The 521770-nt window shown below is 31.4% G+C and overlaps 36 protein-coding genes and 4 long non-coding RNA genes across 88 annotated transcripts; 18 read left to right on the top strand and 22 right to left on the bottom strand.

Moving 5' to 3' along the window:
• The first annotated feature begins 693 nt into the window (after window positions 1–693).
• LOC107068676 (putative G protein-coupled receptor Mth-like 10) lies at window positions 694–6642 on the top strand. Of its 3 annotated transcripts, none has more exons than XM_015325358.2 (7): window positions 694–852; window positions 1649–1801; window positions 2141–2382; window positions 3116–3273; window positions 3362–3595; window positions 3780–4025; window positions 4447–6642. In XM_015325358.2, exons 2-7 carry the CDS (start codon window positions 1676–1678, stop codon window positions 4911–4913), a joined length of 1473 nt encoding a protein of 490 aa, XP_015180844.2. In that variant the 5' UTR covers window positions 694–852; window positions 1649–1675; the 3' UTR covers window positions 4914–6642. The 3 variants fall into 3 exon arrangements, with proteins under 3 accessions (XP_015180844.2, XP_015180864.2, XP_089032912.1); XM_089176786.1 differs by lacking the exon at window positions 1649–1801 and adding an exon at window positions 1898–1964 and having other exon boundaries at window positions 707–852; XM_015325378.2 differs by lacking the exon at window positions 1649–1801 and having other exon boundaries at window positions 695–852.
• LOC107068003 (G protein-coupled receptor Mth2) lies at window positions 6413–13076 on the top strand. Of its 3 annotated transcripts, none has more exons than XM_089176785.1 (7): window positions 6413–6552; window positions 7147–7859; window positions 8340–8584; window positions 9544–9710; window positions 9824–10057; window positions 10326–10595; window positions 10670–13076. In XM_089176785.1, exons 2-7 carry the CDS (start codon window positions 7710–7712, stop codon window positions 11122–11124), a joined length of 1521 nt encoding a protein of 506 aa, XP_089032911.1. In that variant the 5' UTR covers window positions 6413–6552; window positions 7147–7709; the 3' UTR covers window positions 11125–13076. The 3 variants fall into 3 exon arrangements, with proteins under 3 accessions (XP_089032911.1, XP_015179486.2, XP_015179479.2); XM_015324000.2 differs by having other exon boundaries at window positions 6416–6552; window positions 7265–7859; XM_015323993.2 differs by lacking the exon at window positions 6413–6552 and having other exon boundaries at window positions 6794–7859.
• Window positions 12056–15626, bottom strand: LOC107067989 (inositol polyphosphate 5-phosphatase K). 2 transcript variants are annotated; one of them, XM_015323973.2, is made up of 9 exons: window positions 15315–15626; window positions 15010–15123; window positions 14841–14921; window positions 14588–14735; window positions 14343–14518; window positions 14011–14238; window positions 13776–13929; window positions 13513–13702; window positions 12056–13431 (listed from the first exon to the last, which is right to left on the bottom strand). In XM_015323973.2, exons 1-9 carry the CDS (start codon window positions 15338–15340, stop codon window positions 13250–13252), a joined length of 1299 nt encoding a protein of 432 aa, XP_015179459.2. In that variant the 5' UTR covers window positions 15341–15626; the 3' UTR covers window positions 12056–13249. The 2 variants fall into 2 exon arrangements, with proteins under 2 accessions (XP_015179459.2, XP_015179467.2); XM_015323981.2 differs by lacking the exon at window positions 15315–15626 and having other exon boundaries at window positions 14841–14914.
• A 173-nt stretch (window positions 15627–15799) lies between these two features.
• Window positions 15800–26731, bottom strand: LOC107067973 (uncharacterized). Of its 3 annotated transcripts, none has more exons than XM_015323961.2 (8): window positions 26420–26731; window positions 22721–23011; window positions 21313–21822; window positions 20150–20383; window positions 19421–19581; window positions 18902–19302; window positions 18512–18592; window positions 15800–16697 (listed from the first exon to the last, which is right to left on the bottom strand). In XM_015323961.2, exons 3-8 carry the CDS (start codon window positions 21682–21684, stop codon window positions 16555–16557), a joined length of 1392 nt encoding a protein of 463 aa, XP_015179447.1. In that variant the 5' UTR covers window positions 21685–21822; window positions 22721–23011; window positions 26420–26731; the 3' UTR covers window positions 15800–16554. The 3 variants fall into 3 exon arrangements, with proteins under 3 accessions (XP_015179447.1, XP_089032913.1, XP_089032914.1); XM_089176787.1 differs by having other exon boundaries at window positions 22465–23011; XM_089176788.1 differs by lacking the exon at window positions 22721–23011.
• A 748-nt stretch (window positions 26732–27479) lies between these two features.
• Window positions 27480–28888, top strand: LOC107067605 (tetratricopeptide repeat protein 36). The gene is made up of 3 exons (XM_015323261.2): window positions 27480–28146; window positions 28211–28408; window positions 28522–28888. Exons 1-3 carry the CDS (start codon window positions 28047–28049, stop codon window positions 28770–28772), a joined length of 549 nt encoding a protein of 182 aa, XP_015178747.2. The 5' UTR covers window positions 27480–28046; the 3' UTR covers window positions 28773–28888.
• A 615-nt stretch (window positions 28889–29503) lies between these two features.
• On the bottom strand, window positions 29504–32235 carry Trp1 (translocation protein 1). Its single transcript, XM_015323244.2, has 6 exons — window positions 32094–32235; window positions 31880–31967; window positions 30941–31456; window positions 30414–30761; window positions 30230–30333; window positions 29504–30141 (listed from the first exon to the last, which is right to left on the bottom strand). Exons 2-6 carry the CDS (start codon window positions 31913–31915, stop codon window positions 29964–29966), a joined length of 1182 nt encoding a protein of 393 aa, XP_015178730.1. The 5' UTR covers window positions 31916–31967; window positions 32094–32235; the 3' UTR covers window positions 29504–29963.
• On the top strand, window positions 31941–38605 carry LOC107067568 (putative phosphorylase b kinase regulatory subunit beta). Of its 6 annotated transcripts, none has more exons than XM_089177004.1 (21): window positions 31941–32096; window positions 32689–32734; window positions 32828–32946; window positions 33017–33152; window positions 33242–33449; window positions 33538–33894; window positions 33982–34179; window positions 34271–34409; window positions 34485–34765; window positions 34918–34932; window positions 35353–35583; window positions 35643–35830; window positions 35904–36019; window positions 36092–36234; window positions 36297–36429; window positions 36547–36689; window positions 36808–37010; window positions 37101–37238; window positions 37311–37551; window positions 37648–37755; window positions 37878–38605. In XM_089177004.1, exons 2-21 carry the CDS (start codon window positions 32697–32699, stop codon window positions 38052–38054), a joined length of 3312 nt encoding a protein of 1103 aa, XP_089033130.1. In that variant the 5' UTR covers window positions 31941–32096; window positions 32689–32696; the 3' UTR covers window positions 38055–38605. The 6 variants fall into 6 exon arrangements, with proteins under 6 accessions (XP_089033130.1, XP_089033129.1, XP_015178685.1 ...); XM_089177003.1 differs by lacking the exon at window positions 31941–32096 and adding an exon at window positions 32222–32358; XM_015323199.2 differs by lacking the exon at window positions 31941–32096 and adding an exon at window positions 32365–32600.
• Window positions 38481–40701, bottom strand: LOC107067583 (uncharacterized). The gene is given in 7 exon segments (XM_015323222.2): window positions 38481–38603; window positions 38704–38957; window positions 39052–39263; window positions 39266–39677; window positions 39745–39905; window positions 39995–40334; window positions 40485–40701. Coding segments are annotated over 7 exon segments (1512 nt in total). The 5' UTR covers window positions 40503–40701; the 3' UTR covers window positions 38481–38488.
• A 326-nt stretch (window positions 40702–41027) lies between these two features.
• On the top strand, window positions 41028–44131 carry Gint3 (GDI interacting protein 3). The gene is given in 7 exon segments (XM_015325168.2): window positions 41028–41604; window positions 41739–41958; window positions 42082–42234; window positions 42306–42502; window positions 42505–42707; window positions 42789–43084; window positions 43196–44131. Coding segments are annotated over 6 exon segments (1317 nt in total). The 5' UTR covers window positions 41028–41604; window positions 41739–41881; the 3' UTR covers window positions 43587–44131.
• Window positions 44114–47872, bottom strand: LOC107068128 (synaptic vesicle 2-related protein). Of its 3 annotated transcripts, none has more exons than XM_015324245.2 (8): window positions 47141–47281; window positions 46861–47041; window positions 46459–46643; window positions 46183–46379; window positions 46037–46100; window positions 45768–45893; window positions 45486–45694; window positions 44114–45240 (listed from the first exon to the last, which is right to left on the bottom strand). In XM_015324245.2, the coding sequence occupies exons 3-8, from the start codon at window positions 46555–46557 to the stop codon at window positions 44628–44630; spliced, it is 1308 nt and encodes a 435-aa protein (XP_015179731.1). In that variant the 5' UTR covers window positions 46558–46643; window positions 46861–47041; window positions 47141–47281; the 3' UTR covers window positions 44114–44627. The 3 variants fall into 3 exon arrangements, with proteins under 3 accessions (XP_015179731.1, XP_015179741.1, XP_015179712.1); XM_015324255.2 differs by having other exon boundaries at window positions 46861–46947; window positions 47141–47278; XM_015324226.2 differs by lacking the exon at window positions 46861–47041 and having other exon boundaries at window positions 47141–47872.
• A 296-nt stretch (window positions 47873–48168) lies between these two features.
• On the top strand, window positions 48169–50060 carry unc-119 (unc-119 lipid binding chaperone). 3 transcript variants are annotated; one of them, XM_089177008.1, is made up of 5 exons: window positions 48169–48330; window positions 48463–48651; window positions 48998–49111; window positions 49191–49490; window positions 49570–50060. In XM_089177008.1, the coding sequence occupies exons 2-5, from the start codon at window positions 48516–48518 to the stop codon at window positions 49695–49697; spliced, it is 678 nt and encodes a 225-aa protein (XP_089033134.1). In that variant the 5' UTR covers window positions 48169–48330; window positions 48463–48515; the 3' UTR covers window positions 49698–50060. The 3 variants fall into 3 exon arrangements, with proteins under 3 accessions (XP_089033134.1, XP_089033132.1, XP_089033133.1); XM_089177006.1 differs by having other exon boundaries at window positions 48172–48380; XM_089177007.1 differs by having other exon boundaries at window positions 48174–48330; window positions 48440–48651.
• LOC107068142 (sn-1-specific diacylglycerol lipase ABHD11) lies at window positions 49904–51906 on the bottom strand. 3 transcript variants are annotated; one of them, XR_016178109.1, is made up of 7 exons: window positions 51780–51906; window positions 51443–51673; window positions 51217–51373; window positions 50732–51097; window positions 50303–50637; window positions 50173–50236; window positions 49904–50087 (listed from the first exon to the last, which is right to left on the bottom strand). XR_016178109.1 is itself a non-coding variant. In XM_015324268.2 (5 exons), exons 1-4 carry the CDS (start codon window positions 51559–51561, stop codon window positions 50317–50319), a joined length of 963 nt encoding a protein of 320 aa, XP_015179754.1. In that variant the 5' UTR covers window positions 51562–51758; the 3' UTR covers window positions 49904–50236; window positions 50303–50316. The 3 variants fall into 3 exon arrangements, 1 of the variants encoding a protein (XP_015179754.1); XR_016178108.1 differs by lacking the exon at window positions 51780–51906 and having other exon boundaries at window positions 51443–51758; XM_015324268.2 differs by lacking the exon at window positions 51780–51906 and having other exon boundaries at window positions 49904–50236; window positions 51443–51758.
• Window positions 51907–52222: 316 nt separating this feature from the next.
• LOC107068743 (transmembrane emp24 domain-containing protein 2) lies at window positions 52223–53536 on the top strand. The gene is made up of 3 exons (XM_015325456.2): window positions 52223–52447; window positions 52857–53194; window positions 53294–53536. Exons 1-3 carry the CDS (start codon window positions 52321–52323, stop codon window positions 53441–53443), a joined length of 615 nt encoding a protein of 204 aa, XP_015180942.1. The 5' UTR covers window positions 52223–52320; the 3' UTR covers window positions 53444–53536.
• A 5299-nt stretch (window positions 53537–58835) lies between these two features.
• LOC107068049 (protein Wnt-5b) lies at window positions 58836–75334 on the top strand. 5 transcript variants are annotated; one of them, XM_015324095.2, is made up of 9 exons: window positions 58836–61077; window positions 61161–61367; window positions 68540–68625; window positions 73059–73324; window positions 73423–73603; window positions 73677–73788; window positions 73862–73964; window positions 74064–74231; window positions 74314–75334. In XM_015324095.2, the coding sequence occupies exons 3-9, from the start codon at window positions 68546–68548 to the stop codon at window positions 74499–74501; spliced, it is 1098 nt and encodes a 365-aa protein (XP_015179581.1). In that variant the 5' UTR covers window positions 58836–61077; window positions 61161–61367; window positions 68540–68545; the 3' UTR covers window positions 74502–75334. The 5 variants fall into 5 exon arrangements, with proteins under 5 accessions (XP_015179581.1, XP_015179571.1, XP_089032920.1 ...); XM_015324085.2 differs by lacking the exon at window positions 61161–61367; XM_089176794.1 differs by lacking the exons at window positions 58836–61077; window positions 61161–61367 and adding an exon at window positions 64513–66744.
• Window positions 75335–75603: 269 nt separating this feature from the next.
• Window positions 75604–76713, bottom strand: mRpL18 (mitochondrial ribosomal protein L18). The gene is made up of 3 exons (XM_015324047.2): window positions 76394–76713; window positions 76164–76277; window positions 75604–76041 (listed from the first exon to the last, which is right to left on the bottom strand). The coding sequence occupies exons 1-3, from the start codon at window positions 76582–76584 to the stop codon at window positions 75813–75815; spliced, it is 534 nt and encodes a 177-aa protein (XP_015179533.1). The 5' UTR covers window positions 76585–76713; the 3' UTR covers window positions 75604–75812.
• A 195-nt stretch (window positions 76714–76908) lies between these two features.
• On the top strand, window positions 76909–79825 carry LOC107068371 (PHD finger protein 12). Of its 2 annotated transcripts, none has more exons than XM_015324700.2 (5): window positions 76909–77239; window positions 77359–77558; window positions 77843–78120; window positions 78206–79284; window positions 79379–79825. In XM_015324700.2, the coding sequence occupies exons 1-5, from the start codon at window positions 77192–77194 to the stop codon at window positions 79751–79753; spliced, it is 1980 nt and encodes a 659-aa protein (XP_015180186.2). In that variant the 5' UTR covers window positions 76909–77191; the 3' UTR covers window positions 79754–79825. The 2 variants fall into 2 exon arrangements, with proteins under 2 accessions (XP_015180186.2, XP_015180177.2); XM_015324691.2 differs by having other exon boundaries at window positions 76910–77239; window positions 78203–79284.
• A 59-nt stretch (window positions 79826–79884) lies between these two features.
• LOC107068383 (GPN-loop GTPase 3) lies at window positions 79885–81389 on the bottom strand. Its single transcript, XM_015324713.2, has 3 exons — window positions 81030–81389; window positions 80611–80807; window positions 79885–80527 (listed from the first exon to the last, which is right to left on the bottom strand). Exons 1-3 carry the CDS (start codon window positions 81072–81074, stop codon window positions 79930–79932), a joined length of 840 nt encoding a protein of 279 aa, XP_015180199.2. The 5' UTR covers window positions 81075–81389; the 3' UTR covers window positions 79885–79929.
• Window positions 81390–82810: 1421 nt separating this feature from the next.
• Window positions 82811–87326, bottom strand: Cyp4g15 (Cytochrome P450 4g15). Its single transcript, XM_015325195.2, has 8 exons — window positions 87171–87326; window positions 86329–86564; window positions 86020–86217; window positions 84858–85110; window positions 84459–84654; window positions 84163–84357; window positions 83697–83934; window positions 82811–83357 (listed from the first exon to the last, which is right to left on the bottom strand). Exons 2-8 carry the CDS (start codon window positions 86558–86560, stop codon window positions 82993–82995), a joined length of 1677 nt encoding a protein of 558 aa, XP_015180681.2. The 5' UTR covers window positions 86561–86564; window positions 87171–87326; the 3' UTR covers window positions 82811–82992.
• A 1177-nt stretch (window positions 87327–88503) lies between these two features.
• On the top strand, window positions 88504–101901 carry Nadsyn (NAD synthetase). 6 transcript variants are annotated; one of them, XM_015324157.2, is made up of 14 exons: window positions 88504–88751; window positions 89375–89553; window positions 98025–98204; window positions 98292–98547; window positions 98661–98853; window positions 98933–99173; window positions 99258–99500; window positions 99621–99736; window positions 99811–100115; window positions 100206–100414; window positions 100494–100719; window positions 100836–101012; window positions 101165–101267; window positions 101575–101901. In XM_015324157.2, the coding sequence occupies exons 3-14, from the start codon at window positions 98059–98061 to the stop codon at window positions 101601–101603; spliced, it is 2244 nt and encodes a 747-aa protein (XP_015179643.1). In that variant the 5' UTR covers window positions 88504–88751; window positions 89375–89553; window positions 98025–98058; the 3' UTR covers window positions 101604–101901. The 6 variants fall into 6 exon arrangements, 5 of the variants coding, with proteins under 5 accessions (XP_015179643.1, XP_015179651.1, XP_089032909.1 ...); XR_016178047.1 differs by having other exon boundaries at window positions 88505–88751; window positions 98022–98204; window positions 101165–101354; XM_015324131.2 differs by having other exon boundaries at window positions 88505–88751; window positions 98022–98204.
• LOC107068104 (uncharacterized) lies at window positions 89565–98015 on the bottom strand. The gene is made up of 15 exons (XM_089176782.1): window positions 96606–98015; window positions 95855–96066; window positions 95627–95779; window positions 95229–95542; window positions 94456–94602; window positions 94280–94388; window positions 93957–94202; window positions 93538–93870; window positions 93090–93317; window positions 92908–92999; window positions 92628–92823; window positions 92076–92172; window positions 91800–92007; window positions 91513–91716; window positions 89565–91203 (listed from the first exon to the last, which is right to left on the bottom strand). The coding sequence occupies exons 1-15, from the start codon at window positions 96676–96678 to the stop codon at window positions 90558–90560; spliced, it is 3258 nt and encodes a 1085-aa protein (XP_089032908.1). The 5' UTR covers window positions 96679–98015; the 3' UTR covers window positions 89565–90557.
• A 3588-nt stretch (window positions 101902–105489) lies between the features above and the next one.
• Window positions 105490–124535, bottom strand: LOC107068522 (uncharacterized). Of its 4 annotated transcripts, none has more exons than XR_016178057.1 (10): window positions 123479–124535; window positions 109903–110333; window positions 109133–109610; window positions 108509–109058; window positions 108125–108429; window positions 107754–107980; window positions 107284–107421; window positions 106912–107211; window positions 106489–106818; window positions 105490–106107 (listed from the first exon to the last, which is right to left on the bottom strand). XR_016178057.1 is itself a non-coding variant. In XM_089176816.1 (10 exons), the coding sequence occupies exons 1-10, from the start codon at window positions 123633–123635 to the stop codon at window positions 105985–105987; spliced, it is 2808 nt and encodes a 935-aa protein (XP_089032942.1). In that variant the 5' UTR covers window positions 123636–124535; the 3' UTR covers window positions 105490–105984. The 4 variants fall into 4 exon arrangements, 3 of the variants coding, with proteins under 3 accessions (XP_089032942.1, XP_015180501.1, XP_089032941.1); XM_089176816.1 differs by having other exon boundaries at window positions 106660–106818; window positions 107814–107980; XM_015325015.2 differs by having other exon boundaries at window positions 106660–106818.
• Window positions 124536–124767: 232 nt separating this feature from the next.
• Window positions 124768–126014, top strand: LOC149031082 (uncharacterized). The gene is made up of 3 exons (XR_016178094.1): window positions 124768–124875; window positions 125347–125600; window positions 125729–126014. It is a non-coding gene; the product is annotated as an uncharacterized LOC149031082 (long non-coding RNA).
• Window positions 126015–166062: 40048 nt separating this feature from the next.
• Window positions 166063–174094, bottom strand: LOC149031083 (uncharacterized). Of its 2 annotated transcripts, none has more exons than XR_016178054.1 (4): window positions 173945–174094; window positions 170918–171170; window positions 170416–170655; window positions 166063–168372 (listed from the first exon to the last, which is right to left on the bottom strand). It is a non-coding gene; the product is annotated as an uncharacterized LOC149031083 (long non-coding RNA). The 2 variants fall into 2 exon arrangements; XR_016178053.1 differs by lacking the exon at window positions 173945–174094 and adding an exon at window positions 173727–173932.
• A 9195-nt stretch (window positions 174095–183289) lies between these two features.
• Window positions 183290–185157, top strand: ppan (Brix domain-containing protein peter pan). Its single transcript, XM_015324454.2, has 5 exons — window positions 183290–183547; window positions 183611–183891; window positions 183979–184189; window positions 184276–184903; window positions 184991–185157. Exons 1-5 carry the CDS (start codon window positions 183527–183529, stop codon window positions 185086–185088), a joined length of 1239 nt encoding a protein of 412 aa, XP_015179940.1. The 5' UTR covers window positions 183290–183526; the 3' UTR covers window positions 185089–185157.
• Window positions 185141–201826, bottom strand: Root (ciliary rootlet coiled-coil, rootletin). Of its 2 annotated transcripts, XM_015324433.2 has the most exons (27): window positions 201603–201826; window positions 195284–195376; window positions 194306–194521; window positions 193986–194185; window positions 193531–193915; window positions 193319–193465; window positions 192947–193249; window positions 192630–192866; window positions 192415–192551; window positions 192168–192328; window positions 191963–192093; window positions 191517–191879; window positions 191065–191424; window positions 190810–191002; window positions 190360–190719; window positions 190105–190290; window positions 189775–190019; window positions 189370–189585; window positions 189091–189292; window positions 188896–189008; window positions 188646–188822; window positions 188478–188585; window positions 188223–188402; window positions 187830–188042; window positions 187452–187757; window positions 186997–187380; window positions 185141–186928 (listed from the first exon to the last, which is right to left on the bottom strand). In XM_015324433.2, exons 1-27 carry the CDS (start codon window positions 201609–201611, stop codon window positions 186641–186643), a joined length of 5913 nt encoding a protein of 1970 aa, XP_015179919.2. In that variant the 5' UTR covers window positions 201612–201826; the 3' UTR covers window positions 185141–186640. The 2 variants fall into 2 exon arrangements, with proteins under 2 accessions (XP_015179919.2, XP_015179928.2); XM_015324442.2 differs by lacking the exons at window positions 195284–195376; window positions 201603–201826 and adding an exon at window positions 194642–195211.
• Window positions 201827–204261: 2435 nt separating this feature from the next.
• On the bottom strand, window positions 204262–205464 carry LOC107068632 (uncharacterized). Its single transcript, XM_015325270.2, has 2 exons — window positions 204989–205464; window positions 204262–204738 (listed from the first exon to the last, which is right to left on the bottom strand). The coding sequence occupies exons 1-2, from the start codon at window positions 205148–205150 to the stop codon at window positions 204520–204522; spliced, it is 381 nt and encodes a 126-aa protein (XP_015180756.1). The 5' UTR covers window positions 205151–205464; the 3' UTR covers window positions 204262–204519.
• A 2487-nt stretch (window positions 205465–207951) lies between these two features.
• LOC107068623 (uncharacterized) lies at window positions 207952–212506 on the bottom strand. The gene has a single exon (XM_015325260.2). The coding sequence runs from the start codon at window positions 211921–211923 to the stop codon at window positions 210202–210204; it is 1722 nt and encodes a 573-aa protein (XP_015180746.1). The 5' UTR covers window positions 211924–212506; the 3' UTR covers window positions 207952–210201.
• A 1062-nt stretch (window positions 212507–213568) lies between these two features.
• Window positions 213569–215829, top strand: LOC107065702 (uncharacterized). The gene is made up of 5 exons (XM_015319636.2): window positions 213569–214340; window positions 214444–214795; window positions 214873–215169; window positions 215270–215441; window positions 215564–215829. The coding sequence occupies exons 1-5, from the start codon at window positions 214294–214296 to the stop codon at window positions 215686–215688; spliced, it is 993 nt and encodes a 330-aa protein (XP_015175122.1). The 5' UTR covers window positions 213569–214293; the 3' UTR covers window positions 215689–215829.
• A 2199-nt stretch (window positions 215830–218028) lies between these two features.
• On the bottom strand, window positions 218029–238411 carry bchs (WD repeat and FYVE domain containing 3 bchs). Of its 2 annotated transcripts, none has more exons than XM_015320626.2 (45): window positions 238235–238411; window positions 237362–237598; window positions 236867–237271; window positions 236593–236785; window positions 236318–236504; window positions 236070–236251; window positions 235642–235993; window positions 235404–235525; window positions 234988–235271; window positions 234637–234903; window positions 234250–234540; window positions 233808–234181; window positions 233418–233707; window positions 233118–233333; window positions 232833–233005; window positions 232545–232773; window positions 232327–232463; window positions 231639–231822; window positions 231285–231556; window positions 230967–231196; window positions 230712–230879; window positions 230407–230615; window positions 230012–230336; window positions 229740–229938; window positions 229304–229664; window positions 229005–229212; window positions 228496–228916; window positions 228184–228393; window positions 227911–228099; window positions 227531–227824; window positions 227217–227452; window positions 226866–227121; window positions 226577–226788; window positions 226344–226476; window positions 226113–226266; window positions 225799–226033; window positions 225495–225718; window positions 225161–225414; window positions 224830–225057; window positions 224556–224747; window positions 224291–224462; window positions 223954–224200; window positions 223619–223873; window positions 223331–223528; window positions 218029–223229 (listed from the first exon to the last, which is right to left on the bottom strand). In XM_015320626.2, exons 2-45 carry the CDS (start codon window positions 237584–237586, stop codon window positions 223115–223117), a joined length of 10308 nt encoding a protein of 3435 aa, XP_015176112.2. In that variant the 5' UTR covers window positions 237587–237598; window positions 238235–238411; the 3' UTR covers window positions 218029–223114. The 2 variants fall into 2 exon arrangements, with proteins under 2 accessions (XP_015176112.2, XP_015176102.2); XM_015320616.2 differs by having other exon boundaries at window positions 237905–238411.
• Window positions 238412–239631: 1220 nt separating this feature from the next.
• Window positions 239632–243374, bottom strand: LOC107066212 (poly(ADP-ribose) glycohydrolase). 4 transcript variants are annotated; one of them, XM_015320647.2, is made up of 11 exons: window positions 243241–243374; window positions 242479–242593; window positions 242226–242389; window positions 242009–242125; window positions 241771–241932; window positions 241437–241690; window positions 241222–241322; window positions 240968–241127; window positions 240576–240894; window positions 240263–240497; window positions 239632–240178 (listed from the first exon to the last, which is right to left on the bottom strand). In XM_015320647.2, the coding sequence occupies exons 2-11, from the start codon at window positions 242582–242584 to the stop codon at window positions 240066–240068; spliced, it is 1731 nt and encodes a 576-aa protein (XP_015176133.1). In that variant the 5' UTR covers window positions 242585–242593; window positions 243241–243374; the 3' UTR covers window positions 239632–240065. The 4 variants fall into 4 exon arrangements, with proteins under 4 accessions (XP_015176133.1, XP_015176124.1, XP_015176142.1 ...); XM_015320638.2 differs by lacking the exon at window positions 243241–243374 and adding an exon at window positions 242724–242861; XM_015320656.2 differs by lacking the exons at window positions 242226–242389; window positions 243241–243374.
• Window positions 242724–247857, bottom strand: LOC107066199 (leucine-rich repeat-containing protein 40). Its single transcript, XM_015320601.2, has 10 exons — window positions 247447–247857; window positions 246236–246429; window positions 245895–246098; window positions 245693–245816; window positions 245443–245612; window positions 245205–245347; window positions 244932–245132; window positions 244494–244826; window positions 244168–244353; window positions 242724–244103 (listed from the first exon to the last, which is right to left on the bottom strand). Exons 1-10 carry the CDS (start codon window positions 247592–247594, stop codon window positions 243998–244000), a joined length of 1809 nt encoding a protein of 602 aa, XP_015176087.2. The 5' UTR covers window positions 247595–247857; the 3' UTR covers window positions 242724–243997.
• Window positions 247858–248038: 181 nt separating this feature from the next.
• On the top strand, window positions 248039–250516 carry prtp (thioredoxin domain-containing protein pretaporter). The gene is made up of 5 exons (XM_015320577.2): window positions 248039–248749; window positions 248866–249012; window positions 249277–249385; window positions 249475–249765; window positions 249837–250516. Exons 1-5 carry the CDS (start codon window positions 248571–248573, stop codon window positions 250296–250298), a joined length of 1188 nt encoding a protein of 395 aa, XP_015176063.1. The 5' UTR covers window positions 248039–248570; the 3' UTR covers window positions 250299–250516.
• On the bottom strand, window positions 250291–254192 carry Tektin-A (Tektin A). 3 transcript variants are annotated; one of them, XM_015320542.2, is made up of 8 exons: window positions 254051–254192; window positions 253558–253622; window positions 252994–253283; window positions 252159–252468; window positions 251433–251647; window positions 251139–251361; window positions 250909–251063; window positions 250291–250789 (listed from the first exon to the last, which is right to left on the bottom strand). In XM_015320542.2, exons 2-8 carry the CDS (start codon window positions 253576–253578, stop codon window positions 250576–250578), a joined length of 1428 nt encoding a protein of 475 aa, XP_015176028.2. In that variant the 5' UTR covers window positions 253579–253622; window positions 254051–254192; the 3' UTR covers window positions 250291–250575. The 3 variants fall into 3 exon arrangements, with proteins under 3 accessions (XP_015176028.2, XP_015176038.2, XP_089032999.1); XM_015320552.2 differs by lacking the exon at window positions 254051–254192 and adding an exon at window positions 253782–253985; XM_089176873.1 differs by lacking the exon at window positions 254051–254192 and having other exon boundaries at window positions 253558–253629.
• Window positions 254131–256599, top strand: LOC107066158 (aldehyde dehydrogenase family 1 member B1, mitochondrial). The gene is made up of 10 exons (XM_015320508.2): window positions 254131–254270; window positions 254339–254443; window positions 254521–254622; window positions 254730–254895; window positions 254968–255272; window positions 255342–255444; window positions 255545–255843; window positions 255938–256146; window positions 256227–256301; window positions 256361–256599. Exons 1-10 carry the CDS (start codon window positions 254235–254237, stop codon window positions 256446–256448), a joined length of 1488 nt encoding a protein of 495 aa, XP_015175994.1. The 5' UTR covers window positions 254131–254234; the 3' UTR covers window positions 256449–256599.
• Window positions 255552–257641, bottom strand: Ndufb2 (NADH dehydrogenase (ubiquinone) 1 beta subcomplex, 2, 8kDa). Of its 2 annotated transcripts, XR_016178074.1 has the most exons (4): window positions 257431–257641; window positions 257062–257191; window positions 256708–256851; window positions 255552–255772 (listed from the first exon to the last, which is right to left on the bottom strand). XR_016178074.1 is itself a non-coding variant. In XM_015320589.2 (3 exons), exons 1-3 carry the CDS (start codon window positions 257535–257537, stop codon window positions 256777–256779), a joined length of 312 nt encoding a protein of 103 aa, XP_015176075.1. In that variant the 5' UTR covers window positions 257538–257641; the 3' UTR covers window positions 256589–256776. The 2 variants fall into 2 exon arrangements, 1 of the variants encoding a protein (XP_015176075.1); XM_015320589.2 differs by lacking the exon at window positions 255552–255772 and having other exon boundaries at window positions 256589–256851.
• A 149-nt stretch (window positions 257642–257790) lies between these two features.
• Dlic (dynein light intermediate chain) lies at window positions 257791–263582 on the top strand. 2 transcript variants are annotated; one of them, XM_015320520.2, is made up of 10 exons: window positions 257791–258065; window positions 258227–258300; window positions 258492–258608; window positions 258693–258923; window positions 259046–259256; window positions 259493–259681; window positions 259750–259864; window positions 260010–260150; window positions 260917–261082; window positions 261167–263582. In XM_015320520.2, exons 1-10 carry the CDS (start codon window positions 257977–257979, stop codon window positions 261280–261282), a joined length of 1449 nt encoding a protein of 482 aa, XP_015176006.1. In that variant the 5' UTR covers window positions 257791–257976; the 3' UTR covers window positions 261283–263582. The 2 variants fall into 2 exon arrangements, with proteins under 2 accessions (XP_015176006.1, XP_015176016.1); XM_015320530.2 differs by having other exon boundaries at window positions 260010–260126.
• On the bottom strand, window positions 261896–469489 carry LOC149031084 (E3 ubiquitin-protein ligase mib1-like). 7 transcript variants are annotated; one of them, XM_089176875.1, is made up of 9 exons: window positions 469057–469489; window positions 466852–467039; window positions 427822–427877; window positions 268501–268720; window positions 267936–268246; window positions 267536–267710; window positions 267252–267453; window positions 266626–266855; window positions 261896–266032 (listed from the first exon to the last, which is right to left on the bottom strand). In XM_089176875.1, exons 4-9 carry the CDS (start codon window positions 268714–268716, stop codon window positions 265892–265894), a joined length of 1275 nt encoding a protein of 424 aa, XP_089033001.1. In that variant the 5' UTR covers window positions 268717–268720; window positions 427822–427877; window positions 466852–467039; window positions 469057–469489; the 3' UTR covers window positions 261896–265891. The 7 variants fall into 7 exon arrangements, with proteins under 7 accessions (XP_089033001.1, XP_089033004.1, XP_089033005.1 ...); XM_089176878.1 differs by lacking the exons at window positions 427822–427877; window positions 466852–467039; window positions 469057–469489 and adding an exon at window positions 332547–332687; XM_089176879.1 differs by lacking the exons at window positions 427822–427877; window positions 466852–467039; window positions 469057–469489 and adding an exon at window positions 289734–289758.
• On the top strand, window positions 272915–286220 carry LOC149031085 (uncharacterized). Its single transcript, XR_016178082.1, has 2 exons — window positions 272915–273872; window positions 284292–286220. It is a non-coding gene; the product is annotated as an uncharacterized LOC149031085 (long non-coding RNA).
• On the bottom strand, window positions 281122–282313 carry LOC149031086 (uncharacterized). Its single transcript, XM_089176881.1, has one exon. The coding sequence runs from the start codon at window positions 282295–282297 to the stop codon at window positions 281122–281124; it is 1176 nt and encodes a 391-aa protein (XP_089033007.1). The 5' UTR covers window positions 282298–282313.
• On the top strand, window positions 296618–303074 carry LOC107067790 (uncharacterized). Of its 2 annotated transcripts, none has more exons than XR_016178081.1 (3): window positions 296618–297553; window positions 297627–299875; window positions 299978–303074. It is a non-coding gene; the product is annotated as an uncharacterized LOC107067790 (long non-coding RNA). The 2 variants fall into 2 exon arrangements; XR_016178080.1 differs by having other exon boundaries at window positions 296630–299875; window positions 299978–302403; window positions 302747–303066.
• Window positions 469490–521770: the final 52281 nt, after the last annotated feature.

Genomic DNA, 521770 nt, shown 5'->3' on the forward strand with positions numbered 1-521770 from the left:
AAAACAGATTTAATTTTTAAATCTAAATAAACGTTTAAAATGCATGACGTGGGTGGAAAGAGCGCGTGACATTTTATGAAAACAATTTTTTCATTTGACGTCTTATTAATAATTTTAATAATTTTATGTACGTATATGTATGTACGTAAATTTTTAATACATACTTATACATACATAATATATTTTTATATAAAAATTAGATGAGTCAACTGGAAGCATTGAATATTTTTGATAAAATATATTTAAATATATATTTGATAAAAGAGAGAGATTGTTTTGATAAAAAGAAAGTTCACAGCAATTTCTTAATAAAATAAAATTAATTTTTAAAAGGATCTGATATCAAACTAAAATTGATGAAAATAAGAAAGAGATGATAAAAATTAAATTGTTTATAAATTTATCATGTGTGACAAATGTGCACATTTATACTATCACTTATAGTTTCGTGAAAAGAAATTTTTATAATTTTCCAAAATATTGACAAAATTATTAAGAAGAAAATTTGGACTTTAAAATTGTTATTTATGAAAAATTACAAAAAATTAGAAAAAATAAGAAAAGGAAAAAAAAATAAAGAAAAGATTATTCAGTGATATGCATCTTATACTTTGGATGATACATCTTCGTGGTATCTACTCTTATATGTTGATTATTATTCACGTCTTGAAACATGTGATCAGTTTCTTACCAACCGTGGATCTGTAAACTGCGTGTATCGTGTTGTTTGTTGAATTATCGTCATAAATTAACAAATAATTAATTATATATATATACAGCTAATTAAATATATGGTTTAATAAATTATAAAAAGTTGATTATGTTAAAAATCTTAAATGATCATTACAAAAAGTATTTACTTTTCAATTATTTCTTAAACATCATACTTAAATCATTAAAAAACTAATAATAAATCTTAACACATACGTGTTACATTCGTATTTTCAAATGACATATTAAATCTATAGATTACACGGTTTCATTGATCTTCCTGGTGTTGCATGAACAAAGTATATATGTGAACACATTTTCGAAAATATTAACAAATCATTTTTTTAATTCTTATTGTTAGAATATTTGAAGATTTCTTGTATTTTGTTTAATTCTTTTTGATAATTTGTTTTAATTAACATTTATCTACGAAGTTCGAATGTGTTTTATTATTATCGTATGGGAAATAGTATTAACGTATACCTGATTATTATTTTGCAAAATACTAGCGATTATTTTAATTATTACGATTATTATTATTATTATATGAAAGACTGTATTCAGTAAACGAGGAAAAAATATTGTGCTCGTCCGGAAACCGCAAATGCTGATAATCCTTGAGACATATCAGTGTGGTATACAAACGATGTCAAAAAATAAAACAAAAATAAGATAAAATATTATTTATTTAGTCAATATTTTTTCAATATATTTAATTAATATTTTATTCGATAAATTGTCGGTATAATTAATAAATACTGGGCCATTTGTACAAAATATTCACAATTTGTGGTATTAAGTTAGTGTAATTACCATTTATATTGCATCATAATATATTATAATTATAATACCGACCATTTATTTACAATACTGATCAAAAATACTGCAAAATATTAATCAAATAAAGTAAAATATTTAAAATGTTTTTTTTTACGAGTATCGAAGTATCAATTTGACGAGAAACATGTGTAGCATTACGTGTAACGTATCATCATTGCTGTCCTTTTTCATACTAACCATTAGTCTCGTTTTAATATCGAGAGTGATTATTGTCGAGAGTACAGTGCCCCTCATTCATTCTATTCCATTGGTATGTTAATTTAAATTATTAAAAAATTCAAATTCGATAATAAATAGGACACACAGAATATAAAAAAATAAGATATTCAGTATTTGAGTTTTGCAGAGAATCGAATCGAGTTCGAATTCCTTTAGCGAACTTGATTGACCTTGAATGAAATTTTAATTAAAAGGTTGTTATCGATTTACATTTATATTCATAAAACAACATTATTACCTTATGAAATTTAAATTTATTTCCCAAAGTAATTTCTCTTTTTTTTTTTTAACAAGCCAATAAATTTATTTTAACAAGTAAATAAAATTCATTAATACATTTTAATTATTGTTATTTATTTTCTTAACACAGAAAAATGTCACGAATATACCAGAAGAATACAAGGATCTACCAGTAGTAGCACAATGTTGTCCAATGAATCAAATTCTATTTCGAGATGAAAAAACGGGTACAAAGATATGTATTTCTTTGATCTCATCCGATCAAACGTTCTCCCCATATTTTCATAAATCTAATTCATCTGGTTTATGGAGTACAAGGGAAAAACAAGACAGTTTTGTCGCAATTGTTGGTTATCCTTGTCATTATGACAGGTAATTTATGAATTTACAATAAGTGTACGATAATAATAATAATAAGAATAATAATATATTTTTTGAACAATAAAATAACTTCAACAAATTTGCACAATCATTTCCTCCGATTTGTATGATAATATCAATGATCAACAAATAATCCGATAAGTGTTGGTTATAAAATAAAAAATGAATATTTACGATAAGCATAATAAATGTACTCTTATTTATCTCAATTGTCATCTTATTATTCATGGACAAAAAAATGTGAATAAATAATGAATGAAATTTATTAAAAGACAAATGTTCATCTTAAACGTCAGCTTTCGTGTATCAGCTGATAGGATGTTTAGTTCTGTCTTTCTTTCTTACTTTGTTATTTTTAACAGAATATTTTTTTCTTTTTTAATATCATTTGAAAAAGAGAGAATTTATTTGACAGCTTATCGATAATTGGTCAAACAAATTATCACACGGAATATCATCAAAATTCATTTTAACCTTTAGCAAAACCTTATCGATGTACTTACACGCTCAATTGATGTACTAAATCCTATCGATGTATCAATATGTACCTACATAATCTACCATCTATTAAAAAAACAAACTTTTATATCAAAAATATATATATTTACAATTGGTATCATAATTTATGATAGACTAGACGCTCTTCTTATTTTATTTTTTAAACCTAACTTTCAACCGATTACAAATTACGTTTATACTTTTATTTATATATTTCTTGTTACAGTTTTGAATTATATCCAATAAACAATTCTTATTATCTTTTATTTAATGGCTCGATATATTATCCTTCGTATAAACCTTCAATGCTCATGCCTGGTAAAGATTATTGTATGGAATACGTTCCTGAATTAGGATTACGAATTAGAGTATGTTTTCCAGAAGGTATAATAACATTATTTCTAAACATAATTAAAAATTAAATTTACTTTCAAAATACTCAAATACACTTCATTTTGTTTTATAATTTCAGATGTTCAAGTAATGAAAGCCAGTCCAGAGAAATTGTTTAGCATCCTCGGACTTTTAACATCCACAATACTTCTAATCTTCACTATAATTATTTATTTAATAATACCAAAATTAAGAAACATATATGGACGCGTAATTTGCCATTATTGTGGATGTCTTGCAATAGCGTTTATTATTTTAACTATATTGCAACTTGATGGTGTATATTGGAATCGTTACACGTGCATGATTATAAGTGAGTTTAGAAACATAATCAATTTTAAATTAGATCAAGTATCATTTTTAACAACGTTTGAAGCAATTAACTACATACGAAACTCGTTGCTCTATTTTTCCTATTCTGGAGTAATGTCATTTCCTATTACGTAGAAATATATTACCTTATTAATAATTAATTAATAATTCATTGATTTTTACAGGTTACATTATCCAATTCTTCTTCCTTGCCTCGCATACTTGGTTGAACGTTTTATGTATAGTTACGAACAATTTAATACGAAATTATGTTAATCATGCATCGATTTTACTACAAACAAATAAAGCACTCTTCTTTTATTATTCCTTGTGTGCTTGGGGCTCTTCAAGTATCCTTATCATTACAGACATATGTCTTAATCTCAGACCAATGAAATTTACTACTGAAAGTGACAGCTGTTGGATTGATTGTAAGTTGACAAATATATTATTAAATTTTTAATTACCGATCCATATTGAAGTCATAACAAAAGTGTTAAATATTAGGTCTACTGGACAATTTGTTCACATTTCAAACATAGAAAAATATAATTTTTATAATTAAAACTAACAAACTTTTCGGTACTTCTAATATAATTCATATCAATGTGTTATTATCTTCATGAATGTTACTATATGTAAGAACAAGTGATTAGATTTTATTTATTATTAATTTTCATTTCTTATAAAATTTACGTAAATTCTATTTAGAACTATTTTTGTGAGAGAAAATTTTTCAAAAGTTAATTTTATTTTCTTATATTTTATTTATTTTTATTTACCATGAAGAGATTAACCTATTAATATACGATAAATAAATAATTTATATATGTAATTATAATAAAATTTTAGCTGACATCAAGTCGACGTCGTTCTACTTCTTCCCAGTGTTAATATTCTTAATAAACAATTTAATTGTTTTTATCTTAACTGGGATAACAATAAGACGATTCAAAAATGATCTCAAAATCCAACTGTTGACCAGAAATCAAGAATGCGATCAAAGGAATCAAAAGATGCTAAGTGTTTTAAATATAAGCCTAATTGTACCCATAGTATTATTTTTCTTTTTGGCATTAACTTGGGCCTTACAATTTATCACTTGGGATAATGGTATTAATTCATTCGATTGGTATCCTTTGAATTTAGTTAATGCAGTTCATGGTTTTTTTGCATTCGTCATTTTCGTACTTCGTAGGCCAATACGAGGTTTAATTTGGGATAGGATACAAAATCTTTGTAATAGTCAAAGACAAACACCTAGACTAACAAATATTTATAATCAATTTATTTTACACCCTTTAAGAATTGAAAATTAAGATTCACATTACCTCTGGTCGAATGATTTATATACCAGGGCATATAAAACCTTTTCCAATTTTTAAGATCCCTTTTATACCAACCAATATTTTTGCGATCTTAAATACAGATTCTTTAGTATCTTTTTTTTTATTATCATAAACTCACGAACGTACTATACATGTAATGTTGCCAAACTGGTTTTGAATTCACTTTCAGCCATTGTATATACCAAGAATTTGGTAGTTACTCGACCCCATACAGGGTTGTAGGATAAAAATATTTTAATAAAATTAAGACCTTCAGCTTATAGATATTCAATATTTTCGATTGGTAGTATAAATAATACGAAAATAATATATGTGTATATATGTAATATATGTGTATATGAGTAATAATTATATGTGAAGATTATTTAATATTATGTAACTAATTATTATACACATGTATAATTTTCACTGAAATTTTCGATAATGAAGTTAATAGAGCAAAGATTAGATTTTTAACGAAAGATCTCAAATTTGTGATCAAGATATTTGATTGGCTCCTATTATTTATTTGTATTTGTATTTGTATTTGTATGAACAAAAATTACAGAATTAAATCTGTAAAAATACATTTCTATGATGATTAAGATATTTACTTATTTTTAATAAAATATATTTTATAAAGCACAGCTATAATTTAAATATTATAAGACCCTCGAAATATCGGCGCGTTTGCCATGGGCAAAAAGGGTAATTATCTTGAGACCATCATCAACTGATGGGCCCGAATGTCAAACAATGTTATTTAGTTTTATTTTTAGTAAAATGATATCTACAATTATTATTATTATTTATCTTTTATGTATGAGTAAGAGCCAATGACTTGGGGATTCCCATCAACAGGGAGCCGAAATATCAAACCAGTAATTTTATTTTATTTTGAATAAAATGATATCTATAATTATTTTCTTATGAGTAAGCGTTAGAATTATTTCTGAAGAAAAATTCAACGTTACACGTAATATCCTTAAAATTAAAATCCTTAATTACCATTAATATATATTAACCTAATTTAATAATTTGTTTCTCCTTATTAACGTTAACAAAAATAAAATCTTATATTTGAATTTGAATGAATGAAAAATATCCAAGTGTAAAAAATAGAATAAACAGTATTATTATATATTAAGCAATACGCGATTCATACTTATTTCTTTTTAATTCATTATAATATAGTTTGCATAATTGCATAAATCTTCAAATGAAAAATAAACGATTATAATGATCGAAAGGGGGAAAGAATAATAGAAGATCAGTAAATTCAAAATTACGACGGCTAACTTAGTATTGTATCATCTTAAGTATGTGGATCTGTATAAGTGTTTGTATGTGTATGTGTTGAGTAGGTTTCCTTACGTATACGTAGAAACGATCTCGGACACCAATCGATAAAACCTTGAGAGTCTTGAGGAGTCTGGCCAGTGCCTTCCCAGACGTGGATCCGTAAACTACGTGAAATCAAAGTATTTGACGTGTTTCAGTGCGTCATCGTGTTAATTCAATTTTAATATATAACCATACGTATTTAATTACTCCATATTTGAAACAATTAAGTTATTTGCATATTGAATGCGAATGAAAGAAAACAATTCGTATCAGGAAAAGAACAAGAGTACTTATTTAAAATCCTATAAATGCATAATACCGTTCTTTAATTTTTTTTTTCCAAGATCGTTGAAGTTTATCAGAAACATTCCAAAAATCGTTTGAAAATGACTCATGAATTTACTAGAGCAGCAACACGTGTTTTTAATTCAAACGTTTTATTTTCATTTCTTCGATCAATAGAATTCCTCCTTCAATCTTCCTACTCTTTCGATCTTTTCATCTGCAACTTGTGAAAGTAAATATTTTTCTTAGAAAATAGAGAAAGTTGAGTCAATTTCAAAAAAAAAAAAAAAGAAAAGAAAAAAACCTACGTGTTTCCCCATAAATTAAATCATTCTCAATGAACTGAGTTTGTATTTTTGGATAAAAGTATTGGTCAGATTTCTGGGTTAAGGAACAAACTATTATTATTATTATTCGTTCCTTTCATTTCTCACGAATTCAAATTCCTGGAATTCTTGGGAAAGATTACCCACTCCAAATCTGAAGAAAGATGAAGTCATTAATTTGTATTTTATGAACGTACTTTCCAATCATCAATTGAATCAAACGAATAATCGCGTTCGAATGTGTTTGAATTTATTCATTAACATCCAAGACTTGTGAACAAGTGTGTGTGTCTGTACGTATGTGTGTGCATTCGGGTGTAGGCGTGGATGTGTTAAATTATTATTATTATTATTATTTAACGAAACGTGTATATAAAAAAAATGAAGGAGGATACTTGATGGACAAGTAACTTGTCAGCTGAAGTGTTAATAATTAGTAGTCAAGTATAAAATTCAATGAAATAAAATTTGTGCACGTTCATTCGAATATCCAGTAACTCGTTTGAAAAGCAAACATTACTTCTAATCACGTTTAAAAAATATATTTAAACCTTGACAAAGATACTAAGAATAAGTGAAATAACTTGAAGAATAAACAAAAGATTTAACTACGTACGTTGAGTGAAAAAAACACAGAAAAAAAATAATAAATATTTTTCAAGGAAAAAACAATAGGTATGCCAATCATTCGCAGACGACAAATGGTTTTAACTTTTCAATGTACGAAATACGAAACTTGTAAAATTTCTTGAAATATTTCTCATAAAAAGTGACAAACAAATTTGATCATTAGTGTTTATTTAATTGAAAGAAAATCAAATTAAAAATTAAAATGTATCGAAGTAATTGTTTAGTGAAGACAAATTTATGGAGAATCATGGATAATTCATGTTCATTAGTACCTTTTGTTTTAAAATTTCTTTTAATGTCAAGACTGATTATCGCCGAGGGTACAATACCCATCATTTATTCTATTCCACTGGTATGTTCATTTTATTTATTCATTTATTTATTAACGGGAAGTGGCACCCTTTCATACATACGTAAGTTGAATAAACAGTATTCAGGGATAGATAATAGAAAACAAAAAATTATAAAGATAAAATAAAAACTACAAATTTTGTATTTCATTAGAAAAATGTTAATTCAATGTTATAACGCATTATGTTTGTTATAAAGTTAAGGTTTCTATAGAATCGTATCGAATTCGATTTTTTTTCTTATTTTCATACAATACAGTTCTCACACGTATGTATGCATAAGCGTGACATAACCCGGAATGAAATATTTATAACGGTATCGTTATCGATTTACATTTATTCTCTCGTAGAAACACTTAATGCATTTATTTTTAATCAATTTTCCACGAAGTAACTTTCGTTGAAAATAACCTCTCGAACAAAATGTAATTTTAAATAATAATTCTAATTTATTATTTCTTCTTTTCTTTTTTCATTTGCAGGAAAATGCCACGTCAATTTCGGAAGAGTACAGAACTTTGCCATTGGTGGCAAAATGTTGTCCGGTTAATGAAATATTAATTCGTGACGAAGAACAGAGTTCAAAATGCGTTTCATCGCACAATTATTCGTACGAGTCCATATTCTCGCCACTTTTTTGTGATTTCAATTCATCCGGTATTTTGATACCTGGGGATGAACATGACCATTTTGTTGCAATCATTGGAGAACCTTGTCAATATGACAGGTAATTGATATTTCTGTTCATCATCTTTACGATAAAAATGAAAAATTAGGTGTAGCAATTATTCCGGTAGCTTTTTAAAACAAATTTTATATTTATTTAATATAATAATCATATATATTTGTTATTATTCGAAATAGTCTTCATTACTTTTCAATAACTTTGGTTCATCTTTAAGACAATTGTCGAATTTCTTGATAAATAAAAAGAATACCGATTTTGATAAAATAAATTTAATATCATAGCAACGAATTAATTTCTACACCTAATAGATTTTTTTATAGTAAATAAATTCACATAATCATTTGATTATAGTTGCGCGTATCGAACGCGTATCAATGACCAACGACAAATCGTTTGATAAGCGTTCAAATCGAAACGCAAGATGACTGTATTCGATAAACCTGACGGACGTGTTTATCTCATCTTATTTTCTTGATACAAGTGTGAAAATAAAGAAAAAAATAAAAGAAATAGAAATAGATAGATAAAACGGGAAATATATCCTCGACAGTGAACGCGACATTGTACAACGCATACATTTTTCCACAAAGAATATTATTTACCTAACGTAATGAAAAAAAAGAAAATTGAGAAAAAAAAATTATTATTTCCTCGACTTATCATAACTCAACCGGATCGAGTATCATCTATTATTTATCATCATCGTAATCAATTTCAAAGCTAACAATAAGACTTTATCGTTATACTTCTTACGTAAAATTTATATACGTAGGCCCTATTTTTGTCTTTTTTCATTGGAATGTTCCAAGATCATCTTTACTCGATCGATAAAACAATCTCTGACTAAATATATTCGACATTGTATCGCAGATACGAACGGAAAAGTCATTCGTATTGGTTATTGATTTTAACGAGATACATATATCATACACGTTTTAAATGATGTTAACTTATTTTTAAAATACAAAATAATTTTTTTTTCTCTTTTTTTTTTGCAGGTACTTATTATCCCCAGAAAACAATGTGGAAGATAAACATTACCTTTTACTCAATGGTACTATTTTTTTACCTGATTCTCTTCCTCGAATGCTCACGCCTGGGGTCGATTATTGTATGGAAGTAACACCAACGTTGGGTCTGATAACAGTAGTCTGTTCTCGGAACGGTAAATATAACGTACAAGTACTAAACTGAAAAAAAAAAATTAAAAAGAAATTACATTGTAAAAATAATCTAAGGAGAAAACTCACATAAAAATTTGATTATTTTCATTTTTAGAAGATAAAATATTGATGGCGGACACTCGAATTATTTTTTATGCCTGTGGACTTTTAATATCCGTACCATTTTTAATACTCACCATAATAGCTTATTCAATAACGCCTAAATTAAGAGACATTTATGGAAAAATACTTTGTCATTATTGCGGATGTTTGGTATTAGCTTTTACTGGTTTAGCAATTACGCAACTTGGTGGTGTACATTGGGAAGGTCATACGTGTATAGGAATAGGTAAGTTTTTAAATAACAAAAAAAGAAGAAAGAAAACTAATTAAAATTCTATCAATAATTCACAAGAATTCATTATGATAATTCATTCGATTAGACTTTGATTCTATTAATTGAATTCATTATAAATTAATTGATCTACTTTACAGATAAACGTTTGAAACTAAATACTTTCATTTAAGATTAATGTGTTATTACCTTATACTATCTTATTTATAATTAATATGATGAAACGATCGATGTTTGATTTTATTATTTTTTTTTTCTATAGCCTTCGTTATCCAATTCTCGTTCGTGGCCTCTTATTTCTGGTTGAACGTGATGTGCATCGAGACATGGTTATTGATACGAAATCACGTTCATCATGCAGCATACAAAAAAATCAAACCTAATGTACTGTTCTTTTATTACTCGATATGGGCTTGGGGTTCCGCTGGTATTCTTATTCTATTATCTATAGTACTGGATCTGAACCCAACGATACCTATGATATACGTAAAACCTAACTTCAATAGCGATAGTGAAAACTGTTGGTTTAAATGTAAGTTGCCATCAAATTATTTAAAATACAATAATTCATACACGATGTTTAAAAAATATTGTTTATAATTTTAGCGGATACCCAATCGATGCCATACTTTTACGTGCCAATGGTGATGCTCTTATTAGTTAATTTAACATTTTTTATTCTAACTGGAATAACGATAAGAAAGTATCAAAAGGATCTTGCAATTAGACGATTAGCAAGAAATCAAGAATCTGATCGACAAGATCAAAGGATGTTTCGTAGTTTGAAAAGAACATTTATAGTTTGCATAGTATTATTTTCTTTAATGAGTTTAACTTTGACTATGGAATTGATATCCTGGTGGACTGGTGGTAATCCGTTCGATTGGTCAGTTTATGATTTGATAAATGCTCTGCAAGGTCTTCTTGTATTTGGTCTTTTTGTATTACGTAGACCAGCTCGAGATTTGATCTGGTACAGGATACAAAAACTACGTGGTATTGATGCGGTCGAACCGCAAACTGACACCGCTGCTTTTAGTCTTCTTACTGTTATCAATTAAAATTAGAATTAGTTAATAATTAATTTATGAGAGATTATTTGGTATTACATAATTGGTAACTCTAGGTTTGTATCTAGTGCGTCTATATGTGAGCGCGTGTGTGTGTATGTGCATGTGTATATATTGTGCAAGTTTTATATTAAAACGATTAAACATAATATTTTATTGACGTCAAATTCAATTCGACAACGAACTGATAGAACAAAAATTAGAATTAATTGAATTATTTAATGAATTTTAATTGATTATATATTATTATTATTATATATATATATATTTAAAAAGAGAGAGAGAGGAATGTTTATAACTTAATTGTTAATGTATATTTTTTTATCTGTGCTAAGATCATATAATAATTATTAAATTGTATAGAAAAACATTAAAGTAAATATTAAAGAAATTATGCAACAACTTTATAATAAGATGTTTTCTCAACATCTTTATAAATGATATTGGTATATAACTGACAATGAATTTTAAGTATGCGTGTCTACATCAGTTATCTAATCATTAGAAGTTGTATGTCATTAATTCTAACTTTATTTAATTCATCGTTAAAATATCTCTTTTTTTCCATCATAAAATGATATTTCAAATGATCAAATTATAAACGGACCTTGAAGAAATCCTGTAAATTTCATCGTCCTGTTATTACTACCATTATTTTATTAAACTATATTATACCCTAAAAAATTGTTCGGTCTTTGTTATTATTTATTTATATTGTATAACTTTATCTAGCCCATTATTTAAATATTATCGATCTATATATGAGTCATCCATGAAAAATCCCTGTATGACTTACCAACCGACCCATATAAGGGTTGTATACCATGCAACGATAAATATAATAAAAATATTTATTTGAATTAAGAATATTTAATATTTGTACATAATGACTGAGGTTTAATTTAACAATGAAATGCAATGATAAAAAATATTATTACATTTTATTTTCATCATCATATATGTATATATATAAACATATATCATAGTATATATTTATTATTTCGTATTCATATACACGATTTATTGTTTTGTATATATACCCAAACTCGTATATAAATTTTAAAATTGTAAGTCATTATATATTGACTTACATATCCAGTCAACAAGCTCCGTTATTTAATAACGAACAATTTAAAAAATTTGTTCTCAGAAGAGTGCACGCGTGCATGTATTAATTAAAAACATTTCTTACATTTAGATAAAATGCTTTAGTGCACTCTAATAAGCTTTCCAAGATACACATAAGGTAATTAAGCGCGAGTGCATCCGAGCAATAAACTCAGAAGCATTAACCAGGTACCAAAAATAACATTTAAATATTTTCAACTAAATTCTCTACATATATATTAATAAAATGTATATATATTTATTTATATACTTTACGAAGATCAGATGTTAATAAAAGTAATTTGATAAAATATTTATTTTGTTGATAAGAAAAAATTCACATCTAATAATACAATACGTACAAAATATTCTCCAAGAATTCAACTCCTGATCTTCGTACTCTATAGCTATAGAATTTTATGTTAAGTTTTCCCATTAAACCTCAATACGAATGCTATACACGTTATATTTCTTTGTTCGATGGAATTATCACAATAATAGGAAATAAGTATTTAATCGATCCTTTATGATCGGAGGCTTTGAAAAGCGACATTTAAATTATACAGCATATATTAACCTCTATTTTGCGTGTCTTATTTTCTAATAGAAAATAATCATTCTTTTTGTAATAAAATTTCAAATGAGATCAGATCAATTTTTATGTCATTTAGAAACTATTCAACCTGTGCTATAGGTTTCCGTCGTATACGTATATATAATTAATTAATAAATTTACATTTTGTAAACGAATGTTTATAAATCATTTGCCATGGCAAGATTTCTAATATAATTGTCATTGTATTAAAAAAAGAAGAAAACATATATAATTCTTTTTGGTCAATTATTCTTCTTAGGCCTATCTATTAAAATTAATTACCCAAACCAAACTATCTTACCAATCAATATCGTCATATACACCAATAAAAATCCATTTTCGTTGATATTTCCAGACTATTTACTATTTCATAAAAATAATTTAACTAATTTTTCTGGTCTTTGACAGATTCGATCAAAGTGGTCTACGATGACCTGGAAATGGTGGGCTCATACCAAGAATTCCTTTCAAATCACCACGTTGCGCAACGTAAATTAAACGATACATTCCAGGAATTCTAAGGGCCGATTCGTTAAAAAATATTCTTTCCGTTAACGGTTCAGAAGGCCTTATTTCTGAAGTTTCTCCTGTTCTACCTAATGATAATTATAATATTTATTAGACAATAGACAATAAATTTCAATACAATAAATAAAATAAATTATATTTCTTTTTACCTCGTCCAACGTATTCATAAACGATGTAATCGTCTAAACTAGAAAATTGATTATGAAAAAGACCAATCCAATCACCACTGACTGGTCTTACATCACCGATCAATCTATACGATACTGAATTTTCTTCATCTATAAACCAAGCGGTAACTGGCTGGAATTCAACACCGTTATCTTCCACATGTGGCCTGATCTAAATAAAATAAATTCAAATTTTACATGTAGAAAACAAGAAATATATGTAGAAAAGAAAATAATTTCATTACCGTGATATTAAATTCACCGGTTACAGGTTTGTGATCGGATTGAATTAAATTAGGGTGACTTTTGTAATTAAGTTGTACTGCACTTAATGTAACATCATCATATACATTTGCATTAACTTTATACAAAATTCTATCCGTCCAAGATGGTCTACGCCTGTAAGAAAAAATTTGTAATAAAAATTATAAAGACAATTTATATAATCAGCGTGTGAATTATATTTGAATCATAGTATACTTGAGATCATAATCTTGGGAAGCAAATTCAAATTTGTACGTAGGAGGAAATTCTATATCATTTTCATGAAGTTCAGCAAATGCATCACCATTTCTCATCACCATCTTTAATTGGTCCCTTTCTAAAAGTAAATTTAATTGATTCTTTTTAACTAACAAATCAATATCAACTGCAGTTAAATCTTCTCCATGAAGTCTAAAATTTAAATCTCCAATCCAAAATACATAGCTAAAAAAGAATTAAAGCAATTGTTCATAAACTTAATCTACATAAAAATCAATCTACGTATATATCCATGTTATAAATATATATATATATATATGTATACAAACTCATGAAATAAAATATTTGATGTGTCAGGTGCAGTAAAAGCATGTTCTCTAAGAATAGTATTATAATCCGATATTCTATCTGCTAATAGATGATCGTGGGGTGTAAGATGTGTATTTACAACACAAATACTAACACCGTACAAATTAAATCGTATGCTTACGGCACCCTTGTTACCCTAAAAAACATATATTTTTATATATAATAAATATTTGTATAAATAAAATTTTTAATATCAATCTCTTACCCACATTCCACCAAACCCTGTTCTTGTATATTGCGCTTCGACCAATCTTAAATGGGTTATATGTTTTCTTAAACAGAAAAAATTTAGAACGAGCCCCTGTAACCGTTGAGAACGGATTTTCACATAATCGTAATCTTTTAATACATCTCTGTAATTATTAGCGTTAAAATATAGAATTTGTATCGCTTTATAATATATTTAATTGTCACAATATTAAGGACAAATGATTAAAATATTTGTTGTGTAAACTTGCCTAAACGATTTGGTCCATGGATCCTCTTGAAACAAAGTATCTAATAACATATTCTGTGGTTGTGCCTTTACCTCCTGTAGTCTATCGCAAAATATAATCAATTCTCTTACTGACATACTTTAGTATTTTTTTATACACATTTTTCTATCGGTTAAAATACTAAACATACCCAATAAAAAATATATCCGGCAAGGGATTTAATATTCCATGCTTAATATTTAAAAGTTGATGGAGAGCTTGTTCCGGAAACTTGGTAGCCACATTCCACGTAACAAAGTAAATCCTTAACAATAAAAGAAAATAAATCAACGCATAAGAATTAGATATAATAATTTCATTACAACATTGATTTTAATTGCGACATTAATATTTTCAGTAATTGTTACCAGACTATTATTTTAAATGTATATATATATATATATGTGTATATGTTTATAAATGCATAAAATTAATTAATTAAAAAACCAAACTTACCTTAAATGCTCTAATTGTGCTGCCATTTCGTTTACCGTTAGATAAAGTGTAGAAAAATTCCAAGTATCTCAGTAACACTGATACTGATTTCTAAATGTAAGGTTAGGATAATGCATATCGTAAAAAAATTGCTCTTATGAGTGTGCATTAATTAAAGGCAATCAAGATATACATAATTTGCAAAAAACTTGTAAATATTGCTATATGCAGAGAGGAGTGGTTATTTTATAACACCATATCCTTCACGATTGTTGACATTTCTAAAGAAGCAGCCTGGAGAAACCTTTCCCCGCCTAACTCAAACCACGTGATGTGACAGCAACCTGTCGTTGGTGATGCCTTTGCATGACCCTATTTTAAATTATTTAACTACGATCTATACTCTTGCTTTCTTTTTATTTCATTATTTATTCGCGGTATTAACTTTATCGATTATTTTTCTTATTATATTCTTATATCACAATTATTATATCTATACATGTATATATTTGTACAGTTTTTAGTTTATTTATTTGTATGTAAAAAAAAGTTCCTTAAAAAGCAACGTCATTCTCTCTCTGTTATTTATAAATGGCGAATAGAGTCAATTACGAATTATTCTTTCTATCTATAAAGAAAATTCACAAATTCAATGACCCAATTATAATTATTCTTGCTTTAAATAATTAATTAAAATGATTACTCTTAATAATACAAAATTCGTGGTTACTTTAATGACAAATTATTGTATTAAAAATATTGTATTATATAAAAATGAAAGATGTTTATTCGCACGCATAACATTCTCGACGTACTCTTATCAATGTTAATTCTTTGTTTCTTATAAAAAAAATAAAAAGTTGACACAATAAAAAAACGTGTCAAATATTAAAAAATGCAACGTAAGTATTTACAATTGGAGCGATTAATTCGATCCATGTTTTTAAACTAATGCGAAATAATTCTAAAAGGCGTCGATTTTTTTCATTAAATTTAACGCATTAAATGCCACAAAGCGTTTTTTTTTTTTTCATTAAAATGAGACCACGTAGATCATCTGTGATTAACGTTATTATACTGTTTTATATTTAATCTTAAAATGTGGCTTCTGCGGGGAAAAACTCGTAAAATTTACGTGGCAGTCAATGCGTTTAATCAAACATTGTTTGGATTTAAGTTCGTTTGGGTCGATTAAAATCGATAGTTCAAGGAAACGGAAAGGAATGGAGAGGAGGAGGAGAGGAAAGGAGGGAGAGAGGGATCAATACATCATCCCCGGATGTGTTGCTCTCTGGAAAAATACGTTTGGATTTGCTGATAAAGTTGTGTAGAGATTTCCAGCATCCTCCGGCCTCAAATACATGCCGGATGGTAAAACAAACGTCTCCATCGGCCCATGAACCTCTGAAAACGAGCAAGAGAAAACATTTTAAGTAGTACGAGAATTCTCTTATACACACACGTGTAGCATACTTTTACTTTAGAAATCATCAAACGATCAACAACTTCGAAAACATTGTTTAAAATAAAAATAATGTAACTCGCTTGGATCACAAGTCTACGTAAATCAATTTAAATATAAAATAGACTAAATGAAATAACAGCATAAACATCGATCATTCTAATAGACAAAAATTCGATTGGATATAACAATAATAAAAAATTTTAAATGTAATATTTCATTGTAAAAAAAAAAAAGATTTCAACCAACATAAAAGACCAAAGCGCAATTTATTAATGCGGTTTTATCGGTGTCTGACATCGATAATAGTGTTCTACTTATGCGGCTGACCATAAATGTCATTTCATACTTCTCCAATAACACGCGTGATAGTATAATAAATATTCTACATTTATCATTACGTATTGAGATACTCCGAATCAAAAAGAAGAAAAATAAAAAGAAAAAAGTCACTTGTATTAAAAGAGGGCCCTGAAGTATCGTTATTAAGGAATACGAATAATGTGTGGGTTTTTAATCATAGTTCTGTCTCGTCAAAAGATCCATTATTTTCTTCCCATCTCACCCCCGATTCTTTCGCTTCGCCGAGCGCAAACAAAAAAAAAAGATAAAGAAAAGAAATAAAAAGTAAAATGAACAAAAAAAAACTAGAAAAGAAAGAAAAAAAAATCGTAAATATAAAAAAAGTTTGAAGAGTAGGTGCGAGAAGTTTGACTCGTTTAAGTGGATGGTCAAGGGGCTAGTGACCTTTAGCTCGTAATTTCTAGTATATTCCACGCCTTGCTCGTAATAATGAACATTACGGTAAAGAGACATATCGCACGTTATGTAGGCATCGCGTTTTGCACTTCACGCTTTCAGCGCAAATACTTAGAACGCTGACGTTATTGACTAATCGACGAATAACGTCAATCTTTTTATTTCTTTTTTTATTCTTTTTCTTTCCAAATGAATTTAAATAAATATAAATATGTATACGTTTATAAACATCAGCATTCTTATATGTTAGTTAACTTTTTTTTTTCATTTTGTTCGAATAAGATCATTATCAAGTGAAATTAAAAGGAAAAAATAAGTGTATCTGTATGTATGTATGTGTGTGTGCATTTGTATGTGAAAACTAACATTCCTTTTTTTAAGAGGGAAAGCTTTTAAGTAACTTGCAAGCGGTTCGACGACGACGACGACGAGGATGTCGTTCGTCTGATCTAACGGTACCCTTTTTCCTCTCTTCTTCCTTTAAACGCCGAAGAAGTGCTTGACCCTTGTCTTGGGACTTTCTCTCTCTCTCTCTCTCTCTCTCTTTATCTTTATCTTTATTTTTCTCTTTTTCTTTCTCCCACATATCTTTCTCTTTCTCTCTAGCTAACACGTATGATTTTTCTTCCCTTTCGTTTGGTACTTACGAGTTGAAGGTCGCGAGAAGTCAAGAGCGTAAACGAGGAACCAATTACGTTGAAGGAAAAATGCATGGCAAGAAGAAGAAGAAGACGAAGAAGAAGAATAAGAAGAAAAAGAAGAGACGACATGTCGCTGCTAGAAGAGAGCGACTTTATTGCACGTACTTTAACGTTGCAAATTTATCATGAGATTTTCCTACAGAAGATAAATACCAAGAATGTCTACGTCTCGGTATTGGATAAATAAATGATTTATCAAAATAATCATAAGGAAGAGAGTTAAGAGAAATTAACAATTTAATTTTAGGTAATTTTAAATCGAAGTTGCAGAGTCGAGAATAATATCGATGACTTACCATCAGAATATATTGGTGGACTTCCCCCATGTCTACAAGCACTGCAACCAGGTATTCCTGATGAGACCAACGCAACGCGATCTGTAATATTGTAAAAACGTGTGAAAATAATTATCTTTCTTTTATTTGATTTTTCGAATCGATTGCATCCTTTTTTTAAAATCTTAAATATTAATTATAATAATTTCTTTATTTTCTACTTGGGTTATACGATATAAAATGACCGGACGTAAAGTTTAGAATATCGTAACCGAAAAGAAACTCGTGGTATAATTGTGAAAGAAACGTATTTACCTAACAACGCAACTTACACGTGAGTGCGAAACGACAAATGAAATTTACAAATGAGGTTTCAGGTGAAATCATTGAAATTCGTTCATTCTAACGTACCAGCGCTGTGATAGTGCATCTTCCTTTTCAAGGACGTTTCGGCAGGTTTGAAATGAAAAAAGGAAGGGGAGTAGCCGCTTCCAGGTAGAGAGCTGAGTGCGTCATCGCGATCTCGAATGACGGTTGTGGGTCCTTCTCGACCAAGGGCAGCCAATTGCCGACCCTTCGGCAGAAACATCGTTAAAAATACGAGAAAAGAAGTAGTCAGGAGACCATAGGCCAGCCATGCCTCCTTATCGCTCTCGGAGGACGCTACTGTTGAACCAATCGCGCTTGATATCCAAATGGGCAATGATAAACCAACGGCAAGTCCGATGAAAGCAGCTTCTCTATTATTATCACGAACACCACGTGCACGAACGGCCAAACAGGCGACCGCTACTAACAGTATCCCTGGATATCTAAAGCAAAAAAAAGAAAAAAATGGAACAAAATGAAACGATCAAATTTATACAAAATATTATGGATTTTTATACCATGTCACATCTTTAATACAAAAGTTACATTTCAAAAGTTTACCCGAGTGAAGCCACTGTCTGTCCGAGAGGAGTTTTGCAACCCAATGCAACCGGACCACTCTGATCAACGTTTTGAACTTGGATAACTGCAGGTGGTTCCCCGTAAAACCATTGGCCAACGATGGCTACTTGTACCAGTACTGCAAATACCAGTACTAATGCCTGCGATAAAATAAAAAAAAATATATTATTCAAATATATATATATATATATATATAAATAAATATTATTTCCAATCTGTCAATGTTAGTTACGTACACGTTGCTTTCGCGCGAATAGTCGCGTACCATTGGCATTCTGATTGCTCGGCGCAGACCGAACGTGAAAAATTCCGAGTATTCACGGTCTAAGTCGTCCCACGAGTTTCTATACACTAACCCACTATTGTATATACGTGTGTTGCCTATACACAACTACAAGTAAGCTTTTCATTCATATCGAACACTCGCGTGATAGCTTTACCGCAGATCGAGAAACAAGACCGGATCTCTTTGAAATTTTTAGATATAACAACATTCCTTGAAATCGCGAAAATAATCTTTTTCAATAATAATATTCAAATTGATGTTAAGTTAAAAATATATATATATATATATATATATATATATATATATATATATAAAGGCAAAAAGCAACAAAGAAAATGTAATTATGCAAATGGCACTGCATTATTCGAATTTAGTGAAAAATCTTCGCGCGATGCGTGTACTTAATTATAGTTCGTACTAACTTGATAAGGTGCTGGCAAATAGACCCCGCTATTCAAGGAAAGAAGGAAGACACATTTGACGAGGAGGGCCGCAAATACGAGGGCCGCTGGTAAACCGACTAGTCTGAAGGCTGCACAAGATAAAGGATTTTGACTGAGAGAAGCTGCAGCCGAAAGTCCGGCCAAAAGAAAGAGACCAAGTAACAAAGCTTGGCCTAGGAACAAGTGTCGTCTGTTTGGAGCTGCTGCTCTTGCCTGAAATTAAATATTTTCATGAGAAAGAAAAAGAAAAAGAAAGATAAAGTTCCTGTCGATTAAATCCGTCGTAATTATGTTCGTTTTATCATCAATCTTAATATGGTGTTCGAAGCATTATGCGTGATTCCGAGTAAGGTAAAATAACGAATATGAAACGAGTAGGCGCCGTCTTGCTCTAGATTGTATACAGAGGAAGAATACACCATAATCGTAAACAAATTAAATCGGATCGCTTTCTCAATGAACGCGTATATTAATTTCTCTAATTATAATGCAGTTAAGATTTAAACAAATATTTTATGTATAATTATATGTATAAACAAATATAAATATGTAAATACGGTACATGCATACAAATAGATTACTGCTCGTTCCGATCGAACAAGTAGCCGTAAAAGTTTCGAGAGTAATCGATAACTTCCTCAAACGACAAGAACGGTAACGAGATAGTAATGGTATGATAATAATAGAGCGTATACGTCTGAGGAGCAATGTGTGATAGGGAAAGAAACTCGTTTTACTATCACGGCCTTTCCCGACTCGTTTGCTCGTGGCCCAATGGAGCGTGGCAATACGCAACCTAGACGACGAGACATATCGAATATAGAAACGTTCGATAAACTAGGCCTAGGTCTCGGCGAAATTCTCTTTATCGGGTCCGAATTATCGGAGCTTGTCGAAGAATTCTATCGAAAATAATATATATTACGAAAACTGTTTAAGATCAATGAAAAATCTCGGTCAAACGAATCTTATTTCTCAAGAACTCGATGTTCTTTCGTCTATATCCGAAAACAATTGAAAAGTATTTAAATACCAGTAATTTCGTAGATTAGAAAAATAAAAGAAAAAATAATTATTTATAAGTAGGATGAGAGAATATTAAAAAGTATTCATTAGTGTTAAAGTTTAGAGCATTGACCAACCTTGAGGAGTACGAAAACCTCGAAACCAGCCATGAGTAGCATCGCTGCGGCACTTAGGGCTGCAAGGGGAAGAGCCCAAGGTCGTTGTCTGAGAAGGAAACGCGAGCTTGGCGGTCTACTGGATTCGGTTTCGCGTTCCTGGCCCTTCCTAGTAGGCATCCTGAAGACGGAGATGGTTCTGTTAGGTGCCGGTACGCTGATAACGCTGGCCACGCTCGCCAAACCATTTCTATCGGCTGTATCTTCCGACGGTACTAGGAAGAATTCTGTTGATAATTCGTAATCCTTCGAAGACGAAGGACTTCGAATGGCTTCAACAGAACCTAACAAGCTCGCCGTGGCACACGAAAAAAATATTGGACTTAGCCTCATGTCGAGACAACTCTCCTTGTGTCCTCTCGTCACCGCTTCGTGTATCTTCTCCTACGCAATCGCATCCTTACGTATAAGGGATCGTCTTGTTTTCTTTTTTCTCTCTCTGCCTTCGTAAGATTTTCTCTTTCCCGATCTCTGAAAATAGCGAACCAACTGACATTCTGTTGTTTGTAGTTTTTTTTTAATTTTTTTTTTTTCATTTATTCAAACGTTTATCTTGTCTGTCACGATGACGATGATGATGATGATAATGATGATAATAAATGATGATTTTCACAAAGAACGTTTTCTTTAACAGACACGTAAATGAATAGCACATGATTCTTAACGCCGATGAATAAACCAATGAAATTAACGCTCGACATGCTTGTTACCTGAAGACTTAAATCTCCTATAATTTATGAGCCAGGGTACGAATAATATAATAAGGAGTTTCACGCTAATACTTATACGCACGCTATCGCGCCAAGGATGGATGCGTTGCAATAACCCGGTCACGATGATAAAACGACAGGAAGAGATCATGGGTTCTAAAAACGATTCCCTAAGACTTATCAACGGGCCGTAAAAAATACCTACATACGCGGGAAAGGAACGTTGTTGATAATCGTCGAACAAGTCTGAACGTAAGTAGAGTGAAGCGAGATCAAGGAAATAAATAAAGTTTAAAGGAAAAGTTGGAAGAAAGTGCGTGCAGATATCACGAAAGGTTTTTTTTCTTTTTTTTCGAATAAGATTAACTAGAATGTGATATTATTTTGGAAATGATGTATTAACCTCTTTCTCTCTCTCTCTCTCTCTCTATCTTTTCTTTCTTCTTCTTCTCTCTCTCAGAAAATTCTCGTCATCTTTGGTAAAGAACCTGAAGAAACGATCACGTGCATCCTCCCATCTTTGTCACTCATGTGTCATCTTCCCGCGCTTTTTTATTAATAAAAATAAAAGAAAGATTCGAAGAAAATAATATTATTACAATTATCGATCGATTTGGAAGAAATTTTAATTGATATTTATAGATCGAATAGAAAAATACCGATCAAATATGGCGAGCATGGAGGAGCTCGAGGTGCACGTTGCGAGAAGCACGTTCCTACTAAACCGCGAAGAACTCTCGAGGGCGAAACTGGAAGCGTACTAGAGTTCCGTCCTGCGGAGGTGAAGCCTATCCGTTACAGAGGAACCAGGGAGATGGTGATGACGATGGGGCATAGTGATGGTGGTGGTGATGGTGATGATGGAGGTGGTGCTGCTGATGGTGGTGGTGGTAGTAGTAACGCTGGTGTGGTGATGGTTTTGCCACGGACCAGGAACGGATACTATCAATCTGAAAAGAAATCACAAAGGTAAAATTAGAAACAGACATTACAACAAACTTCTAATTTTTTTTTCTTCTTTTTTTTTTTTACATTAGGTAACTTCGATAAAAATTTGTCAGACCAATTTGATTGACTCGATGTGTTACTACTTTTTTTTTTATGTTTTTTAAGTATAATTATCTATCTTTCGAAGAACTTAAATTTATGTAATATTCGTATGCCGTTAAGATTAGAAAAAATCGTTCATCATTTGTAGAATTTCTATAAAAAGGTGATAAACACGTGGTATATACTTTCACTGAAAGTACACGTTTGTCTCGTATCAGTTGCGTCCCTGTAAAGAAAAGAGAGAATGCAGTATGGGGAATAAAGGAACGTAGGAGAAAGAGAGTTGCAGTTGGATAAAGAGAGCGAGAGGAGTTGGTCCTCCGATGTCGAGGACCGGACTCTCAACGATGCATTTACATATCGGACATGTAATAACCTCGAAAAAGTATTAACAATGAATGCCCGAGGTTCGTCTCGGTTTGAACTAAGAAACGAACGAACGTACGTACGTACGAATGAAGAAAAAGATAGAAGAAGGAGTAGGAGGAAAAGAAAATGACGGAGGACGATCGAACGTTGCGTTTAACGAACTCTGTAACTTCGAACGACAGTATCGACGAACAGTCAAAATTCCATCGCAAAAAGTTGACAGGGGGAAGGGACGTCTTATTAGAAACGCCCTTTCTCATAATTGTGTCTCATATGTGAGAGATACAAAAAAGAACAGATAAAATACAAAATGAGATATCAGAATATTTTCAAAAGTAATTTCAACTTTGAAATTTTTACTCGCCCTCAACTTTTTTTTCTAGTAGAACATGAAAAGGTATTCGTTCTTCACGAATCATTTCTCGTTACTGTTACTAGGCTTCTTTTTTTTATTAGCAAATAAAACACTCTACATACGATATACTTGATAAGAAAAATTAAAAAAAAGATAAAACGTAGAACCAAGAACAGCGTGTGTGTCTTTGGAGGGTTCTCTTTGAGGTCAAATCACGAGGATACACGTACGCATAGCGGTACGTTTCCTTTCGTTCTCGTAAGTAACTTCTGTGTATGTATGCTACAGTTGATATATGTGTGGCGCATTCACGTCATAGATCGACGATCTTACTCGTAAATAAGTACTACGTAAGGAGACACATTCGGTAGCTCTGCCGATCGAACCCTGCACTCGGAGTTCGACGAACCCTTTGTCTCGAAAACCGGACAAACCGTTTGCACATCGGTGCGGGTCTCGACTTCATGATACCATGAGATACAGGCTGTTTCAAAGCTTCAAAATTGCATAGATATATTATTTTCATTTAATTTAATTACAAGATTGGTTTCATCCTGACGATCATAGAGCTGCAGGTTTTTTTTTTACAAATGTTCTTGAAATATGTTTCTTTTTGTTTTAAAATAATATTTAAAATGAAATCTCTATACGATACACATTGTAGATTCATAAATTTGATTGAGAATTACTTATGCAATCTGACTGTGAGATAACATCGATGACGATGAAAATGTTTCAAGGAATTATCCAACATTCAAAAACGATCCCTTCGAGAACGAATTATACAATAAGTTTGAAGAGCAATGCGAAGCCACACCCGGTCACTTTCTCCACCAAAGCCAAAGTCATTCTTGTACCGTATAGTACCGTGCTTAATGACGCAAGCTACCCACGCGATCTAATGTAAGGTACGGTAAATCGTTTCCCTTTCACGTTCTAAGTAAAAAGGATAGAATTTAGTTGCAAGCTTTTCAACCTTTCAGATAACATAAATTTAATTCTAGAAATTCTGGATTTCAATGAACACCCACCCACCCACTTTCATTCATTCTCGTGTCTAATTGAGAAGATATTGAAACAAACTAACTGTAATTTATGATTTAAGAAAATAAAAACTAATTTGTTTGTACAAAAAAATAGTTTACAAAATGATTAAATATTTAAGAATAACAAATCAAAATATTTGAGATAGCATAAGAAATTGTTGGATAATTCGAGTTTGTTTTCCTTTAGAATACTTCGACGCAAAGTTATTCCATCTTTCTCTCTCACACGTGAAATTCCTCAGAGCGGGTACGCAAAGCCGAAAAGTTCGCGGTTGTACACCAAATCTCCGAGTTGCGCCATGTTATTGGGGACCAGTGAGCTCGATGCACGAGAAAGAAAGAGAGAAAAGCATTCGCTTGTAACCGGTTTCGACGAACTAAAGCTAAATAAAGTCATGTATGTACCAGGATGAACGGAGAATATCGTCGTACCAATAATTCTCATCTCGAAGAACAATGATAGATTTAGAAATCAAACTTAAATTCAACTAACTATTCTACGAGCTTTTTCAAAGAGAATTACTTTGTCGATACATGGAGAAAACAACTACCATTACTTTACTTTACTTTTTTATTTTACTAATGTAAAATTAAATACGTCAAAATAACAAAAAAAAATGAAATTTTCAAACAAATTGTAACCAAAAATCTATACGCCTAAATTTTAGATAAAAAGAAAAAACAAATGGAGTTTATTGACTAGTATTATTTCATTATTACTGAGAAAACTTAGTTACTAAGATTTTGTTTCAAAAAAATATTTTTATTACTATATTCGTATTGAATTGAAATACGACAAAATAATGGAAATATAAAACATGTAGGAATGAATGAATGAATGAAGTTTTTAAGACGCGTTAAGATAAAAATCTGTAAGCCTAAATTCGAGATAAATAAAAAAAAGGATCCAACCAACCAAAAAAAAAAAAAGGAACCACGTATATATTATGTTTATTCTCGAAACTTAACTCCTTTTGTCTTTTTGCTTCATCGAGCGCGATACGTTGATAAGTCGACCCTTCTACGACGATTCATTTGAATATAAATCCGGTTGTCTGCACTCGGCGTAAGGTACATGTGCGTAAAGGGCGAAGGGAGAAAGAAGAGTTGAAAGAAGATAGGAACTATCCCTGTAGAGAAAAAGAGAGAGAGAAAGACAGAAAAATAGAAGAAGACTAACGTATACACGTATGAAAGAGAAAAAGATAAAAATAGATATATTTCTTTTTTTCTTTTCTTGTTTATTGTAACCACAAACTGCGGTGGTCGCTCATGCAGGATGATATTTTTTCTTATCCTTATTTCAAGGGTTCGTCCTCTCGCAAAAATCCTTGATTTCTTTTTCTACTTTTGTTCTCTCGAGAAGATTTAACCGAAATTCAAAACCTAAACAAATACTTGTACGATGACAGGATGTATTTTTCTGTTTAAAAAAATCGTATAAAAACATTGTTGATACAAAAAAAAAAGTAACGTGAGTTATTATAGTGATTATTTAAAAAAAAAAAAAAAAACGAACAGAGAAAAGAAAACCTTACAAAAGTATAAGAACTCTTCCATGAAACGTTATCTTCGTTGGCAAGTTTAGTCCTTTTGGTTAAAAATTAAAGGGCGAAGGTTTAACCACGAAAGATCGAGGAGAAGGGTCGTCTTCCCTCCTATCTTCTAGCAGCGAAGGCGTAGACACGAGGTACTCTGAAACGTTTATGTTCGTACACGACGTTATATAGAAGGAAAAAGAGAGAGAAAATATACATGAAGGCCCCTCCATGTTTCCACGTACGATTCGCATAAGCGTATAAACCACTTCGCGCACGTCCACGTGTACTCACGATGGAGTAACGATATTTATTATATGTCGGGTATGAGTTATGGGCAGTTAACTTCGCGTTCGTGACGGGCCCTCCTTCCCACCCCCCACCCCCCTATCGTGTGTAGTATGCACCCAAGGACCCATGCACATCTTCCATGCACTTACGAATAGTGAAAAGAATACCTTTTCTTATACTTATGGTTCCCTATTTCTTCTAACTCATTTTCTAATAAAATACAGAAGCTTATTTCAAGAAAATGTTGTTCTTTTTCTTTTTTTTGTTCCCTCCGAAAGGATTTATTTTATTACCGATTATATCATTCAAATACAATTGAATGAATTTCTACAGAAGAAAGGTATATGTTGTATTTTAGAAAATTTGTAAGAAATGGTATACAAATGGTTCATTACTCATTATAGTGATTAAACAAGTTACTGATGTAATATACACTTTTACTTATACTTGTCAACAAATGACGAATAATTTTTATATTTAATTTCTTCTGTTGTAATGAATAAATAATTATATTAGCATTTTTTTTTGTTTACCTGTAAATTATAGTGATATGTAACACGTAAAACTTCTTCTTTTAAATGCTAGTTAAATATTTCCTAAAAAAAGAAAAAGAATAAAATTAATTCAAAGTAAGAAATGAATTGATACGTAATACTACGTTAGAAATAATAATTTTACAGTCTAACGGAAGTTCAAACTAAAAACAAAAGGACAAATATATATTCCATAACTAAAATAAGTAAAAAAAAGAAATAAATTCCGAGAGCTTTGTAGTTGATAAATGCAATATGCCAGCTTCCGTGATACGAAAATTTTCTTGGGGCATTTATATCTTCACGTTTCGTGGGAAACGTGAGAACGTTAAATGAACAAAATAGCTAGTTAACAGTACAACCGATGAATTTGCATACTCGAGGAAAAAGATCTTTATCCTGTGTCGCGTGCTTCGAACATCATCTTGTTTTTTTCTTCTTCTTCTTCTTCTCTTCTTCTTCTTCTTCTTCATCTTCTTGTTCGTTTTCTTCTTCCTCTCCTTCTTCTTAAGATTCTAATTATGTACTTCCTCTGAAAATTTTCCATATCAAACCGGTACATTTATTACATCGACTAGCGAGAAACAAATTCCGAAAGATTAGAGCTCCTAAAACTAATACTTCCTTAATATTATATTCATTTATATGTCACACCTTTATGCTAAATAACCGGTATAATCTAAATAACGACGTATATCAGTATAGTATTCTAAAGAAAACAAGTTAATTCATTCGTGATAAACAGAAACGAGTTCTCGACCAATGCTAATTAAAAATACAATATCTTTGAGAATTCAGTAGAAATGGAGCGACTGAGTGAACGCGATCGTGCAATTTTAAACGTCATTTTTGATCCATTTCAAGCACATGGAACTATTGATATTTCAGAAAATGAAAATCTTGGTACGTAGTTTATTTTTTTCTTAAATCAAGGATTTTGAATTTTTTATATATATTTTTGGTGTAGACACATTAAACCAAGGTGAGGTGGATACTTTGACAGAAGAAGTTTTGAATATCGTGAAAGAAGCTATTTCGTGCGCAGAGTTAAATAATTTTGACAAATCTTTTCGTTTATTTGACGAAGCTTTGAAGAAAACACCTTCCTCTCCAGCTATTTTAAACGATAGAGCTCAAGCATTTCGATTGGCTGGTCGTGATAATGGTAACGTTAATTAATGTATTATGACAAAACGATATCGTGCATATTTAATATTAATATTATACGAATAATATTAAACGTATGATATATATTCAGAATTTATCTTTTTTATGTAGAAGCATTGGAGGATTTGCACATGGCAGTAAAACTTAGCCAAGGAAAAGGAAAAGCAGGCATTCAGGCGCTTTGCCAACGTGGAATACTATATCGTTACATGAACGAGGATCAAAAAGCTAAAGTAGATTTTACACTGGCAGCCAAAGCTGGCTCGAGCTTTGCCAAATCACAGCTTGTTTCTTTAAATCCTTATGCAGCTATGTGCAACGCTATGTTGCAAGAAATAACTTTGAAATCCATGCATCATTGAAAATTATCATCGCCCTGAATTCTAGTAACGTTTCAAGTTACATTTTTAGAAATGACGTATAATATAAAAAATTAAGAAATATATACATTAAAATAATAAATTAAATTTAAGTGAAATCTAAATTTTCGTTTTTGAAAATAATCGATCGTATTATCCGATATATAATTATTTTATTTTTATCCTTCATTTGAATAAAGAGATTCGCAAATCATGTATATACCTACCATGATCCAGTTAAATATAACCACGTTTTTTAATAATAATAATAATAATAATAATAATAATAATAATAATAATAATAATTTTCATTGTATGAAATCTTCAATGAAAATATAAATTTAATCGTATTAAACATGCATTATACGCACCTTTAAAAATTCAATGTCAGTCCTACTAGAAAGAAAGAGAAAGAGAGAGAGAGAGAGAGAGAGAGAGAGAGAGAGAGAGAGAGAGAGAGAGATAGTGAAAAAGGAAGTCGCGAATATTTTCAACAAATGCTTACGAAAATATCAGAATCCCACGTGCAAAAATTTCATTCTCCCAACTATTGTGTATTTACGAAATAGAAAGGTACAACAGTAAAGAAGAAAATTTATTGCATTCTTTCTTTTTTTTAATCCGATATTTTCAATAATCAATTAAGTACTTTTTAAAATAACGTAGTAAAATATTCTCAACGCATCTTCGCTTTTTGTAACTTACAAAAAATAGTATTGAAATAAAAATTTAAATTATCGCGATAAAATATTATTATTATTATTATTATATATCTTTTTATATTCCGATATTACATATTTCATTTTAATCATCAACAATAAATTCTCTTCGTACAAAATGCAGACAAATTTTTTATTATTCGTCCAACTGCAATATCCTAAATGCATAAAATGCAGAGTTTCTGGTACAATTATATCCGTTTGATATATGTTTTCTTATAGATATATAAATAAATATCTATTAAGAAATAGATTGTACGTCAGAAGATATTTTCACTATTTTTTCCATGGTACTTTGACATTAATACCTATTTCCCCTTTTACCAAATGAATTATAATAATCTGCTAATTTTGACAATTATGCAGTAAAATAATTTATATATGTAAAAGCATATTTCAATTTTAACGATTAATTATCAAATTAATTTTACTTGTTCAAATGAACATGGAGATAATTAATGTCACAATATATGTTTTATACCATCACAAAATCACGACCTGTATTTGATTTCTCACTTTCCGAACCTTCTTCGCTACCTTCAGAACCTTCTACAGATTCACTAGCAGAAACTTTCTTAGTATCTTCATTAGAAATTTCTTCAATTCTGCTTGTTTCATCCTTTGGTGATTCTTCCATATTAGATCTATCTTCGCTGTTAACAAAAATATAAATCAAAGTATTTCTAATAGTTACAAGTATAATATGGAATACTATTATTATTTTTATTGTTATTCACTTACTTTGATGTACTAGGTGTTTCTTCTGTATCAGAATCTTTATCTTTCTTCTTTTTCTTTTTACAACTTCTTTTATCACTTTCATTTGAAGCGCCATAATATTCATACTAAAAAATAATAAAGTATTATATAATTATTTAGCATATTGAACAAAAAATACAATATCTTTAAGTAGATAAAAATTTACCTGGTACAATGGCCAGAATGATGCAAAAAAGCCAACATCCGCTATTAAATTGGGTAACAACCAAAAATGACACCTTCCCAGAGTGGGCACCCAAAGAAGACAGAATACAATCATTCTAATAATAGTTAATGCAAGGATGAATACAAGCAATCCAGCTGCTCCTACGCTTGAATAATATACTCCTTGACGAATGGTTACGGGCCATAATGGGAATAAACAAAGTCCAATTGCTCCTAATACAACCAAGGTACCAAAAAACCAATAATACACGGGTATCGGTTCATAAATCCAAACGTAAGCATCATTACAATCTACGAAGTATTGTTCCATATGCATTTCAAGTCGTACCTGTAACAATAAAACACAAATTTATAAAAAAGATTATATTATATTTAACCTCTTATACTACGATTTGATACACAGAGGTGCATGCCAAAGTCGATGCTATATTTTATGCTTGGCCCGTAAGATTGGCACACTGTTATAGCACAACCAGTTAAATATTATATTTAAAAATAATAACTCACTTTTGGTTTTTTCTTGGTCTCTTTACGTTCATCAGATTTATCTTCGCCATTCTTGTTCGTAACATCTTTATTATCCTTAGAATCTTCTTTTTCCTTTTCCTTTTCTTTTTCTTTCTCTTTATCTTTTTCCTTATCCTTTTCCTTCTCTTTATCCTTGTCTTTTTCATTAGATTTTTTCTCTTCCTTCGGTTCCTTAACTTTTTTCTTAATACCTCGGATTTTACAAAGTTCCTCTTCAGAAATGACTACTTTCTTAGCCCTGTGGAAAAACTTATGCCTCAACATCGTGTCGAGAAACTTGGTAACCTGTTCACGAGTCTCAAATCTGGTCTTGCTCCAGGGTGAGCTTTCCAGCAGTGCATCAACTGCACGCGTACCCGTAAAGTATTCCACATTATGATTTCTATCAAATTTAGTCTTTTTGGAAGGTACATTATTACGAATCCATTTGGCTACAGCATATTCTTCTTTAGATGGCTTATCCTGAGTTATTTCGCTATCTAAACTTGAAATTTCCTATTTTACAAAATGAAACATATTTTTAATAGAAATTGGTATGCTTAATAATTGTTTAAACATTTGACATGAAAAATTAAATATTTGTCAAAATAAATTATTGTAATCTTTTTTTTTTTAAATAAATTTAAATTATATATACACGTCGAAATACACGTATTTCAAATAAAATAGTTAAAAAAAAATCATATGTCAAATTGACACGAAATAAATTGAAAAATATATTTATCTACGTCATCCGTTTTACTCTGTTGAAAATTAAGAGGAAGACATCAATGGTGACACGTGTACGAAAGAGAACGTTTCGAAGAGAGGAGAGATGAAATAATATATAAACGATAACGCTGATAATTCTAATCAAATAATGATCTATTACGACATTATAAACATATCATATTAAGAAAATCTCTAGGTGATGCTTACATCTTTGCGTTTTCGGCCTTTCCTGCGTTCCACCATGTTGTAAATCCAACTTTGCACTTGCGCATTTAAATTCCTTCCGTCAGAGACGCTTTAAGAAAAAGAAAGAAAGAAAATTAAAGGAAGTTCCTTTTATATTCTTCAATTCAATATTTCTTTTTTTTTTTTTTTTAATATCTTAACATGCGATCGAACTATTAATTAAATCGTTATTGACCTTGTAAGACAATAATTGATTATAGTTATAATTATCTCAATTTCCGAACACGAGAAAATGCTAATTAATTTTGTACAACGAATGAAATAAAACTACGATTAGAATGATTAGGGTGAATTTAGTAACTATAACAGATGTTTATCAATTTTGATTAGGTTGACATTTTTAAATTCATTGAACAATGCTTCCCATGCCAAATTCTATACTTGTTCAATGTTACGTCAGATGATTTTCAATTCTCCTATTTATAACCTACAGATCTGTGGTTAGTTTTATACATTGAAACGTAGAAGAGTATATTCTCACCTTCAGATCAGTTATTTTGATAACCTTTTTGTTTTTAATAAATGTTACATTATAGAAAAATATTAATTAATTACCAATTGTACAATAATTTGATTTCCTTAAAAAGGATACAATTTAAATAAGAACTATCCTGATTTAGTGAAAATAAAGAATCCAAGTAAATATAACCACTAAGTGTAATATCTTTCTTACATAAAATATGTAATGTTATTTTTAATTAAAATAATATAAATTATATTTTTGTAATATTAAAGATTATTTACACTGTGTGCGTGTTTGTGTTTGTTAGAATAAAAAATGACTTCTCTTATAACAACACCGCCAAATGCAAAACGGTTTGTTTTTAGATTTTCTGTTTCTTTTAAATGTTGGTATTATATTTGTTTGAAAAAAGAGTTTTGTGAATTACATTGTCTTTCAATTTTTAGATTTTCCATGGTGAGAAGTGCTCGTCAAGGTAGCGTCATAGATTTGGATATCGACATGTTTCTTAAAATTACTAATTATGAGGATACCGTCAAACAGCTTGATATTTATTATGGAATTGGTAAGATAATATTAATATATTTAATATAGTTTCTTTTTTCAACAATTTAACAATTTTTCATATTGTATAGTCAAACGTCAGTTACTTCGATATCAAAGTTGTATAACTGGCTTATTTCCACAAATTACAACTGATAAAGTTGTTGGAAGTATACGTGAAAGTATTTATTGTGCTGCTGCAATATGGAGTTTATATCAAGCCTATCGGTAAACAATAATGAAACATATATTTATAGTTTATTTATTTAATTAACTGCATAATAATTCATTCTATTTTGTCTTATTTAATTACACAGACGTATAGATGATGACCGTGGAAAGTCTTATGAACTTGGTCAGTCAGCAATAAAATGTATGAGAGGTATTTTAGAATGTTGGATGAAACAATCACCAAGAGTAGAATTATTTAAACGCAATCAATCAAATCGTTTTGCTCTCCATTGCAAATTTCATTTAAATACTGGAGATGAAATTTTTCAAGATATGGAATATCATCATTTACAAGTAAATGTTTAATATTAATTTTATAAGATAATATTTATAAAATTCACATTCATTCTTTTTAATATATTGTTTGTTTCTTTTTTATTAGATTGACGTCGTATCTCTATACTTATTATTTTTAGTGCAAATGATTTCATCAGGATTACAAATAATATATACCCAAGATGAAGTAGCTTTTATACAAAATCTTGTATATTATGTAGAAAGAGCATATAGAACTCCAGATTTTGGAATGTGGGAACGTGGAAGTCGTTACAATGATGGAACTCCTGAAATACATGCTAGTTCAATTGGTATAGCAAAAAGTGCTTTAGAAGCTATTAATGGTTGTAATTTGTTTGGAGAAAAGGGTGCTTCCTGGTCTGTAATATATGTCGACATTGATGCACATAATCGTAATCGTAGTATCTTTGAAACAATGTTACCACGAGAATCAAGTTCAAAGGTAGATCTAGTACTGCAGCAATACAAAATATTTTCACATTATTTCTATTTTTCAATATTACATTTATATTTTTTCTTTATTTTTTAGAGCGTAGATGCAGCTTTGTTGCCAACAATATCTTTCCCTGCTTTTGCTACTCACGAAGAAGTATTATATAATCAAACTAAATCAAATATAATTGGTAGACTCAAAGGTAATTATGGATTTAAAAGATTTGGCCGAGATGGGTATAAAACAGTGCTAGAAGATACACAACGTCGTTATTACAAATCTGGTGAAATAAAGGCAAGTAAAATATACATGATATATCCAATATTACATACATTTTAATACAAACTTATAATATATGAAATAGTAAAGCATATTTGTTCAATAGGAATTTGACAATGTTGAATGCGAATGGCCACTATTTTATATTTTTATGATAATCGATGGTGTTTTTAAAACATTACCTGAACAAGTAGAAGAATATCAAAATTTATTAAAAGCTAGAATATACAAAGATCTTCATGGAGGTATTTTAAAAAATATCTGAATAAGTTTGAATAAGTGAAATGAATCAACTGATAAGAAATTTTATTTACAAATAGATCCTGTAATACCTATGTACTATTATGTGCCCAAAGAAAATTTGGAAAATGAAAGAAATGATCCTGGTAGCGTTTATCGAATACCTAGCGATGAAGGAAGAGGATATAAAAATTCAACAAATTCAGATGAATCACCGATGTATTTATGGAATCAAGCAATGTTTGTAATTTCTCAGTTGTTAACTGCTGGCTTATTACATATCAATGAATTAGATCCTATTCGTCGTTATTTACCTTCGTATAATAGACCAAGAAGAGCTGGAAGATACTCTGCTTTCCAGGTGAGATAAATAACACGTGTTTGAAGAATAGCAAAAGTAATTCATAAAAAAATACTTCATGTTTTTTTCTATCAAAAGAGAATATATATACATATGTATATATTTATTTATAAAAAAGAAATGTTAATATTATTTTCTTGTATTTTATACAGGCAAAGCCCACTATTGTAAGTAAATTATGTTGTATGCTTGCTATTACATCATGGTAGAAGTAATTCTTTATTTTGCATTGTGTTCTCGTATTATTTTCTATTTGCCATAATTAATTATCTCTTACTCTCTCTCTCTCTCTTACTTAATTATATCTTCTTTTTTTAATTCTATAAAATATGCATGTGTTTGCATAAAAAAAAAAGTAACAGAAATTCGTATCATAAAACTATAATTTACCACTCTGCTATTTTCTTCTCACTTTTAAAAAACTATTGTAAATTAAGTTTTATATGTAGATCGTTTGAAAAACAAAACTTTATACTTTCAATTATACTCTTTGCTGCTATTTATATATATATATCTCTTTTATATAATATATTTATACAAATATATTGCACGTTATATTTGCCAATACGAATGACTATTTCCTTTAGGGCACTCATGCTGATCTTGTAGTACAAATTGTTTTAATTGCCGAATCTATGAGGCTACAAGCTATGATGGCAACTTATGGTATTCAAACACAAACTCCGCACGAAGTTGAACCAGTACAAATATTATCTTCGACTCAATTGATTAAAGTCTATCAAAAACTTGGAGTTAATAAGAAATTAAATCTTCAAGGACGTCCAGCTAGACCCATTGGTTCTTTGGGTACAAGCAAGGTATATATGATATGCATTAAAGTTTAATATTTTTCTATAAATGATGCATATATATACAGGTGTATAGGGTGTGCGGTATGACGGTACTTTGTTATCCACTTATATTTGAAGTATCTGAATTTTATCTATACAGAGATATGGCTTTGTTAATTGATGATATTAAAACAGAACTTCAATTCGTTGGTAAATATTGGCGACTTTCTGGTCGTCCAACTGTATGCCTTCTAATAAGAGAAGAACATATGAGGTATTTATCAATGCTTACAATTTTTATATAATAATAAAAAATAATTAATATATATATATCTTTTTTCATTTAGAGATCCACAATTTAAAGAAATGTTAGACTTATTTGCAATGTTAAAGAAAGGATACTGCGACAGAACCAAAGTACGCATTGGACGATTGCAAAATTTAATTTCATCTTCTTGCATTGGTAATTTTTAAAATCTATTTTATATATTACATACAATTAACACGATAGAAATATTTTTTTTTTTATTTATAGAACATTTGGATTTCGTTAATTCTATGGAAACTGATCTCGAACTAACTCAATTCAAACAACTGCAACATGATTATATTGGTTATCAAAGTCTCACCGATGTTCCAAGAGCTTTAGCTTATTCTGAAGATATAAAAGATTATTCTGTATGTATATACAATCAAGATACTGATTTGATCATTATTTATAGAATTTATTTAATTTTCAGTATTTTATGCACGAGCCTTTGCATAATATATTAAACGAAATTCGTAATTGTGATGGATTGTATGTAAAGTGTCAACTTTATGGTGTTTTATTAAAACGAGAAGGTATCAACTATGAATTTAATGGAACAACAGGTATATATTTATATTTATACTGGTTTTGAATTCCAAATTCAACTTTTTGCAAATCAAATTCATTCTTCTGTAAGAGTAAATTTGATTTTATAGATTTAATTTAATTAAATTTTATAGTTGGTGATCATTTAAGAGCACTGTATCAGCAAGCAGGTTGTCTTAGATATTGGATGGCTGTTCGTTACTGTAGCAGTTTATTACACCATACTGTTGATAGTATAAGTCCTTTTATTACTGGTGTACTTGTTAAAGGCAAACAGGTAATATCTGTGTGTCAGGATTGCACAGGGTTGCGAGGACGTAATTCCATGTGTTCTGAAATTATTCATTTATTATTATTAATTATTCACAAGTTAATATATTTTTATTATTTATCAGATAACTGTTGGAGTTATTGGTCAGGAAGAAACTGTATTTGATAAACCTATGACCCCTGCAGAAATTCAATCTGTCATGTATTCTACTATTCAACCTCATAATGTAATACAAGCTGTACTTCAACAAGAAGTATTATTGTATTGTGGTAGACTTATTGGAACAAATCCAGAAATGTTTAGAGGAATATTAAAAATTCGTATTGGGTATTATGTTATTCAATTTCTATAGATATTTCTATAAATTATTATGTTTATAATGTAATATAAATATATAAAATTGATATATGTTATTAGATGGGTATTAGAAGCAATGAAGCTCTACTTAGAAATGTTTGTGAAAAATCCTGAGCCAATTGAAAACTACAGTCCCTATAAAGTTAGACAAGTTTTGATCAAAGTATTGACTGTTAAGGATTGGGCCGATTCAGAAAAGTATATTAATTGGATTTTATTATAAAATCTATCTGTAAAATTTTTTAATTGTAATATATTCTTGTTTTATAGACTTACTGTACTTGGACGAAGAAGAATAGAAGGAAGTTTATGTAGAGTTCCTACACATTTTTACAATCAAGTATGGCAAGTTTTAATGCGTTGTCCTGAAGGTATATGCGTCAATGGACGTGAATTACCACAGCAACCAACACTTTCTAATATGACACAATCGGAGTTAACTTTTGCTTTGCTCGTTGAATCTTTACTTCATCACATACACTTACCAGAATATCGTCAAATTATAGTTGAGGTAATATTTGAACCATTATAAGATCCAATTCTTTCTTTCCAATATTCTTTGTTAAGAAAGATAAAATATTAATATTAATTAAAATTTTGTTTACAGTTACTTAACATAGTATCAACAATTTTGTTAAGAAATCCCGAGCTTAGTTTCCAAAAGCAATTAAATCTAAATAAACTTGTCGAGGATAGTTTTGCCATGTATTGCAAGGTATGTATAAGTTATTAGTTTTATTAAAAAATTTTATACACATTATTACTCATCATAAAATAAATTTAAAATTATCATATAAGAATATGTAATATATTGGATTGTTATATACTTATATTTAGGATCAAAATTTGGAGGTATCGGATGATCTTACACCATTCTTTTCTATACACTATTCGTTGACTACCGGTTACCTAGCTAGGGCAGTTGTAAACAATGTTCTTGCAATTGGTTGTGTAACTACCATTACGGATGCCAAAGATAATTTCGAATCTCACGAAATGTGCAAAATAGCGTAAATATATATATAACTCTTAATCAACGCTCTAATCAAATATACTTTAATAAATTTACAAGAACAACATTTTTATGATATTAAATTTGAGTTGAGAAATGTAAATAAATATATATTTGTATATTGTATAAAAAATTGTTTAATCGTGTGTATGTATAATCAATCCTAGTAAACATTTATTAAATGATGTCTTATTTTCTATATAAAAAAAAAGTAAAAAAAAATCTTAAAATTATTGTATTATATATATGCGTATTCTTATAATTCTAACTGTACAAGTGTAGTCAATATTTTTTTCAAATTTTAGTCAATAGTTTTCTTCAATATTCCCGAGAAGAGATTCCAATCACAGACCAAAATTGATTTTGAATCTTAATAGAAATTGGTGTCACAAATTCCCTTTACGGGTAATAACGAATATTATACTTACTAACTAATTCATCGTTTAGCAAAATTGGTATCCATTGATTGACCAGAGCGTTGTATGTTGTTTATATTAGATTTAATTCTCGATGCAACCGTACCAATTTCAGCTGCTGCGACCAATTGCTTCCTGTGGTAAAAAAAAAAAAAAATATATATATATATAATATTAGTGATACGTTAAAACGTATAATTTTTAAAAGAAGAAATAAAATAGATAAATATTTTACCTAATAAAATCTTTGTTATATATTTTTTCGTTAGATAACTCTTTCTTTTCTTGTTCGTGATACTGTTTTACATTACGTTCTCGTTCTTTATTTCGCCATTCTGCATTTTCCATCATTTCCAGCCTACGCTTTTCCTTTTCCTCTTCCGAAAGTTTTTTCTTTGGAACCCATTTCTGTTCAGTTCTCCTATCTTCATTAAACCTTTTTTGAGGTAAATTAAAGGAAGAATGATAGGATTTTCTTTTATTATTTTCCTGCAATAAATAAATATTGTAAGTGTGTATAGATGATTTTTGTTTGTTAGAGATAATTGGACAAAATATTAAACTAGTATTAGAAATAACATACGTCATAGGATTTTTCTTTGTATCTCCTATTGTTTTCGTTGTCTCTGTAATTATTACCATCTCTATGCACTACATTTCTTCTATACGGATGGTTTCTTTCCCTTTTTGATGTTCTATCTGATTTCATAATATGAATATTGTTACTTTTACTAAGTAATTTTTGAGTATCTTCTTCGTCACTTTTGCTTGATTTTTTGTGTTTTTCTTTTTTTCATTATCTTTTTTCTTATTTTTCTTTCTGTGTGTTGTACCACTATCATTACTACTACTTCTCTTTTTGTGTGTGTGATTTCGTTTCCTTTTTTTACGTTTAACTAATTCATTGGTACTACTACTGCTACTACTACTATCATCGTCGCTACTGTTACTTTCTGCGTCACTGTCAGTGTCACTGTCAGAATCACTACTAACTTTTTTAGACTTCTTCTTCTTTTTCTTCTTCTTGTGTTTAATTTTTTTCATAGATTTTATCAAATCTTTCTCACTAATCTTATCTTTCAACTTTTTGTACTTTTCTGCTAACAAATTATCTAATTCAGTTTCGTCGTCGCTGTTATCCGTGCTGTTAGATGATTTTTTCTTTTTGCTCTTTTTCTTCGTCTCCTTTTTCTTTGCCTGTTGCTCCAACTGTAAAAAATGATATTATAGTAATCATAAAAACAACAATTCAATATTTACGAATATTTTTCCTTACCAATTCTTTAAGTTTCTTTAACTTGACCGGATTCTTCAACAACTGACTTCGTGTTTCAGTTTCCTTCTTTTTTATCGCATACAATGGATCTTCTTGCATTTTTCTTGCTAGATCAACTTGCTCGTTTCCAGAGAAAAATCGTAAAGAAGGTGGAATACATTCTAAAATAATAAATTAAAATTGATTAATAAAATAAAAAATAAACTAGCAGGAAATCTTGATTGATGCCAATAAACTTAATGATACTAACCATATTCAACATGATTCTTTGGTGCTCGGTTTAAATCTGCATCTTTCTGGGCTTGCGCTACTTGCTCAAATGATTTGTCAATCGGACGGCCAAGTAAATAATCTTCTCTATTCACCATATCGTTCGGACCCTTATACATCCAATCTAATTTCTTATCGTCTTTCTTTTCTATAACGCCTTGCTCCATAGCATATTTTGTCATGTCTTCTCGGTCTCTTTCCATAGCTATTTCTCTTTTCAATTCTGCTATTCTTTTCTTCTCTTGATTTTTCTCTTGTTCTGCTTTCCATACTTTTTCCATATTCTTCATGGTAGATGGATGCCATGATTTCTTCAAATTCTAGGTTAATTTGCATGAATTAGTGATTATGAATTTTATATAATACATTATACGTAATTAGAACAATTAATAAAATCTAATATTGATTATTTATATTTAAACATACAACGGTTGATCTAATTTTTAAGAAAATAAATAAATTATACATACCAGATCCCCGCCACCCATTTTTCTAATTTATTTGTACAGCAAACAGTTTTTATATGCACATTTAAATTATCAAACTCCTGATTAAAATTTATTATAAATTACTATATAAAAAAAATAAAACAAACATTTGATTAACCAGAATTAATTATTAGAAACTATTATAATTTATAAATTATTGTGGTAATACAAAGTGTTATGCTCATAGGTTATGAAATGAGTACTAGTGACATCATTTCTCGTAACGGTATTTCGGCGTACTAAAAACTAGTAATCATTTGATAAGAATGGTTTTGATATTACCGACCAAAGATGCACTTAGGTACCAGTGCATAAGCTTGATTAAAAAAAAAATTCGCAAGGTCGTATCCTTGACAATATACAATGAAAATGCGTCATATTATGTAATTTTAATAAATATATTCAAATTTATGTTTGCAAATATACGAATTAATAACTTTATAAATTAAAAAAAAATTATACCCTTAACTTGTTAAAATATTATTACATTGTTTGAATATTAAAATAAGTTAAAAATCAATTGTGAGAAATAAGACCATAAACTATAGAGATCAGTTATAAGGGAAGAAATATTGTAAATGAGACTTGTATGCTTGTTAATATAATATAACGATGATGACTTTTGTTTCATAGTTTGAGCAGTTTGCCACAGTTACTACCATTTTCTTGAAGTTTTAATGTGCATTCTAGGTTTATATATCTATTGATGACAATTCGAGGATCTTTAAATATGTCAGATAGAATAGTGCGAGATTAAACACGAAAAAGTTTGTTCGTGTAATGAGCAGTACATGTGAAAATTCGTGTCCGTGGAAGGACTACTTAGAAGATACAATTAATAAATTAACTTCTTATTTAACGAATTTTCTTCCATCGAGTTTTGGCCTAACCTTCGATTCGACCAACACTGTTATCTTTGGCAATGAACCTTTTTTAAGGTTTTCCGAATTTTTCCAAGAATTGATATCATTGTTATCTTTTGATGAATTTCAATTGCAATTGCTTAAAATCTTTCTGTTTATACTTACAAGTACAATTGCTTTAATTTGTATTGCCTGGCACATATATGGTTTGAGAATATCTGAACAATTTATGAATCCAAGTGAGTATGATTTCATCATTTCATGTAAATTTTTTTCTTCCTTTATTGAGTTGAAAGAGCAATTTTTTTCACCCTTGTTCAATTAAGGATAAGCAATAGGAAGTATATATTATTTAAAAATATCCTTTTTTTAGGTGGCCTACCCGGATATTACGGAAAATCTTCAGAATAATTATTAACTATTACTACTTCTAAGTTTTATTATTGAAATTATTAAACGATTAATATATATTTTTAATTACATCACAATTCGCATTTATATTTCTAAAGATTCAAGATGGCAGATAAAATAAAGGCATTTTTTCAAAAGAAAAAGACCAATACTAAGTTTATTAACGCTGGAAAAGGATATAAGTATGTTTAAAACAATATAGAAATTATTCTTCTTCAAACCAGTCTATATATATATATATATATATATATATATTATTTTTTTTTTTTTTTTTTTTTTTTAATATATTTATAAATATGTTATAGATTGAACGAAACTAGTAGACCTGAAACATCGGAGAGAATTCAATCAGAGATACCAATAAAAAGAGCAGAACCTACGGATGAAGCAAAAGTTGCTGGACAAGCTGCATTAGCACGATTACAAGCGAAACAAACTGATTCGCGCAGATTTAACACGTATGTTATTTAATGTTTTCAATTTAACATAAGTTCAAATACATTAATCCGTTTAATTTTATTCATAATAGGTCCTATGCGGCGATACAGGCACGTGTTAAAAAAGAACTGGAAATGGAAAGAAAAGCACGACAGGAACAAGAAAAAATAGCTTCCGCTAAATCAGCTGAAAAAGCTAAGGAAAAGGATAAAGAAATTTTAGCTGTTACCGATGTATACTTTCGATGTCCTTATATCTCTGATGAAGTTTTAACCCGAGACGAATGGAAAAAAAGATCCGAGAATTTCTATACGAACAATTAAAAGAAGAAGAAGCTGGTTTAACTTCCTGCCTAATCATTCATAATTGCAATGCAGGAAAAACTAAAATTCAGCAATGTATAGAGACTTTAGAAAAGTATATAGAAAATATTTTAAAAAATCCGGGAGTAGAAAAGTATCAAAAGATCCGAATGTGTAATAAAATATTTCAGGTAACTGAAATGATTGTTGTAATATGAATTATTTCTATATAAATAATGTATAACACAATGTATCCTTTTCTTTTTCCAAAGGAAAAAGTGATGCCATTGGAAGGAGCGTTAGAATTCTTGCAAGCTGCTGGTTTTGAAAAAAAGAAATTATTACATAATGAGGTAGAGGAAGACTTTTTAATATGGAATCCTGATGCTTCTACTATCGATGATTTAACTATACTAGTAGAAGCACTGAGATCTGCTGAAGTTATTCCACTTGAAGTAGATAGAAATTTGCAAGTTCTGTTACCTACTCAAGCGAACGAAATGTATGAACTATCTGATAATTTCTTTACTATAACTTTAGAAGAGTTGAGAAGAGAGCAAAAACTTCGGTAAGAAAAAACAAAATTTCATTTCATTAAGTAATACAAAAAATGCAATAGTAAAAATAATGATGATATACAAATATTTGAAATATCATTATTTCTTTTGTTTTTTATCAGAACCGAAGCTGTCGAAAGAAATCAAATGTTAAGGACTAAAGCTATGCGAGAAAAAGATGAAGAACGAGAATTAAAAAGATATAGATTTACATTAATTCGAATAAGATTTCCGGATAACATATTATTACAGGGAACATTTTCGGTGCACGAAAAATGTAGGGAATTAGTGGATTTCGTTAAAGAAAATTTGATCAATGCCGATATTCCATTTTTCTTGATTTTACCACAAGGTCAAAAACTCCAAGAAGAAGATTACGATAAAACGTTATTAGAGTTAAGATTAATACCGACGTGTTTATTAAAATTTTCACACGAAAACTATAAAAGAGATTTGGATGTATCTGCAGGATATTTAAAAGAAACCGTGCTTTGCTTAATACGAAACACATAAAATCGTGGTAAATGTTAGGTGTATCGCTGACGTTTTTGTACAAAATAATTTTTTACAAGAGGTCTTTTGGTATACGTTTTACATTAAATCATGTTCCTTTTTCTTTTTTTGGATAATCCCAAAATAAAATATATTTTTACGGGTATTTCTCATACATCAGCTTTGACGTATGAACGATTTCCACAAGAAATGGGTATATATATTTTGAATCATTGAAAATCTGAGCATTGTTAAGTTTCAGAATTCTAATTATTAAATATCTATGATCTACCTAGATCAAGTTCAAATCATACATAATACTAGAATATATTTTTACAATTATCACCCTTATTTTGTGCCTGAGACTTAACGAAGTATTTAAAATCTTACGCGTTATTATTATATATATACTGATTGAGAATATATATATATACGCATTTTTATTTTCATTTTTTGTTTTTATTTAACAACCTAATCAATAAATAATATAGATATATATATATTTAAATTATATCTTATATTGTACTAATTATGTATACATAATATAAATATAATCCAATAGCATATGTTTTTGTCGGAATTTTATATGACATTTTTCTCAATAGTATCCTACAAAAATATGAATGTGTTAATATATATATATATATATATTAACTAAATACTTTTTCTTTTATAAATATTTACAAAGAGAATACAGTTTCCATCTAATATATCCTATAATTGTTATATGCTTTAAGTAGCCATCATTGAACAATAAAATATATATATATATATAAATAAATATATTTTGGCACCTATACATTGTATATTATAACTTATTTCAGTCTTGGTGCATCGTTCCTTCGTTTGACTTAATTATTGTATCTTTCAAACTTGCATTATGATGAAATAAACATGATAGTTATATAAATATAGAAAAACATGTATTAAACTATTTGGATAAATTAACAAATATGTTCGTATCAAATAAATATTAGTTGCTGTCATGCAAATACATATATATATATATATGATCATAAAATGAATGAAATTTGTATAATTGAGAACATTCAAAAGCTTAAATCATTTAGCATTTTTAGAAGATTCTTTTAAATTTGGATTTTTAGATTCTACGGGTAAGACAAGCGTAGCAATGGCTGCGCATAAAGCAGCAATGGCATATGTCGCCATGGCTCCTGTGATAGACCACTGTAGAAAAACTTGTGCTATATAAGGTGTTATCATAGCACCAATTCGTGCCATAGCGCTACACGCACTCACACCTACACTACGTAAATGCGTTGGATAAACTTCTGGTGTATAAACGTATGCTGCTTGAAATACTCCGGCAATTAATCCTCTTGCTAAAAATATTCCTATAGTCAATACTGCTCTACTCAACGTACAAGCTCTTCCTAAGAAACAGACAACTAACGAGAACATAACTAATTGGCATGACATTGTTTTTCTTCGTCCTATTTTTTCTATTGCAAAGACGGTAGAAAAAATTCCTGGAAATTCTGCCAATGTGGTCCACAAAAGATCTATGTAGTCACTTCGCCTTAGACGACATTCTAATTGACAAGTATTCTCTAATTTCTTTCCATTTGTCCACGAGCCGCATTGTTCTGATGACGTATGGAATAGTTCAGTAGTCATTAATACCACACCGTAGTAACAAAATGCTGTAGCCATCCTATAATTGATTACATTTATAAGCAATATTCTAATGTTTACTATTATATTACGATTAAATAATAAAATTATAATTAAACAATAATATACTAGTTTGTTAATTTTATAATAATATTTATGTTTGTAGCAGAACTGTGCAAGTGTTAAATGCTTTTTATTTATTTATATTTCATGTAATATTTTCAAGAAGTGCTGTATAAGTTCAAATAAACCATCACCACAATAAATGATAATTTATGTATTTACCATACTAGCCAAAGTAAGGTAGAAGTCTTGCACATTTCCTTGCTTAACACATCCGTAAACCTACCGCGATTAGTTTGATAAAATCGATCCATAATCAATCTTCCTAATGGTAATGGTTTCTTATTTTCTCGTGCTATTCTTTCCAACGTAGACAAAGCTTTATCCATTTTACCAGTTGTCATATCAAATATTGCGGATTCTGGAATCCACTATTGAAACATAATTTAATAATTATATGTTACAAAAATACATAAAATAACTTGTGAGTTATTTTTAGCTTACTGGTGTAATAGATGCAAATATAAGAAGTGGGATTGCTGATAAGGTAAGAAGCCATCTCCATCCAAAGTTTGGCATTACTATTAACGCTATTGCAACTTCAAGACACGCACCAAGTGCCCAGAAACACTAATAATAATATATATACATTTAAAGAAGAGAATAATTACAATATAAATACTAAAGTGCCATTAATCCCTTGCACTATAAGCTGTGTGTCATATTCACTACTATATTTCATACATTGTTGTAGTGAAAGGAATAATACTTACATCTAATAAAATAACGCATTTAGCTCTCTGTTTAGCTGGTAAAAATTCAGCGTACAACGTAACCCTGTTAAAAAGAAGATATACTGAGCAATAACTAGATACAATACAAACCTTCTGTGCATTATATGGACTTACCAAATACTTACGATTGTGGTACACAACCAATAGCAAAACCGACTAATCCTCTCAGCAATAATATCCAAAGAAAATTAGGCGCAAAAGAACTTAAAAATGCATAATAAAATAATAATACTGCGCATAATGTTAAAGCCTGCTTTCTGCCATATCTATCGCTTAAATTACTCCAAAATGTAGAACTTAACATCATCCCAAGAAAGACAACCTGAAATAATACATTATTTTTATTTATATTTGTAACACATTCACAAATATTACGGTATTCAAATAATTCACATTATTACCGTTGTCGTTAAAGCTTGCTGATACCGAGAAATACCCCAATCACAATGTAAAGATGGACTGAGAATACTCAGTATAGTTATTTCCATACTATCTACCATCCAACATAATCCGGTAAATAATGAAAGTTTTACTTGAAACTTTCCAAAACCCAATTCATTAATAGCTTGGACTACTGTGAAAGTATCTATTAATAAAAAGATTAAAGTAAATTTTGTATTACGCAGAATGTATAAAAAGTCTTTATAACTTCAGATTGTATACATCTTATTTTTATTATCAATAGTCATCATAGTAAAAATTAAATAATATTTACATGGCAGAGTTGAAACAACGAGAATTGTTTCATAATTGTTTAAAACATACAGATTAAAGTGTAATTAGGTTTTAATTATATTAATCACCTCTCTACTATTAACATCAATGTTATTATTCCCCAAAATTGGATTAGTTAACTTGAGCAGCCATTAGTCAAAGCGATCTTCATAAACCTAATAATATTCTATCATGCATTATTAAATATTTAATTGATACATGCAGTTATATCTTCTTTGAAGTTAAAAATGATGAATAAGCATGATTACCCTATAGAACAAAATATAACATATTTTGAAGTTTTGCCTTAAAATATAATATATGGTAAACATTTTTTAGTAACAATAGTAAAATAATATAAACTCATACCATCAGGTATAACAACTATGGAGGATAGTTCAATAGAACGATCAACGTTATCTTCAAAGGTGCCATTATTGTATTTTCCAGGATTTAGAGTTTCATTAACATTTAATTCAGAGCCACGTGATTCTTTTAATTCACGATACGGTTCGTTTGATTTTGGATTGTTTTGAGTTGTTGTCATTATTAACAATTTTTCATGAATTTATATTACCCGCTCAAAATTATTTCAATTTTTAATAATAACAATAATAATTGTTGCTGCAAAAAACCGATTCTCAAATCTAATACAATAATAAAAGACGACGATATACTGATGGTATTTAAGACAGATTTTATTATAGATAATGCTCATTTGTATGTAGAGCGTAACATTTCTTCGTGAGCTTTAAGGTTATAACATACAACATAAATACCGTACGTCAAACTACGTCAAATGCATATGCATATACGGTAACAAATGTAAATTAGGGTGGGGATCCTTTGACAATTGATTTCATAATTCCCTTTCTATACTTTTGAGAATATTTTTCATGTTTCTGTATGTATACAAACATTATTACATTTTTATAGTAATTCAAAACAAGCATTCTTTTGTACTTTTATTTTGTAATTGAATATTCTGAGATTCTTGTCGATATATTTGAATATTTAATGTTATCGATCGATTATCGAAATTTCCAAGGCCATCTAGCGAACAAGCTATCAAATTAATTTTCCTCTTTTAATCTCCTTGAATGGGAACATTTGTTTTACATACAAATAAATAATATTAACGTTGAATTTGAGAATAAATACTAAATGTTTATTAAATTTAATGTTTGATTAAATTAATTATTAGACAAGTGATAGAAAAAAATTGGATGATTCTAAAGCAGTATCACTGCACAGATTTGATTTTCTTTTAAAGAATAATTTTCATTGGACGTCGGAAGCCATAGGAACGCCACGTGGTGGCACAAAGATATCGAACCTTCATTTATTATTTAAAGAGTTACGTTTCTGAAGGATATTGTTTAGTAATGGACGTTTGTTAAAAAAATTCGGTGTAACACTAAAGTAGACATTTTTAAATGTACGTTTTTTATTATTATTATCATTATTATGATTATTATTAAAATGTATTAGACATGTGGAATATTATTAAATACGAGAAGAAAGAGATAGAAAAATTATTTACACGCGACAACATTTCGGTGAGAATTGGTGCTTCAAAATCAAGCTATTGAATTAATTTTTTAAACGAGTAATTTTCAATTAATTTGAATTTCTAAGATTCGCTTACAATAGTTTGTTATCTTTGAGTTAAAGAATTGTCTTCTTTTGAGGAGCAAATAAAAAAAATTCAATTCCAAGTACATGGTGTACCGGTGTCCAAATAATGAGTGTTGACAGCGAGAACAAGTCTAATGAAGCAATCACACCATTCACTCCATCCGCTGATCAAGAGAATACTGGCAATGGTGATATTCCAATAACACCAGATATGGTGCTCCGACTGCCTACCATCACAGATAGTATGACAGTTTTATTTCGTGTTATTAATGTTATTATTAACTTAATGATAATAATGGCATATAGTTTGGAAACAAAAAAAAACACTATGGAACCAAAGTTACATTGTTTGCCATCACCTAAGATAATAGACGCACATTATTTTCTTTTCTCATGGATCTATATATGTACAGTTTTCACTATGCATAGTTAACATACTATGTGTTTCTACATTTTCTGTATCATGCCCATCCCAGAATCCCATTTCAATTTTGTCTTCACGCTTCTTTGGTACTGCAAAGTATACAAGATGATACAAATGATACGTCTTGGCTCAAGACGTAAATGCGGTACCTATGTTCTTTTCAGAGTATTTATGCTCTCCGGAAGCTAATATTTATGACATAGACTTTACCAGATTCCAAATTAGAGATTTGGAAACAGGAGCTGTCTTGTTTGAGATAACTAAACCACCGGCTGCTGGTTTGTACTTGTTTTTTTTACATATTATTTTAATATTTTTTTGTAACACCAAATGTATGTTAATTTATTGTTCCATTAGAATGTGATTCTCATCAAGATGCAGAGGCAGATTCCGAAGAATCTACTTGCGAGGATGCTAATACTGGAAGATTTGTGCGTTACCAATTCACGCCGCAATTTCTTAAATTAAAGACAGTCGGTGCCACGGTTGAATTTTTAGTAGGGCCCAAACCAGTCAACAACTTCAGGATGATCGAACGTCACTTTTTTCGGGACAGATTGTTAAAAACATTTGATTTTCAATTTGGATTTTGCATTCCAAATAGCAAAAATACGTGCGAACATATTTATGAATTTCCGACTCTACCAGCTGATCTTGGTGCGTATCACTTTTGAATATTTATTTTTTATACTGATTTTTTCATATATAATTTGTTATAATAATTCATATATTAAAGTTTCCGAAATGATTGCAAATCCATTTGAAACTCGCTCGGATTCGTTTTATTTTGTGGACAATCAACTGGTCATGCACAATAAAGCAGATTATGCGTATAATGGAGGACACCAAAACGATGTGATTTAAAATGTTATTTGTTGGATAGAATAATTACTTGAAAGTTATATAGATTGAAAATACCATAATATTTGCACGTTATGAAAATGAATTGCGTTGATAATTCGATTATATACCAATCTAACTTTTCAAGGTAGAGTTACATATACGGCACTATTTTTTGATTTAATCTTTTGCCATATTATTGCTGTCAATCATACGCAAAATATAAGAAATCTTTTTTGAACATACTTTTATTAATAATATTTATGTCATCGATTAAACAGTTCAAACTAGCAGCACAACATATTTGAACAATTTAATGTGAGCCATTTTGTTTTTCTACTTCTCTTATAATTTTTGCTTGAAACGAAATAAACGGCCTCAAACCACTTTGTGCATCTTACAATATTTTTTTCTCTAAATAAGAGAAAATAATGCCTATATTAATATTATATACATATAAAAAAAATATGAGATATATATCATGTAGAGAAATTTTTACCTGACATAAAATTAGCAATTTGTTTATACTGTGTTACACATTTGCTACTTTCCACCCGTAATCTCTGTAAAAATTTTCACATAAATATATGTACATATTTACAAAAGAATAATTACAATGTTACTCTTACATATTTTACAAACATCACGACGAGTGACTTTGATTAATAAAATTGGTGGCAATGTTGATAAACTCTGTTGGATTATCTGCATGTACCCAATGATTAGCACCATTAATATAAATAAATTGGGCACTTGGAAATAATTTTTTTATAGCTGGATGATCTTCAACTTTTATATAATCGCTATTAGAACCACCTATGAACAATGTTGGACCCATATAAACCTTCCCCTCTACATTAGGGAATACAGCAATTTCACTAGAGAAGTTTTGCTCCAATACCGGTAAATTCACGCGCCATTTATATTTCCCAGGTTCTGCCTCTACAAGGTTCATCGTTAAAAACTAGAACAAAATTTTGTAAATAATATTTATTTACTTTTTATAAATCATTACGATAGAAAAAATATATTCTATAAAAACAATTTGATTTAAATACCTGTCGTAACGTCAATGGTTTAACGCTCTCCATGAGCTGTTCCTCTGCCATTTTACGTGCTTTAGTCAAGGATGGACTTCCTTCTAATGTAACAGAACGCATGGCCTTAAAAATGCTTATCATTTGTATTAGACTAGGACTAGCTCTTGCAGGAGACATATCGACTACTAGTAGCTTTTCGACTAATTCTGGATAGTTTAACGCCAAGTACATCATAGTCGATCCCCCCATACTGTGTCCAATTAGAATAGCTTTTTCAAATTCTAAATCATTTAATAACTGTACAATATCTTGCGCCATATGTTTGTAAGACATTTCTGACGAGTGAGGTGAATCTCCATGATTTCTTGCGTCAACTGCAATCACCTAAAAGTAATCATACTTCTTACATTTTTTAAAGGGAATCAAAAAAATATTAAAGATAACAAATGACACAAAATGGTTATTATTGAAAACAAGGAGATTACATAAAATGTTTTTACTACCTTACGTTGAGTTTTTTGATGAATCACTTTGGATAAAGAGTTCCAATTATTCTTAGATCCAAATAAACCATGCATTATTACGATAGGATGAATAGTAACATTATTATTTTCTTTCATTGATTCATAGGAAGCATAAGCAAGTTTAACTGGTTCGACACTTAAAGAAAATACACATAGAGAAGTTAGTAAATCTTATAATTAATATCTTATATTTTTTAGTACGTACATAGTAGAATTATTTAAGGTTTTATAAGTTGATAAAAATCGTAGAACGGAGGAAACCAACGTGACATTTAATCTTCCAAGATGAATTAATTTACTACTTTGAGTTGTCATTTGAATCATTGTCAAATACAGATATTATGAATGAAATGTAACGTTAAAGTCTAATCAACAGTGTGTCAATAAATTTATTTTAAATAATAACATATTAAAACTTCATAGTACCCATTATTGTCTGAAAAAATTTATATGTTTTCATAATTTTAATCTGCAATACTAAAAAAAATTTAAGGCATACTCCACATTATCTGTGTACAGCAATGATAAGTAATTATGCAAACCTTAAGAGAGTTTTTATGAAAATACGTGAGCATTAAGTGATTTACACATAGTTTTTAAATATTGAATAATTATCTTATAATAACGCAATCAGATTTGGTGTTATATTTAAATCTCTGGGAAATAAATTAATATGTTTTTTCTACACTTTTACATAAATATAAATGATTATATTATTTTAGATTTAATTTTAAGAAAAATAAATTTGTATTACGTAGTAAATAAGTAAATCTATATAGAGCCAATCAGATCTGAGATTAAATTTAAAACTCTTGGAAATGAATGATAGTTATAAAATAAATAAATTAAAATTTTTAAAAATCTTTTATGTAAAAAAATATATGTTTATATTAAACTTTTTTTCATACACATACAAGAAACAAAAATTTTATATTACGCAGTTGGGAAGTAAATCTATATAGATTTATAGATTAATGGTAAAGTGCATACGTGGCGCTAGAGTAGCGAACATGTCTCTCTGAAGTGGCAGAAAAAAGAAAGAACATATGTCTTTTACGTGGTCTTACTATAGAATTTGATAAAATGAGTTGGATTATTTCGTGTTTACTCTTAATTATATCAAGTGTCTGTGTTAGGGCATATTTAATAACGGTGGATGCTCACGCAGAAGAATGTTTTTTCAATAAAGTCGAAGCTGACACCAAAATGGGTTGGTTTATCATGAACATTTGTAACATTCCTTCTAGTATTATGTCAATTTATATATAAACAAATAATTCAATTATAATTATTATTATATTTACTTATTAACATATCATAAGTAAGCTATAATTCAATTTTTGGATACATATACATTAACATTTGGTTCAATAAAGGTTATAAATTGCAACTCATTCATATAGTTATCTTTGTCAATGTCTAATGTTTTAAATAGTATTTTAAAAATAATCTTTACTACAGTAAGCTATAATTTTGTATATATATATTAACATTTTGTTCATTGAATGTTGTAAAACTTTGCAATTTATTTATACAAGTATTTCTGTCGACGTGTAATATTTACATTAGTATTTTAAAAATGATCTTAACTCAATTAATTTATATTTTTTTTCTTTTAGGTCTAACATTTGAAATAGCAGAAGGTGGATTTTTAGATATAGATGTAAAGATAATCGGTCCCGACGGTAAAATTATTTATCAGGGAGAACGAACAAGGAGCGACAAATTCACATTTGGGGCGCATACTGCAGGAATTTATACATATTGTTTTAGTAATGAAAAGAGTACAATGACTCCGAAGGTTGTGATGTTTAATATGGAGGTAATTGAAAATCCTAAGCCAGAAGAAGTTGCTGGCGGTGGAGCTGCAGAGGGTGATCATGGAAAGTTAGATGATATGATTAAAGAATTAAGTACCAGTCTGTGGGGTGTTAAAAACGAACAAGAATACATGAAGGTAATTTGTTATGCATTTAAACAAATAATTGCATGTTAAAAGACGATTAAAATGATGTATACAAAAATTTCTGATAAATATTAAATTCATTATTTTTAGGTGCGTGACAAAACTCACAGAGCAATCAATGAAAGCACAAATTTCCGTGTCGTTGTATGGTCTTTCTTTGAAGCCACGGTATTATTGCTCATGACCTTAGGACAAATTTACTATTTGAAAAGATTCTTCGAAGTTCGAAGAGTCGTTTAATTTAGGTCATTCCGCAATAAAATCATCTGTTCATTGTACATTTTTCTATGTAACTAAGTTATATAAGATTATAAAATATCATCCTTTGGAAAATTGTTTGTATTTTGTATCGTATTTTATTATACAATAGATACCCTACACGTAAGATACTTTTGTTTTGTTATAAAGTAATATTCGTCTATTTTATTATATTTTCGTTTTTGGAAAAAATCTTGTTTTTATTTGTTTAAATATGTTTTATATTATTGTAATATGTTTTAGAAAGAAAAAATAATGCATATGTAGAATGACCGGGGGAATAGCTATGGTAGGCAAAAATAATTTTTGTTCTTAAATTCAACGTCGAACATTTTTCTCGGTGCAATAGCCTTAGGATATTCCTGGGTAACTACTACTCATTTCACTCGCGAAGCAGGCGTGAGAATAAATGAATCAAATGAGGAGGGTTGTACAAGTACCCTTCTAGTGTCCTCCCTACGGTACTTAAACCAGAAAAACTCATTGTGCCCTCCTCCTCATTAGATGCCACCTAGCAGTCCCGGCCAAGATAACAATACCGTTCGTGTTTTTCTTCAACGATCTGTAGTTGAGAGAAAAAGAAAACAAATAGTGTCTACTTATGCATAGGGATTGTTTGTCATTCTTTTCTATGGCGATACTAAATATATACATTCATACAGTGCCGAACAAAAGCATTGACACAGACTACATTTTTTTTGTAATATTTTTTTTGTTAATTTATATAAAAAGTACGATTATTTAGTTAATACTTTTTTTGTTAAATATATCTCAAATGTTTAAAGTTTAAATATATTTTAAGTTACGGAGAAATTAAATTGGTGTACAATATATATAAAAAAAATAAAATATATAAAAAAGACCTGCTTTTAATTACAAAATTATTTATAATTATTTATCTTTTATAGTTCGATTTCTTTTTCGTGATTTCAAAACAATTTGTATAGCTTGAAATCACAGATATTAAATCTCTAAAAATAAATTTAAAATGAATTAATTTTCAAAGATACAAAATTTATTTCCATATTTCAAGTTTGAATTAATTATCGTCATAAATAATCTCTTACTGATTACAAAATAAAGATTATGAAATATTATGTATGCTCATAAAGGAAAAGAAAATTAGATTAAAAAATAATATAAATTTATCAATATGTGACTTCAAAATTACAGAAGAGGCTTATAGAGATTTAAATAATAATTTTTCTTTATCGTACATCTATTTAATTTTTACCACTTTCGAAATAATTAAATTTTAGACTATAGAGATATATTTGACAAAAAAAAAAAAGAAATTTAATAAAGTATTTAATTACAAATTAAAAAATGAATTCGTGCCAATATAAGTCATTATTCTTCGAGATTGTATATATTGTATACACAGTAAGAAAATATTTGCAAAAAAAAAAATTCAATCTCGTTCGAATTATAAAAAAACAAATGGAAGATGAAGTTTCAACAGATGAATAATATTGAATTATTGATCTTTCATTTGATATTTATTATTGTTTTAATTCAATAATTTCAATGTCGTTTACAATCGATCCAAGGGATCGAAGTTTCTATCTTGTAAGTTGATATCGATATCAACTTCATTCCTTTCATAGTCTAGATGGTACGTATTCGTTTCGATTCTAAGAACTACGTACTGTACATACTACTATTACTACTATACTACTACACTACTACTATTATTATTACTACGTATGTATACATTGTGGAAGAGTAAAACGTAATACATGGCATGGCTGGGGATTGGAGCGATCGTTTCCTTTCGTCTCACGATGCGAATGAAGGCACTCCTTGATGTCACTCCGGTCATCCTAAGAAATAAATTGTTTACGCTTCCTCGATACGATCGAAATGATTTCGCCGTCGTCTTAGTCGTCGTCGTCGTCGTTGTTGACGCCTTACCAGGCGTTGAAGTTACATGTGGCAACGCGAACGTAAACGATTTCTCAACTTATTCGACGTCAAACATCAAAATATCTTAGCGAATATGATGACAGGGATGAACAATCTTTTAAATATTAACATATTCGCGATAGGCGTCATTCGGATGAAACGTTTAACTGGATACTTCATAAAAAATAATTTGAAATAAAAAACATATTATTTAGATAATAACAATAAATATTTTACTATCCAACGAAATTGAACAAACAAATGAATTAGTATAATTTAATATCTTATGACATAGGACTTACGTCATCGATATTCAGTTAAATAATTTGAAACGATGTAGTATTACGTTTTCGGTCCCAAATGTGTTGATAATAAATTTAGTTAAATATAAAATCGTTAATATTTTGCAATATGTTTCTAGCTAATAATAATTATACGTTCTTTTTGGTTTAAGGCCTGTGCCCAATAGTTCTAAAAAAAGAAAAAAAACATACTATTTGTATCTTGTATTTTGAAAAGGATCATTAATAAGATCTTCTAAGTTAATCGTTTCTTTTTTTCCTTGTTTTTTTTTTAGGATGATCTTCCGAAATCTCTGACAATCCTTGAATGTTTCGGTCGTGACGATTCGAATCTCGAAATACCGTGGTAGTATCTTCTCGTGGTAATGGCCGAGACAGAAAATAATCGATCGACGGCAATTTTTATTCTCGATCGCGAGGGAGAAGAAAGAAAGAGAAAACAAAAAAGAAGAAAAAGATCGAGCGGATAATGTGGAGAAGGTCGATAGCGAGCGTGGAAAGAGGGACATTTTAAATGAAGTAAAGCAATCGTTTTCTCTTTCTCTCTTTCATTTTAATTAGAGAGATAAGAAAAACCTGAGAAAATAATCATTTAGAAATGGTAGGTCTACTTTACAGTTCTCACGTGCATTCTCTCTCGTTCGACTATTAATCGGATAGAAAGATAAAGAAGAAAAGAAAACAAAAAACGAAAATGTACAAGGGAAACAAATTGGGATGCATCAACGAAATTTAATTATTTATAACAATATGTTAAAATAGTCAACATTTAATTATTTACTAGGAAACATTAACAGTTACTTTAAGTAGTTTTATATTTATAGTAAGCCAACGTACCACTTCCATTGCAAATTTGAAATAATTAATATTTGCTTGTAACACAAAGCTTCAAAATTCTTATATATAGAAGTTTATTTTAGGATTTATTAAAATTAAATTATATAAAATAAAATTTTAATTATATATATATTATATTATTTTATATAATTAAATTATATATTATAATAAATATATTATATAAAAATAAAATTTATTATTAAAATTTGTAAAAGAATATTTTATTATTAATGAAAAATATAATTTTACCTATATGATGCGAAATTAGTTTCATCAGAGTATTTGAATTCACATAAAATATAATAAAAATATTATACAATAATTATTTTTCTAAGTTAGTTGATTTTCTCTTGGCATCTTATAATGTTTTGTAAACAATTGAGCATATCTTGAGACCAATTTTCTTATCAGTTATGTACAATTTTACTTTACTTATAATAAAAAATTTACAAGAGAGTTTAAATAATTCTAAAATATGTTCTTTTTTTTGTATAAGAATTTGACAACATTACATTAGAAACAGATTTAAAATCTACAGTAGTGGTACGAATACTCCCATGACTCATTGTATATTCTTTTTGTTCCAAGTTATTAGACAAATTTATCTTTCAAACTGACAGAGTTACCCAGTAATTTGTTATACCCAAAATTAACCAGATTGGAATAAAAGGGAACCTTAAAGTTAACAATCGGGGAGGCCACTCTTTCTTATGAGCGACAGGAGCCAATTCCAAAAGAAAGAAAGAAAGAAAGAAAGAAAGAATGAAATAAAGGAAGGAAGGATACCCGATGAGTTCGAAATGTTTTTCCAGCGTAACGACCGAAAAAAAAGTCCCTTTTCGAGGGAATCTCTCTTTCGTTCTTCGCAAAACTGGTTAAACTCGAAGAGAGAAAAAGTGAGTGAGAGAGAACGAAAAAAGAAAGAAAGAAAGAGAGAGAAAATGAGAGAGAGAGAGAGAGAGAGAGAGAAAGAGAGAGGAAGGAAAGAAAGGCCGACCCCCCAAAGAAAAGGACAAACCGCATTATTACGAAGAATAGCGTCGTTCCTCGTGCGTACGAGCGTGTTCTTATACATACATAGATGAATACATACATACAAATATCCATAAATATATACGCACTTACGTATTCGTTCTTTCTGGTCTTGGCATAGCTATTCCGGCGTCCTTGAACAATGATCCGAATGCGGAGCAACGTACCGTTTCCATCTCGAAACGCACGATCCTAATCGTTAATTGGGGGGTAGCAGCTCGATCATGCTAGCCACCCTCCCCGGATATTCTTTCGAAGGGGTTGCTGCCAGGGTGGGTAGGTAGGAAGGTAGGTAGCTAGAGCTATGTATATCCTGGTCCATACAGAAAAAGAACGAAAGAAAAAAAGAAAGAGTGAAAGAGAGAGAAAGAAAGAAAAGTGAAGGAACGAAAGAAAGGAGCTGCTAATTGACACGAGCGATTGCACGTAACGGTATAATTAGAGAGAAGAATACGGAGCCCGGGCCGGTGCACCGATGAACCAATGAACCGGCCAGGGAACGAGAGAAAAAGAACAAGAAGAAGAGGAGGAGGAGGAGGAGGAGGAGGAGGAGAACGAGGAGAACGGAAAAGGGGGCGGTTGAACGAAGAAAAAGAGAGAAGAATGAGAGAAAGAGAGAGAGAGTGGGGGAGGAGGGGGGGGAGAGAGCGAGGACGAGAAGAAAGGACAGAAAGGCAGAAAAGCAAAAGGGGAAGAGAAGCAACGGCGACGGTGGCAGCCGCTGGGTTTCGTGCGACCGATCGAGGGGGCTCCCTCTTTGCCAAGAGTAAGAGAGTACAAGAGAGATCGAACTAGTTAGAAAGAGATAGAGAGATAGAGAGAGAGAGAAAGAGAGAGAGAGAGAGAGAAAGGAACACATTGAGAACAAGGATAGAAGAATCGTTCGAGTGTCGAGAGAGCGAAAACTAGCGAGAGTAAAAGAGAGAACTGAGAACAACTAAGAGAAACTGAAAGAGAAAGAAAACAGGGAAAAGGGTAGATGAGAAAGAGAGAAAAGTTGTGGATTTTGGTTGATCCGCGAACATTCCGTAGCATCTCAGCACGGCAGTAGGTTTCACACCGTGATTCGTACCCTAAGGGCTGGCAGCAGCAGTAACAGCAGCAGCAACAGCAACAGCGGCAGCAGCAGCAACACGAGGCGGTCCTTCCACGAGGAGAATCGTTCTCCATGGTCTTCTCTCTCTCTCTCTCTCTCTATCTCTCTCCCTTTCTCTCCCATTCGCTGTTTCACGCGCGTCTCCCTCCTTGCGTCGGTGCCGCCGAAGGAGGCAAAGCACCACACACCGGTGCCGCGAGGATCCCTCGACGTAGTCGCGCTCGACGCCTCGAATGGCGAGCGTCTCTCTCTCTTTCATTCTTTGTTCTACTTTTTTTGTCAATTTTTCCGTTTGCTAGGAAAATACCTTATTTTTTGAGAGGGTGAAAGATCAATTATACAAATTTTTTACATTGAGATTACATATACGCGATCGAAGATTTTTACGGAAGTCATTGAAATAAAAAGAAAAGAAAATAAACAAGAATAAAAACAAAACAAAAAACAAACTTAATAACAACAGAATAAATAAAATAAAATATTCTATTGGTAGAAAAAAAAGAAATTAGATGCAGTGTAGAATAATTTAAAGGAGAAAAGGTAGAAGGAAAAGGAGGAAGAGATCGGTGGTGGTGTCCCTCCAAAAGGAATAAAGATATAGATCGGAATTGCTCCAGAAACGATTGCTACTTCTTCCGAGTAAGAGAGGGAGACGAAAGAGAAAGAGATTCCGAGAGTTTCACGCCGAACGTTCGATCGTTTACTCGCTCGTTCACTTGTTCGTTCGTTCGTTCGTTCATACGTTCGTACGTTCGTACTCCTTTTGCTTTCCTTTGACATCGTCAACCAACCTTTATTCGTCTCGTCTCGTCTCGTTTAGTATCTTCGTTCGTAAACGAGAAGAGGATCGTTCGGTTTTCGATCTTACATCGAAATAGTAGACAGAGAAGGATTTTAACGTCGCGTGGGAGTCGAATACTCGCGCGCGCGCGATCACCTAACCAACCAACCAGCCAACTAGCTAGCTAGCTCACCACCAGCTAGCTTGCTAGGCTCACGTAAATCGACCTGATATCGAGATTTTCAGCGAACGTTTTAACCGTTTAGAAAGGAGAACGAGTAATATCGTAGGGAGGTATCAGGAAAGTTCTCTTTCGTATGGGAAGAATCTCATCGTCATCATTTCCTCTCTTTTCTTTTACTTTCTTTTTTCTTGTTTTTTTTCTCTATTTACATATATTTATACGCATATACATTTATATTCGTATATAAATATTCAAAACCTACCTACATATATTCGTAGTAAGCACGATCTAGCAAACTCGCGCTGGCACAGAACGCATTGTTCTCCGTAGGTGTTTTACGAGCGTTTCGTGGAATCTCCAAAGCAAACGTAGAAAGTGAGAGAAAGAGAGAGAGTGAGAGAGAATGAGAGAAAGAGAGAAAGAAAGATAGATAAAGAAGGAAAAAGTGAAAGAAGACAGAGAGAAACGGACAGGAGAAAAGAGAGAGAGAGAAAAAAAAATATTAGGAAAATAAAAGGGAAAGATTTGCTTTTGAAGAAACGTTCAATAAGTTGTTAAAACAAATTCCTCGTTTCGGAAGAACATCGACAATCATCGTCATCATATAATCGTCATTGTTGTCATTTATGTCGACTATGTTGGAGAACCCGTTGATAAAATAACCGCGCGAAATAGCCGCGTGTCTAGTTAAATCCATACAGATCGACCAAGTGTTAACAGTACACGGACGAATGCCAGGTGTTCGAAACTTCGATGAAACAAGGTGTAATCGGGGCTCTTCCTCTCTCTTTCTCTCACTCTCTCTTGCTCTATCTTTGGTTCCGTTGACTCGAAGAAGCCGATAGCCTACGAAGGAAATGGGTCGAGAGGTTTCCGTCAGGCAAGAGTGTCATTGAGTGCTTTGAAAAACAGAAAAGGAAGGTATTTAACAAGTTTCGTAAGAATTAGAAGAAAACTTAAGAAAGAGAGGGGAAAATAATACGAAAGTTAAATTACGAAGATCAATCGAATTATTCATTTTGCTTACGAGACCTTTTGGTTCGATCTTGGTCAGTGTGCATATGCGCGCGGTTTAAAAAAAAAAAAAACTTTCTGTTCGCTAAGAACATCTCGAAAGGATTACGAAAGAAAGATTGAGAGTGAAGAACGGTGACAAGTTAGAGACAAAAATGATGGACGAAAGTTTAATCTACGTGGTGGATGTGCGGCACTCGATCCATTTGACGAAGAAAATACAGCTGCTAAGTACGACTCGTTGAAAGCTCTCTCTCCTTGTTTGTTTATGCATTTTTTTTTTGATCCCCTTCTTGATACTTTTCCTTATCCCAGTTCATCTTCCCTAAAAGTCGGTCGCCTTTTTGGTGATACACGTTGGAAATTTCAAGTGAACTTATTCCTAGCCGATGCAAAAGGTGTCGTTCTATTCCACGAGGAATAAACAATTGTACGCTGGTTAACGACGTTGGATATCATCGATTGGTGAGTGAACTATTACCGATTTGTCACTGTTACATTGAAATTATTTGTCCACGCTTCATTGAGCATTACCTTTTCTCCATTAGCTTTTTGTCTTCAAACAGATACTCGAATCCTTTCACGATTATCAATAATACAAAGCGTTACCATTAATAATACGAATAAACCTTACCTTACAACTTTCTAATGATAAGAAGAAGAAGAAGAAGACGAAGAAGTGGAGGAAGAAGGAATAGAATAAGGCAATGAAAGAATCGTAAAGATAGGAACGTTGTACATGTTGATATACGTAAGTAAGTATATGTAGACGGAAGCCGTATTATAATTCGCATGATTTTACGTACTTTCTAGACAACTATCTTTCTTATATCGAACGTCCTCTTGTTGATAATATACAAGGTGATTAAAAATATATGAGCATAACTTTAAGGGTAGTTTCAATATGCTCAAATAAGAACAACAAGTTCATATAACAATATGAATCAGAAATGACAATATTTTCGAATTATAATTGTTTTATTTAAATATAAACTATCATAGAAATGTATTAGCTAATTTTTACACGTATCGTTATCCCTAACAGAATATACTCAATTGATTTTACATATTGCTTAAACAGTAGGAAAAAAAACCATACATGAAATAAAAACTTTGTCATATCGAGATTTTATGATAATATTAACTTTTGTTCATATTTTATCAGATACCAAAACCATAACTTTGGTTCTTATTTGAAGGATACAAAAACTACCCCTAAAGTTAAGCTTTCAGATATTTTGAGACACCTTGTAGATGCATGTAATTAGAAAGGAGAGTTCTTATATACTTTGGTTCGAACAAGTGTGTGTGTGTGTGATCGAACGCGACACGTGTGTTTACATACATACTTATATACTTACCTACGTATTTTAAGTACAACTACCATGTATTATAAAGAGGAGTTTCTTTTTTCAAAAAAGAGAAAGAAGAAGATGATGAAAAAAAAAGAAAAAGAAACGAAATCTTGACGTGTTCAACGGTATATGTAAGACTCTAGGAAATATAGGTGGGAGGTATTCGGTATGATAAAAGCGACCACGAAGATAAATTCTCATCGGCGCGTCCGCCAAGCCGTAAAGAGATGCATCGGCATTGGACACGTAACGTGGCTTTTGCCGATCGGCAAACCTAAGAGCAAAGTAGGTATCCCAAGGAAGACGTTGCTAGCTCAGAATTTATTCCTCGTAATCGCTAAACTGGCAATGATTTAACGATGTCTCGAAAGATTAATCGGCAGCCTCTTTTAACGACTCTTAATGCCGCTCGTAAATCATCCTACTTAAACCTATGAGCAGGAGAGACTGATTTTATTGTATTTTCACTGGCTAATCATAGTGCTCCGATTCTTTCCACTTTTAATCGTCTCGTCGTATATTTTCTTAAGTTACTTGTGATTTATTTTATGTAAATACACATAGATACTTTCTCTCCTTTTTATAATGGCAAAATAAAATATAATTAAAAGCAGTGTTCCGGTATTTTTTTTTATTCTAATATTTTAAACGTCTCCGAAAGCAAAATAAGAAACTACGAGAATCACTGTAAACCTGTATTCTATGATATGACGTTTTTACAATATTATTTTAACTTTAGATTTGATTATGTCTAAAAACAATAAAAAAAAAAATAAAAATAAATTATGTTTAATCTTGTACGATCTGCGTGTTATAGGAAAAAGGGTGCTTTAAAATTCATTTAAATGATATTTGAATGTAATTTTCTCGAATAAAATGTTTAACGATAAGAACGGAGTTCCGAAAATTGGTGCTAAAAGTAATATTTGTTACGATGAGAGAAAAAGAAAAAAGAACAAACAAAAAGAAGAACTTTAATTGACTCGCAAAATCTAATTATTCGATCTCTTCTTAGAATCTAATAAACGATAATATTTAACATTTTGTTTGGGTCGTGGTTTCAAATGTAACTTAGCCTACACACGATTCGCAACGACGACGACGACCTTCTCGATTCAGAGCGCAAAATTTATGCATCAACGTCTCGGGCTACCTGCGATCGTGGGTATCTCGAGGATACGGCAACGATCTCTTAATTACTCGAGCAAACGACTTTGCTGACAGGGCTAGTAATTGAAGTCTTCTCTGATGGTTGTGATCGAGTAGATTAATAATAAAGTTCGATGTACTATGCGAGAAATTAGCTAATATCGCGAATATACTTCAACTCGATGACACTTATTTCGAAAAATCGAGCCAAGGGTGGCAATAATCGACTATCGAAAAATCTCTTCAAACGCGTTACGTACAAAAATGCGATCACGTAAGCGAGATTGATTGGTTGGAATGCTTTTCTTCGTTGGCGTTATTATTGGAGCGATAAGTTTCATTTGTGTCAATCAATCGTGGGAGAAGGAAAAAAAGAAGAAGAAGAAGAAGAAGAAGAAGAAAGAAAAATAAAAATTATAAAATGAAAGCACAAGTAACGTTAATGGTTTTACCGACGCCATTCGTAAATCAATCGAGAACCGTATAATAAAAGAGAACGCTTAACCAACAATCCAGGCACTCACGTTTATCCTAACGATTATTGCTTGATTACGTAGGAAGTAGCTGCATTTATGATGGCTGCGTGAGCGCTCGCACGCTTAAGAAAAAGAAAGAAAGAAAAAAAGGGAAAGATCCATATCGAGAAACGATGATAGTTGCCTTCTTCTTCTTCTTCTCCTCCTTCTTTTACCCTTTCCTTTTCTTCTTCATCCTCTTAGTTGGTAGTCATCTTCGCAAAAGCGCGCGTTAAGAAAAAAAAACGAAGAAAAAATACTTGCACCAAAAAGGACAAAGAAAAGGAAAGAAAAACACAACAGGAGGGGAAAAAAATATTCAAAATTGGTTTCAATATTTTGTAAAGAACGCGATAAAGCGATAATATGTGCGTCAGATTATCACTGGATTTAAAAACTTTCTCTGTCGTGTTATGGTGGACGAGCTGACACACCGCTGAAATCTTATACAGCACCGTAATATCGCGGTATACGGGATTTACAGCGCCATAACGAACGCATCGCGGATTTCAACCGGCGACATTCCCCGCTCGCCAACGAGTTTTATCCGCGCTTTTATCTCGTGCCTTTATAATGAAAATACGAACCGTAGGCGCGAGTACAAGACGCGCGCGCGACCGAGTGTTTCACGTTCTTCGTTCTCCGAGAGCACCTGTAAAAACGATTTCTCCTTCGGAATAAAAAAAAATAATCATGCAGCATCTATTTGCTTGCTATTTACTTGCTATTTGCTTGTTATTTGCTTATGGAGTTTGTACTATCTAAAACGTTCTTTGTAATTTCGTCACATTTTAAACATTAGATATTTTATTGAAATTTAATATTCATCTATGCTGGTGTAATGAAAAGGTTAACATACATATTCTCAATGAGTTTTGTACACATATACGAAATGTTAATAATAATAAAGTCATAGATATATTACGTGCTATTTAAAATAAACTTAACGATTAATTAGAAATCTAATAAGTATCGGTGTAAATGTTAAAGATCGTATGGGATAAGGGGGCAACGTTTTTGGGCAACCCCAGTAAATACTTATTACACTGGAACAACTACTTGACGCTACGTACCTAAACGTAAATAACATTTTGCCAATTAAAAATCAGTCCTCGCCGGAGGATAAATTAGTGCAGGCACGATGTTAATAAGGTACCTTCGCGAAAGCGTCGTAAAAGTTATGAGTTACGGCTGAACGACTCCCCAAGAGCGTAGCTACGCTCAAGTAACGTAACGTAACGCGTAGTACGTAGAGGCGTACAGTCCACCGAATCGAGGCTAACAAACAACAAACCGTTTGCCATTTACAGGAAGAGATTATACAGGCCGTTGAATGCAGAAGATGCATACGGCTTTCGCGCGTTATACGTGTAGCATGCGACTAACGAGCGAGCAAGTTCGAGCCTTTGGATAATTGCGTGCACAACGTTCGTATGACTTGGTGTGTAGGTACTACTCATATACTTTTTGGATATATTCCATAACGTATTTAAATTCGAACACGTTATTATATTTCCACGATTACATCTTTATCTAAAGGTACCCGGCATATTTCGCGTTCACTCACATTGCCTACGGTCATGATTTACATTGCTAGAATATTCGATTGAGACTTTTAGTGGAACGAGTCAATAATTTGATCGCGATAAAAGTACGCAATAACTGCAACCAGTCGAATTCCGGCCAATTATAAGCTAATAAATATCTCTCGTTATCACCTACTTTATATATCCTGTCGTTTTTACCTATCGTAATGTTAAGGAAATGAATAATATTTTATTACCTTACGAGAGATCCTGACAAGCGTCGATCAGGCTCACTGTACCTGTACCAGCAGCAGCTCTTCCTTCCAGGTTCAGATCTCCTATCTCCTCACCAACTTTTCTTTCTCTCTTTCTCTCTTTCTCTCACTCTATCTCTTCTCCCCTCATCTGGTCCCTCCATACTCCCTCCTCACCCTTCCCTCCTCTCTTCGACCTCGTAGACAGGCTCTCGTTTTCTTCTGCGTACGTACATCTCGAGTGTGTGTACACCATCCTTAGCTTCCAGCTTCGTTAAGAGGACTCGAGTTGTCTTGGTACTTCGCGTGAAAATCTAGAATCGATTCGTTCGCCCACCGATCGACTTAACGCTCCATTTTATTGCCTCGGTCGTAAGCATTAAATAAAAGTTAATATCAAGGATCGTGTTGGAAGGACGATTATTAAATGAAAACGTTCGTAAGTATTATATACAAACGTGCGTACGGAAGCTGAAAATAAGAAGAGTCATGATCATTCAGGATGATCCTGTTGTCCTCGGGCAGGTTGCGATCACGAAGTTGGATGAGTCGGTCATACGCCATGATGGTTTTATGGTGATCCGTCTGGATTATCTCTTGGTCATATAGGGCTTCTGTGGGCAGAACAAAGAATATGTTAATAAAAGGTGCCGTACAAAGCGTCGTGCTTTCTCAGATGCTCCACGCATTTGTCCCATCTATTGTGCACGAAGATATTACATAGAGAGAAGGAGAAGAAAATTGGCGAGTGTATTTACGAGGACAGAAGTTTCACGAAAAATATGATAAATGAGAGATGGGCTATTCAATAAACGTGTCAATGGACGTAGACAAATTATTCTTTGAAGAAATTCGAGAACAGAGAGAGAGAGAAAGAGGGGAGGGGAAGGTTTCAAGCCGAAGAATAATCGTAAAGACGTGTATATTATATCTTGGATATTAGGGTCATTAACTTGCCGATCGTCAGGAAGAATTGTAATTCTGATCCTTGATGAGAAACCGAGAGCGAGGGCACTTATGTACTTAAATTGTACATACATTAGGCGTGACGTATGTATGCATGTATGTATTGTAAGTAGATACATGCATATACTCTACGTAAAGAAAGAGAAAGAGAGAAAGAGAATGCAGCTCATTCGGCAACAAATGTAGCGGTGCTTATATTACCCACGGTCATGTCTTGTTCAACACACTGGGGAGATACTTTATTGCTGATAATTCGAGCCAGCCCGTGAGACATGCCGAAGCACGCCATTTACATTCCTGTCGCGATCACAAATGCATTTTATATACCGGCTAATATCCTGCTCGATCGCGTGGGCTAGATACATAGGTGCGTACGTGTACACAAATACATGCACACTTATTTATGCAAAGAGAAAGAAAGAGTCACAGGTAACGTACAGTATGATGATACGTCTTTGTACTAGTGTAGTGATGACCGGTGCGTGCACGTACTGGTCCTGTGGGCAGCCATGATCTTTGCCTTGGAACGAAAAACATTCAAGTCCTACCGATTATGGTACATCGATTCGACGTTACACCTTGCTCAGACTTTCTCGCTTCTGGACCTATGCTTGAGCTTGGGCCTTTGCCTCTCTTTGGATTTTACTCTTACCAAGCGAGCTCCAACCACGAACGGATAATATGAACTACGTCCTTGAGTTACGAGTTACATACTGCATAACTTTTCATTTTATACTCCCGTCCTATTGCCCTTACACGCGTACGATCTTAAGGATAGATAGTCCTAATTTTTTCCTCTCTCAACTAGAGATAAAATCATCGAAGAGGGTTACCTTCGTTCATCCATAATAAAGTTCCTTTTTCGTACTTTCAAGATAACAAATGCAAAAAGCATCCTTTAAAAAAAAACTAACGCTACCGGCCGTTTCTGTATTCGTAACAACGACCTTCCGGTTTACTTAGAATTACGCTTGGTCTTCTCTCTTACTATCGAGGATAAGAGGATTACGAAATACTTTCCAAAGTGGAATCTAGAAGTACCGATTGAAATTGAAAAGCGACCAGATATCTAGAAGCTGCTTCGTGCTTTTATCCAGCTCTGAATTCGGAAGCTGCAAATGGCACTTTATCCTTATCGCGCTTTGCTGTTCTGTAGAAAGCAATTGGTACAACGTAATGGCACGCGATATTGGTGTTTTCTTACTTTTGTGTATATTACATAGTAGAAAAAAAGATATGTATTTGTATTTCTTTGCTGTGTCTTCTGATACAGATCCTACTTATTATACATTTGTAAAAAAAATAAGTGTAAGTGACGTTCGACTATTGATTCTTCTGTCTCATCAAAATATGGATTCAATAAAGACATTCTAACGTTCTTAATACCAAAGTGTGATATGTAACTCTGACAAGGAACGCAAGAAAATTCAATAATGCAGTAGTCTAAGGTTATCTCTATCGAGCGCGGAAATATAATTAAGCTCGCGTTTACCCTCGATAGACTTACTGTGGCAACTCTTGCAACAGTGTGTCTTGTTGAGACCGAGTTGAGGAAGAATTACATGGCTACTGGGATATAAAAATTGAACGGGTGCGTAGAGCTCGTATGGTGAGTTTTCGTTCTATTAAATCAAAAGCTTTCGAAGCGATTATGGGTACATGGATTCGACGTTGCACCTTGCTCATACATGATGGCTGGCTTACGTGCTGTGTTGCTCTCTTGGTCTGGTTCGGCCGGTACTACTGGATAAAATATATCACTGGTATTAAGTTACGACTGACAAATTTAGTAACTTAAACCTTGTTTGCTTGCTTGCTTCAACTCGATCGTTCGTTCGTTTCGTTCATTCGTTCGATCGTACCTTAAAGACACGATGTTTGTATGTACTACGAATTATAGCAATCTAATTACTTCAGTTACATAAAGCATTAGAAAATAACGTCACGTTAGTTCAAAGTGGTCTTTTTTTATTTGCCACTTTGCACATATGTAGAACATACCAAGTCGAAACAGGAATTATATATCATTTAATATTTCTTTAAATTTATAATACGAGCTAAGAAAGGTATTGACAGGAACTGCGAACACGAGTAACATTTCGCGATAAGATAACATAAGCAATAGTTGATCGTTAGCTAAGCTATGCATTGTATTTTTCTAGATAAAGATGATAGTGCACGGCGGGCTACTGGTGATCCTAAAATTGGTACTGATCCTTGCTGCATCGACTATTCCAGGAACGTGGATGTAAGTATGTCATATACATTTTTATTATTAATATGATAATGTTAAAATAACTATCTTATTCATGCGTTTCTCAATCTCCTTTCTTATCTATTCTTTCTATCTATCGTAAGAAAGTCAGATGGAATGTTTTCTTGGAAACTAATCCTGTTTCTCAACAACTGTATTAAGCTCGAACATACGATAGGGAATCTTCTTCTTCCAACGTATGTTATTACTATCGATTAGGAATCAGCAATGATCAAAGAAGATTGTACTTGATAAAAAAAAGGAAATGAGAACAAATTCAAAAAAAAAAAAAAAAAAACAATGTAATTGTAAGTAGTAAAAAGAAAAAAAAACAAAAAGAAAGAAGCTTACAGATGTTTCTTTTACCTTACGGAGAGTGATTCAGATCAGCCGATATAAATCTCTTCTTTGCAAGCGTATAAGAAGAAGAAGATGAAGAAAAAGAAGAAGAAGAAGAAGAAGAAGAAGCAGTACCGGTCCTGTCACTCTCGTACGACCGACTGGAAGAGCCACTTGGACACGCAGATTGTTTATATTGCAAATAGTGGTAAATACGCACAGTCATCCTGTCCCTTTTTCCCTTTTATCTTCTTCTTCTTGTCTTTCTTTATTTTTTTTTGTTCTCTCTCTCTCTCATTTCCCAGTACGAAAGGTCGAACAACAACCATTTCGTGTCGGTTAGGTGGGAAAACGTTTTCGTAAAAAGATCTAAACTTCTTACAAATAAATCCCAATTATCTTCGGGAAAGAAGTGATCGATGGAAAGAGATTTAGAAAAAAGAAAAATCTGAACCGATTTCAACGAAATCACAATGTGGAAGGAAAGAAAAAAAAAGAGAGAGAGAGAGAGAGAAAAAAAAGATAAAGCGAGAGAGAAGCGCGGGTGAGCTGGGATCATTCATTGATTGGTCATGGTTATGGCGTAGGGTAAAGAATACTGGGGTGAGAATGGCAATTCAAAAATTAGACACACTCTCCTCGTTGGGGATACCAACCAACAAATGGACCGTGCGATACCTTCGGGCACGAAAAATTCCTCTCGATCGAGTTCCCACGAAATACAGACGAACCTAAAACTCTTCGACAAAGACCTAGAAATTATACGTTACGCGCTGATTTTGGCAAGATTCGAAAGGGTCATACCCTCGACTCTTGCGATACCCCTATGTACACGCGTGCATATTAATTTATCGATCGTCTCAAGAACGTTTGTAAAATCGCTAAAATTCAAGAATATACACCGGTGACCCAACCTACTCATTTCGTTTATTTTCTTTTTGTTTTAGTTTCTTTTTTATTTTTACCATCCTCAAGCAGTACACAACATCGTCGCCGGGATAACATTTTCTTTTCCTATTAATCTGCCTGGTTCTGTGAGAGCCATAATCGCGTGGGTGGGCCCGTCGCACCTCTAAGACGGTTAATCCTTCTTACTTTGCTTTGAGAATTAAGACAGGAACACAATGAGTCAAGGAGACCAACTTATTTCTATCTAAATCTTGACCTTATCTTCCAATTAGTCGTGCAATGATATACCCGATATTGAGTTAATACCATTTCCTGCAGGGATTTTTTTCAAATCTTTTTCTTATTATTACAATGAACGAATAATAAACACATTGATCCGATTTTGGATACTTATCGGAAAATAGATTTCTTTTTATTAATGACAAATATTTGTATTTTAACCCTTTGAGTGCTGAATACTATTAACTGTAAACGCTTTGTAAGAATAGAATATTTGATTGATAATATAGTTGTTTTGTTGATTGATAATATTAGCTCTGCAGCTAATAATAAATTATAATTTAATTAACATAATTTTGGTTTTACAAAACTGGAAACAATTATCGATATACAAACTAATATTCAATTTTTTTGCATTCATATCAACGACACATATATGCGTCCTTAGGCTGGCAACTTTTACCAAAATTTTTGTAGGTATGCATACATAGCACTTAAAGCATTAAAGTATGTAAAAAAAAAAAAAAAGAAAAAATCATAGATATCTTTATTCATAACAGATGCGATTATCACTTAGGCACTCGTGTTGTTAACGTTGGTTTGATATTAGATGAAATCGCGCGATAACCTTCATGTTGTGCTTCAGAAATCTCTAATCTTGTATCTACGTTTTACATCCTTTTAGGTCAACGGCCAACAACTTTCTGAGATTAGATTCCACGGGAGCATAGATAAATATTTCGCGGGTGCCGTGTTATGTCCTTCCCTTTACCTGCGTGAACTGTCCCGATTCAAATCGCAACATAAACTCTCGTAAATAGCGTTTCACGCGAATCTCGCTGATATCTCCGAGGACCGATTAAAAAGTTGCCCGTCGAGAGTTTCTTTTCGGCCCACGTAAGGAAAAAAGAAAAGAAAAGGAATTAAAAAAATAAACCCCCATAAAATAAAAATGGACAACTTCGAACGGTCACAGGACAGTCCGTATTGCTCACGCATTACGTTATTTTATTTAATGCATTAATTTAAAGGGTTTAAGGCGCGAAAGAAGATTAAGAAAGGAGAAAAAGTGTGTTTGTTCGCTTTTTATTGATCATAAAAGAAAAAAAGAAAAGAAAGAAGTAAGTTAGTCGTTCGTATCAAGACAAGACTGTGAATTTGGTCATTTGAAAGAAAATAAAAAATAAAAAAGAAGAAGAATTGATGTCTACATGGCTAAGTGTTTGAAATTGAAATTCGCACGTTAACGTACATTAATCTTCTAATCTATGCAATAAGAAATATGTATGCAAAGGAGATAAAAGTCGAACTGGGAACATAATAAATCGGATGATCCTCGTTGACCGAGAGGCTCGATATTTAACGTCGAAAGGACGACGGGTATGGGGGCTCGCGCTTATATTCGAACGTCGGTACAATCTTTTAAAAGACACAAGACATTACTTTTTTGGGACCGGGGGCCCCCAGTGCAACCCACGAGAATCCCAGAGTGGCTAAAGATGTTGGTTATGGTAGTGATGGTGGTGCTGGTGGTGGTGATGGTAGTGGACTCTCGAGCTGCTGTTGCTGCTGCGTGGGCCGAATCCTTCGAAATATTATCGTTCCCTCCTGCCCATTTCCCCTCTCATGTCATTGTTTTACAGAGGGGAGTGCAAAGCCGATGATATATCGCTGCTGAAACTCATTCTAGAATATTAATGTGCTCTATTATGTAGGTACTCCCTAGATTTTCTACCTCACCGGGGTTGCAAGCCGAATTCTAAAGAAATCGCACGGTTAGCAATACTCTGTTAAAATAATATTGGTGGAACATCAATACGGGGATTTTCCTTTAGAATTTCTCGGAGAAACGATTCTTTTCTCTCCAAGCGTATCGTCGTTTTCTCCTACGCTTTACGGTACCTCTATTATCGTTGGATTATCTCAACAAATAGTTCTCTATCTATTTATAACGAAACATAACGAGTGGCTATCATCTTATTATAGCAAAAAATCAATGCACACACATTTACATACACACATCTATATCCATGTCGACCGAGATAACTTCGACTGACCTTAACGTAAGGTTTTTAAAGCTCCGTTAAACATGCCCTTAATTAATTTAGCTAGCTCATTGAAAATAATTTTTGTTTAAGATCCGTAATCGATCCTGGATCGTTGCGTGATCATCCTCCACCTCCTTCACGTCGTCATCTTCACACATAGGGGGAGAAATCATTGACGCGATTCTAATCAGCTTGATGCACGCTATTACGCACGATAGTGTACCCATAGACTGTATTCAAGAGATCGCATGAACGGCCATCTCGAATTACAGATTAGCTCGTCCCAGTCTGTAACCTCCCCTTGACTTCTGTCTTTGACGGCGTCGTTCCATCAACTCGGTCCGTTGACTCACAAATGCGCCATTAAGAATCGCCGTAGAGGAAATCCGAGGGCCGTTCCTCGCCCACGGGCTGCCTGCACCGAATTTATATAATCGCCGTAACAAATCTTTTCTAGGCGTTAAGGAGGGGCCTAGCTCATTCACGATAGGGCTGCTTCGTAAACCACGTGCATTCGACTGCCTATCTCTTTAGCTATTGCTTTCCGGAGTAATACCTTAGAAAAATATCCTTGCTTTGCTCCTAACCCACCTTCTTCTTCTTCTTCTTCTTCTTCTGGTTCTTCTTCTTATGGCTACTACTATGGTAAAACTATATCGTATGCGTACCAAGGTATTCCCCATGATTGCAAAGGGGGATAACGATCGGAATGTCTGTGAATAGTGAATGGAAAGAAGACGACAAAAAAACAAGAAGAATTATGCGTTCTCTTCTCGTTGAATCCTTTAAGTGGCCCATTATTTCTCGCAAAGAACACAGAAGATCTTATTCTCTATCTTGTTAACTATCCATTCGGATATTGGATGATTCATGAAAAAAAAGGTCATATCATCCATCCATACATGATTTTAGAAACATGGGTATGCAGCACTTTCCACAATTGGAAACGGCTCAGTTTATGGAAACTTACGACGTAGAAGCCTCGACGATTTGCATCGGTTTGAAGGGTCTCTCGCAGGGACAGGGGAAGCTTTGCCAATTATCCGTGGATCATATGCCGAGCGTGGCGAAGGGCGCCAAATTCGGAGTCCTTGAGTGTCAGCATCAGTTTCGAGATAGAAGGTGGAATTGTTCCACCGTCAATGATGAAACTGTTTTCGGGCCGATCCTTAAAATAGGTGCGCCATTATCTCAATAGTTATCATTTCCAGAATACTAATAATCTCAATTAAGTATTTTACTCATTCGATATAATTGAAATAATTGTACGTTGCAGCAAGCAGAGAAACTGCGTTTGTACATGCTATCACAGCAGCGGGGGTAGTTTATTCCATAAGTCGAGCTTGCAGGGATGGACAATTATCATCTTGCGGTTGTTCGAGAAGTAGCAGACCGAGAGATCTAAATCGCGAATGGATTTGGGGTGGTTGTGGAGATAATCTCGAATATGGATATAAGTGAGTGAAATAGTTCATGAATTATCTTGCTTAATTATTTTCTCTACGTATTATAATATATATATATATACAGATTCACCCAATCATTCGTGGACGTAAGAGAACGCGAGCGTAGCTTTAAACGAGGTAGTAGAGAACAAGGAAGGAGCCTAATGAACTTGCATAACAACGAAGCAGGACGTAGGGTATCTATCGTTCTTTACTTTTGACAATTTAAATATGGATGAATGAAAAATTCAAATTGTTATTTCTTAACAGGCTGTTATAAAAAGATCTAAAGTAACATGCAAATGTCACGGAGTTTCTGGTAGTTGCAGCTTGATCACCTGTTGGCAACAACTTGCATCGTTTCGAGAAATTGGTATGTCATATATTTTTGTAGACATTTATCTTATGTAAATATTTTGAGATAACAAGAAAAAAAGAAATAATTTAATCGATAATTCAACTTGTATGACAGGTGATCTTTTATTGGACAAATACGATGGTGCAACCGAAGTTCGAGTAAACAGACGTGGTCGATTATCCATGCGAGATCCAAGATTTTCTTTGCCTACGGCTAATGATTTAGTTTATTTGGATGACTCGCCAAATTATTGTCTTCCAAATGATACTCTTGGCTCTTTAGGTAAAATAAGAAAGGACATATTATTTCATTAATTAATTTTATGTTTTTAATGACGCCTACTACTTTTTTTACGTCATCGTAGGTACGCACGGACGAATTTGCAACAGAACATCATCCGGTATGGATGGTTGTAATCTACTCTGTTGTGGAAGGGGCTACAATACTCAGAAATCAACGATCAGGGAAAGATGCGATTGTAAATTTCATTGGTGTTGCTTCGTTGAATGTAAAACATGTGTGAAAAACATTGATATTCATACTTGCAAATAAATTCGCGTGTGTCATCATTACATACGAAAAATATACTTTAACAGTTAATACTACTTGGAATCCAAGTTTTCTACCATGAAGGTATCGAATAGCGAACAAATTTATGCAGTATGTAGGGTGTTCGGTTAAACGTGATCATTTATATGCATACATACATACATACTATCCATTTGCAGTAACACAATTTTTTTATCGTTATAATTTTTTCATTATTGAACAATTTAAAATTGTTACGTTGATCATGGACATTTTGAAAGATAATTGATCACGAATTAAATTTAACACCCTACATAATTTGGTAGTGTAATTAGCGCTATATCAACGACGATGTATATTTTGATAAAAAATCTTAGGATAATCGTACAAATTGTAGATTTATACTAGAAATTGATATATGTATGTTATCATAATTTAGAAATGTAATTAATTTGATTAAAATATTCGTAGATTATAATGTAAACTGTGAACAACAACAAAATAACATATATATCATATACTTTTATTTAAATATGTTACTAAAAATAGAATACTTTTCGTGATGTAGATACAGTAGTATCGATATATCGTATGGCCTATTGGAAACTTAGACGAAAGAAGGCCTTTTACTGCACAATTGTATTTCTTTGTGTTATATTCATCACGTGTATCATCCCTTTTGATGTATATTCTATCATAACCGATAATACGATGATGATAATGTGATGATAATTATTTAAAATACTTCACTTTCTAAATACTAAACAATTTTAAGAACTCGTATTATTATATACGCAAATTTATTTATTGTCATTTATGAATAATTAGACATTGTAATAAAGAAATTACTGAAATAATTTTTCTAACGTGACTTTATATTTTTGCTTATTCGATAATATAAATTTTGAAAATTATAGAAATTTATTTAGAAATATATTTCACTTTGTGCTCTAAGAAAAAATTAATTAGAAATTAACTAAAGTGAATGCATTTGATAATTCTAATAAATAAATAAAATCTTAAATTAATATTAATGTATTTAATTATGTTATTTAATTCTATATTTATTATTAAAATTTCAGAGTTACTAGAAAATATTTAATTGCTTCAAATCCATCAAAAATAATAAACAATCAACTGAATAATTTATTATTCTCAGACATTCCAAATCTATGCGTTAGATACAAATCTATATTATATTATTTTTACGTAACAATTAAAAAATGTTTTATTTCTTTTATCCGAATACATTACAATGGCATCAAATACCTTTACTGCTTATACCATACCTTAAAATATTTACTTGAAAAAGAACTAACTTTGATTGTATACAAGTCATTCCTGAGTTTCCCATGGTTTCTCTGGTCGGAATAAACTCCACGGATATGGATGAATATATCTTTCGGGTTCACAAAGGATAATATTATTCTTTTTTAATTGTTCTAATAATAATGATACCTTACTACTGGGTTCTTCATCAAAATGAAGTTCACATATTCCACTTTCTAGACAGCGCAGTGATAACACTTTTCCCAAGGCAATATATGCCATACTGTCATATTGTCTAAAATATTGTAATGAAATGAAATCTTTGAAAATAAAATTATTACAAAAATCTAATATGTACAAATATTTAAAAAATTTATATTTTAATTATATAACACAGCATATTTTAAAGCTACATACCTGTACAATTGTTTTTTAAGCGCCCATTCATTAGTTGATACAGAAATGACAGTACCATTCTGAAAATGTACTACTTCACCAACTACGTAACGTTTATGTGGTGTAATTTGTAATCTGTGTAAACATAAAAATTGTAAAAAGATAAATGTAAACAATGTTTTTTTAATGATAACCTGTCTAGGATATTTAAATAATCATTTATTATAACCTTATATAAATAAATAACATACTTATGCCAGAAATTACGAAACTGTTTTTCTAAATGATATCCTTGAGGTTTCCTGGCTATTCGCAAACGTTCTAAATTTCGTGGATTCCGATTTATAACCTCAACGCAATTACTTATTAAATTTGCATTGGCGTGTACTTGTCTTTTTATAATAGAATTAAACAAATACGAGTATACATTTTTGGTAAACATTTTTGATATTTTTTCTTTTATAATTTACAAAATTATAGACTTATACTTAATATTAATAATTAAAACTATATATTATACTTAAAATGACACTAATCTATATGTAATCATACAGACACGGAGATAACAGAGCTCGAATGTGTATTTTAATATCGAGGATCGATTTGAGGTTAAGAATCGATACTTGAAATCGAAATTAGATTATTGCTATTAATAACTAATAGAATAAATATAAAATAAAAAGATATATATACATATACATATACATATATATATATATATATGTGTGTGTGTGTTAAGATATATTTAATTGAAAATAATGTTTTTTTTATTAATGATTTGTCTCAACTAGTAAATCCGCACAAAAATTTGAATTTTACCGCGTTGAATGTCTATCTTCTTATAACTGCATATATCATGGATGTAACTATTCCATGATTTAAGCTTAACCATTATTTTCAGAAAATGTTTCAGCGCTGAAGCGCGCTGAAGAATGGTGGTTAGTTATGGAGGATATGTTATACCTCAGGAAGACAATATTTATCTTATAATAATGGAATAAAATATAACACAAGTTGTTAAGCTGAAATAGATAATAAATTCAATTAAAATGGGTACTGTTGAGTACGGTTTTGCTTTAATTGGAGGATTGATGCCTGTAAGTAAATATCCATTAATAAGTAAATTGTATATTTTCAATAATTAGATTATACATTAGATTATAACCGACATGTATTTCTTATCTTTTGTTCTTTTAATTTCAATTTATATTTTCAGCAAATTCAGGCACTTATAGCTCCGCCAGTATCAGAAGATTCTAAATCAGCTAAATCTAAAAAGGAAAAAGAGGAAAAGAAACATCCTTATTTTAAAAGACGAGGTCGTGGCCATAATCATGATTTTTGTGATGCGTGTAGAGATGGAGGTGAACTAATATGTTGCGACAAATGTCCAGCATCTTACCACTTACAATGCCAGTGAGTCAATGATAAATAATAGGCCTTTGATTCACGCGATTGTATAAATGTATTTAAAATGATGTATTTCATGCTTTTAAATTCACTATCAAATTATAGAGCGAAGAGCATGCTTTGTAAACAAAAATTAATGATATAAGGTTATCGTCAGACATGTATTTGTAATAAAAGTTTACAAAATTTATTCTGCATTACCGATTGAACATTATAATTTGTCCTTTCTATTAATTGTTTATTACAGATCTTCTGTATTATTATCTATTTATAATTGTTTTTTCATGTAGTTATCCGCCAGTGGATCCAACAGATATACCTAATGGTGAATGGTTGTGTTATGCCTGTCGATGTGCAACGAAAAGAGAAATTTTAGGAAATAAAGGAAATGATAAAAAGAAGAAAAAGTCTGCATTAGAGATTTTAGCTTTAGCAGCCTCTTTAGTTAATCCTCGTGAATTTGAGCTTCCGAAAGAGTTACAGTTGCCAATAATATTTCCTGGAAGTAACAAAGTAGATTATGTATCTGGTAGAAGAGGAAAACAACAGAGTACATCAAACAGCAACGGTAATTACTGCTTTTTACTTTTACAATTATTCTTCACATTTATATTATTTGAAATTATCTAAATAAACATTTTTTGTATTAGTAGGGAAAAGTCATTGCTTGGATAATAATCTAATGGTACCATTACCGGCTCGTCTGTGCTTCGAATGTGGACGTAGTTGCAGGAAAGCACCATTAATAGCATGCGATTACTGCCCACTCTATTTTCATCAGGATTGTCTGGATCCTCCACTAACTGCCTTTCCTATTGGAAGATGGATGTGTCCTAATCATCCGAATCATTTTATAGATCAAAATCTTTTAACATCGTGTAGAGTTACAGAACGTATCAAGCTTTGGGATAAATATGCCAATCAAAGGATAGATCAGCATGCCGTGAAACTTGATTTTTTGCGTAAAGCAAGTACTGCCAATCCATTATTTCGCACAAAAGTAAAATTAGAAGGACGTATGCGGGTAAAAGTTCCTCCTTCAGTTAAATACCATTATGAAAATCCACCTCATTTGGATCTTAGTCATTTCAATCAAGAAACTTCTATAAGATCAACGATTAAATTAGATAATGAGCAAAAAGAAAAAGAAAATGAAAAAGAAAAGGAAAAAGAAAAAGAAAAAGCAAATGAAAATGAAAAAGAAAAAGAAACTGCAATAATAAATGATCTAGATACACTGAACAAAATTAATCATACTGATAACAAAGAATCGGATATGCTAATGGATATCGATAATTCACCTTGCAAAAATAATGTAACAGAGGTAAAATGTAATAGGAAAGAAAGCGATGAAGAAAAATCTATTGGTAAAGTGGAATTGATTGAGACAAGTGATACCTGCGAAAAACAAAATAATATAACAAATTTTGATGAATTTACATATAATGTGAAAGAAGGAGTGCAGTTATTAGAAAGACCAGTGTTAGAAGCATTAGCGCGTCAAAGATTAGAACAAATATTAAATCCAGAAGGAGATAATTATAACGCAATTAATTGTAAAGTTAAAGCTCGAGCTGTACTTTTTTCTTTAAGTGAGAAACCTAAACCATCTGTTTTTATGATTAATAAAACTATGACTATTGGAAATGGACCAAATTGTGATTTAATTCTGTCTAATTACGGTACTTGCAGATTAATATCTTCTAAACATGCTATTATATTTTTTGACGAGGTAAACCTTTTTCTAAATTACTTATATTTAAGAATATAAAGTTATCTGATACTGGTAACATTGATAATGCGATTATTTATCTTTTTTGTTTTAGGCAACAAATCATTACGAATTACTTAATTACAGTGAACATGGAACAATTGTTGATAATGTATTGTATTCTTGTAACTATAAGGAAGAATTAGAAAATGATAATAAGGAGGATAGTGGTGACACTAAAATGATGAGTAAAGAGCAGGAAACATCAGAAATGGTTAAATCTATAATATATAAAGAAAATCCTCCTTCTTTGAAAAATGTATGTAAAGAAAGTTTATGTAAATGCAGCACAAAGTATCGAAAAGTTAAAAAAATAGATTACTTGGAAGAAGGTTGGGAAGGAAGTGCGATTATTGCTCACGGATCTATTCTAAGCTTTGGATGTCTTACATTTGTGTTTAATACGATAAGTTCACGTTTAGATTATTGAGATCTAATATTGTAAATACTTATGTACTTTGTGCATAAAACTTTTTAAGTCAATAAGTAAATTAAAAAATGATCTTTTTTATTATATCATGTAAGACTTTGTAACCTGTGATAAGGAACATTAAAACATAGTGTTATGAAAATGGTTTATTAAAATATACATCATGCATGATTTTTTTAACTGTTATGCGTGTCATCTGCATCATCACCATTATTAGGTTCATCGAAATCTCTAATTTTAACATCTTCATCTTCTCCGTATTGAATAATATTATTGATAGTAAGTTTGATATCAGCGACACTTTCGTCATCTTTAATATTCAAAGGAATAAAACGAACTAAACTATAATCTTCGATAAGTTTACCTATAGCTTCTGTAAGTTTATGATGTTTTTTATTCCATGGATCACTTTCCATATTAGATAATAAACTATATGGATCGGGTTCAAAATATTCATCTAATTGTTTTTTTGAAGTCTTCGATATCAAATCCATTTTACTTAATATGTTTACATGTGGTATTTCTAGATTTACCATTACGCTTAAAGCTGCCATAGTACCCGATAAAAACTTCGATCCATCTATCATAAATTGACTATCCATTATAAATACTCCGCATATACGAAAATTCATCTTTTGTAACATTTTAATTAACTGACGCATGATTTTCATATGCGTATAAAGTTCTATTTGTCCAGGACAATCAAAAATAACATAATCGCCATCTACATCATCTAATTTATCTTCCAACCAAGTTGAATTTTCTATTAGGTATCTATAAAAAAAGGAAAAGAAGATTTTTATTGAAATAATCCAGAAATAAATATAATTAAGATAGAAGATATCTGTTTGACTTACTCCATACAAAATACAAGACCACCATTAGGCCCATATCTCAACTGCTCATCTTCCATAGCATCATCTAATTCAATTAATTCTCTTATGTCAACAAAAGGTTCATAATCAAAATGTTCTGCTGCAGGATCTAAATTAACTACTTCTATTGTTTTCATTTCATCTGCTGCACTTTGTTGCATGATAGAACAATATGTTGACTAAACAAATAGGGATATTACATTAGTTTAAGAAAATTATTGACAAACTTATAAAATTTCACATATTAATTTTATAATAAAAATTACATTAAAAAAAGAAATATTTTAATATATTTTTAAATATTTAACTTATTTAATGTTATCATTTCGTTGAAACACTAATACGCAATAATCTAATATTTGAGGACTATATTATTAACCATTTAAATAATAAAAAAATACCTTTCCACTACCGGCAGGTCCCATAACAAGTTGCGCGTACCTCATTTTGACAATAATTTAATTTATTTCTATACGTATAAATTTAAATTCTAAGATTATTTACTCTTTTTAGGCATTTTATATTTCGTGCTCGTAATAAATAATTGAAGATTAAGGTTATAATCACTTCTCATATCTGCGATATACTACCATACATACACACTAGTGTAATGCAGTGATGCACAGCCAGTGATCCCAGAGACTTTAGTTCGTTTGATGGACACAGGGGCGCAAAATTATCGTATGCGGCACAAAATTATCGTACACCCCGGGAAAATTTGAAATCCGACAATTTCTCGGACAGAATTTTGAAAAAAGTCCAAAAAAGTGTCCAAGTTCAAACTTTTTCAAGTTGATGACCTTTTTTTTTTCAGGTAGAAAACGTTCATTAATCGTTTAGTCTAATCGGCGGTTCGATAGCTGCACGGGAATTTTTTTTTCTTTTTTTTTACTCATCAAATTCCCAAACCCTATCATGAAAACGATGAAAACGATCGTCGAACGGGAGATCGTGCTGGGAGTGGTGGTGGGAGTGAGGGTTGGGGTGGGGGTGCACCTTTGGAAAATTTGTTGACTAAAAAAAAAAAAAAAAAGGGTTTTCGAAATTCCAAATGGATCGTACGCCACGAATTTTGGATCGTACAGGACCTCAAATTATCGTACGAATGGGATCGCTGTGCACAGCACACAGTGATGCAGATGTGCGATTTTTCCCACGCATGCGCACTACCCTATCCTCAGTAACGTATATACTTCACTCAAATATGGGGTATCGTTAGACCCTCATGACAATTGAAATACAGTAAACTAGAAAAGGCCCCTTACGTGTATCTACTGTTGCACATAGATATGTCCATGGAAACAATCACCGTCGAGTTATGACGACGTCGCATACGCATGCGCATGAAGGCTCCCACGTGGGAGAAAATCCCAAGTCCTAGCATTTATTAAATGTTTTTCAATTGTTTAAAAAAGACGTAATGTATGTAGAGTATACTTAACTTAGCTTTAAATATTAGATGATTATTAATATACTTTGAATATTAAATTATTTCGATGTTATATTATGCTAGATAAAAATGTTACCCTTTTCAGGGAATCATTCCTACACAGGAGTGTTAAAATAATACAGAATGTTTGTAATGTACAATAGAATATTTAATTAACCTTAATTTCTTGTTAATTGTGAAATGTTGTTATTTTTAATTAGATAAATATTTAGAAATCATAGATAAAATTATATGAAAAATAATTCTTTGGAGAAACACATATATTGAAAATTTTCAAATTCATATGATTTCGAATGATACAATTTTTTGTAATATTTTCATTATTAATAATATATAAAAAAATAAATAAGATATGTTTGATACGACATTAAAAAATGATATGACATTGGAATGAGAAATAGGAATAAGAAATAGAAATGTTATTAAATATGAAAGTAATGAAATATCTAGAGAAAATGAACGTTACAGTAGAAAAGATAAAAATATATAATTCTAGAGTTTTGAAAGGACATTTATAAGATTCTGTTATTGGATTTCACAGTTTGCCAACTGCATAGTTTATTGCATAAGATAAATATTAAGAGAAGAGATAGCAATTTTTAATATCTAATATATATATATATATATATATATATATATATATATATATATATATATATATATATATACACTCAGTATAATTGTTTTATTTCACCATCTCTTTCTCTCTTATTTTATTATTTTAAAAATATATTTTATTTATTTTTTAAATATTTCTTTTTGTTTATTAAAATATAAGATCATGTACACACATACACATCCTCTCTTTTTTCCTTTTTCTCAAAAAATTTTGTTCATTTTTTTAAGAGTAGATAATCTATATTTAAGAAAATTAAAATCCGTTAAGATAAAAAAGAAAACAACTTTTAAATTAATTAAGCCCGAACAGCAACAGGTTTTCTTGGTTCCAATCTGATTGGAAAACCTTCGGCCCGTTTGAGAATAATATCAGCTTGGAGTCTGAAATCTTTCTCTTGAACATCAGATACCACACGGAAGTTTCTTAAAATCGTCGAGAGAAGAATCTTCAATTTGAGCATGGCGTATTTTCGGCCTACGCAAGAGCGTGGTCCAGCAGAGAAAGGTATAAAAGCGTAGTAGTGTCTGTTAGCTGTTTTTTCCGGAAGGAAATTATCCGGGTCAAAAACATCTGGATTTGGATAAATTTTATTTAATCGGTGTGTCTTAAATGTACCAACAACGACAGTGGTTCCAGCTGGTATGGTATAATCACCAGAAGCTAAATAGAAAATTGGATTAGTGAAAATATCAAGAAGAAGCAAAATAATTAACAAATGATCCGAAATGTCGAGAATTTTGATTTGGAATTAATAAGAATCTCTATAGTATTTATAACATTAAATTGATTGGTATTCTATATACCATCATTCCATATACCATTCTTAATATCATAAGATTCGAAAATGTCTCAAAAATTAGAAATTCTAAATCATAATTCTATTTAATCAAATTAGTTATGAAATTTCATTTGGATTCTCGATATTTTGGGGTTTTTGTATACCTCTCTTGATTATATGTATATAAATAAAATAAATTTTTCTACAAAAATACTACTAACCAAGTTTAAGATCTTCTTTTATTTGACGAGCAATGATTGGTACTGGTGGATACATGCGTAATGTCTCCATGAGACACCGTTCAAGATATTTCATCTGCAAAGTGTCCTGGAAAGTAGCAGGTCTATCGCTATCTTCAAAAATCTCATAAAGTTCTTGGTATACTTTTTCTTGGATATCAGGATGGCAACCCATCATGGATAAGAAGAAACTTGATCCAGATGCTGTGGTATCGTGTCCCTTTTTTAACAAAACATTACTAATAAATTTACTTCATTTTACATATAAAGGGTATTTTAAAAAAATCATTCAATATTTAAAATATCGTGTATATGTAATCATACACCTAAATATTTCTATTATTTATTGTTTTATGACAGAAAATCTTTAGCACGAAGTGTTAATCTATATCCAAGATCGCAAAGTGAAAAAGTTTGAGAAGCCTTAATTTAGATCATTTTTAAATACCTCAAACATGATGGTATCGACTTGTTCTTTGATTTCTTGGTCAGTTAATACCACACCATTTTCTCCAACTTCGATTAAGAGATCTAAGAAAGCCTGTCTCTTCTTCTCACCAACATCATTATCATCAACATCAAGATCGTCCTTCAAACCAGCGGATTGACCGAAAGACAGACCCTCGACGGAAGTTACGTTACCCTACGTTTTATTCAAGGTTTTTTTTTATATAAATATTATCATGAAATCTGTGATTGAGTGAACGTGAATAAATACAATATTTCAGATAAAATAATATAAACCTTAGTGTCAGTGGTGTTGATAATATTACGTTTGCCACTTTTGTATTCTTCCTTTTTACGTTTGATAACTTTTTTCGTGAGCCCATGAATAATCTCCAGAAGTTTTATCTGATCTTTACTGTACTTGGTAAGATTGAAAAGCCAATCGGGTCTCAACCAAACTTTCGTATGACGAAGATGAAGAATATTGCACATCCTATAAGAATAAAATAAAAACAAAGAAAGTTAAGTAACCATTAATTTAGAAAATTAATTAATTAACAATATTAACTCTTTTCATTCCAAGCAATTTGCGTATAAGCTGGTAGTTAATTTTACCTGGATGATACAATTGAACTTAAGAATGCAAGGGGTAATAAATGAAGAAATAAATTATTCATTTATTTTATTTTTACTCACTTCATTACAGCCATCGCATATTCGAATCCACTTTTATCTTGCGTAGATTTTGATACACCCATTGCCGTCTCAAGAAGTATCTCAACCGTAGTCTCAGACATATAATTGTGACAATCAAAATCTTTACCATTTTCTTTACGCATTTTTTCAACAACGGCACGGGAATTATCATTAAAGAGATCAATAAAACTCTTCAGTATGTTCAAGTGGAAAGTAGGTGCAATCAACTTCCGGTGAGAACGCCATTTGTGCCCTTCGAATATCAAAGTTCATCGTCAAGTTTATTCATTTAATTTATTTATTATTTTTTTATTTATTATTAATTATCATTTAGGTTATTAATAATTTATTTGTGTAAATTTAAAAACAAATTCACACACAAAGATTTTTCTTGATGTAACTCTTTTTATTTCTCATGACTAATTGTAAGTGAAAGGAAATGAACCAGAAAATGAAACATTGACATTAAATTTCATTTCTGTTTTGTCTATCATTGGACCGTTATAATAAACGATTTCAATTTCACTCAGATAATTGTTATGAAATTGAATTGGTCGTTGCAAAGTTATATGTGTTCTCATAGACGTCTACTTTCTATTCTTCTTTTCAAGTTATATTTCTTAATATCCATTAAAAAAAATTATTTTAATAATTTTATATTAATGATATATAATAGAACTCTTTATCTCAGCGTTTTTTTAACTACGATTCTTAAAGAAAATATAGAAAATATAATACATGTTTTTTTTTTAATATAAAAGAGGACCATTGTAAAAATTTTACGAAAAATACTGATCCGCAACTGAAAAAGTTTGGAAAAAGGTGTTTTTATCTCATTGGATAATAATTAAATATAATAATTATAAATTAAAATTATATAATAAATAAAAGAATTAGAGGGTTGTAAGAAAAATTCATAACGATTCTACGTGTAACGATTATTGCGTGCACAAAATTTACTGCCGTTATTACGATAGCGAATGAACGACACAAAGAAAGAAAGAAAGTAAAGAATCATGAGTCGTGAAAGTTTCGATATAAATACATCCGTAAAAATTTCTCTTTTAGAACTTTCTTTAAATTAGAAATATAATAGAAACTTTGAAATATATAATATACGTGTGATTTGAAAAAAAAAATAAAAAAACAAAAACATAGATACCTGAGGATATAAGAAGACCATTTCCGAGCCAAGGTTTAAAGAATCTGTATTCTGTAGATTTATCAATATAAACATGACTAGACAGGATAATCTCGATGTCTTGAGGATCGACCAAGAAGACTATAAGTTTAGGACCAATCCACAATTTAACGACTTCGTTATATTCCTCAGCATATTTCATTGCTGTAGTGAATATCGCTAGAAAAATTAGAAAAGAAAAGGGAAGTTGAAAACAATTGTTTAAATAAATTAATTAAATAAATAAATGAATATATGTATATATTATTTGTATAAAAAATATTATCTTACCATCAGGATTTCCAAGAAGTTCTAATGCGTTACCAACAAGAGGATATCCTTTAGGTCCAGGAATTTTCTCCGCAAGTTCTATCATATGTCGATGAGAAACACGGAAATAGATATAGAGAAGAAGAAGAGCTGGTACCAGAAGAGTAAAGAAAACCGATAAAGTTGACATCCCGCCGGCCACGGATTCCGCGACCGATTCGGTTATTACTTCCGGTCCCATTGCGGAGGACATGTTTCTACGATTAAATAAAAAATGATTTCATAAAAAAATTTGCGATTTTTTAATATAAAGCACGATTTAAGGGTACTATATATATTTAAAAATAATTTATTAAATTTTACGAAATGGTGAGAAAATTAAAATTAAAATTTTTCAATCACTTGATGAATACAAAATTGAGCAAAATTATGCAGGAAGCTATCAACTTCAAGTGATCAGAAATTGAGTAAATTTAATTTGAAAATTTTTTTAATCAAAAAGAAAAAGGAAAAATTATTTGATTAAGTATTTTCTATTGAGTATTTGATTGTTGTTTTACAATATTTTTTAACGGTTTATTTATTAATAAGTAGTATAGTTAATTTTACAAATTTCCTTTTCATTTATAAATTTAAAATGAAACGATGTATTTGTTCTGTTAATAATTGTATAATGCAAGAATTATTACATAGGTTGATAATTATTTTCAAAAATTAAAAGATCCATACTGTGTTCACTGAATTTTTATTTATATTAATGGTTTAATATTATTTTTTTTTCTGTACAATTAGGTCCTCCAATTATTATGGTTATACAAAAATTGAAGTTAAAACGTGATTGGAAAAATACAAATTTCATTTACCTTCTAATTGAGAATACAATATCCCAAAGTTGAGGTGATCACCCACCCGTATATTAGCACAAATATAAAAGATAAACTACAGTTGATGAAGACCTACCACTAAACTGTTGGTCTCGCTTTAGGACTGAGTCTTTTATAAGCGGTTCTCTTAGCAACCCCTACTACTTCTTATATCAAGAAATCAGACTTTTAATAATGACTACTTATTTTTTGAAGAATATTTGAGTTGATAATAGATTCACTAATTATTTATTCTCACGTAAATCGGCATGTGTTTTACGCAATTGGAAATGACGTTTCATTATTCGATTTGATAGAGTCACGTTAGTTCTTTTATTTTTTTTTATTATTTTTATTTTGTAATTATTCAATTACAATTCAATGTTTTAAAAATAAGTTAAACATTTATGGTTTCCTTGCTATGAAATGCACTTTTCTTTACGTTATATTTAACATTATCTCAGGGTCAATTTTTACGTTATTAGGAAACGAATTTCGTTAACTTACCGATATTTCATAGTTCTTATGTAATTTACAACGTTTTACTCTGGCTCAATTATTACGTTTAATTGTTTATTTCGTTGTTTACTTGAACAAATAATAGTTCATTTTGTTTCAAGTGTTTCCTAAATGCTTATTTCAAAACATTGAAATATCATCTAATAACTGTTATTTTTCTATTATTTTAGACGACTCCAATCTTAATAGTTTAAACGAACGAAGGATGTTTTTATACTGAACAATATAAATATATGTAGTCAGAAAGTGTGAAATAGTTTGCTTATGGACATCTTTACCGTTTTTTATATTATATTTTACTCGCGTTAGTGTCGAATTAATAATTAAAAGAAGTGTATACGTTTATTTACAATTAATATTTAAATTTTGTTTTCATTTTAAAGTCTAAAATGGAACTATGGCTTTTTACTATTGCTAATTGTATAATATAATAATTATTATATTCAATTATATAATATAAATATAAATATAAATTTTTAATATAAAAAATATAAAAATTATAATATTATACGTAGATACAAAAATATTTTAAGTGATTTGTTTTTTCAAAATTAATGTTTTTATTTTCAATAATTTTCTTTTGTTATACAATATATTTTTAAATATTTTGTTATATTTTAACTTAAGTCAATTTTTTAATCACCACACAGCATAAATATTACGTATTTATAATAATTATATTATTATTATAAATAAATAAAACACATTAAAAAGTGTTCAAATACAATAGAAAGATTTGAATTTATAATTCTCGAATGTTTCGATATATCGAAAATACTCGATTTAAGATAAATCTGATGTAGCACACACTTATCTGTATCTATGTGTAGTGTCTATGTGTATAAAATAATTTTGACGCGTAATGCTGTAATGTTTAAATGTGACTTTGTGTATCGTTTCTTTTTTTCGCAGGAAATTATTTAAGTAAATGAGTAAGGGATTGACGGAATGCATAATCACCGGATATCCAGGTCTTGGAACGGGTGCTTTTTAATATATACGTGTCACGTGGAAAACAACATCACTGACGTATATCTTTATGTAGATACCGCTACGCGTTATGTGAGTGTCGTCTTTCTTTACTTTTGTTTCTCTTTCTCTTTTTTATTATTTTCAATTTTATCATGGGCAAAGTTTTTAATGAATATTAATTGTTCTATGATATTATAACCTGTATTACTTCATTTCTGTATTATTATGTCTTTTTTCTGCGCACGTGTAGAGGTTATGTTTGATAAAAGTATTTTTCATGGGTTTTTTTTTTTGATATAAATTTTCTTTGACGTTATTTTTTAATATCGCTATGTATTATTTATTGTGGAGATCTTTTGTTTAATAGTTAAGGTACGTTGATTTGTTTTTTGTAAAAAGTATTATTTTATATATACAAGTCTATTTCTGATGATGTAAAGAATTGCTCCAATTTTGTTATCTTAATTTATTCATTGTGTTTGCCTATCATAAATTTATAATTTTGATTGGCATTTTTCTAAAGATATCAGAAATAAAGTTTAGATAAGTTTTTGAAAATTAAAGGCTGTCATTTCTAAATAAAATTTTTAATACATTTTAATGTAAGCAATGGGAATATTGAATACAAATTTTTATTGTTACTTCTGAAAACAGCAGGATTTTTACTATAATAATAACTTTTGATTCTATCGTTGAATGATTTATGTTTTTAGTGTTTACAAAATTAGAAGAAATCATATGTCATTGCAATAAAGTTTACAAGATTGTTTGAAGTCCTATGTATATGGCAATCTCTTAAAATAGTCAAAAAAGAATAGAAGAAGTTACTTTGTCCTTTGAAATAAGAAAAGCGAATAAGAAATATCTATGATTTAGAAGAATCGAGTAAAAGGTAAGAATTAGTACGTTATACATGTTATAGAAATTAACAAAGACTGATCATATAAAAGTTTCATGAAATTTATATAAAAAGTAATAAATCTCAAGTTGAATCGTATTATCAAAGTTCGTATTATTTTTACATGTATAAGCGCTAATCTGTAATACATATTTTTATTATGTAATGTAATTATGTAATGTATTTTATTTCTTATAATTTATTTTTTATCATAGTTATATATATATATAATTATCATAATAATAGTAATAGTATAAATTCTTCTATTAAATTTCTGTGAATATGAGTAATCAAATAATTCCATTACTTTCTGATTTATTTTTTATTCAAAAGTTTTATTGATTTGAATTGTATATCACTTTAGAAAAAAGAATTCATAATTAGTGAACTATGAACAGATTTTGTAATTTTATGAAAATCATATGCAAATTACTCAAGGTTCTGTTGTATATTTTTAAGAGAGTTCAATGTGTGCGTTTGTTTATTACAGTTGTATAGATTGAAAGTAAAAATATCTAATATTAACATAGATTTTTAGTTTCTTTTATTTGGCTAATTGTAAATTATATAATACGTTTTTTGTAAACCACTATCTTTTTATTGAATTATTGCTATATTTATTTTGTTATATGTTTTTAGTATTACAAGCTTAATCCTACGGTTGTATAAATACGATAGTTATATTATATATATATGTTAAATTCTTAGTATTAAAGCAATCAAAATTATTAATAGAATGATCATTGTTGTATATATGAAATGATTGTCTAATTAATTCATTATAGAGACATTTATTTATTATCATAATAAAAAGATGAACTTGCTAACAATGACTTTCCATTTTTTTCTTCTATCAATCTATACAAATATGTATATTCAAACATTCATATATACGTACGTAGAGTGTTATATATATAGTACATTGCGTTATTATATAATCAACGGAACATTTTGAGCATAGTAATCAGTAGACGTTAATGAAAAATAATATAATCGTTTTACGAAATAAATTTCTTCACTATTTTAGCACTAGCAGCACGCTTTTTATTACCAGTTCTCGTACTTATAGAATTAGGTATTATTTTTGTTTTTTTTAATTGTTTCTTTTTTTTCTGTTTTCCATTTCCATTCTTCAATTTATTCATATTGTTCAAACATTCCTCCGAATTGGAACTATCGGACACAGGTATCGCGAATGATTTCAGTTGTTGTATCGTACGAATTTTAGTTATTTTGTTTCTAGCAATTATTCTTTCGGTCGTTGCTACGTTTTGATGATGCGACTTTATTTGCGTTTCTAATTTTTGTTGCCTTCGTTCTTTTTTTGTCGGTATATTACTCGTAAACAATTTTAAAGAATCAGCTTTAATGGATAGAAATGAATTTTTATTATTACCGTTGTTGTCTTTGATGGTTGAATTTAAATTCACAGTCATTTCCCATTTCAATCGTGAACGTTCCTTTTTCGTTTCTTTGACTTTCTCATCTTTACTATTATTATCTCCGACATCTTTCTTATATTTTGATATTGTTTGCTCGTTTACTAGGATATTTTGTTGTTTTCTGCGAGATTTCTTTTTCGGTTTTCTTTTTTCCAAAGTTTTCTCGAAATAATCGACCGTTTTTAATTTTTCTGTACTTGACCTAAAAACGAATAAATATTATAATTAAATTAATTATAATTTAATCACAAGTTATAAGAATAAGAATCTATCAATCTTTCATGATTTGAAATTTAATTTACAGATTTTAATTAATAAAACAATCAAAATTAAACAAAAACTTTATTTCTATTGAGTATATAAGGTTGTTGTTTTACAATCTTTTTATAATTTATAACATTATTCAATAAATAATTTTTTATCATGTTAAGAGTTAATAGATCCGCTCATAATATGATATAAATAATAAAATCAACAAAATGAAAAAGAAAAAGGCTCATATCGTTTTAACCTTAGGAATATTTCACTCTTGGAATTACAACTGGTTAAAGCGAGGCTAGATATACCCCAACTCAATGGTACTTTTCCAAAATCATTATTGATAACAGTCATGCCATTTTCCGTATTACGAATTGGTATTCCCATCCATATTTGTTGTCTGAAAGATGAAACTTTTCTTTCGAGGGATGCTGTTGAAGGATGATGTTTTAATTTCCTATAATAAAAAATTATATTTTTTACACATTGTATAAATACATTTTTTTCTACGCTTTTTTCTTTTTTTTTTTTTTAAAGCACCTGGATAAACGATGACAACGTACTCGTTGTTGAATTTTTCCATGCTCATCATCGAGCAATAAATTTTCACCTAATGATACACTACGTGGTCTAATTATTGAAGGAAAAAAAGAACATTCTGTTGTACGTTCATTTTTTTTTATTTCTTCTTCATTTCTTTCTCGCAAGTTAAAGGTATTTTTTCTTTCTCTGTGTCTTTGAATTCTTGCTGAAAAATTTGTACGTTTTCATTAATTTTCGTGAATAACTATTGTGTGTGAATATTTGATGATTCACCTGTTGCTTTAGATCGATCATCATCGATCCAATCAGTCATGTAACATAAATCACTTCCTGGATCAGTTGTATGCAAATCCATGACGGTTCTAGATTGCTATAAATAATAATAAATAATGTGTTTATAATTATGAAAGTAGTCTAAGTTATATATCTCTTGTTTCGAGATATTTAAGGATTTATCCTTGAACACTATATGAATTCTACACAATATTGAAATAACATACATTATCTAACGATTCATTTTTGATAATATCGTGAAAATTACATTGAATTTATTTAGTTTATAATAATGTAGTGCGTAATAACTGATAAACTCATTTTTTATTAATTTTGACTTAGACCATTGTCCAGGTATATAGAATTATAAATTATATTTTTTTCTCAATTGATTTAGAGGATTAAAATTTTTAATATTATAAATTATTTCCTTTTTTTTTTATACGGTTCAAATATAAAGAATTGCAAATAATTTATTTTCGGAGATTGTCATAGAAGGAGTTTAAATTAATAGAATTTAAAAATGATTATAAATTGTTATAATAATTTTACCAAAAATTTTTTGCGTTCCAAATACTTTCGTTCCATTTCCCTCGTTCTTATTCTCCTTTTTAGTAAATTCATGCTTCCAGTAGAACCAAAATTAGGAGATGGAGGTGGTGCTGGATGACCTTCGTTTTGTACTTCATCGTAAGCATTCGTCATCGATTCATCTGATGCATGACTTTCCGAACTTTCTCCTTCGTCGCTAGAAAATGATTTTCATTATGTTAATAATTTTGTAATATTCAATAAAAAAAAAAAAAAAAAACAAACAAACACATTAAAATACCTAGAGTAATCTGTTAAATCAATATTCGTAGGTTCTTCGGCATTTGATCCTTCTTTGATCAATCTCGTTAAAATTTTGGTTCGTAATCTCTCCTATTAAAACAAAACAAAACTAACAAATTTTTAGAAATCTCGATCAACACTCGTAGTCTTTATAAATTTCTTTTCATTTACGACAATCACCTTGACCGGATCTTGATCAGAAAAATCAAGGAGTGTCTCGCAAAAGGCTTTACCGATCTGTTCGTAATCTTGCGTAGAAAAATGTGTGCCAGATCTCGATCCTAATCTGGAACCACCCATTGAAGCTTCCATCGTGTAACTGTTTTGTACACCCATTGACCAAGCCACAACTCTACCTGTACCTTCCTTTCCTTTCTCTACGTGAAATTTACAATTTTCGAAAGAAAACTATAAAACAAAATATAATAAATAATAGATTTAAATAATTACAGAAATTTTATAGAATATCAATTCTTTCTTCTCAATTTTTTTTTTTTTAATTTGCAATCCAAACAATTTTTCTTTATTTTGTGCATCGGTAATATTTTTTCAACTTTTTCCCATTTTATATTTTTGTTTTTATTTTTTTTTATTTCTGATGGATAATCTTTAACGTCAAGTTTCTAACCTTGTCAGCAGCATTTTTATGAAGCATTAAAGGAAAGATTTGTTCAGAGAGTTTAGCATTACATCCAGTTCTTTTGCTTTCGCAACCATAAGCAAAGATATTATGCTTCCTAGAATGAGCATGAAGGTCACAGTATATCGTTACTCCACATTCCTCAAGTAGTCTTCGTATCATCAACTTCGTATGCCAAACTGATGGATAACTTTCACGCATTACTGTCCTATACTGTCTATTTAAATCTTTACCGGATAAGGAACATCTATTATTACCAACTATAACTCCATCAGGATTTAACATTGGTATCAGTTTGAACACGAATCTCTCTCGTAATTCCTATTTACATTATTAGTTTTTATCTCATATTTTTTTATTGAGCAAAATAATGAAAAAATAGGACATTAGTTTAGTATCTGTTTTACCTTGGCACGATTAGATTCACCAGTTAAAAAATCAATGATACCCTTCATAGTCCAACTAGACGGTGTTTCACCAGGATGAACTCTGGCTGTGATTACAACTCCACGTTTTCTTCGTATTTCCTCGTAATAAGTTGGTGCTGTTATTGTTAAATAATAGACACCATTTCCAGCCAATGTACGACATAATAATCGTAATTTTGTAAATCTTGATTTTACTGGATCGCTTACTATTTTTGTTAAATATTCCTAATAATAAAAATAATTGGACTTGAGATTTAATTAATTGGCGATTAGAAAATGAATAGGAAATATTATTTATATACCTGTAAATCTGTATATGTATATGGATAACAATATGCTAAATAAACTATGTCATGATCATGTGGAAAACATATGTTAAATGTTAAAGTATGTTTCTCTTTTTCCTCGTCGCTGTTAAATATTTGTTTAAAATTATTGTTGATAATTTTAGATTTTGAAAAATGTTAGATTAACTTACGATTCCCCATTTTTGTAATAACTAATATTCTCCCCACATCTTCTCCATCCTATCGATTTAGTTCGAGCATCTTCAGTAGAATACAAAAGTGGCCTAAGTCCTTCGTTATATAAACTTTCATCCTTACACATATTCACGATCGATAATCTATTTATAAATAAATATTTAATATATTTTTGTATTTAAATTCAGAAGAAAAAAATGTTTTTTTTTTTCATAAAAATTCAAACATTTCTATATTGTTTATTAAAATGCCTATAATTAATTCATATAAATATTCATGATCAATTATTTATTGATAATTAAACATATAATAATGATCAGTCTTCTAACATGACGACTTCAAATAATTCGTAAGTTATTAATTGTATGAAAAAAATGTTCCAATCAAAAGTTGCATGGTAACTAAGGAGGTATATAGTGTTTAAATCTGTTTTTATTACCTTACTTTTGTTTAGATTTGTATAATACTTTTTTTACGCCAAATTTAATGATTTATAGAAATTTGAAAAAAAATATGTTAAACGTTCCATTTAAAAAAAACTGAAGGTGACCCTAATATCTCGATAATAAAGTAAAGTAATAAAAAACAGATATATATTTCCTTAGATACCATGCAACATATATTTGTAATAGCTTCAAGAATTATTTGAAATCGTCATGTTAGGAGACTCACCCTGTATATTTTAAATTTAAAAAAAAAGGAGAACCAAAAAGAGACATAATGTTTTTTTTTTTTTATCAAAATTAAAACATTTCAATATTATTCTTACCTGTAGGTAATTCTGCTTCTTGTATTAGAAATTTGAAAATAATACCATTGGGTGTGTCTCTGAGTATAGAGATCCCTTCTCAAATAAAGTTGATAATAAGTGTCACTTATTTTAACAACCTTTCCAAGATTACCAGATTCGAAACGTGACTCAAATCTTAAATCACTATTGGCATCGGTGATGAAAAACATATTGGCGGTGTTGTTCTCGTCCTTGGAAGATGGTAACGTGTATTCGTTCTCTGAGTTCGTTTCCTTGAAAGTTTTGTTGGAAGACGATAGAATTGGGTTTCCACCAACACATGATCTACTAAACTGTCAAGATGAACATCCTAATTATTTAAATTAAATTGATCGACGAATTAGTTGATTGATGATTAGGATTAATTAGGTACTTACGTAATTGGTAACATTAGTTGGGCAGTATCGAAATATAACAGTACCTAATTCATCATCTATTGGTTTTGGTGTTGGTTCTTTCCCATTTGATAAATAAAATGGTTCTGGGTTTACCGGGTTATATTCTATATGACGAACCCTTTCTGGGATTACCTAGAATAAATGTTATTACGTAACATTAATTCAAGATGATCATTGATGATTTTTTTCTTTTCTTTTTGTATTTACTTGACATTCCGTTGGCCAACGTGCCATTTCTTGAACAATATTGTCCACAATACATTGCGAGCTTAATGCTCTAAGTGTTTCTTTTGCGTTTTTATTTTTCGTCGAGTCCAAGGATCCTGAAAATAAACTCAATTCGATGCTATCGTTCAAAATTTTACAACGTTCCAATATTTGGGATTCGTGTGGCGTTTGTAGACTCGTTAATGCTGTACCTGTAAATTATATTATTATTTTGTAAACAAATAAAAAATATTAAATTACGATTAACATATTTTTGAATACTTTTTTTTTTTTTAACAAAATTAATAAACATAAAAATAAAAGGCCAAGATCTTGGGAAAATTTTAATAAGTTTGAAAGAAATAAAAATAAATTGTAAAAATGAAGTAAAAGCTTAACGAGTTTCTAGAAATAAAGAAATAAAGTTATCGTAAGGTGTTAAAATGATAGGTAAAAGTTTTTCACGTAGGTGGTACACCACAGAATAGTCGATAGTTGTACTTCATGTAGATAAGGGTACAACGTACTAACGTTCACGACCTCAACCATGAGTTGTATAGTTCTATGGAAATATGTATACACATATACTGACACACACACAGACATATTATTCATGACTCACTATTTACACGCTTTAAGCACGCGAAATAAGATACTTAGAAAATAATCGATATTTTGAATCATTCATATAGAATTTGTTTAGAAGTAATGAAATTTTTTTAATATAAAATAATAAATTCATTAAACCCACCAGTAATTGACTGAACAGGGAACAACATTGCTTGATGTTCACGTATTTTATTAGACGATAGAAGATTTGTCATATTTCGTTATTTCTCATCTTCCACGTAATCGTCATCTTTCTTTCAATTGATCGTTGCTCAATCATCGTCAATGATTTCTCGATCATTTTGATATGTTTTTAAATTTGACATTTTTTTCTTAGAATTAAGATAATTGTTAAAGATAAAAAGTTTGGCATTGTTTCGTCACTTCTTTGAACACACAAATTATGTTTTTATAAAAAAAAAAACTTTTATCATAAATATTTTTCAACGTAGCACTAAAAATGTTAAACAAAAATTATTTCAAATGTAAAGTAAAATTTAAATAACGAGAATAATCACAATTAAATTGACAATAAAATTTATTTAATAAAAAAAAAAAATCTTATAAATAATTTTTTATTCAAGTAATACAACAATAAAGTATGATTAATAATTTATTATCAAGCAATTGATCTGATTTGAAGATAAATGTTGATAGAACGAAAAAAAAAAGAAACATTTACTTGCCACTAATGTAAGTAAAATCACGTAGAGTCCGCTAATAAAAATCAGGATGTTATCATTGTTCGTTGGAATAGTATTAGTCGACTGAGAAGAAGCCACGAGCTGAAGAAGAGAGATTTGTAAAATATAGTCATGTATTGCCTGACAACGGTCGTGCATTGGGGGCGGAGTCACTGCCATTCTGATTGTTTGTTATACTTTCCTATTTCCATTCTATTTTCTACATTTTTTTTCATACATTTTTTCTCAACATAAATCTAAAAAAAATTTTTCAACTAATCAAATTTAATTAAGGATAATGATCGAGATCAATCTTGATCAATATAGTCCATCATTTATATATTATATATATACAATTTATTTTATTATTATTATTATAATTTATTTAATTAATGTAAATGTATAAATTAAAAAAAAGAAAAAGAAAAGTAAAAAAATGATTTGATCATCAAAATCGACTAATTTCACTGTACGTGCATACAATCATAGTATGCACTGATTGATGAACTGTAAGAAACGTCTAACTCATCATCAAATACACCAATTAGTGATGTGTATGCGTGTGTATATATATAAAGCAATCTGTCTATTGTTCGTTTACCTCGTGGTACCGGGTTCTGAAAGTTATTGATCAATCAAAGACTACCAAACATACTAACAGCGTGTGTACAGGGATTCCATCGAATATCATTTCCTTTACCTTGTTTTATCGATTATATATTAACAAGTCTATTATTTTGTATATAAAATATTACTAAATATTATTAGTTATCTTCTATAGGAATTCATACAATCCTATTTTGAATTGATCGTAGTCAGAGTTGAACTTCAATATTTCTCATTTTGGTTTATATTATTTTTATGCACAATTTCAGTAGGTACGAAAATTAAGTGACAATAAAAACATACAAAATGGGTCGGAAAGTAACTGTAGCCGCTTGCACGTTGAATCAATGGGCCATGGACTTTGATGGGAATTTTCGAAGGATTCTTCAAAGTATAGAAGAAGCTAAAGCCGCTGGTGCTACTTACAGAAGTGGTCCCGAATTGGAAATTTGGTGTGTAAAAAATTGGATTATTGAAGTATAATAATTGTTGATTTAAGATTCTTTACTGATTAAATTACATTTCTTTTTTTTGTTCAGTGGTTACAGTTGCGAAGATCACTTTTACGAATCTGATACGTTGTTACATTGTTGGGAAGTTTTAGCAATGCTTATGAAATCCAGTGTTTGCGAAGATATTTTGATAGATGTTGGGATGCCAGTGATGCATAAAAATGTAACTTACAATTGTCGAGTTGTATTTTTAAATTGGTCTGTTTTGTTAATCAGACCAAAAATGTTGTTATGCGAGGATGGAAATTATCGTGAGTCAAGATGGTTTTCTCCTTGGACTAAGGTAACTCTTGCTAAAATATTTAATAATTTCAAATAAAATAATATTTTCATATTAATGTCCAATGGCACGACGTTGGTGTCGTAAATAAATTGATTTATTTATTACCAATTTAGGAACGTACTATTGAGGACTATTTTTTACCAAGAATGATTTCTCAATTAACTGGACAAAATGTTGTACCTTTTGGTGATGCTGTAATATCAACAAAAGATACTTGCATAGGTTTCGAAATATGCGAGGAACTTTGGAATCCACGTAGCAATCATATTCCAATGTCTCTGGATGGCGTTGAGATAATTGCTAATGGTCATAAATTTAGCATATACATAAATTAATCATCTCATTATCATAATCATAAAATTTTATATATTTTCTAATCTTATAGGAAGTGGTTCTTATTTCGAGCTTCGTAAAGGATATGTCACAGTAGATCTCGTTAAATCAGCAACATTTAAATGTGGTGGTTGTTACATCTTTAGTAATTTACGTGGATGCGATGGTGCAAGACTTTATTTTAATGGTGGTTCCGGTATTTTCCTTAATGGATATATTTTAAATCGTGGCAAACAATTTGCTTTGGAAGAAGTCGAGGTTACTGTAGCTACGTTTGATCTGGAAGACATAAGGTCAATCATAAATTCACAGTTTATGATTTTATTTTAAAGATATTACAATTACTGATTTTTGATGTTTTATTTTTTATTTTATAGAAGTTATAGAACTAATATTAGGTCAAGATCACATTCGGCGGCACGTTCCGAATCGTATCCACGTGTCAAAATAGATTTTGTTCTTTCTTCGACGAACTCGATTTTATCAAATCCGTCTAACAAACTCATGAATATGGAACAGAATATATTAGAGAATATGAGTGGAATGTTAAACGCTTCTTATCATACACCAGAGGAAGAAATTTCTTTGGCACCTGCTTGTTGGCTTTGGGATTACCTCAGGTATACTTGTTAATATTTATAAGTTAACTCATTTTCATATTCGAGTTCTAGATATTCTACTAATTTAATGAATCAAATTTTTCAAATAATTCAAAATAATATTTTGTTCTCTTTTTGAAGACGCTCTTGTCAAGGTGGATTTTTCATACCTTTAAGTGGGGGTATTGATTCATCTTCGTCAGCTTGTTTGGTCTATAGTATGTGTACTTTGATAGTTGAATCTGTTAGCAAAGGAAGTAAGCATTTAATGATTTGATATCAATTAAACTAAATAATTATTAAATTTAATTGAACGATATATTAATTTTAGATGCACAGGTGTTGTCAGATATTAGAAAAATTGTTGGCGATTGCGAGTATACACCGACTGATCCCAAACAACTTTGTAACACCTTACTGGTTACGTGTTACATGGGAACTGAGAATTCATCTGCTGAAACGAAAGCAAGAGCAGCCGAATTAGCGAAACAAATAGGGTCTTATCATCATAATATTGTCATTGATACCGCTGTCTCAGCTATTTTAGGTATATTTCAGCAGATAACGAAAATAGTGCCGAGATTTAAAGTACACGGTGGTTCTCCGAGAGAAAATCAAGCTTTGCAAAATATTCAAGTGGGCCTATTTTCAATAATTGTTTGCACGTTACTCTTTTGATTACTTTTATTACAATTTAGTATAATCGTATGTTGCTAATATTTATAGGCACGTTTACGTATGGTTATTACTTATCTATTCGCACAATTGATGCTCTGGATCCGAGGACGTCCAGGTGGTCTTCTAGTACTTGGAAGCACAAATGTTGATGAAGCACTTCGTGGCTATGTGACTAAATATGATAGCAGTAGTGCAGATATTAATCCTATTGGTGGAATATCTAAAAACGATCTCAAACGATTTCTTTCGTATTTCAGGTAATAATAGGATAATCAAATAATAATCTTACGTCACATATAAAAAACTGATGTTTCTTGTTAATTTTTTTAATTTTAGAAAGAAGCATGGATTGTCAGCTTTAGATGATATCTTAACATCACCACCAACGGCTGAATTGGAGCCATTGCAAGATGGAAAACTAACTCAATTCGACGAAGTAGAGATGGGTATGACGTACAACGAACTAGAAACTTTTGGAAAGCTTAGAAAACAATATTGTGCTGGACCCTATAGCATGTTTTGTCGACTTGTTAATACTTGGAATCATTATACACCCAAAGAGGTGAATTAGATATCAGATATTTTATCAATGTAATGTTTACAGTAATTGTGATTAAATTGTGAAAGTTAAATATTTTTATAGAATTTCAAATATTTCAATTTTTTTTAATATCACAGGTTGCAGACAAAGTTAGACATTTCTATCGCTGTTACGCGATACATCGTCATAAGATGACCATACTGACACCTTCTTGTCATATCGAAACTTACAGTCCTGATGACAATCGTTTCGATCATCGTCAGTTTCTTTACAATCATACATGGAAATGGCAATTCAATGCCATCGAAGAAGAGGTGAACCTGTATCAAAAATTAATTAATTTTTCCTAGAACGAATATTGAATGATTAGAAAAAATGTACTCGCATTCTGTAAAAATGTGGTCAATGAAATTTTTATACTTATTTGTTTGTGTTGCTGTATTTGATGTGAAATAATTGATTACAGGTAAAACGAATGAGCACGGAGGAGCACACAACCAGATCGAAGACAGACGCACCTAAAGTGCCAGCTAGGCCAAGAGTCATCCCGTTCAACTCTGTAATTAGTAGTGAGTAAACACAACAACAAAATCAACAACAACAACAACAACTATAACTACAACAATAAACGACAGACAGACAAATCAATCAGACGTGTGAGTCTTCGTTATTAAAATGAAGATCTCTGACGATCTGACGAATTTATTTTAAAATAGTCTGAACAAAAACAGGCATTGATGAAAAAAAAAAAAAGTAAAATAAAAATAAAAGTACAATTCATCGAAAAAAAAGAGGCGCAGCAGATAAAAAGTTTGACGAGTATAAACGAAAATCAAGGAATTTGGATCATCAGTGCTCGATCATTCTCTGTTCCAGATAAGAAACATCCCGGAGTAATAGTTTAGTAGCCGTAGCTCTATCTCTTATCATTTTGACATTGCAGTGTCAACCAACGGGGAAAAGAATAGGATCGTATGCTGTTGCGATGACTTGGAGAGAAAAAATATTGCTTACAAGAAAGATGTCTCGTATATTTTTCAAAAAATAAAAATCATTTAAAAGAATAATATTTTTCTGCAAAGAACATAAAACAACAACAAAAAAATCAAAAATAATAAAAACAAATATATGATTACTGATAAGCATAAAGATTAGACACTTGTCTCTTTTTTTTAGATTAAAATAAAAAATAATTCAATGTTAGCATAATCTTATTCTTACCCAATAAAATAATATGCAATATTATACTTACCTTATCTTAATATAGAAAATGAATATATATGATGTTCTGTAATTGGTGGTTCAAGCGAGCAAGAAGTAATACTACATAAACAATTATATGAATAAATTTTATTTTACATTTTTTATTTTACATAAAGTTTTTGTGTAGAATCACTTCTAGCTTGCTTCTACCACGAGTTAGAGGACAGCCTGTATATTTTGTTAAACAATTTAAACCTATATTGGACAAGTTCATTACCATGCTCCGGAGAAGATCCATAAATGTGTGCCGTTGGTTCATCGATGAAAATCAGTGTCTTATAGATTTATGATACTTGTAGCGTAAGTGTTAAAAATAATCAAAAAATTTCAAAATGAAAAAATGAATAATACGATTAACTAAATTAATAATAAAATAATATTATTAACAACGCAGTCATCAGTTTGTATTAGCAAGTTACTAATAATTTGAGAATATGCATGTAAAACATATATAATTTTATTGTCCCTTTGTTATTCGCGTACAAAGAACGTAACCGTTTTAACCATTAGAACATTGAGCAATTATGTTCCTAAGATCTAGCAAAAGTATTCAAATGATATTTCAACACGCATTGAACTGAATGCGTTAAACAATCTCCTCTCTCTCTCTCTCTCTCTTTCTCATCTCTGACTCTCTTACACAGTATATTTGATAGTTTATAAATATATATGTATATATAATTATTTTATTTATATATATATATATTTAAACATGCATACCTATAAATCCATACACTAACACGCATGCATATGCATTTCGTTCACTGACTTCTATGAATTTATATATATTGCATCTTTTATATATAATGTGGTATCATTTTGTTTTTAATTTTGTTTTTATTTTTTCTTTTAATATCTCTATATCATTGTTCATTCCTCTTATAATTATTTCGTGCTAACAGTCGATTTTTTTCTCTTTTTATTTTAAGATATAACGACGATAAATATTTATATATAATAATATATAAAATAAAAATCAATATAACCAGAATTATAATAAAATGGTTTCAATTTTCTTCAGGATGATTGAGTTCCATTTTTATACGTATTCACTATCGTTCTGTGTTTTCCTAAATCGGATGCATCTAAGTATTACGACAATAATTAATAAACTTATACATATAATTAGTACTAAAATAACGACGAGGTGTGACAATGATAACGACGACAATGATAATAAGATTAATAATGATATAATAATAATATTATTATTAATATTAATAATAATAATAATAGTAATAATAATAGTAACATTAATACACGCTAAACAAAATAGTCGCAAAATTATGTTACATCATAATGATACTTTTTTTGAGAATACTGAATGTAAATAAAATTACAACTAAATAATAATAATAATAATAATAATAATAATAATAATAATAATAATAATAATAATAATAATAATAATAATAATAATAACATTAATAATAATAATCTAATAGATAATAATAATAATAAATAAAAATTATTTGAATACTAATATTAATATTAAAAAATTATAACAATATAAACGGTATAATAATGTAATAGAAAATTATATTCGAAGATGACAATACATATATTTTGAAAGAATAACTATATTAATAATAATAATAATAATAATAACAATAATAATAATAATAATAATAATAATAATAATAATAATAAACGTAATAAAGTAAAAATCTATTACCAATATACATTGTTGTAAATTGCATTTTCTGTGAAAAAGGATTATCGAAGTATTGATAAAGTACTGCTAGGATCGAAGTACACAAGGCGTTGAGTAAAAACATTTTTGTTTATTTTTTTAATTTTATTTCCTAACAAATTAATATGTTTTTGTAGGCAAATGTGTGTGTGTGTGTGTGTGTCTGTGGTATGTGCATAGGCTCTCTATAAATTATAATTAAGCAAGAGAGATATAAAAAAAAATCACAAACTAATGAGAGAACGAATTATTTTATTTTATGGTTGATCACCATAAAAAAAAGAAAATTTTTCTTATTTATTTATTTTTCGAGAGATTAATTTTATTTCTTTTCGTTTTGATACTTTGCACGAACGCGTATAGGTATAATAATAATAATAATATTAATAATAATAATAATAAAATAATAATAATAATAATAATATTATTTACAAAATCTTGGAACTAATATAAACAAAAGCTAAATTATTATCTATATAAATAATAGATAATCTCTAAATGAAAAAATGTGATTACAGAAGTGTTTTCCGCATATTATTATTATTAATAGTAATAATAATGATAACAATAATAATAAATGATAAACTAATGAAAATAAGTAAGCACCCTACTAAATATTAAAACTTAAAAATTGTATCTATCTCCATATCTAAATACACGAGAATTTGTCCATTTTTTTTCCGATTTTTCTTGTTGCTTTCTTTTTTTGTCTTTTTTTTTATTTGGATATCAGTCATCGAAGCGTTCTTCGAATAATTTTTAAATCAAAAACGCTATTTAAACTTGTCTTACGTTAATGTCAACAAATTACGTGTTCTCTCGATTAAAAAAAAAAAAAATCCGTTAATCTAATTGAAGAGAAGATTAATTCTAAATAGTCTACATTTTAAACATTATATATATATATATATGTATATATATTTGTATATTAAAAAAAATGGATATTCTAATAACTTCTAGCAGATTTATAATTGCACAAAATGCTTTGATCGTTGGTTCCCTTATACTATTCATAACTTCAATAACATATATTTCTTCTTAAACGAATAGTAAATTATTTATAATAATAATAATAATAATAATAATAATAATAATAATAATAATAATAATGATGATGATAATGACGATGATGATAATAATTAATGATGAATATAATGTGCAAGTAAAAATCTGTTTGGTGGAGGGATGGGGTAATTCTTATTCCTATCACAGATTAGATTACCCCCGAACAATGTGCAATGTAATAATAATAATAATAGTAATAATTTTATTGATTGGTCAATTAATTTAAAAAAAAAAAAAAAGAAAAAGAAAAAGTGTGGAAAAGAAAAACTAAAATCTAAGTGATCTTTTAACCATTACATACTTAAACCATTCCACGTATCAGTCGATTAGATCAATTCTAATCTTACTATTTTTAAAATTATAATATATATATATGATACATTATTATTATTATTAAAACTTTCATATACTTCGAAGAGATATCCAACGTCTATATATTAGCATCGAAAAGGAACATAATTTTATTTTCTCTTTCTAACACAATGGACGTCAGACATCTCTTTCGTGTTCATGATCAACCCGCCAAGTCAGAAAACAACGTAACTTGCCTCACATCGCATAAAAAAAAATATAGAAAAATAAAAAAAAAATAAACATAAGAAGCCTTCAAAAATTGCACCTTTTCTTTTCTTTTTTTTTCTATTCCTTATTCTCTTTTCCTCTCTTTCTCTCTCTAGTGTTCAAAAGTACAAGATAAGAGAATAAAGAAAGAAAAAAAATAAAGAAAGTAATAAGCATTCCTGAAACGTTGAATCCGAGTTATTGGGTGTTTTATTTAATTTTTTTTTTCTTTCTAATCTCTCATAAATGATGGATAATTATTTAATAATTCTAACGCAGTCTCTCTCTCTATATATAATATTTACATATATATTTTAACTCTTTTTCTCTCTTGTATATTATATATATTCTAAATAGCTGCACATGTCGACAAAATATTCTATATTTGTAAATAAATGTACGCGAGAGAACAATGAAACAAAAAAAAAAAAAAGAACCGACTAAGTTCATCAAGAAAATCTGATTCCTTATGTATATCTAACTTTTTTTTTTGTATACGCGGGAGGAAACTAAAAAATAAATTGTCTCTAATCTTTTTCTTTGTGTGACATTAAAACGTGATTATAGGTGTCAACAGTAAAGTTGACAGGACTTTGTTGTCGTTCTTCTTCTTCTTCTTCTTCGTGTACGTTCCACCGAAGAGATTTTCCCGAGATTATTCGTCTAGTAAACGAATTTCCGACCATTGGACGACCTTGGAACCTTCAGAAACTGGATGCCCGACCCAAATGTAACAATGTGGCACGCTGCAGTGGTTTGTCGATGCTTTTAGAGGCCGACTTAACGCAGCTTTCCGAAATCCTCGAGTCTCGTTGCAGCATGCCACCCTGAAGATGTTACACGATGAAGAACTATTTTCTTGTTCTTTGTTGTATTTTTTTTTTATTTATACTTTATTTTATTTTTTTTATTTTTTTTTTTTTAAGTATTTTTCCCTCACTTTCTATTTCGCTATTCTTTTCGATACTTAATTTAGTATTTTATTATTATTTTTTTTTATTTATATACTTTCATCTCATTTGTTTGTCGTTTGTTTATCTTTTTATATTTTCTCTCGTTGTATATTTCTCGTTTATTTTTTTTTTTTATAAGAGAAATTTAAGAGAACATAACGAATCAAATTCTATTTATATTTGTTTGTTTGATTGTTCTTCTCTAACACCGCCCCACATACCTACCCACCCCTCTGCCCCATTTTCTTTACTTACTTAATTTCTAAGCACCTCCCAGACCCCTCACTTTCGATTCCTTTTCCTTTTCCACGTTAATCAGAAATTGATGTCGATTGTAATTGTTCTTAAGAACTTATCAATCAAATTTGTGTATTGTTTTGTTTATTTGTTTAACGACAAAACTAGATCGAGAGTCTACGTGCGCACCTGTAGCAACATGTTGGCGAAATTGCTGTTAGTGAACTTGAAGTGACGTTTATCGTAAAATTTGAGTAAAGCTGGGCTATACGGGTGTTTGTCTTTTAGGTGAAGATAATGTACTTCCGGTTCTTGAGTAGTATGTCCACATTCTTCGCATACGTAAACCTTAACAAAAAAAAAAAAAAAAAAAAATAGATGAATTTGTTGTTTAATTTTGATTTGAAAAAAAGGAATGAATTTTTGTAGAACACATTTTACCTTGGTACGTCTCTCCTTGTAAGCATACTGATGTTGAACACCATGAACCTTTAGGCAATGACTTTCAAGAGAACATCTTTGAGTGAAACTCTTTTCGCATAAATTACATTTGTACGGTCTCACTCCTGTATGCGTTCTCGTATGCCTTTTCAAATCAAATGTGTCGTTAAATCCTTTACCACAGAATGTACATAGGTAGCGTTTAACATCACTATGGCATTTCATATGTCGATTTAAAAGCCGCTGCAAGTTAAATTGTTTGCTGCAAACGCGACAAGTGAAGCGTATTGGTCCATCCTCCTAAGGAAAAAAAAATAAATGATATGTTTACGTGTTATGAATAATTATGAGTTATGGATTATAAATGTGTACCTTTCCAGATGTTGGTCGTGCTGCTCTGTCTTCTTCACGACTGGTAGTGGCTTGTCTTTGTCCTTCGATAGCTAAAGGATTTTTTATACCATGACCACCATTAACGAATTCTAATTGACAGTCACCTGGTAATCCCAACTGTGGAGTAGAACATTGAATTAATTGATTGAAAGATTAATTATTTAATCGAGACGAAGTGATACAGTAGGAAGCACTCAAGTTGATTGGCATTGCATAGAATCATTTAAACGAAATAAAAAACTATATTGATCATATGTTAACAAATAAGACATACAGAACAAATACTATCCAACAAGAATAATATCTACAACAGCTATAATAAAATATAACATCACATATATAAATATATCATATATTTGGAGACAGATTATGGGAAATATATATATGTATATATTAACAGGATTAAAAACAAAGTATGCGTTTGCCTGGATCAATTTGGTGGTGCTTACCCTTTGCTGTAGTACACCGACCCGTTGAGATAAAGGAGGTTCAGCAACTTGTCCGTTTACTTGAGTGTTCACACCGTTCGATACTCCACCAATTGGTGGACTCGGTGCATGTTCCATTAACGCACATGACGGAGATGTGCTGGTCGAAGCACCATCCAAAGAACAACTTGTTGCACCGGGACTTGGTAAACTTCCACCAACGCTGCTACCAGAATCCAATTCCAAACCTTAAGGAAAAATATGATCATTAAGATTCAATCCTATGGATTAATTTGAACACGCATATAAACAAATATTTGTATGTATTTACACAAGTCTGTATTTGTAACTAACACCTAAACACTTACCACTAAATACATAGTGAAACTCACCGCTACCAACAAAACTGAGACCAGGGCTCAGCAATCCTTGATGCTGTTGCGAATGGTGGGGCGACATATTATTAGTCTGTTGTTGTTGCTGTTGTTGTTGTTGTTGCTGCTGCTGATGTTGCTGCAATTGCACTTGTATTTGCAATTGTTGCAATTGCGGTTCCGATTGATTCTGATGATTTTGATTTAAATGCAATGCCAATTCCGATCGCTCTTTCGCGATTGGTTGATAACCAGTTTCCCCAGTGGCATAGGTCAAACCAACCAGTTTAGTATTGAACTGTTGCTGTGTTCCATTGTAATGCCTGAAACGTACCAAAACCGTAAGTTTTTCTTCGATGCGAGAACACCTTCACTAAGATAGTTGTGCCAAGACTCACTCACCTTGATGCATCGAAGCCTCTCGTTAAGGCTATATTATGCTCAGGAAAAGGGTCTACGCTGGGTTCGACGGGCGTGGTCATTTGACCTGCATCTTGAACTATGCCACTCCCAGCCGAGGCTGGCGAATGTAACGAGTCCTCGAGTAAATCGTTCCCTCCTTCTCCTGATTGTAATTTAGGTAATAGAAATTCAGCCGCGTCGCTTAGGCTTTCCAACAATGCCGTATGATCAGATGGTGAGCTGAAGGTCAACGTAGCTGTTATTTGTAATGGATCAACAACTGCACCTGTCACCATGTCGACCATCATTCCGTTTTCCGTAACGTCATATGTATTATATTGACCGGATAATAAATCATTCGGTTGGATCTTATAAGCAGAAAGATCCTCTTCTTCCTTAAGTGCCAAACCATAGGAGGCACAAACATTTTGCAGTAACGAATACTGTTTGCCTTCCTGCGCATTGTATTGTGCATGCTGCGAGTTAACATCTTGTTGTCCCGTATCGCATTCCATTCCTATTGCTGGGGTCGGCGTGAGGTAGTTATTACCTGAAATATCACAATACATCGTGAGAAATCTGTTATGGAACATAATATACCTGAATAGAAATTTTCTTATGTACCTTGACTGGTGGTATATTGGTTTGCAAAATTGGCCAGGTTGTTACCACCTTTGAGAGACTCGTAAAATGGTGGTAATGAACCCGTAGGTGGTGAACTTGGGGCATAATTACCTCGACCCCCATTACCACCAGGATTCATTCCACCTCCACCAGCACCGCCACCCACAGCACCACCTCCCCCACCGGATGATCCACCTCCGGAATAACTACAGGAATTACCGGAGTTCGACGATGAAGACGAGCCCGAAGAAGACGAATTATTACCGCTTGAACTAGAATTGGAACCGGAAGAGCCATTATTGCCGGAGTTAGAGGTCCTTCCAAGTCCTACCGTTACAATTTGTGGCCCGGAAAGCCTCATAGCCAATAGTGGTCTGGCAATAGAATTACATATGGTTCGTGATGCTTTTGCGGTCTCACGACCTCTCTCATCGTCTTCTTCCTTTCTTTTCGGTACAGCGTAATCTATTGGTTGATCCTGAACAAAAATATATGTTAATAATTAACATTAATATTCTTACATTGTTGTAGGAATGAAATTAATTAAAATAAGATGCTACGCGCATTAAGTTTTTTTAAAATTAATTAATAATGTTAATAAACATAAAATTGTTTTCTTTTTTCTTTGTAAAATGTGATTTTTGATACAAATTTAGTTACTGAATTAGTCTCATAGAATCTTTTGGAATCTTCACAAGTATACTACGAAATATATACGTAAGTATGCGTATATATGTAAAAGAAACCAGTTTTTTTCCGAGTGGACGCACCTGCTCAGGCTCCTGACTTTGAGGAACTTCGATCTTCTCTTCCCTTCTGGAGTTACCTTGACTCTGGTGTGGTACCCTCTGAATCACTGAGACTCTGGTCGGTGGTTCGACACGTGGAACCTTCGGTGGGGTGGGTGGCCTCGGTAATACGAGTTTTTCTGTTTTTGTAATAAATTGAGGTGCATCTCCGGAAGGTGTAGGAATAATCGGTGGTGAACTGTATTCTTTGCGTTCTGCACGTGTTAATACGTGACCTCTACTTCCATAAGGTACATCTCCACCAAGTATACTTGAAATAAAACGTCTCGGTGGTGTATTGGATGGTGTGTTGTTTGTTGATTGACATGGTACTGGTGGTGGCGATGGTACTGGACTACTGCTTCTCAATGATTCCGGTGTAGTAGCACGATCGTCCTCAGTTTTATCGCGATCTATGGATCAGTAAAGAAATCAATTTAACTTTGTTCCTTCTGTCTTTCTTTAATCTTTCTTTAATCTTTCTTTCTATCTCTTTCTTCAAGGTTTTTACGACCGTATCGTACGGAATAACGATGACGGAGTGGAGTACCTCGTAACGTCCACGTCTGCATGGAGTTTACGAGCGACCTTGAAAATCCGCGAATACCGTAAGGTGGTGACTAGAAATGTTTTCTTTTTTTTTTTCGTCTTTATCTTCTTCGTTTTAAATAAACCTGACCTTCTTTTTCTTTCAGTTTTATTATAATAGATTTATAGTTTTGTTTTGTTATATATCTTACATACCGATAGACATTGATGGGCAGAGAATATAATTTCAAGAATGGTGGACAAATATTTTTGGGTACATTCGGATAGAAAATATTATAATTATATCAATTTAAATTATATTATTTTATTTATATATTATAATTATATAAATTAATTTGAATATAAAGGACGAAAATGCTTCCTTTGATTTTCCATTTCTGATGCATAGTCAAAAAATCATTGAAGTCTCAAACAACGTGGGCACGGTTAATATAAAATGGATAGATGACTCGTTCGGATAAAATAAAAATCGTATTTTGTTGACTGTTAAAAAGACACAACAACTTCTTTGGTAGTATTGGATAAGTGTGAGAAGGTTTTCGTATATATATATGACTCGATTCCATGAAAAGACAAGAAAATGACTTTATAAATGTATAAGTAAATATGTTAAAGAGACCACTGAATTAATTGAAAGGAATTTTCTAGCTATGATATATATATAATATATATAGTATAGTATATAGTATTGTAATATTGACTTTGACATCAAACTAGTGTTAGGTAGTTGAATGCAGGACGAGGACACTAAGTCAATATGTTGGCGAGTCGTTGAAGCGGAAACTAGGAAGTAAAGGAGCTACTACGAGGACGCTAAGTTTTTATGATACTTTATTGCTCATACCAATAATTATGGGCAAAAGTAATCGAACGATCTAGAGAAAGACTTTTTCATAGAGATCGGGGACGAAAAGAAATGATTAGAACGAGTTATCGTACGAAGAATGAAACAAAAAAACATTCTCCGACTCTATGAATATTAACCTCTCGTGATTCATTTAAATGATTGATTTTAATGATAATCGAACGAGAAACTTTCGATTCTTTATCTACACACTTGACAATATTTATTTACTCGATATCGAACGTATGGATTTATATTTTTTTTAATTACTTTTATGCTAATCGACTGGTTTCATTTGTGATAAATATTTCATGTTTGATGTAACTGGATTAATATTAATGAATAAAATACAAAATATAATAAATATTTTTAGAAGACAAACATTATTTTAATAATATATTATAAAAGATAGAGCTTTTATTCTCGAAATTTAGTTAGTCATAAATTAGAATACTATTTCTAAACAAAAATATATTGTATTATATTGTATACTATATGCAAAAGTATTATTTATAAGAAACAATGCTTAAGCTAGAAAGTTTCATCAAGTATACCAAAAAAGTTGATTTTCTTAAGAAAGAAAGCAAATAAAAAGTAATGAAGAAATCTAAAAGAATGGATCCTCTTCAAAATGGCGGTTCCATTCGATCAGACGCTACGCTTCAATGAGAAACTCTATTGATCAGTACGAGTTTGGCGTCTAAATCTTCCTTTTTCATTCTTTTTCTTATTCTTTCTCATCCTCATCTTTTTATTCTTTATCTTGCAGGTTCTACCACGATGCTATAAATACCTGTAGAAGCCACGTGATCCACGTACCAATGTCTTTCTCTGTTCATACCTTCTTTCTCTATCTCCCTCTCTTTTTCTCTTTCTTTCTCACTTTTCGTTTCAGTCAGTCAAAAAGAAAGAGAAGAAATAAAGCAACCGAAGAGAAGAATATAAGAGAGTTAGAGAACGTTAAAAGGAAACCGGTACTTGGAGGGCCCCGAACAACCAAAGACGCACGCTCGAGAACAGGATTGCTCTCCAGCAAGACACTAAGGACCGATAAATGGCCGATAGAGAGAAATTAAATCGGTCAGAAAGTCTAATATAATTTTCTTTTACTCCTTTAGCAACAATATTATTTTATTCTTTAAACTAATCAAGAATCAACGTATACGAAAAATTAAGATTAGTTATTATTTCAATGAACAATATCGAAATACCAATTCGTAGCAACATTTTGAATCCCTTACTATCGAGAATAGGATTGATTTACAATAAAATAACAAACACTAATTAAACAAGAAAATATAATTGGTTAGGAACTATAATAGAATTTTTGTAGACTAATTATATTAAAAAAAAGAAGATTATTCAAATAGAAAGAAAAATAATTAAATCGTATGAAAATGATGATCCTAGTCCTTTGAACATTTTATTTTTTACATTTTGTACTTTATTTTTTGCTGTATAAACATAGATCAAATTTAGATGATTAATGATCGGAACTTGAATGTGTTAGATGTTAATGAAAGAAATTCAAAAGTATATTGACCGGCCACTTCATGTCAAACTACTTCTTTGTGGTTGGCTCTCCGTTCGATCGAATGAAACGCCTCAGTTTAGTCGTCGACCTACTTCCAAAGTCGACCACTCCCTCGAGTCCTTTTTCCAAGTTTTTGCTTTCCTTTCGGCTACCCACAGCCATAACCCTTCACTATGTATCCTACAGTCTGTGGGTTTATCACAATTACATGGGTGGTGTGTTCTATCTTATGTGTATGCGTTCATTTAATATGCATAGGAACAATGCACCGATCCTTCAACATATAGATAAAGATCGTTCATCGACACGTCGGTCATCGTAAACCTCATATCGATGATCAGGATTGTTTAATGAATTTATTTTCTTGCGGGTAACATTCCGTGTATTCTAAGAAGTAATACTTTAGAGAATATTCAGTTATGTCGGACGTCATAGGTTAAGATTTTTGTAAAGAACAATACTCATAACGTGCATTGAATATAATCGAGTAGAAATATTTTGATTATTTAGAAAATAATTTTAATCACGTCCACCATAATGACTGACTTATATTAAACAATTATATATAAAGGTTTTTTTATTCAATGTTTTAAAATGTTTATATCGTATACATATCTGAATGATAGAAATATTTTTAAAAGACAAACTAAGCATGGAAAAAGTTCAATTATATTTCATTCTTCAAAATGGCTATCCAAAAACTTATGGATGAATTGAAAAGTTTTGAGCTGAACATAGAAACAATTTTTGTTATATTAATTGTAACAATTAATTTGGTGCTTGTTTCCTTCATTTTTTTAATCAAATTTAGTATTTATTTGTAAAGTAATCATATGTCCATTATTATTGGATATGGTCTCCATTTTACCCTGGTTATCAAAATGGCGGTTATAAATATGGCGGGAGATTATTTACATTCAAACCAAAATTATAATTTAATAATAAAGCATCGAAAATTAATTGCTACACACCTAAGAACTTAAAATGAATAAAATGAAGTATAAATCACGGATGTATTTATTAAGACTAAATAAAAAGATATTTTTTCCTGGTCTATTCGCATTGCAAAGAGAGTTGCACGCAACTAAAGATACGTTGCGTTGTGTTGCGTATCTGCATAGCGTTTGTCTAGCGGTACCGTGCGTGGGTCGAAGCTCGTCGTGTCGTCCTGGTGCAAGGTGACACCGCATACGCAGCCACTTATGTTAGTTGGCTTACGTAATGGCCGCGTACGGGACAACGCCATTTCCTCCCCACCCCTTTTCCATCTCTTTTTCTTTCTTTCTTCCTCTTTCAGGACTCTTTTCTCTTCAATATCGGCATTTCACGTTTCCACATGAATCCTTTCTATCGGCGGAAGATCGTAGCCTACTCTACGTGAACATGTAACCTTGGCATTCGGTGAAAATGTGTCTCATGCGCTTGCGCTCACGTGCTTCGTCGGTAAAGACGAAAGAAAATAATCTAAACTGTTTTTTCTTCTTCTTCTCTCTCTCTTTCTTTGTTTTTTGTTGTTGTTTATATTAGTTCTACACTTCTATTACATAAAAAGTTAGGTTACTCTTTTTTTTTCTTTCCTTTTTCCGTACCTTCGTTTTTATCCTCTTCTTCTTTTATGTGATTTTATTTTATGTTTTGTAGATGTTATTACATGAAAAAATTATGTTCTTTTCCTTTCTTTTTTATTCATCTTTCGCCGTATTTATTTTTATTTGTTTTTCTTTTTATTTTTTTCACATTGGTCGCGTCGCCTCTAATGGCGACGAAACGGCACTCGCATTTGCATACCGTTCGTTCTGCGCAATTTCCGTGCAGTTCACGCGCAATCCACTTAACCACGATATGCACCGAAAGAGGAACGCGCAAAGCTTCATGTGTGTATTCGTTGTGGTCAACTCTACGGAATGTGTCTAACTAGTTTTGCTGCTATTCTATCTTATTTGCAATATTAACAAGTTATTGTACAATCATTTCTTTTAACTTCATTTTGTTTTAATTTTATGTTTCAATATTTTACGAAGATAATAGAAAATAGAAGAAAAAAAGTTTCTTTAAAAATTGATACTCGTAAAATCCTCGATTCCTTTATTTAATTTCATTTTTCTTTTCAATTGTAAAAAATATCACGTAAAAAATAAAAAATTACAAAAAAAAAGAAAGAAATAAACAAGATAATTAGAAAGGAAAACTTAAAAATTCAATCAAATGTAAAATCTTCTCAATTTTTATTTCTTATTTCATTTGATATTTTTTGTGTGTTAAATATTAAAATTAAAATTAAACGAAAAATAAATATATATTAAAAAATTAACAAGATAATTAGAAAGAAAATAGTAAGGTTATTCTTAAACATAATTTACTTTCTTTGATTACTAATTAAATAGTGATCAATCGATCAATGATCCATTCTTTATTTCTTTTACATTACTTTGTTAATCTTAATTTTGAAAAAGTAGATAGTACAAAAATAACAAGATAATTAGAAAAGAAAATAATAAAGATGTTCCTTAAATGAAAGGAAACATCATTTCCTTCCTTTGATTTTCTAGTCAACAATGATCAATCGATCCTAGAACAAGACAAAAAACGGGTTTATACGTAAACTTTTAACATAACTTCCGTTCCTATAAAAGAATAGGTAGTACTCTCTAAGAGAATACTATTTCCCTGTCAGTTTATCACTAGGGAAGCTCGTCCTCGATTCCTATGTACAAATACTTTTACCGACCACCATCAAGAGAGAAATAGATAGACATATAGGTTTCATGTATAGATAAGTAACTATACATATATATATATATATATATATATACTTTTGCGGTACAAATGCGAATACTGACATACAGACAGTGGCAGAAAGACAGAGACAAAGAAAGAAAGACCCCTCTCTTTCTCTTTTTTTTCTCTTTTGACATTCAGATAATCGTACTCAGTGATGTGCACCTGTGACCAGACAAGGGGAAGAGACGAGACTAGGTATACCAGGATATGCAGCCATTGTAACGAATTACAATGCCTCGTGATGCCTCCGTGAGTTCACTGTGCGTGCTTTTCTATGCATACGAGAGTAAGTACGTGTAGCACTTACACATTTACTAGACAAGCTTGTCTCTCTGTGATCCCCTATGTGGGTACCTCTATATATATATGTATACCTATGTATTCCTATCCAACCAGTTACAGGATTGTATATAATAAAGTAGGTCTTAACTACTACTTTTGTTATAGATATATAAATATATCTAATCATATTTGATAAAATATATAAATAGGAATTTATTGTTAAATACGTTGTCGATACTGATTTATTTCAAGTTAGAAAATTTCTAATTTGAATTAAGGTCAACGAATTGATTTACAATTTCCATTAATTTTCAAATTCTACACGTATTATGAACGCAAAAAAAAGTATTATATAAATTACAAATGTATTTTGTTTCAAGTATGAAAAAAAGATTCAATTCTAGTTTTATCATACAATCTTAACAAAAAGAAACATTGTACCAATGTTTATTTTTTAACATAGTATTAAATTAAAAAAATATATATTTAATAAATAAAATGATAAAATAATAAAATATAAAAATGATGTAAAGGGATCTAAAGGTAAGAGTTTGACAAAGATATGTTCGATAAAAAGAGAGACACGATCAATCTCGAGAAAAGTCGAAGAGAAGTCGGCAGCCTCGAGGCAGAAACTCGCTCGAAAGCGCCATCAAACATTGTAAGTAAAATGTGTGTGTAAGTACCAACACATACCTTTATTTACTTACACAGAACACGTACAATTCACACACACACATAGTATACACACTTTCATACAAACACAAGTTATGTACAAACACGTATTACAAATACATATATGAGTTACGTCCAAATACACAATATATATATATATATATATATATATATATATATATACAGATGTATATAAATGTGTTTTCCGAGAGAACGTGTAACGTCGTCGCGACGGAGGCTAATGGCGCAAGAGGGCCGTGACCGAAATTCTTTCGAAGCAAGGGGGCCAAGTGCAGAAAGGCTCGATAAATCTTGCTCTAAACTCGGTACTTGTAAATCAACTTGCTGGTTTGTTCATTCGTTTGTTCGTTCGTTTGTTCGTTCGTTTGTTCGCTAGTCTCTCACCGGTTGGATGCGCGTGCACGATTTCGTGCCGACGTACCGAGAGAGTAGAATAATCGCAGTTACGTTATCCACAACGAAGCGTCATTATTATTAAACTAGTGTTATATCATCGACCGTTTGTCTCAATCTAAAGATTTTACTCGAACGATTTCTCATTTCGTAGTAATTTGTTTCTTTTTTTTTGTTTTTTCATTTTTGTCTTATTTTTTAATCTTAAACTTCTTTCTCTTCTTCTCTTATATTCTGTCGATTAGCGCGTAATTTTAGAGTCGTAACGTTCATGTTTTTGTAGCAAAATTATTTTTATATTAACATTCGATGGCCAATCGTTTGAGATCCGTCTGCAAATTTTATGATCTATTAGGCTGGCAAGAAAGTAATTTAGGTTTTCTAGCGTGAAATAAAACTTAATTGTTTCTAAAGTAACAGTTGTAAACAAAATTATACAGAATTTGTTTCTATAGCAACCTAAAAGTGTCAATTACCAAACCTTAAAAGAACAAAATTCTAACATTAACAAAAGAATAACGAAACAAACATATCTTTATCTATTGGTGCAAGCCGAAATGATTTTCTTGTCAACCCAATACATTGGATTAAAAAAAAAAGAAACAAAAAGAAAAATACATTTAATTAAATCACCGATCACATTGTTAAAACTAGTTTTATTATCTGTTCTTTTTTGTCTTACTTTTTTTACTTGTACATTGCAAAACTAATAGTTCGTATGCAAAGGTTGATTATCCGTTAATTACGGGCATAAGAACATAAGTGTAATACGATTAAAAAATAAAACAAATTTAGATTGTCTATCATACGTTAAGAATGTTCAAGAAAATTTTACAATATATCAAAAAGATTAAGAAAGATTATCTATCTATTCATTCGTAACAAATAATTCAATTTACTAAGAATTCTTTGTGAAATAAAGAATTAACGATTTCACAAATACGATAAGACGATCATCGAACGGGACGTCCCGCATCCGGTTCAAATTTTCTGCGAAAAATATCCTATACAAGTGTATTTTATCTTTTCTTTTTCTAAATAAATAAGTGATTTTATTATTTTCATATCTGTGTAAAAGAAAAATATTTACAATTACCAAAGTAAATGTAATTTGAAATTTATTTTTATTATGCAAAATATAATTATTAAATAATTATCATTAGATTTATATCAATTTATGTACTAATAATAATTTTTCTTTTACTATAAACATGTAAAATAAAATATTATATACGAGTAAGTAAATAGTATAAATCTACAATAAGAAATTACGAAATAATTTTGCAGTTCATTCGTTTTAAATCTAAAGATCGATTTACCGTGAGAATGAATGAATGAATGAATAATTGAAATGTAAAAGGTCGGTGGTTTTATCTGGTACTGAAACTTAGTCGTTACGTTAGTTGAATTTAAATTATAGATGTCCTTACACGCGTCGGTTGAGGTATCTCGTCTCACTAATACTAATTCTCCTCCCCCAATCCTTATTCTTCTTCTAATATGCGTAGAATATATCACAGTATTGTAAAACCTAACCGACATTAGTCTCTCTTTCTATCTTTTTTTTTTCTTATTTTTCCTTTTTTCTTCTTTCTGTGGGCATTAAAAACAGGTTGGGAGCGAGGTTTTACGTTCGTGAATCCAGAAATTACGCAACACGTTCGTGAGACGCCTGCGAAAGTCGAAGGTCCTTAATCTAACGGCTGTACACAATACACACAAATATACATATACAACACATATATACTTATTTATATTCACATACACAAATAAAAACTATCTTTCTGTCAAGGACACCGAACACTACTAACACATGATTCAAACGACCACGGTGAATTTCAAATTTTTATTCTCTTTTCCGATCGATGTACTTCTAACGGTTTCGAATTATTCGAAGATCTAACCAATGGAGAGAATAAAAAACGTTTACACAATTTTATCTATTCCAATTCATTGAATTCGTTTTTATTAATATATAAAACATATAAAATAATTATTCAATGAAATAAGAAAGAAAGATACATACGTAAATATGAATTAATAGCTTTTAAGGTATAAATATTACCGTTAAAATATAAAATCCATTAATTTACCAAATAAACAGTTAAATTATGAAAAAATTATATGAATCAATTAAAATATGAAAGAAAAAAAATTATATACTTTAATTAGATAATATAACAATTCACGAGAGTTGAGTAGTTTAAAGTATGAAATTGAAATTGGATCCGTTGATTAGATCCGATAGAATAATACTACTAACAGAACATTGGTTTTCAAAGTACAGTAAGAAATAAGAACGAATAAATATAAGCATTGTTGTATTGTAGAAAAAAAAAATACTTCAAAGACGGATCAAATTTCAATTTCAATATACGTTAACTACTCGACTCTTATGAATTCATATATTACTTCGTTATTTCATGAAATAACTAATTTAAATATACAATGAAATTCTTTTTATATCCTTTTCTTAAAACGCTTAATAATTTTACATATTAATTATTTATTTCACGAATAACCTGAATTATACATTTCAATATTAACATACACTTGTTTTCTTTTTTCTTTCTAAGTATATATACTTATTGTCAGTAATTGAGTGTTTGAGTGTTAGCTAATTGAAGTACCACTTAATTAGTATCTTTTAACGAGATATAGGAAAGAAGAGACGGTACTAGTGCGTCGTTGATGAAACTGCGTTCGTTGAGTGGAGCGACTCAAACGCCCTTCTTACTCAGGCATTGAAGTCCCTGGACGGTTCACGCAAGACCATCTCTTTCTCTTTCCTTCTTTATATATACTACATATGCTGCTACTTTTTTGTGTGTTTGTGCGTGTCTGTATAATTGTGACACTCTATCCAAACGAGTCATGGGCATCACGTCAGCATGAATACCGCTTGAACAGAACACTTGATTATCCTCTCTCGATAACCCTTACAAATAACCACGGACTTGTACTAACACTTTTCTACCCTTGACAAGTTGAATTTATTTAATTATGTTCGTGGAACGTTTAAAAAAAATAATATAGGTGAATAAAAGCAATTATAACTGGACTTTTTGTTCTTATATTTTAGGTTATGTAATAATAATTATACCGTTCTTGAATTTATGGGAAGTTTCTTTTTATGGAATATTTGATATATTAGAATTATCACATTTTTATTAGATATAATTTGTATATTAATAAAGCGATGGTTCTTTTATATATATATATATAATTTTATAGTATATATTTTTATTTCTAGGTTAATCAATATAAATTTGTATAAAAGAAAATTATTTGAATATTCAAATTTTTAAATAAATAGAATTGATATTAATGATAATATATTATTTATAAATTTACCAAAAATAAATATTTTTAAAATATGAAATGTAATATTTCATACAATTTATATAACAAAAATAATTAATGTATACCTAATAATAAAAAGTATATAAAAACAAATATTTATGGATTAAGATGTAAACGTGTTAAGCATCTTAATTATATCTCAAAGCAATAAAAAGGAAAAAAAATATAAAAAAGGAGAGAAAGAGAGAGAGAGAGAGAAAGAGGAGAATCTTTTACTCTCTCACGATGAATTCATTTAACCGATAACGTTTCTTCCTCATGTTTTTTAATTTACGTAAGCAATTAACGCTTCATCCGCTTATGCGAGCGCATCTTTGCACCTGCAATGCGGTAGTAGTCTCTTTGGTGGGCCATCGACATATTATTTTGTATCTTTTTCTCTTATTTTTTTATTTATTTTTGTTACTTCTTTTATCTTTCTTGCTCTTTTGTATGTTTTTTCTCTCCCTCTTTCTTTTCTACTGACAAAAGAACTCACTGATTCGAAAATGTACAATGGAATGCTTTAAGAAAGGAAGAAGAAGAAGAAGAAGAAGACCAGAACCACATTTCTAAACCAGTTTTAGAACTCACAAATTTGACTCACCCTCCTACTCACTATACCGTTGTAAACCACGATCGTTCGATAGGTAGATAGAACAGGAGTACCTAATACTCTCTCCGTTGGAAGACGTAACGAGAAATGAATAGAAAGATAAAATTCAATGACTTCTTTTTGTATTCTTCTTCTTTTTCGTGCTTTGAGTCGAATGAAAAGAAAAAGAATAAGTAATTTTACTACGAGATACTCTCAAAATTCCTATCCTTTGAAATCTAAATTATTTTTCCCCCTCATTTCATTTCTATCTCAATCTTTTTCTCATCCAACGTTTATTATTTTTCAAAACATTTTAATAAATAAACTTAAGAAAATATTTGTGTATTATTAATTTAATTTTCTTCTCTATGGTTAGAGTTATCCCTAATAGTACAAAATATTGAAAAATATTGAATACATGTGTATTTAATATTAAAAAGAGATTCAATGTTCTTTTAATATTAAATACACGTGTATTCAATATTTTGTGCTACTAGGGATATTTCTAATCATTTTTCTACAAAATACAAAAATAGACAATATAAATCTTTACGAGATATTCATTGTATGATTTGATTTTTCTTTTGTTTTCTTGAAGTTTCTTTTATCACGTCGTTTGCAATCCTATATATTTTTGTACTCTTACGAAAAACTAGAGTTTATATATCTTGTATTTCATATATATACATATTACTTTACCGTTTACTTAATGCATAACTCACAACTATACCGCTATTTGTAGTATATTTACATAAACGAATAGACCGACTGACTCGCATCTGGAATACTCGTCTACTCATAATACCGTTGTCCAACGATGACCGACGCGTAAAAAGATGTTGCCTTCTTTGCTAAGAAACGGTCATGGCTAGTAGTAATAGTTATGCAATATCTTACGGACCGACGACGGATAATGCACGACTTCATAGAATTTCTATCCTTCTACTAGTTCTATTAAGGATTATGCACCTAAGCATGATAGCTTTATCGTCATTAATTCACGCGTATGATTAATGGAATAGAATGCAAAAAAAAAAAAATTAAAAAAAAAAATTACAACGCTAACGTTTCTTAAATCATTTTTCTCTCTTTCCTTTTCAAACTTTTTTTTTCTCTCTATTTAAATATAATAAAAAGAAAAAAACTCCAGAAAGAAAAAAAAAGAAAGAAACAAAGAAACAAGATATGAATAAATGAATAATTAAACAAATTTCTTACGAAGGTGATTTATTTCTGAAAAAAAAATTTACTTTAAAACAGGAAGGGATACAATAATTATATACGATTACTGTTAGAATTAAAATTCGTATTACCGAAACGCAATGGAGGGTTTACATGCGAGAGCAATCGGCGGTCTACACCTGCAAAACGAATATTCGAATAACCGACGAACCTTAATCTTTTCTTCTTATATTTTTATCTACGTATACATTTTTATATTGGGGTTGCGTTCATTAGTAGGAAAAAAAAGAAAAAAAAAGAAAAAAAAAAGGAGAAGGGAACTCGGCGAGAATAAACCACGAATTTTAACGAGGAATCTTTCGTAGGTCCCTGCTTTGTCCCGTTTTACCACAGCTCTTTGGTAACTCTCGAGAAAGAAAGAAAACAATTAAAAAAAAGTAAGTCGTTTCTTTTCTTACGGTCAAGAGAGGATTAAGAGAGAAAAAAAATATTAACTTAAAGAAAGAAAGAGAGAGGGAGAGAGAGAGAGAGAGAGAGAGAGAGAGAAAGAAATGATCATACGTATTGTTATTAAAATGATATCCGATGAAGACGTCAAAGAATAAGGAAAGAACGTTTATATACGATCATCGAAGAGTCAAACTTATTAAGGGCCTCTCGCGTGTCCTAAGCTCGACATTGTTTACATTACTTTAGAATAGGGTATATGTTTACATATTTATCTACTACACACTAAGGAAAAGGCAGGTATCTTTTCTACGAATTCATATACTATGTGGTAGATTTCTGTTATGTACTTTTTCTTTCCTTTCTCACGTCTTCTTTATATGTCAAAACGGGTAACACAATGTTGTTTATTCAGGTAATTGTATTTCACAGCAATGTATCCCTAAAAATTTAGTTTTATCGAAATAATAACTAAATATAACTAAGAACTTTTTAACTAAATAATAGCACTAAAAATAATAATTGAATATAACTAACTAAAAATTAATAACTAAAATATTTTTATAACTAAATAACTAACAATTTTTTTTTGTATCCAGAAACTTTTATATTGTTCATATTCTTTTTTTTTTTTGAACAACACTATAATTGAAGATTTGTTATTGAAAGTGAATAAAAATATTATAATAACATTAATAAATTTATATCTGTTTTTATTTTTTTTTTTTTGATAAAACGACTTGATATATGTATTTTAATTTTAAATAACGAGTTAAATTTAAAGATAACTACAGTTTCGATTGAACAGGATCTACTATTGTGAATGTTTGAATTAGGGAATTAGAGAAAGAAAGAAAGAAAAAAAAGATTATAGTGTAAACCGTTTAAGAGAATGAGATTGTTTACTTACATTGATGTTTATTCACAATTAGACTGAGCGGTTCCGAGGTACCAAGTGGACTTTCCTTACCGCTGCAAGGGGAAGGACTTTTGCCAACATGTTGAGCTTCAAGAAGTCTTAATTGTTGCTGGTGAAGTCGATTTTTGATGAGAAAAATCTTCGGCATCTTTGCGAACAATGATTATGGGTCCGCACGCGTTGGCGGACACTGAACGAGTTAATGGTTTAAGAAGAAAAAATGGAAAAAGAAAAAAAAATTAGTTATTATACACTTTAACACACTTTTAAAAATCACCCCACGATTCCTATTTTGGAATCGCGGCACACCAACTGTGTCGATGACCTTCCAGGACTGTCAAGGTCACCGAATTTTTCTTCACCACAAGGTCCGAGCGTAAAGATTGAACGAATTTATGCATCCAACGATATGCTCATATTTTTTTTACTACTTTTAAATTTTCGTCGACATAATAAATATCGAAAGAAAAAATGAAAAAAAAAGAAACTAAATATAATTAAACTATATAAACGATACCCTATAACGGTACGATTGAGACACTCTCGCAATGTTACGTTGCTGGTACAAAAGTATTTAATTTATAGAGGGAAGAAAAAAAAAGTATCTTCAATGTGGAAGTAATTGTAAAGTCCTGACAAACATCGTCCCGATGAAGATTTAATAATTGAGCGGAATCCGGTAAAGGATTCTATTAAAAAAACTGATGATCCCAAAGCACTACATGCTAACGATAAATAACACCACGATGAAACATTCTTCTCAAATAAATTCTTTCTTCTATGTCCAAGAAGAATGTTTGCTGTACACACTGATTTTTCTCTTCTTCTTTTTTTTTTTTTGCTATATCTCTTCTCTCTCTCTCTCTCTATATATATATATATATGTGTATATATATATATATATATATATATAAATATATATCTATGTACTGTAGATTTACAGTTATTCTGCTAAGACCGACGTTCTACTCAGTAGACCCGATTGATCGATCTCTTATGAGCGACTGAAGCTACGTTGGGATCTCGAACAGGCCCCGACCGTGAGTTATCCCCACCACAGTTACTACCTAGGCTCCTGGCGGACCCTATAGCTTCGAGTGTTTTTTTACCCCCACTCCGACACCCAGCAAATCCTGCCAACCCCTTCTCTGCTTTTTCCACCACCAGTGCCTTATCCTCCTCCTTTTTTTTTCTCCTCCTACTCTTCTTCTTCTTTTTCTTCGTTACCACTGCCCGCTACCACTTTTGATGTCGTGCTTGAAGAGTACCAAGTATTTGGTTCTTTTTGCTAATCCACAGGTCCGCTGCCTTCATAAAGGTGGAAACTACTTCACCGGGGGCGCGGTATTATTCCTTCTACTTATAGGGGCGCGCATGCGTATAACGGAGTATGTTTTATCTTCAATAAGAATTTATTTTCATTATTATTTCTACTGATACATATCCTACTTACAATTATTTATTTACACAATATTATTTTATTTTTGAACAAATTTAACATCTAATATAACATTATTTTATAATCTTCTTCAAAGAGTAATAATTAAAATAAATCTCTTTCTATGAAATGTACCATCGTTCATGGTAATCTTCTGACACACATTTCAATAATAAATTTGAGTGTATTAACAGTCACAGAATAATAATAATAATAATAATAATAATAATAATAATAATAATAAAAGAAATAGAAAGAAAAAAAGAGAGAGATAGAAATATGTAAATTTGCAATTTTCCTCAAGTAGGTTCACACTTATATACAAGTGTATGAGAAATCTTGATGTTCTTGTAAATGTATGTGTACACCTGTAGATCTTGTTATTATTGTGTGTACACCGTGTGTATGAACGATCACACAGAAATGGCGATATACCAACTCCATGTAGATGGCGGACAGGCAGGCAGGCAAGCAGGCAAGCCGTGGCAAGGTTAGGTTGGTTTTACCTTTGGTCACTATGCCAGTTACATCGCGAAGCGGTATATCCGTGGCGACTTGAGTTTGAATCGAACGACGAATACGACCCAACGACTACTATGACGATGACTATGTACTGTGACTACGTATGCACGTGCATGCGCACTCGCGCACGCAACCGGGCAAACATATTCACAAGTATGTTTCTTTCTCTTTCTTTCTTACTTTTTCTTTATCTTTCTCACTTACGTTAGGCTTGTGTACATGTATCCTCTGTAAATAACGCATGGCGTGTTGCCGTTCCTGAATATTTCCGTATATTTCAGGATTCGTGTCAAACTTCGAATGCAGGGAGTGGCGAGAGAGAAAGATTCGCGTGGATTTGTATTATCGAAAAGAATAATAAAAATTTATTTCGAGTATTTGTTTACTCGATTTTGAATATTGAGATTTAACGTAAAGGAAGAATAATAAAGGGTATCGAAGTAGTATTTGTTTAGTTGATCGTGATAATTGATATCTAATGTTGGGAAAGAATAATATAGTTTTCAATGAAGTATCGAATTTAATTGAGCTTTGTCAGTAAATATCAAATATTATAATTAAGTAGTGTGAAGGAATAATAAAGTTTACCCTAATGTATTTGTTTAATCGATTTACTCAATAAATATCTGGTATTACTATCAAATAATATATAGGAATAATAAAGTCTGCTGTTACAGTATTTGTTCAGTTGGTATTTTCAATAAATACAAAATATTAATGTTAAGTAATATGAAGGAATAATAAAGTTTTCCCTATAGTATTTGTTCAATTGGTTTTTCAGTAATTATCAGGTATTAATGTTAAGTAATATGAAAGAATAATAAAATTTGCCCTATAGCATTTGTTCAGTTGGTTTTTCCACTAATCATCATGTATTAATGTCAAATAATCTGAAGGAATAATGTCTTTTTTACAGTAATTTGTTGTTCTATTAATTTTGTCAATAATTACCAAATATTACTATGAGGTAGTATAAAAAATAATAAAATCTTACCTAAAATATTTGTTTAGTCCAAATTATAAATATTTAGCAAATATTGTCGTTAAATACTATATAAAACCATAATACATTTTTTACAACATTTGGTTCACTTCTATCGATAACTTCAGCGAATAATAGTAACCAAAATAAGTTATTAATTTAGAGAAAGTGTATTCTGAATATTTACACTCGATTTACTTGATCTTGATATAAGATTTTGAATAGTTATTAATAAATATGTAAAGGGATACACACAAAAAAAGAAAAATGTAAGATCTCTGAAGATCTTAAGATCTTTGAACTAGACATTTTGGTTAACCAACAAACTTTTGTCCTAATTCATGTTCGTGGAAAATATTGAATTATGAGTATGGCCCAGCACGAGTCCAAGAAGTATCTTACGATCTTGGTGACCCTTGGGTATGGGAAATTGAAAACTTTAGGGATTTCAGAGACAAGTCGATCAACCTTCTCAACGTTAACGATTTTTTTCATCGAATGCCACATTCCAAGATTATAACTTTTGATCAATAATCAGATAGAAGAACGTTATGTTACACATTCACTTTTATTATATTATTACCATAATACATTTCTTTGTTGATTAAAATAAATGAGACAATAAATAAACAAGTGCTGAGTAATTTTGTTACTTACATTAACTATTGAATTTGTTGTTTAGAATAAAAATACTTATGGAACATATTTCTATTTTTTAAAGTCATTCTCTTAATTAATGTTATCTTTTATCTTTAGCTACATATAATAAATACAACAATAAATTAAAAAGGATGAGTAATTATTTTTCTTTATTGAATATATTTGTAATAAAAATACACCCACATTAATAATTTTTCTCAACTATTTTGAAAATGAACATACCATTTCCTTTTATCATACAAAATGTATAAATTAATGAATTAGAAATCCTCGAGAAGATTGTACATTTCTCTTTATTAAATTATATTTCCAATAAAGGTATGTTTATTATTTTGATTAATTTTTTCTCAGTTATTGTTAGTAACTTTGTGTATTCCTTTAAAATTTTGTACATCAATTGAATAATAAACGATTGCTAACTTTAAAGATATTAGAATCGAAAGTAAAAATATTTTTTCTTTTTCGGATGTTTTAAAAAAGAAGCAGGTAGTAAAATTCAAAATTTTCCCCAGAAAAAGATCAAGAATTTGTTTACCCTTGGCTCTGAAAATCTTCCCTCGGTGATCATGCATAAAATATTTCTCTTCCGTGGTCACACATCTGACTCACCAACATATTTTTCACTCGTGTCTGACCCATCTTTTTACTTCAATCTGTTGTTCTATTGTTCCGTGATTTAAAAAATTACAGAATTGAGAAAAAAATAGATAAGAATATTGAAAAATCGTATCACGAAATCTTAGATTCAAACGGAATCAAATGAAATTGTCCAAGTTTAATTAGTTCATTTCTATTTTCGTGGATATTTATTCTCTGTGTCAATCAAATCTATTTTTTATAGAATTGGTCATACGTTTTTTCTTCTAATTGTGAAAAAAAAAAATGAAAAAACGAGGACCAACAATATACTAAAACATCGAACTCAAAATGGAAAACTTGAAAATTCGAAAGAAATTCAATGTCGATTGAATTGAAAATCAATTTTCCAAATTAAACTTGTTCATTTTTATTTTCCTCGATAAATTTGCTCTATTCTAATCAAATCGAGATACATTCTAACGAATTGGCTGATTCATTTTCTTTTTCTAGAATACATATATATCATTACGCAAACGAGATGGCAGCTATTAAATCAGCATTCGTTTCTGATTCCGTCGACGTAACTTTAAAAGTGAAGAAAAAAAAAGCTTGAGTGGGGGGAAGGGGAGTGAAGAAAAAGGAAAAAAACAAGTACGCGTTAAAAGCAAATACGTAAATCGAGAGAACAACTTCTTATTGGATTCAGGAAAAATAAAGAAAATGAAATTTTTTTCTAACACGTTTTGTAATTGTGCAAATGCAAAAGACTCGTAAACATAACTGATATTAAAATTCTTGAAGAATTTCAAAAGAAAATCATTTATTATCAACAAATTATATTAGATGAATAAAAAGTGCTTAAAATATTAAATTTGTATAATCTGAAAAAAAAATAATATGTAGAAAAGTAAAATGAATTAAATTGCTTATTCAACACGTATGTAATTGTATAGTTAAGATAGTAAATAAAAAAGAAGATTAAGTGTTTTAGTAATTTAGGGATGATATTTTTTTTATACAGGGTTGATTAATTATTTTAAAATAGACCAAAAGTTTCAAGGTGATTAAACTAATTCAGATATTCTTTTTTGAGATTTTTTAAGTATATTTTTCTTAAATACAAGAATTTTCTTAAGCTTATGGTTTTACAGTTCGTAGGAAAACAATACGTTTATGTTAAATTGTTGATTAAAGCTCATAGAAAAGATTTAAGAGAGAAGACAAGTTGTTCTTCCTATCGAAATCATAAGAAACGTTTGTGCGTTCCATCAAAAGTGGTCCAACGAGAGAACACAGCCTACTTTCTCCTCTCCGAATATTCTCTTGTGTGTACACCACCCATCTTATTTTCCTTCTTCTTGTTTCTATATTTTATTCTTGCTGTGATCTACGTAACGATTACTCGTCGTTGTATAACTTCACTTGTGTACACGTACCAAGTATACTTACATCCTTGATTTCTTTAATAATATCATATCATTTTTCAAATTATTATCAGATTTTTAATGTTTTATGCTAAACAATTCTTTTTTAGAAATTCCTAATGAAGCAGGATTTTCAAGATTATTAATATTCAATTACGAAAATGTTAATTCGAAATTTAATACATGTTTTGCTTTGAATAATTATCAAATAGACAAAAATGTACGAATGAAAATTTATACTAATTTTTATGAATCAAAAATTATTAATCTCATAATTCTTCGATTTAAAAGAGAAAGTAATAATTATTGTAAATAAATCCAAATAAAATTTTAAATAAAAATAAAACATCAAATCTTTATTAATTTAAAAAAAAAAAGTATTTCAATCAAAAAATATTTAATTTAACAGAAACAGAAACCGATTCTAACAAAATTAAAAATTATTTCCCAGAAAAGTGTTAATAAAATTCTAAACAAACATCCATATAGATTAAAATAATAATTATTTCAAAAAAGAATATTATCAAATCTTATTACCAAATCGATCTTGTTATCACCATCTCTAACAAAACCCTAAACAAAATTTAATTACAATCTCAATTAAATTCCTACATCCCCCTTTCCCTAGAAAAGATACAAAAAAAAAAAGAAAAACGAAAAATAAAATCATAAGAAAAAAGGATAAAAAGATCATCGATCTAAGAAACTGCTTAGCAATGTGTATATCTATCTAAATAGTACCACAAGTTACGGTAGCTCGAACTGACATGAGTGTTTTTCGATCGAAGCGATAAAACGCAAACTCGCGAGTACGTGAAAAGAACGTGTATACAATCAAACATCTCTGTATGTGTGTGATTTATACATAAAAACGTATTCACATACGATGTATATTTCAATATACTTTTCAACGCGTGGATATGTGTATATATATATATGTGTGTGTGTGTATGTGTTGAGAAGTAGCGTTTTCTTATACGCGACTTGCGAAACCGTTCGTCGGCACGCGCAACGTAGTCGTTGGTACTCGTTCGCGGTCGTGATCGTAGTCGTAATCAAGAGTCAAAGTCAAGGTCGAGATCGACAAAGACAGACAGACAACATAGAAATACAGAAAAGAGAGAGAGAGAGAGAGAGAGAGAGAGAGAGAAAGAGAGAGAGAGTACCACGAGAAGAGAAGCTCTTATGCAATTCTTGTTACTTACCGTCGATGTTGTCGTTGTCGTATTTGTAGTTAGTCGAACGTTTGCAACAGGTGAAGTGAGAGGATGGAGATGAATGATTACTGATGAGGATGACGATTACGATGACGATGTTGATGATCATGCCAATAGAAACTCTTCTCTATCTTATTCGAGATCGAACTTCGAGACATTTTAGATACCGTATATTATATCAGAAATTTTATCTTTTTTTTTTATTTTAATCGTTAAATAATATGATTCAAGGTTATTTTACTCATATAACTAACTCTACTTACATATTTTTCATTTGTATTTTTTTCTTCTTCTTCTAAACTTTCATTTTCGATCGTTTGAAAAAATATCAATCGTAGAAACGGAAATATTATTTGATGTTTTCTATGGTGTTATTTATATTAACTGTGATGGTTTAATAATTGGTTTCTTCTTATTTTTGAGTTTATTTTTATTCTTTAAAATCTACATTGATATATATATATTCTTAAAAATATATTTTCTCTCCCTTTTTGGGACTTATTTATAAATTTCTCTAAGAACACCTTTTTCATAACGTCCCAATAATACCAAGCACACTAATAGTCAATAGCATATTGTTTTTGTATCGATCACCAATCCATGATTAAAAAGTTGACTAGATTTGTGAATATTATTATTATTTTTTTATATTATTTATTTTATTTATTTTATTATGTTAATATATTAATATAATTTATATAAATATATTAAATATATGTTATATATTATATATAATATATATTTATAATTTATTATTATTTCTATTTCAATATATGAAATAATACAAATTCTAACAATACCCCATAATCAATCAAATAATAAAACCCAATTTACAATATATATTAATACAATTCATTTATTATTTTATTATAAAATTTTTCCGTTTTCAAGATCGGTCACTCTCCGGAAACTTAATCACGAACACACGGTTATTATAGTCATTACAATTACCATAATTACGTCGTCATTATACGTATCACGTTTTAATGTCGGTTTCTCCCAAGTTACGAAAATTTGAGATTATTATTAGTAATATTATGCTCTTAGGGGGTTACATTTTCTTTTTATTTTATATTCCATTTGTTTCTTCCTTCTCTCAAGAATAAAGTTTGGTCTTGTTATTTCTTTTTTCCCTTTGGAGTTTACTGCCACTGTCCTCTATGAAATTTCCGGTCGTTGCACGTCACTTAAATCCTTTTACTTCTAACTTCCATACATGGACCTTGATTCACGTTACGTAATTTTATTTCTATTATAAAGAGTTTTCCTTTAACTCATCTCTATCTCATTTTCTGTGTTTTTTTTTCTTTTCTTTTATTTTCCTTTCTTTCTCATTCTCATTCTCATTTTCTCTTTTTCCATCTTGGTCCACCAGTGGTGTAACAGTGAGTCCAGTAGTATTTGCAATTAGAAAAAAAAAGAGATAGAAAAAATGGAGGAAGTAAGAAAAGATACCATTGGATTTTTCTCACGGTTTATAAGAAGGAATAATAGAATAGATCGTCCTCTTCTATGTTCCTCTTCCTGTATACCACAAAAACGTTACGAATAGAAACCACGAATGGACAAAAAAAAATCAGAAGAATCTGATGCTATAGTATATAACGATCTGTTCTAATAAAAAATATTTAAGTAAAAAATATCAAGCAAAAAATTATATTGATATAGATCATTGATTCTATACATGTACTTCGATGTTTTTCTTTATAAAAATTATTTCAAAATTTGCTTCAAATTTCACTTATCTAAACAAAAAGAGTATACAAAGTTATGTAAATGCAATATTGCATATATTAAAATTAAAAATAAATGTAAGTAAAAAGAAAGATATAAAAAATAAAATTTGAATAACTGATCGTTTCCTTTTTTTTTTGTTATACAAATAATTACTATTTACTTCAAGAAATTTGTTTAGAAAAGATTGCATATGGCTCTACGTAACTTTTATTATTATATATTACATATATAATAATAATAATGAATTATATTATATTAAATATAATAAATATTTATTATATTTAAATTTTACATATAATTATATAAATATCTAATATATATAATTATAATAAAATTATAATTAAATATATATTTATTAAATTATTAAATATAATAAAATAAATAAAAATAAAATATAATAAAAAATAAATTAAATTATTAAACATAATGAAAATAATAAAAATAAAATAAAAGCTATTATAAATTATTTGAAATTGCACTTATCAACAAAATAAAATAAATATAATTTATTGCATAAAGTAAAATAAATTTTGGTAAATATTGAATGATGAATTATGAAATTAAAATCATGCATAATCCTAATAAAATAAAAAAAATAAAAATAAAAAAAAATAAAAAAGAAACAAAAAATCACGGTAGTGAAAAGAAGGTAAGTACTTACTATCTAAGTACTTTACAAGCAAGTCTCTAGAATGTCTGGAAAACGGTTTAGCTACTTGTTGCTTCCTCTATTTCTACTTCTACTACATCTTCTTCTTTTTCTTTCTTTAAAGCTATTTCCGAGTAAGACTGTCGCGAGTTTGTTATACCGTTAAACGTGAGTCTCCTTGCAAGAGGTTTAAAGAAATGCAGAAAAAGTGACAAACGGCATTGTGTGTGAGCAAACTTGACAAAAAACAAGATATTTATCCTCTCTTCTTCTTTTCCTTCTTACTTTTTATTATTGTCAATAATTTTTGAATTATTTTTTATTGCATTTGTTGTATATATGCTACATTATGAAGAAGATACCAATTAGTATTGTTAAAATAAGTACGAATATTTGTATGAATGTAATTTTGTAAGTATGTGTGCATGAATTGTATAAATGTACGTATGTATTTATTGTGTGTATAGTCTCAAGAAGAACATTTCTCACTGTCATCGCGTTTGAATCCAGTCAATGACCTCGACTCATATATAAACGTGAAAAGACACATAGGAAAGATTTACACACATAATCATAATACATAAAATTAGCATGGACTGCTTAAGAAGAGACGAAAAGAAAAGAAAAGAGAAGAGAAGAAGAAGAGGATGAAATCGTCAGGTGGTGAACAAACTGATATTGAAAACGTGTAAGCTCTTCCTAGTGTATTTTATTTCTGCTAAATCACGAATAAATCTTACGATTAGACGGCTGATCGTTTGACGTAAAATCCTTAACAATTTGATTTTTTTTATTTTTCAATGCCATTTGCTGTTAAATATTCAATGATATTAAAAAATAAAATTGATATTTCAAGAAACATATTGAATATAATGTATTAACGACACGTGTATTGTAATTGGTTTTTTAATATTTGATGTAATATTAAATAAGAAGTTTTCATCAATTATAAACAAAAAATTATTCAATATTTCATAATATAAAAAATACAATTACGTGTATCGATATATAAGTGTGTGTTCAGTTTTTCTTAACTAAATAAAAACTTATGTATGTATCAGTAAACGTAATATATAAAATACATAAGAAAAAATTAAGTCGCTGAAGTGACAGGATCAAAATTCAAATCCGTGTTTTCCTTATTTCAAGTTACTACTCTATCCATTGAACTTTTCCTTGACCCTTGATCAACCTTCTCACAAATATCTATTTTATTTAGCATAAAGGTATTCGATCACACTGGTAATTAAAATTAAAAAAAATATTTAAACAACGATTCTTAAAAAAACGATGTGATCAGAAAGATGATGATCAGAAAATATCAATGATTGGAAATGAAGGAATTTGTTGAAAAAAAATTGTGAAAAGAAATTTACTTACGTGTGCATCTACATTTAAAAGTGGATGCCTAAATGCATTTTTTTTTTTTTTTTTGAATATGAGAGCTTAGAAAAAGTGCGGAGATAGGATGCGTACGCGTTCGTGCGTCACGATGCGCACGCACTCTAAAGAAAATAAGAAAAAGAAAAAGGAGAAGAAGAAGAAGAAGAAGACGAAGAAGAAGAAGAAGAAGAAGAAGAAGAAGAAGACACGTCCTAGGTCCCGTACACTTCCCGCGGTAGCGTGGCGGCTTGACCAATTAAGGGCCTCTTCCGTTGAGGCCCCCGAGAGACGTACACATTACGTTCGCTCGAGCGTGCACACGCGCACACGCTCACCTTCCTAACGACGTAATTTTCCTAAGTTGTTCCACATCAGGTGATCGAGCCGTTGGACAGGTAGATCAAGCCTTTTAATACCATTTTTTTACCTCTTTTCTTTTTTCTGTTTTTTTTGTTTGTTTTATATTTTTTTTAATTTCTTTATTTGTTCGTCCTGACGCGAATGCAGACAAAAAAAAATGGCGTATATTTTAATTAAACCTATAACTCTTTATCCATTATATTAATGGACATTTTTTCATTCAAGATTTTATTAACGTTTCTTATTTTAAAATTGTCGTTTTATGTCGCGAATTGTTATATCACTCTTGGTTAATTATTTTTAAATGGCACAAATGTAGAAATAAAATAGTGCGAATCTTTAACCTTTTTGTTTATTATGTACAAATTTTTACATAATTTTCTTAACTTTTTTGTTTTAATCGTCTAATCATTTTTTTTTATATTACACATATAAAATTTCACCATTTAATATAGTAATTAATTACCATTTAACATAATAATTCACCATTTCACCATTTCACCATTTATCATTATCTATTTTCTTTCTATGATTTTTTTTATTACATTTTGTTTTAAAATATACTGCGAATAGTATAAATACAGAAAAGAATGCATTTTATTAATATTATTTATTTATTTATTTATTGAATTACTCTCACAAATGACACGAATAAAGAAGAAATGCATCTTAACTGTGTGTGTGTGGACCTATTACTTTAAATTTAATGACAATTATTGAACATTTATTTTGAAGGATTTACAAACATTTTTAGATCATACATTTTAATTCGAGCATTTATTATCTCTATCGAAGTTCTTAATAAAAAAAAAGGAAATACATTTATCAGAAAAATATTCATCCGAAATAAACTGAAATTTTAAGTCTTCTATTAATACGAGACTATGAATAATTTGATAATTATTATAAAAAAAATCAACTAGAAGATAATTTTTACTGAAATAAAAAGATCTTGGAATTTAAAAAAAAAAAAAAAATAGAAAAAGAACCGAACAAATGTTCGTAGAATCGAGATAGTTCTCCGTAGGCGTTAATTTCTTTCGCCATTTTGCCCACCTATATTTTGCTATAGACGTTGCTTCTAAAAGAAGATGGCTCCTACGAGCAAAACCAATGAATGCGCGAAGACGAATGGAAGAAGGTGAGACGACCGCACTTCTGACCTCAAGAACTCTAAGAAATAGAAAGAGAAAGAGAAAGAGAAAAAGATAAAATGAGAGATTGTAAGAAAGACAAGCTGCAGTCTCGAGAAGGTGTACAAAAGGAAAAAAGAAAGAGAAAGATACTCGAGAGAAGAAGAAAAAAAGAAGAAGAAAAAGAATAAAAAGAAGGAAACAAACGGTCTGGTGCGGATTCAACAACGAGAAGAATCTCGATCGCGATTCCTTTCATACACTTTTTATTTACCATTTCCTTCCCCTTTCATCATTCACCCGATACAATTTGTAAATAAATAATCATAAATAAGTTTTAATTATAAAATTAATGATCAATACTAATTTTCGCATGATGCAAATGCAATGCACGGTTTATTGCATCAGACAAACTATATGGGCATAAATTTGCATTGATTAATTGTTGTTGTAAACAATTTATTTCGTCTTTAATTATGATACTTTCATCATATATTTTTTATTTAATTTTTTATATATTTCTATTGGTAAAGATTTAGACAAAAAAAAATGTGAACGTAGGTTTCTCTCGTTGAGATGTATTATCAAGGGATTTATCATATCTTTTGTTATTTTATTTGTGGAATACAACTTCGTTTCGTTCTCACCGCCCACAGTGAACTCGTGAGTCGTGTTTATATGTGTATATGTATGAGTATACTTGCTTAAAGGTATCCTTGCACGCAGGGAAACGCACTTGGCCTACCAATGTAAGTACACCGATGCAAGTATGGTTATATATCTGAATTATATGCCGTACTACAGGACGATCCACTTGCACTTCCAAGGACACAGGTGTATTCCACAACATATATCTGAATCTATTACTAACAAAGGTTTACATGATTTATTTCTAATTACTCATCATTTAACTGTGTTCATCTATAAACGCATTCGCGATACTTGTTCTAGTCTTGAGAATGTAGATATTAATCAATGTTAAGAATAATTATTCATGTATTAAAATCTAAATTAGATAAGAAGAACATATAAACTAGATTATATTTTAAATATTAGATGTATATTTAAATACATTTTTCATATTGTTTTTATCCTTATATGAACAAATGTATATATATATATTATATATGTGTGTGATGTAACTCTACAATTAATTTATGTTAATGTATTAGGTCATTTCAAAGGTTTGTTTTCTTTTTATTAATATTATTTACATGTATAATATTTTTTATTTTACGATAATTTACTGTATATCAATATATTATTGACTAATTAAGTTTTTGTCAGAAAGGGTTTGTTTTACACTTAATTTACACATCTTTCCATATTTATAAGTGATTAAGATAGAATTTTATCTATCTTAAGGATAATTTAATTAAGTTCAATTCTTGATTATGAAATTGAATAAAATTGATATACTCTTGTTAAATAAAATAATAATAAAACATATTGTGCAAAAATTGATTAAGATAAAAAACCACAATAAGCTTTTGAGACGAATTATTTGATCTATCAATAAATTAAATACAATTATTTCTCGAATAAAATTTATAATATTATACTGACCATATGAGTAATATATAATATTGAAAAAATAAAACAAAAATATTGTGTAAAAAATATTCATTAAGTGAAAAAAGTAATATAATTTTGCATCTCACTACAAATATATTTGTAACTCATTTAATTTTAATCGAATTATCAATGGATGAATATAATCATATTACAAACGAATTTGATATTATACTCATTGTCGATAACATGAAATATTAAAACAAAAATAAAGGACAAAATTGACCAATTGAAAAGTAAGAGAAATGAAGAAACAAATTGAGATGTTCCAATGTATTTTTAACTAACATAATTCTCTTCTATTTATGAATAGATTAAATACAATAATTTCTTCAATGAAAGACTCGAGATGAAACACCCTGTATATATACGTATAAAGCTACGTATGTAATATGTACGTGAGGCATGCACGGTCGACGGTGTGCCGCTTACATTAAATAAATTACCGTAGCAGCGGACCGGTAACACGGGAACGCTGTTACCTGGTCTCTCTTTTCGTTCTTCTGTGTTGCTTCTTCGTCTGTTGTATAAAGTATATATCTATATCTATATATATCTATATATCAGGTTCTATGTATTTGTATGTGTTTGTATATTTGTGTGAGACAGAAAGACAGTGAGAAAGAGAGAGAGAGAGAGAGAGAGAGAGAGAGAGAGAGAAAGAGCACAAATACAAGAACGCACGTATGAACGCATGCATGTACGCACGCACGCACTCACGCACGCACGCACGCACTCACGCACGCCTGTGCCTACGGCAAACTTGACTCGTTTCTTGCGCTATACGAAGGAAGTCGCAGTCTTCTTAATGGCCTCTTCCCATGACCGTAGCCCACCTGCTGACGTCCTGAAAAATTATTTCTTCTATGTAATAATTGTGACGAATAGAACGGACACGCGACGTCCTGGACACGAGACCGAACACGTTTCCTACTATTTCTCAGATATGACTTTGATTTCGTCTCATCGCGTTTTTTTTCTTATTTTTTTTTATATTTCTATTGTACAAGTTTAGTTTTTCTCATTTTTCTTCTTCTTCCTTTTTTTTTTTGGTTGACTTAGAACAGAAGATTAGAATAATTATTTTATTGTCTATTTTTTCTTTTTTTCTGGGATTCTTCTGAATTATGTTGGAAATTTCATAATTTTTTATTTCTTCCCGTCGAGACGAATATTTTTGTTTTTTCTTTTTTTACGAACACGAAAGATTTCAACAATCGTTTATTTGTATTTTTTATTTTATTTTTATTGTAGAGAATTTTTGTTCCTTTTATAACCCTGACGCAATTCTGTTTGGTTCGATTTTTCCAAGAAAAACTATCTTCTCAAATTTTATATATGTCAATAATCATACAATAGAAAACCATGAAAAATCCTTCGAAACCTTTTTATTTCTTCAAATTTAAAATATTTCAAAAGTAAACAAATGAATTTAATAAAAAAATATATAAGTAATATTCACTAAAAAATAGATATCATATTTTTTCAAAAAACAAATTCAATATGTTTGATAAGATTCCTCATAAAATTTGCGAATGAAACCAACCGAAATTGAATATACGAAACGAGAAATTTAAATTGACCGATATAAAAAGGTAATAAAAATTTGTACAAAAAGTATGAATATAAATATAAATTTTAATCTTGAAAGTTATCAAACGTTAGGTTGTTAAAATGTCGACTAGACGAATATGATAGAGTTTTCAGCGGGTACCAGCATTGGTTGATGGGCTTTGTGTTTTACTTTAGCGATGCACACTCGCGGAAAAACTTGGACGGTGGTATTTTTAACGTGAATGCACCTTACCGTTAGGTGTATTCTCAATCCACGAATACCTTTCGACTTTAAAGTTCCTCTCCTTTCTATTTCCTTCTTCTTCTTCTTCCTCCTTCTATTTTTCTTCTTCTTTTTTTTTTTTTTTTTGTTTAAGTTGTGTATTTTCATCATCTTCTTCCATTGCTATCGTTCTAAATCATCCTTCGACGTTTACGACAGTCTTATTCTATTTTATAGTTACGAGTATACTTGCGTCATCGGAAGAGTATACCTATTTGCTTTTAAAGTTCTTATTTTACCTCTAGGTGCGTTTTAAAAAAATTGTCGGACCAAGAAAATCAACTTGGAACGTAAATTCAACGTTTGCTTTCTCACGTACCACAGAAGATAACTTCCAATTTTATTTTTTTTTTTTTTCTTACCGCCATTCTTCTCTCAACGATCTTGATCGTTACGTTTCAACGTAAATTCTCGCGATTGAGGTTAAGAAACAAATATCAAAAAAAAGAAATAATAATAATAATAATAATAATAATGATAATAATAATAAAAAAGAAATAGAGAAAAAGAAAAAAAAGAAAGAAAAGAATAATAAATATGAATCGTAAATATTACTTCTCGAGTAGACCCGTTTCTCACACTTTATTTTTATCCGTTCAATGCGAAGGCCATTTTATGCGGGCCTCCCTGTCCCGTACTTTACTTTCCTTCGGATATTCCGTTAAATACCGACGTCGAACGCGATCGCGAATCCAGGTGCCGGAGGTCAGCAGCTTACGTCAGGTTAGGGTTCTACCATAGAATCTTCTCTTCTTTCTTATTTCTCTTCTTCTTCTTCTTCTTTTTCTTCTTCTTTTTCTTTTTCCTCTCTCCCACCATTTTTGAGCCATATTTTCGTTATTCGTGCATTTATTTGCCATATTTGAAATTTTATAGAAGTAATTAAAAATTTTACGGATTCCTTAATATATTGTTTTATAATATACATAAATTTTATAATCCAAATGTAACACATGTAATTTAAGATAATATTTTTATGTATGTGTGTGAAATTTGTTCTTTCAAGTGAATCAGAAGATAAGAATTTTTATAATAGTTTAATGAGGGCAAATATAATGTAAAAAATTTTATAGTTGAATCGTTTATATATCTATTAAAATTTTATAATTTCTTTTAAGTAGCTCTATTATAGAATAAATTAATATAATATAATAAATTATATAAAAAATTAATATAATATAATAAAATAATATATTATTTATAATAATTTATTTATAATAATATATCTTTAATTTTAATTTTATTTTTATTATTATTGATACATTAATTTTGAGTTTTATTTGTACAATCTTGCATTTTCTTTCTAAATTTCTTAAACTCTCAAAAAGAATAGTAATAAATACATACAACAATTATTAATTTTTTGTTGTTAAATAATTCAAAATAATTAGAGTTAAAAAATTATTCAAAATCAACAAATTCATATGTAAGCATCAAATTCTTTCTAATTCATATTAAATATTATTTACGCATGCATATTTAAAAATAATCTTATCCTAAAATTTATATAATTCATCTAAAATATTTTTATTGCAATTCTATTAGATTTTTTAACCTTAAATGATAATTTCTACACAATTACGATTCTCTATTTCTTTCTTTGAAGATAGGAATGCACATATGTAAGAATTTATCTAAAATATTTGCAATGTTCATTCCGATTAGATAAGTTCACGTTACGTAAAACCTTCGTAATACATATGTATATAAATAAGATTAAAGAAATCATTAGATTCCGTTCATTAGATATGAATTTCGCTGGAGAATTTCTGTTCCTTTCGATGACTTTCCCGAACGGGATGGTACGTGTACATCCAGGTGGACACCTTAAAGAACCGTTTGTCGCGCCCTCGATACACCTCTTGTCGAGAGTGAAACCGATCGTTCCGATTTCGATGAAACTTTCCTAACACTCTACCCTGATATTGTTACTTTTATATACATCTTTATATATACATCTTTCTTAAGCATTATAAAAATATTTATACTTGAAATTAAAACAAACATATAACCTTAACAGATAATTTACAGGTGTGTTCAAATATTTCATCTCAATATTAAATAATTATTTAAACGTTGATATAGTAAATTAACAATGCTTGCAATTTATGACAATGGTCTAAGTCAAAAATATTTAAAAAAATTTTATATTACACATAACTTTAACAGATAATTTACAGGTGTGTTTCAATATTAGATTTCAATATTAAATAATAATTCAAACGTTGATACAATAAATTAACAATGCTTGCAGTTAATGACAATGGTCTCCAAAGTATTACAAAAAATTTTATATTACAATTATTAATAAAAATAAAATGTTAATTTTTGTTGTTGCAATTAGTTAACTATCATAATTATCAAAAGAATTATTTTATCTTGAAAAAAATGATTAATTGATTGGATATTATCTTAAACTTGTTGACCTTGAAAGTATTAAAAAAAAAAAAATATGTGGGAATTATACAGACGCATCGCAACAGGTATAGGTAATCGATGATGTAGCAGACGATAAAAGACCCGACAGGTTGTTCATCCTCCATGAATTTGATCGTTCCGCTCAATGGCCGAAATTACTAGGGCTATATATATAATATGTTTCTCTTCTCGCATCGATGCGGACCTCTCTTCAATCGTGATCGCGACTCGCTCGAACGATCATCCTGATTCTAGGAATTTGTCCCCATCTAGGATCCGTTCCAACCAAGTTAATTCACCTTACGATGAATTTTATTCTCAACGTTAAACCATAAATCGAGTATACATCAAACGCAATTTTATTTTTCTCCTTCTTCATTTTTTCAAATTTTATATCTCGATACGATCCCACGTTTTTTCTTTATCGTCAACCGTAACGTTGTGTCCTAGAAATTGTTTTAAAATTATACAAATGTGTGTTGAATTTTTATACGAATTTGTATGATACCAAACATGGATGCTTATACTAACAATTTATAAAAATAATCAATTTATAATATAATAATTAAAAAATATTATAAATATATAAACAAATTTAATTCAGATTTATTTCAATATAATAAAAAGGAATATAACATTATCAAAATTTCTATAAAAGCTTTTTTTAAATTAAACAAATAAGAATAAAAAACAAAAAAATCCCCCCTTCCCAGAAAAAATAACCTTCTCTTTCCCAAAGAAAGAACTAACGAAAAAAAAAATATTCTTTGAAGTATGCTTGACCCAGTTTCGTAGCCGATGACGTAATACGGTAAACCTATTGGTCATCGACCAAGCTCGTGTTTCTTATTAAAAAAAACAAAATGAATTCTTCAACAACAGGTTGAGAGATTCGAAATCTGTAAAAAATCTTTTTGACGATGAATATATCGTAAAAAAAAAATATATATATATATATTATAAAAGAAAGGAAAGGAAATAAAATTGGATAAAAATTCGTGGTAGGTCTGACGTGTGTTGTGCGTGTTTGTTAGGTGCGCGCACATACGAACGCACACGCGCGTGAATCTCGAAGAACGCGTGCTTGAAAGGCTGTACAAGCAAGCCTTATGCCGAGGTTGAGAGTGGGTTCATCGGACGCAAGCGGCCGCGGATTTACCGTTAAGTCTTCTTGGCGAAACCGAGAGAAGCAAACTTGCTTTTTCTCTCCTTCTTCTTCTTCTTTCTTCTCTTCCTTCTCTTCCACCACCTCTTATTCCTTCTCTTCTTCTTCTTCTTCTTCTTCTTCTTATTCCTCTACTTCTTCTTTATTTTTCTTCTTCTTCTTCTTTAGTTTTCTCTTATTCCATAGTACAACATTCTACGATTCACAGAAATTGCAAGTTCAAAGTTGCAACTAAAGTTAAAGATTTTAGTACCGATCCTATGGCTTGCCCTTTTGCAATAACCATTTCCATGTCTTTGTGTCTGTGTGATGGGCTTATGTTAGATTTTTTATTTTAGATCTTTGCAACATTGTACTTTTATAAGAGTGGTTTTATTGGAAGGGAATGTAAGGGTGGGATCTGGAATGGTTGGTAGAAATTGAAAAATCGACACCAATCCTGTTTCTTGAACTCTTGCTGTAACCATTTCTTAGTTTCAAAGGGTATGTAAATGAAAATTAAGAAATATAACAATTTATTATTTGTATATAAATTTATATACAAAAGCCTAATCACCTCTCCCCCCTCCAAACAGTATAAATTTTTTAAATAATTCATTCACACTTTTCTGCATCTTTCAAAGAATTTCCAGGAAGAAAAAAGGTCTTGTATAATTAATCGGAAATTTTTTTTAAGGTCATCGTACCCTGACTAAGAATGTGTCTCTGCGTGTTGATTTTGATTCTATATATTCTACATCTTGAAAATATTCCATTTCCTTAAGAAAGATCTCATTGGAAGGGAATGCAGAGTTAATATAAGGAATAGTAATTGCAAATTTTGAAATCAGTACCAATCCTATTTATTGAATTTTTGCCATAACCATTTCTTAGTTACAAAGAGTGTGCACCTGAAAATAATCATTAGCAAATACCATAAGTTCAAAAGATGTATAAAATAATTGAAATTATACCAAATCAAATTATTATAATAATTTCTTCTTCTAATGTTCCTTTACCATTTGCTTTCATCTTTCATGCAAGTTCGAAAAAAAAAAAACATTTCAATGAGAAAAAAAAACTTCCGGTATAATTAATAGGAAATTTTTCTAAGGTCATCGTACTCGTGTATCTCTTTCAATCGGAAGTATTATAAAGATGAAAAGAAAAAAAGAAAAAGAATGCACGTAAATACATACTATTTTAAGTTGAAAATATAAATTGGTTGGATCGATGAAGGTATTTACCTTAGCTGTCGTAATACAGCAAGATACTAAGAGAGGTAGTTACATCACTAGCAAGATCGTTACAGTGGCTTGCTTAGAAAATCCATCGATGGAGTTGATGGAATGTCTCCGTAGCATTGCCATTGAAACGAGCTTAGGAATACTTTCTAATACCTCTGTTTCTTCTTCTTCTTCTTCTAGTATGTCTCGACGATGGTCGTCAAGAACTTTCCAAGGAAGTTGTTTGTCGTATAATACGCCTATGTCTATATGTGTTAGCGTGTGTGTTTTACAGCAATGTCTATCACTGTGTATGTTAGTGTACGTGTTACGTAGGATCAAATTAGAAAGACTTAATCATGAAACTGGATCGAAACATGAACTATCACCATCGTTTCCTCGAAAATACCAATCATTATAGAATAATTATTACGATAGTCGAACATTTATGTTGTTACATTATATCTGTTACATTACTATGTGATTTATTACGATTTGTATACATTGGCATATACAATGCATATATGTATGCATTGATCAAAATAAAAAGTGAACAAATCTATTACAGAAAATTTTATTTGTCTTTCGAACAAGATTATATTATCATTGAACGTAAAATTAGATTAGGACAGTTTGAAGAGTATATATTAATTCAAAATAACGCTTAATATTTATCTATACAAATATATATTAATTTATAAGGTGTTTTGTGTAGGTAAATACATTTATTCTTTTTAAGAATTTTTTTAAATTTTGCACGTAGAAATGTAACCCTGATAAAACCTTGGTTACTTGTATTATCAGTTATAGGAGATCTAGTATATTCTATTTTTTCTTATTTATTTAAAAAGAAATGTCTATAAATAATACTAATAAAAATAATTGATGTATCGTATCTGAAATAATATTTGAAATATTTCTGACTAATGAATATACAATTTCTTTAATAAAAAAAAATCACTTTTAATTAATTTCATTATTCAGTCAACATTTCATTCAAGATTCCAAGTTGCGCAAGATATATAATCCTGTTTATTGAATAATTAAACAAGGACGTTTAACGACCGCAAATATATACCCCAATATATATTTTATATTTAAATTCGTAATAAATCAACAACTTTCAAAATTTCTATAATATGTTTGTGTGAGTGAGATTTGAATATTTATAACTTCTTACGATTGGATATAAGATAATTAAAAATTAAAAAAGAATGAAATGAAAAAAATATCATTCCTCTTTCGCAAAGAAGGATAAAAGTATTTACATGTACTGTTTGTAATATGGAATATACATTCTCTCATACGCAACCCAGTTTCTTTAATGAACACTTCGATCGTAATTCGTCGCGCGTTTCAGACGTGATACTGTGCTTGTGTCCGTCGTTGTTTCTACGTGATCGACCAAATATGCGTCACTATCCTTCAAGTAAGATTCAACCATTACCTTTTTTGTTCGATGCTGTAACGAATTAGAACTAGCTATGAGCTAATTCGTATATGTCGTATCATTGAAATTATACCAAAGCCATTTGAAATACACATTACTTTTTTTTTATACCACACAATTCATTCTTACGTTAATAAAATGAGTCGTGAATTTTTAAAATAGCGCCTAGTATCATCTATTCAATTACTGAGATTACAATTGTACGATATCAAATTTTTAACATAATCATACACATATCATTATTGCAATATTAAATTCAACAATATTTATTAATAATTACGATGTTAATAATAAGTAAATTAAATCCTGATTTAAATTATCCTAAAAACAACAATAAATAATTCAATTAATATAACATCTTTCTTTGATTATAAACCTACTTTTTTATCATAAATCTTAACACATTCGCGGCCGGCATATTTTTTCCTTTTTTAATATTGAGTAGCGGCAAAGATAATGAATTATTTACATTTTATTATAATTTATTTATTATTTAAATTTATATTTAAATAATAAAATATAATTATTTAAATATTATACTCAAATAATTAAATATAAATTTAATATATAAAATTTATATTTATATAATATATTTATAAAAATTTATTTTTATTAAATTTTTAAAATTTTAAATGACGTGAATCACGTCAGCGGTCGCGCGAATGTGTTAATAATACAATATTAAAATTCCCAAATCTCAATACATACAAACAATATGTACTATCCTAACAATAATAAAAAAATAAATAAATCTAAACAATAGAAAATATTATTAAAATATGAATAAATTTGATATGCATCGTGTCTTATAGAATTCAAATTTGAATGCATCAACAAATTGAATTATCTAAGTAAAACAAAAACAAAGTATAAAAATGATAAATAAAAAAATACTATTACAAAATTAGGACAAACGTTTTCTATCTATTATATCGTAATGCGTAATCCTTGGAGTCTCCAGTGAGTTGGGGACGATGGGTACCGCAAGATCCAGAGACACGACTTACTTGGTTCACTTTTGCTGGTTAACGGTAAGTCCGTCAGGAGTCAGTGAGTCAACGAGTCAACGGGGGCGCATGCTGTCCCCACGCACGAGCTTAACCGATTGCTCGAGAATCAATCTTTTTCTGTATGCGTGAGCACTCTTCTCACACATATATAACTAAATACACATATATACATATACATAACATATAAAAAGGCATAAATATACACATACATGTATAGTATTTACTCATATAAATGAACATACACGTGTGTAGATGCATGTTTGTATACATTGTATGCATGTGTTGTTCATAAACTCACACTCGCGTGTTCTTCTACGGTGATGCAACTCTTACGTGTCGTCCATTCTTTAGTCTCTTCTTTTCTTTCTTCTCTCTCTCTTTTTTTTTCTCTTTTTATTTCTTTCTTTCTCTTTTCCTTTCAGAATTGAAAGAAACGTTTATGCATAACTCGTATCACTCATTTGAACCTATATATAAAAGTTTTAGTTTGTTAAAACATAATTAATTAATATTCGTAAAATATTATTGGATTATTAACAATCTTTTCGAGTATTAAAATGATTATTATTTTAAATGTATTTTAATTACTTAACGTCCAAATGTTTCCTTATAAATATTATCCATTTCATGTGATAGATCTAGTTTACAAAATTATTTTTAATGCATGTTATTGTATTACATTTTAATTTAATAAATATTTGTATTTATTTAAAATTTAAGGGAAAAAAAATATTGTTAGAATGTTAATAAAAACTTAAAAAGGAGAAGTAAAAAGGAAAAATTTGATTTATTGTTTTGTTTGACGAATTAATTGTTAATGCAATTGCAAAGCATCTAATTTTTTATTCTTCGTTTCTAAAAATGTAATTGGATTAACGATCGTTTTCTTAGAGAGTTAAAGGTTGTTATTTTATCGAGATTAATCACTTTAGGCGAGGTCGGAAGGAACGTTATTCACTTTTACGATCATTTCAGTCCGTCCTATCTCAAAGAGATCGAGAAAGATGACCCAGAAAATATTATTTTTCGAATGAGCTAATAACTGCTTCGCGTGAATCAGGAAAGAAGAAGAATAGAAGAAAAGATTTTCATATAGAAAAAAGTTAATTGATTTTCGATACCTTTCTATAGTTTTTTCTTACCATACACCATATGGAAAACGAGGTATTATATGCAAAAAAAAGGTGTTTGAAATCTATCCTAATCTTGTAATAGAAAGGCTTGATAATGATTTTCAAGCTGGTTAATATGACGATCTCAAGATGGTAGGTTTGAAAAATAATTATCTTTTTCACGCCTATGGTAGTTCTGGTTTATGTGATTAAGCACTTTCCAAGCCCTTGAGGAAACCATATGGATCTGATAATTAAAAGAATATAATTAAATACTATACAATTATAATATAATGATAATAATAAAAAATAATATAATAAAATTTATTAATAAAATTAAATAATAATAAAATAATAATAAAACAAATACATATTAATTAATAAAAAAATAGATAAATATTAAAAATAAATATATATAAAAAATATAATAATTAATTAATTTAATTTAATTTTGTTTTCTCTAAATATATAGAAATATTAATAATAAATATTAAATATAATATTATATATAATAATAATAATAATAATATAATATTTAATAATTTTTATTATTATAATAATATTAATTAAATTAATATTATTGCAATAATAACATATAATAATAATAATATATATTATATATAATACTTATATATTATATTAAATGTATATTATAAAAATATATATATCAAATGTATATATTAAATATATATTAAATAAATATTAATAATAAATAATAAATGTATATTCACATTTGAATTTTGAATATTCAATTAAAAAAATAACAGACGTTCTAAAAAAAAAAGAAATCAATCAGAATAAATAACGTAATAAAGTAAAAAAGTAATGAAATACGAGTATGAGTAAAAATGATAGATGGTAATAATCTTAGTTAGATAGTAATAAAGAAAGTATAGGATGATACACTGAGAAAAGTATCCTTGATCATTCTGGCTCGTTCGTCGTCCTGCAAAGCCGGTTCAGTGACTCGATCGTGGTACCGTCAAGGAGTCCAACACTGTCAAGGTCCGCTGGTTCTCCTCAATGGTGTCGGCCTGTCACGCAATTTACCTACGGTAATCGACACGCCTTGCCACGAAGGACGCTCTATCTGTCCTTATGCAGACGATCCAACCCTTATTATCCGTTGCCCGTTGCGATATCTCTCGTTAGGCTATCTGATTTCCACTTGATTTCATCTCCAAAGAAACACGCAATATCCATTTCGTGTCTGTATATTGAATTTTATTTTTCGATAATCTTTTTATTCCATGGATTTTCTTTTTTTCTTTTTTTGTTTAAAGATTATGCTAATTTAGTTATTTTTTTTTTCAACTTTGTAATACTTTAGAATTGAAAAAAAAATATAATTTTACATAGTAATGTATATTTTGTAATTTAATATTAAAAATGTTATTATAATAATACTATTTTGTTAATATTAATACCATGTTCGATCAAATGACCTGTTGTAAAATTTTTGACAACATTTCTCACGAGTTGTAATATTATTTAATGAGTCAAGAATTCTTGTTTCATAAAAGGTACTATTAAATTAATATTTTTTTATAATTAATATTACCACGTTGAATGCCACACTGATATTACACATCTCGCCTGTACCATCAACACGAATATTTTTTGTATACGTTACATATTATGTATTTATAATAGATTAGTTACAACGTGTAATCATGTTTAATGCAATTATCCGGCAATGGGGGTCACCGAGTGACCTCCGTGACGTCACGAACAAACTTAATATCGGGTACTTAATGACCACTATAAAATTATACTTATTAAAAAAATACTACATCATATTACAATAATAATAAATATAATTTAATTATTTATAATAATAGAATAAATTTAATAATATTAAAAACAATAGCATATTAAAGTTTGATAATTATTTCGCATAGTTGATTATGGTTAATCCTCTATTTTATGGTCTTGTCAAAAATCTAAATGTAATTCTCGATATGATATATTCATGAACTTCCTGCATTAAGAAGTCTACCATTAAAGTATAGAACCAAGGCTAATAGGCCTTTCCTTGGAAGGGAACAATAGTCCTGTCTCTCGACACATTTCAATCAGTTTCGCATTGACCTCTGAACACAACTAAATTGCTACCGTGAGTAGACATCGCGTGCACATTCTCTCACTTTGAAAATTGACATTATCTATCTCACACTTATTTCATCATTGACCTTTATATATTCTTCAAAACTCTTCATTGTTGATGTAACCATATAGTTTTATTTTCCCATAGGTTTGTTTAAATCTTCTTATGATTTAATTTTATTTTCGAAATCGCGATGAGAATTATTCATTTCAATTTCATTTGAGATCTTTCAAGGACACGTTCTCAAAATGGTAGCTTGTTATATTACGCGCGTTACTTTTCAAAACGTACAAATTTTATTTCTTTATATATATATAGAAATGTAGAAAAACAACATTTCTAATTTATGTATATCCGTATACAGTTATTTTTTTCCCATAAATAAATCAAGGTGTAAATATCATTTCTATTTCTTTTTTTATTTTTTTAGATATAAAAAATATACGTAAAAAATGGTCTTTTGTCAACTTAAAAAAGAAAGGGTTGAGGAAAACAGGAAAAAGTGAAAGTATAAAAGTTAATTGCAATTTTATTACTGTACATAGTTCAGAAAAAAAATGAAGAATTGGGTTTTTCAATGTTAACAATACAGCACTGCTATTCGTTTCTCTGCTGCCGTTAAAATTTTCTCCTTAACCCTTTTTTATACTCTTTTTTTAACCCTTTCCCAAAGAAAAGAATTCTCTTAGATAAAAGAAGTAACCCTGACTCAACCCTTTGAGTCGAGATCATAAATCGTAACTTAACAGTTACCAATTCCGTAAATAACTTAAAAAGTACATTTTTTTCGTGACAAACGTGACGACCTTAAAAATTCCAATCTTCTTTGTTCCTTTATCCTTGTTGTTTTATTTTTTTATATTCTTTTTTATCCAGTACCGTATAAAGATCTTATAAAGAGTCTAATTCTTTTTTGCATATTCTAAATCTAGCACAAAATTGTCTAATAATTGGAGTCAACTTTTTTTTTTCCTATAAGTTTTTATATACACTCAACTCTTTCACTTTGAATTCACAAAAGAGAGCAAAGTTAGAAAACATAGAGAAAAAAATACGAAAGGGTACTCAGCACAAAATTTGTTGTTGAAGGTAAACAAATGTCAACCAAAAAAAAAAATGGTCTATGAAAATCACCTAGGAATTTATGACCAACCTGAAAATTTGGTGCATATATGAATTTCATATTATCAAAAAATATACTCAATAATAAAATTTATTGTATATTATTTTATTATATTATATATTATATATAGTATATTTTATTATATTATATTATATTATTATATATAATATAATCTTAAATTTAATTTGATTTTATAATAATTGATGAATCAAAATTAATAGTAAAAGTGTTAATTTCTAAACGAAATTGTTTTTTCTAGTATAATAAATCTTCTAATGAAACAACATTAAACTATTAACCCCATTAATAAAATAACTGTAAATAGGCCAATGAGCTTGTTAGTTAGTTCTAACTTGTTACTTATCATCATTGACACATAAGTCGTTAAAGTGTTCTGGTATCTCGTGTGTGATCTGATTACAACGTTTATATATCCTACTAGATAGATATATTATATTGGAATGCATTAGTTAGTAGTTGAAATGCATTTATAAATATCGCGTTATGCTTGGCATTGCTATAAATTATGATAATGTTCGTCGCTAAGCAAGTTCCAATACTAAAGTGGTATGTATAGTTATCCTTACGATTTTTCGTCGATAACGTTTATTTATTATTGTCGTCATCTTGCAATAAAATTATCCTTTAATCGAGGTTAACAACTCTTGATCTTTAGGTTTTTTTTTCTTTTCAATTTTAATTTTATTCTTCTGTTTTGATTTTTTTCTGCCTCACCTTTTTTTATGTAATCGGGGAAACTCATAATAAAAAATATGGAAATAATATTCTAAGACATCGGTTATTTATTTTATGCATGTTTTTTAATAACACTAAGCAGTGTGAATAATTTCTTACTGATTCTCATCGTTTTCAAGTTTACAATAATTTTTATTAATTATTCAAAAATACTTTTAATAAAAAACAGATGTTAAAGAATCGATCATTCGTTGTTCGAAACATTTTGTTCAATTTAATGAAAAATAATATTTTATTAAATTAATCATAAATTTTAAACCATTAATGAAATAAAATGAATGTTTCAATTAAATTTGTACAATTTTACAACCTTACTAAAATTTATAAAATATAAGTTACTATTTGTACAATTTAACTAGAATCATTAAAAAATAGAAAATATGCATATTATTATTCTGTAAAAAATTCAAGATACATATCTTCTCTTTCTGTTTTAGAACATGACTAGTATTCTCAACAAAATTCTGCACGTTGTCTATTTTATACGAACACGTAACGTTGGAAACGTTAAGCAATCGGATAGCTGCTCCTACATAAGACTTTTTCTGTTAGAAATTTGATCTGCGACTACCTGAATACTGTATACACATTATATAATATTATCTAAGAATATCAGATCCAATAGTCGTTGGTAACAAAACATAACTATGATAACCATCAAGAATGTTGATACATTGAAAATAAAATCGAATTTTGTATTTTTTTTCACTTTCAATGTTTAGATACGTTATACTCTCTCTCTCTCTCTCTCTCTCTCTCTCTCTCTCTCTCTCTCTCTCTCTCTCTCTCTCTCTGAATGCATTTTTAAAGAATTATTCATCTCAATAAATTTAATTTATCTTCCAAAGAAAAAGAAAAAAGGAAGAAAAGATAAAAGAAAATCTAAAGTCAGAAAAATATATCTATTACAAAATTAGTTTCCTTTCAAGCAGTAAAAATCACAGTGTCTATCTGTGAATATCACAGCAACCAACACATATTTCTTATTCTGAAAGATTTTTTAAGCCTTTCCAAACTGTTCCTAAAAAACTACCGATAGGAATTTTTCTACAACCCTTTTTTTATGACGATTAACAATTGTCGTGCTTTATCGGAATAGTGCTACCTAAAGGAAAATTGTCTCTTTTTCACTGAAAAAAAAAAAAAAAAACATGTGACTCGAACTATGGTGTCCATACTTTCTAAAGTTTTTTATGATGTTTAGAATTGATCCTATTCAAGCATATCTCACGTTCTATTCTGTTCCATTCTTAAAAACAAGTAAATATGTTAGTTGAATCTGTGTGTACTTGTATCTGTGTTTAGAAATTTTTTTAGTAAAATTTATATAATAACAGATATTTTTGTAATAAAATATGTAGTTATATGAAAATAATATAATATACATATGTACGGAATATTTTTATAAATAATTTTATGGATATAAAAGATGTGAAAATATTTATTGACAGAAAATTGTGTTTCTGTCTGAAACTATTTTCTATAAAAAACATATTTTTAAAATATTTGCAAAATATGATAATGTTCATAAAATGGGATTTACATTAGACTATTTTAATGTATTAAATATATTTTTATAATAAAATATAGATATAAAAAATAATAATAGTAATAATAAATAATTTAGGTTTATTATATTACCAAAAAAATGCTATCTACCAAAGAAAATTGTATAACAAAATATATATATAATATAATATATTGTAATTATAATATTAATTATAACTATAATATATTAATATTATAATAATATATAAATTATAATATTATAATTATAATATATATATATATATATATATATATATATATATTATATTATAACTATAATATATTAATTGTAATATTATAATTATAATATATATATATATATATATATATATATATTATATTATAACTATAATATATTAATTGTAATTATAAAATTATATAATATATATTAATATATATGTTATATATTATATCAAGTATAAAACAATATATGTTATATATTATACCAAATAAAAAACATATATATATTAATATTAAGTAAAAAACAAGAGAAATAAAAAAACGTGTGATTTATTTATACACAAAAATGTTCACACACTCCTTAAGTGAACATTGTATTCCCTCTTATTTTCGATAAAGGATTTATTTTTGAAGGATTTCAAAAAAGGATGATGATTCGCGAAAAAAGGGGTGGTAGCAGCAATCAAATCGTAAAATGAATTTTCTTTCTAGAGTATCGAGCATCGATGGTTTTTCCCACAAGGTGTGTTCACGGGGGCGGATGCTTAACAATATCGAATATGGTAAGGTGCTACAGAAAAGTAGAGGATACAGAAGAACCAACGACTAGGACCACCTGTCTTTCTCTCCCACGCTCAATCCCTAAGGGATGGATAGTAGATCTTTGGGTTTGCTTTATTAATACAAGTGGAAGAGAGAAAGAAAGATAGAAGGTAAGATGGAAATAAAGAAAGAAAGAGAAAGAAAAAGAAAGCGAGAGTATAATAGTTAAAGAGAAAGAAAGAGAAGACTAGCGAAAAATAGATCTCACTTTTCCTCTTTCTATCTTTCTCTTTCTCTTCCATCGGTGAATCGGATCTCTTTCTTCTTCCGTTAGCCTAGGACAAAGAGAAAATATTAAGACAGGAAGGAATCGTCAACCTAACGAATCCTTGCGTATCGATCTTCCGGTTCTTTCTTTTAACTTTCTGCTATTGAAAGATTCCTTAAACAAAACCTTTCATTTCCTTCAAAATAATATAAATGTTTTCTTTTTTACAATATATATAATAATAATTAATATATATATTATCAAATATAAATAATAATAAATAATTTATATATATAAATAATTATATATAAATTATATATATATTTTTATTTATTATATTATATGTAAATATTATAAAATAAACTATATAGTAAATGTAAATTTTATTATATATAAATATTATAAAACAAATTATATATATTAAATATAAATTATATTATGTATAAATTTTTCTTTTCAAATTAACAGTAATGTGTCAGATATATGAACAAAATATATGAACAAAAATTTGTATAAACATTTTCATTGTTTTAATAATTATTTTATTTCTAAATTGTCCTTAAAGAAAAAACAATTATTCATTAAAATAAAAAATAAGAATAAATCTTGACCTAGAAATTTTATTATAAACATTATATCATGAATGTTAGATTCTCATTTCTTCTGGAAAAAATTGCTAATGATTCATTAAATAGAGAATACAAAAACTCGACCTAGAGAGGTTTAATGAATATCGTCACGATTGTCAATGATGATTATTTACCTCTGGAATGATTATCTTTGAAGTTACAGAAAAGTAGTCGAGAAGTAGAGATTCTCGAAAATTGCGTCACGTCTTGGCGTCAGTGTGATGCTTTCCAGGAATGTATAACGGTATTTGATTTCGTCATTTGGGATTCCGCGGTAGTACATACACATGAGTGTTTTATTTTTAAAACGTTTGCTCGATGAAATGTTCTTCTCTTTTGACTTTTATAAATACTTTTGACTTCATACATTCATTTCTATTTTTTTTAGTTCGTCAATTTATCTCACGTCTACATAAAACCATATTATTAACTTCATTTGTTGAATATATTCTTGTAAATGATACATTAATATTAAATTACTATTATGTGTGTGTATATGTTCATGTTACTACCAAAAGTTAACATTAATGAAACTTTAAATCCTTGGATTCGAATTTTTTCTATTGTAAAGATAAAATTAACAAAATTTTTTTAATAATTAATTAATTATTGATTAATCACAAAGATAGAATAATTTAAAAATAAAAGTAAGATCCTTGACACTTCCACTTTCATTTGATTCACTATAAATAATTCAGTGAAAAAAAATGGGAACATTCACAAACACAAAAGAAATATTATAAATTCTAATAAGTATCAAAAGTGTAATTTGCATTAAGCGAGAGTACCTTCAAAGAGATTTCCTTTTAAAAGAAACAACTCGTCTTATAGCTGAATATCCTTTAATCCTCAAAAATATTAATCCTACAACTGTACTTCAAAATTTCAAAAGGTCCATCAGAAATTTTGACAAAGAATTGACAATAACAGGATTTGCTAGGATCTTGTTGACGTCTCAACTAATTCTATTCACTTTTTATAATATCAGTTACAACCAACAAACAAATTCCTAACAAAAATATTTCAAAATTCACGACCATCACAATAAATACTTGTATGTTTACTTCTCGCATTAAGACTAATCTTATTATTTTCCTTACGAAGAACCACTGCTTTCAAACAAATAAAAACCATCTTCCTTTTTTTCTAGATTTGATTTAACCCCCAAAATAAAATGAAAACCTACAACACAGTTGATTTTTAATTAAACATTTCTAGATTCATACTTATCTAAAATATATTCTTTTTGAATTAGAATTAATCATCTTACTTTCCATTCGGAGAACCACTGCTTCCTGCCAAAGCAAGATATCATCGTCTCTCTTTCTCAACATGCTTTTAACCAAAGAAAACAACAACCCTTACCAGCTACTGCTCAGCGGTTCTCTAAATCACACACACATAACACATATGACAAAAGGTAGATGATTTTAAAACTAACATAAATACCCCTATACCTCTATTCTCAATGAAAACTTCCACAAGGTCATAATTTTAATTTAATTATATGTCGAATAAAAAAAGGAAAAAGACGCATACATACCAGCATATTTTACAAATGCTGCAAAAGTCGAATGATTTAAAAACCTTGAACCCCTATACCTCTATTCTCATTGAAAACATTCAAGATCGCAATTAAACTTTAAATAAATCTCGAGAAAAAAGAATAAATAAATACACACACATAATTTGGAAAATTTTGAGCACCCAAAATTTTTTTCAAATTTTAAGAGTTATATAAGTAATATTATTAAGTATATATATAATATTATATATAACATATTGTATAATAATATGTAATTAATATAAATTATATATTATAATATATGTAATATATATAATGTATTAATCTATTAATATTATAATATATTAATATATTATATATATTAATATAAATTATTATTAAAATATAAATTATATAATAATATATATATAAGTAAATATAATTAGAGTAAATTTCGAAAAATGAAATGTTCGTTGATAAGAAAAACGATGCCGGAAAGAAGAAAAAAGTGAGAGTTCTGAATCGAGAATGAATGTTGACAAAAGGGTTTTCTTCAACCCTTCGAAAAATAGATCATCGAAAGTTCTCACGAAAACGATATCTGCCTTCGATGGATTTCCTATAGAAAAATAAGGTCGATCTATGCTGAGAAATAGAGAAGGATCCTTTATAAGAGGAATATTCAGCAAAAGAACCCTTTTATTTGTACCATTTGTCCTATGAAAAATTCCCATACGTTCAGTTTCCTGTCAAATTTGACTGTTACAGATTTTTCATCGAACTTTTAACTGTCAAATGGAGCACTTGAAAAATCAATCTCATTGTTTTTTTAATTAGATTCTGTTCTTCAATATGAAATGAATAAATTATACATATTATAAAATTACTTGTAAATAAAAATATGTTAAACTGTTTGTCTTAGATTAGTCTACTATTAGGCTACTGGCACGCATCAATCATAAATAAAATAAAGAAAAATGCAGAAACAGAGTTTTCTTGGTATTATTAAAATTAAAAATACAACCTTGAAGGGAAGTTAACAACAAACGATAAATACATACCAATTTTGGAAAATATTATTAAAAAATTAAGATATCCTTGTTATTACTGAAATTATAAATTGTTATCAATGAATCAATTAAAAATTGGGAAAAATTATACATAAACCATAAATAAAATAAAAAAATAAACATAAATGTAACATAATTATAAGTGAAATAAAAATTTTCTTTCATAATAATTTTAACAATCAATGACAAATTAATACATGTAAAGGGAAATATTATATACATAGTCAAGAAAACAAATTATCCTTTTATGTAAAATAAAAAAAAAGAATAGTCTCTAAATACAATTAACAAACGATATAAAAGACTAATTTTCAGAAATCTGTATATACCATAAATAAAATTAAACTTCCCCAACCCTCCTCTTCAACGATTCCTTAACTAGTAAAATAAAAATGTCGTCCCTGAATAATATTGCCAACTAATGGCAAATTAAATAGCAATATTTGGAAATGTATGTTTATCTGTTAACGATAACGATCAAGGTGAAGTTTAAACAGTGCCGGTAAAAGAAAGAGAAGTAGAAATAGAAAAAGAAGAAAAATGGTTGTGGAGGAGGAGGAGAAGAGAAAGAGAAAGAAAAAGAGTAAGAGTAAGAGAGGAAGATGAAGAAGAAGAAGAAGAAGAAGAAGAAGAGAAGAGAAAAGAGACTTTGCTGAGCGTCAGAGCTGCTGTCCTTGGATACTCGCGGATCGGCGGCCACCGGCAGTCAATGACCCAACAGAACAGCGTTCTCGTATCCACACCGCTTGGTTCGCTTCGTTTCACCTCGTCTCAGCTCTCCTCGCTTGGCCTCGCACTGCCAGCTTCCATCTACACCATCGTGTAAAGACCTTCCAGCTACGTTTCCATCGGACTCTATCGTATACAGTCTAAAGACTGAACCACTGTCAACATGAACATAAACCTAAACCGTTTTCCGTTCTTTGTCCCTGACATTGGTTTTCTACATCTCTGCAACAACTCAAATCAAACTAATCATAAACCAGATAGTTCAATTCTATTAAATTGACCAATAAATATATGCGGGTCTTTTCTAAATAAATCAAAAACAAAAAGTGACACACATATATATATATATATATTTATCGTAAGTTATAATTATAGGAAAATGAGTGTGTCCTTTTGTTATATTATTTAAATTATTAACTCAATCCTGAAAAGGGGAGGTTAATTTAGAAAGAGCCAAATTTTTATCAAAATATTTTTTTTATTAATAAACTTATGAGTTCAATCTGAAAGGGAAGGTTAATCTAGGTGAGACAAATTTTAAGAGATTTAAATATTAAACATCAATGAAATAACAAACTCGAAATATTGTTTTTATAGTTAAAATTAAAATTAAATCTTTTTATTGTTTATTTATTTATTTAAAAAAACCCGTATGAAGTTGTTAGCCAATCTGATTTAATAGAACAAATTAAAGAATATAACCAATATCCATACCCTAGTCACAATTATCCCTTTGTTGTAGTCAAAAAGCTGTAGATAATTGAATAGTTGGGTATATGAGTTAATTTAAACGCAGTAGAGTAAAAGATTAATAGTCAGACAGAGAAAAAGAAAGAGGGGGTTAGGTGGAAAAGATCACGAGACTTGCAGTTGGAGAATTTCAAAGCCGAGGTGGAATCAGATAGCTAAGAAAGAAGAAGAAGATGTTGGAGATGGCTTAGTACATATACTTGGAATCGAGCAAGGACTTGGATAATTCATCGACAACCATCGAGTGCTCGCGTTCACGAACAACGTACTAATACCATAAAAGAACATAGTATATAATACCATTACCTATATACTCATACAGGTAGAAGTGCGTACGAGCGTGTAACTCTTGACGACGTACGTGTTCGGAGAGCGGTCAAGGACACTCTATACGTTGTCTTTGTCGTTGTCGTTGTTGCTGTCGTTGTCGCTGTCGTTGTCGTTGTGGTTGTCGTTGTTATCCCGTATGAAGTAGATAGAAAGCCACTCTCCTCCGATCGTTGGAGACTGATCAAAAGAGAGAGAAAATAAAACGACGAGATGAGTTCCAACCGGTCGCGATCGTTTCCGTGGCAAATAATCGACAATACCAACTACGTCGCGATGACGAGACGTTGGCAAAAACGAATTACGGTAAAACTGCACCCACCCCTTTACTAACTATACCCCATACCACGCCTCATTATCAGAATTGAATGAAAAAAAAAATAAAATAAATTATAATTTTTATTATATTACCGACTAAATTCTTTTGAATAATTTCATACTAATTTTTGAGATTGATATTTAACTTTTTTATTTTTTTTTTGTATACGTCGATAAGGTAGTGATGCATTGGTAACCATATATATTTTTGAATATTATCTTCAATTACGTATATCAAATTTTGTTTCTTTATGAAATATTATACGTTGTTGTAAGATCTTTTTGTTTTACTTTGGATATATTTGTTAAATTTGTTTATATTGAAAAAATAAATTTTGAATGATCCTGTAGCGAAACACCGTGAGTATCTAGGATGCAGTCGGAAACTCGAGGGCTAGCGTAACTACAGCATATTGTTCTACTAGAGTTCACCAGAAGTTACGCGTGCAAGACAAGAACGCTAGATAGAAGAACAGTGGAATTAACTGTAGAACCTTCAAATAAGAAAAAAAAATTAACTAGAGGTTCTCAGAGACAGGGACAATTACCAAGTTCGAGGTTTACGTTACAATACAGTAAAAATTATGTTGTTTGACGTCTGAGATATTTTTCAGTTAAAACGAAGAAAAAAGAAGTTTATTCTTTCGTAAACTTTTTAAAAAATATTGCCCATAAAAAAGGACAACGTAAACTTCCTATTCTTTTAAATAAAACATTCACACAAACAAAATAATTTTTTATATCCTACATTAAATTTAAATTCGACATTTAAAAAATGTCTTATACAATATACACGAAAACCAGTTCGGCAAACTACTAAAACTAGAATTTAAAAGCCTCTCGTAAAATCCTAGTACGACTTTCTTCGCTATAAAAAAAAAAAAAAAAAGAAAAAGAAAATAAAACTTCCTCTAAGAACGAAGTATACAGAAAAGTACAAAAGTTATTTTTAGATATATCAGGATCTATAAAATAAAAATGTGCAGAACGACTTCTCTTCCGGGTAATCTGTGAACGATTTTCAACGACACGAATCGAAGCAACCCCGTGATCGATCTTCTTCGATCGAAAAACTATTGTCTCGATAATATAGGATGGTGTATAGTAATTTGCGAGAAAATATCGTTTTATTGCGGTCGACAAAAGGGAATTGTAGTCTACCTGTTCGTTACGAGCGACCTTTTCCCTTTTGTACAAAAAAAAAGAGCAAGTAAGAAAGAAGCAAAGAGAAAATATCGAAAACACAGGGGATAATTTCGATCGATTTCCGAGTTAATTTCAAAGTAGAAAAAGAAAGAGAAAGATAAAGAAAATAAAAAGAAAAAAAGAAAAAGAAAAAAAAAGAAGAAAAAGCGAATGCTACGTTCAGCATTGTAATAATATCGTTCGGAATGTAAAATGCATTCCGGGGTGTGTCGAGCGAAACGAACAGTCTCACACGAACAAACTGGACTTTTCATTGTGTGAGATGTTGCATCGGAAGAATAGTGTTAGCGAGCATGACGTTTATATGTGCATATGTATAAATATATAATATATATATTTGTATGTGTGTGTGTGTGTGTGTGTGTATACGAGTTTCCGCGCTAACCCACATCGTTTTCTTATGCGGCAATCATGCAAATATCGGTTGGGCCTTGATCTTGAGAGAGAGATCACGTTTAACGCTAGTCATCGAAGTATCGAATGTATACGACATATGTAAGTAAATGTGTAAAGTAAGTAAGTATATATATATATATATCGGATCCTTCGCTGTTGTACTTTTTTTTATTTTTCCTTTTTTTGTAGATCTTCAATCTTCGTAAATCTGAAAGTAGAAGATAAAAAAAGTTAGAAACACTTTATTGACATACAATATAATTTAATAGAAGTATTAGGTGTTTCGGAAAATAACTACAGTAATTTTAATTTATATTCATTATTTACAATAACATATTATATAATATGTGATCAATATATGTACTGTATTACTACTAATACTTTAACTCTATTATTAAACTGACCAAACATTATTTATCGTAATAGTAATAAAAAATTATTTATATTCAACAACATATTTATAAATATGAATCATTTACTTTACCAAATACTGATCAAATAAACATAATCATTACTCTATTACAAATTTGTATAATTATATTTAATTCAGTATTACAGCTAACTAGTTATTTCCTCATTAATATAGTATCATTCTTTTTCCTTAATAGAAGAAGGAAGTTTGTTACATTCATTATTTTTTTTTTGTTACAGTAAGAGTAATAAATTCATTTTGTACATTTTCCTATCAATTTTTTCAAATTCAGTTTTATTTTTAAATACTCGTTCGATTATATTAAACTCAATGAAAAGATAATAAACTATCCTAATACAAAGATGTATATAAAGTAATTCCTATACAAATCATGAGAGTAAAAGCAAAGAGAAGAGGCATATAATTTAGTCAAAATTGTAAATTGGCGTTGTTAATTTGGTTGGAGAATCTTCAATGGCGACTCGTCGTCGTTGTCGTTGGTACGAGACAAGAAGGAAGGTGGAACTGGTTGAGCCGCGGCCAAGACACTTGTTTACTCGGACGATCATGGCCTCCTTTTCGGTCGTATACCTTCGCTAATTCGCTTCACTTCCTCTGTCCCCTTCTTTCTTCTCCACCACTTCTTCTTTCTCCGTCCATTCGTTATTCGTTCCTTTCTCTTCTGTTTTTCCTTATTTTTCTTCTTTCTCCTCTTCTTCTTCCTTCATCACCTTCTCCTCCTCCTCCTCCTCCTCCTCCTCCTCCTACTCCTTTTACTCCTTCATTGCAACAAGTAGTTCTCGATTTTTCACGAACAAACGCTCCTGTAATATACATATACTTAAGTGTATATGTGTATGTGTGCACATATACATTAATAGATACACGTAATGCGCCTTGAATACTCTCAACTTTCTTCTTTCTTATCTACAAGCACATTTATCGCGCCTTTATGTTAATGAATATCGTCAATGCCGGACTACGCCCTATTCGCAACCCCTCTTTCTCTTTTTCCGTCTTTGACATCGAACATAAACCTCGCGTAGCAGCGCGAGTTTAATCGCAAATTTACGGTGAGTCGATTCGAAGCTTGCTTGGCCTTCGAAGAAGTTGCGTTTCTTCGTCGGCGGAATTACGCTTAATGATCCGTGGCGTATAAACGAATCGAGTTTCGATGATGTAGAAAAAAAAGAACAGACAGAAAGAGATACGTAGGACATATACTGACTGTATAAAGCCGTTCTAACAGAGGTACACATGTATTTTTACTTACATTCTTACTTACTTACTTACTTACTTACTTACTTACTTACTTATTTGCTAACGATTGTTCAGTTAAATAAAGAAGAAAACTCGATAGGAACTTCGATTTAACTTGGAGTGATGTCAAGGAAACTGAAGAATCTTCTTCGAACGGCGAAGGTCGAGATCAATTTTCTCGACGAGTCTTAAGATTTATCCTTCCATCGAATGTACCTTCTTCGAACATTTCTCTCTCTCTCTCTCTCTCTTTATTTCTTTCTTTGTTAGATGGATAAAAAGTTAGAGTTAATGAATTTCTAAGAAATTGCACGGCATTTCACACCGCCGCATTACTGGTCCACACAGATTTCTTCTTCTTCATCATCATCTATTTCTTCTTATTCTTCCTTCTTTCTTCTTTCGTCTTCGTGTTCTTCTTCTTAGTCTGTCGGCTTCTCTTTTAATGGATCAGCAAGCCTAAGACGAGCGGTATGAGCTTTGAAAGTCATCAGAATCAACCCATGAAGGAGAACTCTCGTGAGAATCCTGCAACGAGAGCACCGCTCCGGCATTCCTGTTAACAGGATAAGGGATATAAGTGTGTCCTTGAACGGCAAGTCGCGGCCATCTTTGTCGTTCGCGACACGAACGAGTTTTGCAGTACGACCGGTATTGAAACGTACCGTAGCTCGATACACGCAGCCTCGCTCTCTGTTGCTGCTCCTGCTGATACTTTTGTTGCTGCTATTGCTGTTACCTTCTTTTCCAATTTCGAAATCAAACACAACAACAAATTTTAGACACGAAAACTCTCTCATTTTTTTTCTTTTTTTATCAAATGGAAAAACAAGAAAGAAACTATACTCTTTTTATTTATTTCTATCTTTATATCTAGGTTTTTATCTTATTTAATAAAAAAACGAGTAATCCTAGAAAAATTATTTACTTTTTTTCTTTTTTATTAGGTAAGAAAATTTCTCAGGCATTTCAAGTATTTTCTTCTTGCGTTGACGAAAAGATAAATTTCCATTTCTTGTTTTTGTTTTGTCTTATTCGATAAGCAACGATTACTGCAACAAAAATAATTGGACATAAAAATTATTTTCTTACAAAAAAGACAAGAAAAAAAGAACAAGCAAATTAAACTTTTTATCTTATTTAATGAGATAAGTAATGTAATAACATTTGTCAGACATGAAAACTTTTTTGTCGAAGATAAAAAGATTAATTTCTTTTTATCTTATTCAATGAAATACAAATGTAGTGCATCAAAAATGTTAAGAAATGGAATTTTTTATCGTATAAGAAAAAAAATTGATTTCTCCCACTCTCTCTCTCTCTTATTTAATAAAACAAGTAATACAACAAAAATCAGCAGACATGAAAATTGTTATCTTATAAAAGACAGAAAGATAGAAAAAAGATTAATTTATTTTTCTACTCTTTCTCTTTTTCTCATTCAATGAAACGCGTAATGCATTTGACCTTGCAGCTCTCACGTTAAACCACGTAACCTTTTCTTGGCTCGTTCCAATCGTTCAGATATTGCCCGCATCACGACCATGAAAAATTTTCACGAGCGAAACAGAAAGAAAGAGAATGAGAAAAGACAGACAGAGAGAGAAAGAAAAGTAAGTTACGATTCGTGGTATTTGAACACCTTGAAAAGTTACCAACGCGTTTCACTTGTAATGCTGTATTCCTGTAAACGTTGTATAAGCCAAGAAAAATAAAATTCAATTTATTTCGTCTCTGGTTCGTACAAAAGAAACATACGAGAGTGCAAGTAAATCAAAGAAGAAAATATTACAAAATGTTCAAATTCTAATCACACTTATTACTTAAATACTCGTATTTAAAATCTAAAATAATTATCAAAAACGTTTATATAAAACGATACATGAAATGTAGAACTTAAGTAGTAAAATTGCGTGTATTTGTGCAATATTTTTTTTTCCTTTGACATGGACTGTTGATCGTGATATAGCAAGTAAAAGACAAATCAATTGGAATAAAAACAATAGACCAGTGTGTTTCCGCATACCGAGATTTTTATGCTTGACGAAATATATAAAATACTAATAATAAAATATTACAGATCTTAACACTTATAATGCAAACCGTCCGTTATATAAGAAATCAACCGACAAATATGATTCATGTTACACGATCAATTACTCTATGCAAATCATTAAAATCCCTCTTAATATAAGAATGAGGCCATACTTTGAATCTATCTAAAAATCTAACGTCACGTTTAAAATATCAAAGATCATCGAAAGAAGTTTTGTGAAATAATCCAAGACAAAATTTCAAGAAGGACAAAAAGTTCGTTTGTTCATCTAATCTAATTGTAAAGTAGAAGAAACGATCGCATGAGGGGTTGAGGGGTGTGGGGAGGGAGATTTAAGAGAGAATAAAAATGTAAGAAAAGAGACGTAGTTGGTACTAACCGACAACGTAACTACGATATCAGATATTGCAAAGATATAGTATATAAGTACACAATATATATAAATATAAAGTGTATATGTCTCTGTATGAGTACAAGGCAATAAGTAAGTACACCCTAGGTAGTCTTATCTCTCGCATGGTTCGAACACATCGAACAGTATGCGAATATGGAATGCTAAGTGTGACGGTGAACGGGGTAGGTATATGTTTGTATGTATGAGTGTGCGTTTGTGTAAGCGGAACGTGTCCTTGACTGCAGAAGTCCGCTATGTCCTACACACCCACCTACCACCGTGGAAGACCGTGTGGCGGAGCGGATCGGCGAGAACGCGCTTGTTCCTCTCTTCCCCCTTGTATCCCCTCATCGACTACCTCCACCTCCACCTTCACCTCCTCCTCCTCCTCCTTCGTCTTCTCTTTTTCTTCTTCCACCTCCGCCGTCACCCTCCTCTTCTTCCTCTTCCTCCTCCCTACGGAATCGTGCCGTACGTCGGAGAGAAAGATGGAAAGGGAGAGACGAAAGTGGTAAAGAAGGATAGAAAGAGAAAGAGAGAGAGAGAGAGAGAGATAAAATGGGAGGACGTACGACCTGACTCTTAAACGTGTCGAGTACCGAGAGCAACTTCTCGACTAAGCCGTCGCCGCGACCTTCCGATCCCGTTTCTTCCTGCGAAAGTCCTTCTTCACTTTTGTCGATATTTTCTCTCATCTATAGAAGTAACCGTTTTATCGTGGAAATTCAATAGAATTTAAATGTACGAAAGTTAATAAAAGTCGATTAGAATTGGGGATGAATTTTCATTCTATGATATTAATCTGTCTTGAAAATTGAAAGTAATCTGTAAATAAAAGTAATATTACTTTATGATTTGACGTTATATACATTTTTGTTATTTTATAAACTTTATCATTAATCCATTAAAGTTTAAACATACGAAATTATGAAAGGTGGATGAGAATTGAATGAATTTTCATTCATCAATTTGTTTTGAAAATGAAAAATAATCTGTAAATAAAAATGATATTAGTTTTTAAATTTGATATTATATTTTTTGTTATTTTATAAATTTTATCATAAATATATATCTGTAAATTATATTACACGATTTACTTCATTTTATTATTTTCTAGATGTAACTGAATACTTTAAGAGTAATACTAAGAAATATTTTCTACGATTAGGTTTAAAATTCTTGTAATTATTTTACAGTGGATGATTCAAAAACAATATAAATGAGTTGTTTATACGTGTATACGTATATTCTCAAACTATTTCAATTTTTCCACTTGATCGCCTCGGACGTGCACGAGTTACGATGTAAATGAATGAAGTTCCTAGCAAGAAGTAGCAACTCGTCCATGCATTGAACTCCCCGAATATTCCAAGCGTAGAGATGCTTGAATAAGCAATGGCTGATGCTGATGGTATAGTAGTATAGTTCCGGGAGTAGAAGTTACATAGGTCGTTCCGATATACTGATATCGTAGGATTCGAGTTCGCTTAGGAACTATGAGTAACACGACACAAGTACTACATTACTATAGTACGCTTTATTTATTATACTAAAGCAGTATCTTTTCTAAGACTATATTTTCATGTAGGCATAAGTCATAAATATATTTTGTTTCTAAAATCTAAACATACTGGTTACTGGCGCGCGATATTTTGTGCTTGCTAAATCATGCTATGTAAAAGATAAAGAAATAAAGAATAAAATAAATGAAGAAAACAAAATTGAGGAAAGGGGTAGAATATTATTCCGTTTGTTAAATACTTACAAGAAACATTCGTCTTAGTGGTCAACGTATCAAATCACAAGAGATATTTCACATACAATATTTTCTTTTACAAAGAAAAAGCATGATTAATCGTTAAAGGCCGTTATTATGGGCTAGTCGATTCATCAAACTGAGAAATTTTCACGTTCTGCCAAGTATATAGGTATATTATATATTATAGTTATACCTATATATATATGTATATTTACACGATGCAACGTACAAACTCGTGGCTGGCATACACAAAAGAATATACATATATATTCCTTTAGAAACCGGAAATAAAGACGTACACGGAAATCACTTATAATCCTCTATCGTCAAGCGGAATAAGGATCATCGACCTTTTAGATTCTCCTTTCCGCCTAATTCGATTTGCTGCTATCGATTTAACCAAAATGACCTGGGGCTATGCTAAAAAATATATGCATTTATATATATATAATATATCAGAATGTATCTACATATTAACAGGTATCGTTAAAAAATAATACAAGAAGCAGAAAAAGAAGGTGAAGATTCTCGTCGTAGAAACAATTTCATCATCGTTTGCGGTCTCCTACACGCTTTATATCTTACCATTCGTGATTCACGATACGTTTATTCGCTAGAGACTCTTAACGCGTTTTAAAATTCTTACGAAGTAGAAATTATCGAAGGAAAATTCCAAAGTGACGACAAATTCCTCCAGCTTTACTCGACTCTTTGCTTGCTGTTAGAATGAAAAGGTCAGTATTGTATTATATCAGTAAAATAAAAGCCATTGGATAGAAAGAAAACAGGAATAAAAAAAAAAATAAAAAGCACAGAGGAGAGAAAGAGAGGATTGAAGAGCAAAACTACAGAACGGATACAATTAACACGAGAGGTAACGCGCGTACAACGGAGTAACGTGCGTGCGTGAGTGAGTGCGTGAGTGCGTTCATGTGTGTACAAATATACGCACACACACATGAGCAAGCAAACGCTAGAGGCAGTTGAAGGCATAAGTAAGTAGAGAGAACCGTCGTCTTCGAAAGAGGAAAAAGAGAAGTTGTACGAAAAGGAAGGAGAAACGGTGAACGTGCAGAGAGAGGAAAGAGAAAGAAGAGGGATGAAGGGGGAGTAGAGAGAAAGAGAGAGAGAAAGAGAAAGAGAACGGAGTAAGAGCTTGTCGTTGTATAGAACAGACTACTATCTATATCTATAGTGCGGATAGAGGAAAAACAGGGTGGATAGTGGGGAGTTGGGAGTTAGATAGAGGGGAGAAGTGTGGAGGAGAGAGCGCCACTGTCACTGCCACGGCTACGGTGAGGTAATATCAGATTCCATGCCGCGAGGCACTTAGAGTCCGCCATCTTTACACTCATCCCGATACACGTTGTTCTCCAGGTCTACTCTTTCTTCTTGTTTCTTTTTTCTCTTCTTCTTCTTCTTCTTCTTCTTCTTCTTCTTCTTCTTCTTCTTCTTCTTCTTCTTCTTCTTCTTTACGAACATTCCTACGAGTTATCTTTCGATTCCTCTACTCTTTTTCTCTAGCTTATTTATATATATATATATATATATATTTGGTATCCAATCTTGACTCCGCCTAGCTAGTTGAAGTAAAATACTTTACTGCAAATCACCCTTGCTAAGAACGACAACGTCTTGTGATCCTTCTTCTTCTTTTTTTTTCTTCCTTATTTTGTTTTCTTCTTACCGTGATAACTCTAAAAGTACAGATTAGATTTTAAATATATTATATCAAGCATATTTTCGAGATAGGTAGGGTAATAATTATATGAGGGGAGTGGTGGTGAATTAAAAGATACCAAGAGTCAGGTATTTAGGTAGGTAAGTCTGGTCGGATCGATTGAACTTTATCGAGGTTATAGAGGTTCCATTTGAAAGGAATTAAGGAATTACGATAATGGAAGGATATAGGTTCAAGTTTAATCATTACCATTGGAATCAACTGACGAGTATGAGCGTTCAAGAAAATAACGGAAATTACTTATAACTCGACCTAATAATACAGTAAAAATTGTTTACACTAAACAATTTGTATCATTTAAGAATACACATCTATCTACATATTAATATTTACAGTGTACCTATACTTTGGAAAATTAGAATTGGTAAATAGGAAAAAATTTCTGAACATGTTTGATCTTGGTCGTGGTTGTTCCAAAAAATAAAAATAAAAAAGAATGATTATCGATAGGCAAACGATAAGCATACTTGTTTGTCTCGATGGTGTGCTCGTACCTATCGCTAAACTGGCTGGTATTCGTTGTTAAGGCATTCGAGAGAAAGACGAGACCAACGAGAGAAAAAGAGGCGTCGAGAGAAGAGAGGTAAGCAAGCTTGCGGGGGGTAGAAAGAGGGAAGAAGGAGAAAGAGAAGAAGGTGGTGGAAGATATAGGATGGGGAGGGGTACAGAGGGGAGGGGGAAATGCAGAAAGAGAGACAGGGAGAAGGAGGTACAAGAGGAGGGGTGAAGATATAAGAAGGGTAGGAGAGGGCGAGGAGGTGGAACCTCTTAGGACGTTCACCTTTCTCGCAGACTCGCAAGACCTCCACCGACTGGAACCGCCATTACACAATCGCCGACTTTGCTCGTTCGCTCCTTGGCCACGGCCGCCATCTTGGTACCGGTCGGTGAGCCAAGAACGCTCACGATCTTCACGGTGAAGGTCTTGCCGGTGTGTGAACACGCTCGACGATTTATATTGAAATTTGTTCGCGTTATCTCTTTCGTTCTGAATTTAAATCGCACGCGGAAAGTCACAGTGGATGAGCGTTTCCCCGATAACGTCTCTCGACGAAGACGCGAATTTTATCGAATCTGATTAAATGCAGATGTATAGATTTTTATTGATGATTATTTCTTTTTCTTTTTTTTTTTTCATTAACGAAATAAAGAATAAGGTAAAAGAATTATTGTTATTTAGATTGGACGTTTTAGAATTAAATTTTTTTTTGTTAATTTATTATTTTATTTGAAGATTGTAGGCGTTGGAAAATAAATAATAATACGAGTATGCGTAATAAAAAAAATATTGAAGCGTGTGAAATGATAAAATACATAAATCTGGGTATATCCGTGGAGACTTCAACGCGTGTAACTCTTAAGAGAGCGTGTTACTTGGTCTCAACCCACGTGTATTTCTATATATCCAGTCACACTACTAACCACGCGACGAATCATGTGCCGGCCGTGTTACGAAATAAAAAGCGACCAGTAAAAAGGCAGGACAGTCCGAACGAGAGTCGATGAACTTTGTCTTGAAATAGAAGCACCATTAAACTTGTGCCTATTTCGGATTCTTTTCTCTTGACGTTTCTTTCCTCCTTTTTTTTTTCTTTTTATATTTGTTAATCATTTAATCATTTTATTGCATTTTTATGAGCCTTCCGAATGGACAAAAATCGTGATTTTCATGAAATATACATGAGGCACAAACTCCTGTGCCATTTATCTTATTTAACGTTAATTATATCTACTCGTGATATTAAACTACCTATATCAAGAGATACAAGATATAAAATCAAATCTAGAGATCAGCAATTACTCACCAATCTTGTGAGTAATTGGCGACCAGTGTTATACCTCTCTTGCAGCAATATATAACGATTTCTCGCCAAGAACTTTTGTTAATTGAAGAACCCTTGATCGATAGGATCAAACCTTGAGTATATAGAAATTTCTATATACATTTTCTACCATACCAATCTATCGATATACCTACTTTATATATTACTCATACTACCTTAGACCGAACCAAATTGCTTCTCAACAAGCGTAGTAACTCGGCCTCTTGTTAGCGCGGCTTAGTTAGACCGAGCAGCTTCAACAAATTACGAAATACCTTCGTACACCGGCCGCCTCGGTATAATCCACCTTCTTTCTTCCTTGCACAAATTTTCTATGGCTCTGGGTACATTTATTTTCTCATCCGACGATCGTCGACTTCGTTAGACGACGTGGGAACAAAAAAATACGCGTATACCTGAAACAGGGATTGAAAATAGAATGAAACAAGTTTGATACCGGGTGAATCAAAAGTTCCTAGATGATTTTTAAAATCAATTGCATTTTAAAAACATTTTTTTAACTAATTCCTTTTTGTATAATATAATTATAATACAAGCTTAGAAATTTTTTTGTTACAATTAGTAACAAGAATTAGTCTAAGCTTTAATATTAAGTAATTAATTTTTTAAATCAAATAATATAGATTGAACATTTTTTTTGAATTTAATTAAACTTACTTTGTAATATAATGCTTAAAATGCGATGATCAGTATACTTTTCTCCGATGCTATAAGTTTCCAACTTCGATTCAGATACGTATTCCAATCTTGCGACTTCCTCGTTGGCTAAAGCATAATGTTCTCGGATGACTTTGTACGAGGATACATGAACCCTAAGATCGATATTCGCGTTACATGAAATGCACACGAGCATGCAAATTCGTTCGGGTATGAAGATCCGGGATCGTTGTTGTAATGTCACTACTGAACACTGAAACAAATGAAAAATTTAATCTAATCTAAAATATAAAACCAAAATTTTTATACGTTTAGTGAAAATGAATCACAAGACGTGAATAATTAAAAGCTAACAAAACAAAAAGTGTTAAAGAAAGAAAAAACATAAGAAGAATTAAAAGGCTAATATGCACGCTAAGTATCCTAGGATAATTCTCGGAACAAGAACTGTGAATGTACGCGCACGTTCTCCGCACGTTCATAAGTAGGTCGGTCAAGTTGGTTCCTTGTTCCGTTACCGTGAAGGGACACGTATTATAAACACAAAATTACGTTCCTTCGAGTAAATATTTTAAGATATTATTTCCTCTCTTATCTAGTAAATATGACATCACCATCATTATCATCATCATCATCATCATTATGATCATCATCATCATAATCATCAATACTATTATTATGATTTTATATTATTACACTTGTATATACCGTTGATTTTTCCTTTTCAAAAACACTAATGTAAATAAATCAAAAGTTTTATGTTTACAAAACATATAAAATAATTCGATTTGTAAATATTTGAATTGTAAGAGTTAATTGTATAAATTTTTCTTTTTTGTTTCTTTTAATGAATGATGTCTCTTGAGAAAAAGAAAAAGAGAGATCATTGACGAAAGTGAGAAAACACTTTTCCATAAGTTTCTTTCGAAGGCGAGAAGAAGCAACGATTCTTCGCGACGACCGCATTAATTCCTTATTTACTTCCTTGGATCGTTCTTCGAAGAGAAGAAAAGAGAAAGAAAAGGTACGGGTTTGATGTATACCAACGGGGATGTAACAGTCGCTCGAGTAAGAAGAAGAAAGCGGCCTTGCGCTACTTTCCATCATTAGATAATATCGGTAATACGATTTTCTCTTGAGTTATACACTTCTCGTCTACTGTTCTCTCTCTCTCTCATTCTCTTTCTTTATCTTTTTTTCTGACAATAAGTCCCCATTATCAACCTCTTCAAGAACTAAATTTTACATTGTTTTAAATACAAAGTTCTTTTTACAAAATTTTTTTTTCTCATTTCCAACATACAAGCCTTGAAGAGAAGTTAAAAGAAATTTGGTTCAGAAAAATATCTGTCTTTGTCTCTCTCTTTCTTTTTTCTTTTCTATTAAGACTTTTTTATTAATAAGTAAATGTTGACGCAAAAGAAAAAATAAATTCTTTTTTTTCACGTCTGACACCTGTTAATTAATTAACATGTCTTGCCAGTTGTCGTAACTCATTTCGCTTTGCAATCCATCGACCTCGACTTTCAACTGGAACTAGTATCTTACACAATATCTAGATTCATGTAATAGAAATAGAATCTCAACATGATATTTCTAAAGAATATCAAATAGACAAACGACGATTAAATAGAACTACGATCAATCTTGTTAACAGGTGATAAGTAATTATCAAACATAATCATCAGTGTTATTGTATTCTGATGATAATAAAAAGGTAATATAAACAGAGAGAGAGAGAGAAAATTAAAAAATGTTTAAGTTAGTGGGTCAAGGTTGTGGCGAGTATGAGAGTAATACGTCTTCTGTTTCCATCTCTTTCTTTCTTTCTCTTTTCGTTGTCGGTGAAGGAGAAAGATGAGACGAAAAAAAACGAAGCCGGAAAAGAGAGAAAGAACCCTCCCTATCTTTCTTCTTCTTTTCTTTCTTCTCTTATTCTTCTTCTTCTCTTCGTCTTTTTCTTCTTTCTCTTGTACTCCCCTTTCGGATGAACACGAGGCATCCATTCGAGTCACCCGTCCTCTTGTAACACTTTTACGAATTACGTTTTCATGTTGCGCAACGGTGATTGCACAAGCGGTGTTAGCTAATCGTTAAATCTTACCGAGCAAAGCTCTAAGGAGGACCGTTAGAGGAGATGAGTGTGGATAGAAGTCCATGGGAAGAAGAACATTAGATACCAACACATTCACCTACAAAATAGTCAAATTCTGATGAACCTTCCAGCTCGTGATTGCAACACAATCTTTAACTCAAATGAATTTCCTATTAATTATCTAAATATAATAAATGAATAAATTATAATAAACCCGGAAAAGAGTTTTCCCGGTGTTATCTTGAATAAAATTAAATACCGGATGTATATCTCCCTCTCTCTCTAAAACATATTTTTCTTCAACCTTTATTTTTCCTCATTATCGCGATTATCTTGAAAAACAAGATAAACTATTTCTCGGAGAATTAACGGTACATTCCGTCCCACATCCCGGCCATTACACGCTTCGCATGACGTAACCTGTTAAACCAAACTCCCATTTACGAAACCATTCGGCGTCTTCCGGAGGTCAAGGTCGATCGGAGCATCCAATAATTTTGGTAATAACCTATCTGCCAGACTTTTTTTCTTGTTTCTGATTTTATAATTTAAACCGATTAGGCGCGTACACGCATTAATTTGAATCATAATTTTCGTTGAAATCTTTTGATCGTCTCATGCGTAATAAATTTTTTATGATGTTACGATGTCGTAATTGTATACAAAAAAAGAAAACCTCCAAAAAATATGTAGAAACAATTTAGAAGTGTCTACCTCAGATTATGAAGTAGATATGAAAAATTGAAACCAACAACAAGGAAGACACGCAGTTAAAGTAACTGTTCTCGAAATAAACTCGAAGTAAACAAAGACTGAACTCTTATCGTTCACTCTATGGGCGATCTGTCACGGCGAATAATTACGCATACAGTGACGTTCGAACAAGTAGGCGAGCGTAACTGTTTTATTAAACCGTAAGCCGTGGTACTTACGTAATCGAAAACACGGAGAGTGAAAATCGAGCGTGATCCTACTTTCGCGGGTGAGAAGCGCCTTCCGGCGCTTTAGCCTCTTGCCTTGTGTATCGTTGGCTAACGGCCGACCTTACACTATCCTACGCGTCTTTCTCTCTTTTGCTTACTGACCGAGATCAAAGTATTTATTCCTATTTTTAACTATAACATCATTTTTCCCCCCTATTATTCTATTCCGAAACTTTAACAAAACTTGATCACTTTCAACGTATGCTGAGTGATTCTAAACAGATTTATTTGATCGCCATTTTGCAAAATAAACTTTCAGTATTTTTATGAATATTTGTTTGTTCGTTATAAATAATTTGTCAATATTTTAAATAGATTATCCGGATATATGTTTTTTAAGCACAAAATTTTAGATAATACAAAAAACCTATTCTGCAGAGTAGGGTTTATATTATATAATTACATAATAGGGGATGTGTTTCTAGTAATTTTAACTTTTCCAGGCGATATAAGAAATATTCCATTATATATAAATTGGTTATTAAATAGGTGTAACACTTTTTAACTATGCTTGAAAAAGTTAAATAAATAATTAATGCCAGGGTTACATATTGATCCAAGGTACATATTGACAGTCCTATTATCAATATGGACCATCTATTTAAAATATTGACAGATCTTTTTTCGTATTATTCAGTATAATATTGACCAGTTATATTACATGTTGACATTTGATTATTTACTAACTAAAAATATGAAAAATTACTGACCCAATATGCAACGATCCTAAAACACTATATCATATCATAAAATATTTTTGAATACGCTCAATTAATTGCAATATGGAAGAATTATTGTACTGGTCCATATAGAAAAAATATTGAACATTTGAAAGATATGTGCGTGTTTTGGATCACTTTCGATATCCCCTCATCCACTTTTTCACTTTTCATTCGCGCCGCGACGAAATGGAAAAACAAAGTTGACACGGTTTCAGATAACGCTAAGGCAAACGGTACAATCGTGAACTGTTATCCTTGGCCACGAGCTGACGAGGAGGAGACCTACTGGCCCAGCGATCAAGCCAGTTTGCTCGACAGTCCCATGTGCTCGACAGCCTCCAAAAGGTTTCGATCAATTGAAATCAATCGGTATTGTCATATGCGATAAATTTTTCAAATAAACTATTTTAAACGCCAATACATACGTAAAATTATTCGCGAGTGTCATTAATATTATTCGTGTGACTATAATAAATGAAGAAATATTTCTATACGTAAGTAATTACGATTTTTTTAATCAAAATTATTCTTATGTTGTAAAAATATTTTCATTATTTTACAATTTTATAAACAGTTGTTGTAATTTACGGTGTTGCGAATTCATCTTTTAAAAATTATTTGTTGTTACAACGAACAAACATTCAAAGATTTTCTTTATATCATTTTCGTATCTTTCCATATAATTAATAATAATTATTATAAATAATCAATTATACTATGATCTCTCTTCGTTTAATCTGTATTATCAAATATTTAGTACCTAACCAATGAACTCTAAAATATATTTCAACGATATCCATTGGTATCTCTTTTAAACGTGAATCGAATGACATAATAACGAACGAGAAAGAAAGAAAAAAAGAAAGAAAAAATGAAAGAAAGAGAGAGAGAGAGAGAGAGAGAGAGATGGAGATAAAAAGAGATGAAAGAAGCTCATTGTATTTAAACGGCAAAGCTGTTTCGTGACGGGGCGAAATTAATAAAATATTCTAAAGCATCGCGTGCCCCTTTCAAATCGAATAATCGTTTGCTACGTCGACTCGAACGTTTCCTTGTGTTGCACGGAGAACCTTTTTTCATGTGTATCTCTCTCTCTTTCTCTCTCTCTTTCTCTTCCTTTTTCTTTCTTGGAGAACACGAAAGAAGAAGAGAGTTTTGTGCTGCCATATTGGTGAACCAAGTTCAAGAGAGTGTATATGCATGTATATAATTTACTAGAATAAAAGTAAAAAAAAGATATAAATTGAAAGGTAAACAAAAAATATTAAAATATTTCTATATTCCAAAAGCAATGAAATGTTTAAGAAGTATAATTAAAAATATAAAAGAAAAAGTATGAACATATAGCATGAATGATACAAATAAAATGGAGTAAATAAAATCAAAGTAATTAAATAAATATTATTAATTTAGATCCACTCTATATAAAACGAAATACATTAACTGGACCAATAATAAGCTGTAAATAAATAAATTTATCTATATATTTACATATTTCTATATATTTATATATATTAGGTTGCCCAGAAAGTTCGTGTTAATTAATAAATATATATTTAATTTAATGTTTGTTTATTTCTCAAAATCGGCAAGAAATTTCCGGAAAATCTAATTGTTTTAGTATTAGGTTAAATAAAATGTTATTATCAATGTATGATATATTAATTATTACATTTAATATTTATAGTTTATTATATTATTATATATTATAGATATATAGATGCTATATAAATTATTTGGATGTCCGACATTTTCCCAATACATTTATATATAACACCACCATAGTACCACCGAACAACATAGTGTTATGTTACGTATAGCTATTACATTAATTAATTATTAATTATTATGTATTATAAATATATATTAAAAATATGAATGTGTATACGAACTTTCAAGGCAACTCAATTATCTCTATAAATCTTTTGAATATATTTTTTTGTACCTGAAATTTTTTTGTATATGAAATGTATAAAAAAGAAAAGGAAGGTGAGATAGAGAAAGAAAAAAAAGAAGTACAAGGATAGAAATAACGAAGAAAGAGGAGAAGAGGGTAGAAGAGGAAGAGAAGGAGGAGGAGGAGGAGCAGAAGTAAAAGGAGAAAGAGATAGAAGAGGACGATGAGGAGGAAGGAGAAAGGAGAAATAGCAGGCCGCAATGTCCGGACAACGCTCCCGCGACGCTGGGGCCAAATAACGGTCCAAACCACCACCATAATACCAGCAGAACCACCACTACTACTATCACCATTCTACCAAGTACCACGTTCGAATGGTCCTCACGGTCCTTCCTTCTCTTTCTCCTTCGTTTTTCTTTCCTTCTTTATATCTATGGCGGCATAGCAGAGAGGATCGTAGCATAACGTGTATGGGCGTACCTCATTTCTTCTTCTTCTTTTTCAAACCTTTTCTTTTCTTCTAATTGCTCTTTGTCCGACTACGAGAAGTCTTTCCTCGTAGTTAGAGAAACGGTGAATATTGTAGACCACTGAAGTAGCCTATTGGAAAAGTAAAAAGACAAAAAGTGGGGAGAAGATAAGCATGGAATACAAAAAAGACAACGGAATTATTACGAATTTATACTTACTAACCTCGAATTTATACTTTCCAACAGGTTGCCGTCAAATTGTATTCAATGAAGTACCAAGGACATTCAATAGGTGAACTCAAAGAACGTTATTATTTAAATATGAATAAAAGGGATGGGGTAATGTTACGTGACAGGATAACATTTCTTTTTGAATTTTAGGAAGAGATGATTAGATTTATGAATTCAATCTTTAAATTTATACTTTCGAACAGGTTCTCGGGTCTCTTCCATTCTATTCAATGAAGTTTCAAGGACGTCGAATAGATGAATTTAAAAAGCCTTTCTAAAACGGTTCGAGCCTTGTTTATAATGGGGGTGGAAGAGGTGGGACGATGTTCCAAGACATGAAAAAAATTCTTTGTGAACTCTACGAGATGTATGTACGTATGTGTACGGGTATACCTGTGTATGCATATATGCTCGCGAAGAGTATATCCTGTCTATTGAATTCAACGGACTACTGTGCGGATACGAAGGCTCTTTCGGATCCTGAACGATCAAAGATTCAAGAAACTCTCGAATTACGAAAAAGCGTTCCTTTTTTTTTCTTTCTCTTTTATTCTACCTTTTTGAGGGTTTCCTACACCTGACTGGCAAAGCTTTCATATGAAAATGTTCATCTATGAACGAGCACGTACTTCCTCAGCAATACATAACTGCAAACTACAAAATTTCGAATGAATTGGAGCAAATTTAAACAAAAATATACGACGAATCGAATTTTGCTCCAATTCTTGACCATCTTTTTTGTTCAAACTTTCCTTTTCATTCTTGTTCTAGTAAAATAGACGTCACCTGTAACCTCTCACCATGTAATTTTGGTTGGTTCCCCATATAAAAGATGGAAAGAAAAAAAAGCAAACAAATTCAACAAAAAGAATATTCTGTTAGCGGTAATCCCAGCATGATGTTGGCCAGAAATTTCATTTTAACAAAGAGTGAAAGGTAAGCAACAGGAACACAATTTTTAAAGAATAGATATACGATCATTGTCTCGATCAAACTAGATCAGGTCGAATTTCTTTTCACGCGATGGACCTTTTCACGCTTTTAATTCAAGATCATTTTCTTCTTTTTCAAATGTTCCGAAAGAAAATAAGAGGAAAAGAAAGTTACGAAAAAATATGCAATAATCTTCATGTAATAACGAACCGGAAAAATGACAGGGTGTAGGACAAAACCCATTGTAAATCATTTTTGAAAAATCATTGAATTTATGAAATCATTTTTTACGAGAGTTATCACGCTCTGGGTGGTATGATATATATTTTCTTGATTTTTTCTTAAATAGAACATTGTTCGATCATCATTACCTTAAAAATTATTTTAAAAACTCCAAAAAAAAGAAAATATAAGACGAAGATTTTTTATAATTCATATATACATATGCCTCAAATTTCCTTTTTCTTATTACCTTTTTTTTCAACTTGGTTATTTGTATATAAAAATAAATACAAATTGTTTATGAGTAAAAAGATAATAAGATAATACATGTATATACATTTATATTCACTGCAAATAAAGTGTTTTCCGTCATTTTCAATCTTCCGCTTCGTTTATTTGTATATTAATTACATATTCTTACGTCACACTTCTGCAAGAGGCAATTAATAGTCAATTACCAATCAAAGAACAATAAATTCTATTAAAAACAATACTTATTTTCAATCATTTTATTATAAATGAGGCATATAATCTTCTTTGATCCAACAATTTGTTTCTTTATCATTTCTTAAACCTCGTTTTTGTACAAAACCTAAAATAATGGGTTTATTTGATTGATCGTTGTATTATAATAAAAATGAAACCAGTAACAATTGGTAAACGTTTGATGATTATGTTGAGAAACATAATTAAGTGGAATGCATATCCAAAAGTATTATAAGTGACAACTATTATTTTAATTGGAGAAATGATTATAACATCTGTTACTGACCAATCCCACATTACATTAATATTCCTCATTAATCATAGAAAGAATAAATCAATCATTATAATATCATACATTCAGTTATGATGTTTAAAAAAAAAGAAAGAAAAAATGAATTCAGATTTTTCTTTTTTACTTTTATGCAATCGTTGGAAAAAACGTTACGTCGTACGGACTGTCATATAAAAAAACGGTTAAATAATATCTACAATTACATAATATTATACTAGGTAGCGTAATACTGCAAATCTAATGTTACATTATGTTGTATCTTTGTAAAATAATGTAGTATCATGTAACCGCATTCACGTTATTGATGCTACTTCAATAAAATAACAAGGTTACTTGAAAGAACCTTTTTTATATACTTCTTCTTCTTCTTCTTCTTACAATTAGGAACTTAATATGAGAAACCGTTTTAAATGTAGTTAATTGTAAAATTGTTGGATAAATAGGGTGTCCCGTAATTACTGGTACAAACAAGCAAAGGGTATTTTTACGTAGAAAATTAATGGTAAGTCGAAAATGTGAAATAAAATTTGTTCATATAAGACATATTGTTGTTGAGAAAAATAAGTTTATTACCTATGATTTTAATCTCATCAATGTGGATAAAGTGAAATTGAAAAATTTTGTCAAATTAAAATCAAGGAAGAAAAAATTCAATAACAATAATAAAAATAATGTTGGTGAATTATTTGAGAGAATAATATTAATAAAAAAAAAATAGCAGCTGATCGAGAACGTCATTTCAAAAAAATATTATGGCTCTCGTTAATAAAAAATGTAAACGAATAAGAAAAATGTCTAACGATAATTCTAAGAATAAAAAAAAAATGTTAATGAGAAAACCGGAAAGAATCGTTTGCAATATCCACGGTGTGACCACGGTGAATCACGAGTACGTTAGCGAACTTCCGCCAAATGTGAAAAGATCTAATCTGAGCGACTCAACTAGCGTCGTATCCTTCTCATCCTCGACCACCGAAGAAAATCGGTCTCGGTCGTCGATCTTTAAATATTTCCTCGGCCATGACGAATTGTACGACAATATTCTGCCACCAAAACTAAGCGATACAAATTCGAGCGCGACATTGTCTCATTTTGAACCTGTAATATTTAAATGATTCCTTTCCATACTTGATGTAATCCGTACAAATGTCTTAATTTTGTTCTTAATAATTTTGATCTTTTTATTTAAATGATATATTGGTAAATTCCTAATTATATCCTATGTTAATAATTATCAAATGTATAAAAAGAATCTTTTACTCAGATTTTTAAAATCATCCACTCTATATTCTCATACTATTATTATTATTAATTTTATGTCATATATTAATGTAGAGTACCAATAATTTGATATATTTTTATATGATTATTTTTGCTAAAATTATTGATTTATTATTTTAAACAAAATAATTATTTGTTGTTTATTTTATAATATATCATAAACTCTCAAACACACTATACTAATTTTTGATCGTTGCATTTCCATAAATTTGTTACAATATTTGCTAAATTTTCTGCAACCCTCAAATTTAATTACGCGAATCCTTATGGGGGTCTTTGAGAAGCCCTGTTATATACAAAAGGTAGTTATAGTATAAACGAGTTTCTTCCTATCTTCGATTTGTAAGATCGAACCGCTCACAGGAATAGTTCTGTTACAATCGGGATCAGTAAGGTAGGAGTGCGTTGAGGCGTGGTGCACGCTGTCTGCTGCACCTTATTTTCTTTACCAATGTGAAATATGTATACAAGATTCTATAGCTTTTCTTACGATACATATATATACGAGATAGAAAATACATATTACGATATTTTTATTATATATCGACATCGAAAAAAGAAATTCTTCTATATTTACGACATTGCAATATTTCATTTTGATATTACTTTTATAACATAAAAACAGTAATAAATGATTCTGACATAAAACTTAAATCAACAAATACTTAATATACATATTATGTTATATTTTACAGATAGAATAGAAGTTATACAAATAAATAACTTGATGAAAAAATGAAATCTAATCTTTTAATTAAATTGTTACACACACATTTTTGGTATATTTCTTGAAAAAGTATGAAAAATCAATTTGTTCTCATCTAACCTGGAAACAAATCCTAAAGCATAAATTTATATATATCTATATATACACACACACATATATATATATATATATTAGCAACTGCTCTTAGACATTATAGTTTTCTGTTTTTCGAATTCCTCACGGCACTGAGGCAACATCGACAAAAATCACGGCCGGTTTTCAGCCTAGCATATGGCAGACGTTACCTCTCTAGTCGAAGCGTTTATCTTCTGTAGCTGGTACGTCGTATGGCAGCTATTATCCGCATCGTCGCCGACAAATCAGAGAAATGAAAACATAATCGGTAAAGAGCAGCACGGCGGGTTACTAAAGAAGATGAAGAAGAAGAAGAAGAGGAAGACATTTTTGCGAGACGAATTCACCAGCTAACAAAAAAGATAGAAGAGAAATAATAGAATGGAATTTGGAGTGAATTTACTTCCTAGTTTCTTAATTTAGAAAAAAAAAATTCTTTTTTAAAAAAGGACATTCATAAATTCCTTCAAAAATATTAATAATATAATTTTAACGTATTATGGGTTATAAAAGAGGAATACATTTTCTTTTAATTTTCTTCATTTTTTTAAATATCTTTTTGGCGGGAAAATGTTTAAATCTCGAAGAGTAACACGACACGTCCATCTTGAAAATACAATTTCAACATATAATGAATTAAAAAGAAAGAAGTAAATTTAGAGTATATCTTTTTACTTCATTTGTTAATTTTTTAACATTAATTTGTTCTTTAAAAAAAAAAAAAAACATTTTTAAGTCCTTTCGCGACGTTAACACGACACGTTATTATTGAAGACGCAATTTCAACGTGGAACGGGTTAAAGGCTCTCACATAGCTCGCGTAGATAAAGATCGTAAGGTTGGCCATGAACTTTGGACCGTGAGAGAAGTTTTCTTCGCTTAACGAGCTACTCCGAAGTTCCCGCGCTTCCCAACGATATTCTAACCCACCCTGCCTGTTAGACCTTCCCTCTTTTTCTCTTTTCTCTTCCTTCTCCTCCTCCTTCTCCTCCTCCTCCTCTTACTTCACCTTTTCTATGGGATTTTCAGGATTTATGTAGAAATTAACTGGCACGATGTACTTACCAAGCGTATATACAAGCCGAGAAATTTATTTATGCGTCTATTACATGCCACCCTTTGTTATCATGAATATTACTAACACCGCACAACTGTTTGTTCTTAAGCTATTAATATTAATATTTACAGGCTAATTATTTAACTAATCTATTCTCGTTAATAACATGCATATGTTTGATTTTTATTTATTTTAAACACCGTTTAAATGTCCGTGCGATTTTTTCGAAATAAATTAACAGCAGAAACCGTACGGATTTAATGGAAAACCTAATATTTAATTTTGTTGAATTTTGCATTATCGATCGTATAGAGAGTTATAAACTTAATCTAATTATTGTTAATAACCAAGATCGAAATTGTGAACAGATTAAATAGAATAAAATGATCGTAGATGCTTACCAAGTAATCAACACAAGTTCACTGACTTTTCAAGACTGTCTGATGTGATAAAGGTGAAGAACGTATAATAACATCTTGCGTATTACGGTAACATCGTAAAACCGTTGACTGATATGGATTAATGTGTGCGTATATGTAAAATCATACTTTTCTAGGATATTTCATAACTTTTTATTTGTTTACCTAAACATTTATATATTATCATATTATTTGTTTTATATATACATATACTATTCAGTGAAAATTAATTTGATTTTGGAAAATTAAAAAAAGTATACCTTACACACTTCGATTCATAGAAAAATTTAGATTCGAAATTAATTAAAAAACGTGCGAAATGTCTCTTTTATTGTTAGCTCCGTTTTGCCTCTGTTTATTTAAAAATATAAACAAATAATATGAACGGTACTTTCGGTAATGTTCGAAACAAGATTTTAGTTACATGATTTTTCTCTAAACGGCGCTTCAATCGCCGTTGATTGCTGTGGAGTTTATCTTTGGTGATAAATAATAATTAAATATGTGTTATAAGTTTTATACAAAATTAATCGATAAATTGGAATATATTGAATATATATATTTATTGTTTTGATAAAATAATTTTGTATAAAATATTTTAATAATAGTTTAAAAAAAAACTTAATTGTGTAGGTTGAACACGTGGTCTTAAACTTAACCTCAAAGCGAAAACAAAAAAGATGGGTCATCGTAAAAAGAAGGTAATAACGTATATTAATTAATTATGCATTCTTGTTACGCATAAAAATCTTTTATCATTTTAGGGACGTTGTGTTAAACGAAACAAACAACTAAATACAGAAGAGAAGCCTGAATTAGTAAATGCTCCTCATTCATTTGTAATTCATCGTGGTTTACCAGGAGAACACATAATAGAATTAACTAAAGATTTTCGTAGAGTTATGGAACCTTTCACTGCTACTTCATTGAAAGCTCGGAAACGTAATAGTATTAAGGATTTTGTATCAGTTGCTAGTGTTTTCCATGTTAGTCATTTATGTATGTTTACAAGAACAGAGCTTGGAATGTATCTTAAACTCTGCAAGTAAGTTCATACGTATATTATTAATTTCATTAATGAATCATAATTTTTAGTGTTAACAACATTAACCAATTAATATTTATATAACAGGTTACCCAGAGGACCGTCGCTTACCTTTAAAGTACATAATTTCTCTTTAGCAAAAGATGTAGTATCTGCTTTAAAAAAACAAATGGTTTTCGAAGAAGCTTTTAAACATTCTCCTTTAATCGTATTAAATAACTTTAGTGGCGAGGGTATGCAGTTAAAATTAATAGCTTCGATGTTTCAAAACATGTTCCCGACAATAAACTTAACCAATGTAAGTTTGGTTTATTAGGAGTTTAAATGTTTTTTGATATATTTAAATGAATTAAATTTAATGCAACGATTATTTTATATTTGCAGGTTGACTTAAGTACTATTCGTCGTTGTGTATGTTTAAATTATAATACAACTACAAAAACAATTGACTTTAGACATTATGCCATTAAAGTTGTACCCGTTGGTTTGTCTAAGAGTGTAACAAAATTAGTAAGAGCTAAAATACCAAATCTTTCAAAGTGTCAAGACTTTTCAGAATTTCTAACCAAGTCGACAGTGTCTGAAAGCGAAGCTGAAGATGATCCTAATAGTCACGTTACATTACCACAGAAATTATCTTCTCGAGGAAATCATGAAAACGCAACTAGTGCTATTAGACTTTCAGAATTAGGACCAAGGATTACGTTACAATTAATGAAAGTAGAAAGTGGACTTCTTGATGGTGAAGTTTTGTACCATGAATTTATTCATAAAACTGAAGAAGAAAAACTTCAAATACAGAAGAAACGAGATGAGAAGAAAAAACTTAAAGAGAAAAGAAAAAAGATACAAGAGGAAAATAAAAAGAAAAAGGAATTGAAAAAAGAAGAACTTAAAGAAAAATCAATGAAGGGAATGCATAAGAAGAAAGAAGTGGTGGAAGAAAGCGTTGTAGAAGAAGATGACGATGCTCAATATTATCGAGAAGAAGTTGGAGAAGAACCTGAAAAGGGTAAATATATTATACAAATTTTTATCATAAAGTTTTTTTTTAAAATAACTAATAAGAACGTCTTTGTAATAAATTCGTAATTTTCAGAATTATTTGAAGGAAAGGTTGGTCAAAAAAGGCGACATAAGTTTGTACCAAGGTACAAACCAAAAAAATTCAAAAGAAATACATCCGAAAATGAATAACTAATAGATTTTTATAAAATATAAAAACAAAAAATAATGTAGGCTAATAAAATTGTTATTTCAATTTAACTGCATTGTTTATTTGATTAGCCTATTTAATAGACAATTCATTATTTTTCATTTTGCAATATTAAACTACATATATTTTTATAAAATCACAAACGCACGTGTAATAACAAGACGTTACGAAAGTGTATGATATCATTTTATCGAAGTTATACGATTGATGAATATTCGAACTTATGTCTCCTGCTTTTATTTTCAATATTTTTCTCGTAACTTTATTTATATAGCCATGATAAGAAAAAAGATAATAAATAACAGATCTGACAATTTCATCCATCGTAATAATAAATTTTATAAAACATTGGCAAATCGTTCATCAGTTTTGAAGACATGAACACAATTTTACTCGAGTTTGCCGACTCAAGGTTTTTTTGTGGTATATTAGAAATATTTTATCCGAATATTTGTACTTTTTTGTTTTTCTTTCTTTTTTTATATATGTAGAAACATGTCAGTTTAAACGAACTAGATTTATTCTTCCATCTCTGGACTGAATGTCTATATTCTTAATTATAAAGAACAGACACAATCCATTCTTTGCAATCTACATTTTCACTTGTAGTATTTTCCTAGTGTAAAATACCCTAATTTTCACCTAATATATAATCAGAAGCAATCTTCTACAATGCTTTTGTTTGGTAACTGTTTAGTCTCGATTAGAGACTAAACATAGCATTTTAATTCTTACTGTTATGGTATATTCTGTTGTAGGCACTGCCCTCTTTTGACATATTATAAACTCCTACATGATTTTTTTTTAATTTTAATAAGTTTTCAATGTTTTTAAATATTTTCAAATAAAAATTAATGATTAAATAGTAATATATATTATAAATTGTAAATATATTAAGAATACAACTGTTGGACGGTTAAACGTTACGATGAGCTTCCATGTCCCATCTATCACATTTATAAAAACTTTTTGATCTAATATAATTTTTGTATATAAGTACATAAATTAAAAAATTGTAATAATATAAATAATGCTATAAAAATCTTGATCTCAGCGAACGATAATAGCATTCTGTTAATTCTAATATGTTTGTAACTTACGACAAACCATATATATGTGTATATATTTTTCAAAAACACTTGATTTGAGACCTAATATTTTCTATCGTTTATAACGTAACTTTTAACCCAGTTTTTGTGGAAGTATAATATTATATGAAATTCATTTTATAAAAGTGACGTTCATCTAATTGTAAATAAAATTTGTTCACTTAAGAATCATTATACTTAAAGATGATAGAATACCAATAAGATGATATTCATTGTTAAGATATAAATGGCCTAAACAGAATGTAAGCACTATCAATGGATATTACATTCTAAATCTAAATCTAATTACGACTAAATATTTGTGAGAATATCAAACAACAGTTACATATATATGAAAGATCATTATACTATTTCCCCTGAATATATTCTCTTGAACAATGGCAGTTGATTTTTTTTTTTTTTGTTACTTTTGTTCAGTCAAAATTTATGTTTTTTCTAATCGCGATGGAGTGGAAGATCTATCATACGCTGATGATGGAGCTAATGCCAATGATGGCGGTAAACTAGTTGTACTCGTCAGAGTATTATCTAGTTTACGAGCTTCGTGTTCTAAAAGTACTGCATCGAGAGATGGATCTTGTGCTACAGTTCTTAAAGAATCACCCAACGCTTGTCTTAATTGTTGCATTTCTCTACCAGCTCTTGAACTTCTAAGAACGTATAATTGACGTCTCTTAATTTCTTGATTTAATTGCTCTCGCAATAATTGAATCTGAAGAATAAGTATATGATATATAAGTAAAACAATTCAATTAATCATTTATTATAGATAAATATTACCTGATTTTCAAGACGTATAATTTGTTGACGATGACTTTGTTCTCTCGCTTCTAATAACTTTTCAGCTTGTAGTTGAGCTGCTCTTAATCGTTCTATTTCTCCTGTTCTGTCTCTACTAGATTCTAATGCAGAATGCGAATGCGTGTAGACAGATTTAGTTCTTATAAGTTCAGCTTCCTTCTCTGCCAATTGTGTTTCTAATCTTCGAATCTTTAATCTCAATTCTCTATTTTCTTGCTCTAAATTGTCAAAACTGTAAGAACTTCCTAATAATTCGATATGTGCCTTCTCGGGACGTTCATAACTTTTACTACGTGTACCAACTGATTTTAAAGTTGATACTTGAGTTTCTAGACTACGTTTTTCGGTTTCTAATAACTTCACCTATATAATTCATTCAATTGTAAAATATGTAAATAGCAATATACATTTTTATAAAATAATTGTTCTTTTACCTTATCGTTAAGTGTGTCTAATTTTCCTCGCATTTCACTTTTTTCTCGTTGAATAATTTGTAATTGTCTCATCAAATCTTCATCTTTATCTGCACTTCCTTCTTGTGGCCATTTAGTTAATCTCAATTGTGCTTCTAATCCTGATCGTTGGACTTCGTTATTAGCTAATTCAGTTTGCAATCTGGCTACTTGATCTTGAAGATTTTGATTCATGTGTCTTAAATCACTTAAAGATTGTTGAACAGAATCCAAACGTTCAGCCATAACTCTGCGTTCATTTTCAGTATTGGAAAGTTGTTTCTGCAACTGCAATTTAATATGTAATGACAAATAAAATTGATATAATCTTTATGAATATCTTTGTCTAAAATTACATACCTGTTTCAATTTTTCATTATTACTTTGAGAACAGGTAGTAGATTCCATGAGATTACGTTGCAAAAGATTAATTTCATTTTTCAATTCACTTTCCGTGTTAAATGATTTTTCCAATGCAAGATTCAATTGTTCTATCGTAGATTTTAAAGACGCACAACGTTCTTCTAAACCAGCAGTCGTACGATTTTGTGATTCACATCGATCTTGTAATTTCTAATTAAAATAAAATAATTAATTAATTCGTGTCACTGATTATTCGTAAGCAATCTAAAAATATTTAAAATTCGCGCTCATAAGTGAAGAGTCATCTATCGAGCAACTACATAAACTAGTTTTGAATAAGGGAATTCCCCTGACCAGCCAGCACTTTTACACACTTGTAAAATAAAATACCTGAACATTTGCTTCCCTCTCTTGCAGCATCATTTGTAATCTTTGAAGATCTCCATCTAATGACATTCTTTGTAATTCCAATTTAGTAGCACGAGCTTCACTTTTACTGAGTTCTTCTTGTAAATTACGTCTTTCATTTTCCATTCTGTTCAACGTTTGTTTCATCTTTTCTAGTTTTTCCTAAAAATAAAAAAATAAAAATAAACAAAATTTTTAATTCACTTTTAATACTTTTTTATGATATTAATTTCTTACTTCATATAAATTCTTTTCTTCTGTATCAGAATTAACAATCATTTCAAGACTTATAACTTTTTCACGAAGCTGATCACACTCATCCGTTTTCTGTTGCAAAATATCCATCTAAAAATATGAATTAAATTATTAACAATTTACTGATATATTTTATAATAATATATTTACTTGACTTTGATGACTTGTTTCTCTCTGGGATATTCTAGCTTCCAAAGAATTTTTTTCTTCTTGCATTGTCCTGATACTTGATAATAAATTATTTAATCTTTCATCCACTTTATTTTGATTTTCTTGATACTCGGTAAGTTGTGTTTTTACACTGGACAATTCCGTTTTATAATCATCCTATAATATAAAATAAAATATATAATTTATGAAGATAATTTCATCATTAGATAAATAATAATTTTGTTCATACTCTTTCACGTTCAATTTGAGCTACTTGTTGCATAAGAGATCTCATGCCTCTTCTTACAGCTTCTGGATCAACATCGATCACAATATCTTTACTAGAATCACCGTGTTCGTGTCCTGTTGTATAAATCATTTTAAAAATATAATAAATCATTTATAAGAAATATATTAATTTTATTAAATAAAATTAATTTCGCACCTCTCGCAGGACTCCATCTCCTCGATGGGCTCATCAATTTAAAAGGCATATTTACAGAACCGTCCATTTGAATACCAGCGATACGACGCAACGTTAAACCAATGCTACTTAGTTTTTGTTCCACTTCTTTTTTAGCAACTTCTAATTGAGATAATTGTGCATCTAAAGCTCTTACTCTTCCTTCAGATCCTCCAAGACGTGCCTGATATAAAGTATATTAAAAATTTATTAATAATTATATTTTTTTTTGAATGCTATTTTTTATTAGGAAACAGTTACCTTAAGTTCTTGAATCTGTTGAGAAGCATCAGCTAAGCAAACTTCTAAATTGTGCTTTTGATCTTCGAGTTTTCTTTCACGACAACGACTATCTTCCAATCGTAATAATAATTCTTGTTCGCGTGATCTCCATCTTTCATCCTCTTCATCTGAACGTGATCGTAATTTACCTAATTCTTGTCTGGTTACTTCTAAACTATTATCCAAATCCAATACCTATAACATTTTGTAATTATGTTTAGAAACTAAAAAGTAGAATATAACTTAAGGCTTCTATTTATTGGATCAGAATTTTAAATCATTTTGAATTTAAATAAAAAGTCAACATTTATAATTAAATATCAATATGCAACGTTAGTTAATTCTGATCAAATAAATAGAAGCGAAAATGTAATAATAATTTACCTGTTTTTTAACTTGATGTAATTGAAGTTGTAAACGTTCCCTTTCTTCCGTTTCATTTGCTAATCTAGCTTGTAACTCTTTTTCATTATTCTGTGCCTGTGCATTATTTTCAGTAGATTTTTGTAACTCATCTTGAGTAAGACGAAGTTGTTGTTGCACTTGTATCAAATCACGTTCCATATCTCGAAATTGAGCTTGAAGACGAGATCTTTCCGTTTCCATTCCTGTTTTTGCATCCTCTAATGCTATTATTGAATTTTATATAAAATCAATAGAAATAATGAAAAAAATATTCTTGCAAATGTATTTTTAAGAAATTAAATCTAATACCTGCAATTTTTTGATACGTTTCTTCTAAAGCTCTTCCTTGTTCACGTTTCTCACCTTCAATACGTTTAATATGTTCTCTCAATTCTTTATTACTTGTATTATATTTTTCTTTTTCAAATGTTGAATCTGTTAATTGTCGTCTAACGTCCACTAATTCTTTACGTAACGTATCATTAACATTTTCATCTATAATAATAAATTGTCTACTTAATAATAAATTATTTATGTATTATAAATAATAGAAGAATAACGTACAGTCTTTCAATTTTCTAACAGTTTCATGCAACTGATTATGAAGCCCATCCAATTTATCTTCGGCCATATGTAATTGAACTCTGAGTTCCTCTGATTCTTTTTGAACGGATTCGCGTTCTTTCAAAAGTTCTTCGATCTTTAATTCGAGCTTCAATTTATCTTCATCTCCCTTCAATTTCGTTTCATCTAATTTTGTTTTAAAACGATTCAAATTATCACGTAATTGATTAAGATTATTACGATCTTGTTCGCTACGGATTGTGGTATCTCTTTTCAAACGTTCTAAGTTTCCCTTTTCTTCTTCCAATTCGCGCAAGGCGTTCTCTAATTTCTCCATCAATGCTTGTTGATCATGATGAGCTATAACAACAACAACAACAATAAAAAAATATGTTTTATGAACATCAATCATTAAAAATATGAATAAAATAAAGTAATATTATAATGTACCAATTAAAAGAGCTTGCTGTTTATCGTTTTCAGCTCTGAGTAAAACTTCTTCGTGCTGTTGACATAAATTTTCAATATACTGTTGTAATTCCTGAACTCGTTGTTGCAATTGATTAATTTCGTCATTTTTTTCTCCACCGAGTTGTGACAAAGATTGCTGCAGTCTTTTTTCTAACGTTACCTTCAATTGTTCCTACGATTCAAATTACAACGAATCAATAATTATCATATTTAAAATATTATATATATATCTACCTTCTCTTCGTTCAATTTTTTGACGTTTTCTTCATTCTGTTTTTTTAAATTGAAGAGAGCTTGTTGAAAATTGGCTTCTTGGTCACAGCATTGTTGTGCTAAAGCTTGTTTGATATCTTGTGATTGCTTTTGACTATTTTCCAAATCCTTAGATAATCTTCCGATATGTCCTTTCAAAGTTTCTTGTTTTATTAACAATTCTTTTTGCTCTTTTTCTAATTGAGACTTTTTTATATGCGTTGATTCCAAATTAGTTTGAGTATCGTATAAAACTCCTTCCAAAGTTTCTTTCTCAGAACGTATCGAAGCTATTTGTTCTTGTAATCTTTGAAGTTCTTTCTCATTTGTTTCTAAGAGTACCTAAAAATAAAATAATTTATAAATTAGAATTAAATTAGCTACTAATTTAAAAAAAAATAATATTAATTATAATAATATATAATAATAATTACTTGTTTTTCTTCGTTATCTTTTACAAGATCTTCCAAACTTCTATTGATTCTTGAATTCATTTCATTAGCTTGTTCTAATCTCTGTCTAACTCTCATTAATTCTTCGTTCAACGTTTCTTTTTTTCGTGCAAGTACAGAAAGCTGATTACTTAAATCACTGCGTTCACGAGTTACTTGACTCAATTCCATTTCTATTTTCTCTTTTTCAATTTCTAAAAATTTAACTTTTTCATTAAGTGTAACTTTATCGGATTCCAAATCTAAGCGCGTTTGTTCTGCTTGTAATAATTCTTTTCTTAAGGAACCTAAATCTCCTTGTTGATCCGTACATTGATTAGCAAGTTTATTTTTCTCTTCTGTAGTCTAAAAAATATAAATTTAGAAATACTTATATTTTTCTTTCTTAATTTAATTTTATTTGCGTTTATGATTGGGAAAAAACATACCTTTTTTAATTCTTCTTGCAATCTTTGTTTATCTTGTTCATGATTTGAACAAACTGACTCTAATTTTAACAATACTTCCTTTAAATCAGATTTTTCTAATAACAAGTGCTCTAATTCTAACTCAAGATCTCCTAAAATAAAAATAATTATTAGACAATAAACAATATAAAATAATCAAAATAAAAAAATATTATGAAAACTTTACCTTTACTTTTCTCTATTTGTGAAATCAATGCATCTGTCTCTAATTTTTGTTGTTCTAGCATATCCTTTGTTAAGTACGTTTTATTTAATTCTTCTTGTAACGTTAAAAGCTCTTCTCTCATTTTGCTGCATCTGTTTTCTTCTGAACGAAGACTTAATTCGCTGAAATTAATTAAATACAGAAACTGTTAGTAGAAAATATTTTTAAAATCTTGGTATACAACAGTAATTAAAAACAGGTAGTTTACCGTAATTCCGCATCTTTTGATAATCTTTCCAATTCGCCTTGAAGATACAATTTATCATCTTCTAAACTGTCACACATTTTTTGTAATTTATTATTTGCCTTTTGTATTTTGTCATAATCCGCATTTAATGTTTCAACCTTTAAAATAATAATTCAATATTTAAAAAAAGATAAATATTAACAAAATATAATTAAGTTTAAAAAAATGAACTATACCATAGCATTAATTTCCATTCTATTTTTTTCTAATACATTTTTCTCCATTTTAATAGTATCTAAATTTTTTTGTAAAACTTCTTTCTCTTGTACAAGTTGTGTACACTGAGAACGCGTTGAATCCAATTCCTCAACAAGTTCTGTAACTTTAACTTGCAAAGTTCGAACATTTTCTTCAGCATTTTCACTTTGTTTACGGAATGATGATAATTGTTCTTTATGAGTTTGTAACTTCACCTGTAATAAAAGTTTCATTTTAAAACTATGTTTGTAATTATTTTATAGGAAAAAGAAAAATTTTGCAAATATTTGTATACTTGTAGATCATGTATCGTTAACTGATATTTATGTAATGCAGCTTGAACAGCACTGATAGTACTCTCTGCGAAAGCTGGAATGGTATTAGCTCTCCCTCCTCGCCTTGGTGATCTTTGAGGAATTGGTCCAGTAGGTGACAAATGAACATGAGGAGGAGGTTGCGTATTTTCACTATCACGTGTCTCAGCATCTTGAATAACAGTATGAGCTATATCCCGTAACGCATTTTGCAAAACTTCTATGTCTTCTTGCATACGTGTTATATTGTTTGTTTGTGCTTCTGCTTCTCCGCATCTTTCTTCCTAAATGCAGAGAAAAGAACAGTACACATAGAAATTAAGTTTTGTTATCGCTTTGTAAGTGCTTATTACCAGTGCATGTATTTCACGGATCAATTGATTAATTCTGTCATCTTTCATTCGGATTTCATTTTGTGCAACATCATACTGTTGTTTTAGCGATCCCATTTCTGACTTCATTTCCATTACTATCTGCGATTCATGAATTTGCTGAGCGACCTACAAAATATAAACATTTCCAACGCTATAATAATACATTAAATTATTATAATCATTGAACTTACCGATGGTTGAATTAAATTTGCTTGCATCTTCATAAAAATACTTGTATTATTACAAGTGGAGACAATATCGTTAGTAGTAGATGTTATTTGATTACTTAATTTTGATAAATCTCTATCTGTAGAAGATTTAATATCTGCGAATAGTCTTTTTACAGATACAACGTCTCGCCAAAGATTTAACAATCTGTTATGTTCAGAAGTATAGTAATCGTTAAAAGCTTGTTCTTCTTCTTTCCATTCTTCTTCTTTTATGGTCAATTCTTCTCGTAAAACGTCCCAATCATTACTAAGTTTTTGAAGATCGTTTGTTAAAGCTTCATTAGTTTGACTAGTCTCTTCCAGTTGATCTTTCAAAGATGTATTTAGTTCTAATAATTTTTCACATCTATGATATAAAAAAAATATATGAGATCTTTATAAATATTCTATACAATATAATGACTGTTTGTAATTACTTTTTACGTTCTTCTGCAAGTTTATTTAATGCGGTATCTAAATCATGAATTTGCTCTTCGCGCATTTCTCTAAGCGTTTGGTGTGCGACATCTAATGCAGATGTACTTTGCGGTTGAATAGGTAATTTACTATTGTCTATCGCAGCAGTTTCAGCCATAACATTTTCTAATTCTGAGCATCTTTGTTTATACTGTAAAACCTATCAATTCTTTTCTATAGATTTTTACATTATTGATTTTACAAGTGTTATTGAGTTATTACTTATTTAAAAAAAATTTGTATCGTAGATGTAGAAATGTATAAAAGAATAAAAATTTACTTTAGCTTGTAAACGAGAAACAAGAGCGGCTTGATGTTGCTGAGCTTGACGATATGTATCTAAACGTCTTTTGTAACATGCCGCTTCTTCTTCCAATCGATGTCTCAATTCATAATTTTGTCTTACTAAAGCTTCCGGTGAAAGTGTTTCTTCGTCATCCTCAGGACAACTGACTGTACTATATGTGGGATCCATTTTACTAGCTTTACGTTCAGACTACAATAATATAAATAAAATTATTAAAGGTAACATATATCATGTATATATATATTACCATAAAGGTAATATAAATCAAATATTTATAAAACAGAAAAAACATTAAGCACTAAATATTACCTTATAGGTAATGGTAAAAAACCCTAAAATAGGTTATGTTACACTGTCAAAAATATAACTTTTAACTCCAGTCAACATATTTTCACTAATTATGCAAATTTAATATAAATCATTCTTATTTATAAATAACATTTAATAATATATGTATATATTAATAAAGAAAATAGGACGATCAAATAAAAATCATCCTATTTCTTTCATAGATTATGTTTATGTTTACGTGTTGTCATGGTAAATATCGACATAAATCAAAAATTCATTATTTCTAATTATTACTTGACTTATATATAGAATATAATTATAAAATATATATTTTATTATTTAATTTAACCTAAAGAATAAGATTAAACATTTTTATTATTATCTTTAAAGTTTATGAAAAATTCATATAGAGATTATTCTATGCGTTTTCATTGGCTAATTTAACCTGTCACGCTTCGAATTGTCCAATAGAAAAATAGTTAAATTAGGCACGAAATTCAAACGAATATTAAAAATTCTCTATCATATGTCATATAAAATAATCTTTAATTTAATCATTTTTATCATTGTTTTATGACACATCTTCTTTAGTTACAATTTTAAAATAAAATTATATATGATTATGAAAATGATTAGGATATTAATTGTTGATCTATTTACCTCTTTTATTTTACTTGTTCCTTTGAGTAATGGCGGTCTCCTTCTTTCCATCGGTCCTCTGGATGTTAATTGTCCGGTACTTTTAGGTAATGTCTAAATAATATTAACACAAATAATAAATCCTAATAGCTTATTAATTTAAATAACTCTTATATTTAATTAAAAAATAATCAATTATCAATAATCGGAACTCTACACTGCTCTTGACAGTAGGCAACCCTTTATACACGCGTGTATTTTCTATAAAACATTTTTTCGAATATTTTATTTTAACATTTATGTACAAAATACATACTTACATGTATATAACTTATGTTATGTACTAATTATATAAACAAACAATTTTTTTGTAAACAACTAACCCTTCAATCCTTAATACTTAACGCATGATAAGAGATATGAGAAAGAACTGAAATCTAAACAACACATGGACGAGTACCCTCAACTTCACTATACTCCAATACGCGATTTTGAAAGAACAATGCATTAATATAACCCCCCTGAAGAGTTCTTTGTCTTCAGAAAATACAAGCAGAAGAAGCATGAACCACTACCAGGCACTGAATGGCACCAATCGATATATGCTTAAACAGTTACCTAGAGGATATCACCCACGAATATACTATTATTCTAACTTTCGTACAAGCAATATCATTTTTCGCTGCACAATGTCTTAAAATCATTGACCAATCACATTGGAATCAAAGTTCTCAATCATCGATAAAAAATAAATCATAATTTGATTAATATTTGTAATATATTTACATAAATTTTTGTCAACTATCAATAAGAACTTTTCGGATAATTTAATGATGAATGTACCGAATTGTACAGAAAGTTCATGCCGATTTTAAGAAAACTATATTATATATAAAAATTTATCAATCGACACGAACTTTCTGGGCAACCCAATATTATAAAAAGGATAAGTATTTTGTCATGTAACGTGATCCCGTTGAAATTTTATAAATTATTCGATTTCGTGCAATTCAAATTACAGCAATTTGAGAATTTAAAGAAGAAGAAAAAGAAGAAGAGAAGAGAAAAAAAATCGATGATAAATAGGTATTCGTGAACTCGTCGAGTGAAATCGCATGTCTACGGAAAGTAGGGAAAACTCGGTGGTTGGATCGGTAGTAGATAATTTAGCGGATAAAAAAGACAGAAAAAAAGGGGCGGGGGAAATAGAAGAAAGAAAGAGACAACGGTGTTAGTTACCGAATTCGCCACGGAGATAAAGTTTGTAAACTTTTAGCTGGAAAGAATGTTCCTAAAACTAATTAAAACTTTTCTACATGGTTCCATTGTAATTGCACGTTTCGGGGATCCAGTTGGAGTATACATCGACGATTAGAATGAGTTAAATAAATCTATAAGAAACATTTTCTGTCACGTTTCAATTCGTTTGTTTTTTTTGTCCTTTTCATTTGTAAAGTTTTTGACAAGAAACATTCTTGAAGTTGAGTAAATAAAAATGAAGAAGAAAAGGAAGATAATCTTCTAGAATTTTGGTTTACGTGCTGATGATGAAAACTCTCTCTCTCTCTCTCTCTCTCTCTCTCTCTCTCATATGATTTTAAACAGTAAACTCGTATGAACTCACGACATGCCTCGACTATTAATTTTCGTGATAGCATGCGATTTACGGTACACCATGGGAATTTTACACCTGCAGTAATAACCCTAGGGCAGATAAAATATGTTCTAACAGCTTATAACACCGATCCAAAATCATAGTCTTTATCATGAATTATCGATAAATATGTGATTTGAGATGAAGTGACCCAAAAGAGTCTTTAAATTTTTAAACAAATTTCGAAACACGAAAAAGAAGAAGAAGAAGAAGGAGAAGGAGACAAAACTATAAAAATAAAATTAATGAGGCAGAGAGTCTAACATAAGATAAGATTATTTGTCTCAATGATGATTAAACTTTGGAACTAGACAATAAATCAAGCATATTTTGTTTTTATTTTCATCGCATGAAGACAAATTGTCTAACATTCGAAGAAAAAATTCTAAATAAAAAATATAAATAAAACAAACTTAATCTTTAGAGTTTTAAGTCTCAATGTAGAGAATAATTTCTGGTTATACCGGATTGAACCATGTTAAAGTAATATCTATACGAATAAATGTGTACAAACTCTGTCTTCGTGGTTAATCAACAGATTCCTTTTCAACTTAATTTCATCCTTCATCTCCCCACATCTCCTTCCGCTTGATCCCTTTTTCGCACTTCGAACACAACGATAACAAACATATTACTTCTTGGTAGATACTTTTCTTATTTGTAGTCTTCCATAAAGGAAAACAGTAATTTTTTTACAGACATTTTACTCTTTTATTTTTTGATAACAGCCGAACAAAGTTCTAATGAGCGAATGTCTGTAAAAAATACAATCTATATCAATTGTATTTTTATTACATTTCAGACATGTTATATTATATACTATGTAACATTGTCTCCTGATAACAATTAAATTATTCATTAATTAATTCATATATTTACATCCAATTAGCCTTAATTATTTTAAATACTAAGTCCAGTTCCAAAGGGAAGAGTCTAATCTTTCTCATGTTTTTTTTTTTATTTCAAGAAATTATATACTTGTAGAATACAATATTTGTATTTTCGTAAATTCCTACCATACAAGTATTTAATTTAACTCACTTAACTTCATGGGAATAAATAAACTGAAGAATTCCTGTTACATCTGAAGGATGTTCTATAAGAATTTAAAGATAATTGGAAGAGTTTAATGCTAATACCAAGAATGATCAATTTTATAGAGATATATATAAATATATTTTACAAGTAAATTTTAATTATCTTTAGATTGATGTATTACAAGGTATGGAATGATATTTAAAATTTTAAAATAGGAGTGAAAGGAATGAAAAGTGTTGAATATAAAATTCTTGTAAATATTAGTTTTTAATATTTGTTATAACTTGTTAGTTAATTTGAAAATAAGATTACTCGAAATTTGTTAAATTAATGCACATTAAAAGATTATTTTTTATGTTCTTTTTTTTTATTCGTTTTTTAAGGTGTAGGGTCATTTAAAAAAAAACTAATCTTCCAATCGTCTTCTCGATCTAAATTCCAAGGTGAATTGAAATACGTACTTAGAGCTTATGTTGGACAATATGTTCTATGACCATAGCGTGAGAGAATTCTATGCATCGCGTAACTTTGTGGTCGCATAGTTTTAGAGAACGACTACTAACGTTGTCCTTGACCGTGAACACTTACAATTTCATATCGAATCTAAGATCTGAATGACTAACCGGCGTCGTACGTACAGTTGATGGAATTCTGTTTACTAATGAGTCATAGAAATACAAATTATAAAATTGACAAAAACTTCGCATATTTACAAGATGGGTTCAAAGTTTTTCAAAATAATTTGAAAAAAGTTGATTACTTTTTTGTAAGAGAAACTTTTTAAGTTAATTTATGTATTACAATTAGATCATAAAATTTACAAGATTAAATGCAAGTTTAAAAAATTTCGAAAAATGAAAAAAAAGAGTAAGTGATTTTTAAATTAATTTAAGAACATGTTTTAGGTCATTTAGCAACTTTAAAACAATTTTGTATATGTGGATAGATATATCTTTAAAATTCTACATAATTATCGATCTACAGTAAAGAAAGGGCAAGACCTTAAAAATCATTGATAAAAATAAAGAATTTTGCATCATTCGTGGAAATTAACAGTGGTCAATGTTCACTAATCGCACTGATACGATAACACATACCACTAATCTTGTCAAATTAGTACGATAGCACAAAATATTACACACATACATATATACGTATTGGACGTGCTCGAAAAATTGTTCTATAAACATAATGGAAAAGATTTAACATTAATTAAGCAACGAAACAAAAATAAAAGATGCATAAATTGCAATTACTTTATCGGTCTATTAATAATTTTGCTGCGACTATGAATTGATTCGACTCTGGCGCCTTTAAAATTTAAAATTCTATTTCAAGTGATCTATATCGATAGATTTAAGTTACATTTTTACAAAAGATAAATAAATAATCTATTTATTAGAAAATGATCGATACTCTTATACAGTGCCGAGCAAAATTATTGATACGAATTCAAATTTTCTATAATATAAACAAATAATATAATAAAAATATTGTGTTTAGTTGAAATTATTTCTTTGTACATTTATTATTTTTTACTGTGCATTAATTACAATGGCTTCTTAAAAATATTATAAAATATTTTTTCTAAATATATTATTTCATATTTATATTATATTATCATCAACAAGTAAACACAAATTCTAGAAGATTATACTATATTATATTTATTTATATTAAATATTATCTTGATATATTTGATATCATTTTTTTTTAGATTTACTAAAAATACTATAGGAAAATCATGTGCCAATATTTTTGTTTAGCATTGTATTTAAATGTATATGTGTATTTACTATGTATAAGTATCTTTTTCTCTCTCTTTCATTAAAAATTTGTACTTTGTACTTGTATTCAGATAGAAATAAAACCGAAGAGAAATAAAAAAGTTTGATAAATGCGCGAGATGTTATAATCAATATAGTCTTATGTAATATGTTTATAATATTATTATTAATTATTAATATATATATATATATAGTAAAATGGTGTAATTTCATAATAATTAATAATTTTACGTAATTTATATCTCATATATATAACAACAATTTGAGTATATTTTTACAGAAATATACATATTTTCCTAATAATTAAATTATTCTAAAGTAATTATTAACGACCTGTGACAAATTTTGAAGGCAAGTTAAAAGTTCATGCGTTGTGTAACGCATTTCTTATTTTTTATTTTATATTCCTTCTATCTTCTTCTAAGGAAATAGATTTCTTGATCAAATAGCCCATATAAGACGGAATAAAATATATTACGAAAGATAAAACCATTTTTGCAACGTCATGGAAATTACCATCAAAATGAATAAATTCATTATTTTTCAATGTTTGCTTACTAACATATGCGATGACAAGCTACACAGGAAATCATAGTCCACGATTTAAATAATTCTAATTAATGCAATACGTTTTTAATTCGATAACATGGTCTTAGAAAAAAAAATTAATCTAACTTACTTAGTATACGTAAAACAATAACAAGAAAATGAAACAAATTATGACGTTTAAAAGATTTAAAAAAAAATAGATCAATGAATTAAAATTAAAATGATATCATCAGGATGACTACGAGGATTAAGTAAATTTAATTATTATTAATTCGATATGCACGTGTTTTGTAGTCACCTGAACGAGATTGAAACACGTGACTAACTAGCTTACACAATAATTCAAACGAAGTCGTCCCCTAACGTGTGTTCCATCGATGCGTCACACAGTCTTATGTGAAAATGACCACTGGCCATTACTATAACCGTAAAACATCGTTGCCAAGAAGCTTATTCTCTCGAAAAATATTGAACACTTTTTTCTTTACTTATTTTTTTACTCACCAAACTGGCAATGAAAAGTACGAAACTAATAATTACGCGATCATTGACGTATGAGAAATACGATAACCAACAATTATAAATTCCAATAGTATGATATTATTTCACATGAAAGTACATAACGTTTCTATACATACTTAATAATTATTATAAAACGTGCTGAGAAAATGAACGATTATCCTATAGAAGAACGTTCAAAGCTCTTATCATTATTCATGTACAACAAGGCTAAAATTACGGTAGTTATAGTATACGTAGCATTTATAAACGTTTGAAGATTTAATTGGAAGGATCAATCATGCTAACGTGAAACTAGTTAATTTGCCTGTTAGAGGCAAGAGACCTTGCCTCAGAGACCTTTTAACGATTTATCTCACGTATGTCAGTTTTGTCAATAAATAAAGATCATCGTAACATAAGAATTTGATCTTTTCTTTTATTTCCTTATAACACACATTCATTTTGTTCAATTTATATTTCAATAGGAAAATTATTCTTTAAATTATCGTAATTAATAATTAAACATAAACAAAGTTATTTAGAATGATTTAATATAAACAAAATTATTTAATATATTATTTGTATTTAATTATAAATTTAAATAAATTATTAATTAATTATTAATATAATATTTGAATTATTAATTTAATAAATTAAAAATAATTTAATTAAATTATATAATAAATTATTTTAATATAATTATAAATATTATATTACAAAATATTAATATAAAAAATATATATATATATATTAAAAAATCCTATATTTTTTTGGTTTTTTATTCTTTTTTTTTTTATTGTAAACAACTTACCCGTGGCATGTTGGCAAAAATATGTTGGTGAAGATGTTAGATATTTTGAAATAGTCAAACTTTGAATCGTGAATGGCAGTGTAAAGTTCTTGGCTCCCCTTTTCGATGTTCGATGTTCTCTTTGGGGGATCGACAACAGGGTGCGGTTGCGTTTGCCACGGACGGTCGGCTTTTACTAAGCGTCGCTATCGGTATCGCGAGGCTTCTACCTTCATCCTGAACCACCCTCGTGGCTTCGCGTGCAGAGTCACCCCTAACTGCTTCCACGCGCACCCTCACGAGGAGCCCTTTCCCGATGAAGGAGCTGGGGTCGGAGAACGAATAACTCTCATTCAACGAACACACACACACACACATAAACATATACATGGTGATTCTTATTTTTAGTCCATATGTTCAATTTGTATTCTTTTTTTATACAGCTTTACAGCTTTGTATTGCTTTCGTATAGATTTCTTATTTAATTCAATCTTTTTATTTTGCTTTTTTTTTTATTTACATATAATAAATATCTTACTAATTATAAATATTTTATGTAAATTAAATTTATAAATTATGAAATTTACAATTTTGATGTCAAAAATATAGAAGATTCAGAATTACTATTTTAAACTTTATTGTGTGAAATGTTATTCTTATACTAATTATATATATATATATATTAGTATTATATTACAATTTTATTATAATATATATAATTTTATTTCTATTGTGCAGTAACTTAATTCATCCACCGTAAAAAAATCCACCGAAGTAAAATTTTATATTTTTATAACTATAAACAAAATTATCGATTAAAATTATTATATATAAATAATTATATATATTTCTTAGATTTAATAACGCATGTTGATTTCTTTTTAAAATAAAAAAAATAAATCATCGATTTATTTATCATCATATTAAATATATTTTAATGTTCAATTTGACTTTCTTAAAATCGAAAAAATGATATATTTAATTAGATTGTATATGATCATATTAAAATAATTTATTACGTTATTTTCGACCAATTCTAATAATAAAAATCAACCGAGATGTAGAATATCTCAATAAACGTATGATAAATGATTGAACACGTTGTTTAATCTTATTTTATAATAAGAGCAGAGTGTGCATAAATATTTACTTTATTAAAGGCTTAAGATCACAGAGTAATATTACGTAGGAGATTGAAAATTGTTCATCAGAGAAATAATACGAAGATAAAGATTATTATTATTATTATTATTATTATTATTATTATTATTATTATTATTATTATTACTTATAGGGTCGCATTTACATTTTTGGAACTCCTAAATATAATATTTTTATAAATACTTGACAAAAACTAATTTATTTCATTTATATGTTGTTGTTACGATTTATTTCTCTAATAAATTATAAAATAAAATAAATTTTAGTGGATTAAAAATTTTTGAGCCTAACATAGAAAGAATTTTTTTCGATCATTCACTTTTATTTTTCGATATAATCTCAAAATGTTTAAACATCCTTGTACAGGATTATTTTTAAAATTGTCATTTATAAATAATAAACTTGTTTAATATAAGAATGTATTCTTACAAAATGAACGAAATCTCGATTTACTTTTTTGTGGTAAATGCGGTCCTGTTGATTATTTCCAAATAAAAAAAGAAACAATATCATCCATAAACGATAAGAAATAATATAATAAGAAAACTGTGCGTTTGTTTGTGTAAGTTTTTCTTGCATGTTTCTTCGGTTTTACTTATAGTTAGTTATATTTCGTCACGAAAGTAAAAATATTAGGATATCTTCAATCTTTGTTGTTTTCGTGTCTTCTTCGTACTTGTCGACGTAAGGAACCCCATTGGGGGTTGGTACCCTCATCGTACGCTTTTAATGGTTTTCCAATTTCAAGAGTTTACGTGACTCTAACCACGTAAAATCAAATTCCAACATAATAGAGAAACTCACGATATTCCCATTAGTTTAGATCTTCTTTTCAGAATAATAATAATAATTGTCAAATAATATCTTCCTGTTCTAAAGATTCATTTTGAATATTTGACAATGAATAAGAACGATCACAAATGAAACTTTAATATCCTAATCTTTCATTCCATTTGAATTGAACGAGCGAAATAATGACTCGAGAACATTGACTTCCCCATCAAATGTTATCCCCATTGTTTGTCTGTGCGCACGTCGTTAACTCTTCTCAAGTTTCTAACGTACTCTTCTATATAATGATAACTAGCTAGAAGATAAGGAATGATCGTTTGTTCGGAAGTTACGATAACGTTTCTTTACGCACCTGCATTGTATCAAAGTTCTTGGCGTATTCTAATCCAGCGTTTCTCAACTTACCAAAAATCTAATATTTGGGTGTGTTTAATATTTTAATTGACTCAAAATAATATCTAATACTTTTTAAATCAAATCAAATTTTCATAAGTCTTGAACAATATACATGGATAAGTTGAGAAGTTTTGAGCTTTATGGTTTTCCACTCACCGTGTTGAGTTAAAAAATATTCAATCAACTCTCGTGTGTTGGACTCAAAACTTTTCAACCCACTGTTGCGTTTAGGCTCACAATTTCTTGGCTCACTCATCTACACTTACAAATTGATTGGACAGATTGAAAAATTATATGAATTATAACTAGGTTTCAAAATAAATACAAACAATTTAATCAAATGTTATATAATTTTATTATTCGTGATTATTTATATATAAAATAAAATGAAAATATGTTTCTCTTATTTGTAAATGTTGTTAAAGCTAGGACGTGAAAATAGGATGAAATACGATAATTTTTTTAAGAAAGGAAAAATAATAAATGAAAAAATACATGTACATACATCCACAATCACACTGACAATTATACAAGTTTAACTTTCCCCCGTTTAAAACCGAAAGGGGCAAGAATAAACCAATAACTATTACTATAATTTATCCGATCCCTGTTTTAACATAGACTGACCATATACAAAAACTTTGTAACGAAGACCTCTCGAGTATTTAGATCGAAATTTAAGTTTGACAAAATTTTGATTCAAACCACCATCGATTATCCATGCAGCATCGTTGTCCTCATCGGACAATGAATCGATCACTATGCAAGTGATGATTGCCATTGTTGGTCCATATTCTGCTTCGACTTCCTACAAGTATAAGAAAGAGAAAGAGAGAGAGAAGAGTATGAAGGATCAAATAATCAAATATAAAATTCAACATAATTCATAAATTATTTATAGAACATAAAAACATATTGGAAGTATATATGTTCGGATGTATATATATATGCGTGCGATTGATAGATAAAAAATATATCTTTGAAGTATATTAGTGAAGCATTTATTTTTTAATGATTAGGAAATATTTAAATATAACAAATTAAAAAAAAAAAAATACCTGATAAATACCACGAATATATGGTCTTCGTACATCGTATTCCCAGATGATTTCGTCGTTTGGTTGTCGTTGACATTCAGCGTACCGATATGCCTCACCAACGAAAACAGTAATAGGAAGTAATAAAAGAAGAAAAATGTATATTGAAGAGTTCATGCTCATTTTTTTATAATTCCCCACCCTACTACTCCTCCTTAATTAAAAATGATGGACGACTGAACTGTCTCTATCTCTCTCTCTCTCTCTTTTTTCTCTCTGTACTCTTTATCTTTCTTTCTCGTAATTATAATTATTATTAACGAAGATCGAGATAAAATCTATCGATGCGTAGTTGAAACTTTAAACGCGCGAATGAGTAAAAAACAGTATTAGTATATTCGTTATCGTTGCCGGTCTGCCACTCCGTGTAGCACTAACAACGAGAAAGTATTAATAGCTGACCATCGATACACCGAAAGAGTTCCCCCTTTCGACGTATATTTATTCTGTTTAAACTCTCTCGCAGCATGCACTTCGTTTTCTTCTAAAGTCAAGATTAAATACAATATAGATACTTTTATCTTATTTTAAGAATGCTTATACAGCTTTTTCTCGTATATATGTTGAATTTTTTAACTTACGATATCTTTCATAATTCTATTAATTATGCAATCATTCTTTTCTCTCTCTCTCTCTCACACACACACACACACACACACACACACACATATCCTCATATACTTTCTTCGTAGGCAGAATTTATAAAAAAAAAAAGAAAATACATTGATCATTTTCTATTAGGTCGTAATTTAAAAATTATCTAGAATTTTCTTCAAGTGAAATATATCTATAAAAATTTTTATAAGAAAAAGAAATTGATAAATAAATTAAAAAAAAAAAATTAAAAAGCCTTGATCTTTTTCTTCTTATATAATCTCATGTATATATTATGTATGTGAACCTTCGAAGATGCACTTTATCTATCTTAAAAAAAAAAAAACAAGAAAAATTATATAACATTTTTATTATACTTTTGTAAACATATATTAATTATCGAATATTTTCTAATTTTATTTACCAAGTCGATAAATCTATCGATTAACGATTAGTAATATGATTTAGAAATAGAAAATAAAAAAGAGGGAGATGATTGTCGTACGAACGACTTAGAAGGTGTCTGCTACGGGAAATGAGAAACTACGAAGGTAGAAGTTTGTAATGGGCCTTAGGGATAAAGGGTTAAGTGGTCTTCGAACACGCATAGCAAGTTTACTCTCGCCAAATTTCAACTGCAATTTCGCGTTTCCTATCATTCTGTACAATATCGTTTCGTGAAAGTACACATACACATATGCCCACATATGTGCATACACTAAAGACCAAAAGTTTCAAATATTTTGTTGATTTCCATCAAAATCAAATATTAACAAATTTAATTACATTTAAAGAGATTTCAGCATATTTTTATATCCACAATGATTTTTGTTTAATTTATAAACTCAATGCTAATGAATTTACTTATTGGACGAAAAGTATGAAAATATATTCAATTAAAAACAATTCGAAAAACTAATCGGAATATGTCAGAATTAAGTTATTCAATTTGAAAAAAAAAAAGAACAAAACTCATTGGTTGATCAAAAAAAAAAAAATAGTACAACATGTAAATTATACGTATATAAATTTTGGTTGACAAATAAATTGACCTCGTTTATTTCAAATGGATTCCAAACTTTTAGCTGATAGTGTATATACACACACACATACACATATACACATCCTTGCATAGATAGAAATGGGTAAATCCTTGGGTTGCATCTCGGTATGTGCAATTCGTATAATATTCAATTTCTACGAGTATAATAAAGGTGTAGTTCTACGAACTACGGTTTTAGAAGAAGACACTTGTTGATGGCTTACGACGACCAATGCGGTTGTGAATGTAAACGAAACGACCGCTTTTTCTCATCGTTTACCGTCCTTTTAAATTACGCACGAAACTGTTGGAACCTTAGAATGTGGGTAGAAGATATAAGGTAGAAAAGAATAATGCATTGAATCGTAAAGTGCATTTTTACTACTAGAAGGAGTTACTAGTGAGTGCTCGGGTAATCGGTAAGTGGTTGTCAGTGTTAGTTAGAGACCACTGGTATGTGAGTCAGATGGATCGGTTCCCACAATGTCGTGCCTGGAACCACGTGGCACGCATTACCCAAGAAAATGACTTTACTTCTATCTCTTCCTAGCTATACCATGTTAAGGACCTGTTAAATTCTTTTCTAGTCATTCTCATTCCAAACATTACTATTGTACTCGTATATTCGACTAATATCGATTCATCATTGTTTTATAGTTACTTTCAAAAATCATTGTATTATTAATATTTATTTATTACTAGTATCTGTAATTATAAATATCATTAAATATTATTATTATTATTATAAATATTAGTCAATCAGTGAAGGTTTCTCTAATTGTAAGTAAAACGACGACAGAAACTACATGGATAACGATATTGACCAACCTAATAGTATTTAATATAATTGGTTAATATTATATCAGATTAAATATAAAAATTGTTAATACTTTTAATTGAATTATTTGTAAATATGTATGATAATTAATTATATTTTTAATAGTCAGCATATTTAAATATCAGCTATTAGTAAACTGTTACAACTCTGACACGCTGTGACCCAATTTTGATAAATTGACAAAATATACATAAACCAACCATTTTATATTATGACATATTTACTATTAATTAATAATATTAATCATATATATATATATATAAGTATAAATTTATAAAACCATCAAAATAAACGAATTGTTCATTCTTTGCGATCTGTAATATTTCTTCTATGAAACGATTAAATAAGAAAAAAAATAACCGTAAGCAAGTGTCAAACGTGAATGAATAATATAAAACGAACCAGTTTATCGCATGTCTATCCGTTCAAAAGGTGGAAAAAAAGCAGGAAGACATATACATCGATTTATTTCTCTTCGCCGTCGCCAAGTAACTACATTTCAATATTATCGCATGATAAAACGGTGTTAGAGATTCAAGAATTTTTTTTTTACTATAACCTCCTTAAATTCCCTTTTAAATTATTTCTAATATATATAGTATATATATTTTATTAATTTAATCATGAATTATTAACAAATTATAAATATATTCTACAGCCTAAATGTAATCGTTCGAAGATCTAAAAAAGAAAACAAAAAAACTAAAAATAAAACTAAATCACGTGTAAGAAGTATGATTATAAATAAAATCTAAAATTAGAAAAAAAAACTGTATAATTCTAATTATAATAATTTTATCATATTGTCAATAACGTTGAAAAAGATTAAAATCGATTGATTAAATATTAATTGAATATTAATTATCAGTTCAAATCAGACAAAAATCTCGTTATCTGTAGAAATGGATAACAAGAGAAAAGGATAAAAAGAGAAAGAGAGAAAAAAGGAAAGAGAAATAAAAGGAAAGAGAGTGAGAGAGAAAGAGAGGAATTGTTATGGGTGATAATACTGACATGGAACATCTTTCGAACTGTCGACCTCAGACTGTCAAAGTCCGTCAGCCAGGGTTGACCCCTGGGTCATTCTTCCATCCATAACAGGCATTATTTACAGCTTCACAAATATATTTAGATTAATCCACACCAAGTAACATCCAATAAATTGTTCATATATATGTATACGTGTTTTATACTTTAACACAAACAAGCTCGATAAAATAAAACAAGTATTATAATAATATGCAAATGTTAGATGTTTTAACGAATTTTCAATATTTCGATAAAAGTACCATACACTCGTTGATAAATAAATCATCACTTATATTAAAAGTCATTTCATTCAATTTATTTCATTTTGCATTTGAACGCATTGCTGTCCTTATATTATCAATTAATATATTAACGTGTATAATTTGAGTATATGTGCACGCGAACGCGTGTGCACGTTTATTTATTTATTATAATTAATACAATAATAAGATAGTATAATTAGACACGCTTCCTTTATTCGTATATTTTTTATAGATTTTATTTGTTCGACTATACAATAACGATATTATCATTATCATCATCATCATCATCATCATAATTATCATTGCGTGTTTACATAAGTATCTCATTAATTTGATGCTGCTTAAATATAAAATACTATAAATCAGAGGCAAAATGTTAACTTTAGGGGACCTGGACTAACACTGTGTGGGGGTCTACCCAATTATCCTACAAAATTAACCCAAATTTGGGTTAGTTGTTGGTGACTCCTTTGCCATTTTGTTGAAAAACAATATAATTTATTTTTTCAATAATTTTTAATTAAGATTCTTTTCTTTTTATATTGTTACCAATGTAAGGTTTGATCCCATGAAGACCATGCCTAAATCCGCCCCTGCTCTAAATGAGAATATATCGGTTTGAGTTATAAATAACTATGTACTCATCTCTGATTTGGTATGAACGAGTAAAAAAAAAATTAATGTTACTTCAGAATCGATAGGTTATACAACAACAACGAAATATATTTTAATTTCAAAATATCATAATTAGCAAAGATCATTTAAGAAAATAGTTCGTTTCAAAGGACACACGTCTAACATTTTTGTTTTAATTTCTATGATTATTCTAAATCCATTACTATGCTACTATTTACAAATATAAATGATAGAATATAATAAAAATAATATAATCATATTATAAAATTTTATTAAAGAAATCGTTCGTAGGAATGGGATATATTTTGAAATGTCCATTATATCCCTATATAAATTTTTTGGGATTGTTATCGTGTCAGTCTATGAAGATAGGAGCACAGTCATCGAAACGAAATCCTTATGTATGTGTGTATTCACGTCCTATATATATATATATATATATCAAAGACGATAGCACGTGATTCGTACGTGTATTACTTTTTTTTATCCATCTGCACTGTCATACGCACACTAAGACAATTTTAAGAACGTTCGCAAACGAAAGAAAGAAAAAAAAATAGAGAAAGAGTGTTCTTACAACGATTAAAGAAACGAACTTGACCCTTGAATCTGTTTTCAATTTACAGTTTCTGATTTCTCTGACATTGAACGATATCAAAAGAGAACAGATAGAAGAAAAAGAAAAAAAAAGGAAAAAAATCGAGTTAGAAATTATTAAAGAGTCAATCGATCCCGATCGAAACCGACAATCATTTTGTGATCACGAATGACTTCATTGTACTACAGCGAGAGGTGGATTGTGTCTAGCAGGTTGGGCCCTAATCGCACCTGCGACACGTCTGAAAGGTAATTGCAAATGATAGTAAGCACAATAAGGTAATGGGTCCCAATATACAAATAGCGTTTCCCTTTTATCGATAACAGTGCCCAAAAGACGAGGAGACGTTTCACCGATTGGGCGTTTGCTCGTACTAGTACTTCCGTCTGTTGTTTGTTCTTGTTGTCTATCAGTCCTGATAAGAAATGCCGAATTTTGTCTGGAGAAATGTCTGCAGGGTCGCCAGACCAAACGGGGATGTATACCGGTCTGACATACATAAGGAAGACTAATTCCAACTCGACAACCTATGCATACCATCGGTCCTTGGTTTTCACTGATGGCTAACCTGAAGCTCAGATGTCCATTGATCTTCGTTGCAAAAGAACGTGCAAAGAATCGGTCCAACCACAGAGTTACATCCGTACGATTCTCCGGTATGAGTCCTTGAGATTCCTCAACTCGACACGTTACGTTTGCTACGATTCGTGACTCCTTAACGGTGGTGCAGGTGATAAAGTGATCACCACCCGGATCGCGTATCACGACCCATGGTTTAGTTTCGCTAATCTCGTACTGTTGGTTCATGAATTCTCTGAACGTCGATGGTAGAATAATCTTTGCTCTGTCTCTCATGCCGGCTGGACCAGCCGCCAGCATCATGTATCTTCCCGTTCTGAAGGTATTGTCCTCATAAAGACGAGATACATCCTGAACAGATCGTAAAACGAAATGGTCTGGTGTTTGCATACCTAGGGAACGGCATCGTCGCAGGAGTTCCAACGGATCATCCAATGCCGTCACTTCACTCGCACTCGGCACGAAACATTCACATCCCATAATCTCCAAGTGCGGCTTCGCCAAGGCGTCGTAATAAGCGGTACTTGTGACGCTAACTGGTATATAATATACAGCTTTCTCTTTCTTAACAATATCCTGTAAAGCTTTAATATATTCAGCGGCACTACCTGGACTTGGTCGTGGCACGGTATAAAATTTCGAACATGCTGTTGAAAATCTAGTTAACCCAAAGAGTCCTTCCAATTCACACACGACTACTCTAGCACCAGCTTTGTAAAAATTACGTGCCAGATGTACGGATTGTACTGTGCTACCGCCACTAATCAGAACGCATCTCTTGTTTCGTGCTCTTTCCGAAGTTTTAGTATTTAGGATGGTTATGAACCATTTTAAGCTTATAAGTGGAAGCTGAATGATTATCCAAAACAAGTAAACTCCAGTGGATATCCAAATAATTGGTGTCCAAAATGCATAAATGATAATGTTGTATATATACTTCAAAAAATTTGGTAGCAATCCCAAATACCAATAAAAAATCCTTATGAGAAAAAAAGGCTTGCTGTTTGAATTATTGTTATTCACTTGTTGATGTTGCTGCTGCTGATGATGATGATAATGATGATAATGATGAAAGTGATGATTTCTCGAAGAAAGTATCGCCGTTCCTGAACTACTAGACCCTTGAGACAAAGTCGATGAGTTCGAAACGTTCGACACGTTTGACGTTGAACGCTTCAAGGTGGAAATCGGTGAGGATAAAGGTGGTGATGTTGATAACGGTGTACTGGGCAATAATGGTGATGCACTATTGCTTCTCGAAATCTGCGAATTCGAAGACCAATACTTCGACCAATTCTCATTTGAACATTCAGGCATGGTCGCTATCACTTTCTTCCCTTTTCCTAATATGTTATATATTTTATTTATTTATTTCTGTTATATATTTTAGGCCCGATAGCAAGCCTCCGAGTTCCGTTCGAAATCACATCAGAGGTCTGATTTGAGTTAAATATCAGAAAAGTAACGTTGAAACTTACACCATTTTTTTATTGTTGCTATGGTTTCTCCTATACTAAACTCTATAGAATCTTTCATAAATTCTTTCTCGTATATCTTCGTCAAATATTTTCAATATACCACAAAAATAATAATAGTTTCTTATTCTTATTTTTCTTTTTTCGAAAACTTACAAACACGTTGTTGTTGAATGCTTGATCTGGTGAATATTCATTGAAATCTCACTTACTTTAAATGTAAGATTCTGTACGAAGCTTGTTACACAGCAGCACTGATTGTAAATGAACTTTGTTTTATTAACCGCACGAATAGGTTCATCTTATGCAATTCTCTTAAGAATTGGCTGTTTCCAGACAGAGTATTAACTGAACAATTCTCGAGATTCCCGGTCTCTTATGAAGTCTGCATCTTGGCCGCGCTATGAACCGCGCTTATCTAATCATAATGTTCCACTCGCTGCAACGAAAAGAAAGAACTAAGTCGATCGCCGTTTGCAAATCCAATTACTCTTACTTTTATTTCAAATAATAGGTTCCCATGAAAATTATTTTTCTCTACTTCTCATACTAACTCAAAATTATAGCTTCAATAGAATTAGGTTTTTTTTTTGAATACTTATGTAATTAATTCGTTAAATATTATATATTATAAATTAAATACCTATTTTTTTTGTTTTTTTAATATTGACAAATATTACATTAATTATTAAACAAATAATAATTCTATTATAATAGTACTTCGTGTTCATAATAAAATACTAAACATGTGTACTAAAAAAAAGATATTAATAATATTATATGAAAGTTTGAATTTAATTCAATTGTTTCTATATTATAAATATTTATCTATATTATATTCTTATTATATATATAATGTATAATTCTCAAGTATATTCTATTCTATAGATTAATTAAACATGTCCATATTCTATTAAAATACATTTCGATGTAAACATTTAAAAATAAAATTTAACTTTTAAATTTGATTGCATATACGTTCAATTTAAAATTATTATTAGTAAATTACATTTTTATAATTATATTATATTTATATTTTTATTTGTCGCGCCTGTTGATAGATTTCACTTCATACTTTAACAAAAATTATGCTTGCGAACGCCATCTATTGGAATGAAATTTTTGTTTCGATCTCACGAGAGCAAATTAAAATTTATACATGCATGTATGAATTTTTGCCTATCATAGGGGAAAAGATATCTTACCGACAGAGAGTACAACTACTGTTACTGACAAAAGTTGTCTGTCGACATTTATACACATATTGCTAATAAATTAAATTTGTTATTTTTATTATGAGATAATTGTAATGAGTGTTGTATGAGTGTTGTAATGAGATTAGTAGGTGTTATCATGAAAAAATAAGATGTATTTACCTGCTGTATCGGTAATGCTTGGTCAACATAGAAGTTGCTATCGGAGTATATGTTTCCTACGACTGTTACTAGATGGTGCATATAATTAAATACTTGTGGTATCTCTTCTTATTAATACCACGAGATAAAGATATACAAAATGGTTAACGTATAAAGAAAAACTTAATTAATAAAACTCTATCAAATATGTACAATGAGTAGTTGAGATAAGTTTGGGAACACGTGGTGAATGCGATGCGTTGTTGCGTTGTGTAGCGTGTAGCGTGTATATTACCATTAGCTATTGTTCTCTTTTGTTTTATGTGTTGTTAGTCTGTTTTATCCTCTGAGTGTAGTTGTATGAGTGATCTGTAGAGGCGTGACTGCAGATACGCGTCCGCTACATACTTGTGGTGGACTTGCAACACTTAAAGTAACGCCTGCATGGTGGCGCGTCAGGTCCATAGCAAGGTTTGCCAACTTAAGAAAAATACCATTGGCACGAGTGAAAAAAATCTACTTCACTTGTTTGCCAGATACTCGTTGCTAGGCTCCGTGGTCTGAGAACTTAACGTTTCCTCAGATTCAAATTTGACATCGAAAGCTGGATGCACGTACACCGACTTCAAATGACAAATTGTGATAATTAAAATAATATATTATAACATTATATTGTACATAATGATTTGTTTAAACAAGATTTTTTTTAGTTTATAATAATTTGTATTTTTTGTCAACGAAGTTTGTTGTATTGTTGTATTCATGCAACCAAAAAGTATCTGAGCAATTAACTTGAACGTCATAATTTTTTATTTGCATTTATTTTATTAAAACGTTAAATAATTTATTGACAAAAAATGCCACGCAATAAGACAAACGCAAACTCAGCTGATGAGAATAAAAGGTAAAATAAAGAAAATAAAAAAAATTTTAACAATCTTAAAAATTTAATTAAAAAAAAAAAAAGCATTCTGCTGTAACGTTTGATGATTGCATGTCATTTTCAGGGAAAGAAAAGTATCTAAATCTATTCAGTGTGATATTCAAACCGATGAGATAACTCGTTTGCAAGAACAATTAAAATTATTACAATTAGAGAATGAAACTCTAAAAAAACGCGTTGACAATAATCCTGTGGCTTTTAAAAGCTTATCACCAAATATTAATGTCAGTGTCAGACGAAGTCCACGAAAAAACAAGAATTTGATAAAAACAGAATCTCAAATAATGAAAAATACAACGAATCAAAAAACTTGTTCTTGCAAAGGTAATTGTTCTAGCAAAGTATGCGGTTGTGTTAAGAATCAACGTAAATGTAGTCCAATTTGTAAATGTAACAATCAATCTTGTAAAAATCAGGTAAATTTATTTGTCATGTTTTTATCGATGCAGATATTACTGATACTAATTTTATTTTACTTTATTTACAAAAATAGCAATTAGAAAATAAGGAAAATATGGAAAGTGTGCAAAATAAGATAAGTGATGAAACAGTAAACTTAGAAAATGCATCTTCGAAAAATGAAACCACACATCAGCACTTATTCAGTCCTACAAATGGAACATTGCATGAAACCACAATTAACATTCAAATGGAAGGAATATCTTTTGATACTAAAAAGCAGTTAACTTATGATTCCGATGAAAATTCTAAGAAAAAGATTGTAAAAAAGAACTTAATCAAAGAGAAGAAAACTAAGCAACAAGATGAAGATGAAAACGATATTCCTAAGGTATACCAAATTGTATTCTAAGTAAATATAAAATAAATATATGTAGTATTAAAAATGAATGTAATTATAGGATAGATAATTATTAATGTATTCTTTAAAGGTGTATCCTATTTTTGATCCTATGAAACCTAATCGTCAATTGCCACGAACACCACCACGAGCCAGTATGGAAGATGAATGTTTAATGTGTCCTGAAAATAATGTTTCAACAGTCGCCGAAACATCTTCTGAGAAAGTCGAAAATATTTTACCAAAAGAAAATATTTTAGAAGGTAATATTAGCATTGTATATATTGTTTTAAATATATTTCCAAATCTAAGTGTCCTGTAACTGGGGTGACACACTTAAGCAAGCTATATATCATCATATTTAAATAATATTTATTTTTTATAGGATTGAATCAAGAAAATGTAGATTTGGATAAGCTGAGTATAGTATTATTTGAATGTAGTAAATGCAAACGAAAATTTTATCCATGGAGAGTAAAAGTACACGAAAGTGCCTGCCATAAGTTATAACAGACTATTAACTTTTGAGTTTTTACTACATTAACTTTTTTTTTAATAAATGTATAATATTTTTAATGTATAATGTTTAATGTACATGTAATATGTAATGTGTAATATGTATAATGTTTTTAAATAAATCTATAATAAATATTTGTGATGTTAATTATTATAGTAATTATATAATAATTAATTTATTGATACTCAAGAAATAAAAATTGTAAAAAGAAAAAATGAAACTAGACTAATTGTAAAAGTAGTTATCGGTAACTTATCGTTAACACACTCGCTATCAGTAGAATTTATTTTTCACGTTAATTCTTGTTGCAAATGTGTAAAGCTGACATCTAAATAATGTGTCGCATATCTACAACTGGTAGCGAATGAGTTAAGCTAATCAGGGAAAAGAATACTCTAAATCTTTGACCCATTCAATATAATTATACCGAACAAGTTCTACTATACAATATTATTTCAATGCCATCTAACAATATAATAATAGAGCTAAATATAAATATATCTATATATAAAAATATATATTTATATATATTTTATATATATATATATATTTATATATGTATGTATGTATATGTAATGTTTAATATGTATACATAATGATTTTTCTAAGCGCAGTTGAGATCTTATATACTCACACATACGCACATAATACACTTTTAAAAGCTCATATATCGCAATATTAAATATTACAATACTATCTAGGCTAATTTTTTAATTTCATTCATTATACTTACATCTGAAACTAATTTAAACATAAACATTATCTTTCTTTGGAATATGAAAGATAAATACAGCACAACAAAAAATAAGAGATTATAATTCTAAAAAACCTGAAGTGCTAATCAAAGAGCCCCTTTGGCCCAATTTGGAATTTACAGGAATTACGCCCGAAAGAAGAATCTATAATCAAAATCTTGATTTTTCCGGCTTCTCATTGCTGGTTGAGCGTGTCTATGCTGATCTAGAGACGCTCAATCCAAAACTTCGAAGAGAAACCCCATTCTGTATACTTATGCATGTCTGTACCAGAGTACTTAATGCTGCCATAATTGACATGGTTAAATGGTTATCAATTATGAAGATTGGTTTGCTGATGAGGAAAGTCTACTGAATTTAATTCCAGATGACTTTGGCATTCCAGCCCAGATAGCCTAATACATCAGGCATGTCATTACTACAACAACTTTTCAGGGTGGCGTTAAAGATAAGCTTCTTGATGACGGAACATGAACCAATCCCTGGTGACGAGAACTACCCCGGAATACCATCAGGTAGTTTTGGAAAGATTACTGAACAAAATTATAATGCGTATGAGTACTATGTGTCATCATATAATCGAAAGGCTCACTGAAGGACTCTCACCGTTATTGAGTTTCTCAATTCAGAAACCATGGTCAGACACATATGCTGGTGCTCTGAATTAATGGTGAAAATTTAAGGACACGTAAAAGTTCTTGAAAGCAAATATAAAATGATGATAGGAAGACCTTCACATAGAACTAATTCCGCAGCAACTGGTTGAGTTAAAGTTGCTGTTACAGGACAAGATGTTTACGGTCATAACTGTGAACGATTAACATATATTAACCCTGGTATATATACTAGCTCTGAGATGTGTAATGCCCAATGCGTAATTCTTGGGATCTTGACTCTCAAAAAAAAGAGAGAGGAAACCCAAACTGCACGCAGACTATGCTACACACAGCTGAAGGAAATGCTCCAGCACGTTGGACCGGTAATATCAACCAAAATTTCTTAATACAGGAACCCTTTCTACCACTAATTAGGGTTGATAATCCTGCACTTAGAATTTTACATCACATGCAGGTACCCGTCAGTGGAGATAGAGGTTTGCTTGTAACAATTTGGACCAGGAGGAATATTATTAGGAAAACCTAATATAGCCTGGTTACATCCTAATTCTTAGTAAATACACTAGTTGATACTATACTTTGCCAGAGAAGACTCTGATGCCTGACATTTTCAGAAGGCCGTTAAGGTTATTTACTATTTTAATTATATACATTTTCGAATTTGACCATTCAATAGCATCATTTCTTACCAATTAGTCAAATATAGTAGAACAAACACTGATCGTACTACTAAACCTTTATGTTAACTGATATAGTTATTATTCATTTCGCTACTTACGAAAATATTAAAAAAATATAATTTGCTAATACAGTATTCTAATGAAATGATCTGTCAATGCAGTCACTGTTCTCTCACAAAATTGTACTGTTATTATAGTTACATATTCTGATGTTATTTAATAACTACTTCATGTGGACATATGAAGAGAGAGATTAAGAAAAAAGAAACAAAAGAAAAAAGAAAACTGAAATAAAATAATTTATTATACAAATGTAATATAATATAAATTTCTTTTGTCTTTTTTTTTTTTAATTCATGTAAATTAATTTAAATATAAGGAAAAATCGCTAAAATATCCATGTTTGTCCTAAATTACAAAGTATGCTCTTATAAACTAACATAAACTTAATATAATACGGTTCATGTATATGAGATAAATATTATGTTTTTTTTTCTCTTTCTTTCTTTTTTTATATTATATATCTGTTCTCATCTAATTATTATAGTTTTTAACAACAGCACAGCACAGAATGATTTCTAATTAGAAGAATAGAATGGTTTAAAATCGATACAGTAAAATGCATAATATAATTAATTACATTGAATATTCATTATTCTCTTATTGTAAATGTGATAAATATATATATATATATGGTAAAGAACATGTGTTAATTTAAATATAATAAATAATACTGTTTGAAACTGTAAAGGAAAAAAATAATCCGTTTAATAATAACAATAATAATAATAATAATAATAATAATAATAATAATAATAATAATAATAATAATAATAATAATAATAATAATAATAATAATAATAATAATAAACTGAAAAGGCACTCAGAATGCCTATGACTAGAAATTGCACCCTCTAATATGTACATTACTTATTTTGCAAATAAATAATAATAAATGACATACATCGTGGAGCTTGTCTATTCAAATCTCGGTACGCAATGCGTATGTTTTAGTAGATAATGAAATTATTAAAAGATGTCTTTTCTGTTTCTTTTTTTAGTCTTTTTCTTTTTATATTCGATTCGTGAAATATGAACTTTATATTTTTTTTACGAAGTGACATTTGGAAGTAGACTTTTTACTCGTAGATTTTACATTCAAAGTTACACCTCTAGAAATCCTTTCTTTATTTCTCTTTTTTTCGTTCTCTCTCTCTCTCTTTTTTTCGTTCTCTCTCTCTCTCTCTCTCTCTCTCTCTCTCTTTCTTTCTCTTTCTCTATATATATATAAATAGAAGTAAAAAAATAAAATTTACAGAAACCCACAATGTTTTTTCTGAAAATAGTCCTGTTACGACATTGACACTACTCGAATAGAATATGTGGTAACATATACACGTGTTCTGTCTGCATTTATGAATAATTCATATATATATACGCAATGCTCTTTTAAACCATCACATTTATACCACGCTACATTTTGTTTGACTTGTATTTAAAAAAAAAATAAAAAAACAAATAAAAAGAATTCATTTCCCTAATTTTGGAAATATTTGACTAGTAACGATAGTACTACAAAATATATGATACCAAAAGATTGAATTCCTTAAATTACATTCGCTCTGCTTACACGAATTATAGTGAGCATACATTTTTCATATTTTCATCTATAAAATTTGTGCCTTTAGAAAAATGGAAGTAGTATTTCAATAGAATACAAAAACATTGGTATTCATTATTTTGAATAATAAGACAAATTTTACAGTCATCCCAAGTATAATTTAAAGATTTGTAAAAGATTCCTTTTCTGGCTGCTCTTGTTTTTTCATTTTCTTTATATATATATATCAAACTTTAAATATCTGCTTTGACCATCTCTTAAAATGCAGTATTTTTTCTTTTTTTTTATATTCTTCAATATACATTAAAACAACACAATAAACGTAGTTAATTTTTTTCTTTTACTAATAAAAATTTACCGATCCAATCCTTAACTAAAAGTTTCCATTCACATTTATTCCATTGCTTAGATTTACTAATACCAATTTTAAATTTTACAATTTTGCTTAACTAGCCTATCAATAAAAACACTTTATGCAGATAAGATATTGTCTATTGTAAAATTTAAAATCTATGTTGTCGTTTAAATAAAAGTCATAAGTGATACACATATTATTATAATATTTTGTTGCATGATTAATAAGAACTTGCTTTGCTTACTAACACATTTTTCTGCTACTTGTATAAACAACATTTGTATAAATAGCATTTTTTTTGCTATTAATATAACAAATTAATTGCGTAATTAATATCATATATATAAATTAAATATATATTTATATATTTATATATATTCATTTAAATACTGCCGTTCATTTTTCAAGCATATAAAAGCATATGATATATTGGAATGGTGAATAAATTCTTGCTGTTTTTTTCGTAAAAATTAATACTTTATTTAAAAAAAAAAATTAGTAAAAAACATGCCCCTGAAATTATTGTCCATTGCTAGTCGTTACTTTTTTTCATCTTTCTGGCAGCATTTGAGTTCCACGTCGGAAAAACGACACATTTTTAGAGGGTGGCTAAAAGTGGACCCATTTTTTGGCATCTTCGTAAGAATGGAAGTGTTGCTGAACTAGGCCATGTGCCATCGATCGGAACAAGTAATAATCGGAAGGAGTAATGTTTAGTGAATACGATGGATGGGGTAGAATTTCTCATTTAAACGTTTCCAAGTAGATTTTCACCGGTTGTGTAACATATGGCCAAACATTGTCATGTTACAGAATCACTTTGTCGTGTCTTTTTGCTCGTATTTTCTTCAATTTTAGATTCAAACGCATCTATTGTATGCTATAACAATCTCCCATCATGGTTTCGTTCGATTTCGGTAGCTCATAATAAACTACACTCAGCTAATTCCATTAAATGCAGAGCAGAAGCATGAAACCATGAATATTCGGTTTTGCTGACGATGTTAATGAATGACCGAGCTTATCTCACGATTTTCTACTCTTGAGATTATGGTAGTATTTCCACTTTTCATTGTCAGTCACGTTACGATGCAAAAAACCTTTCCTTTTCTACCGTTGAAGCAACTGTTCACACGTGAAAAGACGTCATTCGATGTCTCTCGGCTTCAACTAATCCTTACATATACTGGGGTATACTAGGGTATGCTGGGTATATAATAAAATATGTCAAAAATAATTCATTCAAATCTTTGATAACAGATTTTTTCAACGTAATAGTCTGAAGAAGTAAATAAAAAAATGCAGCATCAGTTTTAAAGTGGTGCTGCAAATAGTGACAATTAGTTTTCCAACGAGTGGTTCAAGTTAAGTTAGTGGAATGTATCTTCAAGTTGTGGTGGATATCTTATCTTCTTCCTGGAGCGGGACAGCAGATTCCAATGAAATGGATCTGAATTTCAAGCTTGCTTATATAGTACTTCTTTATAGATACATTACCATCTTAAACACACACAGTTCTGATAACTTCATATATTAGAAAACAGCGAGAACTTATCCAACGTCTCAATATTATGCGTTTTTTAGTATTTTTTTATACTAACATACTTAAATTGTAAATATAAGATAGAAAGATTTACAATACGGAAACATTACACAAGCAATGCTAGCGATTATTTTCTCAGTTCATTTTTGTAATTCATGAACGTATCGAAAATATATATATATATATATATTTTTTTTTAAACTCATACTCGTTTAAATATATTTCATTATAAAATATGAAGAACATTTAATATACATATTATATCAATGATGAAAAGATTACGAGGATAGTCTTAAGAGACTATAAAAATTCCTTCAATAAAAAATATGAAATACGTGTTATTTATGATAGAAAATTATGATCTTGTACAAAAAGTTTATGAAAATATTATAAATTAAATCGTACGTGAATTAAAATATTCGCATTTAGCAGTATGTGCTTTTAATAAGGGCTCTTTACACATTTAATCTACTTTTATACATATTTTAACACTTTAGGCAATAAACTCTGTACGCGTCTTCATTTTCATGTGTACTTACTATATACAAGTCGGTAAAAATTATTTCGTTTATATTTTAGTCAAAGTTATAAAATTTTCAATATCATTTATAAGGATGTTGAATAAGTTTCCGTTGTTTTCTAACAAATGACGTTACGAGAACTGCGTGAGTATAATTTAAGATGGTAATGCATCTATAAAAAAGTATTATTAGCAAATTTGAAATTTAGTTTAAGCCATTTCGCCAAAGTATACACAACTTATTTTTTCATAGTATTTAATATGTTGAATTTCTTGCTAAAAAAAAGAGTATTTGCGGGAAATTTCACTGTATTAAAAGTAATGCAGTAATATAAAGTAATATAAAGATACAAAAAAAAAATCAGCAGCTGGGGCATACAGAATTTTTGTTGAGACTTACGGTGACCATGCTCTGTCGGTTTAGACGCTTCAGAAATAACAATTATGACGTTGAAAAATTCATGTCAAACGCAAGCTGAATTGCAGAATCATTAAAAATTGATCATACAACAATTTCGAAACGTTAGAAAAAATTAGGAATGATTCACAAGCAAGAACATTGGGTGCCGTACGAGTTGAAGCCAAGAGACGTTTAACGGCGTCTTTTCACGTATAAACAGCTGGTTCAACAGTAGAAAAAGAAAGGTTTTTTGCATTGTCTTGTGAATAGCGATAAAAAATCGATATACTACGATAACTCAAAGCTGAATATCCATGGTTCCAAACTGTACTCTAGCTCAGGTGAGTGTATAATTTCTTATAAGCTGTTCAAACCAAGCAAAATCATCATGGGAAATCACTATGGACTATAATAAATGCGTTTGAGTCCAGAATTAAAAGAATAACTGCTGTTATACGAGCAGAGACACGATAAAGTGATTTTGCAATATGGCAATGCTTGGCCCCATGTTAAACAACCGGTGAAAACCTACTTGGAAATGTTTAAATAGGAAGTCATACCCCATCTATCATATTCACCAGGCATTGCCCTTTCTAATTATCACTTTTTTTGATTAATGCCCTGGCTGAGCAGCACTTCTATTCTTATGAAAATGCCAAAAAATGTGTTGATTCTTGGATACCCTCAAAAAACGTGTCGCTTTTCCAATGTGAAATTCAAATGCTACCAGAAAGATGGAAAAAAGTAGTGGCTAGCAATTAAAAATATTTTAAAAGACATGTCTTTTACTAATTTTTTAAAATAAAGCATTAATGTTCACGAAAAAATACTGAGAACTTATTCAACATCCTAATAATTAAGCTGATCCAGAAGATATTGTTATAATTAATTATTATTTTTAATCGTTATTATTATTAGTATTATTATATTAAGTATTATTCTCGACAGAAGATTGAGAATGTAATGACGAATAGCAACTTTGACAAACTCTAACAGGTTTTAAAATTCCAAGTCTTGAAATTTTAGATTCAAATCTGCTACATCTGTGTATGAAAATAACATTGTAGTAGATTATTATTACTTTTCTAGAGATTAGAAGAAAATATATTATTTTTAAATATTTATGTAAGTAACATCTACTTACCTAGAGCAGAAAACTAGACCACAATTCCGACAGTGATGTTTCCTTTCATAAAGATTAAATTTAACAGAACATCCGACACAAGTATCGGCTCCTTCATCTTTCAACCAATGATCTGCAACTGTACGACCTGGCTGTTCGCAAACACACCATGAAAATACTCTACCTCGTGTATCACCAACATACACTGTTTTATGATCTCTGTAAAAATAAAAGTACAAATAATATAATAAATTATATATACATAGTATTTATATAGTCAAAAATTCAGAAACAAATTTTATTTATTACCTCGATACTGCTAGTGCTGTAATAGAAGCTGGCTCAGCATTATCTTTACGATCGTAGGCAGTATGCATTGTCAATTTACTTCGAAAGACTAATTGCCTTTGCCATTTAAAACCATCTCTTAAAACATTTTGTAGATTGATCTTTTTAGGTTTTGTATCAGATTCATTAACCATTACAAAACTATCTGTTAAACTAGTATCACTTTTACTAGTTCTCAAAGCTCCTTCCGTATCTCCAGAGTTGTTGTGTAATTTACTTTATGAAATAAAATATAATATATAATTTTACAATATTTATATCTTTTATATTTTAAATTAACTAATTTTGTAAATTACCTTGTTTGTGTTCCTTCACTATCAGCGCGTCCTCCTCCTTCACTTTTTCTAAACATTGGATTTCCTCGACTCTTTCGTCTCAATATAACTGCAGAAGCATGATTACAATGTGATAAAGATTTGTTATTTGAACCATTACTTGATTCATTGTCCGAACATTCTTCTTTTTCCTCGTGAGCTCTAGAAGCTTCTTTGGTATTTTCTGGTTCAGAGAGGCTACTTTCTGATCCACTTTTCATTAACATTCCTTCATAAACAAAATAGTAATAAATTAAATATAAATAGCATAATATAGTTCAAATAAATATTAAAGTTTTGATAAACATGCATCATTTACCAGCTTCTTCGGTAGATATACTCATTTGTTTAACAAATTCATGAACTCGTTTCTTTGTACTTTCGCTTTGGTCTACTTGTACATTTGTGTCATCTTGTCCCTCTTTATTTGCATAAAATTCTTCCGATTGTTCTTCTTCAGCAGGCACTTGCACATAATCCATTGACCACATCTGCAAAATCATTTATATATTTATAATTATTATTTTTAAAATAATACTTGATTTTTCTATTTTTTTTTTTAAATATATAAAATCACAACATACACGTGCAACTCCATCCGTAGATCCAGTCATTATTACATTTTGTGAATCCCATTCGTGCGTCTGACTGAATGCAACACACAAAATCTGTTGCATTCTATCAGCTCTTCCAACACATGTGTTCACACTTGCTAACTCTTCTCCATTTATACTCCAAACGTGTAGCCATGTAGCAGCACAAGTTGCTATATCGCCCTATTAAAAACGTATTTCATTAAAATTGTTCCTTTTTCAAACCAATATATATTAATGTAATAATAGTTTGTATCAAAATTACTGTTAACTCGTTGATAGCCACCGCAGCTACAGGACCTGCGTGTCCTCGAAGTTGGCGAACGAATAAACATCGGGACAAATCCCAAATAATTGCAGTACCATCTCTTGAACCTGATACAATAACGTTGTATGCCGTACTAGATGATAAACAAGTTACAGCATCTGTATGTCCATATAAACATTGTTTTATAGACAATTGACGTTTCGCATATTCCCATACAATCACAACCTATATTTAAATAATAATAATAATAATAATAATAAATATAGTTAGTTTATGTTATTTCAAATTTTAACTACTATTATTTATAGGACATTTATTATTAACTTACAGAACTTGTTCCTGCTGTTACTATTAATTTAGATGACGGACAAACGCAAGCTACAATTTCACCACTGCTTTGCATCATGGCTTCGCATACAAATATTGCCTTATCGCTGTCATAATTGCCTATCCTCAAAGAGTGGTCAGCAAAACCCCATGCGACGTATTTATTGTAAGATGGTGGAATAAGTGTTTTATTTTGTTCGACCGCTAACACAGCTTTATCGACGTGAAGTATTTGCCCAACAGGACCTTTCAACTCTAAAAATATATTAGATTAGAATAATTTAATAAAATAGAAATTAATATGAGTATATATTGAATATGATTTAATAACGAACCTTTAATAGGTTGAAGCGATGGTTTCAAATTATCAAGATTATGAAAAAATAATTTATCAGATGTAGTAATACTTAAGCCTGGTGTAATAGGTCCAGGATCTATGACACTAATTCTTTGTGTCATCTTTTTAGCAGGATGTGGCTTCTTAAATAGCTGTTTCGGTATTTGACCAAAGTTATTTATAAAACCGATAGTGGCGTTTTTCTTTAAAGGGTCATCAATACTGAAAAATAACGTGTAATTGTAATCTCAACAAAATATACATTGTTGAGTACAATAATATGTAATAAATAAATTACATACTTGTAAATATCGACATTGCCTTCATAGAAAAGATGATGAAAAACATTGACAGCTTCAACAGCTGCAGGTCCATTTTGTTTACATCCAAATATCAAATCAATCCACTGATGAAGATGCTGCGAAACGTAATCACATTCTAATGCAAGTCTATGAACACGTATAAATTCTCGTGGATCTTGTTTAGCCCATGGTGGAAGCACAATATCTCCAAGTTGTACACCACTTTGTTTAGAACCTATAAAAAAATTTTACATTTAGTTTTAATGTATAAACTAATGCATTATGTTTCTTCCTAGAACAAATAACTGACTTACCTAGATCAAAATGGTTTGAATTGACAAGAAATTCTGGAAGATAAAAGAATTCTGGTATGAGTTCTTTTACATCAGCCATGTTATGTTTAGATGCAGACAGCCAAGCTTCTTTTACGCTATTAAACATTCTGTCTGCTAAATCGAAGTGGCCACCCTAAATCAAAACCTCGATGTATAATCATACATGTAATATTTTATCAAAAACTATCTTTATTATTTTTCATCACGTACCTGTAGTCGTAAAAAGTGTTGTGTAAAAGGTTCCATTCTTACCAAGTAGGAACATACTATCATAGCTGAAGAATAATGAGTTCCGTAATGATAAGGTGGAGTTTCGCCATGTGGGTCATCCCATTCTTTATATCTGTGCAAATGAAAATTATTTAATTTTAAATCATTTCTTCTTATCGTCTTTTCTTCGTTTCAATAAAAAATAAAAAAATAATATCTTAACAGCATCATACCTTTTTTTAAATTGTAGTAATCGTTCAGGACTTTGTGCACCCATAGGTTTACTAAAATCTCTGAATGTTAATGAGTCTGTTAAATCTAACTCTTCGCTATCATAATCAGCTAAGATCCAAGGAAATATTGGATATTGCATAAGATCGTTGTAACTACGACCAGCTAAAGTATTAAGATGCATCAAATATTGGAAATTTGATATTTCTCCTCGCTAAATAAGAAGAAATTAATTTCAATAAAAATGTATTTAATATATTGAAATATTATGTTATGTTTTATGATACACACCACCCATCGTTGGGTAACTGATGTTTCTCCTATAAGATTAGATAATAAACCTGTGGCCTGTTCTACGTTTGCTGTTCTTTTCTGGCCAGCTACAGACTGTTGTGCGCTATCAGCGATAGCAGTCGCAAAAGTCATAAATCTTTGATATACTTTATTTCTCACTTTTCGTGGAAAAGCCAATAAATAATTCCTTCCGTCGCCGCTAAATACTTCTAATGCCATTGGTTGAAGTAAATATCTTCTCTTATGCACTTCTCTGTAAAAAAAAAAAAAAAAAAAAAATAAAGAAAGAAAGAAAGAAAGAAAAAAATCCATTATTAGTAGAATATTTATATCACATATTGTACATACCTTATATCTTCATAATTAAATTTCGAACATTGTCGCATTGCTCTAGATCTTCTAGGAGAGCCTGGTGAGGGTAAAATCGGTTCATAAGCTTCCGGTAAACTTTCGATATCTCTAATTTCTCTAGACTTCAAAAGGGTGAAGCCATCTATTACATAAAAGTGCTCTTTTCCAAATAATAGAAGTCCTTCTGTTGTATCTAAACCTTGAATCCTTGCGCACCTAAACATGTGACTGATCTGAAATTAAAATTAAAATTATAATCGTAAATAATATTATATTATATTAAAACAAAATAAAAATATAAATAATATTACTTTTTCATGTTCTTCTAATAATCTTAATAATGTTTGATTATCTGGAACCGTTTGATTATTCTCTTCTTCTTGTTCATTATCTTCTTGTACTTCATCTGGCTCACTTGCATGACGTTCTAACGTACATGGTACCATCGGTGGTTCGTTTTCCGTAGATGTTTCGTTAACATTTAATGGGGTATCGTCTATTACAGGATCGCGCTCTCGTTCAAACATACCAGATGAATTACCAAGTTGTTTTAAATAATACTCCTTGCTATCTGTGCTTGTTGCCACTTTGTACTTTAACTGTTTCTAATCGAAAAATATTTATTCGTTTAAATTAGATTTTCTTATTAAATTTGGATTTAATATCATATAATTATCGAGATACCACTTACATTATCTGGATGTTCTAGTTCAGGCCGATATGGATAATGAATATAAAAAAGATCGTTTTTCATCATTTTTTTACGCATCCTACAAGGCCCTTCAGTCATATCTAACATCCACTTGTCTAATTTAGTAGGAGTTGGTGGTCCCCATAAACCACGTTCTCTCGTTAATTCTGTTTCCGTTTGTAACCATTCCTTAAAATAAAATAATAGATAAAAAACATTTCAATTATATTTTTAAATATAATTGACACAGAAATTTAAAATTAAATTAATTACTTGATACACGTAGCGTTGTGTATGCTGATTGGTTTGTTGATGTTGTAATTTTTTTGCTGCAGCAAGTTCTCTAACTAATGCAATGTGTTGTTCTGTCCATTGGGCTACCGTATTCTGACGCAATTTAAGTTTAACACGCACAGATTCTTCTTTCCTAACTTTCGTTCGACTTGCTAATCTTGTTAAACCTCCTGTCACTTTTTGAATTTTCTATAATTCCAAACATGCAAACAAAATCTTTTTTTATTAGAGTATTATAATACTTAATATGATGTAATGTTACTATATATAAATAAATTAATCAATGCATACCGATTGTATTTGATTGTGAAGTTCCCAAGGTACTCTGTAAGAAGCTTTTCTTTCGAGAAGTACGTAGCTCGCCCAGAGTCTTGACGCAGCTTCATATACATGTTCTCTAACTACTGATAATTCTGGTGCACGTTCATTACCTACAGGTGGCGGAAGAGTTATTTTAAAAACTTCTTCTATAGCAGGTTTCTTGCATACATATAGCTCTTCCCAAACCCTGGTCGCTACTACAGACATTAAATTGCGACCCTGATGAGACGTTAATCTATCATCACTAGATTCAAGTTGTGGATTAACGTGCCACGTTGTTCTCATATTAGTATCTAACACAATTTTTATATCGGCTATTATTTGCAATAAACAGAAAGTGAGACAACCAATAAATTCTAACTCATGATTTCCAGCTCCAAATATCAATACTCTGTAAGAGTTTAATTATTATTGTATCAATAATTATTACAAATATATATATATAATAAAGATAAATGAATAATCTTTTTTTATAATACCTGTGAGTAGTAAGTTTATGTAATGCTTCTACTATAGACATTTGATCGGTTATAGAATTGGTTGTTGTCCTTGATAATAAAAATAAAATTGTTCTATTCAGGCAGTGATGAAGGCCTTCCATACTGACTGAGCCAGACCGTCTTTTAGCTTGTCCAATTAGTTTAACAATAAAATCAAATACTTCGTGTGGATCCCTCTTTAATACTTCTGCAATATAATATAAATATTATTTAATATGTTTTAGAAAAGAAATTAACTCTATTATATTAGTATGTCAAATATAGTCAGATGTTATTACCTTGCCATAATTTATCTACTATTCTAGCCACAACATAACAGACATTACTAGTAATATTATTGACAGAACCACCAGGTACAATAGGAAGTGCAGCTTGTTCGCCGATCAATACGTCCGCAGCTAAAAGATGCTCCATTAAAATAGATAAAACTTCTGTTTGGTAACACGTTTGTTGTCCCACTGATGCATGTTCTGGCCATGCCTCTAGAACAAGATCTATAGCTGGTGGAGATTTTGCTGTCACTGGTAGACAAAGAGAGTCTACGATGATGACTCTTAAAAAGTCCATTACAACTTTTTTTGCAGGATGATTTGTCAAACCGATATCTCTTGATGGAGATCTTACCAATACTGGTTGTTGCTAAAAATTAAAAAAAAAAGGTAAAAAAATGCTACAGATGTATTTTAGATTCAGAAAATAATTGAATTTGTTTACCTCATCCGCTGGTGTACTCGCGCCACTACTATCTTGACTAGAACTTGGAGGTTTTGGAAACAAGGTACTAGCTAATGCTCCCAAAACATCAGCAGACATAAATACTTGCATGAAGTCGGTAAAATTATGGTAGAGAAAAAATAGGAACTGTATTATTGTCACTGGATACTCGGTTAACCAAACAGGTAGTGATTCTGGACTACAAGAAGAAAATTAAAAAAAATAGTAAAATCTATGCAATATTATGGCCAGACAATATTAAATATTCATACTTATTTGAATGGTTGTTCAGCATAGTTCGCACCATGACTAATAATGTTACTACAGCTTCTGGACAAAGATTTATTCTGCTAGCTAAAGAAGATGGAGCATTATTTGGAGATACACCAAACATGAAATTCCATACATTATTTAAATCAAGTGTGGAGTCCATTGGTAATAATTTAATTGGTTGTCCCATCATGAGAGAAATGAAAAGAAAATAAAGTTCGGGAACTAGATCAATATGTTGTGGTAGTAACCATCCAAGATGTTGAAATCCTGGTACATGAAGACTTGAAGGCTTAACATCACCACCGGACATTTGTTGATGACATCCTGTGCAAATATATTAAATATTATTAATTTATTCAATTATTTTTCAATTATTCTACTGTCTTATACACACCAAGTGCTAGTGCCATTTTATTATGATCAGTATGACGTAGCCAACCACCATTACTAGTGCCTTCTTTGAATTTTTGTAGTATTGACTGTATTGAACACACAGCAACAAGTATACGCAATCCCCAAATAACAGTAGTACTATGAAGACTAGGTTGAAGAAATAATAATATCCAATCTAGGCCTAACACTTTGGCTAACTCTTCACACATACTGTAAGATATTTGTTACTTACAGATACCAAATATTATCAACATTTATAAACAAAATATTAAATATAAAATTAAAATACATAATATTTATTCTTACTTTATATTCACTTTGGCACCAGTAAATAAGAGAGAGTGTAAAAGTTGTAAGCAACGATTTCGTAAAAGTATACATTCACCCTCTCCCTCTTTATTTCCTTCACTTTCTCGAAGAATTAAATGCTTTTCGGGACTTAATGGTAAAGTAGCTACAATGTATTGACCAAACCTGAAAATAAATGAAAAACAGGAAAAATTAATTATTTATGTTACGTTCAAATGTAATTCGAATAAATATTCGTTAATAGTTTTTTACCAGAGTAAATCAGCCTGTCTTGGCTGACTTAACAATATACTAAGTAAAGCCAGTAAAACCTGTCGTGTGGTGTTTTGTTTAACATCACTAAGAATATGTAACAATTTATGTACCAATTGCAAATCTCTCATTAATCGTAAATTTGTACGTTTCTCGCTAGATTCTGCTATTAACTCATATAAGTGTTCTAAAAGAGATCTTAATAATTCTCCAGGTGCTTCATGCCAAACCTTTAGAAAAGGTGTATATAAGGTATGAAGTATCTTTCTATTAAACGTATATACATACAACCAATCATTCATTAATCATTAATTTTACCTGTAGATCACATAAAAGATCTTGAAATGCTGTAACATTAGGAATTGCACTGGTTTCTCTACCGCTGTCAACTGTACCAACAAGACTAAATGTCAGATGTAATATATGACTATTCAAAAGAGGACATTTTCTTCTTAATAACATGGCTAATGTTTGATATCCTCTACGACGATCCATTTCTTGTTGCGCAGCCTGATTTGATCTGACAACACACACTAATGCTTTAACTGCTGCGTAGAGAGATTCTACATCTTGTGCCATAGCAATTAGACCTGATTAAAGAGTACATACAGTATATTATAAAGATTATATAAAAACGATTTAAAGTCTATCAAATATAGTAATATTTCTTACCTAATAAAACTGAACATCCTCCGACATTATCAATCGTAGTTGCTACAGGACGAGGATTAAAAACTCGCACTCCTAAGTAACCAACGACTACACCGCCTAAGGCTCGTGCTGGTCCACTAAGATGACCTGCAGAATTGTGAAGTACTCTAATCGGCGTGGCATTTTCATGAGATGACATACCAAGCTAAAAATTATCAATATATGATAGTATTACTTTACATTTCATCTCTCTCATATTATATTATTATTATATTATTATTTTCAAGAAAATTAGCCAACGATATGAAGATAAACGATATGCGAACAACTCTGATACGTATAATAAGAATATGATTCTTATTATTATATTATATATGATAATAATATATGCAAGTACTGTTAGAGTTCTGAGAATAAATATAATAAGAACGTGATAAAAATATATGTGTTTGTATGATGTGTATGTATGAATGAACGGGTACAGGATAAAAAAATTCTTTGCTATAACAAATAAAAGAGATTAAATAGAGCTGATAAAAGAATAGAATACAAAATTTGGATTTCCAACTAAATTATTTTACTTTTTTACTCAAAACTTTAAAATCTATTCTTGCCTTCTTATCGATTGGTATTTATTGACTCTCAGTAAAAGTATATATTTCGATCAAACAGATGTTTCAAACAATTAATAAAATGTAATAATAGGTACCTGTTTGGCAATGGACTTATTATCAGCTTTGCTGTAGACTTTCCTAATTTTAGCCAATGTCAGCTGAGACATTGCTTTTGCATTTAATCCAAAGACCAGTTTTTCTTCAACTACGAGAGCTGACAAAGGTTCTGGACCTTTAAAAGAAAAAAACTATTAATATAATTTAATAAAAATATTTTGTACTCATTAATTATATGTTAAACCCATAATAGTACCTGATAACTGTGGTGCTTGTAAACTTCCCATATAATGTGGACCTAATCTGAACAAAGCTGCAATGTTTTGAGAATTGAATACTTCTTCGACTAAATGACACGGCCCTTGTTTCCAAGTAAGCCTGGAATATCGTCTCCAACAAGGTGGTGTACCAATGTATCCATAAACTGGTGAAGCAACTGTTAAATTAGCTGCTCCACCACCCGGAACTTGAGTAATGTAATGAAGCTATAGGAAAAAAATTATTTTTGACAAAACTATCAATAAAGTAACTTTATTAATCTTACCTTTTGACTATGAATGTGCTGCCCGTCTAAATATAACGAAAAACTTGAATTTTTTAAAACAGCACGATTTAATACAATTGCTATATGATGCCATTGTCCTTCATGTAATAAATCAGGACACCAAACTCTAGCTCCACACTCCCCTGTACCTTCGGGTTCCCATTCTCCAACATCTAAGACAATTTTCACCGTTTTAGCTCTTCCAATAAATATTTTAATATTAATATAAAGATAAACTATAAATTTTATAGTTTAAAAGAAAAAATTAGTAAAAGGAAGTCTTACTCTGAGGCATAGCTGTTTCTTGTGTAGAAACAATTATAGCCTTATCTCTAGCACTGAGAACAGCAATCAAACAAATTAAATCTCTTGAAGATTGAGGAGTACGTACTAATGTTAATAATCTTACACAATGAGGATCTGTTCTAGGATCACTAAATTTATCAATACATATCCATGTACTAAAAGTTAAACCAGTTTGTGGTGGAAATAATCTATCACCTAAAAAATTATCTTTTATTAACCATAATTGATTAAAAAAAAATCTAAAAATAAAATTTATTTTTTTGCCCTCTTAATATCTACCAGAACCAATTCCTCCAAGCACACTGTTATCAGCGGTTACTACTGTAGGTGGAGTAGTACTCTGAGGTGCAATACTTGGTAAATACAAACAGGCAAATCCTTCTGAACTCATGTCTAATTCAACAAACGGTGGTAAAGTACAGGAACCATGAGCTCGGAAATCTTTAGGAGTCGTCATGGATACCAAAGTTTTAATACGTGTTAGAGGCACTGGTCCTCCTCTTGGTTTGTTCGGTTCAATATCATCAAGAGAAATACAACATAAAGGATCTCCTAAACGTAAAAATTCTCTACAAATAATAAGACAAAAAAAATATCGTAAGTTTAATTTAAAATAAATAATTAATTGTAAAAATATTAAATTAAATAATATTTTATATAGGTTTTTACCTTAAATCTCGAGGTTCCAGAGATTGAGCAGCAAGTCTCTCTATTATATATTGTAGTGGCTGATGTAAAGGATGTATTTCATCTTGCAGAGCAATTCTACCCATAGATAGCAATTCTCCAGCCATACCAGATTCGCACATCACTTGTTGATTTCTTTCGGAACGTACTAAACTTTTAATAATTTCTGCTATGTATAATTGTAGAGCCAATGCAAGTTGTGAATTTGAATGATCGTATATCGATGGAAGCAAATGAAGCATTCCAACTACAATGCCAGGGTGAACTACAATAGGCTCAGGAGTAGGAGGACTTAGATTTAAAGAATTTATGGCACATCTTTTTCCACTTCCAGGAGAGTCAAAAGATTTTTGTTGCTGAAAAATAAAGAATATACAAAAATATTAAATATCTGTTACATTCGTTATCTATATTAAAAACTTACTTCTAAACTAGCTTGTTTATGACTCGGTGATCTCATAGAAATGCCTGCCATATTAGGTTTATCAAAAGCATCAAGTGCAACATCGTATAGAAGTCTCAATAGCAAACATGCATATGCTAATGTTCTTGACATGTTATCCGGAAATACTGGCTCTAATACATTTCCAGTGAAAAGAGTCGATAACATGTTGTGATAATTCATTGTAGGTATTATATTCATTTCAGCCAGTTTAATTTGTGTTGAAAAACATCCAAGAAGTCGCAATGTATCACACAGACTTGATTGGCATATCTAAAAAACAAAAAACAAAACAGAATTTAATAAATATTACAATAAAACTAGTAATTTCTGTTATTCAAAAATATTAATTTCATATAACAATTATACCTCGTGATGAAAAAATTTCGCATTTGCAGGTTCAAAACGCATTGCTGTACTTATTGTATGGAATACCACGTGTAGTAATGTTAATAATTGTATTTCATCTTGCGGAGTTCTTAGCACAACATCATTACAAGGCTCAGGATTGTTTTGTATTTGTTGTCCAAGTTGACCCTCTAGAGAAACAAGTACTGACATAACGTAGACAAATCCACTAACTTTACGGAATACTGTTCTTGTACGATGAGATTCTCGTAGGCACGCTAGTAATGACTAATATAAAATAAACGTGTTTTATAATTTACACATATATTTTTTGAATACAAGATATATGATAGAAATTAAGTAATTACTAACTTTCAATATATGTGTTTTTAAGACCAAAGCATTTGGGGGTGCAGAATGCATAAGTCTTAGTAAAGTTGCCATATCATCGTCACCACCAGCACTAAGTATTAATTCTCTTACTATTCCAAGGGCAGCGTAACGACAATCTGTATATATTACAAGATTATGGGCACAGCGTGCCCCACCACATTCTCTGAAAACATTTGCATTCTGTACATTTCCAGCTAACAAAGTAGTCAAAGCTTCCATAACTAAGGCACCCAAACGTTCATCTTCTGGGCTTATATTATATTCTGTAAACAAATTTTCAAATATATCAAATTAAGACAACTTCTAAGTGAATATATTATTTACAACAATTGGATTACTATCTTAATTAAAATATCAAAATAGGTAATCAACTAATTCGTAATAAAAACAATTACCTAGTCCTTGGTCCTGAGCAGCCTGTTTGTCTTTAAGTAATGTGGCATAACGACGAAGACAAGTAACAAATACTTCCAACATACCTACTTCTCTATATACATCCTTAAAAATTGTATTGTGTCTAAAATATAATTTTTGAGAAAAATTATGTATGCATATAAATAAAATTTAAATTTTAAAATACTTAAAGATAAAAATAAAAAGAAATTAATTAATTAAAAATATTTTCTATACTACCTAAGTATATTCAGGAGCGTTTCCATACACATGATACTACAAGTAACAGAATTATTTGCCGTGAGTAATATAGATAAGGATATAAGTTCTTTACAAGGCACAAAATTAAGTTGAAATACTATGAATTCCAACAGCTGAAAAAACTTCGTTTGTATTTTTACATTTTTCAAATGAATCTTTTCTGCAAATTGTGACAAAGTGTTCTGTCCTTCCAATATAAAATAATTAGCATTATCGCTGTGATAAACACTAGAAATAGCATCGAGAATAGTACAGCAGAGAAGTGACGAATTAGACTTGACAAATACAGATTGTAATACTTGAAATGCTTGAATATTTCGAACACTTCCTCCTAAAGTAAAAACAATATATAACGTAAAGACAAAACTGAACATATGAAGAAAAACATTTTCATGGTCTTATATTACCTCTATTACTTGGTTGAGGTAAGGTAAATCCAAGCATTTGAAATAACGAACCCATACTGGCTTGACTTGGTTTTAATTCGGTATGTCCACACATTGTCAAAGATGTCAACATCAATACTAAATTTCGAATAGCATCTTTTGCTTCTGCTCTATTATCTTGTTCTAATCTCAAAGGAGCATGTCTGTAATAAGATAAAAAAACATAAGTTTTAAAAACACAAACATAATTATTTAACTGTTATGCTTACTTTAACAAAAAGTCTGATAAAAAAATGTATCCCTGGCAAGTGCGAAAATCATCTAAAAGTGTTTGCGATACTTCACTAGAATCTTTTAAGAAACAAAATACTGTAACAAACATTTCTACAACTTCCAGTAGTGCAAGCTCAGGCACACGTTGCATATTTTCAATACACGATGATATACATCCTTTATCTGTAAAGAAAATTTTAAAAACAATTTATGTATATATATAAAGACTACTGAATAATCAGCAAAGTATCTATAACATTACAAAACTTACTATGTATATAGGTTACTACATTTTGCGTAAGACCATGTCGGGATAATGTCATTAAAACCTCAGCAGCACTTTTACGCCACATAACATTATATTGAGGACACCAACTTGTGATTGCTAAGAATAACAACGTCAAATCATCTTTACGAGCAAGTTCTTCCGCAGGAAATGGATGGCTGCATAAACGCACTAGTAACTAGATATAAGTAATAATATTAAAGTATTTAATCTTGTGATAATAAAATAATCAAAATAATATTTCTTATAATGTTATTACCTGAACAAATATTTTTTGCAATAATATTCTACGTTCTCTAGGTGTAAAGTCACTGTTTATGTCATTAATGTCAGCTTCCTCTTCGTTCATCTCAGGTAAGTCAAGAAACAGATATAAACATTTAACCAATGTCGATGGAACAGATGCAGCAGTCATTGCCTGTATTAAAGATGTATCTCCTGCTGCGAGTAAATTTAATGCCGATAATAACATCCAACCATTACTCGATTCTTCGCTATTTTCTATCTCTAAGAACTTAACAATAGCACAACTCGCAGTTTCAATACTTTGGTTACTCGCTCTTCTTCTTATCTCAGTTACCATTAATCGTGAAACTTGTTGTGTAAATGCTAAAATATCCCAAAATTTTTCATTCATATCTCCAGAAGGACTAGAGCCAAATACCTAATGAAAATAAACAAAACATTTAACTCCATAATCAATTTGATTGCTTTGAAATATATAAATTTAAATTTAAATTTAAAAATGATATACCTTGCAAAATAATGGTAACATACTATACAATTTATCATCACGTTCAGCATCAGAAAGAGGATGCGGAGGATGGCTATATTCAGAAAAGAGTTTTTTCAGGTGCATAAGACCCAAAGTAGTGTGTTGGGGATTAGCATTGTTTGTAGATTCATCTAAACTACCCATACTGCTGGTACTCATACCTCCGACACTTGTGCCCCCTCTTAATTTGCGCATTATGTTCATACTTAAAAATTACTGAAATTGTACACAAAAAGTCTATTATTATATATATATATATCAAAATGCTAATCTGTTTTTTTTTCTAACAATTGATTCATATCAATTATTCACGAAAACAAAATACTATACAAAGATATTATTAATTCTCTTAAACATATTTCACAAGAACAACAAATTATTTGATCAAATATCAAATTACATAATTAAATTGCAATGTTGAATGATATTTATGATGAATGATAAGTAATCGTGATTAAATATTATGATCGTTAAACAGAAGATTAAAAATGTACGTATCTATCAAAAAATCATAATACTAACGTTATTAAATGTTAACAGTTTTCGTCGTAGATAATACATGGAGATTTAGTATATTGAGAAGAAATACATGGCGGCACCATTTTCTTGATCAACGATTTTACTGATCATATTCTCACAATGATATTAGAAATATTTTTAAATCCTTATTTAATGACACATTTGATTAGCCTGTTATTTGGCTCAATATTTACGTCTGTTCACTTATCAAAATGTCAAGCTATAAGCTGTCAAAGCAAACTACTCCGAAACCGCCCATAATTACGATTACGAACACTCGTAGAACTACGTTTATTTATTAAACGTTCGAAACAATAAACTAGTCGATATTACCTCAAATTAATTCCAGATTGAATAACTCTACATTTTATTTTCTAATGTCACTTTTTCCTCTGATATATTTAATATTTCAGTAGCAGTAGCCATTTTCATATTCGTCTTTCCTTTAGCCCACAACCGATACGATACGTCGATAAATGTCACGTGATCTCCGCCGATAGCAGCTCTAGCACAACCATTGCGGTCAACATTTGATATTATTCAAATGTCACATTTTTTCCCAACTTTTTTTAACAATAATCCTATATCTTATAATTAACAAAATAAAAATAATATTTACTTCAATTATCGATTATTACAAATTTAATAATTGTTAAGACTAAAATAGAACTTTGTTGAGCTCTTAACAAAATTATTTTCAATAAAAAATTCAATCTATTATTTGTGTTTTTTAAATCAGTAAATGAGTTTTTAGAGATAATCTATAAATTTGCGATTTTAAAACTTGCGCACTGATACTATATATTCGAAGTTATATTTATAAATTACTTTTATTAATTTTTATTAATCAAAGGAATTCCCGGCTACTCTTGTCAATTTAATGCTTCTATACTTCCCAATGAATTTGTTAAATACCCAAGGTTATGATAATTAAATCTTTTGATTAATTTAAAAATGTTTTTTTTTCTTTTTACTTTTAAAGTTTCTATAAATGTAACTTATTGTTAAAAAAAAAGAGAGAGAAACTTTCATCTTTTTTAATAGGGATAAAATAACCACAATCAATCATCTATACAAACATTCTAAAGTCGCATATGTGCCTTAAAATTACCATTAAACTTGAATTGGAAGACGGCACTAAGGGAATTTGCAAGGTTGCTTTCTACCGCACCTACCAATAGAGTCGATTATCTATCACTGGACTAGTTCAATATTTCTTAGATTTTTTCCCCTATAGAAAATTTATAGGAAATCTCTTTATATATTTAGTAATATTAATTCAAAAAAATGAATGAAAATAATAAGGTTTTATTTTTATGATTTATCATTCACTTGGGTGATCAGATTATTTAAATATTTTTATAATATATCAGGACTTTTCAAACTTTTTCACTTGGAAACCCCTTTTACCAGAGCAAATATTTTCCGATTCAAGATACAGATTCTATATTATCTTCTTTTACACTATCATAAATTCATAGACATACCATATGTATAGTATTGTCAAATTGATTTTGAATTAATTTTCGGTCGTTATGTATCCAGAAAATATTTAGTTTTGTTAAAATTTCTATGATCCCATATGGGGTCGCTAGTCACACTTTGATAAGCCCTATAATATATAATAATTATATATCATATATGTAATTATGAAATGTATATGCAAACTTAGAAAATGTAGAAAACAATAACAAAATTATAAATATATATGTATGAATGTATACAAAATATTTATAATAGAAAATATTTTATTTAGTTAAACATTCTTATTTATGAAAGTCACTAAGAACAAAATGTAAGATTTTATATTTTATAATTTAACTTCTTCAGTATTTTGTTAAATTAGATGAAAAGTATTTCAGAAATTTCTATGTTTTTCTCTCATTCATTGTTTTTCTTTCATTTACATCACCACTATCTTTTTATTCATCGTGGCTATGTTTATAGTTATTTATCTGTAGTATACAATCGTTTGTACAATCTCATTGGTACTTTTTTCAACAATTTCCCGCTTGACATTTCTTTTGTACCTTTATCACGTTTTTATAGTTAAGATATAATATTATTTTCTTTACAGTTTTCTTTTTTTATGAAATTCACAAATTTGACTACTTCAATGTATACAGTCCTTCTTCTGAATTATAATAATTTTTATATTTAAATATTACGTCAAAGCAGATGTAGATCCTGTTTTCGTTTTACTGTATAAATAATCGTAAAAATCTTGATGACATGTCCTTGATTCACCGTATTGTGATAATAAAGAAAATAGATGTGCTATAAAATAATTTTCATTAAATTGTATATAATAATTTTCTATAATATTGTATATTCTATTAAAAAATATAAATAAAATTATACCTATACTTATATTCTGTTTTACTAAATGCAAGTGCATCGCTGCTATTTCATCTCGTAAAATTGGATCTCCAAAAGTAAAATATACCATAGTTCGACCAGCTACTGAAGCTGCCATTAATTGTAATAATACTTTTAGTTTGGGATTCCCTCGGAAAGCACCACAACCCCAATTTCCAGTTGCTACTCCAGGTAAATTATCTTTGTACAAATCGCAACCAACAAATCCCACATATGCCTGGATATAAATAGAAAGATTAAATCATAACAATAAAAAAAATTCATATTTTTTGTATAAAAATAAATATTTTATAACTTTATTAAGTTCTCGTATTATTTTGTTTAAATTAAATTGCAATGCTGTTTGACTAAAACGTAGTGCATCAATAGCAACGATAGTGGTTTTGCGCCTTCCACTACTATCTCGAGGTGTTTCATCAATAAAGTCACCAGTCCACTTGAAACTGTTACTGTATCCTTCGTATTTGCTGTATCTTTCAATACCACTAACAACAAGAGCTTCCGTGTCATCTAAAGCTTCTGTAACCAACATGGTTACCATAAGTTCAGGACAAATAACAAAGCGTATTTCTTCTTGTACGCAACCCATTGTAAGTACACCTCCACCTACATATCTATTATAAATGATATTATATTTCATTAAAATAAAAAATTAAATTAAACTTATTAGTTGAATAAATACAATACCTATTAGCGAAATCGACTTGAAGAAGACCAGCTCCATCATTATCTATTGTTCCACTACTAGTAATATGTAACGGTAAAACTTTTTTCTCAATATTATCCCATTTTGGAAAATCGTGTTTTGGAATATAACGTCGTTGAATCGTTATTACTCCTTCCGGAACTAATTTATCAAAAAATAATGGAGTCTAAGTTCCAAAAGATTTTTCTTTAATTAGTTTTTTTTGTGTAACGCAGATATCAACAATTGCACTCACCTTTGCTTGTTACTCTTCTAAAATAATGAAAGATGCATTTAAATTTTTCCATTACTGCCTCACGTCGATTAGGCTTATCTTTTCTAATTGCTGAGAAAAGTCTACAATTAAAATCCTTTCATTAAAAAAGCAAAATATTAATTTACACGTCGTAATACACATTATTACACACTATTATAAAGAAAAGTATTTTATTATTATTATTATCATTATACCTATTAAAATTGATGTGAGGATAATTTGAGTATTCGGACGTAGGACTAGAAGAATTGCGTCTCGGAAATGTACAAAAAAATGCATTCGCTAATAAACATGAAACTTGTTGTTGACTAAGACTGATAGTTTTATTCGAATGAGATTTCAGGAGAGGTATTGCATCTGTTACTAATCTAGGAAGTTGCAAGGCAAGATCCACCATTTTAGGAAATAATGTTTTAAAAAATGCAGTAACTTCTTCTTCTTCTAAAGTCTTTGTCAAAAAAAAGAAAAGATAAATTTAATAAATATAAAGATTTTTACTACATACTAATTTTAATTATTAAAAATTACCTCTAAGAAAAAATGATGTAACGCTAAGAAATTCCATTTGTTTGTATACAGATGATTATACGATAAAATAGCTTTTTCTAATTGATGGCTAGACATAATAGTTTGTAGTAAGGATTCTTGAATTATTTCCCACCGATATCGGCAATGGCGATTGTCTCCTTGCTAAACAATAATTTATTAATATAGATTTTTCTCTTTCTTTTATTTTATAATTGTTATTTTGTTGTATAGAAAATACCTGTTCATTAGGATAAAGGCTATAAATGGAGTACGGCATATGTACATAACCTTGGCTCCATTTATTAGTTAAATAAGAAGGATATGGTTCTGGTGGTCCCCGTGCAGGTAATGGTAACTATTTTAAGCATTTAAAATATTATTTAAAAGCATTATTTTAGTAATCAAAACCATACGTTGTATGAACAAATAATAAATTACATAGTCAATATTATTACTTTTATTAATACTGTATGATTTGCGGAAGGCTTAATTGGTGGAAATTCTTGACAGTCGTAAGTACCTAAGCCCTTATAAATTTCATTCATACTAACTCCTTTCCACTCAGGAACGTTATTTTTTATAGGTTCTGATTCAATAACACTAATAGATGTTGAGCTCGCTTTAAAAAGTAATATAAGGAAAAAGCAATTTAGTAGATCGTACTAACTTATGTGCGTTAAGTTTGAAAATTATTTAATATAAACTTACATTTATTTGAACTAAGTTGAGAATTCCCACTTATGGGAATATTATCATCAGAAAAAAACTCTGACAGAAATATCTCATCATCTATAGGAAAATCTATTTCTGACATTTTTTCTTTCTAAAAAGATAAAAAACAGATTGATTAATTATTATTAATAAATAATAATAAAGATAAAAAAATCATATTTTAATATACAGATATAATTTAATTTAGAACATTGACATTTTATTTCTAATAACATACTTACGTGTTTGATGACATAAAAACATGTAATATTATGACTTATGAGTAATCAAACTTAGAATGTAAATAAAACAACGTTGGTTATATATAATTGTAGTATTAAATTATTTAAATAAAGCTTATAAAAATACACACATATAAATGATCTAATAATTGATAATTATTTAATATTATTTTTGTTTTCAAGTAACCACCAGTTCACTCCAGAATCGTCAAAGAAAACTAAATGACTGTGTAAATCATTTCTATATATGTAGTCTTTCAACACTAACTTCAGACAGCATTCACTCTTGTATGTATATATGTGTATATACATGGCTTCTTACGGTTGAGTGAATCGTCGTACATTTTTTTCAATAACTAGCGAATTAATAATTTTTTGATATTTTACTATAAACTTTTTTATTTAAAATGACACAAGAGAGGAGAAAGTGAAAATAATTGCAGAGCTCCATGTTAAAAATATACCATAACCTTAAACCTTCGTAAGAAATAACCTTGATAAGTATTTATATACTTACATACTAATCCCTAAAAATGATGAAAATCGGTGAAAGGAAATAAGTAAACTTTTTTATATGAAGTTTTCATTTCTTAAATTATTATTATTATTATATTTTTTAACGATTTTTTACCTTATATCAACACTATAAATAACACACTAATAAAAACAATAGAACGAATTACTTCTTATGATAAAAAATATGTCTATCTTGTAAATAAAAAAGGATCAATAAAATCAAATACACGTAAAATTTGTATGAATATTATTTATGCTATTTCCAATAATAATTTATTATTTTCTGAAAATAGGCGAATAAATTTGAATCATTTTAATGCGTTGAACAAATATATATATATATTATTATTAAATATAAATCTGAATTGTGTAATGTATATCAAGATATACATAACTATTTTTCCATAATATTTGGCCTGAAATATTTTAAATGCGATAAAGAGTTAGAAAAAGAATTCTATATTATCTTAACATTTTAACAGGGGCAATAAAGCCTATTAAGTGAATCTATTAAATCTGAGTTGTGAACAATACTGATCTTAAATAAAAGAAGACGTAGATCATAAAATGTCATAGATTACTTTGAAAAAGCTACGTATTCTTTCATTTAAGTATCGATAAAAATTCAGGCTGACATATCTAAATATCCTTTTGCAAAACGATATATTATATTTCATATAATATATTTTGAATATAACTCGAGATAGTCTATCGCGTTTGTACTTTAAGTATAACTACTTATTATCTCTCTTTTATGGTTATTGAGGTATTCGATTACGCAAATATGCAAGAATTTCCTCTGTACTTTTGGCTAAAATAGCTTGTCTTGGATTTTTAAAACAATTTCCAGATAACATGAGTGACCTGAAAATTAAAAAAATAAATTTATTTCAATAATAATAACACATAAATTTTATTATGTATTTACCTTATATTTGTTAAAGTTCCTAATTCTGCTGGCACATTGTCAATATTGTTGTTTGCAAGATTCAAAACAGCAAGTTTTTTTAGTTTCTTTAATGACGGAACATCGATATTCGTTACCATATTATCATTTATCACTAACGTTTCCAGAGAACTTATTTCATAAATATGTTCTGGTAGTTCTGTGAATCTATGATTACAAATAAAATTACATGCAAGCATAATTCCGCATGAAAATATTATTTACATCATACTTGTTATACCGTTGAGAATATTTTATTGTTATATGTGAATGAAAACAAAATATTAACAAAATTATATTTATTATACCTGTTAAAAGAAATATCAATATTTCGTAAATATTTTAGTAAACCAATTGTTGATGGTAATGATAACAAATGATTTTTGCTTAAATCCAGTGCCTGCAAATGTTTATATTTTTCACCAATCCATTCTGGTAAATGTGTTAGATTATTAGATGTTAGTTTCAAATCTGTAACTGTTGTTATTACAGAAAACATTTCAGATAATTCATGCATTTGATTTCTACTTAAATCAATTAAAGTTACACCCGCTGTATTTGCATCTTCTAATACTTCTATTGGCAACTCGGTTAAATTATGACCTGCTAGACTTAACATTCTTGTATTTTTCATCATATATCTAAAATTTTGTTGTAACAATATAATACTTTTATATTCTGAATACAAGTACCTAACAATTAATTTTTAATAACGTAACATGAAGAAATAGATATACAGTACACACTTGTTTGGGTATGCAATTGTGCTTGTATTCGATAACATTGAGTCATTTACATTTATATTAGCGATGTCTACACTTTGTTGTAAATGTTTTAAAATGCGGGATGTACCACATCGTATTATATCAGCTCTTACATTTTGTATATTATTTTCTTCAATAGAGAACTTTTTTAAATTTGGCATTATACCAATGCATACTGGTATTCTGCAAGTAAATAAAATTTCAATGATGTCTTGTTTACATTAAATATATAAAGAAATGTATTCAATTACTCACAAAGATATATTATTATTTGATAAATCAAGGTACTCCAAATTTATAAATTGAATTATTCCTTCCGGAATAGCTTTTATGTTGTTATTCCTTAGAATTAATACTTTTAATTGTCTAACTTCTTCTAAATGCAACATATTAATATCCTGTTAAATAATTTGAATTAAATTATTCATTTCTTCTAAGAATGTTGCATTGAAAACTCATTGCTTCTGTCTAATAATACTTAAAGGGTACATACAACGATATTGTTTTCTGATAAATGAAGTTCTTTTAATGCGACACATCCAGATAAATCAGGAAATATTGTTAATTTGTTATTTTGTAACATTATTATTTCAACTTTTCGTAATTCGTTTAGAGATGGTAATTCTTTTAATTCGTTATAACTCGCAATCAACTTTTGTAATGCTATGTAAAAGAGAATATTTTTACGTACATTTAATGTCATTCCCATATGATATTATTGAACTAGCGATGATTAAACTCACCTCTCATACTCATTATATCAGGTGGTAAATTTTTCAAAGAATTATGGCTCACATCCAAAAAAATAAGTCTAACGAGATACCCCATCCCGATAGGTAATTCAATTAAATTATTATGAGATAAATCCTACATATATATGTATAGAATTGCTTATTATATGTATGAGTATATAAATAATTCTAATGCTATGTATAATTAATTTACCAAATGGCTTAGCATAATTAAATCAGTTATTCCAGTGTCTAGCTCTTTTAAAAGATTGCTCTTCAAATTTAAATTATGTAATTCCAAAAGACGGTAAAATTGAGTAGGTATTTCTTCTAATTTATTATGTGATAAATCTAAAGTTATCATTTTCGTTAGATTTCCTATTTCCTTTGGCAATTTTTGTAATAAGTTGCTGTGTAACTGTTTAAAATTATTTTTAATATTTATAAAAATTAAACTATAGTATTTTTTGCTGTAATTTAATTCTATTCTTTACGCATGTATTAGCATAATAAATTTTACATTTTTTAAAAATATTCAATAACTGGTATACGTACATCCAGTTCTGTAAGATTATTTAAATTATCTATTTGTGCATCAATAGTAGTTAGACTATTACAACTTAAGTTTAATATTTTTAAAGGTTCTTGTTCCCACCATCGCTGCTCTGTTTCATCGTAGTCAAGTTCAAAATTTAATTCTTTTAATTCATCTTCTGTTAATTCATTTATAGTCCATACCCTACTTGGTACTGAAAAGTATTAATTAAGTACAGCTGATATGAACATTAGCATTTTATTTCATTAATCCTAATATATAAATATGTTCTTTTGAATAAAATTATTTATCACATTTAACATTAGAATATGTTAATTAAATTAAAACATACATTCACACAATATGATAAACTACACAATAATTATAAACATCGAATGAAATCTAATAAATGATACAATATAAAATAAACATAACTTACCTTGACAATATATAATATGCGATTTATATATGAAAGAACTGATATATATATTAAGTTGTGAAACATTAAATTAATGCAAGTGCATAAAAGCATGCAAGGCTGTTTCTAACAAGTCAATTAAATTATTGATATTATAACATTGTTATATTTCCAAATAATTTCTAATTTATAATAAAAATGATAATGTAATTGAGTATGATTATATTATAACGACGATGTTGAACATAAAAAAAATGAGAGACAATGTTTTTTATGGGATATTTATTTTAAATAATATCATAAGATACAAAATAGTTTCTTGACCGTAAACATATATATCAATAAAGCATAATGAAAATTAATCATAAAAATCTGTAAACTAATACTTTAAAACCTAAACGAATGAACGAATATAAATGCATGATTAATCTATTGTATAATAATTATAAAAATGTGGTAATTGTTTATTAAATTTAAATATAGATTTTTGCAATACTTTTAAAACGTAGAAATGATCATCTAATAGACTTAGCAGAAGAAAATGACAATATTCTACGCTAAAGCATTAAAATCTTATCACAAGATTTAAATGATAACGATATTTAAATTCTCAATGGAGACACGCATGCATGAATGGCACAATACATTGACCAAGCATTCTGATATTCTTGAACATGCCTGAAAGAACTATAATTTCTATCGTAATCATATATAAACATATTGATAAGAGATAATAATAATAATAATAATAATATATATATATATATATATATATATTTGCTTAATCTATCAGACATGTTTTAATATAAATACCAGTAAATAATCCTCTCGAGGATAGATTAAGTTGACCAGTTTTTCTTGCACGCATTATCATAGAATTCGATAATTCATCGTTATCGTCATTTTTCGTTCGTTGCTTAAACACAGCACAATGATTTATCTTTTTTTTATATTTACTCATTCTCTATCACATATCAAAACTCGGTTTTATTAATTAATTACGCACTTAGATGATAATAAATGCGGTTTTTTTTTTTGTATTCCTAATAATGATGCATCAACATTTATTTCACCTGCTAGTTTATGATAATTAATTAAGTGTCACACACTACCAACTTGCCCATAGACTTGCATATACCTATGTTAACCTATGAATGGTTTTTATCCATTGTTTCTTTTCAAAATATTTTATCAGCATTCTATTATTTTATATGAAGAGTTCAATTTACATAAATATTATTATATACAAATATATATACATCTATGTATATATATATATATATATATATGTTATTTGCTATACTTTAATCATAGTAAACGAGATTAGATAATAGATTAGATAAAAATTTAAATGTCATCAGAATAGAAAGAAATAGGATGCTGTGATTGGCTAATGTTAAATTTTCGCCAATTCTAAATTTCTATTTCACTCAGGTGGATTTAACTTAATAATAAAAATATAAGTATATCTTTATTGCGTTATTGATTTTTTAAAAATAATTATTGAAATTTTTGTTCTTCATTATTTTTAAAATAAAAAATAGAGAATAATTGTTATCATATCTTTTCTAATTAAAATATGAGAAGGGCGTTTAAAGGGGCGTGAAATAGCCATTTGAATCAGACATAACAATTTTGTGTCATGTGGGAGGCGGATTGGACAGTTTCGATCGGTTTTCTCTAATACCCCGACAAATTTAACTGAACTTTTTTTATTTAAAGTGCACCGACAATATAAACAAGAAACGCTTTATCTTTATTTAGTAGTAATTATTTTAATAATATTGTTAATTTTTAAAGTGACTGAAATAACATATAGTGTGTTTAATATTATATGTTTGATTAAAATTAAAAATTGTGTTTTAAAAATATAACTCTTATATATGTTCTAGTCGAAATTTACAAAATTGAAAAATATATTTTAATTTATATTAATCATGGCAACAAATCTTGTTAATTTATTTTTTTTTAAAAAGCAAATTTGGCTATTTTTATTCATGTTAAGTCAAGTCAGCAGTGGACATGAGGATGACATACACACTATACAATACACTAAAGAAACTTTTTTGGATGAAATCAAACAGAAAAATAGCTTTGTCATGTTTTATGCACCTTGGTATATAAATATTTATAATTTCTATTTAATTTTATATTTTATATTTTTTGCAAATATTATATTTTTATATTATAATCATGTTTGCTTATTGTAATTTGTTTACAAATTTTATTTAGGTGTGGTCACTGTCAAAGATTAGGACCGATATGGGCACAATTAGCGGAGATGTTTAACGAAAGAGATGACATTATTAAAATAGCTAAAGTTGATTGTACCGTTGATAGTACCCTTTGTAGTGAACACGATGTTACTGGATACCCAACGTATGTATTTTAAAGATATGTACAATTTTAACCCTTTCAAAACTATCGGTGATTATATTTTTCCAGTAATATGTAGCATTGAGGTTAACAATGTTTAAAATCTGAATATTTTAAATGCATTACATTGTAATTCCCGTCCTTTATCTACTTCATAATAAAATTTATGTCCATCCTTTACTGGCGTACAGTAGAAGTGTACTAACAAATGACATAGTTGCATTGTAAAGATTAATGTACATACTTTTTCATGTGTGTTTATTACAGACTTAAATTCTTCAAAGTAGGAGAGTCTAAAGGTACTAAGTTTAGAGGAACGCGTGATTTACCTTCATTAACTACTTTTATCAGTGAACAATTGGGTTCTCTATCAAAGGTACTGTTTCTGTATATATATTTAAATTATATATTTTGCTATCGGTGTATATGACTTATAATTATAGGCATACGTAATAATTTAATCAGGTAGAAGATGATACACCATCTCCTCCAGAACCAGTGAATGGTTTGTCAGAATTAACAGAAGAGTCATTTAATTTTCACATTAGGAAAGGTTATCACTTTGTTAAATTTTATGCTCCTTGGTGCGGCCATTGTCAAAAATTGGCTCCAACATGGGAAGAATTAGCTAACAGTCTTCGTAACGATGATTCCGTTAGTATTTCTAAAGTAGATTGTACTTTACACAGAAGTGTATGTGAGCAATTTGAAATAAAAGGGTATCCGACTTTACTTTGGATAGAAGATGGAAAGAAGGTAAAAATTTGGTGTTTATGAAAGAATAACATTTAAAAAATATAAAATCAATCATATATACATTTTTTTAGGTGGATAAATATACTGGTCAAAGAACTCATGAAGATTTAAAGAATTATGTGTCAACGATGCTTGAAAAAAGTGCAGAAGAGTCTACGAACAAAGACGAAAGCTCGGATAGTACCATTCATAACGTATTAAGTTTAACAGGTGATAGCTTTAAATATAGTGTTGAAAAAGGTATTTCATTTGTGAAATTTTTTGCACCTTGGTGCGGACATTGCAAACGTCTGGCACCGACTTGGGAAGAGCTTGGTAGAAAATTTTTTGCTAATGAAGATGTTCATATAGCTAAAGTGGATTGTACACTTAATACCTGCAAGCAGTTATGTTACGAGGAAGAAGTAGATAGTTTTCCGACATTGTACTTATATAGAAATGGTCGTAAAGTTTCCGAATATAATGGATCTCGTAATCTTGACGATCTTTATGGATTTGTCATGAATCATTTACGATCTCACGATGAACTGTAATCACACATATTTTGTTATTATTATCGTCTTTAACATTATGGAAAATATCGTTAAGAAATGTGTATTACAAAGATTTTTATGATCAAAGCTTGGTGATTTGTATATCTTATGAACATATACTATTACATTTTGATCAAAGTATACATGAATACACGTAGGATATTTCTTATAATCTATTCTATAAATTATTATTGCATTTTAAATAATAACGTAACGTAATTTGTTTTTAATTTACCGATGCGCTATAATTATATTAAATACGTGTGCATAGATCAATTTAAAATCCTGAAAGGGTAGTGGCAGAAGGGTAAAACGAACGAAGTAATTGTCCACGTTGTCTGTCTATATATAGAGTTTTTCGTTTAACTATTATTTCTCGTTCCAAATTACCTCTGGCTTTGATTAAACCAGCTTGGGTATCTTCGGCACGTTTTAATTCGTTTAAAGTTGCAGTAACTCGTTCTCCTAAAGATTTAACTTCATCTACGAGTCTGAAGAAAGAAAAAAAGAAAAATACTATTTCGTACGATTTACAACTTAATTATTTTCACTGAGAGAATATAGATAAATATGAAAACTATAATAGATTATAATCTCTATTTTCACTTACGCAAATTGTGGTACATCACGACAACTTTCAACGTTGCGTCGTAACAAACGTTCGGATAGACGCGTTTGTGCCAATTTCATTGCGTTATCCAAACCTTTGGTAGATCCTCGAAGTTCTTCGATTAAATTCTCTGTATTTGCGAGTTCTTGTAAACACTGAAACAAATTTTCTTCCGTATATTTATTCAAACTAATTTGTGTGAAAATATTAGTATAAAAGATAATTTATACTCTTTGCAATTCTTTTTCTAATTGCAGACATATTCCTTCCGTTAAATTGATTTGTGTAGCCAATGCAATATCAACTCGACTCGCTTGATCACGAAGATCTTTTAATGATCTATTATAAATATCATCTAAAGTTGATCTAAGAGTAATTGATCTTTGTCTGACAGTTTCTCCGGCGGATAATACTTCTCGTGTAAAATGTTCGTAACTTGCAGGTGTTGATTGTCTAATATGATATATTAGAAATGTATGAACAATTTATATATTATTCAAATGTATCCTTTTGATGTAACTCACTCGGCTGGAAATCTGGTAGCACCGGGCTTCCATAATATGAAAGGTGATTCGTTATTCATTTTAATACAATTAGTATCAATTTTATAAGCATCAATTTTATCGGTCCAATCATTTTCCATTCTAGCTTTAGCTGCTTTTAATTCGATTAATTGCATTTCTATTTGTTCACGTGTTCTATTTAACAAGTCACGTATCTCCGAGCAAAGTGCTACTTCCTGTATATTACGTAAATAAACTAAAAAATCGTAATATAGAATTTGGTAGCGATCAGATAAACACTCATTTTATACACGTATGTTAATAATCAACTAATTCTAATCTTAATCTTAATTGACGATTTATCAAAGTATAAGCATTTTACTGTTATTATAAAAAGACTGATCTTTGCATTATATACAAAAAAAAGAAAAAGAATCATTAGAATTAAAAAACCATGAGTAAAAAACAACACCGTAAAAAAAAAATGAGAAGATAAAAGTGTACAATTAGAAATGTAATTTGATTGTATTAAACTTTAAGTTAGAAAATTGTTAAATATTATGTCTCAAACCATGTATCTTATAATATGTATATATAAATATATATATACGCCATGTTCGTTTTATAACTTGTGATGTGAGATCATTTGGAATAAAGTGGATCAACTGGACAAATATTTGTTAAGATAATTTTGAGCAACTTATCATTAAAAAGATAAAAAAACTAAAATACATAATTATCAGTAACCTTTGTAAGTTCTTTCTCAAGATCATCTTTAACGAGATCTGATTCAAGACGAGTGGCTCGTAATTGTAAAAATTCGCCAGCTATAGATTCGGGAATAGTTATAACAGAAAGAGATTGTTTAACTCGACGTCTTTCTCCTTCTAATACAATTATTTCTTCTGTAATACTTTGAAGTGCTTGATCTAATTCTAATTTCCATCGATGGATAACATTAGCTCGTGTTCTTAAATAATCTGTTGTTTCTAATTGCTGTTTATCAGCTTCTCTATATACTCTCTCGATACATTGTTTTGCAGCAAATGTTGCATGTCTGAAATCAATATTATGTAATGTTTTCTATTATTTTTTATATCTTATCTTTCAATATGCACTTTAACATATTATTGAACGGTCCCGGATATAATCATGTTTTCACATTTATACAATTTATGTAATTATTGATTATGTAATTATATAATTTATTTAATTTTTAAATTATGTAATTTTACTCTACAGGTTCCATAATGATGACATTCATAATATGAAGTAAAATTAAATTTTATATTTTTATACATTTACGAGCATATGTAAGAGATTTAAAAATTATATAAAATTATATAACTTTAGTTAAATAAAATTAAATGATTATATTTTTTTACTACATTAAATACTATTATTTATAATTAATTATTATATTACCAAATTTCTTAAATTTAAAATATCTTAATAACAATTTTAATTCATTTATAAATATAATCAAGATTTGAAACACATTATTTTTTACTTAATAGTAAATCTCAATAATATGTTAATTAGCAGAAAAATATACTGTTTTTTTTTTAATAATTAAACGTACTGAGCTTTACGAATATTTTCATCAGATTGTTGAAAAAATGTATGATTGTGTGCTCTCCATTCACTTGGGCCAAATCGAGTTATAGAATAGCGATCGGCAACAGGTCGTAGACCTGTTATACCACCTTGTGGAGTATATGTTACTCGACCTGTTGCCCATGGACCTGTTTCATCCATTGGTCCTTCATCTTTCATTGGAAGTTCATCTCCTGGTTGAGGAAAATATAATGGATTTTTCTTTTCATCTGATTCCTTACGAATTTTTTCGACCATAGGACAAGGAAATTTATCCTATAAATAATATAATATTAAAACAGTTTATATACATGTTAATTAATGAGTTAAAAAACATTATTGTTTATAAAAATGAGTCATTTATAAAACTTGGACCATGAGATCATGGACTAAGTAAACAAATTTTTAAAATTGATTTTAGGATTTATTTACTATTACAATTATTAATATTATAAAATAAATTGTTAAAATGTTTTAACTTAATTCTCTGTTCATAATTACTGACATCTATCAAAGGAATTCAAATTTTTTATAATAATTAATAAATCACCTGTTCCTTCACATTTTGCATAAATTGTGTATCACCACACGCATGATTTCTTGTCTCCTCGTTATCTAGCATGTTTTAAATATTATTATTATTATTATTATTACTAAATAAGAAATGATCAAGAATTGTTAATTTTTTAAAACAATATATATACACATGTACATGCATAAATATGTATAAAGATCCAAAAATAAAAGAAATTACGAAGGTCGACAAATATTTACATCTAAAATTTTGTTTTTCAGTTGTTTCTAAGGCTACTTTATCGATCTATCAAGACCTTTAAAATAAAATTCAATTACTTTTTTTCATTCAAATTTTTTACGAATAAATGTATTTTTAAATATGTTGATATATCAAATGAACATTAATAATCACATAATTGACATTAATTTGGATAAGGAAGGATATGATAAAAATAAATATAAATATGCATGAGTTTTGCATGTATAAACATGTAATATACATTATATTTTATCATAATTGATATTACCTTTTGCAAATGTTTCCACGATGAATTGCCAAATTCAAATAGCTATCTCTAAATTATGATTGGTCTATATTCGAGATAAAGTGATTAATATAAGAGAAACGTTGAGATAAAATTGTCCATTTAAACTCATTCGTCGAAAGTATTGGACGATTTAATCTCTAAGAGAAATCTGTTTCTAACCATCATGTCGGTACAGAAAGTCGATATTAAATATACTCAGGTAAATTAATTCTTTAAATCTATTACATAATCTAAAAATAATTATTTAATAATCGTTAAAATTGATAGTTGTTCATTAACAATGAATTCGTGGATGCTGTTAGTGGAAAGAAATTTTCCACCATAAATCCTGCTAATGAAAAAGAAATAGCTCAAATATCTGAAGGTGACAAGGTGTGTATTTCTTTTTAATAATATTTAATATTTATATTTAATAAGATTATTTATTTAAAATATATTTTAATCGATAGGCCGATGTTGATAAAGCTGTGGCAGCTGCGAAAAAAGCATTCGCAAGAAATTCAGAATGGAGAACAATGGATGCGTCGTGTAGAAGAAAACTAATTAATAAGGTATTCATTAATATATTTGAAATATGTTAACATTTTGTTAACGTAATATAGTTTATACGTAAGCATATTATATTTTTCATAAATAAATGTTGCATATATGTATTCAGTTTGCAGATCTTGTAGAACGAGATTTAGAATATATAGCAACTCTTGAAACTATGGATAATGGAAAAACGTATGTTGACGCTTGTAACGATGTCAAATTTAGCATAGAAGTGTTGCGTTATTATGCTGGATGGTGTGATAAAATACACGGCCATACTATTCCTGCAGGTATATTAAAAATGCTATTATCTTTGTACACATATTAGAATAAAATGATATTTTATTATGATTATTTTTTAGATGGCCCTAATTTTGTATTTACACGTAAGGAACCGATAGGAGTCGTCGGTCATATTATTCCATGGAATTATCCATTCATGATGTTAGCATGGAAATGGGCTCCAGCTTTGACTACGGGTTGTACTGTTGTTTTAAAACCAGCAGAACAAACCCCTTTGAGTGCTTTGTATGCAGCAGCATTATCGAAAGAGGCAGGATTTCCACCTGGTGTCATCAATGTTATTACAGGATATGGACCGACAGCAGGAGCTGCTATAGCTGAACATCCGGATATTAATAAAGTTGCTTTCACAGGATCTACTGAAGTAATTATCATTTTTGTTTATAATATTCTTTAATTTTACAATAAAAATATTGTTTCGTCTTTTTTTTAGGTTGGACATTTAATTATGCAAGCATCTGGCAAAAGTAATCTGAAACGAGTTAGTCTTGAATTAGGTGGCAAAAGTCCACTTGTTATTTTCGATGACTTCGATGGCAAGTATAGATATAAATAAATATTACACTGTTTATTTTTATTTATTTAATTTGTATCAATGGAAAACATTAATAAAATAAGTTGATTAAATTATTTTAGTTAAAAAAGCTGCTGAAATAGCCTACAGCGCTTTGTTTATGAATCATGGCCAGAATTGTTGCGCGGGATCGCGTACGTTCGTACATTCTAAGATTTATGACGAATTCATAAAATATGCGAAGCAATTAGCGATGAATAGAAAGGTCGGAGATCCGTTTAATTCTCAAACAGAACAGGGGCCACAAGTTGATGAAGAGATGTTTAACAAAGTTATGGGTTTCATTAAATCTGGAAAAGAGGAAGGCGCTGTACTAGAAGTTGGTGGTGAACGTTATGGTAATGTTGGATATTTCATAAAGGTATTGATATTTTTAAATTTCATATTAAATGATTGCATATATACTACTCTTTATTTAATAATTTTAATCTAATGTATTATAATTATGTTAAAAGCCTACTGTATTTTCTAATGTAACGGATAACATGAGAATTGCAAAGGAAGAAATTTTTGGTCCGGTACAATCTATTTTGAAGTTTGATACTATGGAAGAAGTCATTGAACGTGCTAATAAAACTATGTATGGTCTTGCTGCCGGTGTCTTAACTAACGATATTCAAAAGGCATTAATATTTGCTAAGTCAGTAGAATCTGGAAGTGTTTGGTAAGTAAATAATAATTATTTTTATAATTAGTACATATATGAACAAAAATAATAGTTTATAAAACGGTATTTTGACTTAGGGTAAATACATATGATGCTATAACGCCACAAACACCGTTTGGTGGATATAAGATGTCAGGAATTGGACGTGAATTGTAAGTTATTGATGAATTAAAATTTGTTAAAGTTATTATAATTATAATATATATTTTAGGGGTGAAGAAGGTTTAAAAGAATACCTTGAAACTAAAACGATTTCTATTAAGCTGCCATTGAAGACTGACATGCTTAAATCCATATAAAGTACCATGAATAATTGAAAAAAATTTGTTTTTTTTTAAATCACTATTTTTGTATAGTATCAACTTTTTTCTACTTTGTACAATTAAATTTATATGATTCGTATATAAATGTTACTGAATAAAGTGCTCATAATAGCAACTCTTATAAGTAGTACAAGTTTATTAATAAATATCATACACAATTGTACTACAAGTATTTATTACTTAATTTTTATAGTAGTATAACTACTAACATGTTAAATCCTAAACAAAGGTTTACCTTGTTACTCAGAAAATTTGTTGCCAGCATTAAGGAACATATTAATTTTCTACAGAAGTATACATTCAATTAATCATAATCATCAGGTGGTATTCCTAATTCTTCATCTGTCCATTTTGATGCATCCGGATAATCAAAATGTCCCTAAACATACAACATTAAAATAAATGCTTAACATATAATATTTTTAATGATACTTATTTAGATATAGTATGGGAGTAAAGTATTCGTAAATAATGATCACAGTAACACGCTTTATCTAACAACAAAATGTCTTCGTTGTATGTTTGAGAACGTTTGGTGATTGAATTTGTAATAACTGTTGAAAATCATAAAATGTATCACAGTACTTACAACAAGATGCATATGATCATGCCACAATCTATATAGAAACCACCACCAAGCAAATCCACCAAAAATTTCGGCTGCTATTATATAATTTTTTTTGCTTTTTGCATTTGATGTATCTTCTCTATAACCCCATCTAAATATTTCAGAGGAACATATTTTAAGCAATATAAAATTACATATGTAGTTATAATTAAGTATGGGTTTGCATGTAAGTACAAAAATTATTGAATTATACATAATTAATTTTATCTTTGTTTTTTTCGTAATAAAGACAACTTTGATGACATATTCGTAAAATTAAAAATAATTAATCATATAAGTAAAAAATTAATATAACCTTAATAAAATATTATGTAATACAATGGTACTTACTCAGCATGGGATGATAATCGAACAGGTTGATTATTAATTAGAGTATTTTTTCTTTTAACATGTTTCGAAATGTGTTTTACAAGATTTACACTTCTGGAAATTAACATTGTTACAAAGCACGATTTAAAACGTCATACAAATCTATCACTACTATCGTTATAAACAAAGTTTAATAAATAGATAAGATTTTACATCTTCTTAGAGAGGTCGATTTTTGATGTGATCGAAATGCCCTCTGTAGTTATTTTTTGGAAATAAAAGTCATTCCTTTGGAAATGTCGGTAATGTAGAAAGAAGCGGCGATGACTAATATTTTACATTGAAATTCACATATTCGTATACATTTATTTATGGAGAAGTAATAAGAGTAATGTAATTTTTTTTTATTATGTATTTAAATAATAAATATCCTGTTATATAGAATAATATTTGCTTTAGTTAAATCCATATAAAAAAGCAACGATCGGTAAAAAATAAAATTAGTAGCAAACCGCACCCGCTTTCTGCGCACAATCAATAGTGCATTTCGTTTCTGTCAAATGGATAATGGCAGCAACAATGATTGATACGATGGCGCAAACTAATGCTTTCCAATCGAAAAAGAAAGAAGATCCGGAAAATAAAGACAATTTGTGGTAAGTTCGATGATCAATCATTGATAAATACTTCTAATTATTTATCATATTATTAATGTAAATAATTTTTTGTTTTTTTCATATAATATGCTTACAACATTTGTCATATGCTCCTAGCACAAAAAAAAAAGAATAATCTTTTTAATTGATATATTTTACAGGTCCTCTATTCTGGCAGAAGTACAGAACAGCGGGAACAACAAACTGCCATCTAACAAGAATGTCCTTGTCTTGGGTAAATTTTCATTCTATTAATATATTTCAAAGTAACGTTTTACGTCAACGCGTTTTGCATACTAAATCCATATAGGATCAAGTTTTTTCCTACAAGAATTTTGACCTTTCTTATGTGCCATTGCAAGAACAAAAATTATGATATCACAATTTTGCTCTTACAATGTTGAAATTCTTATAATTTATTTGTAGGTGATAACGAGAGTGGAAAAACAACTCTTATCGCCAAATTGCAAGGAGTGGAAGATCCTAAAAAAGGCTCCGGTTTAGAATTTGCGTACATTGATGTAAGAGACGATTACAGAGATGGTAGGTTAATCATGTTTATAAATTTTATGTTAAAGTTGCTATCATAAAAAAAGTTCTACATATTATAATACCTTTTTCTTTTAGATCAAACAAGATTATCTGTGTGGGTTTTGGATGGCGATCCAGGTCACGCTAATCTGTTGAGATTTGCATTAAATGCTGCAAGATTTCCACATACGCTTGTAATGCTAGTAGCTGCAATGACCACGCCGTGGGCTATTTTAGATCAATTACAAGCATGGGCTGCTTTATTAGCTGATCATGTTGATAAATTGGGCATTGATAATGACACCTGGCAACGGCTCAGGCAACAAAGTGAGTCATTCTTATTGTTAATTCAACAATTGTTCTTTAATTCTACTTAATATTTCATCTATCCAAGTATATGCAGAGTATTTATGAAGTATGTAGATTTATGAACAGATCTGTTTAATCAGACATTAAAAAATGGCAAGAGTATACCGAACCTGGTGACGAACTAGATCCAGGAAGTCCTTTGAGACGTACCAGTCGTAATCTCGACGATGAAACAACTGAACATATACCTTTACCTGAAAGAGTACTTATGACCAATCTAGGCTTAGACATTGTCGTGGTTATAACTAAAACTGATTATATGTCTACCCTTGAAAAGGAACACGATTATAAGTAAGAATTAAATTGAATTTATAAATCCCTTGCACTATGATTTAATGCATGGAGCTGTATGTCATATTTAGTGCTTATGTTTAATCTGTGAGATTTGCCACGAGTAGATCCCATGTTTCTCATGCTAGAGCTGTAAAGATTATCACGAGTTTCACACATTGTTATAGCACGAGGGGTTAAAATACATTTTAACAAATTTTTGTTTATATAGAAAATTATATTTTTTTTTTTTTCAGAGACGAAGATTTTGATTTTATGCAACAATGGATTAGGCGGTTCTGTTTGCAATATGGTGCAGGTCTTTTCTATACATCAGTAAAAGAAGATAAAAATTGTGATCTATTGTATAAATATCTTACACATAGAATTTATTCGTTACCTTTCAGAACGCCTGCTTTAGTTGTAGAAAAGGATGCAGTTCTTATGTGAGTATTTATATTTATCTGAAATAAAAATTTTATAGTTTTACATGTATCTTTTTGAAACATCGTAGTCCTTCTGGTTGGGATAATATGAAAAAGATTAGCATCCTTCATGAAAATTTACAATCGATGAAACCAAATGATTATTATCGTGATATTATTACGCAACCTGTGACAAATAGAAAAGTGAGTTATTTTGTATTCAGTATTATTATTATTATTATTATTATTATTATTATTATTATTATTATTATTATTATTATTATTATTATTATTATTATCATTCAAGGAAATTTATAAAAATTAATAAATAAAATTATTTAATAAACAGTGTTTGATAAGAGAAGTGGAAGTTCAAGCAGAAGATGAACAAGCGTTTTTAGCAAGACAGCAAGCTACGGCATCAGGTTTGAAAGATCCAACACGTTCACCTACAACAAGGAACCAGGCAAGCCTCGGCCCAGTTATACAGGTTGTACCATTTATAATTAGAGCATGCTCCTCGTTTGCATATCATTAATTACAGAGCCTGGAATTATATATACAGTGGTAATATTATTACTACGAATTTGTTAAATAATATGGTAAATCCATTTTTGTTTTCATTTATGTAATATTGTTCATGGAGTGAAAAACTGCAATCAATCGTCTTTACATGTATCATTTTTTTTACAAAAATATCCTTTTCATTGCTTAACAAACATTTATTGATCAAAATACAATTGTGAAAAGTATTAGGAAAATCTAATGTGTATGTGTTTAGCATTATCATTACATAATGCTTTTTCATGAAGTTGCATAGTCCAGATTTATGTCTAATCGACCTTCCTTTTTACGGTTTATGTTTTTGCCTATAATATCCATTTTATTTAGTTGATATTTTTGTTCTTATTTATATTTAAAATTATCATTATTGTTTCAAAATATTGTGCTTATATGCCATTTGATAAATAAGAGGTAATTAACTAATATTTCATATATAAATTGATTATATATAAATATAATCTTTTCTGATAGATTCATGTACACTGACGTTCTTTTATGTTTGTGTTATTTAATGTTCAAGAGTCCTTGCTGTTTGCATCTCAGCAACATGAAATAGGATCATCATGTGCTTATTGCAGTTAACGTTCAAAAGCATGTTCTAATCCATGTGGTATAATCTGTTAATCATGTGCATAAAAACGAATATAAGTAGGTTTCCTTATGTACAGACATACTAAATTTCTTATAATTAGGTAGCATCGCCAAACAAGAAATTGGATTCCAAAGGTACCGGTACCACTGCTGCTGGGGAAGGCGTATTAGCTAGCTTCTTCAACTCTTTACTTTACAAAAAGACTGCTGCGCTTCCAGGTGTTCCAGGATCACCGGGAAGTATAGGTGCAAGTCCTGTTAAGCTTGGTGCGTAGTTATTAGTTACAATGATTATTTATTATTTGACATGATATATTAATTAAAAAAAAAATCTATTGATTTATATTTCAGATAGTACACCAGTAGATAAAGCAACAATGTGCAATGACGCTGCAGCTGAATTAGATCGTCTAACGCAAACTAAAAAATTGTCTCCGCCTAACTCGAATTCATCGTCCGAATGTTAAATGAATAATTGATATTTTTTATATTTTTCTTTTTTTTTTTGCGACCCATTAAAATATCAATCCGTAATATATCTATTTTCATTCTAATCAAAAGATCAATATTTGTGCGCGAGTATGCTTGACTTATCCATTGCAAGCATCTTAATTCTGTATATGTATATATCGTGACAATCGGTATTATTTTATTTATTTTTTCTATTTATGTTTAAGATTGCATAATAATCGACCGACTGTAGCAGATCTTTTTAATTATATTTCACTAATTTTAGAAAAAACAATTACGATTAGCTAGTTGGAAAAATATACTCTTATAATTAAATCATTTATGTTACGATGAATAATTTAAATTTAAAATAATATAATTATTTTAAATCTCATAATCGAATATAGCACAAAATACTACTTTATAGTAATTTAAGCGTAATCAATTATTATTTTAGAGCTTACATAATAAAAATAAAAAAATCATAAACATTTTTAAGGAAAACAAATATTCTTTGGAACAATTCATTTATCTTTTGTTAAATTAATCAACTTATGCTAATCTGCAAATTTAATCAATTAAATCATTTTATTTATATACATTTTCTTTTTCTCTATTTTATTACGTCTATTTTCTTTTTCTTTTTTTTGTGTTTATTTTATTATCTCAAATTTTTATTTAAATCTAAAGATGGGTCGCAAAATATTGTAATACATAATAAATATAACACAAAATTGCAATAGGTAGTCGTGTAAAAAATAAGGCACATTTATCAATCGAAGAAACAATAATTCTTAAAAGTTGCGTGGTTTTAAGGCAGCCTTAATCTGTTATTAAATACGATTAATAATGAAAAAAAGAGTAAAAAAAATAAAAAAATAAAATAATAAAAACATAATCAGGACATGATCTTGAGATACATGATAATAATAATAATAATAATAATAATAATAATATAAGAAAATATTTAATATAATAGCTAATTTGTGAATTAATATCTTTTTAGTAAATTATTTAATTATTATTTAAATTGAGGCTTCTCAAACTTTTCCACTTGGTGATCCCCCTTTATCAGAGCAGATATTTTTGTGACCCAGGATATAGATTTTTTATTATCTTTTCTTTCATTATCATAAATAGACATAGACATTGCTAAATTGGTTTTGAATAAATTTTCGGTTGTAGCGCGTTCAGGAATTACGTAGGTTTGCTCCAATTTCTGCCCCCCCCCCCCAAGTTTAGTTATGCAATCTTATACAGGGTCGCGATTCACGCTTTGAGAAGTCCTTAATTTAGGCGAACAATCTATCACTGAACTATGTTTCTTTTTTCTCTACTGCCAACTGGATAATAAATATTGTTATTATCATTTGATATCAAATTAGAAGCACGTTTATTAGTAAATCTCATTAATATTATGCATAATATATATTGTGAATATATTTAATAATTCTTTTTATTAGCTTTTAGAAGAAGTTGTTATTGTATTTTACACGCAGAAATTAAATAATCGTTTGTGCTCACAAACGCTATACGAGATTCCAAATTTTTTGTCTTGTTTTTTATCGAAGCAACATGTTGAAAAGAGGGTATTCTAGTCTAGAGAGCGATAATTTTTGCTTTTTTAGGATTTAATAAAAAAAAAAATTATTGATATGATAATACCAAATATGCTGGTTGACATGATTTTGAGGTTTATTCATCTGACAATGAAAAAAAACAAAAATTCTTGTTTAGAAAGGTTGTCATCGTGGATTTAATTACAATGAAAAAAAAATCTAAAAATGGCAGCTGTTAGAAAACAATTTGTTCTATGACTTTTTTTTAAAGTCTTTTATTTTTTTTAAAATAGTAAAAATTAAATTTCGCAATGTTCATAGTATCTACCACAAAGCAACATGTACTGAAGGTATATGCTAAATTTGAAGTTAATTGAATAAATAAAACTCGAGATATGCCAATTAGCTTGAAAAAAGTAGTTTTGAGAAAAAAGCGTTTAAAGTTCTGATGTGAGCTGGTACCATACCTGATACTACGGTATTAAATGGCTATAACTTTGTAAATTTCTAAAATTTCTAAATTTCCTTTTAAGGATATATTTTTAAAGATCTATATTTTCCAAAAATGAAAAAAAACATCGAATTTTTCTAAACTAGAATATTCCTTTAATTCGATTTAATTAGTTTCTTTGTAACACGTACTTTAGAAACTATTTATTTAATAATATATTTTGTATATTCAGTTGACTGTAACCAATTGCTTCACTTATGTAAAATCACATTCTCTAATATTTAAAAATAAATAATTTTTCATAATATTCGTATACTGCAAATTCTTGTTATCATAATTATTTAATTTATTATATTTTATTTCATTAGTTTTGATTTTTATTTAAATTAAATATCATTTGATCTGTTATTTAAAATTAATTGAATCAAATTTTATCTTTAGTTTATTTATCTTTAGATATATTATGATAAATGGTGTTTAAAAAAGTCATTTATTTGGCAGTTTTGTATTTTATAATATTACAATATATGTTAACGTGATATATATATATATATTTATATAATAAATTGTGTGATATATATATATATATATTATGAGGCTCGTAATTGGAATTACATTCTTTTACAGAAAGGCAACTTATTGTTTATAGCTCACTTAGCAGCATTTTATATCGTTTTCTGCCATTTTACGTTATATATTTGCGCGATATAGTTATTATTTAAAAGAAGAAAAAAACAAAATATATACGAATAGATTATAGAAAAACAAAACAGAAAAGAAAATACAAAAAATAGAAGAATGAAAAGATAAATTAATGATAATTTCTTAATCATCTTAATCTTTTCTTTACGAAATTGAATCGAATGAATTGATGAATCACTGAAATTGATTGTACTATTGAAACTGTATCATATTACGTGTATATAATAAACTAAATAGATATTAAAATATATTTAAAATAATGATAATATTTTAAAGGTGTTTCGGTAGAACAAGTTTTGTTAAAAAAAAGAAGAAAAGGAAAAAGAAACAAATGGATAATTACTCTCAAGTTTCTAATAATATCGTTACATGTGATGTTCTAATATTTCTACTGTATTACACGATTGATTAAATATAATTGAATACTGAGTAATTATATAAAGTCTTATTGACTTATATATAATACTAAAATTATATATATAATATTTTGACACACAAATTATGTTTTGTTGTTTCTTCTGTTTTTTTTCTTTTTAAGATAACAAAATTTATAACCCGATGCATGCAATTAATAAATTTGTATATATATATATATTCATAAATATAGGTATAAAAAAACATAAACCAAGGATGACGAAGAATGTTTTATATATATATATAATTATAATAAAATATAAGTATGTGTACTAAGAAATAATCTTTCTTTTTTATAGATGCAATAGCTTTTCAATTGTTTTTGTAATTAAAATAACGTTCATAAAATTTGTATATGCATTTGGGAACGTATATACTAATTAATCATTCATTCTCATTTAACAGGTAAGATATAGAAAAAGACCATTCCTAATTTTCAAACATTCAATTAATTGAATGATCGTCAACAATAATTAATCATGATCAGTATAGACAAAGCAATTATTGTAAGTACTATTTATTACTAATCATTCATTCTCATTTAACAGATAAGATATAGAAAGATGATTATTTTTTAACATTCAATCAATTGAATGATTGTTAACAATAATGAATAATGAAAGATGTAAACAAGGCATTTGTTGTAAGTATTACGTATTACTAGTAATACGGAAGTATATAGTTCTCTTGTATCAACAACAAATACTGCATATATACGAATGATAACAATGAAATGATTATAGCCTTATTCGATTAAAACTATGGCTCAAGTATACTCCTACATAATTGTAATAATGTTTATGGTACCCTCCAATAAAAATTATGTTAATTATTATGTTAATTAATTAAAAAGTATTTTTTTTTGTTTATTAATAATGTTCATTAATAAGGCTGATTACTCTTTTTCTACATACATAATATATATTATAATATATCTAAGTAAATAATATTTAATATACGTTAATCAAATAAAAATTCATTCCTTATTAATTATTTTCCGGAATAATTAATGTCAAAATTTGCCATTAATTCATTCATAATCCATTATTATCACGCTACGTAAACATTTGATCCTATTTAATATTAATTGTATATCGTTTAAAAAGTTAGGAAGAAATTTAATTATTTCTTAAATTGTCAAAAAATGGAAAGAATTGTAACGAACGTTAACGAGTTTGTTTCTCATAGGATGTTTTGTTGTCTCTTACACATTTATACTGTTTTTTTTATTCATTAATTTTGTATTAAATATTTCCTATACGAAATACGATTACGAAGTGTTGATTTTATAATCGTGTATAGATATCGTTTTTTTTTCAAATAATAAACATGCAATTAATAATAGGACCATCACGATGATTAAGGGAATGGGAAAAAGTTCGCGGTCATTACGATTCCATTTGCGTTATATTATAAATATGCAATTAGGAATTACTATTAGATTATTAGATTATTATTAATATTCCGATAGTTCTAACTCAGAACTAACGGTCAGTCTATTCAATAGAGCAAAATGCGTTTGTCTACTGCTTTGCGGCATATTGGACACTCCGACATTCGATCGCCACACATTTGACAGGTTCCATGGCCACAGAGGAAGATCATATTTTTTAAACGATCCAAACAAACTGGACACATTGTCTGCAAAAGAAAAACATCATTTTTAAATTAAATATTATCAAATTTTCTCTTTCGGCTATTTCATTTAAATATCAGATTAATCCGAAAGTCCGTTCATATTTGGATCACATGAATGATTAACTTTGATTCACTATGTTTTACTACTACATTTTAAATTAAGTCATATCTTCTTTTAATTGTCATAATCAATCTCTAAGTTTTCCATTAACTTTTGTCAAAATTTAATTTAAAAGAGAAAAAATAAGAAATGAATATTGATGCATAGTACAAATGGCAAGTTTTGTAGTTTTCTTTTAAGGTATAAGTTTTACTGCAGACAAAATTTATTTCATTATTTAAAAACTGCTTAAGGATGATGTTAAAGATTTAAGAAAGAGAACAACAGTTTTAATAATAAACAACACCATTTGATGTGGTTTTGGTTTATGGTAAAATTTTGTATATGGTATGCATAAAGTCTATCATTTAGTTTGTATTGTTGCAAAATCCTTAAGAAAGGAAATATGAACGAATTTTTGGACTGGCCTGATATTATTTTTATCTAAAGATATAATAAACGCAAGGAAAATATAACAAATAAAAGGGACACGTACTTGTTCCTTGATATCTTGCAATTGTTGTTGAAGTTTCTGAATATCGCTGTGAGACGTGTCTCGACTTCCATTGTTCATCAAAAGAGCTTCCCCACCACCAGTATTGGTATTGGTATTGGTATTGGTGTTAGTATTGGTATTAGTATTGGTATTGGTATTGGTATTGGTATTGGCTGTCGGTATTGGCACTGGTTCTTCTTCTACGTCAGCTTTAACTTCTGATATGGTTCCTTTAAATATAAAACCGTATTTGTTTGATGGTCATAATACGTTTCTCAATTTTCTTCTCGTTTGTCAGGGACTAGGGTTTCATTTTTATAACGTAACAATATATACTAATGTTTTGAGTTTCTACTCATAGTTTTTGAATTATTGAATGAAAATTAAAAGACATTGCATTTCAAGTTTCTTGATAATAAAAATTGCAGAAAAGGTTATTTACAAAACTGAAGAAAGTTTCTGATATTGTTCAGCTTAAAACTTAAAACCATTTACAAAATAAGACAAATTTGTAATGCAATATTTATTTCATTGAGTTAATAATCATCTAATAAAATAATTTTCAATCAGGAAGAGAGGGAAAATAATGGTTTGCAAGGACTCTCTGGCCAAAGTGATCTTTGTACCTGAGGCATTGCACCCCTTAATGTAAGTGACATCACCTCCTCCACCGCAGCAAATTGACAGCGGTACCATGTGCTGAATTTGTGTTCTGCACTGAACACATTTCTTCATTAAGGCAGCACAACTCTCACAGGCACACATGTGACCACACGGATGGAATAGGACACTGGCCTTGCGATCCGAGCAAACAACGCATTCCTCGATCTGTTGAAGTTTATAAAATTATTCTAAGAAGTTCAAAGAATATTTCGGATGAATTTTAGTGATTTATGCGTGATCAATTTACCTTCTGTTTGGTAAGAATATTCTGTCTGCATATAAGACATTTTTTCACTCTTGGAGCACAAACGTTGCAACAGGCAACATGTCCGCAAGGACTGAAAAGCATTTCACGTTTTCCATCGGTGCAAACGAGACATTCGTCAATTGTTCCCGATGATGGTGCGGCTTCTATGTCGTGTCTAAAAAGAAAAATTCATATATAAATAGGATGAACAACTTAATTTTATGGTATTTTGGATTATTTTTTGAAATTAAACAAATTTTTCTATATACTGTTATTAAAATAAAAAATTCATCTCTGCAGAGATTGAATCAATTTTTGTTATTTAAACAAATAAAAAAAAAAAGAAAAAGAAATGAATCACATATGAAAATAAAAAAAGAAAAGTGGAAGCGATACTGACGATTCCTTGTCTTTGTGACACGTTGTCAAAGTTTTACAAAGATTTGGATCTGGACATAGATCCAAGGGTGTTTGGCCCTTTTTGTTTTTCAATTCTAGATCGGCACCATGAGCTGCCAGGAAGCAAGCGATGAAGGAACTACTTTTCTTGTCCTGACCCTGTGCACCAAGACCCATTAAAAGACGACCGACATCTCGGACGTCCTGCAGCTGTCGCAGCTGTGACAAAGTGTGATGTCTCAGAGCTTCGTGAAGTGGCGTGTCACCGTCTTTGTCGGCCACGTTCAAATTTGCACCTTCTCGTACCAATAACTGCACAAATGATACATTGCAAATTACATTCATTATACCGTTTAATTTATATTCCAAGAAAAAAAAAACAAAGTTTCAAATTTAACCGAAAACGTTCATGTGAGTAGAACAAATATCAAGAAGAACAATCATTGATAACAATTTGTTGACATATGATATAAAAGTGAATTTATAAATTAATATATAAATTACGCTAACATGTTTTTAAATTGATTTTCTATATCGAAAGATAATAAAAATGTTTTTCTACTTACTCGGACAATTTGTGTATGTTGTCGTTCAACAGCGAGATGTAGAGCGGTCTGCAAATTCACATTTTGCAAATCTAGATCGGCTTTTCCAGCACGCGCCAATTGTTCAGCGACTTCGACGTGATTGTTCAGAGCTGCCAGATGAAGTGCCGTGTATCCATCGTCCTTTTTCTCGTCGACTATCCACGGCCTCGGTAATTTCGACAGCAAAACGCGCATAGCACTGTAACAATGGAAAGAAAAAGATATTGAGAGTGAAATAATAGAAAATGAAAAGAGGGAAAACGGACGCGTTTTTTAATCGTCGTTAAAATTGTCCCGACCCATCTCTTTTTGTTTTGTTTTTTTTTCATTTTTATTTCTTTTTTTTTAATTCCTTATCCTCTTTATAAACAATCTCATAATTCATAAGAGCGAACGTTACGGGCTAAATAATTACGGTCTTCTTACGCTAGCGTAACGACGTACTTCTTCTTAAGAGCTTCGTCCTGCTTTCTCGACAGAGTAAGAGAGTAAGGGGAGATAAAGATAGAGAGAATAAATTATTTCTTGTTCTAAACTTCTACACGATTTTCCTGGAGTACAAGTTTATGTTACGATTAATAAACGAAGTGGAGGATAATAGGTGGAAAAGGGGAAAATGAGATTTTACTTTTCTACCAACGAGAAGTCTGTGCGCGTCTTGACGAAGGGGTCTTTGATCAGTTTCATTCAAAGACATATAGAAATTTATATATGTAATATTTATGTATTAAATGTATATAAGGAAATATATACATTTTCAGTTGTGTCACATGATGTGTGTGTATGTATGTGTATGTGAACGTGATCGTGAAATCGATATCGTTGAAATCCATTCGTTTTATAGCCATCGGGACATCGGGAGTATCATTAACAGATGCGATTGTCAATTAACGAATATCATAAACTACGGTTATCGCGGCGGTTATTTTGGAAGATTATTATTTAGTACCAAAGCTGCGTGTACTATAATAACCATAACCGCGCGTATCCGCTTCATGGAATCGATCGTACCTCTCAAACTCGCGGTTTTCGGAGCTTCATTATGTAAACGATTAATGCGATACGAAGATATCGAGGATTTTATGATCGTAAGATATGAAACGTTATGTTGATAGACACCATTTTGATTTATTCCCAGATCATGCTTGTTGTCTTCGAACGTTCTATATATTTGCTCAATATATTTTTATTAAACATAAACATTGAATTTAACAATCAGTTAAATATTTGATTTATAATGAATAATAATAATATGTAACAGGGTGTTTAAAAATTATTTGTACTATTTTTCTTTGTTGTAATAAGTGATTAGTTTTAACAAGTTTAAATATTTTTTTTTAAATTTTAGGAGAAAATTTATTTTTTCTTTTTACTATTTTTTTACGTACAAAGTTTGTTTGTAAAGATACAATTCACGGATCAATTAAAATAATATATCCACTGATTTCTTTTTTTGGAGATTCGTCAAAGACATTATTTACAATATGCGGATGACTGACATTGATGATTTAAAAGCAATCACTGTTGCTACATGAACGAATTGATGCTAAAATGTTGCAGCGTACACGTGACAGCATTTGAAAGCTTTACGAATGCACTAATGGTACACATATGAAACGTTCGTAACATTATTATTTTAATGAACGAAATATTGAAAAATATAAATTTAAAAAATTAATAAGTAAAATTGAATAATAAAATTACCTAAATAATTTGTAGATATCATGTAATTGAAGTAAACGTGTTACAACCTTGCACGAATGATTGACTTTAAATTTACAAAATAAAATTCTCTTTGAATTCACCACAATTATAATTGTAAATAATTATATTTAACTTATTATTTAAAGAATATTATTTATTTATTATTTAACCTAGTAAAAAGAAAAAACACATACAAATTAATCTCGAAGGAAAATTAAATCGACGAATGAATTTGTGCAACAAAATGTTGATGAAATCAAAGGGAAGAAGAGAAGAGAACAGAATCGTCATTTCTAATTACGGCCCTGTTATATGGACCCCATGGAGAGATTCTGTATCCCTGAGGTTTCCTACGATGAGAGACAGCTGTCTTTTGACAAGGCCTCCTCCTGGAGACCAAAGGAACACTGCTGAGCCACGACGCAGCTTGACATACTACTATGCACGTGTTACCTCACATGAATGTATACGCTATCCGTTCGTGACATGCGATTAGGAAGACTGCCTGTGTCTTTTGGGAACAATGATTAAACCTTAAATATCCCCTTAGGTATATAATAGATGAGATATAATACAATAGATGATAATTACTAATTTACCAATATTTTCTTATAGGGTTTGTTTTCATCTTTGATTAAAGAAATATTGTGCCTTTCATATTTAATTATTATATTATTTATTTAGAAGCTATATATGTTTCTTTTCATCGTAATTTTTTGTGAAAGAAAATGAATAATATATATATATATATATTTATACTAAATTTAAATTTAAATTTAATCATTGGAGATTTAAATATATCTTACATACATAATAATTTTTATAAAAATTATTATTAAACCTTTCAAGTGTTAAATTCATCATTGGGTGTATTCAAATTTTCGATTAATAGTATATGTCTGTGTATACTTAAAACACAAAAGCTGCCTATTTTCTTTCCTTATTCTTCTTACAATTTAATTGAATTCTTTATCGCGACATTACGATGCATTATTCTTGTCTCAACACGGGCATCGTTTCCTTCCGATTACAACGTAGTCAGAAACATTACTCCGACTCCATAAAATCTTTACGACGCGAATATAGCCACGTATATGGCCAAGGCTCATGGTAAAAGGGAAACCAGTCGGTTAGAGGGGTTGAGGGGGGGATGACGTTGAAGGCTTCTCTTCTCTTCGTGGATTTCTTTTTCGTAGGCGTCATAACGACAACATGGGTTTTTGCATTCTGTTCTTATAGCAACGACGTGTCCTCGTTGTCGTTGTCATCGTACTCTCCAAACCACATCCCTACCTTTCAAAAGGGTGGATAGTGAAGGGTTGAAGGGCTTGCACAGAAGCTAGTCGTGCGTAGATATAGCCAACTTTTCCGACATGAATATGCAAACGGGTAGTTCCAATGTTGCCATTATTGCGTTAATAACAATAAATCGATTATCTTACAATTAGCAATTTGTTTGCATTCCCACCACCTCCTCTTCTTCCTTTTCCTCCTATTCCACCTTTCTCATCCCCTGCTATCAACCCTTTTTCCACCCTTTGGTCACGTTGCCGAGATAGGACAGGTTATTATCTCATTATCGAACGATTAACATCTATGATATATTTATTTGAATTTTTATAACGTTCAAGTTCAATTTCTTTTATCTAATTTAATTAAAATACATTTATTTTTTCTTTTATACGTTAGAATTAATTCGTAATATAATTAACAAATACTTGAGGACATTTCAAATTTTACGACAGTCAATTTGGTTTTTATGCAGTTGTGGTAATAAGACAAAAAAAAGTGTTAAAATAAACCAAAAATTAGATATTATTTTTTGTATAACATTGAACGAAAAATTTTCGCCAATTTTGAATAGAAAATTCAAGACTAAAAATGCATTTATATTTAATAAATCGATCGGTACAAACTTTCTGATCAATTCAATAGCATATTTAATAGGGTAGAAAAATGAATGTTGTTTTTTATATTAATTATATTCTATCGATTGTATTTGTATTGGATTTTACGTTATTATCCGTTTTGGTGAACATCATTGTTACTTAATTCTATCTTGAATGAAGCGAAATGTGTATATTTTGAAGGCATCAAAGGGGTACCCGGAGGATACGAGGTATCGAAGGATGTGCGATCAAAGTTTGAACGTAACGACGGTCGCCCATAGCCTCGAGGTTCCTAGGATTCGGATCATTAGCTGCTATCTCGAAACTCCAAGTAAATAACAAACAGGAGCACTCGTGCGCGAGTATTCCTATCGCAAGATGGGAATCTTCAAGTAATTATAACGCCAAGTAAAATCGTCTCTTTAATGTGTATGTCTGCTTCTTCTTTAAAAATCAATAAATATTTGAAGTTTCAATTAATTATCGATACCAACATTATATTCCACGCGTTAAAATCAAAATAATAGTTTCAAAAATAATTCTATATAATCCTTTTTTCACATTACTTTTAATCCGAGATTATATTCATAATATCATTTCGATACACAAATGTTACGATATTATAGAAAAAAAAAATTATTTAAATTACAAACACACTTTATGAAATAATGGTTTTAAAATATATAGAATAAAATAATTTTACACATAATACTTTTTTCGCATTATTTTTAATCCGAGATTGTATTTATAATATCATTTCGATATTATAAAAAAAAAATTAAAAAAAATTCATTATTATTATAATTGTAGAGGAAAATAGAAGGAAAAGAAAATATTAGTGACACAAAGAAAAACTATTGGATTAAAAAAAAAAAATAATAGTGAGAAAAAAATAACTGGGTATAAAGAGACGACATATCGGTAAAATAAAATCACAGATGAGGATCGAGGAAGATCGATCATGGCCTCGGTCACTCCTCGGTGTTACGCAGTCGTGAGTTTATGTCGAGAGAACATTTAGTGAGTCAATGACAGTCGCTCGAAGCATTCATCGAGCGGATTCGTGCGTGATCTTTCCATCTCTTTTCATAGCATTCCCTCCTTCCCCTTTTTGCCATCTAATTCTCTCTTTTTCTTTCTTTAAACGATCATGAAAAGAGAAAGAGAATGGTTCTGGTGTTCCGTGGTGAGTCAGTGAGATGATCACGTGCCAACATGCTAAATATAATTGACACTAAGCGATTTACACTGCGAGAGAAATCGATGCGAATTGCGTTAGAGATTGATATTTTTCTTTGTTTTATTTTTCATTTCATTTTATTTTCTTCCTTTCGATCCGATCGACAGAAAGAGAGAGAAAGAGAGAGACATTCGAATTAATTCGCGTTATTCATAATAATCGTCGTTATAGTTTATTTATTTATATCGATTCATACAACACGTGTCTTATGTATTCATATTTCTATATGCATGTAAATACGTAAGCATATTTTTTTTTTTCGAGTGCAAGTGTTCTAAGCAGAGAAAGAAAGAAAGAAAGAGAGAGAGAGAGAGAGAGAGAGAGAGAGAGAGAAAGAAAGAAAGAAAATGATGAGATGATCGTAGCAGTTTTTGATCGAGATCATAGTACTTCTACTTTCATCACGATCAAACGTTCAAATTTCGTTTCATCTTCAACCAGAGACTTGGGATCTTAATGTTATCTACTTCGATTTCTACGCGTTATTCAAAGAGAAAGAAAAGAAGAAGAAACGTTAGGTGAGTCTTAAGATAAGATGAAATATTTCTCCAAGTAAATATCTCTTCTTTAAACGAGAATCTTTTTCTTTAATCAACATCTTCTTCAAAACGTTTCTTCTATCCGTCTTTAAAGTGTTTTGCAATACGTACAAACTCTTTATTGATATTATTGATCCTTCTATTCGATCGACATATGTTTATAGATGAATATACATACACAGATAACATGAATGCACATATGTATTGTATTTATCTAAAACACTCTTTATTTAATCCAGATTTATTTAGATAAATATCCGTGCGTTCTCGTTCTGATTCATGGCTAACAGTAAACGCGTACGCATTATGATAATCACTTATGCTTATAATATACATTTCTTCTTGAACGATCGACATCTTTGTACTATTATATGATGAGATCTTTTCTTTTTGGTTTCTTTATAAGAATTTTTCACGAAGGATATATTTAGATAAAAGGAACAGAGAAAATTCGTAAGATCTTCACGTACATTTTTTACGCTTGACTTCGTTCTATCTCCTTCTCTCTCTCTCTCTCTCTTCTTTTCCTTTTTTTTTCTTTCTTGATCGTAGATTTCGAATGATCGTTGTTCATCTTCCATTTCCTTTTTATCTTCTTTATTTTGAAATTCAACTTTGAAAAAAGATTGAAAGATCTTTTACCCGCGTTGAAATATTAGAAAATGCGTGTGCATCTCGAGTTTCACGATTATTTTTATAAAAGAAAATTATTTATTTTAAATTTACAAAAAAGAAAAAGAAAAAGAAAAAGAAAAGAGATATTTTACATCCCTCTTTTGAATTAATTCTCCTTCTTTTAGCATAATATTATTTTGAGAATGAAAAAGAATGTTTTTAAATACAAATTGCTATTTTTTAAATATAATTAAATGGAAATTTAAATAACTTTGAAAACGTTTTCTAAATAAAGAATAATAATTTCCTCCTACGAATCAGATAATTTATTCCGGAATAATTTTTCTAAATAATAAAAAAAAAAAAAAAATAACAAAAATTAGTAGCGTTGCAATACTAATCTGAGTTGCATATTATTATATTAAATTAATTATACAAAAATATAGTATTACAAAATAATATAAATTTCATATGTAAAAAAATATCGGAATAATTTAATAGTAAGAAGGAGATAAAAAAGATAAAAAAGAAAATTACAGTAAAATATATATTTATGGGTGGCGTTTAATTTTTAAAGCTAATATAATTTTATAAAGAGAGTTATGTGGAAAAAAAATATAGGATAATGTTGACAGGATAGTAAAGACGATAAATAAGATAAAAGATCGAAGCGTTACTTTTATCCTATAAATCGTCTTTCTGGATTTCGCTGGGTACCGTTTGAATCTTTTGCGAACGCGACTAGTCGTACTACTATTTATCTTCCTCCTTCGATCGTGTAGATATACCATTACCACCACCATATTCGATAGATCGTTTGAAAAACTTTCAGATTTCCTCCTTCTTCCTCTTGGTCCGTTCGTTTGCATGTGTTTCCGAGAAAAGTGATTCTTCCAGCTTACATATATATATTTCTCGTAATAAATAAATAAAAAAAAAAAATAAAAAAATGGGGGTACGTGTTGCAAACATGTAGACATTTTTGATAGTGTTAGTGGTTCTGCTTTCCGACTATCTGTTACGCGGAAATGTTCACGTGAAGTTAATTTCGCGTTGATTTCCGGATAACGTAAGAATTCGGCCTATTGAATTCTTGTGATTGTATTAAAAACAAGGATTTCCAAGTTTTGGAAAGAATAACTTTTATTTACAACAGGTTTACGTTCGGATACAAAACGACTTACAAGCGTAACGGCCAAGATAGAAGAGAGAGTTTCGGATGTCGAAGGGGCCCCTTTTAAGGGAAATCGGAACAAGGAATGTTCTAGAAGAAGGGCGTTTTTCATAAGTTAGGGGATTCTCATTGGTGTTCTCACGGTGCAGTGGGGGATTGTTTAAAATTCCAAATTTTATGTTCGGCGTGAAAAAGTAGAAACAGATGTTCCTTAAATTAGTATGCAGCGCAAGTGTAGGTTTTATCTACTAGCCCTAGCAGGTTTAGACAGGTTTTCCAAGGGATCAAGATAATACATCTAAGCAGATATGGTCCACGTCGGGCCTAACACTCCCCCCCCGATAAGAATGAAAATTATAGATTTATATAGAATTTTCATCAAATTCTGATAATGGAATGGCTAATCTGAAACTACGCTTTCTTTTCGCCATTGGTGATTGTACATGAACGGAAGTACTTGGTCTTATGTCCCTAATACTTTCTAAAGCTATAGAGCACTCTGTGTCTTGTGAAATCTTGTGTTTTCCCCCTGAATTGAAACAGTTGTTATATACTACGGTACAAGGTTCTGCTGATCTTGATAATAATTTGAATATTTTGCATTTGACTCCAATGTACAAACAGAGGATTGCTAGGAGGCCATAACCCGCATAAGGCATCCAGTACCAAGCTGTTTCTATAAGAGTACGAGTTCGTATATGACTACCTATCACTTCGGCCTCATTTACTAGTTCGTCCAATTTTTTGCCATATAATTTAAAGTCGGATGTGTCTATCTTCGGTGATTCTAAGGATTTAAGACTATATAATGTTGCATTATCGATTTTGTTAAGATCGTCCTGTAATGATGTCATATTAAAGTGAATAATATCTAATTTGATTTTCTCTTGATTTTCGCTGTTTGTGTTACTTTGCGCGTCTAATATTGCTGTATCTGTTGCCGCAGTGCAACCAGGTCTCATAGATAATATGCATGGTTCTCTTATAGTAGTGCTGTATAATAAATTATTACAAATGATTTTTATTTCTTGTTCGGTGGGCGGTATAGCAACCCAAGACCGGCCATTTGATAAGGCAATGAATGTGAGTGAGTTTATGACAAGCATGTGAGGTGTGCATTTGGAGGCGTCTACGTAATCTACAGAATTTATAGTTGATTTTAGACATGCACCTTGCATATTTGTGAGAAACTTGGCTGCTTTTCTTTTACAAATATATTTACCCTCTAATGTTTTACAATCTTTTAGGTATTCCTTGTCTATGGGTGTGATTACAGTTCTTGCTAAGTTTGTTAAAATGTATTCATATTGATTGTCTATATAGATGAACCGTCCTTCCTTACTTCTACCAGGTATGACTACTAGTTTAGTTGCTTTAAATATATCTTTTTCCATGATGGGGACTTTTATGTGATACAGTAGTCTATTTTTGATAGACGCTATGCTTATTTCACTAACGGTTAGATATTCAAAGTAATTATTATCGTTGATTTCTATCGGTAAGCGATCGGAGCCTTCCTTTGATCTAATTTGCAATAAGACGTTTTTTAAGAGCGCCGGTTCAATTAACTGTGGAGAAATGTCACCCCTTCTAGCATTTATGATTGCCTGGTGGAGTAAGTCTAAGGTTCGTATATACTCGGTGGTTGCTATTTCTAAATCAAATACATGACTAAATATTTGTTCAGTTTCTCTACTGTTTGCGTTCTGCTTGGAAAGAGTGCTAAAATTTTCCTCTATGACCTTTAACTTATTTTTATAGTCTATTAACATTTCGTTGGTTTTTTCTAAGGATATCTTCACTAATTGGGTTTGATTTTTGAATAATTCCGCGTTACGCTTGCTATCCTTATGTACTAAATCTATTTCGTTATTATAATATTGCGCGTCGCTGGCACTCATAGTGCCAAATAAGATTTTACATATCTCGCCGAGCGGGTCGAGTAAACCTCGTCGGCGCCTTGTACTTGTTATTTGGTGTCCAATGGAAGAGAATAGTCGCTCGCGACTGTCCTTAGCCATTAATAGCTGATGCTGCAGGTTGCGGATAGACGTTTTCTGTAGACAGTCTTTACAGGTTCTTAAAACAAGTGTCGTTCCTCGGATAAGGTGACGCTCATGGGCCTCGAGATCGTTGAGGTCGACGTATGCGAGCAGAGTCCACGTAGAATGATAAAGGCGAACCTCGCCTAGTTGTTCCAAGTAGACTGCGGGTAGTGTAGTGAACGTATGGATATAGTATGGAGGCCTCTTCTCCTGTAAGTTGCTGGATGATTGGCCTGGCAACAGGCTCATCAATATTATGGTTAACAGCATTCCTGCAACAAATTGGTATTAGCGAATTTGCACCGATTACAATGTACAAGTAAGGGTTTCCCTTTAACATTTATTAATATATTGACGTCACTCGGTACATCAAGCACTTCATAAGGTCCTTCAAAAGGGACATTGAGACCGGTATTTTTATCTCTTTTTTCTCGTTTCAACCAAACCATGTCTCCTTGTCTGTAAACGTTAGGACGGGCAAATCGGTCGTATCTTTCTTTGGAAGTCCTCTTTGCCTCCTTCAATGCTTCTCGTGCATTGTTACGCATTTCCTTTAGATGAGTTCCAAGTTCCTGAATGTAGTTTTCATATGTGTTTTTGAACTCGTTTGCGTGACTACTTATTGGGTTTGGTGGTGCTCCGAATACTAGTTCGTATGGTGTATACCCTGTGGACTCATGGAAAGAAGTATTATAATTATAAGTTGCAAATTCGACAAAATCATCCCACTTATCCTGTTGTTTGTTGCAATAACTTTTTAAATAATCTTTTAGCATTTGGTGACTTCTTTCAAGACTACCATTGCTCTCGGGGTGTATAGCTGTAGTTCTTATATGTTGGATCCCTAATCGTTTCTCAAACTCTTTCATGAATTTGGATGTAAAATTTTGTGCATTATCTGTTAATATTTTCTTTGGAGTTCCATAAATACATACGTAATGCTTTAAGAATGCGGCTGCACAATTTTCTGCGGTGTAACTAGTTAGGGGCCATGCCCAACAATATTTTGTAAGTAAACATTGCAACGTTAAAATGTATTTATTTCCCTTTTGTGTCTCTTTTAATGGTCCTACAATGTCCATGGCGATTTTTTCGTTAAAGGTAGTTGGCGTGTCTGTAATTACCATTGGCATTTTTGTTGGCCTACGATTAGCTTTTGTCCTTTGGCAAATTTCGCAGTGCCCTACGTATTCTTTTATATCTTGGAGCATTCCTTTCCAATAATATTGGTTCATAATTCTTAAATAGGTTTTGTGGACACCTCGATGTCCACCTACAGGAGAGTCATGGTTTTCCTTCAAAATTCTTCCTATATCCTCTTTATCAGGTAATATTAAATTTGCATCGTGTATAAATATTGTTCCTTCGGTATCTTCTTTGAACCTTGTTTTTATTTTCTTTAGGATAGATTCCCTATTTTCACCCGCGACCCTCTCGAGGTGTCGTAAATATACGTGGGTATTCGTGTTTCCGTGAGGTAACGTGATTGATCCTGGCTTTACTTTAAGTACCGAAACATATGGTTCGGGAAAGAGGACCTCTTCGTGTCCGTTTACCGTATCGTCTAGCTCGTACAGCACTATTTTATCCTTTTCAGATGCTTGGGGCATCGGCTCGTCCGTGAGCCTAATGTTCCTAACTAAAGTCTCGACTTTTAGTATCGGATTACGCGATAACGCGTCGGCGTTTACGTTTAACTTGCCCTTCTTATATACTATCTCGTAGTCGTATTCTTCAAGCATTATTCTCCATCTCATCAATCGCGATGAAGGGTCTCGATTCTTCATTAACCATTGAAGCGGTTGGTGATCTGTTATTATTTTAAATTTTCGTCCCAATAAATATGGTCTAAAATGTTTGATACTCCAGACTATTGCTAACAGTTCCTTTTCCGTAGTTGAATAATTACGTTCGGCGCTGTTTAATGTTCTACTGGCGTATGCGCATGGCAAATCTCTTCCTACTTCTCCCTGTGATAAGATCGAGCCTATCGCGTCGTTGCTGGCGTCTGTCGTAAGTATGAATTCCTTTGAAAAATCCGGGTATTGTAATATTTTATCAGAGCATAGCTCATTTTTTAATGTATTAAAAGCATTCTCTTCTTCTTTCCCAAATACAAAATCTACATTCTTTTGAAGCAATCTGTTTAATGGTCTGACAATTTTGCTAAAATCTTTAATGAATCGACGATAATATCCGGCCAATCCTAGAAATTGTTTTATTTGTTTCGCATTTCGAGGTTGCGGAAATTCTTTTACGGCTCGGCATTTCTCCGGATTAGGTTTTACTCCTTCAGAAGATATTAAATGACCCAGATATTGTAATTCTGGTCTTAAATATTCGCATTTGTCTGGTTGTAACTTTAATTGGACATCTCTAATTCTTTGTAATAAAATTTCGAGTTTTTCATTATGTTCTTCTAAAGAGCTTCCGTAAATTACAACATCGTCTAAATATACAAAACAAACTGTCCCTATCAAACCTCTCAAGGCTTGGTCCATCATTCTCTGAAATGTAGCAGGGGCATTTTTTAATCCGAATGGCATTCTTAAATATTCAAAATGTCCTTGATTCGTAGAAAATGCAGTTTTCTCTCGACTTTTTTCTTCTAACGGGATCTGATGAAATCCGCTTGCTAGATCAAACGCGGAAAAATATCGTGCTCGTCCTAATTGTTCGAGGATTTCTTCAATATTAGGAATCGGATAGGCATCTTGCCTAGTTAATTCGTTAAGCTTTCTAAAATCTATGACAATTCTCCACTTCCTTTTACCGCTTGCGTCGGTTTTTTTGGGTACCACCCAAAGTGGTGCGTTCCATGGTGACGAACTCTCTTGAATTATTTGTTTATCCAGCATCTCTTTTATTTGAGTTTCTACCTCAGTCTGGTGACAATGAGGATAGCGGTACTGTTTTTGATTTATTATCTTTTTATCTGTAGTCTCAATAGTATGGGAAGTTAAATTCGTACATGGTAATGGATCTCCCGGTAGCGCGAATACATCCGAAAATTTCGATATTATATTCCATATTGCTTGCTGTTCGTTAAGGGACTGTATGTGTTCGAGACGCGTATTTTGCCTTAAGATTTCTAACCTATCCTCACTTGTTTTCGCGTGATATACAGAACGTTTTTGTACCTTTCTCCCTCTGAAGATTATTGCGCGATTTTTAACGTCAACAAGTGCGTTTTCTTGTGCTAAAAATGGGCGTCCGAGGATTCCATCACTATCTAAAGGAAAATCATCTTTTACAACGATAAATATGTGAAAGTTTCCGTTTGTTTTTAATAATGCTTCGTGATTTGTAATAACGGGTTCTGGGTTTATTCCCGTGATTTCATTGCGTTTTTCTCGTAGTGGTAAAGACTTGGCTGCTGAATTTTTTATTATATTCACTGAGGCTCCGGTATCGGCCAAAAATCTTCGATAATCTCTTCCGATTCTAATTCTGAGTTCGGCTCCTGGGTTTGCTCTATCTCTTGCGAGGTAGATTCTATGCTGTCGGGCGGGGCCCGATCGAGGTCTGTTATGTAAAAATTTCGTTTCGGGCACTCGTTAGCGAGATGTTGCGTACTCCCGCATTTGAAACATTTAATCTGATTGTGCGAATTCTTCGGGGTCTGTTGTGTATTTGGTATGTTAAAATTCCGCGGTGGTAAATGCTGTTTAGCTTTGTCTAAGAAAGGATTACGATTCATACTTGGGTTGTAATTCCTATTATTTTGTGGTATTGAATATCGGTTGGCTTGACTGTGAGCTAATTGCGACGCTTTTTCCTCTCGTTCTATATCTAATGCCATATTCTGTGCCTTTTTTAATATTTCAGGTCTACAAGCCCGTACTGCAATTCTTATATATTGATTTAATCCGCAAATATATTCTGCTAGTCCTTGTTTGTCCTCGTCCGATAAGCTAATCTTTTTATGTGATGCTGATAAAGAAGAGTCGTTAATAATTGCTCTCCTTACGTCTAGATGGGCTGCTGTAAATCTTCTATTGTAAGCTAATACCGTGTCTCTTCCTTGTATACATTTATTCCTATCTATTCTACAGCTTGAAAGGGTTTTTACCTCCCCGAAATATAGGCGGAGAGTTTCAATGAATTCATCTACGGTGCGGATATCACACCCATCTAGCATACTTCTGGCTTCGCCAATTATTTTATTTGTCCGGACTAATTTAACGAATAGTTTTCTTTCATTTTCGGTAAGTATAGCTAATACACCTTTTATTTCTGAAATAAATCCTTCGACTGACGTAGTTTTTCCGTCGAATTCGTTTATAAAGTTCAAATGCTCCATTAGACTTCGAATATTACTGCCTCGACTATTAATACTAACGCAACTTTCTTCCTCGTCTTCCGTTATATTTTCCTTATCGTCTATATTATCTACCGATTCTATTTTCTGTTCCGGCAGAGCTGATTTCTTCGACATGCTTTTCATTTCTTTATCCATCGCGGTTATTTTACTCTGTAGCTGCATTATAAGTTCACCCATCTGATTCATTCTTTCCGATACGATTTCGGAGAATTTTTGTATTTCTGCTACTTCCATACTCTTAGCCATTTTATATTTATTTATTAATTATTATTTTTTTTTTCAGTAATAATCTCTCAAATACTTAACTACCGACTCGTCAGTAGGGATATTAGACACGTCTATATCAGTATTTGGGTTAATAAAAACTTGTACTTACTGTACAATTGATGCGTCGTTTGCTTTCTCAAGTGCCCTCGGGTTGACTTGCCGAACTTTATCTTCTTCAGGACCCTCAAGTCGCTGATTCTTTCCTTTGGAAATCCCGTACCGCTGCCACCAAATTGTTACGCGGAAATGTTCACGTGAAGTTAATTTCGCGTTGATTTCCGGATAACGTAAGAATTCGGCCTATTGAATTCTTGTGATTGTATTAAAAACAAGGATTTCCAAGTTTTGGAAAGAATAACTTTTATTTACAACAGGTTTACGTTCGGATACAAAACGACTTACAAGCGTAACGGCCAAGATAGAAGAGAGAGTTTCGGATGTCGAAGGGGCCCCTTTTAAGGGAAATCGGAACAAGGAATGTTCTAGAAGAAGGGCGTTTTTCATAAGTTAGGGGATTCTCATTGGTGTTCTCACGGTGCAGTGGGGGATTGTTTAAAATTCCAAATTTTATGTTCGGCGTGAAAAAGTAGAAACAGATGTTCCTTAAATTAGTATGCAGCGCAAGTGTAGGTTTTATCTACTAGCCCTAGCAGGTTTAGACAGGTTTTCCAAGGGATCAAGATAATACATCTAAGCAGATATGGTCCACGTCGGGCCTAACATATCGATCATCGAATTCCGGAAGCGCATCTACTTTACGACGAAACGCGATAGATTTTCTAACCCCCACTGTCCTCCACCCCAAATCCCCTCCCTCTCTCTATCCAACACTCAAACTCCTTTTACACACTCACACACGAACGAACGATCTCATCCTTCGTCCTGTGCCCAACCCAAACTCCGATCCCTAATATTTGGCTATCCCTTTTTACCCTTATCCTCAACCACCGGATATTTTCTTCTTTGCGCCTCCTCTTTTTTCTCGATCTCGAAGTTTGCACGATCGATTTCTTTCGACGACTCTTTCTTGTTTACCATGCTTCAAACAGTATGTGTTTATGGATGTGTGTGTGTGTTTTCTCGATTACGTAGGTGGTAGATACAGATGTGTATAGTAGATGTATAGAAAAGATCTCTGCTCTCTTATCTGTAAACTCATTGATTTATCCACTTCATTCTATTAAATATTTTTTCAACTTATTTATCTAGGGTATTTTTATTTCTGGTATAAAATCTAGGTAACTGGGTAAATGTTTAGTGATATTGAAATACGTACGTATATATATATATATATATACAGGATATTTCAAAATGTGTAAGCTACAATTTTAGGAATGGTTTCGGTACTTTAAAATAAGAACAAAAGTTCGTGTATATAATCATCGTTTCCAAATGATAACTGTTATTTGTCTTCCAGTAATTCATATAACTTTACCGACTTCTCTCTTGTTACAACTATTTACAAGTAAGCTTCTTATTTCGAGTTGTTAACAAATTCAAACAACACCTGGGATATTTTGAAAGTAACGAAAAGATTTATACGATAAGACGTTTCGTGTATTAAAATTTGAAGCTAAACAATTCGAAAAGTTTCTACGAATATTACGAGAATACACGCGTATAATAAAAAAATGATTATAATGCGGAAACAAGGTCATACCTCTTTTTTTTTTTTTTTTTTTAACCATTTTTATTTTAGAACATTGAAACTACATCTTCGAAGTTATGCCTACATATTTTGAAACAACTCGTATATATCGATCTTTATCGTCTACAGCTGCACTCGATTATAGAAGTTGCATTCGTGCAAACATCATGATCGTTCGATGCACTCTTACGTATGCAGTTGAGAATGAAAGGAGGGTGGAAGGGATGTAGAAAAAGATAGAAAAAGAAAGAGGGAGAGAGAAAGAGAGAGTTGGTTCGACATTGGCAGTGCTCGAAATATCCACATTTAAATTCCGATGAACTAGATCGAGCCGATCGTCGCTTGATCGATTAGGAAGGAAGGAAAGAGGAAGAAGAGAGGAGGAGGAGGAAGAGAAGGAGGAAATGGATAAAAGAGAAAGAGAGATAGAACGATATGCTGAAACTATGAGAAACGGTTGGCCATCGTGACGTAATTTCCGGCATACCTCTGACACTCCCACTGACAACGAAAGAAAGGTTTGAATCGATTCAAAGCGAGACAAAGTTTCCAACTATAATACCTATTAAAATTTACACGATTGTGAACTCCGACAATTACTTAGTTGTATATTTCTTTCTTTGTTTAAAACACTTTTTTCCTAAAAAAAATTAAAAAATTCCTTTGAAATGTATAGGTAATATTACTTCAAATAATATGTATTATCTTATATTCTTCGTATTGCTAGTATTTAATTAAATCAATTATTTTCAATATTGTAATACATATTTAATTTAATTTACACGAATGTTAAGTTTAATAATCAAAATATGGCATATATTGTTATTCCAATAAAAAATGTGTTCAAATTAATTTCAATATTATATTGAATATATTATGTACTCACGTGTATCTCTTCGTATTATAAGTAATTTTGTTATTAAATTGTTTCAAACTGTAATATCTATTTAATCTTATCCGAAAGTGAACTCTGTCAATTACAGAATAATTATATAGTTCGATTTTTATTGGATTTTGTTCTACTGAAAAAGAATACATTTACAATTACATAAATATTTTTGTAAACATAATATAACCATCTCTGGTAACTTCGTATTACAACCCTTTGTGTAATTTAATGTAACAGTCACAAGTGGCTGCGTGTAATTTTACATGACAACACACTTGGGATAACTGTACCTAAACTGAAACCGTTCCTAATGTGGAACACCGAAACATTTCAACAAATAAACAACGAAAGCTATCCAAAACCATGTGAAATAATTCGTTTGTTTGTTTTCTTTTTTCTTTTTCACAGCGGTGTAAATCAAATTTACCATGCGAGAGCACGCATCACTAAATTAAATTTACAAAAATCTGAAGTAAAAGAAAAAGAAATAAAAGAAAAATGAATCCAAAAAAAAAATGGAATCTTTTATATAAAATATTGAATAGCAAATATTTTTACAGTCGAGAGCAACATTTTCGTTGTTCAGAAAGTATCGTTGATTAATAAAATTTCCTAGAAAGTAGAATTCAAGGATATCGATCATGGTCCGTTAGAATAGAAAGGAGGAACCGAGAATTCCGACTTTTATTACAATTTTCGAGTTGTCAGACATCGACTCGAGTAACGCTTTGCTCGTCTCCGATTTCACGAGCTGTTCCAAGGGTTGCTGATGTTCACTAGAGAAAGAGAAAGAGAAAGACAGATAGACAGATAGATACTGAAAGAAAGAGAGAGAGAGAGAGAGAGAGAGAGAGAAATAGGGATGGTTATTTCGCATCCTTGTTCGCGAGAGAGCTCGGTCTCCTCGTCGTGACGAAAATTGAAATTCCTCAGGGATAACGTCGAAGGGGTTAGGTGGCCGTTGCCGCAACGCCAGTCAGCAGAGGGGCTTGTCAGGAAGGTAGCGAGGTGAAGGAGGAGGAGGAGGAGGAGAGGGATGAAGAGGGAGGGATGTGGAAATGAGGAGAATGAAGAGGGTGGTAGGTAGAGAGGTTAGGGTTAGTGAACCGTAGGAAAACTAAATCACAACTACCAACTAATTCCATCCGACTAGGGTGGAAGCGGGAGAGGGGAAGGGGGTGAAGGGAGGGATGAGAAGGGGGAGATGAGTTTGGATTCCCGTGGAAGTGGAACGAACGTTCGGAACGTCGACGGTGTGTCCTGAGTGTCGAAGGAACGTTGCTGCCGCGTACCTACTTCGCGGAATGAGGGTTGAAGGGGTATGGAAAGGAAAAGATAATGGTTGGGTGGTTGGAGAAAGAGAAGGAGCAAGAAGAAGAGGAAGAAGAAGAAGAAGAAGAAGAAGAAGAAGAAGAAATAGAAGGGGAAAAGGGCGCGACAAGAAAGCACTTCAAACGCACCACTTTCGACTGAAGCTCACGTAATTTATGCGTTCAATACCCGTCCACGACTGTGCGGAGAGAAAGAAATAAAAGTTGGTGGTTGGGGGTTAGAAAGAGGGGTAGCGGCTGAGTTTGTCCTAAAAAAAAATGTATTAATTCCGAGTCGCAGTAAGACTTTTCAAAAGTTATTGCAAAAGACGTTCGTTCGTTAGATATACCCTCTCCTTTTTCTCTTTCTTTCTTTCTTTTTATTTTTTCCCTTTTTTTCTATCTCGACCAATCAAAATCACTGCGGAATGGAGATACGAACAGATCCTGTGGGAGGAGAAAAAGAGTCACAGCTGCGAGTTTTCACAGAATGATATCGAATGCTATTCCTTTTTTTGATTCGATTTGAAGTAATTCTAATGTGACCGAGGAGTTTGTTTTCTTTTTCTGGTCGATTATTATATATTACAAATAAAGATGACAATTTTTTTTTAATTTCATTTGGAATTGTTTCGACTCTTTAAGGTTCTTTTTTTAATCAAAGCTGATTTCCTATTATCTTTTTTTATATCTTCTGTTTCCTCATAAACTCCAAAATGCAATGATGAAAGTCTTTGAAAACTATACTAATTTGTTATTTTTGTTTTTTTCTTAACGATATCTTTGGGAAGAAAAATGATAAGACGCGAGGGAAAATTTTGCCTTTCAAAATAGACTTCGAGTTGATGTCCTAACTAAAACAAGCTTGGTATTAGTATATGCTGGTGTATAGGAATTTTACGAGTTCTGTTATTTTTAAGGACCCATCTAGAAAATGGCTGATATTTTCCAACTCTTGGTTGGAAATGTTTTACTTGGGCAGTGAATATTTTATTAAAAATAAATAGTTACAAAAAAAAGAAGAAATAAAAAATAAAGAGAAAGAGAAAATATTTAAAACGATAACATAACACGTGTGTAGCATTTCGAAAAAAGATTTATGCTATTTAAGATCATAAAATTTGTCTGTGTAAATTAAATATATTTTTATTCCTACGCGTAATATAGGTTGTATACATATTTATATAAAAATTTTGAAATTTTCTACGCTTCGAAAAACTGTTCTATATTTTGTTTCAATTTTTTCTTCCATCTGTCAGATAAATCAATACGAATAAATCCTGAAATTATAGTTTTGCCTTTTCTCTCTTTCTTTTATCGAGGAAATAGAATATCAATATAGAATGTAGGTAGGTATTTGTTTAATCGAGACTGTACTTTCGAGTTACCATTTAATAAAAAAAAATAAAATAAAAAATTGACGAGAGGGACGTATCAGAAAAACGTTTAGAACGATTTGAAAGGTTCAAACTGTGTAAAATCAAAAAGAATATTGGCCTTTGACGATTTTATGGAAGTTGATATACGTGTTTGTATCCTATGTTCGTTAAAGCAAAATTTATTTATTTTTTTTTTTATTAAAAACGAATATTCGTGTTTAAAGTATGCAAACGTTTCACGAAAAGGCACAAATTCTATAATTTACGATCAAATCGAGAAATGCAAATAAAACGATGGCAATTTGTTAAAATATAATTCGTTATTATAAATATAAATTTTTTGCTTTCAGAGAATTAGGAAAATATATTTGGCATAAAAAAAAAATTAAAACACATTTTTGTTAAAACGATACGAAGAGAAAAATAAATCGATTAATAAATCCGGTCCAAGTAATGCAAAACTGTTATTAATTAGCGATGATTTAAAATATTAAATTAATTTAATTTGTATATCAAATATAATAAATATTATTAAGTGAAAAGTTAATAAATTTAAAATAAAACAATGAACGAAGTAACATTAATAATTTTCTAACATAATTATTCCAAATAAATGTATAATTTTATTTAAAAAATAATGAAATGAAACATCCGTGTGCTTCCTATTGTCTTGAATTTAATTTTTAGTTTTATTTTTTCATTTATAATTGGGATTTAATAGTCGACGGTGAAACAAAAACCAGTGCACTAACTAAGATCGGACACTTATGTCATTTCAAACGGGAAAAATGTTCATCATTTAAGTTGCACCACCGCCAATATCTTACGTCATTCGACTCTTAGAAAAAGATGGGAAAGGATCCAAGTTGTTTTTTCCGTACCGGCATCGTTTCACAATTCTTTTGCGCGCGACTGTTCAGATCGTTCAAGATGACTACGCGAATTCCCGAACTGCTTTCGAATTTATAACGATTCATTCCTCTATCTATCTTTTGGCTAATACACTCCCACTAATTTCCGTTTTCCTTTTCGAAAATCTCTCGAATAAATTTCGAAGGATATTCTTTGATTATAATAACACTTCACTAACATTTCACGAGACAAAAATACAAAATATATGGGGGAGGGGATTTCGTTATAATTCTATTTTTAATTCTTGTTTGTAATAATTTAAAATCACAAAATATTAAATTAATAAATATTAAATTAAGTATATCATATGATTAATATATATGTTATATATATTATTATAATAATATTATTATATATATATAATATAATAATATATAATAAATATAAATATATAATAATATTATATATAATGATATTATTATTATAATATATAAATATATTATATATATTATTATTACTTATTTATTTATAACAATTTTATAAAGAATTGTTACAATATTTCAACGTTATAATTTTAAAAATAAGCTAAAAAAACGCTACAACTTTTTAACTTGAAATGACCAAAATTTACAACGAGAGTCAAACGATTTAGCGTAAAAATGTTTTTTCTTTTCTTTTCTTTCTTTGATCAGTTTGCCAAATGTGAAATAAGGTTTGCTTCGTTTTTTTTTCTTCTTCCTTTTTACGTATCGCAAAATAAAATTTCCGAAAAAATAAAGAAAGAATGTTTTTAATGTAGTGAAAATAGATTGGGGAATGCGAGGAAAGAAAATGTTGGAAAAATAAAAAGTTTAAGAAAGACGAGAAAAGCAAAAAAAAAAAAAAAGAAATGAAAAGAAATAAATAAAGAAAGTTAGAGATACGATAATCCTTTTTGCATAACACGCGGTGGTTCTCACGTTATCAGTTGGATTACAAGAAGAGGTGCGAGGACGACGACGACGTTAAATAAGTCCTTAAAATACCTACTTACAAAATAATCCTGGCTATATTGAGACGTACTATTTTAATTTCACTAAGGCGCCGTTTCGTTAGAAAATCTCGACTTTCTATTTGCGCTATTTCATCGTCCAAAAAATAAAAATAAAAATAACAAGTAAGATAGAGATAGAGAATCTTTATCGGTTAGATACTTCTTATCCTTTAGGATAATGTAGATACGAAAAATGGAATTTTCACTTGGTGTTTACTCCCTTACGTTTTCTCATTCCCTATCGTACAAAATACATATGTGCCATGTGTGCGTGTGTGTTTGTATGTATATGTGTTATACTTACTTGCAAGATATTTCGCAGAATATATTTTCCAATATACGAAAGATGTTTCATCGGAGAACTGGAACGAGTTGTTTCCTTCTTAAGGGTAACGCGTAATATGTGAGAAAGTTTGAAGAGTCACGTTCTTTTATTATACATAATATGTTTATGTATATCTATACTATATGCGGTTCGTTCTACTTTCAAAAATCACGCTTTGTTGACACACTACAAGGAGTTATCGAATAAATTTATACTATCTATTATTTTGTCAATTTTATAAGGTTACTTACATAATTCCTACTTCTCCTTATCCCATTACTTTTAAAATTAATTTTAACAAATCTTATAACGAATAATCACTAATATATTATATATAATATTCATAAAACAAACATTTCTTAAAATTGAAACACTATATAAATGGGAAAGAGGAACGTAGAAGTATATGTATGTGTGTATACGTCAGTGGTGTTTGACAAATTAGTTTTGATAAAGTGATTAATTATATAATCAATTAAAGATTTAATCGATATTTACAATATGAATAACGTTGCCATACTCTCTCTCTTTCTTTAGAAATAATTATAACACACATATACGTACACATACAGAGAGAGGGTGTGTACTTTTTGCACGATATCAATTATATTTCATTAGCAGGACTATTTTTGTACTTTATAAACCGTAAATTAAGCGTATGAGAAAACGTATTCGAACGGAACCACGAATATCTGTGCATCTATGTATGTGTGTGTATACAGTCAAGGAGATTTTAAAAAAAGCACGATTTCAAATTTTTTAATGACACAAGACACGTTTATGTCTATATTTTTTTTTGTCATTTGTGTCTTTCTCTCTCTCTCTCTCTCTAACTTTTTTGTAACGACAAAACAGTTTTTCCTGTACGAGAGTGTGAGAGAGAGAGAGAGGTAGAAATAGTCCTCGAAGAGAAACTTTCGAACGCAATTGCAACAAAGATTTTAATGGCCATAATAACTTGGTGTTTCGAATCCGGCACGTCATTAGTTTCACGAGCTCTTCCAAGCTCGTTGTTGGCAGTTCTCCAGGAATATAAAAAAAAAAAGAGAAAAAAGGGGAAAAAATTGGAAAGAAAAAGAGGGAACAGGAGAGAAAGAAGAGAGAGGAGAGAGATAGGAAAAAAAAGCAAATCCACGTCGGTAAATTTTATGAACGATTTTATGAAGCTTTATCGAGAGATACGCGTCGCCCTGGGTGCTCTTCGGGGGGTTTTGGGGTAGATCGTTAATTGAAATTGCAACTTGATTTCTGCTTTCAGCCGTTTCGATGTTTTAAGATTAAAAACACTTTTTGAACAATGTTATAATAAGTACCAAACGATTACTGATTGGATACTTCGAATAAGAGAAGATAATAAATAAATATTAATGGTATATTTCTCGATTTTTAAATTATTCATTTTTTTCCGTGCAGAATTTATAAGACATGGAAACGTATGGCAATTGTTTTATTGCAACGAAAACAAAAATTAAGACAATAAACAATTTTGGATAATTTAATATTTAAAAATATTAATTGTTTGAAATAATATTTATGAGTACACGTGAATAGAGGATTGAAATATTTGTTTTTGTTTTTATAAAAAATAAAGATTTACAGAAATCTAAAAAATAAATCAATTTATAATTGAACAAATCGAATAAGGGATGCTAATTCGATCTAAAGTAATATCTAAAAATATATAAGTAAAGGTTTTTACATTTTTTTGTATCATCAAAGAAAGAACATTAGCAAATAAAATGTTAACGGATCGTAAAGTGTATGATGCAAGTAAATAAATTTATAAAAAAACAATTGTTCAAACATTAGATCATTCTCTTTGAATTTAATTTATTATTTTTCCTCTATCTCTTTGTTCTACTTTTTTTCTATTCGTCGGTAAGTATAGCGTTGATCGGAAATGGGGAAAACGTGAAAGCAAAGGACGAGCAGCAACGATTGTAACCGGTGAAAAGAGAAAGAATTCGCGTATCGAAAAGTACGAATGAGGGATAGAAAACGGAGTAAGGAAAAAACAAAACAACAAAAAAAGAGAGAGAATAGAAAGAGAAAAGGGGGGCTTCCCGGATTTAGGAAGAGTTTTCGTATTGCTTTTTCTTCGCCTTGAGGAATTTGAACGATCTCTCCTACCCCTTCGGAGAGCAACCGCGAGACAAATAGCATTAACCCGCCCTCTTTTCTTTTTCTTCTTCCTCCTTTTTATTTTTTTTTTCTTACTCCTACTCCTCTTCTTCTTCTTCTTCTTCTTGGGGAACTGAAATGTTTCTTTAGTTGTATAGAAAGTAAGAAAGAGATAGAAAGCTCGAAATAAAGTTCCAAAGATTTGTCAGGAGACAAAAAGACGGGTGGTAGCTCATATAGGCGTGCGACTACGTTTCGGTCTATGCTCACGCACTAACATAAACACATAAAACATACACACAAACATACACACAAACAAACAACAAACAAACAAACAAACGAACAAACTTGTATATACAAAATACGAACGGGGAAAAAGAGAGAGGGAGAATTTTCCTAGCTTCCTAGAGGCGCCTGAAAAGTGGCTTACTTCGCGTGTTCCCTTTATATGTTATGTTTTCCTTTCCGCTTTCTAGAATCACAGCTTTTCTCGTGGAAACGCTTTCTCTCCGACTTCAACCCCCTATATTCCCATTCCTAAACTCCTGGTCGTCAGTCCCCCACCCAATTCTCTCTCTCTCTCTTTCTCTGAAGCCCTCACCAACTTTTTTCTAACCGTTTCCTTCTACATACTCTTGGTAAGCAAAGTGTATGCCGACAAGATGTTTCCACCTTTCTTTTGATATTCTCTCGTACGAGTTACTCTCTCGTCGTCTTTTGGATTTTTCACGATATGACTCTCCCTCCTAGCGTTTTAAGGATTTCAAAGAATCTTTATACGTGACTCAACCTACGTTTAATATGTATATTATATTTGTAAATGTCTAAATGTATATATATATGTGTTCATATAAAATAAATGCGTATGTGTATATATATATATATATATATAGAAAAGAGAACGCTTTTGTATCAAGAAAATGAATTTAATTAAACGGAAGAGAATTTTGAGATAATTAGCTTTTATTAGCTGAAAGGGTAAAAATTCCAGGTAATTTTCTACGTTGGAAAATTCTCTTCTCTCTGACATATTTTTTTAGTTCTCTTTCTTTTGTTTTTCATAGAGAGAGAAAAAGAAAAACATATAACAAAAAGATAAATACAAAAAATAATAAAAAACCATAGGAAATAAATTTTTAAATTAACGAAAAATAGGATTTAAAATAAAAAAGAAGAAGAAAAGTGTTACAACTTACGCTTACTTACCTACCAAATCTGGTATTCGTCTGTAGATTGTGTTTAATAAATCAAACAGTTCTCTCTCGACTGAAGGAAAAAAAAAAGTAGAAAAAGAAGAGAGAGAGAGAGAGAGAGAGAGAGAGAGAGAGAGAGAGAGAGAAGTCGTCGACCAACTCGAAGCGAAAAGAAGCGCGAAAGCGGAAAAGTCGTGGCACTTGAACGACTGCTCGTGAGGTTTCCATCTCGCGGTTCTGAATCAACAATGGTAATTAGCTCGTAACACCGCAACCTTTTCATCCCACTACTTTCTTTTTACTTCTTTTTTTTTTTTTTTACTTTCTTCTTTCTTTCTTTCTTTTATTTTGTTGTTTTTTATTTTTTATTTTTTTGTAAATTTCTTTTTTACTTTTATTCTCCTCCTTTCTTTCCTTTCTCTTCTTTTTCTTCTTCTTCTTTTGCCACGAGTTTTTTTTTCCTCAGACAGTACAAACTTAAGAACCCCTGCTACTTATTCTTAAGGCTTTTTGTTCATTCCATTCTCATATTTTACTCGAGGTCTTTAAAACAAGAGAGAAAGTTAGTACCTTTTTCTTTTTTTATATTTTTTCTTTTTTTTTTTTTCCTACTTTAGAGAATTTTTACACAACGAAAGTCGGGGTAAGGTACCATTGGTTGAAAGAAGAAATATTTAGACACGAATTTATTTAATTTTGAACACTAAACATCACATTTGTTTGAATATCAAACGAGAGGAAAAGTTTATATGTTTTTCTTGCTCATATTTTAGAATTTTTGTTTATGTGTGAAAGGTTTATTACATATATCTATATTTAATTAATTTTGATAATTGTATAATAAATACCTGACATTTCATATCTTCATTCCTTTAACTTTTATATGAATTTATGCAATACATAGATTTTTAATGATTTTAAATCAATAAATACATATTTTGATAGGACTCATTATGATTTTTCATCACTTATTCGTAACTTGAATTTTCAAATAAATTAAAGATTTATAGATAGGCAAGTTGCCATAAACTGTGAATACATTCTCATTTTCTTGTTCTGAGAAACAATCTTCTATGAAAATCAAACTGATTCTAAATATTTCTGGATAATCATTCAAGATTTAGGATATTTGGTTCAATTAATTCTAAGTCAGAAATATAAGAAGAAGGATCGATGGTAATTTCGAAATACTTTTATTTCTTTTATGAGTCACTTTTTTTTTTGCGTAAGTCGCGTGTTGCAAACGGAGAAGAAAAAGAAACGAAGTGGAATACGACGAAGACGAAGACGAAGACGAAGACGAAGACGCGAAGTAGAAGTAGAAGTAGAAGAAGAAGAAGAAGAAGAAGAGGAGAAGAAGAAGAAAATGACTACGAGGACTACGACGACGAAGACGACAACGTCCTAAAAATAGTGAACGTATTAACGCGTAGACTCGCATTTCGCACGGCTCACCGGAACGCGCCAACTTGCGAATGCATAGTCTCCGGGTGGGAGTTATTTTAAACCTGGAAATGTCGTTGTAATTCGCGAGAGTGAAAGAGAGAAAGAGAAAAAAAATTCTTAAGAGAAAAGTGGAGAGAGAGAGAGAGAGAGAGAGAGAGAGAGAGAGAAAGAAAGAGCTAGTATTCTTCCATTTACTCGAGTATCGGTAAAAAACAAAAAATAATCCAAGAAAAATTTAAACGAAAGAAAATTTAATTGACGAAAGGACAAAATAAAAAAAAAAACAAATTGTTTGTTCAAAATTTGAAGTCCTTATAAGTTTATATTTAACTTTGTTGTAATTTGCGAAAGAAAGAGTGAGAAAAAGAGAGAACTTGTACTCTTCCAATTTATCCAAGTATTGATAAAAATGTGAAAACCTTATCAATTTATTTTTAATCCCGAGACGACGTTGTAATTCGCGAGAAAGAAAGAAAGAAGGGTGGAGATAATGAACGAATACTTTATCCGAGAATCCGGTAATAAAAGAATAAAGTAAAATCGAAGTAAGAAACAAAAATTAAATTAGTACACAAAGTTTGAATTATTTATAAGTTTATTTTAAACTTTGAGAAGAGTCATTGTAATTCGTGAAACAAAATATACTAACAGAAATACACCTTTCGGTTTATTTAAGTATCGGTACTAAAAAAGACAAAACGAAGAAATAAAATCGAAAGGAAAAGGAAGTAAATTTTTTTATGAAGAAAATTTCTATCGATTGAACGTCATAAAAAAAAAATTGTTTATATTTAACGATTGATTGAACGAATAGAAAATAGATCGATTAATTGGTAAATGCGTCCTTGAATCGAGCTTAAATTTCAAACACACAGGTGCCTTCAGTCTTGACGATAATCGTAGGAGACTTAGAACTTAACCGGGAAATAACCTGACTTGTATTAAAGTGTGTAATCCGACGAAGCTTATTAGCTTACAAATTAGTATTAACTAACATACCTATCCCCTTAAGACTTCATTGCATAGTCATATACATTGTATTATTTATATACATATATACACAACGTTTTACATACCGGTAGGAAGAAAATAGTTATTTAATATTACATACTTTAGTTTATTTCGTAGCATTTAATAAATTTTTCCTTTGAAACGTGATAGGTATTTTTCAAATTGAAATAACAAAGAAGAAGAATTTTTAAATTGAAATCAACTATTTTCAAAGAGAATTCTAAGAGTAGAAAATATATAGTACCATTATAAAAGTATACATCGATGATTGTCAAAGGTTAATAGCGTTTTGGAAAACTACTTGAAAATATATCTTATATTCAAAATTTATGATCTGTTGCGAATAACAGCCATGCTCTTACGTCTACCCCACAATTTATGATCCCTCGTAATAGATTTAGACAAACCAAAAAAATAACCCCTAACGAATATTATATCGCGAATAAAAACACCGATGTTGTCATACTCGATACTTCAAGAATCTTCGTGGTGATTCAGAAAATAAAAAAAGTGTAAGTAAAGAAAAAGAAAAGAAAAAAAACCAGGAAAATAAAAAATTCTCAACGTATATGAAAATACAGATTAAATAGTAAAAAAAAAAACAAATAAAGAATAGTAACAAATATTATTGCAAATAAAAACATTGATAGGGGTATAAGAAAGAATAATACACCATCGAATAGACGTTATTATTCTTTATACTCCAGAGGGTTTCTTGTTGTCATCAAGAAACACAAAAAATGTAAGAAAAATAAAAAATGTGAAACGTGGAAAATATAGAAATAGAAGGAAAATAAAAAAGAATAAGAGTATAGGAAAAGGAAGAGGTATCGAAGAAAGACGAAGACGAAAAGGCCGGTTAAGTTATCACTCGAGTCCGAACCAGGAATAGTCGCCATGTGGTGGCAGCCGTGGGACTGACTATTTTCGGGTAAAGACAAATTTGGCGCGAGGCACTACGCGAGGGAGCAGAAAGTAAGCCTCGTGTTAGTCTCAAGTGTAAGCTTACATATGACTTGTATGTGGGAAGGGGTTAGGGGGTTCAAGGAGGGAGGGTGGTCAGGGGGGTCGAGGCTGGCAGTAATGAGGGGGGAAGGTGTCAGTCGCAAAAGAAGGAGAGGCCAATGGGATCAGTGCGGCCATTTTTAGAGGGCTCGTTGAAGCAATCGTGCTCAAAGCTTTGGCAGCATTCAGTCTGAGGCAAGCATTCGAGCAAGAGGATCCATCAGAACTTCTGACTACTCAAACGTTACCAACCATTCGGATCTCACATTCTTCTTCCTCTGTTAGTTAACGGAATCTCAATCAAGGATCTTCTTATTTCGATTTGCCAAGATCACATCAGTTTTGAGATAGAAATAAAGAAAGAAAGAGAGAGAGAGAGAGAGAGAGAGAGAGAAAGAGAGAGAGAGAGGGTATACTTCATTACCATCATCATCATTATCATCATCTTCTTCTTTCTCTTCTTCTTTACTTTCTTTTATTTATCTTCACGGTTAGAACGAAACAAGTGCGACGATAGAAAGAAAAATTGAATTGATCAAATGAAGAAGGTGCGAAGGATAAATAAAATAATCGATTGAGGATGCGGTTTTGGTATGATCTCTAGTGTTTAATATAATAATAAGAATCTTCTAATATGAAAATATAAAATATGTCTAAATATAAAGAAGAAGATAGATCTATAGAGATAATCGTACTGTCAAGCGATTTATAAGAAGAAGAAAAATCAAAAATAATAAGAAATCCTATTATAATATCCGGTTGAGATCAACGTTGGACCAACCGGGGCGTCTGTTCCGTGCTTCCTTACTTCCCATAGTGAATGTGACGTATGGAATGTAAAGAAGTATGGAGCCGCGCTCAGGTGCGCCGACGAGATATTCTGCGAATCTACGAAGGAAAAATATCAAATTGAGAAAGAATAGAAAATAATAAACAAAACAAAAGATAAAAGAAATAGCAAAGAAAAATTCAAAAGGGATCAAAAATTGTTGATCCTTCGACCTGTTCGGAAACGAAAAGTGTGTAAGTGAGATTGATCGAAAATATTTATACTGATTGTGCAAACATATGCATCTAATATACATTTATGTTGCAGTCAAGATAAATTGTATGATAAGAAGATGAAAGATGTGAAAATCGTCGTGGAAAATTCACATTTTTTTCAGGGGCGGGAAAGGAAAGGAGGAAAAGAAATTGAGAAAATAAATATGAGAGAGAGAGAGGGTAAACGAACGAAAGAGAAAGAGAAAGAGAGAAAGAAAGAGAGAAAGGAAGAGAAAGAAAGAGAGAGAGGAGAGAAAAGATATTCCTGGGATCGGCAACTAGCCGCCAAAAATAGATCCCTTCTACGTATTCCGTTGAGAACGGTTGAGCCATCGTTCAACGTCCACATGCTCCTCGAGTTCTTTTCTTCGTCCTCTATTTATGGGTATATAACGTAAGAGAGACCGCCATGTGGTCACCACCTTTAGTAAAAGCTTCGATCAGAAAGAGAAAGAGAGAGAGAGAGAGAGAGAGAGTTTTTTTTCTTGTGTGATCATTTTCTTCTTTCTTCTTTACTTTCCAACTTTCTTGTGTGCCTTATTGTTTTTTCTTTTTTTTTTTGTTTCCTATACACTTTTTCTTTTCATTTGTAATAAGAACGTTAAGAGAAGGAAAAATTACGTGAGAAAAACTTTATTCAGGACATAAAAACGAAACGAAACGCATTTCGTTTATTCGAATCGCGAAGATAGTTATTTCGTTCTAAGGGAAATTGTTAGGAAAGAGAGAGAGAAAGAGAGAGAGAAAGAGAGAGAAAGTATCGCATGGGGATATGCGAGTGGAATTTTAATGCGGTCTCATTAAACGGCTAATGATTTTATTGGACAGTTACCCTTTTGTGAGGAACGAACGAATGTACGTACGAATGAATAAACGAATGAACGTGGTTTGAGATAGAAAGAGAATTTTTAAGAACGATTGAAAGAGAGAGAGAGAGAGAGAGAGAGAGAGAGAGAGAGAGAGATAGAAGAAAGATGAAAATACGAAAGAAATAAAAAAAGGGGGGAGAAAATATAGAACGTGTGGGTAGTGTGTTTGTTTCTAGTGCGAGAGAGGCTGAGGAATTAAAAAGAGAAAGAGAAAGAGAGAAAGAGAGAAAGAGAGAAAGAGAGAAGGAGAGGGAGAATAAAGGGAAAATGGTGGGGGATGATTCTTTAACTGCAATGATGTTAAAAATAGGTAGTACGCACGGACGGCGCCATATTTTCAGAAATAAGTTCTCCGGTTACAGAGTCTATTTCCGGTCTGGGACGGCGAACCGCGCTATAGTTCGTTCAATCGTGTTTGGCGCTATCTTGCGGACGATGTTTCCAAGAGTATTGCTTGTTTTTCTTTCTCTCTCATTGAAAATAAATATTTTTTCTTGTATATATTTTAACGGACTGTTCTTTTTTTTCAAGATCTCAATCCCACAGAAAACATAATTTTTGTTCGTTTATACAAGAAGAAGTTTGATGAAAGAAAAGTATTTGTTATAGCAAATTTTGAATTGATTACTCGAAATGTTCCTATCAATTAATATTTTTTTTCAAAAAAATTGACATGAATTTTTTTTCGGGGGTAATTTAATATTAGGTGTATTAAATTGTTTAAAAAAATTTATACTGAATAATTGTATGCTTGGTACAAATATTAATCGAATATTATGGGTAACTTAATAATATTAGAATTTTTGATTTTAATAATAAATATTATAATTAGGATGATATATAAATGGAAGTAAGCGGTAAACGAAAAAGCAAGTGAATACTTATAAACTAATATACCTAATGGTAACAACATAACGAGTAGGTTTAGGTTCGTGGTATAGCACAGACTATTCCATTTGAGAACAAAGCAAGTAAAACAAGTGCGACATCACACAGAGAGGAAGCTGACTAATCAGCTCGTGGCTTGGTTGACTAACCGGTTTACCTAACTTTTAATAATTTTGTTACGTTAATCTAATTGTTCGGTGATTTGAGTAACAATGTAAACGACAATGTGAAAAAAAGTAGAGTTCGTTCTTAATTATTCATAAAACTTTTCAGAATAATTAACATTTTCCCCATTCATTAGATAAACTTAATGTTGTACAATAAAGCCAAACAGTATTTGTCAAACAAGTACCATTTAATCAGTGAACAAAAATATATTTATTTTCAAGTGAAAATCAATAATAGTATTTTATCCCCAGAATAGAACTAAATTCTAGTCATCCGAATAACCACGCAATGTACACTCAACGCTGATGAGTCTACATTTACTGAACAATCAACTACCCTACAATCTAAATTCGCTCGCCAGATTTCAATCCTAATTGTAAGTACAACAACGAAAAAAATAATATTCTTAATTATCCTCAATATAAAATAAAATTCCAATTACAGTTTCTTTCATTAATATTCGTGCCAATTATTTCAGTAAATACCAAACTAACTATCCCAAAAGAAGTCAAAAGAAGCCAAAAAGACACAGGGCAAGAGTGTAAGAAAAAGAGTACGAAAGGAAGGTAAAAAAAAAGAGAGAGAGAGAGAGAAAGAGAGAGAGAAAGAGAGAGAGAAAGAGATAGTTTAAATACAGAATCGGATCGCGTCAAATTGACGGGGATGAGGATAAAAGTGCGTTAAAGGGTCGATTTATGAGCTCGAGACAGCGTAGGAAGCGCTAGCAAGCACGAGCCTTCGCCCTAATAAATAACCAGGCTGCCTGGTTGCCTAGCTGGCTGGTTGGTTGGTTGGTTGGCTGGTTGGCTGACTGGTTGGCTGACTGGCTGGCTGGCTCGTATAAGGGTGGATGGGATGTAGAAGGGAAGAGGGTGAACGCGATCATCCCAGCTATGCGCTATGCGAAAAGGGGATAGAAGAGGAGGAGGGAGGAGAGGGAGGACTGAGGAAGGAGACTACTACTACTACTACCACCCTCTCTTGGTATGGCTATTCACCATGAAAACGTGCGAGAGAGGACTTGCGTTCTCGTTATTGTAGCGATTTGAATTGGCCGCCAACGTTGTCCTCATCCTCGTCCTCATCCTCATCGTCGTCGTCATCGTCGTTCGTCGTCGTCGTCCTCGACTGTTACTACTGTTAGTGCTGCTGACGACGAACCGTACCTCTCTAGGTCCAGTTCCATTGTCGCGAATAATTCTACGATATCGTCGGATTAAACGATCATGAGAGAAAGAGGAAGATAGAGGGAGAAAAGTAAAGGGTAGGGGGAGGAGAAATGAGAGGAAGAGGTAATCGTTGTAGCAAGAATTCGCAGCGTTCGTGCTTTAAATCGCTCGACACCGATTTTCACGCTCTTTTATTCCTCGACCCCTGTCCACTTTTTCTATCTATCTCTCTCTTTTTTTCTGCGTTATCCGAAAAAATTAAAATTCGACTCTGGTATTACCAACGACGACGATCGTTATTCAACCCGTTTTTTTTCTTTTTTCTTCTTTTTTTTGAGTACATTTTTTTTCTTTCTTTTCCTTCACTTCCTATTTAAAATAATAATAGTCAAACGATGCGGTTAATAATTAGGGGTAGTTTTGTGAATAAATGTGCTGAATAATAAAATATGTATACTTAGATTTATGTAGTTACTATTTTGTAAAATAAATAATTTATTTTTTAAATAATCATTTGTTTTTTGTTGATTTGTAATTGAAGTAGAATTACGTAAAGGTTATGTGTAAAAGTTAAAAATTGATAATGCAAGGATCATACTGATATTTTATTATAATTATTGATCATCTATTTATTTGAAATATTATTAGTTTTTTAAACAATATGTTATTAATAATACTGACCATTGAATGAAAATATCGATTCAATAAATAGAAGATTCCATAATAAAAGATTAAACATTCGAATCCCTTAAGGTTTTATTGCATAGATATAGATAATAAAAGGGGTAATAATTATGACGATTATTTAAATAGCTTTTAAATCATAACGAAGCTAATATCATATCCCCCTTTGGATTATAATTAAGCTTATATACGATTTCAATGAATCCCATGAGACTCGTTTCTATCCTATAATTAATAGGAGTATACTTTGCTTTCTATTTCGTATCTTACAGTATTTCCAATTTTATTCTTTTAATCTTACGATTAAATTCGAAGAAATATATTCGCTCGTTGATTAAAAAGAAAAAGGTAATAGAAAATGTTAAACATATTACTGATAAGGGTTGTTAATGAATAAATCTACTTAAGTTATTCTAAATTCACTAAATTCTCTAAATTCTACGTTCAATGGAACCTTGAGGTTCCACGAATTATTATTTCGGTTGTATTATGTACGTTGTATTAATATATCACAAAATTTTTGTGAATATTAAAGTTTTTTTGTTTATGAAAAAAAGGGTTTCATAAAATATTTCTACATTCATAAGGGGCTTGGTGAATCGAAAAAGTTACAAGACCACTCTAATAATATATTCATTTTGTTTTTTATATAAATATTTAGTATCTCTGAATTTACGAAGGGATTTCAAACTTTGGACTAATGTGTGTATGTATGTATATGTGTGTATATAAACGTGTTCTGAGTTAGTCGACGTTAAAATAGCTTTCTAGCATAAATGTGCTTTCTCGAGCACGAGCTGAACACAGGAAAGCGTCGATACCTATTATTCACCGCTAAGTAATAATATTAGTTTCTGTATTATCGGCTAATGTCGGTGTTTCCGTTAGACGTCGAACGATCTAACGATCTAATGAAAATGCAAACATCTAATGCATTACGCAACCCTTTCCATCTGGATTTGAGGTTAATATTTCTCGGTCGATATACAATTAGAAAACATTTTCATCCAAGTTTCAAATGGTTTAACATAAGAAGAAGGAAGTCAGTTCGGTAAGTTAAACCTTTGATTGCTAGTAAGACTATAAGTGTCTATTTTAGGCGCATTTATGTGTCCACAAATGTTTTCTTGTATATACACTCGATTGTTCACGAATATTCGACAAATTTTTGTAACTTATTTTTTCTCCAAAACAAAAAGCTTTAAATGAACAATTTTAATTCTTAATTTTTTATATAATAGAACAAAACGTTGACAAAATTTATATTACGGGAAAAAAGTATTTTGTCCTAAGCTATTCCTATAAACTTATAGTTAGAGTGTTCCGCAATCAGGGGGTTAAAGGCCTATGAGAAATCGCATCGAATCCGATCTTACTTTTCTTTTCGTTTAAAGGATAGAAAGAGAAATGTAAAAAGAGAAAGAGAAAGAGATAGGAGGAGTGTGCTCTCTATCACGTTCTTCTTCAAAAGGATCTCTCGAGACGAAACTAAGATTGCATGTATTTCAATACGAGTCGTGTAACGTTGAACGAGTGTATACTTAAAGCTTGATGCAAGAACGAGATCGGTTGAGATCGTATATCTAGTTTTTACTGAGGACCCTTTCAATGAGATATACATAAGACGTATTAATCCTTTTTTTTCTTCTCCTTTTTTTTTCTTTACGCTTCTCTTACATTTCACGTATATTTCTTACTGATGTAGCGATCATCGTTGATAGCAAATAAATAAAAAAATAAGCAAATTATGTATAATACCGATTCGATTATTTTAATATAATTCGATACAAGGTATTAATTGTTGCTAGTGTTAAAAAAAATAAATGAATAATTTATTATGTGTGTGTGTTATAATTAATTAGTTATTAATTTATTATATATATTTAAATATTTACCATTGCTAAATATTTAACAATTTATTAAATAAATTAATTATTAAATTAATAATTTGCAATGTTAAATATTTTTCAATGATATTGAAAATTTCCTTACCAGTTGTTCAAGTATTAATATTAAATTTATCAAAAATTTCTGAACGATTACGGTTGTGAATTTTATTATTGAAATATATTATGTACGTGAATAAAATTCGATAAAAAATATAAATGCAAATGTTAAAACAATTGATGAATAATTAGTGCAACGCTAACAATTTGTAAACGATATAGAATTTTTTTACCAGTTGTACAAACATTATTACTAAACTTATCAACGATTATAACACAAAAGTATTTAGATAATAAATAGAACAAAAATGTTAGAAAGTATAATAGTCGTAAAGTCGAATAAAAGATAGAAATGTATAACGTTGAATTAAGAATTTTAATTTAAAAATGTAGGGGAAAAAAATTGGTCATTTGATCGTATCGTGTCGGGATACGTTTAATGTTTAGCGATAAAAGAAACGACGAGATGAAGAATATCTATGTGAAGATAAGACGAAAGAAAATGACCGGTTCTTTAGGATTCGTGCATTGAGCCAGAGATTTATCCGTTCACTCGATCTTCGATGTTATTTCTACAGAGAGAAAATCTCGAAATGGGAATTCGAGATTTTTTCAACAACTGAATGGTAAAATAAAAATCTCTTTTTCCTTCTTTTAGTTTTTATTTTCATAAAAATATATAGTTAAGATTAAGGATGCGAAAGATAATTTGATTACCTTGAGATCATAATCATTTGATTATTTGCTCGTTTTTCGTTGTATTTTATTTTTTCTTTCATTTTATAATTTTTTCTATTTGTCTCTTTCTTTCTCTCTTTTAATTTGTGCTACTTAAAATGCATTGGCCCTGTGGTGCGCATGGTCGACCTAGAGGGTAGGGGAAGGGAATGGGAGTAAAAATATTTGCTTTGCACAATTGTGCCAATTAAAAATCAATAATGTATTTTATCGTTCTTGAGCGTGAGGACAAAATAGAAAAAAAAAGAAAGAAAATAAGAGAATGAAAATGAGAAGGGGTAGTAAGATAGATATAATCGTTTATCCTCGCTTTTATCATCACCGCCATAGAATTTACTCGCTTGCTATTACTCGTTTGTAATTTGTATCGCTATTATACGTCCTTTTGTACACGATTGTAGTTATCGATCGATGATCGATCGATCGTATCTATACGCGCAATAATTTATTCCGAATTGAACGTTCGCTTCGAGTTCACCATTTTATTTATACGCCGTATCGAACTCGTTTGATTAAATTTTATCTTTATTCTGTTTTTTTTTGTCTTCCTTTCTATCCATGTACTTCTCTCTCACTCTTTGCGCATATTTCTTTGAATTAAACTTCCCATGCGAAATGCTTCGGTAATTAAAAAGACAAGAAAAACAAAATAAAATATATACACGTATACATAGAGTTTTTTTCGCATTGGTGATTCTACGTATAAAAATAAGTCGAGAAAAAAATATATAATAAGAAATACAATTTTTCCGAGTAATGTTTACGCGTAGAATGAATCCCCACGTTCACGGTTCTACTATTCTCAAGAATATTTATTTATTTTTACCTTTCTTAAATATATATAATATAATAATTTATATATTATATATGTATTAATAAAAATCTATAATAATGAAATATTATTTACTATATAATATATATTTTGTATTTTTCCTTTTATAAAGGTTAAACAAATTTCGAAGAAAATAATTTGGGATTTTGTCTATAAAAATTCTTACGTGGAGTTTTGTTTAATAATAAAACGCATGTACAAAGTTAAAAAATAGTTTTGTCGTTCCATATTGTTCACTCGGGGGACTACCACCCATAGTTCGATAAAAAGTTTACAAAAGAATAAAACTTTTATTCGAAGGACATTTTCCGCGGAAAGTTGAGAAATTTTGAAAAAGCTTGCCTGCCTTTATAGCATGGTCGACTTTTCAGATATACATACATACATACATATATAGATGAGTATACTTGTTCTTATTTTGAGTAAGGAAAGCACTTCTTATCGCATACATTTTAAACCATTGTAAATAAGGCGCCAGTCCGACTAGTCAATAACAGGGTTGCCTGTCGAAACATTTCTAAGGATCTCTCTTTCTCTGCTCGTATAAGTCTACTTATTTTCGCATAATAAAACGTCTAGTAATCGATCTAGTAAGATAGTACCTACCAAACTATACCCTAGATAATTTCGAAAGAAGAATGTTGTAAAATGTATTGGTACAAGTGGACTTAGGGTGGTGTCCGGCACGCAACAGGGAGGAAACAGAAGAAAATATTCGAGGCTTTATTTGAAAGAGTCGACGAAAAAACAAAAAAAAAAATAAATAAAAAGAAATAGAATTGAAAAGAATAAGAAAGAAAACAAAATGAAAGAGAAAATTAACATAAAATGTATCTCCAAGTAATTTATTCGCGATGATGCAAATTATTTTCAAGGATCCGCGAAAATACGTATACTTACACACACATATATGTGAGTATAGGAAAGAAAGTTTCAAAGGTTTAAAATGAAAAAGCTACAAAAGAGATGGGGGGAGGGGAATGATATTGCATAGAAGGTGCAACGATGACGTAATATCGTAAAGCCGATTTCGCAGGAAGAAAGACGTCTTTGATGGTAAGAATAAGAAGAAGAAAAAGAAGAAGAAAAAGAAGAAGAAAAAGAAGAAGAAGAAGAAGGGAATAGGGGAAATACCTACATACGTATGTAGGTAAGTAAGTAAGTAAGCATGTAAGTGTAAGTATCCCGTAGGTGGAATAAATTTCGTGGCAACAATTCAACGATGCCGTGCACCAATCAGAAGGAATACGCAAGAGATCCCTCCCTTTGGACACCTTAGACCCGGACCCAAACGATCTTCTTTTATCGGGATACCAGCCTGATGGATTCGGCCCCATTCTGTCCCAAATCTATTCCGTTTTATTGCCTTTCTGATACATAAATTTTTATTCAATTTGATTTGCCGCCATTGCTATGGTAATAGAGCGAAAAGAGATGCACGCGTATCCCTTGATTCCTTCACAAAATCACCCCACCAACCCTTTTCAACCCTTATTCCTTTTTTATTCTTTTCTTATTTTTTTATCTACTATTTTTCTTACTTTATTCTTTGCTTTTATTTTGATATTTTTATTTTTAAAGAAAATATTTGAATAATTTTATTTGTTTGATTTATATTTTGTTAAATGAATCATTGATAATTATTGTTAATTATTAACACTAGATTTACGAATTGAGCCAATTTGACTCATTGAACATTTGATTATTTTATATATTTATAAAATTTAAATACTATTTTTTGAAAACTTATTGGTTTTTAGTTACGTAATGAAATATACGTAAATATTAGTTCAATTCCTTTACTCAATCCTTTATTCAAACAATGTTATTACGTCATTAAAAAATAATGAACAAAACATCCGTAAATCTAGTGTTAAAATATGTTACATTTTGTTTTTCTTTTCTTTTTTTTTTTATAATAATCCTTATTAGAAGTACTGGCCAGTTAGGTTTAAAAATTATTAATTCGATTCATGTTAGCCATTTTTTTTTATTATTGGCATGAAGTTTTTAAGTGCTGGAGAACGTAAGAGGTACGATGAAAAGAAGAATATTTATAATAAATAAATAAATATAGGGGTCTATATATAAGAGATTATCATAAAATGGATTTCCTTCGATTCGTTCGTCGTTTGAAATTTTTATCGCGTAGCTTCAGTTCCCCTTTTCTAACGCGTAATGGATTTAACGCCCGTATCGTCGTTACAAAGAGGAAGCTAGTTCCTACGATCTTTATTGCCTTCAGCGAAGAAGTAACGAACGACGAGTTTGTTTGTCAACGGTACTTGCCAAACAAAATTACAGTACGAATCGGTATAGATATATATACACACACAATATATATATTCACATAGTATTTTCATAGGGTGCTCGAAAAATATCTAAAAGGTTTGATAGCCAAAAGTAATATTTTTTTTCCTTTTTTTTCATATCATCCAATTTTTGAATAATCTGAAGTAAAATATGGGAACCAAAAAAAAAATAAAATTCTTTGTTAGATTCATTGAAAGTAGTTATAAGAAAATAATTGTATAGTTACAAAAAAATAGTTAATATTTTATATAAATATTGTTAAAATATTGGATTTTTAATAAATAGAATTATTTGGAATTTTTATCATGTTTGTTATTTAAATTCTATTGACAAAGTAATATTTATAAAATTTAGTTGGGCTCCTGTAGACATTATTAGATGAATGGGTATATCGAAAATTAGATTTTTTAATTTATTAATATTTCTATTAATTAATTAGCCTTTCTACCTTAGTTTTCCTTCATAACATAAAGAGCAACTAAATAAAATTTCATCTAAATTAAAAACATTTTAAATTAATCGAACATTAATGATACAATTATAATTATTATTTTTCTTAAAAATGTTTAAACTACAAAATAGCAAATTGATAGAAATTTTATTTTACAAGATGAAGATTTGTGGATGAGGCTGATTCTTTTTTGAACACCTCGTGTGTAGGTCGAACTAGCGAAGGTGAACGAAGAGGATGGTACTTGAAAAAAGCTAGGAACGAACGTTACTGGCAATAAGTTTTCTGATGGGCAATTATGGAACTCCGTCGCCGGTTATGGTACTCTCGTACTAGAGCAGAAACGAACTCGTATTAGTAGCGATCTTCGAAAAATGACGGGGCACGGTTGTGCTCGAAGGAAACTTCTAGTGGAAAATAAACGTTTTCTGTATTGAGAAAAAGAAAAAAAAATACGAGAGAGTATATATCAGACAGAAAAAGAGAAAAAGAGAGAAAGAGAGAGAGAGAGAGAGAGAGAGAGAGACATTTAATCGAAATCTTGAAAACTTTTCGAACGATTTTAAAAGCTAAATATAGAGAACAAAAAATATATAGAAATAAATCTTTAAAATAATAATATAAATTCTAATTATTTACATTTTTCGTAACCAAATTATTACTATAACAAGATAAAAAAATAAAAAAAAGAAAAGAAAAAAAAAAGAAAACAAAAAATAAATATAAAATAGAAACTTCGTGTTATTTCGTTTAAAACATTTTTACTACAGTACGCGGAGTGCACAGAGGTCACGTATTCGTATATAAAAGTTATTACAGAGATAACGCTATTATGGAATTCGCGAGGGAAATCCGGACAGGAACTGCATTTAAAGAATCATATAGAAATATAAAGTTAAAACGCGTTTGCATTTCGGCTACTTTGATATAACCGTGATTTCTAAAGGTATTTCATTCTTTTATCTTTTTTTTTTTTTTAGGAAAATTTTTACATTGAAATATATAAGTGAAAGGTGTATATGTTACCGTAAAAGATCAAAATTGGAGAATGTCAAGATTTAAATTGTCCTTTGATGTATGTCCGAAATATTTGTTAAATATTCTTATTTCTGATTTAACCAACAAACGTCGACTTTCATCATGCACTGTTAGCGAGAGTTAAATAAAAATATTTTTTTCAATGTCGGTCTTTCACGGTAATATATAAACCTACAGAGAGAGGGAGAGAGAGAGAGAGAGAGAGAAATTCTTAAAAAGTAGGTCATTTTTACTTTCTTTTTCATTTTTTCTATCGTTTACAACTGATTTATTTCATCTCGACGCGTTACGAGCAAAGGTCAAATTATTTTTAACCTATACACAGTTACTTTTATGAAAATTTTAGTATATGTATACGCTATACTATACTATGGAATATTAAAAGAGAAAGAGAAAGAGGAAAATAGAATGCTTTGAAATCAATCAATAAAATTTTCATTAACATTAAATTAATTAAGGATTAAGATTAATAAAGAATTTAGAATTAAAAAAATAAACGAATGCAGTTAACGAATATTAAAATATGTTGAGAAAACGTATTTCTTTTTAACATTTTTTTTTTCTTAAATTTATTTGTACTTATATAAGAAAATAAAAAAAAATAGAGTGTATATGTTGAAAAAGGTGGCAGAGAGAGAAAGAGAGAGAGAGAGAGAGAGAGAGAGAGAGAGAGAGAGAGAGAGAAAAAGAAGGAGGTTAGGGGTTGAGGTCTGGGGTTGGGTCGAATCGTGCTTGGAGAGATGCCCATGAAAATTCGTGGCCATCCTGGAGACTTTTCCTCCATTTTCGATAGTCGGCATCCATGCACACATAAACACACATATATACATACACAAATACACACACTGATGTTTATCAGAGTTAGAACGGTCCGTTTTCAGTATGCAGTTCACGAACTTAGTCACCACTACTAGCAATGAGAAGAAGAAGGAAGGTTGGAAGGTTTGAAGATAGAAAGGAAGGTAGGTAAAAGCAGACCTGCAGGGGAACACCACCCTTGTCCTGACGGTGAAAGCACGTGACCCGTAGCCTTCGAAAGGGCTGCTGCTACGGCACCAAAATGGCGTCCTTCCTCGTTCTAACGCAAAAGGAGAATGAGAAGGAAAAGGAGGAGGCGTAGAAGCTCTATCGAGCACGTGACACACATATTGTCTATCCTTTCGAGATTCAGCGTACTATAAAACCTTTTTGATATACCCGATGATAGAAAAATTTGATCCTTCCTTCTGTATACAAAAATTTCTCTAACGTGATCGTTTTTCTTATTTAACTTTTTTACTTTTTGTCGAGACTTATTTTGTGCTTTTTCTAATCATTATTATATTTTCTAATAATTTTATAAGAATAATCAACGCACTAAGAATAAATATAAAAGTAAATTATACAGATGAAAAAAAAAGAATAAATCTCGTGACAAGAATGCAATCCATTAGATTTAATAAATAGTATTCCGGTTTGAAAAAAATATCACGGTAAACGATGACAAGGTTAAATGACTTTAAAGGTTGTTCGTATGGCGCACGACTTGTTTCAGGTATAAAACATTGTTTGTTTACGTCATAGAGCGTGTGCCACAGTGTACGCTTCACGTCTCAACGTCAGTTTGAACAGCTGACACTCGATCCGATAACTCGATACAGTCTATTCGTTCGACCGTTTTGGTCCTCTTGTTGAGGGAGAGAGAGTAAAAGAGAAAGATAGAGAGAGAGTAAAAGAGAAAGATAGAGAGAGAGAAAGAGAGACAGAACTAGAGAATATACTTGTGTAAGGTCGTGTGTATGTGTGTGAATATGTTGTGTGTGCTTTTCCACAGATTCGCTCGTCGTTCTCGCAAACTCGTTCGATTCGTGGTTTGAAACTGTTACTACTACTACTACTACTACTACTACTACCACTACTACTATTACCACTACTACTACTACTACTACTACTACTACTACTACTACTGTTACTGTTACTGTTACTGTTACTACTACTACTACTATTACTATTACTAACATCAACGTCCCTCGAGATATATAACCCACAGAGATCCTATTTACGGTGGGCAAAGTCAATGTAAAGACTAGATTAAACCGCACCTTTCCCAATCCGCGGAAACTCGCCGAAAACAGCGTTACTCGACGTCTACATTGTTACTTCTCAAAGTAAATTCTCGTTCGAACGAATCTCGTATGGGTATGGTACGACGTTCTGTGCGATACGGTACGGTACGCTTAGTTGTCTCACTTCTCTCGATCACAAAAGAAATCTCTGAGATTCCATCTCGTTCTTTCTCTACGAATCGACAATTCTAGCAAAGAGTTGCGATAGAAGCTTTCTCTTTTATGATTTTTTTTTTCTTTTTTTGACTCCGAGATATCGTGTACCCCATGTTGTAAGTTCTCGATCTATTGTCAACGAAGAAACAATTTGTTTTAACGGAGATGTTATCCTACATTTGTTTTTCTATTCTCATTCTCTCATTTTTTTTCTAAATGAAAATTTGTAAGGTTAGGAAATTTCATTTACGACGAAAATAAGTTTGATAAGATATAGTAGATATGATATAAATCTTATTCAATTGGTATACTCCGTGTAAACCCCGAGGAACACGTTGGAAATGTTTATACCGATAAGTCTCTACGTGGTCGATGAAAAATTGGTGCTTACGTCATGAACGTTTTGCTCCTCTATTTTTCTAGTTTTCTTTTTTCTTCTTTTTTTTCTTTTCAAAAGTTTAGTCGGTAATAAAAGTCGAGAAGCGCTTCCGTTATTTTATCGCGGTTGAAAGTCTAAGCTCACGAAACGTTACGTTCCCCCAGGATGATGCCAAGATGGAGTGTAGGAAGAAGGATAGTGAGAGAAGTGGAATATCATTTTTCGAGAGAAACTGCGACCACGTATAGTTTAAGTTCGTAGTACGTCATAAACGTCTGCTATATCTTTTCAAAAATTTCTCACTTACAGCATTTTAATATTTTCTACGTATGTTTCAACATTTATATATATAGAATATATCACTATTATCTCGTAACATTATCCGGGACACTTGTAAACGGAAAGTATTAAAGATGTGTAAACCATCTTCTCCAAGTCGTTTATGGAAAGCTGTAGAAAATTTAGCGAGAATCTCTGCGTTTCATCATAAAACCTGGACGTCGTCAAAACTCGGACTCCTTCAAGGCATCCACTTGAAAAAAAGCGATTTTCTATGTGCTGTTAGGAGCAGGGTCACGCGCGGACTTTGGGTTATGCATAACGCGCATGCATATATGCATCGAGTTACGTATAGGTTGTATATCGAGTATATCGAAACGACAGCTGCATCGCAGAGATTTTTCAGAGTCGTTATCATCTTCGTCTTATGTTAGATGCTATGAGGAAGAATACGATAAGGACATCTACGAATTTTCATCTTTAAGTAAGTAAATCTTCATTTTATTTATACAAAATTTGTATAACTCAAACAAACACTTTCTTTATCCTTTCTAAATGTTACAACTAGCAAAAAAAAAAGTTTATCTCATTTCTAAATATTTTGACATTATTTAAACCATTTGATAACGTAATTTTATTAAACAATCATTTACTATTCTTGATACAAATTCTTCAACGTGTAGTAAACGTGTGTAAAAAAATATGAAGATGAAGGAATAAGAAAGAAAGAAATTAAAGGAAAAAAAAATAAAAATACAATGGGATGAGCATGAGAAAGAAGAAAAGGGAGAAGAAGGTAGGTAAATGGTAAGAAGGATGAAGAAGAGAAAATAGTAAAGAAGAGAGTGCAGGAGACAAGGAGTAAAGCGGAATAGAGAGAACGTTGTCAAGGAGTATTAGATGGCCGTGAGCCAACGAGCGCCTTAACATTTTGCAACCCTCCTTACGCCACCGGCGCCATCCTCTTTTCCTCCACACCATCACCACCCCCATCACCACCAGCAGCAGCTAGCTTCTCAACCTCCTCCTATTTCCTTGCTCATCCTCTCTTCCACCTCCTTCTCCTTCTCTTCTTCTTCTCTTCTTCTTCTCTTCTTCGTCTCTTCTTCTTCTCTTCTCTTCCTTCGTCGTCGACGTTGCTGTCCGTGCAGGTTGCCTACATTATGGGGCACTCGGCCGAGACCCGACGAATATTATACCGAGTTACGTATTTAATGCGAGGCCCTTGCTGTCAGTCGACTATTTGAAGAGAACTCCTTCTCTCCTGCTCTCGTAATTTCGTACCTTATTAACAGTACCTGTGCGCCACCGGTTGATATATTTTAATTCCTATCTTCCTTATTCACTTTATCTTATTTTATCTTATCTCGATTATATTGCATGATATAAATTACGTGAAGGGTTTAATTTATGTGTTGTCAGATATTATTTCATTTTATATTTTGTTGTTTACGTATTAACAAGTGTTCTTATTTTTTAGTTGGGTAAAGATGATTATTATCATTTCAATTATTGTAAGTGTTATTTGGGTTTTATTTTTTGTCCTTTGGCATTATTAGTCGAATTAAAGTATGTTCATATGTTTTTTGAGGAATTAGAAGAGATAATTATAATTCTAATTAATTATTAGAAAAATAATTTTAGAAGATTTTATTTTTTCTGTTATTTAGAGTATTGTGTCAAATTATCGCGCATTTATATTTTTTGGAGGTTTATATAGATTATTATTAGAATTTTAATTATGTGGAATGTTATTAGGTATTATTTTATGTTGGTCTCTTATTGTCAAATTATTACACATTTATATTTTTGAGTTATACAGATAATTATTAGAATTATAATTATTCAACAAAATAAATTAGATTTCACATTCGTATTGCTTCGTATTGTTAAATTATCAGGCATTTCTATTTCATAGTTGTACAGATTTAAACATGCTTGATTAACTACATTTTGTTAACGTGATATTAACAATGATTGTTCCGTTACAATCCTAATATTACACTAAAAGTCTTCAATGAATCTTATGCAATATTCATAGTAAATAATTATTTTGATATCTCTTTTAAATACATTAATCATTTTTAATCAAATTCCCCTCTTCAAAAATTGTTAACCCTCTTCCATCTAAATTTACGCGATTCAAGGATACTTACAGAAGGAAAAAAAAAAGAAAAAGGTTAGGAAAAGATATAAGGATGTAGGAAATTCAGTTGAAAGGAGGGAAAACAACGATTAGAATTCTCCTCGTGAACCTAATCCAACGCCCCGTCGTTTTCCCCGTCCGTTTTCTCTCTCTCAAAGGGACAAAAGGGTCGCGATGGTGAACGTAAGATTCCTAAATTATTCGCGAAAAATATACGAACGACACGTACATTTGCTTACACCCAAGAGGGGTAGAAAGAAGTCGCGAGAAGATGAAAATCTTAAATTATTCTCCGGAATATTGGAAGAGGGAGAGAGGTAGCGCGATAAAATGTGATTTATCGTTAGGAAAGTTACATTATCCTGTGCGAAACGTATGATCGTTGTACATTATACATAATACATGTTACGCTCGCGCGAATATATTTCTTTCTATCGCTCCTACTTTCCTTTCTTCTTCTTCTTCTTATTCTTATTTTTCTTTTTCATTCCTTCTTCAATTTTTTTTTCTTATTTTTCCTTTCGTTCTTTTTTGTTGTTGTTGTGTTTTTCTTTTTTTTGTTTCTTTTTTTCTGTTTTGTTATGCTGTTTTTCTTTTAAAAACCAGAAGCAAGCTTGTGCGACGATTTCTCACACCCTTCCCGCCTTTTCTCTATTACGTTCTGGCATGAATAAAGTACTACGTAAGCATAGAACGCACGTGGTATATTTGTGTGTGTATGTGTATTTTTGTTTGTGTTTGTACACACGATCTATAAACGTGAAAACCTCTAAGCATTCCGATGTTGTGTTCATTGCTCATGAATACCTCCGTGTTTTCTGACTTTTCATAAAGATACGTGCATTTCATCCTACGGGAGATGAAAATGCAACTCGGTTATATCGTAGGGAATATTTTAACAGTAAGAAGAAATAAGAAAAGGGGTACATAAACTATGAATGCAAAATTGTAAAAATGTATTTGCGATTTTTTTGCACGAATAATTCCAAATGAACAAAAGTATATACATATATACACATATACAACACAACATGCATGTATCCTCGCAAAACATTTTAACATATATACGGCTTACTTTGATCCCTTGAAATCTTATAACGAAATAAAACAACTTCGTATGACATGAATACGATAATTATTTTTAACTTCGAATATCGACACGATTACATATATAGAACAATTAATTAAAAACTATGTTCTCGATATTGATGAAATCAATCGAACGAACAGTTAACAACGAACGTCACGATAATATCATGACAATAGAATTTTCACGCGAGAATATATCGTCGATCGATCGTTAACTATTTCAAATACAATTCAGTATCGATGTAATAATCATCGTTCGCAGTTGCACCTCTCACTCGACCGATATTTCGAGCAACCCTTAGAATTCTACTTCCATTTTGTTACTTTCTTGGATGGGTTAAAAAGTTACTGGTTTAACATCAAAATAATTGAAATTTTTTGTCGATGAAAAATATTAAAAATAAATTTAAAGAAGCCCAAGTTCATTCAACGTGATTTAAGATGCTTCAAAGTTGGAAAAAAGCAATACTCAATTTATTTGATATATTTTTATAACACTTCAAAAACATAATTTATGCGATTGAAAATATTTTTTAATTAGATAAATTCCGTTATATGCGCAGGTGTATAACGAGAATATTATATATTATGAATAGAAATTAGGATTATAACGTTTTGATTTTAGCATTTGTTTCATTCTAATGTAATTTTTTTATCGCACCTGTACAGTGGTGACTTCAAGGGTTAAATTGTCTTGTAATGTATGTAGAGTGCATTAGGAAATTAAAATAATTGTTAATTAATCGAAAGGAATGTGTATTGTTACCTAAAAACATCAGGTATATGATCGGAGTACCGTCCTCCTCGAAATTCACCTTCAGACTGGCTCGTTGTCATCTATCAAAATACTTTTATTAAGTGTTGTCTATATGACTTTCCGAACGTTACACATGCGTGCAACGGTAATAATATTCCTAATAAAGAAAATTTAAGATTATAACGTTCTGATTTTAGTATTTTTTTCATTTTAATGTAATTATTTTAATTTATATTAATTTATATTTTATAAACGTAACTGTTACTGTTGCTAACTCGATTTTTTTTGGAAAATGGAGTTAGACCATTTAAAAAATAAATGGCTCATATATAATAAAGGCGTAGAATTCGGTGGTGCAATTTTGGGGACTAGCATGAATGATTTCTCAAATCGAGATATCGAATCGGGCGAGAATGTGGAGGATGGATTTAATTGAAACGTTCGACCTTTTCATCCGGATAAATAATTCGGCAGGTGTAGAGGCGTATATTAATGAAAAACGCAATATTCACTTTCGTATAATACATTTCACGTGCGGGGTTGCACATGTGGAACGTTACGGAAATCGGGTATTCGCGTGGCCTCTATATTTTATCTTTTTTTCTTTTTTCTCTTTCATTATTTTCTCTCTTTCTTTCATTTTATCTCCTGTATCTCTTTCCCTCTATTTTTCAACTAACACGTACACTGTACACGCAAAAGTGGCGGGACGCGTTAGCGCGTAAATCGAAGCGGGTATCGAATTTGCGTTTGTTTTAGCGCACTTTGCATTCCAGTGGCAATTAATTCGATAACATTGAGTCGTTCGAGCTCGTTTTCGACAGCGACGAGTTCTCGAATTTCCTCGCTTGATTTTCTCAATATCGACAACGTGTATTTTTTTTCTCTCTCTCTCTCTCTCTTCTTATTTTTACAATGCTGTAATGATCGCACGTTTTGAATCGATCGAATTAGTAAAAATGTTACCGAATGTAGTCGTTCCTGGGAGAAGATTGAAATATAAAACGTAAAATCGTCATACGGTTAAACGATAAGCTATAACGAAGTCGATGTTTCGAATTCATGAGAGTTAACGTGCATTCCATGTGTGTCTATTTGTGGAACCTTCGGAGTTGAGTGGGTGTGAGGAGAAAAGGAAAATTAAGAAGAGGAAGAGAAAGAGGAGGAAAAGAAAGTGTAGGTTGAAAAGGACAATTTAAAAGGTTGGAACTGATGGCAGCAATACGCCGACGATTTCACGATATGAGACTAAAACGTAATAGGACGAGGAGTTCGAGTGGAAGAAAGAGAAGAATAATAAAAAGAATAAAAAAAAATAAATAAATAGATATGAGATTCTAGATATGAGTTTATCGATGTAAAAACTATTGTGTTAATAATCATTTTTTAAGTATCGATAATATTTGTGTCGATTAAAAAAAATATCTTGGGTTCTATTCGAAAAAGTTCTGCTCATTTATAAATTTATAACAATTTTAATTTAAAAAAAAATAAATCCAATAATTATATAGATGTATAATAATAACAATAGTGTACAGTATATTCGAGTCAGTAAAATAAAGTACCTAAGGGTGTTACGGCCCAGAAGTGAGTTTCTGGCAAATTATAATTCATGGGTACTGAAAAGAGTTTTTGTATAGAGGGACCATCTTTTTTTCTGATAGCCAAATAACTAGAAAAAAAAGTTTTATAAAAATATTTTGAGTTTAATCCAAAATTCTGTCTCAATTCCTTAGGTGAGTCATAAAACCCTCAGGTATCTTATTTAAAATTTGTTTAATGAACGAAAGACAAAATAAAAAAGATTTAAAAAAGTACATAGAATTCTTGTTAATTAAAAGTACAAGTAATACTTGGTCTTAAACTTTTAATTTTTCTTATAGTTCCTTATCGAATTAATACTGGTCTCGTTAGCGGATAGACGAATAGATAGATAAAAATTTAGAAAGTACAGTGTTCGCGGAATCGTGAATTCAGTGCTCGTTCAGGACGCATTTTGATGCAGTGGATCCTGATTGGACCGATACCGAAGCGACGAAGAGATCTTTTTTGAGTGCGAGACCAATCGAGATTGTTTCCTACACAGGAAGATTCTTCTTTTAAGACCGATTCGGCTCGTTTCGAATGTTAGATAAAAAAGAGAGAGAGAAATGGGAGGAGTCGTTTTCCTTGTTCTTCTCATAGCAATTGTCGAATAGGCCGTGTCTTTGAGAACTAAGGGAGGAGGTCCTTTGGCAACGGAGAAAGGGACGAATGAACGAACGAACGAACGAAAGTAAGAAAGAAAGAAAGGGCACGAGGGAGAAAGTAAAGGGACAGTTGCTGAGGTGGAATAAGAAGAAGAAGAAGAAGAAGAAGAAGAAGAAGAAGAAGAAGAAGAAGGGGGAAAAGAAGGTTGGTGGGCTGCAAGGCCGGCTGGGACAATTCAATAAGCTCGCCGGAGTGTGGATTTTTCTGATTAGCCGGCAAAGTTGGACGGGTGCTTGCGCGTGATCGTCGTGCTGAAAAGATCGCCAGAAGCGTGATGAAGAAAGAGAAAGAAGGAAGGTAAAAGAGAGAGAGAGAGAGAGAGGAGAAGAAGAAGTTCGGGGCTTTGTCTTATTTTAAAACTGAAAAGGACGGTGGCCAAATAGACGAAGCTGCTCTCTCCGGCGATCCTGATTCGCGTCATGCTTCGAGAAATGCACTCGACACCTCTACCACGCTCAGAGTTTCAATCGGTGTCGAAGCGCCTTTTCGTGAGTCGCCTACAGTTCTCCCTTCTTCCTTATAACCATCCTACCTTCCCATTCCCATACATCCGTTTCCCTTCTTTTATCCCATCCTCTTTTTTATTCCTTTTTTTCCTCTTTCGCAAAAATCGATTTGGAAGGTTCAAATGCGGCCACGAATTGCAATTGTATGTATTATAGTTGTCTTTTCTTCGCGTTTCAATATTTCGTGTTTATTTGATCACTATTTTGTTGTTCTGGTTATAATAAAATAATTAAGGTATATAATTATGTTTTAGCATTTATAATAGGGATAGGCTTATTTTAAGATTCTACATGGATTAAATATTGAAACGCGGAATATTTTATTCAAAATATTTTCAAATAATAATTCAATAAATGTAGCAGTAAAATTTTATTTCAACTAATTTTTTGATTTATTTACTTTCTTTTTTTTTTATTCGTACGCGTAAGTAGAACACTCTAACAATAAAATTATCTATTACTCGTTAGATATCCATCCCGTTTACCACGATCTAACCAACCACCATTTATCGCGCTTTAACTCTGTAAAGTTCTTTTTTTTTTTTTTTAAAGTGTTCCGAGGTACGCGCATAAAAAGCATAATTCATGATCCAACATGAATCAGAGCAGTTGGAAGCACGGTGGCGGCGCCCCGTTGGAAGTTGGCCCGGCCGAAGGGCATAAAAAATTTCTGGTCCCTTTTCATGAATAAATGAGTCAATTATTATCGAAAATCGCTCGTACGTTCGTTCGTTCGTTCGTTCAAGCTTCGTCGCCTCTAACTTACAAAGGCACTTCTTTTAAACATTCAAAACGAGCGGAAAAGTCCATTTTTTATCCTTACTTGAAGAAATATCATATTCCTTTTTTTATTCTCTCTTTTTTTTTTTTTAAATGTCACGATAGCAAATTGTACGATCGAAATATCGACGTTCAAATTGCTGCATATATCGAGTCGTATGCGCTCCGACGATAAAAACGAATTCGTTCGTAAAAGTCATAACCCACTGTTACCCTTATCGATCATTGATTCCCTTTTCTGATAGATATTCGAAAAAGTTTTAAGATTAGTAGATAAGGTAGATTACTAGTTTTTTTTTACAATCTATTCAAAAAATTGACTACTTTTTAACCCGGACGAAGAAATTACGTAATAAAAATTTTCATAACTTTTCTCGAAATTGTCTCTTTGTCTCTCTCACTCATTCACGCTTACATTTTCTTGGTAGTTTGTTTTCTAGCTCGTGGCACGTGATTTAATTTCGCATTTGAACCATAATGATGTCTTATATTTGTATTCTTTCTTTCACTCGTGGATTCTGTTGATGCCTATTTTTCTTTTTCTCTTACACATGTACAAATGCATACAACCGAGTTTTGTTTGTCCAAGGTACCCCGTTGTCGTTATCGTCGAGCTGAAATGGCCCTCTGTAACTGGGTAATTAAATAATACGCGCCCTTCCCACCTTGATAAAATAATTATACAGCAGGGTAAGGCTAATTCGAGACCTCGACGCTTTGAACGTGCGAAGACACGTTCTAGGAGCATGTCTAACAATAAGATGACAGAGAAATCTTTATTTTCATAATAAATATGTGTAGATAAATATTTCGATAAATTTCAATTGATTAATACGAAAAATTTTTATCTTGAAATCAGCTCTAAGAAATTATCAATACCTTAAAATATTTCTATTTTATAACTTTGATTCACCATCAGAAAACTATTAGAATAATTATAATGTTACTATAGACTTATATATATTATATATATATATATATATATATATATATAGACTTATATATACTTATATATATATATATATATATATATATATATATATATATACATACGTGCATAATTACGAACACGACATACACATATACATCATAAACTATCATAAATGCATACACATTACTTAAATACTACATACATATATACTAAGAACATGCATATACATTAAATACATACGTACATATTAACAAATCGATATACACATGTCATACGTGCATTTTTATGAGCATACATACATATATACATATCTAAACACGAATATCGATTTTATTAGATAAAAATATTCGAATGAAGTTTATTGTAACAACGATAAATAGAAACTAACATACGACGAAGATTTTATTGTGTTTTTGTCCTTTTTCCTTGTAGGAACCGTGGTCTCGCTCGAGAAGGTGATAAACAAAAACAACAGCCGACCGCAACCGTTAGAGATTATAGGACAGATTTTCAGTATTATTCCGATTCTTCATGTGGAAACATTTTGACACATCCTGATGTACGTATTTTACTGCCGAATATATTATTTTAATAATTTTATGCATATAGATGTATGTATATATATTTAATATATATGTTTATTATATACATATGTAACTATTACATGTGCTGATAATTATGATAATGCACAATGGGAAAAAATTACATTTCAGATTTATTTTATACTATAGGTATTTCTATTATAAAATAAATAATATAATTAATTTTTACAATTTGTTCACTTAATCCATAATTACTAACACATATACATAAAGGTATATATACTTATGTAATCAATTTCTATGTTAAAATTTATTATAAAATCAGTTTATAATATTTCTTTTATTATAACAAATGTATTAAGATTATTTTGTTTTTATCTTTTTCAAATTACTTTGAATTCTTTATTCAGACACCTTAGGAGGATTTCGACCAACGTCATATGGATATCAACTTATTTTAACATCGACCTACAACGTGGCTGAGTGTTTTGGAGTTAACACGGAATTGTTTAATTAGTAATGTCAATTTAAAATTTATTTTATTATTTAGTTAACAAAAAATATAATATGTTGTATATATTTCTGAGATATAAGAATAATCCTTTAAAAATAAAAATGTTCGAAAATATTCATTCTTTTTCTTGCGGATAAGAACAAGATCAGGATCAATGCATGTAATGGTATCTTCAATCGACTATAATCGGATTGAATTAAGGTTCATTAATTGCGATTAATCATCATTAAATCTTATAATCCGTTTCTATATGCAGCAACTTGAGCAATCAGAGTTACTTTCAATAAATGTAGATATAAATCTTGTAACACAAATACTTTTGATCAAACAGTTAAACGTTTCAATAAATTTCAATAACTATAAACATTTCGTTATAAAAAAAAAAAATAATAATAATCTTTATACATTAATAATTGTGAAAATCTGTCGATATTGATCAAGTTCTACAACTAATTGAAGTATAGACGATAAAGAATTTTTCTCGTATATTTCGTTCGACGTGATACCCCGTAGGCATTAGACGTTTTGCGGGCTGGGTTTAAAGAGAACTTAGGATGTAGAGGTAAGGTGGTTGGGGGTGTAGGATTGAGTAGGGTGGATCGAACGAATCAGGCAGAAGGATGCAGTCTGGTGGAAATCGCATCGTAGACAGCGTTCGTTTATCAAAGTCAACGAATGGACGATTTTAGATGGAGTCACGAAACCTGACTGCAGTATTTCTCTTTGTATAAGAGACCTTTTACCTATATATATATATATATATATATACACCTGGTTTAATACAGAAGAACGATAGTGTCCGGAAGAACAAGTCAGACGCGACACTGCAAACGAGATCAAACTCGAGATGCATCTATCTCTTTCACTCTTTTTCTCTTTCCATTTTAGTGGCACGTGCTGTTGCTAGAACCTTTGGAATGCTGTATCCACACTCTTTATCATTCTCTCTCACTCTCTTTTTCTTTATTTTCTTTCTTTTCTTCTACGCACGTTTCTACTGTCCGTTCGTCCAATTTTCGTAGCTTTCAATGGGCCCTCGATGCTCGCTCGATAAATCCATCTAGATGAGAGAAAGAGAAAAAGAGAGAGAGAGAGAGAGAGAGAGAGAGAGAGAGAATATAGCTATCCTCCCGTTTGCCAGTTTGTGCACGTAAGCGAAACGTCAGCTTTTCGACTTCGATTCTGCGAGTTGGGCCTTCATCGTAGACGACACCTACAGCATATCCATCTCTGATCCTTTTCGATCTCTTACAGACTATACCTTGCGACATATCTCTCATCTTTCTTCCTTTATCTTCTTTTCCTTGTATCTGTGGTAAATATTCTTGTCTTGTTGTTCATCCACTTTTTCGACTATCATTCCATTTTACTCTTCTGTCCTGTTGAAATGATCTCGGAAATTTTCTTATCTTGCTTTACTTTATTCTTCTTCAAGTCACGTCAATTTTACTGATCATTTCGTAAAAATAAATTTTGATGAAACTATTCAATTAATTGAAATCATAGTAAAAGGGCTACAGAAATTCGTGATATGAATTCTAAGCAAACAAATAAGTAAATTCAAGATTCGATTGTATTTACGTGATACATCTTTTACAAATGTTAACGTACTCGTCGAACAATACGCATAGACCATTTTTTATTACCTTTTTTTTTAGTGAAACGCGCGTTTTTATAGAGTTATGGGGTTATACTCCACACACTCATAGAATAAAAAAAGTGAAAGAGACAGGAGTGTTTATACGTATTGTATAACGCCGCCTGTTTCGAGCATCGTTGCCTCGGTTATGTGTCTACCCATTTGTTTATGCGTCTTGTATAACAGAGCTGAAAGGTTTTACTAGCAAAATTGCGAAAAGTAATGGGTTAACATAGTAAACTACCACTCACGTATATGAAATCAACTCTATTCTAGTTTCTATTTGAAGAAAATTATTCGCGAAATTTTATAACAATTTCTTTTTTCAAAATATTCACGAGTATTCGATAATTTTGATTTTAATTCATTTTTTTTTAAATTACATTTTTAAAAATAAACATTTAAGATAGATTATTTTATTTTGATTATTATAATCTTAGAAATATTATATTGGAAATATTAAATAATTAATTTCTAAATAATTTTTACATTCTATATGGTTAATTAAAAATATAGAAAAAAAAGAAAGATATTAAATGTGTATGTGACATATTAAAGGGCTGTTTATTAATTGATCCTGGAACATTCTCTCCCTTTTCTCTCTCTCGTTTCTCTTACCTTTAATATTTATTTTTATTATTATGCTTGGACTATCTTTAACACGATCTTCGTGCTGCATCATAGAAGATACCCCCTTCCTTTCTTGTTCTCTTGTTTTCCTTGTTAGAAAGACGCTAGCACCTGGTTGGTTCGTCGTTCGTTCATTCATTCGTTCGTTCTTTGGAAAAGTTATCCGCAGATTCAATATCGTCCCAGCCCTCTTGCTCTTATTGAGCATCGTCCGATCAAAAAGCCCCGAACATCGAACTACTTGCAAAACTTGATTAAAAGCGATGCGTCGGCTTTAACGGCTTTTCTCCTTCGACGTTTTCACATCGACGCGACGCGGTTATCGCGCCCATCGACAAAGTATTTTAAAATATGTACGCGCGTTTGAAAGCTCGATCCCCCTCTTTCTATCCCCTATCCTCCTGAACCCACTCACCCCCTAATCCACCTCTCAGCCCAGCCAGCTGTGCTCTCATCATCGATTCGTAAAGTCGATTAAAAGCGCGCTGACGCCGGTTGCTTCTGCTCGTTAAAGGTACTTGCATTTTTTTTCTTATTTTTTTTTTTTTTTTTTTTTTTTTATGCATTCTCGTTGTATGTGTGCGTGTTTGTATTTGTTGTGGATTACTTGTCGCCTTGCTTCATCGATAAAAAAAAAACAAAATCAACGAATCGTTGATAGATCGAATACCCAAATTTAGTTTTATAACGTTCATCACAGTGTTTTTCAAATTTTTTTTTCTACGCGGTCCAATTAAATTCTATTTTATTTTTATTTTTATTTTTTTTTAACTTATAAAAGATATATGGTGGCTCAATTTTTTAAAAGTATTACATTTCTAACGATCTAGTAGATCACAGTTTTTGTACTCTATTTGTTAATAATTTTATTTATTTGATCAGTATTTTTTGATAGAGTTAGAGTTATACAAGGGTTACAGGATTATTTAAATTAGTGAAATTGAATTTTGCGGAAGTAAGATGTAAGAGTAAAGTGTTTATGAATGACGTTCTTATTTTTCGGTTGGAAAATCATCAAAATTAACTTTTACGTTTGAATTATTATTATTATTATTATTATTATTATTATTATTATTATTATTATTATTATAAAGTTAATTGAAAACAAAGTCACGTGCTGATTTTAATTTTGCGTAGGAAAGATAATTGGGTAGTAAAATCGATCGACGTGATATTTCAAATTAAGCAGCCATGGTAATGACCGGACGTTAATCGGATTTTCGTACGACTGCTTGTTATGCGGTTGAATCGATGCAACATAATTCTAGTTGATATTTATGTCGACGAGTGACTACTTAAGAGGATAGTTGTTTTACTGCAATTAGATCACGTTGAAAGTAAATTGTTACGTTTAATTGGATTCATCAATTTTTTTTATCCTCCTTTTACTAACAGACCTAAGTCTTTTTTTTTAAATTTTCTTTTTCAATTTAATACACATTGTTAATTAATATTGTGTTCCTTTTTTTTATTTTATCGAGCAACGGCTATAGTTTGGATTATTTTCTTCAATATACCCGACACCCAATTAGATAGCATAATTTAGATTTTTCTACACGCACTTTTCGTAGGTTCGTTTTAGCTGTCATACACGTTGCGTAATTTGAAAAATCGCTTCTTGGAAAATTAAATTTAGAAATGGTGAAGAACATTTATCTCTCGTCGAAGTTTAAAATAAAGTCAGTGACAAGTTTAGAAAAATATTTTTTGGTCCCTAAAATTGGACACCAAGATGGATGATATCAAGAGTCAAATAATTTACTAAATATCATTGCCCATTATTTTACTCACATATTATAAAAAATAATTTTATATTAAATATGCTGATTGAACAGTTATGAACCTCAACAAAAATAAAAATAGATCCTTTATTAATTTTTTGAAATTAAAGTAAATTTGTAAATGATTAATGTATGTTCAAAATTTCAACTCGCTCTCACGTATTCTTAGAAAATTATATTCTAATATTATAACATAATATTAAAGATACTCTATATTTGAATAATAAAAATAATAATAATAATAATAATAGTAATAATAATAATAATAATAATAATAATAATTGTTATAGTATGATCAACAAGTACTAAAGTCTATATATATTTTCTTTGGGAAGTTGTTAATCGATATATGTGTGCGTATCGACGAACGGCAAATGCTTCGAAGCATATCGACGAGGTAGCTAGAAACGTAGGCAATTAGTAGTAGATGGGACTTAATTAGTACAATCTCGGTGGTGTTTCATCTCTGTTCAACCACTTTCTCTACCTTCTCTCTTTCTCTCTCTCTTCATTTATCTTTGTCTCTCTTTAGACGATGGAAAATTCACATTTGTGTCCAGCATTTCCTCGTTGGCTCTAAATACTCAACGGTGTTTCGTGATGTTGGTTTGTTTTGAAAAGGGAACAAGGTTTCATCTGTGTTCTCTCAATTCTCTCTCTCTCTCTCTCTATTTCTCTTTCGTCTGACGAAATCTCTCGAACGAGGAATACGATTATTCTGGTTCCTTATTAAATTCATCCTTTGGGACACCAATAAGAAGATAGAAACGAAATTGTGCATCACATCACTGACAAAAGATTTCATTCTCAATGTTTTCAAGATATCTCTCATGAAATTGTATTTTCAATAAACAATAATAATTATTAAAAATTAACTAATATCCTTCAAAAATATTTTTAACAAAATTCAATAAAATAATATTTATTATGTAATTCTATTAAGGATATTAATTAATTAATTTATTATTATTAATTTATTATTTATTAATTTATTATGTATAAATGAACAGAATATTTGCAAAATCAATTCAATTCATTTTTAAAAATATATTATTTAAGGATCACCTAAATTTTAGGTATTAAGTAGTGTTCATTGATTAAAGAAATTGATTTCATATAAAATTCAGCACAAATCGAATACTTTGGAACTAATATTTAAAAAAATTGTTAAAGTAAAGTTAATTAATTTGATCTTTGAATGATTCGTGTATGAGATATTAATGAATTAAATTCTATAAAATAAGGAAGATAATTAATATGTTATTTATGATATACCATGCATAGTGACTGCTATTTCTTGTAGCGGTTCTTCGTATGATTTATCGGAATAATCTACATTTTAGAAATGATTTACTTCACAAGTATTGGTGTTATGTGTATGGTTTAAGGAAAAAAAATTATAATACATTTGAGAGAAAGAAAGAGAATGAGAGAGAATAGGAGAGAGGAAATAGCAACGCGAACGAACGTTTGTGGTGTATCTAGAACGGAAGTTTATCGTATTTCAATTCGGAGATGCAGGAATGAAATGAATCATAAACGAATAAAGCATAGGCAGCAAATATCTAAAGAGAAGGGGAGAGAGATAGAGAGAGAGAGAGAGAGAGAGAAAGCATAAACTGTATTATTATTCCAACATTCTGATATCCACGTTAGTTTATGCACATCGATGCATAGAACTCATTAACAACGGAATCCATTATTACGGCATACCCAGGGCACCTATTATATCGTATGTTCTACGTTGAAATCATAGGAGTTAGTGTAGTATCGAATTTTAATCACGTGTAAATGAAAATTTATAATAATCATTTTATTTTTGCTTATATTCTTTCAGTTATTTATTAATTTTATTATTTAGTTCACTGAAAAAGAAAGTAAGTAAAACAGGAAGAAAATATTTTGTCTGTTTCTACGTTTAATAACTCGGATAATTAATTTAATCTGTTACATATTTATAATTTTAAAATCGAACGAAATGGAAAAGAAACAAGATCGTATGGTACGATATTTGAAAATAATATTTCATATGATAATAACAAATTAATATCAATGGAATTGATTTAATGGGCTTTAATAATGTTACAAGCGCTTAGTCGAAAACATTCAAAGCTATAAATCATGCAGAGAATAGTTTATGTATTTCTAATTAATAATCAGACGGTAGATATAATTAATACGTGAGTGGGGAAAAAAATAATTAAATATTTCAATAAATCTTCGTAACAAAATTATTTTCGAAATAAAATTAAAATTTTGTTAAATATTCAAAAAAAAAAAAAAAACGAAGGAGGAAAGAAAGAACAAAACAAAAAAAAAGAAAAATAAAATTTCTTATCAACACAGTTTCAAGGATTATTTTCATTAGAAAAGTTCGTTAGAATAGGAGTTATACAGAATGAATCTTCTTGAATCCTTTTTTCGACGCTTCTCGTTAATTGAACCAGTTTAGTAAGCTGCCTTTTTTCTTTTCTCTCTTTTGCTTGGACTTTGGTAGTCCGGGCCCGTTGCACGAACGTATAACGGCTGAACTGGCCGCTATTCCAATCGTCATAAATTGTCGTGGTGAACGTGACGATCCTACCGAACAGCCAATAGATGTGCCCCTGTCATTCGACCCTCGTAGTCTTCGTACCCTACCACTGCTGCTGCTACCACTACCACCATCACCATCACCATCACCATCACCATCACCATCACCATCACCATCACTACCACCACCACTCGCGACACTCTGCTACTACCTCTCACCCTTCCAACATCGTCCCGTTTCTTGCCAACATTTATCTGAACTCGTTTATTCTCTCTCTCTCTCTCTCTCTTTCACTCTTTTTCGATCAGGTGCACGTTTCACCTTTACCCTCGTACCCCGTCTTCCTACTCTGCATTTCTCTCTCTTTGGAAGAGAACTTTTCACTGGACGATTCGTCTACGTCGTTACGTTTATAGTTTCATTAAAACGTGCCAAGTATACATATAGGGACTATTCGAAAATATACGAGCGTAAACAGTATTACGATTGGTAGAATCATTCGAGATTAAAGATGTTCCTTTTTTCTTTTTCTTTTGAAATTATATTACATACGTAAATGTATTTTTAAAGGGAAACTTGTTTTAAAAGGGTATATCGAAAATTTTCAATCGAGATGAAAAGTGAAAGGTTTTGAAGAGAGGGCGTTATTTAAGTGGCGGTGGAGGAGAAACGAGGAAATATCGATTGGGTAAGACTTGTAGGAGGTGAGACGACGAGGGACATACGAGACAGTCGCGCAGAGGGTACAAACGATTTAAAGCACGACACGAAAAGTGCAACAATGCGATTGATAAGAATTATTTAAAAAATATTTTAGTAGTACAATAATAGAGAATAAGAGAATAAAATGAAGAAAAAATGAAACTTAGTTGTGGATCAAAATTTATTATATATTTTGTAGGATGGAACTCTATTTAAGAAATTATTTTTACAGGATATCATAAATGTACATTTATTGACAAATATATCTCAAGTAAAATATAATTTATTTAACTATTAGTATTGTAGATTTTTAAAAATAGTATGATTTTCATAAAAGTTTATAAAATATTATTTTTTAGAAAAAAAAAGTTATAATACAAATAATTGCAATAATATAATAATCAGGATATGTCTCTGTGAATATTGCGTATATATATATGTCCCCAGGTCAATTACTATCACATGACTCCGGGGACATTTCCTATCACATGTCCCCAGGGATATTTCCTATCACATGTCTCCAGGAACATTTTCTATCACATGTATTTCTAAGTAAATTCATCTGTGTACATTCAATATGTTGCCAAAAGACTTGTTTACGATATCGAACGTTCAGAAATAGTTCAAGTTTAATTACATCGAAACAGTTGATTTTAGGATTCGTGTTAATTGAACATTTTTTATTAGTCTCGGTAAATATTATAAACTCTTCAAATATCGAACCATTTTTTTATCATTTTTTATATAAGAAATCTTGTTTATCTTTGCTTATTTTTACCAACATATTTTATGAATAAAAATAAAACAGAATGTTATAAAGACACTTGTCTCTTTAAATGTTTTATTAAAAAGTCATAACACTTTTAACAAGTGTTGGTGAAATTTTAAAGAAAAAGATTGTGGAAAATAAATAAATATAAAATAAATATAAATAAATATTTTTAACACGTGTTATGCATTTTAATTAGGCTTATCAAAAATTCAAGATTAAAATTTAATAATTATTTCTATCGAAGAGCTAATATAAAAATGTACATATACATATACTTTTAAATCATCTCTCTAGATATTAAAAAATAAATAAAAATCTATCTTTAAAAATATAAAATATAAATTATTAAAAGAATACTTGTTAATAGATTTATTTTATTATGTTTTTTAGTTCAGAGTTTATTATTTTTAGAAGCTTATTTTAACACATACGTATTTATTTTTTATTTTTATTTGTAGTAAAAAAATCCATATGATTGAATGTACAGAAAGAAAGAGATAGCCGAAGGTGAAGGTCGAAGTTAAAACGAAAACAAACATCGGTTATATTTATATTGCTCGGTGAATTTTAGAAAATTCGTGTTTTTTTTTCAAATACACATAGTTTTCTATGTGTAACATTCTCTCGTGATCGGTTAAAGTAATTAAAAGATAAAAGGTGATTCATACATACGACACATCATAAAAATTTTAAACAACGTCAAGACAAGACTTAACGTGTTTGCTTTCCGTGTTAAAATTTATTCCTGCGTAATTAAATAATATTTTATAATAAAATTTAAGATCTAATTAAATCTCATTTGATTTATAAGTTTATACAGTTGTTATCGATAGTATGTGAATAATTTAAAATTAGGTAAGAAGATTTCTAAAACCACAATTAGAAGATCTTATATTTTTTATAAATAAAAACATAATTGATTAGAACATAATTATTACACATAATTAAATAGAAACATAATTAATTTTATTTTGTATTTTTAATTACAGATTAATCATCGAATTCAAATATGGAACAATTTATTCAATTTTAATTAACTTCACGACATTATTCAACCAACAGCGAGAATGACAAATGTTTTGGACCCATCGTAGAAGTTTCTTCAATAAAGTAAGTAATAAAGTTCAAAGTTCTTTCAGTGCTAAATTATACCGAGGAAGAAAAGTTTAATATTGGTACGAGTTACTGATTGTATTTGTACATTTTTCTTGTCCGAAATGAGCATAAGAGACCATGAGTAAAAGCTTTCATTTTGCTCACGATGTATTTATATACGTATGTGTGTATTTAATTTAGATTTGGCTAAGGTCTTCTTGTTTCATTGGTTTCAATACACTTAATTAACAGTGTAATTAATTAACGTACTTATTTTCTCTCTTTACGAATTTAATCGCGTTAGTAGTGGTGAAATCAAGCATTAATTTACTTGATTTCGTGCCAAAAAAGAATGTAAAAATTGGTTTACTTTCATTGCTTCGTAATTAGTTTATCAATCGCGAGTTTTGATGTATCAATATTATCAATAAATGAACAAGAAGACAAATTGAATTCGTAAACGGATAGAAATTAGCAGTTTAGTGATGTTTTTTAATCAGAACACCCATTTAATGAAAATAGTCGTCCGAGTTTTTGCAAAAAGTATTTATTTTCATTCTCTTAGGATCTTTAATAAAACGTTATCTGGAGATTATGATTGTTTATTATGGGTTAATCATTTTTCTCATTCATCTTTTTTAAATTATTATTTACCAAATGACTTATATAATCATTAGCCTGATTAAATATATTTTAATAAAAAAATTTTTACGTGTTTATATATGTTAATCAATATTTTTAAATCGAAATATTCAGGTTGATATATTAATTTTCCTTTTTTCCTCTCTCTCGAAAATTTTCTTCTTACCATGTGATAACGTGAAATGGTAAAATGTATCTATCGATCAAAGTGCAATGAGTCTATTAATTTATAAGTGGTAAAGAAAATTAGGCAAATTTATGCAAAAAGCTACCAATCCTCGATGATCTGAATAAATTGAGTAAATTTAAATTTATTTCCCGTAGAAAAAAAGAACATACATATTATATATAATTCTGTACATTTTATTTAGTTCAAAGCCTTAAACGAAATTATGGTCCAGTAATAGATTAAATAATAATGGCGTAATAAAAAGAATTATTTTATTAGTTGGTAATTTTGTTCGAAACCAGAAAAAATCTTAATAAATGATAAAATCCGTATTAAAGTAATTTTTAATAATTTTTTGGATAGGTGTAGCTTAGCATAATTTGGCTCAATTAAAAAGAGTTAAACGTTAAAGGGGTTGGTTAAAACAAGAATGCAGAGAAAGTGAGTGGGTGGGTGAGTGAGTGAGTCAAAAGTTAGGTAAGCGCTTGGGTTCGTTGATACATCGTTGGAAGGTATCCTACCGAGGTATAAGTTCTTTTATTTTCCCCTTTTTATTTCAATATTCTCTCTTTCGCTCTTCCTTTCTCTTTCCGTTTTCCCCTACTAGGACGGGGGTAATCTCGTTTAGCACGGGCGGTCTTGTACGGCGAAATATGATTACGACGATAGCGGTAACGATGTTAACGGAGCTGACGCAGCTGTAACAGGGAGGGACCAAAGCCAAGAGCTGGAACATCCGTCCCAGATGGGCCCTCGTTCGGTTGATCCGGATGGATGCTGTATGGTCCGTTCTACGGGCCACCAACGGCCTTCCTACAGACCGTTCTACGACGCTAATTCGAAGGAGTGCCGATCGTTATTGCTTTAACTATCGACATACCTCCTCCTAGCTAGCCTAGCTTCCTAGCTGTTCGTTCTATCTCTTCTCCCTCGTTGGAGAAAATTCAACTATCTTTTAACCTTTCACGTTTTCTCTTTAGAAATCATCTCCTTTTTTCGCACGGCTTTTCGTTTCGTTTTAAAAATAGTATAATTAAATATTTCCAACGTATCCCGCCACGTAAGGAATATCATAGTAGATCGGTTTATTCTTTTTTTTTTTAATAAAAGGGGTATAACATCCAGATATGGATCAGTTTGCGAAATATTTTGAAAAATATGTAATAGCAATTGCATGCACGTCGGTGCAATAAAACCAATATTTATTTTTCGATCGATGTTAGAGACAAATTTCAAAAAATAGAAAAGTTTTATTTATTTTTTTTTTTGTATTTACAAAATATAATATCAAAACTAGAAAAAAATAGAACGACCTATTGAAAAGAAACTTTACCAATGACACCTCTCATAATTGTTCTAAGCTATTATAATACAAAATTCACATTTTTATCCACCTTTCAGAAAATGATATCAAAAGAGAGAAAGAATGAGAAGTTGATTTGATTTTTTTTCAAGACAATGAAAATTGATCTTACAAACCTTTGTGTGTTATTTCTCAAAGAAGGTTATATCTTAGAAGAGAACGTAAGATGATCGATAACGACCGACGAGAACTCGATTTGCGTAGGAAAATTTCCAGATCCTCGGAGAGCACGATCCCCGTTAACGCGTTTCGAGAACAAGGACCACCACCAGCCAGTCAGCCAGCGTGCAGCAGCTGCTACTCTCGAAGGGTCTGCATTTGCTCAAGGACCTCGTCCAAGAGCTTGGTAAGCATGGTTGGTACTCCGTGCTAGGAGCCTTTGCTGGTATACACACTAGTATCCTAGAAGACGATCCTCGAGAGGCGTCGGCTGCGGAGGTTACTAATACGAAATACTCAAGGGCTTAAATTAGCTTTTCTTCGAAGCAAACTTCTCTCCGGGTTATTACCACCACCTATGAATTTACTTTTACAAATTAAAATTCATTTCTCGTCAATTATAATAAACGTATATTTATATACTATAAACAAAAAATTAGAAATTCTTAGTTGAATTCGTAAAAGCAGTAAATTTGTACGAACAAATGAATTTTTTTTAAAATAACCGAAAATAATTGATAAAAAAGTTTCGAGTCTAACGTAGAAACAATTATTCTTTGTGGTTAAACTATTGGTTTCTTTTTTTTATTTAAATAAAATAATACAAGTATCTTTTTTTCGAGACTCAACAATTTTAATTCAATTTAATTTAACGTTATGGTAAAGGGCAACAGTTTTGAAAGTGAATGGAATATTGTGATATTGATGGACATTAATTGAAGGATGTCAAACATTTAAAATATGGAAATTAATATTTTGTATTAGTCTTTTTGAATTTTATATTTAATTTTATATAGCAAATATTGATTATATTAAGTAATCAAAAAAGTATCTGCCGTTCAATGGTTGCGTATCAATTACCTTTATTGATTAAAAATAGCATAAACTTTCACGGTTACCTGATATTAGCAAAGAATATATTATACACTAAAATATAAGGTAACCTAGAAAGTTCGTATAGTTTTAATTGATGAAGAGATAAATAATACACGAACTTAGAAACGGCACGAACTTTCTGGGGTTACCTGATATTTGTAAAGAATATTTAATATTTATGATATAAGGTAGCTCAGAAAATTCATAATGTTTTAATTAATTAAAATGAATTAAAATTATTTATTTTCAAATAAGAATTTTAATATTTCATTTAATATATATATATATGATATAGATAAATATAAAGAAATCATGCAATATTAAATAAATAAAAATGAATTTTAAAATGATTTATTTTCATATATAGAAATAAAATTTGTTTCATATTAATATTTCATTAGTAATACATTTTATAAATATTTTGATCAAACTGTCGAATATAGTGTCGCGTTAGATTTTCATTGAAATTTTCATCCTATAATAAATAAACGTGGCGACGTCACATATGCGTTTGAGTAACGTAATCCAACGATGAAAAAAGAGAAAGAGACTTTCATTGACGATATCTATCGATTATCATCGATTTGATATGGATGGCACATTATAAAAGCGATCGATGATAGTTACATTTTCGCGATATCGGGCCGCGTTAAAACGAAAATCAAGTGATTTAAATCGAGGCTCGTTAATAATCGACAAAATATCGATCGTACGGTATTATCAGTCATGCGTTTGAAAAAAGGAAAGGTAAAAAAGAAAAAAGAAAATAATAAAAATTTATCTTAAAAAAAATATCTGTGCTCGTTGTGGAAGCTCTGTTAATTACGCGGGGGAAAAAAAGAGAGAGAAAAAGAAAGAGAGAGAGAGAGAGAGAGAGGAGAAAAAATTGCAACAAAGGTGCCAGAGGTAGGAGATATATTTAAACGGTCTGATGTGAAGTAACGAAATATAAAATGGGGAAGAAAAATGTTGGATTTAATAAAAAGTTAGGGATTGAAGAAGGAGGAGGAGGAATAGGATGAAGGGGAGGAGGGAGGGTGGTTAAAAGTTTTGTTGTGCGATACGTTGAACAGTGAGCTAGGAAATTAAGAGAACCGCGGTTTAATTAAACACCCAGAGGAAGAAATGAGTTTCAAAGTAAAAGAAAGCAATGTTAAAGGATTATAAGTGATGTAGGTATGTAGAATAAGTTTGAATTTAGGTAAAGTAAATGTTCGTGTGTATAATAATACATATGAATGTATGTATATAAGTATGTATTTAGATAGGTACGTGAGTATGTGTGTGTGTGTATGTACGGTTGCGTCCACTCGTACCGCTAATTGATTTAATTGATTTCACACACGTTACGTCATCATTGATGCGTGGAACACCGAGGACCATAGGCAACGTACTCGCGACACATTAAAATCACCGATCCGATCGAGTTGGCGAGCAATGACGCAGAGACATAACGGAAAAGGTTACCTTCTCGTTTTGCAATTACCAAAACGCATCGTTTTACGATTCATCGATTAAATCGAAACATTGAAATGTTATTCGAAAGAACGTCGATCCTATCTACTTTTATTTAATTCCCCTTTTTTATTCTTTTTTACTCCCTCTTTCTTTCTATCATATATTTCGGTCATTTTTTGTTTGTTTGTTTGTTTTTTATATTTTCTTTTTTAATTACTTTCGATTTAATAGGTGGATACAATTTGTTCGTTTTATATATGTATATTTTGTGGATATAAAACGATCAAAAGATTAAAACTTTGCATTTGATTTAAAATTTGAATTTTTGATTTTAATTTTGAAGTCCGAGGTAATATTTGGACATATGTATATTGTAAATCAGTGGTCGTGAATGGTACTGGATTAGAAATAGCCATTGCGAATGATCAATTGTCCATTATCATCTACTCGCATGACTTAAGCTTGATACGCAAAACTGCACGATTGCTGGAAGTGGAATAAATCGATAACGCTTCGCCTAGCACAATGACGATCGTCGTCGTCGTCATTGTCATTATCGTAGTTATCTTCACTGTTCTCTGGTAATTTCGCAAAGTGGAACGGGCGTTAGATCGTACATCATTATGTTTTTTTTTTTTAAAATTAACGCTGAATCAATCATTTCTACTTTTGCTTATCAATGGAGCATATTCTTTGTTTTCTTTTTTCAATCTATGATGCGAAGAAGAGTTGAAAAGTTTTAAGTTTCGACAAAAACAAAATCTGTTATTTTAAAAAAAGATTACAAAAAATGATTTCACTCTTAAATTCAAAATTTTTCAACCTCAACTTTACGTGTGTAAAAACATATTATTCTTTTTATTATTATTATTGTAATTTAATGAATTTTGTACGGTCGTTAATATCAGACTAGAGTAAAGTTTTAGGATATATTTTTTTATTTATAGGAATGATAAGAATTAGAATAGACGATAACCGTGTTTTACGTATTAAGCGATGAATAATAAAAAGCCAGTTAATCGCGAAACTCGTTTTAATTTTGTTATTAAGCGCGATAAATAAATAAATAAATAAATAAATAGATATATAGTATATACATGTACGATTCGATAATGTTAGTATTAGAAAAGGGAGATGCGTATTTAACGTCAAAATTTATTTTACAAGCGTGAACTGGCGCTTTATGCGAGAAAATACCCTGGACGCGAATAAGTTCATATTTCAGAAATATAAATCACAATTCGTTCACGATGTTTTAATCACATTTTAATACAACAAATGGCCCGTGATTCGTTTCCAAGCGTACAGTCGATTACACAGTTTGTTCCATACAGTTGGGATAGACGACGACGGGTGGTTGGTTGGTGGAGGCGCTTTTACAATGCGCCGAGACTTCCAGCGCGTTGTTTTGGAAAAAATCGGATTTACTAGTTAATCCGGTGTGCGGGAAAAACGAATTATTGTGTTATAGATGACGTTTGATAAGAGTAAAAACAAAACAAAAACAACAAAAAATTTTGAAGAAAAAAAAACCGGGTTCGGTGTGTTTAAAAATAAAAAAGGAAAAATAATCAAACAAAAAAAAAAGGATATTAAAATAAAAACCAACGTACACAACCAAAACGTACGTCCCGTAGAAAAATTTCCAACATTTTTGGCAGGGTAGATTTTTCGAGCTTTATTTATTCAATCCCAAACCCCTTCGTACCACCTACCCCTACCACCATTCCTCACGTTTTTCCGAAATATAACGAAATAAAAAATAGTATTATCTTAATCGTTCTTGATCGTAAGATTAAATGCGAGCATGCGAACGTTTACCGATAACGGTAATATCACGGATGCATGTATTATACGGTGGGTATTATTTTAAACAACGATCAACTGGTTATCTCTATTTTTCTATTATCGAAGCTTTTATCGCAAAACTCTCTCTCTCTCTTTCTTTCTCACTCTTTCTCTCTCTCTCTCTCTCTCCCTCTCTCTCTCTCTCCCTCTCTCTTGTTCTCTTTCTCTCGATGACCGAGCAAATTTCGAAAAGCTCGAAAGCGTTTACGTAGCTACATAAATACATGCACGGTACATATTACATTCTGTGAAAACTGCGTCAGTGTTGTTGCACTACGGCACCCTGTTCTGCTCTACTGGTGTTCGTTTCGTGCCGTAGGAAACACCGTTATCAGAAATTCTTTCGGTCATCGAAAACTTTCCACGTTTATTACAACACAAACACACACACACACACACACATATATATATCTATATATATATATGTATAGAAACATACATGCATGTATACACTTATATCGAATATACACACTAACATATGCATAACAGACACAGATACACACTCAACATCGGTTGGGAAGCATCTCGTATTAGATTCCATGTTTTACCCCTCGTGTTCTTTCGAAACTACCCCTACCAACCAGTAGCTCTCTCTCTCTCTCTCTCTCTTTAGATAATATTTCGATAGAAACGAGAGGAATTTTCATGCGCATAACTCGAGCAAATTCGTGTTGCTGATCCTATTTTCCCAAGGATCATCATAATCGCGAATAGAGAAACTTTGACGATATAAAGTGTGTTAGATAATTGAGGGAAGGGGGGTTAGATCAACGAGTAAGAAAGAACAAAAAGTTGAAGGACGATGACAATGATGATGATGGTGATGATGACGATAGCTAAGTCTACTTTCATAGATCACAAAAAGAAGAAGAAGAAGGAGAAGTAGAGAAGGGAGAAAAAAAAGTGAAGAGAAAAGAAAGAAAAGAAAAGAAAAGAAACGATGAAGGCTAGGTGGTGGTTTTGGTAGAGAAAACGGTTTATGCATTCAGTCGACGTCCCAGTGTTCGCGGTGGGTACCGCGAGGGAAAAACAAATTCGCGAATAAATAACGTTATTTACGAGGGTGGGCGGGAGAGACAGGAAAACTCGTTGGTGGGGAGGGTGGTGGAGCGAGAGGAAAATCGGTTGGAACGAGCCGAGGGAGGGACTCTTCCTACAGGATTTGAATAACTCGTTCGGTACCGTACCGCTATCGGACCTTTACGTGCATGCAAGCGGGACAATCGAATGCGAAAACCGGTACACACCTCTCTCTCTCTCTCACTCTCTTTTATCCTATCTTTCTATCTCTCTCTTTCTCTCTCAATTTCTCTTTCGTTCTATCTCCCTTTCGGTATTCACGTACGGCTGTTAATTTTTAAGCGAGACGAACGACTACCGTAGGGTTTTCGAAAGAGAATGAAACTGTGGCTAAGGGAAATGAATATTTAACGAGCGAGATTTCTGTTGTTCCATCTAATTCCAAAGGATCATACCAATGGGAGGTTAGATCGTAATCGAAGATCATCAAAGTTTTGTTTAAAGCATTCTTGTTTTATCGGAAAATTAAGAAAATATTACAATTGAATGTTAGTGGTGTATCGGTTTATTATAAAAGTAGGTCAGTCAGGTTAATATTTATTTAAAATTGTATTAGTCATTTACATTGTAAATTGCAACGATTTTTGCGTTATAATAATAATATAAAATAATATGTGTTAATAGTTGTAAATCGAGTCGTTATGGTGGCGCAAATATTCGGTTTATTAATTTTGACAGTGGTTTGAATTACTGAATTTAAATTTGTAATTTTTTTTCAAACAAGAATTAATTCATTTTTCTATGAAATAATTCGACCGATAACCGTGTAGAATAAATGTAAAGCAGTTAGTTTAGAATTGGTAAACAGAGAGAGAGAGAGAGCAATTAGCGTTAGGGTTCGTATTAATTCTGTCAATCCTTTGATCGATTTATTAAAATTATTGTTTTCTAATCAATTAACGACATTTAAATATCGTATTTATTTTGATAATTTTCTATAAACATTTTACTAACAATTTTTAATTATCGTATAATCGAATGAACGCGTAGTATTTTATCTACGTGATATTTGATAAAGTTAGTTGATTATCGTTTAAAAGAAGGGTACATTTACGATATTGACTTTTAACGAGCTTACTTTTCGATGTAACCGCGTTCCGTTTCGTTACGATTTTCGCATTTCACAACGCGTGTCACCGAAAGTGCTTGGAAATATCTCTCTTTCTCGAAGTCGTTAATTAAAAGGACTCTAAAAGTCGCACGATTCCTGTCGCCAATGACGTAAACGAATCGATAGACTCTCCCCGGTAATGTTTTCAACGTCGAGAACGAAATCAAAGCGGATACCGGTGCGCGTTTGCGCCACTTTACGACACACGTCACTGGCAATACTCATTTATTATTGCATTTGCGACCATTTCGCGACTCTAACTCGACCGACTTCGACTTGTCACTGAATTATAACCAAAAGTGTATATCGTAGGTGTGTATAGTAGCAGTTAATTCAACGTTTTCCAACTTTCAATTTGTACACGATATTTTAACGATAGTTTAACGAATGTTAAATAATCACGTAGAAACATAACATTCTTTTTTATTAAATAATAAATATCATTAATTTTTATGTTGACTTTTTATTCAAATATTTTTACATGTGTAAGTTCAAATATTTTACGTCCTGTAACAATTTTTTTCCTATTTAAATGGATAGATGTAAAAAGGTTCCATGTCACGTATTATAAACTTGTAACATAAACAACCCAAAAATTTAACAAAAGTTCTCTTTTCGAATATTAATATTTTCATTTTCTTTTCTTACGTCTACCAATACTTTTCTAACCATCATACTAATGTTTTTTTATTCGTTTTATTTCATCCAAATTCCAATTTTTTTTTGTATACCATTTCTTAAGTTTCCCATCATTGCTTGCCATCCACGGTACGAATGTTTTTCTTTTTTATTTCTTTTTTTTGTTATTTTAGTTTTGTACAGGAAGGATTGGCAACGTACAATATTTTTCGCGAAAAAGGGATTCCGGATAAAGAACAAAAGGAACGGTTTAAAGGAGGACACCCGTTAATAAATCATGAGTAGCTAAGACCGCGACGTTTCGGCCTGCCTCGCAAATCCTTTAGGATTCCGTAAGATCTTGGCGCAAGGCTTAATCCCTCTGGACCCCTCCTTCTTAATTCTGCAAAGGCGACGACATCGGTAGGAGGACGCGATTTACTTTAGGAACGTTTCGAGCCATCGGTTAATCCGACCTTGTCGTCTTGCGTTATGAATACTGTCTTATTCTTTCCCACCCCTTTCCCTTTCCCTTTTCCTTTCCTCCTTCTCCCGTTTATTCTTTTCTTTCAGGCTCCTTTTATTTAATACCAAATTTATTTCCACTTCGTAAATTCGAGGATATACCAGCAGATAAAAGTCTACACGTTTCTATAAAACATTGAAAAATAATTTTATTTCGGAAAAAAAAAACGATTACGAGCAACGAACGCGTTTTCCACACGCACGAGTGTATGCGTAATATTTATGATATTTATAAAAAAAAAAAAAAAGAAAAAAAAATGTAATATCCGGAAGAAGAATAATACCGAAGATTTTATTTTATGATTTTATTTGTTATATATGTGTTTGGTTATATCGTTAATTTATTCGGCTAGTTGTTGGGTAAATGAAAAAAAAAAAAAGCGTAAACGTTAAATTGATTTAATTAATATTACTTTAATATCCCTCGGTACAATCTATTTTCACGAGATAAAGTAATATAATTATCGTTTGTCATTTAAATTAGCTATTATATTAAGATCCCAGTGGGAAAGTTGGAGGAAGTCGTAAAGCCGTCGATCTAACGAAGATAAAATCTTGAGGAAGTATTAATTGTAAGGTTGAAGAGGGAGAGAGAGAGAGAGAGAGAGAGAAAGAGGTGGGTGCTTTGGGACTGAAATTTTGGTGATTTAAACTGGTTAAGATAATAAATCGGCTTGGGGCCTGAAGTTGTGCCGCGTGTTGTGTTTCTCGAATGAATTCTCAGGAACAAGATACGAGATAAGTTTCTGTACCTTAAACTAAAGTACAATAGAACTACAATTATCCCGAACGCCTATGGAAGGTACTTTGAGTAGTATACTCGAACACGGATTAAGCGCACTTTCGATTACTCGTCTGCCCAATAACCGCAAGATCGATTATTCGCGCTGCGCGCCTGTTTTTGAACCTATAAACCACACTGGAATTTCCACCTCATTAGACTTTAACGTGCCCTAACGAACTCTTAATGTATCGGCTTTGGTATTGAGAAATAGATAGATAGATAGATAGATAGATAGATAGATAGATAGATAGATAGATAGATAGATAGATAGATAGATAGATAGATAGAAAGAGAGAATTCAGCTTTTATCGATCCTTAAGCTTGTTTAAATATCCAACCAAAATCCTATTTCAAAGGTGTTATACTCGTTGATAGAAATTTATTTAAACAATAATAATAGAATCAACGGTATTTCAAAATGAAACTAAAATTGACCGACGTTAACGCAATAGAATTTATTTGAAATACGTTTAGACTACAACCTTTCATGATATTGGATTGCGTTAAATGAACTGTTAAATGAACTGGTTAACTGTTTAAATGATCGTTGTTAATTTATGTCGATACAGAATAAGTCATTTATTTATAAGATCTATTTAAAAGATAATTATAGAGTTTTATTACTAATGTTTGTTATTAAATACCAGCATGTATTAATAGTGTGTTTTATTTTTTAACATTTTAGACGAATTCTTATTTAATTAGTTCTTCCAAATTTGATATTATAAACATTTGAATCGTGAAAAAAATATCTTCTGAATAATTGAAAGCAGATAATAATTTAGTACTAATTTGAATAATAAATATAAAACAATTTTTATGCAATAAATAAATATTTATAATTATAATTATTGAAAATCGGTTATCTGACCTATTGACATATATTAATTTGGTAGGTTCAATGTTTAATCTCATCACAAGCAAGAAATTCAGATGACCAAAAGAAGAAGAAGGAAAACAAATGGTATTTACATAGGTTTTGCAAGGTGTTAATTAGTTGCTCGATTAATTTTAGTAGTCTCATATCAGCCAACGTGTGTTCACCCTTTTGGTGAACTTTGTGAAATTGTTCGTGTTTCTTCGTATAGTATAATTATCTAGTGTATACATAAAGTAACATATATACTAAAATATATAAGTGAAATTTATTATGTCACATAATGGTAGCTTGTTTTCTTGCTGTTCTTGCTTTTAGTATAGAAAACGGTGGAGTTGGAAAGGACGACCAAGGATGACATAGGACGAGGTCGGGCATGTCATGATTGTGAATTGTGCTTTCGAGCAATAAACAGAATCGTTTTCGTTAGATTTCTAGTCATCGTTTTTCGAGCCACGCGCGTTTGACGTTTCGCGTTAATTGCATCAAGAATGACACTTGTTGTAAAACAATTCAAAGGACAATTAAATGCAGAAACTAAGGACAAAAGTATTCGTTTAATTTTGTATCTTAAAACGATTCTTTTTGACAATTTGTTCTTAAACAATTTCGACTTTATTTTATTTTAACGAGATTGATGTGTAACAGGAATACAAATTGATATAGTAAGTATAGTAAGTACGATACGATATAAAACATTTTTCTTACTACTAGAAATTTTAATGAGCTGATACTATGAACTTTTACAATCAGATACGATGTAGACCAGTTATACTCAACATTTTTCCAGTGTGGTCTGTCTCGTTCAGTCATGAATTTATCTTTCTTTTTTTAATATTTAAAATTAACCACGCTTGAGAACAATGTTTAAATGAACCTTTTGTTTTCCAAACTGATGATTTGTTCTATTTTTGATGATGGATTTTCAATCGGTCCGGTAGGAAATCTGCGGGATGCAAGCAACGAAGGAAAAAGGTTGAGTACCGCTGATGTAGATGGAAAAGGATCAAATTATTTGTAGGGTTCCTGTATCTACTTTCGATAGAATTTAGATGGGACCTTACTATCTTCTTTCATCGATCCCTGACCTTTCTAACTAAAATCTTTAGTAGACGTATACTTTGAGCTTTCGTCTCGAAGAATTGAAAAAGATCGTTCGACTGCTCTCTCTCTCTCTCTCTCTTCCGTTTCCGTTCCCATATCCTCTTTTCTTTCATTTATTTCTCTCTTTCTATCTTCCTTTTTAATGCAGTACCTTCGCCTTTCTCGCGTATCCTACTATTCGCGGGGGAACTAATTTAAATCGTAATGGCTCCCCGAAAACGACGGGGGGAGTTTTTGCTAGACCGCCATTTGTCTGTCGAATGCGAACGGGTAGGAGAGCATGGCAATTCCACGTTTCAGAGAATTTAAGAGCTCGCGCAAACGATATTTCGACTCCCCTGAGAGATCTACGGGGTTTTCGATCGAGTAAACGATGACAATGAGGCCAACTTCGTATACGATAACGCTGACCTCGAATACTATTGTATTATGTCGATCCTATCATCCTCACAGCTTATTTCTTTCGATCTTTCCCTGGATCTTTCTGTTCAAGATCCGATCTTTTTCTTTCTCTTGTTTTTCTTAGATGGAATTCTATTTTCTTATCTTCTACACGTTTCAATGTAATTTTTTTCTCTCCCCCACTCTTTCTCTTTCATTTTGGTTTATTTTTCTTCTTTTTCGTAATGACGAAATATACGAAGATTAGACAAATATTTTATTGGTGGCAAACAAATAATTTCAGTGTCTATTTATCGTAGGATAAATTTCACAATACCTTATTAATTTCTATTTCGTTCAATTAATTTAATTGTATTTTGATATTTTCTAAAAGTTAAATTTATAGTTTATAAAAATTAAAATGATAAATATAACAATTTTTATTTCTCTCATTCCTGACGTAATTTTTGATTATTAAAATTAAAAAATTGTATTTTACTTTTAAATATTTGATTGAGAACAGTACCTTTCTTAAAGACATTTACTTCATAAGAAAATATGATTATTCTTTATACATTTTTCGATAACTTAGGTGAAAAATTGAAATTTTAGAGTCCTTAGTTAAGAAAGTATATTAGTTTTTCTTAAATCGTCAACATTTTGTTCATTTGAAATCGTTGAAATCGGCATAATAAGTATTGGTCATGTGTAATACGACATTCGTACGATCATAAACACAGTATCGGTAGAAGGATCGTCGAACGATTCAATATATGTGCTAGCTCGAGTCGGAAATCCTCCCCAAAAAAAAGATAAAACAGCTTGCAGTTTTCGTCGATCGATTCAGTCAACATTTCGACTTGTAGGTACGAGTACGAGGAAAGGATCGAAAAAAAGGAAAGAAAATAAGTCCGGTTTTTCCTTCTATCGAAACATACCCTCCCCCACTCTTCTTTTCCTTTTTCTTTTGCTTATGCTTCTGATCCTTCTTCTTCTTCTTCTACTTCAACGATTAGAAAGATAGAAAGAGAAGGGAAATAAAAGAAGTATGTATCCGAATCGGGCTAACCGAAAATTCCAGCAGACTCTGGGACGCCTCCGGCCGAGACAGCGAAGCGCCAGGAAAGCGAGGGCAACTTTGAGGAAGAGATGGCAAGAGGGTCACCCTCTTTTTCCTCTTACCACTTTTGCGGAATACCCGTGTATACTATTCGGACGCACGCCCGATAAATTTCTTTCAAGGCTTCGCGTTCAAGCAAAGCTTTAAAGTACCCCGGCAAATTTCCAAACGTGCTTTAAATCGTTCAAACTTTAATTTCATATATAAATACTCTTAATCTTGGACTTTTAACGTTAAAACATATTAATTTTAAAAGTAAATAATTTATTTCTTCGTTGAACCAATTCATTCGTTTAAAGGCAATATTTGTCTTCTTTTTTCTTTTTAATGAACGATCTACAGTTAGTTAAACTTAGGGTTTCACGATTTAAATGAATTATATAACTTAACGTTGACATATGCATATGAAATGTAGTTAACTGATTAAATTTGATCGATCTTTTTATTTATTTGCTTATGTGGGACGAACGCCTCCATGCCAAACTTGGTAAGCATTCGTGGAAGGGAACTGGTCGGTGGGCCCTGGATAGCTCAATTGGTTAAAGAGCAGTCGCCCGGAAAGCGAAAGATCCGTGGTTCGAGTCCCGGTCCAGTCAGTCCAGCGGTCCAGTTTTTTTTCACGAATCTTACACTTATAAATATACATTTTCTAATAAATTTAGAAAATATATTATAGAAAAACCGAGTACCGTGAATAAACAAAACATTTCCTATAACTTTTCTATAGTTCCTGATATTGTGTGATCAAGAAAGCACCCAGTTAGATAATAATATGTTTGAAGTAAAATGATCATTTATTTATTTAAGTACACGAGGTATCCAAGATCAAAAGAAGAAGAAATAGAAACAATTTAAATACACACTTAGTATCTATTCTTGTGAAAATGATGTTATCCAACATAACAGTGTTTTTCAAGTACTATGTAATTTCAACGTTTGCAAACTCGAATAGTATTAGTCTATCGAGAGAAAAAGATAAAAAGAGAGAGAAAGAAAGGAGAAAAATGCGACTACTATGAGGATGAGGATGGGGTTATGGGTGGTGATGGGTGGGACAGTTTGAGAAGAAACAGTTCGTAGTTGGAAGATCGAAACGGTATGTAGTCCTTTCTATTTGAACTGCTGTGCAGAAAAAGAAATAGAAAGAAATAGAAAGAACATAAGACAGAGAGAGAGAGAGAGAGAGAGAGAGAGAGAAAGAGCGAGTATGGCAGTTAAGCAGAGAAAATTGCAAATCGAAACGTTTTACGCGAGCAATGAAAGAAGTCGGGGTGGTCTCCACCGGTTCGATTACGATTCTGCCCGTAAACCGTGACACGAAGGATACGCGAATAAGGAAGGGGAAGGGGAATGGAAAGGGGAAGGGGAAGGGGAAGGGGAAGGGAAAAGGATAAAAGAAGAAGAAATTCTGTTGAAAACAGTACGTTGCTAAACTCAAAGATCGAAGAGGATGATGGACCTTGGAAGACTCGGATGAATCAGGACAAGACCGCGTGTTTTTCTCATTTTCGCGAGAAAAAGAAATGAACGTTCCTTTTTGATTCCCAATTCTTTTTGATTCCTCGTTATTCTTTTTATTCTTTTATTTGTTTTTTTTTCTCTTATTCGATCTTAACCGTGAATGGTGGTGGTAGGGTTCGTTCGACTATCATCGTAAACCTTGATTATCTTCGTACAGTTTTCTAGAGATTTAACGAAAATCGAAAACGAATTGGCTCTCGTCGACGCGTTGTATTTTATGACCGGTTTTCGAATCTCCACCACTTCGACATTTCGTACTCACGGGGAAAACGATTACACGAATAAGCGGAAAAATACTCTAAATGCTAATTTCCCTTGGCCCAGTTTGGAAATTATTCGTGAGGCGGGGAAGTGTGTTGTGTATGGAGTGGGTGGGTGAGTTGGTTAGAGGGTTGGATGAAGGGTCAGAGGGCACCGACACTACCCAACGAAAGATAGCTCGAGTTAGCTAGCCTCTCGCTACGTGCTCTCGTGCTATCTCGGACTTGTGTTGTAGTTTTGTGTGGAAGAGAGGAGAAAAAAAGGGTCGACGGAGAAGAAGGATGGTCGAACTTTCGAAAGTTTCTACGAAAAAGAGAGCGAGAGAGAGAGAGAGAGGGAAAGGAAAAGGGACAGGGGGAAAAGGCTGTAAAATATGGTGGTGCCGGTCGTCTCGATGACTAATGTATTCCACCCAAGCTTTTCTAAAGCAACGATTAAAAACATTGTTAGAGAAAAAAGGAAAGAGAGGAAGGGAGGGAGGAAGGGAGGATGAAGTAGTTTGTGGTGAGAATTGATGCTACCGCAATCCTTAACGATCTGAAATTTAATAAATTTCGTTTGAAGATTTTTACCAGGAAAAAATAACTTTATTTAGTGGATATAAATCGTTGTTTGAAAATTTTCTTGTTTATTTAATAATGGGTAGTATTATTAATATTATGAAATAAGGTAAATTTGTTTAGAGAATAAAAAAGAAAGAGAGAAAGATAGGGATGAAGTATTTGAAGGTAAATATGTAAATATGCTAACCAACCCTTAATGATTAGAAATGTAATTAATTTTGTTGACAGATTTTAGCATAAACATTAATTTTATTTTTATTCAATACAAATTGTTTTTAAATTTCATTGACTTATTTAATTAGTATTATTAATATTACATACAAAAAACAATAATCTTGGGTTTATAGTTTTAATAATTAGATAATGTAAAAAATTATTCTACAGAAAAACAATTAACCCTCAATGATCTGTAAATTGACTAAATATAAATAGAATTAATTATTATTTTTACATTTGATATTCACAGTTATATTGAATTATTAATTTTTTAAATATAAAAGCAGAGAAACAATAATATAATTAAATTAAAAGATCTTAAATATGTTTAACAAACGTTAACGAATCGTTTTAAAAGTTGACAATTAATTATAAAATTTGTGACATCATTTAAAAGAACAAGTTCTGTTATTATTTCTACTTTTTCTTTTACGTTTACTATTTTTTTTTTAATCGTCTGATCCTTCTCGCCAATCCTCGTACAGAATGTTAATAATCTCGTTTGGAAGTTTGATCGTGTTTGATGTTGTAGAGTGTAGAGAAGCTTGAGTCACGCTTGGTTCGTTCGATCCTGATAGCCAAAGAGAGAGAGAGAGAGAAAGTCAAGTCGAGAACTAAAATCTCTCTTCTTCGGTCGACGTTTTGTTTCGAGCCTGGTAAAGTCGAAACTCTCAACGTGTTAGGTTTTAACTTCGTTAAAGGCACAATGCACGATGTTCTTCTCTCCTTGTTACTTTGTAGAAAAGTTTTGTCAAAACGTAACACTCTTGCGAGTTATATACGATCGTTCTTTTCTTATCACGCGTATAGCATAATAAAATCATCTGGAACATCTCTAAAATAATTCGCCATACTTTCTACTATCTGACTTTCCTGTCTGTCTTCTTCTATCTCTCTCTTTCTCTTTCTCTTTCTCTATATTTCTGTCTCAATATTATTCAAATTGAACTATAACGTTCGGTGAGTAATTAAAATTTATCGAATACATGTATTTCAGGACGAATTATATTTTCCATTTTCGACCGATTAAATATTAGATTCACGATTCATTAAATTTTCGGGGGCGGGGGAGGCGGTGGTTATACGAAAAGCAATGAAAATATATTCGTTAAATTCTAAATCGTTGAACGAGAGAGATAACAACGTATTTATGTAAATAATGTCTTCGATATATTTTTCTTTCTTTCCAATTGGTATTCGTGAAATTGGTTGCTAAATAATTTATATAAATATTCTTGAAAATTAATCGAAACGATATTTAATAATTATATTACGAAAAAGTAATGAAGAAAATAAAATGTCTAACTTCATTAAACGATATTATTATTATCATCATTGAAGGTTAATAAAAGATCATAATTATAAAAAAGTAAAAAACAAAATAATGTAGGAGGAGGAGGAGGAGGATTGTATAAAAAGTTTTCTATATAAAAGATCGAAGGTGAACGAGTTTTGTCATCGTCTTTGCTAACTCCACCCCCCACCCCTTCTTTATTTCTCTCTCTCTCTTGCGTTATATTATCGAACAATGTTTGAGGCTTGGAAGGAAGAGTTCCTTTGATCGATAGTTAGCCAGGCCATTCGGATCCTCAGCTTACTCTCGCAATTTCGCGTTAAGGGAGAGATTTACGGTAGCCGCAACTGACAATGCGAATCCGCTTTAATAACCGAGCTCGTCTTTATTGCCTCCCGGTTTGTACCATTTGTACGTGCGATTCACGACCGCCTACTTTACAATCCGCCGTAGATTCGCATTATTAGATAATGCGACAGCTATACGACGGAATTTACTGTCTCTCCCTGGGATTCTGGAAAGCTCCTTGACAAACGCGAGTGAACGTAGTTTGCTTGCTAGCTTGCTAGCTAGCTTGCTTGCTTACTTGCTTGCTAGCTGGTTAACTAGCAAAGCGAATGTGCTAGCAAAACTAGCGAGCTATCCTACGACAACATTTCTACCTTCGTTCACTCCAACTCATTTCGTATTTTACTTATTTAAACGTATATATGTATATGTGTGTATTTGTGTGTGTGTGTGTATATTATATTATATCTAACCTTTACTTGAAAACTCGGACGTGAATGTGGATAGTATAAAATTATTAATGAAAAATTTTCGGTTTAATTATTGGATTGTAGGAAAAATCATTATTTTTATCGGTTTTTTTAAACATTCGATTTTTTAGCGGGCGAATGTAAAAATATTTTTTTCCACGGTGTTTTTTTTAAGCACGAATTTAAACGTGACTTTTATATTCGTAGTAATTTCGGAAGATTATTTTTTCTTTTTTTTTTTTATCTTAATTACGATCGTGAATGTATTCTACGAATAGAAATAGTGGTAAAAATTGCATGAAAATTCGTTGAGAAATTATTGGATTGAAGAGGAAGAATATTATATTTACGGTTTTTAAACATCTAATTTTAGAGAGGGCGAAATTATTGGACCGTCACGAGAATTATTTTTATGATTTTTCAAGTTCGAATTTACACAAGAAATGTTATTTGTAGTAATTTGTTTAATTATAATTATTGTCGTGAGTATTATAATCATTATTTTTAATTTCACGAACGAAGATAATATTATATTTCATGGAAATCTCCCGAGAAATAATTAGGTCAGTGAACAAATAATTTTTACAGTTTTTCAACATAGAATTTCAAATGAGAATTTTTCATTAAATAATTTTTTTAATGCTTCCTACGTACATTTGTTGTTGTTGAAGAATTATTCTAATATCTTACAATAATATATTTGCTTAAGTTATGAGTTTTTCAATGAATCTTTCATGATCTATGAAAAACAGAATTCTAATATAGAATTAATTTTATTATGAATTATTTAATGCATTGAAAAAAAAAAAAAAAACAATCGACAAATGTATGTATGTTGGAAAATAAATATTTTATAATAAATTTATCACGATAATAATTTCACAATTAATAAAATAACGTAATTTAATGTTTTCTAGATAAAAACAAAAATAATATTCTAGTACTTTAATTCTCTTAAATTTCGAGGAGAATAACCAGATTTTCGGATTATTCGATCATGGCTCTCTCACCCCCTTCCATCCTACCTCTTCTCGCATTTGTCCTATTCGTGTAAATAAAATCTTAATTAAAAAGTCAAATAAGATAAAAGAAATGGAATGTGGAGTTTTCTCATCGTTACCCTCGAGCTTTTTCTTTCTTATATTTATGCAATTTATTTGGAGGTTATTTTTCTCTTTCTCTTTTATTTTTCTTCTTATATCCTTTGTTTATATAGCCCACCTTTGTGTTTTGGAAGTCCCATCTCTCTCATTCTATCTGGTTTTTTTTTCTTTCTCTCCGTCTCTCTTATCCCTTTGCTATTCCTGAGAATTTTTCTTCGTCGAAACTGGGCCACTGGATGATAATGGTATTGAAATTTTCTATTCGGATAGTCCCCTCACGATGAAGTTTTATTTTAAAGCTGCAATCTACGTTAGAATTTGTTTAACCGTACGGGAAATAGTTACAATCGTTGATATTTCTATTTCGATGATTTTTATTATTTTAAACTATCAACTAGAATAATGCAGGAAACATGTCGTCCTCATTCTCGTATACACATTTACACATATATACATTTTATGATTAAGCAAATAGGTACATGCACATATTCATTGATAAACTATATATACGATAAAAGTGAATTCATCATCTAAAAATTATTTGCTAGATATAAAAATGAATATTATTTTTATTACAAATTCGGTGACTGTTATTATGTTTTGTTGGTATAAATTACAATGAAAAATGTTCAACATCTATTGTCCTTAAATAAAATTGTGAGCAATTATGTGGTAGTAATAAATGTTGGGGGGGGGGGGGTTTAAATGCACTTGATTGTCTAAATTTGTGGAATGTAATTTTTATGAAAAAATTCTTGCATAAAATAAATATTAAAATTTCTTATGTACAAGTAGGTAGGATACTGTTTTAACATTGTTGGGATTTACTAAAATGAGAAAATGTTTGAACATTAAACCGTTTTTAAATAAAACTGATGTATAATTTTGGCTAAATATAAATGTTTAACAATTCAATGTATTTGATTGGTTAAACTATGTAAAAATTTATGACAAAAATTTAATTATTATTTTTTTCTTTTGTAGGAATATCGTTGAAACAGAATTGTTGAAAATGAAATAAAATTGAAAGACGTAGAGTATCATCTGTACCATAAAATGAAGCATATTTGTGGTAATAATAAGAGGGGCTAAGGGTCAAGTGGATTTGATCGTCTAAATTCGTGGAACGTATCCCGTGGTATAGCAATAACGGCAACCGGTAAACGAGCGAAGCAACGAATGAAAGGGACTGCATCGAAAAGCGCAATTTCCTTTCGGCGCAAACGACACGCTCGCGGCCATTCGGTTATCCAGAATCACCTAAATGCCGAAATTACAATCCGATGTGGTAAACAGGAGATATGATCGGTGTAGTAGCACAATGCCCACCTACTTCCGTTATCTCTTTCTATTCTTTTCTCTCTTTCTCTGTATATTTGTGAATATATGTGTGGTATGTGTTCGCACGTGCACACATATCACTCTTCTTCTCCGTTTTTCTCATTGAAGATCGCGTTTCTGTTCGGGATCGTTTTAAACCATTATTTTCAAAATTGTTTTCCTCCCCAAACATTGCCCTTTGAACTTTGAAACGATCAAATACCCAGTAGGTAAAATCTGTACGTTTAAATATCGTTCGATTAAATATTATGTGACAAATTCGAACCCACGTTAAAGGTTCTCACTTTTACAACGGAAAAAAAATAGAAAATAAATACTAAAATTACTTTCAATAAAATACAAATACAGGTAGGACGAATAAAGCATCAAAAGGAATTTCTTCGAATGTTTTTCTTGTTTTTTTCATTTATCGACTGGTTAACCAAAAAAAAAAAAAGCAAAGAAAATATTTTAATCAGGGATTTAATTTGTAATAAATAATTAACTTTAATGTTTGTAATATCCTTTTCTACTCGATAGAAAAAAACAAAAATTTAATAATCCGTGACATTTTAATGAAGCCATTGGTGAAATGATATCAAAATTTAACGATCGATATTGAAGTTTTAAAACCATAGAGAAATCGAAACTAAACTCACGAGAGAGAGGATCGTTTTGAACGGACGATTCGGTGATCGATTTCGCGTTGTCGAGGGAGAGACCGTAGTATGCTTGTAATTGCATAACATTGCGTTTGTTCAGTGAAATGTATTCACGAACAACGGCGATAAAATGAAAAGCGAATCCCGTGCACACGCGTGTCCCGTGTCCTGTAAAACCTATCGCATTCTGACCGTTATAGGGAAAAGAGCGAGGGGGTTGGGCAAAGAGAAGGGGGTGAGTGGGTGTGCGAGGGGTTGGTTGAGGGATGAGAGATCACCTCTACCCATTCCTTCTGTTATCTGTCTTTCTCTTTCTCATACAAATACACGTGCACGTTTATAGGAAAAAGAGGAAGGGAAATGGTGGTGGTTGTGGTGGTGGGGGATGATTCGCACACATTTAAAAGCGGGCAAACGCTTTGTCCGTAGGGAGGACGAGTCTGCGTTAGGTGTTAACGATGAATTGTGGTCAGCCAGAGACCAAGCTAGCTACCCCACCAGGAGATCAACTTTAAAGCTTTCCTGCACTTTTGCGTCCTTTCTAATGGCTCCACAACCGAAGCCAATTCAGTGCTTCGTTTCTAACCCCTGAATCCACTTTCGAATGACCATTCTACTACCACCTTTACCATCTTCCTCGATCTACTTCTATCCTTCTGCGTTATCTTCGTCGAGTCTGCTGCGAAATACCGTTAATTACCATAGCTATTCGAACACGCTTGAAATTTTGAAATTTATTTCACACAAATTGTAGAAATAATATTATATAAAATATATTAGTGTGAGACCTTTAGTTTGATCGAATAAATTTTACATATATACGATTTTGAATAAATCATGTAATACAGAAAAATATATAACGTTGATTATGGGAAAGTATACGATTTCCTTAGTTTAATGGGTAGTTGTATGATTTTACATGTATTTGAATTATTAGAACTCTCTCTCTCTTTCATAAGATATTTATTTGTTAGATGATACGTTGATTATTTTAATTGTCGATAATTTGTCTTCTATACAGTAGACAATTTGTCAATTTCCTACGAAATAATGTTCCACTTTTTATGTACGCAAAAAATCAGAACACGCAACAGAAAGAAATACGACAGGAATTATGCAACGACCTAATATTACTGAAATGAAAAATTTAATCCTGTAGAGATTAAGGTTCTAGTTGTAACCAGTAGTACTTTCTTATGACATCGACATGTAAATTAGCAAATCATATCATCGTTAGGTCCAACGGTCTTATAATTTTCAAGAGAGAGAGAGAGAAAGAAAGAGAATGAAAGCAAGTTTGAGTCTGTGCAAAATGAGTATGTTTTACGTGTATGTACACTACCAGCAAAAAATTTCAAATTCCTAGATAAATTCAGAGAAATAGAGAATACTTACAGAAAAACTGATAAAGTAAAATAAAATCTTGCACAATTGTTATAATAATAATTATATTAGAGATTTAATTCACTTGATTATCGAAATTCGTGGGTGGTGTTCGTCGAATTGATTTGTCCATATAATTTAGGAATAATATATAACGTTATATTTTGTAACAAGCAGAGAATATTTTTCTTCGAATTGATTTATTCGTCACATAAAATAAAAGTCACCCATTTATTTTCAATGACAACCTGATATATTCTGCCATTCAGTCGATTAGTTTTTCCAAGTCCATTTTTACAGAATATTTTTCCATTCTTATAGAAATTGTCAAAAGATGTCCAAGTAAGAAGAAAATTTTATTTTTAGCATAGCCTTAATAAAGTACTGGCTGCATAAACAATGCAAGAACATCATGAATATATAAAAATATCATTGAAAAAATATTCGAACTCATTATAATTTTCTTATTTTATTACATTTGTTTCTAAATTTAATGGATGTATTCAATTTCGAGATAAAGCAACAAACGATAATAAACTTTTGGTTGGTATTGTATGAAATACATCAGTAACGTAGCGGAAGGGTGGGTGGGTGGTTAGTTTTTTGGGGGTGGGAGGGTTTCATGTGCTTTTGTAGGAATATTTCTTCGGTAAAAGGAAATTATTCTCGCGCGTAGAGAGCAATTTTAGCCGAAGTAATTCCAGTAGACGATCTTTTTAAGGAGCTCTTAGAAGGAGGACAGCTTGCCGTAGGGTTCGCCTTAATGAAGGTCGGCCATCTTCGTCCTACCCATTCGGCAGAGGCTGCCGGTGGGTTCCTTATCAACATTAGCCAGCGAGACGCCAGGGAGAATAACATTGGCCTCTGGCGAGTAATATATCCATACTTCCCGTCATCCCTTAATGCATTATGCATAAGGGTTCGATATATCCCATGTATGTGTATGCGTATGCACGTGTTCATACTGTGTGTATGTATGCACATGCGCATACAATACTGTACTCTATCTTCTTCTTCTTCTTCTCTCTCTCTCTCTCTCTCTCTCTCTCTCTCTCTCTCTCTTACACTTTATGCGAGTTCCAACCGTGTGTGGAAGACTTCTCTTACAGAGCTATCCTGAAAACGCGATTCTTACCAAAAGCTTGCATAAAGATAACAATCGAAAATAAAAAGGAAGAGAGAACAGTTGGCCGATAACAAAATATTCGATGAAAATTTCATTCTTTATTCCGAGAAGTCAATTTTATTCTACATTTTACAAGTAGAAATACGTACAATCAATGACGTTGCATCGTTAATTCTTCTGATTTTATTTTTTGTTTTCTTTTCCTTGAATTTATTTTGTAGTTAAATGCAAAATTTATCGAAATACACAAACGTATTCTATCCTTTGCATTTAGTTATATATACATATAACGTAAGTTCGTTATTGTAAAGCATTCAAGCATTGTTACGCGATGCGCTAATATTTGCTGAAAATCCACCGTTGGGTTTCGCAAAAGTTGCGCATGCTTAGCATGCATGAGTAGAAAAATTGAGATACTTATTTGAACAGGTTAACTGCGGTTACGGTCGTATAGATCGACCAGAAGATATTTTTATTACGCCATAAACGGTAAAACGAGCGTTGCTAGCTTGCATTATATTCTTTGCCAACGAACTATCCTAAGCGGAAATGCCTCTCAAAAAATACCTACTACATATACATGTATGCATATACCTAATACGTTCGAACGATATATGACCTCCCCATAGTTTTGTTTCCTTTCCTTTTCGTGTCGTGTTTTGTCGTGTCGTGTCGTGTCGTGTCGTGTCGTATAAGGTTAGTGTCGTTAGGGTTTTAGTCAAAAAATAAAATTACATTTTATGATTTAAGTCAAGTAAAACCAGTTCCTGAATAAAATATATTTTCATTCAATAATTTTATAAGATATTTTATATAATAGATATTTAGTTAAAATAAAGTATAAAATATATTTCATATTTTCTCTCTCGTTAATTAAAATTGAAGTCGTCAAGATTAATAATAAACTTTTATACTGAAATTTTTATACTAAGCGTGCTTGGGGGTTAGTTGTCGCGCGCAAGGGGAAAATAAGTTTAATAAAAAGAAAGAAAGAAAAGAGAAAAATGAAAAATGTGGAAAAAGTTGGATTGCGTCTGGATCTCTCTCTCATTCACGCATATATATATATATATATTTTAATTATATAACATAATACTATAGCTGGCGTGTTTATGATGATTCGTATGTATTATTTCATAAAAGTGAATAACGTCTCGGCAATTGTAAAGCAACCTTCTTACCCACTGAGTTCTCGTTAACGCATTTAAATACACATACACATACACACATATACATACATACTAATATGGTTGCACTCATGTATAACATTACCGTGTTGTGATGTATTCTCGTGTCGCTTATGGAACTCCTGCAAATAGTTAAACGAGAAAACGCAAACATAATTTAACTCGGCAAGTCTCATAGCGTATCGTGTCTTATGGTGTTTTTATGAAATATTCGAATACTTAAGTAATTTTTTACAATTAAAAAACAAAACCAAACTAAGGAATGAAAGTAATTAAAAGTAAACACGTGAAAATTTACGTAGGATATAAAATAAATGAAAAAAAATAAAAATGTTTAGAGATATGCGTATGCGTGTGTAGATTAGAGTTAAATACGAAGAAATGCAAAAATAATTAAGATCAGCACGTCTCATAGGGTATTGCGTCTTACGGTGTTTCCACGAAATATTTGGATAACTTGTGCGACGATCTTCATGTGAAATAAAATCAAATTAATATTATTGAAGTGTGTGAGTATTTATGCATAAGTGTAGGTCAGAGAGTTAAATATCGATCCATTAATTTTATTAAATAAGTAGAGTAAGTATATAACGTGCATCAGCCACTTGAAATTATAGAGGGGGTAGAGTAGTGTTAGTAGACAAAGTTTAAATTGCTCCTTAGCCAAGGTCCGTATAACCATTAAAATGGTAATAACGCATCTACGTGGTCGTTGAGGTATCATTATCAATATTAAGAAACGTATAGATAAGTAAATATATGTAGCATATAATTCCAGATATATTTTAAACACAAATTTATTATTTATTTATAAAGTAATTATATATCTGTTATTATTCAGAAATAGTTTTCATTATTTTTGACGAATTTAATTAAATCTTTTCAGCCAACTATCAAAAAATTATTTGACTGAAAAAAAATCGAAAGAAGATAAGAAAATGTTGATATCAAGTTAATCGAAATAATTGTTACATTTAAAAGGATTATTGTTTGATAAAGAAATAAAGTAAAAAAAGATGTGAAAATATTTGCACCAAGAATATAACTCTTAACAATAATCCAATGTAATACTTTACTTACTACCTTTTATCCGATGGATTAGATTCAAAAGAAAATTATGGTATCCCGTCACAGAAGATAGAAGGAATCGGTCAGGGAGAAGTATAAAAATAAGATAGAAAGAGAGAAAGAAATAAAGAAAGAAAATAGAATAGAAATAGAGAAAAAGAAAGGAAAATATAATAGAAGGAGAAGGAGAATATAGAGGAAGAGGAGATGGGAGGAGGTTGGGAGAGGAGTGGGAGAGTGTTATCCATCGGTAGGACGATTTTTCGCGGCTTCAACTCGCATAATGGGTCACGTCCTTCGCGCTGGGTAAATCCCATCAAAATTCAAAGGACTCTCTTTCACAACGTCGACGCCGGGATTTAGGAAAGGCGTGCGCGACGGACCAACGAAAGCAAGTGAAAGAGAGAAATACACGGAAAAGAGAGAGAGAGAGAGAGAGAGAGAGAGAGAGAGAGAGAGAGAGAGTATCGTCGGAAAGTGAGTGCGAGTAAGAGGGTGAACGAAGTCGATGCCGAAGCTCTAATATTTACTCGTCTCTCTCCGAATCCACTTTGCCACAGGCCGACTTCCTGCTGTTGCTGCTACTACTGGCGTACTATCGGTACTATTCTACTACTGTTGCTACTGCTTCTCACTCTTCTCGTATGCTTCGTCTCGAACGACCAACACATTCTGTCTGCCTATTTCTCTCTTTTTCTCGCTCGACAAATATGTCTGTCTATCTCTCTTTCTCTTAACAGATATATCTATCTGTCTCCCTTTCTTTGTATTTTTCTCTCATTCTATCCGATGTGTTCTCTTTCTATACGTTTCTTTCTCTTTCTCTCTATCTATGTGTTTACTTTTCTCTGTCTCTTTTTCTCTCTCTCTTTTTCTTTCTATCTGTTATTTTCTTCTCTATCTTCCTATTTGTTTCTCTCTCTCTCTCTCTCTCTCTCTCTGTCTCTTGCACTCTTTCCACTTATCTGTTTCTTTTTTCTTTTACTCTTTCTTTCTTTCTTCAAGTTTCTTCCCTTTTTATTTTGCTTGTGCGTGATCTCACGTCTCATTCCACGATCATGATACACGATGATCGAGATACACGCAAACCTCGTACATAAGCTTTTACATAAGAGAGAGAAAGAAAGAAAAAGGAAAAGGAGATGAAACACACGTTTGCACGCTCCTGCCACCCTTTTCTCAATCTTCCTTATATCCATGAAAATGAGTTTATGATTTCGTGTGTTAGATATTAAGAAATGATCGAGGTAACTCACGTCAAAAATACTTTTAGCAAACACGTTTGGAGTGTTGGAGAATTTTTTACCAATAATACTCTTTAGTATATTTCTTTTTAAACGGAATATTTTCCATTTTATTTGGAACAAAAGAAAAACAATGATAATAATAATAGCAGAAAAAACATATTGTTATTTTCGTTAGAAAATTTGTGAATAATGTCAGATATGAAAAAAGGGAAGAACAGTGAATTAGCAAAGGTAGGAAAAAAAGGGATGAGGTGGGGGTTGGGGTCTGATAGCGCGGGGACCACGATAGCAAGGGACCAGGGAGGATCCTTCGTGGAAAATAGCAAAAGTTTCTCAAGGGACACTAATCTGCAGAATGGTGGCGTAATTTTAGCAAGTTTCGTAATACCGTCTCTTCCTAGGTGGACTTTAATGTTACCGTTAATGCTTTCGTTTTTCTTACTTGCGTCATTATCGCACTAGGTACGGTGGTAAGTTCAAAAAATGGCATGCATTATCATAGTTTGTAATTTAATAGAAGTAATAAAGAGTATAAGTCGTAAAACAAAAATTATGAAAAAAAAAAACAGATAAAACGGTATCATATTTTACTCGAAACTCATTGTTTTGCAAATTTCGGTTAGTTTAAATATAAAGATGACAAGTATATAGTTAACAGAAATAAAAAGCTCATTAAATTGTTAATCATTATTGAAACATCATCATGTATACTATCTTTAAGAATTTTAATGAAGAAATAATTAAACATTAGATCCACTAATTATTTTTATAAGACAACAAATAAATATAATCGAATTGGTGTTTGAAAGAACCAAACACGAAAAAAATAAAAAAGTTTCATAAATTTTATTCCATCAAATTTAATAATAACTAAATAACATTGTAATATATTTTTAATTGTATATAAAATTGATTATAAAGCTGAAGAAGAACGTGTGCGTTACATCAACTATTTTTTTCATTAAAAGCAACGCGCACAATTAGTTGCTTTTATATTTTTTCTGATTTGATTAAACGTAAACAACGTACGCCTTCTTTTTTTTTTTTATCCAGAAACCCATTCAATTATCCAACAATAATTATATTAATCCAAAATTAATCAAAAAAAGAGATACACACATCCAAGTATGAAGTACTTCAAAGAATTTTTCTAAAAAGGAAATGGAAATCATTCGTATGAAAAAGTGAAAAACACGGTTGCATTTTTTCATTTGTGGAAAAGGGACGGGTGAATATCTAAGAGACATTCCAAGAGATCTTACATTAGTATATTTACCATCTCTCTCTCTCTCCCTCTCCCCACATTTCCTCGTTCATCTTCGTCTGATGTGAGACGAGTCCTCAGGTTCGTGGTTCCTAGCAGACGCGTACGAATAACCTCGAAGTAGCTCGTCTGTCTGCAGACGACGCAGTTTGCACTGAAGAAACCTCGGTCCCTTTATCCCTCAATTCCTCACATTCCCCTCTTTTCCATTCCTTACGAGTACCACAACTCAATTCTCAAGCATTTCGCTTGATTTACAGAACCGACAAGGCTAACTGCAAGTTAGCTTTACTACATGTTCCTGTTCTTTCTTCTTCTTCTTCTTCTTCTTATATATCCAAAAGGATTCGTTTTCTATTTCTTTCTATCTATTTCCTTCATTTTCATCATCATCTTCTTCTTGTATATCTAAAATGATTCATTCTGTATTTCTTATTATTTTTTCTTTTATTATCATTTTCTTTTTCTTTTTCTTCTTCATCTTTTTCTTTTATTTATTGGTTCTGTTCGTTTAAAGTAACCGAAGAATCCGGAAGTAAAGTATGTGAAATCGTTCTTACGGAAAAACCAAACGATCCAACGATTTGTGCATAATACTTTTGCCTCGCAACAGGAGAGAACGTTTATCAGTAGCACGCTCGAGATACTAGGATAAATGTCATCGTTTTCGAAAAAGTTACTGGTGTCGATGGTCCAAACGATGGATTCCTTTTCAACGTGTCTCCTTTCACTAGATTATTTCTACGGTAACTCCAATCGACTCGATTCAGTTTCACGTATGAAACCCTCTCTTCCCTTTATTCACTTTTTACTCCTACTTTTTCCTTCCTCCATCCCACCCCTTCCCAATAAATGGGATTCCTCTTTTTTTGTGAAACTCATGGTTTCATAGTAAGTTTCTTCGAACTATAGGATTTGTGTCTGTATGTGTGTTTGTTTGTTATAAAATACACATTCCATTTACTCGTTTCCTAACTTGCTTCTACTTCTATGTGTGTACGTTTACGCGCGCGTGTGTGTGTATGTATGTAATATAGAAATACATGGAACATTCAACTTCAACTTCTGTTTTCGGAGAGATTGAGATCTCAGGATTTGCAATAAAATAACACGAATGCTTACACACACATCTATTTTTTTTATTTTCTTACCAATATTGTCAAATAAGCGACTCTAATTAATAATTTATAGAAAAGATCAAAAGTTTAGATGTGTCCTTAATGATAAGTTTATAATTCGTAATTGAAATTGTTTTTTTTTCCAGCAAAGAATAAATTAAAAAGAAAAATGTACTTCATCAATTTAAAGTTAAAGAAGATGAATATTATTATCGATATTTATATAATTATGTTTTATTGTAAAATAATACAGTTGTCTTCGTAGATATTTAATGAAATAGAATAATTTACTTAACATCATGAGATGTGATAAAACAAAAACACAAAATGTGTAATTGAGACGAAGAACAACGGGGGATGAAATTATTTTTTATAGTTTCTTTTAACGTAACCGAGTTAGAGATCGTGAGGACGTAAAGCACATCCACGAAATGTCACGATTATAATCTCCAGGCTCTGTAAGTTCGTAACTTTGTTCCATTACGTGAGCAGCGCGAGAGGAATATAATGAATACGTGCTTCGTATATCTGGTAAGATTCATCCAACTCAGAATGGTACTCGTTGAAAAAGTATAAGAAAAGTATTTTTTCATAAAGTGTTAGAGAATTTCTAAAACATTTTCGTCTTAATTTTTCTTTTATATATTATACTTATTTTTTTCTATAATACAATAAATATTTTCAATGGACATAATACAAATATTTAAATATTATTATAATATTATGGTATGAAAATTACTTTTATTCCAAACGATTATGCGTGTATTATATCTTGTTGCATTCCTATCGAATTATGTAAACCCCATTCTTACATATATTCTCCATATAGTGTAGAATTTCTAAAATATTTCTATCTAATTTTTATTGTAAATATTTTTAATGGATAATATAAATATTAAAATATGATTGTAATATTATGATATGCAAATTAATTCGGTACCTTTTATTTGAAACGATCATACGTGTATTATCTGTTGCAATCTTATAAAATTCTGTATAAATCCTATCCTTACATGTTTCTTTTAAAATTCTCCCAGATAGTGTCTTAATGTTAACTAAAGTATTATTAATAGTTAATAATTAAAGTAATAAATCGTAGTAAATTATTGACGACGAACGTTTATAAAATGGGAATAAATTTGAGCGCTCATTGTCTTGCAAATCTGACGATTTAAAACGAGGGCTATAAATCAAAGGATATAGAATACCTACGAGAGGGATTATTTGAGAAAAATAATAGCAAGATTAATATATATCGCTTAAGTATCATTGATCCGTTCACGCGTTTCAGTCATGTTTTACACACATATATGTATGTTTGTACGTATATGTGTGTGTGTATGTAAGAGATAGACGACAAATCATTCTTAGATGAATTATTACATCGTAGACGATGCCGAAAAGAAGCGAAAACTATAAATGATCGAACACGATCGATAAATCATTCTGTCGAAAAAGAGCTTTTTAAGTTCGTTGCTTGTCATTCACCTTTATCATTGAACTACTACTCTCTATCTCTCTCTCTCTCTTTCTTTCTCTCTTGCTTTTCCTCGGATCCCTCTAAGTTTCATCCCTTGTGAATGTTGCATTTTTTATCTATCCTTTTTACTGAGATAGATAGATAGAAACATAGAATGAGAAAGAAATAAAGATATAGAGATTCGATGGCTTTTAGTCGTTTATCAATCGTTCGTACTATCCGTTGTCAAATCTAGAAACTCGTTGAAAGGATAAAGTCAACGTAGAGTAGCTAGCAAATTTACTTTTCTATCGTATGTCGTTTAACAACGTAGATCTAACTCGAACGATTAGATTTTAAAAAGAAACATTTTTTACACATTTAACATTCTTCTCTTTTCTACTCTTATCAGATTTTGTTGATAAGAAGTTATACAAATAAATATTTATTTATTTATTATATAATTATATCAGTTGATAGGATTCGAGATTTTTGACCGATATTTTATCGATAATTATTTTTAAAAATAATTAGTAGTCAGTTGATTTTTCCGGATAATAATAAAAAAATATAGTTGGAATTTAAAATTTTGTTTTTTTTTAATTTAATGAGACGTTTAAAGTTGATAACCATTTTAATTAGATTTATTTAGTCAATATTTTGTAAAATAAATAGTTGGTGTATTTAAATATTACCTTTCAGTATGAATAATAATTTATTAGTATTTTAAATAAAGGATTAGTATTTATAGTTAGAAGAGGGGTTAGGGTTGTACAAGGAACAAAACAAGCATTTTCTGTAAAACCTCAACATTTTTCAATTCACCCTTGTATTACATATTAAATTTGCTACTACTAACACTGACCTTTCTTTTTTATTCTATCTTAATATTTAATAATAAATGTTGATTATTAATACAATATTGACGGAATAAAAAAGAATGGTGTCTCTTAATAAGATTGGAGAAAGAGAGAAAGAAAAAAAGAGAAAAAGTAAAATATTAACTAAGTAAAGTATTCAGTGAAAGAGTGAAAAATTGATTCTTGTTCAAATAAGAAATTCAAGAGTATCAATAAATTTGTGTCTTGTTTGTACAAAGAAAAGCGATGACGGATGCCAGGCCGGGCAGTTGTGCAATATCGTGAAAGGAAAGTTTCTTGTTGATCGAACGTCAAGAGGGGTCAGGTCGAAAGATAGAAAAAGAAAGAAAATGACAGATAGACAGACATACAGACAGACAGAGAAAAAAATTCGACACATTCTCTCGACCACTCGAACAGTATTGTCACCGATGACAAACATTGCGAAAACATTTTTTTCTTAGCATAAGATTTACGAATGAAACTAATAAACAAGAAAATTAATCATTTTTATTGCTTTACTCGTAAGAATATATATTTAACTATAGTCTATAAATTGTTTATATAATTACTTTTATTAATTACTTTTATTAATTACTTTCAATATTTCTAATTAAAAAAATATAATAATAAATTGTAAACACAAGTAATATATGTTCATAAAAATAATTTTATATTTTTCAACGTTACAGTTTATGTAGGAATTTAAATCAAAAATCTTTATACATAATAATATTTTAATTTTCAATTATTCTCATTACAATTTATTTATTTTCTTTTTAATTCTTAAATATTTCTTATTATTTCTACGCTATTATACTACTTATTTATATTTATCTTTAAGTATGAAAAATTGTTCACATTATTTTATTTTAATCATAATTATCTCAATATTTCTAATTAAAAAATTAATAATTAATAACAAGTGGTATAACGTCCATAGAAATAATTTTATCTTTTGGCATAGGTTTATGCTTGAATTTAAAGTAAAATTTTACCACCATCGAAGCCATTAAATTATTATTAATAACTCCTCTACTCTATTTCTCTCTCTCTCTCTCTCGTAATTTTAGTTAGTCTCACTAAAAGCACGATGAAGCACCCGTATACATACACATACTCGCCATTTCCAAGCAACATTATCGCACGATATCTCTCTGGCAATTGCGAGAAGTAACGTTCGAAAATTCTCTACGAAAGTATCGTAGTAACCCACCTCCCTTTCATCCTCATTCTCCCTTTGGCCATTCCCTTCTCTTCCCTTCCCTTACCCATTTCCCTCATTCTATCTATCTCTTTCCACTTTTTCGCAATTTATGCTTCCTCTCACAATTTGACTCAGTAGCGTACTATAGTGCATGACCGGAGATCCGGTAAAAAGTGTCACCACTGCTGCCACAGCCAAATTCGAAATAAAAAGAAAAAGAAGAAACCAAAATAACCGGCCATAAAAGTGGAATAGGAAACAGAGAAATTGAGTTAGATGAGAAAGATGAAAAAAAAAAGATAAAAATAGCGAGGGGGGGGTTTGTCACACGGGTCATTGTTAATTTTAAAGCCGGTTACTCTCTCTTTCTCTCTATCTCCCTTTTCTCTTACTGACGGGATACGAGATGCGTTATTTTTCGAATGCTGCTCGAAATGCTCGTCGATATGTAAAATCGTATGATTACAACGTGGAAAAAATCGGGACAGTCGATTCAACGATCCTTTTCTCTCATATAACCCAAACCTTTCTAACCCTCGAACCCCTTTTTTTAGCCCCCAGTCACTCCCTCATCTCCTACTCTAACCATTTCATGTGTTTCTCTATTTCCTTTCTCGTTGTGTCACTCTAGTCCTTCGGTTTTGATGTACCTATGCTTTTTCGTTATTCAACCCCCATGGGCTTTTTGTACGAACCTTTCTTTTTTTTCCCTTTTTACAAATAAAATCGTTCGATTTTTAAAAGAACACACCAGAGTTATCATTGTATATCTAATGATTCTTGCATATGCATTTAGTTATATTCATCGTTCATCGAAAAGGAAAAAAAAACAAATCTTGATTTAAAAATTCACTTTTCTCTTCCACCTATCCTAGAGAAATCATCCCTCTACCATTTTTAACTTTATTTTTCTATTTTTTTTCTCGTTTTTTATTTCATTTCTAGCCCTTCGGTCAATCTACCTACGATCCACCTACCTACTTTTGTTATATTCTTTAACCCTATGGGCTTCCATGAGAAAACTCTTGCTCTTTTTTTTTTCTTTTATTCTATTCTTTTTCAAATAAAATTGTTCATTTTTAAAAGGACATGTCTTATGCAAGCTAAATGACTATTGAATAAAAATTTACTTACATGAATTACTTTTTAGAGAAACAAAAAACAAATCTAAATTTTTTCTAATTTTCTTTTCCCTTTGGCTACCCTCCCACTTCGCCATCTCTTTCATTTAACTTTAGTTCTATTTCTTTTCTATTGATTTCATTTTCAGCTATTCATTTTGATATTCATCTACGCGTTTTTGTTATTCAAGCCTATGGGGCTTCCACATACGAGTTCTAATGACAGTTTTATTATTATTAATAATTACATCAGTAGTATAATAATACGTAAAAAATAATACGTGAAAAGATCGCGATGTGACAAATTGCACCAACCACCCCTGTTCGTCCCAACCCCCCCCCTCGCTAGTAGGTTTCCACTTCCTGGAAGTGAAGAAAAAAGAAAAAAAAAATGGAAAATGTATACGTAGAAATGATTTGTCATCGGCACTTCGTTTTCGACGCGAACGGACAAACATAAATCCTATGACTGGACCCCCTTCTCCTCTCCCCACCCCCCGTTTTATGCATGCGGGGTACAAAAATGAAAGACCGGATCTTTTCATAGTGTAGTTGTTTAAAAAAAAAAAAAAAAAAAAAAAAAAAAAAAAGAATCCCGAACAAACCAGTAAGCGCGCGTGAACGCGAGAGAGAGAGCGAACAAAAAAATCAGAACTCCTCTCCCGCCCCCATCCCATCCAAAAAAGATTTGGATACAAAAAAAAAAAGAAAAAAATATTTGTAACTTCTTCCGGTCACGTGGGTACGTCACTGACAGAAATTTTCTACTGTCAAAACTACACGAAAAGGGAGAGCGTGAGTGAGAGTTAAAGGGAGGGTGAAAAGAGAGAGAGAAAGAGAGGGAGAAAATAAAAAGAGAGGGTGATTTTTAACGAGCCAAACAACCAAAACAACGTTTTCGAGACAAGTTTTGGCTTTGTTTTTTTTTTTACCTTTTTATTTATTTCTTGTTCATTTACGCTGATATAAAACACGTAATCGTCCGAGGAGATAAAAAAACAATAACAACAAAAAAAGATAATAGGTAAAGTCGAATGTTTTAACGATCTGGACATATACAAACTCGTATCGTAAATTGTGCGAGACGTATCGTTAAGGAACTTTCATAGTTACTTGTTTTTTTTGGTATCGATAAATTACTAGTTTACGACTTTACGAGTTACTAGTCTATGAACGATTAGGAAGTACACTTATTCTCTTACTTACGGTCTTATATCGTTTTCTTTCATAGTTATTACGTCCCACTTTTCGTTAGAAATAAAAGTAAAAAAGAAAGACAGAAAGAGAGAGAGAGAGAGAGAGAGAGAGGACAGTGTGAGGGGCTTAAGGGTAGAAGGGGTGATAAGGACAACGTAAAAGTATCGAGATTTGTGTCTCTTAGTGAAAGTTCGTCGTAGGTCGTAGTTCTAATAAACAGCGTCGTCTTTCATAAACTTTCTATCATACCTTTCTCTTTCTCTCTTTCTTCTTCTTCTTCTTCTTCTTCTTCTTCTTTTTCTTCTCTTATTTCTCTCTTAATATCTCATTTTTCTTTTGTTCTCTCTTTCTCTATCTTCCTCTATTTTCTCTATCTTTCTTTTATTTTCTTTCTCTTTCTTATTCTATCACTCTTTGTCTCTCTCATTCTCTTCGTTTATATCTGTAAGCGTGGTAAACACGTTAATGCTTCTTACAAACGTTCTTTGAAAGTTTTACGTGTAAGACAGTAAGTCATCAGCCGTCGTTTTCTCGTCTCTTCGTATATTCATGTTTCAAGTTAAGTTTCATAAAGTATTACTATAGAATATATTACATGTACATATATGTATAATACCTTCTAACCACTTTCAACAGCATCAACAATAACAACAACAGGATTTCTCTTCTATGCATTTTCAACATCGATGATTACAGAAGATTGGTCAACAAATTTATCTCTAATATATTTTTTTAAGTTAGCATTAAATAATTTTTGTACCGTCAAACGAGTAGTAAACAAAGTAGAAATTAAAAGAAAGATAGGAAAGAATTTTTCTATTTTTTTTTTTTTTGAAAAAATGTTTACCAAAGGTAACTTGTGCATAAATATTTTCACTACAATTAGATATTATAAAGAATTGAGAATTACATTGATCCAAGTAATAGAATTGTAATATTTTTTATGATGGAGTGCTTTGTGCCCCCAATACTGTGAAAAATTTTAATATTTTTTTTTCTTAATGTTTATGAAGGGAACGAGGAGTGAGAATTAAATTGGTTTAACAATAAAGGTGGAATTTAATGAAAATGATTAATATCATTGTTGAGGTTTTATTTTTAATTAATTTATTTATAATTAAATGATTTATAATGAGCTTGGCCATTTTCATGATTTAAACAATTTAAATTCTTACTATTTTTAAATATATTTTGTGTTATTTTTTGTATTTGAAGTACTACGAGCACGTATAAAAAAACGAATAAGTATACTCGTAGTTAGAAAAAAAGAAAAAAAAACTAGAAAAACAAGAAAGAAAGGAAAAATAACTCACCGTTATATAGTAAACTATTATTCTTGTCAAAGAGCTACAAGACGTTTTTGGTTCACCCCTTTGACGATGATCCTTTCATTCTTTTTTCAATTTGTCTTATTCTTTTCTTCTAGTAATTACGCTAGACAAAAGAACGATGAGAGATGAAAAAGGATAAAAAGAAGAAGTGAAAGAGAACAAAAAAATTGAAAGGTCGAAGCGAAGTTCTCGGTTTCCTTAATAAAAAAAAAGAAGAGAAAAAAAATTAAAAACTTTCGGAAGAAAAAAAAGGTACGAGTATAAAAATTATTCACTTTTTATGCAATCTGATCAACAAATATTTTACAAAAGCTTTAATCTTTTCCCCCACCTTCACCCTTCTATCTTTCTCTCTCTCTTTTTCCAGCGATCATAGAAAACGTAAACTTAATTTAAGTCCACCATTCGTTTCCCAAATTTTTCCTCTCTTTTCGTTTAACGTTGTTCTCTTGTTCTTCAGTTTCTTTTTCTATTTGTTCCTTTTACCCTTGGTACGTGGTACTTTTTGTTATATTTTTTGTTTCTTTCTGTTCCCGTACCCCATGAAGACATACACACACACACACACACACACACACAGAGAGAGAGAGAAAGAGAGAGTCGTCATTTGGTGTTTCTTTTTATTCGAGATGGTGCCTTTTGACAAGGACGACAACGACGACTACGACGAGAACATACCAACCATAGAGAGCACAAGTCGTGGTCCCTTCTTCTTGGTAATTACGGGGGTAAAGAACGAGTAACGAAGGCACACACGTTGAAAGAACTACGAGGAGTACTTTCTCCGTTGGTTGGTCTCTAGGTTTTATCAAGAAGGAATACGTGGTGGAAGAGATGTTGGGAATTGAGGATCAAGAGAAAGAAAGAGAAGCAAAAGCAAGAAAAAGAAACAAAGAAAAAGAAAAGAAAGAGAAAGAAAGTGGACGAGTGGGGGGAGAAACGTGAGGGAGGAGGTGTACATTGAGAAAAAGCGAAGTACGGAGGAAAGGAGAAGAGAGGGTAGCAGAAGAGGAGAACGAGAAGGAGAAGGTAGAAGAGGGTTGTAGGGGGATGAAGGTGTACCCCGCAATGCGGCATAGCTTCTGATCCGATTGCAAGCTCAGTCAGCGTCCTGGAGAAGAGTCAAAGAGTCGGCTGACTTTCGACGTAATATTTCTTGGGATTGCTTATTCCAGATGCTCCAAGTCTACTATATAAGTAGACCACCTTTTCTTCTTTTTCTTTTTCTATTCATTTCTCTTTTTTGCACCCTTTTCTTTTCTTTCCTTTTCTATTCTATTCTTTTTTCTTTCTTTTTCTATGTGGATGAGGGGTAAAAAGAAGAAAAAAGATAAAGAAATGTGGATATCCTTTTCGTTATCTACTCTTATCGTTGAAACTCGATTCTCGGATTTCTCGATCGAAAAGACCAAAAATCTAGGAATCCTGATTTTTATTTGGGTAGCATTTCTAGCGTTCACGAATGCTTCGCGTCCATGGAAATCGGCTTAGATCTTTCTTTCGTTCGTTCTTTCCTTTTTAGAAAATAACTTTTTATACGAATACCCTGGGGGCAAGGCGCTCTCGCGAATTTTCTTTCGACTGGTATACATAAACGTGAAACTCTATGGGATCGTGGAAAAACGTTACGTACGGTAGAAGGGTGAAGAGGATTTGCTTCTTGGAAATCTCTTTAACCCCCCCCCCCCCCCTTCTCTCCTCTTCCTCAGGAAACTCCCTCTTTTCTTTATTCTTTCCTTTCCTTTCTCTCCTTTCTTCTCCTTTTCTTTCTTTTTTTTTTTTTACTTTCTTTTCTGTTTTACTTTTTCACGAGGGATGACCTAGCGTTTGATCATTGTTTTACCTAGTAAGATATCGATACATCCTCGCGCGGAATACATTTTCGTTCAAGTTTTTTCAATGTTTTATACTGTTTATTGATTTCTTATTTTCTAGACATGATTCTCATATAAAAATGATTATGTTTTTCTTTTTTGTCTAAAGATTAAAGTAAAACAAAAGGGTTAATACACGTGTTTTGGAAATGCAGTATCAATTATCTATGTGAATAGTGAGTAAACATTTATCTTGTATTATACACTTATTAATTGTACGTATCTGATTTCATTCATTTTAAGAATCATTTCTTCAATAAAAAAAGAGAAAGATTTATTTATAGAAAAGAAGGGTAAAAATATTTGATAAGAATTTTTTTTCAAAATTAAACCAGAATTGAATGAAAGTTTAATAAACTTAATACATTTCTCATATAAAACATTTTAGTTATCAATTAAACATTAATTCCATATTTTTATTCCATTGAACGATCATTTCACGAATAAACACGAGTAATGGAGAAAAAGAAACGTACCAAAAAAAGAAAGAAAGAAAAAAAAGAAATAGATAGGTATATATATATGACATAAATGATGTTATCTTCTATATATTTCTATCTTTCTTTAGAAAATTGTACTTCGTCAAGGAAGGTCATTTCGATCGTCGAGGACAAAAGGAGGAAACGCACAAAGGGTCGGGTAAACGTAGAGATAGAAATATAAGAGAAAAGAGAGAGAGAGAGAGAGAGAGAGAGAGAATTGTTGAGGAAAGGACAAGAGGATAACCACGATGACGACGACGAAGACGACGACGAGAACGACGACGACGTATAGAAACGACAAGATGGTTCTGCCAACTGAGAAAGACAGAAACATTAAGAGAAAGATAGAGAGATAGAGAGAGAGATAGTAGGAGAAGGACAGAACGAACCTTGTCTCTGGAATCCCGTAATTTCTGCAACAAAGCGAGCCGTCCATCTCAACAGTCTAGGCGGCACGTTGCTGAAACGCGTTGCTGAAACGCGTTGCTGCTATCAGAGAAGAGAAGAGAACCGAGGGTTTAGGGAGGAGGAAAGGAGGTAGAGTGAGGGTGGGGTTATTAGATCGTCGTGATGAACGAGGCCCGTAGCGAATTTCGCGTTCGCGAGTAGTAGATGCGTGTGTTCACCTAGACAATTCATCGCGTATGGGGAGACAGCATCAAGCAATCCAATCCCCTTCCCTATTCACCAATTCCACCCCTTCTTAACCCTCATTGCTTTTATCGTGCATAATTTTAACGATAGACTCGGTTTAGTCGATTAAAATAAGAAACTATAGAGAGATACTTTTTAGTAATATATATTTTTACGGGTTCACTGGATTATTTTTGTATTTGGATAATTACAAAAAATTATTCAAGAATATAATATTGAAATATTATTTAAATGTGTAATTTAAAACAGATTAATTAATTTTCTATATCACGAAGGTAAAAATTAAATTAAATATATTTTATCTTCGTTTTGTTTTCTTTTTTCTTCTTTCTAATAATTTCAGTAACAACGAATAAATTATAAAATAATTATATTATATATTATTAGCATCCAATACCAATTAATATAATAATATATAATATGATTATAATAATTTTGACAAAATATAATGTAATATGTTTCTAAGATGATTTGGGATAGATTCTAAGGTGTGTCTCGTATGATAATAAAAATTGACAGAAACCACGTGGAAGCACAGGTTCGTTCTTTTTGCGCTCGACGTGACGCGTACTACTACAGTAGGAAAGAGTCATGGATATCTGGTACGCGAATGACGTTCAATTTCATGGGACAATGGTTACGGAGTATCTGCTGTTACAAAGGAGAGAAGGACCGTGGAAGCACACGTACACATAAACACACATACGCGAACACGCGCACAAACATATATACACATACACGTAAACCGTAGGGATAGGAAGAGATTACCAACGTTGGAATTTAGGTGATAGAACCATAGGACAATAAAACCACATACCCGGATGAACGCGTTGGATCGTAAGTATATACACACACATACACATTTCTATATACATTCAAACATACATACATACATACATACATGCATACATATATACGTACGTACGTTCGTACGTAGGTATAATATAGGGAGGGAGGGGGAAGGGATGGAAAACTCATTGCTTCCCGTATAAACGTAATTTTGTAACTGTCCTTGCGGATCGTTTTCGATTTTTCATTGTAACATTATTTCGATAATTTTTCTTACAAACTTTTCCACGGCAAAGCTTTCTTCAAGCAAGAAGTCTCTTGTGTAAAATAAATCCAAGAAAGGAAGGAAAAGAAAGAGGAAGAGTGTGGAGAGAGAGAGAGAGAGAGAGAGAGAGAGATGGATGGATAGATAGATAGATAGAAAATTGGTGGAAAATATACGTCGAAGGAGATCAACGAGGGACCCTTTCATCTCCTTATCATCCGAATTTTTTGAATTCCTTGGGTATCCTCCTTATAATCCTTGGATTCCTTAGGAAGAAATATTACATCGTTGCGATCGAAGTAAAAAGAGAAAGAGTGGGAGAGATAGAGAGATAGAAAGATAGAAAGAGGGGTGGTGTATGTTCGCGAGAAGTATCCATAGAATAATTTCGAAGCTGACTGCTTCATGGTGGTGGATCGAACGATCGTTATACATCGTTTGAAAGCATAGCCATTGCAAAACCTTCGCGAAGGCCAAGGCATATATTAATATTCGAGAGCAGCACTTAAGGGGTGCTGGTGAAAGAAGAAGAAAAAGAAGATGAGCAGGAAGAAGGATAAAAAAAAAAGGAAAAAAAAAGAAAAGAAAAAAGGAGAAGAAGAGAAAGGAGAATGAAAAGGAAAAAAAAGGATGACAAAACGTAACAATAGCGAGTAGAGCGAAAAAAGGGGTAGCGAGGGGATGGAAAATGAGTGACGGCTGACGGACTCCATAAATCATAGCTCGAAGAATGACGTTACTTCCCCCATTCTACGATCGTGTATGTGTGTGTATGTGAGTGCATAGTTTTTGCGAGAGAGGAAAAACAGATAACAGCGAGAAGAAGCACAATTTTTGTCATTATTATAATTCGTATATTTCTTTTTTATTCGTCTTTATAATTTTTTGTTTTCTCTCTCTCTCTCTTTCTTTCTCTTTCTTTCTTTTTTCAGAAGAAAAGAAATATAAGATAAACAGAATGAAGATGTTTGACAATATGCTCGGACTAACTGGCGCGTCGTAATGTTTCGCTGTTTTCCGTAAAGGAGAAGAGAAAACGTCTTCTTATTTGTATAGAAGGAATGGGAGGAGGGGTGGTGTGTGTGAAAATGAGGGAAGAAAGTTTTTCCTCTGATATTTTCTATTCTTACTTTTTCGTCCGGCATCTTTTCTTGCGACGGTTACTTGCCGCATTATTGTAACAATACACCCAGTTAACTCTTATCTTTATGACGTGCTTGTTTCTTAACCATAAGGGTGCATTTATGTATACAAAACCGAGCCCATTGCCAGGTCAAGGTTGTATAAAAATATTCCTAATATTTATCGTATACTAATCCTATTCGTTATCCGTATTTAAATAAATTTTATTAACGTGTCTCATTTTTTTGACTGTTCAATTTTGTGTGTGTCGTAGTATTATATTAAATAATTAAATAAAATTAATAATAATGCGAAATTGAATGAAATAAAAGTAAAAAGAAAAAAGTAATAATATTAGGAAAGGAATTTTCAACCATCGATGCAAAGTATTTTTCATTTAATTTAATTATTCGAATGAAATAGTTGTGTAAACAGTGAACAATCTTAAGTATCTACAACGTAGCCATTAATTTTCATAGCATTTCAGAGATGATTCGCAAAGCAATGGAAACCATAATACGACAGAGTTAAACTGATCGTGGCGTGCGTGGCTTTCGTGGCACGTTTCGTAATCGTATCGAGGATAATTCAGTAATTTCCGTCTCTCCCGTTTGTCGTATTAATCAGTTATCATTTGGACTCCCATTTAACAAAGATAACTCTTTCTCTCTCTCTATCTCTTTATCTAGAATATTATAATATTTCAATACTTATATTAAGTACTATATGCATTTATTTTTTGTTTTATTTATCATAATAAAAATTATTTTATCAAAACTTTCAATTATAAAAACATCTAATTTATACTTATACATTATATATGTATAATCATGTGTGATGAAAGAGATGTAAGGAATGAAACTATAAAATATAATCAATAAATTAAACTTAACACGTAAATTTTACCATAAAGTTTAAGATTTAAAGGTAAAATATAAAACAATATGTTAACACTAGTAATCATATAACCCACATGATAGTCTACTATTGATAACATGAGACCCAAACATCGATTACTAATGACAAAAGTGAACAACAGTAGTAAACGTCTTAATAATTAATAAATATTTTGTATTTTCAATTAAACTCGAATAACATTAATCGAAAAAGAAATAAAAACCAAGAGAATAGTTGATAGAATAATGTCGATGTAGGAAAAGGTTTCATAAGGATGATAAGAATTGACGATTTGTAGCAAGATAGAAAGAGAGAGAGATAGAGATAGAGAGAATGATCATATAATGTATGTGACGCGTGGTGGGTAACGCATAGTGGAAGTATGTCGTCGATGTAAAGCCATTGTTCCACTTCCGTCGTTTCGATTTCTCACGCGGCGTTTGACGTTTCATTGTAGCCGGTCCAGGCGAATGAGCAGAATAAATCATTCGGTCGCTTCCACGTCGCTTGGAATTCGGGAATGGAATCTACATCGGTTTGATTCCAATACCCGGTGCATCCACCCACACACATGAACACACCTCATGTATACAGAGAAAGAGAGAGAGAGAGAAGTTTACGAGCTATTGCTCTCTCGTTGCAGAAAGAAAGAAAGAAAGAAAGAAAGAAAGAAAGAGAGAGAGAGAGAGAGAGAAAAAAATATATATATAGTAGAGAGATAATAGAAAGAGAAAGAAAGAGATGGAAAAAGGTTTGAAAGAGAAAGGAAAGGGCGGTCGACCTGTGGTCCGGTCGACGAGCATTGTTAAAAACAGCATTGTCTTCTCTTCTACTGGCTATCTCTCTTTTTCTTTTCTGTCTTTTTTTTTTATGTATGTGTGTGTGTAATGGTTCATGGTTGTTTCGGACGTAACGCGTCTACTCCCTTTATCCCGCTACCTTCCTTCCCCTTTTCATGTTTTATAGCCGTAGCATCAAAGTCCACCCGGTATGTCTCCGCGTTCGTCCGCGTACCCCTACCGTTTGTCATCCCAACGCCTTCTGTTTCTTTCTCAAACACACACAACTTTGAAAAACTCCAGGAACTCTTCTTTTCTACTCGCGATTTTTGACCAAACCAAAAGAAAGAACAAGAAAAAGTAAGTGGAGAAGGAGGAGGACGTAGAAGGGTATACAACCCTTTTAGACAGAAGAAAATAATCTATTTATCGTAAGGGTGTCTAAGTTCTTGTTACGTGTTCAGGTTCAGAAATCTCCTTCAGGATCTTATGAGTTACGATAAATCAATTGAGATTTAATATATCGATTCAAATATGTATTGATCGTATATTGTGATATATGGGGGAAACATTATATTCCGATTAGAAATTAATTTTTGAAGGTAAACGATATTATTTGATAGTAGAAAGTTATGAAAAATAATATATGACAGTAAAATATATGATAAGTATTTTACATTATAAATTTGATTTTCATTTATATATACATCATGGGGATATTGTTGTATAACAAAATTATTAACATATGCAAACAATATTGTTTTGCTGGGGGTGATAATAAGGAAACACTAATAACATCTAAAACTTTATTGGATAAAACAAGAGAACTTGCGTTTCAAATAAGCGTAGGAAAAATTAAATAAATCGTTACAGATAAAATCTAAAATATTTATAATAACGGACACTTGATTGTTCGTGATGAAATTTTATGAGTGGATCAGCAATTTTGAGTATTTAGGATCGATTCTAATAATAATAATCCTGCATATTTTTAACATATTTGTTGCATATTTCGGTATCATTTAACTGTATAAAAATAACAATAATAATAACAGTACATATAATAATAATTTTAATAATATCGATGGTAATAGAAATGGAACGAAATTGAATTATTGTAAAAAGTTTATATATATATATATATATATATATATATATAAGGTACATAAATATAATAAAAATTTAATTCAAAACTTAAAGGATTATACGAACAGTGTATTATATATCAATGATTTGCAATATTGTTTAATAAATTCATATTGAACGACATAGAGTTTCTCTGATTTAGGAATCTCTGATATCACAGGGAGTGAATCTCTCGATAATCTGTTCAATAAGACAAGAGGATTATTCTCGAACGTCTTAGTTATCGACGAGAACGTGGGTGATGGTGATGGTGGTGATGATGATGGTGGTGTTGGAGGTGGTGGATTGGGTAGCGGTTGTGTCCATTTGTGCAAACGGTGGATCATGTACATGCCACCGACTGCTACTGATATAACCAGGTCGCGATAATGGCCGTTCATTAGCATATTGCATAATGTTTGAGATATATAGGCCGAAGAATGACGCAAGCTCATGGATAAACAGTGCGAACTCGCCGTCACCGACCACCGGCCGCAGGCTATTAACGATCGTTTCACTTAATGAACTTGACTACTGCGCTTCTGATCTCGATTTGCACACTCTGCTTTCGTGTTAAATCACCTACGTGTGAAACCCCCGACACATTAGTGTCACAGAAAAAAAAGAAAGAAAAAATGAAAGACAATTATAAACAAATTTTAATATTTCTTTCATATACATATATTTAAATTTTATTTTCAAATCATTTTGTAAAGAAATAAACAAAGATAATTAACGACAAAATCTTCTAAGAAAAATCGTATGAAAACGTTAGTACGTCGGGTAGAGGAGAAGTGCAACACCTGTTACTTGAATAGTAACTGCACGTCCGAACACTCCACCTCTAGGTTGGCATAAATTATTCGCACGGTACTCGCGAGGTAATCCATTCAAAGGCTTATCTTGACGAGGCTACGAAAGGTCGAAGTTAAGGATGGAAAAAATAAAAAAAAAATGAAAAGAGATAAGAAAGAAAAAAAAATATAAAAAAAGAAAAAACAAAGAAAAAGTAAAGAAAGAAAAGAAAGATAAACCTAAAACGAAGAAATCTCTAAATTGCAGTCAACGAGTTATTCTTCCATGCTTTTCAAAATAACTGAGATATATTGTACATGTATTATGTAGCTCGTGTAAATTAGTGATTATAAAGGGATAATAGACGGGGTAAAAGAGAGAAAGAGAGAAAGAGAGAATGAGAGAGAGAGATACGATACACTTGCACGGCACGTACGATTAACGAACGGCAACTACCATTAATAAGCTCATAATTTTATTCGTAGGAGCGCGTTGGGACATATATATCGTACTACCTACACCATATTCGTACGCTCGATAGGGGGTGTTAATCGGATAAGGAGAAACGTACAACGATAATTAAGATCGCGTGTGTTCTCTTTCCTTCCTTTCTCATTCTAACTCTCTCTCTCTCTCTTTTTCTTCCTGTCTCTTTCTTGCTTATACTATCTCACCATGTTTCTGTCTATCTGACACGTGTGCGGTGCATTTTTATTTACTTTCATTCATTTGTGGTGGATATTTTTAAACATTTTTTTTGTTTTTTTTTTCGGACAGTATTTTGTAAAATAAATGGTCTAGTATAATTTTTTCTCTGATATAAGTTTGGTAGATTTTTTTTATTTACTTCCAGTTGTTTAATCTGATATTTTGTAATATTTTCTTTTTATTATTTTGTAAGATAAATGGTTAATATACATTTATAAATACATGATAAAATAATTGTTTATTTAATGGTTTATTTTTATACGTAAACATATTTTATTGTATAAATAATACTTTTGTATTTCAAATAGGTGATCACAATATTTTTTTAATTGAAACAGAATTGTCCATTGTAAAATATTGAAAATTTTATGTATTATTGTATTTTTCAATATTAATTGCAGCCATATGTAGAAATAAGATAAAATAGAAAGAGAAACAAGATGTCTTAAGAGATTTGTTATACTAAAAAAAAGTTTAGATCGATAGTATCGTAAGTAACTCTCTTCTAAATCCAAGGAGTAGGTGTTACCCAAACATAAAAAAGAGAGTAGGTCGACGACGGGGTAAACAAGGAATTCAAACCGCGACACCTGCCACTTAACATTCTCTACTTTGCGACGCGTTGCATCGCGGACATAAATTATTCATCCGAAAGAGAAGAAACAGCTTGGTATGCGGTCAAAGACTTCGAAACATCGTCCAAGAAGACCCTTGACTTTAGGAAAAAAGGGGATAACTTCCAACAGATTACTAATAACTTTGTACATTTTATCTTTTTAACTTTTACAATGCTACCTACCACCTTTATTTTAACAATAGAACCTACAAATATTCAATCATATATTTTCTACATTATTTATTTGATTGTTATAAAATTATATTTTTGGTTAACGCGTTTGAATACAAAATGTTTAATGTTTAATTTTTTTTTTAATTTTTTTTTTTTTAAACTCGTAAATAATATTTAATGCGGTATAATAATATTTGAAATATTGTTCGTGCAAAGTTAATTCCGTTCGCGTGCAATTCCCTTTAGCTTCTATTCGTTTTTTTTTCCTTTTTCTTTTTCTTTTTTTTTCTTCTTATTTTCCTCTTCGTGTCATCGCGTGAACTAAACTCACGAAGTCCCATACCACCATGTACCTTCGTATTTTTTATTCTAGTTTTTTTTTTTCTTTTTTTTTTTTCTACTACCGAGAGTTCCTTCACGTAAGTTCTACAACTGGTAGGAGGAAGGTTTTTCCTTATAATCACGCGGTAATAGGTCGGGTCATGATAGAGAGAAAAATCTAGAATATATTTGACTCTTTCTCTCTCTTACTCTCTCTCGTTTATCTTTTTTTTTATTACAGAAGAAAAATCTCTTTCTCGTTGTAGGAAAGACAACTCGAGTCGTCTTTTAATGTAAACGAATAATTCAAACGTTCTTAATTTCAAGCTTGCGTTATTCGAGATACAGAAAACGATGATGTTTATCTAAGAATGTCAAAGAATCAATTTTTAAATATTTGATAATAAAAATAAGTAACAGTGAAATAATGCAAATGATTTTTTAAAACATTAAAACATACAATTTATTATCGTTCATTCGAAATTTCGATGGTGGTTGTTATTTAAAAGTAAAAAAATTGATCGTAGGAACGAACCGTAACCTTTCGCAAATCGGAAAGATATCGACCTTCGAAACAATTATTATCGGCGTCGGGTACGATTGAATATTTATAAGAGAGCTTATATCACGATCTGCAATAAAGGCAAACGGCGTTGCTTTGGCCGCGTGAATAATTCATACGGCATTATAATTTGCATCGGGATCGTCGAAATAAAGGAAACGTAAATTCTACGCGGGCTGGTCCTTCGTCCTTGGAAACATTTTTCTTCCACTTCTTCTTCTTCTTTTTCTTCTTTTTTCTTACTTTTCTTTAACATGTCGATTTGAACTTTTTTAAAATTACAGTAAAACGTTGTATTCTGGTGTGTTATTGTTTTTTTTCTTTGTTTTCTCTTTTGAAAAAATAAATATTACAAAAGCGTTGGCATATCAATTTTGTTTAAAATAAATATAATATTTATTTGCTTGCACCGAATTAATTTCTATACGAAATTTTAATATTGCACATTAAACGCACTAATTAAATGAATGATACACGGCGTTGCACTTCTTTCGCTTAATTAATTAATTTATTTATTAACTTATTTATTTATTTAATCACTTTGTTATCCCCATAGATATTTTCTTTCATTAGTTTTCTTTCATAAAATGAAAACACGAGACACATTTCTGACGCTTATATACCAAAGTCCTGTCGTATCATCTTACGCTACTTTTCCGTTTTCTTCGCTCGGATGATCCTCGGATACGCTCGAATTACACCAATGGACGCGACGTTATTGGAAAATATCAATAATGTTGTAATACGCGCGATACACTCGAAGCTGCTCCTTTTCCTCGTTATACTTTTTACCCATTAAAATTTTCGTTAGCTAGTAGGTATTATGAGCTCGTCTATACCTGTAGTACACGTCATGAATATCGATAAAAGGGCAATCCTTCTTCGTCAAATATCCTCTCCTCGAATTATCGATTTCTCCAGGCATTTATCAAATATCGATCGCGTACGTCGTTATTTTTCCCTAAATATATTCTTTTCTTTCTCCTCATATAAACAAATAAACAGCAACAGAAAAAAATATACACCAATCATCCTTTTTTTCCAAGAAGCACGTCCTTAGAAACGAATAAAATCTCTCTCTCTTCCTTATTTTAATCAAAAATTCGAATCGACTGAACTAAAAAAAAAAAAAAAATTAAACCTACATACATACAAAAACACTATCTCTTTTTATATCTATCTTTTATTTTTCTGTTTTGTAACATATAAAAAGAAAAAAATTCTTTAAGTAATTGGTGTTCGAGTTCGAAGCCCGGTTGTGGGTACCGAACGGGTTACCGAACAAGTAGCAACAACGCCACGTCGCGGTGATAACGAGTTTTCGTCTAAAAGCTTGATAACATTTAACGTCGAGTTCTTATTATGTAAAAAAATTTACCTACCGTATAACGTAGCTAGAAAGACGGAAACGGGTTGCTGGAAAAACGATATACGTAACTACATACAAACATAAATACACACGTATAAACAAACATACACGTGTGTAGGTTTGTTACATATATGTGTGTATATGGGGTAGTCTCTTTCGACGTAAAGCGAAATACGTCGTTAAGTTCGTCCCCGTTAGTAGTTGGTAGTATAGCAATGAAGATAGGAGGGAGAAAAGAAGGGGGAGGAAAAGTCGAGCTTACGGCCACTCATGACCAAGCTCTATATCAAAAACAACACGGAACAACAGGGGAATATAGTGGAGGAGGAGGAAAGAGAGAAGAGGGTTGGTTCGCGTATCTCCATCGTTGTTATCATCATGTTTTTACGTCCCCGTAAAAAGCCCAATCTGCTTCAATAAGTCAGACTCGAGCGACGGAGGAATGAGAGAGAGAGAGAGAGAGAGAGAGAGTGATGGAGAGGGGTGATGGTGGTGGTGGTGATGGTGGCGGTGGTGGTGGAAAAAGAACACTTTTTCCTGGATCTTCTCATTTTCTCTTTTCTTTCTTTCTCTACTCCGTCTCAATTTTTTTTTTCCTTTCCTTTCTATCTATACCAATGTTCAGTAGAACTTAGAGATAAAAGAGAGAGAGAGAGAGAGAGAGAGAGAGAGAGAAAGAAAAAGATAGAAGATGAAAACAACACGAATGCAATAACGAGTCGGCATTGTCGGCTAGTCTTTATACACGGAATATTATCTTCTTGTCTCCACGGTAGCGGACATTTTCTTTCTTTCTCTTTTTCTTACTCCTTTACCTACGTCGTTGTCGTATACTCCTTTTTTATTTTATTTTCTCTTTCTTTCTCTCTCTCTCTCTCTCTCTGTTTCTTTCAAAAGAGAGAGAGAGAGAGAGAGAGAAACAATTGTTCTTTCTCGTTTCCTAAACAACACCTCGTCTATTCTGGGCCCTCGACGACACAATTCGTATCTTACAATAGCCACAAAGCCAACCAACCTGGCTTTTAGGAAAAGGAGAAGGAGAAGGATAAGTAGGAATAGGAGGAGGAGGAAACAACGTTCCTCCCTGACGTAGAAAGAAAGGACAATTTAAGAGGAAAACTTTAGACCGGTGATAATGTAAAAGATAATTCTGCCTCGACTCCTGCAACGCTTCTTTAATTACGTCGGTCTTAGCGAAGAACGCTTGAAATTTTGGACAAGTTCCTTTAATTCACTCTACGCTCATTCTCCTTCTCGTGATATCCCCCCCTCCTCCGCCCTTCTTACTCTTTTTCTCTTTATCTTTTTAAATTTTTTTTCTATTTCACTTCTTTTTATTTTCTCTTATGCAATTTTACTCTTATTACTTTCCCTTGTGATACGAAAAAAAAAACAAAACAAAATAGAAAATATGTTTCGATAAAATTTCAGCATAATCTTTTTCATATCTATCTCAAATGAAAATTAAAATTATTTTATTATCTCAATAATATTTCTATCTACGATATTTGTCAAATACGATTATCGCGTTATCTTTATTAAATAAACTTAGGAGGATTAAGTTTAGGTTAGTCAATTATAATCTGATGTAGGTTTGTATAGAGACTAACGATGACCTAGAATTCGAGATCCAAGTTTTAATTTAACTTTAAGTCCACTTTTAAGGACTAGAACTGACTAAAATGGTGATTAATTTGATTCTATTATTATTGAGTATCATCAGCAAGTAATCTAGTCAACGATAGACGAGACTGCTCGTCTATTTCTGCTACTACTGTTGATGCTGCTGGTATTGGCGTTATTGTTGGTGTATTTCAACTACAATCGTTTGCTTCTCTCTTATTGATGAACACATCAGCAAGTAACCAAGTCAACGATAGATGAGACTGTTCATTTATTCCCGCTACTATTGATGCTTGGTATTGGTGCTGTTGTTGAATGATATTGGTGGTCCTACTACTTACTTACAGTTTGTATGTGAGCATCCTCTACGACCTAGACCTAATGCGCCACGGTTATCTTTACTAAATTTTCCACTCACCAAGTACGGGCATGCGATAAAGTAGCTTCGGACCCTTGACGACACTGCGGAGACCGTATGCCAAAGTAGATACTCAAGCTTCCTCATAAGGTGGGGATCGAGTAGGTATAGCATATATATATAATAGTATGCTCACGATCTATACTACCAAACCAACCTAGTACTACTATACTTTGGCTGAAAGTGAGTATCCAGAAGGAGAAGATCTTCTGGAAAAGCTACACGTTGAGTTTCCAACTCCTCTCTTCCACTACTTCCTCTTACCTCTTTTTCTACAAAATCGTCGTTTCCAGGCTTATCCCCCCTCCCGTCGAGGAAGTACTCTGCTTTTTCTTCCTTCCTATATCCCCTCATCCCACTTCTCTCTATTACTATCTCTCTCTCTATCTTATTCCTTTACGAGAGAGAAAACAGCATCATCCTGGTATCGTTTCGAGTATTATCCTCTCTCTCTCTCCTCACGCTTATCCGTCGTCTTCAATATCGAACATATAGTAGGAAACTCATACGAATTATTTACGCGTCTTTCGTGGTCTCTTTTCATTTTCTTCCTCTTTTCCCACCCGCTCTGCCCCTCCTTATCTTCCACCACACCCATTTCTTTTTTTCTCTCTTTCTTTCTTTACAAAGCTATCCTCCATCCATCTAACATATACATTAAAAAATTTGTCTTCTTCCTTTTTTTCATGTTTAAAATTCGTAACAACGATTTTCTTTCAAATTTTTGTCCCCCGTTCAAATTGGGGAACAAGTGGTACTTGGCGTTGAACGAAATTCTAGCGTATCTACAACCGGTGAGATATCCGTACGAGTGATTCGCTATTTTAAATAATTGACTAACTTTACTCTCGCCTAGTGGCGAAAAATTTAGCCACGTGGGAATGGCCGTTCGTAACGCGAATGGTTCTCCCCCTGTACCCATCTCTTTCTTTTTCTCTTTTACTCGCTCATTCTCATTCTCTCTTCTCTTCACGTACGTATACGTATACACGGTCGAGTCCATTCGTTTCCGTTTCAACATATCCGCCGAACCAACGAGTTTTATCGCGTTTCATGGAATTTGCGATCCGCAATTGTCATGAATATACCACGTAAATCAGTTAAAAAATTGTTAGGGAACGGGAATAATCGGAGAAGGGTTCCTACACGTGTGTGTTTGTGTGTGTTTGTGTACGTGCAGATACGAGAAAGAGAGAGTTAGGTCAGGCCAGGGATAGGGTAAAAGGGTGAGGGGGACGAGGTGGAGGGGAGAGATAGAGCTCATGACGATTAATTAATTTAGCTACCGCTCGAAATTCGAACGGCGACGAATCGCTGACATCGTACCCGTGTGCTTAACGTTTACGCTGCAATGGCTATCGACAAATTATCATTGCAAATGGAGACGAGAGAGAGTTCGGTTCCGTTCCGAGGGCTGTAACGTTCCGGTGAGACGGACAAATTAATTAACTCTGTACTCTCCCCCTCCCCACTTTCTCTCTCGCTCTAAATATATTTATAATTCTATCTCTATCTCTCTGTGTCTATATGTATTTATATGTATTTGCATTATATATATATATATATTTTATGTATACATTTCTATATATCCGGTCTCTGTGAATTTTTTTTCTTCTATTTCTATCATTTTCTCTTTCTCTTATTGACGATACACCATTGAATATGTAATAATCTTTGTACTTGGTCCATTGAGGATATAATTTATTTATTTGGTCCCATATAATCGTGGTTATTATTATTGTAGAAAGGATGATTCTGAATACATTAGTTTGGTCTCATAGTCGTGTTATTATTTTGGTATACAAGGAGATTCTGGAAACTGTAACGGGTTACTGCTTTTTTCTTTTTTTAAGTAAAAATAAAAAAAAAATCACATGGCATAGTACCGTCCTAATATCCTATGACCTTATTTTTTGAACGAGTATACACCGATTCACACTCGCCGACTTATACTTTATTTTTTAATGTAATTCAATTCTCTTTTTTTTTTTTTGATGAAAATGGTATCTCGTAAAGTAGTGACATTTCGATTGATTTAAAAACAAAAAGATAACACTTGCTCTGGTTTGTAATTAAAAATGAATATCAATGAACAATCCTAAAATATGTTTATGTGTATAAGAATATTAAAGCATTGCATTACAAGTAAATAAAAAATTGTTTCAAATTTTTATGTGACATTTCATATACGTAGAAAAAAAATGAAGCGAATTATTACGAAGGTAGTACGATATTTTAATTCGATTCCAATTCGTTGAGATGAGAAAAAAAGGGATGAGGGCAGGTGGGAAGGGACGATAAAGAGAAAGTAGAAAATGGTATTATAGGATAGGAAGAGATGATCGAGGATGTAATAGGTTGTAGATGAACGTGATCGGGAACGAATTCTTTTCAAGCTCTCGACAGCCATCATCGGTACGAAAGCTATTCGCGAGTAGGATAAAACAGCATGAGCGGGCGCGCGAGCGCACGCAGTATGCTATCAAGTTCGAAAATCATTGAGAATCGGGAACTCCGGAAAACAAATTTGCTTTCTACTAATTGCAAGTTAGCCTTGCGAGGAGAAACGAGTACGAGGGTTGATAAAAGAGAATGAGAAAATAAGAGAGAAAGAGAAAGAGAGAGAAGCAGAGAGGAGGAGGAAGAGGAAAGAGTAATAGAAAGGAAGAGCAAAAAGAGAGAGAGAGAGAGTGTGTGTATGTATGAGAAAGAGAAGAGTGAGAGTTGGAAAGAGAGGAAGGAAATGAATGGCCTGACAAACGAATTCAAAGGCGGGACTACTCGACTAACTCGAGGAATATCGAGTGCTCGGAAAGCTTCGAAAATCGGAAGAGAGAGAGAGAGAGAGAGAGAAGCAAACGGAAGCCGAGCACCAATTCCGGAGGAATATATCGAGGAGAACGTTCGAGGTTCGAGGTATCGATCGGTATCGATGTGATTCGCTTTGAAAGTACTTCGGCAAGTAGATGATTCGATAGGATTTTCGGTACGACTCCAGTGTGTGAGAATAAGAGAGTGAAAGAGAGAAAGAAAGGCGAGACAAAATTGACACTGAATCAATAGATATACCGATCGAGATCACAAGCCTACCATTTTGTATTTCTTTTTAAAACATTCTTGTTACTCTTTCAAAGGTTTAACTATCGTCGATACAAGATGAGTGCAAAACTTGCAGATATAAAGAAGAGACGACTTTGATAGTAAGTGAACGTTATACACTATAGCAAGTTAGGGTTGCTTGTTGGTATCGAATAACGCGAGTAGAAAACTTTTAGCTTAACTTTAACTTCACTTTTTCAACTTCTTTCAAGTCTCACCATTTGACTGTATATTATATATATATATATATATATATATATATATATATATATATATATATATATATATATATATGTATGTATACCATTTTTGTTTTTTCTTTCTCTCTCTCTCTCTCTCTCTTGGAAAGCTATTTCCGAAGAAACAAAAATAACTTGGCGAAGCCATCGGCTTTAGTACCTTTTTTTCTTTTCTTCTTCTTCTTCTTCTTCCATTTTGAATTCGAAAGTCTTAGGTGGTGCTTATTGCTTAAGTTGTTTTTTTTCTTTTCTTTTCTTATTTTCTCGAGAATAAAGTCAAAGTGCAAGAAGCAGGAAACGTTTAATCGCGCTTAAAGGGAATATAAAATAGGGACAAACTGAAGTAATGAGATTGCATTTAATTAACATGAAAACAAATTTTCTTCTTATTACTAAAATTCAAAATTCATTCTTAAAAAAATTAACGATAAATGAATAGCAATTTTTAGAAGATCTTATATAAATCATAAACAAAATAAAAATATACATTTTCTTCATATCATTAACGTTGATAATTATTCAATCTTAAAGCTAACAAGCTTATATAAAATAAGAAAAAATATTAATTAAATAAATACGAAAAACAAAATGAATAAGATAGTAGATACTTGGCAAATATTTTAAGATTAAAAAAAAATATCGTGTAACGAAAAGAAAAATCCTTCTCTCTCATTCTTTTCTTCCTTTTTTTGTTCATCATTTCAACTCTTTGCCACGCCTTTGTCCTTTACTATCCTAACAATCCTCCTCCTCCTCCTCCTCCTCCTCCTCCTCCTCTTTCTCTTTCTCCTCCACCTCCTCTTCTTTTCTCTTTTATTTTCATTCTCAATCGTAACGAAAGGCGATTATCCTTCCATCTTATCGCGGAGGATTCCTCGAATGAAATCGCAGTCAGGTTCATTAGGTCCCATAAAGGATCACCTGACGAGAAAGCGTGCTCGAGAGAGAGAGAGAGAGAGAGAGAGAGAGAGAGAGAGAGAGAGAAAGAGAAAACGTCAACGACAAGGTGGATGATGATGATGAGAAGGGGCGGATAAAAAGGGGTGTGCCAGTGAAAGGGGTGTGCTGGTACTGTTCTACTGGGCGGCAGCAATTAGCGAATACGACGAGAGGATTCGTTGAACTTTCTTTGACTTTGCTTGGAACACCACTACTACCATCATCATAACTATTACCTTCACTACTAACAGCAGCAATAGCAGCATCAGCATCATCATCATCATCATCATCATCACCAATATCAGAACCAATACCATCACACTACTTTTCTAGCAATAGCAAGCAGTAACTCGTCTAATCGTTCGTTTGCGCGACAAAAATCGTTCCTTCAAATTGTATGACCCTCGAGACTTTCACGAGAAAGACTTCGAACTCCTTCGAACTGAATTCACCTCCGCCTCGATCGTTCGAGAAATCACTTCGAGAGAAGAGAATTTTTCTTTTTCTATTTCTATTTCTTTTTCTTTTTCTTGTTCTCTCGTTCTCTTTTTATCTCTTTCTGTCTATCGTTTTATTTCTTTCTCTAGACGTACATCGTAACGTCCACTTTCTTTACTCTAAGCTAACTTTATTCTTTCCTGGCTGATCGGCTTTGAAAACAATACTCTCGGCTTTATACGTTTCTCTCGATTTAAAGTGTGGGTTTACTATATATATTATAGATAGAAGTATTATATGTCTCTAGTTGTATCATAAATAACGTTTCTTCGACTTTTTCGAAATAATTTTTAAAATTTAACAACCATACTAGTATTTTGATATTAAAAAGTAGATATTATTTATACTATTATTATTTTATGTGAATGAAAGTGGACAAGAAAATGAAATGAATGAATTTTACAAAGTAACAATATAAAAGTATTTGTGACATGATATTTTATATAATTAGTTTTAAAATTACATATCAATAAATTAATATTTTAAAATTTTATTTTTTTTCTCCAATATAGTATACAATATATTTCATAGTTTTTATTTTGTAACTAATAAAAAATTGTTTGTAGCGATTATTAACTATAATTAGAACTGTAAGAGCCAATTTAGTATCTTTGAAAATTATTAATTAATATTTATTGATTTCAAGTTTTATAAATACTTTTGTAATCATAGGAAAAAATTGATTAATATCTGTTATATAAATCTTAGATTTTATCTATTAACTATTTGCTGAAAATTAGATTTTGGTTTGTATTAATTAGTAATATTAATAAAAAAACAATATTATTTATACAATAATTAGTTGACATGGACAAAAATAATAAACAAAATTTAATTAATGAATTCAAAGAAGTAATAGCATACGCAATATTTTCTCAACACTTTCCCTTTAAAGACTATTAACATAAATCTTGGATTTTATCGGTTAATTGTCTGCTTGAAATAGAGCTTTGGGGATTGTCATTAGATGTGATAAAGGATGCCATGTGAGGAAATTACACGGCAAGGACGGACGTATGGGAGGCAGTAATTAGTGCTAAAGTGGTACTGCTTGGTTGGCTTTCTTGTCACGTCACTTCCGGATTATAGTTTGGTCCTTCATCGAAAGTCTTCCTCCTAGTTGGTTTGTTGTTGTTCAAACCGAGTACTACTTTCTAGTTTATCCTTCAAGATAATTACGTTGATTTGTTCGTATAGAGAAAAGATCGATGAAAAAAAAAAATAATACTCTCATTTATTTTGTTGTTGTTCTTCTTTCATTGCTTTTTTTTTTGTCAATTTGATTGATTATTTTTCATCGTAATTTGACATTTAATCAAGCTCGTTAGGAAGATGGAAGATGAAAAAAAAGGAAAATGTTGACGAGAAACATTTTCAAAACGATTTATAGGATGAAAAAGAATTGACAAAGTTAGGTCAACGAAGGGAGAGGATATAAATTACAAGGACCTTCTTGATATATACGAGTTATCCCCATTATAGGCAGTCCATCCAAGTGCGTGTAACTAGATTCGAGGTAATGTGGGATACGGACGGCTTGTTGTTACAGCCATAATCACCATAACGTATGCCGTGCGGCTTGTGTCAACGTTGACTCCCGTGGTTACGCATACGCTCAACTCTGAGAGTCCTTGGCGTCGTCTTTAGTTACGAAGGATTAAACTGGACTCCATCGAAAGCCTACCCTTTCTATGGGATACCAACCTATTTCTTCATTTTACACTTTCATCTTCGTTAGGTAAACCTAAGCGGATACTAAATCAACTTGTAAATTAATGTGTTGTAGAGGGGAAAAAAAGATTTTTTAAATTAAATTTATGTTTTATGTATATTTACATTGATGACGATGATGATGATAATGATTATAAATATTCTTTTTTCTTTACATTAGAATTTATTTAAGGATTTGTTGAAGACAAATTAATTGCTTTCACCAAATTTATATTTGATTTTATTTTATGATGATGATTATATAAATATAGTGATGAGTACAGATCGATTTGTTCGAAACAGAAAGAAAGATGAAAGAATATTCATTCGTTTTATTGAAAAGAATAAGCAAGTAGGAGTGCAAACATCATTAGTTATTCAATACTTCATCTTCCGGTTTTCATTCGTCATCAAAACTTCGTTTTCTTTTCTTTTCTTTTCTTTTCTATGTATTTTATTCCTAGTTTCTTTTATCTATCTTTTCAACGATATGGGAAGAAAAGGAACCTAAGGAATTACAGCGTTGAATAGTAATTACAGTAGAAGAAAAACGTTTCCATCCGCTAATCAACTATTTATTTCTTTTTTTCCATTTTCTTCGCTAAGATTCTTTTATTATCTTTTCCCCGTTTTCTTTATCTTCCTTTTCATTTCTTTTCTAATTTTTTTTCTTAGAACATGATTAATCATCGTTATACTTACTTTTTTCTAAAAAAAAAAATAATTACTAGAATTAATAAAGCATCGTATTTTTTTGTTCTTTCTCAACAGATGTAAAACTATTTAACATCTGTTGTTGCCCTTTCATACATCAATTTATTTATCTACAATTTAGAATAGGACCTCTCGTAAGTCGTGATAAATAGCTAGACGTGTAATTATTATTCCCGATGTTTCTGCGAATCGTTATTACTAACGTTAACATGCAACACGTGCGATGAATTAGAAACAGACGTGAATGAATCAACGAAATGAATTCAACGTTGGGAAATATCGTAAGCGTTTATTACTCGAAAATGCATTGTTTCATTAAATGCTTCTTTTCTTTCCATTTTTTATTCGATAAACATGTAAAAATGTTAGATTTATTCTTTAATATTCTAAAAACACCATCAAACTTTTAACTGATAGATATTTGCTCATAAATATCAATTTTTTATTTTATTTTATTTTATTAGAATAGTATGTATTGTTTTTTGTATTTTATATTTTTATTTTATTGTTTAATTTTTAGATTTGATCATATTTAAAATAAAAACACAAACAAGATAAATTAATTTAATTTAATTTTTGCAAATAATTTAATAAATTAAATAAAGTTAATTTTTTTATGAGCATCCTGCTATAGGAAAGTCTGTTCTTTCAGTGTCATTTAAATGATATTTGAATATAATTTTCTCGAATGGAAAGCTTCATAAGTTAAGATAAATTATGTTTAATTTTTTTATGAGATCCATTGCATAAGAAAATCTGCTTTCAATTTCATTTAAATGATATTTGAATATAATTTTCTTTAATAAAAAAATTAAAAAGAAGTCAATGTGAGTTATGGCATAATTTTGTTTAAGAAAAAAATAAAAAGGCAATATATATGTGGTTACAGTAATAAAATAAAATAAAATAAAATAAATTTAGTAAACTCATTAATAATTATTCTTATCAGAATCAGTAATACCCTTAAATAAAGAGATTCCAATAAAACATAGAACACAGCTAAATACATTCCCTAAAAAGAGAAAGAGAGAAAGAAAGAGAGTGTGAGATAGACTGGTATGAAACGAGGACATTAGAATAAGCACACAAACGTCTGTTCTTGCAGTTCGGAATGGTACTTAACTCGTACGATAGGATAACTCAAGGGAAACGGTGAGATCGCGTAGGTAATTCGTAGCCATGGCGTATTGCACCCATGAGAATGCGTTGTGCACGTAGGTTAATACGAGCTCGGTGGCATAGCCATCGAGTAGCCCCGTTGCTTTAATATCCAAGTCGGTCATTCTGATACAGCTGGCCACCTCGAAGCAAGTATCCACTTATCCCGTACAAGCTGCCTTTTCCACAGAACATGGTCATCCGGAAAGCATAGCGATAAAGTCCTGACCCTTTCACACTATCCTAGTAGCATCTAGTCTTCTATGATAGTTATATGTGACTGTTCTGGGATTTTACTTTCATTTTATACATTGCTATTCATTTTCTAAATTAACTTATTTGTTTTATAATTTATTACTATATAAATCTTGATTTTATAAGTCATTTGGTTTCTTATATAAGAAAATAAAAAGAAATATGTTGGTTTAAGGATCGTGGGAAATGTTTTAAGATAATAATTATTTAACTTTAGGTGTTACAATCGTTTAAATGTTAATTTTTAAAATTTAATTATTTGATATAGAACTTATTACTTCTATATAAATTTTTGCTTTGAATAATTTGATTTCTGATTAAGAAAAAAAAATATGTCGGTTTAGTAATCGAAAGGGTAGTTTAAAATTAACAAATTTTGCGTTTCATCATATTCACTAATAGTTTTAAAATTAGATTATTAATTTGAAAACTTGTCACTCTTTGCGTTAAATTTCAATTTAAAGTAATTTGAATTTAAAAAAAATAGAACACACGTTAATTTAAAAACCGAAGCATATTGAAAGCAATTTATAAAATTTTAAATGCAACTCATCTACCTTCTAATACAGTTAATAAAATTCTATTTGATTGATTTGTTTTTTCAACATTCTCTTTTTAATATTTAAATAACCGTGTTTTTTATTTTCAATGAAAATTTGTATTTCTTAGATATTTGATATTAGAACTAAACAACTAAAATAATTGAAAATATTTTCTACGTTATCGTTGTTGTTTGTATATTTATTCGAGTAGTATTTATTTTCAATGCGTGAAAATCGGTTTGCCTCTAAAGAAAGAAAGAAAGAAAGAAAGAAAGAAAGAAAGAAAGAAAGAGAGAAAGAAATAGAGAGAATAAGAAAATCTCAAGTTCTCTTGAAGCATTCGCACCATTTAGCTCGCTTAGGGTCGAATACAGAGTACCTTCTTTTCGAGGGCACACAAAAGGGTGCTTAAGAGAAAGAGAAAGAGAGATAGAGATGAAACGAGTGCTTTTAGAAAGGTCAGTATTGTCCGGTGAAGGGTTAACAACATCAGGACTGAGTTTCTTTGGTTCACGCGAAAATTAACTGGAAAAAATATTTCTCTTTCTTTTATATTTATTATTATTATTATTGTTATTATTACTATTATTATTACAATCATTGTGTATTCATATATTTATTGTCTATCATCAAATTATTTCGTTTGATTTTACTTTTATAAAAATAACCATATCAGTTGAACCCAGCATCTTGGCACACTTGGTGAATGGTTGAAAATCCACGATGTGTTTCCGGCTGAATGCAAGCGCAGCGCGCTAGGGAATTTAATTCGTTAAAATGTCGGAGAATAGACGAGCTATTTTCTTTCTTCCTTTTTCTTCTTCTTCATCTTCTTACCTTTCTTTCCTACTTTTATTCTTTCTATCTCTCTTTATCTTTATCTCTCTTTCGAATATTTCTACGCGTTTAATACGAGCTTCTATATAATAACCTTCCTTTCTCATAGGAACTCGGAATTATTCCAAGGGATCGTAAATCGTACGATAAGTCTTTGTGACAGAAACGAAGTTAGTTTGGTCGGCACCTTGAATTCTGATAAGAAGAGAATGGAAAGAGAAAGAGACAGAGAAATAGAAGTAGAAGTAGAGAAAGAGACAGACACAGACAGATAGACAGACAGATAGAGATAGAGAAAGAGAAATAGAAAAAGAACAAGAAAGAGAAAGAGAAAGAGAATTATGTTAATAAATGCAGATAAAAGCAATTACGCGAGTTTTGTCGGTTGGTCGGTCTGCTTGGATCATATATCTTCATCGTCCTGCTTATTAACCGAAGAAAAGTATGAAAAGGACGAGAGAACGATGACGTTACCATGACTGCCGTATTGCGCAAAGCCCGCCCTTTTACCACTACCGTCATGCACTACCCAACCCAACCCAACCCAACCCAACCAAACCACCACCAGATTTACGTGTTATTATTTCATTTAAACCGGCGCCCAGTCGAATTTACATTTTCGAGAGTATGAACGCGAGACCGAATTATCCTTCCTTTCGGATACGGCTTCGATTATTCTCGCGAAATTAACTTAACTCTTCTGAGAGAGTAGAGTTTCTCCATTCGAATGAAAAGTTTCTTTACATCTTTTTTTATACTTTAATTCAATGGAATTTATTTTTATTTTGTTTCTTTTTTTTTTGAGGGATCTCCTTTCTTTGACAATTTTAATATTTATTTTAGGAAAATTTGTTGTTGTTTTATTGGAATATTGATAGATTTGTTATAAAAAGATATGAATTTTTTTATTGAGATATTTTTATTTTATTTATATTATTATTGTTATTAATTTAATATCGTATTTAAAAGTTTAGAACAAATTGATAAATAGGGAAAAGATTCTAAATATAATTTTTATTTATAGATGAGACATTTTGAAATAACAATAATAATAATAATAGTATTATTATTATTATTATTATTATTATTATTATTATTATTATTATTATTATTATTATTATTATTATTATTATTATTATTATAGTATTAAATAATAAATAAATGATAAGAGGATTCTCGCAAGTATTCTCAATCGACTCGTTATTTTCTAATCACTCGTAAGGATGTGGGTTCGATGATATAATCCGATTTGTCGTTTACCACAGTTGTCTTGAAACTTAAGTTGAAACGTACAAAAGGATGATGAGAAGAGAGAGAAAGAGAGAGAGAGAGAGAGAGAGAGAGAGAGAGAGAGAGAGATAGTAAGAAGTAGAGAATAGTAGTAGAGACTGAAACGGAAACTAGAAACAGGAGCGAGCAAGGTTCAGGTTGTAGACAGGTCGAGGTGCTTTCACAAGGACGACGATCCGGAATTAGAACTAGTTTGTCTCGTTATGGTATGTCGACTATACAGAACACTGAAAGTGCATCTCTTTGTGCCGGTAATGATCGTTCTCTGTTGAGGATAAGGTTGTTAAGTTATCGATGCTTGTCCTATCTTTCCTTTTTCTCCTCTTCTCTTGTGTTCTTGGTTCTTCAATATTTCGATTTTATTATAAACTAATCTAAAGTTGGTTAGGATATATGATAATCACTATGCCAGTTTAATTATTAATGCTTAATCTTAAAAATACAATTAACGAAAATATTAAATAGGACACTATTTTCAATACAATTTTGATTAGGTAACAGTGACACTAATTTTTCAAATTTCTTTTATCCTTTTTAATGCTATTATCTTTTTTCTATAATATTAGTTAAAGTTGGTCCTAAATTTAAATCAATGTCCCACATTTTACAATACAATTTTTCAGAGAACTGTAACAAAAATATTTTAATTCTCTGATCCTTTTAAATGCTATAACATGTGTTTTAATAATATTGATACCCTAAAAATTATATCTCTTTACTTTTTATCTTACAATTAAACCAAATCCCGGTTTAACCTAATGTTTTGTTATCTCATAGTCTTGTTTCAAAGAAAAATAATTTACTTCTAAAGAACAAATCCTAACTACTCGGGGGATGCATCTATTACAAGGACAATTGAAATAGAAGATAAAAGGTTTGATTTAATGAAATTTTCAATGGGTACACCGGGTAAGAAGAGTAATAGTAAGTATCCTTCTCCTATTCGTTTCGAGCTGAACGTTATCGTATAAGGAGTTAAAGGAAAAGACCGATGCGAAACGATCGTGGTTAGTTCGAACAGCACAAAGGGCTCGAGTTAAGGATTAAGAATCCTAAAATCCCTTCGCTCGCAAAGCCACGATCGTTCCGCAGCGAGTGGTAACGCGTTCGCTCGTCTCACGGTTCACTGAATATCTCCATTTTCTCCAAAGAACTATCTCTTCCTGAACGTATCTAGCTAAAGCTCAAAAGAGAGAGAGAAAGAGAAAGAGAGAAAGGAATAGAGCGAATTGTTACGTATAGAAGAGGCACGTACGGATTAAGATAGGTCTTTCGAGAAACGAGCGACTTCATCGGGAAGGATCGGTGATTTGGAGTTGTAGAAAGAGAAATATTTAACGACTTTTCCGCTTTCACGATTTTACTGAAGAAAATTCGATCTTCAAACGATCACAAAAGAAAGAAAGAGAAAGAGAGAGAGAGAGAGAGAATTTAGGTACCTACTGTAAGAAGAGACAACTTGCCAATAATTCTAGATAGTGCTGGATGGCTAATGCAGTACCTTGCCTTGTCCACCCGGAAGGAAATTGCATTAGGTTGGGGCACATCTAGATACCATTCCTCTCTCTATCTCTCTAACTATATCTATATATATATATATATATCTGTACCAAATGGTCATGTATGTGAACCCATTCTGGTTATCAATTATCTCAAATAGTGCGAGTTAAACCAACCCATTCTCTAATCACCGTCCTCTTCCCTTTAGCTATCCCCACCCTCTACTTTAGTGACTCTTCGATACATTCACTTGCAACCATTCTCCCCTCCTACATACATACACATATTCATACCTACACGGATACACAATTTCTCCCTCTCTCTCTTTTTTTATATTTCTTTTTCTTTTATGCAGGACAGTCACTCGTTCTTCGACAAGAGTTACCTACCTCTCCACCTTTCGACTTCCGATTGCTTTCTGTTTCCTGACCAGCTGCTCCGTGACCAAATCGATTGCTCTGTTTCGTTGAATTTTCTAAAGCACCCATTCCGTTTTCCTCCTCTACAACGTACTATCATCATCCAAGTCCAATATTTCCAATAACGTGAAAGGACAAGGTCCACTAACTTCGCGACTTCAACTTACCCTTTCTCGTACACCCTTTCTCTGTCTTCGTCTTTGTCTCTCTCTTATAGTCACCCTTCTCTACTTTACTTTTCTCTCTTATACCGAAGAGTGAGATATAGCTGAGCGAGCGGTCAACATACATTTGTATTCGGAATGCGACTACGTAGCGACGACTGCCGGTGCATAGAGATTTCAGCTAATGAGTTTACTCAATTCAACGAGTCATATCGTGTGACGTTTTCCCTGGCTTGTCACTGACCGTTTCTTCCTTCCTTCCTTCCTTCTCTCATCTTGTTTTCTTCTCGTTTATCTTTCTATCTTTATCTCTATCGATTCTTAATAAATCGATGTATCATAATAATAATAATTATTATTATACCCACTAGAATATTCGTACCACCATCTCTCAATGTGTTTATAATTTTAAACAATCAATATGATTACGTATTGTTATACGATTCTTTAAAATTCTATAACATATTTTATGATAAGTCGATTGTTTAAAATTAAATATTACTTTTATGGCAAAAAAAAAACGGGCATTTTAAATGTAAGAGAAACATAATTTGATAGTAATGATAAGAAAATTGATGTTACGAGAGTATACTAAATAGTTTTTAAAAGTAATATAAAATGCAAAAGAAGTGAACTCTTTTTAAAGTTCTTCTAAATAGTTATTAGAATTCTCCTCGTTGTAAATATTACTTACGAAAATAATGTATTTTTATTATATCTCGTACGGATAAGAATATTCTTGCTAGACCAATTTTTTATTATCATTTGTTAAATTATCAATTGGAAGAAGTTAAATAATCATTCGTGCATAAGAATTGTAAAACATTAAATTACAGAGAATAATATTAATTATTAAATATAAAAAACGAGAACGTATACGAATGATCCTTCGACTAACTGTAAATCCCTGTATTATTTCAAATTTTCATATCGAAGTAATGAACGATCGGTTTACCTAACGATTTATTAATCAAAATAGAAAAAAAAAATATAAACAAAATAGATAAAAGCAAGTGGGTTACATTAGGAAAACATATTGGATTTACGTGTAGATGCAAGCAGGCAGACCGTTTCGAATTAATGACACAGAGAGAGGAGGGAGAGAGAGAGAGAGAGAGAGAGAGAGAGAGAGAGAGAGAGAGAAAGAGAGAGAGAGACTATTACGATGCCGAATGAATATGCATAAAAGTGCACAAAGTGAATTGGTGGCGGCTGCGTCGGAGTTGGGCGAATACACCTCCGCCACCTCTGTTCCACCTCCTCGGTTCGTTCGCCCCCTTCTACCCCCTCAAAAGCGACTCCTATCCACCCTTCCTCGATGCACGGCGTGGCTTGGAAACGAGCCTGCTAGCCCGAACCATCCTGCCGGTACGACCCTCTTCCTCCTCCACCACCACCACCTCTTCATTCTCTCTCAGTCAGTCGCGTGAACACGCGCGCGCGAGCAGGCGTGGTTACACGTGACGTCACCGAGCCGTTGTTCTATTTCGCTGAGGGCGGACAGCACCAGCTATGAGAGGGGTGTATCTGTATGCGTGACTGTGGTGTGACTGTATGTATGTATGTGTGTGTGTGTGTGTGTGTAAATGTTTATGTGAGAAGGGGTGGTGGAGGAAGGGTGAAGAGAAAGAGAGACAACACTGTGGGGTGGCCAAGTGCGGCAGTCGTTGTGTTTTGTGTCCCCGCCATGCTTCATAAATCAACGAAACAAACAGAAACGCTGGCGTGCATCGCGCCCAAAACCTCCGACGCAAACTCGATTTCGATGGCGAATGTATAATTTCATTCAAACGTAGACTCTCGCGAAACGTTTGAGAATTTTCTAACTATTTAATGCAGTTATATTGTATATTGTATATTGTATATTGTATATTGTAGAAGTATAATTAATCTTTTAGTTTCTTTTTTTCTTTTTTGGAAGTGAAAACTTCTTTAGAATGGGTGTAATTTGAAAAAATGCAACGAAGCGGTAGGCGGCAATGTAACGGAGCGGTAAGCGGCGGTGTAACAGAGCAGCGGGCGTCTATGAAATGGCCAAGATACTAAATATGAAGAGAAAAAGGGACAAAAATGTAGGATTAAGGCTGTGAGAGAATAAGACAGAATATAGCTATACAGTTTTTCTTATTATCAGTCTTTGACTCGTAGTCCGCACCGCACCGCACCGCAACGAATTCCACATTCCGCATTTCGCATATATATAAATTATATCTTTTATTATATTATTAATTATATTATTATATCATCATTATATTATATATCATTATAGTATAAATAATCATATTATGTATATCAAACATTGATCATTCATCATTAATCATTATTTATTAATCATTAGTCGTTCATCATTCATCATTCATCATCGTAAACAAGTCTCGTAAACGAGCCTCGTAAGAGAGCCTCGTACACCTGATATTCTGCATTCGTCTCATTCTCTCGAAACTTAGTTTTTTGAAGGTTTCACTTCTAACACGAGTGATCTGCACACATTTTTTTTTTTTTTCAAAAGAATTCTCATTTTATTGATCGATACTAATTTTTTTCTTTTTCTTTATTTTTTTCCATGTATCACACGTTGCTTTATTTTCGTGTAGGGGTGGAAGGGTTTGTTTTTATTACGTATGGATATTTTTTTTACCAGATGTTTAATGTTTTTTCTTTTTTTTTTTTTTTTTTTAATTTGAGAACTAATTTTTAGGTGTTATTAATTTTTTTTTTGTTTCCTAAGGAAAGATTATTTTCTCGAGTAGATGTTAATTTTATTTTTTTAATTAAATTAATTTTAATATATAATATTACTTCTTTAATATATTTATTTTATATTAATTTTATTTTTATTAAATTTAATTTAATTTCCAATTTATAAGAATAGTTATAGGTGTGATCGATTTTATTTTTGTAGATAAAAATTATTGTCACGGGTCAATAATAAATTTTATACGATTTCACGCATTAACGCGGTTGTTGTTTTCAACTGCATTATTTTCACAGTGTTGTTTTATTCTTTTTTTTTCTTTTTTATTGTACGCGTATAATGCTAAAAATCGATACGTAAATTTGTAGACAATATTTATTGAAGAAACGACACGAGGATAATGAGAACGCATTGTTTTTTTTAAATATTTGATCGTGTTTCTTTAATTGTTGATACGATTTATGATTGCATTGTTGTCGAGAGTTCGTCAACGAATGCTATAAATATTGAAAAATCGTGGAAATTGAGTGCCAGTCGCAGCACATTGGTCTGCAAACGTTACGTTAATTAAGTTATTTCAGGTAATTATGTTTCCTCCATTTCGTTTTTAAACTTGATTGCATTATGCGTTTTAACATTGCGGCATATATTCATTTGACATTTTTTCGATAAATAAATTCTTGTTAACGAAGAATGCAAAATATGTTTCGAGACACATGACAATAACGTCGTATATGTGCATGTATAACGACGAAGAGAAGGAAGAGGAGGAAGAGGAGGAAGAGGAGGAGGAGAAGAAAAGATCGTGGCCTACGATAAATTATTTGACTGCATCGTTAATCGTAAAGTAGTCGAGATCCTGAAATATAGGGTGTAATAAAAATTTACAACATCTTAAAAACAAATTCTTTGCTCATAAATTAAAAAAGAAGGAAAAAGTTTTATAAACATGAGTCAAAAAGTGATTACTTTTTAACTTATAGAATATAAAAGTAAATTTATTATACTTTAATTCTGTATATATTATATATATTATATTATATTATATTATATATATTAGAATTATATAGCAAATTGGTATTTCTTTGAATAAAATATTCGAAATGTCCAGTTTTCCTGTTTGAATATAGAACCTCGGTTCGTCTTGTTGAGTTTTGAGCATACTTCAAAATTTCTCGCATAATATACGCCTACTTATGCTAGCGAATACAGCAATTCACTAAAGATATTCAATAGAATGAAAAATTCAGCAAATGTGGTTACATATTTGGAAATGTAAAGTATTGTAGTTAATATCTCAAGCATAATATTTCAAGGAAATAAAGTAAACATAATTATTGGAGTATACAAAGATCGTACTCGAAAGTCTTCTAACTCAGAAATCAAATAATTCTGCATACGTATTGATTTAACCTATTTTTCTTGATGTTTTAAGAATCCTATTTCTGTAGTAAGTTTTATCTAGTATTTTTATTACGCCGAATATTATTCCTGAAAGTAGAGCTACAAAATAAGAAAATATATATATATATATATATATTTATCGGTCGGCAATATGTTATGGTATATCACGTTAAACCACAGTATCCAGTTGTTTAATCTTTCATTGTAATTTCAAATAGAGTAGTACTCTCATGATGTTGCAAAATCTCGACAACGATAACGAGTAATACGCGAGAAAATTAATGCAAATAATAACAATTTGCGCGTGTGCTTTTCGTGATAGCTACTATACACTCTCTCTCTCTCTCTCTCTTTCTCTCATTGATTATAATCTGGTTAAGTGTTACAAGAGCGAATCATAAAAGCGGAAACGAGCGCTCGTAACATCACACACCACTGATGTAACTCGCGAATGACTTTTAAAACGTGGTTTAAATTCTTTACCAAGGGATTGATGACTGTATCGTCATAATGATGTACTCCCGCACATTATATTATAACAAGCATCATCAAATGAATAAAATAAATAAATAAATTAATGAATAAAAGGAGATAGAACAATTGAACAACAAATATCTTTTGTTTTTTAAAGATAGTTTTGAGTTTAATTCCCCCCTTTCTTTCTGTCATGCATGTTTTTAATCATTATTAATTGAAATGTATTTTTTTTACTTTTTTTTCTCCCACAGAGAAATATCTAGCATTCGGTGAAGGTGGCAGATCGAGAGGTAAAAAAAAAAGAAATCAGAACGTATCTTTTATGAATACAAAATATCGTCACTTTTCCCCTACTGCGAAATTTCTACGAATTTCTTTTTCTCCCCCCTTCGTTTTTCGTCGCACGATCGTAAACTTCTTCGACGAATAGAGAAACACAGAAAAATGAACGAGGAAAAGTCTTCTCTATTTTTTTTCTTCTTCTTTTTTTTACTTAACACACGAATTTGTGCAATAAAAAGTGAACGAATCGTTGAATTTATTTATGTGTTAAAATAAGAAGGAAAGATCAGAAGTAAGAAGGAGAATATCGTGAATTCCGATTTCTGAGGAAGATAAATGACAGAGGTAGATAAGAGAGAGAGAGAGAGAGAGAGAGAGAGAGAGAGAGAGAGAGAGAGAGAGGAAGGAAGAAAATGAAAAGGAAAGGAAAGAAGAAATCCTAATAAAAAGGAAGAGAAAATATTAGCTAGTAGTGATTCTTGAAACGGCCGTTAATTTCAACGTTGAATCGAACTTTATCGCGTTGCTTTCCAACTTCGTTTTAGAGCGGTACTTAACGGTTTACGGTGAATCGATAGTCGGACTTGAGAAACATTTTTAATATGCTCGTCAAGTATTTTTTCATTTTTTTTTTCTTCCTTACCCTACATTTATATTTTTACTTCTCCCGCCCCTATATTTTTCGAATAGGAATTTCAATATACCGCATTTGTTCAGCTATCGTATTCGTTTGGTTCTCTCCTGATAACCGGGATGTTATTATAACAAACGAAAAGAAATAAAACAGAGAGAAAAAAGAGAGATAGAGAGAGAGGACATAAGGCAATAAAAGAGACAAAAAAAAAACGATAAAAAAAAGAAATTGAAAAATGGTATTTTGGAATAAGTTCGTTAAAAAGATTGACGTGTACTTTATTTCTTGTATCGATAAACGATTAGCAAAATATGAGGATTAAAAATCTTATCAGATAAATTGAAAGTTATATATATATATATACATTTTTTTAATTATTGACTTAAATGTTTATTTTTCTATTTATTCATCCAGTATATCTGTTCATCTATTTATTTATTTATTTATTTATTTACATCTATTTATTTATGTATCTGTGTAGTATATCTAGTACATCCTATTTACTAAATTTATTCGTCTATTTATTTCTTATTTATTCCCCATCTACCTATATACTTGCCGTATCTACCCAACTACTATTTACGTATCTATATATTTACTATATCTCTCTATATCCATTTAGCTATCTATCTATCTATATATATATATCTATTTATCTATAATATCTATCTATCTATCTATACTCGGAGAGTTTGGTCAATCGCACCACCTGCCACGTTGCTGAACTTGCGGTTAACGTTAACGTGCCGTTGTTACGCGGTGGTAACACCTTGCCGTTCCTCTTCCGGCTCGTTTAATCGACGCCTCATCGCTTTAGTCTACCGAAAGCTCTCAACCTCTCTGAATTTCAAGGGAGATAGTGATAAAGAAAGACAAAGACAGAGAGAGAAAGAGAAGTATATATATATATATATATATAGCTTGAGAATCGAAGGGATATCACACGCGCTACGGAGTTGAAATTTCATTTCTCTGAGCCACACACACACACACAAATACGCACACGACGATGTGCACCCACGCACATACACGTAAGAACGACGATTACAACGAAACGGAAAACGTATAGAAATATATCATTTATATTTTTGAAGTGAAAACTTCTTTAAAATAGGGGTGATTTAAAAACAGTGAACGAAAATTCATGTAACGGTAACGAAACGATAAAACGGCTACGTTACTAAAAAGCGAAAAAATACGACCAAAATTGTTCCGTTCTTTTTCAAGCATCTAAAGGAATAAATTATAACAAAAAAAAAAAAACTTAGGTGTGTTAACCTATGATAAGGATATTTCAAATTCACAGAAACACTATCATATTCTATTGTATTATTTTCAACTATGTGCAAATAACATTACTCGATGTGCGTTTATTTGATTCTACGTATCGTTGATTTAAAAATACGTTACGAATGGATTAAAAGAAACCAAAAAAAGAATAAGAAAAAGAAAAAGAGGAAAAAGAAGGAAAAGAAAAAAGATAAAGTAACAAAACATATCTCATCTCGTTCGTAAATATATATATATATATATAGGTGGGATTTATACAGATGCGTGCAAGTGTGTTTGTTTGTATTTTACGTATCATAGGAAAGAAAATGAGATGTTTTTAGTGAAATAGGCGTGAGAGATATTAAGAGACTCTATCTTAGACTTTAGAAGATTTTTCTCACGTGTAACAACATGTATATATATATATATATATATATATACACTTTCTTAAGATTTCAAGGATTTTTTTCGATAAATGGGGAAAACCGTGTAGTGTGGGCCATCAGGTCGGATGACACTCGACATTTTTTCCTCTTTGATAAAGCAGAACCAGAAGCAGAAACAGAAGAGGAGGAGCAGAAGGAGAAACCAAAGTAGATAAAAAAAAAGAACTAAAACAAAAAGAAGAAAAGAAAAAGAAAAATAGGGGGTGGAAAAGGAAGAAAAGAAAAGGAAAAAGAAGAAGAAGAATAAGAAGAGGAGGATATGCTAGACTGCCTCTTCTCTTTTTGCAAAAAGGCATACCGTCGAATGTGGAACACGTTCCTCTCTCTCTCTCTCTCTCTCTCTCTTTCACTATCATCTTTTTCTTCTCCCTCAATTTCTTCGTTTTTTTTTCCCTCTTTATTCGGAATATACCGAGTAAGCACTTTTACACGCTCTCGTACGATAAACGCAGTCGAGTGGATTGCCAAATGGTCGCTTTTTATAGCGAGCCATCGTAAAAGGGAACGTAAGATAATAATAGGCAAGAACGAATGAACGAACGAACGAATGAACGAACGAACGAATGAACGAACGGACAAATAGGAGCAACGATCGTGGTAGTTTGATTAAAGTCAACTTTTACAAGAATCACCAACGTCACAGCGTGCCTTCTATCTTTCCACCCCCTTTTGTCGACACACATATATACACACACACCTTTACTCCCTCTCTCTCTTTTTTTTTCTTTCGTTCCATTTTCTTTCTCACCCTCTCTTCTACTTCTTCTCCCTTTTAACGCGAGACCACGTGCCGATATTTATCTTTTATTTTCGCAAGATTATTATGCATTAAATTCTGATAGCGTCTCTCTCTCGCTCGGTTCTGTTCTCTACCTTCCCCATTCGTTGGCTGTTATTACGAAGAAAAACAATTCCGTCGAGTATATTTTTCTCCTTAAACAATCTACGTATGTACATATGCACCCTTAGTAATTCTCTACTTTTTTTATCTTTCTTTCTCACTTCGTGCGACATCGTAAATGCCTTTCGCACGCGTGTTTCTTAGATACGTTTTAGAATTGAGGTAAGGCGGGAGTGTGGGGATAGGGAGAAGTTGTGTCGGGTTTGGCTTTCGCACGACCCATAACAAAATGAAAAAAAAGAGAAAAATATGTCTGGTGTTTTATTTTAGTAAGCACATGCCGGAAATAAACAGCTGATTCCTTAGGATAATACTCCTGGCACGCGACACACAGTTAATCGTGTGTATCTAAGTAAGTAGTTTATATGTTTTCTTTTTCTTTTTTGTTTTTTTTTTCGGAATTTCGAATTACACTTCAAAGAGTTAACCGATAAAAAAGAAATTTTCTTGCTCACTTTTTTCTCTCCCTTCAGATTAATAATATTTTTGTTTTATTATTACTGGAGTATGTCATCTTGTAACGATTGATTTTTTTGTTTTAAGATAAAACTCACACGCGACAATACTTTAATCGCGTGAATAACAGTTCGTACTTATTGTATTTATTTTTGTTTGAATTACACCGACAATTTAACCGATAAGGGATTACAATTTTATTTATTTTTTTTGTTGATTTTTTAAGGACTAATAGAATTTTTCTTATTACCGATTTATTTCCGTGTTGCAACAGCTGGATTTTAAAGATAACAATTAAACACGCGACAATCATAAATCGTATACATAAAATAGTAAGCATATATTTTTCTAATTTGATATGATTTTGTTTCAATTATTTTTTTATAAAAGAACAAATTATTTTAATATTTAATTTTTGTTTCGAAATTAGTCGAACATCAGTCCACTTATTACAAGATTACGTCGTGTTACTTCGTTCTAATGTAATATAAAAGAATGATTTAAGCAAAAAGAAAATAAAGAGCATAAAGAGAGAGAGAGAGAGAGAGAGAGAGAATATTATCGAGAAAACTTACTTTAACGTAATTCGTTACTTTTCTCTTTGACTGGAAACTGACAAGGTAGAAAAAGTTAGGTGAATTATTATTCGCGTTAAAGAAAGTTAAACATAGTTTACAATTTGTTATTTTAATCGATCAAGCGAACGCGTTTATTCTCTTTTCTCCTTGAGACGTGCTTACGAGCACGTCAAATACTTTTACGAATAATAATTATAATTATTCTCTTTAAAATGTACAATTAATCGTAGTAAAAATTTCTTTTTTCTTTGTTTTAACTAAATTCTTATAGCCTAGTATTGATAGAAAAGGACAAAAAAAAAGAAATCAGGAAAGAGAAATCCCAAAAAAGAGAAAACACATCTATACATATCTTCTCGAATTCGAATTGTACGAAAAATCGTAGAAGAAAAGCATCGTCGACTAAAGCGTACGCAACGAGCACATAAAATAAATCACGAAGAAACGCGATTACCGATTCAGAGGGGAGAGATAAGAAGAACACGATAGTGGAATAAAGAAAGAAAGAAAGAATGGAAGAAAAAAGAGAGAAGAAACCTTCGAAGATAGCATCTGGAGCGAAAGATCTGCTTAGAAACAGCTTCGAAATCTCGAGGATAGTATCGTCTTAGGATTTAAAGTTCTTTGAAACACCGATTTCACTTCTTTTCCTTCTTTCTTGTTTTTCTTTTTCTATTTTTCTTTTTTTCGTTCTTTCTCCTAGCCCACGAATCCGTTGCATTTTCCTAGAATCTTTTCTTCGTTAGCAGCGTGACTCTTTCTCTCTCTTTCGCGTTTAGAACAGAGAAAGAAAAAAAAAGACGGAAAAAACAAGGAAAAGAGTATCGATCAAGATGAAGGGGTTGACAAGAGGAGAAGTTGGGTCTGAGAAAAAAGATCGGGAATCGATTTTATCGAAGTCTATTTGCCGAGTTGGACCCTGAGACGGTGGTCTTAATCCAAAGCCGGTCGATGGAGGTAGGGAAACGCAAGCTGAGGATGGTCGTGGAAGGGCTGGAGAGGGAAGGGAAATATATATATATATATATTATATATATATATATAAAGATAGAAATGAAGGGAGGAGGATGAGGATGAGGAGGGGGAGGGGGAAGAAGCGTACGCACCAGACCGACTGGTGCTTGCGCAGGGCGCGATGAGGTTGGATAAGGGGTGGATTGGTTGAGGGTTAAAAAGAGACAGAGATAGAGACAGATATAGATAGATAGAGGGAGAGAAAGGGTGGAGGGGAGGGTGGAAGGGATCGGAGAGATGGAAGCTTATGATACTTCCCCAAAACGAGGCATATCGATCGTCGAATAAAGCCGTGGCTCAGCGCGGCAGACCTATTTCCTCTGTCAGGCCTGTTTGCGAGCTGCCTACACAGTGTTTTGTGATGAGGATTTTGGCCAACGGCCAAGCTCATTTCAAATGGACGTATTACATCATGAGTTTAGCGAATCAATGTTTTGTTGGTACATACATGTCGGCCATCCAACCTACTGCCTATACAACAACTACTACTACTACTACTATTACTGTTACTAGGACTTGGACTAGGACTAGAACTAGTATTACTATCACTATCACTATCATTATCATTACAAACACATATACACGTTATGTATATATATCCGATCCTAAAATGCGTTGAGATAAACCAATACCTATGGTCGTTACTATTCTCCATTTTATACTGATAAACCTTTCGATACTTGCCCATACCATATTATATACCACAAGGATTTATATTTGAGAAGAAAAAATATTTGGAAAATATTTGACTCTCTAGGGTGGTCTTAATTTTTTAGTCACGATTGTGATTCGTTTTGGGACAATTTAAGAGATTGTTTTTTGCTTTTTATTTTATTGATGAGTCCTTGGGGTAGGTGGTACTTGTGGTACTTGATGGATTTGAGATAATACTTCAAATAAAGTTTTGGCTAAATTAGCCTTATAGATGATCCTTACTTTAATTTACGTTTTTATTTTCCTTGACACGATGATAACAATCGTTTTTGTTTTTAATTTTATTTTATACTTTGGGATAGGTACTCCTAGAATGGTATGGATTTACAGTTGAAACAAAATTCCTATAAACGAGCCCTCTATGGTGATAGGCTTATGATTTTTCCTGATACAATGACTGCACGTTTTTAAATATTTTTTTTTGTTTATTTTCCTGTTAAATATAACGATAGAAATTCATAGTACTACGGATTTGTATTACAGTCAAAATTTATAAAATAAACGTCAACGAGAGAGAGAGAGAGAGATGATTTTAATTTTTATACACGTTTGATTTTTTCTAAAGCAACATACTTGATCACTGTGTGCTATTTTTTATTTAAAACCTGATAAATCTAACGATTAGTTCTTAAATTACACCATGGATTAAGATTTCGAAAAACAAAAATGATCCTGTACTTTAATTCACGTTCGATTATTCTTGGTACAATGACCGCGATAGCTTGTTTACTTATTGAGGATCAAATATTCTTTATTCCCTTGCGCTAAAGCCCTGCTTTACTTTCATTTGGTTTGTTGATCGATTTTTAGGATTATCTAAAGGAAAAAAGAAGAAGGAAGAAGAGAAGGTAAAAGAGGAAGAGGAGGTGGAGGAGGAAGTAAGGGACGGTGATTTGCTCGTCGAGAAATAAAAGGGGAGAAGATTGGAAAGACCTTCCTCCTCTTCTTCGGTAAATATTACTCACATATATATACACATATACATATACATATATACTTCCGTATCTTTTTCTTTGCCTTAGACTACAACTACTATCTCTTTACCATCCTTAAACATTACCATCACTACCACTACCATTACTATTAGGTCTATTTTTTACAGGCAAAATGTGTCGAGAAATTCTGCGGAACTTTAATTACGAATGTTCTTTTCGACAATTATACCACGGATCGATCTGACAAAAGAACATGAAAAAATTCTTTGTTTTTTTTTTTTTTAAAGAAAAAGAACTCAAATCTCGAGAGTTATCGATCAGACCATTTTTTTTGTATTTTCCTAACTATGATGTCGTTTTGAAGCATATTCTGAAAGAGAGCGGCAGAAAATTGGGGAATGGAGGGGGTGAGGGTGGGTGGATAGTAGGTTTGAAAGGGGGTTGTAGTACATAGAGAGTGGACGTTCGGTTAGCAAGCGGTATATCATCGTTTATGGGATTTATGAGTATCGTACTATCGCACTGAATTACCAAAGGCGATTTACGTACGTTCGTTCGTTTTGCACGTCGAAATATTTCCACTCTCGCTACTCACTCTCTGCTTCGCCTCACCGCAACTCTCTCTCTCTTTCTCTCTTTCTCTTTCTCTCTTTTGCTAGCGCTTATATTTTTCGATAGCCACGGACAAATCCAAAGCTTGCTATCGCGTCGTTGATGATAACGTCCGAACGCATCTCTTTCTCTCTCCCTCTCTCATATTCTGTGGTTTTGGTGCGAAATAATCGCCACGAGAGAAAAGTTCTCTCGGATAAAAACAACAATAATAACAATAACAACAACAACAACAACAACGACGACGAAAAAGAAAAGAGGAAAGACAAAAAAAAAGATCAAAGAAACATAGATGAAAGGAGACCATAGGATCATTTTTATGGTAATTTAAGAGAATAATATATAAAAAAAAATATCAAATCATCGGTTTCATCGTACACGCTCTGAGACGACTGAAGTTGAATGTATGATATATAAAAAAATAAAAAAAAGTAACAAAAGAGAGAAGAGATAAAGAAAAAAGAAAAAAAAAGGATGAAAAATGACAGATGAATGTTTATCTGGTGAATAATGGCGAAGAGTTACGTTCAACAATAGTTACGTCTTGATCGGTAACCTAGGAAAGATTTAATACGACTATGTAAATCAATAATCAGAAGGAAAACCCTTCCACCGTCAGTGACATTGACATTAATCACGGATCCGTTGATCGTCGCATTAATCATATTGAAAGACGAGCCTGTCCGCCATTTGGAGTCTGCATCGATCATGCTGCTTAATTAGGAACATACCCCTTCGAACGGATACAAAATGGAGATATCTGTGCTTTAATGCGTTAACAATATTATTTTATCTTCTTTTCCTTTTATTCTTTTTGGGTAGTTATTTCATGTCTTTAGATTTATAGTCGATTTTATTATTTATTGCCAATGTTAAAGAGAAATTTTATATAAATTTTTTTTTTGTAAGTTATAGAATTATTGATTTTAATCAAAAGTAGATTTTATATTTTGTTATTATTCACGATAGGTGAGGAAAACAAGGTGCAAGAGTGTAAGATTAAATGCTTGCAAATTTGGAAAATTTATTAACGAATAAAATAAAACTTATATATTATTGTTTATGATAATAATTTTAAAGTGAAATATTTTTTATTGAACGTTTAAAAGTTTTTGTAAAAAATAAATAAATAAAATAAAAATTAAATATTTGAAAACTGTTTAAGCATAAGAATTTTTCTTATTTTCTAATGTATATTATATTATACAGAAAAAAAATAAAGAAATATAGAAAAATAGGAAGATTAATCAGAATGATAAACCGAATAAGTAAGAATCATAAGAATTAAGGGATTAGACCGAGTTTAGATTGAATGTGTATGACGTATTAACAGCAAAGGAGCATATGCATTTAATCATACTCTTGTAATCTCTCAAACTGTTTGGGATTCTGTTAATGCCAGAATCGTACGATTGTGATTCGAACGATGCCGTGTCGCCGCCGGCAATGACAGCATCCTTGGCACGAACAGATCTCTGAATAGCGCCTTGTGATTTGCTTTCAAGTGTGAGAAGGCCCTTTATTTGTTCTGAGTCTAATCTCCATTCGAGCGAATGAAATACATCAAAGATTTATCGGATCAATTTAACTTCAAACAATTAAGAACATGGAATAATTACTTATTAATGAAATTTTAATGTCAAACCATTCTATCGATGCTTCTTTCAATTTTGTTTTTAGATCAAATGAAAATTTTTACGATCGTACAATTGACAAATTAAACTCTAAATAATAATAATTTAATTAATTTTTCACTTAATCTTTCGTCAATGAAGTAATTATGAAAGTTGACTGAATTTAAAATAAAAAAGAAGTATTGCAAGATCTATTTTATGAATAATTTAATATTAATATTATTTATGTTATAATATATAAAAACAAAAGGAAAAAAGAAAAATTATGATACAAATATTTTCTATTATATTTTTTTCGGGAGAATCATTGTCAGTCTGTTGTAATAATTATTGTTACAGTTAATCGATTTGGCAAATACGCGGTTTACAAGAAAGTACTATAAGGAAATTCAAAGGATTTTGTCACGGAAAGAGAGAAAGAAAAAAGAAGAGAGAAAGAGAGAGAGAGAGGGAGAGAGAAAGGAGGTGGATGGGTGGTTGTGGAAAGGGGGGTTTGAGAAGATTCGATAGCAATGTGAGCGCACGGGAATAAAAACGTGCCGAAGAATCCAATTGGGGAAAAGCACGGGAATTCCTTGGGTAATCTACAACGCGTTACGGTGCTCTGGAAGGCAGTGAATTACCGTGAGCACGTAATGTAAAAGGGTTTCAATGTTTCCGCGCATTCCCGCGCGAGAAGTGAGCTGGAAAGAGAGAGAGAGAAACTCGTTGGGGCGTTAACTCGTGCTCTCGAGTTTTCCCAACCAAGGGAATATCACGAGAAAGAGAGAGATAGAAAGATAGGGATAGATAGATAGAAAGATAGATATGGAAGATTGAGAACGGTGTTGGGGGGTAACGCATAAACGTGTATTCCAACGCTTAGGGAATATTCCATGAATCATAACGAGTTTCATGTAATTCGCTATTTCGTTGCTTATGAAAACGTACATTTTCCAAATAACATTGCCGAACCCCTACTCCACTTATCCTCATTCTTTTCTTTTTTTTATATTCTTAATAAACAGTAAAAGTCATTCAATGAGAAAGAAAATATTGAAATGAAGAAAAATAATAGGTGATGAAAATGATTATTTGATCTTGTATGATCGTGTTGAACGTATGGTACACATTGTTCCGTTTATCGTCATTTTTATCTTTAAAGAGTTATACAAATTGTATTCTATTTCACGATAATACTTTCATGTGAAACAGAATAATTTTGCGGGTGAGTTTTATTTATTTCATTCGTACTTTCTTTCTTTACGTATGACTTCGTGTATTTGATTTTCTTTGATTTCGTTGAATTCCATTCGTCGTTGTATTCTTGTAGCAATAATCAAACTTTCAATAATAGGATCGATAGGGGATTGTTGTTATTCTTTGTGTGTAGAAGCCAAAAAAGAAAGCAAGAGAGTGAGAGTCATTTTGTTGGATCGTTAGATTTTTCTTAAAAATAGCTTCTATTCTATAAGACATAGATCAAAAGTAATATCGAGTTTGCACTTTCTATTGTATTTTCCAACCGAAAAGATTCCGCAATAATTTCTCGGTTCTTAGATCTATCTATCGGGTCTACCGATTCAGCTGCTCGTAAGTTCTCTTTCTTTCCTTTCTTCGTTATTCTTCAGGGAAAGTTTAATTGAATTAAATAAGCCGAGCGGTCCGACATTAGAGAACAAAGAGACGATCCTAGCCAATCGACTAGAACCAAGAAAACCAGACTAGGAACTTTCTTCGACGTGAGTTTTACCGAAAACTTTTTCTTTTTCTTCTTCTTCCTCTTCCTTTCCTTACGTTCGTTTTCTTCAAAAGTAACAAAAAGAAAATAACAAAGAAAGGGGGAAAGAACAAGAAGAAAAAAAAATAAAGAAAAATATATACAAAAATAAAAGTAAAGAAGAAAATGCATCTCTTTTTCCCCATATCTCTTTATCTTGGATTTTATTAATATAAAACAAACGCGTTAGGGCAGTATTAATCACAAGATACTTGGGGCTTATTATTTTTTCTCTTAAATTTTTACTATTTTTTTCTTTATCTCTTTTTAAGTTTCTTCGAATAAACGTAATTTCCTTTTTTACGTTCATAACATTAGCTGATGTAATAGCTATTGTAATGGGCTCAAAAGAAAAAATAAAACAATATATTAAAATAAAATAACGAAAAGAACATAAAAAAAACGAAAAATAACGAAGAAACTGCCATAGTTTTTCTCTATCTTTTGAATAATTTGTTGTTGTTGAAATATTCGAAAATAAACCAGCATTAACACCGTACGTTGACTAATTTATTTCCTCCCACTCAATTCAAAAACTTTTACTTTTATCATTTCTTTGTTATTTCAAGTAAACGTAATTTCCCTTTTAACGTTTATGCATCTACTAGTGATGGTGGTGGTGGTGGTGGTGATGATGGTAGTGCGCCCTCTTTGAAACGAGCTTTCTGATTCTGGCAGTAAAGCATTCTTTTCACCGCGAGAGGCTGCCCACCCAAAGGGTAAGCAACCCCTTTCCCCCCAAACTTTCTCTCTATCTCTTTTTCTCTCTTTCACATTTATATATAGAAGCTGCAAAATTTTGATCTCTTTTAAAGTCCGTTTTAAGGGGTAGCTCGCCACATGGAATGAGAGTGTACGAGGCTCGTAGCGTGCCAAGTCACGACGATGGGAGGAGGAGAGAATGGGGAAGGGCAAAGGGATTCGGATGTAGAAACAGAAAGAGAGATAGAGAAGAGTGTTTCTACAAAATCTCATGGCCCTGTCAAAACTTTTCAATGTGGCACATTCGCCGTCAGTCGAACGTTTTAGGATCACAACAATGTGTTGGCCCTTTCGTGTGCTACTCTTTCTTCTTCGAACGACAATGGCCAACTTTTCATAGTATTTTTCTATTCTTTACTTTTTTTTTTTTATTATGATCTATTACCAACCCTCTAAAAAGCCCATTGTGGTGGTTAGCGTTAGCATCGATTACGGGTTTTGTTGGTAAAAACAACATAATGTGATGATATTGGTTTGGCAAATAAATAATGTTGGAATTTTTTATGCATAAAAAAAGTAGCGTTGTTCGGTTTTATTCATTTAGGAAATGTTTCTCATCTGTTAGATATTTTGTTAGGATTATTTTTATATTCGGATATGCAGGAAGGAAGATTATTTTTCAGACATTTACTTTTTGTTGTTTCTTTTTTCTCTTATCATTTTTTCTTTGTATTTTCTTCTTTTTTTTTATTTTTATTTAAACGTGTATACGAAGTACGAATATTTTTTAATACAGAAATATTGTATGGCGTTATTTATTTAGATATAAATCTATCGTAGAAAATATTTTCTTTTTTTTTTCAAATACAAAATACGTTAAATTGCGTTATTAATTTGGATATAAAATATAAAAAATTTGCGATATAAAATATCAACATTGTTTATTTATACATAAACGAATAAAAAATTTCGACGCTAACCGGTAGACAAAAAATCGATGAATATTTTTATATATTCACAAATTTGTATAAGGCTCGTTGTATTCGTACTTTTGAAATATATATATTCGTTTGTACTAACCCGATATTTATTTAGTTCTCGTAAATTATTTTTATTTTTCTTCGCGAGATCTTTCTAATATCCAATACAATTTCCATTTATCGTACGAATTTGTTCTATAACGATAAAAAAAAGAAAAATTGTCAAAAAAGTCAAATCTCCTTCGAAGATATCGTATTTGTCTATCTCTCTTTCTCTCACTCTCACTCGCAATCTTCGACTTTAATGCAAAATTGACGATACAGTGGGGTAGAGAGATAGCCTTTGTTACTGCTTTTAATTTAATATCAAAATCGAAACTCGATAAAAGCCGCCGTTACTACGTTACTACCGGTTGGTGTGCTGTTCCGCTTATATTAAACCGATAATTCGTCCCTGGCATATTCCTCCGGCGCAATATGCTTCACTTTAATTTCCTTGTTTCGTTATTCTTTACTTTCCTCGCCTAATCGATGCTACATTACTCTAATGGCTAATATACAGAATTTATAATAAACCGTTAGCAAATATTGTAAATCGTTTGATTAAAAAAAAAATCTTCCTTCATAAATTCCAATCCTTAAACAAAATTCACTTTCGTTCATTTTTAATAACCTATTATGCACGCGATATTAATTTCATATAATAATCTAATTAAGCAGACAAATTTATAATAAATATTTATCGGATCATTTGATCGGCTAATTATTTTACGTGTTATATTTTTGTGAAATAAATATTTGCAAGTATCATAAAAAGAAGAAATAAACGCATGTACATACATGTGTGTATGTAAGAATGTTTTCATAATGGTAAATAAATGTTGCATGATTTTAAGAGTCAGTACAGTTGATTGAGCGTGAATGTTGGTAAAGGATGTTCAAGTCGTTAATCGACATCGTTAATTTTATTATAACGGTGCTAACAATTTACCTTCTCTAACCAGGTGGACGAGAAGGATGAGAAGGATGAAAAGGAAGAGGAGAAAGAGGAGGGGAAGAGGATGAGACTACTATGGCTGTAGCGGTTAGTATCGAAACTGCCTTAACCAGGACCGAAGTGTTTCACGATAGAATATTACAGATTGACCGAGTACCGTCCGGAGCGTAATTTCGCAAGGACGATGAGAACGACAGAAGTGAATACTCGTTTACAGCCACCCTATAATCCCCCAGCCCAGCCCAGCCCCACAATTCCTGTCCCCTTCCTCTTCCTCTTCTCTTCTCTTTTGCTTCTCTCATACTTCCACATTGATAGAGAGTTTGATCAATGTAATTTGGTCGAGTAGAGAACTTTGGTAAGTAAGTTGGTTTAGTTAGAAATGTAAGACCTTGGCTTTAGTATCTTATCAGAGATTACTACTATATAACATTACAACGTTATAATTGTGTTGGTAATTATGACATTGTAACGAGGATCAGTTAAAAATATTATTACATTATTTTATATTAAATGATTATTTATATTATATAAAATAAACGATAATATGAATTTTTAACATATATTTGTTTTTCTACATAGCTTCAGTCCACTGTCATAATTACTGGTACGCGTGTTTAACTTTAATTTGGTTGAAAATAAAAAAAGATTATATACGCGACGCTGTAGATTTAACTTTAATTCGAACGGAATATACAAAGAGAAAAAAAGAAAAGAAAACAAGATAACATTATACGTTTAAGTTTAATTCGAAGAGAGAGAAAAAAAGAGGGAAGAGAAAGACGAGAAAAAAGATAGATTGAAAAAGAAAAAAAAATAGGGGTTGTTAGCGTTTATCAGTGGATTTGTGTAATCGGATTTCTAATTTCTATATATAAAGCCAACGAAGCAAGAGGGACTAAAGTTAAGGGATGAAAAACTTCCGTATAGGAGGCCTGCCTCTTGAGCTAGCAAGCTAGCTTGTGCTTGCGAATGAGCGAGCCAAGGGGTTGCAAGGCGGAAGAGTAGATGGGGTGTGTAGGGTAGAGAACTAAGTTTCCGGCCGAGGCTCGCTAACTTTCCACCACCGCAAAGTACAAAAGAATGCAATCAATGAGAAACACGAGCTGTGCTGCAAACCAAGAGCGTGGGTTATCTAAGAGAGAAATAGAAAGAGGTAGAGAGAGAAAGAGATAGGGGTAAGGGAAAAGAGGTGGGGTGGAATAGTAGCGAATAGAGCGGAGCCGGCACTTCTCGCGGAATTTCCGTCGACGTTGCACGAGAAAGCTGCTTGCTGTTAAACAGAAGGATAGAGAGAGAGAGAGAGAGAGAGAGAGAGAGAGAGAGAGAGAGAGAGAAAGAGGGAGTAGTAAATGGGGGTAAGGGGGAGGGGGATTGAAGAGGCAACGTGAGGGGTGGTACGATTCGAAAGTTATGGTCGTCCAGCGACGCTGCTTAGTAAGTTTATGTTCGTAAATTCTACCACAGTGCTAGGCTACCCTTACCAAAGCAACCCTTTCTCCCCTCTCTCTCTTTCCCCCACACTTCTTTCCCCTTCGATAAAATTTACTCGCGGATTACGAGTGCCAGGCAGGAAGGAAGGAAGAAAAGCAAGCAAGCAAGCAGGCAGACCCACTCTCTTTCCCTTCCCTTTCCCCGTTCCTCTACCTTTCTTAACTCGACGAACTCTTGAAATTTTCTCGCCCAATTTTGACTTTACGATCCTCGCCGTATTACCCCGTCAGCGAGCTACTGCTATTACTCTGCTACTGCTACTGCTGCTACTGCTGCTACTACTACTGCTAGTGCTGCCACTCTAATTGGAAGAGAATCTCTCTAGCAACATATCCTTCTCTTTTTTCTTTTCTTTTCTTTTCTTTTCTTTCTTCTTTCCTTTTTTCTTTTTTTTCTTTTCATTCTTCTTCGAGAGGTACGCGACATTTACTCAAATCCATCGTAATGTCATCTCCTTCGTTACGTCAACTTTGTTCTAATTTTATTTTTTCCACTTTCTTTTTTCCCCCTCCCCCTTCATTCTATATGTCCTTAACAAATTCATCAGCTCCGTTCTCTCATATTGTTTTATTTTCCATTTCTTTTTTTTTTTTTGGTTCTTTTTGCGAATGTCTCTGACAAAAAATTATTCATCAACTCCGTTCGAATTTTTTTGTTCGGTGTACTTTTATTCTTTTTTGCTTTTCCATCCTCTTTTTCTTCTAAAATCATCAACTTCGTTTTATATCTATTTATTTTCTTTTCTTTTTTTTTATTATTTTTATTTTCTTAGCGTCTTGGAAAATTGTAACATTATGATAGAGAAGATCAATTTTTGTTATTTTTCTCTCAGAATATAATCGAGAAATAGAAAAAGATAAGAGAACATTTGTGACTACATATATATGTGTTTGTGTTTGTACGTATGTATGTGTAGGAGGTTAGAGAAAAGTAACGAGACTACATTGGGGCTCGTAAATCAAGCGGAAGATACCGAGACTCGAAAGAACGTTTCGTTCCGAACTTCGTTCCTTTTCGTTCGTCAGTCTTGTCCGTCTGTCTGTCTGTCTGTCCCTTCGTTCGTCCTTCCCGTCCCATCCCATTGGTCCAACGGTCCTAGAAAAATCTTGCGTCACTGGCCGGCAATCTTGACGTCACCATCTAGGCATTAATCATCAATGTCGGTTAAGACGAGCAGTTTTACCGCGTGCGACCTTTATCCGCGCACCGATGGTTAAATAAAAAAGTACAGTCTTGTTGGTTGAAAAGGCAAAAGCAAGAAAAAAAAGAAAAAGTATAACGAAGGGGATGCGCTTCTTTTCAAAGTAAAAGAAGAGAAAAAGAGAAAGGGGTGGAAAGAAGAGAGAGAGAAAGTGGCGTAGAGTAGAAAGGGAGAGGTGGGGGTGGAATGAGTCCGTAAACATTAATTAGCAAAATTGGTCGACCGTACGTCTTGGTTTATTGGCAGCTAGACTCTCGAAAACACGGTAATTCGGTAAGAGAGATGGATAGAGGGTAAAATAACGTATTAGAGAGAAAGAGAGGGATGGTGGAGATAGTTAAAAAGAAAGAGAGATTGGGGGATGGTACGACGACGACGACGACGACGAAGAAGAAATTGACAAATTGTACTTTTAAATGATCGAGCTGGAGCAAAAGAAGCCCTTGGTACTTTTTTTTTTTCTCTTTCTTCTACTCTTTTTTATTTTACTTCCTCTTTCTCTTTCTCTTTTTCTTTCGTGCCCTCCAAAAGAATCTCCACGTTTCTAGTCGTTCCGGGAGTAGTAGGAGGACTTTAAATAAGGGTCAGACTTCCGGGCTTTGGAAGTGTGAAGTTCGGGAGACGAAGGGTGGGAAAGAAGGAAGGGGGAGAAAAGGGAATGGGCTAAAGGAAGAAAAGAAATAAAGAGAAGGCAGAGAGAGAGAGAGAGAGAGAGAGAGAGGGAAGATGATAGAAAGAGAAAACGTGTAGTCCTTCAGGAAAAAGGCAAATTCTCGAGGAAAATGAAACGACGAAGGAGCGCGTAGGAACTTTTGGATTAATATCGTTACGCCAGCTCGGTAATCGCGATAAGCTGCCAGTACTAACTAAAAAGAGAGAGAGAAAGAGAGAGAAAAGTAGCTACTATTCTTCGTAGGACTCTTCGTAGGACTCTTCTTACGTGTGTCTTACCAGGCCCCCAGGCATTTTAAGAATAAGGAAGAGACCGAATGAATCTTCTACGGTGAACTATAGAAACGATAATAACTTTTTACCGGGTATAGCATTTATCTTGGTCAATGTATAATTCTCAACACACACACACACACAATTTTATTATTATCATTACTATTATTATTTTTTTTTGCTTCTAACTTTGAGAAATGACACGCCGAAAAATTCACTCAATTTTTCCTTTTTGTGTAATTAAGTATTTTTTTTATGAATGATAATAATAGTTCACACGGTCACCAGTTTACTACAATTTTTATTATTATTTTTTGGTTTAAATTTTGAGCAATGAACTCATTTTTTGTATAATTAAATATCACCTATTATGATTTTGTTACATAAGGAAAAATTAACAAAAGTTTAGTTTTACGCGCTTATTTGATTTTATATTTCGTTGATTTCAATCTTTTAATTTTGTATTAATAAGCATAAATACGATGTATATATTTTTCTATAATTTTACAAAGGGCAAAATTTTGTATTATATGTAAAAGAAAGAAATATAACTAAAGTGCATTAACAACACATGCACACATACGCGTGTGTTTCTCGTACTTGTTTATCGTTTAATTCAGCAAAAGTTAAATGATATTTATTTTCATTAAACAACTATTTTGTTAATATTACGTGTACGCGTTTATAAGGGGTACAAATAAAATATTTGAGAAAAAAAAAGAAATTATATAATCAAGAATTTTCCATTAGTAGGATAAATTTTAAAGAAATATAATCAAAGTATATAAACAAACTTCTCATTTCTATACGCAATAGAAATCAATAATAAAATGCTTTTCTACCATCAAATAATGTTAATAATAGTAAAGCATCTAATATCTTCATTAAGTCGTTCGAAATTAACATTTGCTATGCGAAAATTCCATTTGCCAATGTCTGCGAATATTACCTTGATAATTCTGTATTCACAAAGGACCATGAAACGCGAAACTAATATATACACTCAAGTGTATATATAAGTATAAGTAAATACAATACGTGTATTTTATTTTTTTCTTTAAATACACACACATACACACATTTATAAAGTTATAACGCATCATCGAACAACGAATAAAATTCTTTTATAGAAAGCTTGACCGGTCAAAGTGAATAAAAACGACAATTGACTTGCACAAGTATGTATTATTGAAAAAAAAAAATCAATATGTGGGTACACACGAAAGATCTCTTCCATTGTTATCGAAATGAATCCACAGAATCGGCTAACTCCTAGGATTAACATTTTATTCTTCTTCTTCTTCTTTTTTTATTTTTCTTACTCGAACAAAACATTAAACATATACTTTGTTCCTTCTCTAATACTCATTTGGAACATCTATATTCTCGTATATACTTTGAAACGATCAATCTATCCAGTTATTTGATTCCTTTTTTTTATATCCTCGACAAGATATAAACCGTAAGGGATTTTTATTAGACGATCGTTCTATTCACAAAACCACGAGAAAAAGTATCTCAACGTTTACGAGAATGGACGAAGTTTACGGAATAAGTTCCTTTTTCTTTTTCTCCTACGATCGTCTCTATCCCCCTTTCCTCCTACCCCTTTTTCCTTAACCGAATATTTCTCGATCGTTCGATTGGTCCATGTCGTCGTCCACCATTACTTGAACATCGAAAACCTACCATATAACCGAATTTCACGAGAAGAATCTCCTATTATCTATACTATATTTTCGCGATTGTGAGAGAGAAAGCTTGGGGAGGTTGGCGGGGGGATGAAGGGTGAGGGGTTAGAGGGGATGGGTAGGGTTTGGCGTTGGATATCTCGGCGATTTAAAGAAAGCAGATTCGGAAAGTTCCCTCGTATCGGGAACTATCAACATTGTGTGGGTGTATACTCAGATGGGAAAGGGTGTGCTCTCAAAAGCACACTAGGAACTTTCGGAATAAAGGTCGCATTAAGAGGAACGCGTCGTTTGGTACAACAAAGTCGTCTTTGGATTTGGCGTGCTCCTGGTTGGGTCGTTGCTTCGCGCCAATAGCAGTTACTATTAGCCGTAACCGTTAAATTCGAATCGACATTCGAGAGCGTCGAGTTACCCTTACTGCGAAAATTTATCCCGTAAATAAGAACAGCAAAATCTCTTTCTCTCTCATTCTCTCTCTCTTTCTCTTTTGGTCTCATTTGAGAGAATTTAGTTCGATTCCGAGAGAGAACAAACGTAAAATTGAAAGTTCAATGCTGCTGGAAACTATGCCATGGTTGGTATCGCGATCGTCATTTCTACCACTAATTTTATCCAATCGTATTAGAGTTAGATCGTTTATAATCATTTCGAAAATTAATGTCTTTTATACTCGTTTTAATTAGATATGATTATTAAAATTATTCGTGATTTTTATGATAGAAGTTTACATAACAGAAATAAAAAAAAAAAAACAGGAAAATTTGTGTATTTAATAAGTCAACGATTTAATTTACGTTGAATTACTAGGTCCCTTCAGGTTACTTAAATCGAATAACTTGGGCACGGTTTTAATAAAATGGATGGCTTACTCACCTGGAGAAAATGAAAGAAAAAAATCGTATGTGTGTGTGTGTTGTGTGCTGTTGAATTCGGATAGGTGTTAAGACGATATGATCTTTTTTTTAATAGTATTGGATAAACGTGAGAATGTGTTTGTAGAAAAATGACTCGAACTTACAAAAGGAAAGAGTAAAATGTGACACGAGAGATTTTTATATTTAATCATAGCAAATAAAATTTGATTTAGGCGTAGACATTCAAACACGACACGCGAGACATCGATTATCGACAGATATCCTTCGACGAATACAGACCTACGATAATTTCGAACATTCGACAAATACGACCCTACGACAATAACGATCTCACGCCCTCGAATCTTTTATTTCAACTGTTAGATTTCGCGATTGTTCTCTCGACCCTTCGGGTTCAATAGGACGCCTTTGATGAAACAAAGACTCATTGTCAGTACAAAGGATCGGTTTTCATCGCTATCTTATCACTGCATTTCTACATCATTTACACACACACTACACCACACACACATACACACACACACCATACACCATACACAAATATTATTTCGTTCACGTATCCTACCCTTTTATCTATAAAGTTACGATATTAATTATAGATTGGAAAAAATCTGTCGAATTTATATTGAAATTGAAAAATATTTTCGAACGTTCGTTGATTTATTTGGTGCTCGAATCGATTAAATAATTAATTTGATCGATGAATATAAATTAAGTAATTATATATGTATATGTATGGAAAAGTTTGTCTTTTTTAGAGTAGATGAAGAAAAGAAAACATCAATGGGAGCTTTAGGAATGTGTTTATGGTGCGGTTTCGTTCGTTTAAAATTTACGGCCGACTTGAATCCTTTGCCGACAAGGATTTAATCTTCGTGATTGATCGAGTCGTTTGGCTGGAGCTGCGTAAGCACGAAATACTGCCGGCGGACTGCTCTGCAACTTTGCTTAATTATGAATCCAACGTTGATCGCTTCGCGAACTATGGAGCATGAACGTAAATCGTCGATCTGTAAGATCTTTCTCTCTCCCTCTCTCTTTCTATTACTTTCGTTATTACTAGAAAACAGTTCATTGAGTATATTCGATTTTGATTTTAGATAATAGAAAACTTGAATAATAAATTTATTCGCCCAGGAAACTATTATATTTTTTATTTAGTTAGGAAAATTTATTGGATTTAAATTAGAGTTTGAAATTTATCGGATTATTAGAAAAATTGTTGTATTTCATTTTTGTGTGACAAATGAAATGAAATTACTTATAAAATTTAATTGAATTTAATTAATGTTACCAATTAATTTCATTATACTTGTGACTAATATTTATTTATTTATTTATTTATTGTACAAGGTTTTATATATGATCAATGAAACGTAAGTATCATCAAATGTAATTATCTGGAATTATTGGATTCAATTATTTTTTAATCGATTAAATAAAATATGATTGATCAATATTTGTGTTTATAACGAAATGTTTACAAATGATAAATGAAATTGCAATAATCTATAAAAATGAATTGGATCAAATGATTTTGGAATGAATGAAATAAAAAAAGATTGATAAATATTCTTTATAATAATAAAATATTTAGAAATGTTTAATAAAATATAATTTAAAATAAAAATCTGACGTATATGAAGTAAGAAAATATATCATTTAACTCTCTTAATAATTTCTTGGAAACAGTTTATAGAGTTTATTTAAGTTTTGATTTAAAATACACATTTAAGAAACTTATAAATTTCATCTCAAACGGTCAATTTATCAATGAAAAAATTAATTAGATCAAAAAATGATTTTCAATTGAATTAAATAAAATACGATTGGCATGCGTATGCATATATCCGTTATAATCGAATGATTTAGAAATGATAAATGAAATGCAATTCTAAATAGAGACGTGACAGTTATAAAGTAGGAAAATATATCACCTTTCTCTCTCTCTCTCTCTCTCTTTCTATGCATCTCCATCAAGTGGCAAAGCGGTGAAACGACATAAGAGCCGGAAATCTGGTTGAAAAATTATGAGAAGCGACGAGTTGAAGTCTCGTAGGTAGGAGCCAAGCAGCAGAAGCTTGCGAAGAACCGATGACAAATTTGCTTTTGCTACGAAAAAGATAGAAAGAGATAGAAAGAGAAAGAAGGAGAAAGAGCTAGGACTTTTTTAGCCTTCGATTTTTCACTTCTACCTCCCTTCTTCGTCATCCTCTTCGTCAGTCACCACAAAACTTGGAACATTGCCATTTTTGCGAAAATCAATTGTTTTCGTTCGTCCTCGGAAATGTCAATTTACGTACGTTCGAATCACGCGATCGTGGAAAGAAAATAGAGAAACTAGCAGACTAAGAAAAAGAAAGAAAAAGAAAAAAACAAGAAAAAGAGAAAGGAAACACAAACAGCACTTTACAATCTCTAAATGATTTTATGTCCATTTAAGTTACACACTTGGTGACTTGAAAAACATAAGAGTACCACTTTCAAGACTATAATGAGAATAGTTATTACCTACCCCCCTTTATTCTAGCTTTCCCTATTTATGAGCTTTTCCTTTTCGATGTGCATCCCCTATCTTTATTTATTAACCTCTTTATTCAACCATTTCTATAAATCACAATTATTTTAAACCTGACCTCTCATCGTTTATTACATTTTTTTTCTTTTTTATTATGATTTGTTATTACTTTTCCTTATTAATTTTGTAGGTAAGGAAAATCATTCTTGAGAAAAATATTATAATCATTTTTCTTTGGCAAAAATGAGAAACTTGGATATGGTGATCGAGAAAAACGACGTTGACAACGACGATGATGACAATGAAACTTTTATTTATACGGATGAAGATATTATTACTCGTAGGAAGAAGTTACGAAAGAGAGTTTGAGTAAGAGAGATAAAAAAATATACGAACGAATCTTGGCGTTACTTTGATGGATTAGTATGTTCTAAGATAGATCAATTTCAACAATTATTTATTTTACGTAACATAATTATTATAGCTTGTGATAATATTTTATTTTCCTCTTCTTCTTCTTTTGTGGTTTTATTTTACTTTTGCTATACGTTGATAACATTTGTTCATTTCTTTTTCATTAGATTCGTAATACAACATGCCCGTTCTTTACGATAGATCAATTTTAATAGACTTTTTTTTCAGCTAACACAATTATACCCTTATGATAATATTTTCTTTTCTTTTCATCTTTTATTTTACTTTTCTTCGTTAATAATAATAATATTGGTTCATTTTTTTTCATTGTATTCGTAATACAACATGCCCGTTCTTTATCTATAATAAACGAACATTTGTTTTACCCAACATCATTGTAACACTTCTGATATTTTATTTTATTCTACTTTTTTTTTAGCTTTAGCAATAAAACATAGTTGTTGGTATGTTCTCATTTTTACAATAAATTTATTTTCATTTACGTAACAATAGCAATAGCGATAACCAATGTTATTTTCATTTTTATTGACTTATTTGTCAGATAATATTCGTAATTTCATTTTTATACTCTCGTAATAATGACATGACTATTATAACTCGTACTAATTTCCCCTTTTCTTTCTATTATATACTTTTTTTTTCTCTTTTCCTATTATTTCTTTACTTTCGTTTCATTTTTTTTCTTCTTTTTAACGGAGAGGCCTCCGGTTTTGGAAATAAAAGCATAAAGTCGTCCTTGCGTGAAAGAACCGTTGGAAATCACGCGAGCCGTTAGTCAGAATAGAAATGGCACGTTGCGAGATCCTTGGGAGTATCCTTCCGTGAGTCTTTCGAAGAGAGTTGTGTTTCTTCTAGTAGTTAACTGTCCGGGTCAAGGTTTAAACTAGTTCAACTTATCAGCCGAAGCCTCTTTTTCTCTCTCCTTTTTATTTTTTTTTCCTACACCTTGACCTCTTCCACCTACTCCTTCTTCATTTGAACATAGTAATCGACTTTTATCGATGAACGATAAAACGTACACGTTTTACTTAAAATATTTTACAAAATCTATGGGAATATCTATTTTATTTCCAATTTTATCATGTTTTTTATTCTCTCTTCTTTTTTTTTTAGTTTGAATTTTATGAGAAAGAAAAATTTCTCAACCGAGAAATATGGTGAATAATATTATACTTACTTGCTACATGAAAATACTAAAAAAAAAAAAAGCAACTTTTACTCTTTTCTTTTTTTTAGACTATTTAGACTAAATTTTTTTTTATTTATTTTATTAACAAAAAACAAGAAAAATAAAAGGGAAGCTGAAATAGGCAAAAAAAAAATTTCTTTGCGATCGAATAAATAAGATTTTTATTCGTGCACAATGCAACTAAGGTACTTTTCCAAAACCAACCACCCCGGCTTTCTTTCTTCTTTCCTTCCTTCCTTTCTTCCTTTCTTTCTTCCTTTCTTTCGTATTCATTCTAAAGACACGTATTTCTAATGCTTTTGTAGGTACATGGATTTATTCGTCCGTAAGAAAACACGCACGCGTCCGTTCTATGCAACTAGAACTACCTACATGCGATACCGAATGATCGACTGTACAAGCTCGAACGAGTTGAAAATTTTTTTCCGATAAAAAGAAAGAAAGAAAGAGAGAAAAAGAATAATAAAAAAAAAGAAACAAAAAATGAGAGAGAGAGAGAGAAGATACAATCCGTATTTCTTATCCTTTCGATCGTATCTATCGTTTTTTATACGACTACGTGACTTCTCTTCGTAAAAGGGACTACCTAAAGGAGACCTAACTTACCATCATCTTCTAAGATCTTCTCTTTCTTATTTCTTTACTTTTTTTTTCTTTTTTCTTTTTTAACATTTCTCTCATTCTCGAAAGTACGATATCTTCAAACGTGTAATAAGTGTTGCAATTAACTCGTTGCTATGATATTAAATTTATTGCATCAAAATAGACATTTTTTTTCTTCTCGTGGGAGAAAGAGAAAGGATAATTCAATATTTGTTCGAAATACTGTTCATAATCATCGAAAATATTGTAGACTTGTTTCGAAGTATAACAAATTTATGATTAGTTTATATCTATACTATACTTATATAATTACATTTAATATTATTTTATATTTATTTGTACTTATATATATATGCATTTGGTTAAAACGCATCGTTTTAATTGCCACACCTAATATTTGAAATGAATTGAAAGTAACAAGAATTTATTTCTCTCTTTCTCTCTCTCTTACTCTTTTTCTTTATTTCTATTTCTTATTCTACCATCATCATGATTTATATTTGCCAGTATTGAAAGAGTATAAATGAAAGGAAAATAAATGAAATGAAAGAGGCGATGTAAAGTGCCGTTTAAAGGGGGAGAAAGTTAAAAAGTGTTAGGAAACGTAAAGACGAAGAGGAAAGGACGAGAAAGAGAGAGAGAGAGAAAGAGGAAAAGATACGAAGGATCCTTCGAGGATAGGAAGACTCCAAATTAAATACCGATACGTCCTGAAGCCCTTCTTCTTCTTCCTCCGAGTCTGAGCAAACCTATTCCTTTCGTAAAAGTATCAGAGTAAGGAAAATAAAAAGGAAGAAAAGAAAAAAGGAAAAAAAAACGAAGAAAGGAAAAAGAAAGAAGAAAAATAAAAAGATCATGATAGAGAGTAAAAAGAAAAAAGAAAGAAGAGAGAAAGAAGAATGAGAAAAAGTAGGGAAGAAATTTCTTGTCGTTATCGGACGAAGGATTAATGCAATTTCGCGTTATTACGTTCGCTCGATTTCACGATCGACGTTGTTCCTTCGTTTCGCAATATCTTCCAAGTCGTCGGATTGCGACAATCTCGAAACTTTTCTTTTTTTTTTTTTTTACTTCTTCCACTAAATTCCTTTCATCAAACTTTTCCTCTCTCTCTCTCTCTCTCATTTCTTTTTTTAGGTACAAATCGACAAGAACACCGAACGTAAACAATTTCAAACGAAATTGTATCCGTCGAACGTACATAGCTCGTATATACATACTCAATTTCTTTTTTTTTCGCAGTTCAAAAAAAGAAATAAAAAAAGGGAGAAAAAAATACAAATTCGACACTGTTACCTCATCTCGTACATCACAGATACATTCGCGCGTACAACCACTGCCTATAAACGAAACATCCATATACGCGCGTACAACCACTGCCTATAAACGAAACATCCATATACGCGCGTACACACACACACACACGATGAAGATATTCTCTCGTGTGCCATGAGGGATCTGTAGGGGAAAGAAGAGAGGAGGTGGGGGAAAGGGACATCACGCACAGATAGTAAATTTTCACATATGCGTGTAAATTTATATCACCTATACACATTTATATTCACACACGTGGGCGGGCGTGTATTGAAATCCCAGGATAGAAATTTTTATTTCATACCACCGGTATAAATTATATCGTTTGAAATTCGGCGTCGAACATCGGACGTTGTTGAATTCGTGCTTTCCGCTTCTATTATAGTTACACGAGAGAGAGCATATATATGTATGTATATATATATATACACATCTATTCTACAATCGTTCCATTTACCGGCTACGATCGAAAATACGAATAGGGACTGGAAACCTAAATTGATCGTAACCGTTCGGAAGCGGTGGGACAATCGATACTCTCGATATATACCAAATACTACTACTACTACAACTACTAACTTCGTCGCGTACCGTTGATTTCCCGTCCGGTTCCCGGAGCAAAGCTCACCCACCCCTCCTCTAACCTACCCCCTCATCATCCTCTTCTCTGTAAAGAGGTGGAGGACTCGGATCACCGAACATTTTGGTAATTGGAAAGGGGCCGGACAGCTTTTTAATTATCTCGTTACTTTGTACCGCTCTCCTGGATACGATGAATACAAAGTACGATGTAGAAGATAATCAAGTCCTTTGTAAGTGGCGTCGATCTCAAAGCGTCGCTGCTTAATTTAACAAAGCGTTCGCATACTCTATATATATATGTATATGTATATGTATATGTATATGTATATGTATATGTATATCTCTATCACTCTTCTCAGTCAACCCTCTTTTTTCATCCCCACCCCCTCATTTTCCAGATCACCCCTATCCACCCCCATCCCCCACCTCTTCCTCTTCATCTCTCATCAGGTCTCGTTCGCATCGTCACCACCACGTTCATTCTTTTCGACACGAGCCAATGAAGCATTTCTATTGTTGCTTTGTGAACGCATTACTGTATCTTTCTTTTACTTATTCTTTGATTTTATAATTGCGAATTGCACCGTTTGGAGCAAAGAAATAGTCCTGATGAAAAAGAGGTTAATCATTAATTAAAGTACTTTATCTCTATCACGGTAGTAGTTCATTCGTTTTTTTACTATTATTAAGTAAATCCTACTCTTTCTTCTCTAAGTTAATGTAATTGACTGATCGATTTAATATGCAATTCATCTTGCGTTGCATTACGTTTTTTTCTTTCTTTTCAATTCGTATCTGTATACTTATTTAGTTTTTTATTCTTCGTAATAATGCTATTATAAAAGAGATTATAAATTTTATTTATTAATTTTTTGTTTGGTTTTTTTCTTTTTACTATTACTTACCATTTTATCCTCGTTTCTTAATGGACTTTCTTGAGAAGAGAATCGTGAACACTCACCTAAAACATAAAATGTTATTGGAAACGTTTAAAATAAATTTATTTTAAATTAAATATTATTACGCGCGTTTGTTCGTATGAGTATTTATATTTTTTGACAAAAATTTTATTTTTTACGATTATTCAGGTAAAATGATTAAATGATATTTAAAGATATTCAATGATTAGAATCATTTGCAAAAACTTATCGGGAGAATAAAAAATAAATTGTTTAAATACAATGTACTATTATTTAAAATACCAGTGAGTAACGTTACGACAAGAGGAGAAGATTGATTTAGCGCAGGTGCTCCTAACGATACGCGGAAATTAATTTTCTTAACTCTACATCGGGTTCTTTCTCTTCTCTGCTGGAACCACTTTTTTATACACAAGAGGAAAAAGAAAAAAGAGAATGAGAAAAAGTAGGGTGGGAAGAATCTTTCTCGTAACAAATAATTCTTTAATACACTCAATTTATTCTGCTTTAAATGGAACGTAAAAAAATAAAAGTACAAAAGTAAAAAAGTTGAAAAGAGAAATAAAATCATTAGACATTTTTTTCTTTTAATAATTTGAATACAAATAGATTTAATTATAGTAAGGTAAATATATTTTTGTCAGAGCTTTTGTAAAGTCTGATATCTTTTGTATTAGGGTATTAAGTATAATTTTAGGATTTCATAATTGTATATATTTGTTTATTTGTTATTATAATTTTATGTTCATAAAGATAGAATTATATATCAGTGTAGATAGATTGTAAAAATTTTAATTAAAAGATTATAAAAAGAACGAACTCATCAAATTCGTAAAAGCTAGAATATTAAAAATAATATGCTGTTAATCTTACAAGTAATTCCAAAAGTTGTCAATAAAAAAAGAAATAAAAAATTTCAACGTATTTAATTATAATTTGAAAAAAGAATATATAAAAATATATATTTTTATTTGATAAGTCGTTAAAAAAATATTTTTCATTAAAAAAAAAATAAAAATAAAAGGAAAGGTAATATAACGAAACGATAAAGGATAAAAGTTAATAAAGTGTATAAACACAGTGGCGTATTTAAGCGTTTACAAGTAGACGACAGACGTACATAGGAAGAGAGGAGGAGTACGATTACGACTTTCCAAGGTAATAAAAAGGGTTAACGAAGCTGAGAACGATCGTATGTAAATTGAACGGCCGTGGCTAGTTTGGAGGATGTTGCGGATCAGTACCGTTAGAAGATGGCTCTTGCAACACGCCGCTAGCTTAAATTTAACTGTCAAGCCGTTTAAACGCGCTCGTGCTCGTGCTTTCTTATTTTTCTTCTTCTTCTTCTTTCTCTCTCTCTTGCACGGTTTATCTCACTTTTTGTATACCTATATCTTTCTTTCAGCTATTTCGCAAGGAATATTTCTCTCGTCTTTTCTCCATCCCGTACGAAACTGACTGTGAAAACGGTCGGGGGAAGCTTTCCTCGGTCCGTTTGCATCTTCGTAGTTATGCCAGCCAAGTTACCACGAGGATATCACGCGAAAACCCTGGAAATTCCTTAGAGAGATAGATGATATCCTCTCTCTCTCTCTCCTTTCGTTTCTTAACAGATTTTGAAGCACGGAAAAATTTTGTCAAGTACTATCGTTGTTAGTTATGTTCTATTTCGAAACAACAACAAAAAACAAATGACTATATTTTATTTTATATTTTTTTATCTTACATACTGCGAATTTATAATCACGCAATTTTAATTGTACTAACATTTATTATTTTTTTTGTCATACGATATATCGCTGTATTTTAATTTATACTACTATTATTATTTTTTTCTTTTTTTATACATTTTTTTACGTTTAAACGTGCATTACGAATTAAGGATTACGTGTTTTTATTTATTTATTTATCTTTTAGCTTTTTCTTTTGTATTTTTACGTGTCGGACACACACAACGCCACTATTCATATTTATTTTTAGGAGGAAAATAAAATATCTCCTAGACTTTCTCTATGAGATACAAAACAATGAAATCTTCTTAGGAAAGTCGCTTGAAAAATAACTTCACTCTCGCGCCAAGTCCAATCGTACGTGAATATCTCTTTTGGAAGATAGAAAACTTCGCGAATCTTTTGAAGGATATCCTTGTTTTCGACGAATCACTTTTTCTCTGTTTGTCATATGTTACTTCTGTCATAGGATTACAAATAAATTCATTTACGTGATCGTAAAACATATACCCATCTTCCTATCACGTTTGATATCAAGTAAAAAATTTAAACAAATATATAAATCCATTTTTATTAACATTTCAATCATAAAGACAAACGTTCTCGTAATAATTTAATTAATATTATCAACAATATATAAAATAAAAAAAAAATCTATAATTAAAATTATATCTTTTAATCTTCTTAATTGTTATCTATTATTTTGCAATATTTATGATGTAAACATTTTGAATATCAAATAACACAAGATGATAGTTTGATAAAATTAAAAAAATAAAAATTAACTAATGTAAATAATATTCTTATTTAAAAGGGTATTAGAAAATGTTGGAAAAAGAAGAATGATACACGTACGGTTGTATGTTATACTACTTCATACACATGAAGCCTGAAACGGAAAGACGTTTCCTGTAGGAAGGCTGGCAGAGTTTATCCTTTTTACCGCGGAATACGGTGTGCTGCTGCTGCTTTCCAGACAGTCTCGTACCATTTCGTAAAGTCATCTATTTGCGGGATTAACGTAGTAGGGATAGCAACTTCCTGCTAGGTAAGCAGAGGAAACTTTAGAAAAGGGTGAGGAAGAACGAGAAAGAGATAGAAATAGAAGTGAAGGGAAGGGGAGGAGAGAGGGTTTGGTAGAAAGGAACACGTCGAAAGGTTCCAGGACCGAACGAAAATTAGTTTCACTTTTTCCAGTTTCCTCTACTTCGTTCATTCGTTGGTTAGTTGGTTGGTTAGTTGGTTGGTTGGTTCGACACGACGAGCTTCTGTCCACGGAGAAACATAATCTTCGTTTCGAAATTGCTTAAAACCCTCGAGGGAAGCGCATTGCCATATTCTAAGATATAAACGTTAAAATGACTAGATGAATATTTAGTTAGGTCCAAATATAAGGACATAAAGAAAGGTTCAAATGAGAACACAGTAGAAATCGTTTGTAATGTGTTTTGTTTGAAACTACTATTTCAAAAATAGAATTTCTATCTTCTTTTTTCCCCTTTTTCTTTTCCTCGATTGTCAGAGAGTTTAGAGAAATCACTTCGATGACCATTAAGATAAACCCTAAAAGTAAAGATTCGCAAAAGTATCCATAACAAAGGTGACAGATTGAATGTTTGCTGATAAGTCGAGTCAAAAAGGAAGGGAAAAGAAAATACATATGTATCTGCGTGTGTGGGTGTTTGTGTGGAAAGGAATAGATGGAAGATAATACGTTGAGAGTTCAAAGAAAGAAGAAGGAAATAAAAAGAGGATTGAGACGTTGAGAGACGAAAGGAAGAAAAAAAGGAAAGAAAGAATGAAGGAAGCAAGGAAGAAAACGAACCCGTACCGAAATCCGTCGAGCTTGCGCCCTATAACGCACAATGTGGCTGACTCGTCTCCAATAAAGCTCACCAGTTTATACACTGACTCTCTCTCTCTCTCTCTCTCTCATTCTCTGGCAAATACGTTGCAATTATCATATAAAAGGATCAAGCGGAGAAAAGGAAAGCGGTTGGGTTCGCTTATACAGTAGCGTCCCATTATGCGGGGAAAGGAGCAAGGAAGAGAAAGACGATGAGAGACTTTCTTTGGTCCTTTTCTGTGTGTAGTACGCTCGCTCACGCGTGTGTGTTTGTGGGTGTGTTTGTGAAAGAGAAAGAGAAAGAGAAAGAGAAAGAGAAAGAGAGTAACATTCTGTACGTTTTCGTATTGATCCGTCATCGTTCGCTTCGCCCTTTTCGAATTTTAGATCACTGAGAATCCAAGCCGAAGTGAAGCGAATCGAATCGAACCGAACGCTTCGGCTTTCTTTCTACTATCCTTCGACTATTCGCGTATTCCTTAGATGATAGTAAGAGATAGAAAGAGATATCTCCTCGAAAGAACACCAAACAGGGAGAAGACGACGAGTCTCTTGGTCCCTATCCCAGACCCAATTGAGCTGATTCTTTAATGTCTTTAATGGATTCCGTTCGGAGACTTCCGGATAAGCTCGAGACTAAATTACGACTCGAGCCAACGTTCAAACCTATGCGTTTGGTTGTATCTCTTCTTCTTTTAATGTTAGATGGAAAAGAAAGAGAAATAACAAAATTCAAAGAATCAAAGAAAGAAAGTCAAATTCTTTGTTTTTCTACTTTTGTTCCCATGAATATTTTTATATTACTCTTATTATGTTTTTCAAATTTTATATGGTTAAAGATTTTCCCGAATTTTTTTTCTCTATTAATAATTTATACAGAATTGTTTTTTTATTTATTTTATTATTGATAAATATATTTGATAGCACGTTTGGAAAATTTTCTTTTTTTTTTTTTTTTTTTTACTGCTACAATGGCAATATTTTATAACAGAAAAGAATAAGAAAAATATTATTTTGTTTCGAAAAGAAATTGGGCTAAAAAGAAAAGTAATTTATCGCCTGGAAATATTTTGTAATCTTGAAGAAAATTAAATTGCGGAAATATTACTTTCTTTTTAAACTTTTGTTATCATAATTTTACGTATTTATTTATTTTTTTTTTATTTAAAAACGTGTTATTTTTGTCTAAAACATTAATTTTATCTGTTACCAAAATATCAATTTTTAACAATAAATTCCATCTTTGTAATTTATTACATTAATTTCAATGTTTAATTTTATTTATTATTTAAATTGTATTCATTTCTTTTTTTGTCTGTGATATATTTTTGTTCGAAAATAAATTATTTTTTCGTTTAATGGAAATTTGAAATCAGAATGTTGATAATAGTAAAAAGAGATATAACATAATAGATATTTTTTGGTTATAAAAATATCTAGCATCATAGGGTTCGTTGATACAAGGATATGATCAATTAATGGACTTCTTCTTAGCACGCGTTTTCTTAGCTCCCATTCCTTCCATTTCCCTTCCACCCGAGCCCCCCTCCTGTTAAAGGTGTCGGCAAGAAGTCTCGAAGGAAGGATCGTTTCCTGGAAACGTTCATTAAGTTTTTGCGATGGTTAACGAGCGAGAAAGATCTATAGTGGACCTGTTTGATCGACGGAGCTAAATTTCGAAAGTTTGATAAGATCCTGGAGACACGATTCGATCCAAAGTAGATCGAGCTTTACCTTCGGATAGAACGATCAAGAAACCACTTTTGAAATTTTCTAGGGAATACCCCAGATCCCTTAACGTATCTACTATATATCGATCTAAAGTAAACGATGAAAGGAACTAGGTTTATATTTTACAATGAAGTTTCATTACTTTGGTCATTCAACTATTGAGTTCTAATTAATCGTTTCATGGATTTCTATGGATAAATTTCACCATTGACATTATAAACCAATCACTTTATATTCTATATATTATATAGAACAGAACGTATTAAAGAAGCTCAGAAAAATAATTTACAAAATTTTACTATAGTATATCGTAGTAAATCATTTTTAACTGTATCTTAATACTTGAGATATTTATTTAATATTTTAAATGTAATTAGTAGCGATAAACGATATATCTCACAAGATTGGTATTACTATTTAAAATTTTCAAATCGATGCAGCTGTAGCTCAAGGGGTAGAACTTTTTCGATATTGATTTTTAAACTTTCTTCTTGATATCTAAATTGATGTATTTTTAAAATCAAGAATTATCAAATGAAATTAATGTATATTTATTTACAATAATTAAAAAAATGTATACTATCAATCATTTGCCGAAAAATTTTACCAATAAACAAAAATGTTGGATCCAATAAAATTAGGTGAAATTTCTTACAAAGTTAAACACAAAAGTTTAGATTATGAAAAGACTGTTATGTCGAGTAATCATTTTCAATATTCGACGTAAACGTGCTCGGAGGTATTGGCACGGACAAACGAGAGAAAGTTTTGGCCGTTCAGTTCTCACCCTCTTTCAATCCCTTCCAACCCTCTCTCTCTCTCTCTCCTTTCTATAATGTGCGAAGGAAATAATGGTGAATGACGGACGCGTTTCGTCGATAATAATTATCTGGTGTTCGCGATCAGCTAGAATCTCGCTTACTTCGAGAACATTTTACTCCAAACTAAAACGTCTAACCGGTTAAAGTAAATTTATTAAGAGATACGTTTTCATTAAGTTCCTTAGAAATTCGTTTGTCTTTAGTCTAGTCGTCTCTCGTACTTTGCGTTTTCTTAAATGTAAATTTGTTGAAAATTATTGAAAATAGTATGGAAAAATGTTACTATTGGTTATTTATTACAAATTTCTAATTAATTTTGTTTTTTTATATTATATTCATAATAATAAATATAATTTTTCTTTATTATTACGATTGAATGTTTATTCATTCGCGTTTCATTTACATACAATTTTTATTAAAAATAAAAATTATTTCAAACAACGAATATATAGACTATAAGCCAATTATTCACGAGTCGTATTTTATGCGCTCTAGTTTCTTTAAAATTAAATAATTATATTTTCTATACTAACTGTACTAATTGAATGTTTGCTAAAATATCTCAATACGAAGTTCAGATATTATTTAGAAATTTTCGTTGAAAGAACCTAACTCTCTCTCTCTCTCTCTCTCTCTCTCTCTTTCTCTCCCTTTTGGAGTTGGAAAAGTGATCGTTAATCACTTCGACAGGGTAATAAATCTTATCGATCTCTTAAAGTATGGAACATGGCGTCGTGTACACTTCCGGTAGGTACCAAGACCATACCATAGCAGACTAAACCAAGCCAGACCATGCTAGAGCAGACCAGTTTTGGAGATTTAAAGGCGAGCACGAGGTTAGAATTTCTATTCGTATATAGTGTGGATATCGCGAAAACGGTTTAACGTTGCAAGAGCATAACTCAGGCCTGGCTCGTGCAGGAGAGTCCCATGGGTGTACGAGACGTTGCTACAGTGAACTTGTATGAACTCTAATATAGCACGGCGCATTCAGAGTCCAGAGTTCACAGCTATCTTAAATTGAATCTGCCGCCAATGCCATTGCGGTTCGTGTCGAGGCTCTTGGGGGCTTGCTTCGGCCCTCGCACTCGCTTATTTCGTGCCTCCTGTCATCATTTCCGTTCCTAACCCATTATCAGAGTTGAAAGAGCTCCGGTTATATCGCCGAATTGTCTCCTTAATTCCTTTCATACGAATCTTACACATTCAACTAAAACCCCATCCTTTGATCCCTGAAAACCCTCTGACCGACCAACCCCCATACCCCATCTCGGTTTATTTATTTTTACGATAGATTTTAGAGTAGAAGGTAAATGTGTGATTTCAATTCTATTCAATTAATTAATATTTAATTTGGGAGTTTTTAATATGAGATATATCAGTGTGTTTTTTCTTAGGTAGAAAATATTAAAGGGTTGTTGCTGTAATCAGAATATATTTTATACGATGTATGTGTGTGTTTTTTTTAAATGATGTAATAATTTTTATTTAGATCGAAAAATATTTATTAAAAAAAATTAAAAATATAAACTATTACAAACTTTACAGTACGTTATATAAATCTGTTTTTAATTAATTTTTTCCTACAATTTTGATGATCCAATAATTTAATATACGAAATTTACTACCGTTTATTAGATATAGAATATTAAAACGTGTCTCTATAATTAAAATAATTTATGCACTATGTTATTTATTGAGATGTGATTTATTAAAAGATTTTATTTGAAATAATATAATAATATTAAAGTATATGAAATATATTTTTTGTTTTAGATATATTCTTTTTTTATTTTAATGTAAGATTAAATAAATGTTCAATGCAAAATATATATAAACTATTACAAATTCCAATATTAAATATTATCTAGCACAATATTAGCTAGCGTAACGAAATAATCATTTATCATTTGTAAAATATAGGAGAGAATAATAACATTGTAAAAGACTTCGTTATATTTTAAAGACTATATGAGACAGCTCTTATATATGTATAAGAAAGGGAAAAAGAGAGAGAGAGAGAGAGAGAGAGAGAGAGAGAGAGAGAGAGAGAGAGAGAGAGAGAGAGAGAGAGAAAGTTGGAAATGTATTTGCCTCATAGTGCATCCGTATTCCGAGAACATCAATTTCGAGCTTTATGATGGCTGGTGTGAATAAAATCTGATTCAGTATCTCTTGAATATTAATGACTCCCATGTGGCTGAACATACGTAGCAACATACACGCGTGACTCTAGCGATAAACGCGTTTATGGATGTATCGGAGTTAGGCTCTCCGTATTTGACTTTATCCTTTTATGATCCTCAAGCTACAACCAAAACTTCTATAACCCCCTCCCTCCTGCCCAATTCCACAACGAAATCACCATTAACATAATATAATATTTTTCGAGTTTTCTTTTTTATCGTTGACAATTTTTCGTTTCCTTGTTTAGATTTAAAGATACGGTTGGTTTTGTTCCCTTTTTTCTTTTTTTTTTTTGAAAGGGTGGGGGTTAAAAATAATTTAAAACCACCATCATCATAATATTCTTCGAGTTTTCCTTTTTTATTATTTTAAATTTGTTGTTTTTAATTTTGTAAGTTTCAAGATACATTTTGCGTATGGTTCCTCCTTTTCTATCCTTCTTTCTTGTAGTTGTTGTTGTTGTTTTGTTTTTTCAACGGATGGTAGTTGAAGATATTTTAACAAACAACTGACACTCGATAGATTACATGACCTCGATACTTTCCAAAAGCGAACCACATTCGAATTAGGATTTATGAGGTTGAACGTTTTTCGAGTCGAAAGCTGACTATGTTCGTTCCAATCATTCTGTTAATTTATATCATGAATGCTTATATGGTACGAAAACGTTGTTCGATTCGTATATAGATTCCTATTCGTCATTGTCAAATCGATCATTGCGTGTAAATTGTAAATGTTAGTGCAGATGTACATGAAATTTTTTTTCTACAATGTTGTGTTATGAAATGGTACTAAAATAACACAAGAAATTTCATTTAAAATAATGAAATTAGTTGAGTATGATAAACATTGAAAATTGTAGAAAATACCCCATAAATGTGCGAATATTAAAATATTTATCAAATTTGTTGAGAATTAAAACAAAAATTAATTGATAAATATATTTCAGATAAAATATTGTCAGATGAGAAGACGAACATTACATAAGTCGGTCAACAATTTTCCCTTTCCCTTTTATCCTTTATTATTTTCTTCTTTTTATTTTTTTCGTAGAATTAAATTTTTTCTTTTTCTCAAACTCGACGAATGCTAATTATGTCACAAAAGATGAGATGCGGGAAGCGGGTTTGGGAAATCCTCGCGCGACCGATCAGCTTAAATATCTCGTTAGTTGAACGCAGTCAGCAGATTCGGATGTCGTGGGGTGATGGGGGAGGGGAAGGATGATGGTTTTGAAGCTTGGAGCCAGTTAAAGGGCTAAAAGAAGAATTCTTGATAAAGAGGAAGACGGTGATGAAAGAGAAGAAAAGAGTAGAAACGAAGGAGTGGAAGGAGACAGGGAGTTGGTGGAGGAAGGGGGAGATGAAAGAAAAAGAAATAGAAGGTGGAAGAGGTGGGGTAACACGGGTTGGGGGAGGGGGGTTGTAGGTGGGGAGTTGTAGAGGATAGAAGGTAGAGAATAGTCGGTGGGTTTGTTGAGGGGTTGGTTGGGGATTGGGGGTGTACGCTTGCTGTTGGAGAACGTGCCGTGACCCCTTTTTCAACTAAGTTTTCAGACGGACGAGTCGAGCAGAGGAGAAGCTTCAGCTTCTTCGTCGCTGTCACTCTGGCACATTATCGAGAAGAGCAAAGGAAACCAGCCAAAGAACTGCGAGAACCGTACCTGGGTGGGTGGATAAGACGTGAGCCGCATACGTCCTTCTTTAGAGTTCGAGACACGTAAAAGCGTAGCCGAACCATTATTATACTTCTCTTCTTCTTGTTCTTCTTCTTCTTCGTTTTCTTCTTTTTTTTCCGTTTCCTCATTCTTTCTGTATCTTTTTCCTCAATTTATATAGGATGAGCCATTTAAATCGGAACACTTTAATATCTCTGTTATTTATGGTTGTGGATAGAGCACAAAAGTCTTTCGTATAAAGTTTGATCATTTGATTGCGATATATATATATGTTAAGGTGAAATTATTTTATTCTTTTTTTATTTCTTTTTTTATACGCAGGTATATTTATAGAAAGAATGAAATTATAATTATGATATATATCGTTGGTTTAAAAATGATAAGATAAAAATTTACATTTTTAAAGAACAATACATATTATATTATTTCTTACATTAAAATATTTCCTAAATTAAATCATTTTCTATATTATATAAATTACCATTTTATTTAGAAAAAAAAATTGATTTCACTTGTACGTCGTAGCATTTTTCAAATATTTAAACTAAGTTCTAATTATTTTTTCGACTCATCCTTCCTCCCCAAAAAAAAGATAAATACCACAAATAACAATTATATCTTAAAATAAACTATACTATAATCTTTTTTCAATTTTCTTTTTTTTTTTTGTATCCATTAAACGAAAAAATCAATGAACAATCTCGAGAGAATCGAATAAAAATAGATAGGGAAGGAATAAAAATATCTTCACAAGTTGAGAATAAAATGTTGAAAGAAACTAACGAATGAACGATCGATCAGAAATTGGAAGTCGTAGATATCAATTCGCAACGGACTAATTAACGGACCGCGATACGGTAGGCTGAACTGCTAATAGACATTATCGTACAAACAAAGTAAGTAAGTCGAGCGTGTAACAATGCGGTGAGTTCATCGTTGTGGCGATTATGAAGATAGAGAGAAGCGGCTGGAAACGATGCACCGTGGGATTCCGTCGGATATTTCCAATTACATAGGTACCCGATCGGCTTATCGTTTCGTAATCCTCGATCGATGCTCGTAGACGGGCTAAACTTCTATATGAAAGCTCTCGAGATGATATATGCTTATGCTAGAACTCGAAACATGTGCTTCCGCTGTTACTGTTGCTTCTGCTACTGCTGCTGCTGCTGCTGCTGCTAAAGCATACAACTTGTTTTCTTTCTTTCTATTTGAAAGATGATTCTCAAAAGTGATGTTGAAAACTAGAACGGAATGTCGGTTCTTTTTCATTCTAATCAATCACAAAGTAGCACAAAACTATTCTTCAATAATAATAATATAATAAATTTTATGAAAAGAAGAAATAGAAAGAAGAAAAAGAAGAAACAGAAAAAGAGAAAAAGAAAAAAAAACAAAAAAGAAGAAAAATTAAATGAGAACATGAAAAATTACCATGGATAAAAAATTTCTTTTTTATTCGTTTATTTTATCTTTCTCTTTCTCTCTCTTCTATTCTTTTTCTTTTTTTTTCTTTTTTTCTTTCTCTAGATGAAAAACTTTCGTTTGAAACGAGTTACCGTTTTACTCGCTAACTCTCATCTATGTCGGTCTCGAGCAACAATACAAGCAAAACCTTTCTACAACTCTGTTCACCTAATTACCGGGAGAATCCCGGCGTGTGTCGCTGGCTGTCGGCTTGCTCGTGCGTAATTTCGCCAGATTTCAGTGAAATTTCGTGCCGGCTCACAAATTCGAGGCTAGAAACGAGACGAAGAGTTGAGTGGAATGGAAAGGAGAGGAGAAGAGAGGAGAGGAAAGGAGAGAAGGAAGGACGAATGAACGAACGAATGTACGGGGGTTGGATGGTTGAACCAACGTTGAATCATTCTCATCCCTCAACGAGATCTCGCGAGGCCGTTGTCAAGCAACCTGCGAGATTTTCATCGGTAAATATTAATTAATTAACGAGCTGGCACTACTGTCGTCACGTGCGTTCACCATCCATGCTGTTACTACTACTACTACTACTACTACTACTACTACTACTACTACTACTACTACTACTACTACTACTACTACTACTACTACTACTACTACTACTACTGCTACTCATGTTACTACTGTTCTTGCACACGCGTTTTCACTTTGAATTCATATTCACATGAAAACAACTGCAAAGAGGAACTTCACGTTTACGAGTAAAAGGAATGTAAACGGGGGAGAATGGGATGATGGGGGGTGGTAACAGAAGAGGTACTTTTCAAAAAGGAGGGTTGCTACATACGTGAATGACATTTCTATCACGTTGAACAGTCAAATATTTGATAAGAACCCTTTGATAGAAACTCTTACATACTATAATTATATACTACAATTTATAAAGAGAAGGTATTAAAGTGTAACCTTGACGTAACCTTGCCCTTTTTTGATAACGAATCGTCATTTATTTAAATTACTGATAAATTATTATTTCTACCTAAGGATGACATCATTTAATCTTATAATAATGCTGACCGAACGGAATCATTTAACTACGATTCAAATTAACGCGTTTGAAAAAAGGGAAATCTCGTTAAAGTAAAAAATAAAAGAAAGAAAAAAAGGAAGAAACATCAGAGACAAAAAGACATCTTTAAAAAAGACGATTCGTCGAAACGTAAAACGTCTATGACTGGCGTATAACAAAACGAAACGATTTTTAAAGGATAATGGTTCCTACGATAAGGAGAAGCTAAATCAAGTTGAGTTACGGTCGGAGGTCGTTATTTCCGACACCGTGACGCGCCGTCGTCGAGCTAGAAGAAAAAGCGAGATACGTCTGACGGAGAGGAAGATCGACAACCCCTTCGAGGACGTCGGTTAGAAAGAGAAAGAAAAAATAAAAGAGAAAAAGAAAGAGAGAGAGAGAGAAAGAGAAAGGTTAGTAAAAGAGCTTGAAGAAGAAGAAGAAGGTGGGCTGTTCCAAGAGCAAAGCATTCGCGAGAATAACAAAGAGAAAAAGCAAGGTAAAGGAGAGGGAAACCGTAAAAGAGAGAGGGGAGGGGTGGGGCAAGGGGGAGGGAAAGTGGAATTAAGGGTCTCCTCGTTACTGTCGCACCACGTTACTTTACGTTATCGTTATTCCTACTTGTTGTTTGCCAATTCTTGCCAAGACTTCGCTTGGAAAACGCGATATACCGGAAACGCATTTCGTAAAAGTCGACTAGAAGATCCTCGATATTCCGTTCGTTTGCATTTGGCGAAGCTTTTCCTTAGAACGAATTCGCCGTAAAGTACGTTTCTGACTTGTTTACGAAGGTCCAGCCCTCTACTCTGTTCCGTAGGTATAGATATATATACATGTATGTATAGTAGAGTATATATAAGTGTGATTCGATCAGACCTTGGTTAAATTATTCTTCATTATTTTATCAAATTTTAATTTGTTTTTTTTGTTTATAAGAATTATCATCTCATTATTGTTAAATGGCTAATTTTAAAACAGTATCATGTGACAATTATTTTTTTATGCCAAGTTATAAATTAATGGTTGTCGTTAATGCTCAATTTATAGTAAATTATTATAATAAATTATTATAATAAATTCTACGATAAATTTATTATTAATATTTTAAATAATAAAAAAAAGAAAAAATAATTTATTAAACGAAGATAAGTTTTCATTAAAAATAAATTTGTCGAAAAAAGAGAGAGAGAGAGAGAGAGAGAGAGAGAGAGAGAGTTATATATCCGGGTAATGGCACACGAGCTTTAAGGTTTATCCGAGTTAGAAGGGATCAAATGTGTGAGGGTAGAGGATAATTAAGGTAGCAATCTTATCACTGTTCCTTCCCTTTACGATACAACCCTCCTCTTTGATGCCGTCCGTTATCATTTAGCCAGCTCAAGTTTCCTTCCTTTGTCCTGAGCCTTCAAATAATTATCGGCTATAATTCATAGCGTGTGCCAGCCAGCCAGCATCATGGAAGGAAAGGCGGAAGAAGAAGAACGGTTTGAACGGGAAAGCTTTCTATCGTGGTAGCTTGCAACGTTTAAAAATATGAGGGCAGACGATTTTTAGGAAGAAGAAGAAGAAGCAGAAGAAGAAGAGGTAGAAGAGGAAGAACGATATTGGAAGAAGAGAGAAGAAGTGTGAGAAGTTTGATGGTAGTTTGAAAGGGGTAAGGAGAGGGGTTAAGGGGCCTCCACTGTCGAAGGTTCTCTCCTCCTCCTCCTCCTCCTCCTTCTCTTCCATGCTTTAAATCGAGTCTTGAGAGGAGAAGATTAATATTCTGGACGCGAGTAGAGTCGATATGCGAAGACGGACGTGATACGGTTTGGAAAAAAATAATATCTTCCTACATATATCGCGTTTCGTAAAATGGATGTGAGATACATTCCGCGGGACTCGGAACTTCTTTTGTCGAAAAGAAAGAAAGAAAGAAAAAATGAAATAAAGAGAAAGAGAGAAAGAGAAGGGAATGGTGGTGGTAGTAGGAAGCGTCGTGAAGGAAAAGAAAAATTCTATGGTTCGTAGGAGAGAACCATCGGAGAGTAAATAAAATTTCGAGATGGAGCGAATCGTTTCTTTTATATCCACCACGTACCGGTAATGTTCAACTGGAAGTATACGTTGATGGAATCGATGATGATTCTATCTAATAATACGTAAATACATTTTTCTATAACCCATCGGTAATAGAAAACGTTGCTTTAAAGTATGTATGCAATGTAACGTCAAAAATGATTTAATATACGATCGTCTCGTTAATTTCTTCTGTTTTTTATTTATTTATTTATTTTTTTTTTTTTTTTTTTTAATGTAAACTTGAAATAAATTGATCAAAAGTCTGTCTCGTATTATTATTATAATTTCGTTTTTTATACTTGAATTTGCTTTTTTATTCACAACTTTCAGCGACATGTTTAGTAGTAGCGGTTTCTTTATTTTTTTTTATTCGTGTTTGAAAAATAAAAAATTTCGTGACAAAATTATAACGAAGAGCGAAAAAAGATGTAATGTTAAAAAATAAAAAGACGGTGAATTTTGTTTCCATGTGTACGTCTAGTTTTTATTCAGAATAAATAAAAACAAGAAAATAAATAAAAATTGTATCAACGCATTTACGAAATGGAACGGATCAATGTTACACAAAACACACATACATGTATATCATGTATTTACACACAGAGACCGAATTTCGTAGGATTCGGGAACATACAATGGGGTAGCTAGTTGAAATGAAGAAAATCTCGGATATAAGTGAAACGTATAAAAGCATTATGGTTATCCAAGGTGTGCAGGACTAAAGCCTTCTCGCGTCATTAGGATTTACCATAAACGACTTTTCCACGCGAGTACGCGTTTTCTTTCCTCAGTTTGTAGCGCTGCACATCGTATCGCATTTTAGCGCAAAACGCAGCAGCAGATTTCACTCACTTTCTCTCTCTCTCTCTCTCTCTCTCTCTCTCTCTTTCTCTTTCTCTTTCTTCCATCGTCTCGTAAAATAAGTTCGGATAAAGTGTGCTCCGTTTTAAGGGAACATTTCCAACCATCTTTGTATCTTCATACACTTTTCCCATATACGTTCGTTTATTATAGTCGTTATGCGTTCTTTTGAGATCAGAAGTTGGGCTATGTTGTTTCCTTTTATTACATTCTCGGACAGATTTATGAACGTTAGATATAAGAACCCGGATAAGGAAGTAACTAATAAGGATTTAGGAAAATATACAAATTTTCTTCGAACATACTAATATTTTTCTTTCTTTATGATATTTGCTGAACAAACAAATAATATAAAAGAAAATTGTGTGACCCTTAGCGTAATATACTTATTATTTGCTTATAAATATTAAACAGTAACTGAACAGTATTATTATTGTAATAGAATATAACACACAATAGAGTATGATAAAAAGTATATTATAATATATAAATCGCATTGAATTTTCCAAGCAATTATTGTTGGTAATTTTATAATTATATTTTATTATACTATAAGATAGTAAAAAAAGAAATGTATAAATATATATTGAGTGGTTTGAAAAGTTTTGAGTTTAACGTAGAAAAAATTTTGTTTCCTGGTCTAATTTTCTTTTATTTCAAATAAAAAATAAAAATCGCTTTTCCATTGAAACTTAAAACTTTTTAACGTACCCTCGTATATATTTACATTTATATACCAAAAAAAAACCATAAATTAGCTTGCCCAGAAAGTTACTAGTTATCTAACACTTACATAGTTACACTTAAAAAAAATTAAAAAAAAAATTCGTGAAAAATTAATCGATCGGGTGATATTCTTTAACGTTCACATCTCCATTTGTCTTTTGCTATTAGTTACCACGAATACGATAAGAAGATGATAACAGCAACAACGACGACGACGACGACGATGCTTGGCGTCGGTGTTGTTCCAAGATTTTTCCTTCCATATCAGAGAACGTAAAAAGAAAGAAAAAAAGAAAGCAAAAAAAGAAAAAAAGTAAGGAAAGTAAGAAAGAAAATAATAGAAAGAAAGAAAGAAATGAAAAGAAAAAGGAAGAAAAGAAGAAAGAATGAAAAGAGGGGGAAAAGATGGGGAGAGCTGGAGAAGGAGGAAGAAAAAAGAGAAAGATGAGAAAGAAGAGGAGGAGGAAGAGAGTGTGGGTGGGTATGGGGGGTTGAGGTGGTGCAAGTAAAAAGCAAAGGCGCAAGAAACGCTCTCGGCGAGCCAACGGCAACAACTGTCGACCATTGTATCCGCATTAGGTTCGTCCCGACGCCTGGCGTCCACCCCCCATCCCCCTTTTCACCCACAACTTTCTCTCTAGGACGATGACGACGACGACGATGGTTCGCTTCGTTCGAGAATAAAACGTGCACCCGTATATTTCATAGCTCGGTTACGTTCCTCATTCTCACTAGCGCACCCAACCCAACTCAGCCCAACCTAACCCAACATAACACACTCTCACGCGAGAAAGATTTTATTCCGCTTCCGTTGTTCGTAGAAACCGGAGATGGAAGAAAGAAAGAGAGAGAGAGAGAGAAGTGGAAAGAGGGAGAGTGAGTAAGAGAGTAAAAGAGAGAAAAGAGAGAAAAGAGGGATGGCAAAATAACGACGTGCACCTCGAGAGGATCTTTCAACCAAACGGATTAGATTTATCATCTCGTCACAACTCGCATATCTTTTAACGGTGTTTTCGAAATGTTATATGCTGATTTTATTATGTCAAATTAGAAAATTTCTTTATCGGTTTATTATTATTTCGATTATTATTATACTTTGTATATTTTGCAGATTTTATTTTATTGTTCGCGTATGTAATATTAGAAGTATATATTATATTATTTTATTTATAATTCCGTTTATACGAAATTGATCAAACTAAATAATTAATTCGAATTATTAAATTTCTTTTTTTATGTGTTTGCATTCATATTTCGTTGTTTAATTTGATTCGCAATGGATAAGAAAAAAAAATTTGAAAATTCATTGACGTTGAAGAAGTTTTTGGTTGATTACGAGAAGGGATGATGAACTCTTGGAATATCTTTAAGTTTGTTTCTTCAAGTTTCAAACTAAAATCGAGCGAATGTAACTAATTTATGAAGAAAGATCGGGAAATTAATCTTTAAGATAAACTTGTTAATCCATTTATCCTTTAACGTCACGGTCGGGATGTCGTTTAACTTGTTGCAGTTTCAAAGAAAGATAGAGATAAAGCAAAAAAAGGAGAAATCTTAATAAAAGAGAAGGAAGATGGAAGAACTCGATGAAAAGGAAGGAAAAAGGTCGAAGGGTGAGAAGTGAATGGTAGAGGATAAGGAGTAGGAGACAGTGGGGTTATAAGACTGAAAAGGAAAAAAAGTTTTTCTTTTCCCCCCTTCAGAAGAAATTTTCTTCTAAGGGAGCTTTAAGATAATTGTTTGAAAGAAACGTAAAGAGAACGACAAGAGAACAAGAGAGAGAGAGAGAAAATATGGTATTTAAATAAAAACGAAGGAACATTAGATTACGTTTGAAAAATTATAGATAAAGTCGTTGGGGCGATAATGAAAGAAAAGAGACTTTTGCTTAAAAGTAAAAAGCTTCTAGTTTTGAAGTCGATCGTACAACTCGATAAACTCCAACTAAGAGTGTTAAAGGAATAACGCATTCAAAATGGCGTTAACGAGAAAAAAGTACGAAAAAGTAAACGGGAAAGAAAAATATAGGGGACAAAAAAAAGTTAAAGAAAGATAGAAAGAGAGAGAGAAAGGAGTGACGGAAAAGGGGTTGGAGAAGGAAGGGGAGATACGGTAGGAAGTAGTAATTAATTTCGGCACGTCAATTCTATTTGCTCGAAGTCTCTTCTTTCGCAATCCCCAAACCAATCCAGTAACGGCAGCATTCACAACAGGAGAAAAAAGAGAAAGACAGGAACTCTCGAAAATTTAGTTGAAAATTTTTTCTACACGAGCGCAACTTTTTTCTCCGTGTTATTTTCATGTCCTCGTCTGAATAAACGATTTTTACGAGACACTGGTGACCTTGAAAACATAGATATAAATCAGAGGAAGAGGAAAAATGCGACCCGCATGATTCACACGAGAGAGAGAGAGAGAGAGAGAGAGAGAGAGAAAAAGAAAAATATCATAAATTTTCAAAGATGACGAAATAAGCATAAAAGTCTATTATGAACGATTAATTCCTTTAATACTTTTTATTATTTATACATGTAAATACAAAATAAATAGATCCCTTTTTCTTTCTTCCTTTTTTTCTCTAAGTCTCGTGGAAGGAATGATTAAAAGAAGGTACGGAGGAGGGAGAAAGAAAAACCTAGGCAAATAAAAACATAATTTTACGCCCGAGCCGGTAATGAAAAAGTCGTATTGCGACAAGTTTACTCGGTTGCCGTGCGGAAAGGTTTGCAAATACGACGAGTCGAGGGGGAAGCTGATAAAAAAGATAGGAAAAATAAAGAAAACAAGAAACAAGAAAAAGAGAGAGAGGGAAAAGAGAAATACATATCCGCAAAAGAGTGCTATAAAAGGGTCGTGAAATTACAAGGCAGAAAGGGTGCTTATCAAGGACCGAGGACAGAAGCAGTAAACGTTTTATCGCGTGCGAGAAGAGTTGATATATCCCCGTAGTCCTTCGATTTCACTTGCTTTTAATTACGAGCGAGATGATCGCTGAGATGGATAAAGGTGGACGCTTGGTATTAGAAGGGGTGGTGAGTATGAGGGGAACGGTGGGGAGAGTTATAGGGAGGATTGTTACGCGGGTTTTAACGGACCACCACCAGAATTCGCGTTAATTATCGGCGGACCTCTGTATTTTCGGGATTAACCTTAGTTGGCTCGGCCGAGTTGCGTTTCGTTCGTTCGTTCGTTCATTCGTTCGTTCATTCGTTCATGGAAAAATTGGACCCGACGTTGAGAAATTGCGAATGAATTGCGTTGATTGGCCCGTACCATACTCCATGGATAGACACGTGTACGCGTAAACGTGTATAGCGTATATACACGCAACATACACACATATATGTATATATATATATACGTATAGGTGACTAATATTTTTCACACATCTTTCATCGACGAACGATCGGCGAAACGTTCTTGCAACAAAAATACCCCAGATTTTCTATCGCTAGCCGTCGAAAAAAAAAGAGAAAAGAAAAAAGGAACAAAAAAAGATAATAAAGAGATCGTAGGAGGAAGGGGTAGGTTGGTAAGCGAGTAATTTCGCACCTGATCCGAGCTCACCTTGTCGTCCGATTTTCCGATTTGTCGTAACACTCGTGCTACCGTACTGCTAGGTGTGATGCTCGGAAAAATTGAAATAAAAAATAAAAAATTAAAAAAAAAAGTAGAAAAAAAAGAATGAAAAAATACAAAAAGGAAGAGAGAAAGAACGAGAATTTCGAGATAAAAAGGCAAGAGCAATTTCGCGATCGATTCGTGGAACGATCGACGGTGCCAAATAGTCGACAGGAATGACAAGACTTCCGTGGTCGACAAAAATCGACGAAAATACAAACGGGATCCGAACTTCCGTTTGAAAGCTGCTCGCTGGAAAGGGATATGAAAAAGGATAAAAATAGAAAAATAGATAAAAGAGAGAAAGAAAGATAGAAAGTGAGAGAGAGAGAGAGATCAAAATCGAAGGTTATGTCGTATACGCGAGAGCAGCTTTAAAGATTTCATCGTTTCTATATTGTTGGAACATGTTTCGGTATCATCTTCTTTTCTAAGTAGCCATTTCAATAGCAATAGAAAAATAACGCTGAAAAAGTATCGTAGTAAGGAAAACTTCCTTGATTCCGATCTTTTTATTCACATAGGACAAAAAACACATATATTTCTTTATTATCATATACAATGTGTAGATATATAAGTACTTATAAGTAAGTTTATATATACATTGGAATATGTATGTAAGGGTAAAAGTGTACGTAAGATTTTTATCATGTTACATACACATGAGTTTATATCGCGAGTACATTGAATATTTATAAACTGGAACATATTTCCTGTATTATTTTAACGATATCTTCATGAAATTACTGATCATATTTCAATATGTTTACATCAAGTAAAGGTAGTTGAGACAGTAGGACTTTTTGTACGTAAACAATGTTTTATTTTCATTTCACGATGAAATATATTCGCTAGATGTTACCTAACAAAGTTATTAGGTCGTTAAATATTTATGAAAACTAACGATCAGTCGTTGTTTGGAACTCGTCAAAATTGATCGTGTACTTTTACATGATTGATTCGACGAATTAATATTGAAACGGTGCATTTAGATTTGGTGAACAATTATCAGATGTTTGTTACGTAACAAATGGTAAAGTATTTAAATAATATATAATTAATTTCAATAATCAAGAATTCGATAGAAAGTTGGAAATAATTATTTAAAACTTGATCTTGATAATATATTCAAACAAAAAAGACAAAAGAGAAAAGGTTACAGTTTTTCGAATATCATGAATATACGGTTTCGTAACTTTACATTAAACAGTCTAATATATAATATTACAATGATTACGTTCATAACAGAATAAATAACGTTTGTTATCCCTACAACAAAACAATCTTATCCCCACCCTTGGTTTTATTCTTTTCCCAAGCATATCTATTTCTTTTATTTTTTTCGATTTTTCAAATCCGAAAGAGAAACTTCAACTCGTGCCATGTCGCTTTGGGGAGTCTCGTTAAGACGTTTAAAAAAGAACGCAAGCGTTCCGGTGCTCGGCAAAACCAGCCCATTGCTGCTGGACCGGAACGACCGTTCATTTAGATTAGAAATCTTAATACACCGGTTATCTACCTCTTCTTCGTTCTCGTTTCTCTTTCTTATTCTTTTTCAACCGTCCCCTCTTTTCTTTTCTTTCTTCCTTCCTTCCCTTCCGAAAGTTTTTTGTTGTCGCTGCCATTTCTCCGTTCTCCTTGAAAACGAAATGGCGGCCTATCTAGATAAGGACCACGCTGGGTGCTCTTATTTCTCGACTTGAAAGAGCATGGATTTCGTCTATACTTTTTTTTCTCTTCCCATCCCTCCCTTTAACCCCTCTTTCTTGAACATTCGAGATCTAACAATAAGATCTAAGAAAAGTTGGATTTTCTCAAGAAATCAAGAACGTTACACGTCTACTGGTTCGATTATCGAAAAAGTGTCTCGTGAAATGTGAATTCGTTAGAAAAATAAAAGAAAAAAAATCAAAGAAAAAAGATGTGTGTGTTTGTGTATAAAAGATAGTGGGGAGAAAAATATAGAGAGAAAGAGATAGAGAGAAAAAGAGAGAGGGTAGGTATATATACGGGGAGGTTTTTACGAAATAAATTACGGGGTTGAGAAGAATTATGCGCGGGCTTTGTCGGCACTGTCGTCGCTCGTAACGTTCAATTTACTCGGCGACATCAATCTTATTCTTCTTTATTCGTCTCACAGGCTCGATCCCTTCTCACCTAATCTCCACAGCTTTAACCATTTCTCTCGTCTTTTCTTTACCTTTCTTACTTTCACCCTGATTTTCTCTCTCGTTTCTTTATTCCTTCCTTCCTTCTTTCCTTCCTTTCTTTCTTTCTTTATTCTCACTCTGTTCACCATTTTTTTCTTTTTACGTCTATCTTTCTCTCTTTTTTCTTTTCTTTTATTTTCTTTCTATCGATACCTCAGTGGAACGTATCAATTATTTTCCATCCAACTTTCTTTCTCCTATTGGAATGCATTAGCAGGGTAGAAATGTTTGGAGATCATTTGTCATGAAAATTTATGAAGTATATATCTTTAAATTATTATTCTATTTTACAAGCTATTCGATACAACACTATTTTGCAAAACTAAAATTTTTTTTATAATATTTTAACTGTATAATCAGGAGATATGGTGAATTGTATTTTGCAAGGCATTGTAGTAAAGAACAAATTTTGTAGTTAACGAAATATTAAATAATGTACGATATTTCGTCATAAATTCGTCTCTTTTTATCTGTTTTTTATTTTTTTTTTAATTTTCAATCGATGCTCAAGTAGAACGTATCAATTATTTTCCATCCAACTTTCTTTCTCCTACTGGAATGCATAAGCAAAGGGAGAAGAAATGTTATGTAATATGTCACAGAAATGGATAAAATAATGAATAAATTTATGAAATATATATATATTTTTGTAAAAGACAATAATACATTTATTTTATTATTGAAAAAGATTTTAGTATTTTAATAAAGAAATATTAGGCGGGATATACGATATTTCGGAATAAATAAAAATTGGAAAGATAAAGGATAATGATAACTCGTTTAATGAGTTAGAGAAAGAGAAAGAGAAAATGAGGGAGAAAGATAGAAAGAGAAAGAGAGTGCCTGAGGCACGGCCGAATAATCTAGTTAGGCATTATTAATCCCCACGTGGCAGATTTTTCCAAGGGAATTATGACTGGCCTCGTCGTGACGGAATTAACGATGTAGATTTAAAACGAGCAGGAGTTAGGAGGGTCGGAGAGTTGGAGTGCCCGACTGTGACGGAGAAAGTATACATACGTACATACATACATATACGCATATGTATGAGTGTATAATTATAGGTATAAGCATGATTGTGAATGTAAGTTTTAGTGTAAGTTTTATATACGTACATAGAATAGAAATATGAGTGCGAATGTAAATTTTCGTGTAAGTATTGATATACGTATAAGTATGAGTGTAAATGTAAATTTCATGTTGTAAGTATAAGTAACAGTGTATACGCGAATATAGTCATAATATGTTTAAGTATAAATGTAGGTGCGAGTATAAATAAGAGTGTATATATAAATATAAGATATAAGTACGAATAAATGTGTACATATGTAATAATTGCACGTATAAGTGAAGCTGTATGGATATATAAACGTAGTAACAGATATATAAGTATAAATGTATGGGAAAAAATGTATGTACCTAGAAGTAAAAGTATAGTTATGGTTATTGGTATTGGTGTAGGTGTATGTCTCTAGATGTAGTCGTAGGTATCAAGGGTTAGAGGTGAAGGTAGTTGGAAGGTAGAGGCTGTGTAACGGTTCAGGACAGAAGATGGATCGTAGAATGTTGAAAGGGGGGAACCAAGGGGAAGTTGCATCATGGGATACAAAGTTTTCGGTGGTCCAGAAGCAGGCAGGTAGGCAGGCAAGCAGGCAAGCAGCAAGTAAGCAAGGCTGGCCAGTGAGGCAACCAACCAACCAACCAACCAACCAACCAACCAGCCAGTTGGACGTTAAAGTCGTGATGAATCGAGGCCGGCGCATGCTGCTCTTCGAATTTGTATGCCGGCTGTTGGAACGAAAAGGGATGCGGCAGGTTGTTTAATAAAATATTTCACGCTGATGAATGGCCTCGGACTATACGTTAGTAAAGCTTCCGCTTTCGCCTTCTTTTCGAATCAAACTTTACCATTTTTTTCTTTCTTTCTTTTTTATTTACATTATTTTATTTCTTCTTTCACGTCGTTGGCCGTTTTTAATTTCGTTTCTTTGTCTCTTATAATTGGATTATTATTTGAATAATTTTCTTTCGAAGGAGCTTATTTTGTTTTCTTTTTTTTATTTTTGTTTTTTTTTACTTGATCCCATCTTTCTTTTTTTCTTTTTTTAGTTTTTATTATTCCCTTTTTTTATATCTATAGTTGGAAACCATATATTGAGTTGGATGTTGATAAATGCGAAAGGAAAATATTAGCGAGTGTAAAGATCCAGATATTGTCGATGACTGTGCATTTATCTTCTCGCGGAGTATAAATTACGGAGTTAACGTGATCTCGCGAACCGATTGGAAAACCACGCGAACGTTTATAACTTACGACGTTATTCTTCCGTATAACAACACGTAAATTTCATTCCTTCGCTTACTTACCGTACTTATTTACATATATATATATATAACCCATTATGCACTTAAGTACTCAACTACATTAACGGCAAATCGAGAAAGAGGAAACAGTTCAATGAAAACAAGAAAAATAGGAAAAACACGAACCCACAACAAAGAGATATTAAACAAAGAAATAGTTGATTATTAATCATCGATTCTAAATGATTAAGAAGAATGGAGACAAAATAAAAATTTCAAAGTATCAAAATCCCCTTCTGTCAATCCCTCCAAAATCCCCCAGACCCTCAACTTTCTATTTTAAACGAACACAGGCTAAACAATGCAATGGCAATATCGAACAGGTCATTTTTCAATCCAGTACTACGATTAATTAATCATCGTGCATGAATAGAATACGTCGAGATAACTTAGAAAGGGCGAACCAGAATGGATGTCCGAAATGTATATTCTTGTGGTGTAACCCCTCCAGTTTTCCCATCAAGAACACGTTATCGTTTTTTCTCTCTTTAACTTACACTTTGGCTTTTATTTTTCTTTTTCATTTACCATCTTATAAGAATACTTCTCTTTCTTTTACTACTTATTCTCTTTTTTCTCTCTCTAACATACTTATTATTCTTCCCCTTTTTTTCTCTATTTCATTTATTTTGTTTCCCTTTTTCTCTACTTCACTTGCTTGTTCTCTCTCTCTCTCTCTCTCTCTCTCTCTCTCTCTCGTTCTCTCTCATTTTCTATTTAACTTACTTGGATTCTTTCTCCTTCTCTCTCTTTCACATTCTCTTTTACTCTTTTTTCTCTCTTTCTCATTCATTTTATTCTCTCTCTATATATTAAATTTACTTGGTTTCTCTTTCCCTCTCTTTCTCTATCTTCCATTTAATCTTTTTTTTTCTTTTTCTCATTCACTTATTATTTTTGTCTATATTTCACTTACTCTTCCCATCTCTTTTACAAATTTTTTTTCCTTTTCCTTCGCTCACTCCCTTTCTCTTTTTCATAGACTATCTTTCCTCCACTCTCCAAATGTTTTTTTTTCGTCGGCTCGTTGGTGAAAAAGCTTCAACCTTCTATATCTATATCCATTTCCCTTCGTCGACGATAAGGAGCCACGCTTCTTACATCTCTGTATATCCGATTAATGGCCTCTCGGTCGATCGGTTCGATCGTTCGTTCATTCGTTCGTTCACTCATTCCTTCCTTCCTTCTTCCAGTTTATTTAAAAAAAAAAAAAAATAGAAGAAGTACGAAGAGAGTAAGGAAAAGGGAAACTTGCACGAACGCGAGCTTCCTCCTTCTAATGAATAATTTATTAAAAATTCATCGACCTAGCCCGCGTTCCTCTTTACCTTTCGGCTCCGCAAGCTCTGCAATCTCTGCTTGTTTCTTCCTTCCTTCCTACCTTTCTTCCTTCCTTCCTTTCTTCTATTCTACTCTCGTTCTTCAACCCCCCCTGTTTCTCTCTTTCTTTGCTATTGTATCTACTTGGAATTTCTCTCTCTCTTTCTCTCATTTACTCATTCACTCACTCACTCACTCTTTACCAACGAGTGAAACTTTCCGCATTTCACGAATTTGCATTTCACGGTACGCCATCGGCCGATCTCAAACTATGCTACTCTCTTCGTTTTACTTAACCAACGACGACTATAATATCGACGACGACGACGACGATGGCTAAATCGAGTATCGCGCGAGACAACTACTCGAGATATCGATTATTTTTTTTTTCCTTTTTTTTCTTGCTTTTTTATGATAGCATGAGAGGGAAAGATCTCATTGGTCGTATACTTAACGCATCGGACGTATGTGCATGAAAGAGAGATAGGATCTGGGACACGAGGATGTTAGATGGAAATGAATTTTTTATTTCTCCTTATATATAACCTCCTATCTACCTACCCTTCTCCCCTTTTTACCCCTCCTTCTTCTTTTTCTTCTTCTTCTTCTCCTACTCTTACTTCTCATCTCGGTCTTTTCGTTCTTACTTATTGAAAAGCAAGAAAGTATGAATGTAAGGAAAGTGAATGCGAGAGGAAGAAAAAAATTTCAAAAAGATTTATGCGAGAGGAAAAGAAAATTTCTTTCTTATTCCTTCTTTCTTACTCTACCTTTTACGTTTCATACTTATATTAAGAATATAAAAATTAAATTAAAAAATTAAATGGATTTTATTATACGCAAATTAATGTATCTTTCAAAAAGTTCTCTTCTTTCGTTTATAAATAGTTTGCATAAATTTAAATAAAAAGAACTAAAGAAGTTCAAGTATTTTCACTAATAAAAGTAATTAAAATCGGTTGATTCATTTCCTAAAGTATAAAAATAACGTGAAACACACTTTTGCATACAATAATTATTTTCTATAAATAAATTCATATGAATAAATAGACAAAAAAAAAGTAAAAAAATTAATATGAAAGTACTGAGAAACAAAAACAAAAAAAAAGGAAAAAGCGAAAAATAAAAGACCAAAATAGAATTTTAGGTCCAATAAAAGTACTTTCAACCCTTGGTCCATTTTCTGAAAGTATCTTTGTCTGGCATGGTCTATGGGGTTACGTCTAACGTAGAAGATTCTTCTTGTTTGTTCTTAGAAGAGAAGAGTCTAAAGGGAAGGTTAAGGGAGGAATACGGAAGGACACGGTACGACGTGGATTTACGATCGGTCGAGTGAACCTACTCAGAAATAGAAAGAAAAGAAAGTTTAAGTATGTGTATTTTGCTTTTTTTTTCTTGAAAGAGTAAAAAGACTCCTTTTCTCCTCTTCTCTACACACGCATCTACGCATACACATTCACACACAGGCAGACAGACAAACAGATATCTACGGGATAGTATAGAGAAAAGAGTATAGTAAGGGTAGGAAGAGGGCAATGAGGGTCTCGTTAATGGCTACCGATACGAGTTTCTACTCGCGAGAGGAAGAAGACAGCTCGAAACTGAGTTGAGTTTTCGCGAGCTATTTCCAAGAGCTTTCTTCGTATTGTCGGCTCGTAAAGTCTAATCCACCCCTCTCCACGCCTATTTCCCTCTGTATGGTTTTTTCCTCTTTTCTTTTTTTTTTTTTTTGGTTTTTTCTTATTTCGTTTTACCCGGTTGTCTTTCGCTTACCTCGTCCAAACCTCCTTGGTACGTCTCATAACAGTCGTGCACTCTGAATTCTAAAGAAGACGACTCTTTTCTTTTTCTTTATCTTTCTCTCTTTCTCGCACACACACAAAATATATATATATATATATATATATACATGTATACTCTCTTTTCTCCTTGACGTACCATTACACGTGCACGTGATTTCTTTTTCGAACTATTCTCCATCCCACTCACTCTCTCTTTCTCACTCACTTCCTGTTTTTATTTTGTTTCGTTTCTCTATGTCTTTAGGGTAGAATCCACTTGAAAATTCTCGTAGGTCTTTCATCTTTTCGGACAAACGATCGTTTTTCTCTTCTTGATGTTTCTATTTGACCCTTTACTTATCTCTAACATTACGGTAACATCTTCAGTCTGTTTCTGTGATACAAATATACAGAGGGTGGAAATCGTTCCAATGACCGGACAGGGAATGATTCTATGTAAAAAACGAAAAAAAAGAAAAAAGAAAAAAACAAGAGAGAGAAAAAAATAAGGCACCAATTTAATCTAACATTTGTCTTCGTGTTATAAGAAGCATCGGTTTCGAGACAATGGAATTTACTGTTAAAACGATTGGTTGATTTTTCTTCGTGTATCAGATTGCCCGAAAAAGTACTCTTGCCTAATTTGTATATTTTATATTTGTTTTCTTTTAAATCGGTTCAAAAATTTCAAACGATCATACATAATTAATTTATACATTAAATTGTTTGGAAAGTTTGGACCAATATTGAAAGAAAAGAAATATATAAATGTTACATTATAAATTAAAAATATAATAAACAAATGCAAGCTCGTTGGCGTTGGCAGCCAAATTAATTAATAATGAAATAGTATTAATTGTAAAAGAAAAAATGAAAGGAGAAAGAAATAAAGATTTAAATATCTTGTAAGTAAGGCAAGTTTAGAGATAGAGTGGAAAGTTTCAGTTATGTTTATAAATGAAACACCCGAAATCATTTGAATTGCAACGTTCCTTCATTTAATCCAGCAACAGCAGTAACAGTAGAAGAGAGGTAGTAGTAACAGTAATAACAGTAGGAGTAGTTTGCTAACCGCAAAATCCATTTCGTCGATATCGTAGAAACCGGTGTGGTGTCTTATAACAGACGGCTTGGGCTTATTACGGGTAACGTAATTCAAAGTTACGATCCTTTTATTTTAGTATGGATCGATCGACGAAAAGAACCGAAGAAAATATTAAAATCGTGAGAAATAGAAAAAGAAATGGAAGATTGGGTGTGATGGAGAAAGGGATAGAATGGGAGGGAAGAGAGATAGATAGCGAGAAAGAAAGTGTGAGTGAGAGAGTGAGAGAGAAAGCTTTGAGAAACACGGAAAGCAGCAGACTTCTGAGTTGTTCGAGTTCCTCTCTTCGAGACGGAATTTAAGGATCCGCATAATGTTCCCAAGCAAAAAGGAGAGAAGAGGAGAATAGAGAGAAAAGAGAGAGAGAGAGAGAGAGCAGAACAGGGCCGTAACGCGACAGCTTCGTCGTGGGTGTCGTTAAGGGGAGAAAAGACATCACCGGCAACCCTGAAAAGGCGAGTACGTGAAGCTGGACGTAAAAGAAAAAGAAGGAAAGAAAGAACGGAAGAAGAAAGAAAGAAAGAAAGAAAGAATGAAAGAAAGAAAGAGAAAGAGAGATTTACATTTTTCCGCGGAAACAGGTTTTGCGATAAAAGGATTTGGAAGAAAATTTAGCTCCGCAGCTACGCCGAGGCTAGGTATTTTGATTTAGTAGTCGTTTGAGAGTTGGCAAGCTCTTTGGAGTGTCGCCAACATTTTTATGTTATTCCTTTCTCTTCTCTCTTCTACTTTTCCTACACTTTAGCCCTCTCTCTCACTCCCTCTTTCTTCTTATTTCCTTTTTTCTTTTTCTCTCTTATTTCTACCTAGAGGGTTGGCAAAATGAACATCCGATCGACGTGTGTTCATCGACACACTCCTAAAAACATACCAATAACTGTCTTCCGTGTAGTAAAAAAACACTCTAACTTGGTCTCTCTCCCTTGAATCCTTAGCCATACCCAATCATTCTTTGTTGCTCTTTGTCTGTTTAAAAGGGAAAATTCGGGTGGAAGCAATCGTTTCAATAGTCGATGTACGGCCAACCACAATCTGTGTCTACTCTCATCTACTGACAACTTTGTCTTCTCTCTCTCTCTCTCTCTCTCTCTCTTTCTCTTTGCTTGTCCGTCTATCTTTTAGGACGAATGAGAGAGATGAAAATCGACGTTTCGAGAAGGACCTAGCCCGCATTTGTGACGTTTTCGATCTCTCACAAGCGCGCAACGAAAGGGGAGACTTTCCCGGTGCACGCGGTCCGCCGACCTTTGACAGGAGATGCAATTAATCTGTTTACTGGCTCGGACACGAAGCGAACGTGTCGCAGGCGCGGCTTTGGAACCCACCCAAATCAAGGATAATTGCTAATGAGCGAGCGAATAACGTGCTGTGAACTGTAAATACGATGCGTGTTATCTGCGAACGTCGGCTTTCAATCGATCCCCAACGACGTTAACTTCTACAAGAAAAACCAAATTTTAAATAAACAAAAAAGTAGAAGAAGAAGAAAAAAAAACATAGTAAACTAAAAAATGATTAAAAAGAGATAGGACAAATAATCGAGGAACAATTTCATTTAACAGGTTAATCTCTAGGAAGACGGTACTCCGATCATATACTTGGTGTTTTCTGTTAACAAGAAGAACGAAAAGTAAAACACCTTTCAATAAATCGAAAAAATTGGATAATTGTTCAACGATTTAGCCACTCTGAAAAAAAACATATTTTTCAAGCAACCGATGAGGGTACACATTGATAGCTCTTTTAAAAAAGTGGGCCATGTGTGAGAATATTTCATAAAAAAAAGTACCAAAAAAAAAGAGAAGAACCCATAAAAGGGAAGAGTAATAAAGACACGCTATTCTTCTCTTTATCTTTTACCGCTATCCAACAAGTTAAATCTTCCTCTTTATCCTATCCTTTTTCTAACTTTAATGTTTGAGTATAGAAGGTAAAAGAGAGGAAGTTGAGAAGCGCGGTAGTAGGAATCGGACGAAATAACTGTTTTCAGTGGGTTCCCCTCGACGTGACGAAACGAGATCAACGACCCTGTTCGGGGGTTAGGTAGTAGGAGGGAAAAGGGTTCGCGTTCTGAAGAGGCAGCACTGGCTTAATGAAAATACGAGAAAGGAACGGGAGAGAGAGAGAGAGAGAGAGAGAGAGAGAGAGAGAGAGAAAGAGATAGAAGGGTTAGTTTAGTCTTGCTGTTTGGGGTGACAAAACGAATCCGTCCGTCGGTTTTGCAACGTGCACGTGAAGGAGGAATAGGAATAGGAAGAAGAAGAGGAAGCGAAGAAGAAGAAGAGTCCTGAAAGGAGAAGGATGAAGAAGAGTAGAAGGGGAAGAGTAACGTTGGTAGTGGTCGAGACGGTGGTGCTCCCTGCTAAGGGGAAAGAGGATGAGAGGGGAGAAGGGGTAGTAGAGGATGGGTTTACGTTTGCGGCGAGCTCAAAGCGTTCAGGGACACACGAGGTGCGTTTCAGCAGGCTTTCTGGGAGGAACCAGAATGTGAGGGAGAAAGAGGGGGTTGGGGAAGGAGAAGGAAGGGGTAGAGGGATAGTAGAAACAAGAACGCATGCGCATCGCTGGATAGGCGTCGGCCAGGGGTTCGAAGGGATCGAGCTGACAGTGCCTAGCCGTCCGTCTTTGCAAACGCAACCACGATATTTCCTCCCTTTCAGAACAACTCTACGAGATTCATCGTTCGTGCTATTTTTTTTTTTTATTTATACTTTTTCTTAATAGAGAAAAAAATATCAAAGGTTATATATCGATTTTTCGATCGAAATTTGATAACATCCAATCCTGGTATTTTTATGTAGCTTAGGATTTGTTGTTTTTAATACGAAATTACCGAACGATAATTATAATAGAAAGTATCCTTTTTTTGTCTATTTTATTTTTACTATAAAACATAAAGAAATTATTTATTTGCTCGTAAATAAAAGATTGTTGTTTCGTAAATTTTAATTGTAGTATAGAAAGATAGTTACTGAAAACAACAGCAAAATATTTAAAATAATAAAACTCAGGTATACTATATAATTGTGCCCATAATTATGAAAGTGGTCTAAGTCATATATCTCTTGTTTCGAGATATTTAAAGATTTATACTTGAACACTATATGAATTCTACACAATATTGAAATAACAAACATTATCTAATGATTCATTTTTGATAATATCGTGAAAATTACATTGAATTTATTTAGTTTATAATAATGTAGTGCGTAATAACTGATAAACTCATTTTTTATTAATTTTGACTTAGACCACTTTAATAATTATGGACACAATTATACATATTTGTCCTTAAATGACAAATAGAAGCGATTTTAATTTTAATTAAAAGTTTCTTTCTCATCTTTTCTTTTTATATCAATGAAATAAGACACAATGTGTGCGTAGATAAATAGAAAAAAAAACCATTCTCCTAATCATCGTTCTGTTCTAAACAAAAGGACGTTTACTTTCTCTACTCTAAGCTTAACTTCGATCAGCCAGGAAGCACTCCATAAATTAAAGCCTGGGATTCCTTTGAGTCAATCAACGTCTTTGGAACTCGTCCAAGCGTGTTTTCTCATTGTTCGAAGAAGTAGCGATCTCATAGATCGCGAAAGCGTTGTTTACGAAAGTCCTATTCTCGCTCTAGAAACCTCAAGTATTTCAAGAAGATTAAAGAGAAGACGTTTGTTAAATACTCGTTTAACCTTAGTTGATGAGTTTTAAATCAAACAAAGAACTTTCCATTCATTTTTATTTCGTTTCATCCGAAAATCCACTAACTCGTTAGATTTTGCATCAACAATTATGATTGTAATAATGATAAAACGCATTTTTCGATAGATTTGATTAAAAAATAAACGTGCAAAAGTGTGTACAGATACGTGTGAAAGAGAAAGACAGGATAGGTGAAGTAGGGTGGGGTTGAGGGGGTAGAGGAAAAAGGGGATGTTTTAAGAGAGAAGGGGTAAAGGCCGCAACGTCGGCTTTAATCGGGAGACGAATGAGGCTCTTATCGGTGCAAACAATCCACGAGGAGTATTTATTGCGCCAGCTAATACCGGTTTATTGGGATGTAAAATGAGGCGAGTTCGTGCTGACACGCTCGTTTCCCTCGCACACGAGTTTTCGTCGCCCTGTCTAAACACACAATGAAGAGAGAGAAACGATATAAAGAAAACGAGAAAGAGAATGAGCCCACTTTAACTCGTTCAACGTGCACTTCAAGTGCACGCGTAGTAGCAAAAGATCATCTAAACGAAAAAAAGTAAAAAAAAAAAAAAATACAACGCGGAAAGATTTAAAAAAAGAAAACTATTTCGAAATTTCCATTATTTAGAATGAAGAATCACGTATAATAGATTTACGCAAGTGATGTTTCTAGTAATAATAGTGAAATTGTTGGACTAAGCAAAAAAAAACATATCTCAGTTAACGTTGAAACAATATTAAAGCACGAAAGGAAAATGTGTTGAATTCATTCTCGAAGTGTTGAGATAATACACGACAAGGGGTCTCGGTAATTGTACCCTTTGAACAGGAAGGATAAACGATTAGTAAGTAGTTAGAGTACAAGGATGAGGATGAGAGAAAGATGACGCGCCGTTTGTTCAAAGTTGAGAGATTGTGTGTGTGTGTGTGTGTGAGAGAGAGAGAGAGAGAGACAGAGACAGAGTAATGTAGAAACAGGTCGAGCAGGTTGACGAAAACACGAAGACGAGCTTGACACCGAAGCTTACAAGCGGTCCGACACAAATGGCTTGGCTGCTTGCTTGCCTTCTCGTTCCTGCATCCCTCAGATCGTGTTTCGCGTAGTCCAAGTACTACCAACGCAACCCAACCAAGCACACGACGCTCACTCCTCTTCCTCCCTCTATCCTTTTCCCCTCTTCCTCCTCATCTTCCTCTTCCTCTTACTCCAACGACATCGAGTCTATCTATTTAGTGGCCTAGCGATGCGACCCGAGTAGCATATGTATGTATATGAGTCAATTAGCATACAAAACAGTCGCATTTGCGTTGATATTAGACCACAGTCAGGCAGCCAGGCAGGCAAGCAGGCAGGCAGCACCCTCCGAGCCCAGCCACTAAGGGCTCACCCTTTATTAACCGTATCTTTCAACTCCCTACCATCTAACTTTAACATTTCTCTTTCCTTTATCTATATTCCCTGTCTGTTCTTTCTCTTTTTATTTTTTTGTTATTTTTAGAATTGTCACCCTATTATTTTTCTTTTTTCTTTTACGCTTGGTTAATGGTTTTAATGATATCAATGTAAAAATTGATTTGGTAGTAAAATAACTTGGAACCTCCATTATTTAATTTTACCAATTTTTATTTATTTTTGGTTCATCAACATTGTGTTTTTCTCAACATTAATAATATCAATGGTAATTGGTTGTAAGGACGTATAGTTTTCAACCCTCCGTTATATTATCTCACTATTTTTATTTTTGCTGTTATTATAAATGATATATATGAAAATTGGATTTAGAGGTAATGTATTTTTCAACCCTTCACCATCTAATTTTACCATTTTTCCTTTCCTTCTCCCTGGGTTGTCACACTTTATTTTTTCTACGTTGATATTAATAATATCAGTGCAAATTGGTTGTAAAAGTAACGTATTTTTCAACCCTCCATTATCTTATTTTATTATTTATATCTCATCAAGAATTACCACATTCCATGTTTTCTATGTTGTATAATAAATATATTTATAAAAAATTATTTAAAAAGAAGACACTTTTGCTGCATCGTCATCCGAATTGCTAATATTTAATTTTATTCGTTGTAAATAGTATAAATAAAAATTCGAGATTCAAAATTTTCCCTCAACAAATTATTTTCAACAATGAAAAATTTATAAATTTTATATAAAATGAAAACAAACAGAAAAGAATTAATTAATTTTCTCACGAGGAAAAGAAACCAACGAAACCTTCGGTGACGAATACGGACCATCATAGCCAAAGTGTCGTAGAAGTTATAGCAAAAGTATCTGTCAACTTTATTTTTTGCTTTTTTTTCTATATCGATGACCTTTTAAATGGCCAGTTACGATTTGAATGGCACTTAAAAAGTCGAGTTCTACGCGTTTTTATCCCCCTCTTTCCTTCTCTTTCTCTTTTTTACACAGACACACACACTAAATCATACACCTGCTTGCTTGCTCACTCTGTCTATATCTCTTTCTATCCTTCCCTTGGTTGGCGTGATCCAATTCCATGACGGGCGACAAGGGGCAAGTTTATTCGCAACATTATCGGCCAACGGAAAAGTGCCGGACGACGTTGCACCGGGGGAGGGAGGAAGTGACTATCGAGTTGCGCGCCGACTCAACGCGGAAACGTAGAGGGAGGAATAAGGGGGGGGGGAAGGTGAGGGGATTCGTAACGCGATACTCTAAAGGGGATGTACCTGTGTACAACACGACGATGAATGGACAGATCGAAGGACGACGACGACCTCGTAATAAAGGAGGATTATTTTCCTTCGATAAACGATAATTGATTTCTAAAGGGTTCGTTCTGTCCCTACAAAATAATCGTCGTTTCTTTTACCTCTACCCACCTTCCCCCTTCTTATTCGTTTTTTATTTTCTTCTCTTTATTTTTTGGATATTAAACAAATTTTACGTTGACCGAAAATAAAGCAAAAACAAAAATGCTTATATCTCAAAAACAATTTATCTTACCTGGATTGATTTTGTACTTTATATGTAAAGAAAAAAAAGTATCTCGTTATTCGTTAGATTGAAAAACAACGGTGATTAATTCTCGAAAGTGAAATATTTCCACCAATTTGCTAACCATTCGTTACTGATAGATATAGTATACTATTATAGTACGTTCGTTGGGCACCTTATCCTCTCGATGCAATCTAATAACGTTTAAAGCTCTCGATTATATCGGATTATCTTCTAACGATAAATCCACACACGGTAAAAATATATTTCAACGTGCCAAAAAGATCTCATTAATTATTCAAGGACATCCACAAATTTCGATGTTACATTACAGATACAGATTGTGATCAAATGTCTATAAGATGATGTTATCTACGAACAAAATGTATTTTTAGATTAATATCGATCGAAATTAATTTTTGTCTTTAGTTTGAGTAAATGTTTTCTGCAATGGAACACTGTATTATTTTTGCAAATAAATAAAACAAATAAAAATAGTAACGTTTAGAAAGTAGAAATTAAATAGAAAATAATAATATAATATAACAAAATAGTAAGGAACCTTAATAATATTTAATATTCCATTTTTAATTTCAATTAACATTAATTTACCATAATAAAAATAAAATCATTCGAATATTTCGTTTTCCTTTATTATTGACTAGTATATTTTAAAGTTTTAGACTAATTTAATAAATCTTTTTATTATGATTTCAAAACAATTGAAAATAATTGTATTATATTACAATAATAAAAATTTGATTGTGGAAAACATGTATCATCAATCATAAATCCATATTAAAAATATCACAGAGCTATATATATATATATATATATATATATATATATATATATATATATATATATATATATATATATATATATACGTAAATATGTGTACGAATGTATGTTTATATGTTTGAAAAGATATCCAGATTTATTTGTAAGAACATAAAATAGTGTGTCTTAGGAAAAGGGTAAAGGTTGTGGCCGTAACCAGTAAGGTGGGGTTCCAATCACTTAGCTAATCACGCTAGTCAGCGAAGCACTCATCTAGTGAACCTATGAAGCTGCTCCTTCGTTTATCGGACCGCCCGGAACACGTCCCCACCTGATTTCTAAGGGCGTGTACTGACTTTGCTAACCCGACTAAATGCCCCAAGACCACATACCTACCTACTACGAATACGATCACGATCTCGTTTCCGAACCTCCAAAGACCTTTTCACTCATTCCTCATTCCATCTATCTATTTCTATCTCTTTCTTTTTTACGATAAGAGACCCAAAGGAGGATCCAGCCAGTCAGCCAGCCCTTATAGGGTCGATAGCTATCTCTCCATTCGAAATCGTTAATCTCTCGTTTTCCAACGTTCTTTTTATTTCGATCGATACTTTCAAAAGAAATAAAAAAGAAAAAGAAAAAGAAAATACCAGATTGGAACGTTCGATTCTTTTTCTTTTTTATTTACGCGTCGTCGTGGTCGTCGTCGTCGACGACGAGATCGAATAAAAAGATCATCGATAAAGATAAACGTAACTACGCGAGGAAAGAGAGAGAGAGAGAGAGAGAGAGCGAGATATACATCTCGTTTGAGAATGAAACCAAGTACGAAAGAAGGTTACTGTTATTCGAGAAAATGCTATTCGAGTAATGTCTTTTCCTATCCATGACAACGAACACGATGTACGGGTGTTAAATTTAAAACGAGTGAGAGTATGCTTTTTATTAGCGTAAAAAAGAAAGATAAAGGGAAGGTATAAAAAGAAGAAAAAGAAGAAAGTAAAGAAAAAGGAGAAGAAGAAGAAGAAAGATAAGATAAGATAAGGAAAGAGATACATAGTTGAAAGGAATACTGGTTCTATCAAACTATCTATTATTCGATAACGCGACACCAACGAGGCGTGCTCTATTTGATCGAAATAGACACAAAGGATAGTTGTCTCATCGTCAACTTGAAAGTGATTCCTACGAATAAATAGAAAGATACAGAACATAGAGAAAGGGGTTGGAAAGAGAGGGGTTGGATGGGCAGGCAGATAGATGAAGGAAAATGAGGATGGAGGATGAGTGCAAACAAGATTATTTTGTTTGACCTCGATACATCAATTAAAATGTAACGAATTTCAAAGAAACACAAAGAGAAAAAGAAAGAGGGAGAAAGAAAGAGAGAGAGAGAGAGAGGAATTAAAATAAAAAGCAAAAAGAAATGGGATAAAAGGCGAGAAGATATCGATTACATATTTCACGCGATTTTTTTAAAAAGTCCGTAATTGGAGTACGAAAGAAACGGGTCAGCATGGATGAAAACTTCTCTCTCTCTTTTTCTCTTTACCATAAACTGGAGAGGGGGAGAAAATAAAAGTGAAAATAAAAAGAAGAAGAAGATGGATAATAGCGGGGAAAAAATAAATAAACCGTGGAAGGGTTGGAAAGGAAAAGGAAGAGGAGAAAGAGGGTTAAAATCTGTGTATAAGTTTTTCCTTTTCCTTTTTTATTTTTAATGAAAGGAAGAAAAGTATAATACACAAAAAAAATAATAATAAAAAGAAATAAAAGGGGAAAAAGAGGAACCGCTTTATCGGAGAGAGAGAGAGAGAGAGAGAGAGAGAGAGAGAGAGAGAGAGAGAGAAAGCATAATTATCAATACGACCGATGTATATTTCATGGATGCATTAAAAAAAAAAGAAAAAAAAAGAGAAGAAGGAAAAAAGAAGGAAAGAAAGAAAGAAAGAAAGAAAGGTAGAGAATAAGAGGAGGATGAGAAAGACGAAGAGAAAAGCTTTTACATTCTGGTAGTGCAGACCGAAATGAATGGGACGGGCTGCGAACGGTGATAGGAGGATTCGTAATTACTCTCGGCAAGACTCGTTGTGGCAGAGATACGCTGGCTCTCGTTTCATGTAATAAATGTACACCAGAGTGTGCAATAAATGTCCTACGTTCGATGACAAATCGTTAAGGTATCATCCTGTCCTATGTAAGTAAGTATTTATATCGATTACGTGTCACGCGATTATTATTTTCTTCCCTTTTTCTTCGTAAAACATACATATCTTTTGATAATAGATTTATAATTAAAAAAAAAAGAGAGAGAAAAGAATTTACATTTAATGGAATGAGAGAAGGAAAGAGAGAGAGAGAAAAAGAGAAATGGGACAGTTATTTTGTGTTATTTACGATGTATAATGCTTTCTTAGATACTATAGTGCATGTTTTATACAGAATTCATTTATATAACTTTAATATGTTGAAGTCGTTGATTCGATGGGAAAGAAAGAGATAAAAATAAAAAAATATTGTATAACACCGTTCGTGAGTAATAGCCCAATTCAATGCAATTTACAAATTTATTTGTTTAATATAATTTCAAATGTTTAGCGTATTACGTAGTATTATTTTGTCTTAATACGTACCCGAATTTAATCCAATAATCAGTTATAAATTTGTAAAGAAGTAAAAAATTGTTTATAGCATTCAATATGTTCTCGTAACAGGTAACATAATCTTATATAATTTAAAAAGATTTTTTTGAATAAAATTAAAAAAATTGTAAGCGTATTACAAAGCAATAGTCTTTGTTTAATTCGCAACCAAATTAAATGAGGTAATCGGCTATAAAAGTTTAAAAAAAAATTTGAATGCAATATTCATTGAATAATCTACCCTTAGTTAATAACGAAAAATTAAAAAATAAATATATTTTTGAGATTATTATCGTTTGAAAAACAATTCGTATGAAAGTTAAAACGTATCAAATATTTAATTGGGAAAAGCGATTAACATTTTAACAAGGTTCTTATCGTCGTACATACATAAGCTTGTTTCTCGTACGTGCCGTATGTTTATTTGTTGTTCTTCGCAAGGCATGTTGACAGATTCGTATGTATTACGTCGTCAGCAACAAGATGGTGGTGGTAAAGTTTAAGCTCGAGTTTGTTTCACGTGTACATCTTTGACTCCCTTAAACGATATGATGATCCCTTTCCTCGTAACACAGATTCTATTTTATTAAAATGAAACGTTTTCGAGTCAATGATTACGTTTATTTACAAAAATTAAGGAAGGGAAAAAAATAAAAAAAAATAAAAGAACCAATTGGGGAAGTATCGAATTATCGCGATAGTCACTTTAAACTTTTGCCAACAATTTCCGTCCAGCGGTTTTTGATCGAACGATCCCTTCAAAATACACTGCTAAATTTTCAAGTTCAACGGGCTTGAAGAATGTTTTGTTACCTCTTTTGATTTGCGAAAAAAAAAACAAAAAAAAAACATAGAAAAAGAGAGAGAGAGAAAGAAAGAAAAAAGAACAAAATTCTTGTCGATCACGAAATGTAAAAAAAAAATTTCTAATCGTTTATGGATTAACATAGATCGTGTATCATCTATCTAATGTATGCATCTATGTGTTAGTTGTTAAAGAATAGAAATTAATGAGAATGGAATAAATTATAATCCGTCAAGGCGGTATCTTCTTTTTTGATGGTGCTTTCGATTCGATGACAAGGCCATTAACGGAGCTGGAGCCGGAGCTGGAGCCAGAGCTGGAGCCGGAGTTGGAGCCGGTGCCGGTGCCGTAGCGTCGAACGGAGCAATTTCACGCGAAGGAACGAAAACGAAAAGAGAAGTTTAATATTTATCGCGAAGATAATGGATTTTATAACCCGCTTTGAAAAGAGAGGGACGTGTCTGCGGAGACGTAAAGTGTAAAAGAAAGAGTAAAGGAAAGGGAAGATAGTGGTGGGTAGGATGGACGACCGGATAGATGGATAAACGGGTGGAAGAAAGATGAAAGATGGATAGCTAGATAGATAGAAAGTATGAGAGAGATAGAACGTTGGAAGCCGCATTAACCGAGAAAGAAAGAAAGAGAGAAAGAGAGAGAGAGAAAGAGAATAAGAGAGAGATAGGGGGTGGGTTAGCTAGCTGGTTTTGTTTGCGAGTTTCCGAATCAATTATTTATGGACTCGTTAACGAGTATCGCTTTCCACCTTTCTTCATCCAACCACCCCCGAAGCTTCCACCATCCGGTTCCTTTCCTCTCGCTTGCGTGCACTTTATATTTCCATCCGAACGAAAATACGATAACTACGGACGTCCGGTCCCGAGTTTCGTCGTACGGTGAAAAGAGAGATAGAGAGTGAAGGAGAGAAAGAGAGAGAGAAATTTTCCCGCGAACGGATCACCCACTTCTCCGCCTTTTAATTGGAGCTCAATTAGTAGTGCACGCGCGCAAACTCGTGAGCTTGCTAACCTCGATTATCATACAATCGTTAACCATAACATTTTCATATACGTAGATGCGCCTTTTCATTATTACGAGTGAATGCGTATAACAATTATTAGATTAAACCGGGAAGAAACAATTTTTTCTTCTTTTTTTTCCTCTTTCAACCCCCTCCCTTCCCTCCCCGCTCTCAAATCTCTTTTGCTATACTTTTGTTTATCTTTCCAGTTTAAAACTCGAACTTTCTTCTTTCAGAATCGAAAGAGTAACAGAAACGGGCCACGGGGGTATAGGTAAAGGAAAGAGAGAAAAATATAGAGAAAGAGAGTGATGGAATGGCGGGGGGTTTGCGAGTGGGAGGTTAGGAAGAGAGGAAACTACTACCGTAGTAAATCTCATTACGTCTTTATTACCTTCACCCTCATATTTTTAATACTCTGCGTTAAGTCAAATATTTGGTCGAGAGCTGCTCACCGTTATCGTTTAAAATTCATGATTAACCTTTGTTTTTTTTTTTTTTTTTTTTTTTAAAGAAAAAAGAGACGAAGAATGAGGAAAAAAGAAAAAAGAAAAGAAAAAGAGAGAAAGAGAGTAAAAAAAAGTAAAGGATTAACGCGTACTCTCCGCGGATCTAACTTTTCGACGAAAGTTAAGAAATAAGTGATAAGGATATAACGATTCTTTCCGAAAAAAAAAGAAACAGAAAAGAAAGGAAACAAAATAAAATATAAATACAAATAAAAAAATGTAATCTAACATTAATACACAGAACGAATCGTAATAATAATTACTCTTTTGAACATAATTCACACTCGCGTTTAGATCGTCGATCCTCCAGACGAATGTTTTCCGTCGATCCTCAGTTGTTTAACTCGTTTGTACGTTAGCTTATTTTCGCGATTGGTCACGGATAAATGTCGAACAACGATTCGAACTATTTTGCGGGTAATCAAGTTTTAAAATACATAGAACAAAAAATTGTAAACCAATCAGCAGTAACGAAGGAAAATAACAAAGTATGTGGAAGAAAAAGTAGCCAACGGTAATAAGAAAACAGGTGGGCAGCTAAGAAACAAGCAAGCAAGCAAGCAAGTAAGCAAGTAAAAAAGAAAGTAAAGAAGTTAGCAGATAGGCAAACGAGGGCAGGCAGGCAGGCACAGGTACGGCCGATCGTGGCAACAAACTCGTCCGTGACGACGACCCTCGAAGGCTCAGAGGTGGGACGCGAGGATGACTGCTTTCGAGTGCTGCAAAAAAGGGAGAAATTTTCAAGCGTGCGTAGCTGGCGTACGCGGCGTAGGGAGGACCGAGGTCGAACTAGCAGAGAGTAGAGGAACAGTGGTAGGAGGGAGGAAGTGGGAGTGGGAGGAGAGAAAGAGGAAGAGAAAGGGAGAGAGAAAAAGGGAGACGGAGAACGGAAAAAGGGCGGAGGAGGGTTTACAAGGAAGACGATGAAGGGGTGGTTGGTTGGTTGGTTGGTTGGTTGGTTGGTTGGTTGGTTGGTTGGTTGGTTGGTTGGTTGGTCCAGTGGTAAAAGAGAGAAAGAGAAAGACAAATAGATAGAAGGGAAGAAAAAAAAAGAAGGAAGAAAGAATGAAAGAAAGAAAGAAAGAAAGAAAGAAAGAGAAAAAGGGAGTATACGGAAGGAGGAAGGAAAAAAAGAAATGGGTCACATTAAAGGTTCATTAGGGCACGGCGGCTGGTATCTGACCTAAATTCATATTTTCCATAGTGACAGGCGTGGGACGCGAGAGTTGGAGAAGGGAAGGCGAGGGATGAAGAAAGAGGAGAGGTAGGTGTAGAGGGGCAAAGGGATCGGAAGGGGTGGGATTGGTGGTTCGCGGCGCCGGCGCCGCTCCCACCCTCGAGCCACAGCTCATGCGGGCGGGGAAGCGTCGCGACGCCCGTCGTCGGCTGCACAGTGCGGGCCCGGACGCCCACCAAGTAGTACGTTCACGTTCTGGTCGGACAGACCTATCTCGAGCCACTCTCTCTCTCTCTTTCTTTCTCGCTCTCACACACTTCTATTTCATTTGCTCGCTATCACACTCACTCACTTACTCACTCACTCACTCTCGTTCAGTTGCTCGTGCGCACGCTCCTTCTCTCTCTTTCTAATCGTCCCCTCTCTGTCTTTCTCTTACTCATTCTCCTTCGTAACGTCTCTTCCTCTCTCTGTTTCTCTTTCGTTTCCAACACATCCACAACCCTTGACTCCAGAACGGTATACAGAGAGAGAGAGAGAGTGAGAGAAATAGAGAAATAGAGAGATAGAGAGAAAGAAAGAGAGAAAGGGAGAGAAAGGAGGAAATAGAGAGATAGATAGAGAGAGAGAGAGAAAGAGAAGAGACGCGTAACTACGCACGTACGTAGCGTCCTTTTCGCCGCGCGTCTCAGTGAAGCACCAAACTGGTGTCGTCGTCTACGGGAAGAAGGGAAGCGCAAGTAGTCACGGCGTAGCGTGTGGTCCGACGCGACGCAGAGAGAAAGAGAAAGAAATCAAGACAGGAAAGAAAAGAGATAGACTTTAAACTTCTTCTTTTCTTTTTATTCATATTTCGTTTTATAGTACTTCACATACGAATTATTTATTCTCGTTTATATTTCAACAGACGAATAAATTCTGAAAAGAATTTGTTGGGGTTGGTAAATTTGCAAAATAGTGATTATAGAAAACAAAGTATTCCGTTTCTTCGTAAAGTTCTCCTTCTTTTTTGTTCTTTTTTCTCTTCTTCTTATTCTTCTTTTTATTGTAATTATTACTTTGTTTATTTCTATTAATAATTTCGATCAAATAGAAATAAAATGAGCAATCTTATATTACGAAAGACCACGAAGAGTAAGAAAAAAGAAAAAAGAAAAAAAAAGAAAAAAAAGAGAAAAAAAGGAAGTAATAGACGCCAAGTGTCGGAGACTTAAGGGCGGGCCTCGAGACGTCTTAAAGGGGTGCGACCGTTAAGGGTGCGCCGGTTCGATCAGACCTACAATCTGTCTCCAAGTTTTCGAGGAAGGGATCGACAGAAATTCAAGCACAGGAGAAAAAAAGGGCCTCGTTTTCGTTGTCATTATTTCAACTAACATAACACGACAATAGACAGACACGTGCGAACGTTTGACGCGTGCACGTTTACTACGACGACGAACTTAACATTCCTCTTTCCCACGTTTCTTCGTTATATCATCTTTCCAACGTTATTTCTATTTTTTATTCAACTTTTTTTTTCATCTCATCCACTTTATCTTCATCTTTTTTTTCTCTTATTTTTCTCTTGGCTCTTAGAATCCGAAAACGAGAGAGAGAGAGAGAGAGAGAGAGAGAGAGAGACTTTGGCAAGCGCACCAATCTCGAACGAGTCTTCTTGTTCGATGTTGCTGAGCGGCGGAAAATAGAAACGACTATTTGTCTTCTTTTTTTTTTCTCTCTTTTTCTCATTTTACAAGAGAAAAAGAGAGAGAGAGAGAGAGATTCAATTTACGCGCGTGGTTATCGGAGAAATTGGTCAGAAAACGATCGTGTTATCACGCGATGCGGTTTATTTCCTATAATCTCGAAAACTATTTCGTACGTTTAACAATTGTTTCCTAACTATTACACATCAATCTTATTTCATTCGATTAGACCAAATACGTTTCTAATGATACGAACCATTACGAGAGGAATCATTAACGAAGTTTCCTTTTCGATAATTAAACGAGTTAAATTGTGTTGGAAGTTAAAATTTGTTAAATAAGAGTTACCGGTATGTTATAGCGTTCAGGGTCGAAGGTGACGGGCGAATCGTTCGAATTAGCGCTACGATTTCGGCTGTAGTTCTAATCTTGGAAGATCTATTTTTAGACAATCCTATCCGCAGTACTTTGGAACGTGTCTAACGGTCAACTAAAAGCTCGAAATATTAAACTTCTTCTTCTTTCTCTATCTTTCTCTATCTCTCTCTATCTCTCTCTCTCTCTCTATTAAATAATTAAATAAATTTATTATCGAAATATTTCGATCGTTTTCGCTGATAATCAAAATCGTACGCGTATTTGTATTACTTTTCTTGTTTTCTTTTTGTCACCGATAATATCGGAAATGATGGGAATCATCGAATTGGAAAAATTTCTTCGAGTGTGAAATAGAAATGTGAATCGCGGAAAATTGAGTCAAAATTCGTACAGAAAAAAATCAGAATAATAAGAAGAAAAAGACAAAGTAAAAGAAGAAGAAGAAGTTATTCCGGATATAGGCCGAGCACTTTGGATACCCACACCCTCCCTATTCCTCCCTCTTCACTCTTCCTCTTTTTATATCTCGATCTCTCGTCGTCGACGAAGACGACAACGACGGCGACGACGAGGACGACAAAAATATCGTCGAAGCGAGGAAGGAACGTAGCCACTCGTCGGAAAGACGAATTCGAGAGTCCAAGTGTTCTCGACGCGAGTCATTTTTGTTACAAAAGAAAGAAAGAAAGAAAGAAAGAAAGAAATAGATCAACGAGAATATATATTTATATGAGATTTTTCATTTCAAGTTTTCCTTTTTCTCAGATTTTCTAATACATTCTTATTCCTAACTTCTTCTTTCTTCGTATCGGTCAATGTCGATAACCTCGATTTTCTTGTTCGTTTTTTTTAGAAAGGTCAAAGTCGTTAAGAAAAGACACTGGATAGATCCAAACGTTGAATCTATCCAAATACCTTGAACGTGATCTTGAAAGATGTGGGAGAAAAAGATAGAAAGAGAATGGGGGAGGAGAATTTAGTCCATTCGATGTTCTTTCGAAAAGAAATAAAGAGAAAGAGAGAGAGAGAAGAAGATATGCCGAAAACTAAACGACGATGTTCGCTCGCGCACAAATATTCCTAAAAATATCCCCGGGACACCACGGTTTGGCAGAATCTTGTCGAGTACCAAGAGAACGAAACGAAAAGAGAGATAAAGAGAGAGAGGCTCGGTCCTCGCGACGGTTATTCGTATTCGCAGTGAGAAAGCACGAATCGGCCTCGTCGCTTCGCGCTAAAGTGTACTCTGTGCGGAAAATGATGATATCCTTTTTTTCATGGTGTGTTGCACCGCCTTATAAGAAAAGTAACTCTAACTTTGATATTTCGTAGATGAGGGGGAAAAAAAAGAAAGAATTAAGTAATTGAAATGGGGAAATAAAGAAAAAGACAGTGCAATTTGACGATGATCATGATAATCAGATAATGATGATAATGATAATGATGATAATGATGATGTGTCCGGTATATTGAAAGTGAGTGTTACAACGAAAGTGCTTTCCAACGAGATCAAGAACAAGGCTGATTTCTTCCTAAGAAGATATTCCTACATCGAGGTATGACAACGAAATGGGTTAAAAGGAATAAGGGTGGTCATTAAAGGAACGATCCTATACAAATAATTTTTAAACCCTATCTCAATAATATATTCAAAAACTTTCATTTGTCATTTCGAACGTTCAAAAGTACGTTCTTTGAAATTTTGTAATACTTTTTGGACTTTGACTTTTTTGTTTGTTTCTCCTCTTTCTCTCTTTCTCCCTATTTCTCTGTCTTTGTGTCTGTTTAAATTTGATTTTCTTTATTTCTTCGACCATAATCGTATCGACTCTCCGCGGGAGAACGTACAACGGCGGAGTCTGTCTCTTCACCGGTCGTGTAGGATAAATTTAAACACACGCGTCTCGTGTTACTCGCGCATCACGCCGCGCCGAGAATAGTTTACCATACGAGCAAAAGTAACCGAGAGAGAGAGCACAGTACTACACATACTCGCTCTTTATCTCATTTTCTCTTTCTCTTTTTTTTTTATTTTCTTTTAGAAATATCTCTTTGGAAGAGGAATCCTCGCGCGATATATCATAAATTCCAAGCGAAAAACATCGCGAGATCTTTCTATAAGCTTTCTATAAGGGTGAAAGGTATTCGAGTATTTGAATATTCGACGGGATCTTGTCTTTTCTAAAGATGAAACGTTAATAGAGAGAAAAAGAGAGAGAGAGAAGAGAAGATTCGGGGAATGCCAAGAGGAAGTTAGAGGCATCGGCCTCCGGCTCCATTGTTACCACCTTAATGCCCCTCTTCCTGCCAATAACCCCGCTTTCGCACAATGACACCTTCAATGGCCGACCCGATAGACTTGCCTTCAAGCTCAAATCTCTCTCTCTCTTTTTATCTTTCTTCCTTTCTTTCTTTCTTTCTTTATCTTTCTCATTCTCCATCTATCTATCTTTGTCACTCGTCTAAACTCGTTAGAACGTTCGCTCCTTCCTTTCATTCAGATTGGAAAACTTTAGAAAGTTGAAATAGATGGAAACGATACTAGGGAAAATTGCGTGTCATTGATTGAACGTCAAAAACGATCTCTAACGATTTCACGCTGACAGGAGCAAACGTAGAACAGCCGAAGGAAAAATAAGATACATAATTAGATACATAGATAGATAGATGGGGAGAGCGTTCAGGTGTACAGGGTGGTAATTAACCACGCCACTAGGACTGAGGCATCGTTCATCCAAGCAAGCGAACTATCACGGATCGTGGAACATGAAATGTCACTAGCAGAATCAGCCAGACGACACAACTACCACGATGATCACGACGACGACGACGACGAAGAAGACGACGATGTTTCTGCGTCCGACGTTTACGCTTGGTCAAATTCGTTAGGGACACATGACGCCAGTGACTCTACAACAGTGTGTCTCTCGTTCTATTTCTACGATATCAACGTTCAACCACCAATCTAATAGGAAACTAGCAATGACAACAGAAATAAAGAAAGAAACAAAGAAAAAGGAAATAGAAAATAGAAGAAACCGAAGAAATGGGAAAACTGAAGAAGAGGAATAACGGGATTCACGTAATGTTAAGCTTAGCTGGTTGAACACGGGTCAAATATACTGCATGGTTGACGCATTTGGTCCCCTTCAACCAGCTGTAGTTGACATTAGACTTCTACCCCCGAATATCCTCAAACATCATCATCATCAAAGCTGATTTCTTCTGACTATCTACAATTTTGTCTACAAATGTTATTCTTACTTTTACGATCCGTACTATTTACTTTAGTTTTTATTTTATTTTATTTTTTTTTTTTTTGTAAGGATGTCTATTGGGATATGGAAAAAGGATTGAAAATTCAGTGTCGACGATGTTAAATATTTAACCATTGTGTGTACGTGTATGTGTATATGTGTATAAAAAAAAAGAGAGAGAAAGAAAAAGAGAAAGAGAGTAAGAGAAAAGAGCTCGAGATCATCGACGCCCCTTTTGAGTGCGGTATTTACGGAAATGCAAACAACGTTGAGAGCAACGTGACTGTGGTAGTGACCTTATTCTTAGAACAACCGTCGATACGTTCTTTAACACAGACCCCACCCATTCTCTACTAATACTACTCGTCATCGACTGTCATCGGCTTTTACTTCGATTCTATGACGTTGGCCGTTGGCTCTCTCTATCGATCGTTTAAGTACACTTTATTTTCTTTTTCTTTTTTTTCTTTTCTCTTTTTCTTTTATACAATTTACATTACTCTCTTTCTCTGTCTCTTGTTCTCTCTCTTTTTTTTGTTTTTAATTAGAATATTTATAAAATATATTTTTTGAACATAAAGGAATAACGGTGGATGTTTGATAAATCAATGGGACCACTGTATTTCCATTTGACCATATTTGAACTAGTGTGAAATAATTCGAATTACCATTCACGTTTCAATGGAATTAAATAATATTTATAACGATTTTAAATATTATTCGAATTTAACGACTTATATATATTTGATATAAATAAATTGATCGACACGACGAATATTTGTGAAAAGGAGAGGAAGGAAACAAACAAATAAAAATAATATGTATTTTTTAATCAATACTTTTTAGATAGTGCTTTTTTGAGTAGTGGAACGAGTGAATGGGAAAAAGTGTTACGTAAATCTCAGGCGATAATCTTTGTGTGTGTATATAAAAGTTAAGTCCAGGAGTAACGGCATGGTGTATAAACTATCTTATGACTTTCCGAGTACTTACGCCTCGGGAGAATCGCGCCCAGTAAATCCGGGTTTTGTCGTTAAATCCCTTTTGTGGGACGCGAGCTTCTATGGTGGTCAGAGACTGAGGGAAGTCTGGCAAGTAGAGGGATATACCACTTTCTACATAGTGCGTGCTTTTGCTACGACAAATTGCATCGTTCATTCCAAGGGGTGAAGAGGGTGAAGGGTTGGTTCGTTCTCTTTTTCCTTTTTTCTTCTTCCTTTTTTTTTTGCTTTTTTGCTTTTTTATGGAAAAATCGTTGCCTAGACGAGTTAGTGTAGTCGACGAAAAATCACCCTACTCTTCTCTCTTTTCTTTTTCTTTCTTTCTTTTTCTCTTTCGTTAAAATGCGATTACGTGGAGAGAGGCAAACGAATTTTTGGAGAAAAAGAAACATTTTATCCTTGCATTCGTGGGAATGTGATACAAAAGGGAAAAGGAAGAATAGTGAATGTAATTGTTTAAGCGAATTGAAAGTATAATGTAATTTTTGTACGCTACCAAGTGAGGTTGGATTTACGATTTATCGTAAAAGAAAGAAAGAAAGAATGAGAGATGTGTATAGAAAGATAGAAAACTTTGTTAATTAATAAACGCGTATGTGGGATAAACAAGATCTATTTCTTTTTTCATTTTAATCAAATAACTTTTTGGTTAATAAGATAAATTCGTCAATTTACCGACGTACGTGTACTTGTGTAGGTTAAATTAGTTTGTATGAGCTTGCTTTTAAATTTAATTTAATAAAATATTTATTATATTTTTTACGAGATTTTAAGTCACGAAAAAAGAATTTTTTGCACACATATAAGTGAAATAATGAGCATCGATTGCATTAACATTACATTGAATGTAAGATACATTCAAATAATTATTAATCAATAGAAAATGTGTGCGTATTAAATTAGTTTGTACGATAGACCCTTTTAATTATATCCAATCAAATAAAGAATTTGTATACACGTGCATGACAAATAAACATCGATTGCGTTAAACTGTCGTAAATAAGAAAAAAATTCAAATAATATTATCTTACGAGACCAAATGGAAGCTATATAAATTAATTAGTAGTATGAATTCTTTAAATTTAATTTGATAAAATAATTATGAATTTGTAATGAAATTTTACGTATTCACAAAAAAAATATATATATATAGATGTATACGAATTCAACATCGATATTTAAGAATATTCTAATCTTGTCACACTTCCGCATTCCAGACTAAAATAACTATTTCATATAATTCTTACATACTTACCAACCATTTGTTATAGAAAGAAAGAGAACGTGTGCACGTTTAGGTCGTATCTTTGGAGTTTTCAGGGTGTCTTTGTAAAAGTTTAAAAATAAAACTTTAAGATCGACTAGTGCGATCGACTTCGTTGCTTAATATTTGAATCGCGTGCCTTAAGAAAAGATCGCATTATCTAACATCAGATTAAGATAATCGGTTTACTCGACCGTAAGTAGTACGATGCACGAAAGCATCGAAGATAATTTTCGATATATCTCGCAAGGTGTATTAGTTCCTTCACTTCAACATTTACTCTTTCTCTCTCATTTATTTTTCTTTTTTCTAAGAATTTCTAACATTGTTTATTACTTCCTTTTTATACACATACCAGACATTTTTCATATCGCACATTATGTTGTTATAACCATAATCACGAAATATAATTATGAATATACGTGTACGATCCAAGGCATCTCATTTCTCATTTTTAACGTGGATAATGAAATTTTTCCAGACATTTTGAATACTTTAAAACACGTAACTTTTAAGATCCTTCACCGACAACAATTTACTAATAATATACTTTTAACTTAATCGGTAATTCATCTAGTTTTTTTTTATTTCATACTTCATTATTATACGATATTTTTATATTATAATATTATACTTGTGTTCATTTTTAATAATTAAATAATACATACGCGGGTGGATTGAAAAGTTATTTAGTCTAATTATAGAAAACATTTTTTTTCTTTTATAGGTCAAATTAACTTTTATTTATTGACATAGCCTGAAAACTTTTTATTTTTACGAATACACGAGACGATTCTAAGCATTTCATTTCTTATTTCTAAAATGGTTAATCAAATTTTTCCAAATATTCTGAATTTTTGAAAGGACGATACTTTTAAGATCTTTCACCGAAAATAATTTACTAATATATTTTGATCTAAATATTACGCAATTTTTTAAACAAATTACTTATACTCGTTAATTTTGAATAATAAAATAATATATAGAAATACTGAATTGAAAAGTCTTGAGCCTAACATGAAAATAATTTTTTCTTTTAATCAAACCCATTTTTATTTTTCAAAGTATTGATTGTTTCAGAATTGTTTAATCGATTCTCGTACCATTACACGTGTATATTTAAAGGTAAAACGTAAATTGAACTTCCTTCCATAGGAAGAACTTTTTCTCTAAGATATTGATGTTAGATTTCTAGAGGAAAATAGCAAGATCAATTTCCAAGTTAGTACACAATGTACCGATATTAAATCCCTTTACCTTCACACTCGACTAACCAGAAATACCAGAACGTAACTTGAGCGTTATGAGTAATGAAACTTTTGTCTACACAAATGTTAGTCTGCGATAAATCGGTGAATTTGTTCTTTCTTTTTTTCTCACGAGAAAAGAAGTAAAGGAAAAAAGAAGAAAATAAGAAAAAAGAAGAAAGTACCCTCGGAGGTTCTAAAAGTTGACGAGTGTGTCCCATCAAAAAGGGTCAAGTAGATCCTAAATTTTTTTACGAACTAATAATCTTAGACATTTTCCTTTTTCATCTCGAGACAAATTTTTCTTTCTTTTTTTTTTGTACTCTCATAGAAGGAAGATAATTAAAAGACTCAGAGAAGGTTCTATTGGCTAGACAACGGACAAGAACGAAAAAGATAAAGAAGGGAAAAGGTAAAATGAAGAGGAAGTGTCGAGCAGGTGAAACGCAATATTCTAATCCGTCGTCTTTTGTTAGAGCTGCTGAAACACTGACTCGACCTAAATATTACTTTTAATTAAATTTCATCATCCTGCTACGTTTCATTAGCACGGAGGATTAATAACGGTTAATAATCAAGACATACATATACACACACAGGTAGGCACGGACAGTGTCTTAGTTTGTCGAAAAGACGATGAAAATGTAATTGCAACGAATACAATACATGTATATCTACGTGTACGTGTATTTAATGTATAACGACGAGGAATATTTTATGACTTAACTCTTGAGACTTGGCTTGTATATTCTCTGAGGAAACTAACATCGATGATAGTAAAGATTTTAACGAAATATTGATATTTAGTTTTTTTCTTCTTTGTTTTTTTTATTTTTTTATTTTATTTTATAAATAGAAATATAGAGAAAAAAGAAAGAGAGAGAGAGAGAGAGAGAGAGAAATATTGGTCAGACAGTAAGTCACATGAGTATTCGTACAACTACTGTCAATTTAAAACACAATCAATATTTTCTTATAATACAATATTTACAAATTCTTATACAGAGAAATATATTTAGAATTATTATATAAGCTTTGTAAATTGGATATAAAATAAATTTTATTGCAGTATTTTATTATAAAAGAAGAAAAATTTAGCATATAAATGATAAAACAATTATTTTCATCAGAATATGCTTAATCGTTTCAAAGATATTATTAACAAAATAATGCAAAGTATTATTTAGGAAAATAATGATTGTAATAATATTATATGTGACGTAGATGGACATACTTTATAAATGAAATTATTTATTTTAATCATACGAATAAAATTATATTTATCAATTCATTAAGATTGTTCTTATAAAATCAAATTTATATCAATTGGAAAGTTGAATAATTCTAAAATAGATTTTTGTTTATAAAAATAATGAAGTTTAGCATTAAAAGAAAATATCGATAATTTCAAATTGACACTAGAAACAGGTACCAATATTTCTGTGTGAGTCACAGAATATGCATACTTAGTGAGTCACTGTATATGCATATTTATCGACCGATACTAAAATTTAGTAATAATGGCCGTGTCAGACGTTTGCCGAGCATATAAATATATTATCTATATATATGAAAACATTCTTTATTGGAAATTCGTCATTAGTAAATGCGGCATCGTCGAAGGAAAGATTTTTAAAATAAGTAAAAAAAGATAAAAATACTTTTCAACGTCTCGTCGTTTCATCGCAAAAAGAGGAAGAGGGAGAAAAAGAAAGAGAGAGAGACATAATTTTAGTTCAAACGATTGAAGTTAAGCGAGTTTACTGAAGACGTGTCTTCGACATAGTGAGGTATAAGCGAAGTTAGATAGACGGCAAATTACCTCTTCAAAGGAATTAAATTGAAAAAAAAAGGAAAAGAAAAAAAGAGAAAATAGGAGGAACGAGAAGGGGTTTGGGGTAAAAAAAAAAAAAAAAAAAGGAAGAAAAAACACACACACAAAGAGAAAAGAATAAAGACAAAGAAAAGTAGAGAACAAGTAGACGTGCGTTGGGTGAGCGACGTTAAGAAGACGAAGGAGGCGTGTCAGAGGAGGCAAATTAGTTTGAGTGCATTTCAGCGAACCACAAAGTAGGTAACCTTAAGTAATGTAATCTCGTTGGCGGTGATGTTGCTGCCTCCCATCGGCGGTGTCGGGATCGGCGTCGAGCTTGGTGTCAACGTTGGCCAAGAGAAAGCTTTCCTCTCGTTGTTGGAACCACCACCACCACCACCACCACCACCACCACCATCACCACTATCATCATCGCTACTACTACTATTAATACTATCACTACTACTATTGCTACTACTAACAACTACTGGCTTCGTCCTAGTTTTCCTGTGGCTCCTACTAGGATCGGTTAGAGCGTTGCTAAACGTGCTTATAACTCTGAAACACGCTAGGGACCTTTGAATCCTTATACACACAATCTTCTTTTCCAACTAATATCAATATTATTTGTATTTCGTTATTCCTGTTCTTATATTTGTATAAACTCAAATATTGTAATAGGAAGATTTTGAATATTTTAACGAATTTAAAGTCAAAATTTAGACGCGTAATAATATCAACGCTGATATTGTATGTTTTTGCTACACTTCCTTATCTTTGGTACCATTTACTTTTTAAATACAAAACATCAGAGATAAAGACTTCGACAATTACTTTAAACGTACATGAGTCTTATTGATATTTCTAATATGAAAGATAAATACTTCTCCAAAATTCGTTCCTAATGAACTCAATTAAAAATTAATAAATATCGTAATTTGCCTTACAGCAAAGAAAGAGTGTGTAAGAAAAGGAAAAAGTAATATACAAGCAAAAGAAAAGAACAAAAAAATTGGGGTCGTAAAGCAAGGATTTTTTGTTTGCCGTTGAAATGGGCAAAGGCATTGTCGAGAAGCGTACTTGGACGCGCCATTATCCTATGAATTGCCCCATAAATCTGTGCTCCTAGGTTTCTCGAGGGGATGGAAAAGAAGTGTAAGAGAAGGGGAGGTAGCTAGAGGGGATGAAACTGGTGGATATTAACGTGATTCGCGGTTGGCAATGACTTGCAGAGCATCGTCTTCGCAAGCGTTGTCGTCGTCGTTATAATAGTCGTCTTCGACGTACAGTTACAATGTTCCCATATGGGTGCCAGCAATATCATCGTCATTGAACAAGATCATTGAGAGTTAGGGATTTGCTTGCGATCGATTCGGTACTACAGTCGAGTTCTATAACGCTTGACTATCACTCTGGAATGTACAAGTACTATAACTCACTCTCTCTCTCTCTCTCACACACACACACTCTCTCTGTCTTTCTCTCCTTCCCTTTATCCATCTCTCTCACTTATATATATATATATATATATATATATATATATGGTAGATTGAAAGGGGGGTGAGTGTGGCAAATTACACGACAGCTTTAGAGCAACGCTTCCATGGTATTGAAGAGGTAGAGCATGGAAGGTCCTAGAGAGATAGGTAGTCGAAGTTGCTAGTCCACGGCCAATTTGGGAATCTCAAGTACGTATTCGAGGTGGTCTTTCAGTATCCTTCCCTCCCTCTATCTATCTATCTTTCTCTCTCTCCCGATCTGCTTCACTGGGTTCTCTAGAAGGTATCCAAAGATCTCAAAACGTTGTGGCACGGTAAAGCCTCTTGGGATCTCAGGGATCGAGCAATAACGAACGGACGTGTACCGAGGCAACAGTTCAGCTAAGACCATACGAGCGGTGTCCAAGGATATTGGAACATAGTCGCAGCTGCAACATGCGCACTAACGCATTGCCAATATCCTTGGATCCAAGCAAGAGGCTATATGTTAACGTTGCTGCATACCGAGTCGCTGGACAACACGTTCCAATGAAATTACTCTTTCGACCTGTTCGATTCTTTTCTTAAGATTATAATATGATTTACTTTGATGATATTGTCTGTTAAATAGTTCATTCGATATTATTGGAAATACGTGTTTATTATGAATATTTTTCATCATATTTTGATATAATCAGAATGAGTGGGATTGATTATTGGACACCCCGTATATATGCTCGCCTACATACCAAACCATAGAAGTCCGTAGCTGCGTGAGATAGAAGGGGTTGTATATCAAGGAGCCACGCCTAGCACGAAAACCACTTCCGGTCTAGACACGCGAGCTTGCTTGGCTGCCGACACAAGCTCAGCCTTCGAGCACCGTTGCCGCTTGGATCGGTTCTCTTCACCCTTTACCCTTATCTGTCTCTCTCTCTCTCTCTCTCTCTATCTATCTATCTATCTATCTATCTATCTATCTATCTATCTTTCTCTCTGTCGCTCTATGCAAGACATTTACAAGCTCCCTTTAGACCATACACATCGAATCCCGACTCGAGACCGCATGAACAGAGTTCTTCGTTTGTTCAGGGGCCCAGAACGTTCATTCGTTCGTTCGATAGAAGGAAGTTTCGTGTTGGTGGTTTGTACAGAAATTACAAGGACCTTCGGTGTTAGTTCTTGTTCTCCTCAAATTAAAAGGAAATAAAAAACGTACTAAAGGATAATAAAATAAAAGTAACACGTTAATTCTATCTTAATCTAAAGTATTAAAACAAATTTCTAACGTGTTTCTCAGCAGATACAATATAAAGAAGAAGAATCTAAACAAAATATTGTGGAATTAGAATGGAATGAACGTTTAAATCGTATCAAAGGATAAGGTCCCACAGCTCTTAAAGAAATTGAAAAGCTGAGAGAGAAACTCCTCGATAGGTTGAAAGTCGCGTTTAACAACGACGGGTGGTCCGACACGATATCGCTTTAAATTCGATCGATCTTTATACCCAACAGCATGGGTCTTCTTCTTCTTCTTCGACTTCGACTTCTTCTACTTCTACTTCTTTTTCTTCTACTTCTTCTTCTTCCTCTTGCTAGCTTCGTATCTCTTCCCGAAAGTCGAACGCTTTCCTATTCGATGGGAAAGAGAGAAAGCATCTCTCAAGGGATTCACCAAAGATGCCGATTCCGAAGGTTAAGACCAGACCGGGAAGAGAGTAGTCTTTCTCGTCCATCGACCTATCTAAGTAATTCCTCAACGTTCTACGATGCGAATACGACAATGGACATGAAATAAAGTAGCCGATAAATCTGGTACCCTTTTCTCATGGATCTCTTCTCGCCATCTTTCAGGCCCTTCTCTCTCTCAAGACCAATGTAATTCATTTTAGTGAGAATCTCTGTGTACGAGACAGTAAGAGAGAAAAAAGGGGACTGAGGAGAGGGAGAAAGGAAGGAGGATATATACAATAGTATATTAGGTACAATACAGTTACAATAGATGAGCTGGTGAACTACTTACCGACACTATTGTTAGCCCATTGTCCCTGTTAGGATGCATAGAATACCTACTCACCTGAAAAAAATGAAAAAAGATTTTTGTCAAATTCGTGTGAATTTAAAAAAAGAAAAAAAGAGAGACAAGAAAATGTTAATGAAGATTTTGATATTCTTATGCACATATTTGTTATTTTTTAAGTATTCTTCTATAAAGGAATTATATATTTTTTTGTTATTTTTTTTTTTTGTAACTATAGGTTTTTAAAAGGGGGTCTATATTTTGAGAAGTCAAGGTAAAATAAAAAAATGAAAAAAGATTGTTTTCCTTTCCTTTTTTTCATTTTTAGTCGACGCCATCATCGATGAACCACCCACGAGATACGTTGCTTAGATTAATGTTTCCCTTTACTTAAGAGCTGCCTCGCCTCTTTGTGAAATCGGAAGAGGGGAAAAAAAGGCGAGGTAAAGGACGAGCTAGTCAGGTGGTAGTGGTTAGTGGTGGTGGCGGTGGTATTCTTTTGGTAAGAATTTCTTTGATAAAAGATGGTATGTAAAACGACTGAAAATTGTGTTTTTTTTTTAATTTTTTTCCACCCCATTTATTTTTTCATGTATAACCATGCGTATAGGAATAATTATAGAGAAAGATAATTTTGTTTAATTAGGAAATAAATTAATTATTAATCTAATTTATATTACCGCCACATGTGTATCATATATTATAACGTTTTTACATTTATTTTAATTTAATATTATTTCCTCTCATAATTTAATAGGTAATTGAATATAAGCACCTCCTCCACCCTCCCTTATACGGTACAATCATTCTCTCTTTGAGAAAATTCTCGTTTTACAGTAAAAGACAAAATTGAAATGAAATTTATAAGGGAAAATAAACGTACGAACTTATTGAATGAGAAAAAAAGAAAAAAAGAAAATTAAAGAGAAAAGTATAAAATTGTAGGTTTAGGTAATAAAAAGAAAAAAAGAAAAAGAGGGCAAAGAATTTGGCGTCTTTTGTAAATTTCGTTCATGTTCGTATACGCTGCTACTACTGCTACTACACACACAAACACACACACACATCCAAATACAGAAAAATAATATTCAGCACGAGTATGCAGCACTCTGTGCAGTTGTATGAGTAGTAGCAAGAAGAGACGAAGAAAAATCAGCGGTGGTTGGAAAGAAGGAGGGAGTGGGAGGATTGGAAGAGGGTAGTTGGTAGACAGAAAGAGAGAGAAAGAGGTAGGTGGGAAAAGGGGTGGGTGCGATCGAACGCGAGGACGATTGCCTCGGCATATCGATGAGAGGAGGAAAACTCGGTACGCCTGGTCGCGTTTCGAAAGAGTGCGAGAAGAAACTTTTCACGGTATTGCTTGAAGAAGAAAGAAGAAAAAATACAAAAAAAAAGAAATAAAAAATAGAAGAAAAAAAAGAAAAAAAATAGGGGGTGGTTTGCAGCAGTAGTAGTAGCAGCAGCAGCAGCAGCAGCCGTTTCTATTGCGATGAAGATAGGTAACGACGCGTCACGCCCTTTTTTCTATCCCTTCATTTTTTTTTCTTCTCCAATTTTTCTTTTTTTTTTTCTCTTTGTTACATTCTATTCCATATTATTTTTTTTCTTTCTATTACTACCACTATCATTAAGAATACCATCATGTGTATTATTATTATTGTTATTATTTTATTATCATATTATTATAATCATATCATCATCATCATCATCAGCATCGTTTTTATGTGATTATCCTATTATCATATTATACTATTGTCATCGTATTACTATTGACACTATTATCATTATTGTAATATTATACTATAGTCATTACATTATTATTATTGTAATTACAACAAGAATTATTGTAAAATTATTTATTAACTATCACGGAACTTTTTTTTATTTTTATATTTCTTTATCATTATTTTAGGAACCAGCATGCAACCATATTTGTTTTTGAAGTGTATTTCTCTTAGAATTTATTTTTCAATTCATTCGATATTTTATATATTCAAAGAACGTATAGGATTTTTCTTTATTCGTGTAGATTAACTAGAGCGCAATAGAATCGTCGCCGATTATTCGTTTCTAACTCGAAATTACACGAAAACACGTTTACGGTACAGTAAAATAACGACGTTATGTAAATGCATATCCTATCTATTTCAACATACTACAAAGTGAAAAGATTTTTTCCTCAATGTGACGACCGACATACTTAGTAAATATATTATGTATATATATATATATATATATATATATATATATATATATATATATATATATATTCATGAAACGAATAGATACACAGAATACACCTACCTACGTAGAATCGCAAAAATTCCATCCCCGTGTTCTCTCAAAGAGATCTACATACAGTATTACTCGCTTATCAAGGAGATATAATTTTTAATATTATTTAATCCTTTTTTTTTCTCTTTCCTTTTCTATCTCTCTTACTCTCTCATTATTTTTAATTATCAATGTGATATATGTAAGATTCGTGAAAAAAAACTGGACCGCTGGACTGACTGGACCGGGACTCGAACCACGGATCTTTCGCTTTCCGGGCGACTGCTCTTTAACCAATTGAGCTATCCAGGGCCCACCGACCAGTTCCCTTCCACGAATGCTTATCAAGTTTGGCATGGAGGCGTTCGTCCCACATATATTAACATAATAATAATAATGATAATAATCGTAAAATAATACAAATATTTATTGTTTTCTTTAAACTAATTCGAGATCTAGTTCGACAATAAAATAGAAGAATGTTTTCCAATATTGAAAGAAATTTTTCGTTGCGATCGAAAAAGTCAAGTGTCATTCAACAGGACGAGAATATCTTTTCCTCTTTCTCTTTCTTCTTTATTGCGAAAAGTAAAATGTGGACTCCTGCAGTTTCTTCCTTCTGGATGTTCGAAATTAGCATACGTCTCGAAGCAGAAAATAAGAAAGGAAGAAAAGAAAAAATAAGGAAAGATAGAAGGATAGATAGAAAGATAGATAGGATCGAGATCAATCTATCTATCCATCTATCGATCGTTTCGATCGCCGCAAGTAAGAAAATTTCAACTCGTACGGGGTTTTTACAGAGTTTCGTGAGAGTTGGAGTCAAGTTTTCTTCATGCAATGGTGGATAAGCGCAAGAAAGAAACGAGCAACGTTTGCGAGAGGGGTTGTGTCAAGAGGTGGTTGAAAGAGAAAAACAGAAATAAAGAAATAAAGTATGAGAGAGAGAGAGAGAGAGAGAGAGGTAAGAGCGGCAATGATATGTAAATCGCGTGGGAGTAGCACCGCCGGAAGGTAGCTGTATCTAAAACGTAGCCGAGCACGAGGAGCACGAGTTGATCTCTTTTTGTATGTGTCTGTTTCACTGGATATACATATACAGTATACTACATGATACATATATATATATATATATATATATATATATGTGTGTGTGTGTTATGTAGTAGTAGTATGCATGATTGTGTATGAGAATATGAACCCGTACCTTAGTACGAGTAGTTGATCTTTCGTATGTGTCAGTGACAGTAAAACTCAATGTATGTTTCTGTATATTTGTGTATAACTCTGTGTATGTGAATAGCAACGCATACCCCAGAGCACGAGTTGATCTTTTGCGCGCGTGTCAGTGATAGTAACTCAGTGTACGTTTGTGTATGAATACGTGTATTTGTATGTGTTAAGGAGTACGGTATACACGAGCACGAGTTGATCTCTTTTTGTATGTACACTCGTGACAGTATCTGTCTATGTTTGTGTGTGTGTTTGTGGTATGGAATACACGAGAACGTGTAGCAAGCATCAAACACCAAGAAGACGGAACATTTGAATACGGCGCGTGTTTCTTCCTTATCTCCCGGAAAAGCGATAGTTCTGGGGAACGGACGCGCGACTAGAATTATTTTCTACCGGCCCTATGTATATATTCAACCATGGTTCGAGCATTCGCCCGCATTTAGCCTACTTCCATCGGGATTGAGTATACTGATTATTTCTTTATTTTTATTTTTATATAGCGTGCATGTCCTTTTACACGGATTTCATCGTGGATAAGATCTTTTTCATAAATTATGTCACTCTTTAGTTGAAACCAGAGAGAATTGAGTCTGACTCAACGCTGACTTTTACTACTACGAAAATCTCTTTTTTTTTTACGTAGTAAAATAAAACAGAATAAAAATAATAAATGACTTTATATCGATATTATTATTTTTTAGTTTACTTCATTTATAGCATTCAGTAGTTAGCTACGAATATGTAGGATATTACTGTTATTTAAAAAAATTAATCAAAAATTTAATTACACTTATGGGATTTTATATTAGTAGTAGTAGTAATAGCATAAATCGAGAATGATTAGTTTATATGTTTGCTGGCTTATCGATACGATGTTATATAATAATTATTAATTACGAATATGTTCCAATTATTAATAAAAAATAAATTAAAAATTCGACCTCATTATCAGATTTCGAAATATACGCAGAGATCGATGGGGCTCGTCTACGATATTTACTGGCTTATCAGCCCAATATTACGTGTAATACGTATAATAAAATTGATATAATTAGTATACTTCGATAAAGGAAATCTAATCGATTTATTTCGGTATATTAATTGATATCAACGGAGCAATAAAAAAAATATAATAGGAAAAGAAATAATAGTTGAGCTTGTAAAGCTTTCGTAACAAATGATTATAAGAAGATATCTATATCGAGATATAATATGTCATATGGTTACATACTTACGGATATGTAATAGTTTCTAACATCTTCTATATATCTTCGATCTAGTCTGTTAGAAAGAAGAAAAAACGGGAGGGAAGCGAAGAGAAGGAAAATTGTTCGTGTATTATTGGACAAAGAAATAGACTGGTGTATTTTATTTCTACCGTATCGTTCGACGTAGAGTGTACCGAGAGAGTTCTAACAAAATGAAGCGTGAAACGAAGGAACAAAAAAAAGAGAAAATAAAATAAAACAAAGAAAAGAAGCAAAAAGAAGAAAGAAATAAAGAAAGAAAGAAAAGGGATCTTTGTTTAATTGAAAAGCAAGAACACGGACGAGAGAGAATTGTATGAAACGAATGGCTCTACCGTTCAATGAATTCGTGACAAGGCGTAAGAGATAGTAAGTTCTTCTATCTTTTTCTCTTTCCCTTTTTTCTCTCGTTCCTTAATTCCTTCGGGGTGAAATCTAGTGACGTCCTTTATTGAATATTCATCACGTGGAAATACATTTATACTTGATACAGTACGCCGTTGTTCTACGTTTCGAGACTTACCAAACTCGATATACGTGTATTTCTTTTAGTACGAAATAGGAATAAAGTATCTAGGGAATTAACCGTGGTAGGCTAAAAAATATGATTTTAAGGATTTTGTATTACTTTTACAAATTAATTTTTTAATACTATTCATGCAATTTCAAATAACTTTCTTTCGATTATAAGAAAAAATACCACTAAGCATTCTCCGTATGAATCATCAGTTTATTTAAACAATCGAAAACGTTATGGCATGTGAGAAGAATCACTTAATGTTTTTCGTATTTCAAATAAGAAAAAGAATTGGGTGTTGAAAACTTTGAACAAGATTAAAAAGGAAAACTTTAACTTATAAAACGTGCAAAAAGTTCGTTTAACAAATCACGAAACAAAACAGCATATTATTTTGCAATAAACATGACACGACATTGCTTTAAGAACATGAGACACCATTTATGACTTTGGATAGATAATTCTTCCTAATGCCGTTTACTACTCTCCGGACACCAGTTCTCATCATTTTACAGCTTTACAACACTAGTTAAAAAGGTTCGAAAATGCATAAGATTTCGCAGTTAACTAACTAACGACATTCTATGACGATGAAATCATTTATAAGTTAACTCAATAGTTTAACTTTGTCAAGTATTTGTAATAAAACCTCTAAGTTAAGAATGAATAGAACAAAATTCATTTCTATAAATATAATATATAAAAGAGATGGATAGATAGATAGTTAGATAAATGGATAGATAGAAAGGAAAGGGAGGAAAAAAGGTAAGAGAGAAAGTCGAAAGGATAGTTCTACATAGAGAATAAGAGAGAGAGAGAGAGAGAGATAGAGAGAAAATCGTTCGCGAAGTTGGTGCACGCTCACGTACCGATATCGGGCTTACGCGTTTTCCCTGTGCTAGTAGAACTTCCATGATGTTGGCAAATATTGACTCTCGCAAGGTATCTGCCGGTTCGAGAACCGAGTCCATGGAGGTAGAATATGTATTCTATGGCAGTGTCAATACCTTACTACGAATCGCGTAATGATAGGAACACACCTACGTTCTGAGCGAAGTCTTCTATCTGTATATGTATGAACCTTCCTCCGTTTCTATCTCTCTCTCTCTCTTTATATCTCTATTTCTATCTCCTTACATATGTATTATGTATCTCGCTTTCTATATACATGAATATATTATATATATGTATGTGTGTAAAAGAGAACATAGGACGCGCTCAAACCCTAGTACGTACTTCCCGTATAGTATCCGTTTAAAATTAGTACGTGTTCAAATCGTTAGCCTAACTAAAGTCACGCGAGATTCTCATAATTATAGGCGCGATCAGTGATTATGTTTAAACGTTCCTTTCTCTCTCTTGTTCTTCCCTGTCTCGTTAAGTTCTCTACTCGAGAATTGTATAATTGCATCATCGATTAACGTGAGATAATAATCGCTGGATATTTTTCTAGTTCTTTTGTTTTTTTACCCCGTTATTTACGGGAATGTCTTATTAATGTTATATCTGTCTCTAAAGAAAGTTATGATAACATTTGTAGTTACGTATCTCTTGTTTGTTTAATTAGTTTCTATTTTTATATTTTCTTTTTTTATCGAATATCCAACACGTGACGACATTTTCTTATTAAATTGTTTCTTTTTTTTTTTTTACAAACAGATAGTTAAAAGTTATCTCTCTTGAAATGACATAATAATCACGAAAGAACTCAACTCTATCGTTTATATTTTCTCTCCTCTCTCCTTCTCTTCATGCCAACACCCCTTATCGTCTAACCCTACCCCCTCCTCCAAACACCTACCCACCCGTCTGTCTTTCTTTTTTTCATTTATTTCATTCTATTGATGGAATAAAAATAGCGAATAAGATGGAGCATAAATAAGATCATACAAACGTGACGATGAAACTGACATTTCATCGTTTACTAAGAAAAAAGTAACCAAAAAGAAAAAAAAAGAAGAAAAAGAAGAAGAACAGAAAAGAAAAAACACATGTGGGCTTTTGATATTGAGGAATTCGATAGAATCCGGTCGACTGAGCGTACGTAACGAGATTGCGGTATAGCATATCGGCATCGTGTTTACAAGCTGAGTATCTATTAATAGAAAGCGTACAAATAGGAATTGACTGCTACAAGTTTGTTTTTTTCTTTCAATGAAAGAAAACAACATTTCACGTTTTTCTTATTTTTTTTTCTTTTAATTAAAAACGAGTTAGAAAAGACGTAAAACCGAATGATCAAACATTTTGCATAAAGTTACTATATAATATCGTGGTTGTATTTACGATAATAAGCTTTCGAGTTCTTAACGTCATCTAATAATATTATTAATAATAAATCGGATTAGTATTTATTATTTAAGCAAATTTTCTAAATTTCATACTCTAATAATTATAAACTATAGTATATTTTTATTTGTAAATGTTAGGCATTTGATATCTAAATATTGTTGTATTAAAACAAATTATTTTTTCATATTTAATATTTAAATAAGAAATAATAGTATTCTTTTTTATGTAAAGAATCATTTGATTATATGTCGAGACATTATTTAATAGCCAAGAATAGATTCAACAATATTTATATAAGGATAGAAAGTGAACTCAATTTAGAAGTGATACGATCAGCAATAATCTAAATTATGTTACGTATTTATACCATATGCACATACGTATATACATTATTACGATCAGTGGTTACATCGCTGCAGTCCGAAGGGCAAGCAATTAAGTCAACGTGTATATATCCGATATTAACGTTCTATTGGTAATTGGAGATCGATATATATATATAATATATATACCAAATTCATGTAACACGTTGATATTTTAATACATTTAAAAATTTGCAAAAGAAATAAATAAATGTGCTTAATCATAATATAAATGCATATGCAAATATATGTAAATATATAAGAAGATACATGTTCTGTATGATAGTAGAGCAAATTACACTTATAATAAACAATTTCTATCTTATCAACTAAGTAGTTGTAACATATACACACGGATATATACATACATACATATATACTGGAATTTAACATAATCAAATAAATATCTATGCGTTCTTCCTTTCTCTTTTTTTTATATGACTGTACATATATAAAGAAAGAAAAAAACAATTTTCATTTTATTAATAGAACAGATGTAACATATACACATACATACATACTGGTAACATAGTTAAATACATTCAAATAAATATCTATGCGTCTCTTCTCTTCTCTTCTCTTTTCTTCTATTTCTTTTTCTCTTTTATCTATGATTATACATATATGTATATATAAAAAATCAATTTTCATCTTATCGATAGACCAGATGTAGCATATCAACACACATATTTACATATTAATACCTAAACACATTCAAATAAATATCCTATGCGTCATCCACATCCACTTCTTTTTCTCTCTCACTCTTTTTCTATGAGTGAATGTGATGCAATTTATCCGTAGTATCGAAACGTGTTGAAACGAGCGATTCAACGCGGTCACGAGCATTTACATTCGCACTATTCTGATACACTTTTGCGTGGGAAGTATCGATCGTAGAATCGAACACGTATCAATGGAACTTTTGAAAAATGATTGCAATGTAACGAGAGACATGCAAAAAGAGAAGGGAAAAGAGAAATAGAGAAATAGATAGAGATTCTCATGTAAAAACGAAATATCTCTATAGAAATAGAAATACGTATTTGTATGAGAAGAATCAATGATCTGACGACTAGTAGAGTACGTAGTAAAGAACGTAGTAGAAAGTAGTCAGAAAAAAAGAGAATATAAGGGTAAAATCATAGAAGTGTCTATGTAGAAAGAAATAGAGAAAAAAGAATGAAAAAGAGAGAGAAACATAGGGAGAAAAAGGGACAGAGGCTAACTCTTTACTCTTTGACGCCGTGCCAGTCGCGTCGTATTGGTTTACCTTCGATAAACAGGAAAAACCATCACAGAGAGAGAGAGAGAGAGAGAGAGAGAGAGAAATCTGAACGAGTTACGACTTGGTACAGAAGGCACCATGTCATCAGCTTCGCTGAACAAACCGTACGTATATATATATATATATATATATATACGTATGTAGGTACGTCTCGTTAATGACGGTAACTCCGATAGATACGGTTCACATAGTATTTACCTTTATCGTTTCTCCTACGAAGCAGTTTCGAACGAAGAGAATCGAGAAATACGTAGCTCGTATTACGAAATGGTATGTGTATATATATCTTCGTCTGTGTGTGTATGTGTTAAGTATACTTAGATCTTATTACTATTAACTTACATTAGATCTTATCAGTAGAACGTACATTACTTATTTCTCATGAAAATTTAGATGAAAATAAAATTATAGGAATAATTAATAAGAGATGACCTAATTATATAAATGCCATATATAAATTATTTTATTATATAATATAATAACTATAAAATAAGCCTTAAACTATAGAATTTAATTAAATACCATAAACTCGTACAAGATTATCTTTTGAGAATTTGATTAAACTATCCATAAACGAGCTGAATGAATTCTGATATTAATCATACTCCAATTTAACTCTTAAATCTTCATGAATCGGTAAAACAAAATTACACATCTCCATTTACATATACCTAACTAACTTGCTGCACTATATTCAACTAGGAATAAATATTATTATTGTTATCGTTTAGATAATAAAATAAAATGATATATAAACGACACTGTATAAAAGACACATTGGAGAAGCCGATGGACTGCTCTTATCTTCCTATCTAGAGTTTTACATTTGTATAGAAACGAGAGCATAGAAACAAATTCACGAGTACAAACGAACAAATAGAAAGAGAGAGAGAGAAACACACACACACACACATATACGCACAACACAGAGATAGAAAGATAGACAGAGAAAGAGAGAAAGGTAGGAGAGAATGGAAGAGGATAGAGGCCGACATTTATTATACAGGTGGGACGAGCGGAAACGCATATAAATTCGCAGAGGCTAGGTAGAATTTTAGCTCTACGCACGAAGATAACATCGTTGCAACAGCCGGCAATGCAAATGTGGAAACCGCGACGGTATAATATACGTCGCGTTGCTCCGGTTACACTTTGTGCCAGCTTCTCTCTTTCTCTCTCTCTGTCACAAAATTTCTCTCCCATTCTACCCTCTTCTTTCTCACACACATATAATTTCTTTCTCTCTCTCTCTCTTTTGCATATTTTTTCTCTCTTTCTCATTCTTTCTTTTACACGCTCTCACATACTCTCCCAAATTTTACACTAACATTCTCTCTATCATTCTCTTGTTCGTACACTTTATTTCTCTCTCTCTCTTTCTCTTTGTCATATATAGTAAGTGTATCTCTTTCTCTGTCACCCTTATGGGCATTCGCGAGAGTTCGAACACAGAACGAGCGAGTTCGCGCACGAACGTCCGTTCACGTGCGTGTACGTGCGGCTGACACCGGCTTATCGGTGCGAGACGATATTCCACCTCGAAACCCGTCCAAATGGAAGCGTGTCCTTTCTCTCTTTCTCTCTCTCCCTCTCTCTCTCTTTCTCTCTTGCACTACCTATTAAGCGAATGCTTATATATGCATGTATGTATATACGTATGCATGTAGTACTCGTAGGTCTCACGTCTATGTATAGGTGTGAGCATCCCTCGGCGATAGTTTCGATAAAATGCTTCTGTCGAGGTTTCATCGCACCATTTACAATGTAGTAATTGGACAATACGGACGATAACGATGCGTATATCCCAACTTCATCTTCACCCCTATACTGTTTTCATTCTCTCTCACTCTCTCTCTTTCTCTCTTACACACACGTAAGCACACGCACAATCTCTATACTTTTTTTTCTTTCCATTTATTTATTCATTTATCTTGAAAACATCTTTGTTAATATCATCTAAAATATGATATGCATCCTAAGATGAAATCTTCCGAAATTTTGTCATTACAAATATATTATAAGTATATATTTTCTTTTTATTCAAATGAATTACAACGTAACCTACTTATGTCAACATTTCTATATTTTACAAAAAAAAATATTTCATAATTTTCAGAGAGTTTATCTCACCGAAGTGACCTATTCAATGTATCCTAATAATAAAATTTTTATAATATTTCATAATAGATGATGATGCATCGCTTTTGGTAATACCATAGGAAAAAAGTTTCATTTCAGGATATAATTCGTTTAAGGAAAAAAGAACAATAATGTATTGCAACATTATCGTCGCTGAAAGAATAGGAAAAATAAATTGGATCGATGAGGATAACGAATAAAGAACGAAGTTGGTTATCGTATCGATCTTGAGAAGTTTGCAAGAAGAATCTAGGCGTCCTTGACCGGATCGCGAGGTCTCCAATGTTCTACCTAGTTGCACATTGTATAATATTGTACAAAGCGTGACACATAAAAGCAGAATAGTGAATTTTGTAACGATAAAAGAATACCTATACATATATGTATGCAAACCCTAATGAACGAAGGAACGAAGAAAGGAACGAAGAAACGAACCAACCAGGGCACACAACGACCCCGTTATGTTAACGATGGAATATGAAATTATGCTAAATTAAATCGATGCGGTGTCATAAGACAGCAGCAACCACCACCACAACTACCACTACTAGCAGGAAGAAGTAGCACCAACAGCAGCGAACAACTCGATCGTCGAATCGACGAAAGGACGCCAATGACGACGATGAGAATCGCGATGAGGATAACAATACAGAATTGCTGATCGCGATCGTATAACTCGATGGCGATTATCACGAGAGGACGATCGACCAGCCAATGTAGATGTCGATATCCATAGCCACAACGTAATTGTTGGTTACATGCGAACGTTGAACGAAGAACAGAGAGAGAGAGAGAGAAAGAGAGAGAGACAAAGAGAGAAAGAGGGTAAGAGGGATGAAGGGGTGGATGATAGTTGGAACGACTAGTCGATCGATTTGTTATTAGTTCGACCAATTTGAATGACCTCTCTCTCGTGTTAGCCTCCAATCGTAAGGAAGGTGACCCTTTAATAACCTCGATAAAGTACCAACTGTAAATATTCAATGAGAAAATAGAATATTTTATAATCAAATATCATACATTCTAACGACGTAGAAAAAGTTACTTTAAAGTTTCAGAATTTCGAAAAAATATATCTTTTGATATAATATTAAATGATTGGCAGTGAATAAACCATGCATTGATCAGACAACACGAGAATATGTTTGATATTATACTGACTTATACTACTTTTCTTCGTCTCGTTAAAATTTCTTCTTTCTTTTTATATTTATTTGTATAATATATTCCCTTTAAATGTAGATAATATTGTTTTCTAGTGTAATAATCATCCTTCATTAGAAGACAAACGATATATAAAAATAAATGATTGTGAAATATGATGGAAGAAAGGAAAGATCAAGAAAATCAGACTTCTCGTTTAAAAACTGGCCTAGAAAAAGAAAAAGAGAAAGAAGAAAGAAAGTGAGTTTAGAAAAGGATTCTTTAGGGGAAAACTCGAAAGAATATATATATATATATTCCGAAGTAGGAAGAGTGTGGAGAAACTATGTAGAAATGTCGACGACATAAAAGGCGAGAGGTTGGAACAGTGGACGAAATACATTTAAATAGAGGCCACCACTCTTGGTGGTGGAGGGTACAATGATGCTTCCGGTCAGCAAGTACCACAATGGATGTCCTGGCCACGGAATCCGCTATGTACTCCCCTCTTCCTCTTTCTACCCCTCTTCCACCTCTTCTTTATCCAACTCTACCTCCTTTCTCCTGCTATAATTTAACCCTGCTTTGCATATAAAAAGCAACAATGGGCTACGGTTTCGCCCAGCCAGAGAGAAAATTTGATTTGTCGGCCGGCCTGTGCACTTTTTGCACCATCCACTACTCTTTCTCTCTCTCTCTCTCTCTCTCTCTCTCTCATTCACTCTCTCTCTTTTTCTTTCTCTATTTCCTCTCCCCTTTCTTCTTTTTTTTTTTTATTTTTCCTCTTTCTCTTATTCTCTCATCCCTCTACATTTTTTTTCTCTCTCTGTTTTTTCTCTTTATCTTCTTTTCTCATCAAGCAACGAGAGAAAGAGAACCACGAGAGAGATCGGCTGCTCCTCGTAATTTCTTCCCCACGACATGAAATTTACTCGTGGCTCATACGGCCCTTTAAAACGCGCTCTCCTCGTAAAGATCGTCCACGAGTTATGGTCGATTTCGAGGACCCAGTCGTGAAAACGACGATGATTTTCATCCCCCTCTTTCTTTCCCCCTACAGCAGCCTCCATTTGCCTCCGGACTGTACCGTTCTCTTTCTACCTTCGTTTTAATGCTCGCTAACGAACCCACCACTCGTTTCAACCACCATCGCGATTCCTAGCACAGTTACGTTCAACTAAGTACAACCTTGCTCGTCTTAATTACGCCATTTCATAGATATATAGAATAATTTTATAAAATATTTTTCTTTTTTTTTTATATATCAATAAGCAGTGTGTATTTTTTGTTTAATTCTTTCTTTTCTCGTCCATTTTTCTCGAAGTTAAAACTTAAACCCCATCAACCCATTTTTGTTCGATGATTGTATTTTTTCGCAAAATAATCGATCTTGAAAAGAAAAAAAAATTATTTTTAAAAGAACCTTTCCGTTCCTTATTTTCAATCCTCTCTCTCTCTCTCTCTCTCTCTCTCTCTCTCTGATCCCACTCAAACTCGGTCTGTTTTTTTTATTTTTTTTTTATTTCCTTCGCATCGTCGATATTACTCTCGCCTAGCTGGCGCGGATCTCGCAGCCGCGAAATTTAAATCGGTTTCGCCGCAAGGGGAAAAGAGGGGACGGACTAGTTCGCGCCAGATGGGCTCTGATATAAATATTTTCTCATTGCCGTACGGGTGTGGTGCGGTACGGTGCGGTACGGTAGTGCACCCGCGAAACTCGGTACTAGTATGCTTTCGCCCTGCACCAACCACTCGGCGCATTATGTTCGCGTTTTAAACTCGGCCCGCGGAGGAAGGAGAACAATTTTCTTCTCGTCTTGGAAATTGCACGTTACCAACGACGACGACGACGAAGAGAACTCGTAGGCGTCGATCGTGTCGTAAATTATACGAATTTAAATGAGAATCAAATAACTTCAAATTTAATGTCTCGTAAATTATTACTTTTTCGTGTTTTTCATTTTTTTATTTTTCAGAAGACTAAAATTCAATTAAAAACAAATTATAGCACATAAAAAAGATACGAATAGAACGTATTAATGAAACAATATTTGTTGATTATAAATTAATTATTAAAATAATGATTATAAGTTTATTTTTGTCTTTTCGTAGAATAAAATTAAATTAACAAATGAAAAAAAATACACACCTAAACACGTAGAAATATAATATAAAAATAAAGTATTAAGAGAAGAATATTTTTGCAGTAGTTGATTATCCATGATAATAAATTATTATTTTCTAATAGAATATAAAATTAAATTTAAAAACACACACACACATTTAGAACTACAAATATAGTATTAATAAGAACATAATTATTCCAGTATATAATTACCTATTAATAATTATAAATAATAATCCCATCTAATACTCCCAGCAAATAATCCCAATCAAATTATCGATAGTAATCTTTTTCGCTATAATTCCTTCAATACATTCGACAGATTAAGAAGCTCATTTGAAGTTTCCTCGAAAGTCATTTTCATTCGAAGTAGTATTAAGATAAGAAAGATAAGAAAAGGAATATTCGGAAGAGATAGAGAGAGATAGAATAGGAAGTCTTAGCGTGTATTCTCGTCACGCGTTTATGGTCTTCTCTATCGACGCGTGTGCCTTGCGATATGGGGTAGGTAGGAAGGTATATAAGGTTTAATACTCTCTATCTGTCTCTATCTTTCCCAATCTATCTCTATCTATCTATCTATCTTTCAATGAGTTATCTATGTAACTACGAAGGAAGTAGTCTTGTTCGTGCGTCGAAATTGAGACGCCATTTCGTCTCAAAAGGATCGATAACCTGCACGATGATAAGAAGACGCCTTTCTATGCCGATAGAATATCGCTTTTGATAGATTAGCCCCTTCTTCCTCTTACCCCCTTTTACCCCCGCATTCCTCATTTATTCTTTGTTATCCAGGCAACGATAGTAACGAGCCAGCAAGTCGTTGCTCGTAGCATCGTTAGCGACGAACGAACGAACGAACGAACGAACGAACGAACGAACGAGCGAACGAAGCTTAGAATGCATGGGGAGTGTTATCGGAATACGGATCGTTAATGTAATCAAAAGGAATCGAGTAAGGGGAAAGAAGGGGATTGATATTCTCGCTTGCTTGGATTTAATGGGCCACATTGAATCGACTCATGCAAATTTCTATGCCAAGCTGTTAATGTTTTTTCAGAGTACCTACTCTTGTATGTCACTTTTTTTCATTCCTTTTTAAATCTTGTAAATATATATATATATATATATATAGTCGTGTTATTAACTGAATGTACAAATCATTTATTAATCTTTTTATGCTTATGGCAAGGATATAATCTTACGATAATTCAGAATGTTGCTTTAAATAGGTATGATTGAAGTGTTAAATGTTTTATTTATTTTTTTATCGTAATCGTACGAATATACATTTTTGTTTTGTTTTATTATAAAACGTATCGTACTGTTCTTTATTTGTTATAAATAAAATGACTAATGTAGAAACAAATGTAAATAATTGGACCCTTATGAATGTAAGATTTGTTGAGATAATGGAATTGTATTCCAATCTCATAAGTTGTGTTGCTTATTCAACAATAAAGTGATACACTGGGAGTACCATAACGGTAATTTACAATTACCTGTCCCCGTCGACTCCTTGAGGCGAAGTTATACCACCTTATTCTAATTGCTTTCATTCGCTAGCTCACGCGTTAGGTTATGTTAAATTAAGATTGATGCTACAATCGCAATGATCGTTCGAAATTGTAGAAATGGTTAGGGGAAAGAAAAAGAAAGATAGGGAAGAAAGAAAGGAAGGTGGGGTGAGATTTGATGCATTTGATTAGCACTTTCATATAAAGTGTGCAATTAAATGGTATCAAACGTACCTCCTCTCTCTTTCTCTCTCTCTCTCTCTCTCTCTCTCTCTTTGTGTGTGTGTGTGTGTGTCTCTAACTATTAATCAGAACGTAGAACGCATCATGCTCGACGTGTTGCGAATCTTAATGGAGACGCGATAATTCATTCGTTCTTGGTTTGTGACGACTATGAGGAAGACTATGTATTCCCCTTTCTTTGGATCGATAATCCTTCTCGACCTCCACCTCCACCCTCTCCTACTTCTTCTCCTTTTCCTCTTACTCAAAGAAAAAGTTACGGCTTTTTAACACGTTTATCCTTTCTAATTATTCTGTACGTGTTAATGTGCATTACTATTTCTATCTGGTGTCGATCAATTTGTGTTAGCTGGTCTCGGTCACATCGTGAACGAGCGACGAAATTTCGCGTTAACTGTCTCCATTATGACACGTTCGGTTAAATTGAAATCGACGTTTAATTACGATTGAATTCATCGGAATTCGTTTCGCGTTTCGTTCCCGTTACCGATGTGTCCTCAATTTTATTTTACTTTTTTCTTTCCCTTCTCGTTTTTTTTATTTATTTTTTTTTTTTTTTTAATCTAATTTGGTTAGTTTGTCTTTTTTTAAATTTATTTATTACGTGTATCTATTTTAACCAGGTGATCGTGAAAGTGGTCTCTAATTGCGAGAGTTATCGGTATCCTTCCATCCTACCTCCCTTTCCCCCGCCCTACTTCCGATAAATTTCGACGTATATGGATCAGAGTTGTTAACAAGTTATTTTATATATATTTGCAAAGAAAAATTAAAAAAGGAAAATATAAAAATGTAGTAAAAAATATAGAAAAAAGTATTTGTACAGAAAAATAAATAAATAAATAAATAAATAAATAAATAAATAAATAAATATATATATATTTCCTAGAATAAATTGAAAATAAATTCGAATTTATCGTATCAATATGATTAATAAAAAAAAAAAAAAGGAGAAATAAATATCAACGATGTTTAAACAATAATAATATTTTACATATTTATATCAGCCATCGCAACATTTGTTAGCTTTTGTTATTTTAATTATATTCGTTCAGTTTTCTTTGATTATTTTCCAAAGCAATGTTTTAACATCACCAAAACGATGATGTGCCTTGGAATTCGATTGGACAGGTGTTACCATTAACTTTGCTCTGTGATCTTGGTCGAGCTATCAAAGCTATATCCTTAATAATAGAGTTCAAGAAACGAGGAATGGAAATAATCGTTAGGTTGTAATTTCCTCCTAATACACAGATATATACACACACAGACGGGCAAACGGAAAGGTGTCCAAGCAAAACGGTTAATTGTTCTTAATGAATCTTCCAATTGTTGTACAAAGACGATAAGGACAGAGGATATGGTTGACGTACTCTATCATTTTTCCCAACCGAAATTCTTCCAATACTTTTCTTTTCTAGAACAAATTCCAAGTTAGACATTGTTAGGGCAAACGATTGTTCTATCGAGCGTAACATATTTCTCTCTATCTATCTCTCTCTCTCGCTCTCTCTTATGTATGGCTAATACCAGTGCGAGCACTGAACAATTTGGATATCCGAAATACCGAGCTGGAAGGCAAATTACACTTAGCGTTACGCTACGAAATAGCTTACAATATACACGTGCATATATATATCTATCTGTACATAGATGTTTGTATATTTGTATGCTTATATAAATGTGTTTTTTTTTTTATATGAGTGTATATGTTACTGTGAAAGACCGGAATTGGAGAATGTCAAGATTCACGTGGTAGCTTGTCAACATATATCAAATACGTCGATAAAAGACCGAATATTTGGGTTTCTTCTTATACATTAATATTTTAGATCACATGAATCTCGACATTCTCCAATTTCGATCTTTCACGGTAATATATGTATATTAACGCATGTATATTTGCGATTATGTATAAATCCGTGTATCATTACCCGTGTGTAGAAGGATATATATGTGCGTTTTTATGTATGTGTATATAAATAAAAGAGTTTAGCTAATAACTTTTCAATCCAACCAGGTGATGTTTACATTTGTGCACTCATATGCATAAATATGCATAATTATGTATATAAACTGATGTGTGTATGCGTGCACATGTTTATGTATAACTATGTTTATAAATGCATTTATACGTGTACCAGTGTTTGCGAATTGTAGTTCGTGAAAATGGTGGAACAATGTTGCGCATCTATTGTCAATCGACATGCATGTCGTAAATCGCACGCATTGCTCGCGCGTAAAATATCGACGGGCCGTATCGAATCTCTCTCTCTCTCTCTCTCTCTCTCTTTCTCTCTCGTATTATTTGTGGAACGTTGTTTTAAAGAGGATATTTCGTTTTCTTTTATTCGTACAAACGACATAAACCCTCTTTTTCTTCCCCTCTATTTGATCGAGCAAAATCTTTTCATTGTTCTCTTTACATGAACACATATATATGTACATATTTTCGAAATATTGTTTTGATACGAGCTTTTAATCAATATATTATAGAATAAACGGTAGGTAGTTCAATGTAATATTGATATTATACTCAAATATATTAGATAATATCTACAGATAATTAACTTATATTTAAATATAAATGTTTCTCTTTGTATTTTGTATTTTTTGTGTAGAAATATTTTTAATACAAATATACACGTGAGTGTGTTTTGAAAAAGCTCTGACTCTTACGTTACTAGAAAATCCTTTTATTTTATATATATTTTTGAAAATATTATATTATATATATAAACAGCATAGAAACAATTTTATTTTGGTCGAATTCATGTCTGATAAAAGAAAAGAAAAAAAAATTTTTTTGTCGACGTTCAAAACTTTTCAATCCCCCCTCACGTATGTTTCATAAATATTATTATTTTAATTGCATATTTAATAATTTATATATTTTACCATTACCTATAATATATATATAATAACGTTTATAAAATCGCTATACCAAAACACGAATATGTTCGTTTTATTTTATAATATTTTCAAGTAAGTGTATATTTATATATAATTATTTAATAATTAATTCGCATTTAAATAGAAATATTAACGTATGCGCGTGAATGTTTTTAGTTTTTGGAATAAATCTGATAAGAGGATCATATTGATTTCGAATCAAATGGAATTAATAATGTCGATAGGAAGGAAGGAACGGACGAACGAACGAGAAGCCAACGATGACATAAGGACGAACCGAGTTTCAATTATCAACGAGAAACGTATCTTCGATAAAGCTTATCTATATATTAGTGAATATCTAACCGATCGATGTTAATACATCGATGCGTTTGTCCATTACACATCCGTTGGGTGAGTCTCTATATGTTTCGCTTGGACGCGAACATATATGCAAATATAGATCGTCGAACAATCGCGTAAGCGAATTTCTACAGGCGAGTAAGTATCGACGATTTGACTCGATACCTCTACGGTACATGTATATACATACATACATATATATAGTTTACAATTTAATCTAGATTTATCAAGTCGAGAAATTTCTGATTTTTATTCGATTAAATATGAAAGGGAATAATTCAAATAAGAAAAACAAAATAAAGTTAGATATTTTTCATATTTATTATACTTTACGAAATATATATATATATATAATATATAATTTCATTTTAGGAAGAACGTATGAACAATTATAGAATATTTAAGTCACGTGAGATAATAAAAGTATGTTCAACAAATATTCTAAAAATATTCTCACATTATTTTATTGTCGATCGAAAAGAGGAATGCAAAATTTTGAAAAATTGAAGAAACATAAGAGAATAATCGTACTACGAGTGTGAAATGTATGAAAAATAGTAGAATAATTATAGTTAGGTACAAAAAAAAAAAAAAGAAAATAAAAAATTAAGTCCCAAGTGTTGTTTCAATTTATCAGAATACAATAATTCGAGTTTCATTTTGATAAAGGTATGAAAGCTTTTTGAAAGTTAAAGTCATCCGAAAGTATAACGTTTTGCATATGCGTTTGTGTGCGTGTGTGTTTAAGAGAGAAGGAGGAAGGGAGGAAAGGGGACTACTATCGTTGGAAGCACGCTTCGAAATTCGTGGATTCGATATTACGGACGGATTACCAATCGCGTTGATTAGCCACGCGTGAAATGCATCGAGAATGCAACGGGAGCATGCCTCGGGCATATCATTGGCCTTCGGGAATGGCGATACGTTCCTTTCGGATATGACGCCGGGGAATGCGTGTGTGTATGCACGTATGTACGTATGTATGTACGAATATACGTATACACAGGTGTACGTTTACGTGTATGGCCAATCTTCTCTACGCTTCGGCCCACACGAGTCGAATTTTTACACACGAAGAACAAATATCTTTTTTTTTTTTTGTTCTTTTCTTCTTCTTTTTTTTTTCCTTTTTTTATTTTTTTATTATTATTTTTTAATCTCTTTCCTCTTTTTTTTTTTTACATCAAACTCTCAAAGAAAATTATTCGCTTTATCGGTGGAAATTTGACAAATTGGGAGTATTTTTTTTTGTTTTTTGATATAGTTAAAATATATGAAAAACATTACTTTTATATTTAGTATGTGCATTTTATTCGACGAATTTTGTGGTAAGCGTGAAATATAAAAAAAAAAAAAATCAATGTACGTCAGTCTCGAAGTAAAAAAAAAAAAAGAAAAAAAAAGAGGGAATTGTAGAAGTCTAAAAAGATGAAGAAGGTTGCAAGGAACGTTCACCGGAAACGGATATGCCTTTGGTATATTGCACGACTCTATAAAGAAAGATAACGAACAGAGAAAAGGGGGGAAATTGCCCTTTCCCTCGTCGTTTACGTGACCTTTCAGCCGCACTACGTTTCGAGGAGCGTCGAAGAAAGTCGCGAAGAATTTAAAAAATGGAAAGAAGAAAAAGAAAAAGCTTGGACTACCCTTTCTTTTCTCTCTCTCTCTTTCTTTCTCTCTCCCTCTCTCTCTCTCTCTCTCTCTCTCTCTCTCTATCTATTTATCTATCCCCATCTCTCTTATGCTTTCTTCTGCAACCAACGTCTTTCAGAATAAACAAATCTGGAGGCAAAATCGCGAACGTGCCACGTATATTTCTCGAGGTACACATCCCACGATAAAACGTTATTTGATTTCTTTCTCAAAAATACGTGCTTTTGTTCCTTTCTATCTTTTTTTTATTCTCTCTCTCTCTCTCTCTCTTTTACAGAAACATAAACTCTCTTTTTATCACCGTATTAACCTGTTAACTGTTCATCTCGAATATTTGCGTCATTTTTCAAAGATAATTTGATTTTTTTTTTGCATCATGATGCATGATATGTAAAGGACATTCTAAAGAAAATTATTTTCCAAATACGAAACGTATAATCGGCATGGAACATTCAACAAGTTATTGGATAACGATTAACGTGATTTATTTTTTTTTGGAGGGGGGAGGAAATTAATCAAAGGAAATGAAAGAACTAGTAAGAAGAAAAAAAAATAATGTAATTCACAGTTCGCTTGTTTATAAGGTCGAATAAAATCATCCACGATGAAACATTATGTACTTTTATCCTTATCTCAACCTAACCCCCCCCCACACACACACACTCTTTTTTTCTTTCATATAAATGCACAAATTCTCTTTCTTTCCACTTTATATTATATATCTATATATTAAATGATAATTGTTAAGAAGATTTTTGAAAATGAATCAAAGGAACATATACTAAAGGGTTAAAACGGAATGGAGAAAGCAATTCGCACTTTGGTAATTGTACGTAAAGTCGATTCAAGTTATAGGAGGACGTTCTCGCACGTGGCATCGATTTTCTTCTCTTACAATCTATACAGAGCATGTTCTTAAGAACGATAAATTATCGTAGCTACGGTTACGATCCTTGTTACGACTACAATAACGCTTTTGCCATTATCGCCTTTGCGTTCTCTCTAGAACGTCGCCGTTTTCTCTCCTCCACAAGGTTCCCCATCGAAGTAGGAGTACTTCGTGTAGTTAATTCTACTAACTCCTTGGAAACTCGCTTACTTGCATCGTGTAATGTACGAGAAGCTCGTTCGAAGAAAGAAGTTTAAATTATGGTCTCGTTAGTGACCAGAATCGTTTACCTTTCTTACATTTTTATATACTATAATAATTTATTTTTTTATTCTTATTTATTAACTCATTCGTTCATGTTCATTCGTTAACGTTTTAAGTATGTCGCATCAATTATTATTAACACATGGTCGTCATGATTTTTGTTTTTACTTGTATTTTTAATTTATTTCAGTTAATTTGATATTTATTTGAATCAATATTTACAATATGATATTAATATGCAAGTATATTATTTCAATATATAATATTCAACAATTCTGACACAAGTTATTCATAGTTATCATTTATTTTACAAGATATTGATCAAAAATATTTTCAAATATTAATTTAATAAATAGAAACTATTTCTTTTTTTTAATTAACTCATGCATCTCTATTCGTTTATTTTATTATATTTAATATAATTAAATAATAAAAATAATATTTTAAAAATAATATTCATTAAGATAATAAAAAAGAGATACTTATATTTATCAAAGTATTATAACCTGTTGTGCCAAGAAAAGTGAAGATAAAGAATAGAAGAGTAAAGAAGTAGCAAAGAGAACACTGAGAGATCGTGGGTTATCAAGACCGATCTATTTTACGAGGCGATCATCTTTTATGGGCTATCTTATAGGCAACTTCTTTGGCTTCTTCACCTTTGGCCCTTAAAGAACTAACGTTCGATCGACGTTGCCCTATCTACATCGTCAAAACTACTATTTATATGCATTTATTTAAGCATATGTTTCCCTTTCGAGGAAGGGTGCAATACGGAACATTTGTTCTCTTTCCCTCCCCTTCTTCCCTCCATTTTTCAAAAAGAATTTTACAGTACAGAGTAATAAATTACCGTATCATAATTCAAGAGATGTTATATATTCTTGTTTTAAATATAAATAATAAAAATAGAAATAAAATATGTGCACTGATCATCGTAGTATAAATAAAGTCGATAAATAAAGAAGACAAATATTTTACAAATAAGTTATAGGGGGTAGAAACTGATCTCGATATCCATCTCGTTCAATTCTCTCGTCATACTCTTGTTCTTTTTTTCCCTGCTTTTCCTCTTCCTCTTCCTCTTCTTTCTCTTCTATGGATATTTTTTTCTCTTTTATTTTCTATTTTTAATTTAATTAGTCGATCCTCTCGGATTTCCTATAGATTTTTTATTTGCAAATTCATTTGTATTTAATTTTTTAACTGTAATCACGTTACATGCTCTATTTCATGTTACTTTCTAATTAAATAAAACGACTTTATTTTTTTGTTTTTTTGGTTTTAGTTTGTGATACTACTTGGGTAGTATTGGTCAGGATTTGTCATATGTAGATATTTTGAAGTAATGCTATGTATTATATATGTCATCGTGAAAGATTGAAATTGGATAATGTCAAGATTTACATGATCCAAAATATTAAAGTATAAGAATAAATTCAAATATTCTCGGTCTTGACATTCTCCAATTTCGTTCTATTACGATAAAATATACAACTACATTCATACTTATATAAATAATACTAATATTAACATCACAAACAGTACTACTACCACCAATAGCATCAACAGCAGTTGCAACAAGCAATAACATAGATTTATAAAAGTAAATGTAAATGTAAGTATATGTGTGCATAGCCATAATTCTTGGCTTAACTGTTTCAATTCTAATCTGTCATTCTCTGTCTTGTTCAATTCTAGATGACAACGATCATCCTCACTCAGCCAATAGAAAACTTAAGTTTCAAATTTGAAAGGGTATACGAAGGAGTTAGGTATAAAGTGTTACGGAAAAACTTATCCTGTCGTCGCTTCGACTTTTTTAAAATGCTCTCTTTTTTTCACTACTACTCTTCGTCTCTCTCTCTCTCTCTCTCTCTCTCTGCGAACTTTTACATGGGTCCTCTTGAAACTCGAACCCTACTACCTACCTACGTTCTCTTACTACTTTTCGATAAACTTTACCAGAAGCTACTATATATCTCTTGGCTTTCTTTTCTTTTTTATTTGATTTTTATTCTCCTTCTTTCTTTTTTTATTGTCTCTTGATTTATCCAACGATGTAACTCTTGCGAGGGCGGAATCATTAAAAAAAAAAAAAAGATGTAAATGATAAAGAGGACAAATTTCTAATCTAAGTAATTACGACGATGGAAAGGAAAATGAAACTGAAGATTGCTACGATGACGTAAACACAATTTTTAGATTCATACTCGTTATATACTTTTTCAAACTTTAGCAGAAGATGAAAATTGTTTATAAATACTTCGCATAATACTAAAGAAAAGAGAAAAAGAGAAAAAGTTTATTAAACATTTTTTAACCAAGGAGAGTTACAGTGTGTCACTCTTGTAAATGCTAGGACATTATACTAATTAAAGTGACTCATAACCGTTTAACTAGATTCAGTTTTTCGTGTCAAAGGAAAGTTTGAAAATGAAAAATAAGATTTATAAACTTTTTTTATTTTCTCTACTTTGAAAACTGTCATTCAAAAATAAGAAAAAATAAATCAAATGAAATAAAAGAAGCGTAATCATGAAGAATAAAATATACATAAATATTAAAAGCAAATTAAACATATCTAATTATGCAATAAAAAAAAAATATATGCTCTTCCGAAAGAAATGAAATACGAGAGAGAGAGAGAGAGAGTTATTGCTCGCAATATCGAGAATCAGAGTTTTATCCAATACTACGTCAACAGAAACGTAGCTTTTCTCTATTGTATAATTTCAAACAATACGCGTAGAAGCTTGTACAAGTAAACAAAACGATACGGCAAATAGAAACTATTGTCATTGTACGAAAGCAATTGCAACGTAACAAGTTCAATTCGTATACACACAAATACATATAAATATATATATATACACAAGAATATAGTAAGTGAGTTTTCTTTTCTTACAACACGTTTACCTGCTTACTACTTGTATTCTTTGCATTACATCCATAAATGTTCCATGTCAAGGAAAAATTTATATTAAAACATTTTACATTATTTATTTCTTTCATTATTGCACATATTTAATCGAAACATAAAGTTTTTATTGTTGTTAAGGTTAATAATTTTTCAATCCTCCCTCGTGTATTTCTGATAAATATTAAAGAGAATTCAATTTCAAAAAAAAAAAAAAAAGAATAAATTTATAATAAAATATTTTACGTTAATTTTTAAAATATATTATTATTACACACAAATCGCTGATTTATTTGAAAAGAAGAAGAAGAAGAAAAAAAAGGAAGAAATTCGCGAACGAGACTTAACTTTGTTAATATTCGAATTTTTCATCGAAGTAGATCACTGATAAATACTCGAGAGCAACACACAGTTCGAGTAGAATGGCAAACATTGTTTCTACTCGACGAGAGAGTACGTCGAGTGAAAAAAAGGGATTTTTAAAAAAGTCCGTTATCGAGTTAAAGCTTAATTTATTACAACTGGAATTATAATCGATCGTAATTACAAGAAAAATAAAAAAGAAAATATTACAGTTAATTATGATTACTAAAAAAAGAAAAAAAACCTCAATAAAAACGATTCTACGACAGTTGGGTGAATATTTTATGAAGAAATAAATTAAGGATTCGTGTTTTCGTAAAAATAAGAAGTAATAGGTATAAAAAAAAAAATCAAATAAAAAAATACAATAGCAGCAGGAGGACTGGGTGGAATGGGATTTAAGGGGGTTGTTGAAGGGGGATGTAAAATCGTGGGTGGGCCTCGTAATGGCGGACCGAGGTGCTCTCGAAATTAAAAGCGAGAGCGGCAGATGCGCCGACGACGGTGTATCGTGCCGTACCCGTCAGGTACTTACAGTACCGAGTGTGCCGGCTGCATTAAAACGGCAAGCACGGAATATACAGATGCCGCGGCCTCGAGTAAAAACAACATTAGCCTAAATCGGGCTAATTAGTGGAATGGCCGCTGTACGACGCCCGCGGCTAGACCAAATGTTTCCCTGACTTTTGCTCTCTCTCTCTCTGTCTTTCTCTATTTTTTTCATCTTTTTTTAATTTTTCATCACATTTTTTATTTATTATTTTTCTTTCGCATAGAAATTTAGGCGAAAATAATTAGTATTTCTATCTTTTATTAAAAAAAAAAAAATAACACACATTGTGCAGATATAAATATTTACCCACGTATAAAATAATATCATTGTAAAACGACAAATCGTCTTCTATTCTTGCAAAAAATACCTTTCGTATATTTTTTCGATTTTAAAAACGATAAAGATAAGAATTTTTTGTTAAAAACGATCACAAAGATAAATTAAGAATTATTAAAAAAATCGAGAAAGAGTATGGACAAAATGTCGATCCCGGGATTCCCGGAGGAAACTTTGCTTTCGTATAATAATAATAATAATAATAATAATAATAATAATAATAATAATAATAATAATAATAGTAATAATAATAATAATAATAATAATAATAATAATAATAACCAAAAAAAAAGAAGAAAAGATTTCCTTTCCGTAGAACGGCAGTAACATCGACGCTGTTGCAACAGCAGCAGCAGCAACAGCAGCAGTAGAAGAGTAAAAGTAGAAGGAAAAGTAGTAGATGCCAGTAAGCAAGTATAAGCAGCATCAGAAGCATCAAAAGTAGCAGAAGCAGCAGCAGGAGTAGCATTTTTCCTTCTGGATAGTTTGGACGCGCGAGCGAATGCTCTTTCAAGGCGTTTCGACAATAAAGCCAACCATTCCACGCGTTTGCCAGCAGCACCGACTGCTGCACCAATGACTGGTAACGCGAAAGGGGGTTGCTTCGCAGCTGCGTTTACCCGTTCTAAGAGAGATAGAGAGAGAGTTACAGACTGAAAGAAAAAGAAAGAGAAAGATGGAGAGAGAGAGAGAGACAGACAGAGAGACAGATAGTGAGAGAGAATGGGAGATAAAAAAAGATAGAACGTGTGTATACGTACATTCTATGAACAAGTGTTGGACTCGTGTTGTGCGTGTGGAGAAAAATAGAGAAAAATATATATACGAAAGAAAATAGAAAAGGATAGAACATATATCCATGTGTTAGGATTCGTGTTTATGTTCAAGAGAGAGAAGAGAAAAAAGTTAGATATAAAAGAAAATAGAGTAAAAAAAGGAACAGAGTATATGTTCGTGTGTTGCACTTGTGTTTATATAGAGAAAGAAAAAGTAAGAGAGAGAAAGAGAGACAGTAAAGGAGAAAACATATGCATGTGTGTTGGAACTTGCGTTTATGAAGAGAAAGAAAGAAAAAGAAAAAGAAAGAGAGAGAGAGAAGGAAAGAACTTAATGCGTATGTGTTAGAACTCGTGTTTATCTGGAGAGAAAAGAAGAGAAAAAAAGAGAAAGAGAGAGTCTCGTGCCATTCATTAGGGCTCTTTGCTCTCGACACAAGAGCTCGCTGTTATACTTTCCAAGCTGGGAACGCGCGTCGACGTTTTCAAACGATCATCTACTAAATGCCGCCCGTCGTGCCCCGCGGACGGCATAGAAAAAAAAATCTTCTCAAGAATCTCTCTCGTGGGTGCAACGATGACGCGTAACACGCACCATCCACCACTACTACATTATTATAACTAGTATCACTAATACTACTACATGCTACTGCTACTACTATACTGCCTTTTTCTGTCCTCATTTCAACAAGGATTCGATATTAACTAGGTCGAAAACTCGTTAAGTATTCTCAATCTTCAACCTTTCTCAAACGTACCTACCTCTTTTCATATTTTCTAATCGCTGGTATATATGGATTTTTTTTTCCTTTTTTTTTCTTTTACTTTCTTTCTTTCTTTCTTTCCTTCCTACTTTCTTTCTTTCTTCTTCTCTTCATCGCAAAGGAAAAGCTCTCCTATGGTTCGGTCGTATTTTTTTTCTTTTTTTTTATCATCATGGACAAATTATATTGTAGAAAATATAAAAGAAAAAATTCATTTAATTATAAATGTATTAGGATTTATTAATTATTTTAAGTTGTACCAGTTGGTGTTGCAACGTTGTCGGTCATCCATGATTGAAGTCTGTTATTTCAGTCGAGGCCATGTGGGTCACACGTGACCGGTTTTATTATATTGTTTTGTATTTATATGTTTTTTAAATATATTCGAAAAAATATGTCAAACTTGAGCTAAAGTCAACGTGTTAATTATTGTTAAAAGTACCTATTTAACTAGTTAATTATATTTTTAACTGTTTCTATAATTTTGTTAGCAATTCCGCGTAATGCGAGTAAATATTATATAACATTTTATCACAATTAATTTACGTTTATTTAAATCGAGAATTTTCCATTATTATCTGAATTAGTTAAATTAAAATGAATTCTTATCAATTTAAAAACACAATCAAATGTAATAAACAGTTAATCATGATAGGCAAGTACACACAAAAAAATAAAATTAAAAAAAATAAAATTGAAAAAATCATCATTTCCGATAAATAACGAAAAGCAATATTTACAAATAAACACATTCGAGCAAGATGAAAAACAAAAGATGTGCATATTAATGTATACGCATACATATAACATATACGTATATGTTATATGTGCACAATCAAACTTACCGACGAGACAATTTAATCATAAAATCCAATTAGATTATTTTCCACCATTAACGTAATTAAAAGTCGAACTTTACCAACACGTATAACATTTCCGTTTTCGTTTTCGTTTCGGTTATTTAAATTCTTGTTTTATTTTGATTTTTTTATAAACTCTTTTATCTTTTTTCGCATACTCGTATAAATATTGTGTACAATATATACAGTTATATACAGGTAAGATCCGCCGATCATCATTAACGTTAATACAATTTGCACGGTGTACCTTCTATTTGCTGTTATGCGAAGCTATGTGTAATACTACAGTTGTGTGTATGTGTATGTGAAAGGGAGAGAGAAAGAGAGAACGGATTTAATCAGAAAATAACGCCCATCACCACCGATCGATCACCACCGCGGTTCATGAGTTCTGCGGAAGAAAGAAAGAAAGAAAGAAAGAAAGACAGAAAGAAAGAAAGAAAGACAGAAAGAAAGAAAGAAAGAAAGAAAGAAAGAAAGAAAGAAAGAAAGAAATAAAGAAAGTACTCGTAAAGAAAAAAAAAAGAAAAAAGAAAAAAGAAAGAAAGGAGGTCGTTTCATCGTTCGTACCGTCCGTTATCGCTTCCTTCATCGAGAACTCGAAGGAGAGTGAAATGGATTATCAGAAGGCCGAAGAAAAATTGCCGGTCAATCGAAAGAAAAAAAAAAAGACAAAAAGAGTTAGTATGAGGGGTGGCGGAAGGAAATGTTAGATCGTTCGAGTAAAAGAAGAAACTGAGGGGAAAAAAAAATATACATATATATAAAAACCAACTAGAATGATCTGAAACGTGAGTAAACTTTAATAACTTTTGATGGGAATAAAACAAAATTATTCGGGTATCATCGATTCTCTTTGATCTAATCGATTAATTATATCGTGTTACGCAAAATGTTGTTTATTAAGAATATATCGTAAATCGAATTTTGTTAGAATTTGATATAAAAACCTACGAACAAAATTGATAGATAAATAGATAAATAGATGTATAGGATGAATATAATATATATATATGATAGAATATAATAGAATAGAATAGAATAGAAGAGAATAGATGGATAGTGGGAGCACCGACCTCGTGAATTTCAGGGCGACAATATCGGCCACTTTCGGCAGGAAACGTCGAACCGCATGAATTTCCTGCAGGGTTTACCAAATTCGCAGAATTCCCGGGCTTTCGTTTGCGGAATGTTTCAACGAATCGCCAATTCAATGGCTTTAATTATTCGCCGATGATTAAAATGACCTATTAGTGGACAAGGAAGGTCGTCGATCGCCTCCTGATTTTACTCCTACCCCTCACCCCCTCTTTTATAGCCAACCCTTACCACTGTTGTAAACCCCCCTACAATAATTAACACAACGACCACGTGCAAAACATGTGGAAAATATACGCTGCTACTCGTCAATGGAAATTTTATTCTTATACTTGTTTACGTAACTTTTTGATCTTTCTTGCAATAGATTAAAACGATATTTACTTCGTTAGGTTGTAAAGTGTATGAAGTATTGTTTGAAGTAAAAAAGAAAAGAAAAGAAAAGAAAAAAAAATAGAAAAATGGAAAATAGATGACAAAAAATTTACAAACGCCTCACGCAAAGCAGAAGAAGAGTGCATTCTTTCGGGTAACGAAGTAATTGAATTAGCTATTAAAAAGAAGAGACGACAGAAGTAGAGAAAAGAGAGATAAGAAGAGAGGAACGTTTGCAAAGGCGCGAGACGACAACGTCGGAACGTTCGGCGTTATTAAAATTCATAATCGCTAAGGGCGAGACAAGGAAGGAAGGAAAGAAAGAAATAAAGAGTAAGAGAGGTAGACAAATGAAATATGAATAAAGTGTCCCGCGGAAAGACGAAAGAGAAAATAAGGCGGTGGCTATTGTAAAACATTTTATCAGGGGGTTCCCTTGGCGAATTTCTACGCTGTGAAGGAGCCACCACTGTTGCTGTCTCTGTCTCTGTCTCTCTGTCCCCATCACCGTCCGCGTACGTCCATATCTTGAAAAATTCACCAACGCTTCTCTCTCTTCTCTTATTCCTATCATAAATTCTATATGAACGTGTTCGCGACATAGAGAAGAGAGTGAGAGAGAGTGAGAGAGAGAGAGAGAGAGAGAGAGAGAAAGAGAGAAAAAGATAGAGGAAGATGTGAACAACTTTTTAAGTGGAAATTCTCTCGACGAGTTTCGAAGGTGTTGTTCTCCTGTTAAGCGAGAAAGAGTGAGAAAGATAGTGTATGTAAGAGAATAAAAAAATTTTCATAAAAAATAAATGAAAAGCAATAAAGAGGAAGTCTTATCTTCGATGTTCTTTTTAAACATTTAAAATCTGAGAAAAAGAGACAAAGATGGACAGTAGTATATATATCGAGTATTATTTAAAACTGGAAAAATCTTTTTTTCCTTCCAGCTTTTTTGTCCCTTTTCGTTCGCTCATTCATTCCCACGCGAGAAGGGACAGAAATGAAAATTAAAAAAAAAAAAGAAACGATGACACGATATTAAGGAATTTTATATTCGTCCTATCCAAGGAAGGAAGAGAGAGAGAGAGAGAGAAACAGTATTATATATCGTGTATTATTCGGAACTAAACAAATCGTTTTACTTTCAACTCTTTCTATTTCTCTTTCTCTCTCTCTCTCTCCCTCTCTTTTTCTCTCTCTCTCCCTATCTCTTTCTTTTTCATTTCCACGCAAAATAAAAGACAAAAGAAAAATGTAGCTTTCGCAGATCCGCACGCTGCGGACTAGCTCGCGCCTTTCTAATATCTGTCTTTCCGCGAGAATCGGTTTCTTCTTTCCTCTCTCTCTTTCTCTCTCTTTTTCTCGTCTAAGCCCGGCCCGAGTCGTCGTCTATCGGTCCGTCTCTCTTTTCTCTCTCTCTTGCTCTCTCTCGGTCTCTCTTTCTCGAGCCGAGCCAGAGGCTCCTCTTTTTGCCCAGTCCGCACACACTGGGATCAATAATGCAGCAACCACTCGCTGTTCACCCCTCTCTCCTACTCTTTCCTCTTAAAAAGCGTAGCGAAGCGCTCCCCACCAACGGCTCTCGAGCCACCCCTCCACCTCTGCCGCCCGGAGAAACCAACCCCCTCTTTCCTCTTACCATCATCTCCCTCACCCTCAACCTCACCCTCACCCTCACTCTCTCTCTTTCTCTTGTATATGTGCGTGCACACCCCCGTATCTATCTACCTTTCTCTCTTTCTCTCACGTTATTCCTATCTTCGACGCATCTTCCCTCTCTCTCGTTTTCCTTGATTCGCACGGCGCCTTGCGTTTCCCACGACTCTCCCTCTCTCCTCGTCTACTTCTTCCTTCCTTTTACCCTACCCCCACCTACTCTATCTCTTTCTCTATCTTTATCTTTATCTATCTATCTACCTATCTCTCTTTCTCTTTCTACCCTTCCACCAGTAACAGCAGCAGTAACAGCAGCAGCAGCAGTAGCAGTAGCACCACCACCACCACTACCACCACCACTACCACTGCTACAACCATTACTACCATCACTGGCTCCGCGAGGAGAACGAGCCTCTTTCGCGAAATCGTAGGAATTTGCGCTTTGATGAAATCTCCGTCTCTCTTTCGCCTTCTCCTATCGAGAAGCACTTAAACGTTTCTTTCCTTTTTCTTTCTCTTTTTTTTTTTTTCTTATTTATTTATTTTTTTCTTTTTGCCTTCCGCGTTTCTCCCTCTTTGACACAACCCCTTCTTTCTATTTCTTATTCTTTTACTTCTTCTTCTTCTTCTCCTGCTTCTGCTTCTGCTTCTACTTTTCTTCACCACGGTTCCTTTCATGTTCTGCGTTTTCTCTTTCCTTTTCTTACGAAATTTCTCGTAAAATCATTCGAGACATATCTCTAGCGTTTGATTATTATTATTATTATTTGAATGCATTCGATTTATCTTGTTTCCCATTTTTTTTTTTATTTAGATCGGAGAAAAATATTTTCCAACTGATAGCTATTAATATAGGATTGGGATGGATGGTAATAGTAGCAGGTGAAATGAAATCTACGTGAAAATAAATGATGACAACGATTTGTTAAAACACATTTTCATTGATAACTACGATGCTATCCGAGAATAATTGATTTTTTTTTTAATTTTGAACAATTGAATATAATAGAAGTTGATCGACGTTATTATTCATCGACCATTTGTCTAACAATTTGAATCGGATTTATTATAATGATCACGCGTATATTTTATTTGAACAAATTCTTTTGAATACGATGACGATGAATGGAAAATACGAGAGAAAAGATTGTAGACGTATGGTTTTCTAAATATCATTAATATTTTATTTAGTTCAATAGTTGTTTTTCAAATTGAACATGACCAGGATGTGACCCAAAAGGTTTCATCTAGAATATTATACCTAATGCATTTTGTAAATAGCCCGCATAATATACGCGAGCTTTTTATCCCCGTCATAGGATATTCCGATTAACATCCAATGTATTTCACTCGTGAGAAACAATTGTACGGACGATTAAGCATTAACAATTCGATATCGTTGTCCTCGACAAATGTTCTCATTCAAACGAAAGATATATCTATAGTTCGAGAATTGTGAGAAAATAGCAACGAGTCAAATGAACGAGTTCTAGATATGCAATGTTTTAAATATCCAATAACCGATCTCAACCATATTGCAATCTTCTTCGTCTTCTTCCTATTATTATTAATATTAAAGGTGTTTCCTTCGTTATAAATAAAATTGTCACATATTAAATTAACAATAATGTATAACAAAATAAATAATATAGAACTACAAAATATTGCTTGTAAATTATTGGAATTAATTGCAATCTTTATTCAGTTTATTATTTGTTGCGTATTGCGCAATATGTGATGTGGACTGTGTGAGTTGTTGCCGGACGCGATCGAAGTTTGGAACAGGGCACAGAAGCGGGACCTACCGGCGCCGTTTCTTTCGGCGTATGCGTTAGCACAAGTGGACACAACGCCGCTTCTTTAAGACAAAGCTTTCCCGCGCAGCTTGATTTTCCTCTACAACCCTATGCTAGCTCGACGGACCATGGAGAGTGACCCGACGGTCATTGGCCAATCAATTTGGGGAAGGGGGTGCACAGGACTGCCCGTTCCTATAAAAGGCCACGGAAAATCGTCGATCCAAGCCATTCAGTCAGCAACACTCGATTCACATATAACCAACGCATCAAGAACAAGGAAAACTCATCGGCACCCGACAAGGCAGCCTAACCACATTTCATCACGCAATCATCAGGCAGCTCAGCATCGGGGCGATAGTTTACATACAACAACGCAGCAGCGTATTATAAAGGAACAATTCGATTCACAGTCCTCCACAGAACAATTCGATTCACATTACTCCACCATCCCTTAAAACCGTTTCATTTTACGATAAATAAAGAACATCGTACTGATCAAGGCACCTGTACGCAACATTATTAACTTGTTTCTCTTGATTTAATTAATCGCGTGACATGTGGTTTAACAAAAATAAATTAACAAAGGTGAATTGAAACAAAACAGTAAAGAATAAAAAAATATCTGTTAGGTGTTGCTTTTAAATCGTTCAAACGAATAATAATTTTGTTTCGATTATTATTATTATTAACATATTATTTCGAAATTATATATCTGGAACGGAAATAAATGAAACAATAAAAAATAAAAAATAAATTTGGGTGATATCGTTTTTTGATCGAATTCAAAAATAACCTGATATATTTCGAGGAGGAGGGTAAAAAAAAGTAATAATGATAAAAAGAAGTGAACAAAATAAAATGAACAAAATGAAAAAAAAAAAACGAAAAAAGGAAAAAGAAAAAAGAGAAAAAAAAAGTAAAACAAAATCATTTCAATGTGAAAAAAGAAAACGTCATTCGACAGTAACGCAAACGCGATATTTTTCCGGCTTCGGTAGGTTTCAAAGAACTCCCTTGATCCAAGGTAATTGCCTGGTCATGCACGCTTTACCATCGAACAAACTGATCTCTCTCTCTCTCTCTCTTTTTTTCTCTCTCTGTGTTTTCCATTCGAAGAGAACGAAGCCTCGCGTTGCTCTATCTTTTCACCTATTGTGTGTATTTCCTATAGTAAAAGAAGAAGAAAAAGAAACAGAGAAAGAGAGAAACAAAGACAGAAAAGAGATTTTATTTCTTTTGAAATAATAAAAAAAAAAAAAACATACAACTTCATCGCAAACGTAATTTTTCCTTTCTTAATTCTAAGTTCGATTGACGTGACGGATAATCGAATGAAATAAAAAATACTTTGCAAAAATAACAAAATACGAAAGAGAGAGAGAAAGAGAAATGATGAAGTGATTTTTTTATCGAATGGAACTTAAAGCAGTTCGAGTTAGAAATCGTAAAAGCTTGATGTACAAGGATCTTTATCAGAGGATTGAAATTGCAGTTAAATATTTGGACTCTTACGTTTTCCTTTTTCTCCCCTCTTCTTCATCTTCTTCTTCCTTTTTTCTCACGTTTTTTTCTCATTTTTTCTTTTGTGACTAGAGTTCTTTGGTAAAGATAGAAACAGTAAAAGAAGAGAAGAGTTTGGATAAGTTAGGAGAACGAAAACGAGCTTCCATTCGTATAAGAAAGTTCAACGCATAATGTAAAGGCAACGTTAAACCTTTCCTTTGGGTTTTTTTTTTTTTTTTCATTTTTTTTTTCTTTTTACTCATTCGCTTTGCGATCAACGAATTCTTGGTTTTATTGTTTTTGTTTCTTTTTTGGTTTTTTTCTACAAACGCTTATATTTCGTTTTCTTTTTCTTCTCTACATTTTATTTATTTATTTGTTTGCTTTTTTTTTCTTTATTACAATCTTTCGACTTTCTTCAATCACAATGTGTATAAAAGTTATACCCGAGAGAATACCGATCGTAAGAAGTCGATTTGAAACGCGATACCCAGTATAAGCCACGGCAACGACCAATGCCTATTAATGGCACGCGGAGTATTCCGGCAAAGTTTTGTCGATATAAGGTCAGACTTTAATATCGACTAAACCGAAAGCGTTGCTTTCCAACCGGAATCGTTCACAAACTCGTTTTACCTTTTTTATATTCGTCTTCTGTCTATCATACAAAACAATAAACGAGATATTTTCTTCTTCAAAGATCGCGTTTATCCCTTGTTTTATCTAAACTTACTCTAATTATATTAACTAGTTATTCAAAATTATTATTCATTCATTTTGTAATTTATTCTTCCAAATTGCAATGTATCTATGTACTTGTATATAAATTGAGAAAATTTATAAATATTTATAACGTACAATTGTGCAATACAAATTAATCTTATGAATTATTTTATATTACACATTTATTTGTATTCTAAAATGAATTTAAATTACTAAATAATTATTCATTAATTATTATTCATTCATATTCTAACTTATGTTTGAAAATTGCAACGCATCTATGAATTTGGTATACAAATCAAAATAAGTATATAATACAAATATTTATATTTTATGAAAAAAAAATTAAAAATTAAATTTATTATTTTATTATTCATATAATTATAAATAAGGAAATAATATATACATTTATAAGAATAGGATCTTAAATAATTATTAATGGGAGATTTAAAAAAAATCTTGAATCACACTTCTTCTTCGTTAGATCAATTATTAGGAATTATTTGGAAAATCAAGGAAGATAGACAGAGAGATCAAAGCTAAAAGTAAATAAATACTACAGAACGAGCCATTAGCGAAACGATAATTGGAAGACAAGCGCTCTCGGGTAATCGATCTACGAAAAGGTAACACGAAGACTTGCTTGTTTTTGCAATCTCGATTTGCACTGCAGAAGAGGTGATCCAATTAATCGTCGTCCGCTTAATTTCGTCTATTTTCGAAGGTTTCTATTTGAACAGATAGTCAGACAAACAGACAGATAGGAAGAGAAAGATAGATATAGAATGAGAAAAGGGAAAGAAAAAGACAGATGGTTCTTCTCGAGCACGTCACGTCTACCTTTCGTGTTTCAAAGTAAGGAAACATCGAAAGAACGGAAAAAGGTATTCTACATTTCTTAGAGAAGGTTACGTGAAAGACTGAGCATCGGTGTGGAATACGTGCTACAAGCTTCTTCTACATATTTCAAAAGTGCATAAATATACTACCACTACTTTTTATATAACTGCTAGTTATATATCATGTAAAATAATCTACATTTATATTTGTAAAAAGAAAGATCTGTATTTATATTTTAAATATATTGTGTACTGTAGTCTGACTTAATTGAACAAATTTCAACGATTTTACGTATCGATAAAATCATTTCTTAAGAAAGAAACAATTTTACTTCTACTATTATCGAATTAAAAAGATTTCATTTCATTTTATTTTGAATATTTATGTTAACCGTGTAAGTTACATTTCTAGATTGAGCTGATAGAAGAGTAATGAGTCCATGAAGAAGTTCACTTTAAACAAAACTTATTATTAAATACGGTTAATATTATTTACTTTGTGTAAACTAATAAATTATTATTATTAAAACAATATATTCATATATAATATATACTAACAATAAATTTAGAAAAAATTAAAAACAAACAAATAGATATAAATGCTGAAAAGATTTTTCGTTAACACGAATAAAAATGAAATTGTTTAAACTGTTTTAA

This window comes from Polistes dominula, unplaced genomic scaffold (assembly GCF_049000335.1).
Source record: "Polistes dominula isolate Pdom_NZ unplaced genomic scaffold, Pdom_raw_medaka contig_12, whole genome shotgun sequence".
NCBI classification, from domain to species: Eukaryota; Metazoa; Arthropoda; class Insecta; order Hymenoptera; family Vespidae; genus Polistes; species Polistes dominula.

Coding starts and splice junctions, on each gene's coding strand:
- Cyp4g15 (XM_015325195.2), bottom strand. CDS start 86,560: ATGTCCTCCGCAATGGGACCGGAAGTAATAACCGAATCGGTCGCGGAA. Junction 83,935..84,162: donor TCGATACCATCATGTTTGAG/GTATTTAAAAAT, acceptor TTGTTAAAAAAG/GGACACGATACCACAGCATC. Junction 83,358..83,696: donor AAAAGAAGATCTTAAACTTG/GTTAGTAGTATT, acceptor TTTTCTATTTAG/CTTCTGGTGATTATACCATA.
- LOC107068049 (XM_015324074.2), top strand. Junction 73,789..73,861: donor ACAACGAAGCAGGACGTAGG/GTATCTATCGTT, acceptor ATTTCTTAACAG/GCTGTTATAAAAAGATCTAA. Junction 73,965..74,063: donor TGCATCGTTTCGAGAAATTG/GTATGTCATATA, acceptor CTTGTATGACAG/GTGATCTTTTATTGGACAAA.
- prtp (XM_015320577.2), top strand. CDS start 248,571: ATGGCAACAAATCTTGTTAATTTATTTTTTTTTAAAAAGCAAATTTGG. Junction 248,750..248,865: donor GTCATGTTTTATGCACCTTG/GTATATAAATAT, acceptor AATTTTATTTAG/GTGTGGTCACTGTCAAAGAT. Junction 249,386..249,474: donor AATTGGGTTCTCTATCAAAG/GTACTGTTTCTG, acceptor TAATTTAATCAG/GTAGAAGATGATACACCATC.
- LOC107067989 (XM_015323973.2), bottom strand. CDS start 15,340: ATGGCAGCACAATTAGAGCATTTAAG. Junction 14,736..14,840: donor CCATGGACCAAATCGTTTAG/GCAAGTTTACAC, acceptor TAATAATTACAG/AGATGTATTAAAAGATTACG. Junction 13,930..14,010: donor TCCCAAGATTATGATCTCAA/GTATACTATGAT, acceptor TTTTTCTTACAG/GCGTAGACCATCTTGGACGG.
- ppan (XM_015324454.2), top strand. CDS start 183,527: ATGGGTCATCGTAAAAAGAAG. Junction 183,548..183,610: donor TGGGTCATCGTAAAAAGAAG/GTAATAACGTAT, acceptor TTATCATTTTAG/GGACGTTGTGTTAAACGAAA. Junction 184,190..184,275: donor CGACAATAAACTTAACCAAT/GTAAGTTTGGTT, acceptor TTATATTTGCAG/GTTGACTTAAGTACTATTCG.
- LOC107066158 (XM_015320508.2), top strand. CDS start 254,235: ATGTCGGTACAGAAAGTCGATATTAAATATACTCAG. Junction 254,896..254,967: donor CGGCCATACTATTCCTGCAG/GTATATTAAAAA, acceptor ATTATTTTTTAG/ATGGCCCTAATTTTGTATTT. Junction 255,273..255,341: donor CTTTCACAGGATCTACTGAA/GTAATTATCATT, acceptor TCTTTTTTTTAG/GTTGGACATTTAATTATGCA.
- Root (XM_015324433.2), bottom strand. Junction 192,552..192,629: donor GAATGGAAATTAATGCTATG/GTATAGTTCATT, acceptor ATTATTTTAAAG/GTTGAAACATTAAATGCGGA. Junction 192,329..192,414: donor TCAAAAGATGCGGAATTACG/GTAAACTACCTG, acceptor AATTAATTTCAG/CGAATTAAGTCTTCGTTCAG.
- Ndufb2 (XM_015320589.2), bottom strand. CDS start 257,537: ATGTTAATTTCCAGAAGTGTAAATCTTGTAAAACACATTTCGAAACAT. Junction 257,192..257,430: donor CGATTATCATCCCATGCTGA/GTAAGTACCATT, acceptor TGAAATATTTAG/ATGGGGTTATAGAGAAGATA. Junction 256,852..257,061: donor ATGATCATATGCATCTTGTT/GTAAGTACTGTG, acceptor TTGTATGTTTAG/GGACATTTTGATTATCCGGA.
- LOC149031084 (XM_089176874.1), bottom strand. Junction 268,247..268,500: donor AACATACACAAATTGTCCGA/GTAAGTAGAAAA, acceptor TCATTTGTGCAG/TTATTGGTACGAGAAGGTGC. Junction 266,856..267,251: donor TAAGGGGTGCAATGCCTCAG/GTACAAAGATCA, acceptor TTATATTTAAAG/GAACCATATCAGAAGTTAAA.
- unc-119 (XM_089177008.1), top strand. CDS start 48,516: ATGAGTGTTGACAGCGAGAACAAGTCTAATGAAGCAATCACACCATTC. Junction 48,652..48,997: donor ACTGCCTACCATCACAGATA/GTATGACAGTTT, acceptor TGTTCTTTTCAG/AGTATTTATGCTCTCCGGAA. Junction 49,491..49,569: donor GACTCTACCAGCTGATCTTG/GTGCGTATCACT, acceptor CATATATTAAAG/TTTCCGAAATGATTGCAAAT.
- LOC107068623 (XM_015325260.2), bottom strand. CDS start 211,923: ATGCCTGAATGTTCAAATGAGAATTGGTCGAAGTATTGGTCTTCGAAT.
- LOC107068142 (XM_015324268.2), bottom strand. CDS start 51,561: ATGATTCAAATGACAACTCAAAGTAGTAAATTAATTCATCTTGGAAGA. Junction 51,098..51,216: donor ATCAAAAAACTCAACGTAAG/GTAGTAAAAACA, acceptor GATTACTTTTAG/GTGATTGCAGTTGACGCAAG. Junction 50,638..50,731: donor AACCATTGACGTTACGACAG/GTATTTAAATCA, acceptor ATTTTGTTCTAG/TTTTTAACGATGAACCTTGT.
- bchs (XM_015320626.2), bottom strand. CDS start 237,586: ATGAACATAATGCGCAAATTAAGAGGGGGCACAAGTGTCGGAGGTATG. Junction 233,006..233,117: donor AGAAACAGCTATGCCTCAGA/GTAAGACTTCCT, acceptor AAATTGTCTTAG/ATGTTGGAGAATGGGAACCC. Junction 226,789..226,865: donor CAGTTACCCAACGATGGGTG/GTGTGTATCATA, acceptor CTTCTTATTTAG/CGAGGAGAAATATCAAATTT.
- Dlic (XM_015320520.2), top strand. CDS start 257,977: ATGGCAGCAACAATGATTGATACGATGGCGCAAACTAATGCTTTCCAA. Junction 259,682..259,749: donor GAAAAGGATGCAGTTCTTAT/GTGAGTATTTAT, acceptor GAAACATCGTAG/TCCTTCTGGTTGGGATAATA. Junction 259,865..260,009: donor AACCTGTGACAAATAGAAAA/GTGAGTTATTTT, acceptor TTTAATAAACAG/TGTTTGATAAGAGAAGTGGA.
- LOC107066212 (XM_015320647.2), bottom strand. CDS start 242,584: ATGTCAGAAATAGATTTTCCTATAGATGATGAGATATTTCTGTCAGAG. Junction 241,323..241,436: donor CCTCACATCAATTTTAATAG/GTATAATGATAA, acceptor TTTTAATTGTAG/ACTTTTCTCAGCAATTAGAA. Junction 240,895..240,967: donor CAAGTCGATTTCGCTAATAG/GTATTGTATTTA, acceptor CATTTATAATAG/ATATGTAGGTGGAGGTGTAC.
- Nadsyn (XM_015324157.2), top strand. CDS start 98,059: ATGGGTCGGAAAGTAACTGTAGCCGCTTGCACGTTGAATCAATGGGCC. Junction 99,174..99,257: donor TTTGATCTGGAAGACATAAG/GTCAATCATAAA, acceptor TTTATTTTATAG/AAGTTATAGAACTAATATTA. Junction 100,415..100,493: donor CGATTTCTTTCGTATTTCAG/GTAATAATAGGA, acceptor TTTTAATTTTAG/AAAGAAGCATGGATTGTCAG.
- LOC107068128 (XM_015324226.2), bottom strand. CDS start 47,318: ATGACAACAACTCAAAACAATCCAAAATCAAACGAACCGTATCGTGAA. Junction 46,644..47,140: donor CATAGTTGTTATACCTGATG/GTATGAGTTTAT, acceptor TTTTATTAATAG/ATACTTTCACAGTAGTCCAA. Junction 46,101..46,182: donor ATTGGTTGTGTACCACAATC/GTAAGTATTTGG, acceptor TCTTTTTAACAG/GGTTACGTTGTACGCTGAAT.
- LOC107067568 (XM_089177004.1), top strand. CDS start 32,697: ATGACTTCTCTTATAACAACACCGCCAAATGCAAAACG. Junction 33,153..33,241: donor AGTTTATATCAAGCCTATCG/GTAAACAATAAT, acceptor TTAATTACACAG/ACGTATAGATGATGACCGTG. Junction 37,552..37,647: donor ATCGTCAAATTATAGTTGAG/GTAATATTTGAA, acceptor TTTTGTTTACAG/TTACTTAACATAGTATCAAC.
- LOC149031086 (XM_089176881.1), bottom strand. CDS start 282,297: ATGGCTAAGAGTATGGAAGTAGCAGAAATACAAAAATTCTCCGAAATC.
- LOC107066199 (XM_015320601.2), bottom strand. CDS start 247,594: ATGAGTAAATATAAAAAAAAGATAAATCATTGTGCTGTGTTTAAGCAA. Junction 246,430..247,446: donor CTCGAGAGGATTATTTACTG/GTATTTATATTA, acceptor AATACTTTTCAG/TACCAAGTAGGGTATGGACT. Junction 245,817..245,894: donor TAATTATGCTAAGCCATTTG/GTAAATTAATTA, acceptor ATATATATGTAG/GATTTATCTCATAATAATTT.
- LOC107068676 (XM_015325358.2), top strand. CDS start 1,676: ATGTGTAGCATTACGTGTAACGTATCATCATTGCTGTCCTTTTTCATA. Junction 2,383..3,115: donor TATCCTTGTCATTATGACAG/GTAATTTATGAA, acceptor TTCTTGTTACAG/TTTTGAATTATATCCAATAA. Junction 3,596..3,779: donor TTACACGTGCATGATTATAA/GTGAGTTTAGAA, acceptor TGATTTTTACAG/GTTACATTATCCAATTCTTC.
- LOC107067605 (XM_015323261.2), top strand. CDS start 28,047: ATGGAGCGACTGAGTGAACGCGATCGTGCAATTTTAAACGTCATTTTT. Junction 28,147..28,210: donor TTCAGAAAATGAAAATCTTG/GTACGTAGTTTA, acceptor TTTTTGGTGTAG/ACACATTAAACCAAGGTGAG. Junction 28,409..28,521: donor ATTGGCTGGTCGTGATAATG/GTAACGTTAATT, acceptor TTTTTTATGTAG/AAGCATTGGAGGATTTGCAC.
- LOC107068003 (XM_089176785.1), top strand. CDS start 7,710: ATGTATCGAAGTAATTGTTTAGTGAAGACAAATTTATGGAGAATCATG. Junction 7,860..8,339: donor TCATTTATTCTATTCCACTG/GTATGTTCATTT, acceptor TTTCATTTGCAG/GAAAATGCCACGTCAATTTC. Junction 9,711..9,823: donor AGTAGTCTGTTCTCGGAACG/GTAAATATAACG, acceptor TTTCATTTTTAG/AAGATAAAATATTGATGGCG.
- LOC107068522 (XM_015325015.2), bottom strand. CDS start 123,635: ATGCCGAAGATTTTTCTCATCAAAAATCGACTTCACCAGCAACAATTA. Junction 109,059..109,132: donor CCAATATACCACCAGTCAAG/GTACATAAGAAA, acceptor GTGATATTTCAG/GTAATAACTACCTCACGCCG. Junction 108,430..108,508: donor AGAGGCTTCGATGCATCAAG/GTGAGTGAGTCT, acceptor GGTACGTTTCAG/GCATTACAATGGAACACAGC.
- LOC107065702 (XM_015319636.2), top strand. CDS start 214,294: ATGCCACGCAATAAGACAAACGCAAACTCAGCTGATGAGAATAAAAG. Junction 214,341..214,443: donor TCAGCTGATGAGAATAAAAG/GTAAAATAAAGA, acceptor TGTCATTTTCAG/GGAAAGAAAAGTATCTAAAT. Junction 214,796..214,872: donor ATCAATCTTGTAAAAATCAG/GTAAATTTATTT, acceptor TTACAAAAATAG/CAATTAGAAAATAAGGAAAA.
- LOC107068104 (XM_089176782.1), bottom strand. CDS start 96,678: ATGACAAATCTTCTATCGTCTAATAAAATACGTGAACATCAAGCAATG. Junction 95,780..95,854: donor GTTGGCCAACGGAATGTCAA/GTAAATACAAAA, acceptor CATTTATTCTAG/GTAATCCCAGAAAGGGTTCG. Junction 92,824..92,907: donor GATTTAACAGATTACTCTAG/GTATTTTAATGT, acceptor ATCATTTTCTAG/CGACGAAGGAGAAAGTTCGG.
- Trp1 (XM_015323244.2), bottom strand. CDS start 31,915: ATGGTGGAACGCAGGAAAGGCCGAAAACGCAAAGAT. Junction 30,334..30,413: donor CATTCTGGCCATTGTACCAG/GTAAATTTTTAT, acceptor ATTATTTTTTAG/TATGAATATTATGGCGCTTC. Junction 30,142..30,229: donor GAAACACCTAGTACATCAAA/GTAAGTGAATAA, acceptor TTTTGTTAACAG/CGAAGATAGATCTAATATGG.
- mRpL18 (XM_015324047.2), bottom strand. CDS start 76,584: ATGTTTACCAAAAATGTATACTCGTATTTGTTTAATTCTATTATAAAA. Junction 76,278..76,393: donor TTTCGTAATTTCTGGCATAA/GTATGTTATTTA, acceptor ATGTTTACACAG/ATTACAAATTACACCACATA. Junction 76,042..76,163: donor CTTAAAAAACAATTGTACAG/GTATGTAGCTTT, acceptor ACAATATTTTAG/ACAATATGACAGTATGGCAT.
- LOC107068371 (XM_015324691.2), top strand. CDS start 77,192: ATGGGTACTGTTGAGTACGGTTTTGCTTTAATTGGAGGATTGATGCCT. Junction 77,559..77,842: donor TCTTACCACTTACAATGCCA/GTGAGTCAATGA, acceptor TTTTTCATGTAG/TTATCCGCCAGTGGATCCAA. Junction 78,121..78,202: donor GAGTACATCAAACAGCAACG/GTAATTACTGCT, acceptor TTTTTGTATTAG/TAGGGAAAAGTCATTGCTTG.
- LOC107068632 (XM_015325270.2), bottom strand. CDS start 205,150: ATGAGCATGAACTCTTCAATATACATTTTTCTTCTTTTATTACTTCCT. Junction 204,739..204,988: donor ATATTCGTGGTATTTATCAG/GTATTTTTTTTT, acceptor TTATACTTGTAG/GAAGTCGAAGCAGAATATGG.
- LOC107068383 (XM_015324713.2), bottom strand. CDS start 81,074: ATGAGGTACGCGCAACTTGTTATGGGACCTGCCGGTAGTGGAAAG. Junction 80,808..81,029: donor GACCTGCCGGTAGTGGAAAG/GTATTTTTTTAT, acceptor CTATTTGTTTAG/TCAACATATTGTTCTATCAT. Junction 80,528..80,610: donor GGTCTTGTATTTTGTATGGA/GTAAGTCAAACA, acceptor CTTTTTTTATAG/ATACCTAATAGAAAATTCAA.
- Tektin-A (XM_089176873.1), bottom strand. CDS start 253,629: ATGCTAGATAACGAGGAGACAAGAAATCATGCGTGTGGTGATACACAA. Junction 251,362..251,432: donor GCTACCAGATTTCCAGCCGA/GTGAGTTACATC, acceptor ATATCATATTAG/ACAATCAACACCTGCAAGTT. Junction 250,790..250,908: donor CGTGATGTACCACAATTTGC/GTAAGTGAAAAT, acceptor TTCTTTCTTCAG/ACTCGTAGATGAAGTTAAAT.
- LOC107067973 (XM_089176788.1), bottom strand. CDS start 21,684: ATGAGGCTAAGTCCAATATTTTTTTCGTGTGCCACGGCGAGCTTGTTA. Junction 20,384..21,312: donor AGGTTTTCGTACTCCTCAAG/GTTGGTCAATGC, acceptor ATTTAATTTCAG/GCAAGAGCAGCAGCTCCAAA. Junction 18,593..18,901: donor GATGCACTATCACAGCGCTG/GTACGTTAGAAT, acceptor ACAATATTACAG/ATCGCGTTGCGTTGGTCTCA.
- LOC107068743 (XM_015325456.2), top strand. CDS start 52,321: ATGAGTTGGATTATTTCGTGTTTACTCTTAATTATATCAAGTGTCTGT. Junction 52,448..52,856: donor CGAAGCTGACACCAAAATGG/GTTGGTTTATCA, acceptor TTTTTCTTTTAG/GTCTAACATTTGAAATAGCA. Junction 53,195..53,293: donor ACGAACAAGAATACATGAAG/GTAATTTGTTAT, acceptor CATTATTTTTAG/GTGCGTGACAAAACTCACAG.